This window comes from Heterodontus francisci, chromosome 19, assembly GCF_036365525.1.
Source record: "Heterodontus francisci isolate sHetFra1 chromosome 19, sHetFra1.hap1, whole genome shotgun sequence".
Taxonomy (NCBI): domain Eukaryota; kingdom Metazoa; phylum Chordata; class Chondrichthyes; order Heterodontiformes; family Heterodontidae; genus Heterodontus; species Heterodontus francisci.
This window is the reverse complement of record NC_090389.1, coordinates 28094024-28670739: the sequence shown is the minus strand read 5'-3', so window position 1 is coordinate 28670739 and position 576716 is coordinate 28094024. Positions and strand designations below refer to the sequence as shown.

General features: G+C 43.5%; 3 protein-coding genes, 1 long non-coding RNA gene, 1 other non-coding gene and 1 pseudogene across 9 annotated transcripts; 3 read left to right on the top strand and 3 right to left on the bottom strand.

Annotated features, from left to right (window-relative positions):
- Positions 1-98073: 98073 nt before the first annotated feature.
- On the top strand, positions 98074-107515 carry LOC137380009 (uncharacterized). The gene is made up of 3 exons (XR_010976946.1): positions 98074-98287; positions 100581-100632; positions 102179-107515. It is a non-coding gene; the product is annotated as an uncharacterized lncRNA (long non-coding RNA).
- A 32255-nt stretch (positions 107516-139770) lies between these two features.
- Positions 139771-237433, bottom strand: LOC137380008 (acylamino-acid-releasing enzyme-like). Of its 5 annotated transcripts, none has more exons than XM_068051483.1 (22): positions 237323-237433; positions 218433-218562; positions 204235-204361; positions 190612-190702; positions 189908-189983; positions 183775-183932; positions 181386-181523; positions 179529-179620; positions 176974-177014; positions 175767-175888; positions 169453-169513; positions 164086-164183; positions 161919-161982; positions 161734-161822; positions 160833-160971; positions 159526-159606; positions 157273-157353; positions 155794-155882; positions 151647-151837; positions 150674-150776; positions 149565-149671; positions 139771-144491 (listed from the first exon to the last, which is right to left on the bottom strand). In XM_068051483.1, the coding sequence occupies exons 3-22, from the start codon at positions 204300-204302 to the stop codon at positions 144392-144394; spliced, it is 1989 nt and encodes a 662-aa protein (XP_067907584.1). In that variant the 5' UTR covers positions 204303-204361; positions 218433-218562; positions 237323-237433; the 3' UTR covers positions 139771-144391. The 5 variants fall into 5 exon arrangements, with proteins under 5 accessions (XP_067907584.1, XP_067907580.1, XP_067907581.1 ...); XM_068051479.1 differs by lacking the exon at positions 237323-237433 and adding an exon at positions 237159-237316; XM_068051480.1 differs by lacking the exon at positions 237323-237433 and adding an exon at positions 237159-237316 and having other exon boundaries at positions 161931-161982.
- On the top strand, positions 220544-220715 carry LOC137380472 (U2 spliceosomal RNA; annotated as a pseudogene).
- Positions 237434-237468: 35 nt separating the features above from the next.
- Positions 237469-329892, top strand: LOC137380007 (acylamino-acid-releasing enzyme-like). Its single transcript, XM_068051477.1, has 22 exons — positions 237469-237557; positions 240654-240783; positions 261874-262000; positions 262715-262805; positions 272100-272175; positions 273884-274050; positions 274542-274679; positions 278301-278392; positions 284423-284463; positions 284970-285091; positions 289141-289201; positions 298586-298683; positions 300752-300803; positions 302054-302142; positions 303151-303289; positions 305558-305638; positions 310777-310857; positions 312149-312237; positions 321257-321447; positions 323727-323829; positions 325075-325181; positions 327856-329892. Exons 2-22 carry the CDS (start codon positions 240654-240656, stop codon positions 327971-327973), a joined length of 2193 nt encoding a protein of 730 aa, XP_067907578.1. The 5' UTR covers positions 237469-237557; the 3' UTR covers positions 327974-329892.
- On the bottom strand, positions 329588-367427 carry LOC137380330 (F-actin-capping protein subunit alpha-2-like). Its single transcript, XM_068052262.1, has 10 exons — positions 367401-367427; positions 366865-366928; positions 365078-365129; positions 362110-362173; positions 359040-359246; positions 352129-352208; positions 349219-349297; positions 340104-340175; positions 339032-339094; positions 329588-329779 (listed from the first exon to the last, which is right to left on the bottom strand). Exons 1-10 carry the CDS (start codon positions 367425-367427, stop codon positions 329600-329602), a joined length of 888 nt encoding a protein of 295 aa, XP_067908363.1. The 3' UTR covers positions 329588-329599.
- Positions 367428-453036: 85609 nt separating this feature from the next.
- LOC137380461 (U2 spliceosomal RNA) lies at positions 453037-453226 on the bottom strand. The gene has a single exon (XR_010977027.1). It is a non-coding gene; the product is annotated as a U2 spliceosomal RNA (small nuclear RNA).
- Positions 453227-576716: the final 123490 nt, after the last annotated feature.

Below are 576716 nucleotides of genomic sequence, written 5' to 3'. Positions count from 1 at the left end.
AGGGGGAGGGAGAGACAGACAGACAGAGAGAGAGAGGGGGAGAGAGAGAGAGAGAGGGAGGGAGAGAGAGAGAGAGAGACAGACACTGAGGGAGGGAGGTAGAGAGACAGACAGAGGGACGGAGAGAGAGACACACACAGAGGGAGCGAGAGACAGATACTGAGGGAGGGAGGGAGAGAGTGAGAGAGACAGACACAGAGAAGGAGGGAGAGAGAGACACACACACACAGAGAAGGAGGGAGAGAGAGACACACACACACAGAGAAGGAGGGAGAGAGAGACACACACACACAGAGAAGGAGGGAGAGAGAGACACACACACACAGAGAAGGAGGGAGAGAGAGACACACACACACAGAGAAGGAGGGAGAGAGAGACACACACACACAGAGGGAGAGAGAGAGAGACAGATAGACAGACACAGAGAGGGAGGTGGAGAGAGAGACAGACAGACAGATAGGGAGCGGGAGCGAGAGAGAGACAGACAGACACAGAGGGAGAGAGAGAGAGACAGATAGACAGACACAGAGAGGCAGAGAGACAGTCACAAAGAGGGAGGGGGAGAGAGAGAGAGAGGGAGAGAGAGAGACACAGGGAGAGAGAGACAGACAGAGAGGGAGGGAGGGAGAGAGAGAGAGAGACATCCATGGAGGGAGAGAGAGACAGACACAGAGGGACGGAGAGAGAGACACACACACAGAGGGAGAGAGAGACGGACATTGAGAGACAGAGAGAGAGAGACAGACACAGAGAAGGAGGGAGAGAGAGACACACACAGGGAGGGAGGGAGAGAGAGACACATCGGGAGGGAGAGAGAGACACATAGGGAGGGAGGGAGAGAGAGAGAGAGACAGTCACAGGGAGGGAGGGAGGGAGATAGAGAGAGACAGACAGACACAGAGAGGGAGGGGGGGAGAGACAGACAGACAGACACCGAGAGGGAGGGGGAGAGAGAGAGAGAGAAACAGACAGAGAGAGGGAGGAAGAGAGAGAGAGAGAGAGACAGTCACAGAATGAGGGGGAGAGAGAGACAGACACAGAGGCACGGAGAGAGAGAGACACACACACACACACAGAGGGAGGGAGAGAGAGAGAGACACACACAGAGGGAGAGAGAGACAGACAGACATGGTGGGAGGGAGGGAGAGACAGACACAGAGAGGGAGGGAGGGAGAGAGAAAGACAGACACAGGGAGGGAGAGAGAAAGACAGACACAGGGAGGGAGAGAGACAGACAGACACAGAGGGACGGAGAGAGAGAAACACACACACAGAGGGAGGGAGAGTGAGAGAGACACACACACAGGGAGGGAGAGAGACACAGACACAGAGAGATGGAGAGAGAGAGACAGACAAAGAGAGGGGAGCAAGAGACACACAGACACAGAGGGGGGAGAGAGAGAGCGATCACGATCACTCCTGACAGATGGACATCTCTCTGGAATACTCGCATCGCTACATCAAGTGTGCGGGCAGAGATTGACTACTTTTGTAAGCAAAAACCAGGTATCTCACTAAATCATTGTTCAACATAGTCAATTCATAAATTAGTCTCATTCAATGCTTGTTCACTTTTTTGTTGTTTTGATTAATATTAAAATAAATTTCTAATGCCTTTATCCTTCCAAAATCTGCTCACACCAGCCCCCTAGGTAGGACAAGATTTGTAATGTTGCCCCTCACGTAAAAAGGTTGACATCCCTTTGCTAGAAAGTGTATGTGTGCAGAATTCAGGTGAGGACAGGAGCCATCTCAACCTATAGCCTGCCATCAGTACTCGCTGTTTAGCCTGACATATGATATGTAGCGACTTGGGCAGCGTATCATTGTGATGCAGAGCTGACGGAACAGTACAACAGTAAATGAACAGGTCTGATCCAGGCAAAGGGCATGAGCGGTACATGGTATGGGGGGGATGATGCACGGATAGCTCAGCCCATCCAAAATACCTGAGACTTTGCTAATTAAAAAACCTACTCTGTGAATTCCGTTCAAATTTAAATGCTACTCCCCATTTCATTCTGAGACAAGTTTCTCTACATCAGGAGCCATCTGACTACTTAACTGAATGGTGACTTTGTAAACGTTTCAGTAAAGTGAGTTTTGTTATAGCTAACTACAACAATAGGGAATTCAGAAGAAATGTCTTTATCCGGAGAGCAGTTAGAATGTGGAACTTGCTACCACAAGGAGTAATTGAGGTGAATAGTATATATGCATGCAAGGAGAGGTTAGAATTGATTATTTCTGTGCTGTAAACATTTTGTAACACTTTGTAGTAAGATATACTGAAAATAGAACAAGAACTGTCACACAACTGAGGAGTTCATATGGTGTTACAGATCTGAGAGTAAAAGCTATACATTGAGGAGCTCAGATTGCAGTTTATATATGTTAGCTGAATAATTACACATTATGGCCCAATGATAGCTTGAGTTTCTGTGAGATGGCCGTCTGAATTGATATTACTTAGAGATTTCAGGGCTGATCTTCCACGTCGCAAAATTGTGCACCTTTCGCCAGTGATTTCCCATTCATAATCGATGCAACATCATTGGCCGGGAGCACTGAAATGACCTTTGGTCTTTGTGTCACTCAACCAGTTCGCATTATTAAATGGAATTTTAACCATTAATGTATAATCTCTACGTTGAAGAGTTGTAACAGTAACCTTTGATCTGTACACATTTACACACGGCTGCATACGGTGCACCATGTAAGTAAGTACATCACATCACACCACTGGAGTATCATTTACAAAAAGAAGCATTAGAAATAAAATGTACAGTAATAAGTCCATCAATTCAATTCCATCTAACATGTGCAGTTGGGCTCTCGTAGACTGCAACTAATGTATTTAATCTCAGAGAAAGGTTAATCCCCAGAGGTAAAACTCCAGGAAGTGAAAATTCTGTGTCACTTCCTAAGATAATTTAGCAGAACTCCAGGACGTCAATATAATGTTACAACAAACATCACTCAATATGTACAACATATCCTGTAGTTTCTGACAGCTGTAGAGTGTAAAAGGACAGGGCTGTCAACAAAATTGCTTTTCACACATGACACTTTCATGGTTCCATGAACACTTGACCATCCATTATCAGTATTTATCCCAGATCTCCACCAGATATTCATCCAACTTTTTTTTCAATGTGTCAATCAACATGGCATTGCTACATTGTTTGAACTGGATGTCCATTGTACTCGCACAATTCTTCCAATCCATGTTATGGTAGTCATTCATCTTCAGGGCCAGACATCAAGCTCAAAGTGTTAAATGGATGAGGATACTATCAACAAAACAGCATGAGAGAGAGAATAATATACTCTTGGGTCTCAAAATTCTTGTAGAACTAATAGAAAATGGCAATGCAGACAGACAACATATCCTATGGTTTCTGACAGTTTTAGAGAATGTAAAGGGACAGGACTCTGACAAAGGTCATACAACCTGACAGCAAAAATATTGATCCTGAAGTAAAACACATCTCCCATTGCACTTCCATCAGAGACCAAGGAATCAGTGCCCTTTTCTACTGTCTGAACATATCAGCAGTTTCTCATTTCATCCCCATGAAGAATTAAACGATAGAAACTATCTTCAAACCCATTATCACTGAATGAAGCTTTTGTTTGATCTTGACGACTTGTAATGTGAATACTTAGGTTACAATCTTCAAATTGCAGCAACAGACGAACAGCGAGTTTCCAAAGAAAGTTGATACATTCAGAATAATTATTGCTGACTTTTTTCTATTTGAAAGAGAATTTTTTTTTTACTGATTGAAAGAGCAGCTGCAATTGTCTAAAGATGATGCAATGTTCGATGGGATAACAGAACCAGAAGCAGCCCGTACACCAGAGTGACTTTCTTTCCATTTGGAGTCTAATTGCGGGTTACTAGAAAATAAAAGTATTCCTCATTTTACTGAGCAGATTTAACAGCAGTGATTTGTAAATTGGCAGTGAGATCCAAAGGTTTCACCCTGAAAAATAAAAGCATAAATGAAAATTTAATCTGCTTAATTTCCTGTGTTCAAAATAATCTATTTTACAAAGAAATACCATCATAAATTTACACTGTCTTTAAAATGTCTCCCATCTCTGCTGGCTGGATCTTAAGTGGAATGAGCATGGAGCAGTTTCCACTTGGTGCAAGTCCCAGCACAAATGCCAATAATTCATTGTTAGAAAATAGTACAGACCTTGCAGTCTCGTACAGAGAAAAATATTAGGATGGTTTATGGGGGAATGGAAATGTCACATTACTGCTCTAGGGGCTGCTTTTCTGAGTTTGTCAATAAAGTACATTGTTGTAAATGCTCTGCTTGCCGTGCCAGTGAGACATATAGACCAATATGGTCCTGGGCCCGATTCTTGTTCTCTAAAAGGCCAGCATTAGGTAAAGGCTATGCCAGCCCTCCGCACTCTTGAGCTACTGTAGCAGAATCTCAGCACTCTGCATCAGTTGAAAAGCCTGCACTGTGGTGAAGCTCAACAGAATCCTTCTCCTCCCTGTGGAGCTTTCTCTCTTCTAGAGCCATTACTTGGAACTTGTTATTGTCGGTTTCCGTTGCACCTTATTGTTATACCACCTAAAATACAAAAAGCGTCTGACAGCCTCCGAGAGTTGCTATGCGACAGATTACATAGAAAGTGACACTGATGCTACATGTGCCTTTTTTCTAAAAACAATTTATTCAGTGCAGTTTTCAGTAATTTGAGATCTGTCTCACACAAATAATTATCATTAGAAATTGGTCAAAATCCTGCCTAAAGAGACCAGGCAAAAGTGAATCTCTGACATTTGTTAAGGTTTGTAAATGAAGTAAGCTGGATGTCCATCACATTAGACACTCTCAAACCAGTTCCCAGTTGATATCAACCAATGATCTAAAAATGCTTTCAATTGAGAGAGTAATGAAGGGGCTACAGGTTTATATCAGAGATTTTACCAAGTCATTGCTGGTCAGATCATATCTAACTGATTTATTCCTATTGGATTCTCAAAACGAACTCATTTTCCTCCCTTCTCCGTTGGAATTGCAGAGTGCCACACACACTCACTGGCCTCAATTTTACCCCATCAGGTGGATGATCCAACATCAGGCGGGTTGGCGGGTTGGCGGGGGGAAGCTGCAGGATATGGTGGTTGGAGGCACGACAGGCGGGTGGCGGGTCACCCTGTGCGATTTTACGAGAGGAGCCAATTAGGGGCTGACAGGTGGGGGAACCAACCAATTAATGGTGGCTGGCAGCTCACACAGGTGCCATCTTTGAAGGCACACGTGCAGCAGTCAGGCAGGCTGAAGGCACAGGCAAAAAGGAGGTGGTCTACAGCAACGGAGGCAGCAGAGGAATGTTTTCAGCACGAAGAAGGATCACTGCACAATTCAGCAATGCCTCCCTGGAAGTGCTCCTGCAGTCAATCAGAGAAAGGAGAGATGTCCTGTTTCAAGCAGGCAGGTGCAGGAGGCCAGCAAGCCTCACCAAGAAGGCATGGTTGGAGGTGGCAGAGATAGTGAGAAGCCGAGAGAGAACCTTAAGAACCTGGATCCAGTGCAGAAAGAGATTTAATGACCTGTTGTGGTCTGGAAAGGTGAGAGGCATTTAGAGTTGCAAACTGGAAACCCAGCATGAATTAAAAGGCACCTGTGAAATGTGAGGCGAGGTGGTAGACCCATGCATGGGGCAACACCAGACACCAACGTCTACATTGAGGCACCCAGTTCTCAAAGTACCTGAGCCCTATGGTCTGCAATAGGTGAATGCTGCATTGAAATCGCTGAATGACTGCCTCACCATGTGATGTGGTGCTGCACATTTACAGTGCTTCAGAATGACCAGCACATATAGGCCATGAGACAGAGTGACATTGTGTATATCTATGTTTGAAGGAGAGGCGCATTCAGAATGCCAGGGAGCATCAATGCACTGGAGGTGGAGTGTCTTTCATTGCCGTGGTAACACCAATGGAGGAGGAGGCCATGGAGATTGGATGGGTCATGGCAGGGCAGTCTGTCACTGAGGGCTAGGCAGGTGTAAAAGCAACGGAGAGAGAGTAAAGCAATGGTTGGTTCCAACACTCCCTCGATCATGTGTGGCCTGTGGCATCTGTGTGGACCTTTAATGCCACTGGAAACTCCCGACCAAAAGAAGGTACCAAGGTTTGGTTCAAGGAGCAGCTGTTTCACTTAAATCACGTCTCTCCAGCAGGGTCAGCAGCAGATCAGGAACAGACCAGGGCTCCTGTTACACTGGAAAATTCCATCTCAAGATACCTGTGTCACTTAATTCCAGCAAACCCTTCACCAGCACAGATACACTCACATCGGTTGGCTTTGTTTTGCACGTAGAACAGGTGGCACAATCTAGTGAGCACTGTGCAGACATGCAGCAGGAGGTAACGGAGGCAGCGGCCACTTCCCCTAGAATGAGTGAAGAGAGGCCCAGCGATGCTTGGCTCCATGCAGATGGCGAGCCTCAGGTGTCATCAGCAAAGCAGCAGATATTTCAACAGCCAGCATCAGATGTGTGAACCTCTGTCACAGTTCCCCAAAAGCAGTGCAGTCCCATGAACACATCCATGCCATGAGTGCTGACATTTCTCTGGCATGTAAATGCATGTCATCCTCCATTGAGAGAGTGGAGCCCTAATGGAGAAAGACATGGATGCCTTGGATAGCACTGAGTGGATGCAAGGGGTGAACACAGACTCCCATAGCACAACCTCTTCCATGAGGTCTATGGAACGATGGGTGGGAAACTCCAGGCAACCATGGGAGTGCACATGGGGCCTGAAAGGGCAGAGGAGGGGCAGGCTGAAGGCAATGGGGGCTCCTCTCGAGGCATTTCGATCGCTGAAGACAGATCCTCAATCCCCTTGATAGTGCCACCAATGCTGCATCCTGGTCTGATGTCTGAAGCTGAATCCTGTGCAGATGCAGGTGGCCCCGAATGCGCATGGTCCCAGTAGGGCTCAGGCACCCAGAGGACACAGGCCACAGCCATCTAATGCACTGGGGTGTTACGAGGTAGTAATAATTGTTAACTGCAGATGCTTTAAATGTTTAATGAGAGTTTAATGAGAGTTACACATTCAATGTGTAGCAATTTGTATATTTCATTTTATGAAACAGTTAACAGTAACCATTTGTGAAATCAAATAGATGGATGGTATGTAAAACTTAAGGCCTCATAAGCATCTGTGTTGACAGAAGGCCTTGGGATATATTGCTGATGAGTACAGAGTGTTAGTAAGGGCCTCTTATGAAATGTCAGCAAGGCCACCTCTGGGAGAGAACCTCTTGGTTCAGTGGCCCCTTGCATTTGTCTTCAAGTGAAGTTTCTGCTATCAGAGATTCGCAAATCTTCCTACCAGGCATGTCACTGTCCTGTGAGCTAGGCTCCATGTTCATCACCTGGCACCTGTTCAGGAACCTCATACTCATCCTCCTCTGAGGATGCGGCTCACTCAGTGTCTTCGTCTGGCTCCAGTGCTAGTCCCTCTGGAGCGCCAGGTTGTGCAATGCGCAGCAAACAACAATGATGCAGGATTCCCTTGAGGGTGCATATTGCAGGGTTCCCCAGATCTATTGAGGCATTGAAACCTCATCTTCAAAAGGCCAATGGCATGCTCGATATTGGCTCTTGCAGTTATGTGGCAGCGTTGTATGTGTCCTCTGCCTGTGTGTTGGGGTTATGTACAGGGGTCAGAAGCCACGTCTTCAGTGGATATCCCTTGTTCTCCAGTATCCAGCCACAAAGGCGTTCGGGTGGTCTGAAGAGCTAAGCCAATTGGAATTATCTTAGTAGGAGTCATGGCAGCTTCCCAAAAACCCTGCACATACCTGCATGGTCACAGATGACTTGAACATTGAGGGAGGGGAACCCCTTCCTGTTCACAAAGGCAGCTGACTACTCTGAGCGAGCCTTGATGGTCACATGAATACAGTCAATGATCCCTGTACCTGGGGAAATCCAGCCATGGTCCCGAAGCTAACTGTCCTCTCAGCCTGACTGGCCTGATCGATTGTGAACTTGATATATTGTCCAGCCTGACAGTACATGGCATCCATGACCTCCTTTATGCAGCAAAGGGCCGGGGACTGAGAGATGCCACATAGATCTCTCGACAATCCCTGGAACAAATCACAGGTGAAAGGTTTGAGTGCCAATGTCACCTTTAAGGCTACAGGCATCGGGTGGCTGCCATTTCCCATTGGCATCAACTCCTGCTCCAGTTTACTGCACAGCTCCACCATCATCTCCCTGGAGAGACACAGTCTCAATAGACATTGGTGCTCGGGCATCTCGATGAAGCTGAGCCTCTGATGATACACCCTTTGAGCTGGGTAGCACCATCTATGATCATGAGGCTGCCCGCTTGCGACATGGGTCCTCCTCATCCATGTCCAATGGTTTTCTCAACCCACTGGAGCTCTCCTGGCTGCTGCACAGGCACTCTATGTGGCTACATCCCCATCTTTGTGCCACTCTTTTCCTCACTGGAGGAGACAAACTGAAAGCATTAACCACATAGCCAGATGAACCCTCCACTGCGATGAGCCTCTCAAGAACCTTGTCCTGCCTCCAGTGGCTGCTGTAGACCTGGGAGACACCTTTCCACGAACAGCACTTCACTTTGGCCCCATCCTCTGCAGTGCTTCCAAATTTGATAACATCGCTTCATGAAGACACAGCATGCAGACAGCTTCACAGTATGGCTGCCAGTTTCCTCCGCAATTCAGCTGCCATTCAGATCTGGCCTCATTTGTGTAGGCAAGACTTTGAGCCTCCATGCATCCTCTGCAGCATTGGTAAAATCGGAAAAAGGTAGAAAGATATCTGACAATTGATTGTTTAACGACCTTAATTACCTGCCCACTGCCGCTGTGTCTGCCACTGATCCGTCTTGCCATCCGTATCTGGTAAAATTGGTCGACAGTGGGAGCTGGTCCGACGCAGGCCCACGCCATTTAACCAGACCCCCCCCCCCACCACCACCACCTCCATGCCCGTCACCACTGGGCCAGTAAAACTTTGCCCACCCGAGGACTGATTTTTTTTTTCCAAGTTCATGCTGCCACCAAGGGGTCTTACTTGCTGGCCATACATATCAGGAAATTATAGCTTGCTACCCACATGGATGAAAGATTAAGGAAGAACATCTGCCATTTTCTAAGTTTTGTTACTGTCGATGCAAGCTCCTGCAGTTCTCAGGCCTCTATCAATGCCACAATAATGCTGCCCAGGGTAACTCTCAGACTGGTGTTTTCTCCCATTGGGAAGTACACGGCCGCTGCTTGCAATGTTTGCACGACAGAGTGGTCAACATTAAGAGAAGTTGAGATTAAAGTAATAATCATTTCATAGTACGGAAGGAGGCCATTCGGCCCTTTGTGTCTGTGCTGGCTCTTTGAAAGAATTATCCAATTAGTCCCATTCCCCTGCTCTTGCCTCATAGCCCTGTACTTTCCTCCCTTTCAAGTAGTTATCCAGTTCTCTTTTCAAAGTGACTGCAGAATCTGCTTCCACCACCCTTACAGGTAGTGCATTTCAGATTGTAACAACTTGCTGCACAGAAACAATTCTCATCTACCCTCTGTTTCTTTTGCCAATTACCTTAAATCTGTGTTCCCTTTTATTTTTAATTATTCATGGGATGTGGTTAAGACCAGCATTTACTGCCCAACCCTTATCGCCCTTGAGAAGGTGATGGTGAACCACCTTCTTGAACTGCTGCAGTCCCTGGGGTGTAGTACAGCCACAGTGCTGTTAGAGAGGGAGTTCCAGGATTTTGACCCAGCAACAGGGAAGGAGTGGTGATATAGTTCCAAGTTAGGATGGTATGTGACTTGAGGGGAACTTGCAGGTGGTGGTGTTCCCTTGCGCATACTGCCTTTGTTCACCTGGAGGTCACGGGTTTGGAAGGTGTTGTCGAAGGAGGCTTGGCAATTTGCTGCAGTGCATCTTGTAGATGGTACACATTGACTCTCCTGCCAGTGGTAATGATTTCTCCTTATTTATTCTATTAAAATCCTTCATAATTTTGAATACCTCTATTAAATCTCCTCTTACCCTTCTCTGCTCTGAGGACAACAGTTCCAGCTTCTCCAGTCTCTCCACATAACTGAGATCCATTGTCCCTAGTACTATTCCAGTAAATCTTCTCTCTAAGGCTGCTAAAATTCCCAATGCTCATAACTACCTCAAAAACCCTATGCCATCAAACTGCATCTCTTCCCTCGGCTCCTTTTTTTCCCCGCATTCCTTAATGCTATCTCTCTGGGTGAAATTTTTACATAAGCACTAATTTTCTGAGCCTCTCCCACAGTGAAGCTTTCAACTTAATTCCTGGTCGAGGTTTTTTTTGTATACTTCTAATTACATTTTACTCTGCATTATTTGTTTTGCTGCATTGCCTGATATTTTTGCAGTTTTGGAGCATTTTCCTCCAATGCTTTTATTGATTATTCTTGGTTGAGGCTGTCTTTTAAATTACACCATGCAAGTGGCGAGGATGGGTATTCTTTTGGGGATTCTAAAAATGCTCCATGATTTAGGTGGCAGGCCAGGAAATGCAGCTGCATTTGTTGAAGCATTCTGTTCGCATCCATCATTATGTTACATCCCACATTCATAGACTCCTCCATACGTATATATTGTAGGAAACCTGTCTTTGTTGTTGCTGATTCACAAGATTGACGAACACATCTGCCATAGGACAACCTACTGACAGTGTCTTGAACAGGAACAGATCTTCTCACAGAAGGGAAGGTTACCATAACATGAATCTTCAATGTCGCTGTATTCATTTAGTCGATCACTGGTACACCTGCCATACTGAACGTCTGCCGTGCTCACATCTGTCAAGCAAATAAGAAATCCTAGGCTTGCAAAGAGTGTCATCTTCATCACTTTTGGAAAGGAGGCATCAGCTGGACAAGTTGTACAGCTTTTACTAGGTGACAGAGTTCTCTCATGCACAGTTCATTATTTATGGCATCCCTGTATGCACCAATACATTTCATAGGCAACCCCAAGGAAAAGTTTGAACTTTTTTTATTCATTCATGGGAATGAATATTGAAGTAAGCATTACTGGCAAGGCCAGCATTTGTTGCCCATCCCTAATTGCCCTCAAGAAGGTGATGATGATATTCAGTTGCTATCTGACCACAGAAACATAATTTTTCATATCAGTGGCTGTTCTCCAGGAAGCAGCAATGATGGGTTCATTGTATAGGAGTCTATGTTGTCTGCATTATTCCAAGGAGAAGAGACTTAGGAGAACAAGGTTATCCTCTGGACCCAAAGCTGCTAATCTAACTGAGACATCCCCTAAAAGCAGCGGATGTTGTAACTGTCAACTACACCTTTAAGTGTTCTTTCCAGCTTTCACACATTGAAAAATTGTGTGCAGCATCATAATGTTGTGTGGACTGCTTCAAATGGTAGCTCCCAGAGACTGTTCCCAAATTAGTTTTGTGCCATGATTGATGGATCCCACAAGAAATGTGAGCAAAATTGAGGAGTACAGTTACCTTCACCATCCCCCCAGCACAAGCAAACTTCTTTATTTACAGCCAAGTGCAAATTACCTAGGTGATTGTATTGACTCAGTTAGTGATTTACCTTGATGCTTCCACCTGTGCTTTTACTGATCACTGGTCATACGCACTAAATAGGACTGCTCTCCTTTGCAGCAAGGCCTCCAACACTTCAGTATCAAAAGTAATACTACTGACCACATATCTCAACTGTACTTAGTCAACCCTTCTGTCACTTCCCACCACAGTTTCCCCTTTAATCGCAAGCTGCAGCCATTTGAAAGCTGTTATCTCACTGAAGCTTTCCGTTCAAGGTTAAGTATCATTAATGTATTCAAATTAGGAAATTAACTCCCATTGGAAAATTCCTGTGGCTTGCTTTTGAGCCTCTGGCAACTATACGCCCTAGGCCTGCTAAACACTATTTTTACCATCAAAATAAAATTAGGCCTTTAGAGTGAAAGATACATGAAAGAACCAGCTAGACATTCAAAATGCAAGCCTTTTAGTGAGTGTATCAAAGGCTAACAACCAATTTCGGCAATAGATAACTTCAACACACTCCAATTTAGCCATCTCAGTGAGGCTATGATACAGAGATTTTCCACTACCTGCTGTACTCGTGTGATTTTGGGACAATAGCAGAGAATGACCAGGACATCTGCCCCATGAGAAGTCTTTGCTTCCCAGCAGTATTTCCATGGGGATGGGGACAAGCAGCTTTGGGAAAACCACAATCTGCAAGTTCCCCTCCAAGTCACACACCATCCTGACTTGGAACTATATCACTGTTCCTTTGTCATCACGGAGTCAAAATTCTGGAACTCAAACAGGGAATTGGATGCTGTCTTGTTCTATCAGATTTATACCTACACCTTTGGCTTTGTTTCGCTTCAGTTTTTTTTGTCACCTCTTTTAGTTTTTTTTTAGTTAGAGATACATCACTGAAACAGGCCCTTCGGCCCACCGAGTCTGTGCCGACCATCAACCACCCATTTATACTAATCCCATATTCCTACCACATCCCCACCTGTCCCTATATTTCCCTACCACCTACCTATACTAGGGGCAATTTATAATGGCCAATTTACCTACCAACAAGTCTTTTGGCTGTGGGAGGAAACCGGAGCACCCGGAGAAAACCCACGCAGACACAGGGAGAACTTGCAAACTCCACACAGGCATTACCCAGAATTGAACCCGGGTCGCTGGAGCTGTGAGGCTGCGGTGCTAACCACTGTGCCTCCTCTTTAAAATTTGGGTCAAGATACCTTCTGAGCCTTTACAAAGGTTTTCATAACTTTTGTCAACCCATTCTGACACTTCCCTTTAATTGTTCTCTGCCCTTTAAATTTTCCATTCTCATCATTGGTGTTGTTGGCTGGAACAATCCAAATCTATGCAGTTTGTTACGACCAGGTGAGAAAAGGAGCTAGGGGTCCCCTCTCAGCCTTTTCCTGGTCTGACCGTAACAGGGTTTAATTTTTAAAACACCGTGTTTTTATCTCCCCCTCAGTGAATCCTTGTTCACTGCTCTCCAATTGTAAGGCAAAGAAATCAATCAGACAGGTTTTCTTAGATTTAAACAAGAAAGGTGTAAGTTTATTAACCTTAAAACTCTGATTCGGTTAAAACTACTACGAATATGCGATGCGACCACGCTAGCATGCATACGCGATAAACACACACACAGATAGAGACAGAAAAAGAGTAAGAATAAAGGGGAAAAGTTTGAAGCAATAGTTGGATTTCATTTACTGTCCTTTGAGTTCGATGTCGAGTCTTTGGTTGCAGTTAAGTCTTGCCATTTTGTTGGGGCCCAGTGCACGCTTTCCACATTGTTTTGATGTAGGAGTCATCTCTCTTGAGCTTCAAGTGTCTTCAGTAGATCTGGAAATTCATGAGAGAGAGAGAGCCAGGCAGGAGAGAGGCTGTTCAAGTTCAGTTGCAGTCTGACCCAAACTGTTCTGTAAGCAGTTCAAAACCAAACCTGGGCCAGCAGGTTAGTCATGTGACTAGTTGTTTTTTTAACAAACCCTCTGCGTTTTGTGGAATCTTTTCATCTTCGCAGACACCTGCAGTGGGGGTGGAGCGGGGGGCGGGGCATGGAATGGAATGCTGGCTTGTTCCACATTCAGTGTCTGGTGATCAAAATCCATTTGGGTTAATTGTTTCAGGGAGCAGTTCTATTGTCTCTCCAGGTAACTGTCTCTTAGTATGTAAAAATGTTTCCAGCCACTGCTGTGATTTCTTTAAACAAGTTATCTTTTCAGTCCAGCAACAATTTAAAATTATTGTTCATATGACAAAATTGATATGCCTCATTCTTGGCAGGTGGGGTCTTCATGACAAGTACCTCAGAAAATGTGGTGTAAACAGCAAACTTCCTTTCAAATCTACGTGAAATCTATCACCAGATAAATATATATAAACTGTGCTTATATCTAAAAATCCAGACTACAGTCATACTGATTTATTAAGTGCTCCTGTTTACAAATTGTAGCTCATAGGGTTCTAGATAAAGCTGTGGATCTTCACAACTGGTAGCTGGGTTTGAAGCCAGTACATGTTGATAGGATGCAAAGTCTCTTACCTTTGCAGGGGAGAAGTCTTGGCCCTGCAGCAGGTGTTGTGTGTTTTTCTAGCAGATTGGGAGGCAGTTTAGGGGGGATTTTAGCACCATTTTTCAGCTTTTCACCTTTTTGAGATTGGAGTTTTCTGTTGGTTCTTGTTTTCCTGTTGGTTTGGGTCTTGGTGCCTATCCAGGGAAGACTTCAAGGAAAAAATGGCTGCAACCAACACCAGAGCTCCAGGCCTGGGGTGCGTAACACCGTTAGAGTGGAGGTGAAAAATAACGCAGAAAGTGCGCCCATGAACCAAACCGTCTTCATTAAGAGAGTCCTTTTCGAATGCTGTGGCTTTGAAGCTGTGGATATCTTCTGCCTGCAGGACTTGCCCAGCAGCAGCTACTTTGATGTGTCATTTGAGAACATGGCGGGATGCGTGAAGTTCCTGAAGGTCTTCAAGGAGAAAGGAAACCAGGTGCCACTGTTGATCCTCTCGGCGGAACCGTTCTTTATGCTGCTGTCACAATGGAACCGGGTGGTGACTATCCACCTCTACATGCCCCATATTCCTGTAACAGATGTACTCACTTACCTCGCCAGGTATGTCGAGGTGGCTGGGAGCAGCATTGAGATCAAGGACCTGTTCGGGATTTGGACCAGCAGACAGCAGTTCAGGGTGATCCTGAAGGTGGATGCCAGCGGAGCAATCCTGCACCCTCCCTCCAGCTTCGCTATCAGTAGAAGTCGGGGCTTCTTTGTCTACGTGGGGCAGCCCAGAGTTTGTCGTAATTGTGGCAAATCTGGTCATGTGGTGGCCAATTGCAGCAAGAGCTGTTTGCAGGAAGGCCACCAGACAAAGGACTGCAAACAGAGTAAGTGCTACAACCCGTGTGGTGGGGCAGGCCACCTCTACAAGACCGCAGTTACGCACAGGTGGTGAGAAACAAGGAGTGGCAGGAGGATGGAACAGTGAATGTGGCTACTGCTGCGAAGGAGACCAGAGACTGTCCCCTCACCAAGATCCCAGGGAGGAACACCTAACAGAGAAGGACAAAGAGAAGAAGGAAGAGGGTACTGCAGCAAGCTGCCAAACACCAGCCTTGGTGTTAAACTCATTTGGCAGAATGCCTCATTGCCAGAACTTTCAAACAAGCACCAAGACATAGCTTGGCTGATGGTGAGAAGGGCCCTCCCCGTCAGATTCTTCCTGCACACCCTGAGTCTCACCGCCTCCGCACGCTGCCCTCGAGGTGGCTGCGGTGGGGAAGAGACTGTTGTTCATCTCCTTCTGGATTGTGCCTTTGCAAAGCAGGTCTGGAAAGAGATGCAGTGGTTTTTGTCAATGTTCATCCCAAGCAGCTCTATAACGAAGGACTCAGTGCTCTACAGGCCTTTCCCAGGGATGCACAGTGAGATAAACATCAACTGCTGCTGAAGGACCAACAGCTCGGTGAAAGACACACTTTGGTCTCCCTGAAGCTTGCTGGTCTTCCAATGCAAAGAGTTATCCATGACTGCTTGTTGCAGATTGGCACATTCCAAGGTCCAGGACTACATGCTGAGGGACGCACTAAAGCTTGCGGCAGCCGCTGCAAGGCTGAATGAGGAAAGCCCACTGTGTAAGATCCTCCGACCATAGTATAATGAGGGACTGGAAACCATGTAAAACCCCTCAGGCTGTATGCACCACAGAATGTTTTTAGTATGTAATCCTGCAAATGTACATTGTATATAAAATGGAATGGCAAGAGTAGTGAGGCACCTCATATTCTGTATCAAAAGAAATTGATCTTTATTGCACTTTCTGAAATGTTCAATTTGAATTGTTTTGTCGTTTAATTTTTACAAATTTTATGAATAAAGTATATTTTGGGGGGGAAAAGTCTCTTTCCTTTGCATCCCACAACATCCATGTGAAACAGGTGTAGGGTATTCTCAATATAATCCCTAGCAATGTTCCCGCTAAGCTGCAGGGGTGCAAGGCCATGTAGTTATCCGGAATGTACTACGCAGTGCAACAAACAGGATGTGCACAATCAATGTTCCTCTTTAAGGTGTGCGCCTGTGCAGCTACGAAGCAATCTTAAAGGGATTGCACAGTACAACAAACAGGCTGCGCACAATGAACAAAAATTAGAGGAAACATTGGTCCCCAGTTGGTGTGAAGCTGCAATGTGACTAAATTTGTAGTCTTCTTCAGTAAGGCTACAATGAAATGGTACATTTGCATCAGTACAGAAGAGATTTTCTTCTGAACTTAGGGTTATGGTACATTTGTTGGGCAAAGGAAAGAGCTTTATATCTGAGTTAGGAATGCTAAGGCCAGGATCAAAAGGGGAAAATATTCACTTCCCCAGTTTTACATCCCCTCACTTTAATGAGTACCTTCAAAAAGTTTAATAAGAGATCTTAGTTTAGATTCATTGCCAGTTTAATGGAAAGAGTGCCATTCTGCTACAGTTGTATACATTTACAGCTGTAATATGAAAAGAGAAAAACATTTCATTCCTCAGTAATATGGTGCCATTCATTTGTATTCACTCCTACAATATTTCTGATCCAACTATTTTTGTGTTGAGAAGTAAAATATTCAGATATAATATGTTCCACAGCTGTCACTTACCATTGTGTTGCAGTGCTTTGCATGAAGTGAGAAAGCTTAAACATTTTCAAAAGCAAATCCATTTAGCTGTTCAGCAATGGCTCAGCCTCGTCTAACCACGCAGCAGTCACTAAAAAGCAATGAATGCACTGTCAGTCAATCAGGGAAGGGGGAATTATGAGCAGCACAACATCAAAAAGTTATAAATCAGACAAAAGAGGAAAAATAAGGATTTGGCGTAAGCAGGCTTACAGCAGTCAATGTGTAGAACTAATAACCTATCAATCAGAGGCTGGTGTTAATAGGAACAATCAGTGCTGCTTTGCAATGTATCATCAACCGTTTCCTCAGCTACTGTTCAGAATCTGTAGATGGCAGTCATCTTATCCACATTTATTTCAAAGCCTGCTTGACAAGCAGGAATTAAGATAAGCACATAATATTTTTCTCACTTCTTTTGGCTCAAGTTGATAAACATTCAGGGTTTGATGGTTTGTCATTTTATTTACTGTATAGTATGGATCCCTCACCTTTGTTCTTCCAATTAATTCTCCTCAGGCCATGCACTGTTTATCAGCTACTAAAAAGACTGTATTTATTCCCAGGCCTCAGTCAGTGCCACTCCTGAACTGCTACAAGGAAGAATGTGAACGGAGCTTGACATGGACCAGTCTCCCATGTTCTTTTTTTATTCATTCATGGGATGTGAGCATCACTGGCAAGGTGAGCATTTGCTGCCCATCCCTTAGAGCCCTTGAGAAGGTGATGGTGAGCCGTCTTCTTGAACCACTGTAGTCAATGTGGGGTAGGTGCACCCACAGTGCTGTTAGGGAGGGAGTTCTAGATTTTTCTCCCAACGACAATGAAGGAATGGGGATATGGTTCCAAGTCAGGGTGGTGTGTTTTTCATGGGTCTTCTGATCTGGCACTTGCGTTTTCCTTCACTGTCTTGTAAATGTGGTGTCTTTACAGCATGTCATCTGGTTTATGTCAGGAAACACAGGAGCAGATCAGTATCAGATTGTTTAAGACTTGGAACTATATCGCCATTCCTTCACTGTCACTGGATCGAAATCCTGGAACACCCTCCCTAACAGCACTGTGGGTATACCTGCATCAGATGGTTCAAGAGGGCAGCTCACCACCACCTTCTCAGGGGCAATTAGGGGTGGAGAATAAATGCTGGACTTGTCAGCAAAGCCCACATCCCATGAAATAATTTGAAAAAATTCAATAACATAAAATCATTTGTACATGTGCAGTGCTCAAAAGAAAAGAAAAACTTGAATTTTTTATAGCACCTTTCACTACCTCAAGGAGACTAAATGTGCTTTACGGCCATTGAACTACTTGGAAGTGCGGTCACTGTTTAATGTCGGAAATCTCTGAAATTTAGACACTACAGGAATATATCTAATCATTTTCTTTCTTTATTCTGGGCTGTACACACCGCTGGCAAGAACAGCATTTATTGCCTATTCCGATTGAGTGACTTGCTAGGTCACTTCAGAGGGCAATTAAGAGTTAACTACCTTTGCTATGACCATCAAACAGATTCATGGTAGCTTTTATTAATACAGCTTTTTATTTCCAGATTTGTTTTAAACTGAATTCAAATGATCAAACTGCCATAGGATTTGACTCACATTCTCTGGGTTAGTAGCCCAGTAGTGGGGAGACGGTTGCGTAGTGGTAATGTCACTGAATTAGTAATCCAGAGGCCCAGGCCAATGCTCTGAGGTTATTGGTTCAAATCCCACTGTGGCAGCTGGTGGAATTTAAATTTAATTAATTAATAGATTCAATTAATTAATTTAAAAAAATCTGGAATTGAAAGCTAGTCTCAATAATAGTGCCATGAAACTAGCATTGATTGTCGTAAAAACCCATCTGGTTCACTAATGTCCTTTAGGGAAGGAAATCTGCTGTCCTTGCCTGGTCTGGCCAACATGTGACTCCAGACCGACAGCAATGTGGTTGACTCTTTTAACTGCCCTCTTAAGTGGTCTAGCAAGCCACTCAGTTGTCAAGGGCAATTAGGGATTGGCAACAAATGCTGGCCTTGCCAGTGACGCCCACATCCCATGAAAGAACAAAAAAAGTAGCACAACCACAATGCTACCATACCCCATGAGGTGAATCATGTGTGTAATAATGCCGACAAATGTAAGAAACATGGGGAGTTCCATTCTAGAAGCCAGGTTACGTGGAGAAACCTGGACTGCAACCAAAAGTCAAAGTAAAAGCAGCTTTCATCTCTTTATGGGAGAAACATCGGCTCATGCTCAGCATTTGCCCATCAGAGTTATGAGTGAGGTTAGAAAATCACTGCATGTCAAATGGAGGGGATGAATTGGCATCTTGCTGCTCTGTATAATTAGAGTGCAGGAACAAAGCCCATTTAGCTTTTCCAGCTTGCTCTGTCATCCTGGCCCTGTTTTAGTGACCTCCCAGACAGATTTTGTTTTTCATCTATTTCTGACCCTTGTATTCCTCTACTTGTAATGAAATCAGAAATTGAACTAGTTTAAGAAGTTACTATTGATTCACTATATTTCAAAAGAAAGTCATTAATTTTAGCTCATGACTTCTTCACTTTATAATCATGTTATGGTCTTTCTGTCCCAGCATTGCCGAAACCCTTCCTGCATAGATATTATTGATTCAGTTCATTCATTTAAAACCTTGGATTATGCACCCCATAACCTTTTTTCCAATATGTGTAGTTTTAGCTTCTTCAATAATCTAAAACATGGCATCATCTTTGTAGTTTTTCTCCTGAATCCCACAAGTGCTTGAATGAGAACGAGACATAATATCCTACGTATGAGATCACTGATGAGGGGACATAATGCAAGGTTTTAAATGAGTGAAGTGAATCAATAATATCCATGCAGTAAGGGTTTTCTGCAATGCTGGGACAGAAAGACCAGATAACATGATTTTAAAGTGAAGAAGCCATAAGCTAAAATTAATGACTTTCTTTTTGTACAAAAGATATGAAATGTAGCCAAAGAACAATCCATGTTGAATTAATACCTCTTATATAATAAAACAAAGTGGCCACAGAATGTTTTTAAATAGAACTTGTTAATGCTATTCCTAAGGTTAAGGGGCAAATTACACAGATTAAGGTTGAAGTCATATGGATGAGAATCACAGGATTAGCTGTGAATGAATTGGTTCCTTTTAAGCACAGATTGGACTATAAACTGGAGGCAATATATTTCAGCTGCTGGCAACTATGAAATGGACAAGAGCCACTTTGTAGTAATTGTGCAGGCAGATCAGCTCTCTTAACTTTTGTTGTATCTGGTGTGGGATTGCAATATCCTACATGCATGCTTGGTGCTGGTAATGCACATAATTTCTCTAGTCAGAGAGCAATAGGTTGCTATAGAGGCTAGGCTAGCCAGCATTCATTGTAATGGTGAAAACCCTCTATTAAAGATATAGGCCCTACATAATTGCCATCTGCTTTCTCATGTCTCCAGAAAGAGAAAGCATGTGACTTGACTTGCAAATCCTATAGCCTAGAAAGCTGGGAAAACAGAAATAGAAATAGGGCAACAGAGCACTCAATGCATAAAGAAAATGAAGAGAAAGATATGACAAAGAAGATCAGAATGATGAGAAAAAAACTGCATTCATGCTGCATGGCCTTCTATGATCCATGCGGTGTACACAAGTTTACTGCATAACCATGGCTTTCTTGCAAGACAACACCTCAAGTGTACAGTCTGTGACTGAAAATCCAATGCGAACAACACTGATTAATGAACAGAATGCGAGAGTAGAATAACGAGCGCTGGCTGGAGTTTGGGATATGCTGGTTTAATCAAGTGACTTGTCGGACTGGATTGAAGAGCAGCTTTCATTAAGGCTAGCAGTGTGTAATGGAACTGTCAGCAGCCCCCTCAGAACAGAAAATATGGCAAGGTTCATCTTGGTGTTTTATAGATTGTCTGATCTGACAAGAATACACTTAACCCTTAATTTACAGCAGTTACTTTTTATTATAATATATAAAAATATTTACACAGGCTATGCACTGCTCCCTCTAACAAAATATTCTCAAAATACAGTTGGGATAGTACAGAGAATTAGCACACTTACCTTTGACCTCTAGGTCCAATGTTTAATAAAAGAAAACCCCATACTAATGAGATGAATGCTTCTCTTGTCTGCTGCCCATAAGAGTCCTATGGAAAATGAGTTTGTCTTATCTCAACAAAGTTCTGAGTGAAATAAAAACAGAAAGTGCTGGAAATACTCAACAAGTCAGGCAGCATCTGTGGAGAGAGAAGCAGAGCTAACGTTTCAAGTCAGTGACCCTTCTTTAGAGCTATTATTTGTGCTTGCTCAGGGGCATGCGTGGGAAACAGAGATTTCACAGATGTAAATGGAGAAATGTTCTTCCTTAAATGAAGTTTATAGCTTAATTATCTTGGCAAACAGAAGCTGAATCAATGCATGATTCATTCCCTCAATTCTCAAAACACAGCTAAATTAGAAGGTGCAATCCTGACTTTACGTTATAGACACTATAAATTCTGGTTCTGGTGAAAGCAAAAATAGCCCGCAGAAGTCCTCTTAACGCATTTCTGCTTAGTCCCTCACAGTTATTTACAGTGTAACTGTGAGGGACTTCTCTACAGTCATCTTTTACCACAGTCGAGATGTTTTTTTTCTGTGCGCAGCAGATGATGTGGGAACAGCATTTAAAATCATTATATTATCTTCAATACTATTTTTCACCTCACCTCTTCTTCTGGTCTGAAAGCATTGCCTCCTTGCTGAGTTATGGTTTCACAGACACTGTTTTGCCATTAAGTTCCTGCCTCAAATGTGAATCTTGACAGGCTATTCAACAGTGAGTGATATCAATGCAGAACCTCATTCTGATCCTGACCTCACAATTGCACTTAGAACAACAACAGCTTGCACTTACAACTTGTTAATGATCAGTAGCAATAGGTTTTCTCTCTGTATCCTGCAGACACTGAAGCCAGTTTTCTGCTACCTAACCCACAGGGACTGAACCCAATTGTAATGCCCAAACTGCTAACCCCGGTTGAGGTTGAATTTAAGACTTTCATTACATAGAATTACATAGAAAATAGAGCACAAAAACAAGCTATAGGGTCTATGTCACTGTTTATGCTCCATAAGAGACCCCCACCCAACCTACTTCACCTAACCCTCGCAGCATCTCCTTCTATTCCTTTCTCCCTCATGTACCTATCTGGCTTCCCCTTAAATGTGTCTAGGCTACTTGCCTCAACCTTTGCCCAACTTGTGAAACTGTGCAAGGGATAACACCAAGCTGACCCTTAGGACCAAGCTGATGGTTTATAAGGCCTGTGTTCTCAGTACCTTGGTACTGTGAAACATGGGCCACTTGCAACTACCAGGAAATGAAGCTCAATAATTTCATCTTCGCTGTCTGCACGCATTATTGATATACCTGGCGGAACAAAATCACAAATGTGGCAGTCCTCTCAAAGGCAGAGCTCCCAAGTGTGTTGGCAGTAATCAAACAGAGGCAGCTTTGGTGGATCGGACATGACCGCAGGATGGAAGACGGTCACATACCCAAGGACCTTCTGTATGGTGAGGTAGCCAGTGCCAGATGACCAGTGGAGCATCCAAAGCGCCGCTTCAAGGATGCTTGCAAGCATGACATGTAGGCTCTAAATGTTGACTCTGGCACCTGGGGGTCACTAGCTGGCGAAAGAGGGAAATGGCGACACATCCTGTGGACTGGTGTGCACTACCATGATGACCAGTTGTTACAGCAGCTTGGCAACAGGTGCTAACGTCAAAAACAACAACTCACAGCATCACTTGGGAGCTTCACGTGCAGCACTTGTGGGAGAACCTGCCTCTCAAGGATTGGCCTTCACAGCCATCGGCAAAGGTGCACAAAGAGAAGACATCCCACCTAATAGGATTGTTTGCTGTGTGTCCATCATCTTTTGTAGATGGAAGGATGCCAACCATTTGCCTCAGCCACTCTACGTGATAGCAAGTTCCACATTGTAATCATTCTCTAGGTAAAGAAGTTTCTCTTGAATTCCTTATTGGATTTATTAGTGACGGTCTTATATTTATGGACCCGAGTTTTGAACTCCCCATAAGTGGAAATGTTTTCTCTGCACCTAGTCAATCAAAGTTCTTCATTAGCTGACTACTGAGAGGCATTGGGGCGTGAATCATTATTTTGACAGATATTTTTGAATTACCCAGTTCAACACCCTTAGAGCAAACAAAGTGCTTGTGATTGCTACAGCAATGGTTGCAATATGAATATGAGACAGACAGGCTGTGGGTAGCTGTGCTCTCTGGCTACCAGTTTCCATAGCTGGCAAAACTGCCCTGAGTATGAACATGTATTTTTACCAGCAGGAGGATGAAACCGCATGGATATAGACAGTGCTTCTGAAAGCAGCTGTGCATTGGTAGGCTGGTCCAGAAGGTTCAAACACATGGGATCCAGGGTGAGCAAGCCAATTGGATACAAAATTGGCTTGGTGATAGGAGGTGGTCGTGGAGGGTTGTTTTTCAGATTGGAGGCTGGTGACAAGTGGTGTGCCGCAGGGATCGGTGCTGGGCCCTCTGTTGTTTGTCATATATATTAATGACTTGGATGTGAATATAGGGGGCATGATTAGTAAGTTTGCAGATGACACCAAAATTGGTGTTATAGTGGACAGTGATGAAGGTTGTCTAAGCTTACAACAGGATATAGATAAACAGGGAAAGTGGGCAAGGGATTGGCAAATGGAATTTAACGCAGACAAGTGTGGAATGATGCATTTTGGAAAGTTAAACCAGGGCAGGACATATAGAGTGAATGGCAGGGCCCTAGGGAGTATTGTTGAGCAGAGAGACCTTGCGGTGCAAGTACATAGTTCCCTGAAAGTAGCAACACAGGTAGACAGGGTGGTGAAGAAGGCGTATGGCATGCTTGCCTTCATCGGCCGAGGCATTGAGTACAAGAGTTGGGACGTCATGTTACAGTTGTACATAACGTTGGTTAGGCCACATTTGGAGTACTGTGCAGTTCTGGTCGCCGCACTACAGGAAAGATGTGATTAAGCTAGAGAGGGTGCAGAAAAGATTCACAAGGATGTTGCCTGGTTTGGAGGGCTTGAGTTATAAAGAGAGATTGGATAGGCTGGGTCTGCTTTCCCTGGAGCGAAGGAAGCTGAGAGGGGACATGATAGAGGTATATAAAATTATGAGAGGCATAGATAGGGTAGATAGCAAGAGTCTGTTTCCCATGGTAGGGGTGACTAAAACTAGAGGGCATAGATTTAAGGTGAGAGGGAGGAGGTTTAAAGGGGATCAAAGGGGTAAATTTTTCACACAAAGAATAGTGGGTATCTGGAATGAGCTGCCTGAGGAGGTGGTGGAGGCAGGAACAGTAGCAACATTTAACAGGAACAGTAGCAACATCTGGACAGGTACTTGAATGAGCAAGGCATTGAGGGATATGGAATTAATGCAGGCAGGTGGGATTAGTATAGATAGGCATTGTGGTCGGCATGGACGCGGTAGGCCGGAGGGCCTGTTTCTATGCTGTACGACTCTATGACTCTATTATAAATGAATTATGAAGCTTATTGTTGGAATAGAGTAGAAGCAGCTCTACTTTGCTTCTGAGAGTATGTGATATTGCCACTGACCTCCAGGTTAAGTAAAGGCTCTATTTCCCACCACTGACCAGCAACAAGCAAAAATGTTACATTTAAAATGAAGAAAAATGCAATCTATTGAGTTATCTTTGGAGCATAAATAATTCAGTGAAACTTAGTGCAGGTGGTAGGGCATTGAGACATACTGCTTCAAATAGCATTCTTCCACGCTGCTGTGAGAGCTGCATCAATCAGTAGACTCAGGTTTCGCTTTCTAGGTAAAAAAAAAGATATCAAAAGCATTCACACATTACAGTTGGGTCTTTAGTTTCTTTCTGGTGCACAGAGTTGCTATCTGAGCACCCTCTGTTTGAGGTAGGAGGCGCACTGTTTTCTGCATAATGCTGCATCCCAGAGAGCAGGCTCCAGACTTAACATAGGCTCTTGAATGCTTTGAGGGCTGCTGTTTGTACTTGTACATCACAGTAACTGATGCCACAAAGATGACATTCACCGCAGTTTCTTTGAAGGTGAATTAAAGGAGGCTGTTGAAATGAGAAGATTGACTTTCAGTCAAAATTACTGGCTCCTCCCTCCAAAAATACTTCAGAAGAAAGGTCACCCACCTGAAGCATTAACTCTTCTTTTTTTCTCCATAGCTGCTGCCTGATCTGCTGAGTATTTCCAGCATTTTCTGTTTCCATGTGTCTGTCATGGGCTCAGTTGGTAGCACTCACCTTTAAATCAGAAGGCTGTGGATTGGAGTCCCACTCCAGGACTTGACCACAAAAATCAAGACTGACACTCCAGTGTGGTACTAAGGTAGTCCTGCACGGTTGAAAATGTGTCTTATGAATGAGGTGTTAACCCAAGGTCCTGTCCTGTCTGCCTTCTCAGGTGGACATAGAATAACAGAATTGTTACAGTGCAGAAGGAGGCCATTTGGCCCAATGTGTCCGCACTGGCTCTCTGAAAGAGCAATTCCCTCAGTTCCATTCCCCTGCCTTCTCCCTGTAACCCTGCACATTCTTCCTTTTCATATAACTGTCTAATTCCCTTTTGAATGCTTCAATTGAACGCGCCTCCACCACGCTCTCAGGCAGCACATTCCAGACCTTAACCACTTGCTGCTTGAAAAAGTTTTTCCTCATGTCACTTTTGCTTCTCTTACCAAATACTTTAAATCTGTGTCCTCTCGTTCTCGATCCTTTCACGAGTGGAAACAATTGTTCTCTATCTATTCTGCCCAGACCCCTCATGATTTTGAATACCTCAATCAAATCACCTCTCAGCCTTCTCTGCTCCAAGGAAAAGAGTCCTGACTTCTCCAGTCTATCTTCATAACTGAAATTCCTCATCCCTGGAGCCATTCTCTTGAATCTTTTCTGTACTCTCTCCAATTCCTAAAGTGCGTTGCCCAGAACTGGACGCAATACTCCAGCTGAGGCCGAACTGCTGTCTTATACAAGTTCAACATAACTTCCTTGCTCTTGTACTCTGTGCCCCTCTTAATAAAGCCCAGGATACTGTATGCTTTATTAATTGCTCTCTCAACCTGTCCTGCCATCTGCAATAAATTATACACATATACACCCAGGTCCCTCTGCTCCTACACCCCCTTTAGAATTGTATCCTTAGTTTTATATTGTCTCTCCATGTTCTTCCTATCAAAATGAATCACTTCACATTTCTCTGCATTGAACTTCATCTGCCACCTGTCTTCCCATTCCACCAACTTGTCTTTGTCCTTTTGAAGTTCTACACTATCCTCCTCACAGTTCACTATGCTTCCAAGTTTCATATCATCTACAAACTTTGAAATTGTGCCCTGTACACCAAGGTCTAGGTCATTAATATATATCAGGAAAAGCAAGGGTCCCAACCCTAATCCCTGGGGAACTCCACAGCAAACCATCCTCCAGCCCGAATTACATACATTAACCAGTACTCTGTTTCCTGTTACTCAGCCAATTTCGAATCCATGTTGCTACCATTCCTTTTATTCCATGAGCTACAAGTTTGCTCACAAGTCTGTTGTGTGGCACTGTATCAAATGCCTTTTGAAAGTCCATGTACACCACTTCAACAGCATTTCCCTCATCAACCCTCTCTGTTACCTCCTCAAAAAACTCCAGCAAGTTAGTTAAACATGATTTTCCCTTCAAAAATCCATGCTAACTTTCCTTAATTAGCTCACATTTGTCCAAGTGACTATTGATTTTGTCCCGAATTATTTTTTCTAGAAGTTTTCCCACCACCAAAGTTAAACAGACTGGCTGTAGTTGCTGGCTTTTTTTGAACAAGGGTGGAACATTTGCAATTCTCCAGTCCTCTGGCACCACCCCCGAGTCTAAGGAAGACTAAAAAATTATGGCCAGTGCCTCTGCGATTTCCAACCTCACTTCCCTCAGTAACCTTGGATGCATCTCATCTGGTCCTGGTGTTTTATCCACTTTTAAGTGCAGACAGCCTATCTAATACTTCCTTTTAATCAATTTTAAACTCTTCTAGTGTCAGACTTACCTCCTCTTTCAATATTGCCTGGGTTGTATCTTCTTCCTTGATAAAGGCAGATGCAAAGTATTCATTTAATACCTCAGCTATGCCCTCTGCCTCCATGTGTAAATTCCCTTTCTGGTCCATAATTGGCCCCACTCCTCCTTTTCCCACCCTTTTACTATTTATATGCCTATAGAAAACTTTGGGATTTCCTTTAATGCTGGCTGCCAGTCTCTTTTCATGCTCTCTCTTTGCGTCTCTTATTTTTCACTTCCCCTCTGGACCTTCTATATTCAGCCTGGTTCTCAATAGTATTTTTTACCTGGCATCTGTCATAAGCACACTTTTTCTTCTTTACCTGAATCTCCACCTCTTTTGCCATCCAGGGAGCTCTGGATTTGTTAGCTCTACTTTTCCCCATCAAGAACATACCTTGACTGTACTAAAAGATCCCATGGCACTACCTTCTCCTTCGTAAATGCAGAAACTATAAGCACCCCACCAGAGTTGCTAACAGCATTTACAGGAAACTGCCCCCTCTAGGGGGCAGAGAAACCATGAGGGTGATGCCTCACCTAGTTGAAGTGCCACAGGGGAGTGCACAAATACCTGCAGGCAGGAGTGTCCCTGAGGACAAAGGGGAGATTAGCAAAGAATCCTCCCCCACAGTCAGAAAAAAAGAGAACCACACATCCCCTGAAGTCAAAAGCCCTGGCATGACTCAGCAAAGAACTGATGGAGAGTTCAGGATAGAGCCGCCCACTACTCACTCTCCTGAAAAAAAAAATTACAATTCAGGGCTAATTAAGCCTAACCATCTCAAAGTCCCTAGGCAGCCATGGAAATGGGCAAACTGAAGAAAAGCTTCCCCCAAAAAAACACTTTTTTTTGAGATATCAAAAAAGGGGCAATTAAAGGGAAGGTGGGGATGTGGTAGGGAATATGGGATTAAGGTAGGATTAGTATAAACGGGTGGTTGATGGTCGGCGCAGACTCGTTGGACCGAAGGGCCTGTTTCAGTGCTGTATCTCTCTATGACTCAAAAGCAGCACTGCCACTAAGAAAAGACAGGCTGTAATATGTTTTAGGATTTATGAATGAATGGGAATAAATGAAAGAAATGCATGTTTTTTTTCTGTATCTTATATTTTCTCTCAACCCTTTTAATGAAGTGCGTTTTTCTCAAATTGCATTTCATTCCGCTGGGTGTGGGGACATCATGCTGGACCCCCACCTGCCAAGAATGAGGCATATTAATTTTGTCACATGAATATTGATTTGAAAACTGTTGCTGAAGTGAAGAAAGGACTTGTTTAAAAAAATCACCAGGCCCTTGGCTGGAAAGACATTTGCATATTAACAGACAGTGATTGTGGAGACAAAGGGATTACTTCCCATATACAATTTAACCCACAATGGATTTTGAGCACCAGGTATTGTGTGTAGGAAGAGACATTCCAGAGTCGGCTAAGACCAGAGAATCCACAAACTGACGTGACTAGCCTGCTTGACAACCTGGTTTTTCTGAATTGTACAAACAGTTTGAACTCAGAGATTGCAGAATACTCCTGGACTGAAGAAGAACTCTCCTGTCTGGTTCTCCCTCTCTTTCTCACGGAACTCCAAATCCACTGAAGAGAGAACCCTAAGACAGAAAGGTCTGCTACAGCGAACAAGGTTTAAGAAGAATACTGGGCCCCAATGAAGAGCAGGATCTATCTACAATCAAGGACTGTACAGTGAACTCAAAGAACTGTAACAAAAAGACTCTTCAGAGATTGCCTCAAACTTTTCTGCTTTATTTTTTTCTGCTGTTTTCTGTCTCTATCTGCATGTGTGTATCACATATACGTGCTGGCATGGGCATGTCGTGTATTCATAGGTGTTAATCAAGTTTAAGTTTGATAACTTTCAACCTTTCTTCTTTAAAGCTAAGAAACCTGTTTGTGCTGGTTTCTTTGCCTTATAATTGGAAAGCAGTGAACAAGGATTCAACAAGGGGGAGCTAATAACAGTGTGTTTAAAATTATACCCTGTTATGTTAAGACCAGGTGAAGGCCGAGAGGGACTAGATTACGACCTGGTCGTAACACCATACAGAGTAAGATTCATCTGTTAGTATTAGCAACTGTAACTTCTAAGCAATAGCCATTGACACAAGATAGGTGTAGGTGCTTAACAGTGCACAGGCACTGGATTAACATCAGTAGAGATATAGCCATTAACAGAAGATACGTCAGTCTCAGCTGTATGATGAGCAGCAAATGGAAGTCAAATCTGCTGAAAATAGGATTAACATTTTTCTGTATGGAAGACTTTACTTAACAATTTAATTAGTTGGGACTTGATGAAATCTACTAAAACAAATTAGCCTCAGATCAGCTCTCTGATGATGATCCATTTGAGCTTTTTTGTTGTGGTCTAAGATATCATCAGAAAAGCTCAATTGCACTTCGACCTTGTACTAAACACTGACTCTATAATTACTGTACTACGACTGTCATTACAATTTATGACCTGGAATCATCGCACATCTGTAATATGGAACTGTGTAAGCAGTCACCATCTGTACGCACAACTGCTCTCAGCTCAGAAAACTGACACAAACCCAAACTAATACAAAAGCAAAATACAGCGGATGCTGGAAATCTGAAATAAAAACAGAAAAATGCTAGAAATACGCAGCCAGTCTGGCAACATCTGTGAAGAGAGAAACAAAGTTAATGTTTCAGTTCTATGATGGGTCACAGACCAGAACTGTTAACTGTTTCTCTCTCTACAGATGCTACCAGACTGGCTGTGTATTTCCAGCATTTTCTGTTTTTATTTTAAATCCAAACTAGAGCCACCCTATAAAATTAAAACTATATGCTGAAAAAAATGGCTTATGGGGAACTAATCTCAGAGTTTATGTGACAGTTGTAAACTGTCGAAGCTTCACTCTTGAGGAATATGATGCCATTTGAATCTGTTCAACACATTACAGCCTTATTCCAGCAATCCATTATGCACTACATAACACACTCTCAGCTGGTAGTTGGGAAGAGGGCAGATTGCTGTGTTTTATATGGGTTTTATGCATTGCAGTATCTATGTTTAAAAGGCACATAAGGTTTTACCAGTTGATCATGAGATAAAGATTGATGCTCAGTACATTAGATCATTACCACTTTACTTTTATTAGCTGGAGGATTCTGAGAAATTCCAGCGTCCTTCCTTTTAAGCCCCTGGTCCGCCGCATAATAAGGCTCAATGCACTGGTTGTGTTAATGCTGTAGGTTGCTGTGGGGATATCCAGTCGGCTTAGCGCCTGAAGAAAGGAAAATCTGCATTTTTCGGTGCACAAATCTTCCTGTTCCTGAACTGATAAAGTCAATGGGCATCCTCCAAATGGAAAGGATAGCAATAATAAACAGACATACGTTCTCCAAATCACCTTGATCAGTCCTTCGTGAAGAATAATCTGGGATGTTTGTGTGAAGAGAGAGAAGGAATTGGCACAATAGCCAGTATGTATGTGCCTGTGAGTGGATCAGTGATTTCAATGAGTGTCAACGAGGTAGCTTCATATGATCAGATAACATGGGTACTTGGCAGACAGGTTTTCAGAGAGGCTACAAAATCAGTTACCAAAACAGTTAACATCATGCTATCCTAAATAACCTTTGTAGCTATTCTCTCAGTGTGTATACCTAGTAATTCACCGCTTTTACTTTTTAGGCTGTTAATTAGCTTTTCCTTTTTGCTGTATTTATTGAAAAAAATGATAATTTAAAACAGTTATTTTTTTTCAAAATACAACAAATGAATAAAAGAAAATACAAAGTGATTTGTCAAAGTGTTATGGACCACTGTCCCAAGACACAATGCTAATAGTAGGAGCAATCATATTGTAAACCTGAGGGATTAGGCAGTGTTCAGCAACCATTTCAAACCTGATAAGCATTACATCGGAATTGCATTGTGGTGCCTGTAGAAAAGCACATTTGTTTTGTATATGCAATCTGTTGTTACCAAGGCAGGGTATGGGTGTATTTCAGAGCCCATTTTAAACTTTCTAATGTACAAAATGTCCTTTATCTGGAACCCTTAGGAGACTATTAATTATTTTATTTACTCATCCTACATCAGAAAAATTATTTTATCTTTCCTTGATCTCGATGCCCCTTGCCCTTGGACTGGTATCCTGCAGTTCTTTGCTCAGCTGCCTTCCAGATCAGGGAGAATTTCACAAGTCTTTTTATGTCACTGTTTCCTGTGGATATTGCTCACCCCCCACAGGACATTAAAGAGAAAGTATATTTTTGAAAAAAAAGGTCTTTGGCAAACCTATTTCCTGCTTATCCATGTGGGAGAAAGCCATCTGTTACATTTGTCACACTGATGATATGTGCAAGGAGTTCAATGATGCTTTTCAACACAATCTCTGAAAATTACTTTCTGGTTTTTTGTCCTGTCAATGCTTCTGCTCCCCTATAGCCACTAGTATAAGAGAGTACACTTCCATGAGTACCAGCAGCCCGCCTCACCCAAGTTCCCGTTATTCACAAGTATGTTGAGGCAGTGAGAGTTCGCCCCCCCACCCCCTCCTCCCCCATACACCCATGGAGGACGTCACAGCTGTGCCTGATTCTGAGAGAGCAAAGCCATTACCATCCAATTTTTTAATGATATGTATAACAATATACAATATGCACTGCCAGTTAGTATCATTTAGCTTCTGTTCCATGTTGAAGGCTGGTGCCACAGCAGAAACAAAGTGTTCCATGGTTGCGTGATTACTGAAGGATGAACAATTGTCACAAAACATTCAATACGTGTTTATCAAGTGTTAAGCTGTAGTTCATTAGCAGAAAATAGCCATCACTAGGCATGAATAACAAAGTGGGTAGGTGTGTTGTGAACCACAGAACATCAAGCCACCGTCCAAAGGGACTGTCACTGACCTCGTCTCCTCTGGAGATCTTCCCTCTACGGCTTCCAACCTCATAGTCCCACAACCCCGGACAGCCCGCTTCTACCTCCTTCCCAAAATCCACAAACGGGACTATCCCGGCAGACCCATTGTGTCAGCCTGCTCCTGCCCCACTGAACTTATTTCTTCCTATCTTGACTCTATCTTTTCTCCGCTGGTCCAGTCTCTTCCCACCTACATCCGTGACTCTTCTGACGCCCTACGTCATTTTGACAATTTCCAGTTTCCTGGTCCCAACCGCCTCCTCTTCACTATGGACGTCCAATCGCTCGACACCTCCATCCCCCACCAGGATGGTTTGAGGGCTCTCCGCTTCTTCCTGGAACAGAGGCCCAACCAGTCCCCATCCACCACCACCCTCCTCTGCCTGGCTGAACTTGTTCTCACATTGAACAACTTCTCCGTCAACTCCACGCACTTCCTTCAAGTAAAAGGTGTCGCTATGGGTACCCGCATGGGTCCTAGTTATGCCTGTCTTTTTGTGGGATATGTCAAGCATTCTTTGTTCCAGTCCTACTCAGGCCCCCTCCCCCAACTCTTTTTCCGGTACATTGATGACTGTATCGGTGCCGTTTCCTGCTCCCGCCCCGAACTAGAAAACTTTATCAACTTTGCTTCCAATTTCCACCCTTCTCTCACCTTTACATGGTCCATCTCTGACACTTCCCTTCCCTTCCTCGACTTCTCTGTCTCCATCTCTGGGGATAGGTTGTCTACCAATATCCATTATAAGCCCACCGACTCCCACAGCTACCTCGACTACACTTCTTCACACCCTACCTCCTGTAAGGACTCCATTCCATTCTCTCAGTTTCTCCGTCTCCGACGCATCTGCTCTGATGATGCTACCTTCCATGACGGTGCTTCTGATATGACCTCCTTTTTCCTCAACCGAGGATTTCCCCCCACTGTGGTTGACAGGGCCCTCAACCGTGTCCGACCCATTCCCCGCACCTCTACCCTCACCCCTTCCCCTCCCTCCCAGACCCGTGACAGGGTTCCCCTTGTCCTCACTTTTCATCCCACCAGCCTCCATATCCAAAGGATCATCCTCCGCCATTTTCGCCACCTCCAGCGTGATGCCACTACCAGTCGCATCTTCCCCTCCCTTCCCCTGTCAACATTCCGAAGGGATCGTTCCCTCCGCAACACCCTGGTCCACTCCTCCATTACCCTCACCACCTCGTCCCCGTCCCAGGGCACCTTCCCCTGCAATCGCAGGAGGTGTAATACCTGCCCATTTACCTCCTCTCTCCTCACTATCCCAGGCCCCAAACACTCCTTTCAGGTGAAGCAGCGATTTACTTGTACTTCTTTCAATGTAGTATACTGTATTCGCTGCTCACAGTGTGGTCTCCTCTACATTGGGGAGACCAAGCGCAGACTGGGTGACCGCTTTGCGGAACATCTCCGCTCAGTCCGCAAGCAGGACCCTGAGCTTCCGGTTGCTTGCCATTTCAACACTCCCCCCTGCTCTCATGCTCACATCTCTGTCCTGGGATTGCTGCAGTATTCCAGTGAACATCAACGCAAGCTCGAGGAACAGCATCTCATCTACCGATTAGGCACACTACAGCCTGCCGGACTGAACATTGAGTTCAATAATTTCAGAGCATGACAGCCCCCCATTTTACTTTCATTTTTAGTTATTTTTTCTTCCTTTTTTTTTTACATTCTTTTTTACATTTTTTACAATTTTTTTTGCATTTATTTCATTTCATCTTAGTTTGTTCAGTTTGCTTACCCATTGTTTTTTTCAGGTTTGCACTTGCTGCTGTTCAATATTCAGTGTATTCACACCTAATCTGTACTGATGCTTTGTCTTTCAACACACCATTAACATATTGTTTGCCTTTGCTCCGTGACCTTTTGGTCAGCTATGTGGCCTGGTCCAATCTGCACCATCTCCTTTGTTATCTCTTGCCCCACCCCCACCTCACTTGCTTATAATCTGTGATTTTTCTAATATTTGTCAGTTCCGAAGAAGGGTCACTGACCCAAAACGTTAACTCTGCTTCTCTTTCCACAGATGCTGCCAGACCTGCTGAGTGATTCCAGCATTTCTTGTTTTCGTTTCAGATTTCCAGCAGCCGCAGTATTTTGCTTTTATTTTAGGTGTGTTGTGGTTTGGAGTAGATACTGACCTTTCATTGAGCGAGCTGTAACAATTCATATGGATTGCATTTGGACCAATTAATTAAAGCCCAGGGCACAAAACTGTCTTATATAAGGTACAAATGTCAGCATTGTCTACCGGAGAGATGATCGGATGGCTACTGTGAGAAATAAAACAGTTGTCACACAGATGCCACAGGTTGTTCACCTGAGGTTTGGCAGAGAAGAGGGACCTTTATTTTGCATCTCACCTGGAATTGCTTGATGCCAAAATAAGCATGGGAGGTGGTGGTGTGGTGGGGGGCGGGGGGGGGGGGAATTTTAACATGGGTCAGCAGGTGTAACTGGGTGTGAGTGGGGAGGTTAAATGGGCAAAAATTCTGAGCGTGTCAGGAAGTTAGCTCCATCTCACCAACTTCTGGTTTTACTGAAGGAGAGCAAGGGGTGAGCAACCAACCATCTCCCAGGAGGTGGGTTGGCATTTTAAATATTTAATGAGGCTGGAAAACTTGGATTTCACCTGCTTTGCAGGTTTAGCTGTAGCCAGCCAAGTTTTAAACTGGCAGCTGCAGCTAGGCAAGGACAGCCTTGGGGAAAAGGCAAATGACTTCACAGCACTCTGCACCATCAAAGACCACTCCCCCTTGAGGTAGGAAGTCCCGCCTAATGGAGCTGCCGGCCTCTGCTGGGACTGCATCCAGCTTCAGCAGGAGGAGGAAAGACCGCTGCGGAAAGAAGGTAAGTTTTTGGGGCCTCGCCAGGGACAATCGGCCGGGCCCCGGCGAGGCAAGTGGGGGTCGTTTGGGGAGTGGGGGGAGTTGGGAGTGGTTGGGGCTTCGGGGGCAGCCCTCTGTGGGGCACAGGAAGGACCCCCCCCAAGCCCGCAAGAAGTCCACCAGGTTTTACCGAGTGGTGTTCTTGGGGCCTTTGCCGCCCATCCACCGTGGGTAAAATAGCTGAAGCAGCAGGAGGAGGCCCTTAGGTGGCAGTTAATTGGCCATTTAAGGGTCTTGATTGGCCTGGGGCAGACGGGCCGTTTCTCACCACCACTGCCCCGTATAAAATTGCAGAGAAGGCGGGAAGGCATCAGGAATGGCACCCGCGACCACCCACTCACTTTTTTGGTGTGTGTCCCCCCCTCTCGCTCATTGGGGGGCCGTAATTCTGGCCCAAATGTTTCGTTAAAAAGATAAGTTTTAAGGAGAGTCATCAAAGAGGATCAGGAGGTAGAGTGGCACAGAAACTTCGGGTGAGAATGACATAAATGGGGCCTAGAGGGCTGAAGACATGGCTGCCAATGGTGAAGCAAAGAAGAGGGGATGCACAAGGAGCCAGAGTCTAAGAAGAGGTTGGTGTAAGTCAGAGGCAAGGCTATGAAATGATTTAAACACTAGGTTGATAATTTTAAATTGAAGGCCTTGGAGGACCAGTAGCCAATCCAGGTTAGCAAAGGCAGGGTTGTTGGCTAATTGTCGTCTGGTGCAGGATAGGGTATTGACAGCAAAGTTTTGGATGAGCTGAAGTTTAGAAAACATGGAGAATGGGAGGCTGGTTTACAGTACCATATCACATTTTTAAAACAAAAACTTGCATTTATCTGGTACCATTAATGTAGGAAAACATCCCAAAGTGCTTCACAGCAGCATAATCTGATAAAAACTGACACCAACTGAAAGAAGGGTGACTAAAAGCTGAGTCAATGGTAGGTTCCAAATAGTGTCTTAAAGGAGGACAAAAGTAGAGAGCCTTAGGGAGTGAATTCCAGAGTCCAGCACCTAGACAGCAGAAGGCACAGCCACCAATGGCAGAAGAATGGAACGAAAGTCCATAGGAGGCCAGAATTGGAAGAACGCAGGTCTCTTGCAGATCTGAAGGGCCGGATGAGGTTGCAGAGATAGAAAATAGTGAGGCCATCAAGTGGTTTAAATACAACAATGAGAATTTTAAATTGGCCCCCCAGTCCCTCAACACTTCCAGTGTAAGGCAGTGAGCACAGAGGTAATGGGTGAGTGGGTCTTGGTGTGAGTTAGGATATGGGCAGCAGAGTTTAGATGGGTTGAAGTTAACAAGGGTGGAGGCTGGCTAGGAGAATTTTGGAATATTCAAGTCTAGAGGTGATGAAAGCCTGGATCATGATTCTGGCAGCAAATGGACAGATGCAGTGTCAGAGACTGGGATGTTACGGAGGTAGAAACTGGCGATATTAGTGATGAACGGGATATGGGGTCAGAAGTTAAACTTGGGGTCAAATAAGGTGCTGGTGTTGTGAACTATTGGCTTCAACTTGAGATACTGGCCAAGTAGGTGGATGGGCTTGGAGGCACGGGTATGGAATTTGTGGCTGGGGTGAAGACATTGGCTTTGGTCGTCCTAATCTTTAAATGGAGGAAATCGCCGCTCATCGAGGACTGGATATCGGACAAATTGTGTGACAACAGAGGCAGTGGAGGGGTCAAGAGCTGGGTATTGTCAGCATTCATTTGGTACCTGACGCCATGTTTTCAGATAATGTTGCTGAGGGACAGAATGTAAATAAAGAAATGGAGGGGCCCAAGGATAAATCCTTGGGGGACATTTGAGGCAATACTGTAGGGCGAAGAAGAGAAGCTATTGCAGGGATGCGCTGGCTATGATTACGTACATAAGAGTGGAACCAAGTGAAGGCAACCCCACTCAGCTGGACATTAAAGGAGAAGCATTGGAGGAGGATGGGTCGCTTGACTACATCCAAGGCTATAGAGAGGTTGAGAAAGATAAGGAGCATCGCAGATACAGCGGATGTAATTTATGACTTTGATTAGAGCTGTTGCGAGGCAGAAGCCTGATTGAAGAGTTTCAAACATGAAGTTGTGGGAAGATTTGGGAAGCAACAACATGCTGGTATACTTTGAGGACTAAGGGAGGTTGGAGATGGGACAATAGCTTGGAATTGCAGAGGGGTTGAGAGTGGGCACTTTGAGGAGGGGGAGGATAGATGGCAGGCATTTTCAAAGTGAGGGGAACAGTATGTTATGATACTTAGCCATAAAGATTAGGAAGGTCCCAGTTTCAAATGCCAAGTTAATTTATCTTGGCCAAGGTGGGGATTGAGTTGCTACAGTTAGCTTCATTGTCTCATGATCTGGGAGAGGAAGATCAGGCAGAATTTCTCCATTCCTATTCAGTGACTCCTAGCACAGTGACAACAGCATGTACATGTATAGTCTCTTCAACGTGGAAATCTTCCCAGGGAACTTTACAGAGAGGGGAGAGGAAATGAATGAAATAGATATGGAAATGGATGCCAAAACCTAGTGGAGAGGTAACTGAGAGATTGGTCAAAAGATGGCTTTAGAGACGTTTTTTATATGGAGAAAGAAATGCAGATGCTGGAAGAGTTCAGGTGGGGATTTCCATAGAGTAGGGAAGAGGAAGCAGTTGGGGCTAGATCTTCCTCTGCTATAACTGATTGTGGTAGAAATGAAGGGAAATGGAGTCGGCAGGGCTACTGCTGAAACACTGCTATTGGTGGCATTGTACTGCAATTTACATTCTCCCATACAACAGGGATCTCAGCCGCTCAACATCAGACTTCCACTACATTTAAAAGATTTTGGGGGACACAACGCTGGGAAAGCAGATGATTTCCCTGCTCCCCTCCCTCTATAATTTATGACCCGTGGGGACTGCCAGGAGAGGAGCAGCAATGCACCCTGGGAAACAGTGGTTAACCCACTATTTCTTTGATTGGAGAAGATCTATTAGTGACCACCTCTCTCTCTATAATGGCCCCAGACAGTTATCACTTGGAAGTTTCAGCCAGGGCCTGAAACAATCCTGACAGTTGGCATTGAAAAATTGACTGAGGAATGTTGATTGAACAATTTACGATGGCAAGGTTTAGCAGAGAAACATGACCCAAAATTTAGGCAACCATAAGTTAGATTTCAGGACAGGAGAGGGAGAGAGAGAGAGAGACTGGGGGGAGGGAGAGACTAGGAAGTGAGAGATAGAGAAACATTTTGAAAATGAGATATGGATTGTGTTCAAAAGCCAGTATTAAGGCATTTATGTAATACTTAGCATTGCTTCTATTTCCAGATTGGGCTCTGTTTATTCTATATGAATATTTTCTGAGGGGGAGGGCAGCAGCTTTTCATATGCACTGTAAAACTATCTATAAAGAACACACTTATAGTTTTTTGAAAATTGCACACAAAGGTATTTTTCCTAGGTGTTGGCAACCAGGATATTGGCTAACAAAAAGCTCTAGTTCTTGCTATCACATCGGTGCTTTTTCCAGCCTTTTCAAAGGCTCCATTAATCAGCTCCACCAAAAATATCAGATTCTCTGCCACGAAGCCAGGTAATGGCAGCAGTTTTAAAAACGTATTTGTAGAATTCTAATTGTTCCTCTGTACAATGATTAAAACACTCTTGGTTCTTTCTCCAGTAAAAGTAGAATATTCCACATTCTTGAGCTGAAAACTACCCAGATGATACGTATGGTACATGCATATTGTTAACCAAACACAAGCTGGCCCCTTAAAAGAAGTAAGCACATTGTGGCACTTGCGTCTCTCCTTTAATTTCTTTTGGAAATAAAAGTAGCTAGTTATTAGAGTCATAGAGTTATACAGCACAGAAACAGGCCCTTCGGCCTATCGTATCCGAGCTGGCCATCAAGCACCTACCTATTCTAATCCCGACGATTCAAGTGTTTATTCAGACATAACACCAGAGTCTCTTTTTAATTGTTCTGTAAACTGGTTCATTAATTATCTGGCTGCTTTCAACTAGCAAGTGTTAATATCTACTCTGGCCTCGTGTCATTAAGGGGAGCACTGATGCTAGATCTGTGCCCCCCAACTGGACCCACTGCCAGATGCCATACTCTTTTTTTTTTAACTGGTAATCTTTTGGTGAGGCCTGACAGTTCTTCTGTCTTCCATCTGTCAAAGTATATGTGCATCCTTAGTCTGTGTAACTCAGAGTGAAATAATACAAATGTAAATCCAGTTTGGAACAGTGAATGTTCAGATGTACAGTCGAACGGTAGAAACTAGAATTGAGTTTGCAATTTTCCTAACTGGCAAAGTCAATTTTCCAATCTAAGATTGTTAATATCAGAAAGGAAGGAGGAGTTCAGCAAAGGCACAAGGGAGGCATCTGGGTTTTCACAAATAGTGAGACAGCTTAAAAAGAACTCGACCCCAGTCCCCACCCTCCTCCCCCTTCCACCCAACTCCCCGCCCTCCTCCCCTTTCCACCCAACTCCCCGCCCTCCTCCCCTTTCCACCCAACTCCCCACCCTCCTCCTCTTTCCACCCAACTCCCCACCCTCCTCCAGCTTTCACCCAACTCCCAGCCCTCCTCCAGCTTTCACCCAACTCCCCACCCTCCTTCCCCTTCCACCCTACTCCCCGCCCTCCTCCAGCTTTCACCCAACTCCCCACCCTCCTCCCCCTTCCACCCAACTCCCCGCCCTCCTCCAGCTTCCACCCAACTCCCCGCCCTCCTCCAGCTTTCACCCAACTCCCCACCCTCCTCCCCCTCCACCCAACCCGCCGCCCTCCTCCCCCTTCCACCCAACTCCACGTCCTCCTCCAGCTTCCACGCAACTCTCCAATTTCCTCCCCCTTCCACCCCTCCCCATCCTCCTCCCCCTTCCATCAACTCCCCACCCTCCTCCTCCTCCCACCAACTCCCCACCCTCTACCCAACTCCCCACCTTCCTCCCCTTCCAACCAACTCCCCGAGCCCTCCTCCCCCTTCCACCCAACTCCAAACCCTCCTCTCCCTTCCACCCAACTTCCCGCCCTTCTCCCCTTCCACCCAACTCTCCACCCTCCTCTAGCTTCTACCCAACTCCCCCTGCTCCTCCAACTTATACCCAACTCCCAGCCCTCGTCCTCCTTCTTCCCAACTCCCCTCCCTCCTCTCCCTTCTCCCAACTCTCCCACCCTCCTTCCACTTCTTCGCAACCCCGCCGCCCTCCTCCAGCTTCTACCCAACTTCCCACCTTCCTCCCCCTTCTTCCCAGCTCCCTGTCTGCTCCAGCTTCTTCTCAATCCCCCACCCTCCTCCCCCTTCTTTCCAATTTCCCACACTCCTACCCCTTATTTACATCTCGTCACCCTCCTCCCCCCTTCCCCAACCTTTTTCCCCCTCCCTGCACCCTTCCCCTATCCTCGCCCTTTTCCCCCCTTCGTACCGATTCCCCGCACTCCTCCCACCTTCTGCCCTTCTTCCCAATTCCCACACCCACAGTTTTACACATCTTCTAACAGTTGGCTCAAATACAGCATTGGTAGAGGCCTCGAGGTAGGTAACCTGATGCTTTTTTTTGGTCAGGAAGTGGTGCATGGCTTGGGGGAGGCCAAAGAAAGTGGGGAAAAATAAAATGATGGAAGATTAGATAAAATAAGGGTGGTTTATGACCCCTTCAAAGGTGAGAAAAGACTTGGCAGCACAAAGCTTTTTGTGAATCGACTTTATTGAGATAAAGGTAAGGACAAGTTTATTAAGTTTTCAGATAAACCATAGTCACAAACTCAGGCAGTGATTAACAACCTGACAGAGATATTACCCGCATTAGAGACTGGATGGCAGAGTGCACGACTCTTTCTCTTGCAGCTCTTGGTCTTCAAGTTTTTTGGTCGGTCTCTCTCTCTCTCTCGCTTGTCTCTTGTTCAAAAATTCTCTGCTGTACAGTGTCAAAGACAGGACTTCTTCTGGCCTGGCAGTTTTCCAATTAACCCTCCCTTCTCCCAATCAGTGATTTAGACTTAACCAACCAAGGATCATTTTGTGATGGTTGCTAACTTTTTGGATTTATATAAGTAATGCCCCTTTGAGTTGACTACTTTATCTCAATGCTTTTACATTCCGAGTTTCCTATCTCATTACGAGACAAATCAACACAGATGCTGTTTTTACTGTCTGCTCTCAAGGTCTCACCCTTTTATTGCAAGGATTTTAAAAATTGACAATCTCCCAGAATCCCTCTGCCTTGACATCTTGTCTATACTGTGACCTATTTCCTAAGTTTTTCCACTTTAATCATACTGCAAAGAAGGGTTCTAATAAAGCTAAATGTTAGGTTATGATCATAAGTTAGTTGTTAGTTTATAATAGCTGGATTCTAACACTTAGTATTCTGGTTAGTAACTTTTCAGTAACCTAATAATCTTACAATGATTTAACATTGGTACGACTGAGGATTTAAATTTAATAAAGCTTTCTGAATAATCAAAATAACACTTCAAATATTTTTCTGAATGGTTTTCTGTCCATTTACCTCAAACATAACAATGAAAGATAACTTTTCATAACAGGCCTTTGACATTATTCGCAACAGGAAAGGGCCCATGATGAATGACATCATAAGCTCAGCAGCAGTCTGAGGCAGCAGCTGAAGGATTTGCTTGGTCACAGATGGTGAAGTACTATCTGCTATCACAGCAGCTCCAATTGTTGTTATAGAAACCAAGAATTTGGAACGCCTTCAAAAAAACTGGAATGTGAGCATCAGTAGGCTGAGAATGATTGTGCTTACAATGTGCCACACCTCACTCTACTGACCTAACATAAGTCTACATCTTGCTGCCTTTGTTTTTACTGCAGAAAGTTCTGGGAAAATTTCCCTCCTGGTTCATTTTGCAGTCCTTTGCTTATAACCAATTCCACCATCCACAATCAGTCATATATGAACTACTTACTGGGCATCTTTCTAATGAATCTACCTCCTCTAGCTCACAAATATTTCTGCTTTTTATTTTGCCTGTTATTGTGCCGTGGTTTATTAATGCCCTCAATTCAATGTTGTTAATCTCAACAGGACTGTAGAACATCTTCAGTATTGATGGCCAGACAGCAACAGGAAGCCATGAGTCTGTGTGAGGGCAGAGAATGAATAAGCTCACTGTCCTCACCCAGCACTGTAGGAGAAATTACCCTGGCATCTGACAGCTCTGCCAAGGTAAGCTCACCATAATCCATTCCCTTTATAAATATCGAATATTATGTCGAATGTTGCAAAGGGCACAGGGCATTGATACTTAGAAAATCACAGAAGCCTGAAGAGATAGAAAATAATTTTTACACACCATAGAATGCAATTTAGAAAGAACATTCAAATCTTTTGGATATGTGTCCATTTTGAGGTTGTAGTCTCAAGATGATCTACTATGTGTTATAAAAATATGATTGTTTAACTTTTTTCCCACAAGAATGCAAAATATAAGGCTACAAGTCTTTTCTTTGTTTAGACAATGATGGCCAGACAATCACTTTTTGGCTGAAGAAATGCTCTGTGATTCTCTTAATTTCCTTGATTCATGTTACATGACAGAGTGAAAGGGATACAAGTAAACCAAACTTAGGAATACGCCACAACAATGTCATGGCACTTGGCACTGTAGAGCAGTCTACAACTGCCTGTACAAGTAAGCATCCATGTACACAAAAGAAACCCTTTCAAATAAGCTCATTTGTTAATACAGTTGCAAGATTTTCCCAATTGTTTATAGGTGTTGTCTTGGAATCTTATTGACCTGTTGTGGTCAGGAGGCTTTAAAGATGTTGGTAACATTTTCCAGCAATCACATTGGCCAGTAGTGTTTGAGAGTTTTCGGATGATAGTATTGCTGCTAAGCAATCTCACTGGACAATAGTAGTTAGGTGAGCTTATCTGCTTTGCCATCTCCTAACAATCTCATTGATTAATTATAAGCATGCGATGGGCTTGATTGTTCTGTATTGCATCGTGTCAGTAACTTACTCATTGATTTTGACTGGTGTGAGAGTCTGTGGGAATAGTCTTACTGAAAAAAATCACATTTGTCATTGTAATGAGTTCTTTATGTTGTCTGATGCAACATAAATGAGATGCATGGAGTCCAATTCGTTGAAGATCTCAAACAGGTTTATTAACAACTAAACTATTATGTACAGTACAGAGCAAACTATTTACAGAACCTTTATCTGGATGTTACAGTTGCAGAGTGATGCTGGCTTGTAGTCACATGACTACATCCTGGCACTTAGCCCATTAGCATACTGAGATCTTAAAGGGACATCACTCTTAAGGCAATCATATAACATCCCTTTTCTTTCTAAAGTCTCATATGCTACAAGTAAAAAACACATAAAATTAGATAATATCAAAATTAGTTATACAGGATATAGATTATAAAATTTACAAGTACAGAAGCTTAAGAGTCCATATATCGTTCCGGTGGTTTGACAACTCTTCCACATCTGGTTATGGTATAACCTTCTGGAGATGTGGATTTCACCCTTGGCTGTTTTTGGTTTGCAGGCATGTGTTTGTTGTTGTTCTGTTGTTCCGTCACACCCTCATCATCAGAATGTGTTCTTTCGAGTCCGCTGTGCATAATTGGAGTATTGCACACTTCTCTTAGTTGGCTTTGGTTCTTTCTCAACACCGCTCGGCTAGATGTTGTAATCTCGTAGGACCTAGGCTCACTGCATACTTTGGATACCTCTGTGGGTAAGCATATTCTCGTTGTGGGGTGTATGACCCTGACCTTTTATTCTACGTGTAGATGAGGTAGAACCGCCCCTGCATATCTGTCATGCACCATCTTCATTCTCCCTTGATTTTTGAGCAGTGCATCTCCTGCATCTCGGAAAATTTGGACAGATGATGGCTTGGCAGAGTTGTTCGCACTTGTCTGCCAAACATGATCTCTGCTGGTCATGGTACACCCATATCCATAGGTGTACCTCTGAGGTGGAACATGGCAACACGAAAATCTTGTTTCATTGTCCTACACTTCAGGATAAGTGATTTGGCTGTGTGAACCATTCACTTGGCAAGACCAGTAGATCTAGGGTAATGTGGTCAGGACGTCACATGGTTTATGCCCCATTTGGCACACATATCCCTGAAAGATTTGCCCATATCCTGTGGCCCATTGTCAGAAATTATTTTTTCAGGTGCGCTGAATAAACTGAATATGGCACTCAATGTGTCTGTGATGACTGCGCTTAAAGTGTCTTTCACTTGTCTGACAATTGGAAATTTGGACAATTAATTGGTGACTAAGATAAAGTCGTCTCCATTAACAGAAAATAGATTAGTGGTGATTTTGGACCAACGGACTGACAGAATCTCGTGAGGGTGTGGAGGTTCTTTACGTTATTGTGGCTGGTGGCTCTGGCATGCCTCATACATCCACACGACCCTTTCAATGTCACTGTTGATCCCTGGCCAATAAACACTGTCTTGTGCCAATCGTCTTGTTTGCTCTATGCCCATACGGCCTTGGTGAAGTTGAGACAAGATGTCCTCTCAGAGAGCTTCAGGCACAATCACTTGTTTTCCCCTGAAGCTGACGCCTCTCAAGATCTAAGTTCATCTCTGTAAGGCCAAAAGCACTTGAGGTTTTCTGGCACCTCTTTTATCATATCAAGCCAACTTTCTGTGATGACTGTCCACTGTGCCTTCAGTTGTGGGTCATTGGCTGTTTCTGATTGTAGTTGGTCACATTTGTGCTTACAAAAATGCAATAAATTGATTTTAAGCATATCTTCCACCTCGATGTCCATGCTGTCCACTTGTAAATCCAGTGGAATTTCTTCATTCTTGTTCGGATTTGGCAATTTGCTCAGCATATCCAAGGTGACCATTTTGGTACCCGGGAGGTATTGTAGCAGACATTGAAGTCGTACCCCTGTACTTTCAATAACAGTCTCTGTAATCGAGGTGGTGTACTTGTCAATGGTTTGTGCCAGATCATCTCAAGTGGTTTGTGGTTGGTTTCCACAGTGAACTGCTTACCAAACAGGTAGGTGTGGAACCTTGTGATCCCAAACACCAGAGTAAGTGTTTCACACTCTATGTTTGAATAATTGGATTGTGCTGAGGATAAGCATTTGGACCCAAATGCAGTTTAGTTTGTCATTCTGTAGGATGCATGCTCCTAGCCCTTTCTGTGAGGCGTCGACTTCCAGGATTGTCTTCTTCCTTGGGTCGTAGTATTGCAGGGTACAGGTTTCTGCTGACAATGCTTGTTTGAGGGACTTAAACATATGCTGATGGTCCTCCTGCCATCCAAATGGTATGTCTTTCTTTAAGAGTTCTCTCAGTGATGATGTTTTGTCAGAAACATTTGGAGCCAAGAAGTTGAAAAATCCAGGACATCGCTGGAGATCTTTCTTGTCCTGTGGGATAGGCACATGCCTTACATCTTCGACTTTGCCTGGGTCAGGATGGATTCTGCAACCTGAATAGATGGAGCCAAAGAAATTGATCTGACTTACATTCACCTGGCACTTCTTGCTGTTAAAAACAAGCCCTTCGTGACGAGCTACTGCCATCAGCGAATGAAGATTTTGACCATGCTGTTCTTTGGTTTTACCCATCACCGCAATATCATTGGCAATGCATATACATCCAGGCACGTTTTCTATAATTCTGTCCATATGCTGCTGAAACCGATCTTGATTGACAGATAAATTGAAGGGTAGTCTCTGGAGGCAGTATCTTCCAAATGGTGTCCTGAAGGTGGTGACTTCTTGAGATTCCTTAGCTCGGTGTACTGACCAATATCTATGTTTAGCATCCAACCTGGAGAAGAATTTGGCTCCTGTGAACTTGGGATTCAGTTCCTCTAATGTCGGAACCTTGTGGGGGCATCTCTTTAGGGAGAGGTTTAGATGCCTCGGATCTAGACATACCCTGATTGCTCCATCCTTCTTCAGTACCTATGAGCTGCACCAGTCTGTGTGACAGTGCACACGACAGATAATGGCATTGCATTTCATGTCATCTAACTCGCACTTAAACTTTTCTTATGTGTGCACGCAGCACTTACTGGGAGGGTCGATTGACGGAATTGCATCCTCTCTGAGGTGCAGTACGGCATTGCCTCTGAAATCTCCTACGGAGTTGAACCTGCCCAGGTACATTTGTTGCAGGCCATGGATTGCTTCAAAGTGGGTACACTTGGTTGCTTCTGCTGTAATGGGTACCTTGGTGACCTCGTGGATAGTCATGATGTTGAGGTCCTTACATGCTGGTAGTCCTGCCACCTTTGGTCGACTCATGTCTAAATATTTGCGGTTTCCGTGCTGACTTGCTATAGCTGCATTGCATCGTTAGTTGCCACTGCAAGGGATGAGTGACCCATTACATCCAGATAACTTTGCAGTTGTTGGTTGTATCTTTGATTTCCAACGACTCTGGTATATATCCTTCAGAATTCGGACTGGTAGGATATTTGCACTAGCTCTGGTGTCAATCTTAACCCTGAGAGTATGCTTGCCAACTTTCTTTGGGCACATGATGTGAATGGTAGCAAAAGCTTCCAGTTGTTTGACTTCATCAACACAATATGTCAGGGTCACAAAGTGAAAAGCCTGCTCATCTTTTGGCTGAAAATTGCTTCTCTCTGAGTCTTGCCTCAGGTCTGCTTCACTGTGGACTTTGTGTATCAGCTTGCATTTATGCAGGTCTCTGGCATTCTCCTTGCTGCTGTTGCCATGTTGCTGTGCCTGTCGTCTGTTTGTTTGTGTCCTTCTGTGACTTGTGGCTACGTCTTTGGAGCCTGATTTCTTGCACAGGTGAGCCCAGTATCCTTTTGCACTGCATGCCTGCACAGGTCTTGATATGCAGGACAACTTCGTGGTGAGTGGGACCAACCACACTTACCACACAGCTTGCTTGCTCTTTTCAACCTGGTTATTGTGCCGATACTGTTGACTGCATCTAGTGCTTGCAGAAGCTATTGTCCAACTACAATGTCTTTGTATTTCCTGCCATTTTCAAGCAGCACATCAATGCTGTGACCTTTTTCCCCCAAGAGGTCTTTTTGAAATGCCTCAATAGGTGTTGAGACAATCACCAGCTCCATTACTCGCTCCAACATTTCAGTTTCTGAAAAATCACATTCATTGCTCTTACTATGGTATCTACTGATGAACTGATCTATTGATTTCTGAGGCTGTTGCCTATAGAACAGCAATTCCAGGCGGTGAATTCTAAAATTCACTGTTAATCAGAGCTGAACTTCTCGCACTTTCCATATCTTTGCGGGATCTTTCTGGTCCACTTCAGATAAGCCAGAGGTATTAATTCTCTATAGTCCCTCCTTTCCAGCTGCTATCAGTATTTTTACAGCCTGTTTCTCTGATTCTATAATCACTTGGTCTGTGAAGCAAAACTGTATTCTATGTTTAAAAAGTTTGAGCTTAGGATAAAAATGGCCTTCCAGTTCATGCTGGGAAATTTGATATCCATCATTCTGCTGTTCCTTTGCTTTATGCTCTATATTTAACTTTGCTTTATTCACTCGGCACTGTTTCCTGTTTGAGAAATTCTTTTTTATTCAGACTAGCTGCTTGGATGGAGAGGAGCAGTGTTCTGTGTTTATTTTGCTTTCAGCACTTAAGTCTGTCTGTTTACACAGCTGTTCAATTGTTTTTTTTCTCTAGAGTTTGTTTATGTTCTTCACAATTGAGTGGATAATTTTTTTAACTTTTGCTGCATGAATGGGGACTTTGCAGTGATCGGGGTTTTCCCGTGCTTTTTGCTATTGGACGCCTACTGTAATGGCATCGACCTTGATCAGCCTGGGAGAGGAATTGGGTTTTCCCTTTTTTGTTATGGAGCCTTTGAAAAAAAATCAGCTTTCAAAGTTTGTTTTTTAAGTGGGGATTCCTCGACCGTCAGCACCGTAACTCACCTGATCACAGGAATTTACTTGCAGCCTGTCGTTCTGAGCTCTGTCTTCTACAGCTGGAGGTAAGTTATTTTTTTCCCCACTGTTTGAGCCAGGATTTCTTTTAAACTTTCTCTCTCATGGCTGTAGGAAGGATCATTTTCAAAGTTATTTTACCTGTGGTCTTCAATCTTAGCTTTTATGTTTTCACCACCTCTGCCGGCATATAATGAGTACTTTATGTTGGCCGATGCAACATAAATGAGACGCGTGGAGTCCAATTCGTTGAAGATCTCAAACAGGTTTATTAATATGTACAGTACAGAACAAACTATTTACAGAACCTTCATCTGTGTGTTACAGTTGCAGAGTGATGCTGGCTTGTAGTCACATGACTACATCCTGGTACTTAGCTCATTAGCATACTGAGATCTTAAAGGGACATCACTCTTAAGGCGATCATACAACAGTCGTTGGCCCTTGGTAACTACGAGACTTTCATCAATGGTAATTGTGTGATCGTTACAATGACAAAGACACATAATTCAGCTATTTCAAATGATTTTTCTTCATATGCAAAATAATTCCCTTCAAAACTGTATGTGAAATATAAATTAAGTGGGAGTTTACATTTTCTTCTCATTTATAATAAAATTATTAAAGGTAGGTAGTACAAGTAATAGAAATGTACAATATATAAAATTTGTATGCTGGTGTGAAGAAGAAAAAAGGGATGAGGAGAGAACAGGGCAGTAGAATTAACTTTGCATTACAAATGCAAAGAACTAGCACAGCCATGATGGACTGAATGGCTTCTTTCTGTGCTTTTAAACTTCTTTGATGCAATCCTAGTTATGTATGTTGGTCCTTCCAACAAAACAGCAACAAATGACTTCAGTTGAACACTGCTGAACTATAGTAGGACCATTGGGTCAGAACTTCTGATGAAAGGTCACAGACCTGACCCGTTAACTCTGCTTCTCTCTCCACAAATGCTGCCGGACCTGCTGAGTATTTCCAGCACTTTCTGTTTTTATTTCAGATTTCTAGCCTCTGCAGTATTTTGCTTTTAGAAAAAGTAATTGAAAACTGGCAAGGTTTTCTGGAGGCCTTCAAGATTTCAGTATCAGGATAAACAGACGATATTGCAGCTCCAGAAACACACACAACTGCACAAAGGACATCATACTGCAATGCCTAGCTAGATATTGTTGAAACAGAATCTATATGTACTTTCAAAAGAGAATTAGATTATGGCTTGCAAAAGAGGAGTGTTAAATTGTACGAGGAAACAAAGCAAAGAAAGGCTTGCATTCATATCGATTGGACATCTCAAAGCATTTTACAGCCAATGGAGTACTTTTGAAGTGTACTCACTATTGTAATGTCGTAACCATGGCAGCCAATTTGCGCAGAGCAAGCTCCCACAAACAGCAATAATGACCAGATAATCTGTTTTTGTGATGTTGATTGATGAATAATCATTGGCCAGGACACCAGGGATAACTCCCCTGCCATTCTTTGAAATAGCCCATGGGATCTTTTATCTCTACCCAAACTAGCAGATGAAGCCTCGGTTTAATGTCTCACCTGAAAGACAACACCTGCTGACAGTGCAGCACTCCCTCAGTAGTGCACTGGAGTGTCAGCGTTGATGTTTATGCTCAAGCCCTGGAGTGGGACTTGTACCTGGAATATTGTAACTCAGAGGCGAGATTGCTACCAACTGCACCACAGCTAACACAAAGAGAACAAGATTGGACAAGCTGTTTGGTGGCATCAAAACACCAATGTAAACCTGATGTGCCAAATGGTCTGTTTTGTGTTGTAATATTCTATGATCCTGTGTGTGCTCGGAAGTTTCTATGCGATAATTAAATTATTGCTTGTATCGTACATATAGAATGCACTTCAGGGAGTTGGTAACTTCTGCAGAGGACCGCACTTGAGTTATGTGGCCTGCTTTATTTTCCACTTCAAACTTTCTGATTACTGTTATTATAATGATTAGTTTTTTTGAAGTTTGAGATTTTCTAAGTCTACACTAAGCTCACTGTATGAGGCTCGTTTTATAATTGTTTTATAATGCTCCTGTGAACCACCATAGGACGTTTTATTATGTTTTTGCGCTGTGTATATATATATATATATTTGTTGATATCTTAGCACTCATGACTATTCAATGGCATTACAGTAGGAGCAGGACAGGACTCTCTCTTTCAGAATCAAAGAAAATTTGATGCAGAAACATTGGATAGTGAGGTTTTAATGAACTGATTAAGTTCATGAACAGTCTAACTAGATGACAGAATTACAAGTGTGAGGGAAATGAATGCAAAGTAGTGAGAATCAGCTAATTTACAACCCAACAATGCACAAGTGTTGTGGAAAGAAATTTTTTCCAACATCATATTTCGGAAATTCCTTGCTGATCCTCCACAAGGCAATCAAAACTAATCCAGGAGACCACATTAATCATGACTTGGTAGCTATCTCTTGTACATGTGATCGCTGCCTCAGCCAGGCACCATCAACACTCGGTTGATGTAGCGCACTATGTGGCACACATACTCAGCCAATGAAATACCTTCTTTAATTATGGCTATTTTGATAGGTGCTTCAGTATTGCAATAAAGAAATCTGGCAATGATATGTCTGTAGTACAGCCAGTCATACCACACATTAACTGTTGATAATTTATTCAATTCAAGATCAAGGCCGAATAACAGTTACATTCCATTGTTGATAATCTATTAAAGATATCAATATATAAAGAGCCCTAAAACAATAGATTGCATCACAATGAAACACAGACAATTTATTTTCATCTGACAGAGCTCATTCACTATTGACCACAGAATTATTGGGCCAGATTTTGCTGAAGCAGGCCATCTTACGCCCCGTTAGTTAGATTTGTTCATGAATGTTTAGGTTTTAAAAGAATTTTGTCCACAAAGTTGTTAGAGCTGCAAACTGATAATGGCACAGCGAGGGCACAGGGAATCTGGGACCTTGGTGAACAATGGGACAAACGGTATATCTTCTTAACCAATGAAATTAAATGATTGAGAAATAAAGAGGAAGGACTGAGAAGGAGGTAAAGTAGAGTGGGTAAATCCACTGTCAAATCAGGTACAGAAAGAGAGGGGAAAAAAGTTTGGATTGAAAAAGAGAAAGACAGAAAGGAAAAGTAAGAAAAACATAAACATTTAAGTTTTCAAAATCTCCTAAAACAATTCACAGCCTGAAGGGATGAGACTCCATACTTTTACTTGATAACTTTCTGAGCAAGAGAGGTTGTTTGGATAAATATTTGAAAAGGTAAAAATTTCTGGCCTATGGGGAAAGAGCAGGGAGTGGCATTAATTGGATAGTTCTTTCAAAGAACTGGCACAGGCACTATCGGCCGAATGGCAGCATCCTTTGCTTTGCCATTCTATTATTGGCAGTCATCAACAATTATCACAACCTTAAATGGGTACTTGGCCTGATAATTAGCAGACTTAACATTTTGTGGAAAGTTTAATGGAAATGAAGTGCAAATGCAGCAGCTTCATGAAAATCACAGGGAGGTTAAGTGCAAGATACCATTTTTGTGAAGCTAATGGAAGAACAGCGTAAAACAGCCGATTGTAATTTACAGGCTATCTCTTTCTCGCTACAAACTTCTGACCATTTTACACATAAATAGTGGTGTGTGCCATTCAGACACTATTTTTTCAGCAAAATGTGGCCCAATATCTAAATGCCACAAAATAAAGACTAGGGTGGCCACTGAAGGACCTCAAGAACAGTGGACACCCCTGCCAATCTCCACACACATTTACACAATTTTTTTATTAAAATAAATTTATAATAACTATTGATTTGAACCTTTTGCTCAAACAAGCGAGAATACCTGACATAATGAACTCAGTGACTTAGAGTGAGCTAAACTTGGGGAGCTTGTACATTTCCAGATTATTATGAAGCTGGGAGTAGCTAAAACAGGTTAAAAACAATTGAATGATGCTTTTAATCAGGAACTGTGTGTGCAAGTGTTGAGACTGCCTAGTAACCTGATCCATTTTATGTGCAGCAATATCTAGGTTGAAAATAGGAGCAAGGCACAGACAGAGGTGGAAAGAGGCTGCTATTGTGTCTCTGCTCATGGCAGCAACTCGAGAGTAGTGTGCATCAGCGTGGCTCTCCGCCGAGGTTAATCACTGTGCAAGTGACATAGCGTGACAGCATCATAATGACACACACATGGATAGGCCTGCTCAGATCTTCGTGGAGCCGCTATTGTGCCAAATTTTTACAGGCATAGGCAGGACCAATAAATGCTTCCCTTGAGGCTGGGAGCTTCAAAATCAGACTTCTACTTCAAATCAGGTACCGGACAATGGACAGACCACCTGAAAACCGGACTGTCTGATATAAAACTGGGCGAATGCCTTCGCCGCCGCCCCCCCCCCCCCCCCAATAAAGAACCATTCATTCTGGATGCTCTTATTTAGTCAGCTAAGGACAGTGTCCCACCCCCAAGAGCTGCCAATCCAATCAGAGGGCCTGCAGCTCAGCAGTGCCGCTGCCACCGCTGGCCATTGCTGAGGCTGCATCCCCAGGGAGAGGGTGCCTCCTCAAAGAGAGGTTAATTTGGTTTAGGGAAGCCAGGGCCAGTTAAGCAGGCCCCAGAGATTACGAGGAAGGGTGCGAGGGGGCGGATGTCGTGATGTACCAGCAGCACCATTGCTATGCGGACAGCCATTGCTGCTGGGTGGCCCCTCTCTGGGTGATGGAGCAACCAGCATGGAGGGCACCACCCCCCCAAAACCTGCTGAGAGGCAACTAGGGTTTACTTGTTGGTCTCCCAACACAGTGGCGGGCCGTCCCAGTGCAGGAAAAGTACTGGTGGAGGTAGGAAGTGGCCCTTAATTACCCATTTAAGTAGTTCAGTTGGCTGCCCAGTGGGTGCCTGCGCCACCAACGTTCCGCCAATGTGCCCGCCACTAGTAATATGGCATGGCTGTGGGAAGACGTCGGGCACCCCGCCGGACACCTACCACACCATATTGCCAGCCCTCTTGTCTCCTAGCCTATCTCCAATGGACTGGAAAAATTCAGCCCACAGAGTCTCAGCAAGCAAGTACAAAGCAGGAAATATAAATTATATTTAAATAATGTACAGAAAATGAAATAAAGATTGGAATGGACAGGTGTTTAAGGGATAGAAATTAAAAAACGGAGAAAATGTTTTTAAAAGTTTATTTTATCCAATACTATCAAATGTCTGAAGGAATGAGACTCCATACTTGTAAAGTTACATTTTCAGGACCAGGTTCTTCAGTTATCACATCTTCACAAATTAGCTTTTTCTGGCATATTTACTGTGGAACCAGTGGGCAAATACCCCAAGTTATATCATTGCATGACTTTTAATGTTGAGTCTATCAACGAGGACTGCTATGAAACAGCAGGGTATCTGTGACAGCAACTTCCAGATTTCCGTATTTAAATGCACGTGTGGACCCCTTACATTGTTGTCCAATATATTCCATAAAAATGGTGAGCACTGTTATTATTAATGCAAAATCTGGGCAAATAACTTAATAATTTCAAACTTAAACTTTCCTTCGAAGCAGGGGAGCCCTCCTGCCTTCCCTTGCTTTGCAAGTTGATCTTTCACAGACACTTCAGATGAAAACAATTCTGTCAATGGGGCTATGTCTGGTATATTGGTGTGTCTATCTCTTTTCAAGTGTTAGCCAACTTTGTGCGTTTAATCATTTCTATTTTTATTTCACACTTGCTCCATTTACAGTTTGCACTTTTACGTGCATGTGTATTCTTGCATGCCTTTTTTGTAGCGTACTTACCTGTGTTTGTGACATTAGATATTTCAGTCGTTTCTTATAGCATCACTGAAAAGATCTTGACAGATAGAGTCATTGCAGCACAGAAGGAGGCAATTCAGCCCATCAGATCCATGCCAGCTCTCTGTAGAGCAATCCAGTCAGTCCACTCCCCCTCTCTATCTCCATAGGCCTGCAAGTGCCTCCACCACCTTTGTTGGCAGCGAGTTCCAGGTCATTACAACTCGCTGCTTTAAAATGTTCTTCCTCACATCCTCCCGCATCTCTTCCTTTAAATCTGTGTCCCCTGGTCCTTGTACCATCGACTGATGGGAACAGCTTTTCTTCGTCTACTTTATCTAAACCTGTCATAATCTTGTACACCTCTATCAAATCTCCCCTCAATCTCCTTTGTTCCAAAGAGAACAACCCCAGCTTCTCCAACCTAACCTTGTAGTTATAATTCCTCATCCCAGGAACAATTCTGGTAAATCTCCTCTGCACCTTTTCAAGGACCCTTCCTAAAGTGCAGTGACTAGAACTGGATACAATACTTCAGGTGTAGCTTAACCAGAGCTTTATAAAGGTTCAGCATAACTTCCCTGCTTTTTTATTCAATGCCTCTATTTATGAAGGCCAAGATCCTATGTGCTTTTTTAACTACTCTCTCAGTATGCCCTGTCACCTTCAAAAATCTATGCATGTGAACCCCCAAGGTCCCTCTGTTCCTGCACCCACTTTAGAATTGTGCTATTAAGTATATATTGCCTCTCCTTATCCCTTCAGCCAAAATGCATCACCTCACACTTCTCTGTATTAAATTCCATCTGCCACTTGTCTGCCCATTCTAGTCTATGTCCTGTTGCAGGGATTGGTATCATCCTCACTGTTTGCCACGCCTCCAAGTTTGGTATAATCAGCAAATTTTGAAATTTTACTCTGTATTCCAGTATCCAAGTCATTTATATATCAAACAAAGCTGTGGTCCTAGCACTGACCCTTGAGCAACACAACTGTCTACCATCCTCCAGTCTGAAAAACAACCACTTACCACAACTCACTGTTTTCTGTCTTTAAGCCAATTTTATATCCAAGCTAACACTGACCCTCCTAATCCATGAGCCTCAATTTTGTTAACCAGCCTTCTATGTGATACGTTATCAAATGCTTTCTTAAAATCCATACAGACAACATCCACCGCATTCCCTTCATCAACCTTCTCTGTTACGTCATCAAAAAATTCAATTAGATTAGTCAAGCACGATCTGCCTTTCACAAATCCGTGCTGCCTCTCCTTAATTAACTCAAACTTCTCCAATTGTCTGGTGATTTGTTCCCTGAATATTGTTTCTAAAACCTTACCCACCAGTGATGTTAAACTAACTGGCTTGTAGATGCTAGGACTGTCCTTACACCCTTTCTTGAATAAGGTTGTCACATTTTCCACTCTCCAATCCTCTGGCACCTCCCCCATATCTAGGAAAGATGAGAAGATTATGGCACGCCCTTCCGCTATCTCCATTCCCACTTCCTTTAGCAACCTATCATTTTATCACTTTTCATTTCTCTTCAGCTCTTAAAGTAGCCTGTTCATTTCTCTTTGTTTTGTTCAACCCTATTAAAGTGGCTCATTCATCTTTCAGTTTCCATTTCAACTGAAAGGTTCACCTTTAGAAAGAAATAACTTGCACTTATATAGCATCTTTTTCATCTCAGGGCACCCCAAAGCATTTTATAGCCAATTAATTACATTTGAAGTGTTGTCATTACCATTGTGATATTCCAATCTGGAATTAAAAACTTGCTGCTTAACACATCTTTATACAGAGACTGCTTGACAATCTTTATTTATTGACAAGTTTGGAACAGTTTGAAAAGGTAAATACATACATGAATATGATATATATTTGGGATTTCTGAAGCTGTTTGATAAGATGTCTCAGAAGATACTGATGTATGACTGTACAGTTTGGATCAAAGAAAAAGTTGTAATTTGGATTTTACATAGGATTGGTAGCATCCAAGGCACTAAAGACCACCGCCACCCTTGGATTTGTACCCCAGTATGGGTCAGGGGTTTCAGGAGAAAACATAGAGGATTATTCAGCAACTATAGTTAAGAGAACAGACCAGCAATCTGCTCCCACATGGTCTCCATTTGTGGCATTCTAAGGCAAGTAATGATTTTCTCTGCTTCCCTGTGGGGAAGCAGCTGCTCTCCACTTACCACCTCCTGACAACAACTCAACTAAGATCAGTGACTCAGTGGAATGGATAATGACCTTTCCTCATGTGTAAGGATAAACAGGGTTGTCACAGGTTAACTAAGAATGTGTGCATAAGAGCGTGTATGTATGAGAGTGGGCCATGTGTCACAACTGAGCCTGATCCTTTGCTCATACATATGCATTATGCAACAAATTGAGTGACTGCATAACTGAGTATTCATTCTTTCCCAATTCTAAGCCAGATATTGCAGTCCCCAGTTGAGATAAGCTAACTGAGCACAGACCAGGTCTAAAATGGTGGAGCTGCTGATCCACATGACTGAGTACCCATCCAATTACGAACCTGGAATAACAGTTATCGTTGGGCAGCAGAATCTCCCAGCAATTTATCCATGGAGCTCTACTGTTCATAGACAGGTTTTGGTCTCTCAGGCCATCGAGGGATATGGAGAGCGGGCGAGAAGGTGGAGTTGAGGCAGAAGATCAGTCGTGATTGTATTCAATGGCGGAGCTGGCTCAAGATGCCATATGATCTAGCACTGCAGCCTCACAGCTCCAGCAACCCAGGTTTGGTTCTGGGTACTGCCTGTGCGGAGTTTGCAAGTTCTCCCTGTGACCGGGTGGGATTCTGCCGGGTGCTCCGGTTTCCTCCCACAGCCAAAGACTTGCTGGTTGATAGGTAAATTGGCCATTGTAAATTGCCCCTAGTGTAGGTAGGTAGTAGGAGAATTGAGGGAAGGTGGGGATGTGGTAGGGAATATGGGATTAATGTAGGATTAGTATAAATGGGTGGTTGATGGTCGGCACAGGCTCGGTGGGCCGAAGGGCCTGTTTCAGTGCTGTATCTCTCTATGACTCTCTCCACTTCTGCTCCATATTTCCTGTGTTCTTTCATTCAATATATTTACTTACGATGAAGAAAGCTAGTGGAAATAAAGCTGACTGAAAGTTGTGTGGGAACGTAGAATGTTCCAATGAGAACAATGATTGAAAGAGTCATACAGAGATGTAGTTACTGGACAGATCTCATCCAGTGTCAAGAAATGCACAGTATTGGATATTCATGCTAAAATGGCAAAATAAAAAGTGCATCAGCAACAACTTCTATTTCTTGTGCACTTCTGACATGTGGTAAAGCATTTGTATAAAAAAGCAATGGATGCAGAACAAAGGATAAAGGGAAACCTATCAGGTTACAGGCCAAAGTCACAGAGAAGAGGTGGAACAGAAATTGTTTTAGATTATGATTACAGTCCAAAGTTAACTATCATCTTATCATATGGCAATGGCTGACAAGGCAAATTGAATGTTAAATACAGTTAGATGTATGAAGCATTTTGTCCCATTTTGAGAAGATAGAGAAGCTGGAAAATATTTAATAAGAGGGTGACAAAGAATGCTTCAGGTATTAGATTACTGAGCTATGTAAAGAGGCCTGAGGGGGCATGGGGAATGTCATTGCAAGTAGATGTTTAACTTGGCGTGTAGAATTAGAAGAGCCAATTGAAAAATTAGCACCACACAAGAGTAAGCATGTAAAGAATCTTTTAATTTTGCACAGAATAATGAATTCATGGAAAGGATTCCCAACAGAAGCAGTAATTTTAATGAGTTTCTGGTTAAATGTGCAATAAAAATGGTTCAAAATAAGCAACTTCCCAGAAGTGGATGGTGTTTATCCAACTGCACAAAGAGCCAAAGAATGAAATCTGCAAGATATTAGTAGATAGAAAGAAGGAGTGGATGACTGGAAAGCTTCTAGAGTAAATACAATCTAATATGGTTCTCATTTTCCTAAAAATGTTAATGTAATTGATTATCATGAGGACTTCTTGCTCCACAGCCTAGTCAATAGCTCCCAACATAGATTTAGAAGACACTGCTTGAACCCTGCTTGCCTTTTTTGAGAAGTGACACCCCAAGTGGACTGTGGACAACCTTGACACATGGGAAGAATTTTATGCACTCCACCATGTCAGGTTTGGAGGCAAGGAGAGCATATCATTGGGCAGAATGGTGGCCGGTGGTGGGGGGGTCCCCATCTCAACCAAATTAAGTCCAGGGCAGGAAGGCCTGTGAACAGCCTTCCTGCCCTGCTGCTAATTGAAGTGCTTAAGTGGGCAATTAATGCCCAATAAAGGACCTCATCCTGCTGCCAGCAGAATTAGCCCAGCAGAGAGCAGGCCTGTCACCTCATGGGGAACACATCAAGCAAACCCGTGCAGGTTGCTTGCTGGCTCCGGGGGAGGGACCCTTGTTGAAAGATGAAATTTATTGAACCTTAAGCTTAAACGTAAACTAATAAGGTTCACGCCTACGGTCATACGACGTGCCCATGCTAGCATGCACAAGCGATATACACATGCAGATAGGGACAGAAAAGAGAAGAGGAAAATACATTGGAGAGCGATTTGAGGCAATATCAGAAGAGTCTCTTTTTTTACTGTACTTTGAGCTCACTTCATTATAAGTAATCTTGCTGTTCGCCAGGGCCCAATGTTCCATTTAAACCTTGTTCACGTAGGAGACTTTTCTCTCTGTGAGGGTCACGTTTTTTCACAAGATACAGTTCCGTGGGAAAGAGATGGAGGCAGGCAGACAGGCTTTTCCAATTTAAAACTCCCCTATTTGGCCAGCAGGTGGTCACGTGACCAACTGGTTTGACCAGATCTCTTCTGTGTATTGAGGCGGGGACTGGTTCCTTTGTTTCAAAACTGTCTGGTACAATGTAAATGTCCTTCCAGTCAGGGGCTTGCAATTTTAAGTTTTAATGTTCATGTGGCAAAATAATGTGTGCCTCAGTCTTGGTAGGTGGGGGGCTTGCCTGACAGTATCAATACAGTCATCAATCTACCAGAAAAAGAGTTGGAGAAGGGGGCCTGAATAGGACTGCAACAAGGAATGTTTGATATATCCCACAAAAAGACAGGCATAACTAGGACCCCTGCGGGTACCCATGGCAACACCTTTTATTTGAAGGAAGTGAGTGGAGTTGAAGGAGTTGTTCAATGTGAGAAAAAGCTTAGCCAGGCGGAGGAGAGTGGTGGTGGATGGGGACTGGTTGGGCCTCTGTTCAATGAAGAAGCGGAGAGCCCTCAAACGGTCCTGGTGGGGGATGGAGGTTAGGACCAGGAAACTGGAAATTGTCAAAATGACATAGGGCGTCAGAAGAGTCACGGATATAGGTGTGACGAACCTGGAACAGGGGAGAAAAATATAGTCAAGATAGGAAGAAATAAGTTCAGTGTGGCAGGAACAGGCTGAAACGATGGGTCTGCCAGGACAGTCCTGTTTGTGGATTTTAGGAAGGAGGTAGAAACGGGCTGTCCAGGGTTGCGATGAGGTGGAAGCTGTAGAGAGAAGATCTCCAGAGGAGATGAGGTCAGTGACAGTCCTGTGGACAGTAGCTTGATGTTCGGTGGTGGGGTCATGGTCCTGGAGGAGGTAGGAAGAAGTGTCTGAGAGTTGATGCTCAGCTTCTGCAAAGTATAGGTCGGTACGCCCAACGACAACAGCACCGCCCTTGTCAGCAGGTTGAGAAATGTTTGAAGGGGGAGTATATATTCATTGTTTTTAAATGATCAAAGCTAAACATAGTACAAATGGTGCGATCTGAGCAGAGTGCTGTACTGTTTTTAAGATTACATCCTCCCACTTGTGCTTTGCTAGCTAATTCAGCATTGCATTTGTTATGTTAATCTTTGCTCTGTGGTGAGTGCTCCTTCAGATTTTTTCTCTTGCGAGTGATGTTGGAAGGAAGTAGGATGCTGAGTGGAGTGCCCCAAGGATCAGTATTGGCATTCATACTAATCTACATGAATGTCTTGGATTTGAAAACTGGTCACGGAAAATATCTAACTAGAGAAGGCACGGGAATCTGAGATTGATAGATTAACCAAAGTTATTAAGGTATAAGGGGCTAAGGCAGTTATACGGAGTTAGGCCTGAGATCAGTCAGGATCTCATTGAATGATGGAACAGACTTGAGGGCTAAATAGCCTACTCCTGTTCCTGTGTTCCTATGTTGTTATCTGAAGATGCAGTCATAGATATGTAAATGGTGACATGAAACACAATACAGATAAATGCCAAGTATTGCGCATAAAAAAGTGGAAGACTTACATATTCAATGCTTCTTCTTCTTCTTCTTTGGCCTCCTTGTCTCGAGAGACAATGGGTAAGCGCCTGGCGACGGTCAGTGGTTTGTGAAACAGCGCCTGGAGTGGCTAAAAAGGCCAATTCTAGAGTGGCAGACTCTTCCACAGGTGCTGCAGATAAAATTGGTTGACAGGGCTGTTACGCAGTTGGCTCTCTCCTTGCGCTTCTGTCTTTTTTCCTGCCAACTGCTAAGTCTCTTCGACTCGCCACACTTTAGCCCCGCCTTTATGGTTGCCCGCCAGCTCTGGCGATCGCTGGCAACTGACTCCCACGACTTGTGATCAATGTCACAGGACTTCATGTCACGTGTGCAGACATCTTTAAAGCGGAGACATGGATGGCCGGTGGGTCTGATATCAGTAACGAGTTCGCTGTACAGTGTGTCCTTGGGGATCCTGCCATCTTCCATGCAGCTTACATGGCCAAGCCATCTCAGGCGCCGCTGGCTTAGTAGGGTGTATATGCTGGGGATGTTGGCCGCCTCGAGGACTTCTGTGTTGGAGATACTGTCCTGCCACTTGATGCCAAGGATTCTCCGGAGGCAGCGAAGATGGAATGAATTGAGACGTCGCTCTTGGCTGACGTATGTTGTCCAGGCCTCGCTGCCGTAGAGCAAGGTACTGAGGACACAGGCTTGATACACTCTGACTTTTGTGTTCTGTGTCAGTGCGCCATTTTCCCACACTCTCTTGGCCAGTCTGGACATAGCAGAGGAAGCCTTTCCCATGCGCTTGTTTAATTCTGCATCGAGAGACAGGTTACCGGTGATAGTTGAGCCTAGGTAGGTGAACTCTTGAACCACTTCCAGAGTGAGGTCGCTGATACTGATGGATGGGGCATTTCTGATGTCCTGTCCCATGATGTTCGATTTCTTGAGGCTGATGGTTAGGCCAAATTCATTGCAGGCAGCCGCAAACCTGTCGATGAGTCTCTGCAGACACTCTTCAGTGTGAGATGTTAATGCAGCATCGTCAGCAAAGAGGAGTTCCCTGATAAGGACTTTCCGTACTTTGGTCTCCATATTCAATGAATCATGCAGAATTCACAAACAGTGAAATACCAAGAAACATGAAGGTTCAAGTTACTGCAGAGCAGCAACAAACACAGTAAATCAAATAAGAGCAAAACACTGCAGATGCTGGAACTCTGAAATGAGACAGAAAGTGCTGGAAGAACTGAGCAGGTCTGGCAGCATCTGTGTAGAGAGAAACAGAGTTAACGTTTCAGGTCCGCGACCCTTCATCAGAACTGGCAAAAGTTCGAAATGTAACAGTCTTTGAGCAAGTGAAAGTGGGGAGGGGGGAAGAAGAACAAGCAGGAAGGTCTGTGATAGGACAGGGGTGGGGGTTAGGGAAGAGATTAAATGACAGAGATGTCCTGGAACAGAATGCAAATGGAGTGCGAAATAGTTGTAATGAAAAACAAAGCATGAGTCCAGAGAGAGTGCTAATGGCAGAATAATGAACAGCTCTGTCCGAAAGCAAAAACATGAAAAACAAGTTTAAGGCTAGCACATGGTTAAAAAATAAATAATTAGAAAAAGAAAATATATTTTTAAAAAAGTAATAAATAAATAAAACAATGGGGCTCATGAAATTATTGAACTCAATATTGAATCCAGAACGCTATAGAGTGCCTAATCAGAAAAGGAGGTGCTGTTCCTCGAGCTTGCGTTGAACTTCAGTGGCACACTGCAGCAGGCCGAGGACAGAAATGTGGGCATGAGAGCAGGGTGGTGCATTAAAATAGCCAACAACCGGAAGTTCGGGGTCATGTTTGCGGACTGAGCGGAGGTGTTCTGCAAAGCAGTCATCCACTCTGCGTTTGGTCTCCCCAGTGTAGAGGAGAAGTCCTTCCCTCTTCTTCCCCACTGCCTCCTTTCACTTGCTCAAAGACTGTTACATTGCTAACTTTTGCCAGTTCTGATGAAGCGTCACAGACCTGAAACGTTAACTCTGTTTCTCTCTACACAGATGCTGCCAGACCTGCTGAGTATTTCCAACACTTTCTGTTCTCATCACAGCATATCAAATGTTGAATTACATAACCAAAACAGGAGGGTACAAGTCGAAGGCTGTAATGCTAAATCAGTATAAAACACTCTAATCAGACCACAACTTAAGTGCTGTACCTAGTTTTGGTTTTGAAATCTCAAAGGAGGCATTGTAGCCCCAGAGGCAATGCAGAGAGCCACATAGCTGACCTCCAACATTAGTGGACAAAGTAATGAAGAAAGACTCAAAAGACTTGGACTATCCAGTCTCAAAAATAACATTAATAAGTGATCCCATAGAGTTATTTAAAATAGCAAATTAGATAGAAAAGGTAAGTCCGGAAATAACCACGGCACAAGGATGAGAAGACACAAGTTCAAACTGGGAAAAGGCAAATATAGGATTAATATCAGGAGGTTCTTCACATAAAGGGTGATTAACACATGGAATGGATTTCAGGGTAAGGTAGAATCACATGGACTGTACAGCAGAGAAATAGGCTATTTGGTCCAGCTGGCCTGTGTCAGCATTTATGCTCCACAGGAGTCTCTTCTGACCCCTCTTGTATCAAACTCTAATTAACATAACTTTTTCCTTTCTCTCTCGTGTGTTTAGCTCCCCCTTTAATGCATCTATGCTGTTCGCCTCAACTACTGCTTGTGGTAGTTTATTCCACATTCTAACCACTCTCTGGGTAAAGAAGTTTTTCTTCTGAATCCCCTATTGGATTTATTAGTGCCCATTATATATCAGTTGCCCCTAGTTTTGGATTTTCCCACAAGTGGAAACATCTACCCAATCAAGTCACCCCTCAGCCTTCTAAAGAAAATAGCCCCAACCTGTTCAATCTTTCCTTCAATAGGTGCAAAAAAAGTCCTGGATCTAGGAAATAGACACTGTGAAGAGAGCATTGAGTAAAGAGAAAAAGAATTTCCATCTACACAGCACCGTATCATGATTCTAAACTCTTCATATACAATTCGATATTTTGAAGTGCAGTCACTGTTATGCATGCAGTTGGGATGCTGGAGTCTCACAAACAGCAGTGAGATGAATGACCAGTTAATCTGTTTTTCTCGTGTTGGTTGAGGGAATGATGTTGACTATATAAAACAGCTGCCTGCTCTTTTTCAAGTAGTGTGTTGAAATCTTTAACATCCTCCTCAACATGCTGATGGACATCATTGACAGTACAACACCCCTTCAGTACTTTACTGAAGTGTAATCAGACTATGTACTTAATTTAAAATCCCAACCTTTTGACTCAGATTGGAATGCTGCCTATGGAGCAAAACTTCCTGTATGAATGAGTTTGGATGGGCTGTCTCTTTCCATGTTGCCATCGTGTGAAGATTCTAAGGATAAATAAGGATAGAAATAATGAAATACTCCATGGAAGACACTGGTTGCTGGGACGAAGAAGTGCATTCTGTGGAAAGCAACCAGCCAAAGTTGAATAATGGAGAAACAAAATACTGTGGACGCTGGAAATCTGAAATAAAAACAGCAAATGCTGGAAATACTCAACAGGTCTGGCAGCGTCTGTGGAGAGAGTAACAGAGTTAACAATTTTTTGATTCGTTTTGGGGGATTTGGGTGTCGCTGGCCAGGCCAGCGTTTATTGCCCATCCCTAATTGCCTTTGAGAAGGTGGTGGTGAGCTATCTTTTTGAACCGCTGCAGTCCTTGGGCTGTAGGTAAACTCACAGTGCTGATAGGAAGGGAGTTCCCAGATTTTGACCCAGCGAAGGAACAGTGATATAGTTCCAAGTCAGGATGATGTGTGGCTTGGAGGGGAACTTGCAGGTAGTGATGTTCCCATGCATCTGCTGCCCTTGTCCTTCTAGGTGGTAGACGTCATGGGTTTGGAAGGTGCTGTCTAAGGAGCCTTGGTGAGTTGCTGCAGTGCATCTTGTAGATGGTACACACTGCTGCCACTGTGCATCGGTGGTGAAGGAAGTGAGTGTTGAAGGTTGTGCATGGGGTGCCAGTCAAGCGGACTGCTTTGTCCTGTTTGGTGTCGAGCTCTTTGAGTGTTGGAGCTGCACCCATCCAGGCAAGTGGAGAGTATTCCATCCCACTCCTGACTTGTGCCTTATAAATGATGGACAGGCACTGGGGAGACAGGAGGTGAGTTTCTTGCCGCAGAATTCCCAGCCTCTGACCTGCTCTTGTATCCACAGTATTTATGTGGCTGGTCTATTTCAGTTTCTGATAAATGGTAAGCCCAGGATGTTGATAGTGGGGGATTCAGCGATGGTAACGTCATTGAACATCAAGGGGAGATGGTAGATTCTTTCTTGTTGGAGATGGTCATTGCCTGGCACTCGTGTGGCGCAATTATTACTTGTCACTTATCAGCCCAAGCTTGGATGTTGTCCAGCTCTTGTTGCATATGGATATCGGCTGCTTCAGTATCTGAGGAGTCGTGAATATTGCTGAACATTGTGCAATCATCAGCAAACATCCCCACTTCTGACCTTATGACGGAGGGAAGGTCATTGATGAAGCAGCGGAAGATGGTTGGGCCTAGATCACTACCCTGAGGAACTGCTGCAGTGAGATGATTGACCTCCAACAACCACAACCATCTTCTTTTGTGTTCGGTATGACTCCAACCAGTGGAGAATTTTCCCCTTGATTCCCATTGACTCTAGTTTTTCTAGGGCTCCTTGATGCCATACTCGGTCAAATGCTGCCTTGATGTTAAGGGCAGTCACTGTCATCTCACCTCTGGAGTTCAGCTCTTTTGCCCATGTTTGGACCAAGGCTGTAATGAGGTCAGGAGCTGAGTGGCCCTGGCAGAACGCAACCTGAGCGTCAGTGAGCCGGTTTATTGCTGAGCAAGTGCTGCTTGATAGCACTATCGACGACCCCTTCCATCACTTTGATGATCGGGAGTAGACCGATAGGGCGGTAATTGGCCAGGTTGGATTTGTCCTGCTTTTTGTGCGCAGGACATACCTGGGCAATTTTCCACATTGCTGGGTAGATGCCAGTGTTGTAGCTTGGCTAGGGCGTGGCTAGTTCTGGAGTACAAGTCTTCAGTACTATGGCCGGAATGTTGTTAGGGCCCATAGCCTTTGCAGTATCCACTACCTTCAGCCGTTTCTTGATATCACGTGAAGTGAATCAGATTGGCTGAAGACTAGCATCTGTGATGCTGGAGGGGGCCGAAATGGATCATCTACTCAGCACTTCTGGCTGAAAATGCTTCAACTTTGTCTTTTGCATTGATGTGCTGGGCTCCCGCATCATTGAGGATGGGGATATTTGTGGAGCCTCCTTCTCCTGTCAGTTGTTTCATTGTCCGCCACCATTCACGACTGGACATGGCAGGACTGCAGAGTTAAGATCTGATCCGTTGGTTGTGGGATCACTTAGCTCTGTCTGTTGCATGCTGCTTACGCTGTTTGGCATGCAAGTAGCCTTGAGTTGTAGCTTCACCAGGCTGACACTTCATTTTTAGGTATGCCTGGTGCTGTTCCCGGCATGCCCTCCTACACTTTTCTTTGAACTAGGGTTGGTCCCCCGGCTTGATGGTAATAGTAGAGTGGGGGATATGCTGGGCCATGAGCTTACAGGTTGTGGTCGAGTACAATTCTGCTGTTGCTGATGGCCCACAGCGCCTCATGGATGCCCAGTGTTGAGTTGCTAGATCTGTTCGAAATGTATCCCATTTAGCAGGGTGGTAGTGCCACACAACATGATGGTGGGTATCCTCAGTGTGAAGATGGTACTTTGTCTCCACAAGGACTGTGCAGTGGTCACTCCTACCAATACTGTCATGGACTGATAGATTGGTGAGGATGAGGTCAAGCAGGCTTTTCCCTCACCATCTACCACAGACCCAGTCCAGCAGCTATGTCCTTTAGGACTCGGCCAGTGGTGCTACCAAGCCACTCTTGGTGATGGACATTGAAGTACCGCACCCAGAGTGCATGTTGTGCCCTTGCTACCCTCAGCACTTCTTCCAATTGGTGTTCAACATGGAGAAGCACTGATTCATCAGCCAAGGGGGATGGTCGGTGGTAATCAGCAGGAGGTATCCTTGCCCATGATTGGCCTGATGGCATGAGACTTCTGTAGTCAATGTTGAGGACTCCCAGAGCAACTCCCTCCCCACATATACCACTGTGCCACCACCTCTGGTGGCTTTGTCCTGCCGGTGGGACATTGTCTGTAAGATATAATTCTGTGACTGGTTGCTTGACTAGTCTGTGGGACAGCTCTCCCAATTTTGGCACAAGCCCCAGATATTAGTAAGAAGGACTTTGAGGGTCAACGGGACTGGGTTTGCCATTGTTGTTTCCAGTGCCTAGGTCGATGTCTTGTGGTCTGTCTGGTTTAATTCCTTTTCTTAGGGTTTGTAGCGGTTTGATACAACTGAGTGGCTTGCTAGGCCATTTAAGAGTCAACCACATTGCTGTGGGTCTGGAATCACATGTAGTCCAGACCAGGTAAGGACAGCAGATGGGTTCAACAATGGCTTCATGGTCACCACTAGACTAGTCTATTTTTAATTCCACCATCTGAAATTTAAATTTCACCATCTGCCATGGTGGGATTCAAACCCATGTCCGCAGAGCATTAGTCTGTAGCTCTGGGTTACTACTCTAGTGACATTACCACTACACCACCACCACCTTTCAGGTCTGTGACATTTTATTAGAATAATGGAGATATCAGCAGGGAGGCCCTCCATGGACCATCGATTGTGATTAATTAGAAACAACAAGCTAAGTCATTTATTAGGACTAACTCCTTTATATTTGGAGTTTTCCATGCACTGATTGTTCACCCAGTGAACAAAGACTCGAATCATTCCCAGTTCAATACGATGTGCATGGTTGCTAAACATGGGCTGAATGGATTTTTCTTATTCACATCTTCCAATGTTTTAAACACAAGTACCACTGAAATGTGGAACATATTTCTTAGTCAGCAGACATGATTTAATATAAAAGCAAAATACAGCAGACGCTGGAAATCTGAAATAAAACCAAAAGATGCTGAAAATACTCAGCAGCTCAGACAGCATCTGTGGAACAAGAAACAGAATTAACATTTCAGGTCAGTGTCCTTTCATCAGAATATGATTTTATATGAGTTTTGTTCTTATGTAGAACAACCTTCTGACATTTATTTATGGAATTTGGCCTACTCACAAGAAATTACATTCTCTCTTCTTAGTTATGATTACCTCATCTCAAAGTTAATGTTTCACACCCAATGTTTTACATATTTCGCCACTTGCTTTTCAAATCCTCTCAGTCACTTAGATTTGTCATGCCTGTTTCTTCATACTTGTTTTATGATACCTCATCAACCCAATCCTCACTGTTATTTTTCTGTCTTTCATCTGCTGTGATTGCTTTTCTTTTTCAGTCCTGTTTAGTTTGCCTTTGTAGGGCAATTTTATATCTTGAGCCTGAATCAATTTCCTTTCCTCACTTGGTCTGCCAGACTGGGTGTGATAACATGATAATTAGCAGACTCCTTTGTGTACTGGAGCTTGTGAATAGTCAATTGCATTGAAGCAAATCTCTCTAAATCTCTCTCCTACAGTGTTTTAAATTAGATTCTGAGCATTTAATGGTACTCTTATCAAAACTTGCAAATGTTGCTATGTAACATTTGGGAGGTTGTTTTTTAAATCTGTGTTTAAAATTTAGGAAATGTGTTTTGTTTGAGGATTCAGTGGGCAGTGATTCAGTGCTCAAAGGCTGAGTGCAGTACTGATCTGTACACACTGGGGAGGGTGAGAATTAATCACTGGTCTGTGCAGAAATAGCTGCTGTCAGCCAAAATAACAGAAGGGGCCCAGTAGTTGTTCCTTATAGCTTTTTGGAAATTAGAGCAAAAACGAGTCAAGATTTTTATTAAAGGGAAATTCAGATGGGGCAATTTTGTTTTTATTCATTTGTGGGATGTGGGCGTCGCTGGCTAAGTCAGCATGTTTTGCCCATCCCTAATTGCCCTTGAGAAGGTGGTGGTGAGCTGCCTTCTTTAACCGTTGCAGTCCTTGGGGTGTAGGTACACCCACGGTGCTGTTAGGAAGGAAGATCCAGGATTTTGACCCAGTGACAGTGAAGGAATGGCGATATAGTTCCAAGTCAGAATGGCGTGTGGCTTGGAGGGGAACTTGCAGGTGGTGGTGTCCTTCTAGGTGGTAGAGGTTGCAAGTTTGGAAGCTGCTGTTGAAGGAGCCTTGGTGAGTTGCTGCAGTGCATCTTGCAGATGGTACACACTGCTGCCACTGTGCATCGGTGGTGAAGAGAGAACATTATCTAAGTTATCAAAATACTTTCAAAACTAACTGAGTTGGATTTTTAAAAAATCATTCTTCCCAGCCACTTTTCATTCCTGCTATCCTGAAGGTGGTGATGTCTTGCTGGAATATGGTTACACAGGCACCAGACTTCGGCTAGTATCTCGCTCATGTCACCATTCTTCATGTGCAAGCCTACAGAGGTTGGCAGTTAGTTAACCTTGGGAGGTATCACAGCTGAGCATAATCTTGTTCTCAAGACCCAATGTTTACACATGCATTCCCTGCAGAAGTTGGCATATAACTGTTAGGAATGGGACTCTAGCTGCCACTTTCCCTCCTCCTCAACCCAGAGATAATCAGGCCAATTTTAATGCCTCTTTATCATTGCCAAAGATTTGGGATTGAAGGATCTTCCTGATCTTTATGGCTCCACCATCACATTCCTAACCAGCAGTGGTTAATATCAGGAAATGTATTAAAAGGTGAATGAGATGAGATTTCTTTTCAAACTTTTGTTTTAAATTAAGGGAAATATTTTCAAAATGGATTGATTTGGAAGCTTTGACTAATTCAGTTCAAATCTTAAAAAGTTCATAAACCCAAAGTATGTTGTTTCCCTCTTATCCAGTCGGAGATTCCATTTAACAAAGTCTTAAGTCCAATAAACATTGCAAAGGAATCAGTAATTGCCTCACACCAACATCTAGCAAACATTCATTGTGAGCCAGGGAATGAGGAGGATTAATCACATTGAAATTAGATGAGTAATTGCATTTTCTTCCTCATTTTGTTATGCTGTGCATGACAAAGGATTAAAGTCCCATTTGTGGTTTCCTGGAACCAATCATACAATGCACATACATGAAAACTCCATTGTGATGTTGTAGATGGGTGGACCACATGTGGCCTCATACTGTCACATTGATTAGATTACAAGGTTCTGAACCAGAATGCCAGTCCAGTTTTCCCCGGCTAAAGATTGTAGTTTCTACTTCTCAATCTGGATTTATTGCTAAAATTGAGAGAATTTACTCTTTCTAAAGTTTAGTTTAGTTGCTTGGTTTAGACATACCTTAGAGTGCCAATGTATATTCTTCTTAAAACTGAGCAGTCCGTGGGTTGTTTTCTTTTCCAGGTTTCTTAACAATTTATGATCTCAGTTTTAGTTATTGCATGATCATAAACCCCCGCTAAGCAGGATCATTCTTGAAGAAAGTCTAAATTTAGCATCCTTTCCTAGCAGCATATTGGATGTCAAAAAACACCATGCTTAATTCATTTGACTGCCTTAGCCAGGCCATTAAGATCTTGGCAAACTTTATAAAAGCCTTCCTTCTGGCCAGAACTTGGCAGCCTGCAGAGATACAAAGGACCCCCCAGGAAGCTCCAGATCAGCCTATAAGTGAAGAACAGAACTCACCTGAGGGTATGGAGAAGAGGACAAAGATAGCACTGAATTGCCCGAAGGAGGACTATTGGTCCAAAACCCCCCCAAATACTAACAGGCATTTAATATAAAAAAGGCCAGTCATGCTCTCAAATTGTTGAACTCAAGGTTGAGTCCGCAAGGCTGTAAAGTGCGTAATAGAAAGATCAGGTGCTGCTCCTCAAGCTTGCGTTGATGTTCACTGGAACATTGCAGCAGGCCAAGGATAGAAATGCGGTCATGAGAACAGGGGGGTGTTTGAAAGGGCAAGCAACCGGAAGCTCGAGGTCCTGCTTTTGGATTGAGCGGAGGTGTTCTGCAAAGCAGTCACCTAATCTGCATTTGGTCTCCCCAACGTAGAGGCGACCACATTGTGAGCAGAGAATACAGTATACTAAATTGAAGGAAGTACAAGTAAATCGCTTCTTCACCTGGAAGGAGTATTTGGGGCCTTGGATGGTGAGGAGAGAGGAGGTAAAAGGGCAGGTATTACACCTCCTGTGATGGCATGGGAAGGTGCCATGGGAATGGGATGAGATGTCGAGGTGATGGAGGAGTGGACCAGAGTATTGCGGAGGGAACGATCCCTTCGGTGGAGTATTTGTATAGTGCCCTGATCGCAGCTTTAGGCTCTCTTCAGGCAAGGGTAAATCTCCGGCAGTAAGCTAACTCCAAACAGTACTCTGCACCCCTCCCCCACTGCCAGCTTGTCCGGCTGCAACTTCAATACTATGGACGTGTCAATTGACAGATTTATTAGCAAGGGTCTAATCAGAGTTAGACCCATCTGACACCAGCTGTTGACCAAATGGATATAAAATGCCAGACAGCCACTAATGTAGACCATGGCACTAACAGAATCAGAAGTTGGAGCCAGCGGTTCTAACCTTGTTGTCTAGAACAAGATCTACAAATGTTTGTGTGCTGTGTTGCAGATTGCCACGGTTACTCTTGGTATAACTACTATAGCAGCTCCGTCAGCAGTAATTTCAACTCCCCTTTGACAGGGAATGTATTTGGAAGTATGTGACAGGTGCATAAAATAGTGCCATGGGATCTTTTATATCCACTTAAGTGAAAAAATGTGAAACTCTTTTAAAAAGCAGTGGCAGGATTGACGTACACCACCCATGATGACTATGAAGGAAAGAAAAGAAGGTCTTGCATTTGTATACCACCTTTCAGGACCTCAGGACATCCCAAAATGTTCACAATCGTTTAAATAATTTCAAAGTGTAGTCACTGTTGCAATGTAGGAAACGTGGCAGCCAAGTTGCACACAAGGCCCTGCAAAAAGCAATGTGATAATAATCAAATAATTCCTTTTTAATGATGTTGATTGAGGAATAAATATTGGCCTGGACATTGGGGACAATTTTCCTGCTCTTTTGAATAGTGCCATGGGATCTTTCACATCTGAGAGAAAAGACAGGGTCTTGGTTTAATGTCTCATCCAAAAGGCAGTACTTCCAACAGTGCAGCACTCCCTCAGCGATGTTTCCTTTAAAATTTAATTTTAAGTTTTTTGAATGCACGGTACCCTTAAATTTTTCCTGTATGACCACACAAGCATGGTATTTAACATGGAACAAGGCAAGCTTAGCACCTTCTATACTATTGCATGCACACAGCTTAGTGGGAATATTGTCCCTCAGTACTGCACTGGATTGTCAACCTACATTTTGGTACTTAAGTGTCTGGATTGTTACTTGAATTCTCAACTTTCTGACTCAGAGGTAAGAGTGCTACCAACAGAGCCATCACTGACATTGTGGAAAGCAGGAATACCTTTAAGAGTCCCCTTGCTCAAAAGACAAGCCAATACAAAACATAACATTGCAAACGTTTTGCAGGGTATCTGAAAAGTGAGTCCAAAAATCCCATCACTTTAGAGCAAGTCTAAGATTCCAATTGAAAGCAATCTGAACATTGCTGTCTAAATGTAACTGCAGTAAATGACAATGCCTTTGGCATTTTGGCTCCTCTACAGGGGTCTCTCCCTACCTGAAATCTGCTATTTCGGCACGCTCCTTTTGGTTTCAAGAATATATTACTAAAGTAGTGAGATAGATTACCTATCTTGCAAAGTCATCTTCATTATTCAACTGAAATCATCCAACCAGCGCAACTGCATTCGTCCTGTATGTTCGGAGGGAGGGATTAGAGGGCAATAGTTGGTCAGTTTCCGCTCTGCTATGGTGCAAGTCAGGGTGTTATTTATGGTGGAAACAGTGTAAAACACCATCAACATGATGACATCTTTGCAATATTGATGTCATTGTCCCAGTATCAATGAAGCAAGGCTTCAGAAACAAAGAACTTAGGACAGTCCAAAGCACAAACACCAGTGAAGTACTTTTGAAATGTAATCACTGTGTAATGTAGAGAAACACAGCATTCAATATGTGCACAGCAAGTCCCACAATAGTAATGAAACAAATGACCTTTTATGGTCCCTTGCCACCTCTTCTGGCACTGCATCAGTGGCCCTACTGCAGCACAACCAGGATTCTGCTGTTTGCACTGGTGGGCTCCCTCGTGATGGCTGGAAGGCTGCTGTGCATATATAATAAGCCCTAGCCCAGGGAAATGAGTTTGGGCTAAAGCAGCAAGAAGTACCACCCTGCTGAATCTTCAACTTGCAAAGGGGATTTCCCCTCCTTTCTCAATACCAGATTACCCTACTCCATCTCTCTCCCTCATTCCTTCATCTTCATCTCTAACACCACGCAAGGAACTTTGGAAATTATTCATCACAAAGATTGACTGTCTTTGCAGCTCCCTTCTCAGCCACTCCCTTCTCCTCCCCTCCTACGTCACAGCCCCCTTTCTCTCCCTCATCTTAGCCTCAATTCCATACCATTCTCTAGCTTCTCCCCATTCGTTTCTCTATTTCTCACCAGGTTTATCACATCCCTTGGTGCTTAGGTCTGAGGTGCTAAAAGCTACTTCTTTGACCAAGCTTTTGGTCATCTGCTCTAATATCCCTTTATGTGGCTTGGTGTCAAATTTTGTTTCACAATGCTCTATGAAGCACCTTGGAACATTTCATTACGTTAAAGACAGTATATAAATATAAGTTGTAGTTGTTGTTGGCATACTACCGATGGCAAATGATTTACCATACACTGGGTATTCACTTTTTCCCATGGCATCAGTTTGAGGTACACAGTGGAGGCCAGGTTCTGCCCTATTGAAAGAATGGAAAGAAAAGAGAACTGATTTCTTTTAAAAAGGTAATCAGGGAGCTCTCTAACAGCACTGAAGAAGGTCTGTTTACCTGTGCTTGTGAAACACTGCAAATGGACCCAGAAGCATGTGTCAGATGGAAGTCAATCATGTCAAAAGCTACATTGGAAAATTGAGGCCATCAATCCCTGTGCTTTTTGCTGGACTTTCTGAAATAAAGAACCCGCACCATCAGCAGAGTATTCTCAGACAAACCCAACTTCAAGCAAAAGTTGAGAATACCAAAAAGTTTCCAACTGCTCACTGACAAGGGGCTGAGTTTACAACTCTCTTTCTACACTCCCCAAACCACATAGCAATCTCCACTATTAAGTTATCATGATAGACATGTGGACTGCACTTTAAAAATTAAACCAAAGATTTAGAGCAGCAGAGAAGAAAACGCAACTTTCCTAATTAAATCTGACAAAATTTATAGTTCCTGAAGCACCTACTTTTGTCCACTCCAGCAACAGACTCTCTGATAGAAAGGCACTCAAATTTAAGTGCCACTTCTCAAATTAAACACAGTCATTTAGTGTGCTGAAATCAAGATAAGGTCAAGTTAGATTACTGAACTTAACTTGAGCGCTGCTTCCTGGAGTTAAAGCTGGGCTGCTGCACTGAAAGTGCTGTTGTCTATGACTAAAGGCTTTCAGTGGTGTAAACTGTACACTGCTTCTGATATGCTTCAGCTGCTTCTGATATACTGTACTAATTTCCAGGGTACATGATTTTTTTTTAGCAATCAACTGTTATGTCTGTTGCCCTGATTTTTGGATTGCTTTGCACTTGCAACAATTGCCAACTTTCAGCTTTCAGAGTAGCTAGGTTTAGCCCACTTTGAAAGGTGAAAGGTGTCCCATGGTGGTTGCTTTCAAGGTCAATGCAACGTTGATGCCTCTTGATAGAATTATGTTACCAATCGTTGCCAGTGCACAAAATGTTTGTTTTAAAACATCAAATTAATTGTTAAGACCAGATCACAGTAGCCTTAAATCAGCTGTGGCTGTGTTAGTAGCGCTCTCACCTCTGAGTCAGCAGGTTCTGGATTCAAGTCCCACTCCAGAACTTGTACACCAAAATCAAGGCTGCACTACAGTGCAGTACTGAGGGAGTGCTGCACTGTGGAGATGCCGTCTTTTGGATGAGGTGTCAAGTCCCATCTGCTCTCTCAGGTGGACATAAAAGATCCCATGGCACCATTTTGAAGAAGAGCGGGAGAGACATCCCCAGTGTTCTGGCCAATATTTATCCCTCAATCAACATTACAAAATATGCTTATCTGGTCAATATCACATTGCTGTTTGTGGGAGCTTGCTGTGTGCAAATTGGCTGCCACATTTCCTACATTACAACAGTGACTACACTTCAAAAGTACTTCATTGGCAATAAAATGCTTTGAGATATCTGCTGGTCATGTAAGGCACCATATAAATGCAAGTCTTCATTTTGTAAGTTAATATTCTGGGAGTAAACTTATGCAACATAAACTTGGTTACATTTCTATATCTTCGTCAAGAGTGTAACAACATCATCTTGGTGGACGTAAGAAAACATGATTTCATCCATTTGAGGAAGGGGCAGGTTAACATGAGAGTGAAAACAGGAAGCATCACAAAAGAAATATGGATGAGGAAAGTCTGTGTAGTCCAGCCTTAGGTCATATATCCAACACCAACAACTTGTATTTATAGAATCATAGAATGGTTACCGCACACAAGGAGGCCTTTTGGCCCATCGTGTCCATGCTGGCTCTCTGCAAGAGTAACTCACCTCGTCCGCCTCACCTGCCTTTTCCCCCCAGCCCTGCAACATTTTTCTCTTCAGATAATTATCCAGTTTTTTTTGAAGGCCTCAATTGAATCTGCCTCCACCACACTCTCAGGCAGTGCATTCCAGATCCTAACCACTCGCTGCATAAAAATGTTTTTCCTCATGTCCCCATTGCTTCTGTTGCCAATCACCTTAAATCGGTGTCCTCGATCCTTCCACCAACAGAAACAGTTCTCACTATCCACTCTTGTCTAGAAGTTTTGGCAGGCATATTTCAACTGCTGATGTCATCACAACCAATCTCTGTTCTGTCCTTTTTCCAATAGATGCGCTTAGAGCAAGGATCACCCAATAGCAATCTGTGGCAAGAACCATGCTCAATTACACCCTTGCTAGCATCCCTGCCACTCCTGAGATCTTGGAGTTACAGACGTTTTGATCTGTATGGTTTACGTTGCTTTTCCCAGTTGATCCATTGAAACTATCTGTGACTTCTTGTATATACTATATATGAACAATGTATCAATTCAACTCTGCATGATAAGTATTTTTTAGTACACTTCCTCTTCGCACAAGGCCAGTGTTTGTAAACCATCTTTGCAAATCCTTAAAAAGCTGCCTCCCTATCAAATATCTAGCACAAATATGAATTCAAAAGCACTACCTGCCACCCTTTGCAGTTTCTCACTGGGAGGAAGATCAACAACTTCCACATCACTGACTGATTCTGATTCTGATACTGAATTGGAATCTGTCCTTTTTTTTGTAGGAAGTTTCAATTGAAGTTTAGTCTGCTTCTGAGCTGGTGGCTTTGCCTTGGTCCCTGCTTCAGTTTTCATATCATAGGAACATAGGAAATAGGAGCGGGAGCAGGAGAAGGCCATTCGGCCCTTCGAGCTTACTCCGCTATTCAACTAGATCATGGCTGATCTTTTGCCTCAATGCTATTTTCCTGCACTATCCCCATATCCTTTGATATCTTTAATATCTAGAAATCTGTCAATCTCTGTCTTAAACATACTCAATGACTGAGCCACCACAGCCCTCTGGGGTAGAAAATGCAAATATTCACCTTGCTCTGAGTGAAGAAATTCCTCCTCATCTCAGTCCTAAATGGCCTACCTCTTATTCTGAGACTGTGTTCCCTGTTCTAGACTTCCCCAGCCAGGTGAAACATCCTTCCTGCATCTACCCTGTCAAGCCATGTAAGAATTTAGTAAGCTTCAATGAGCTCACCTCTCATTCTTCTAAACGCTAGAGAATATAGGCCCAGTCTCCTCAATCTCTCCCTTTATCCACTCGATCCCCATATCCCTCGATTCCCTTAAAGTCCAAAAATCTGTTGATCTCAGGGTTGAATATACTCAAATGACTGAGCATCTACAGCCCTCTGGGATATGTAATTGCCAGAAACAACATTGGTACACCTCCAAATGGCTGGTTACACAACAGCATTGGTAGAGTTCTGTGGATAAGTCACTTGTGTGTCTACTTAGTCAGGGATGATATAGGGACATCTGGTCTTGAATTGCTTTTATGCTCTTGCTTTCCAAAGGAAGCATATTCTGTAATTTGGCTTCTTTTGGGGAAGGTAGGAATCTGACTGTAAAATTCATCAGGTCTCCTGGTATTTCAACAAAGAAGTCTGATTATTGGCTTTGAGATACAGAACCTTAGAAAATAGGCGACATGTTTAGAGAGAGGATCTGGATCAGCGCAGGCTTGGAGGGCCGAAGGGCCTGTTCCTGTGCTGTAATTATCTTTGTTCTTTGTTCTCTGGCACTGTCAATACTACCTTACTCAGGATAGATAAGACTGAAGAGAGAGGGGAGGACAATCTCTTTAGAAACCAGAAGAAATTATTTTTGTTTTCTGTTTGATCTCAGGATGTGAATGGCTCTGAAAAGGCCAAATTTATTGCCTATATTGCTTTAAAAATGTGGTGTTGGGCTGCCTTCGAGTGACTTGCTCAGCTACTTCAGAGGGCATTAAAAGACAGACACCTAGTATGGGATTGGGGTGACATGTAGGCCCATTCAGGTAGAAATGGCAGCTTCCTTCCTATGCAGGACATTAACACAAACAATTTGGCTTTTATAATAATCCAGCAAGGTCACTTTTCTGGTGCCAACCCAAAAATCTTGCTTCCCCTTATCCCTCTAATCTGTAATCCTGTGTACAGCAGGATTTTTCAGCTGGTTCTTTTTAAAACAGATGATTACCATTATCTGATCTTGATGGGTGATCTCAAGGAACTTACAGTCGAGTATAATAGTGTTATGGTTATGGTACTTGCCTAGCAACTAAAAAGTTATAAGTTCAAATCCCACCTTGGGACGGTGTGTGAATGAATTTGATAATTTATGAGAAGCAGTTAATTAGGTCTAATGGGCCACAGAAATAGAGAGATACCCATAATGTTTTTGTACATGATATGTGTAGTGTTTTATTACTCTGTTAACATAAAAATATGTATTTCTGCTGGTCTGCCACAATGTACATGGCTCTGCAGAATTGCAATCCACACTGAAGCCGCTCAAGGAGCATATGCAGTGAAAGCCCCCATCATGGGTGTCCCAAGGAAAATCCTAATTTCTTTGATGGATCCTCCATGCCACCACAGAGGTCTGTGAGGGTTATAGCCTCCAAACAATGGGATTGTATTGCAGATGAGACAGGGCTTGACTAATCTCAACGGTATCATTAGGTCTGCTTGTCCCCCCCTATAATAGTGACATGATGGGAATGGTAGTTTCACAGGAAAGCACCACATATAAGGCCTCATATCAGCCTCCTCCTATACTTGCATACTGTGGCTGAAAGAAAAATGAGGCAGGCAACCTAGGGAAAATCCATTTTATGACATGGCTGCTGTATGATGGTGGCCACTGCAGTCTCAGAAGTTCAACAGAGCATTCAGCCATCTCAAGCATTCCTTGAGATCTTTGCGATTATCCTTCGGGTTAAGAGAAGGTTCTTTATACACTGGCACCAAGAGACAGCGTGGTGGTAAGAAGCACTAAGCAAGTTCCCAATATGGATTGTAATTATAAATACAGTTGCTCTAAAATTATTGTGCATGCAGACATTGTTATTGTAATGGTTCAGAAGCTATTTGCATTTGATGGCACTAATCATGTGCCAAAGTGAGGTGGAAGAAAGGTTCACCTCTGTTTGGAGGTGTCGATGTTTGGGAACTGGTTTGGCACAGTGCACTTTTTCTTCACCCTGATATGCCTGGAATCTCCCTATTCATCTTCATCATCATTTTCCTAATACTTTGGATAACAAATTCCCCATAAAAAGGTACTTGGTTGCAGTAATGATGTTGTGGGGAGAAGAATAAATCATGTACAACAAACAGCACAAATGTTCAAAAGAACTTAGCTGCCAGTGGGAAGTAAAATAAAACAAAATGAAGAAATGATCAAGAAATAACTGACATACTCCCGCTACAACTGAACTAAATGGCCTTTCTCATCATTGCAAGATGCATATCTACGGGAAGCTCTGTCTTCCCTGTTAGTACCTAATACAGTTCCCCCAAGTCAACATATGTTGATTAGGTGAGATGAAGTAAGGTGGGAGGAGGCTTCTGTGGAGCATAAACACCAACATAGACCTGTTAAGCTGAATGGCCTGTTTCGGTGCTGTAAAACTCTGTGTATTTCTGTATTCCCAGAAGCTACCAATGTCACATTTATATGATACCTATCATCGGCACAGTTTTATCTGGCTGCATCACATTGTTTTGTTAAATAATATTTCAATATAACTTACAACTGTGCCATCTACCGAAAATTAATAACCTCTTCTGTTGAGGTAATAGGGAATTAAAAAAAAAAGATCTACCCCATAGCACAGAGCATTTAAACAGTTCATTAATTCTTTAGAAATCTAAGAGAAAGTGGAATGCATTCATGTTTCGTGAACATTTTAATTTTGCCCTCAATGTCTGTATAAAACTTTATTTAGCATAATCTCGACTGTAAAATAACTTAGATGCAACAAAAAAAATTCATTAATCTATGCACCATTTCAAAACATTGCACCTTATATGGAGTGGGTGGGATGATGGAGAAAATCATATTGAGCAATTTGGGTGCTGAGTTCATTTATGGGGAAGGAATACTCCACGAAAGCGTTGCAAGAATCATATGAAAATACCTAAGCTCACTACCTATAAGACCATGTTAAGGAGGATCTCCATCTCTCAACCAGCCATTCTACCATACCAAACAGGCAACCTGTATCAGGAAAGATTTCTATTAAACTAACCTAAGAAAAAAATTATTGATATATTGCAACTCTACGGGTCATTACCTATCACTGATAGTTTGGAAGGGACTTTACAACAATAATTATTTCTATTTATACACCACCTTTAATGTAATGAAATATCCTAAGGCACTTCACAGAGCCATAAGGAAAATGGATGTCAAACAGGAAGAAAGAATGGGGTGTGGTGGCCAAAAGATGAATTTTGGGGAGGGAAACAGAAGAGGGCGTTTGAGAAGGATAGTGTGATCAACCATGTTAATTTCTGCAGAGCACGTGAGAAGAATGAAGAAGAACAGTACAGCACAGGGGTGGACATTGGTTTGAGACTGGTGAGGTACATTTCAAGGATGTGGGAGAGGCAGAAACCTGATTGAAAGCACTTAAAGCAGAAAGTTGCAGGATAGAGGGCCATAGATCTGGCTTTGAACTGTAAGGGTCAGTACACATTATTGATGGTACAGAGCAACTCTGGATACTGCCTACCCAGAAAACTTTTATCTTCAAGATAAAATGTTATCAGTTTTCAAATTACAGATTGGATCACTGCTGCTTCAGTTCCATTCTGCTGTATCCTGTCATATGTCTTTGGCTGGGAGAGAAATAACTTCTATTAATGTGGCAACAGAAAATTAAAATAAATTGGGTAAATAATTGGCAGTGGTTCCTTGGTGCTGTTGTTGGGTGTTAGTACCTCATCAGTTGAAAACCACAGATGCCTCCTGTCTTCTTGGTGGACTAGAAATAACACTGACCTCAGTGAGGGTGAATTATGACAAGATTTATATCACTGCTCAGTATGGAGCTTGTTAGCAAGTATCGCTGTTGCTCTCCTTCACATCATCTGCCAGTGCGCAAACTGCTTATCAGGGTAGGATCTGAGTGGGTGAAGGTGTTGAGTTGATAATGACTCAGTTTGGCTCCTCGCGACAGTGATCCCACCCACTCTCCACATTACCAAAATGAAAATCTCAGCTGTTGGAAGCTGTGAAAAATAAGCACAGTGATCATGTCACTGACAGTTACTGGGATGAAACAGAGGAAGAAAGAATCTCTCTTCCTGCAAGTTTAGATTCTGAATTAATTGAAGTGATTCATTCCCATGCAGATCTTTTTCAGCAATCATCATAACTTAAAAAGGGTATGAAAATGGGGTTCCTTTATCTCAAAGTTCAAATAGATTAAATCAATGCTGTGCTGTAAAAGACCCCCAGTGCTAAACCTACACGTACTCTGTGATAAAAAGAAATCCACATAATCTCAACGCTCCCAACCTCCCAGATACCTCAGTGGAATATACTGTGACCTTACACAGAACAAAGAAGTCCCATGTTAGATTGCTAGTCAGTGCTGAGTCTACTGATCTCAGCCAGAGGAACTTTGAGAATCTTACTGTTAACCTCAGTGTCCCTGCTTGGATGGGGAAATATTGCCTGGAATTCCAGCTCCTGATCATGATCCAATGACTTCTGCTGGAAAGTGCATATGTGGACAGGATAAAGCTCAATTTTAATGTGTTGCCACTTCCCATCCTTTGCTCACTGCTAAACAGCCCACTGACAAGCACCAATGGAACCATCCCCCAGCATGAGTCTTCAAGATAAGAGATAAAACTATGGTGCACTCTTTGTATGACTGTTAGAAATAGTTGATGAAGACAGCTGTATAAGAACAATAAATTAAAGTGATTGCCACAAATTGCACGGAACAGAACATAATGGTAATCAACGCTATAGTTAGAAAACTGTAAGGAAGGCCTGTTATGTTGCAGACATTTGTTCAGAACTAAAGTTGGGTATGACAGCACTGACTGTACCAGCACAAATTCTGCAAGCTGCACACTGGGACCTGAAAGAAAATTCAGGTATTAGTGACTTATTTATTTGTTAAGATTACAAAGTTGCGCGAATGCATTGGATTATGTCACATTTTTACAACCCACCTTTTCATCATGATTTTGTTTTAGGTGCAACAAATGATACCTCCTGAAAAAGTGCTTGGCAACTTTTACTTTGCTTGTATGCAGTAGTACAATGTGATGATGTAAATTGTATTTAAACATTCAACCTTGTCACTTTCAGAGCATGTATTTGTGAGAAAAGCAACACAAAGCTTTTATAAGAGGTTCTCCCTCCCCAAACAAATGAAGGTTTGGCAAAGATTCTTTCAAGAAGCCAACATCTCTTTAAATCTGGGCCTCTGCAAAGGATTATTATTACCTTGATAATATCTTCTTACCTTAATTGGCTGTTTGGCTTTGAGTATCATTGTTCAAAGGAGATAGTTGAGGGAAATTCAAATAGAACATAAATAAAACTGTACTATTGCATGTAGCAGACATAGTTTATGTTGAAACTGTTCTTCTGAAATTAGCCCTCTTTCAGTTGAATATGTTCACATTTGTCTTTTCCTTGTTCTTTTCAATAACCACTCTACAGTTAATGATATTGTAAACACTGTTTCATAAATGCTCTCCCACTAAAACATGCTCCCCTCCCCTCTAAATCATGCTCCAATTAGTCAACTTAATTCCCAGAACTAGATCCAACACTACTTTCCTTGTTGGGTTGGAAACATAATGGTCAAGAAAGTTCTCAGGAATTCCTTCTCCCCTTTGCCCTATTTTTCTAGTACATATTTGGACAATTGAAGCCCACTACTCTACTATCACTACTCCAAATTTATTACATCTTTCTGCAAATTGACTTCTCTATCTCCTTCCCACTATTTGGTGGCCTATAATCACCCAGAAGCATAATTATTCCTTAATTGTAACCAAATAGATTATTTCTTTGAACTCTCAAGTCAATCATCCCTTTCTAGTGCTGTAACAGCATCTTTGATCAGTACAACCGCCCCCCCCCCCTTTTTTTTAATTCTTTATCTTTCTTGAATACATGGTAGCCAGGAATATTAAGTGTCTATTCCTCCCCTTGTTTGAGTCAGGACTCCATTATTGCCATTATATCATAATCCCATGTGACTAATTGTGCCTGCAGCTCACCAACCTTATTTATCACACACTAGGTATTTATGCACATGCACTAAAAGCACATCTTATTCTGCCTTGTATTCCCCCCCCCCCCTCCCTGTCTGACCACTGGTATTTCTGAACTACCCCCTATTCTAATGCTTTTTGCCTCTCCTCGGGCTCAGTAAACCTTGCATCTCCTCTCTAATGCTTCATTCTGCTGCCCCTCCACCTGCTAAATTAGTTTATACACTCCCTTAATGCACTAGTTAACATCCACAAAAGGACATTGGTCTTAGCCCTTTTGAGGTTGCATTAGTGCAATTATAAGTGTTCTTTCGAGGGCAGATTAAAGGCATGGAGCATGGCTGAGGTATAACAATAATTGTGATGAGTTATAACCCTGTGCACTATAATGAGTACAAAAAATCAGTTTGAAAGTTAAAGGGTTTATAGTGTCTCCCATTTGCTGGAAAACAAAACCCACCGACACTTAGGTTGACTGTGGGAAACAATTAATCTGCAAATTCTTTACACCCTCCTCTGCAGCAAAGATGGTAAATTTTCCTTACAAAACATGTTACCAAAGCGAATGGTATTTGTGTGGACTGTACTGACTTGAAACATTTTGGGGACATTTTCATTAGCACCTTGACAATTAATTTTCTCAATTTTGTTTCCTAAGATCAACAGGAGCAGCTTGCTGCTAATTAAAGCCCTGTTTTTGTCATGATGTATTTTCATAAAGTGTTGCGACATGAGTATTATTAATATATTGCCTCCAGCTGTTGTCATATCCTACACCGGAGGCAGCAGAAGCAGGAATATCACTCAGCTGATTGAATGAGTGCTGACCTTGCTGGGATCACTCTCATTGTAAAAGTCTCCATGAGTTCTTGGTGTGAATAAATTTCCAGCTTGAGAGCTCACTGTTCAAGGAATGTAGAATCTGGAGGTGTTGCAGGATTTAAAGTCCTGCAGCATCATCTTAAAGGGATGATCATTTTCTGACAGGCCAACTGTATAAAGCCGTGTACTTGAATTTGTTGTAGGAGAGAGAATGTTATATTCCATGGGAGCTGTTCCAAAAGATGCTGCTTCGGTATCTGATTGAGCAAGTGTGCCAGAGGAGGGTACCATTCTGGCACCAGCACTATCGGCATGCAGACGGGCAACTAACACACGGTGTAGGGCAGGAGGTGATGATGCATTTTAGTAGTGAATCATTTCCAAACCTCACCAGGTCAGCCAAGGTATGACTACCCACTGTGGCATATTAATTAGCTGGCCAAAGTACACAGGGCACATAAATTTCCTTTCACTCACACTATCGTATGGGGGTATTTTGAAGGCTTATCATACACAGCTGTTATGTAGCAGGGTATACTTTGCACCAACAACTTACATCTGTAAGCGTTCCTTCAGATACATCTTCAAAGCAAATCTTCATCTCAAAGCATGTTAATGTTATTACAGCCACTATGAGCTGCACCATAAAAATTGTATATGCCCCCCTTGCAATTTTAATTTCTTACTTTAGCTTCTCAGCTTGCAGGAGGAAGCTGCACATAAGAGAAAGGAGCAGGCCCCATTCGGAGAGTCCCCTACTTTCAGGTCAGTCAGTGATTTTGAGGATGTTACCCTCAATGGCTGCATCAGAATTAGTAATGGCGAAATAGTAAGACCATTTCTGATCATTTCCTTGTATTGCTCCTCCTCCCAACCCTACCTACTGCCTTCTGTATTCTTCCTGGAAAGAACTTTCCAAATTGACTTACAACTGCACCTTCAAAATCTCAATTGTCTAGCTTTTTGCCCTCTGTTCACCACTATCTGCTACCGATCTGCTTAGCCACACCCTAACCTCCACCTTTGCCCTAGTCCCATTAGAACCATTACTGTCTCTCACACTGGCCATTCCCCCTGTGTCCCTTAAGTCCAAGGGACACAGACTTGAAATTAGCCATTCACTGCCAGATCTGAATGGATCACACAAAGCACTATTGGTCCTGCTCTTGTTACGGACAGGTGAGAGATGAAAGGGATGGTTCCCCCTTTCCACCTCACGACTGACCGAAGACAGCATTTTTTTTTTGAAAGGTGGTTTTTTTAAACCCTGAGTGCTTTAATTATCAAGAACAGACAATTGACCGGTTTTTTCGTAAGTTTAAAAGAAAGATAAATGTTTATTATACAACACAGGGAATATATGAAACAACACCCACTCTTACACTCATACAGCTACACACACACTCAAGAAAAGCTAGAGATTATAAAGATAACTAAAATTAGGTCTGATGGTTTGTGAAGAGTTCTCTGTTAAATTTGCTTTTCCCTGGGGTGGAGACTTGCAACGATGCAGGCCTGTAATCTTTTCCCTTGTTCACTGAAGAAAGACTTGGGAGTTCAGAAAGTCAGATGTGCTGTTGCAGACTGCACTTGTTATAGTCCAGCCAAAGGTCAATGGCAGCATTCTGGTATGATTTCTGAGGTAGGGGGTTCAAGGCCAAACTCCGGTCGCTGTCTACATGTAGTTCAAAGCGAGTAATCTTAGGCAGGGTCCTTTCTCTTTGATGACTTAGATGGATCACCTTGGTCTTCCCAGAATATACCTTTATTAAAGGTGCTGTCATGTGACCAGTTTCTCTTTCCATTGTCATGGTTTCTGATGGTGGGACCATTGTTAGACAATGGAGTCCAGGTGTCACTCATCCTCATTTCACCTTGATAAAATAGTGCTTTTCACACCCAATCTTTGGAATTTTAGTTTGGAGTCAATACGTCTGTGACAGTATTGTTAACCCAATCAATTGGAGAGAAGCAGCCATTACCCAGAAAGGGTCATTTGCATTTTAATGATTTCTCAGGAATGTGTCCAGAAAGATCATTTGTATTTTAATGACTTCTGAAAGACTTGTCCAGAAATGAAAATTAGCTTAGGGTTCTTGTAGTTCTATGTGTATTGGCAGGATAGGAAAGGCCACCTGACCTCTTACTCCATTTTGTTTACAAGAAAAGCATCCGTTTTGGGTTCACTTCATAAATTCATTTTATAGTTCATACGTTCAGATTGTGTGGGCGTGACACTCTCATCTGCCAAAACTGCTTACTCTTTCAGGATCATCTTGGAATGCAAAGATGACCACTAACTTCTTTTCTCTGCTGCAAACCACCTTCTTAAATTCCTCTCCTCTATTTTCTCCACCTTTACCTCCAACAAGTGCAAGGAGCTCTATCTTTGTTACTAAGTTTGAGACCATTCATTCAGCTGCCTCTGTCGCTTCCCCTAGCCAACCAGCCAAAGTTCCTTTAAAGTTCCCGCCTGCCTTAGCCTTGAACTTGCAACTTTCTCTAGTTTCTCACCTATCTCCCCGCATGCCCTCTCTGAACTCAGCTAGTCCACGAGATTCACTTCCTGCTCCCCTGACCCTATTTCCACTATACTGCTGACCACTCAACTTCCCTTCTGGCCCTCAGCTTAACTGATATTAACAGTTCCCTTCCCTCAGGTATTGTTTCCTTCTCATTCAAATCTGTCGTTATCACTCCTCTCCTCAAAAAACAGCCCTTGACCACTCCAAACTTGCAAACTATGACCTCACCTCCAATCCCTTGTCCTCTCCGAAATCATTGAACATGCTGTCACCTCCCAAATCCATACCCATCTTTTGTGGAACTCCATGTTTGAATCCCTCCAATCAGGTGGCCCCTGCCAGAGTAACAAAACGGTTCTTATCAAAGTCACAGATGGCATCTTATGTGACTGTGACAGTGATAAACTAGCCCTCCTCATCCTTCTCAACCTGTCTGCAGCCTCTAACACAGTTGACGACACCATCCTTTTCCAACACCTCTCCACCATCATCCAGCTAGGTGGGACTGCATTTGCCTGGCTCCATTCTTATCCATGCAGTTGTAGCCAGCAATGGCTTCTCTTCTACACATTTTATTTGGTAATGTTCCTGTGAAGCACCTTTGGACATTTTACTAAATTAAAGATGCTACAAAATTGCAAATTTTCAGAGGAGATGGTGGCATAGTGGTAATGTCACTGAACCAGAAGTCCAGGCTAATGCCCTGGGAACATGGGTTCAAATCCCACCATGGCAGAAGGTGGAATTTAAATTCAATTAATTAATAAAATCTGGCATATCTTGGTCATGATGCCATGAAACTATCATTGATTGTCAAAAAAAACCCATCTGGTTCACTAATGTCCTTTAGGGAAGGAAGGAAATCTGCCATCCTTACCTGGTCTGGCCAGTGTGTGACTCCAGACCCACAGCAATGTGATTGACTCATAACTGCCCTCTGAAATGGCCTAACAAGCCACTTAGTTGTTAAGGGCAATTAGGGATGAGCAACAAAGGTTGGCCTTGCCAGTGATGCCCACATCCCATGAAAGAATAAAAAAGTTGCTTTGAAATAACAGTCCTCCCCCAGTTTTAGCTTAGTGTTTCTTTCTCGAACACTTCCTTCTTATACTCCCTCACCCAGCCTGTGCACAGGACCATGTACTTATTTTGCTGTAAGCTATAATTCAAGGTTTTCTTTGATAACATACATTCTTTCTCTAGAAACCAGGAACCTGAACTACAGTCCATTGGCCAGCACCTCTCGACATCCCATTTCACCCATTCCAATCCTTGCTAACATTAATACGTCGGCCCTGGGAATTTAATGAGTTTGAGGTGGGTTCACTCATGATGCACAGAGAACTCTCAAACGAGTGGAGGAGTAAGAACCAACTGTCTAAAAGGTTGGCTGATGCTTGTCCTCACTTGTTGAGCTGAGGGAGCAAGATCTCATTATTCCTGCTTTTAAATGCACACAGCTTGCTGGGTACAGACATTTTGTTCCATTCTTTAGAGCATCTGCCTGCAAACCAGGAGTACCTGATGCCATTTGTGGAGGAGCCTACCAGCTGCCTATGCACAGTTTTAATGAATAGATTTGCAAAACTTCTGAGCACTATGGAGAGTATAGCAGCTCCACAGGCACCTGCAGTGGAGCCCCCATCATTCCTAACCACTGCACAGTCTTGATGAAATTGGCTGCTGCTACAGGGTGCATGAGCTGCAGGATGAAGTGGGCTCTCTCTTTCAGTTTCCAAATTTTATCTTTTAAAAAATGAACCTTTACTTTAAAAAGTGAACAATGGTCCTAAATGGCCACCAAAGGGAAAGGGACTGGCCTTTCTATGTTCAAACTGTCTGACAAAGACAAAGGACAGATTTTCAAAGCTAAGAGGTGTCAACTGCACCCCATCCTAAAACATTCCAGAATTGAATTTCTTCTTTTGAAACAAAGAAGGTGTGAAGTAGCCACATCCTGGGCCATTGTGCGATCACCACGGGGTAGAGATGAGAACGGCTCCTACCAGGAGGTGCAGCCCACATGCACCATTCACCTCCTGCCCCATGTCACACAATCTCCTGGGAGGGGCAACAAAAAAATCTGATGCATCAGGATAAAATTCGGGGGATGTTTCTCTGAACATTGAATGTAATCAAGCAAGATCTAGGAGACCATAGTAACTGAGACCAAAAATCCTAGGTGCCCTTTGTCTATTTTCTATAGCTTGAGAGCTGCTCCATTAGCTCTCAGGAACTCATCCAGCTTTCTTCTGAAGGACTGCAGTGAACCCATACTTACCACGAACTTTGTTGATCTGTTCCAGAGAGACTTTGTGAAAATAAATATTGTTACGGCCATGTGGTACAATGTCTGCAGCAAGTGTTTTGTTATTAGGGTTTATCCCCTTGTTTATATTTCAAATAAACAGATTTTTTATTTTTTAAATTTTTTTATTTAGAGATACAGCACTGAAACAGGCCCTTCGGCCCACCAAGTCTGTGCCGACCAACAACCACCCATTTATACTAACCTTACAGTAATCCCATATTCCCTATCACCTTGGGGCAATTTACAACGGCCAATTTACCTATCACCTGCAAGTCTTTTGGATGTGGGAGGAAACCGGAGCACCCGGCGAAAACCCACGCAGACACAGGGAGAACTTGCAAACTCCGCACAGGCAGTACCCAGAATTGGACCCGGGTCCCTGGAACTGTGAGGGATTGTGTGAGATTGTGACAGATTTTCTTGTAGGTTTTAAAAAACAGAATTTTTTTTTTTATTCTTTCGTGGGATGTGGGTTGTTGGCCATCCCAAATTGTCCACGACAACCCAATAGCTTGTTCGGCCATTTCACAGACCAGTTAAGAGTCAACCACATTGCTGTGGGTCTGGAGTCACATGTAGGCCAGACCAGGTAAGGACGGCAGATTTCCTTCCCTAAAGGACATTAGTGAACCAGATGGGTTTTTACGACAATCAATGATAGTTTCATGCCACCATTACTGAGACTAGTTTTCAATTCCAGATTTTTTAAAAATTAATTGAATTTAAATTCCACCAGCTGCCATGGTGGGGTTTGAACCCATGTCCCCAGGGCCTTAGCCCGGGCCTCTGGATTACTAGTCCTGCCCCATGACCATGACGCCACCATCTCCCCCCAAATTGTTTATTGATCAATACGCCTTATTCTGAAATGTACGCAACCGCATCCACTCATGCATTTGCTCGCACACGCGCACACACAGACACAAGAGACAGAGAGGGAAAAAAAAGGAAGATGACTTTGAGTGGGGGGAGGTCACGATAAACCTATTGAATTCTCTTGGTAATCAAGTTCTCAATGGATGCAGACCTGAGATATTGTAGATTTCTCACTTGATTGAAAGTTCAGTCAAAGACGGTGGGACACTTCTGGTTCACTGCTGTCTAATGTAGATGTAGGATTTTACAGCAGGGCATGTGCCTTCTGCCTTGCTGGAACACAAGCTGTTGCTTTTCTCTCTCTCTCTCTCTGGCTTTAGGCTGTCTTTTCTTAAGGTAAAACTGTGTTACTTCTCACCTCCTGGTCGGAGCTGTTCTCATCTCTCCCCAATGGTGATCACACAATGGCCCAGGATGTGGCTACTTCACACCTTCTTTGTTTCAGAAGAAGAAATTCAATTCTGGAATGTTTTAGGATGGGGTGCAGTTGACTCCTCTTAGCTTTGAAAATTTGTCCTTTGTCTTTGTCAGACAGTTTGAATATAGAAAGGCCAGTCCCTTTTCCTTTGGTGGGCATTTAGGACCATTGTTCACTTTTTAAAGTAAAGGTTCATTTTTTAAAAGACAAAGATAATTTTTCATAATTCTTCAGAGTTAGTCCATAGTTTGTATCATCGCACTTCTGGTGTGCATGACAATTTTTCCTGTCATATCTCCTCTAGGTTTATATTTCTCCAATGAAAGAATTTCCAACTTCTTGAGACTAATTTGATAGTTAAGAGCCTAGGTATCATTCCGGTTACTATATCCCCGGGCTGAATATCCTCAGCCACGTAAGGATATCAAAATTGGACACAGTACTCTAAATATCACCATATCAAGCTGACTGTTTTTACTGCAGGTAACCACAGGAATCATTTTGTGTACAGCAAGATCCCATGGCAAGTTACAATCTTTTTTTAAACTGCTTGTGTTCATATATTGTCTTTAGCATAAAATGTCCTGAGGCACTTCACAAAATAGTGATAGATAGAGTCATAGAGTCGTACAGCATAGAAACAGGCCCTTCGGCGCACTGCGTCCATGCCGACCATAATGCCTATCTATACTAATCCCACCTGCCTGCATTAATTCCACATCCCTCTATGCCTTGCTCATGCAAGAGATGCCTCTTAAATGTTGCTACTGTTCCTGCCTCCACCACCTCCTCAGGCAGCTCATTCCAGATACCCACTATTCTTTGTGTGAAAAATTCACCCCTTTGATCCCCTTTAAACCTCCTCCCTCGCACCTTAAATCTATGCTTTCTAGTTTTAGTAACCCATTTCATGGGAAACAGACTCTGGCTATCTACCCTATCTATGCCTCTCATAATTTTATATACCTCTATCATGTCCCTTCTCAGCCTCCTTCGCTCCAGGGAAAGCAGACCCAGCCTATCCAATCTCTCTTTATAACTCAAGCCCTCCAAACCAGGCAACATCCTTGTGAATCTTTTCTGCACCCTCTCTAGCTTAATCACATCTTTCCTGTAGTGCGGCGACCAGAACTGCACACAGTACTCCAAATGCGGCCTAACAAACGTTATGTACAACTGTAACATGACATCCCAACTCTTGTACTCAATGCCTCGGCCGATGAAGGCAAGCATGCCATATGCCTTATTCACCACCCTGTCTACCTGTGTTGCCACTTTCAGGGAACTATGTATTTGCATCGCAAGGTCTCTCTGCTCAACAACACTCCCCAGGGCCCTGCCATTCACTGTATATTTCCTGCCCTGGTTTAGCTTCCCAAAATACATCACTTTGCACTTGTCTGCGTTAAATTCCATTTGTCAATCCCTTGCCCACTTTCCCAGTTTATCTATATCCTGTTGTAACCTTCGACAACCTTCTTCACTGTCTACTATACCACCAATTTTGGTGTCATCTGCAAACTTACTAATCATGCCTCCTACATTCACATCCAAGTCATTAATATATATGACAAACAACAGAGGGCCCAGCACCGATCCCTGCGGCACACCACTTGTCACCGGCCTCCAATCTGAAAAACAACTCTCCGCTACCACCCTCTGCCTCCTATCACCAAGCCAATTTTCTATCCAATTGGCTAGCTCACCCTGGATCCCATGTGTTTGAACCTTCCGGACCAGCATACCATGCGGGACCTTGTCAAAGGCCTTGCCAAAGTCCATGTAGACAACGTCCACTGCCCTGCCCTCGTCAGTCCTCTTGGTCACCTCCTCAAAAAACTCAATCAAATTCGTGAGACATGATTTCCCACCACAAAGTCATGCTGACTATCCCTAATCAGACCTTGCCTTTCCAAATGCATATAAATCCTGTCTCTCAGTGTCCCTTCCAATAACTTTCCCACCACTGATGTAAAGCTCACCAGCCTGTAGTTCCCTGGCTTATCCCTGCTGCCCTTCTTAAATAAAGGCACGACATTAGCTATCCTCCAGTCGTCCGATACCTCACCCATGGCTAACGATGATACAAAAATCTCTGCCAGGGCCCCAACAATCTCCTCCCTTGCTTCCCATAGCATCCTAGGATACACCTGGTCAGGCCCTGGGGATTTATCCACCTTAATGTGCTTCAAAACCTCCAACACCTCCTCCTTTGTAATGTTGATATGCTCCAGGATATCGCTGTTCCCTCCCTTGAACTCACTAGCTTCCATGACCTTCTCCACGAAGACGAGAAGTATTCATTTAAGACCTCGCCCTTTTCCCGTGGCTCCATACATAGATTGCCACACTGATCCTTAAGGGGACCTACTCTCTCCCTAGCTACCCTTTTACTCTTAATATACTTACAGAATCTTTTAGGATTCTCCTTTATCTTATCTGCCAGGGAAATCTCATGGCCCCTTTTTTCCCTCCTAATTTCCTTCTTAAGTGTACTCCTACATCCCCTATACTCCTCGAGGGACTCGCTCGATCCTAGCTGCCTATACCAGACGTATGCCTCCTTCTTTGTCCTGACCAGACCCTCAATATCCCTCATCAACCAAGGTTCCCTCAACTTGCCAGCCTTGCCCTTCCATCTAACAGGAACATGCCGGCCCTGAACTCTTCCTATCTCACTTTTAAAAGCCTCCCACATGCCAGACGTCCCTTTACCTGTAAACAGCTTCTCCCATTCAACTTTTGAGAGTTCCTGTTTGATGCCATCGAAATTAGCCTTCCCCCAATTTAGGACTTCAACCTGAGGACCAGTCCTATCCTTTTCCATAACTATCTTGAAGCTAATAGAGTTATGGTCACAGGTCCCAAAGTGCTCCCCCACTGACACATCAACCACCTGCCCATCCTCATTTCCTAAGAGGAGGTCGAGCGTAGCCCCTTCTCTAGTAGGGCCATCCACATACTGCTTCAGAAAACTATCCTGGACACACTTAACAAATTCTTCCCCATCTGATCCCTTAGCACTAAGGCAGTCCCTGTCAATATTAGGGAGGTTAAAATCACCTACTATTACAACCCTATAATTCCTACACCTACCTGTGATTTCCCTACATATATGCTCCTCCAATTCCCTCTGGCTATTGGGGGGCCTATAGTATAATCCCATCAAAGTGATCACCCCTTTCTTATTTCTAAGTTCTACCCATATGGCCTCGCTGGATGTTCCCCCCGGGATATCCTCTCTAAGTACTGCCGTGATGTCCTCCCTAATCAATAGTGCAACTCCCCCTCCTCTCTTACGTCCACCCCTGTCATGCCGAAGCATCGGTACCCCGGAACATTGAGCTGCCAGTCCTGCCCATCCCTCAACCACGTTTCCGTAATAGCTGTAATATCACAATCCCATGTACCGATCCATGCTCTGAGTTCATCTGCCTTACCTGTAAGGCTTCTTGCATTAAAGTAAATGCAGTTTAGCCTACCAGACCTTCCACGCTCCCTGTCCTGCCCATGCCCAGCCTGCCTACTGGACTTGCTTGCTTTAACTTCTACATTTGCCTCAACTATCTCATCGGATAGACTACTAATTTGGGTTCCACCCCCCCTGCCAGACTAGTTTAAACCCTCCTGAGTAGCACTAGCAAACCTCCTTGCAAGGATATCGGTCCCCTTCCAGTTCAGATGCAACCCGTCCCTCTTGTGCATGTCACCTCTGCACCAGAAGAGATCCCAATGATCCAAGTGTCTACACCAGCTCTTCAGCCATGCATTCATTTGCCTTATCCTCCTATTCCAATCCTCACTAGCACATGGCACGGGGAGTAATCCTGAGGTTACAACCCTGGAGGTCCTGCTTTTTAACCTTCTGCCTAACTCCCTATATTGACTAGTTGAGGAAATGGATGGCAAGCCAGGAATGGAAGAGATTAGGAGGGATGGCCAAGAGCTTGGTCAAAAAGAAATATTTTGAGATTTTAAAAACATAGAAGGGTCTAGGAATGAAGTTCTACAGAAGACTTGAAAAACAATAGGTTCCTTATTACTATATCCATAGAGAAGGCCATTGAAAAGAAAAGCAGCTTCATATCTCATGTTTAAGATCATTATAATAGCTTAACTTTTTTTCCAAAAATATATTTTATTCATAAAAATTTCTAAAAAAAAATACATAACAGTTCAAAGCAGTTCCAATTTGACATTTTGAAAAGTTCAATAGTGATCAGATTCCTTCGATACAGAACATGAGTTGCCTTACAACTCTTTCCATTCCATTTTATATGCAATGCAAATGTACATTGCATATAAAACAGTATGATGACCAAGGTGGGAGTAATGCACTGTTAATTCAGTCTCACTACTCCACAGGTCATGGCATATTAATAAGGTTTCCCACCTACCAGAAAGTAGCCAAAGCAAACACTTTATTTTAGTCCCCCAGAATAAAGCACACCAAACCAGATGTCTTTAAACAACAACAAAATTAACTATTTATTAATAAATTAAATCTTAATGAGATAACTCTTTGAAAGGATTCTTTTCAAACACCTTATTCTTCCTAACGCTCATGCACACACACACATACATTTAAAAAATGGTTAACCGGTTTTAAAAAGAATTTTTTGGATTCCAACTGTTTCTTAGGAATAATAAAATAATTAGCTTGTCACATTCTGGTAGGATATTTCCAGTCAGTGAGGTGTCCCAGAGTCAAATAGTCAGATGCTACTCAAAGGCTCTCCAGGCGAGGTTGATGAACAGTCTGTGATGGGTAGGCGTTCACAGCACTTCATCTGCAGCAGGCATCATGCAGATCTTACAGCGAAGGGTATAGCAACAGGTCTACTTGGGTTTTGGAATAGCAGTCTAGCAATAGAAGCTTTCTTGAGCTTTCAGGATATCCCAAAACGTAAGAGGCAACAGGAATCACTCCTGAGGCAGAGGTTTTTCAGAGACTGGAGGCAATAGGAATCTGCTCCCTTTTAAAATGCAGGGCTTCCTCTTAGCAAAGGAGCTTTTCTCCACAGAGAGCAGCAACTCTTCTTTTCCTGGGTATTTTCCTCTCCAGGGGTCTGTTCTCTCTCCAGGCAGATCATAGCCTCAAATGTAGAATTTCTTTTTACAAGAGAGGCAAGCCTTCTCCCAGCCAGTTTTTTCTTGCTTCCTGCCTGTCCAGCTTACTGGTCTGCACAATGCAAAAGAGAAACTGAAACTCTAGCAATCAAGTCATGTGACCCATCATTTCCCTTGCTGCTGTTTGGAACAGGTGTCTTGCCGTCTGTCCCACTCAGTTCAAACACCAAGTTTCAGCATTTAATGTTCACAGAAAATCCTTTTTCTCAGTCTTTTTAAAAACACACAAAATTCTAAGCTTTCAAATAAGAAAACAAAACTCTTCTGACAGCAGCAAAAACATATTTGGTGCATACAACCCAATGGGTTTTACATTGGTTCCTGCCCCTTGGTATACTATGGCAGGAGGACCTAACACAGTGGCCTTTCCCCATTGAGCCTTTGTGGCGGCTGCCCCAAGCTTTAGTGCGTCCTTCCGCATGTAGTCCTAGACCTTGGAATATGCCAGTATGCAACACTCGATTATGAACAACTCTTTGCACTGGAAGATCAGCAAGTTTCGGGCAGACCAAAGAGCATCTTTCACCAGGTTGATGGCCCTCCAGCAGCAGTTGATGTTTATGTCGATGTGTGTCCCTGGGAACAGCCCATAGAGCACAGAGTCCTGTGTTGCAGAGCTACTCGGGATGAACCTTGACAAAAACCACTGCATCTCTTGCATCTCTTCCAGACCTGCTTTGCAAAGTTACATTCCAGAAGGAGGTGGACGACGGTCTCTTCCCCAACACAGCCACCTCGACGGCAGCATGCAGAGGTGGTGAGACTCCAGACACGCAGGAAGGATTTGACAGGGCGGGCCCTTCTCACCACCAGACAAGCTACATCTTGGTGCTTGTTTGAAAGTTCTGGCGATTAGGTATTCTGCCAAATGACTTTGGCAGTCTGCATGGGGAACCATCCGACAGGATCCACCATCTCCTTTTCTGGTAGGGCATTGACGACATTTCGTGCAGACCACTGCCTGATGGATTTGTAGTCAACGGTGTTTTTCCACACAAACTTTTCCACGAAAGATAGGTGTTACGGCATGGTCTAACTGAATGGAGCGTTGTGCAGCAATGTGACCAGACCCATCCTTGGCAACACCGGGGACAGATAGAACCTCAGCAAGTAGTGACATTTGGTGCTTGCATACTAGAGTTCTGTGCACAGCTTGATGCAGCCACAGACAAAGGGGGCCATCAGGATGAGGGCGATGTTGGGTACGTTTTTCTCCTTTATCCAGAGGTTTGAACATTGTGTCCCTGCTGACATGGTCCATTTTCAATCTCCAGATAAAGCAGAAGAAGGCTCGGGTGACCGCCACAGCACAGGAGTGTGGTCTGGGCCAGATCTGCGCCATGTACAGCAACAAAGTGAGTGCCTCGACCTGATAACCAGGTTCTTACCCGCAAAGGAGAGAGAATGCTGATCCCACATGCCCAGTTTCTGTTTTACCATGGCTACTTGCTCATTTCAGTTTTTGGCGCATACCCCGGCCCGTCCGAACCATATCCCCGCACCTTCAGGTACTCTGACCTGACAGTGAAGGGGACAAAAGATTGGTTAGCCCAGCTCCCAAAGAACATGGCCTCGCTCTTGCCACAATTTACTTTGGCTCCCTCGACCAGTTCGAACTGGTCGCAGATGCTCATCAGCTTGCAAACGGACAGCGGAGACAGAGAGAGAGAGAGAGAGAGAGAGCGGTGGAGCAGAGCGGAGATTTAAAAAGCGCGCCAAAAGTTCGGAGGCCGGAGAGAGAGAGACACACAATGACGGAGCAGAGCAGAGATTTAAAAATCACGCCAAAAGTTCGGAGGCCGGAGAGAGAGAGACACACAATGACGGAGCAGAGCAGAGATTTAAAAATCACGCCAAAAGATCGGAGGCCAGAAAGAGAGTGGCGGAGCAGAGCAGGGAGAGAAAAAGAAAATTGAAAAGTGACATCACAATCAACAGAGAGACCAGGGAAACAGAAAACTGGCCAGGGTGAGTATACCGGTAAGCTTTTAATTTAATTTCATCTAAAGTAATCAAATATAAAATAAGACTTGATCGATTCATTACTATATAAACTAAAAACTAAAGTGGATTTTGTAACTTATAATACAGAGTGAGAGAAAGAGACCAGCTGGGAGTGTATTTGTTCAAATTAAGACAACTTAATACATAAGCTGTATTAAATATTATTAGGGTTTATCAGTATTTGTAAGGTTTACTAATAGTAGTAAGGTTTATTAGTATTGGCAAAGCTTCATTAGCATTGGTAAGGTTTATTACCAGTAGGAAGGTTTACATATCTCTGTATTCAAGAAAAGTATAACTTTAAGTCTTAGGCGTTACTACCATATAATAAACACAGTAAATTCTACTAACATAGGAATTATTCTAAGTTAATTAAGAAAGTAATTAAAGCAAATTAACTAATAGCATAAGTAACAATGGCAGGACAAGTGTTATTTGCAGCTGTGGTATGTGGGAGCTTTTGGATGCCAAGGCAGTCCAGGACAAACACATCTGCTGAAAGTGTAAGTAGCTGGAGGAATTCTGCATCAGGATTATTGATCTGGAAGCCGAACTACAAACACTGCGCAACATAAGGGAGGGGGAGAAATACCTGGACATTTTGTTCTGGAAGACAATCACACCTCTTAGAACAGGGGTCATCTGTTTTGGTCGGCAGTTACAGACAGAAGCGTGTGACGGTGAGTGAGGCAGGTAAAGGGACCGAGCAGACAGTAGTGGAGGAGCCTCAGACTTTGCAATTGTCAAACAGATTTAGGGTGCTCTCAACCTGTGTGAACGAAAGTGAGGTCTTCAGGGTGGACGAGCACGGTGGATGGTACAGAAAGGCATTCAAGTGGGGGAGGGGGGGGAGCAAAAAGGAATGTCGTAGTAGTAGGGGATAGTATCACGAGGGGGATTCTGTTCTGTGCAGCCGAGAGCGTGAGTCCAGAGGTTGTGTTGCCTACCTGGTGCCAGAGTTTGGGACATCTGCTCAAGGCTGGACAAGAACTTGTATTGGGAGGGGATGGATCCAGTCGTCGTGGTCCATGTAGGTACCAACGACATAGGTAGGAATAGGAAAGAGGTTCTGCTTAGTTAGTATGAGGAGCTAGGCACCAAATTGAAGAGCAGAAGCTCAATCTCTGGATTATTACCTGAGCCATGTGCCAATTGGCAGAAGGCACAGAAGATTAGTGAAATGAATACATGGCTCAAACACTGGTGTGGGAGAAGAGGGTTTTGGTTCGTCGAGCATTGGCACCAGTACTGGGGAAGTGGGGGCTGTACCGTTAGGATGGTCTGCAGCTGAACCTTGCTGGGACCAGTGTTCTAGCAAACTGTATAACTAGGGAAGTAGAGAGGGCTTTAAACTAAACAAGGGGAGAGAGGGATCAAGCTTGGGTATATATATCAAAACAAGAGGTAGAGTCAAGGCATGAGAGCAGAATACTAATATGGGAAATGAAGGCCAGAGAATGGCAGAAAGAGACAGAGAGAAAAAAAACCTAAGACCGCACCAACAGTCGAGACTAGATGTTACAAATATAACAAAAAGACAAAACTAAAGGCTCTGTATCTAAATGCACGTAGCATTCATAACAAAATTGACGAACTGATAGCGCACATTGAAGTAAATAAATATAATCTGATAGCCATTATGGAGATGTGGCTGCAGGATGTCAAGGATTGGGTCCCGAATATTGAGGGGTATATAACATTCAAGAAGAATAGGAAGCTAGGTAAAGGTGGAAGAGTAGCACTGTTAATCAAGGATGGCATTGGTGCAATAGTTAGAGATGATCTTGGTTCGAGAGATCAGGTTTGGGTGGAGATGAGGAATACTAGGGGAAAGAAGTCACTAATGGGAGTGGTCTTCAGGTCCCCTAACAGTAATCACAATGTAGGACGAAGTATACAAGAAGAAATATTGGGTGCTTGTGATAAAAGGAGGGCAATAATCATGGGTGATTTTAATCAACATATAAACTGAAAAAATCAGATTGGCAATAGTAGCCTGGATGATGAGTTCATAGAATGCTTTCGAGATAGTTTCTTAGAGCAGTACATTCTGGAACCAACCAGCGAGCAAGTTATATTAGACTTTGTATTGTGTAATGTTACAGGATTAATAAATGACCTGAGAGTAAAGGCACCTCTAGATATAAGCATATGATTGCATTTTACATCCAGTTTGAAAGAGAGAAGAGTGGGTCTAAGACCAGTTCGAAGGCCAGAGAGAGACAGAGAGCGGCAGATTAGAGCAGAGATTTAAAAAGCACGGCAAAAGATCAGAGGCTGGAGAGAGAGAGAATAATGGAGCAGAGCAGGGGAAGAAAAAAATTGAAAAGTGACATCAGAGTTATATCACAATCAACAGAGAGAGCAGGGAAACAGAAAGCCAGCCGGGGTGAGTATAACTTAAATAAGGGCAACTATGTGGGCATGAAAGCTGAGCTAGCTGAAGTGAACTGGGCCATTAGGCTAGGAGATAGATCGATAGAGAAGCAGTGGCAGACATTTAAGGGGATATTTCAGAATACTCAGAAAAAGTATATTCCTACCATAAAGAAAAAAACCCGTCATCCGTTGTTAACTAAAGTAGTGAAGGAAAGCATCAAACTTAAGGAAAAAACATATAATTGCGCAAAGATGAGTGGCAGGTCAGGTGATTGGTCAGAATATAAAGAGCAGCAGAGAATGACTAAAAGGTTAAGCGGGAGAAATAAATTAGAGTATGAGAGGAAGCTAGCTAGAAATGTAAAAGCAGATAGCAAGAGTTTCTACAGGTATTTAAAAAGGAAAAGAGTAAGTAAAGTGAGTGTTGGTCCTCTAGAAAGTGAGAATGGGGAATTAATAGTAGATAATGAGGAAATGGCGGATGAAATGAACAAATATTTTGCTTCTGTCTTCACTATAGAGGATGCAAAAAACATTCCAGTAATAGCTATAAATCAGGAGGTGGAAGAAAGAGAGGAACTTGGTGAAATTACAGTCACCAGGGAAACGGTACTGAGCAAACTTACGGAGCTGCGGGTCCTGATGGGCTTCATCCTAGGGTCTTAAAAGAGGTGGCTAATAAGGTAGTAGATGCTTTGGTGTTAATATTTCAAAATTCACTGGATTCTGGAAAGGTTCCATCAGACTAGAAAGTAGCAAATATAACCCCTCTATTCAAGAAGTGGTGGGGGGGGCGGTGGCGGATGGAGACAGAAACCAGGTAACTATAGGCCAGTTAGCTTGACGTCTGTCGTGGGAAAGGTGTTAGAATGGATCATTAAGGAGGCTGTAGCTGTGCACTTACAAAAACTCAAGGTAATCGGGAATAGTCAGCATGGTTTTGTGAAAGGGAAATCATGTTTAACCAATTTATAGGCGTTCTTTGAAGGAGTAACATGCACTGTGGATAAAGGGGAGCCTGTTGACGTACTGTACTTGGATTTCCAGAAGGCATTTGACAAGGTGCCACATAAAAGGTTATTGCACAAAGTAGGAGCTCATGGCATAGGGGGTAACATATTAGCATGGATAGAAGATTGGCTGGCGGTCACAAAACAGAGTATGCATAAATGGGTCCTTTTATGTTTGGCAGGATGTGATGGGTGGAGTCACGCAGGGGTCTGTGCTGGGGCCTCAACTTTTCACAATTTATATCAATGACTTAGGTGAGGGGAGTGATGGCATGGTAGCTAAATTTGCAGATGACACAACGATAGGTAGGAAGGTATGTTGTGAAGAGGACATAAGGAGGTTGAGTGAGTGGGCAAAAATTTGGCAGTTAGAGTATAATGTGGGAAAATGTGAAGTTGTTCACTTTGGCAGGAAGAATACAAAAGCAGAGTATTACTTAAACAGAGAACGACTGCAGAATTCCGAGGTGCAGTGGGATCCAGGTGTTCTAGTGCATGAGTCACAAAAACTTAGTAGGCAAATAATAAAGTACTGTGTGCAGTTTTGGTCTCCTTATTTAAGGAAAGATGTAAGTTCAGAGGAGGTTTACTAGATTGATACTTGGAATGAGTGGGTTGTCTTATGAGGAAACTTTGGACAGACTGGGCTTATTTTCACTGGAGCTTAGAAGAGTGAAGGGAGACTTGATTGAAGTATATAAGAACCTGAACGTTCTTGACAAAGTGGATGTGGAAAGGATGTTTCCTCTTGTGGGTGAGTCCAGTATTGGGGGCACTGTTTTTAAATTAGGGGTCACCCTTTTAGGACAAAGATGAGAATTTTTCTCTCTCAGAGGTTTGTGCGACTTTGGAATTCTGTGCCTCAGAAGGTAGTGGAGGTGGGGTCATTGAATATTTTTAAGGTGGAGGTAGATTCCTGTCAGACAAGGGAATCAAAGGTTATTGGGAGTTGATGGGACTGTGGAATTCGAGACACAAACAGATCAGCCATGATCTTATTTAATGGCGGAGCAGGCTCGAGGCGCTGAATGGCCTGCCCCTGCTCTTAATTCGTATGTTTGTATCCTAGCAGAAGACAGCGACATCATCCATGTACAGGGAGTCTTTAAGCTGAACTATGGGGCAAGTGTAGCGGGTGTAAGTAATAAAACAATCCAATTAGCATTCAACTAATAGTCTATTCCTGTTCATTCAAAACCACTTTTTTGCTCATATTATCCTATGGTTCAAATTAGGAAATTTAAATAAATGTTGTTTTGCACTTAAAATCAAGTTTTTTTTATTCGTTCATAGGACTTGGGCCAGCATTTATTGGCCATCCCTAATTGCTGTTGAGAAGCTGATGGTAAGCTACCTTCTTGAACCGCTGCAGTTTACAGTGCTGTTAGGATGGGAGTTCCAGGATTTTGTCCCAGCAACAATTCTAAAACATTTTCTCTCTCATTGAGGAATTTGGGTAATAGACTGGGAAACTAGCTCTTCTTTAAACTGTGGTGATAGTGGTAGTCAGATTATGATAAGCCAGAAAATGCAGTGTGGCAGAAGACTGGCAGGTACAAAAGACCAATCGACAAAACATAACAGGTGGGTCCTGTAACAGTGATAAATCAGTTCAGCATTAGCACTGTTGTCGAGTATAATCATTTTACGAGCAATGAAACTGCTTAGTTCATGACAATTGTGAGTTACACTTGGAACCTTCACTGTTAATCAGTAGAGGAATCTTTTATCAATTCAGTATGGGCTGGATTCAACCTTCATAAATAAAAGGGAAGTGTACCTGCCTCCCTGTAATTCAGTGTGCTCCCTAATTTATTGATAGCTCTTTGTATTTTCAGAACACTGTAGCTTTCTGAATCAGGCAGCACCTTCTCATTCTTAGAGATCAATTGTAATAAGATGGCCTGTAAATTATGTTACACAAAGTAGTTTTTTTTAAGTTGGACTTTGATCTTGTCTGTAGTGTGTTGTGAAATTGGAAGCTATTTGGGTTGTGTAACCTGAATGGGTATAATCAAGCACAATCCACATTTGTCACTCGGAGCTGAATACAAATAGACTTTCATTCTGATTAATAGTGCACAAACATTGTGCTACTGAGCCATCTAGGTAGGAAAGTTGGAACTTCAGTTCCTGGTCTGTGATGAATTAACTAATTTCCTGCAAGTACCCAGTGGAGCACTACTGTGGTCACAACACCCATAAGCAAGAGGCAGACTAAAACAGCTAGCTTGTAGGTATGGGTTGTAAATGTCATATTGAGAACTCTACTTTTGGGATCAGGAAACAAAATCACGAGTCTTAACATTGAGAGGAGGGGGTGTTTACATATGAGGAAGGACAATATAAACTAAATGGTAAAATGTTAACAGTGGTGCATGAACAGAGAGACGTGGGGTGTGTATGTATTATAATTTTTGAAGGTAGCAGGATAAGTTGAAACAGCTGTTAAAAAGTCATATAGGTTCCTTGGCTTTATAAACAGAGGCATAGGGCTAGATTTTAACTTACCTGACCCGTAGGGAGCAGTTGGTGTTGGGTGGGTTGGTAAAGCATGGAAAACCCAGAGGTCAGGGTTCCCCTGCATGCGATGGAGTTTTAACTCCATAGCGCGCATGTGACATCACGCACAGGTTTCCCTCGAGGAAGCCAGCCTGATTGACATGTTGATACCTGAGCCTCCCCTAACAGTGCATGAGACATTGTGCGAAAAGACAACCTTGTGTCACATTTACCATTTTAAATTAGGTCATTGTGCTTCACAATTTTTTTGGGGGTTGGCAGAAGATACACATCATTACTGCATTAATATATGTACATATATGATCCAGTTGTTGCTTATGGTATTCAAAATGGTTTCTTATTAAAATGTCTGTTTTGTTTCTCTTTAGGATATTCTGGTCATCCCATGGTGGAAATTGTGAGGCAAAGCTTGTCAGGATCTGTCTATGCAATGTGAAGAGGATAATGCATCCTAAGGGGAACGCTGTAACTTGCTAAGAGTTTACACAAAGGCTACCTGTGCTGTAAGCATGTTGCAGGTTGGCTGAAGAATTGGATGTGTTGCACAGCGTTTCAGGATATCTGATGTCTTTTGGTCTCAGGATACTTTTACACGTGGGCGCACAAAGAAATTTTGGAAGCCAAATTTTGTCCAAGTTTGAATCTTCTGCTAGTTTGGTGACATTTTAAAAGTGAAGCCTTTAAGGCCATTGAGAACCTCCAGCTATTGGCTATCACTTGACAATATCCAGTGATGGTTTGGGGATGCCTTCTGACTAATGATGAATATTTGGAATTATTTTACCTCCAAATGATGTTTGCAGAATTTGGAATTCTTTATGCCTGGGTTTGTTCAATGCCCTCTTACCTTGGACCCTGAAGGGAAAGACTGGAGCAGGCACAGAGTCCAGTTTCTCTCACTTAAGCTTTTGATCTTCATAGGTTTTTTCTGTATTCATAGACCAGAATTCCCTGAGGTGAACTTATTACCTTTTTAGGGCTGGGAGCTAAAGCTCCAATTTCCCCAAACATTCCACTGTCTTTTGTTCAGTTTCCAGCTGATTCTTTGAAATGGGCAGGTGCAACTCTTGTGTGCAGAGTGCTGTGGGTCTTTTGGCGTTCCAGAGAGTGACGGCAGTACTCAGCCCCTTACCCTGGACCTCGCACTGTTCAATGATTGCGAAACACAAGCACTGGTCACAAGGACCAAAAGTGTTAAAAGTGACCACGTAACTGGTGACGCCTGGACTGACGTTGTGGCCAGACATGCCATGCAGCCATCACAAGCTATTCCAGTCCTTTAATTTGTTGTGAGCGTATTCCACATACCATTTTCTCATTAACATGTTTGCCTGGTATTTTTCTATATGCTATTTTGAAACCGCCTTAATCATTCCAATTTTCTATTGTATACCTCAAACAGATTTTTTTTTCTTTTGTACACAACCTACATTTTTCCTCACCGCTATGCAGTACTGGATTTGTATTGGGTAGAAAAGGAGGGATGGTACTTTTAGAAACAATAGGTCAGTGGGAGGCTGACAAGAGCACAACTGTGGAGGAGAAAGCTTGCCTCTGCCCTGAATCTATGGTAATGTGCAATTTGTTTGGGCTTCCACTCATCAGAATCGGATGAAGGAAAACAACTACCAATTCAGATTTTCTATGCAAAGATAAGAAAACTGTGTTAATATTTAATACTGAATTCAATGTTATATATATATGGTGTAAATTAAGATTATGCTATTGATATCAAGAAGCAATGTTTGTAACTGTAACTCATTAACTGTCGTAACCTGTCAAGTGGGGTGTTGTTGAACCTTTGACAGGATCCGTTGCCAAAGGCATAGCCATTTTAAAGCAGTGGGTTGGTAGTGTGCGTGTCTTCGTCTCCAGGTTAGAGCATGACTTGCTGATTCTGTTCTTGCCTTCCATTTAGTTTGGTATTGTAGTTGTTAGTGTTGCCCATATTAAATTTACTGTATGCACTCGCTATTGGCAAGCCACAACCCAGGACTTTCCCGCTGTACTTGTGAACTCAGTTTGTTACCCATTGGATTTCCTAGTCCTCGAGCAGGACATTTCTCTTTAAATTGAATGCAGCATCAGACTCGTAACATTCTGCTCTTCTAGCTCTGTTGTTAATGGAATGACAGTCCAGACCTTAGCAATTCCCAAATGCAGAAATGCTTAAGCATTTTTCCACTATAGATACTAAAGGCAAATGAAATACACAGATATAGTAATCAAAGTTGAAGTGGGGTTTGATGTGGCATGAGGACTGTAGGTTGAGCATATTGATTTATAGTTTACCACATTGGGTTTTGGATGGTCTGACATAGATATTGAATTCAAAGCCTTGAAAGTCAAACCATCCAGAGGTCAGTGATTGTTTTTTTCTTCTCAACTCCTTCCTCAGACTTCAGGATTAATGTCAATTTCGGTAAGGTCTTTCTGTTCCCAATTTTTGTGATCCTTTGTGCTTCCCTCTTTGGAATATCACCCCTCCTATCATGAACCTCCATCTGGAAACAAGTGGAATTATACAAACTCTATCCAAACTACCAACACCAATATCAGCAAATCAGCAGCTGGAGTCCTTCCAGCTTTAAAATACAGATCAATCTTCATTCATCCTCTAAAGTTCGGATGCCTATGCCATCAGCTACTTCCTAATGAATGAACTTCAACACACTTGACATATGCCTTAGAGTATCAGCCTGATGTTCTACCCCTTCACTTGCAGAAACCTAGAAAGGAATTTGAATAAAGTGAGGCTGTTTATTGAAGTTAACCAATTGACTCCTTCCCAAGGCCCAAAAGCCAGCTGTTGGAGCCATGAATATCCCTGTTTTTACACAGGGTCTTGGAGATGCCATCCTTTCTCGGTGGCTGGCAGATTTTGCTGGCTAGTGCTCCCTCCCACACTATGTGCAGTTTTCATCAAGTAATCAGCCAGCTATCTGCACCTTCGATATGTTGTGACGTCAACCTGTATGAATGTTTGTATGTGAAAATATATGTAACTGCATGAATAATCAACGCTGGAAAAATTAATGTCAACTTGCATTGCTATTCTTAATAAACCATGTATTTGGTGAGACCGCCAGGACAAAATGTCTTCAGGGTGGCATTAACATTTTGGGAGATGCAGGAACATTTCTATATTGAATTATCAACATAAAAGGATGATTTTTCAGTTTAATTGGCAGAATATATATATATATATATAAAATTCAGGAATATGATATGGTTCTGTAAAATATTCAAATTTTACTTCAGAGTATCCAGCATTAAAAATGTACATAAATTATTTGCAAATCTATAAGAGAGATGGTGTATATTTTGAAAGCTATAAAAAAGATTTACTACTTGAGAAGTTTAATGCATTTAGGTTTTAGTGTGTTTTTCAGGGTTGTACAAAGATTTTCTTCCTGTCTGTGTGGAATTTGTGAATGAAGAACACAGATACAGTCTGCAACAGAATATTACTACCCACTGGAAATAGTGTTATCCTGCATCGCACCACAAAAACCCATAATACCTCACAAACAAAGTGGGAGAGTGGATTGCATTCAACCATCTTCCTCAAGACACTAGAAGGCCCAAGGTGTTTTAATAAGAATTTTGTAGCTGTTACATTCAAAAGAAAACCTCAAATCTAATTTGACAGGCTATTACATATTTGAGATGCTCTTAGCATAGGCAGTGAAAAGTTAATAAGAGAACTCTATACCTTCAACATTGGGAAACTGAAACTGTTTTTATAAAGGAATGCTAATTTCCTTTCCAATACAGTGGTAAATCAAAATGTCAATAGTTCTTATCTCTCAAGATAGGCATTTTAAGGGGGAACACCACAACATTGAATGCTTCACAAATGTCCAGTAGAGGTGGATCAGTCAAGGCTGAGCTGAATCCATGCTTTTTGAGCAACCAAATTGTAGGCATGCTGCTTCTCAGATTTGGCTGTCAAAATGTTCCAGATAGTTTACAGAGGTGTATCTGGTGCTCTAATGCTGAACTGCCACTAGGGAACATCAGTCAGCTATATGAATAACAAAATAGCCATCAAGTGTCACAAACTGGTGCAACAGCATTGCAATTTACTCTGCAGGTCCCGTGGACTTTACACAACTAGTCTCCATAGCCCCTGGACCTCAGCCATGTGGAATGTTCCACTCCTGCAACTAAAACTGCAAAATAAGAGTATATATGGTGACCATCTAATGGTTAGAACAGGATTAAAATGTAATTTTTTTTTAAAAAAGCTCGCTCTATATATAAAATGTTATTTCAAGCTCATGTAACAGGATTCAAAATGTAAACTGGAATAGGTACAGGTTAAAAAAGATTTTATTTAATGGGTATTATTTGAAATAGGTTCTTTATGGGATTTAGTGCATTTTTTGAGCATTAATTTTTTGTGATTTCAGGCATAACTGAGGTTCATTACTAAGTATAACACACGGTAAAAAAAAAGTATGCATTGTTTTAATATAAAAACGTAGATTGGGCACAGTGTGAATGAAATGCATATAGCAGCTGTTGACAAAATAACCCTTTAACAGGTACAACTTAATATAACACAAGCCACACTACACCAGTCACAGTATCAAATTACGTTAAATTTCTACAGCAGCCATGTAAAAATTCAACTTTTATTACATATCTCGGACAACCATCTCACAGTCATTAGTGTGTTAAGGTGATATTACTATCTCACCTCATAACTCATCTGTTGTCTTCATTTGCTAATGAACCACATTCTCAAGGAGAGACATTACACTGCAACCTTAAAGAAAGTGAATTCTAGAGGAGATGGGTGTTAAATGGTATTTGGAACCTATTGAGGTCAATATTGTGCACTACACTCAATAAATATATTTAAGAGGCTTCTTCTGGTGACTGAGCAAATTAAGGTAGTGAATAGCGGGAGGAGTTAGCTAATCTTAGTTAGGGTGATAGTAAGGATGCCACAGTAGGTCTCGGTGCCCTGAGTTAAGCAGAAATTAAATGCCCGAGGTTCTAGCTGAGAGCAGGTAAGTCTCTCCCACAGTTCCAGTGCCTGTATTGCTTGACCCATAGAGGCTCTAAGTACATCCAGAGAGATGGGAAAGGTAGACTTACTATCTTGATCCTCTTAGCTTTGTTTGCCTATCCAATCCCTGTCCCAGCCCTGTTCTCCCAATATGATGAGCCTTTAGTCAGTGCAGCCTCCACTTTATTCAACATTGATCATTTTTAATGCAGTTGATTGGGCTGCTAAAGATGATATTCATTTCTCTCATGTAAATATTTGTACAGTGTGTAAATCTCATCAGATTATTTAAACAGCCACTGGGTGTGGGTCTCACATACCAGCAATCCTGCCAACTTGTGCTTGTTTAAAAAATAATTTTAGAAAAAGGCAAAAAAAAATGTGTTTGTGGCTGGCTCATATAGACCATTGAGAAACTGTATTCAGTTGTTATCCATGTAGAGTTTTTACATGTTGTGTATGAAAATGAGGTGACTTTCTAAAGTGAACCTCACTTCCATGTATTTGGAAGGAGGAGTGTAAAACTCACTGTTATAAGTGCAATGAATAATTCATGGATGAACATTGTAAATGTATGTATGCTGCACTGTATACTGTGATGGCTGTAGTATTGAATATAACATGATATCGTATAATGTGATCGTGTAAAAGGTGTCCAAACAAATCATTTCCATTGGAAACCAATAAAGACCTTGAAGTAACAAAATTGTCAAAACGATGCTGTAATCACAACAGAGTCTGATGAAAGGTACACACCCCAAACATCATAACCTGCCTTTTCTCTTTACAGATGATGATAGACCTATCTAGTTCTACATTTTCTGTGTTTATTAGAGTTTTTCAGTTTTGCTAATAAGACCTTAATGACAGCATAAGAAACATGGAACAGGAAAAGCTCTTTTCTTCCACAGACCATGTACCATCTGCTCTCCAGTGAACTATCTAACACATTTCATCTCCTAATGAAACATTCTCTAAAGCTACTATCCAATCCCAGCAGTAATTCAAGCAAAGCTCCAGAATATCTACCCAGCTTCACATTTTGTATTATACATTGTTCACCAGTTACATTCCTTTAGTATGACTTTTCCATGGTCCCAATAGCTTTCATGTGCCATCAAGAATTCATCTGTACCTGATAAGAACTTTTAAGCATTGGAATTGTCTGTACAAGTTGTTCAGTTCAAATATCTTTAACCACTGTTTGTTTGCTATCAGTCCCTTTGTCAAGTTCTGCATTTTTTAGATTAGATTAGATTAGAGATACAGCACTGAAACAGGCCCTTCGGCCCGCCGAGTCTGTGCCGAACATCAACCACCCATTTATACTAATCCTACACTAATCCCATATTCCTACCAAACATCCCCACCCATCCCTATATTTCCCTACCACCTACCTATACTAGTGACAATTTATAATGGCCAATTTACCTATCAACCTGCAAGTCTTTTGGCTTGTGGGAGGAAACCGGAGCACCCGGAGAAAACCCACGCAGACACAGGGAGAACTTGCAAACTCCACACAGGCAGTACCCAGAATCGAACCCGGGTCCCTGGAGCTGTGAGGCGGCGGTGCTAACCACTGCGCCACTGTGCCGCCCTATCAGCTGGGTTAATCTGTGGGTTTGCCAGTAAACAGGATTGGAACAATCTGGTGATGCAGGAGCCAAGTCTACAAGAATCAGACATGTTGTTTTGGCAGACGAACCCCAGATAATTTGCCAAAAAATTGGCAGTCATATAAAACAATGAACAATACACATTAATATTGTATTGCTCTCCCATAGATGCATTAGACATTATTTGTATTGTATCAGCAGGTGTAGCTGGATAGGTGCCAAGGATCTGTAATAATGACATATTGATCACTTACCATTGACAGTATTTGTCAGCTTTATCTTTTAACTCTTTCCCCTCCTGTAGGTGGCAGGCACCATCCAGTAACCAAGAAGCCGAGACAGTGAACGCTGTCAGTTACCAAGGATCACTAAATGCCTGACAGTTTGCTTACAATGGCAATCAGCAGAGGAAAGTAAAAATGAGGCCCGGGGGGAGGAAGTACAGATTACAATTGTGGATCACAGTAGTAGAGGAAACTGTAATAGATTGGAAGTACAGATTACAATTGGGGAATTAAGTAGTAGAGGAAACTGTAATAGATTTTAGAACTAAATTACTTCAGCTTCAGAGACCCACAAAATGTGGGCACCGCTAAACACAAGGTAGTTCGAAATTGGAACACTAACAGAAAGCATTTGACCCTTCAACTATGCTGTGCTCCCCATGAACAGCAATCTGTGCGAAAAGAGTTTCTCACTACAAGATAATTAGCAGCTAAGCAAAGGCAGTGTCAAAGTATCAGAAAAGATGCACATCACTTGACACCTCAAGGTAGGTAATTAATGTCCCAATTTGCCACGGGAGAGGAGGGAATTAAACTCGATTTGGTTGCGTGTTTAACAAAGGATTAGGTTTCATTTTATGTGAATAGTGTCATTAATTAAAAGGATGACAAATTAACAACTTTAAAATGAACCATGTATTCCTGAACACAATACTCCAGATGGAGTTTGACCAAAAGTTTCAACAATGGAACCCTTAACTTCCTCCACTTTGTCTTCCAATCCCCTTAAGAAAAGGCCAACATTCTAACCTTTTTGATTAAAAGCTAGTATACAGGTCCAAAATGTAATGATTTGTGTACCTTGACTGACAAATTCCTTTGCTCCTCCATAGTCTCTTGTCATTTAGAAAATAGCCCAATTTGTCTTTCATGGATCTGTTGTGTTGCTGTTGGTAAAGCCTGGCATAGAAACATAGGAACAGGAGTAGGCCATTCAGCCCCTTGAGGCTGTTCCACTATCCAATGAAAACTCCATTTACCTGCCTTGGCTCCATATCAACACCTTTGTCTGGCAAAAACCTATTGATCTCAGATGTAAAATTATTAATTCAGCTAGCATCTAATGCTTTTAGTGGGGGAGAGTTCCATACTTCTACCTCCTTTTGTGTGAAGAAGTTTCCTAACTTTTCTCCTGAATGTCCTGACTCTAAATTTAAGGTTATGTCCCCTTATCCAAGACTCATGTACAAATGGAAAACATTCCTTTCTATTTACCCTATCAAGCTGGGGAGATGGTAGTGTAGTGGTAATGTCACTGGAATAGTAATTTAGAGGCCTTACGTAGTGCCCTGAGAACACTGGTTCAAATCCCACCACAGCAGCTGTTGAATTTAAATTTAATTAACTCAAAAACTAGTCTCAATGATGGTGCCATGAAACTATCATCAATTGTTGTAAAAACCCATCTGGTTTGCTAATGTCCTGTAGGGAAGGAAATCTGCTGTCTTTACTTGGTCTGGCCGACATGTGCCTCCAGACTCTAATGTGATTGACTCTTAACTGCCCTCTGAAATGGCCTAACAAGCTACTCAGGTGTCAAAGGCAATTAGGGAAGGGATGGCCAATAAATGCTGGGCTAATTAGCAACACCTGTATCCCATGAATGAATTAAAAAAAATTCAAAATCCTAGAAACCTCAATCAAGTCACCCCTTAACCTCTATGTTCCAGGAAATACAAGACTAGTCTATGTAATCTCTCCTTGTAATTTAACTCTGGGAGTCCTGATAACATTCTAATTAATCTGTGTTGCACACCTTCAAAAGCCAATATCTTTTTTCCAAGGTTTGGTGCCCAGACTGTACACAGTACTCCAGATATGGTCTAACCAGGGGGGATTTGTATATCTGTAGAAAAACTTAAAGAAATACAGCACCAAAACAGGACCTTCAGCCTAACTAGTCCGTGCTGACCTTCAACCACCCATTTATACTAATCCTACATTAATCCCATTTTCCCTCTCACATCCCCACCTTCCCTTAATTCTCCTACCACCTACCTACACTAGGGGCAATTTTTTTTTTTGCAATGGCCAATTTACCTATCAACCCACAAGTCTTTGGCATGTGGGAGGAAACCGGAGCACCCGGAGGAAACCCACGCAGACACAGGGAGAACTTGCAAACTCCACGCAGGCAGTACCCAGAATTGAACCCGGGTCGCTGGAGCTGTGAGGCTGCGGTGCTAGCCACTGCGTCACTGTGCTGCCCTCCAACTTCCTCCACTTCATATTCTCGCCCTCTAGATATAAAGACTTCCAACAGCCTTTTGATTAATTTTTGTACCTGATCATGACATTTTAGTGATTGCTACACTTGGACCCCGAAATCTCTTTGGACCTCCATTATTCCTAGCTTTTCACCAGGGGAGGTGGTGGCGTAGTGGTATTGTCACTGGACTAGTGAGCTAGGGTGTTGCTATGGGGTTGAATCCAACAACAGCAGAAGGTGGAAGTTAAATTCAATTAACAAATCTGGATTTAAAAGCTAATGATAATCATGAAACCATTGTCAATTGTTGTGAAAAAAAAAAGCGATCTGGTTCATTAATGTAATTTAGAGAGAGAATAGAATATTCTTGCAATAGCACTGAAGACCTGTGCTCAGGACTTGCCACACCCCTAGCCAAGCTGTTCCAGGACAGCTACAACACTGGCATCTATCTACCTGGCAATCTGGAAAATTGCCCAGGTATGTCCTGTACACAAAAAGCAGGACAAGTCTAACCTGGCCAATTACTGCACCATCAGTCTACTCTCGATCATCAGTAAAGTGATGGAAGGTGTCAGTGACAGTCCACTTACTTAGCAATAACCTGCACAGTGACGCTCAGTTTTTGGGTTCTGCCAGGGCCACTCAGCACCTGACCTCATTACAGCCTTGGTTCAAACATGGACAAAAGAGCTGAACTCGTGAGATGAGAGTGACTGCCCTTGACATCAAGGCAGCATTTGACCAAGTATGACATCAAGGAACCCTAGCAAAACTGAAGTCAATGGGAATCAGGGGAAACTCTCTGCTGGTTGGAGTCGTACCTAGTGCAAAGGAAGATGGTTGTGGTTGTTGGAGGACATCACTGCAGGAGTTTCTCAGGGTTGTGTCCTAGGCCTAACCATCTTCAGCTGCTGCATCAATGACCTTCCTTCAATCAGAAGTGGGCATGTTTGCTGATCATTGCACAATGTTCAGCACCAATTGCAACTCTTCAGATACTGAAGCAGTCCACGTAGAAATGCAGCAAGAAGACCTGGACAATATCCTGGCTTGGGCTGATAAGTGGCAAGTAACATTTGCACCACACAAGTGCCAGGTAATGACCATCTCCCTTTGACATTCAATGGCATTATGATCGCTGAAGTTCCCCCACTATTAACATCCTAGGGGTTACCATTGACCAGAAACTGAACTGGAGCAGCCATATAAATACCGTGGCTACAAGAGCTGGTCAGAGGCTAGGAATCCTGCAGTGAGGAACTCACCTCCTGACTCCCCAAAGCCCATCCACCATCTACAAGGCACAAGTCAGGAGTGTGATGGAATACTCTCCACTTGCCTGGAAGGGTACAGCTCCAACAACACTCAAGAAACTCGACACCATCCAGGACAAAGTAGCCTGCTTGATTGGCACCCTATCCACAAACATTCACTCATTCCACCACCAACGCACAGTGGCAGCAGTGTGTACTATCTAAAAAATGCACTGCAGCAACTCACCTTCCAAACCCGCAACCTCTATCAACTAGAAGGACACAGGGACCAATTGCATGGGAACACCACCACATGCAAGTTCTCCTCCAAGTCACACACCATCCTGATTTGGAACTATATCGCTTTTCCTTCACTGTCACTGGGTCAAAATACTGGAACTCCCTTCGTAATAGCACTGTGGGTGTACCTACCTCACAGGGACTGCAGTGGTTCAAGAAGGCAGCTCACCATCACCTTCTCAAGGGCAATTAGGGATGGGCAATAAATACTGGCCTAGCCAGCGATGCCCACATCTCATGAATGAATAATAAAAAAAATAAAGTACTCAGATCTATTCTTTTCTTTGGTCCATAGTGGATGATCTCATTCTTAACTATTTCATTCTTCCACAGGAAGGGACAGAGTGTACAAACTTAAGAGTGCAGCAGCAGATAAGGACAGAGATTGCAAAAATGGTAAAAAGACAGAACTGAACGCTCTGTATCTGAATGTGCACAGCATCCGTAACAAAACGGATGAATTAACACAAATAGAAATGAATATGTATGACCTGATAGCAATTACAGAGACGCAGTTGCAAGCTGGCCATGGCTGGGCCCTGAATCTTGAAGGGTATTTGACATTTTGGAAGGACAGGAAGACAGGAAAAAGTGGTGGGGTAGCTCTGTTAATTAAGGGTGACATTAGTACAGTAGTGAGAGAGAGACCTTAGTTCAAAAGATCAAGATGTAGCACCAGTTTGGTAGAGATAAGAAATAGCAAAGGAAAGAAGTCACTTGTGGGAGTAGTTTATAGGCCCCCTAGCAGTAGCTACACTGTAGGACAGAGTATACAGGAAGAAATACATGGGGGCTTGTAAGAATGCTACTGCAATAGTCATGGATGATTTTAATCTACATATACATTGGACGAATCAGATTGGCAAAGGTCACCTGGAAGATGCATTCATAAAGTGTATTTGGGACAATTTCTTAGAACAGTACATTCTAATGCTAACCAGGGAGCAGACCATTCTAGACCTCATAATGAGCAATGAGACAGCATTAATTAATTACCTAATAGTAAAGCAGCCTCTGGATAGATTTTCACATTCAGTGTTTTAAACTTAAATAAAGGTAATTACAACTGTATGAAGACAGAGTTGGCAATGGGAAATTAGGTTAAAAGATAGAACAGTAGCAAACCAGTGGCAGACATTTAAGGAGATATTTCACATCTCTCAGCAATAATAAATGCCAGTGAGAAAGAAAGACTCTAGGAGAAGGATGCACCATCCATAGCTAACTATGGAAGTTAAAGATAATATTAAATTGAAAGAAAAAGCGTACAATTCTATGAAAATTAGTGGTCGATCAGAAGATTGGACAGATCTTAAAAACCAGCAAAGAATGACGAAAAAAAAAGGAGAAATTAGAGCTTTAGAGAAAGCTAGTTAGAAATATAAAAAAAGATAGTAAGAGTTTCTACAAGTATTTAAAAAGGAAAAGGGTAACTCGAGTGAATGTTGATTCTCCAGAGAGTGAATCTGGGGAATTAATAGTGTGTAACAAGGAAATGGTAGAAGCGTTGAACAGGTATTTTCTGTCAGTCTTCACTGTGGAAGACACAAAAAAAAAAGTCCCAAAAATACTTGAAAAACAAGAGGTAAAAGGGAGGGAAGAATTTAAAACAATTACAATCACAAGGGAAAAGGTGCTGGGAAAACTATTAGAGCTAAAGGCTGACAAGTCCCCAGGACCTGGCTGCCGGAATCCTAGGGTTTTAATAGAAGTGGCTGCAGAGATAGTAGATGCATTGGTTGTGATCTTCCAAACTTCCCTAGATTCTGGAAGGTCCCAGCGGATTGGAAAATAGCTAATGTAATACCTCTATTCAAAAAAGGAGAGAGACAGAAATCAGGAAACTATAGGCCAGTTAACCTAAAATCTATCATAGAGAAGATGCTAGAATCCATTATTAAGGAGGTTATAGCAGGACATTTAGAAAGTCATAATGCAATCAGGCAGAGTCAACGTGGTTTTATGAAAGGGAAATTGTGTTTGACTAATTGTCAGGCAAACCCCCAGCTGCCAAGACTGAGGCACACATTAATGTTGCCACATGAACATTAAAACTTTTAAAATTGCAATCTCTGACTGGAAGAATATTTACATAAGTACAAGACAATGTGGAAACAAAGGGGATGGTGAAGAGACTGTTCCATATAAGGCGCTAGTCACATGACTAATCTGCTGAGCACCCTGGGAGGTTTTTGAATTTGAACTCCCAAAGGTTTTGCCTGTTAGAACGCCATGTGCTCTCAGAGAACTAAACACCTCCTGTCTGCCTGCCTATCTTTCAGGGAACTGAAACCATTGAAGGCACATGAAACTAAAAGAGACAAAGGTTTGCCACATGAACAAAGTTCTACGAAGATTACTGGGTCCCAATGAAATACAAGAATATAACTTCAACCAAGGACTACAGAGAGGTCGAGAAACAGTAACAAGAGATTGCCTCAAACTGTTCTACTTATCTCTTCTACTCTTTTCTGTCCCTATCTTGCATGTTTATATCGCATGTGCATACTATCGTGAGCGCCTCGTATATCCACAGGCGTGAACCGTATTGGAGTTAAGTTTAAGGTTTAATAAATTTCATCTTTCTGCTTTAAACCAAAGAAAGCCTGTTTGTGCTCAGTTATTTGCCTGATAATTGGAAACTGTGAACACGGATTTACAAAAAAGGGGAGCTCAAAACATAGCGTGTTTAAAATTAAACCCTGTTACAATAAGAGCAGGTGAAGACAGCAAGAGATCCCCTAGACATATTGTTCACCCGGTCATAACAGAAATTGGGTGCCTGCGTCCGGATTGCTACCCACAGACAAACAAGTTAAATTGAAGTGGGAAGCCAAATTGTTCCCAATCAAAAAGAGCAAATTATTACAGATTTTCTTGTGGTTGTGTATCTTCTTCTTCTTTGGCCTCCTTGTCTCAAGAGACAATGGGTAAGTGCCTGGAGGTGGTCAGTGGTTTGGGGAGCAGCGCCTGGAGTGGCTATAAAGGCCAATTCTAGAGTGACAGACTCTTCCACAGGTGCTGCAGATAAAATTGGTTGTCGGGGCTGTTACGCAGTTGGCTCTCCCCTTGTGCTTCTGTCTTTTTTCCTGCCAACTGCTAAGTCTCTTCGACTCGCCACACTTTAGCCCCGCCTTTATGGTGCCCCGCCTTTATGGCTGCCCGCCAGTTCTGGCAATCGCTGGCAACTGACTCCCACGACTTGTGATCAATGTCACAGGACTCGTGTATGATTGTATACTAACATGTCTGCAACTGAAGCAAGTAGCTCTCCAAGCCAGGGTGAAGCAGTTTGGGATAAATTAAAAGCATTGTCTATGGAGGAGTTAAGAAAAATGGCTGAGTAGTGTGGGATCACTGTATGTGCCAAGGCTAGGAAGTCTGAACTCCTAAGGCTAGTAGCCGGTCATTTTTCCTTTGAATCTGATGAAGCAAAGCAATGTTAGAAGCAGACGCAGACAGGGTATGCTAGTAACGATAGAATTGGAACAAAAGAAATTTGAGTTAGAGGAAAAAGAGAGAGAGAGAGGCAGGAGAGAGAGAAAGAGAAAGAAAGAGCCTTCCAAATGAAACATGAAGAAAAACAAAGACAGGAGAGGGAACGAGAGAGGAAGGAAGAAAGACAGGAGAAGGAAAGAGAGATAGAGAGAAAGAATCCGAAGAGAGTTATGGCAGCTTGAGTTAGCTGGGGACAGGGTGGGGGGTGGGGGGTGTTGGTGGCGATAGAGTAACCCTAGTGAAAGCATGGCCAGTAGGGAGGATCAGAATTCAGGCTTGCGTACAAGATTGCTAAAACTCACCCAATTGATTCCAAAATTCAATGAGGAAGATGTGGTAGCATTTCTCATGTCTTTCGAGAAACTGGCAAGGCAGCTAAAATGGCCAACTGAGACCTGGTCTCTTTTACTGCAAAGCAAACTAACTGGAAAAGCCCATGAGGTCTATTCCTCGCTGCCAGATGAGAGTTCATCAAACTATGAACTGACCAAAAATGCTATCCTCGGGGCATATGAATGAGTACCTGAAGCCTACCGCCAGAAGTTTAGAACTCTCAAAAAGCAAGCCAATCAAACTTATCTGGAGTTTGAAAGAAGCAAGCAGCTGGCTTTTGACCAGTGGCTGAGGGCTTTAAAAATACAGCTCAGCAATGAGACTCTCAAAGAAGTAACTCTGTTACAGGAATTTAAAAACTCTCTCCCATTTTCAATAAAAACCCAGGAGCAGTGGGTTCAGAAAGCCCGGCAAGCAGCCGTTCTGGCTGATGAATTTTCTTCAATGCATAGATCGATTTTCCAGCGGAGAAACTTTCCTGATCACCCCCACAAATCCAAAAAGGACAAAGGGCGGGAAGGTGATAGAAGCCCAGGTAGTCCTGGAACAGAAAGGAAAGCAGGAGACACAGGGGGCCCTCCTCCAGCCAAAAAGGAAGGTGCTGTGAGCAAGAGTGAGAGCCGGAGACCTGTTGCTTCCACTGTAACAAGGCAGGGCATTTAAAATAAAAGCAAAATACTGCGGATGCTGGAAATCTGAAACAAAAACAAGAAATGCTGGATTCACTCAGCAGGTCTGGCAGCATCTGTGGAAAGAGAATCAGAGTTAACGTTTCGGGTCAGTGACCCTTCTTCGGAACTGAGGGCATTTAAAAGCTGACTGCTGGAAATTAAAGGGGAAACTGGTAGGGTTTATCAAGGCACACCCACTCAGTGAAGATGAGGGCCTGATGGAAAACATGGAACAGGCTGTGGTTTTGACTGCAGAAAGGGTGCAACCCAGGAAGCTTACTACGTCCAGTGCAGGAAAAGTTAATAGGATTCCCGAAAGTTACCAGGGTTTTGTATCTGAAGGGAAAGTAACTCCATATCCCTCGAGTGGGGCCCAGGGACACAGGGGCCACCAGATCCCTTTTACTGGGAGAAGGCCTGACCTTTTCCCCCAGAGAGTGCAGTGAACACCAAAATGGTGGTGAGTGATATTGGAGGGCAGAGTATGTCTGTACCTGTACACCGGGTGCACTTGAAATGCGACATAGCTTCGGGACTGGTGACCGTAGGGATTGTCCCTGATTTGCCTGTGGGACGGGGTTGACCTGCTCTTCAGTAATGATCTGGCAGGGCTGAAGGTGGTAGCCCCCCAAGTAGTGAAAGAAAGACCACAGGAGGTCAGAGAGACAGGGCGGTGGCAGGAGATGGTCTTCTGCAGAGTCCCTGAATGTGTAATGGGTCAGGCCATGATCAAACCAGCTCCCCCAGAGGAGACTGCATTGGCACTGCAGACAAATGACCATGAGATCTGCCTGGCTGAGACTTTCTTTAGAAAGTTAGGAGACCCAGGGAGTGAATTAAATGGATTTTCCCTAGCTGAGGCTCAGCGAGCTGACCCAGCATTGCGAGGGTTAGCATAGGCTGCCCAATCTGAAAGTGAAGCAGAGGGAGTCCCTGATTGTTACTTTTTAAAGAATGAGATACTGATGAGGAAATGGAGTTTTCCTCACAGACCTGAGGGCAAGGAGTGAACAGTAGTTCACCAGTTAGTGGTGCCGCAGAGATACCGGGGAGAAATATTAAGAAGGACCCACGAGACTACAGTGGCTGTACATGTCGGTATACGAAAGAACAAAACCCGCCTAAGGCAGCAGTTTGACTGGCCAAAACTCCACAAAGATGTAGTGGAGTACTGCAGGAGTTGCCACAAGTGCCAGATTGAGGGGAAACCCCAACTTACAGTGAAAGCTGCACCCGTAAGTCCTGCTGGTGTTAGGAGGACCCTCCAGCAGAGGGCTGGTGAACTGTAAGGGACCCCCGTCAGGAACAGAAGGGGACAGGCAGGCACATGGCTGACAAAAGTTGAGAAAGAGAAGGGGAAAAAGCGATCCAGAGGACAAGTTAAAGGAAGTCCGGGATGTGACCCTCATGAAAACCCCTACCACTCGGTCAACTAACGCAGAAAAATGTGAAAAGTTAAGCCCCACATCCTCCTATGTAAATGCAGACTCTAGAAGCACCCCACCAGAGTTGTGAACAGCATTTACAGGAGCCTGCAGAGCCTTTAGGCAGCAGAGAAACTGTGAGGGTGATGCCTCACCTAGTCGAAGGGTCACTGGAAAATACAGTTAAGTATGCACAAATACCTGCAGGTATGAGTGTCCCAGAGAACAAAGGGGAGAGTAACAGAGACTCCTCCCCCACAGTCAGAGGAACAGAGAACCACCCATCCCCTGAAGCCAAAAGTCTTTGCATGAATCAGGGAGTTCCGGAAAGACCTGCCCCCACCCCCCTGCTAACTCTCCTGGAGAAAACAAAAGGGGGAATTAAAGCAGCCCTGCCACCCCACCCCCCACCCCCCCGCTCTCCCCCGGCCCCTCCAGAACAGACCATTTTTAATGAGCTTCAAGAGCGGTGAATGAATGAAAATTAGTGAGAGAAATGCATGGTTTTCTTTCTGTATCTTATATTTCTCTCAAACTCTTATGAAATATGTATTTTCTTCAAATCACATTTCATTCCCCTGGGTGTGGAGATGTCAGGCAAACCCCCAACTGCCAAGATTGGGGCACACATTAATGTTGCCACATGAACATTAAAACTTTAAAAATTGCATTCTCTGACTGGAAGAACATTTGCATAAGTACAAGACAATGTGGAAACAAAGGGGAGCCAGTCCCTGTTTTCCAATACACAGAAGTGGTCAAATCAGTGCTGCTGGATTTTGATTTAATTTTGATTTTTTTGATTTAGAGATACAGCACTGAAACAGGCCCTTCAGCCCACCAAGTCTGTGCCGACCATTAACCACCCATTTATACTAATCCTACACTAATCCCACATTCCTATCACATCCTCACCAGTCCCTATATTCCCCTACCACCTACTTATCCTAGGGGAAATTTATAATGGCCAATTTACCTATGTTGAAGAGTCTGTTCCATATAAGACATTAGTCACATGACTAACCTGCTGAGCACCCTGGGAGGTTTTTGAATTTGAACTCCCAAACAAAGGTTTTGCCTGTTAGAATGCCATGTGCTCTCCTGGAACTAAGAACACCTCCTGTCTGCCTGCCTATCTCTCAGGGAACTGAAACCATTGAAGACACATGAATCTAAAAGAGAGAAAGGTTTGCCATGTGAACAAAGTTCTACGAAGATTACTGGGTCCCAATGAAATACAAGAATATAACTTCAACCAAGGACTACAGCGAGCTCGAGAAACAGTAACAAGAGATTGCCTCAAACTGTTCTACTTATCTCTTCTTCTACTCTTTTCTGTCCCTACCTTGCATGTTTATATCGCGTGTACATGCTATCGTGAGCATGTTGTATATCCGCAGGCGTGAACCATATTAGAGTTAAGTTTAAGGTTTAATAAATTTCATCTTTCTGCTTTAAACCAAAGAAAGCCTGTTTGTGCTCAGTTATTTGCCTGATAATTGGAAACTGTGAACACGGATTTACAGAAAAGGGGAGCTCAAAACACAGTGTGTTTAAAACTAAACCCTGTTACAATAAGAGCAGGTGAAGACAGCAAGAGACCCCCTGGACACATTGCTCACCTGGCCATAACACTAATTTATTAGAGTTCTTTGAGAAAGTAACCAGCAATGTGTATAAATGGGAACCTGTAGATATGGCATAATTGAATTTCCAAAAGGAATTCGATAAGGTGCCACATCAAAGGTTACTACATAAAATAAGAGTTCATGCCATAGGATGTAATATTAGCTAATCAATCCTCCATCCGTGCTAACAGGAAGCAGAGAGTAGGGTTAAATGGGTCATTTTCGGATTGGCAGCATGTGACTCGTGGAGTGCCAAGTGGATCAGTGCTGGGGCCTCAACTATTTACAATCTACATCAATGACTTGGATGAAGGGACAGCATGTATGGTAGTTATATTTGCACACGACACAAAGATAGATAGGAAGATAAGTTGTCAAGGGGACATAAAGTGTCTACAAAAGAATATAATTGGTTAAAGTGAGTGGGCAAAAATTTAGCAAATGGAGTATAATGTGGGAAAACTTGAACTTGCCCACTTTGGCAGTAAGAATGGTAAAGCAGAATATTATTTAAATTGAAAATGACTGCAGAACTCTGCGGTACAGAGGGACCTGGGTTCCTGGTACATGAATCACAAAAAGTTAGTATGCAGGTACAGCAAGTGATTAGGAAGGCAAATGCAATGTTGTTATTTATTGCAAGGGGAATCGAGTATAAAAGTAGGCAAGTTTTGCAATAGTTCTACAGGACCCTCGTGAGACAACATCTGGAGTACTGTGTACAGTTTTTGTCTCTTTACTTAAGAAAGTGTAAAATTGCATTGGAAACATTTCAGAGAAGGTTCACTCGACTGATTCGTGGGATGAAGGGGTTATCTTATGAGGAAAGGTTGAACAGGTTGGGCCTATACCCATAAGAATGAGGTGATCTTAATGAAACATACAAGATCCTGAGGGGACTTGACAGGGTGGATGCTGGAAGGGTGTTTCCACTTTGGGCGAGACTAGAACGAAGAAACACAGTTTAAAATAAGGGGTCTTCCATTTAAGGCGGAGAGGTGGAGAATTTTTTTTTGTGGAATTCTCTTCCTCAGAGAGCAGTAGAGGCTGGGTCATTGAATATCTTCAAGGCTGAGTTAGATTCTTGATAAACAAGGTAATAAAGTGCTATGGGGGGGTGGACGGGAAAGTGGAGTTGAGGCCACATTCAGATCAGCCATGGTCTTATCAACTGGTGGAGCAGGTTCGAGGGGCCGAATGGCCTACTCCTGCTGCTAGTTTGTATGCTTGTATGTAAGGCCAATTAACACTGTTGAAAAGCTGGTTAAGAGCTTCTCAGGGGTTCATGTTCAAATTTTAAAAGAAGCGCACGGGGAACAAAGAGCAGTACAGCACAGGAACAGGTACTCTCAATCATCAGTAAAGTGATGGAAGGTGTCATCAACAGTGCCATCAAGTGGCACTTGCTTAGCAATAACCTGCTCAGTGACGCTCAGTTTGGGTTCCGCCAGGGCCGCTCAACTCCTGACCTCATCACAGCCTTGGTTCAAATATGGACAAAAGAGCTGAACTCAAGAGGTGAGGTGAGAGTGACTGCCCTTGACATCAAGGCAGCATTTGACCAAGCATGGCATCAAAGAACCCTAGCAAAACTGAAGTCAATGGGAATCAGGGGGAAAACTCTTTGCTGGTTGGAGTCATACCTAGCGCAAAGGAAGATGGTTGTAGTTGTTGGAGATCAATCATCTGAGCTCCAGGACATTACTGCAGGAGTTCCTCAGGGTAGTGTCCTAGGCCCAACCATCTTTAGCTGCTTCATCAATGACCTTCTTTCAATCATAAGGTCAGAAGTGGGGATGTTCGCTGATAATTGCACAATGTTCAGCAACGTTTGCGACTCCTCAGATACTGAAGCATTCCGTATAGAAATGCAGCAAGACCTGGACATTATCCAGGCTTGGGCTGATAAGTGCAAGTAACATTCATGCCATACAAGTGCCAGGCAATGACCATCTCCAAACAGAGAGAATCTAACCATCTCCCCTTGACATTCAACGGCATTACCATCGCTGAATCCCCCACTATCAACATCCTAGGGGCTACCATTGACCAGAAACGGAACTGGAGTAGCCATATAAATATCATGGCTACAAGAGCAAGTCAGAGGCTAGGAATCCTGTGGCGAATAACTCACCTCCTGACTCCTCAAAGCCTGTCCACCATCTACAAGGCACAAGTCAGGAGTGTGATGGAATACTCTCCACTTGCCTGGATGGGTGCAGCTCCAACAACACTCAAGAAGCTTGACATCATCCAGGACAAAGCAGCCCGCTTGATTGGCACCCCATCTACAAACATTCACTCCCTCCACCACCACAGTGGCAACAGTGTGTACCATCTACAAGATGCACTGCAGCAACGCACCAAGGCTCCTTAGACAACACCTTCCAAACCCATGACCTCTACCAACTAGCAGGACAAGGGCAGCAAATGCATGGGAACATCATCACATGCATGTTCCCCTCCAAGTCACACATCACCCTGACTTGGAACAATATCGCCATTCCTTCACTGTCGCTGGGTCAAAATCCTGGAACTCCCTTCCTAACAGCACTGTGGGTGTACCTACCTCCCATGGACTGCAGCGGTTCAAGAAGGCAGCTCACCACCACCTTCTCAAGGGCAACTAGGGATGGGCAATCAATGCTGGCCTAGCCAGCAATGCCCACATCCCATGAATGAATTAAAAAAAAATTATCTAGCCATTTATCTGATTGCTGTTTGTGGGACTTTGCCGTGTGCACATTAACTGTCACCAACATTACAACAGTGGCTTCAGTTCAAAGGTACTTTATTGGCAGTGAAGCATTTTTGGAAGTCCTGAGGATGTGAAAGATGCTACATAAATGCAAGCTCTTTCTTTCATACACATATGGGTAGAACAATTAATTTAATTTCCCCTTCACTCCTAGACTGGCCTCATTTAGTCCTCAGAGTAGAACGCTATTATACCCTCAGTTCTTGTCTAAATCTGTATTTCTATGATTCATTGGCAATGTAACTATAAATATATTTTAAATCTGGCAGTATAGGAACAAGCTGAGGAAGTGTGAATCTGTTACTGCTAATTTGGAGCAAGGTTGCATGTGGGCACTGATAACAATTATGTTCTTGATAATATTTACAGTGCTAAATTGTCAGGGCACTGCAACTTTAAATAAAAATACGAGCATATAATTTGCTATCAAGATAATGTGAGGCTCATGGCATTCCCCATTATTTATGCACAAATGATACAGCAATTTCAGGCAAGGCGCAGATGCACGATTAAACACTAGAAATCCAAAAGGCGCTGTCAGGGATGCGGCGCTCTGTCGTTAGCTTTGCTAAAACATCTCACAGCCTGTTTCACCATTGACATGCATTGAATGACGTAAAGTTGTTGTACTTACACTGAAATGGACAAGACTTAACTACTGTGCATGTACCCTTTTACAATATGATAACTGTTAATTACGGTCAGTGAACCTCTCCGTTACTGAAAATTAACTATGATAAGTGTGGAGTCTCTTTCCTTCAGATTTTAATTGTTGGAAATAGTAAAAATGTAAATTATATATTTTTTTACTTTTCCTTTCTGTATCTTTTTTCTCTCTCTCTTAATCTAATCTTCTTGCCCTCTCTATTTCTCTTTCTGTATCTGATCTGACACGAATTCACCCACTCTAATTTAAATTTCCTTCTCAGTCCTTGTGCTTTTAATTTCACAGTCCTTCATTGTGATTGGTTACAGAGATACACAGTTGGCTGCCCTGTTTCTTTCACTGTGACATTATCAGTTTGCACTTTCAGGAACTTGCTATGCAAAAAATGTAAAAACTTAAATGTGCATTCTGCTAGCGCCAGATAATGTTATTTTCAATCCAACGGCAAATTATGTGGTTGGCTCCCACACATTTTGTCTCAACAGGGGAAAAGAATCAGCCATGATTCTTACTTCTGATCATGATGTGGTGACCCCTAATGGAAGTGTGCACATATCGGCCTTGGTTGAGGACCTGGCTGGGCTTTGTTATGATGCCATGTTCATGGTTGAATGCTGTCTCAGCTCACATATGAAGAATGACTATGTGGCTAAAGTAATGAAGAGCCATTCACGTCCATGGAATCATCTTCCAGCATGAACTATACTCCAGCATGAATCATCACCTTTCATAGAGGAAGTTGGGATTCCTAAATCCAATTTGTTTTTGTGCACCTTTCCCAGGCTTCAGTCAGTTGGCAGCCTTTTCCCCCTATCCTTCAACAAGAACTGCAAACTACTCATGAACTAAGATTGAAACCATCTATTCAGCTGCCTCTGTTGCTTTCCCCCCTTCTCCTGACCTACCAGATCAAAACTTCCCCCCTGCTCTAGCCCTGAACTTGCATCTTTCTCTAGTTTGTCTCCTATATCCCCTCATGCGCCTCTCCGAGCTCTTCTAGTCCATGAGACCTACCTCCTGTTCTCTCGACCCAATCCTACCAATCTGCTGACTACCCTCATAATATTGTTAATGGTTCCCTCTCCTCAGCTGACCCCTCCCTTTCAAATATAGTCAGTAGCCCCTTATCAAAAAACCCACCTTTAACTGCTTTGTCCTTCCAAACTACACCCTTATCTCCAACCTCCCTTTCCTCTCCACAGCCTTGAATGTGCTGTCGCCTCCAAACTCCGTATCCATTTTTTTTGCAAATCTGCGTTTGAAACCCTCCAATCAGGATTTCGCCCCTGCCACAGTACTGAAATACCCATATTGACGTCACAAATGACATCCTCTGTGACTGTGACCATAGTAAACTATCCCTTCTCATCCTTCTTGACCTGTCTGCAGCCTTCGACATGGTTGACCACACCATCATCCTCCAAAGCCATTCCTCCATCATCAAGCAGCATGGGACTGCCCTTGCCTGGTTCCATTCTTATCTATCCAGTTGTAGCCAGAGAATCACTTGCAGTGGCTTCTTTTCCTGCTTCCGTACCATTACCTCTGGAGTTCGCCCAAGGATCAATCCTTGGCCCCTCCTATTTCTGATCTACATACTGCCCTTGGGTGACATCATCTGAAAATGTAGCGTCAGTTTATCCATGTGCACTGATAACATCCAGCTCCACCTCATCATCACTTCTCTCGACCCCTCCACTGCCCTTGAATTGTCAGACTGCTTGTCTGACATCCAGTACTGGATGAGCAAAAATTTCATCCAACTAACTATTGGGAAGACCAAAACCATTGTTGTCGGTCCTGTTATGATTGAGGTGTGAGGAGTGTACTTTTTATTCTAGTCCCACTTCTCCACAGGTCACAACGTATATTTAAAATTTTTCCCACTTACCGAGATGGTCAATCATAGATGCTATTTGTATCCCAGAATAAACAACAAAACTATCAGTTTATTATAAAACAAATCTTAAACAGTAATGGTAAAACATAAACACAGATTGAAATATTAAAGTTCTCTTTTTACCTTAGCGCATGCACGCACACACACCAGAAAAATAAAAGGAATTTTTGTTTACGGCCCAGTTACTGTAAAAAAAAACACTTGGGTTGAATACTTGCTCATTCTTGAAGAAACAGCAGATGAGATATGTTGTGGTCCAAAATTGGCATACAGTCTTGACTCTGAGAACATGTAGATGGGTCACTGGGATCTTTTACAACAGTTCTTTTACAACAGTTGAGAATTAATTTGGCAGACTTTTCTTCAAAGACAGGAGACGAGATGAGTTGACACAGAGGACCTCTCAGTCTTTTAGAGAGGTACTGGAAAGCTGAGCTGGTTTGTGGTTTTCTCTCCTTCCTTGGGAATTCTCTTCTCTCCTTGGAAATTCTCTCCATTTTTATACAGGCTTTTTAAAAGAGGTGGAACAGGCTGGGCTGAGCTGGGGTTCTGTCCTTCAGTTCTATATTTTAAAAACTCCAACCCCTTTTAAACAGTTCATTCCCATTTCCAAACAATTCAAAAGTGAAGCCGGGAACAGAAAGTCCACCTTCTGACCTATTACTTCTCTGCACACATCTTTCCCAGTTACCAGGGTTTCTGTTCTATTTTTAACTTGAGTCATGTGACAACCAGTAAATGTTGTTGCCAAACAAGTCCTTTCAGTGTCCTCTTGATGACTCTCTTGAAAACAAATTGGTCCAACATTTCCTTAGTTTGTCTATGAATTCCTGAAAAAATATATTTAACAAAAACAGAAGCACTTTCATAACAGGTCCCCATCACAAACTCTGTTCCCCAACCAACAACTCCATTGCCCTCCCTGGTTTCTGTCTAAGGCTGAAACTTGACTATATCAACGCATTCCTGGCCAGTCTCACATCTTCCATCCTACATAAACTTAAGCTCCTCCAAAACACTACTGCCCCTATCCTAACATATATCAAGTCCCATTCAGCTCACACCCCTGTGCTCACTAACCTACACTGGCTCCCAGTCTGGCAACACCTTGATTTAAAAATTCTCAACCTTATTTTAAAATCCCTCCCTGGCTTCACCCCTCCCTATCTCTGTAGCCTCCTCCAGGCCTACAACCCTCTGAGATCTCTGCACGTTTTCAATTGTAGCCTCTTGTACATCTCTGATTTTAATCATTCCACCACTGCCTTAGGCTCCTGGTCCCTAAGCTCTGGAGCTCCCTCCCTAAACCTCTCTGCCTTTGTCTCCTCATGGAAACATCGGAACAGGAGTTGGACATTTAGTCCCATGAGCCTGTTCTGCCATTCAAATAGATCAGGGCTAATCTATGACTTAACTCCATATACCCTGCCTTTGCCCTATATCAGTGTTCCCTCTAGGTTGCACAGCTCTAAGCTGTGCGGTCGCACAGCAATCAGGAATGTGCTGTGTCGGGAAAAAGAGGGTATGTACAAGCAACATTCCTTTTAAAATGTGTGCATTCGCGGCTGTGTGGTAATCTTAATGACCATGCAGTGCAAAAAGCCGACTGTGCACAGCAAACAGAAATTAAAGGCAACATTGCCCCATATCCCTTAATAACTTAGGCTACAAAAATTTAGCAATTTCAATTGTAAGATTAAGAATTGATTTCGTATAAATTGCCACTTGCAGAAGATAGTTCCAAAATTCTACCATCCTGTGTGTGAAGAAACGTGTCCTAAATTCACTCCTGAAAGGTCTGATTGTAAATTTTGGACTATGCCTCCAAGTCTCAGACTCCCCAACTAGCAGAAATAGTTTTACTCTATCTGTTCCCCTTAATATCTTGAAATCTTCAAAAAGATCACCCCTTTACCTTCTAAATTCCAAGGAATACTTCCCTAGTTTGTTTAATGTCCCCGAGCATCTTAATCCTTGGAGTCCAGGTATCATTTCGTAAATCTACACCACACTCCCTCCAAGGCCAATATATCCTTCCTAAGTTGTGGTGCCCAGAAGTGCTCAGGTATGGTCTAACCAGGGCTTTGTATAGCTCAAGCACAACATCTACCCCCTTGCATTCTCTAGACATAAAGGCTAGTATTCCATTAGACTTTTTGATTATTTTCTGTACCTGTTCATGAGATTTTAAAATGATGTGTACCTGGACCCCAAGTCGCTTTGGACCTCCACTGCAGATATTAACTTCAATCTTATCAAGTAGTGATATATCAGGTCACGGTAACAATACATTTCACCACTATAGTTCACTTGGCTTTTAACTTACTTTTGGAACAAAACCACAAACTAATAATCTTGTTTCCATCTTTAGTGCAGAAAGTATCACTAAGATAGTCAGTTGGAAGACAAATGTTCAGCTTCCTTTTCCCTCTAAAGCTTAGGAGCATAACTCAATGTTTAGGATTTTGCTGAATTCAATTTACTGTTCTGTCATTAGCAAGGGGCTGTTGAACTAATGTCAAAAACTTTAGTACAACCTTGAGGCCTGCACACCAGCTGTTCATAAATTACTGAGTGACAGTATCCCTCCAGTCAGTAAGCAGAATGAATTACTCCCCAGAAAGACAACCTGAAAATTCACCAAGTAAGTTCATTACTCTCATGAGTTTAGTGATGTTCAGTAAGCAAATTTATTAGACCCTGGAGGTATCTATATATTCAAAAAGTACATTTGTGTTTCATCAGCCAAGCCCTGTGCCTGAACTGAATTTACCTTACTCATTGACGATGAGCTATAAGCCTCAAAATTGTTGCTCTTCCGCTACTCAGGAGTAAATTGTGGGTTACTAAAAGTTATTGGAAATTATAAAAACCATGATACTCATAATTCTGTTGATTTGAGTCTGTGAGCTTTATCCCTCCACACAGAGGTCCAGCTAATGAAAAATAAGAAGAACTCATTCTCTTCATCAGCTGCAACCAGAAAAAACTCCACATTGATGCAAAATACTGATTTGTCCAGGTGCAGCAGTTGTAAGTATTCTGGCGATCTGTAGAGTGGCTTAAGATTAAAGTGGTTTGTGGGGGAAACCAAAACTAGGGGTCATAATTATGATAGTCACGAATAAATCTAATACCAAATTCAGGAGAAAGTTCTTTACTTAAAGAGTGGCGAAAATCTGGAACTTGCTACCACATGGAGTAGTTGAGGTGACTAGCATAGATGCATTCAAGGGCATTTAAGCTAGATAGGGGAGAAAGGAATAGAAAGATATGTTGATAAGGTGAGATGATGAGGTTTGTGTGGAGCATAAACATCAGCATAGACCAGTTGGGCTATATGTTCTGTTTCTGCACTGTATAGTCTCTGAAATGGAAAACCATATTTGATGCCACTGCTCTGTGCAATGCTTTCCACTCCAAGTCCCGAATGGTGCAGGGAAGGGTGTCCTCCTAGAAAGTCTTTCATTGGGTTCCCCTGCTTCCATCAGATGGCAAGATAGAATCGCAGGGTGTGTCCAGGCAGAAGATGAGGGCACAGTAGTGGAAAGTATGCAGGAGCAACCCATACAGGAAATCCTTCTGTGCAGAGTGGAATGACACAGACAGAATTTCCATGACACGGTAGTTCCTCAGGGAGTTTTTTTTAACCTTGTTAGTTTTTTTAGGTTGACTTATATGTTCTTCTTCCACATATTGGGCCTCTTTGGAGAGAAAAGTAATGGAGCATGCCACACACAATGATAGCCCTGCAGACTTGAGGGTGGGACTGTAATGTGGTGCCGCCAATCTGTCCAAGGCATCTAAGACGCTGCTTCAAGATACCAATAGTTTGTTCAACAGCAACAAGCATTTATATAGCACCTATAATGGAGTAACATACTTACCTGCCAGGTGAGAGACCATAATCAGTCACCTTTGATCCTGTTCCAGGAAAGTTTTGAGTAAAATGGCTGTAACCAATTCTAGAGCTTCAGGCCAGGGAGTGCGTAACACCGTTCGAGTGGTGGTGAAGGATAAAGAAGGAGGTGCACCTGTTGACTGTACCTTCTTCATTAAGAAAATCCTTACTGATTGCTGTGGATTCCAAGCTGCAGACATCTTCTGCCTGCAGGACTTCCCCAGCAGCAGATATTTCGACATGACGTTAAAGAATGTGGTGGGATGCATCAAGTTCCTGAAGGTGTTCAAGGAGAAGGGAAACCAGGCGCCGCTGTCGATCCTCACACTGGAGCCATTCTTCACGCTGCCATCACAACGCAACTGGGTAGTGACAATCTACCTCTACAACCCCCATGTTCCTGTTGTGGATATGCTCACCTTCCTCGCCAGGTATGTTGAGGGGACCGGCAGCAGCAAGGACCCCTTTGGGATTTGGATCAGCAAGCGGCAGGTCAAGGTGAACTTGAAGGTCGATGCCAAAGGAGCCATCATCCATCCCCCCCTCCAGCTTCGCTATCTGGGGAAGTCGAGGCTTCTTGGTCTATGCAGAGCAGCCCAGAGTTTGTCACACCTGTGGCAAATCTCGTCATATGGCGGCCAACTGCAGCACAGTCGTCTGCAAGAACTGCAAGAAAGAAGGCCATCAGACCAAGGACTGCAAACAGAGTAAGTGCTGCAACCTGTGCAGTGGGGCAGGCCACCTTTACAAAACCTGCCCCAAATGCTGCCTCAGTTATGCACAGGTGACAAGGTCCAAGGAAAAGCTGGGAGCAGGAACGGTGATCGCGTCTGGTGCTGGGAGGGAGACAAGCAATCCTCCCTGCAGCAAGGAAAGTCTATCTGAGAAGGAGGAGAAGAAAAGGTAGGCAGCTGCAACCAGTGACCCAACACCTACCCCGTGCCTGAAAACTCCCCCTCTACAGACAGAATCAATGGAGGAGGAGGCAGCAGATGGACAAACTGGTCAGTGGCAAGTGGTAAAAAGGAAAACCACAAAGAAGCCTCCAAAAAAAAAGGAACAGGTCACCACCCAAACCAGTGGCAAGAGGCGGCTACCATCTGAGACAGACTATGGCAGCTGCTCCTCATTGGACGAGGAAGGGCCGGAAAGAGGGCACCTGCAAAAGAAGCGGCAGAACTCAAAGGTGCTGGAAGTGCAAGCCCCCCAGCTCCAGAGCACTGGAAGCTGTGACAGGCCCAGCACACCCCCAACCCCAAAGCGCCGAACCCAGCGAGATGCCCAGCACACCCCAGCTCCAGGAGACCGACAGCAGCGAAGCGTCTGGCGCACTCCAGCTCAGAGGCCGGGAACAGTGATGTCTTCGAGGACAGACAGAGGGGAAAGGCACCAGCAGCAGAGGACAGCCCAAGCCTTGCTGCCTACAATACCCACCCCCCACCCCCGATGTCACCCCAGCGGAACAAAACCCCCATGAGTAACCAGGAGGGGTTTCTGAGCCCAACAAATGTGGAACAGCTTGTGTACACTATGGGTATGCAGGAACAGACCCAAGGACTGGGACTAGTAAGGACACCTAGTGTGGTAAGCAACACCCAACTTTAAAATGGGTATAACGATTGCTTCGATTAACGTGCGTAACGTTAAATCCACTATGTAATGTGTTCTGACCTTGGACTACCCCACCAAGGTCAACGACCTGCTATTTCTGCAGGAGTGTGGAATCCCGCACCGCAGCACTTACAGGCAATGTTGGCGATGTTGGTCCCATGGGCCATCAATCTGGTCAGGGGGATTCCTGTTCCTCCGGCCTCTGTATTCTGCTGCGGGAGGCAACTTCATCATGTCCGAAGTTAAGGAGGTGGTGGGCGGTCGCCTCCTCGTAGCAGATGTAATGTACAACAATGCTCCACTGCAGTTAATCAACGTGTACACCCCGGCTCAATGCAGCGAGCAACTGACCGTCCTCCAGCAACACCCACTGTTGCTGGTGATGTCCAGGCTGGTCATTCTTGGTGGTGATTTCAACTGCATCATTGATGCAGCTGGATGACCCGGCAGTGAGGACAGCAAATTGGATGCGACATCCAGATTCCTAATGGAAACAGTAAAAGATGCCAAGCTGCACGACGTCTCCAGCAAACCTGCAGACAGAGCGCAGCGTAGATACACCTGGTCAAGACCGGACAGGTCTGCCCGTTCCAGGATTGACTTCCTGTTTGTGTCCCGTGCTTTCATGGTCAGATCCACCGGTGTTCTTCTCTGACCACTGCCTCTTACTGGCCAACTGTCACTTACAGGATGACCAGCGGGTTGGCAGGGGACATGGAAGCTGAATGTTACACTGCTGACCCCAGAAACATTGAGGAACTCAAAAGAGATTACAAAGTTTGGAGAACCGTGAAACCCCTCTTTGAGACTCTGGTGCACTGGTGGGAAGCGATCGAGGTGAACATCAAGAGGTTCTTTATCCTCAAAGGTGTTCAGAGGACAAGAGAGGGGCGGAGGGAAATGCCACAACTCCAGAAAAGAATGCAAAATCTGCTCTAGCTGCAGTCGATGAGGGTCGAGCTCAAGGAGGATCTCCAATAGGTGAAGAGACAACAGGCATCACTCTTTGCCACAGAGGCCTCCAAGATCATCTTCTGGTCCAGACTCCACTTCGTTGAGCAGGATGAGATGTGCTCATGTTTCTTCTTCCAAAAGGTACACAGTGATCAGCAGCCTGAAGCAAGAGGATGGCTCGGTAACATCTACACAGTCTGACATACTAAGGATTAGCAAATCTTTTTATGCTGGGCTGTATGACGTGAAGCCCACAGACTGCACGGCCTCCCAGTCCTTCCTGTCATCCATCACAGAGGCCTTAGATAACAGGACACAGGAGAGTCTGGACAAATGGCTAACTCTGTACGAGCTGACAAAGGCCGTCAGGTCCTTCGAGACGAGCAAAACTCCTGGAAGCGACGGCTTACTGGATCAGTTAAATTTGGCTCTGTGGGATTGGATCGGCCCAGACCAGCTGGAAGTGTACAAAAGTATGCTTCTGGCCAGCAGCATGTCAGAATCCATGAGGAAAGGTGTCATCACCTTCATCTACGAGCAGAAGGGGGGAGAGGGCGGAAATCAGAAATTGGCAGCCCCTCTCACTGCTTAAGGTAGACTACAAGATTCTCTACAAAGTTATCGCCAGTTGGGTCAAGTCTGCTCTGGAGTTGGTGATTCACCCTGACCAGATCTGTACTGTACCTGGCAGGAAGAACTCTGATGAGGCACTACTCATGGATACGATTGCCTATCAGCTTGGACCAGGAGAAGGCTTTTGACAGGATATCGCACATCTACATGATGGACGTGCTTTCCAAAATGGGGTTTGGGGAGGGAATCTGCAATTGGATCAAACTGCTTTACACAAACATCAGTAGCTCAATCTCAATCAATGGGTGAGAATCGGAAAGTTTCCCGATCCAATCTGGAGTCAGACAGGGCTGTCCTCTCTCCCCTGACTTGTTTGTTTGCTGTATCAAACCTTTTGCCGAGTCCATTAGGAAGGATGCGGGCATGAGAGGAGTGACAATACCAGGCAGCAGAGGCACTCAGGTCAAAGCCTCCCTGTACATGGACGACGTCGCCGTCTTCTGCTTGGATCTGCTGTCCGTTTGAGGTCTGATGAGCATCTGTGACCAGTTCGAACTGGCCTCGGGAGCCAAAGTAAATTGCGGAAAGAGCAAGGCCATGTTCTTTGGGAACTGGGCTGACCGATCCCTCATCCCCTTCACCATCACGTCAGACTACCTGAAAGTGCTAGGAATATGGTTAGGAAGGGCCGGGGCGTGCGCCAAAACCTGGAAGGAGCGAGCAGTCATGGTACACCATAAACTGAACATGTGGGAGCAGCGATCTCTCTCCATTGTGGGTAAGAACCTGGTCATCGGGTGCGAGGCAATCACGTTGTTGCTGTATGTGGCGCAGATCTGGCCCATACCCCACTCCTGTACTGTGGCAGTCACCAGAGTCATTTTCCGCTTTATCTGGAGATGCAAATTGGACTGTGTCTGGAGGGACACGGTGTTCAAACCTCTGGATAAAGGCAGGAAAAACATACCCAACATTCTCCTCATCCGGATGACCACCTTCGTGTGCGGCTGCATCAAGCTATGTGTACAGCCCCAGTATACAAACACCAAGTGTAACTACGTGCTGAGGTTCTATCAGTCCCTAGTGTTGCAAAGAATGGGTCTGGTCACATTGTCGCGGAATACTCCATTCTGTTGGACTGTGCTGTATCACCTATCCTTTGTAGAAAAGTTTGTGCAGGAAATCACCTTTGACCACCAATCCATCAGGCAGTGGTCTGCACGGAATTTCCTCAAGGCCCTATGGGAAAAGATGATAGATCTTGTCGGATGGTTCCCTGAGCAGACTGCCAAAGTCATTTGGCAGAATGCCTCATCACCAGAACTTTCAACAAGCATCAAGACATAGCTTGGCTGGGGCGGCACAGTGGTTAGCATTGCAGCCTCACAGCTCCAGCGACCCGGGTTCAATTCTGGGTACTGCCTGTGTGGAGTTTGCAAGTTCTCCCTGTGTCTGCGTGGGTTTTCTCCGGGTGCTCCGGTTTCCTCCCACAAGCCAAAAGACTTGCAGGTTGATAGGTAAATTGGCCATTATAAATTGTCACTAGTATAGGTAGGTGGTAGGGAAATACAGGGACAGGTGGGGATGTTTGGTAGGAATATGGGATTAGTGTAGGATTAGTATAAATGGGTGGTTGATGGTCGGCACTGACTCGGTGGGCCGAAGGGCCTGTTTCAGTGCTGTATCTCTAATCTAAAAATCTAAATCTAATCTAAAATCTAATCTAAAGGCCCTCCCCATCAGATCCTTCCTGCATGCTCGGAATCTCACCACCTCCGCATGCTGCCCCGAGGTGGCTATGGCGGGGAAGAGACTGTTGCCCACCTCCTTCTGGAATGTGCCTTTGCAAAGCAGATGTGGAAAGAGATGCAGTGGCTTTTGTCGAGGTGCATCCCAAGCAGCTGTGTCACACAGGAGTCCGTGCTCTATGGGCTGTTCCTAGGGACAAACAGTGAGATAAACATCAACTGCTGCTGGAGGACCATCAATTCAGTGAAAGACGCTCTTTGGTCTGCCCAAAACTTGCTGGTCTTCCAGCGCAAAGAGTTGTCCACAACCAAGTGTTGTAGACTGGCACATTCCAAGGTTTAGGACTACATGTTGAGGGACGCGCTAAAGCTTGGGGCAGCTGCTGCAAAGGCTCAATGTGAAAGGCCACTGTCTAAGGTTCTCCTACCATAGTAAACTGAGGGGCTGTACCCATGGGAAACCCCTCGGGCTGTAGACACCAATTATGGGTATGCTGCAAAATCTACATGGCATGTAAAATGGAATGTAAGGGTTGTAAGGCAACTCACTCCTGTAGTGAAGAAAAATGATTTCCTTTGCACTTTCTGAAATGGCAACTTGGTGCTGTTTTGAACTGTTTTGAAAAAAAAATTTTTTAAACAGATTTTTATGAATAAAGTATATTTTTGGAAAGAAAATCCCACTTATAATAGAGTAAAACATCCCCAGGCTCTTCACAGGAATATTAGCAAACAAACTTTGACACTGAGCCACTTAAGGGGATATTAGGGTAGATGACCAAAAGCTTGGGCAATTAGGTAGGTTTTAAGGAGCATATTAAAGAAAGGTAGAGAGGGGAAGAGGTTTTATGGAGGGAATTCTAGAGCTTAGGGCCAAGGCAGCTGAAGGCATAGCTGCCAATGGTGGAGCAATTAAAGTCAAGGATGCACAAGAGGTCAGAATTGGAAGAACGCAGGGTTGTAGGCCTGGAGAAGATTATTAAGATAGGCCTGGGAGCGATAAGAATTTTAAAATCAAGGCGTATTAATTGCCACTTAAGGGCCTTTTCCTGCCACTGCTGAATGAGTAAGTCAGCACCTGCAGAGGCCAGTTATACCTAGTGGCCTCCTTGTGCCGTGCCCAACGGAGGGCCTCCCCAGCAGCCACTGTCCTACTCTCTGACCCACCCTCCCCCACCGGGGCCTACCTAATTGTTCCCGGTGAGGTCCGATTCTCACTTAGCTCTTTGAAGGGTGATGTCCATTATTGGTCTTCTTGCTGGGTGCAGTCCCAGCAGTAGCCACCAGTCCTGGTGAAGCTGCTGGTACTGAAGAGCTGACGGCCTTCTGACTGGCCTGTAGCGCTTGGAGCCAGGACTTCCTGCCTCAGAGGCCAATTTAGGGTATAGGCTATGAAAAATAGCAGCATAGCTTCCAGTCCCGGCAGAGGCGGGCTCTCACTCAAATTTTCAGCCAGTGGGCGGGGCCGCTGCCTCAATGTTAAATTCTGGCCTTGCTATGAGTTAGGACATAGGCAACAAAGTTTTGGATGAGCTCTAGTTTATAGACAGTGGAAGATGGGAATAATGATTTTGGTGGTTGCAGGGGCCTTGTTTTGGTGCTCATGACTGCCAGAATAGCATCAGCCAGGCTCCAAGATGGTAGTCGTAATCTCCCTGGAGAATTCCTTACTCTCTACTTTCCTTTTAAAATAAGGATGGCGTAGATGATTGGCACATTGCGCATTGTGGGAGCTGCCAACAGACTTGCATTGACATGCATGAATGTGTTCTAGTGGTTACACACCAGCTGCACTTTGAGGGAGTAGACCCCCTTCCTTGGCCAAATAGTTCAGTGTGAAGGATCGGAACATGAATAACTGAGTAAAATCAATCATCCCTTATATCGAAGAAGACAGCAGTACAATGTAACTCAGTGGCGAATGTTAAGAAAAGGTTGGCCATTTAAATAAAGCATTAGCCATGTCTTTGATGCACCTCTGGGCAGCAAACGGGGTGATAGATAAGAACACAAGGAAATGCAGAAAGAGAAAGGGCCATTTGGCCCATCAATCCATCTATTCTAGAGATCATGTACAACTCACCAAGGCTCCTTCGACAGCACATTCCAAACCCGTGACCTTTACCATCTAGAAGGACAATGACAGCAGATGCATGGGAACACCATCACTTGCAAGTTCCCCTCAAACCACACACCATGCTGACTTGGAACTATATCGCTATTCCTTCACTGGCACTGGGTCAAAATCCTGCAACTCCCTCCCTAACAGCACTGTGGGTGTACCTACACCCCAAGGACTGCAGCGGCTCAAGGGTCAGCTCACCACCTTCTCAAGGGCAATTAGGGATGGGCAACAAATGCTGGCCTAGCCAGTGATGTTCACATCATGAACGAATGAAAAAAGACAAATTAACTTCCAATTAATTACCTTTAAAAATTGAAGATGTGCAGGCACAGAACACTAACCTTAAATGCTATAAACCTAAGCACGAGAAACTGGCAGAAGAAACTGTTTGAAACTGAGAAAAAAGGTAAGTTAATGTCAGCATTTTGTAAAAAAAAAGGTCCCAAACTAACCTATCAGCCTACTTTTCTGAAGTCAGCTATGTTTTAATTAAAAGAATTTGGTGTGTTTATAGGGGTCGTTTGGAGATGGCTGGGTTAGGTGTTCTGGTGGAATTTGGGGTGAAAATCTGTGCTGGGATCCTACAGAGCAGTTATGCTGTCCGAAGGTGGATGTGTTTGCAAGCGCAGTTTGTGTAGAAGGTGCTCTGGGGCACAAAAGAAATTATTTTGAGACTGAATGAAATTGGATAACAATTCAATGCAGGCAATGAAAAGGCAGATAATAGATTGTCTCATGTTCTGCTCTTGGCCTCTCTCATTATACTTCACTGCACTGACTCCTCCTGCCCTCCTATATTATACTGCACTGATTCCTGCCCTCCCTGTCTTGTTTATATGCACACGTTTTCTCCCAATAATTCCAAGATATCCAGATCTTGGCTCAGGGCTGAGTTGGTTTCAGGCCAAATCACAACTGGCAGTTTTGCTTAAAGCAGGATTTGTGATTTGGCTGAATTTACATACAGATTCAATTCCTTTTCTGTAAACTAAACAAGCTATAAGATTAACCATTCCTTTCTCGTATTCGACTAGGCATCAGATCCATCAAGAGACAATGTTTAATGAAGAAATGTTTATCACTTTCCCTGACTACACTCGCCCTCCTGTGGCAGATTAGTGTTCCTGCATAACAGGCTTCACTTTACTACCTGGCTCGCTCAGAGAATACTGACTGAAGTAATTTGGAATATAAAAAAATGATTGTACATTAGCAATATTATTTCATCTCTTTTCTTTTAAATATAACATTTTCCCAGTTGCTCTGCAAATACAGGAGTGGCCATGGAGGTGGCATTTTTATAGTTTGGCTATTTAAGCTTTTGTCTTAATATTCATAAGGCATATCTTTGTGCACATAAACCAGATAGGTACATCTATCTGTTCTGCTCTTGCAGAGATTAGCATGGCCTACAGTTACCTATTAGCCCAATTAATAGAATCATACAGCATAGAAAAAGGTCATTCAGCTCATCATGCCTGCATCTGTGCTGGTTCTTTGGAAGAGCTATCCAACTAGTTCCACCGCCTGCTCTTGTCCCATAGCCTTGCAATTTATTTTTGCATTTCACAAATTGTGCACAATGGCATCAATTTTGTGATCACAACACATCTTCAAACAATTCAGAAAGGTGCAACTATCAAATAACAGGATTGCACAGGCTAAAAACATTTACTTAACAATGAAGTGCAAATATAAAGTAACACATGAGAAATCAGCTTAAATGGTGGGTGAAAAAGATAATCATAAATATTAATTATTTTGATGGCTAATTTATCTTCATGATTTTGGTTGGTTAAGAACACAAGAAGTACAATCAACATTCTTCCAGTAATATTTTGGTACGCTCAGGTTATGTGTCATGAGGACTACTTTACTGAAGATCCTTATCACAGTTCTGATTTAAGTGCAATTTCTCATTGATTTTTTTTTAAATATCACTTTACAACTTTTGTTAATTCAAAATTTAAAAAAGAAAAATAGTTTGGCATATCTTTGAACATCATCTTCTCTGTAGCCTGGACATCTGCAGACAACCTTTGTGCCTGCCAAACAGATAATGATTCCCTCCATCATGCCCAAATAATTATTTTCTAAATATACAGTAGTTGTTGGACACTTTATACATACCTTTAATATCTCAAACCATTGAAATTAATTAAACCCGTTGTGCCTATCCACCATTATACAATTAAGAAAACAAATTATTTTAATTTTCGTAATAACAGAATTTAACCATAAATGCATGCTTAATGAACCAAATATTTCTATCTCAGTCATAGGCAGCAATATTTAGAGCTGTACATATAGAAGCTGAAGACTTACTGACCTGGCTGGTTAGGGGTGTAATTTGGTATGGGATTCAATACTATTGAGCCACTCCTCTATTCAGCCCATCAAAAATTCCAGTGGATTTGATGGGATGTGCATTATGGCAGTATGCAAATGGGAGAAATATGTTGCATGATTTGGTTCCCTCCATTTGTGCTGTACCAGTGCTGGGAGTAAGGGATGCCTGTGTGTTGCTAACAGTCCAGAGAGGTGAGATTGACACTTTATAAGGTTGATTGCTTTTAGAGAACTGGCCTCCGTTGAAAGCAGTGTTTTTGGATTTCCTCAACGCCTTGAGCCAGTAATGTAGCTCCACGTACAGCCAGGCTCTGCTACTGAACCCCTGGATGAGACAGGGGCCCAGTTATATCATTCCTGGCACAGGCACCCACATGCCATATGCAAATACATGATCCTGGCATTTGGAATGGTGTCTGCCTGCCACAGATTTGTCCCAGATGCCTTACAGTGGAATTTCAGAGTTGTATTTATGTGCTGCCCAGGAATTTACTTTCAGTCTGCAACAACAGCAAAGAGTAACACCTAATTTTGTACGAATAACCTGTCCGTGTTTGTGTCTGCACTTCTGTCTGTTGTCTACAAGAAGACCTGCCTCAGATTAAGACAGTGTGTATTGTAGAAATGTTGCCACTCAGCCAGAGGATTAATTTGTTGAAAGTGTCGCAGGTAATCGCCTGACCTGTGGGATGATGGCTCGTTCCTACCTGTAGGTAAAGATTGAGGGACTGGTGGGTTTCCAGACGATAATGATCCCGCCAGGCTTTGTCTGTAGTTCGTTGCTTCATTACAGTTTAAGTGGATCAAATAGGTTGGGAACATTGTAAGGGATTGGAGGCAGGCTTGATGGGCCAACTGATGCTTTGTCTTTCAATTCTGAGTACCACAATTTAACCTGTATGAGGAGATCTGATAGAGGTATTCAAAATTTAAGGAAAATGGTCAGCGAGTCAGTAATTTAAGGGTATAAATTGATGATATCCAAATAAAATAAGAGGTTTGTAGAGTTTTTTTTTGCGCACACAAGGTTGTTAGCACATGGATGAATTAAGCAGAAACAGTGCTAAAATCAGAATCTATAACTTTTATTAGACGTGAATAAATGTTTTAAAAATATAAATTTAAAAGGATACAAGGAAAGGGCATAGAAACAGGACTAGGGGGGCAGCTCTTTCAGACATGTAACACAGGCATCTATGTCTATTCTATGTCTTGGATGTATTTAACATTCCTTATTCTTTACCTCCTTTGGGGAACACTCTTTATACAAAGCCCTGCTGACACTTGCCATAAATTGGCATGGATTTCTTGTTAGTCTCATACAAATTATGCTCTGAAAAATTAATAGGCTGACCAGTAATGAAAATTTACAATGCTACTGGTTTGTGCACCAAAGGCCCTGCTATTCCACTTTAAATTTAGAACACTCCTAAGATTTATTCTATGAAATATTATGTTATGAAAAAATTGATAAATGCAGTGGCGCCTAAAAGGACATATGTCCATTTTATGCGAACTTGAAAATGCCCTTCAATCTTGCATCTCTGATCAGATCCAGAGTGAATTCATACTTACTACAATAAAGATCATAACGTTTCCACTTTATTTCGTTAATATCAAACTTACTTTTGAGGTTGGGATCAATGCACTGTAAAACATTTAAAGTGAAATAGCAGGAATTTGGTGTTGCAGAAACCAGTAGTAATGCAAATTTTCAGAATTGGTCAACATGTTAATGTTTCATTGCATAAGTTGTAAGGCAACTGTCTGCAGGCACTTGTAAAAGGAGTGTTCCCTAAGAGAGGAAAAGAACAAGGAATGTTGGAATCTAAGTCAAGTTGTTATTGCAGAGTGAAAGGTGCTTCAGCCTGCATTTCATCTACACTACATGTGAGCTGATGGACCTTTGTGACTGGAGTGTTACTCTACATATAGCTTGCACTATATCACACTTGCAAATACCAGGAATAAGGTTTTTGCTTTTGGCATAAATCGACAATCTGGACACAAATTGCGCTTAAAATGGCAGGTTTTCCAAAGTTATTGCTCAAATTTCTGTTCAAACTCATTTGCATAATCACAAGTATAACATCTTCCATCAACCAGCCCAAACGGCCAGCAGAATAGAATGTAATTGTTACTTACATTAGAAAATCATTGATACATTAAGAGTGGAAACCTGGTTTTATTAATACAGCTGAAAATGAATTTCACAAAACATAAGCAATTTTAAATAGTTACCATCTGACTGATCAAAATCTAAATCATTGTAAATAACTTTAAAAAGCTATCCTGCATCATTTACTAGTTTCATTGGTGTACACTTGCCAGTTTCTTAGTAAATTTTTTCTTAATTTTTAAAAACTTTTAAAATGTGCTTACTATTGCCTTTGTAACTAAAAACATTGACCCAAATTTTGAGGTAACAATGGCAAAATTGTCAGCATTTACCATCCTTACTCTACTGAAACTTCAGGAATTTGCACATGTGCAGAATGTCACAGAACTCCAGAAATTGCTGCCAGTGATTTTATGCTTCTTCAGAGGGTGCGCTGTTGAGGTTCCCCCACAACTGAAATCAATGGGAAATCTATGAACTTATGCTGTTGGTCACGCTGTAAAAAACCCCTTAAAAAATTTACACCTTGTTCTTTGAGGTGTAACTGGGTTTTTAATGGAGTACTAACTTCATAATTACTGCTAGACACCCTCGCTGGCTGTAAAAAGCTAACTTAATACTTGTGGAATGTCAAATTTCTTCATCATGATAAAAAAAATTCCACATATTTATCAATTTTAACTTCTATCTTAATCCAATCATAAATCATTTATTTTGTTACCTGAAATTTTAAATTAAAAGGGTTCAGTGCGTTTAACTTGGTTTGCTGTCTGAGAAAATACTTCAATGTGATTAGCTGCTTATCCTGCTTGCTGACATCACTGCTGCTGGATGCCTGGAGATCCCCTTGACTTGACACCAGATTTAAACTGCAGCCAGGAAAGAGGTCTGCGTCACAGATATCGCAACATCTTTGTGGCCAGTTCTCCAAGGTCAGCGGCAAGTGCTGTTGCTTCACCGTTGGCATTTGTTGTAGTGGCCCGAGGCACTTCTTCAGGCCATCTTGGCAATTTCATTGGTGCCATTCCACTTTGTGCAAGGGATTTCCTGTAGTAGTTCTTGTTGCACAGTCAAATTCCCCACTTTTGTCTTCTACCAGGAGTGCTTTTGGCAGAAAACTTTGCCATTAATATGGGCAAATGTGCCCAGTGGAAGGCTCTATACTCGGGCATCCCTCATGTCACCACTGGGGACCTGGGGTAAAAAGTGCTACATCAAACACCTCTGAGTCAGTTTATAACCTGACTGCTTATCTATTCCATGCCAAGATGAAACTATATTCTACACCTATCTACAGTGCCACTGTTTAAAAGGACTTCTCAACATTTGGTTGCATTTCACCCAAACCATTGCTGATCTTGGCCATTTTATGTGCAGGGAAACAGATTGGAAATCCTTTCAGTGTGTTCTTGGCCTGGCAAAAGCTGCCATGCACAAGTTCAGGCTGTATGGGATTGCTTGGGCAGGGAGTGGGGGGTGGGGGGTCTCTCCTACATGTTTTGACCTCTGATACATGCCTGGGATGGCCACAGAACCCAAAAGGCTCATTAGAAGAGCATACAGAAAACTGAGGAGAAAAACCTTACAAGCCAGGCTGCACCATCACCAAGCTAAATTAAAAGTAAAACACAATACAAAACATAATGAGCTTTACTTCATTTATTCTGCGGCACTGAGATCAGTTATAGCTGTGAATTACATTTCCTTCACCAGAGGTTTAAATGTAAAAGTGCTGCAAGCACTAGCGATTTTTAAAAATAAATTAACTTGTAGATTTAAATACTCTTCTGCCAATACTCAGCTGCAGTAATTCTTACTGACTGCCTGGTCACATCAGCACAACCTTCCTGCTCTGCCTTAAACTAGACTTTGAGTGTAGCAATCCTTGTCTAGCATCCTGTTATTAAAGGAGTTGAGAAAGGAAACCCTCTCTCCACACACACTGCTAATCCCTGTTTAGCTTTGTGCCCTAAGATCTCTGCAGTCTCTCCTTCCACAGACATTAATTGGTTAAAACTTTGCAATGTGTATTTTCTTCACATCAGTGTTGTAGATTAATTCTAATAATTAGAATAATTCTTTCATCGCGGCTATTGGTGTACTTTGTGACACGGGTCAGAGTAATGAACAGTTGGTAGTGGACCGTGTGTAAAAACATCCAGATTTATTGACAGCATTTACAAGGAGAGCCATATAGCGCTGATTTTAACAGTCATGGGTCATGTAAATCACCAAGGCACAGATTCGCACCATGTAAAGAGATTTTCACCTGCATATTTTATTGGGGGGGGGGGGGGGGTGGAGGGAGGGGAGGGATGCTTTAGGGTTCAGAAGGAAGGGACTTGCACATAAGCTTCATGAGTTATAAAGACGTTATGCATCTGTCTAGGGAAAGTATCAATCCAGTAAATACTTCACCTGACGAGTTCATTCTCAGATCAGTGGGTAGTCACATCATTCACATAACTGCTATAGAATAATGGATTGCTGGGAGAAATTGTGGGGTTGTATTCCAATCCAGGGGTTCAAGTGACATCATATAAACCAAGACCAGAACTTAAGTAGTTTATGAGTGCCATCCGAATCCTGAGATTATATTACAGCTGTAAAAATGAAGTCTATCATTCACAATTAAATGGAAACATTTAAGTAGATTTTTGCCTTACAATGTAAGAAACCATCTTGCATTCAGCAGTCAATGTACAAAATGCACAGACAGATCAAATTATTTCTTCAGTTCAGTACCAGTGACAAAAAATAAGGTGCATTATTTGATGTGCTGAGTTCCTTAGCCTGGTGAGGTTTGCACTGCTAAACAGAGGGCATTGGAACAGCAAATTTTTAAAAGAATTTGTGATGCCACCTGTAAAGACTTACTGGAAAGTAACATACAGCCTGACAGCAAAAAGAGAGGACAATGGATGACTGTCAATCAGCGAACCAGATCTCAAGCTCTGTATTCACAAAGTGTAAGAGCGCAGCATGAACATATATTAGAAGATTAGAATCCCAAGATTGAATTGTCAGCTATTTATTTTAATTCATTATATGTAGATTATAGATTTTCTTGAAAAGGAGTGTTTGGATCTTCTTTATTTACTATGCTCCAGAGTTCTTGCAGAGGAGGTATACTGTCACTAAATGATGCATTGAACAGTTATCCAAAACTACATGGCGTAATGCAAATTGCAATATGGCATAAACATTAATTCTGGAAAATGGCCAGGAAATAAATTATTCATTTTATGTAGGTTATATAATAAAACATATTGCAGAATGGGAAGGCTATCAGAAAATGACTGGCAACAACTGAAGTTACCATTTGCTGCCTACAGTAGAACTGACTGATGTACCAGCAAATCCTCCCTCAAAACAAAGGTGACGATTAATCAAGTACTGATTCATTGCTGAAACTTTGGCTAGTCTGAGCTAGTTCAGTGTGAAACACATCTACATACTCCAAAGAGCTGCAGCGGAATATACAAAACAGTTCTCTGTACTGCTTGAGGCAACCATATGGATTTCAGAACTTAGTGATTGTTGGTTGCTGCCATGTATCACATCATCAACGATGGCTCTTGTAATTCATCTTGTACCGTGTTACAATGACTGCCTCCTCAAAAAAGAATTGGGATTAGAGGTGTTTCACAAACCAGAGCACGATATTCATAAATGCATCAGCCTCTGTATCTACTTTGGACAGCGAGTGGTTGTTATCGGGGTACCATAATAACCTGGAAAAAAAACGTTTTTTTTAAAACCTCAAAACATACACCAGTATGTTCACCAGTCATCCATAATATAAACAGGTATGTTAAAATAAGAGCTTGTTAAAGACAAAATTATTATTTATGGAGATAGAATATATAGAAGCAAGATTTTTCTTTGTCAGTCAATAAAATGAATCACGGCTTGTCAAGTCACAGCACTAAAGTGAAATGAAGCAGCCGGCAGCAAAAGGAACAGAATATAAATATCTTGGCTTCCAATATGTGATACAAAATAACACAACATCTGTACCACAGTACAAGACAGTAGCACATCTGACCTTCAAGTTTCAGAACATGTAAACTCTTTGATGAGTTACTGCCATACAATAAACTACAAACTGATTATCTCCATTGAAGCAATATTTTATTTACAAATTATTACAGAGTAAAATACTGTTACTCGTAGACTAGAATAATTGAAAATGAAGAGTTGTGGGGTTCTTGGTTGGCTTGGGGGAATGGTTATGTTTACATGAATGGACAAATGTGCAGTTACAGGCTCAGTGCTGATCCAGAACATACACCATTGTGTAATCTATACTACTCAACAATATACCAAAAGTAGTAAATGTCATTGTCTACTCCGGATCACAGAAAGTTGCTTACTTTCAGGTTCTCTTTCACTACATTTATTACCAATTCACTTATGTCATGCTGGCATTCTCAGCTAAATATGAAGATATTGGTCTGATAGAGATTTTGGGGCACTAATATCCCATTGACATCCATAAAGCATTCAATATTTGCACTACCATCAGAATGATTCACTTGAATTAATACCAGCAGCTTAAAATTGCACACCTAAAGTACACACAAGTTGCTTTTCATGTGTATTTCCCGACTGTTCAATCTAATCTGCACTTTGGCATTTTCCCAATATCCAGTGTGCACTATTTTCAAACTATTTTCTTTTGCCAAATAGGCCTAACATACTCTCCCCACTGCACAAAATTCTTCTCTTCATCTGTACAATACAGAAAGCTGCACCTAAAACAAGGTTACTAATTGCAAACTATACATTAAAGGCCTGGTCCAATCTAGATCTCCTTTGTTATCTCTTGCCCCACCCCCACCTCACTTTCTTATAACCTGTGACTTTTCTAATATTTGTCAGTTCCGATGAAGGGTCACTGACCCGAAACGTTAACTCTGCTTCTCTTTCCACAGATGCTGCCAGACCTACTGAGCGATTCCAGCATTTCTTGTTTTTATTTCAGATTTCCAGCATCCGCAGTATTTTGCTTTTATTTTAGTGTTTAATTCACTGCCACTTCTCTTCCAGGAATGCCTACCTTGAAGAAGTGCGGCTCTTCTCTCCGACGGGATTTTCGTTTGTCTCCTTTACCTCGTTCACCTTCATTACTTTCTATTTCCCTCCTGGTGTTTGATAAGGTATCTACCAAAACTCGTTTTCACAGCCACATCTCCTTCCTCAGTGACTGTCTCCGGCTCCGACTTATTCCACGTGGATTCCAACTGCAGTTTCACCCATCATGTTTTGAAACCACCCAGGATCACAGGTATCTCCGAGAAATACAACGTTCCTCGGACTGCTACTCTCACCGCATCCTGAGATCCATGCTCACTGCTATGCGCCGCCACATGCACACACTGGACCTCTCTCTCCAGCAGCACAGCCTCATCTTATCTCAAAGCTGTTCTACTCCGCAGTTTCATTTCATCTTACGTCTCATCTGACGCATTAACAAAAAACTTTTTTTCTTCCTTTCAGGCGCTAAGGAACGCAAGCTCCAGCAGCTGATGGGGACTAATGCCCCTCCAGATCCTCCCTCTGCTTCACTTCCCTCTGACCCCACCCCTTCTGATCTGACCCCTTGCCGTGTATTCACTATACCCTCTGACCTCCCCCTCTCTGATGCTGAGCGTGCTGTACTCAGCAAAGGTCTCAATTTTATCCCCTTACGCCCCCACCTCAATGAATTTCACGCTCGGCATGACGTGGAGCTCTTCTTCCGTCGCCTCCGCCTCCAGGGCTCACTTCTTTGACCAGGAGTCCTCCCCCCGACCAGCAGACCCATTCACCCGCCTCCAGCATTCTCCCTCTACCTGGACCCCTCCCCCTGGCCTCTTACCCGCTCTTGATCTCTTCATTGAAAACTGTCGGCGAGACATTGGTCGTCTCAATTTCTCTGCCCCCCTCACTCACTCTAACCTGTCCCCCTCTAAACTTGAGGCACTCTGTTCTCTCAGGTCTAACCCCGACATGGTCATCAAACCTGCAGACAAGGGTGGTGCTGTTGTCGTATGGCGTACCGACCTCTACCTTGCAGAAGCTCAACGCCAACTCACGGACACTTCTTCCTACCTCCCTCTGGACCATGACCCCACCACCGAACATCAAGCCACCGTCCAAAGGACTGTCACTGACCTCATCTCCTCTGGAGATCTTCCCTCTACAGCTTCCAACCTCATAGTCCCACTTCTACCTCCTTCCCAAAAATCCACAAACGGGACTGTCCCGGCAGACCCATTGTGTCAGCCTGCTCCTGCCCCACTGAACTTATTTCTTCCTATCTAGACTCTATCTTTTCTCCGCTGGTCCAGTCTCTTCCCACCTACATCCGTGACTCTTCTGACGCCCTACGTCATTTTGAAAATTTCCAGTTTCCTGGTCCCAACCGCCTCCTCTTCACTATGGACGTCCAATCGCGCTACACCTCCATCCCCCACCAGGATGGTTTGAGGGCTCTCCACTTCTTCCTGGAACAGAGGCCCAACCAGTCCCCATCCACCACCACCCTCCTCCGCCTGGCTCAACTTGTTCTCACATTGAACAACTTCTCCTTCAACTCCATGCACTTCCTTCAAGTAAAAGGTGTCGCTATGGGTACCCGCATGGGTCCTAGTTATGCCTGTCTTTTTGTGGGATATGTCGAGCATTCTTTGTTCCAGTCCTACTCAGGCCCCCTCCCCCAACTCTTTTTCCGGTACATTGATGACTGTATCGGTGCCGTTTCCTGCTCCCGCCCCGAACTGGAAAACTTTATCAACTTTGCTTCCAATTTCCACCCTTCTCTCACCTTTACATGGTCCATCTCTGACACTTCCCTTCCCTTCCTCGACTTCTCTGTCTCCATCTCTGGGGATAGGTTGTCTACTAATATCCATTATAAGCCCACCGACTCCCACAGCTATCTCGACTACACTTCTTCACACCCTACCTCCTGTAAGGACTCCATTCCATTCTCCCAGTTTCTCCGTCTCCGACGCATCTACTCTGATGATGCTACCTTCCATGACGGTGCTTCTGATATGACCTCCTTTTTCCTCAACTGAGGATTTCCCCCCACTGTGGTTGACAGGGCCCTCAACCGTGTCCGACCCATTCCCCGCACCTCTACCCTCACCCCTTCCCCTCCCTCCCAGAACCGTGACAGGGTTCTCCTTGTCCTCACTTTTCACCCCACCAGCCTCCATATCCAAAGGATCATCCTCCGCCATTTCCGCCACCTCCAGCGTGATGCCACTACCAGTCGCATCTTCCCCTCCCTTCCCCTGTCAGCATTCCGAAGGGATCGTTCCCTCCGCGACACCCTGGTCCACTCCTCCATTACCCCCACCACCTCATCCCCGTCCCAGGGCACCTTCCCCTGCAATCGCAGGAGGTGTAATACCTGCCCATTTACCTTCTCTCTCCTCACTATCCCAGGCCCCAAACACTCCTTTCAGGTGAAGCAGTGATTTACTTGTACTTCTTTCAATGTAGTATACTGTATTCGCTGCTCACAGTGTGGTCTCCTCTACACTGGGGAGACTAAGCGCAGACTGGGTGACCGCTTTGCGGAACATCTCCGCTCAGTCCGCAAGCAGGACCCTGAGCTTCCGGTTGCTTGCCATTTCAACACTCCCCCCTGCTCACATCTCTGTCCTGGGATTGCTGCAGTGTTCCAATGAACATCAACGCAAGCTCGAGGAACAGCATCTCATTTACCGATTAGGCACACTACAGCCTGCCGGACTGAACATTGAGTTCAATAATTTCAGAGCATGACAGCCCCCCATTTTACTTTCATTTTTAGTTATTTTTTCTTCCTTTTTTTTAAAAAAAAAAACATTCTTTTTACATTTTTTACAATTTTTTTTTTTGCATTTATTTCATTTCATCTTTGTTTGTTCAGTTTGCTTACCCACCGTTTTTTTTCAGGTTTGCACTTGCTGCTGTTCAATATTCAGTGTATTTACACCTAATCTGTACTAATGCTTTTATTTCAACACACCATTAACATATTGTTTGCCTTTGCTCCGTGACCTTTTGGTCAGCTATGTGGCCTGGTCCAATCTGGACCTCCTTTGTTATCTCTTGCCCCACCCCCACCTCACTTGCTTATAACCTGTGACTTTTCTAATATTTGTCAGTTCCGAAGAAGGGTCACTGACCCGAAACGTTAACTCTGCTTCTCTTTCCACAGATGCTGCCAGACCTGCTGAGTGATACCAGCATTTCTTGTTTTTATTTCAGATTTCCAGCATCCGCAGTATTTTGCTTTTATTATACATTAAAGGTATTGTTTTCCTTCCCCCTCAAAACTAATGCATTAAAATAATGGCAAGTTTCTTGCAGGTTAAACATACTTCCCAAGAAAGACAGCAACAAAATGGCAATTCAAATAACTCCTCCTTGTATACATACTTTCACTGGCTCAACAGTTGCCTTGCGAAGTCTGGTCACATTGGCCACTTTGTCAGAGGTGACTTGCTCACAAGGCACATCTGTCAAGCCCCTTTACCAACAGACTATAATTGAAATCAACATGATTAGTGTACTTCCCCCTTCTGGTGCTGATCCTGCCACTAGACCACAACTCATTATTGCTCAGGGCTCAAAAGGAAGTGTGCCTCAATTATCAGGGAATTTTCTTAGACTGGCAGGGATTTTTCACAGAGGCAGCTTGTGGTGATTTCAGGGTCTGGATACATAACATCTATAACACTTATCAATGCTAGAAAACCCATGCCATCCCTAACTAGACCCAGGAAATAAGTTTCTCGTCCTTTTCTTTTTAATTCTAAACATACCGTACAGGAACATCTCTGGCTTTTAGTGCTCGATAGAACTCGAGGCCTTGAGAGGGATGAACCCGTTTGTCTTTTTCGCCTAGCATGATCAACACTGGAGATTTTACCTGCAGAAAGTACAGAATTATTTCTCATATAGAACAGAAAAGTAAAAGGAATAGAGTTAAGGTAGGGTCTGTCACACTCAACTGCTGATAACGGCTGGATAATCCAACCAAACAGAAAAAAAAAATCACATCTCTCAGTGAGTCTGCTGTGACACACCTTGTATGATACATACATGCCACTTGCGATTTTGGCAAAATAACATGGTTTAGTCCGTCGCAACCAACTAGCAACCTGTGTATGCATTAGGTATACAGAAACAGCCCTTCTATTCAGTTATTTCTTTCAGAAGGATCAGTACCAACGTTCAACTAAATGATGAGTGTAAACAGCTTGCATTGTTACGGAGTACAAGAGGGAATAGCACACAAATAATCAATATGTACTGTTGTTATTATTATAAGTCTATGGGTATGGGACCTGAAAGGAATTAGGAAATATGATTAAAGCAGTTTTTAAAAACACAAAACAAGAATCCTTTCGAAGAGCATCAAAGACTAAATGTTATATTAAGAATTTCTAATTTAGGGGACATTTATCAAAAACGTAATGTAGCCAGTTCCCCATCATCTGTCACCTGGGTTCGAGCCCAACCCAGACTGATAAACTGTAATGATCCTCGGTGATACAAGTTTAGCCCATGTCTCCCAGCAACTAATGGACATAGGCCCACAATTAGTAAATTTCATTCAACTGCTGCAGGAGTGCAAAATATGGGTAAAAAGAGCCACATTACTGCACAGAAGACATTATTCCAATGAGCAGAAGGAGCTACCTAACTCTCAATCTGTACCTAATAGTGTTTGAATACTGGTTAAGAGTGGAAAGGTGTTCATTCTGCAGCACTAACATCCCTCACACTGATATGCCTCAAAAAAAAGTCAATGGTTTTATCAGCTTCAATTTATAAATATATGTGGAAATACAAAGCTGATTTCATTTAGAGCAAAAATCAAGGGTTTCAAAAACCTATGGGTAAAGAAAAACAATTACAAACTGCTTACTTGAGATGCATTTGTTATTGGTGACTTGTTCAACATTGCTTCCAACAAAGGAGGAGTTGGAAGCTGATCAGCTGTGTACTCAAAACCAGCCTCCACTGTACACCTAAAAAACATAAGAAAGCTCCTGAGGTTTTGTATTGGGTTGACACACCCACATTTTAGTATAGTCCATGCATAATTCAAAGTCACTGAATTTAAATGATCTGATAACTCAAATTTTCTTGCATAAATTCCACATAGCTGTATAATTTACACTGTTTAATCCAAGTTATTGAGTAATTTCAATTTTTTGTAAGCACAATGCTGACTTCAGATGATCAGCAATAAAATAATGCACTCACACATTATAGATACAAATGGAACGACTATACTTGAAATCCACAGTGGAAAGCATACAGCTATTATCTCACATACTTTATTACTTGGGTATATTACAGACAATAAACAGAGATTAGTTACTCTTAGTTACTCAGTTTTGTATACTCTAACCAATTCTACTTCCTAAACAGTAGTAATTTTTTACAGACTTTAGTATATAAAATACTAACCATATTCTACGATTTGCAATTAAACAGAACATGAAAATAAGAGAATGGGTGACTTCAAAATGAGGACTGAAATACATCTCTCTGGCTGGATCCAATTAATGCCTATCCCCTAAACTTACTTCATCCAAAGACTACACTTGACCTCAAGTCCCCAAATGCAAAACTACTGGAAATCAACTCACACATATTGTGAACGATATGTAAACACACTGAATAGCCACTGAAGCAACATGTGCTAACCTAATGTAAAAGTGGAAATATCAAACTTTCTTTATATTGTTTTGCTATTTGTGCTGTAATTCCATTGAAATAATCAAAAATTCCTGCTTCTCCAAAAGATTTTAAAGAAACAAAACTCTGAGAAAAGCATAATATATTAACATGAAAAAAAACATTCTCGCTTCACCCTTGAAGTCAGTACGCACCAGTCTGGGATATCTGTTGTTCCAAGCATGGAAGCAATGTTAATGACAGGGTTTCTGGTCACACAGGCCTTGTAAAATTCAGGGTACTGTCCAACCAGGTGACTAGCAAGAAAACCTCCATGTGAGCCACCAATTATGAAGACATTTGAAGCATCAGCAAACCTTTCTTTCAGCACATGTTCTGCTGAAAACTGGAAATGAAAATGTGTGTTTAGCTTTTGATTACACTAAACAGAAAACCATTTCACAAACTATCCTTTTTATTTACTTCATGTTACAACAGCAGGGAGGTTGCATATTAAGGGCATCAAACAAGAGGAGTCTTCCACAAAAATAGAACTGCATCCATGACCACCTTCAGTAGATAGTTAAGGAGAAGCAGATCAATTGCAAGAAAAGACTCAACTCAATGCTATGAGAATACACACAACTGCTTTTACACATCCTTTCAGTCTCCATGACTCTTTGGGTTCAATACATTTTCTTTTGAAATGGACAATCTTTTTGTAACCTTACATTGAAAAGCAAACTAAACACATTGGTCATTTAAACAAAAACTGCTCTGCTACTGGGTCTGAAATAAGTTGTATTGCACAAAATTGGGCATTTACTCCTGTGCTCAATACCAAGCTAAATAGCTTACTTATTTCAAACATATCCATACCTTCCACTGTTTAAAAAAATTGTAAAATCTCTCCTCAGTCGTCTTCTCCCCAACGAGAATCTTAGGTCACTTTAGCAATCCTAAATTTGTCATTTACTAATCTGAACCTTTGTCCCCTTGACATGCTCTTGCAATTTAGTCTGAAGTCATTTTCCAGATTTACTTTTTCTATACTGTTTACAATTGTATATATGCCATAAGGATCACCTCTCAGGTGCCTCTTTTCAAGGTTGAAAAGCCAACTCTTCTCACCTTCTGCACAAATCTTACATCTAACATTAGGAATCAGATTTGCGATTTTCCTTTGTATTGCCTTCACTGCTCGAGTTTTTCTATTGTGCCTTAGTGACCAGAATCGGACACAGTACTCCAGATGCCATCTGACTACAACACTAGACAATTTAAGCGTGATTTCTTTTGACTTCACTGCTTTGGCTACATAGTTGAATACTTAATTAGTCTGGTTGATTTCTGCTCTGCAGTGGTCAAACATGTTGCCCTGAACGTCTCTAACAGTGGTCATTCTTCATTCATGGGCCTAGACAGAGCATTAATGGCTATTTGAGTCTGCAGCCTGCAACAGCCAAGCCTGTCCTTGTCTTCATCTGATGCCAAACACACATTCCATCAGTAGTCACTGGATAGTGATCAGGAGTGACAACCATCACTGATTCACACCTCTTTAACCAACGGGCGGTGAGATAAATCATAGCATCCCAACTCTGTTTTAACAATGATGAGCTGAATTACAGCAGACCAGGGATCGAACCTCGGATGTTCTGGGCTGTGCAATACAGGCATATTATAATATCGACGGACCTTTGTTTGCTTTTCCGAAGACAAAGTATGGGCATAATTCAGCATTGCAATGTTTGATAAGTTCACATATTATGAATGCATCAAGCACAGTACAAAGACATTAACAAAATTTGGCAGAGTTGACACTTGATTATATCGAAAAATGTTGTTCAATAGATCATTGTAATATAAACATGCTCAAGTGTTGTTCTTACTGTTCAAGAAATAGACTTAAAAGATAAATTTGTATATTTGTACATTTGAGAAATCAATTACAAGAACTGCTTTGGTGATGAATTACATTATGCATTTTTCCTGCTGAGAATGACTGAATGTTATAATGATTTCAAATACAACTTATGGCTCATTTAACCTTGTGAGATATTCATTTCTTTTTCTACTTTTTCCATATAATTAAAGGTTCCATTTCGAAAATTGAAAGCAATACTTCAAAAAGAACACGTTATGAATATGCAATGAATCTGAATTATTGTGGCAGAGTAAGTAAGGTATGACCAACCAACAAGATTTTTCTTGTGTAATGAATCTTCATAATCCACATTGTACAACTTTCCACTCCATGAACATATGAGCACTTGCTAGCAAACACTCTCCTCATGTGGAGCTTTTAAAGAACATAAAAGCTTGTGCAATTAATGACTAATTAGCTGGACGGACTGAAATCTGTCTTAGCAATAGAATGCAGATGATGATAAATTAACAAATCTGGGCCAAATAGCCAGTACAGTATCGCAGGGAGCATCAGCTCTGGGTCTTTATTGGGAACTCTCATATCTGAACGTGATCTGGCCTTAACATTAAGGGAAGCAATATCAAAATGTGATCCCAAGTTAGGGTGCAAAGCAACAAAAAAAAAATGCAGGAGGACACATAGGAGAATGGGCAGATATATGGCAAACGTAATTCAATGTAGGTAAATGTTACTCCTAGCTCTCTATTAGGCTACTTGCTGAGAACAGTGCAGTTTTTCTAAAATGTAAATCTTTACATTTAAATTTTAAAAAGTACATAAAAAAGGGCAAATTGGATTTTTGGTTTTAAAGATAAAGGAAGGAAACAGTGATAAATCAATACAAGATATTGTTCCAACTGTAGTTAGACTACTATGTACAGTTTTGGTCACCCCATTTCAAAAAGGTATTGCAGCCTTGAAAAAAGTGCCATACAGATTTAGAAGGATCAGAGGATATACTTATGTTGAGAAACTTAAAGAGGGGCTGTATTTACTGAAATAACTAAGGTTGAGGGATTGAAACGTTATATATCGATAGACCTGTTGTATATTTCCACCACTTTCACATTTATGCAGTTCCTTATCAAATTTTCAGGATGTTCCAAACTACTGCACATATAATTCATTATTTTTAAAATGCAATATCGTTGTTGTGGGGGAAATTCAGAAGTAACCAAACAGCAAATAACATAACCAGTTGGAAATTGTTTTTAGTTGTATTGATTGAGGGATAATTGTTGAGCAGGAGACTAGGAGAACTCCTGGTCCTCTCTGCATAACGGATGCCATAGAATCTTTCAAAATACAAGGATAGGCCTTGATTTAATGTCACATCTGAAAGACAGCACCTCAGGTATGCAGCAATCCCACAACTTTGCACCCAAGTGCCTCTTCAGTCTTGGAATGGGTAGCCGGAAATGGGGATAGAATGGATAGCTCTGGTGGGAAACCTAAGACTGAGACAGACACAATGGGCCAATGGACACATTCTGTACCAGAATTTTAATAATTTTTTAAGGACTGGGATACATCTCAAGGCAACTCGATTGTACAGCAACACAAAATACGTCATTAGAACCCTGCATAACTCATCTGCAAAGGTAGATTTTGAACTCTAGGCATCTTAATAAAATGAAAAAAATCAAAGAAATGAGTATGGGACTTTGAGATTAGGGCGGCACAGTGGCGCAGTGGTTAGCACCGCAGCCTCACAGCTCCAGGGACCCGGGTTCAATTCTGGGTACTGCCTGTGCGGAGTTTGCAAGTTCTCCCTGTGACCGCGTAGGTTTTCGCCGGGTGCTCCGGTTTCCTCCCACAGCCAAAGACTTGCAGATGATAGGTAAAATTGGCCATTGTAAATTGCCCCTAGTGTAGGTAGATGGTAGGGAATATGGGATTACTGTAGGGTTAGTATAAATGGGTGGTTGTTGGTCGGCACAGATTCGGTGGGCCGAAGGACCTGTTTCAGTGCTGCATCTCTAAATAAAATTTAAAAAATAAAAATAAAATCTTGCCCATAAATGCCCAGAAAAACGAGTTCCTTCTTGCAAGTTCTCTTAGCTCCATACATTCTTCCCACCACATTATAGTTCTACTGTTGAACAGATAAATGAATGAAACTCAACCACAGAATTTGAATGACAGGTGGCCCTGAGATTCAAATCAGTAAATAACTTTAAGCTTGAGAGTGGCCTGCTCAAACATTTTCATTTGCTGGGCCACTCCACTATGCAAAGATTCTGACACCAGCCCTGTTGCTTGACTGGGACATAAGCAACAAACAACTCTAAAGGTAAACAAATTTTCAGTTTATCCCCAATAGCCAGCCCAAAGCTGTCCTTTGTGAGTTGCAGTATGGTTTGTTAATTTTCCAAGAATAATGAGCCAGCATCTATTTACGCATAAATTATCTGAACTGAACAGCTCATTACCTGCACATCTTTTACATCTTGGCTTCCTACATTCCCAGGCAGAGAGCAGATACTGTCCTGTCCAAAGCCAGAGGAGCCTCTGTAATTTACTGTAAAGTAGTGCCAATGAGATTTACATTACTCAGAAAAGTGGACAATAAAAAGGAAATCTGCAAATACTGGAAATGAAATATCAACAAAGTGCTGAAAACATACATCATCCACCTCAGTACCAGTTATTTTGAGTGGTGATGCTTCATTAAAATCAATAAGGGGAATCACCAGCCAAAATAAAAAATTACCTTTTCAGATTCTGATGGTCTAATGCGTATTTCCAACATTTGCTGTTTTCACACTTAACAGTGCAGGAATCAAGCATCACCTTCCCCAACCCACCACCCCCAAATGCAGTAAAGCAATTCATTTTACAAAGAAAATACATTACTCTGACACAATGGGCCATAAGGGAGATTTTTTTTTACTTTAACTGATTCACCTTACAGTGAGCAGTAATGCAGTTTATGGTCACTGAAATCCATTGAGCACAGATGCAGTAAACATGGTTATGCCCTTTCTCACTATATCATCTGACATCGCCATCAATCCCACTCCAGTTCTTAACTCTGAAGAATTGCACTTTTAATAAGGACTTTAAAAAGGACTCAAGTTTCTATTGGTATTGAAGTTTTTCAGCTGAGAACCTAAAGACACCATGGTTACTAGTCTGCAATGCTAGCCAACTGAAGACAGACCTGCCAGATGAGTTCTGAAATAGATATTTTCCATTTCAAGAATTGGAATAACCCTCTTAATAACCCTCTTCTCTGCCCCCTTCCTCCCCCGCCAACCAGAAAAGGGCACTCCTTCAAAGAAACATGGGAAAGACAGATGAAGAATGCAAATAATCAAGCAAAATGCTTTACACTTGATCAAAAACCTCACTTATGCATTATCTGCTCTGCTGTGGTGTCCCTTTTTAAACCCATTTCCTTAGGTGTGTCTCTACCACAGGACACGCTAATCCGAGAAGATCAGTCAAATGATCTGATCCCAGCTGCTCTACAATGTTCACTAGGATGTGAGCATGAGTAAAGCGGTTAACTTGCCTATTCATTTTTTCCCCTTCTTACAAAGAACAAAGAACAGTACAGCACAGGAACAGGCCATTCGGCCCTCCAAGCGTGCGGTGATCTTGATGCCTGCCTAAACTAACACCTTCTGCACTTCCGGGGCCCATATCCCTCTATTTCCTTCCTATTCGTGTATTTGTCAAGATGTCTCTTAAACGTCGCTATCGTAACCGCTTCCACCACCTCCCCTGTCAGCAAGTTCCAGGCACTCACCACCCTCTGTGTAAGATGCGAGAAGATGCCTCCTCTTGTCTCAGTACTATCCCAAGGGCACCCAAGTAAAGATTGGGAAGATACTTTACAATTTACCACTGGAACAGGACCTCAGCCTTTGTAAGAGGGCAGTAATTTGGTCATGTGCATTACTTACTGAGTAGTACAGCGAACCCCAGCCTGCAGAGAGTGACAGGATACAACATCCATTCTGCTGTGAAAGCCGAATGCGGACCACCTGTACAACAAAAAAAACAAGTGTCAGACAGCACCAGTAGCTCTGCATGCATTGCTCTGATTAATGTTCTTCTTTTCTTGGATTTCTTTGAATGAGCGGGAAAAAGGGTCAGAGGGGGTTGGAAATGTTCAAATCAGCTACAGACCACTGCCAAATAGAGATCTTATTTGGCTGCCTTTATTCAGTACTGCTCAATACTGATACTCCCAAAAGGACAGCAGTAAAAGAGTTAAACCTCTAATATCAAGTACAAAAGAAGCATTTGACAGTTCATCAACATCCAATGGAACTTTACAAAGAAATTACTTGGCATAGACTGACTGTACTTGGAACAAACTACAACCTTACCATTTCAAACAGACCTGGTTCTAAAAGGGCCACATCCTTTGAGTTAAAAAAACTGGTGTGATTTATTCTCTATGATATTTTACTTAGTTTTAATTTATTTTGTTCCTCTGTACCAGATTAAACTTACTAACCAACTCCAAATTATTCAGGCATCCTATTTATAATATTGACAGCATTAAACTGGAAATGATGTGTACTGCTGGAGACTGCTAGCTAGTAAGGTTAAAATCCAGAAGACATAAACCAAATAGTCTCCTTAAAATTATTTATAAACAGACAAAATATTTAACCTGTTTGGAATCAACCTAGGAAAAAAAAGAAAGGAATGCAAGGGAAAATCATAAATATTGGAAACTAGCAGAGACCCGCGAAACATTTGCGGTGAAATTAGTATCTTTATTGCAACAGTACTTTTAAATCCCCATTCCATGACATTCCATCCTTTCCATGCCAACCCTCTCATGCCATACCCATTCCATTCCTTTCATCCCTCTCATAGCATTCCCAACCTCTCCCCCACATTCCACCCCCATTCCTTATCTCCAATGCATTTCCTCACCCCCATGCTATTACCCTCACCATGCCATCACCACCATCCCCCCCTCCCATGCTACTCCATCCCACACCCCATGCAATCCCGCCACCACCCCACCCCCATGTCTTCCCATGTTGCTCCCACCCTCCCAATCCCTCGAGCCAGGGTAACTTTGTTGTTCGGCTCCCCTTACCTTCTGCTGTTCTTTTTCTCCACCGACCACCCCCCCACTACCCCACTGTCGCCATCAAACATTAGTAGCCTCAAGTGCCTCACGTGCTCCAGTTGACACCACATCAGAGTAGCTACACCTCAAAGCGGCAACCACTAACTAAAGCTCACAGAAAAGTATGGCCCTTATTTCAGGAGGTCGCAAATAGCATGTGGACAGACACAACTTTGAGGTCTGCTCCTCACACTTTGTGATCTCTCGGCCTACATTCATCAGAAAAGTTGAAATGTCTTCCATCTGCTGTGGTGGTGGGGGTGGGGAGGTGGTGGTGGAGTGGGGACGAAAGGGCACAGGAAGAGGGGAAAATCAGATGGGAGAGTCACATGAGGCAGGCTCTGGCCTTTCCTGGCTACGGGGGCTTTGGTAGTGGCTACAGGGGCTTTGGTTGTGGCTGCGATGCCAGGTTTGAGACCTGCCTGGCCTGTCAGCAGCAGAGTGTTCCGCCAGCCAGAAAAAATGGCAATCAAATTAATTGAAACAAATAAAAATATAACGGGACTGTTTCACAATGTCTGAATTAATACAACATGTGCCTCATGCGCTCCAGTCCTCTGTGTGTCCCTCATCCCTCTGCATCTCCACGTGTGCCAAGCTCCAACCACCAAAGCAATCCACTGACCAATCAGAAAAGTGTGGACAGACAAAAATTGATTATATATATGACAATAAAAACAGAAAACACTGCAAGTACAGAGCAGCTCAGTTAGTATCCAAAAGAGAAAGATAGATTGTTTCCAGAGGAACCCTTTAGCTTTTCTTCCTCTTTCGGATCTGATCGACTTGGTGTGTTTGCAGTGGCTGCTCATCACAGGTTAATGTTGGGAGGCAGATTCGATTTAATCCTGATTCTTATTTAAAAGTAATTCAATGACACAGTAAATGGCTAAAGACAGTCATTATTACTGCACAGTGATGAGTTAATACCAGCAGATGAGTTTATTAAGAACTAATTAATAACGGTCAGTTTCAGTGGTTCTTCAATATATGCCTGACTCACGCTATACAGTCCTATTTCAGATAACTCACTAAAGCGTGGTCCACAATCATTTTAACTCACCATGTGGCCAAACAACCACCGGAGGGGCAACTTCCTTCCTTTCTCCTGGCATTAATAGGATGCCTTCAAAGTCCATCGCAGCTGAATGAAAAGGAAAGAAACAACTGAAAAGGAAGGTACAACAGCACAATCAGCAGCACCAGAGACCTTCCAACAGAGTTAGCTGCCTCTCCTGCACATGCAACAGGTTAACCCGATAGAATACAGACCAAATCACAGCCGCTCTGATGCTTCAAATTCAAGCAAGGCCAAACACACAGCTGAAATGAGGATTTTTCTGCTCATCAGATTAACATAGAACAATATTGTTTCTGAAGGGAAACTGAAATTGTTCAACAAATTGGGAGCAATTGGGGTAGAAAAAAATAAAATGCTACCAATTGAAACACAATTTCTGACATCAGGAAGCAACTCAGACAGAATATCAAACCTATGAATTATTTAACAAAACAGATGTTTTATAATAGAGTGTGAGCATTTGCAAGATCCAAGTTTCAGAGAATAAAGAATAGTCCAACTTGTCAAGTAGTTCTCTTGTTTCTCCAGTTCTTAGTGAGCCAATGTCAGAGATGTCGCATCTAGGCTAAATCTGACTGAATCCCAACTCATTTACAGTCTTATATATGCCTGCGTATAGCACAGAAGGCCATTCAGTCCATCGTGCCTGTGCCATGATGACTCCTATATCAGTGTGGCGGGAAACAAAATAAAGTCCGTCTTCCCCCAAAATGGCCTCTTCCTTTTTGTAAATCAACAACAACAATGAAGTGTCAGAACTTGCTTTTTCTTCCTTATCAGTTTCCTCCCACTTCTCATTAAGGTGTTGATTCCCTGCTGAGACAGAGCTCTACAGGTGCCACTTGACCTACGGAATCTTGCCAAAGTGGCTAATATTCATGCATGCAATTTGACAGTTTGGCAGGGTTTTTAACTAAAGCAAACAAAGACAAAGCTGACATCAGAGATCCCCATTACTGCAGGCAGGAGCAACCTTTCTTTCCCCAACCCAGGGACAGCTCAACTGAGAACAGCACAGACCAGAATTGAACCAGAGATCTTTGTTTCCGAATGTCTGTTACTCACTGGAAAACTGAACACACATTTTAATCAGGATATCCACTGACCAAAGCAACTATTCGTACCCAAAAGCACAGGGAGGAAAACAACTGATTAATGGAAAAGAAGTGGAGACAGGAATGCAGAATAAAGGGTATTCTAAAGCACGATAAACTGTGTCCAGTAATGAAATGGAATACAAGTGTTGGAACACAAAGCTCCATGCTGTAATTTCTTCTCACCCTACTTACGGAATTTAGGATTCTGCTGTTCAAATGGAGGTGTGAAAGTCAGGATTTTCCACTCTATTCCTGGCAATGGTTCAGCTTCATCTAGTGCCACCCAAGTGATCCCTTGCTCTTTGCCTGCAGCAGGCAGAAAGCCCACTTTCTAGGAGAAATGAAACAACACATTATAAATCTCACAGTTCCACATTTATTTAATATTTTCTTACACATGCACCTTAAAAGTAGCCCAATGAGTAATAAATAAATTATTCTCTGTAAAGTTCCGAAGTGATTATTGTAATGTCCCAATGGGAGCAGGGCAGGGAGTGGATTCCATTAATCTTGCAGCAATTTATAAAGGAATTAATTAACTGTACACAAATTTGTAAGTGTGTTATACAACAGATCATGACTATGTTTCCTGGTAATCTGCCTCACTTTATTTTTGTATAAACATCCTGTAATAATCACAATCATCTGTTTCGGTGAATTCAATTATGAATCAGTAACAGAACATACTGGCAGTCAGGGCCCAATTTATCAGCAATTGAATTTATTAGCATTGAACAGGGTTGCCTCATTGTACAATATGGATTATTAAATCGATCCAAAGTGATTCCACGGCAAAATTGTTGCTTTGTGCTTAAGACTTACGATGTTCAATCTCAACATTAGATTGTTGCCCTTAATTTACCCAAATGTCCATTATTCAGTACATTTTCCATTGAAAATGCCTGCTTAATTATACACTTTTTGAACTCTTCAGAAATTTAGAACAGATAGTGTGCTTTTCCAGAACTCTTAAAATTGTGGCCAGTACAAAAGGTTTCCAACGCACAGACATTGACATGAGTATATAAACAAGCTGCATTTATAAAGGATTATGAAGATTCAATTCACGCTCTGCAGTCTACAGCCTTCTTACCAGACTTGGTGGACAATTAGGGGATGAGCATGTGACCACCATCAAATCCTGGTGAATATCCAACAGTGTCCAGCTCCCAGCATTTGAACCTGCAACATAAACAATTGAAGATGTCACAGAGCCTTCCAGGTCATTAGGCGACCAATGGAGAGAAAACTAAATTTAGTCAATGTAAAATACCGAACTCAGAAATTTACCACTGGTAAGTGATGTCACACTCCCTGTTGTAATATTTATGATGAGGAGATCCTGAGGAGAGAACAGAGGCAAAGATTAGGACTTGTAGTCGGATTGCAAAATGTGGCTCAGATCATTCTTTTGCTCATAGTTAAAAACTGTTGATTACAGCAAAAGGCTCAAATACTAATGTTTACAACTTTTAAAAATTAGCACGTTAGGAATAAGAAAGTGTATTGCCTTTTATGTAAAAAAGCAATCGAGACATGGAACAAGTTAGTCTAAAAGGCATCTTCCTCAAAAGGCGGTAGAAGCAGAGTCTTTGAATATTTTTAAAGCAGAGGTAGATAATTCTTGATAAGCAAGGGGGTGAAAGATTATTGGGGGTAGGCGGGAATATGGAGTTGAGGTTACAATCAGATTAGCCATGATCTTGTTGAATGACAGAGCAGGCTCGAGGGGCCAAGTGGCCTACTCCTGCTCAAAATTTGTATGTTCGTAATTGAGGTGAAACAGTATAACTAGATTCAAGAGATAGCTGGATATCTCTGGAGAGAAAAAGTGGACTGAGGGACATGTGAGCATGGTAGAACTGACCATGAAAAAGTATAGGCTTGCTCGATCTAGAGATATTTTTATATTCATTTTCAGTAAATCATTCCATAGGTTAATATAACATTCCAAGATAAGATTCCATAGTTATCAAGTCTCAATAATTCAAATGCAGCCCTTCAGTAAAACATTTCCTAAACACTAATTTGAGTTGGTTAACCTCACTATCAAGGTCACCATCTTCAACAAAGTTCCAAGGGTAGGTACAGAAACATTACTTGTTTGTACCCAGTGCCAATTCCACCACACCATCGCCAACAGAAGATTTTCATAACACTTCTCATTTGTTCTCTAAATCTTATCTCTGGACTGCCAGCTGACAGATGTCCAACAGGAATACTGCAATAAGAACTTTTATAGATCCACGGGCTTCGAGGACCATATTTTACCCAGCTCAAAACCAAACAGCACAGTGCAATTTTAAAAAGTTGTCCGCATATGAACTGGGTCAGATTATACAAGAACAGAATGGGTCTGGTTACATGTACAGTTTTGGCTCCAGTTTTATTCACTCATAGAATGTTACAGAATTTAGAATGTGAAAAACAGGCCTTTTAAAAAAAAAAAATTACCAAAGGATACCCTAAAACTGGATGGTCCAGTTCAAAACTGGGTCAGCATTAGCTGCTAATGTATGTACTGCATTATAGTGTCCTATGTCAATGAAGACTGCCATACTAAATACCCTGAGGTTGTGATTCTTCAGTAATGCAGCTTGATGCTGAAAATATTAGTGTGTAAAACGGAATGTGGGCAAATAGATCTTTACCTGGTTGTGAATTTAATCGACACTTTGCCACAGCCTGTTGAGGCCTAGACCACCACAAAAACAAGGCAGCAAATCCTCAAAGATGTCAACAAGCACTGCCTGAGAAGAACTTTAGATATGTCCAAGGTATAGGTCAGACGGTCAGGTAACAGGCTAGCTGGCCAAGGATTGCTGATGCCATCTAATGGCGATGGGCCTGATTCATTTAAGCATTTCCAAAGGATATGACAGGATAGAACAGCAGGATCTCCAAAAACAATGCACCAATTCCCACAACAACCACTCAATACAAAGAAATTTAAACAAATAAATGCTAAGTCTACAGCTTTATGCCATTTGTAACTGTCCAGCCCCAACTGCCTCCGATTTAAGTTTTAATATTGTGTCAGTAAACCCAAAAAACGTGCATCTATTGTCAGTGGTGGACAAAATAATATGTTTGTGCTTCTCCTACTGTGGGGAAAAGGAAGGTAATGGAAAATCAGAAGGCAATGACTTGGCCTGTTCTTGGCTGTCTCCTAGTGATTGACTTGGAGCAGGATTCCTCAGCACCGGTACGGACTAAGGAATTCACACTGGAGGAAGAAAAATAATATGTATACTGGGAAAAGGAATTCAGAAACGAACTGGTGATTACCTCTTTATTAGATTTTGGGTTTACTTGTTTGATGTCCAGAAGAGAACCATACAACTTCCCTAGGAACAATTAACTGTTTATCATATTTTACTTCTACTCAAATAATAAAGGTTTTTCACTATTACCACCTGGTTCTATGCATCGTTAGACCTGTTACCTGTCTGCTTCTCTGAGGTGTATCGATGAGGATCCGCTGGCTGTCCATAGCCCAGCAGTTATGTGCCAGTGCCAAAGAGTAAATGCCAGTAAATCCATCTGAAATACAGTATATACGAGGAAAATCACTGCACATAATCCAATTACAAATTTGTATACATTATTCTCCTCTGTACAATTTGCAATCTACATGTCATTGTCAAAACTGAATCTTATCTGACCATTAACAATATAATAAGTTCAATTTTAAGCATTTGCCACTGCATAAAATGGCCATTTTTAAAAATGAAGACAAAAGAGTTAATTTTTTTCCCACATCTGCTCTTTAGGAGTTGGGAGGGTAGATTGATTATAGATATCAGCCATCTCCAATGAAATTCGATACTCAGCTGAGAGGAGGAAACTTTCGACAGTGGAAAGGGTTGTTCTACCAAATTCCGATCTCACCACCCCAGAAGGGATGGTGTGATTGATACTAGGAGACATTAACACAAGGGGCTGCCCAATCGACAAGCAGGAAACCTCATCCACAGGGAATAACAGAATTCGACTAGAAACCCAGGATGTGCTTCATTCATGGACCCATAAGGAAGTAGAACGCTCCAAGCGTTACAGCTTTTTGAAACAATGATACAATGTCTTCCAGGAACGTAACCTCGTATTTAACAATTATTTTTAGCACAAATGCTAACAAGTTGCAACAAGGTCATCCAAACAGATTTCTTTGTGGAGCATATACAGAAGGAGGTTAAACCACTTTACAATTCAGCTCATCAAATAATGCCATCAGGAAATGTTATAAATTAAATAATATTTTGCAATGTTCTGAACTGATACAATAATGTTTTACAAAGCTTAAAATTGAAAAAATAGCTGAGACATGTTTTAATGAAAGCGAGCGTAAAGTTATTGGCTAGGTAACTAGGTAACATAGTAGACTCCCCTACTGTATTACTGGAATATTGAGTGCTGTTCCAATAATACTTACTCTACTGCAAAATCAAAACTGATATTTGAATCCAACCATATTTAACAGAACTGTGGAGCTCTCTTTAAGAGACATATTTGTAGCTTTACTCCCAATATTTCAGGTAGCATAGCCAGCATATAATAGGCATATAGACCAGGAGGCCAAAAGTTTGATTTCCAGTCTGTACTCAGCTAGCTTTCATAGCTGGAATGGCAGTAAGGCCTATGTGTTCTTTGGGAAGGGAAAATGGGCATGGGTTTTCTCTGGATCACTATCAAGGGACCACACCATAAAATACATGCAACATTGATGACTAAATGGCCTAAGGGCACCACCCAGTGTAACAGCAAACTATATAGACCAGAAGTTGCCACGCCTGATTCATAAGGCTGAATTTTACTTGCGCCACACGGACCACCCGTCATGGAGCCACTGCGATATTCAGCGCAGCGGTTCATACCCGTGACGCGACGCCCCCCCCAAATGACATGGAGGGGGCGGGATTTGTGTCAGGTCACATGAGCAGCAGGTGCTGGGACCCTATTTAAAGGGCAGCCAGCCCTGCTCACTTTCATCTGTTGATGCAACAGCCTTGCAGCTGCAACTTCAATTATTCAGACTTTTTATTGACCAGTGGAGTTGAAGGACAGTTTCAAAATCCAAAGATGGCAGAGGTGCGCTCCAAGGTGGCCCCACAGTTCAGGGATGCCTCCCTGCTCATTCTCCTCTAGGCTGCGTGGGCAAGGTGGGAGGTCCATTTCCCCAGCGATGATAAGAAGAGGCCCGCCCGCCTGACGGGAGGTGGCAAAGGAGGTTAGTAGCCATGGGGCCATCCAGCGCGATTGGATACAATGCCACAAGAGGATGAACAATCCGCATCACCCCACAAAAGTAAGTAGCACTTTGTTTCATGGCCCCATCGAACCTGGGTGTCCCCACAGAGTGGCACATGTGTGCCACTGCCATGCCAAAGACAGGGAGGTTGGGCAGGGAGGAATGACATGACATCAATGGATGAATGTATGAAAGAACTCGCCCTTGTCTACTGCTCAGAGCATGGCACCTACACGAGTGGCTTGCTGACTCGGTAGTGCAGACCGAGCCTTCCCCACCTTTGCGCACAGCACCCCTTTTGTGACATGTATTGTGTTGTTGATCTGCCACGTTTAATATCTGCCTCCTTGCTCCTCCAGGCAAAGAAGGCCCACAATGCTTGGGAGGCGAGTCAGACTGGTGGAGGAATGCCAGATCTGTGTACGCTCACACAGGTTGAGGCGGCGGTGCTGGTACTAGCACCCATTCATGTGGACCGTTCAGTGACGAAGAGCTTGGTGCCCTGGGTGAATATATAGACATCTATTATACACAATGATCACTGTGAAAATATTGTTTGAGACCATGTTGTCATAATCATTACAAGCCTATCATTAAGACTGACAGTGTGCTCTTCTCATTGCATCTTGCAGGTCAATGCTCTGAATCGACCCCGGCAGCCCAGGACTCCTCCCACACCTCAGAGGAACATACATCCTCAGAGTAAGCACCTTCCACAAGCACAGATACAGTCACCTCAGTGGGAATGCAATCGGCCATAGAATGTGGGTCATAAGCTGGTGAGAGCACTGCACACATGCCCGAGCAGCTGACTGAGGCTGAGACAGACGAGGCCCTGACAGTCAGAGGGCTGAGAGTGGCCAGGCCCAAGCTGAATCCCAGGCTACTGATAACCCTCTGTTGTTGGCAGCACAGGGCATGCTGGAGCTGAGGCAGCATTCGTGGCAACATCTAGTGGAGATGCCACAGGCCATGCGCAGCCTTGAGCAGATGATGGGGGAGTCCATCCAGGCCATGACTGCTACCATGTCCCAAGCAATTGAGCACATGGCTTCATCCATTGAGACGGCAACAGCCCTCGGTGAGCCAGATTCCATTAATATGCGCTGACCTGCAATCCCTTGCCGAGGCCATGAGATCCACGCAGCAGTGGCTAGACGAGAGAGGGACCAGGGGCATGGAGACTGTCCCTGCCCTTGGTACTTCCCGGGAGAGCAGAGGGGTTCAAACGAGCCCGGAGATGGAGAAGGCGAGCCTTAGTGCCATATCTGGGCCCCCCACACCTCAAGGTGATTCTAATGTGGACGCCAGCCCCTTCGCCGGTAAGTCAAGCTCCAGCAGCCACGACGTCGGAGGAAAGTTCTGCACTGACACAGGAATCTCCCAGCCAGCCAGGGCCCTCCAAGCCTCATGCGCACAAAGGACAACCACCAAAGTCATCCACAGCCAAAGGGCAATCTGATCATCAGCCTTCCTCCAGTCAGGTTGCTAGCGAGAGGTGGCACTGCGAAGGAGCACTCGCAAGCGTTTTAGAAAAAACACCGTGACACAAATGGGTCTGCACGGGTGATATTACACTGTAAAAATTTAAACCACTAAATGTTCAATAACGTGTGCCGCTTTTACTGCGTGAATCACTTGTGCAGCATGTACCGATCGTGTCTTATCCCATTACTTCAGTGGCCTTTCAGAACTGCCAATGCATGGAATAACATTATTACCATGCCAGCATTACTCATGTGCACCTCCACAGATACAGTAACATGGACAATGGCTCAGTCTGCTGCTGCCAGTAACGATGGGGACAAACATGTTGCAGACGTGGACTGCTGCACAACAGGTGGACGAGGGTGCTGTGTGGCTTGCAGAGCACATGGTGATTGAAATGGCATGGAGAATCTTTGATCAATGAGACGTTGCTGTGCATCCCTTGCTCGCTGCTTGTTCTGCATATGGCGCCTGGATGCCCTCTGTCCTCCCATGCGCCTTTCCTGCTGCAAGCCCTCTGCTTCCTCATCGTCCAAGGAGAAGTCCTGCTCACATCTCTCCTCATCCTGCAAGGTGTCCCCCGTATTGAGTGCACAGCTGTGCAGAGCACAGCAATCAGCAACTATACAAGCTACCCTTTTCAGTTCGTACTGCAGGGCACCACCCGATCTATCCAAGCAGAGGAAGAGCATTTTCAGCATGCCGATCACCTGCTCAACGGTGGCTCTTGTCGCGCCGTGGCTGGTGTTGTATCTCTCCTCTGCACCACTGGTGGGGTTTCTCACCGGCATCAGGAACTATGTCCGCAAGGGGTAGCCCTTGTTTGCAAGAAGCCATCCCTTGATTTCAGCTAGTTCATTGAACAGCAATGGCAGCTGGGACTGGTGCAGGATGAAGGCGTCATGACACCTGCCTGGAAAGCGGGCACAGATTTGCATGAAGCATTTCCACACTAACCTTTGCAGGCTTCGAGCACTGCAACTTCTGTCCCGCCGGCTTTTATCAGTTGGGAATGGAAAGGCACAGTGGAGCAGTGGCTAGCACCGCAGCCTCACAGCTCCAGCGACCTGGGTTCAATTCTGGGTACTGCCTGTGTGGAGTTTGCAAGTTCTCCCTGTGTCTGCGTGGGTTTTCTCCGGGTGCTCCGGTTTCCTCCCACAAGCCAAAAGACTTGCAGGTTGGTAGGTAAATTGGCCATTATAAATTGCCCCTAGTATAGGTAGGTGGTAGGGAAATATAGGGACAGGTGGGGATGGGGTAGGAATATGGGATTAGTGTAGGATTAGTATAAATGGGTGGTTGATCGGCACAGACTCGGTGGGCTGAAGGGCCTGTTTCAGTACTGTATCTCTAAACTAAACTAAACTAAACATGGCCGTTCAGTTGAGTATACAAAACGGTTTCCAAAGTGGCAGCGGGATGCATAATGAGGCAAGGTAAGTAGGGCTTTACATATGTAGATTTGGCTTCCATTGCCCAGTGGCGGGGCGAGATGCCACGAGGCCTCGCCAACAGCGGCAATATGGGGCGGGCCCTTCCCAGCATCAGGGAACGTGGCAGGCCTCTCTCGCATGCACTTTTCAGGCCCCCCCCCCCCCGCTACGACTCCCGACGTCGGGCGTCGGAAATTTTCAGCCCATAGCCTGTACTGAGTTAGTTAATCTTAGCTAGGGCCGCAGCTGGGGACTACAATTGGCTTCAGTACTCCTGGGTTAGGGCAGCTAGTTTTGTCGGCCGGCACGGACACGACGGCCTGAATGGCCTTCTTCTGTGCCGTAATTTTTCTATGGTTCTATGGAGAAAAACAGTTTAGTCAGTATTTCCGCTTCTGACTGCCGTCCACAGATCTTTGCAGGAAAGCCCACAGCTCAACAGCCTGCTGATTCTCATTGTCTGGGCTTTCACATGGAACTGAATCTTAACAAGAATTGGCACCTTTTGGAGGACATAGAGGAAAAGGCAAGAAAACTGAACAAAATGCAAATGTGAGACTTCTATAAAACAAAAATCTATCCACAGCAGAGATCTGAAACATCAAATAGTTTTCCAAAATCTATATACCAAAGTCACACATACCTTCATTTGGTCGAGTGACAATTTCCACCACAGTGGAGGTCATCTTCGTGTACCAGTCATACTGAAAAAGAGCAAAGTTTCTGTTACAGTTGTTGACCTTTCTTGTTTGATGTAAATAGAATAAGACAAAATCCCCTTTTCCCTCCATTAGGTGTCTACTGTAGCCACTATCCTTCAGTTGGGTTGCTCTTCGCCCAGTCCAAAACTTGACAGCGGCAGGGAGCTGGACAAGAGCAATGCTTAGGTATGAAGTTGATTGCACTTCAAAAAACAAACAGGCCACACACAAACTACAGGGAACAGAAACTGAACTTTTCATCTCCAGTTTTTAAAACTGCCAAAAAGCCAACCTTGAAACTAGACTAAAATAAAAACAGAAAATGCATGTTTGACAGCACCTGTAGAGAAACAGCTAATAGCTGGAATTTTGCCAAAGCCCGGGTTGCCCCACCACCGGGACAGAAAGCAGGATCCAATCCCGTGTGAGAAGGCGGTGGGACCGTGTGGTATTTAACCGGCAGCGGCTGATTAAGAGGCCGCCACCAGGACCATCGTCTATTTAAGGATGGAGGGCCACCTCCCAGAGGACCGTTATAAAGATGGCTGCTGCTGAGGCTGCAGGAAGAGGGGGCCTCCATGCTTAAGCACCCTCAAAGGCAGGTTTTTACAACGGATCCCGGGGCCAGACAGGCAGGCCCTGGTGATTGGTGGTGGGGGGGGGGGCGCGGGCGAGCAGTGGGGGGGGGGGGGGTTCACTCTCCAATGCTGGTTCTGTAGCCACGGGGGAGGATAATACTACTGGCGGACCCCTCTGTGGGCCATGGAGCAGCCCTAAAGGAGGGTCCCCTCCCCTGAGAACCAACTAGAAGGCTGCCAGGGTTTACCAGGGCCCTTACTGGGGCAATTAATTGGTTTAATTGCCACACCACTGAGGTTCCTGCTGCTGGTAATATCCGGTGTTGGCAGGAAGATGTCAGGCTCTCATCCTAACGCCATTTTCCGAGGCCTCCCACTGCACAGCAGGTCTCCAGAGGGTTGGTAAAATCCAGTTCAATGTTTCGAGATTGATGACCTTTCATCAGAACAGGGAAAGGTTAGAGATGTGACAGCTTTAAAGCAAGTATACAGGCACGGCATGGGGGAGGGGAGGATAAAACAAAAGGGATGGGTCTGTGATGGGGTGGAAGATAGGAGTGATTAAATGACAAAAGGGGTGATGGTGCAAGGCAAAAGGGGGTGATAATGGGGCAAGTAAAGAAACAGAAGCTATGTCTAGAGGTATAAATGGGAAAATGCAGAATTATGAACAGCTGCTGTCAAAAAACAAAAAAACAAAATGGGGGCAAAGGTTATCATCTGAAATTGTTGAACTCAATGTTGAGTCCAGAAGGCTGTAAAGAGCTAAATTGAAAGAAGAGTTGTTGTTCCTCGAGTTTAGGTTGTGTTTCATTGGAACAGTTAGGAGGCTGGGTAAAGAGAGGTCAGATTGGGAGTGGAGGGGAGAATTAAAATGACAGGCAACTGGCCGCTCAGGGTCATGCTTGCAGGCTGAACAGAGGTGTTCTGTAAAGCAGTCAGCCAATCTACATTTAGTCTCCCCAACTTGGAAACTGCATCATGAGTAACAAATACAATATACTAAAAGAAGTACAAGTAAATTGCTATTACACCTGGAAGTTGTGTTTGGGGCCTTGTATGGCGAGAAGGGCTAAATGGACAGGCGTTGCAACTCCTGCGCTTGCATGGGTAGGTACAGTGGGAAGGGGAGGGGATGTCAAGGGTGATATAGGAATGGACCAGGGTATTACAGAGGAAACAGTTCCTTTGGAATGCTGAAAAAGAGGAGGGGAGGGGAAGATTTGGTGGTGGCATCACATTGGAGGTGGCAAAAACGGCGAATGATGGGTTAAATGTGGAGACTGGTGGGATAGTAGTTGAGGACATTGGGAACCATATTGTTCTGGCGCTGGAATGGAAGAGGTGAGAGCAGAAGTGCGGGAAATGGAACAGACACGGTCGAGGGCCCTGATGACCACACGGATGTGGGGAGGGGGCGAGGGAATACAAAGAACAAAGATAAAGAACAAAGATAATTACAGCACAGGAACAGGCCCTTCGGCCCTCCAAGCCTGCGCCGATCCAGATCCTCTCTCTAAACATGTCGCCTATTTTCTAAGGTTCTGTATCTCTTTTCTTCCTGCCCATTCATGTATCTGTCTAGATACATCTTAAAAGACTCCATCGTGCCCGCGTCTACCACCTCCGCTGGCAACGCGTTCCAGGTGCCCACCACCCTCTGCGTAAAGAACTTTCCACGCATATCCCCCCTAAACATTTCCCCTTTCACTTTGAACTCGTGTCCTCTAGTAATTGAAACCCCCACTCTGGGAAAAAGCCTCTTGCTGTCCACCCTGTCTATACCTCTCATGATTTTGTACACCTCAATCAGGTCCCCCCTCAACCTCCGTCTTTCTAATGAAAATAATCCTAATCTACTCAACCTCTCTTCATAGCTAGCGCCCTCCATACCAGGCAACATCCTGGTGAACCTCCTCTGCACCCTCTCCAAAGCATCCACATCCTTTTGATAATGTGGCGACCAGAACTGTACGCAGTATTCCAAATGTGGCCGAACCAAAGTCCTATACAACTGTAACATGACCTTGTTAAGGGAAAAGGAAGACATATTGGAAGCACTGGTGTGAAAGATTGCATCATCAGAATAGATGCGGAGACAGAGGTCGGAATCCTGTTCTGCCGCTGCTGCCGAGAAAGTGATGCCCAGCCCGTGCCGACCGCATGTCAGTGAGCTGCCGCAATCTTCAGTGTAGTGGCTCATTTGAATGGACAGGGCGGCCTGCCCCCAGCACCCACCCCCCCCCGCCACCCCCCGATCACATGGAGGGGGTGGCCCACCCGTCACCGGCAATGGCGTCTGCTGCAGGGATTTTCATAGAAATCACTAAACATTTTTATAAACAAATAAAACCGGTATGTTTGAACCTCTCCCACCCATGCCTAATATTAGATACTTTTCCTCTCCACCCCAAAACACTTGCGTTTTCCGACTGGCCTTTCCCCCCCTCAAAGTGCAAAGACTATAAACTTTACCCCTTCCCACCATCCTTTCCACCGATGAGGGACCTTTATGGCTGCTCCCCATCCCCGCCCAGGAAAAATGACATTCTCCCCCCTCCCAACCAGTGTGGCGCTTTGATTCCCCGGACGAGGACCAGATGGCGCGTGAGTGCTGGCCAGCAGCACGAAGATTGCACCAAGACCGGAGGTGGCGGCAAGCTTGCAATTACACCAGTATTTAAATTTATTTAAATATGTAAATGCTGGGCCCGTTGCCGAGTGGCGGGGGTGGGTGGAAGCCGCCACAAGGCCTCTCCGTCTCCGTGAAGATCGGGCCGGGCATTGGGGTCGAGCCTCCTCCAGAGCGATCTTCAGGCCCGTCTCCCACTACCCCCCGCACCGCCACAGACCCTGATGCCTGGGGTGGGGTGGGATGGGGGAAATGCTAAATTCAGCCCAGAGAAACTGGGAGGATGGTATAGAATCCTTACAGTAAGCGGGGCGTGAAGAAGTGTAGTCGAGGTAGCTGTGGGAGTCTGTGGAATTATACTGGATATTGGTTGATTGCATATCCTCAGAAATGGAGACAGTGAAGTCAAGGAAGGGAAGGGAAGAGTTATAGATGGACCATGTGAAGATGAGGGAAGGATGGAAATTGGAAGCAAAGTTATGTCGTTTTCCAGTTCAGGGCGACAGCAGGAAATGGCACGAATACAGTCATCAATTTACCGGAGAAAGAGCTGAGAGAAGAATGGTCCACATATCTGACAAGAAGGGAGGCATAACAGGACCCACACGAATTCCTACAGCAACCTTTTACTTGGAGGAATTGAGTGGAGTTAAAGGTTCAGCCAGGCTGAGGATGGTGCCGGTGGATGGGGACATGTTGAGGAATAAATGACGAGTCTTCAGATCATCCTGGTGGGAGTTGGAGGTGTAGAGAGTTGAATGTCAAGAGGAGACAATTAGAACCTGGAAAACAGAAATTGTTAAAGTGGCGGAAGATATCGGAAGATTTGTGGATGTAGGTGGGAAGAAGCAGGACAAAAGGAGAAAAGAACTGAATCATGATGGAAGAAATCAGTTCTATGGGGCAGGAACAGGCTGAAACGATGGATTTACCAGGGCATTTGTGTTAGTGGATCTTGAGAAGGAGGTTGAAGTGAACTGTTCTGGGTTGGGGGACAGAAGTTGGAAGCCATTGAAGGAAGATCTCCAGAGTTGATGAAGTCAGTGACAGTCTTGGAAACAACAGAGTAATGTTTGGTGTTAATTGGATATTAATCGGCTGTTTAATTGCATTCAGATGGTGGCCATTAACTGGAGATTCACCCGTGCTCATATATATAGCAGACTGAAAGTGTGGCTATGGAATCTTGAGGTGCACGATATGTAATGTGTGTCTCTGTAAATAAAAGCTTTTATGTGTATAAAGATTAGGCTCCAGTTCTATCCTTCACAGCCTGTTTATCTGAATTGTAACATTTGGTGGTGGGGGCATGGGCCAGGGAGAGGTAGGAGGAGGTGTTGCAGAGCTGGTATTCAGCTTCCACTTCTTTGGCCTCCTGGTCTCCAGAGACAACAGGTAAGTGCCTGGAGGTGGTCAGTGGTTTGTGAAGCAGCGCCTGGAGTGGCTATAAAGGCCACTAAGTACAGGCTAATACGTCATACAACAGCGCCACCTTTGTCAGCAGGTTTGATGACAATGTTAGATTTGGGCCTGAAAGAATGGAGTGCTGCAAGTTCAGAGGGAGATAGGACGAGTGAGAGGGGCAGAGAAATTGAGATGACTGATGTCACACCAAAAGTTTTCAATGAAAAGATCCAGAAAGGGGAACAGGCCAGAGGGAAGGCGCCAGATGGAATGAGAATTTTTGAATCGAGGTGGTCAATTCACAAGTAGACAAGTGGCAACCTACCTTCATTAGCAAGAAAATTTTCTCCACAGGCAACAGGGATGCCTTATTCAACAGTGGAACTGGCTCTTCCTGCTTTTTCAAAGCACTTCCTCCCCCGAGCAGCTCACTGGAAAAGCTAGCAATTCCAATAATGATCCTTATAATTACTGGGCCAGGATTTCTAAGTGGCAGGGAGGAGTTCTGGATAATACTGTGGACTTCTAACAGTCTGGTGGGAAACACTGCAGAAGAGACTTCAGCCCAGGAACAGGAAGGTTTCTTGTGTGTGGAGGAACACAATTGTGCTCAGGGTAAGGGGTCCAATCATACTTGCTGGGGAAGCAAGTTAGCTTGTGAGATTGGGTGTGGGGCAAGCACTCCTACTCCTCCTGGATGACAAGCAGTGCTGGAAAAGCATTTATACCTTCCACACAGCAATCCTCAATTCCTTCTAACTGTGGGGGTTCCTAAGGCCTGGGAAGCCCAGCAGACCAGTGTTTAAAGTGAACAGATGAAATCTGAGGCACACAGCCTGTTGAATGAAAATATTTAAATGAGTGGCCCGCCTCTTGGGAGCAGGCTGGTTGGTCATCCACCACTTCACCCCTCCCAACTTGTGAAAACCTGAAGTGTTGAAATGGGCAGGTTCACAGCAGGTTGGGTTCAGGTATGCGATTTTAACCTGACCCATCCTACCTGACCCAAACCCACCTGTTTTTAGGGATTAAAATTACACCCAACGACTCAGTATCTATGCCATACAGATCAGGTGTTGGTCTGTAATGGGTTAACTCACCGCTATTCAGTGACCACCGCTGGAGCTGCCTGTGTGTGGATAACAGGGAAAGACTAGGGGAAATCTATGTTCGAATAGATTTTCACTGCTTGCTGTCTCAGCTCAAGGAGGAATAATTTCCATTTCGGGACTGGTACTGAAGATTGGCTGATCCCTATAGAAAACTACTACAGCACGAATCAATGCCTTCAACAGAGGAGGAAGAAAAAAAGTATGCTTTACATCAAGATATCTCTCTTCAATTTTAGGTTAAAAAAGCAAATTTTCCAGAAAGAATAGGTTAAAATCTGAAAAGAAAATCAACTTTAGTGTTCAAGTTTGTAACTGCATCACTATGAAATAGAGAATTAAATTGATTTTTGGGACTGTACTACTGCTAAGCACTATCTCTACACTGCTTGTGCATTGTAGTTATGCAGCTAAAAGCTGCAGCAATGCAACATATTAAGTTGCACTGATTTTATGTGTACTGCTGTTAATAATCCACTGCCAAAATTCATTGGACCGTTGTATATTAGTCTATTTTGTATTTAAATACTAACCATGCAAAGTCTGCTGCACTGGTGGTGGGGCCCACCTGTATCACCTTCAAAGTAGACAATGCGACACTTGTCCGGACTGAGCCGAGGAGACCAAACTGCATTTGTTGGAGATGAAAGTTCCACTAAGAGAGAAAAGTAATAAGCATTACAGCGGCATTAGTGACACATGTGTATTTCAAAAGGAGCCTAGGATAAATTTTCTGAAACATTGCTTCCAGTATGGAGTCTCATTGTCTGGGCATGGTTCAGAGAATCAGGTACTCTGTGAATCACTCCTACCTGTGTATAATTCTCTGATCTACGCTCCCGTTGAGTAAGACTGTACTGAGACAACACCCCTGAAAATTTACCCCAGTGTCTTGAAATTAGACTTGCAAAAAAAAAAAAGGTTCTGGCACACATAGGATGTCAGCAAATTGCAGTTTAACATTGTTTACTGGTGATGTAATTGGGGTGAAAATGATACATGACCCCTGAAGTTTTCACCTTCCCCAAGCAAAATGTCTGTCAAACACTCTTATTTTTATAAATACAGTGTACCTTTAAAGATGTGACAATAGAATCATTAGATGACAATAATATTGTTTTGAACAGTTCAAATATTTCCCTTATTCCAGTCTTGCTCCGCAATTCAGCTGATTGGAACCATGCCAGGGATAAACATGGGGTTAAACAGGCTGCCTACATACACTGTTGTGTTCTAAAATGGAAAGCTCCACCATTGCAAGGTATTCCACCAACTAAAAATGCTATCACAGCTACAACAGCCAGACTGGAGTGATATGCAGTCCTGTACCCCGCTCTCAAAAAAGCCCTACATTGCCCAACTTCGTGACATTTATGTCATCTTTATTCTGCACTGTATGGGTGCATTTTTCCTTAACACTGACCTAGGTATAATTCTATGATTTCCTCGGTTCTGAAATGGTGCTCATACTGAGGCCACATTGCTAAACAACAGTTTCACATTGTAGGCATTGCACAGAAAAAGCTGGCATCATCTCTGCCAATTCTCATCCCACAATACACTGAATCTCACCTACATGACCTACATTCCATAATCTGACGTAAAAAGTAACATTCACCCACTAGGTTTAGTGCCAGAGGACACTAAAAATCCATGTGCTCTGCCCACAATGCTTTTAAAACACTACGAACAATAGGAAGATGGTTTAAAAAAAAAATTCAACCAACAGAAGTCACTTACCACAGTTACCACCTGTGAGATCCACATAATATAGTCCAGATCTAGAAGAATATCAGAACATAATGATAATAGAATTAATTTTTTAAACATACATTAAACAGGAACACAAGGATGTACAGGATTGTAAAAAGCATTTTGGTCCAACTAGCCAGCTCCAGATGATTTCTATAAATATTTGGGGAAGGCACAGCAAGTGTTATTGAAAAGAGAATGTTAGAGAACATTTTGTATATATTTGCTATTATGATGAGATCTTTTAAGAAAAATAAACTGTTATATACTAAATTTGATTTGTCTTGTGCATGTTTCATTGGAAACTCATTCGAAGTACCTGCAAAACCTGTTACTCCAGTAGGTAGTGTTGTGACAAGTATTTTCAATGTTTAAAGCGTCATAATTTATGACGCTCAATAATTGCTGTCCTATAATTAAGAGTATATTCGATTACATAATCTGGCTGCTGGGTTCCCATAAATTGCTCAAAATTTTTTTAATAAACCTGCCCCTTTTTCTCCTTTAGGAACTTGCTCTGATTAACTGTGAACAAGGCAACAGGGAAGTCACTCGTGGATTATAGAGTTAGGATTACTTCTGACGAAAGGTCATCAACCTGAAATGTTATCTCTATTTTTCTCTCTCCACAGATGCTACCAGACGTGCTGAGTATTTTCAGCATTTTCTGTTTTTATTTCAGTTTTCCAGCATCTGCAGGGTCAGGCAAAAGTCGCAGGACTTTTATGGCGTAATCTGAAAATCTGCACGACACTGCTCTATTCTCCTCCATCATATGGAAACATACAACCAGTTCAATGCAGTATAAAATTTCCACTGGTGCACACCTTCTCAAGGGCAGTTAGGGATGGGCAATAAATGTTGTCCTAGCAAGTGACGCCCACATCCCATGAATGAATAAAAAAAGCACAAAATAGTGGGAGGCAACAAGAACGGAGCAATTAGGTGGCAGGTGCAGCTTTGGTTGGTTGGTCCTTTCTCCAAATATTAGTCTGTTCACTTTTACTCCTCCTGAGACATTAATTTTCTTTTAAATTTACTTTATATATCAGGAACAAACAGAATTTGAAGTCCTGATTTTAACCTGAGGCAAGAGTGTGACATATGGGGCTGGGATAATAGAGAAACTCCAATGACTGTGTTGGAGTGGTCCATTTTAACTCCCAGACTTCATTTAATTTCAGACATCAGTCTCCTGCCCAAAGCTGCCAGGGATAATGTGATGGTTGACAGGCACAGGAAATTGCGTAGTAGCAGACTGCTGCCAGGGGCCCGAGGAAATGGGTATGAATCACATATTTGGGCGCTGACATTTCAATATTAATGAAGACCTGTTCATGGCAGCAGCCTAGACTCTACCGAAAACCCAGGGTTAAAATGGCAGAGGAAAGTGGGGGGGCCGCTGTGATACAACATGGGCAGTGCCCAGTCTCCATTTCAACCCGCCACCCCTGCCAGAGAAATGGGGCCAACTCATGAGGTGAGGAAAAGTTAGAAAAGACAAGTTCATATGATGCTTAATCTCTGGAGTGGTAGAGAGCTAAGCAATAAGAAGTGGCTAAAAATTAAAATAATTGCTAGTTTTATTTTATAGAAATTAGTCATTAAGACCTAGACGTTTCACTTCTCGACATCCTTGCTGCATCAAACTCAGTACCAAACCATGCAATGGATGAGTGAAAAGCCTAGACCAAAATTTCTAAATAGTCATAAATGTTCCATTACCATAAAATAATAGATTTTTAAAAATGCAGCTGCAGCTTTGTAGAATCTACTAATTTCTGGTATTCTCATATTGCAGATGAACAAAAACATACCTCACCATTTAATTTCGTTCAAGTTATTTCGAAATATAACACAATATTAAACTGGGTAACCTAAAATACTTGATTGCTTTCACATGCTGATTATGAATCTTTGGAACTATTTTCTGCATATAGCCATCAAATAACCAACTCCATTCTCAAGATGCAGTTTAACTGAACTTTAACAATGAAGATTTCAAGTGTCTAAACCCTTAGGTAATATACTTACAAAAATACTGCCATATTTTTTGACAGTTTTGCTTGCCGCTCCACCCTCCCCACCGTCCCTTTATTGAAGGCATCCATCTTTGCTGGGATACTCCACACTAAAATCAGCAAATGTTCACTTTAGCATTGTACTTTAAACCGTGTATTCATTTATCCAATATCATAGGTGCTGCCATCCCTCCAAATTCCTGCCCAAGTAGCCTTGTTATCCATGTGAAAACCTGGGTAGTGAATTTTTGACTGGAGGTCACTCCGCTCGGGCTACATCTGAGCCAGGCATGCATTTTCCCACAGGAATCCCTAGACAGCAAATCAGAAGCAAGAACCCAAGCTGATTCTTAAGAGCACCAAGCTAATCCTAGCATCACAATTGCTGTCCCATCAGAGATTAGCAAGCTCAATAAAGATCAGAAAATGACCAGACACTGGTCTGTGTAGCTTACTAGAATGTCTTTATTGCTAGGCAATTGAATGATTTTACATAATTTGCAGTTAGAGGTTTTCCCTTACTTTCTGTTGGTGCAGTACACACGACCTAACCGTTGAGGCTCATGATCCCAACCAACAAATATGATGCCAGTGTCATTCGGAGCCCAAAATGCCTGAAATACAAACACAAGGTGTGAAGCAAAGATAAAAGCAGCATTTTACAAGGTAGATCCCTTCCATTTCAGGAGGGTGTAAGCAGTCAGAAAGGAGTAGTCTGATCGATTGAATATTTGGTTAAAAGGCACGATAAACAATGTTTCAACTTAGTGATAGAATATGATGTTTAAATCACAGACTAAAACTAAACTTAAAAAAGTGAAAATGTAACAGGTAAAAGTAATGTAATTGGCTGGATCTTAACTTTCATTGTCCTTCCAACTCAGTTACCCTTACTGGGCAAGTTCCACTCATTCTAGTAGCTTCTAAGGCCCAGCCTTCTGCTATAGCTGTGAGTCACAAAATGAAAGTGGATATAAAAATCAGGTGGACTGGCTCCACAGTACAGAAGCATAATAATAGAATACTAGCACCAGAAAAGCCTGCAGCTCAAACCACGTGACTTATCAAGTGCCCTTGGCAAGTGGCATTTCAAGATGGTGAGGCTGTTAAAAGTATTGGTGATTTCATGTGCTGGGTGTGTCAGAGATTCTGGAGAAACTCTGATTATTTATGTTTTAAAATAAATTCCATACTATTGACCATACTTTAGTCTTGGAAGTTAAACCCCAATAAAAGCAGGTCTCCTTGCTCATGGTTACTTTATAAATAATTACAAAGTATTTTACACTTAAGTCAGCATAAAATTAAATTGTTTCCCCTGGAGATAAATTACTGTGCTGAGATAATGTGGAATGTTTCAAATCAGTGGAAGTGTACACTACACGCTTTTGCATTGTGTTTATGCAGTTAACTCTTTCCCTCTGAATTTAATGCAGTCAGTCCTCATTTCTCCATTGCATGCCTGCACATGCTAGCACCACTATCAATAAAACCAAACTCAGTTTCTTGGACCTCTTCACAGGACTGAATCCAGATTAACAGACTGCAGGATTAAGACAGCTGAAGAATATTCCCACTCATCAAAAAAACTGGAAAGAAATATTCACACTAGTGTCAATTAATGTATCTAAAAATGTCTAAGGTTAAACTTGCAAAGCTACCGACATCATTTGCGGTGCTGTCGTTGCAGCATCAATTTGCACTGCTGCAGAGTTTGCACTAGGAGGACTCCATGCCCACATACACAAATGATTTATGGAGTGCTATTTGCTGGTCTGTTTGCTGATGAGATATTTACTAAAAATAGAGGGTACCATCAAATCTTTATTTTTAACATCTGAAGCAAATTAGGCAGGCTAATGCTGTTGTAAAATTAAAGCAATGCAAGATCACCTATGAGGTAGTTTGGCATTCACTGATACCAGCAACTTCAAAAGTACCTGTAATGTGGCTAAAATCTTGACATTGCACAGTACTCTAGTGAATACTGGAGGTATTCAAAACTTTTATATTGAAATTAGTTATCAAAATTTAACGACGCAAATTTTGAAAAATGTGAACTTTTGCCAAATGTAAAAAAATTAACAGGAGCTGATAAGATTCATACTGAACCTTGTGCGTTTTCTCCAGGAATGGGCACACAGAGGGGAACATACTGGATCTCGGATCATAAGAGTTTTCACTTGGACTTAGCCAGGGCTAAGAAAACCAGATTTTATTGTTAAGATTTGCATTTTGAGACAACTTTGGTTAGGTTCTGAAATTAAGTCATCTTACACAAACCATAATTAGAAAGATAGAGGTAAACTCAGGAGGAAAGTAATTCAATGTACTTACTCAAGTGCATACGATAGTTGCAATATGATGCAAAGCACAAACCTGTCCAGGAGAAAGGTGTTCAGGAATCCCCTCCAGCACAGAGATGTTGGTACTCTCAATATCCAGCACGCACAGCACAGGAGTGGTCTTCTTCACCAGAGCTTCTCCCCAGTCTTCCCAATACACAAACTGATCCCCCTAAAGGATAAGAATCAATTAATATAAACACTACTTGAAGCTTTGCACAGGACTCAAGTGGGATGCAGGGCCTCCCAAAGCCAGCTAACATTTGCAACATTTCTGTTTCCAGAAGATAGTTAAAACAATAGTATGTTAAAACAAACAATTTTTTTACATAGACATCAGGATTGAAAAATAAACCAAGTAATCTAATGCCAAATATCACAAGAATCGTCAATCCTTCCAACTGATATTGTATCTGGCATTTTTCAATGTTATATTCATTTAAAGCTTCAAATATCATATCAAATTGGAGTATACATATTCATTATTTCTGGTGTAATTTTCAAATGGTTTGAGTAAATAATGAAAGCAGATGTTAAAATACATTAAATTGAAGGTGAAGTAAAATTTGATCGGTTATAAAGCCCTGCACCATAGCTAGGTCGAACATTGCTCATGAAGCTCTAGGGATTCCAGAGTTACTTGCTTCAACATTACTTGGTGGGTTTTGTTTTCAGCAGGTTAGTGAATCCTGATGCATATTTAAATAGGAATGCTGTGTAGTTTACAATACATGGTCTTCACAGTGAAATCATGCTGTTATATAGCAAAAACCAACAGGTAAAATTCTGTGATTTGTCAAAATCTTGTCATATGTAGACCTGCATCTAATATAAACATAACTTTTCTGGGGAGTGATACATTGCTTAATTGCAAAACAAATCAGGTTATTGATATCCCACATCAATATGGAGTTACCAATTCCCATTATCAAATCAATTCTGATATATTGCTATCAAAGTCTGACAAACCATTGTTTTTCACACTGGTTCGCATAAGCTCACATAAGTTCCTTTCCTAGTGACACACTACCCACTCACCTATTCAAGTGCAGAATTTGATTTTGATTATTAATCATATGTCTGTATTTGTGTACACAATGAGATCAGCCATGATCGTATTGAATGGTGGAGCAGGCTCGAGGGGCTGAATTACTTACTCCTGCTCCTAGTTCTTATGTTCTTATTTTGAGGTGATTTGATTGCAAATCTAAGTTAAGTTGTTTTAACTTTGTATAATTAATTGATGAGGCAACATTATGAACTGACTGCATTATTGGCTACTTTACCTTTAAAACTGGAGAAGTGATTGGGAAAGGACACGATCCAGATTTCAAAACAATGATGTTTTCAAAAGATAGTGATGTTAATGGGTTAATTAATTTAAGTTACTACCACAGAGGAGGGGATACTGATGCAAGGTTGGCGTTTCAATTGAGATTAGAATTCCTGCTCATGTAGTAGTAGACAAGGAGAATGGACTCCCATTAAAAGCAATTAACGCTGCACTGATCAACGTTTAGAAAATGGTGAACGACTAACTGGCTTAGACTGGGACTGTTTCTGCCAGTGGCTCAAGCTGCCTGAAGACAGTGAATAGCTGATCTATGTACACATCAAGGTCCTAATCGGAATTGCAGTTGGTGCTTAGTTAGCTACTCTCAACTGAGGTTGCAGCACTGGTGCCACTACGGCATGCAGCACCTATGTTAGGAAGGGTAAAAATCCGTCTGGGTTACCATTCCCAATTGTCATCTTGTGATCACTGCCACAAGCCCTATATCTGGATGTCGGGTGAGGAGAACATTGGGCATCCACCACATTTGAATAGCCTGCAAGGCTTGCACATGAAGAATGGCCACTAGGAAAAGATAGCAGAGGATAACAGACAAGAGAGTCATGACTTTCAGAAGCTGAAGAGGATAGGTGAGAAAGGAAAAAAGGAACTGAAAGTTACAAAGATAAGTACAAAGCAGATCTAACCATCTGAGTTAAGTCTACATAGTGAAAGAAATGCAGTTTCTCAGTTTCTTTTTAAAAGGAAAACTTCAGAAATTGTTCAACTATCTATCTTAAATTGAAACTTTATCTTAACCATAGCAGGCTCTATTTTGGGACATCTGGTCTGTCTGACACCCCTCCACCCACCTTGGCCACTATCCTCTCCAAGAACATTGCTCCTTCCCTCCCTGACACGAGTGCTTTCAGTATTCAATTTTAAAAGTCTTCAGCAATATCAGGTTGAGTTTCTGTGTAAAAAGCATCTTCACACCCAACAGCTATGATACATGACATGTTCATAGCAAATTACTTCTTTAAATCCTGAAACTTTTCACTGAAATACTGTCTAAATGCTAATCTTCCTGGATTGTACACGTGACAGTGGGTGGTGAACGAGGTGCCTGGAGAGAAGAACAGTACTGTACTTTCACTGGCTTCTCTGGTTTGATGCTATCTTCATCCTCCTCATTCACACTGAGCTCTGGTTTAGTTTGGAAGAAGGATTCCACTTTGGGCCTTTTCTTTTCAGCGATGTACAGAATGTGAGTCTCGGAGTGAGACCACACAAGGCAGCCAAACTGATCTGGTGGTGGTGGGGTGGGTGGGAAGAGAAAGAACACAAGAAGAATGCTTACATTAAAGAACATAACATACAGAAAAGAGATCCAAAGCTTCCAAAAATTATGCATTTGCTGCCAATATAATAAAAGAGAAGGTTGCTGTAGCATTGATTTTCTGATAGATGATGTCACTACTATTTAGTCGTTTGGTAGAACAGAACTTGAGTATTGCTGAAAATAGAGACATTTTGTAGAAGCTTCTCGACTTGCACTCATCAGATCACCATGAACTGGTGCATTCTCCATGGCAACGCCTCTACCAATCAGAATCCACTTGGCAACCAATCAGCACTCTCTTCCAATACAGCATAAATTTGTTGCTTTCTCTTACATTGGTATTCTAGCAAACTGTCCTGATGAATGCAAGACGAAAAGCTTTGACAAAATGTCTCTATTTTCAAAAATGCTCGCTACTATTTGTTAAAGGTTGCCACAGATTCTCTTCTGGTAGATCATTGCATGCAGGTTTTGTTCTCAAATCCAAACACGGTATAGTGAAAACTAAAAAACTGCTAATTCCAGGAGTGCACCTCCAACAGTGTCAGCAACAGACAATTTGAGAATTCAAAAGAATTATCGATCAAAGCACTTCAAAAAAGTATCAATGTAACTGGGATGGACAACAAAGGAAAATCCTTAAGAAAAGAATTTGCTAATAAATGGCAATCTCACTCAAAGAGGTCACAGAATGTCTAATGCAGGCACGAGTTTTCAAGATTCTGCCCTCAGGTGTGCATCAGAGGGCAGAATTTTCAGCAAACCGACCTGCTCTTAGCAGGTTAGGAACCCGTTTGTCAGAGAAGTTGGGTTTACTTTGGCTGTTCAACGTACCCACAGCATTACCATCCAACATCCGGGTTCCCAACCAATCACAAAGTGCAGGCGTGATAACAACCCGCACCTGTCAATAGCAGGATTCCTAATTAAAGGGACTCCAGGAAGGGTCAGATTGGCTGCATTCCACATTGGTTCCAGAGGCTTCAGAAAGGACAGTAATGGAAGCACAATTTGGGAATGCTCTCTGTGCTCTGACTCTTGTTTTGCTGCAGGCTGAGAGGGCCTACAGAGATGTGTTGTTCCCCACAGACGGGAGGAAGAAGCTAGCTTCATAAACCAAATAGGCATGGCTGGACGGGTCGAGGAAATTGGCAGGAAGAGCGTGGTCTCTTAAACTTGGATTCAGTGCCACGAGAGGTTCAATGGCCTTATCAGGACTGGAAAGGTGAGTGGCATCTCACTTTTAGGTGCGAAACTCCACACACTCAAATTCCCTGCATTCTCCTGCACAGCACTCTTCAGACAAACACACCTTGCAGCTCCATTCATTCCTCCATCTTGAGGCACTTTCTCACATCCCCATCTGAACAACCAACACTGATATTCACCCTCATCTTATTGCCATCTCACACACATCCCTCACAGTCACCCTCCACAAATGTCATTCCATCTTCTCCACACAATCCATCTCTCACTTATAACTCTGCTTTCTCTCTCAAGCAGAAGAGAGTGTAGAACTCTAGAGAGAAACAGAACTGGGGCTGGCACTCTAATGATAGCTACCCTGACTGAAAAGGACAAGGAGGCCTTGGAGATCAGCAGGGTTGAGGTGTGCATGGCCATGTGTGATGGAGAGATGGGGGTCTCCCACATACCTGGTGACATAATTAAAAATCACAATGCCACTTCGCACATAACAACCACCCATGTTGAAGTGCTATCACCACTAACTGAAATCTGAACATTTGCACAATGTTGACTTTTGATCCTTTCCCCGTGTCAGTTCTAATTCATATCTTTCATAGGTCCTTCACGCATCAACAAGTGCTGGAGCAGGAAGAGGCTGAGGAGTCGTCAGAGGAGCTTGCACACTCTGAGGAAGCATCTTCACATCACTCATGTGCACCTTCCATCAACTGAGATACACACACCTCCAAGGGAAATTCCTAGGTTGTCCCATGGTGTGGTGTACATCACATGTGAGCAGGAACAGGAGCTGGAAACAGGGACAGACACTCCAAGCTCTACTCACCTTGACCCAGGTGCCAAGTGTCAGGGGTCATCCACAAAGAGGACTATTCTGGAGCAGCAACAGAAAATGAGAGGGATTCTGGCAACATTTCCAGAAGCACTGTGCACGCTTGGAAAGAGACTGGAGGAGTCTGTCTCAAACACGAGTGCTATGTCATTTCAGGCCTTTGGTCTTATGTCTATCATAATGGAAAGAGTGGCCACCTGCATGGAGCATCAGATGCGGCAGGCAACCGAGTGCATGCTTGCCCTTGCCACAGGCCTGCACAGTCTGTAACTTTAAATAGGATGGAAGAAAGTCTCACCTTGACTGTTCAGAGCCTCACTGAGTTGTAACAAAACACTCTCCAACTCTTGGCTAGAAGGGAAGTGTGGGTGTGCTATGAGAGGGAAGATGGATAAAGGGCACGTGGAAATGGGGACTCTGCTCGGCCCTCCCAATTCTCATCCTTTCCCCTCATCTCCACGTCCACCTCTGCCTCAGTCAGAGCCCCAAATTCTGTCTCCTGCACGGATGACTGAGTTTGCTCCTGCACAACTGCAGGTGGGGCTGTCTTTGGCGGAGCCCTAATGGGCCCCAAAACCCAGAGGGCATCCGCCACTGGCATCTCAGCTGGAGAGAGGGACAGCAGTGGCGAGTCCCTGTTGTAGGGCAAAGGACACTCCAAGCTCTGTTCAGCTTGACGCAGGTGCTGAGCCTCAGGGGTCACGCATGAAGTGGACTATTCTTGAACAGCAACTGAAAGTGCGGGAAACGAGCAGCCTGCATCGAGCTCTGCTGAAGCCACAGGGGTAGCACTATGTAGAATAAGAAAAGGAAAATACTTTTTAGTTGCACAAGGGGATTCACTTGCATGATTATAAAAATATCACTGTTAGTCATAGTGAAATGTAAATGAATCAAGCACTTTATTTCAAGTCTCCATTGTCCAGTCATCTCCATTGTTGCCTCCCACCTTCTAAACAGACATTAGCCTTGAGGAGAATAGTCTGACCAGAGTGGAAGACAAGGATGTGAATGAGTGGAGGGATTTCTGACTGTGGCAATGATTTGTGTTGCTAGGGATGGGGGAGTAGGCATAGGGGGGTGGGGGCAGTGGACTCAATTGTTCTGCTTCACACATTCGTGTTATCTGAACTGTGGCTTGATGAGTCTGTTGCGGGGTTATCTGGCAGCAAGGTGAGTGGACACAGGCACCCTGGCTCCTGCTCTGTGGATGCAGAGCAGTCCTCACCTTCCTCCTCCTGCAGCTTGTCCTCTCTGCAGTGCAATGTTGTGCAAGGTACAACAGACCACTACCATTCTGGACACCCTTGCTGGTGCATACTGAAGGGTGCCCAGATTTGTCCAGGCACCTGAATTGCATCTTCAATGATTTGCTTTATGAGTGCCTTTGGGCTCATGTGACTCTGGTTGTATCTTTCCTCTGCATCAGTGGCAGCGTTCCTTACTGCTGTCATCAACAAGGTCCTTAGAGGGTAGCGCTGGTCTCCAAAGAGCCACCTGCTGACTCTGCTTGGAGGTGTGAAGACCTGTGGGAGACATGACTACTGCGGAATGAAGGCATAACAGCAGCATCGAGGATATTTTGCACAGACATGCTTGAAAAACTTCCAGTGGTCACATACTAGCTGAACATTGATGGAACGGAATCCCTTTCAAATGACAAAAACTGCTGGTTGATCTGAGTGTGCCTTGATTGCCACATGTGTGGAGCCTGTGACTCCTTGTACCTGTGGGAATCCTGCCACTGCAGCAAATGCCACAGCCCTCTGGTTCTGACTGTCCTGATTGGTAGCTAAGTGAAAGTAAGTGGCAGCCCTGGCAATCATGGTGTTGGTCACCTGGGAGATGCACTTGTAAGCAGCAGATGCACTTGTGGATGCCACCAGCAAATCCCTAGAAGGAGCCAGAGAGAAAAACATTCAGAGCTGTGGTGACCTTGATGGCCACTGGCAATGCATGCCCACCTGGCCCATTGGGTCTCGTTTCAGGAGGCTGCGGATGTCAGCAGTGACCTGTGTGAAAGCCTGAACCTCCTGAGTTTGTGAAAGCTGATCCTTTGCCTGAATACACTGTGCTGGGGGCACAACCTCCTTCAAGCTACAGTTCTGTGTCCATCCCTTCTGTCTTATGAAGCGGCATAAGGCTGAGGAGAGGACAGGACAGTTGTTGCTGCTCCTGGTGCTGGCATTGCTGCTCCTCTTGTTCCTCATCAAGGGAGGCTCAAGGTAGAGTTGCATAATCTACTCCCAAGCTACAGTATGGCGAACAGCAGGGAAGTGCAGATCAAGGTGAGTAAAGACCAAGATAGCAGAAATGACTTCCAAAATGTTGGAAATCACCTGTAAAGCATTGAAAGCTCACTCAGAAATACTGTGAACATAAACCTTTCACATAGGCAGGGAAGCAGCTGTGCAGTTTTAATCTTTAAAGGCTTTCCAGCCTGTCAATTTCACAGAGCAAAGAATCCCCGTTGTGCTCTTGCCTTGTTGACAGACAGCTTAGGAAACCTGTGTGCTGGCTGTCAAAATCAGAATGCAGAGCTGAAGTTTGAATTAATTGCCTTTTAGCATATTTAAATTAGAGACCCAAAATCTTCATGGGGTATTCCTGTACATCTCCGAATGTGTCCTGGTAAAAGCCGGAACTGAGCAGGATCATGTCAGGTTTCCGAAATGCAGTCCTTTTTGGGGAATTAACTCACCAACTTGCACCTGAAACAACCCCTCACGTTGCCAGTTAAAATATTGCCCCCAGAGTCTGGGGCCACATATAAATTTTATATTAAAGTAAAAGCAAAATACTGCGGCTGTTGGAAATCTGATGAAAGGTCACAGACCTGAAACTTGAACTCTGCTTCTCTCTCCACAAATGCTGCCAGACCTGCTGAGTATTTCCAGCACTTTGTTTATATTATAAATTTTACATCCATGTTTCCATTAGCTTTCATCAAGTTGCTTACACTGAAAGATCCTGGTGTTTTGATTTCAGTTTCATCTACCAATGAAGCAACAGTGTTTAAAAAAAAGTCCTTTCAAAATCTCCAGGCCCAAAAAATTCAAACATAGCAAATAAGAAATGTGTAAATAGGACTGAGCAGCCTGGGCTTAGAGGGCCAGATTACCAGGGTTCAGGGGGTCATGTGCGACTCTGCAACCACTGTTCTGGCACCTCTGATGTAGGCAATGGGGAAGTGATCATACAAAGTTAAAACATGGGAAACATAACCTGGGAATATTTGATGCCTGTTCCATTCTGCAACACTAACACTGTGGGCAAAATATTCACAACAAAAGTGTTATTAAAAATGAATGAATTTCAACATTGATGTCAGCTGCCAAAATATTGATAAGATTCTGCATTAAATATATATCACATCACCTCATGACCAGTGCAGTTTTAAACTTCATATTTCTGAAACTAGAATTCAAATGGGCCTGGAGAAAAAAATAAGTTACAATTGTAATGAGGGCTAATGCACCTTAAATATTTCATGCTGATATTGAATCTTGCATAGCATGGGTCCCCATTCCTGGACTGGTTTACGCCAAAACCTACATTTCGTTTTGGGAAGGGGGAATTTTATGTAGAATACTTTTTGACTGTTGGGGACACCAGGTGTAAGAGAATGCACACTGGATGTTCATCGTAAAAAAAAAAATTGGGCGATTGCTCTTACTTCCTCTCTCCATTTTTCAAAAGTTATACCTACGGTTTTTAATAGCCAAAGCGAAACCTCTGCCTGTTATCATCTGCTTTTGCTGAATTTAGCGGGAGAAAAAAATTCAATTTCCCAAATCTTTCCACATGCAAAAACGAGATACTGCTGGTCTTAATAAAAAAAAAAGATAGAGCTAAACATTGACTTTCTGAATAAATAATGTTTGCTTCCAACTAAAGTCATACCGTCTTCATACACCTTGCCATGCTTATCAAGTGCAGTCAGGTTTATACTCTTCTCCTTGGAGTTTTTGTTCCAGATCTGCGGATAGGATCAATCAGTATAAGTGTACAGACAATGAAGTATAAGTACAGACATGATGATACTCACAGAAGCTTGATAATTAGTGATAAATTTAATATCAAATCCAAAATTAGTACATTAAAAGGTGATAACAATTTCTATAGTTAAACACTGGTTTATAAAACCTTACAAAAATAATAGAGCAAAAGCTACCCAGGAATAGTCATGAGGTAATAATTTCACTGAAAGTTTCAGAGAACATTAGAGGGTAAATTTTGTGAAGTTTCACACCTTTGACAAAGGAATATCTGAAAACGATTGAGAAAACTGATTTCAATGGATGGAGAATGGCAGAAAGCACACCCATCATTTTCCACTTTGCATTGGCTCCATACAGGACCTTGTCTGCAATGTGGAGTCTCACAACAGAATTTCAGCTAGGAAATGTTTGAAGGACACACATTAAGCAAAGATGGTTTGAAGAACACATTTACTGCAGTAACAAATACATGTGAGAAGGTTTTCACTCTTGGTTCCTTGTCAAAAAGGCAGCAATGGCCTATGTTCAGTTTTAGAGTTTTTAGGAAGTAAATGTTGCAGCACAATCAGCTTTAAATCAAACAATAATTTGCAATTACAAACTTACCTCCAGAAATTGTTTCTCCTCTCCCTTCTTGTTGGTGTGGTCCCGGAGAACAGCCTTCAAAAATCCAGAGGGAGACTCTCTGCTCAATAGCCTACAGAAGAAAGAACTTGTAATTATACAGCACATTTCACAACCTCAGTATGTCCCAAAACATCTTACAGCTCATCAATTATGTAGACTGCAGTTACTATTTGTTATACACGTGAACACTGCAAGGCACCATAAACACCAATGAGATGAGTCTGTTTTGGTGCAGGGATAAACATTAGCCAGGCATAGGAACTCAGGAAGAGTTCCTGAGTTCCATTCAGCCCCTTGAGCCTGTTCCACCATTCAGCAAGATCATGGTTGACGCACATCCCAACTTCATCCACCTGCCTTGGCTCCATATCCCTTAATACCCTGAGCAAGCAAAAATCTATCAATCTCAGATTTAAAATTATTAATTGAGCTAGCATTTACTTTTTTGTGGGAGAGTGTTCCACATTTCTACTATCCTTTGTGTGAAGAGCTGAATTCTTGAATGGTCTGGTTCTGATTTTAAGGTGATGTTCACTTGTCCGAGACTCCTGCACCAGCAGAAAAAGTTTCTCTCTATCTACCCGAGGAATTCCTTTCAAAATCCTAAAAACCTCTGAACCTTTATATTCCAGGGAATACAAATCTCGTTTACGTAATCTCCCTTGGAGCCCTGGTAACATTCTAGTGAAAATGCACTGCCCACCTTCCAAGGTCAATATCTTTTTTCTAAGGTGTAGTGCTCAGAACTGTACACAATACTTCAGATGTCATCTAAGCAGGGATTTGTATAGTTATAGCAAAATGTCCTCCCCTTTGCATTCTAGCTCTCCAGATGTAAAGTTGATAGACTTTTTGATCAGCGGTAGCACTGACTGCGCGAGCCAGGGGCAGCTGGGAAGATAAGTTTCAGTATAAAGTACTTACCTAGCGATTCGGCAGCTTCTTTTTGAACAGCGGTAGCAGTGAGTGTGAGAGCCAGGGGGCAGCTGGGAAGGTAAGTTTCAGTATAAAGTACTTACCTAGCGATTCGGCAGCTTCGGCAGGGTGAGAAAAAAAAACTGAAAAAGTGACGTCACAGGAAAGCTGTGACCTGATTGGCTGGTAGGGAATCTGTACCGAATTTGAAAATAAAACTGATAAAAATTGATTAAAACACTAATTAACTAATTAATAAGTAGAGTAACTAAACCAGAGGGAGGAGATTACTGTATTTAGACGGCATTTAATATTTATTGTAGAAATCTGGCACCAGGGACCACATAGTGAAGTGCATCATAATTTAGTAAGGATTTAATAAGTATTTATTATTTTATATCAATTAACTAATTAGTGATAGAAATGACAGTTAGAGGGGTGAAGTGCTTCATTTGTGAGATGTGGGAAGTCCGTGACGCTTCCAGCGTTCCAGGCAACTACATCTGCAGGAAGTGTACCCAGTTGCAGCTCCTCACAGACCGCATGGATCAGTTGGAGCGGCAACTGGATGCACTTAGGAGCATGCAGGTGGCGGAAAGCGTCACAGACAGGAGTTTTAGAGAAGTGGTTACACACAAAGTGCAGGCAGATAGATGGGTGACTACTAGAAGGGGCAGGCAGTCAGTGCAGGAATCCCCTGTGGCTATCCCCCTCTCTAACAAGTATACCGTTTTGGATACTGTTGGGGGGGATGGCCTATCAGGGGAAAACAGCAGCAGCCAGAGCAGTGGCACCACGGTTGGCACTGTTGTTCAGCAAGGAGGGACAAAGCGCAGAAGAGCAATAGTATAGGGGACTCTATAGTCAGGGGCACAGATAGGCGCTTCTGTGGACATGAAAGAGACTCCAGGAAGGTATGTTGCATCTCTGGTGCCAGGGTCAAGGATGTCTCTGAACGGACAGGGGGCATTCTGAAGGGGTAGGGTGAACAGCCAGTTGTGGTGCACATAGGTACCAATGACATAGGCAGGAAGAGTGACGAGGTCCTGTAGGGGAATTTGAGGAAGTTAGGTAGTAAGTTAAAAAACAGGACCTCTACGGTTGTAATCTCTGGATTACTCCCTGTGCCACGTGCCAGTGAGGCTAGAAATAGGAAGATAGTGCAGCTAAACACGTGGTTGAGCAGCTGGTGTAGAAGGGAGGGTTTCAGATATCTGGACCATTGGGCTCTCTTCAGGGACAGATGAGACCTGTACAAGGAGGACAGGTTGCATCTAAACTGGAAGGGCACTAATATCCTGGCTGCAAGGTTTGCTAGCGTCACTCGGGAAGGTTTAAACTAGTGTGGCAGGGGGGTGGGAACCAGAGCAGTAGGACAGCTAGTGAAGTAAATGAGGACGACATAGTAAATAAGGCCAGTAGGACTAAGAGGAAGAGCAGGCAGGGAGATGTTGCTGAGCATAGCGGGACTGGTGGTCTGAAGTGCATTTGTTTCAATGCGAGAAGTATAACAGGTAAGGCAGATGAACTTAGAGCTTGGATTAGTACTTGGAAATATGATGTTGTTGCTTTTACAGAGACTTGGTTGAGGGAAGGGCAGGATTGGCAGCTAAATGTTCCAGGCTTTAGAAGCTTCAGACGGGATAGAGGGGGATGTAAAAGGGGTGGGGGTGTTGCATTACTTGTTCAGGAGAATATCACAGCTGTACAGCGGGAGGACACCTCGGATGGGTCGTGCAGCGAGGCAATATGGGTGGAGCTCAGGAATAGGAAGCGTGCAGTCACGATGTTGGGGGTTTACTACAGGCCTCCCAACAGCCAGTGGGAGGTAGAGGAGCAGATATGTAGACAGTTTTTGCAAAGATGTAAAGGTAACAGGGTTGTAGTGGTGGGTGATTTTAACTTCCCCAATATTGACTGGGACTCACTTAGTGCTAGGGGCTTGGATGAGGCAGAATTTGTGAGGAGCATCCAGGAGGGCTTCTCGAAACAGTATGTAGATAGTCCAACTAGGGATGGGGCCATTCTGGACCTGGTATTGGGGAATGAGCCCGGCCAGGTGGTCAAAGTTTCAGTGGGGGAGCATTTCGGGAGCAGTGACCATAATTCCATAAGTTTTAAGGTACTTGTGGATAAGGATAAGAGTAGTCCTCGGGTGAAGGTGCTAAATTAGGGGAAGGCTAATTATAACAATATTAGGCAGGAACTGAAGAATTTAGATTGGGGGTGGCTGTTTGAGGGTAAATCAACATCTGACATGTGGGAGTCTTTCAAACGTCAGCTGATTAGAATCCAGGACCAGCATGTTCCTGTGAGGAAGAAAGACAAGTTTGGCAAGTTTCGGGAAGCTTGGATAACACGGGATATTGTGAGCCTAGTCAAAAAGAAAAAGGAAGCATTTGTAAGGGCTGGAAGGCTAGGAACAGATGAAGCACTGGAGGAATATAAAGACAGTAGGAAGGAACTTAAGCAAGGAGTTAGGAGGGCTAAAGGGGGTCGTGAAAAGTCATTGGCAAACAGGATTAAGGAAAATCCCAAGGCCTTTTAGACACATATATAAAGAGCAAGAGGGTAACCAGGGAAAGGGTTGGCCCACTCAAGGACAGAGATGGGAATCTATGCGTGGAGCCAGAGGACATGGGCGAGGTGCTAAATGAGTACTTTGCATCAGTATTCACCAAGGAGAAGGAATTGGTGGATGATGAGCCTAGGGAAGGGAGTGCACATAGTCTCAGTCATCTCATTATCAAAAAGGAGGTGGTGTTGGGTGTCTTGCAAAGCATTAAGGTGGATAAGTACCCAGGGCCTGATGGGATCTACCCCAGAATACTGAGGGAGGCAAGGGAAGAAATTGCTGGGGCCTTGACAGAAATCTTTGCATCCTCATTGGCTACAGGTGAGGTCCCAGAGGACTGGAGAATAGCCAATGTTGTTACTTTGTTTAAGAAGGGTGGCAAGGATAATCCAGGAAATTATAGGCCGGTGAGCCTTACGTCAGTGGTAGGGAAACTATTAGAGAGGATTCTTCGGGATAGGATTTACTCCCATTTGGAAACAAACGAACTTATTAGCGAGAGACAGCATGGTTTTGTGAAGGGGAGGTCGTGTCTTACTAATTTGATTGAGTAGTTTGAGGAAGTGACGAAGATGATTGATGAGGGAAGGGCGGTGGATGGTGTCTATATGGACTTTAGTAAAGCCTTTGACAAGGTCCCGCATGGCAGACTGGTGCAAAAGGTGAACTCACACGGGATCAGAGGCGAGCTGGCAAGATGGATACAGAACTGGCTCGGTCACAGAAGACAGAGGGCAACAGTGGATGGGTGTTTTTCTGAACGGAGGGATGTGACTAGTGGTGTTCCGCAGGGATCAGTGCTGGGACCTTTGCTCTTTGTAGTATATATAAATGATTTGGAGGAAAATGTAGCTGGCCTGATTAGTAAGTTTGCGGATGACACAAAGATTGGTGGAGTTGCGGATAATGATGAGGATTGTCAGAGGATACAGCAGGATATAGATCGGTTGGAGGCTTGGGCGGAGAAATGGCAGATGGAGTTTAATCTGGACAAATGTGAGGTAATGCATTTTGGAAGGTCTAATGCAGGTGGGAGGTATACAGTAAATGGCAGAACCCTTGACAGGCAGAGAGATCTGGGCATACAGGTCCACAGGTCACTGAAAATGGCAACGCAGGTGGATGAGGTAGTCAAGAAGGCATTCGGCATGCTTGCCTTCATCGGTCGGGGCATAGAGTATAAAAATTGGCAAGTCATGTTGCAGCTGTACAGAACCTTAGTTGGGCCACACTTAGAATATTGCGTGCAATTCTGGTCGCCACACTACCAGAAGGACGTGGAGGCTTTGGAGAGGGTACAGAGGAGGTTTACCAGGATGTTACCTGGTCTGGAGGGCATTAGCTATGAGGAGAGGTTGGAAAAACTCGGGTTGTTTTCACTGGAACGACGGAGGTGGAGGGGCAACATGATAGAGGTTTACAAAGTTATGACCGGCATGGACAGAGTGGATAGTCAGAAGCTTTTTCCCAGGGTGGAAGAGTCAGTTACTAGGGAACATAGGTTTAAGGTGCGAGGGGCAAAGTTTAGAGGGGATGTGCGAGGCAAGTTTTTTTTTTACACAGAGGGTGGTGAGCGCCTGGAACTTGCTGCCAGGTGAGGTGGTGGCAGCAGATACAATAGCGACGTTTAAGAGACATCTTGACAAATATATAAATAGGAAGGGAATAGAGGGATATGGGCCCCAGAAGTGCAGAAGGTGTTAGTTTCGGCAGGCATCAAGATCGGCGCATGCTTGGAGGGCCGAATGGCCTGTTCCTGTGCTGTACTGTTCTTTGTTCTTTTGCTAGCTAAGGGTATTAAGGGATATGGAACCAAGGCAGGTGGATGAAGTTGGGATGTACATCAACCATGATCTTATTGAATGGTGGAACAGGCTCAAGGGAATAAATGGTCTACTCCTGTTCCTGGATTCCTATGTGTGGTGAAACCACACCTGCCAAATGGAAACATATCAATTTGATCATGTGGAACACTATTTGAATTTTTACTGGACACGGAACATAACTTGGTTAAAAAGACCACAGAGCTGAACGGCTGAAAGCATGGCTGCACATTTGCATTCTGCGAGACAGTTGAATAGAGAGACTATAGAAGTGCTTCCTGATTCAATTAGCAAGATTGGGCTGGGCAACAGTGATGATTAAAAGACATTGCGAGCCATTGTCTGTGTAAGAGCCAGCATTCCCCCCCCCCCCACCAACAGAGTGTGTCAAATAAGCTTTGAAGAATCAACGACCCTCGCAGGCGATGCTGTTTCAAAGAAGGAGCTGGTCACATGACTAATCTGTTGTCCAACCTGGAAATTGATTAAATTGTGCCTCACAGAAAGGTTTGGGGCAGACTGCAATTGAACTTCAAGATGAAAGCATCGCTCTCTCACTTTCTCTTTCCAGTAAATGTCTAGGAACCCATGGAAGCAGCTTAAGAGGACTTCTGAAGCCTTCTGGTACTAGCGAAACAAGCTTGAAAGTGTGCACTGGGCCCCAACGAGAACTGCAAGACTTAAATCAAAGATTTTACATCTACATCACAAACAGTAACTGAATTCCATTTACTACTCCAAACCCCCCCTTAATTCTTTTTCCCCCTCTGTATCTATTTGAGTGTGTGTTTATCGCATATGCTTGCTAGCGTGGTTGCATTGTATATTTTTAGTAACTTTAACTGAGTTAGAGTATTAAGGCTAATAAACTTACACCTTTCTTGTTTAAACCTAAGAAAGCCTGTCTGATTGGTTCATTTACAATTACAGTTAGAGAACAGTGAGCAAGGACTCACTGAGGTGAAGCTAAAAGCACTGTTTTAAAAGTTAAACCCTGTTACGGTCAATTCAGGAAAGGGGCCAGAGGGGAGCCCGAGAGCCCTTCCTCACCCAGTCGTAACTCTATGCCTGGCTAATATTTATTCCTCCAACAAAAGCACCAAAACAGACTCATCTCATTGCTGATTATGGTGCCTTTCAGTGGGAGTGGAGGAGTCTCAGCCCTTGCAATTGAGCAAGAAGTCTGAGGTTCTTGCAGCTTGTATGGACAAGAGCGAAGGCTGTAGTGTGGATGAGCAGACTGATCATGGCACCATGGTGCAGGAAGCCGTTCAAGTGCGGGGGGGAGCAAAAAGGAAAGTAGTGGTAGCAGGGGACAGTATAGTGAGGGGGATTGACACTGTTCTCTGCAACAAAGAGCGAGAGTCCAGAAGGCTGTGTTGCCTGCCTGGTGCCAAGGTTTGGGACATTTGCTCAGGGCTGGAGAGGAACTTACAGTGGAAGGGGGAGGATCCAGTTGTCGTAACCCATGTTGGACCAACAACAGAGGCAGGACAAGGAAAGAGGTTCTGCATTGTCAGCATGAGGAGCTGGGCACCAAATTACGAAGCAGGACCTCAAAGGCAATAATCTCTGGATTACCTGAGCCACATGCAAGTTGAAGTAGGGCAAATAAGATTAGAGAAATGAATGCCTGGCTCAAAGATTGATATGGTAGAAGTGGGTTCCGGTTTGTGGGGCACTCGCACCAGTACTGGGTGAAGTGGGGGCTGTAATGTTGGGACGGTCTACACCTGAACCATGCTGGGACCAGTGTTCTAGCAAGCCGCATTACTCAGGAAGTAGAGAGGGTTTTAAACTAAATAGTGCGGGCAAGGGATCAAATTTGGGAAGATGTGGTAAATCAAAGAGTGGAGACAAGGCAAGAGAGAAAGGTATGGGAAAAGATAAACAGACCGTGACAGGAAGGGACAGTGAGTACAAATCTGAGTAAATCAGCAGACGAGGCTAGAGGTTACAAAAATAATAAAAGGATACAAAAGTAAAGGTTCTGTATCTGAACGCACGTAGCATTCAAAACAAAACGATAAAATGAAAGTGCAAATAGAAATAAATAAGTAAGTACGATCTGATAGCCATTATAGAGATATGGCTGCAGGATGACAGATTGGGACCTGAATATTGATGGGTACATGACATTTAGGAAGGACAAGAAACTAGAAAAAGGTGGAGGAGTGGCTCTGTTAATTAAGAATGGTATTAGCACAATAGAGAGGGATAAGTTTAGTAAACCAGGATGTAGAAGTGGTTTGGGTCGAGATGAGGAATGATAAAGGCAAGAAGTCACAAGTGGGAGTGGTGTACAGGCCCCCTAACAGTAACCATATGGTAAGACAGGGAATAAAGGAAGAAATAATGGGTGTTTGTCAGAAAGGTACAGCGATAATCATAGGGGATTTTAATCTATATATAGATTGGAAAAATCAGATAGGCAAAGGTAGCCCAGATGAGCAGTTCATAGAATGTTTTTGGGATAGTTTCTTAGAACAGAACGTTCTGGAGCCAACCAGAGAGCAGGCTATACTAGATCTGGTATTGTGCAATGAGATAGGATTAATTAATGATCTCATCGTGAAGACACCCCTCGGCAGCAACGATAATATGATTGAATTTTACATTCCGTTTGAGGGAGAGAAGTGTGGGTCTAAGACTAATACTTTAAACTTAAATAAGGGCAATTATGAGGGCATGAAAGCGGAGCTAGCAAAAATGAACTGGCATAGTCGGTTAGTGGTAAGTCAATAGAGATGCAATCGCAGACATTTAAGGAGATATTTCAGAATACACAGAATAGATACATTCCAAAGGGAGGACCCACCATCCGTGGTTAACTAAAAAAGTTAAAGATAGTTATCAAACTTAAAGAAAAAGCATATAATTGCGCAAAGATGGGTGACAGGTCAGAAGATTGGACAGTATATGTAAAATGTGAAATTGTCCATGTTGGCAGGAAGAATAAAAAAAGGCACATTATCTAAATGGCGAGAGATTGCAGAGCTCTGAGATGCAGAGGGATCTGGGTGTCTTCGTGCAGGAATCGCAAAAGGTTAGTATACAGGTGCAGCATGTATGTTGGAAAGCTAATAGAATGTTGCCATATATTGCGATGGGGATTGAATACAAAAGTAGGGTGTTATGCTTCAGTTATACAGGGCATTGGTGAGACCACATCTGTCGTACTGTGTACAGTTTTGGTCTCCTTATCTAAGGAAAGATGCAAATGCATTGGAAGCAGTTCAGAGAAGTTTTACTAGACTTATACCTGGAACAGGCGGGTTGTTTTATGAGGAAAGGTTAGACAGGCTAGGCTTGTATCCACTGGAGTTTAGAAGCGTAAGAGGCGACTTGACTGAAACATAAGATTCTGAGGGATCTTTACAGGGTGGATGTGGAAAGGATGTTTCCACTTGTGGGAGAATCTAGAACTAGGGGTCACTGTTTAAAAATAAGGGGTCTCCCATTTAAAACAGAGATGAGGAGAAATTTTTTCTCTGAGGGTCGTGAGTCTTTGGAACTCTTTCTCAATAGATGGAGGAAGCAGAGTTTTTGAATATATTTAAGGCAGAGGTAGATAAATTCTAGATAAGCAAGGGAGGTGAAAGGTTATTGGGGGTAGGCAGGAATGTGGAGTTGAGATTACAATCAGATCAGCCATGATCTTATTGAATGGCAGAGCAGGCTCAAGGGGCCGAGTGGCCTACTCCTGCTCCGAATTCAAATGTTCGTATGTTAAGCTTCCATTAGCCTTTTTGATTCCTTTTTGTGCCTGATGACTACATTTTAGCGATTTGTGCATATGGACTTCCTATTGTTCCTAGCTTTTCATCATTTGAAAACAACTCAGATCTATCTTTTTTTTGGGCCCAAAATGGATGACCACACACTTACCTGCACTGGAATACATCTACCACAGTTTTGTCTACTTGCTTAATCAATCAGTGTCTCTTTGTAATGTTATGCTCCTGTCTACCATACTTAACATGTCATAAATCTTTGTGTTATTGGCAAACATTGGCACCGGGAGAAGCCTTCTCCACCCCTTTGAATGGTGTCATGTGATATTTAAGTCCAGGCTAACAGACAGGGCTACTGCTCAACGTCTCACCTGCAAGCTGGTAGCTCTGACAATGCAGCATTCCCTCAATACTGCATTGATGTCAGCTTAAACATATGCTTGAGTCTTGCAGTGCACACACAACCTTCTGGCTCAGAGGTGAGAACATTACCAATGAGCAAACTGACACATAGGTCAAAGATCAAAAGAACATTTTATTTCAATTTAATTCAACAATTTTATAGCTCAAAAACCACAAGATTAGGTTAAGGAGCATCCCTACAGAGAAAATTAGCCCACCTCAGGCTGATTTTGCTCATTTCTCAAACCTCTGCTCGCACTGTTTCAGAACAGGATTTGAGGAGGTCTGGAGGCAGATCACTTGGGTCAATGTGCAAAGTGGGAGACCAAAGCAATGGCGGGGGGAGAGGGGCAGGGGGGAGTAGAAGAGAAAATACCTCAAAATATATGTCACATTTCACATTGTGAATATAACCCAGCTGTTCCAGCTCACTGACCTTTTCCAGAGAAAACTATATTTTTTGCTGCACTAGCAATGTTCACAAACTGGAAAATAAGCCTTTCAGACCCATATTTTGTTTTAGCTCTCCTTAGTTGACAGCAATTTTTTAGAATTAAAAGGTTTAATTTAAGAAATCAGGTTATCACTCTTGCTGCACCATGCATGGCCATTTCACTGACACTAGTGGCTGAATCATATCTAATAATGTCCCATAGGAACGTAGTCCTAACATTTGTACTGTTTTACCATGGCGAATAAAAGTACTCAATGAAATCTCTAGAAAGATCTAACTGGTAGCTCCAATTTTGGACATGTATTCAGACTGAAGTTTTAGTGGTTGTATATACTCATTGCTATTATGCAGCTGCTGAAGGACACATGATGAGAGTTTCTTTTCCTTCTCCTCTCCCACTTCTCTCCTCTGCTCTCGCCTTCACTGAAATGAATCAACAACTTGTTTTGTATTGTTTCACATGCACCCACCAGCACCTCATTCAAGTGGCCATTAATCATATGTAAACTTTGACAGTCACAGGAACAAAGGAACAGGAATAGGCCATCAAGCCTGTTCCATCATTCAATGAAATCGTGGCTGATTTGCAGCCTAACTCCAGCCTTTGCCCCATATACCTTAATACCATTGGTTAACAAAAATCTACCGATCGCATTTAAAATTTACAATTGAACTAGCATCAAATGCCATTTGCAGAAGAGAGTTCTAAACTTCTACCATACACTGTGTACAAGTGTTTCCTAATTTCATTTCGAAAATGACTGGCTCTAAATGTTAGACTATACCCCCAATTCCCAGAGTTTCCAACCAATGGAAATAGTTTCTATCTACATACCTTATCTGTTCTCCCTAATATCTCGAAAACTTTGGTCAAATTATCTCTTAAGCTTCTAAATTCTAGGGAATGCAATTCCAGTTTGTGTAATTTCTCCCTGTAGTTTAACCCTTGTAGGCCAGGCAGCATTCTAGTAAGCCAAGGTCAATATATCCTTCCCGAGGTGTGGTTCCCACAACTACTCACAGTACTCCAGGGGTGGTCTAACCAGGGCATAGTATAACAGAAGGATGATTTCTACCACCTTATATTCTAGTCTGCTCGATATAAAGGTCAGCATTCCATTAGCGTTTTTGATTATTTTCTGTACCTATTGGCATTTTAATGATCTATGCACCTGGACCCCCAAGTCTATTTGAGCTCCACTGTTTCTAGCTGTTCGTCATTTAGAAAATACCCTGTTTGATACATTTTAGGTTCAAAGACTTCATATTTGCCTACATCGAAATCCATTTGGCATTGTATTACCCATTCACTCAAGCCATCAATATTGCATAGTAATGTTATGCTTCCATCTACTCTGTTTACAATGCCGCCTATCTTTGCGTCAATGGCAAATATGACTGTAGTTTTCTATCCCATTATCTGACTCATTAATTAAATATTGCGAATTGTTGAGACCCCAACACAGATCCTCGTGGACCACCACTAGTTACCTTCTGCCACTTAGAATACCTGCCCACTATCCCTAGTCTCTGTCTCTTAACCAGGTCAAATACCTTCAATTCAATGGGCTTCAACTTTAGCTGACAATCTCCTGTGTGGCTTTATCAAATGCCTTCTGGAAGTCCATATAAATAATATCCAGACAGTCCCCTATCCACTACTTGAATCAAGCATATCAGGCACATCCTACCCTTTACAAATGTATGCTGCTTCTCTGATCAGCTGAAAATAATCAAGGTGTTCAGACACCCTATCCTTAATTAGATGCAAGTAATTCCCAACAACAGATGTTAGGCCAACTGGTGTATAATTCCCTGGTACTGTTCTTAAATAGCAGTGATGTGCACAATTTTCCAATCTAAAGCAATGGTTTCCAAATCAAGGGAACTTTGGAAGATTGTATAATAATGATCCAAGTTGTAGATGTTAATTGACAACATGATTGTGTAATATTTCCTTCAACTGCTACAGTTCCAGTGATTGGGAAAGGGGTCACATTTGAATTAGAATTAGAACATTACAGCGCAGTACAGGCCCTTCGGCCCTCGATGTTGCGCCGACCTGTGAAACCATCTGACCTACACTATTCCATTTTCATCCATATGTCTATCCAATGACCACTTAAATGCCCTTAAAGTTGGCGAGTCTACTACTGTTGCAGGCAGGGCGTTCCACGCCCCTACTACTCTCTGAGTGAAGAAACTACCTCTAACGTCTGTCCTATATCTATCACCCCTCAACTTAAAGCTATGTCCCCTCGTGTTTGCCATCACCATCCGAGGAAAAAGACTCTCACTATCCACCCTATCTAACCCTCTGATTATCTTATATGTCTCTATTAAGTCACCTCTCCTCCTCCTTCTCTCCAACGAAAACAACCTCAAGTCCGTCAGCCTTTCCTCGTAAGACCTTCCCTCCATACCAGGCAACATCCTAGTAAATCTCCTCTGCACCCTTTCCAAAGCTTCCACATCCTTCCTATAATGCGGTGACCAGAACTGCACGCAATACTCCAGGTGCGGTCTCACCAGAGTTTTGTACAGCTGCAGCATGACCTCGTGGTTCCGAAACTCGATCCCCCTACTAATAAAAGCTAACACACCATATGCCTTCTTAACAGCCCCATTAACCTGGGTAGCAACCTTCAGGGATTTATGCACCTGGACACCAAGATCTCTCTGTTCATCTACACGACCAAAAATCTTCCCATTAGCCCAGTACTCTGCATTCCTGTTACTCCTTCCAAAGTGAATCACCTCGCACTTTTCCGCATTAAACTCCATTTGCCATCTCTCAGCCCAGCTCTGCAGCCTATCTATGTCCCTCTGTACCCTACAACATCCTTCGGCACTATCCACAACTCCACCGACCTTCGTGTCATCCGCAAATTTACTAACCCAGCCTTCTACACCCTCATCCAGGTCATTTATAAAAATGACCAACAGCAGTGGCCCCAAAACAGATCCTTGCGGTACACCACTAGTAACTAAACTCCAGGATGAACATTTGCCATCAACCACCACCCTTTGTCTTCTTTCAGCTAGCCAATTTCTGATCCAAAGCTCTAAATCACCTTCAACCCCATACTTCCGTATTTTCTGCAATAGCCTACCATGGGGAACCTTATCAAACGCCTTACTAAAATCCATATACACCACATCCACTGCTTTACCCTCATCCACCTGTTTGGTCACCTTCTCGAAAAACTCAATAAGGTTTGTGAGGCACGACCTACCCGTCACAAAACCGTGCTGACTATCGATAATGAACTTATTCTTTTCAAGATGATTATAAATCCTGTCTCTTATAACCTTTTCCAACATCTTACCCATTTGCCGTATCAACTAAGCAATTCAGAGTAACAAAAAAGCTTTGCAAACATCAAACACGACACAGATATCCCCAAGCTGTCCACACTGGGAACACTTATTCCAGTAGACTCTTACTCTGTATTTTAAAAAACATGAAGTTTACTGATTTACGAAAAAAAGATTTTAACTCCAACAAGGATTAATCCTATCTCTTAAACAAAGTTTGCTGCTTCTCCTTCACTTACAGAATTGTGGCCTTAATGCCATCCATTTAAGTTAAATCAGTATGGACCTTCTTGAGCACTATGCCTCAAATACTCACTGAAACTTCAGGAGAACTCCACATGATGGAGTGGTTACTGTACAGATAGATAATGCTGTACTCACTCGCCCTGTAGTTCTGTGCAGTTTCCAGAGGGGCCAGTATACACAATGGAATCTTCATCGTAGAACATGATATACTGCCGGCAGAATTTCACCTGCTCGGCTCGCTCCAGATCCCTCTGAGACCATTCTGGAACAAAATCAAAATCAAAACTTTTTGAAGCCTCATGCACTGTATGTCTACAGCAGTGTCAACAAGTAAGTTACACATTTGGACAACTGGAGCGTACCTAATCCTGTTTCTGGTAAGCGACTATATTGAGGGGTGTACTTTCAAGCAGGTGGAATGCTCATAGTTGTGATACGTTTAGTCGTGGGAAGTTGATCTGGAAATAAAACAACCTAATTTTATGTCCATCTGTGGAGTCTTTTAAAGGGGCGTTGTACAGATTTTTGCTGTACAATTAAAGCTTAAATTTAGAGCAATAATCATAAAAGAGGATCCTGACAAAATATTGTTAGAAGCAGAGATGGTAGAGAGATAATGGATGGGGTGGAAATTGATAGACAGGATGTACTGGAAAGATTGGCTATGCTTAAAGTGGATAAGTTGCCTGGTCCAGATGGCTTGCATCCCAGATTGCTGAGAGAAATCCGGATGGAGAATAGCGGAAGAACTTGCCATAATCTTCCAATTTTTCCAAGATATGGGGGAGGTGCCAGAGGATTGGAGTGTGTCAAATGTGACACCTTATTCAAGAAAAGGTGTGTGGACATTCCGAGTAATTGCAGGCCAGTCAGTTTAACATCAGTGGTGGGTAAGGTGTTGAGAAACAATAATCAGGGAAAAAATTAACAGGCACTTGCAGAGGTTTGAGTTAATTAAGGGAATCCAGCACAGATTTGTAAAAGGCAGATTGTGTTTGACCAATCTAATTGAATTTTTTGATGAAGTAGCAGAGAAGGTTCATGAAGGGAATGGAGAAGATGTTGTCGATATGGATTTTAAGAAAGCATTTAACAAAGTACAACATAAAAGACCAATTGACAAAATTGATGTTCATGGAATAGGAAGGTCAGAGTCAGCCTGGATATAGAAAATGGCTTAAGGACAAAAACAGAGTCATGGTAAATGGTTGTTTTTCAGACCTCAAGATGGTAGACAGTGGTGTTCTGCAAGGGTCAGTGCCAGGACCTCTGCATTTTTTTGGTATATATAAATTACTTTGATATTGGAACATAGTCAAATTTCAAAATTTTTCAATTTTACGAAACTTGGAGGTGTGGCAAACAGTGAGGATGATACCAATTGACTGCAACAGGACATAGGTAGACTATGGGCAGACAAGTGGCAGATGGAATCGAATACAGAGAAATGAGAGGTGATGTATTTTGGCAGAAGGAATAGGGAGAAGCAATATAGACTTAATGGCACAATTCTAAAAACTGTGGAAGGCAGAGGTTCCTGGGGGCTTCATGTGCATAGATCTTTGAAGGTGGCAGGATATATCGAGTGGTTAGCAAAGCATATGGGATCTTGGCCTTCATAAATATAGGTATTGAATACAAAAGTAGGCAGTTATGCTGAACCTTTATAAATGTCTGGGATTGTAGGGCTGGAGGAGATTAGCGATAGGGAGGGGCAAGGCCATGGAGGGATTTGAAAACAAGGATGAGAATTTCAAAACCAAGACTTTGCTTGACCAGGAGCCAATGTAGGTCAGTGAGCAAAGGGGTGATAGGGGAATGGAACTTGGTGTGAGTTAAGACACGAGCAGCAGAGTTTAGGATGACCTCAAGTTTATGGACAGCAGAATGTGGGAGACCAGCCAGGAGTGTATTGGAATAGTCAAGTTTATCGGCATGAATGAGCGATGTTACGGAGGTGGAAATCGGCGGTCTTAGTGATGGCTCGAATATGAGATCAGAAGCTCATGTTGGGGTCAAAGGTGACACCAAGGTTGCAAACAGACTGGCTTAATCACAGACTATTGCCAGGGAGAGGAACAGAGTCGGTAGCGAGGGATCGGAGTTTTGAGTGAGGACCAAAAACAATTGCTTCAGTCTTCCCAATATTTAATTGGAGGAAATTTCTGCACATCCAGAATTGGATGTCAGATAAGCAGTCTGATAATTTACCAACAGTGGAGAAGTCAAAAGTAGTACTGATGAGGCAGAGCTGAGTGTCATTAGCGTACATGTGAAAACTAATGCCATGTGTTTGGAAGATGTTGCTGAGGAGCAGCATATAGATGGGAAATAGCAGGGGAACAAGGATAGATCTTTGGGGGTCACCAGATGTAATAATTAAGAGTATTGTGTCCAGTTTTGGTCACCACACTTTAGGAAGGATGGGAAGGTTGAGAGGGGACAGAGGAGATTTACCAGAATGGTTTCAGGGATGAGGGAATTGAGCTACAAGGTTAGGTTGGGAAAGCTGAGGTTGTTCTCCTTAGAGAAAATGAGGTTGAGGCGGGATTTGATAGAGGTGTAAAAGGTTTGACAGGTTTAGAAAAGGTAGACAAAGAAAAACTGTTCCCATTAGCTGATGGTACAAGGACTAGGGGATACTGATTTAAGGTTCTGGGGAAGAGATACAGGCAGGATGTGAGGAAAAACATTCTTATGCAGCAAATGGTAATGTCCTGGAATTCGTTGCCTGTGAGGGTGGTGGAAGCAGAGACGATCAATGATTTCAAAAGGAAATTGGATGAGCACTTGAGGGAAATAAACTTGCATAGCAACAGGGATGGAGCAGAGGTACGGTACTGACTGGATTGCTCTAATAGAGAGCTGGCATGGACTTGATGGGCCAAATGAGCTCCATCTGTGCTGTAATGGCTCTATGGTTTTTACTGTGTTCTGGAGATATGAAACTGGTAGATTCTAACTTCATATTGGAATTTCTTCAATCAGGTTTCTGCCTCTACCACAGCACTGAAAAGACCCTATTCAAAGTCACAATTGATAGCCTCTCACTGATGCATTTATCCTTCTCGTCTTTCCCAACTTCTCTGCAGTCTTTGACATGGTCTACTACAATATCCACCTCTATCACCTCTCCTATGTGGTCCAGCTCAGTAGGCCTGCCCTTGCCTGGTTCCGATCTTGTCTATCCAATTGTAGCCAGAGCATTTCAAACAATGGCTTCTTTTCCCATCCCCACATTACTTCTGGAGTCCCCTAATTCTTTGGTAATATCATCTGAACACGAGATGAGGTTCCAGATATATATTGATGACGCCCAACTCTACCTCTTCAACTATCTCAACCTCTCCATTGACTCTATGTTGCCAGAATGCTTCTATATTTTATCCATCACAAAGACAGCCTACTTCCAGCTCCTTAACATTGCCTGTCTCCTACGTTGCTTCAACCCATCTGTTGCCAAAATCCTTATCCATACAATACCAACTCCAGGCTCTCCTATTTCAATGCTCTACTGGCAAGCCTCCCATCCTCCTGTTTCGTAAACTTCAGCTTACCCAAAACTATGCTGCCCATATCTTAACTCATATCAAGTGCTCACTGAACTAAGTTGGTTCCTGGTCCCCTAAACCTCAAATTTAAAGTTCTCATCCTTTTTTAAAATCCCTCCATGGCCTCATCAAATTACTGAAAACTCTGGCCTGCTTTGCATTTTCCAGTCCTTTCACTCCACGATCGGTAGCCATGCCTTCAATCATCTAGGGCCTAAGCTCTGGAATTTCTTAACTGCTCTATCAATGACTCCTCTTTTAAGATGGTCTTTAAACCTTACCTGTTTGACCAAGCTTTTATTCACCCCTCCGAATATCTATCCCCTTTGATTCAGTGTCAATTTTTGTCTGATTACACTTCTTTGAAGCGCCTTGGGATGTTTATCTACATTAAAGCATTGCACATCACCTGAACATGAGAGGAGGTTCTGATGTCGTCTTCTTTTTTCCTCAATCAAGGATTCCCCCCCACTGTGGTTGACAGGGCCCTCAACTGTGTCCAAGCCATTTCCTCACTTCTGCCCTCACCCCTTCTCCTCCCTCCTAAAACCGCGACAGGGATCCCCCTGTCCTCACTTTCCACCCCACCGGCCTACACATCCAAAGGATCATCCTCTGCCATTTCCACCACCTCCAGCATGATGCCACCACCAAACTTCCCCTCGCCTCCAGTCAGCAATCCGAAGGGATCGTTCCCTCCGTGACACCCTGGTCCACTCCTCCATTACTCCCAACACCTTGTCCCCTTCCCACGGCACCTTCCTATGCAATCGCAGGTAGTGTAATAACTGCCCTTTTACCTCCTCTCTCCTCACTATCCAAGGCCCCAAACACTCCTTTCAGGTGAAGCAGCGATTTACTTGTACTTTTTTCAATTTAGTATACTGTATTCACTGGTCACAATGCAGGCTCCTCTACACTGCGGAGATGAAATGTAGATTGGGTGACTGCTTTGCAGAACACCTCTGCTCAGTCCCAAAACAGGACCCCAAGCTTCCAGTCGCTTGCTATTTCAACAGACCACCACCCACCCCTGCTCTCATGCCCACATCTGTGTTCGGGGCCTGCTGCAGTGTTCCAGTGAACATCAACGCAAGCTCGAGGAACAGCACCTTATTTTCCGATTAGGTACACTACAGCCTACCGGACTGAATATTGAGTTCAATAATTTCAGAGCATGACTGGCCCTTTTTAGTTTTATTTTATTCCATTTTTTTAAACCATGTGCCTGCCTACTGTTTTTTTCATGCTTGTGCTTATGGCTAGGGCTGTTCATTATTCTGTCATTAACACTCCCTCTGCACTAATGCTTTGTCTTTCAACACACCATTAGCACACTCTCTTTGCCTTTGTCCCATGACCTTGTCAGTTAATCTCTCCTGCCCTCTGTCCTATCATACACCTTCCCTTTTGTTCTCTTCCCCCTCCCATCCACACTTTACTTGTTTAAAATCCATTACATTTCTAACCTTTACCAGTTTTAATGAAAGGTCACTGACCTGAAACGTTAACCCTGCTTCACTCTCAACAGATGCTGCCAGACCTGCTGAGTATTTCCAGCACTTCCTGTTTTTATTTTAGTATAAATGCAAATAATTGTTGCTGAAGGGGGAACAAGACACACTCCATGAAACAGAATGTGGTTAATGTGCAACTGGTTATTTTGCACTCCATTATGACATCTCATTGCACTCGATTAAATTGGACAGGTGGACAAAGGAAAACAGGTTGAAGGAATACAGGAAAAGAGTGGATAAATTAGATGAGAGCTATTTATTTGCATGGAGAGCAAATGCAAACATGTAGTGGTTGGATTCAATAATCTACTTCCACCCACAAATACTGTAAATCATCACACAACACTGCTAAAAAATTTAATTTTGTTGTGTGTATTATAAATACTGCACTCTGGTCTGACTAGGATCGACTGTCCTTTATTCTGAACTATACTTCTTCTTTGGCCTCCTTGTCTCGAGAGACAATGGGTAAGCGCCTAGAGGTGGTCAGTGGTGTCAGTCGCTGTGAGGCAACTATGGAGTGACCTCTCCATGGCGCATGCCTGGGCGAATGTATGGAGGTTGAGAGTTGCCCAAGCGTCAAAACCCCCCTCTCGGCCTTTCTGGTGGGGTCCAAAGGAGTGCAGAGCACGACGTTTGGCACCGGTATGGCTGCAGGAACTGCCGGAAACATGCCAAAGGTGACACATGACCGCCTACGGGGTTCCACTCCGGATTTTCTGTTAGGGTTTACTCCCTTAGCCGTGGTCTCTCCCGAGACGCCCACAAGGCAGCTGTTCATTTGACAAATAAAACAAGTTAGGGTTATACCCTCATAACCAAAAAATACTTGCTGCAGTCAGGTGGGAGTTGAACAGTGCAAACCACCCTCACCAGGTGGCCGTAACCAATTGGGGGCTTGTCTGGGATCTGAACTGCCAGACAAACGGGAAATTTGGAAAACGGGAGGGAAAATTGACCTCTAAATTGTGGAAGGGTAAACAAACAGGTTTTCTTGTACTCTTCTGTTTTCCTCTACAGTGCTAGGAACAAAAGAAATGGCCACATTTAATGCTAAGGAGTTTGTGCAGCAGGGAGAGATATCCCATGATACAAACATACGAACACGAATTATGAGAAGTAGGCCATTCGACCCCTCTAGCCTGCTCCGCCTTTCAAGAAGATCATGGCTGATGTGTGTGTGTCTGGAATTCCACACTCCCATCTACCCACGATAACCTTTGATTCCCTTGCCTAACAAGAATCTATCTACCCCCACCTTAAAATTATTCAATGACCCTGCCTCCACCACCTTCTGAGGTAGAGTGCTCCAAAGTCGCACAACCCTCAGAGAAAAAATTTCTCCTCATCTCTGTCTTAAAAGGGCAATCCAAATTTTAAAATGGTGCCCCCTCGTTATGGACTCACCCACAAGAGGAAACATCCTTTCCACATCCACCTTGTCAAGACCATTCTTGATCTTATGTACTTCAATCAAGTCTCCACTCACTCTTCTAAACTCCAGTGAAAACAAGCCCAGTCTGTCCAACTTTTACTCAAAAGACAACCCGCTCATTCCAGGTATCAATCTAGTAAACCTCCTCTGAACCACCTCCAACGCATTCATATCCTTCCTTAAATAAGGTGACCAAAACTGCAGCAATGAATAAAGAAGGCTAATGGAATGCTATCCTTTATGATGAGAAGAATTGAAAATAAAAGTAAGGATGTTATGCTTCAGTTATACAGGGCATTGGTGAACAACAGGTATACCGTTTTGGATACTGTTGGGGGAGACGACTTACCAGGGGTAGGCAATGGGATACAGGTCTCTGGCGCAGAGTCTGTCCCTGTTGCTCAGAAGGGAAGGGGTAAGAGGAGCAGAGCATTATGTACCCTCTCCAAAGCCTCCACCGTCCTTCTGGTAGTGTAGTGACCAGAATTGCATGCAATATTCCAAGTGTGGCCTAACTAAGGTCCTGTACAGCTGCAGCATGACTTGCCAATTTTAAGACTCTGTGCCCCGACCGATGAAGGCAAGCATGCTGTATGCCGCCTTGACTACCTTATCCACCTGCGTTGCCACTTTCAGTGACCTGTGGACCTGTACGCCCAGATCTCTCTGCCTGTCAATACTCCGAAGGGTTCTGCCATTTACTGTATACTTCCCACCTGCATTCTTTCTTTCTTTGGCCTCCTTGTCTCGAGAGACAATGGGTAAGCGCCTAGAGGTGGTCACACCTGCATTAGACCTTCCAAAATGCATTACCTCACATTTGTCCGGATTAAACTCCATCTGTCATTTCTCCGCCCAAGTCTCCAACTGCTCTATATCCTGCTGTATCCTCTGACAATCCTCATCACTATCCGCAACTCCACCAACCTTTGTGTCATCCGCAAACTTACTAATCAGACCAGCTACATTTTCCTCCAAATCATTTATATATACTACAAAGCGCAAAGGTCCCAGCACTGATCCCTGAGGAACACCACTAGTCACATCCCTCCATTCAGAAAAGCACCCTTCCATTGCTACTCTCTGTGTTCTCTGACCGAGCCAGTTCTGTATCCATCTTGCCAGCTCATCTCTGAACCCATGTGACTTCACCTTTTGTACCAGTCTACCATGAGGGACCTTGTCAAAGGCTTTACTAAAGTCCATGTAGACAACATCCACTGCCCTTCCTTCATCAATCAACTTCGTCACTTCCTCAAAACACTAGATCAAGTTAGTGAGACACGACCTCCCCTTCGCAAAACCATGCTGCCTCTAGCTAATAAGTCCATTTGTTTCCAAATGGGAGTAAATCCTGTCCCGAAGAATCCTCTCTAATAATTTCCCTACCTCTGACTTAAGGCTCACCGGCCTATAATTTCCTGGATTATCCTTGCTACCCTTCTTAAACAAAGGAACAACATTGGCTATTCTCCAGTCCTCTGGGACCTCACCTGTAGCCAATGAGGATGCAAAGATTTCTGTCAAGGCCCCAGCAATTTCCTCCCTTGCCTCCCTCAGTATTCTGGGGTAGATCCCAGACTCATCATCCACCAAGTCCTCCTCTTTGGTGATGCAAAGTACTCATTTAGTACCTCGCCCATTTCCTCTGGCTCCACACATAGATTCCCTCCTCTGACCTTGAGTGGGCCAACCCTTTCCCTGGCTACCCTCTTGCTCTTTATATACATATAAAAAGCCTTGGGATTCTCCTTAATCCTGTTTGCCAATGACTTTTCATGACCCCTTTTAGCCCTCCTGACTCTTTGCTTAAGTTCCTTCCTACTTTCTTTATATTCCTCAAGGGCTTTGTCCGTTCCCAGCCTTCTAGCCCTTACGAATGCTTCCTTTTTCTTTTTGACGAGGCTCGCAATATCCCTCGTTATCCAAGGTTCCCGAAACTTGCCAAACTTAACCTTCTTCCTCACAGGAACATGCTGGTCCTGGATTCTAATCAACTGACGTTTGAAAGACTCCCACATGTCAGATGTTGATTTACCCTCAAACAGCCACCCCCAATCTAAATTCTTCAGTTCCTGCCTCTTAATGTTATAATTAGCCTTCCCCCAATTTAGTACGTTCACCCGAGGACTACTCTTATCTTTATCCACAAGTACCTTAAAACTTACGGAATTATGGTCACTGCTCCCGAAATGCTCCCCTACTGAGACTTCGACCACCTGGCCGGGCTCATTCCCCAATACCAGGTCCAGTCTGGCCCCTTCCCTAGTTGGACTATCTACATATTGTTTCAAGAAGCCCTCCTGGATGCTCCTTACAAATTCTGCCCCATCCAAGCCCCTAGCACTAAGTGAGTCCCAGTTAAGATAGGGGAAGTTAAAATCACCCACCACAACAACCCTGTTGCTTTTACATCTTTCCAAAATCTGTCTACATATCTGTTCCTCTATCTCCCGCTGGCTGTTGGGAGGCCTGTAGTAAACCCCCAACATCATGACTGCACCCTTCCTATTCCTGAGCTCTACCCATATTGCCTTGCTGCATGAGCCCTCCGAGGTGTCCTCCCGCAGTACTTCTTTGGCCTCCTTATCTCGATAGACAATGGATACGCGCCTGGAGGTGGTCAGTGGTTTGTGAAGCAGCACCTGGAGTGGCTATAAAGGCGAATTCTAGAGTGACAGGCTCTTCCACAGGTGCTGCAGAGAAATTTGTTTGTCGGGGCTGTTGCACAGTTGGCTCTCCCCTTGCGCCTCTGTCTTTTTTCCTGCCAACTACTAAGTCTCCCGCAGTACAGCTGTGATATCCTCCTAAACCACTAATGCAACTCCCCCACCCCTTTTACATCCCCCTCTATCCCGCCTGAAGCTTCTAAATCCCAGAACAGTTAGCTGCCAATCCTGTCCTTCCCTCAACCACGTCTCTGTAATAGCAACAACATCATAGTTCCAAGTACTAATCCAAGCTCTAAGTTGATCTGCCTTACCTGTTATACTTCTCGCATTGAAACAAATGTATTTCAGAACACCAGTCCCGCTGTGCTCAGCAACATCTCCCTGCCTGCTCTTCCTCTTAGTCTTACTGGCCTGATTTACTAGCTCCCCCTCAGTTATTTCACCTGCTCTCCTACTGTTATGAGCGGCATGGACAGAGTGGATACTCAGAAGTTTTTTCCCAGGGTGGAAGAGTCAGTTACTAGGGGACATCGGTTTAAGGTGAGAGGGGCAAAGTTTAGAGGGGATGTGCGAGGCAAGTTTTTTACAGAGGGTGGTGAGTGCCTGGAACCTGCTGCCAGGGGAGGTGGTGGAAGCAGATACGATAGTGACGTTTAAGAGACATCTTGACAAATACATGAATAGGAAGGGAATAGAGGGATATGGGCCCCGGAAGTGCAGAAGGTGTTAGTTTAGGCAGGCATCAAGATCGGCGCAGGCTTGGAGGGCCGAATGGCCTGTTCCTGTGCTGTACTGTTCTTTGCTCTGGTTCCCACCCCCCTGCCACACTAGTTTAAACCCTCCTGAGTGACGCTAGCAAACCTCGCAGCCAGGATATTTGTGCCCCTCCAGTTTAGATGCATCCCGTCCTTCTTGTACAGGTCCCACCTGTCCCGGACGACATCCCAATGATCCAGATATTTGAAACCCTCCCTCCTACACCAGCGCTGTTCAGCCACGTGTTTAGCTGCACTATCCTCTTATTTCTAACCTCACTGGCACGTGGCACAGGGAGTAATCCCGAGATTACAACCCTAGAGGTCCTGTTTTTTTTTAAACTTTCTACCTAACTCGCTGAACTCCCCCTGCAGGACCTTGTCACTCTTCCTGCCTATGTCGTTAATACCAATGTGTACCACAACCTCTGGCTGCTCACCCTCCCCCTTCAGAATGTCCCCTGTCCGTTCAGAGGCATCCTTGACCCTGGCACCAGAGAGGCAACATACCATCCTGGAGTCTCTTTCACGTCCACAGAAGCACCTATCTGTGCCCCTGACTATAGAGTCCCCTATCACTATTGCTCTTCTGCACTTTGTCCCTCCCTGAACAACAATGCCAGCCGTGCTGCCACTGCTCTGGCTGCTGCTGTTGTTTTCCCCTGATAGGCCACCCCCCCACTCCCCCCCCCCCCTCCAGGAGTACCCAAAACAATATACTTGTTAGAGAGGGGGACAGCCACAGGGGATTCCTGCACTGAGTGCCTGCCCCTTCTAGCGGTCACCCATCTATGTGCCTGCACCTTGGGTGTAACCACCTCTCTAAAACTCCTGTCTATGATACTTTCTGCCACCTGCATGCTCCTAAGTGTAACCACCTCTCTAAAACTCCTGTCTACGATGCTTTCTGCCACCTGCATGCTCCTATGAGCATCCAATTGCTGCTCCAACCGATCCATGTGGTCTGTGAGGAGCTGCAACTGGGTACACCTCTTGCAGATGTAGTCGTCCGGAACGCTGGAAGCGTCACGGACCTCCCACATCTCACAGGTGAAACGCTTGAAACGACATTTCTAGCAATAATTCATAAGTTAATTTAAAATAAATACTTAAATACTTATTAAATCCTTACTAAATTAAGTTACAATTAACTATATGGTCCCTAGCGCTAGATTTCTACTATAAATATTAAATGCTAAATACAGTAATCTCCTCCCTCCGGTTTAGTTCCTCCTCTACTTATTAATTAATTAGTTAATTGGGGTTTTAATCAATTTTAATCAATGTTTTATTTTCAAATTCAGTGCAGATTCCCTACCAGCCAATCAGGTCACAGTTTTCCTGTGACGTCACTGACATCAGACAAGAATCAACAGGGTATTCTCCCATGAAAGAACCGGCATGAAGTCTGCGTTAAATTTGAATCCAGATATTGGAGTAGAAGTAACAGTGCACCCTAGCCTACTGTATGCACTAAGTCCCATTCACCCATCGCCTCTGTGCTTGCTGACTGGCTCCCGACCTGCTAATGCCTCAGATTTAAAGTTCGCTTTCTTGTTTTCAAATCCCTGCATGATCTTGCCTCACACCCTGCCCCCCACCCCTACTTTTCTGTAATCTCCTCCAACCATCATGAGATTTCTGCACTCCTCCAAATCTGGTCTCCGATGCATCCCCAATGTTAAATCACCATTGGAGGCTGTGCCTTTAGCTGCCTAGGTCCTAAAATCTGGAATTTCTTCTGTAATCTTCTCCGCCTCCCCCGCCTCCTTTCGTATGTTCCTTAAAACCTAGCACTTCGACCAAATTTCGGTCATTAGTATCTCATGTAGCTTGGTGTCAAAATTTGTTTGATAATGCTCCTGTGAATTCTCAAACCATTAGGATAGATTCAGAACAGATCTAGCAACTCAAAACTAGGCATCCATGAGGTGCTCTAGGCATCCATGAGGTACTTTGGGTCATCATCAGTAGCAGAATTGTATTCAATCACAATGTGTAACCTCATAGCCTGGCATATCCCTCACTCTACTACTGCCATCAAGCCAAGGAATCAACCCTAGTTCAATGAAGAGTGCAGGAGGGCATGCCAGGAGCAGCACCAGTCATACTTAAAAATGAGATGTCAACCTGATGAAGCTACAACACAAGGACTACTTGCATGCCAAATAGCAGAAGCAGCATGCAATAGACACAGCTAAGCAATCCCACAACCAGTGGATCAAATCAAAGCTCTGCAGTCCTGCCACATCCAGTTGTGAATGGTGGTGGATGATTAAACAATTAACAGGAGGAGGAGGTTCCATAAATATCCTGATCCTCACTGATGGGGGGAGCCCAGCACATTAGTGCAAAAGAAGAGGCTGAAGCATTTGCAACCAGCTTCAGCCAGAAGTGCCAAGTGGATGGTTTATCTCAGACTCCTCCTGAGGTTCCCTGCATCACAGATGCCAATCTTCAGCCAATTTGATTCACTCCACGTGATATCAAGAGACGGCTCAAAGCACTGGATACTGCAAAGATTATGGGCCTTGACAACATCCCGGCAGCAGTACTGAAGACTTGTGCTCCAGAACTAGCCATATCACCAGCCAAGCTGTTCTAGTACAGCTACAACACTGGCATCTACCCAATAATGTGGAAAATTGCCCAAGAAGGTCCTTTACACAAAAAGCAGGACAAATCTAATCTGGCCAATTAACATCCCATCAGCCTCCTCTCGTTCATCAGCAAAGTGATGGAACGTGTCTTCGGCAGTGCTATTAAGTGGCACTTAATCAGCAATAACCTGCTCACTGATGCTCAGCTTGGCTTCTGCCAGCACCACTTGGCTCCTGACCTCATTACGGCCTTGGTCCAAACATGGACAAAAGAGCTGAACTCAAGAGGGGAGGTGGGAGTGACTGCCCTTGGCATCAAGGCAGCATTTGACTGAGTGTGGCATCAAGGAGCCCTAGACAAATTGAAGTCAATGGGAATCAGGGGGGAAAACTCTCCACTGGTTGGAATCATACTTAGCACAAAGGAAGATGGTTGTGGTTGTTGGAAGTCAAATCATCTCACCTCCAGGACATCACTGCAGGAGTTCCTTAGGGCAGTGCCCTAGGCCCAACCATCTTCAGCTGCTTCATCAATGACCTTCCCTCCATCAGAAGGTCAGAAGTAGGGATGTTTGCTGATGATTGCATAATGTTCAGTACCACTTACAACTCTTCAGATACTAAAGCATATGCAGCAAGAACTGGACAACATTCAGGTCTGGGCTGATAATTAACAAGTAACATTTGCGCCAGGCAATGACGATCTCCAACAAGAGAGAATCTAACCATCGCTCCTTGACATTCAATGGCATTACCGTCGCTGAATCCCCCACTATCAACATCCTGGGAGTTGCCATTGACCCGAAATTGAACTGAACCAGCCATATAAGTACTGTGGCTGCAAGATCAGATCAGAGACTGGGAATTCTGAGGTGAGTAACTCACTTCCTGTCTCCCCAAATCCTGTCCACCATCTACAAGGCACAAGTCAGGAGTGTGATGGAATACTCTCCACTTTCCTGGATGAGTGCAGCTCCAACAACACTCAAGAAGCTTGACACCATCCAGGACAAAGCAGTCCGCTTGATCGGTACCCTATCCACCATATTAGACATTCACTGCTTCCACCACCGATGTACAGTGGTAGCAGTGTGTACCCTATACAAAATGTACTGCAGCAACTCACCAAGGCTCCTTCGCCAGCACCTTTCAAACCTGTGACCTCTACCACCTAGAAGGACAAGGGGAGCAGAGGCATGGGAACATCACCACCTGCAAGTTCCCCTCCAAGCCAAAACACCATTCCTTCACTGTCGCTGAATTAAAATTCTGGAACTCCCTTCCTAATAGCACTGTGCGACTACCTGCACCAGATGGACTGCAGTGGTTCAAGAAGGTGGCTCACCACCTGCTTCCCAAGGGCAATTAGGTATGGGCAACAAATGCTGGCCTTGCCAGTGACACTCACATCCCATGAAAGAATAAAAATAAGTATTAGCCTGGTGACCCAATTTCCTGAGCATTAACCTTAACCACTCATTATAATTAGTAGAACGCATAGTATTACACCTCGAGCTATCACAGAACATGTAGACGCGATACCATAGGTGCTCTCCCACGGTTCCATAGGTGCTCTACACCATTTCCCAGTAGTCAAACTTTCCTAATTTACTAATTGTCATGGCAGTTTCTGTAACTATACTGCAAAGTTACAAACCACTTGACGGCAACCTAAGTTCAGTACAGCAGCAGTTCATGCCAAATAGAATGGGCCCTTCATTAGATTAATTCTTCCCTCTCCAAAAAGATAAAGTATATTACTCCACTTATCCTGTAGACAACAAAGTTCTTTGCTCCAGTTACCTGTATAGATGTTGCAGTGCTTCCCCCCATACTGGGAAATGACCTCTGGTCCAATGCAGGCTTTTGACAGAGATGGAAATTTGCTCAACTCTTTGTAGATCCCAGCAATCTCCTTGGCATTGGTGACAACCTTCAACAAGAAAAATAGTATGACTTATTCATGATATCAAGTACAATTTTGAAGTTGATCCTTCACTAAGTGCCTGACATTGGATTTGGTTCACATGTGGCATGAGACATATTTTATTTAGCAGCTACATTCATTTCAAGTTTTAGCACAAGAACTGGGCCCCTCCATAGGTAGTACTCTCTTTGCTGAGTCAGAAGGTTCAAGCACCATTACAGAACTCAGCAGGTAATCTAGGCTTGCACTTTAGAAGTGCTGCATTGTCAGCTGTACTCTTTTGGAGGAGACATTAAACCAAGACCTTGTATGACTGTTCAGGTAAACATTCTTCCCTTAACCATCATCACTAAAAAAAGTCATTCATTTGTCTTCTTTTTGTGGGACCTTGCTATGTGCAGACTTGCTGCTACATTTACTTGCATAGCAAAAGTGGCCGCAAATCCAAAAGTACTCATTCTTTACAAAATACATTGCGACGTCCTGAGGATGTGTTAAGATACTATATGAACGCAAGTTCCTTCTTTCTTTCTAACATTACTATCACCACCACACACATCGAGGACAGTACCATCACTAGGGTCTTAGTACAATGAAAGGTGTTAAATAATATATCCATTTGAATTGTGAAAAAATGTCCATCAGTAATTTATAAATTTTTACCTTCTAAACACAGGTTGTACCTGGAGAGAACATTTTGAGTTACAAAATACCAGGGTGAAGCTTTGTAGGTTACAGGTTTGTCAACAACAACTTATATTTATATGGTACCTTTAATGCAATAAAACATCCCAAGGTGCTTCACAGTAGCACTACAAAGCAAATTTTGACACTGAGCCACATAAGGAGATATTAGGGCAAATGACCAAAAGCTTGGTTAGAGGTAGGTTTTAATGAACGTCTTAAAGGAGGAAAAAGAGTTAGAGAAGTGGAGAGGTTTAGGGAGGGAATTGCAGAGCTTAGGGCCTTAGCACCTGAAGGCACATGACCACCAATGATGGGGCAATTAAAGTCAGGGATGCTCAAGAGGCCTGAATTAGAGGAGTGCAGATATCTCGGAGGATTGTGCGGCTGGAGGAGATTACAGAGATTGGTTGGCGGGGGGGGGGGGGTGCAGGCTATGGAGAGATTTGTAAACAAAGATGAGAATTTTAAAATCGAGGTGTTGCTTAACTGCGAACCAGTATAGGTCAACGAGCACAGAGAGGATGGGTGAACAGGACTTGGTGCGAGTAAGGGCATGGGCACCAAAGTTTTGGATGACCTCAAGTTTACAAAGGATAGAATGTGAGAGGCCAGCCAGCAGTGTGTTGGTATAGTCAAATCTAGAGGTAACAAAGGCATGGATGAGGATTTCAGCAACAGATCACTGTCACCAGTGACACATGGGTAACAAGCCAAGGTAATGAATAATATCATACTAAAAACACTTCAGCACAAATTATGTTATGCAATTTTTCCCCACAGCATATTGACAGCATTGGAGGAGCTTTAACATTCGAAGGGAATTCTTTGAAACCAAATTTAGTTGTAACATTTAATTGAGCTCCCACAGAATTGTCACACATTGAATTTTCCTTTACCATGGCTACTCTCCATTAACATTTGCAATTATTTTGTTTTACACAAAGATGAAACCAGTTTTGCTTGGCACCAGACTAGGCTGAGGTCTCATGAATGAAATGTCTTCTCAATTAAACCATTCTAATAGTTTGCCTACTGTAGCTCTCTTTGGTTGCGGGGGTGGGGGGAGAGCAGAAGCTGAATGTGAGAAAAAAAAAACTGGATTCACAATATGTGCGCCATCATACACATTGTTTGTTTTTCAGTTTGATACTAGAATGCTACTGTGACCCTCAGAGGTTCACCAATGCTCTTCCAGCCCAACCACCACCACTGCAAGGTGTAAGATTTCCCACAGCATCTAGGATAGGTTAAGGATAGTATTAAATTAAGGGAAGTTAAGGATAGCATCAGATTAAAAGAAGAGGCTTCTCGGCCTTTTGGCTAAGATCAAGTGTAGTATCTGTTCTTATCAGTTTTATCATATTTAACTGGCAGGGGAAGACCATGATCAGTGGCCTTTGATCCTGGATATGCTTTGAGTAAAATGGTTATAACCAATTTTGGAGCTTCAGGCCAGGGAGTGCGTAACATTGTTCGGGTGGTGGTGAAGGACAAGGAAGGAGATGCACCGGTTGATCGCACCTTCATCAAGAAAATCCTCCTCGATTGCTGTGGATTCCAAGCTACTGACATTTTCTGCCTGCAGGACTTCCCCAGCAGTGAATATTTCGACGCGACATTTAAGAATGTGGCGGGATGCAACAAGTTCCTGAAGGAGAAAGGGAACCTGGCGCCGCTGTCCGCTGTCCATCCTCGAAGCGGAGCCACTCTTCACGCTTCCGTCACAATGTGACCGGGTGATGACAATTCACCTCTACAACTCCCATGTTCCTGTGGTGGATGTACTCACCTTTCTCGCCAGGTACGTCGAGGTGGCCGGCAGCAGCACTGATGTCAAGGACCCCTTTGCGATTTGGACCAGCAAGTGGCAGGTCAAGCTGACCTTGAAGGTCGATGCCAATGGAGCCATCATCCACCCTCCTTCCAGCTTCGCTATCGGGGAAAGTCGAGGCTTCTTGGTCTACGCTGAGCAGCCCAGAGATTGTCGCACCTGCGGCAAATCTGGTCACGTGGCAGCTAACTGCAGCAAGGTTGTCTGCAAGAAGGAAGGCCATCAGACCAAGAACTGTAAGCAGAGTAAGTGTTGCAACTTGTGCGGTGTGGCAGGCCAACCCAAACGCTGCCTCAGTTATGCTCAGACGGCAAGGTCCAAGAAAAGGCTGGGAGAAGGAACGACGACGGATTCCGGTACATAAAAGGAGACAAGCAACCTTCTCCGCAGCGAGGAAAGTCTACCCGAGAAGGAGAAGAAAGGGGAGGCAGCTGAAACCAGCGACCCAGCACCTACCCTGTGCCCGGAAACCCCTCCTCCACAGACAGAATCAATGGAGGAGGCAGCAGATGGACAAACAGGTCAGTGGCAAGTGGTACAAAGGAAAACCACAAAGAAAAAACCTCCAAAGGCAGAACAGGCCACCACCCAAACCAGCAGCAAGAGGAGGCTACCATCTGAGACAGACTACAGCAGCTCCTCTTCATTGGACGAGGGAATGCTGGAACGACGGCACCTTCAAAAGGCAGGGCGGAACTCAAAGGAGCTGGAAGATAAAGGCCTAAGATAGATATGAGGGAGAAGAAAATAGAGGGTAATACTGATAGGGTTAGATGAGGAAAGATCGGAGACTCGAGTGGAGCATATGTGGCGGCATGAACTGGTTGGGCCGAATGGCCTGTTTCTGTGCTGTATATTCTATAGCGGAAGCTGTGATGGGCCCAGCGCGCCCCAAACCCAAAGCGCCACACCTAGCGACATGGCCAGCACATCCCAGCTCCGGGACACTGACAGCAAAGACACGTCTGGCGCACCCCAGCTCCAGGAAGCCAGGAGCAGTGATGTTTTCGAGGAGGAACAGAGGGGAACAGCAGAGGACAGCCCAATCCTTGCTGCCAACAAGACCCCCCGATGTCACCCCAGTGGAACAAACCCTTCATGAAAAACCAGGAGGGGTTTCTGATCCCAATGATCGTGAAACAGTTTGCGTACACTTATGGGTATGCAGGAACATCCCGAAGGACTGGGACTAGCAAGGACAAATGGTATGGGAAGCAACAACTAACTTAAAAAATGGGTATAAGGATTGCTTCAATTAATGTGCGTAGCATTAAATCCACTACGTGATGTGTTTCAACCTTGGATTACCTCGCCAAGGTCAAAGCCGACCTACTGTTTCTGCAGGAGTGTGGAATACCACACTTCAGCACCGACAGGCAATGGCTGCGAAGGTGGTCCCACGGGCCATCGATCTGGTCAGGGGGTAATGATTCCCGTTCCTCTGGCCTGGGTATTCTGCTGTGGGGAGGTAACTTCACCATCTCCAAAGTTAAGGAGGTGGTGGGCGGTCACCTCCTCATAGCAGATGTAATGTACAACAATGCTCCGCTTCAGTTGATCAACCTGTACGCCCCGATTCAATGCAGCGAGCGGCTGACTGTTTTCCAGCAGCTCCCACTGCTGCTGGCGACGTCCAGGCCCGTCATCCGAGGTGGTGACTTCAACTGCATCATCGATGCAGCTGGACGATCTGGCAGAGACGACAGCAAACTTGACGCTACATCCAGATTCCTAATAGAAACAGTAAAAGATGCCAAACTGCACAACATCTTCAGCAAACCTGCAGATGGAGCGCAGAGTAGATACACATGGTCAAGAACGGACGGGTCTGCCCATTTCAGGATTGACTTCCTGTTTGTGTCCCATGCTGTCACGGTCAGATCCACCGACGTCAAGCCGGTATTCTTCTCCGACCACTGCCTCTTACTGGCTGACTTACAGGACAACCAGCAGGTTGGCAGGGGGATATGGAAGCTCAATGCTACACAGCTAACCCCAGAGAACGTTGAGGAACTCAAAAGGGATTACAAAGGTTGGAGGACCATGAAACCCCTCTTTGAGTCTCCAATTCACTGGTCGGAGGCGATCAAGGAGAACATCGAGGTTCTTTATCTTCAAAGGTGTTCAGAGAGCGAGAGAGAGACAGAGAGAAATGTCCTGACTCCAGAAAAATATGCAAAATCTGCTCCGGCTGCAGACGATAGAGGTCGAGGTCAAGGAGGACCTCCACGAGGTGAAGAGCCAGCAGGCCTCGCTCTTTGCCATGGATGCAGGATGAGATGTGCTCGCGTTACTTCTTCCAAAAGGTACACAGAGAGGCTATTGAAGGAACAGGATGGCTCCGTAACGTCTTCGCAGTCCGACATACTAAGGATCAGCAAATCCTTTTTATGCTGGGCTGTATGACGCGAAGCCCACAGACAGCAGAGCCTCCCAGTCCTTCCTGCCATCTACCACAGAGGTCTTAGATGACAGCATGAGGGAAAGACTGGACAAGCCGCTAACTCTGGACGAGTTGACAAAGGCCATCAAGTCCTTCGAGACCAGTAAAACTCCCGGAAGCGATGGCTTACCGGTTGAGTTGTATTTGGCCCTGTGGGACTGCGTCGGCCCGGACCTGCTGGAAGTATATGAAAAAATGCTCCTGGCCGGCAGCATATCAGAATCCATGAGGAAAGGCATCATCACCCTCATCTACAAGCGGAAGGGGGAGAGGGCAGAAATCAGAAATTGGCGGCCCATCTCACTGCTAAATGCTGACTACAAGATTCTGTCAAAAGTCTTAGCCAGTCGAGTCAAGTCTGCTCTGGAGTTGGTGATTCACCCCGATCAGAGCTGTACCATACCTGGCAGGAAGATCTGATAGTCTCGCGCCACTCGAGGATACGATCGCCTATGTACGGGACAGGAGGGTGGACACCTGCCTCATCAGCCTGGACCAGGAGAAGGCTTTTGACAGGATATCGCACACCTACATGATGGGCGTGCTTTCCAAAATGGGGTTTGGGGAGGGAATCTGCAATTGTATTAAACTGCTCTACACAAACATCAGTAGCTCAATCTCAATCAATGGGTGGGAATCAGAAAGTTTCCCGATCCAATCTGGAGTCAGACAGGGCTGTCCTCTCTCCCCTGTCTTGTTTGTTTGCTGTATTGAACCCTTTGCTGAGTCTATTCGGAAGGATGCCAGCATAAAAGGGGTAACAATCCCAGGCAGTGGAGGCACTCAGGTTGGAACCTCCCTGTACATGGATGACGTCGCCGTCTTCTGCTCGGACCCGCTGTCTGTGCGCAGACTGATGAGCATCTGCGACCAATTCGAACTGGCCTCGAGAGCCAAAGTTAACCATGGCAAGCGTGAGGCCATGTTCTTTGGGAACTGGGATGATCGATTCTTTGTCCCCTTCACAGTCAGGTCAGGCTACCTGAAGGTGTTGGGGATATGGTTTGCAAGGGCCGGGGCGTGCACCAAAACCTGGAAGGAGTGAGTAGCCAGGGTACAACACAAGCTAAGCATGTGGGAGCAGCGATCTCTCTCCATTATGGGTAAGAATCTGGTCATCAGGTGCGAGGCGCTCACGTTGTTGCTGTATGTGGCGCACGTCTGGCCATTTCTGCGCGGTGGCGGTCACCCGAGCCATTTTCCACTTCATCTGGGGATCCAAAGTGGACCGGGTCCGGAGGGACACGATGTTCAAACCTCTGGGTAAGGACGGGAAAAATGTACCCAACATTGCCCTCATTCTGATGACTACCGTCATGTGCGGCTGCATCAAGCTTTGTGTAGACCTCCAGTACGCAAACTCCAAGTGTCACTACGTGCTGAGGTTCTATCTGTCCCCGGTGTTGCGAAGGATGGGCCTGGTCACATTGCCGCGGAACGCTCCATGAAGTTGGACTGTGCCGTACCACCTATCCTTCGTGGAAAAGTTTCTGTAGAAAAACACCTTTGACCACCAATCCATCAGGCAGTGGTCTGCGCTGAATGTCCTCAAGGCCCTACGGGAAAAGGAGATGGTGGATCCTGTCGGATGGTTCCCCGAGCAGACTGCCAAAGCCAGAGCCCTCCCCGTGAGATCCTTCCTGCATGCCCGAAGTCCCCCTCCGCACAATGCCCTCGAGGTGGCTGTGGTGGGGAAGAGACGGTTGCCCACCTCCTTCTGGAATGTGTCTTTGCAAAGTAGGTGTGGAAAGAGATGCAGTGATTTTTGTCGAGGTTCATCCCAAGCAGCTCTGTAACACAGGAATCTGTGCTCTACGGGCTGTTCCCAGGGATGCACATCGAGATAAACATCAACTGTTGCTGGAGGACAATCAATTCGGTGAAAGACGCCTTTTGGTCTGCCCGAAACCTGCTGGTCTTCCAGCGCAAAGAGTTGTCCACCACCGAATGTTGCAGACTGGCACATTCCGAGGTCCAGGACTATGTGCTGAGGGATGCACTATAGCTTGGGGCAGCCACAGCAAAGGCTCAATGGGAAAAGACCACTGTATAAGGTCCCCCCACCAAGCCGAAATGAGGGGCTGGATCCGTGGAAAACCCATCAAACTGTATCCGGAAAATCTTGTAAAATGTATATGGCAGGAAAAATGAAATGGAAGGGTGGTGAGGCAACTCATTGATCCTGTATTGAAGGAAACTGATCTCCTTTGCACTGTTTGTATTTTTTGACTTGGTGCTGTTTGGAACTGTTTTGTAATGTATTTTTTAAATTTTTTTTTAAAACAGATTTTAATGAATAAAGTATATTCTGGGGGAAAAAAAAAAAGAGGCTTATATTGCTGAAAAGAATAGTAATAAGCCTGAGGATTGGGAGAGTTTTAGAAACCAGCAAAGGGCAACCAAAGGATTGATTAAAAAGGGGAAAAAATAGAATGACAGTAAACTAGCCAGGAATATAAAAATAGTTTATCAGTGTTGTTACAAGAATATAAAAAGCAGAATAACTAAGGTAAATGTTGGTCTCTTGCAAGAGAAATTAGCATGGAAATGAAGAAATGGTGAAGACACTGAACAAATATTTTGTGTATGTTTTCATAGTAGAAGACACTAATTACATACCAGAAATAAAAGGTAACCTCGGGGCTATTAAAAGGAACTTAAGGTAATTAATATCAGCAGAGATGAAGTATTGGAGAAACTTAAGGGACTAAAAGCTGACAAATCCCCAGGACATAAGAACATAAGAAATAGGAGCAGGAGTAGGCCATTCAGCCCCTCAAGCCTGACCCGCCATTCAATAAGATCATGGTTGATCTGTCCCAGGCATGAACTTTTCTTTTGGGGCTGCTGCGCATACCCCTCGACTCCCCAAGATTTCAAAAATCTATCTCCTCCTTAAATACATTTAGTGACCTAGCCTCCACAACTCTTTGAAGTAGAGAATTCCAGAGATTCACCAACCTCAGAGAAGAAATTCCTTTGCATCTCGGTTTTAAATGTGTGCCCCCTTATTCTGTAACTATGTCCCCTAGTTCGATATTCCCCCATCAGTGGAAACATATTCTCAACATCTACCATGTGAAGTCCCCTTAAAATCTTATTTGTTTCAATCAGATCACCTCTCATTCTTTTAACCTGCAATGAATAAAGGCCTAACCCTGTTTAGTTGTTCTTGATAAGACAACCCCTTCATTCCAGGAATCAGCCTAGTGAACCTTTTCTGAACTGCCTCCAATGCTAGTATATACTTCCTAAAATACGGGGACCAAAATTGTATGCAGTACGCCAGGTGTGGCCTCACCAACACCCTGTACAGTTGTAACAAGACTTCCCCATTTTTAAACTCTAACCCCCTAGCAATAAAGGCCAAAATTCCATTTGCCTTCCTAATTACTTGCTGCTCCTGCATGTTAACTTTTGTGTTTTATGTGCAAGAACACCCAGATCCCTTTATACTGCAGTATTTTGCAGCCTTTCTCCATCTAAATAATAATCTGCCTTTTTATTCTTCCTACCAAAGTGAATGACCTCACACTTTCCTACATTGAACTCCATGCACCAAGTTTTTGCCCACTCACTTAACCTATCTATATCCCTTTGCGGATTCCTTTGTGTCCTCATCACAACATGCCTTCCCACCTATTTTTGTATCGTCAGAAAATTTGGATACACTACACTCTGTCCCTTCCTCCAAGTCATTAATATAGATAGTAAACAGTTGAGGCCCTAGAACCGATCCTTGTGGCACCCCACTAGTTACAGCTTTCCAACCTGAAAAAGACCCATTGATCCAGACTCTGCCTTCGGCGTGTTAGCCAATCTTCAATCCATACCGACACATTACTCCCAATACCCTGAGCTATTATTTTGTGCAATAACCTTTTATGTGGCACCTTATCAAACGCCTTCTGAAAATCCAAATGCACTACATCTACTGGTTCCCCTTTATCCACTCTGCTTGTTATATGCTCAAAGAACTCTAACAAATTTGTCAAACATGATTTCCCTTTCATAAAACCATGTCGACTCTGTTTGATTGCATTATGTTTTTCTAAATTTCCTGCTATTTCTTCCTTAATAATGGACTCTAGCATTTTCCCAATGACAGATGTTAAGCTAACTGGTCTATAGTTTCCTGCTTTCTGTGTCCCTCCTTTCTTGAATAGGGGCGTCACATTAGTGGTTTTCCAATCCGCTGGTACCCTACTGGAATCCAGTGAATTTTGGTATATTATGACCAATGCCTCCACTATCTCTGCAGCCACTTCTTTTAAAACCCTTGGGTGCAGGCCATCAGATCCTGGCGACTTATCTGCCTTTAGTCCTATCAGTTTGCCCAACACCTTTTCCCTCGTGATAGAGATTGTTGCAAGTTCCTCCCTCCCATTTACACCTTGCTCATCTATTATTGTCAGGATGTTTATAGTGTCCTCCACCGTGAAGACCAATGCAAAATATTGGTTTAAATTATCTGCCATTTCCCTGTTATTGATTCCCCAGTCTCATCTCCTCAGGGTCCCACACTTACTTTAGCTGCTCTCTTCCTTTTTATATACCCATAGAAGCTCTTACTGTTTGTTTTTATATTTCTTGCCAATTTACTCTCAATCAATTTTCTCCCTCTTTATTAGTTTTTTTTAGTCATCCGCTGCTGGTTTCTAAAAAATTCCCAATCCTCTGGCCTACCACTAGCTTTTGCCAATTTGTATGCCTTTGTTTTTGATTGATACTGTCCTTAACTTCCTTTGTTACCCACAGGTGGTTCATCATTCTCATCGAGTCCTTCCTTCTGACTGGAATAAATGTTTGCTGAGTGTTATGCTTAAAAGTCTGCCACTGCTCCTCTACTGACTTCCCCTGTAGTCTATTTTCCCAGCCCGCTTTAGACAACTCTTTCTTCATACCTCTGTTATCACCCTTGTTTAATTTGAAGACACTGGTTTGAGACCCGAGTTGCTCACCCTCAAACTGAATTTGAAATTCTACCATGTTATGATCGCTTCCCCCTAGAGGATCCTTAACTACGAGATTGTTTATTAATTCTACCTCATTACACATTACCAAATCTAAAATAGCCTGTTCCCGGGTAGGTTCTGCAACGTATTGTTCTAAGAAACAATCCCTGATGCACTCTACAAATTCGTCTACCCTTGCCAATTTGATTTGTCCAGTCTATATGCAGATTAAAATCACCCATGATAATTGCAGTGCCCTTCTTACCCGCCTCCATTATTTCCTGATTAATATTTTGTTCTACAGAGGCAACTCCTCGGGGGCCTATAAACCACTCCACCTGTGATTTCTTTTCCTTGCTATTCCTTATTTCCACCAAAACTGATTCTACATCCCGATCTATTACACCTACATCATTACTCACAACTGCACGGATCCCTTCCTTTAATAACAAAGCTACCCCACCTCCTTTTCCTTTCTGCCTATTCTTCCGGAATGTCATCTATCCTTGAACATTGAGTTTCCAGTCCTGGTCATCCTGCAACCACATTTCTGTGATAGCTATCAAAATCAGATTCATTTGTTCCAATCTGTCATCGACCTGATGGCCTACATCCTAGGGTTCTCAAAAAGGAGACTGCAGAGATCATGAATGCAACGTATATGATTTTCCAAAATTCCCTAGATTTTAGTACGGTCTCAGTTGATTGGAAGTTAGCAGATGTAACACCACTATTCAAGAATGGAGTGAAAGACAAAACAATAAACTATAGGCCAGTTAGCACAACATTAGTCATCGAGAAAATGCTGGAATCAATTTAAGGAAATCTTAACGACGCACTTAGAAAATCATAGTATGATCAGACAGAGTCAACATGGTTTTACAAAGGGAAATTGTGTTTGACAAATTTATTAGAGTTTTTTGAGGATGTAACTAATAGGGTAAACAAAGGGAAAACAATGGATGTAATATACCTGGATTTCCAAAAGGCTTTCAATAAGGTGCCACATAAAAGGTAAAAGGTGCAAGATGCTCATGGAATTGGGGATAATATGTTAGCATGGATGGATGATTGGTCAGGAGGCAAAGTGTAGAGATAAACAGGGCATTTTCAAGTTGTCAGGCTATTACCAGTGGAGTGCCACAAGGATCTGTGCTGGGGCCTCAGCTATTTACAATCTATATTAATGCCTTAGACAAAGAGACCAAGAGTAATGTATCCAAATTTGCCAATGATACAAAGCTAAGTGGGAATGTAAGCTGTGAGAACACAAAGAGGCTGCAAAGAGATATAGACATTCTAACTGAGTGGACAAGAAGGTGCCAGATGAGAGTATAATATGGGGAAGTGTGAGGTTATTCAATTTTGGTAGTTAGAAAAACAATTTTTTTTTTTAAAAAAGGCTTGAATCTTCTAAATGTTGATGTTGAGAGAGACTTGGGAAGAACAAAGAACAGTACAGCACAGGAACAGGCCATTCGGCCCTCCAAGCCTGCACCGATCATGATGCCTGTCTAAACTAAAACCTTCTGCACTTCCGGGGTCCGTATACCTCTATTCCCATCCAATTCATGTATTTGTCAAGATGCCTCTTAAACATCGCTATCGTACCTGCTTCCACCACCTCTCCCGACAGCAAGTTCCAGGCACTCACCACCCTCTGTGTAAGAAACCTGCCTCGCACATCCCCTCTAAACTTTTCCCCTTGCACCTTAAACCTATGTCCCCTAGTAACTGATTCTTCCACCCTGGGAAAAAGCTTCTGACTATCCACTCTGTCCATGCCACTCATAACTTTGTAAACCTCTATCAGGTCACCCCTCCACCTCCGTCGTTCCAGTGAAAACAATCTGACTCCAACCTCTCCTCATAGCTACTACCCTCCAGACCAGGCAACATCCTGGTAAACCTTTTCTGTACCCACGCCAAAGCCTCCACATCCTTCTGGTAGTGTGGCGACCAGAATTATACGCAATATACCAAGTGTGGCCTAACTAAGGTTCTGTACAGCTGCAGCATGACTTGCCAATTTTTATACTCTATGCCCCAACCGACGAAGGCAAGCATGCCGTATGCCTTCTTGACTATCTTATCCACCTGCGTTGCCACTTTCTATATATACTAAGAAGGAACACAGAAAATTAGGATGCAGGTGCAGCAAGTAATTAGGAAGGCAAATGCATGTTGGCCTTTATTGCAAGGGGTTGGAGTACAAGAATAAGGAAGTCTTGCTACAATTGTACAGGGATTTAATGAGACCAGACCTGGAATACCGTGTGCAATTTTGGTCTCCATATTCAAGGAAGAATATACTTGCATTGGAGGCAGTACAGTGAGCGAACATTCACTAGATTGGTTCCTGAGAGGCTGTGTAAATTGGGCCTATACTCTCTGGAGTTTAGATGAATGGCGATCTCATTGGAACATAAAAGATTCTGAAGGGGCTTGACAAGGTCGACACTGCGAAGTTGTTTCCCCTGGCTGGGGAATCTAGAACATGGGGGCACAGTCTCTGGATAACGGGTCGATCATTTAGAACTGAGATGCAAAATTTCTTCACTCAGAGTTGTGAACTTGTGGAATTTTCCAACCCAGAGGGTTGTGGATGTTTCATCGTTAAGTATATTTAAGGCCAAGATAGACAGATTATTGGTCTCTCAGAGAATCAAGGGATAAGGGAAGTGGTCAGTAAAGTACAGGTGAGGCAGAAGAGCATGGATCAATGGCACAGCAGGCTCGAGGGGCTGTATGATCTACTCCTATTTCTTGTGTTCTTACATTATCGATACTGAGCAGGATCACTAAATCAGTGACCCATATTGAACTGTGCATTTTAAGACCTTAACAGCAGTCAGCAAAATGAAATCTACATTCCATCTATCTCAGTAGAAGTCCAGATGTGAAGGCACACTTCCCGATGTTTTGTTCTATGCATTAGTTGTAAGAAATCCATAAAACAATTATAAACAGCGTGCTTATGGATTTGTTAAAACCACTGTAGAGGGAAAAATATCACAACTCAACGCACAAGCCACACATTCAATGGAAATGCTACACTTTGATATCTCAAATCAAACAGTTGTAAACAAATTATAAGACAGGTTGAAAATGTGGTCCACTGGCCAGGAGTTGGGAAAGTCTGAACTACTGGTCTCTCCACAACCTGATATTAAGAGACACATCTACAGAGAAGACTCAGCCAGTTTTTCAGACATTCCCACACATCAGAGCAAATAGACAATGGATACATGAAAAATAAAATGGCCTGCAAACAGTCTATAAACTGACTGCAAACATGAGCAAACCATAATTCTGAATATTGTACAACAGATGCCCTGGGTCCACATAATTTAACTCAACTGTTCCATTAAAATGGATAGAGCACAAAGAGTACTCTGCAAGTCGACAATTAAAGTAAGAAGAGAAAAGAAAGGCTTCACACAAGAATTAAGTAATTACTCATCGTACCAACCCTACAATGCAATGCACTTTCCACATGACAGTTGGGCAATATGAACAACATTGTGAATTATTCACATACCAGTAGAGACCTGCAAAACAATTGTGGTTAAATTATCTTTATTGCAACAGTACTTTAAATCCCCATCCCATCTCTCACATTCCTTTCATCAGTCATATCATCCTCATGCCATCCCTATCACACTTATCTACTACTTTAGTTGCTGCTGCCTCAAGAATTCAATTTGGTTCATTAAGATATGATTTAATCGTTACAAATCCATGTAGGCTCTAAGTGCTCAGTCACAGTGGCCAGAATTTTATGCTAGCGATGGGGTCTCGACATCCAGAAAAAGCGACACGAAGATCCCCGTGTCACCTCTTTTCCGGAAGGCCCGCTGAATCTAGTGCCAATCAGGCACTTAGGTGGACAGCAGCGGGTCTTCCACAGGATCAAGGACCCTGTCGCCGGAGGTCTTGCCCTTAGAGAGCTGCCAGCCAATCAGAGGCCAGCAGCTGCAGCGCCATCGCGGAGGCAGTGTCTGCTGCCGGAGGAGCACCTACCGGAGGCCCAGGAGCGACCACAGGTAGGTCAGTGCGGGAGGGCTCTCGCAGGGTGGAGGCCTCCATGGAGTGGGGTGTAGGGGGACACTTGCAAGGGCAGGGGGTGGCTTTCAGCTTTTCCCCACCTTCCCGATGTCTGGTCCCTCGTTCAGACATCGTCCTTTAAGGAACATAGGAGCAGGAGTAGGCCATTCAGCCCATCGAGCCTGCCCAGCCATTCAATACGATCATGGCTGATCTTCTACCGTCAATGCCTTTTTCCGACACTATCCTCATATCCCTTTATGTCATTGGTATTTAGAAATCTGTCAATCTCTGCTTTAAACATACTTAATTATCATCCACAGCTCTCTAGGGTAGAGAATTCCAAAGATTCACAACCCTGTGAGTAAAGAAATTTCTCATCTCAGTCCTAAGTGGCTTCCTTCTTATTTTGAAATTGTGTCCCCTGGTTCTAGACTCCCCAAGCAGGAGAAACATCTTAGCTGCATCTACCCTGTCTATCCCTTTAAGTATTTTGTAGGTTTCAATGAGATCACCTCTCATTCTTTGAAACTCCAGACAATACAGGCTCAGTTTCCCCAATCTCTCTTCATAGGACAGTCACACCATCCCGAGAATAAGTCTGGTGAATCTTTGTTGTACTCCCTCAATGGCAATAAAATCCTTCCGAAGGGAAGGGGACCAAAACTGCACACAGTACTCCAGGTGTGGTCTAACCAAGGTTCTATACAATTGAAGCAAAACTTCACTACTTCTGTACTCAAATCCTCTTGCAATAAAGGCTAACATACCATTAGCCTTCCTAATTGCTTGCTGCACCTGCATGTTATTTTTCAGTGACTTATTGACAAGGACACTCAGGTCCCTTTGTATATCTACACTTTCTAATCTCTGACCATTTAAGAAATACTCTGCACATCTATTCCTCCTACCAAAGTGGATAACCTCACATTCTTCCATATTATATTCCATCTACCACATTCTTGCCCACTCACTAAGTCTTTCTAAATCCCCTTGGAACCACTTTGCGTCTTCCTCACAACACACATTCACACCCAGTTTTGTTGTCCACGAACTTGGAAATACTACATTTGATCCCCACATCCAAATCATTGATATATATTGTGAACAGCTGGGGCCCAAGCACTGATCCCTGTGGTACCCCACAAGTCACAGCCTGCCAACGCGAGAATTTATTCCTACTCTGTTTTCTGCCTGTTAAGCAATCCTTAATCCATGCCAGTATATTAACCTCCTATCCTACATGCTTTAATTTTGCTAACCAATCTCCTGTGGGGGACTTTATCAAAAGCCTTTTGAAAATCCAACTATACCACGTCCACTGACTCCCCTTTATCAATTCTGTTAGTAACATCCTCAAAAAACTCCAACAGATTCGTCAAGCATGATTTCGTCAAACATAAATCCATGTTGACTATGTCCAATCAGATCATTATTATCCAAGTGTCCATTTATCACATCTTTCAGAATAGATTCCAGCATTTTTCCAACAATTGATGCAAGGCAAACAGGTCTGTGAATTCCCGTTTCTCTCTCCCTCCCTTCTTAAATAGTGGGGCAACATTTGTGACCTTCCAAGCTGCAGGAACCACTCCAGAATTTAAAGAACTTTGGAAGATGATCACCAATGCATCCACCATCTCCATAGCTATCTCTTTCAACACTCTGGAATGTAAAACACAAGGTCCTAGGGACTTATCAGCCTTCAGCCCCATTAATTTCTCCAAAACAACCTTCTTGCTAATACTAATTTCCTTCAATTCACCATTCTTCCAAGTCCACTGGATCTCTAATTCTGGGAGATTTCTTGTATCTTCCTCAGTGAAAACAGAGACAAAGTAATCATTTCGCTTCTCTGCCATTTCTCTATTCCCCATTATAAATTCTCCTGACTCTGCCTGTAATGGACCCACATTTGTCTTAGCCAAACATTTCCTTTTTAGGTACCTACAGAAGCTTTTGCAGCCCGTTTTTTTTTTGTTGCTAGCTTACATTCATTTTCTATTCTCCCTTTATCAGTTTCTTCGTCGTTTTTTTGCTGTATTCTTAAATCCTCTCAATTCTCAGGTTTACTACTATTTCTGGCAACTTTATAGGCCTTTTCTTTTAATCTTATACAATTCTTAACTTCCTTTGTTATCCACAGTTGACTACCTTTACTTTTGGGGTTTTTGTGCCTTGAAGGAAAGTATAGTTGCTGTCAACTATGTAATAGATTTAATGGCACAGTTCTAAGGAATGTGCAGGGACAGAGAGACCTGGGGCTGCATGTGCATAGATCTTTGAAGGTGGCGGGACATGGCGCAGTGGTTAGCACCGCAGTCTCACAGTTCCAGCGACCCGGATTCGGTTTTGGGTACTGCCTGTGCGGAGTTTGCAAGTTCTGCCAGTGACCGCATGGGTGCTCCGGTTTCCTCCCACATGCCAAAGACTTGTAGGTTGACAGGTAAATTGGCCATTGTAAATTGCCCCTAGCGTAGGTAGGTGGTAGGGGAATTGAGGGAAGGTAGGGAAGTGAGAGGGAAATGGGATTAATGTAGGATTATTATAAATGGGTGGTTGATGGTCGGCACAGACTCGGTGGGCCGAAGGGCCTGTTTCAGTGCTGTATCTCTCTATGACATATTTCCTTTAGCAGAGACATCAATACCCAGAGGCCACAGATTTAAAATGATTACTAGAAACCTTGAAGGGGAGTTGAGGAAAGAAATTTTCACCAAGGGTGGTGAGGATATGGAACTCACTGCCTGAAAGGATGGTAAAGGCAGAAACCCTCATGGCACATGAAAGCATGCACATGAAGTGCCATAACTTACAAGGTTACGGACCAAGGGCTGGAAAGTGGGATTAGGCTACATTAACTCTTTTTTTCTGCTGGCACAGATATGATGCACCGAATGGCTTCCTCCTATGCCATATATTCAAGGATTGTTATAACTACTGCCAGAATATTGCACAGCACATAGCTGCTTAAGAAATTAACCATTTAATCGTTCCATTCACATGAATATATATTCATTTAATTTTGTGCACCAAGTTAACGGCGCCCTGAAGCATTCAAGTCAATCCTTAACGAAAGATTTAGTCGAACAGAAAGATGACTAAAGGTTCTCATTGCAGACTGGGTATGGGTGAGGGCTGGCAGTAGGTGGCAGATAGGGGTGGTTACACAGGTAGTTGAACAAATGCATGACCAAAAAGCAAATTACCAAAGATGCCGAAAATCAAACAAAATCAGAAAACACTGGAAACACTCAACCGATCAGGCATTTGTCAAGAGAACACAAGTCACATTTCTGTTATGGAATTCTTCCTCAGAAGCAGAAAATATTCTAGATGAACAGCATACAAAAAGCAGACCATAGGAAGGGGTGGAAAACATGGGGAACACAGCCAAATACACAGAGAAAAGAATAGATCCGCCTGTAAATTGCTTCAGTGAGAACAGATAATGTTTAAACGGCAAAAGTGAAATATGCATGAGACAAAAGTGGACATAATTAGAAAAATAAAAGACTTATAAAAGATAGAGAGGGTGAGCATAGCTACAGGCAATAGACAGATAGAACGGGAAGCATAAAAAATTGGCACAGTCTGAGGTGGTCAAACAGCCTGGTTAAAAAAAATCTGGTTGACACCAAGGGATAATTGTATCTACTGACAAATACCATGTAACACATTACATACTGCAAGCCAAGCAGATATGCAAACTTTGCAGAATTCAACCGAAAAATGGCTGTTTTCCCCCTCAAGTTGAGTTTTAGTCCTGGAATGGCTGTGTGGTGGAACAAACTCCCAGAAAAGGCAACTGATTGAAGAAAGAACCTGCATCTATAAAAAGCCTTTCACGACCTAAGGGCATGCCAATACATTTTACAACCAATGAACTACTTTTGAAAAGTAGTTTGGTGTTGTAATGCAGCCAATTTACACACTAAAAGGTCTTACAGACAGCAATGAGATAATGTCCAGATAATTTGCTTCAGCGAACCTTGGTTGAGAGATAAACATTGGATAGGGCAATTTAGGAGTCAACTGGCACCTTTATAAAAGGACAAGAAATGCTGGATTTACTCAGCAGGTCTGGCAGCATCTGTGGAAAGAGAAGCAGAGTTAACGTTTCGGGTCAGTGACCCTTCTTCGGAACAAGGGTCACTGACCCGAAACGTTAACTCTGCTTCTCTTTCCACAGATGCTGCCAGACCTGCTGAGTGAATCCAGCATTTCTTGTTTTTGTTTCAGATTTCCAGCATCCGCAGTATTTTGCTTTTACCTTTATAAAGGAAGTGGACTTAAACATATACAGAAGGCTGAGTCATAGAGGATGGAACTAACAAAGAGCAATCACTGGTTGGATGGTACTAGACTGGGCCCCAGGAGCTGGCTTTTCAGACTAGATTAGGATAAAGCTCCTCCGGTAGAAGCGGCCCATGGGCCGGCAGGTTGCACACCCGCCGCCAGTCACGGCATGTTCCAACTGGAACGAAATAAAAGGCGCCGCCTCCATCCCGGACACCGACCTAGTTCTCGGGTAAAGGGGCTGGGAGGGTTGCTGCAGGTACTGAGGACAACGCAGTGATAGCGGAGCCGCTACTCCCAGGCCAGGCCAGGCCGTAACCTCGTTCCTTCTCTCTCTTACCTCCGAGGCCATGGTTTCCATGGTGACTGACCGTCCCGAGCGGACTAGGAATTTACCAACAGCCCGGACACAGGAAGGGAAGGCCAGGAACATTTTATTATAAAAGTAGCCAGCAATTCAACAATTATTTCGTACTGAAATCTAAAATAAAACAGATTATTTACTGTTCCAAATAGTGTTAGTCATTTTCTATCGAAATACTGCTCTTAAACTCGCCCTCATCTCCCCTTTCCTTTCTCAGTGAGAAAGTCCAGTGCTTTGCTCCGCGCATGCATTAACTTCGGTGACGTCACCGGGAGTAGCTGGCGCAGCCGCTGTGTGTTTGCTTGGGGTGTGCTGCAATGCAGCTAATGTAATGGATGTTGGTTGCTGGTCATTCCTGTCCAACGAGTTCAGAAAGTGAGTGTTAGCGCGCTATTAAACTGGAGAGGATCTGTCAGAGCCCACATTTTCACCTGATAACCACAAGATAACTTGTTAGTGGGAATTACTGGATCCTTTATCAGGAGTTGTTGTGATCTTTCCTTAGCAGTGGTAATTGTAAAAGCCCATTCCTGTCCCAGCTGAGATCAGCCTATGCTGACCTTTGTTAAAACACTTCGACTCAGCGGCACACTTCCTGCTTTAAGTGTTGACTATTTCATCATCAAAACGAAAGTGACATTAACTATCCTCACTCTCCCGCCTCTTTAAATCACATATCAGTTTATTGTTCCGAAGAAGGGTCACTGACCCGAAACGTTAACTCTGGCTTCTCTTTCTACAGATGCTGCCAGACCTGCTGAGTGGTTCCAGCATTTCTTGTTTTTATTTCAGTTTATTGTTTGCAGGCTTTTAAAATCTTACTTTGTCACATCCAGATGCCCCACATTTTAAAGGCTTGCTGTGATCCCTGTTATTGTAGTTCGTGTTTTTGCTCAATATATTTCGTGATGCTTAGTTCAGGACAGTTTGAGTGATGTCCCTGCCCTTCTTTCCCATCCTGCTATTCATTTTGCTCAAGTTTTGCCAGTTAAGATGGTAAATGCCAGTAACACTGAGTAAATAATGGTTTTGAAATAAACTTTCAGGCTTCTATGATCACTTAGTCTTTTATTCATAGATTTGTCATTTGCTGTAAATATATTTAATTTGTAGTGTTGAACTGCTGTACAGTGACAAACTGAGAGATTAATTATAGAATAAGGGCAAGGAAATATGATAGCTTTCACTAATAGAAAGAGAATCCAGACATGTGAATGTTGCATTTTATCTTCTACCACTTGGATTAGTGTGTTGCTTGGAATTTTAGAGTGTACCCAAAAAGAGGAAAAATTGAGACTTGGTTATTCATGTGAAATAATCTCCCAGAGCTGATGACAGCTGACTAATCCTGAATGAGTATTTCAGGCTCCAGTTGTTTACCAATTTGATTAAGGCTGCATTTGTCACACGGCTGCAAGCGAAGTTGAAGTGGCAGTCAAGTCTCTCTCTTTCTCTCACATGCACACACGCATCCTGTTTCCTGTATCTTTTTTTTCCTTTTCTTTGTTCTTCCCCTTTTCTGGTGTTTCTGGTTTGAGATTCTCTGTTTTTGCTTGCCAATAGACTTAATAGGGGATTTTTCACTACAGTTATGAATGTTAGGATAGCCCTACCTCTTTCCATCTCTTTCTTTATTAAGAGAGAAATACTGGGACACATTGATGCATCCCATACACGACTGAGATTAGTGAGTTAAGAGATCATTGTCATACAGGTAAGTATCCCGTCAAACACAAGAGCTGGTTTGGTCTAAAAGCCTTCCCTAAGGTCACAAGAGGAATATAGACGAGGAAGGCCTTTTGCGCTGGCTTAGTTTTTTTGACCCAACACAGTCCCCACCTCATCGCAGCATCTGACTTTTGAATAACTTTAAGGTTTTTTTCTTCACCATTTCTGCAGGTTTATTCTAAGTGCTATATATGTTTAGGTGAAGTGACCCTTCCTGACATCAATCCTAAATTTGCCCTTATGAATGTTTGCTTGTCCTGCGCCTGTTGTCTTGGTATACTTTGAAGTAATGCTGCAGTTTTATCTTCTCTATCGTTTAATATCTAGTACACTTCTATAAGAGCATAAGGACTTATGTGGATTATCTTAGTGCTAGGAATTCTACTATTTTTAATTTAGTATTGCTGAAAGAAGAGATGCTGTTGAAGCTTTTCGTCTTGCACTCCAAGACAGATGCAAGCATGCCAAATTTCAAAGGGAGCAACAATTTATACTGCATGTGAAAAGGGTGCTGATTGGTTGCCAAGTAGACTCTGATTAGTCGAGGAGTTGCCATGGAGAAGATATCAGGGGACTATTGCCCCCCACGCTTTTGCTTTATCAAAAAATGCGCAATAACTGGACATGTAGTGCCTTTTTTGAATTAAACAAAAGTATGGGAGACAATAGTTCCCTGGTACATTCTCCATGGCAAGACCTCAGCCAATCAGCACTCTTTTCCAATGCAGTATAAATTGTTGCTCACTTTGAAATTTGGCATTCTTGCATCTGTCCTGATGAGTGCAAGACAACAAGCTGCAACAGCATTTCTTTTTCAGCAATACTTAAGTTCTGCACTACCAAGTGACTATTTCTAATTTACATAAGTGAGCTGAACGCAATGCAAGGTGGATAAATTTGCAGATGATCGGCCTTTTTCCAGTCATCTCCATTCAAGGTTTTCATTTTTAGCAATTTTACATTGTATCACCAGTTCTTTCTTCCAGTATGTAGTAGTTTATACTTGTAATAAATTTCATTTGTATCTATTCTGTCCATTTACAGATTGTGTCTAACTTCTGAAGGTTCAAGGCTCCTTTTCCCTGACTCAAACTCACCAACCAGTTTGCTATCATATGCAAAATGATCCTTCTTGTCATATCATCTGCAAATTTAACCACTTTGCATTCTGAGTTCAGCTCACTGATGTAAATTAGACACAGTTGAGTTCCTACCACAGAGCCCTGGGATAATCCACAGTAATTCCTATGCTCTAATCGCTCCCGTAATAAGTCTCTGCTGCTTCCTTCTTTTCACCTGGTTTCTTCTCCATCCCTAGATTTTTCTTTGAATTCCCAGTGCTTTGAGATTATGCAGCAGCTTTTCATGAGCGATTTTATCAAAATCTTTCTCAATGGCCAAATATCGCACAACATGAGGTTTACCACAGTCCATTTCATATATTAACACCTTTTAAAAAAGTAAATAAATGTAAAACAGTATCTTCCCCTTCTGAAGCCATTTACCAAGTTATTAATGTACAGATAATCCTCAAATCTGAATTGTTGACTTTTTAGGTGCAAAAAATTGGCAATTGTTCCTAAGTAGGAACATGACAATTTCTGAATTCTGCTTGCTGTTCAGTACATGAAGCTGGGTTTCAGTTGTAGCTGCTGTAATAGTCATTCAGTAGTAAGTAAAATGGTTGCCCAGACATATAGACTGACTTGTTAGTTAAATAAGCTGTCTTGCTTTTTATTGGAGATGATAACTGATTCAGAAGAGATTGCTGGGATCTACCGAGAGATCAGCAAATTCCCAACCCCGCTGAAAGGCTGCATTGGACCACATGTTACTTTGAAACATGGGAGAAAATACTGCACCATCTATTCAGGTACAACAATGATTTTCTGATGGTAAAAAGGGGAAGCATCAAGGCGCATGTGTTAATCAGATTGTGCCTTCTGTAATTGTGGTGTAATTTCTTAAATCCCACAAATAATTCTTACAAGGGGTGAAGTGCCTCTTTTTAAACAGGTTCTGCTGAGTCACACCAATGGTAAGACCAGTGGTTATGGCACGAGACAATATTACAGCATAGGCTGTGAGTTCAGTTCCCACTGTGCCAAGTTTTAAAATTGGAGTCAATGAATTTGATGGTTTGTGGACTAGCATCAGAAGAATGAAAAATGCTGGATTAAAAGCGCATTTGGATCACCAATGTCCTTATGAGGACATGGAACCAACCATCCTTGCCTAATGAGTTATATGTGTCTTGAGTCCCACATTTTATGATTGACTCCTAATGCCCGCAGGAACTAAGGATGGGCATTTCCCATGTCACCCACATCCCAAGAACAAATTTTTAAAAATTCTTCTGTGTAAATGATACGTGTATAAGTTCATTAAAATTAACATATAGAAAAATATATGAGCTAATTCTTCTAAGTTGCTCCTCATATTCTGTTATTAAAGTTATTTATGCTTTGGGTTATCAAACTGAATGTTTCCACTTAAGGAAATAAAGCACCTGAATTGCCTCATGTGCCCTTACTAATGCGTCTCAATCACCCCTGTTGCTCTGTTTGACACTTAAAAGTGCTTGTTTGAGACAGCATGGTGGTCTTATAAATGCGGTGAAAATATCTGAACTTTGTGTTAGTATGTGGATATATTTCTATGGTTTTTTTTTTATTTCCAAAATATTCTTTTGGGCCTCCTTATCTCGAGAGACAATGGATACGCGCCTGGAGGTGGTCAGTGGTTTGTGAAGCAGCGCCTGGAGTGGCTATAAAGGCCAATTCTGGAGTGACAGGCTCTTCCACAGGTGCTGCAGAGAAATTTGTTTGTTGGGGCTGTTGCACAGTTGGCTCTCCCCTTGCGCCTCTGTCTTTTTTCCTGCCAACTACTAAGTCTCTTCGACTCGCCACAATTTAGCCCTGTCTTTATGGCTGCCCGCCAGCTCTGGCGAATGCTGGCAACTGACTCCCACGACTTGTGATCAATGTCACACGATTTCATGTCGCGTTTGCAGACGTCTTTATAACGGAGACATGGACGGCCGGTGGGTCTGATACCAGTGGCGAGCTCGCTGTACAATGTGTCTTTGGGGATCCTGCCATCTTCCATGCGGCTCACATGGCCAAGCCAAAATATACTTTATTCATAAACATCTGTAAAAATTACATTGCCAAACAGTTTCCAAACAGCACCAAAAAATACAAACATTGCAAGGGAGATCAGTTTCCTTCAATACTGTCATGAGTTTCTTCCCAAATCTTCCGTTTCACAATTGTCATGTCAATTACAGTTTTACATTTACAGCAATTGAGAATATTAACGATACAGTTCGAGGGGTTTCCCATGGATCCAGCCCCTTCGTTCAGCTTGGTGGGGGGACCTTACACTGTGGTCTTTCCCCATTGAGCCTTTGCTGCGGCTGCCCCAAGCTTTAGTGCGTCCCTCAGCACGTAGTCCTGGACCTTTGAATGTGCCAGTCTGCAACATTCGGTGGTGGACAACTCTTTGCGCTGGAAGACCAGCAAGTTTCGGGCAGACCAAAGGGCGTCTTTCACCGAATTGATAGTCCTCCAGCAGCAGTTGATGTTTGTCTCGGTGTGCGTCCCTGGGAACAGCCCGTAGAGCACAGACTCCTGTGTTACAGAGCTGCTTGGGTTGAACCTTGACAAAAACCACTGCATCTCTTTCCACACCTGCTTTGCAAAGGCACATTCCAGGAGGAGGTGGGCGACCGTCTCTTCCCCACCACAGCCAACGCGGGGGCACTGTGCGGAGGGGGCGAGACTTCGGGTGTGCATGAAGGATCTGACGGGGAGGGCCCTTCTCACCACCAGCCAAGCTACGTCTTGGCGCTTGTTTGAAAGTTCTGGTGATGAGGCATTCTGCCAAATGACTTTGACGGTCTGCTCGGGGATCCATCCGACAGGATCCACCATCTCCTTTTCCCGTAGGGCCTTGAGGACATTCCGTGCAGACCACTGCCTGATGGATCGGTGGTCAAAGGTGTTTTCCCGCAGAAACTGCTCCACGAAGGATAGGTGGTACGGCACCGCCCAACTGCACGGAGCGTTCCGCGGCAATGTGACCAGGCCCATCCTTCGCAACACCGGGGACAGATAGAACCTCAGCACGTAGTGACACTTGGAGTTTGCGTACTGGGGATCTACACACAGCTTGATGCAGCCGCACACAAAGGTGGTCATCAGGATGAGGGCCACGTTGGGTACATTTTTCCCGCCCTTGTCCAGAGATTTGAACATCGTGTCCCTCCGGACCCGGTCCATTTTACATCCCCAGACGAAGCGGAAAATGGCTCGGGTGACTGCCACGGCGCAGGAGTGGGGTATGGGCCAGACCTGCGCCACGTAGAGCAACAACGTGAGCGCCTCGCAGCTGATGACCAGGTTCTTACCCACAATGGAGAGAGATCGCTGCCCCCACATGCCCAACTTTTGTCGTACCTTGGCTACTCGCTCCTCCCAGGTTTTGGTGCACGCCCCGGCCCTTCCGAACCATATCCCCAGCACCTTCAGGTAATCTGACCTGATGGTGAAGGGGACAAAGGATCGGTCAGCCCAGTTGCCAAAGAACATGGCCTCGCTCTTGCCGTGGTTAACTTTGGCTCCCGAGGCCAGTTCGAACTGGTCGCAGATGCTCATCAGAAAATGGCGACGTCATCCATGTACAGGGAGGTTTTGACCTGAGTGCCTCCGCTGCCTGGGATTGTCACCCCTCTTATGCTCGCATCCTTCCTAATAGACTCAGCAAAGGGTTCAATACAGCAAACAAACAAGACCGGGGACAGAGGACAGCCCTGTCTGACTCCAGATTTGATCGGGAAACTTTCAGATTCCCACCCGTTGATTGACACTGCGCTACTGATGTTTGTGTAGAGCAGTTGGATCCAATTGCAGATTCCCTCCCCAAACCCCATTTTGGAAAGCACGTCCATCATGTAGGTGTGCGATATCCTGTCAAAAGCCTTCTCCTGGTCCAGGCTGATGAGGCAGGTGTCCACCCTCCTGTCCCGTACGTAGGCGATCGTATCCCTGAGTAGCGCGAGACTATCAGAGATCTTCCTGCCGGGTACAGTGCAGGTCTGATCGGGGTGAATCACCAACTCCAGAGCAGACTTGACTCGACTGGCTATGACTTTGGACAGAATCTTGTAATCAACATTAAGCAGTGAGATGGGCCGCCAATTTCTGATTTCTGCCCTCTCCCCCTTCTGCTTGTAAATGAGGGTGATGATGCCTTTTCTCATGGTCTCTGACATGCTGCCAGTCAGGAGCATGGTTTTTGAGGTTAAGTAAGATGGGATAATGTGTTCAAAATCACTAAATGTCTACGATGGACTCCTAAGGAGTTCTTCTGTAGTAAGATAAAACCTTTTTTAGCAATGCCAGTGAAAATTAAATGGGCATTGTATTCCTGGAAAAAAAGTTTGGCATAGTTTTACTGCTTGGAGGAGCTGCAGTCATTTTTATTAGGTGACACCACAAAGCAAAGCCACTACATTTCAAAATGATTTGTATCATAGGTTTGAATGCATCTTGAAAGGATCAGCCTTCTTATCAGCGAAAAGCCTTGTTTTAAGTTACAGTAATACCCAGCTGTATCCAAGTTGGTATATGAACAGAAAATGCTGGCAATACTCAGCAGGTCAGCTAGCATCTGTGGAATGAGAATCAGAGTTAACGTTTCATCAGAATTGGATAATGTTAGAGGTTTCATAGTGTTACGGCCAAGGTGAGGAGGGGGTCACAGTCACCCCTCTTGCCCTTCTTATTTGACTGCAATAGGGTTTATTTATTTTTAAGTAGCGGTTGTGACCTTAGTTAGTGTTTTACCTTTAATGTGATTGTGAAAGAACCAATCGGACAGGTTTTCTTGGGTTTAAACAAGAAAGAGGTAAGTTTATTATACTCATCAAGCTTAACCCCATCGAAAATAATTTAAAAAACGCTCCACATTCATGTGCACATTCACACGAGGATCACACCGACACAAATAGATTAGATAGTGGAAAGTAGGTTTTTTGGTTGTATTAAAGACTAGAATAAACAAAAGTTAAATGCACAGTCTGAAGTTGGATGATTTGGTGATCTTCTGGCTAGAGTTGTATTCTTCTAGTCTTTGGCTGGTCAAAGTGTACTTTGTGGTTGTCCCACTTTGCTCAGGGTTTTCTTGGAGGCAGACTGGTAGATGGCTCTCTTTCTCTGGTCTCTGGCTGTAGCAGTCTGTCGGCTTGGAGGGTCCACTGTCGCAGATGGTTTTCAAACTTGATGTTTTGTGGAGAGAGAGGAAGGGAAGCACACAGTCTTTTCTGCTGCTGCAGTCTCAGTTACTGTCTTGTCTCTTTGTGTGCAACAAAACTCCCAGTTTTACACAGCCTGGGGAGACAATCACATGGCTCTCTCAATCCCCTTTTTTTTTAATGAGGTCCAAAGTGTAAAACCCAAAGACTCTCTCAGGTGGTATTGTCAGTGTTTTCCCTGGAGGGACGTTTCCACTAATGAATACCTTGAGATGGCTTTCAATGTCCCGCTAATGAGGGGGCTCTGGATAATCTGCTCAGTTAGCAAAAGCATTGTCCTGGCTGGGCTTCTTGTTAGACTTGTGTCTTCAATTCGATGTCCTGGTATTTCAGATGCAAATTGCAGTGGCCATCTTGGTTGTCAGGTTTTTTTTTAAGTTAACTATAGGATTTTTTCCATTAAAAGTTTAATGTAAGTTTCCAACTGATGAATTAATATTTCTCATTTGGCCTTTTTTTTTACAATAGGTTTAAGCAAGTACAGAGGCAGGGAAAGGAGAGGAAAGAACAAAAGGGGAAAGTCTGTGATGGGGTGGAAGGCAAGAGAGATTAAATGACAAAAGGAATGATGATTCATGGCAAAAGAGGATGACAATATGAGGTGTTAATGGGAATAGCAGAATCATTAGCAACAGCTGTTGTCTGGAACAATGGGTGCAGCGGTTATCATCTGAAATTGTTGAACTCATTGTTTAGTTCGGAAGGCTCTAAAGTGCATCAGCAAAGGCTTCAACTTCATCCCCTTATGCTACCACCTCAATGAATTTTGGACTCTGCATGGCGTTGAGCTCTTCCGTCACCTTTGCCTCCGCGTCTACTTGTTTGGCCAAGATTCTTCCCTCCTGCACAGTTAGTCCTTTCTCCCTTCTTCATAATTCTCCTTCCACCTGGACCCCTCCCTCTGGTCTCTTACGCTGTCTAGATCTTCTCATTGCCAATGTGAAATTGGCTGTCTCAATTTTTCTACTGTGCTCACTCACTCTAATGCAACTCCCTCTGAGCTTGCTGCACTTGATTCTCTCAGGTCATTGTCATTAAACCTGCTGACAAGGGGTTGTTGTGTTATTTGACGATCCGACCTCTACCTTGCAAAAACTAAATGCCAACAGCATGACACCTCCTCCTATCTCCCCCTGGACCGTAACTCCATCACTGAACATCAAGACAGATTTTCCCAGACTGTCACAGCCCTCATCTCCTCTAGAGATCTCCCCTGGCTGGCCTCCAGCTTCATAGTCACCCAATCCTGCACAGCCTGCTTTCACCTCCTTCCACAAACAGGACTGCCCTGGTAAGCCCATTGTTTCAGTCTGTCTTTCCTAGCACGACCCTATTTTTGTCCAGTCTCTTCCCAGCTACATCCGTAACTCTACCCTCTACCATTTCAACGTTTTCCAGTTTCCTGGGCCTAACTGTCTCTTTTTCACCATGGATGTGCAAACCCCCGACACTTCTAAGTCCAACCAGGAAGGCTTGAGGGGTCCTCGGCTACTTCCTTGAACAGAAGCCAGAAGAGTCCCCATCCACTGCTACCACCACCACCCTCTGCCTCACTGAACTTGTTTTCACATTGAGCAACTTCTCCTTTGACTTCACTCACTTCCTCCAAGTAAAAGATGTTAAAGTGGGAACCCATATAGGGCCTAGTTGTACCTGCCTTTTCTTGAATATGTGGGGAACATTATTTGTTCCAGTTCTGCACGGGTCCCCTCTCTTACCTTTTTCCGGTACATTCGCACTTCACATTTCATAAGAATTAAACCGGATGGACCACCTGGCATCAACCTAGGCACTGGAAATGACAAAGGCACACCCATCTCTGCTGACCCAGTAAAGTCTTCCTTACTAACATCCAGGGGCTTGTACCAAAATTGGAAGAAATGTCCCACAGTCTATCCAGGCAATAGCCTGACATAGTCATACTCACAGAATCATACCTTACAGACAATGTCACCATCCCTGGATATGTCCTGTCCCACTGACAGGATAGACCCACCAGAGGTGGTGGAACAGTAGTATACAGTTGGGAGGGAGTTGCCCTGGGAGTCCTCAACATTGACTCTGGACCCCATGAAGTCTCATGGCATCAGGTCAAACATGGGCGTGGAAAGCTCCTGCTGATTACGACCTACCACGCTGGCCCCGCACCCTTCGGCTGATTAATCAGTACTCCTCCATGTTGAACACCAATTGGAAGGAGCACTGAGGGTGGGAAGGGTACAGTATGTACTCTGGTTGAAGTCTTCAATGTTCATCATCATGAGTGGCTCGGTAGCACCACTACTGAGCGAGCTGCCGAGTCCTAAAGGACATAGCTGCTAGACTGGGTCTGCGGCAGGTGGTGAGGGAGCTAACAAGAAGGGAAAATCCTACTTGACCTCATCCTCACCAATCTACCTGTCGCAGATGCATCTGTCCATGACAGTATTGGTAGGAGTGACCACCACACAGTCCTTGTGGAGATGAAGTCCTGTCTTCACATTGAGGATATCCTCCATTGTGTTGTGTGGCATTACCACTGTGCTAAGTGGGATAGATTTCAAACAGGGCTAGCAACTCAAAACTGGGCATCCACGAGGTGCTGTGGGCCAACGGCAGCAGTAGAATTGTATTCAACCACAGTCTGAAACCTCATGGCTCGGCATATGCCCCATTCTACCATTACTATCAACCCTGGTTAAATGAAGAGTGCAGGAGGGCATGCCAGGAGCAGCACCAGACATACCAGACAGTCGTTGGAGAGAAGGAGGAGGAGAGGTGACTTAATAGAGACATATAAGATAATCAGAGGGTTAGAGAGGGTGGATAGTGAGAGTCTTTTTCCTCGGATGGTGATGGCAAACACGAGGGGACATAGCTTTAAGTTGAGGGGTGATAGAAAGGACAGATGTCAGAGGCACTGGAAATGACAAAGGCACACCCAGCTCTTTACTCAGAGAGTAGTAGGGGCGTGGAACGCCCTGCCTGCAACAGTAGTAGACTCGCCAACTTTAAGGGCATTTAAGTGGTCATTGGATAGACATATGGATGAAAATGGAATAGTGTAGGTCAGATGGTTTCACAGGTCGGCGCAACATCAAGGGTCGAAGGGCTTGTACAGCGCTGTAATGTTCTAAAAAAAAAATACCGAAAAATGAGGTATCACAGAAGTGGGGAAGGAGGCTTTTCAGGCCATCTTGTCTGCACAGGCTCTTCAAACGTGCAGTTTTCTGAGTGCCATTTCCCCGCTTTCTGCCTGTAACCCTGCACATTCTTCCTTTTCATAAAACAGTCTAATTCCCTTTTGAATGCTTCAATTATATCTGCCTCCATCATGCTCTCAGGCAGCGCATTCCAGACCTTAACTACTCACTGTGTGAAAAAGTTTTTCCTCCTGTCGTTTTTGCTTCTCTTACCCATTACTTTGAATCTGTGCCCTCTCGTTCTTGATCTTTTCGTGAGTGAACAGTTTCTCCTTATCTACTCCGTCCAGACCTTGCATGATTTTGAATACCTCTATCAAATCACCTCTCAGCCTTCTCTTCTCCAATGAAAACCGACCCAACTTCTCCAATCTATCTTCATAACTGAAGTTCGTCATCCCTGGACCCATTTTCATGAATCCTTTCTGCACTCTCTCCAATGCCATCATACCTTTCCTAAAGTGTGGCGCCCAGAACTGGACATAATATTCCAGCTGAGGCCAAACTAGTGTCTTATATAAGTTCAACATAACTTCTTTGCTTATGTACTCGATGCCCCTATTAATAAAGCCCAGGATACTTCCTCCAGCCCGAAAAACATCCATTAACCACTGCTGTTTGTTTCCTGTCACTCAGCCAGTACCGTAACCATGTTGCTGCTATCCCTTTTATTCCATGAGCTATAATTTTGCTGTCGTGTGTCTGTTGTGTGACACTGTATCAAATACCTTTTGAAAGTCCATGTAGACCACATAACTGCATTGCTCTTATCAACCCTCTCTTACCTGCTCAAAAAACTGCAGTAAGTTAGTCAAACACGACTTTCCCTTTGGAAATCCATGCTGACTTTCCTTACTTAACCCGCATTTGTCCATGTGACTATTAATTTTGTTCCGAATTATTGTTTCTCCGGTCAACCTGGTGAAGCTATAACACAGGACTACATGCATTGCCAAACAGTGGAGCAGCATGCGATAGAGCTACAACCAACAGATCTGATCTAAGCTCTGCAGTCTTGAATTGTGTGGACAATTAAGCAACTGACAGGAGGAGGAGGCTCCACAAATATCCCCATCCTCAATGATGGGAGAGCCCAGCACATTAGTGCAAAAGACAAGGCTGAAGCATTTGCAACCATCTTTAGCCAGAAGTGCCGACTCTCCAGCCTCCTCCTGAGGTGCCCAGCATCACAGATGCCAGTCTTCAGCCAATTCAATTCACTCCGCATGATATCAAGAAACAGCTGAAGGCACTGGATACAGCAAAAGCTATGGGTCCTGACAATATTCCGGCAACAGTATTGAGGATTTGTGCTTCAGAACTTGCCGAACCCCTAGCCAAGCTGTTCCAGTTCAGCTGCAACACTGGCATATACGCGGCAATGTGGAAAATTGCCCAGGTATGCCCTGTACCCCAGAAGAGTGCCACTTGTGAGTCCTCAGATACTGAAGCTGTCCGTGTCCATATGCAGCAACACCTGGACAACATTCAGGCTTGGGCTGATAAGTGGCAAGTTATACTTGCACCACACAAGTGCCAGGCAATGACCATTTCCAATAAGAGGGAATCCAACCATCTCCCCTTGACATTCAATAACACTATCGTTGCTGAATCCCCGATTATCAACATCCTGGGGATTACCATTAACCGGAAATGGAACTGGACCAGCCATATAAGTACTGTGGCTACAAAAGCAGGTCAGAGGTTGGGAATCCTGTGCGAGTGACTCACCTGACTCCCCAAAGCCTGTCCACCGTCTACAAGGCACATGTCACTGATGGAATATTCTCCACTTGCCTGGATCGGTGCAGCTCTAGCAACACTCAAGAAGCTCAACACCAAACAGGACAAAGCAGCCCACTTGCTTGGCACCCAATCCACCACCTTCAACATTCACTCCCTTCACCACCGATACACAGTGGCAGCAGTGTGTGCCATCTACAAGATGCACTGCAGCAACTCACCAAGGCTCCTTTGATGGCACCTTCCAAACCTGCGACCTCTACCACCTAGAAGGCCAAGGGAATCAGATGCATGGGGACACCACTACCTGCAAGTTCCCCACCAAGCCACATACCATCTTGCCTTGGAACTATATCGTCGTTCCTTCACTGTCGCTGGGCAAAATCCTGGAACTCCCTTTCTAACAGCACTTTGGTGTACCTACACCGCAGTTCAAGAAGGCAGCTCATCACCATCTTCTCAAGGGCAATTAGGGATGGGCAATAAATGCTGGCCTAGCCAATGACACCCATAGCGCGTGAAAGAATTAAAAAAATTCATGACTGTATCGGTGCCATTTCCTGCTCGTGCCATTACTGGAAAATTTCATCAACTTTGCTTCCAATTTCCACCCTCTGTCAGCTTCACAGGGTCCACCTCTATTTCTCCGTCGCTGTCAGAAATGTTTTGATGATGCCCCCCATTCCTGTAAGGACTCTATTCTTTTCTCCCAGTTTCTACATCTCATTCAGAAATGTCCTGACGATGCCACCTTCCACACCAGTATATCTTCCTTTTTCCTCAACTGAAAATTCCCCTCCATTGTGGTTGACAGGACCCTCGACTGTGTCCGTTCAATGTCCCGCACTTCTACTCTCACCCCTTCCCCTCCCTCTCATCACCATGATAGGGTTCCCTTTGTCCTTACGTTCAATGAATCATTGTCCACCATTTGTGCCACCTCCAGCATGATGGCACCACCAAATACACCATTGCTTCCCCTCCCCTTTCCAAAGGGACTGTTCCCTCTGTGTCCAGTCCTCAATCATGTCCAACATCCTTCGCATGGCACCTTTTGTAAGTGCAGGAGAGGCATTGCTTCCTTTTTTACCTCCTCCTATCCCACCATCCAGGGTCCCATACACACCTTCCAGGAGAAATAGAAATTTATTTGTATTTCTTTCAATTTAATATATACTGAATTTGCTGCTGAATGTGATCTCAGTTACACTGGGGAGGCCAAAAGCAGATTGGGTAACCGCTTTGCAGAACACCTTTGTTCAATCCGCAAGCGTGACCCTCAGTTTCCAGTCGCTTGCCAATTTAGTTCTCCATCCCACTTGCACCCTGACCCGGTTGTCCTTGGCCTCCTACACTGTTCCAATGCAGCTCAAAGGAAGCTCAAGGAACAGCACCTCATCTTTCAGTTAGGTATTTTACAATGTTCTAAACTCAACATTATGTTTCACAATTTCATGTCATAACTACTGTCATCATTTTTTTGTACAACTGTTGGTGATGATTCTGCTATCACCATTTATATTTCCTGTAGAACATGTTTTTGTTAGTTTGCTTGCCTCATTACCATCCCTTTGTTATGTACTGTCATGTTTTTGTCATTTAATCTCTCCTGCCTTCCACTCTATCACAGACCTTCCCTTTTGTTCTTTCCACCCCTCCCTTTTCCCTGCTGCTGTACTTGCTTAAAAGCTGTACATGTCTAACATTTTCCAGTTATTATGAAAGGTTATCAACCTGAAACGGTGACTTTGTTTCTCTTTCCTCAGATGGCTGCCTGACCTGCTGAGCATTTTCAACATTTTCTGTTTAAATTCCAGCACCCGCAGTATTTTGCTTTTGTATTGGTGACCAAGGTGGTCTTTTATTCACCATTTTACCAGAATCTCCTTCAGTCAGTTTGATGGTCCTAATGATGGTAATGGTGACAAAAAGTACATCTGGAACAGTTTGAGATAGCAACTGAATTTACCAAACAGGTAGCCTTAGACTACAAAACAGCAGAAGCAAGTAGCAAATACTGCAAACACAGTTTCCTGCCATAGGTCAACGGTTGATAATACACTGAGGAAAGAATTTCTCTGGTCTCTGTGTATAAAGCAAAGCCAAGACTTTTTTTTTGAACTGGGGTCAAAATATACCAGGTTATAAGTCTACATGAAATATCGTAAAAATGGTAGAGGGGGAGGAGTAGCCTTGATGTTTAAGGATGAATGTACCGTGAGGTAAGTGGAGACTTCGTGGGCAGAATTAAGAAATAGAAAAAAGATTTAAGACTGTAATATTAGTTATGTATAGGCTTCCTGGTAGCAGCTGTGAAGTGATAGATTACATAAATGCAGAGATGAAATAAGCATGTAGTAAAGGCAGAGTGATTTTAATGCGGGATTTAACTTTCATACACAAGCAGACCAGCACATGTCAGAAAGGTAGTGAATTTCTTAATGTAATAAAAACAAGAAATGCTGCAAATACTACAGATGCTGCCAGACCTGCTGAGTGAATCCAGCATTTCTTGTTTTTGATGCTGCAAATACTCAGCAGGTCTGGCAGCATCTGTAGAGAGAGAAGCAGAGTTAACGTTCAGGTCAGTAACCCTTCTTCAGAACTGACAAATATTAGAAATGTAAAAGATTTTAAGCAAGTAAAGCGGGGGGTGGGGCAAGAGATAACAAAAGAGAAGTGTCGATAGGACAGGTCACAGAGAATAACTGACCAGAAGGTGATGGAACAAAGGCAAACGGTATGTTAATGGTGTGCTGAAAGACAAAGCGTTAGTACAGAGAGGGTGTGAATAGACTGTAAAGCACAAAGCACTCCAAGCACAAACATTAAAAATTAAAAAAAACAGAAACAGTGGGTAGACACGGTAGATGATCCTTTGGATCTGCAGGCTGGTGGGGTGGAAAGTGAGGACAAGGGGAACCCTGTCGCTGTTCTGGGAGGGAGGGGAAGGGGTGAGGTAGAGGTGCGGGATAAAGTGTCTACAAAACTCGTTTTCACAGCCACATCTCCTTCCTCAGTGACTGTCTCTGGCTCCGACTTATTCCACATGGATTCCAACTGAAGTTTTATCCTTTGTGTTTTGAATCCACCCAGATTATAGGTATCTCCGTGAAATACGATGTTCTTTGGACTGCTGTTCCCGCCACATCCTGAGATCCACACTCAGTGCCATGCGCCGTCACATGTACACACTGGACCTCTCTCCCCAGAAGCACCACCTCACCTTATCTCAAAGCTGTTCTACTCTGCACTTTCATCCTTCATCTTATCCGACGCATTAACAAAAAACTTTTTTTCTTCCTTTTCAGGTATTAAGGAACACAAACCCCAGCAGCTGATGGGGACTAATGCCCCTCAAGATCCCTCTTCCCATTCAATTCCCTCTGACCTCACCCCTTCTGATCTGACCCCTTGCCGTGTATTCACTATAGCCTCTGACCTTTCCCTCTCTGACGCTGAATGTTCTGTACTCAGCCATGGGCTCAGTTTTATCCCCTTACGTCCCCACCTCAATGAATTTCGTGCTCGGCATGACGCTGAGCTCTTCTTCCGTCGCCTTTGCCTCCGTGCTCACTTCTTTGACCAGGAGTCCTCCTTCCAACCAGCAGACCCATTCTCCTGCCTCCAGCATTCTCCCTCTACCTGGACCCCTCCCTCTGGCTTCTTACCCGCTCTTGATCTTTTCAGTGAAAACTATTGGCAAGACATCGGCCGTCTCAATTTCTCTGCCCCCCCCTCACTCACTCTAACCTACCCCCCTCTGAACTTGCCACACTCCGTTCTCTCAGGTCTAATCCCGACGTTGAGATCAAACCTGCAGATAAGGGTTGTGCTGTTGTTGTCTGGTTTACCGACCTCTACCTTGCAGAGGCTCAGCGCCAACTCTCAGACACTTCTTCCTACTTCCCCTGGACCATGACCCCACCACCGAACATCAAGCTACTGTCCACAGATCTGTCACTGACCACATCTCCTCTGGAGATCTTCCCTCTACAGCTTCCAACCTCATAGTCCCGCAACCCCAGACAGCCCGCTTCTACCTCCTTCCTAAAATCCACAAACATGACTGTCCTAGCAGACCCATTGTTTCAGCCTGTTCCCGCCCCACTGAACTTATTTCTTCCTATCTTGACTCTATCTTTTCTCCCCTGGTCCAGTCTCTTCCCACCTACATCAGTGACTCTTCTGACGCTCTACGTCATTTTGACAATTTCCAGTTTTCTGGCCCTAACCGCCTCCTCTTCACTATGGACATCCAATCTCTCTACACCTCCAACCCCACCAGGACGGTTTGAGGGCTCTCCACTTCTTCCTTGAACAGAGGCCCAACCAGTCCCCATCCACCACCACCCTCCTCCGCCTGGCTGAACTTGTTCTCACACTGAACAACTTCACCAACTCCACTCACTTCCTTCAAGTAAAAGGTGTTGCCAGGGGTACCCACATGGGTCCTAGTTTTGCCTGTCTTTTTGTGGGATATGTCGAACATTTCTTGTTCCAGTCCTACTCAGGCCCCCTCCCCCAACTCTTTTTCCAGTACATTGATGACTATCAGTGCCGTTTCCTGCTCCCGCCCGGAACTAGAAAACGTTATCAACTTTGCTTCGAATTTCCACCCTTCTCTCACCTTCACATGGTCCATCTCCGACACTTCCCTTCCCTTCCCTTCCTTGACTTCTCTGTCTCCATCTCCGGGGATAGGCTGTCTCCTAATATTCATTACAAGCCCACTGACTCCCACAGCTACCTTGACTACACTTCTTCACACCCTGCCTCCTGTAAGGACTCCATTCCATTCTCCCAGTTTCCCCGTCTCCGACGCATCTGCTCTGATGATGCTACCTTCCACAGTGCTTCTGATATGTCTTCCTTTTTCCTCAACCGACGTTCCCCCCCACTGTGGTTGACAGGGCTCTCAACCGTGTCCGGCCTATTTCCCGCACCTCTACCCTCACCCATACCCCTCCTTCCCAGAACTGCGACAGGATTCCCCTTGTCCTCACTTTCCACCCCAGAAGCCTCCAGATCCAAAGGATCATCCTCCGCCACTTCTGACACATCCAGCGTGATGCCACTCCCAAACGCATCTTCCCCTCCCTTCCCCTGTCAGCATTCCGAAGGGATCGTTCCATCCATGACACCCTTGTCCACTCGTCCATTACCCCACCACTTCGTCCCCTTCCCATGGCACCTTCCCCTGTAACCCCGTGGGTTTTCGCTGGGTACTCCGGTTTCCTCCCACATTCAAAGACTTGCAGGTTGATAGGTAAATTGGCCATTATAAATTGCCCCTTGTATAGGTAGGTGGTAAGGGAATTGAGGGAAGGTGGGGATGTGGTAGGAATATGGGATCATTGCAGGATTAGTATAAATGGGTGGTTGATGGTCGGCACAGACTCGGTGGGCCGAAGGGCCTGTTTCAGTGCTGTATCTCTAAATAAATAAATAAATATTTGTCAGTTCTGAAGAAGGGTCACTGACCTGAAATGTTAACTCTGCTTCTCTCTCCACAGATGCTGCCAGACCTGCTGAGTATTTCCAGCATTTCTTGTTTTTATTTCAGATTTCCAGCATCTGCAGTATTTTGCTTGAATTTCTTAATGTGTCCGGTATAGTTTTCTGCGACAATATGTCCGAGAATCAAAAAGAGGGAAAGCCATATTAGATTTAGTAATGAGGCAGATTTAGTTAACAGCCTAATGGTGTGTAAACATTTATCTAATGGGGGATTGTAATATGATTGAATTCAGTGTGGTGTTTGAAAGGGAGAAAGGCAAAACAACTTTTTTTAAGTTTGTTTGTGGGATGTGTGAGTCACTGGCTAGCATTTAATGCCCTAATTGCCCTGCACTGAGTGGCTTGCTAGGCCAGTTCAGTGGCCATTTTAAGAGTCAACAACATTGCTGTGGGTCTGGAGTCACATGTAGGCCAGACCAGGTAAGGACAGCAAATTTCCTTCCCTAAAGGACATTAGTGAACCACATGGGTTTTTACAACAATTGCCAATGGTGTCATGGTTACCATTAGACTAGCTTTTAATTCCAGATTTATTAATTTTTAAAAAATTAATTCATGTGATGTGGGTGACGCTGGCCAGGCCAGCGTTTATTGCCCATCCATAATTGCCCTTGAGAAGGTGGTGGTGAGCTGCCTTCTTGAACCGCTGCAGTCCATTTGGGGTAGGTATACGCACAGTACTGTTAGGAAGGGAGTTCCAGGATTTTGATCCAGCGACAGTGAAGGAACGGCGATATAGTTCCAAGTCAGGATGGTGTGTGACTTGGAGGGGAACTTGCAGGCGGTGGTGTTCCCATGTATTTGCTGCCCTTGTCCTTCTAGTTGGTCGAGGTCGCGGGTTTGGAAGGTGCTGTCTAAGGAGCCTTGGTGCCTTGCTGCAGTGCATCTTGTAGATGGTACACACTGCTGCCACTGTGCATCATTGATGGAGGGGGTGAATGTTTGTAGATGGGGTGCCAATCAAGCGGGCTGCTTTGTCCTGGATGGTGTCGAGCTTCATGAGTGTTGTTGAAGCTGCACCCATTTAGGCAAGTGGAGAGTATTCCATCACACTCCTGACTTGTGACTTGTAGATGGTAGACAGGCTTTGGGGAGTCAGGAGGTGAGTTACTCGCCTCAGGATTCCTAGCCTCCGACCTGCTCTTGTAGCCACGGTATTTATATGGCTACTCCAGTTCAGTTTCTGGTCAGTGGTAGCGCCTAGGATGTTGATAGTGGGGGATTCAGCGATGGTAATGCCGTTGAATGTCAAGGGGAGATGGTTAGATTCTCTCTTGTTGGAGATGGTCATTGCCTGGCACTCGTGTGGCGCGAATGTTACTTGCCACTTATCAGCCCAAGCCTGGATATTGCCCAGGTCTTGCTGCATTTCTACACGGACTGCTTCTGTATCTGAGGAGTAATGAATGGTGCTGAACATTGTGCAATCATCAGCGAACATCCCCACTTCTGACCTTATGATTGAAGGAAGGTCTTGATGAAGCAGCTAAAAATGGTTGGGCCTAGGTCCCAATACATTGAGAAATTCCTGCAGTGATGTCCTGGAGCTCAGATAATTGACTTCCAACAACCACAACCATCTTCCTTTGCGCTAGGTATGACTCCATCCAGCGGAGGGTTTTCCCCCTGATTCCCATTGGCCTCAGTTTTGCTAGGGCTCCTTGATGCCATATTCGGTCAAATGCTACCTTGATGTCAAGAGTAGTCACTCTCACCTCACCTCTTGAGTTCAGCTCTTTTGTGCATGCTTGAACCAAGGCTGTAATGAGGTCAGGAGCTGAGTGGCCCTGGCGGAACCCAAACTGAGCGTCACAGGTTATTGCTAAGCAAGTGCCACTTGATGGCACTGTTGATGACACCTTCCATCACTTTACTGATGATTGAGAGTAGGCTGATGGGGCGGTAATTGGCCGGGTTGCACTTGTCATGCTTTTTGTGTTCAGGACATACCTGGGCAATTTTCCACATTGCTGGGTAGATGCCAGTGTTGTAGCTGTACTGGAACAGCTTGGCTAGGGACGCGCAAGTTCTGGAGCACGTCTTCAGTACTGTTAGTGGAATATTGTCAGGGCACATAGCTTTTGCAGTATCCCGTGTCTTCAGTCGTTTCTTGATATCACGCGGAGTGAATCGAATTGGCTGAAGTCTGGCATCTGTGATGCTCAGGACTTCAGGAAGAGGCTGTGATGGATGATCGACTCGGCACTTCTGGCTGAAGATTGTTGCAAACGCTTAAGCCTTATCTTTTGCACTGATGTGCTGGGCTCCCCCATCATTGAGGATGGGGATATTTGTGGAGCCACCTCCTCCAGTTAGTTGTTTAATTGTCCACCACTGTTCACGGCTGGATGTGGCAGGATTGCAGAGCTTCGATCTGATCCGTTGGTTATGGGATCGCTTAGCTCTGTCTATCGTATGCTGCTTACGCAGTTTTGCACGCAGATGGTCCTGTGTTGTAGCTTCACCAGGTTGACACATCATTTTGAGGTATGCCTGGTGCTGCTCCAGGCATGCCCTCCTGCACTCTTCATTGAACCATCCTGGCTTGATGGTAATGGTAGAATGGGGGATATGCCGGGCCATGAGGTTACAGATTGTGGTTGAGTACAATTCTGCTGCTGCTGATGGCCCACAGCGCCTCATGGATGCTCAGTTTTGCATTGCTAGATCTGTTCAAAATCTATCCCATTTCGCACGGTGATAGTGCCACACAACACGACGGACGGTATCCTCGGTATGAAGGCAGGACTTCGTCTCCACAAGGACTGTGCAGTGGTCACTCCTCCCAATACATCTGCAGCAGGCAGATTGGTGAGGACGAGGTCAAGTATGTTTTTCCCTCGTGTTGGTTCCCCCACCGCCTGCCGCAGACCCAGTCCAGCAGCTATGTCCTTTAGGACTTGGCCAGCTCGGTCAGCAGTGGTGCTACCGAGCCACTCTTGGTGATGGACATTGAAGTTCCCCCACCCAGAGTACATTTTGTGCCCTTGCCACCCTCAGTGCTTCCTCCAAATGGTGTTCAACATGGTGGAGTACTGAGTCATCAGCTGCCGGAGGGCGGTAGGTGGTAATCAGTAGGAGGTTACCTTGCCCATGTTTGACCTGATGCCATGAGACTTCATGGGGTCCGGAGTCGATGTTGAGGACTCCCAGGACAACTCCCTCCCTACTGTATACCACTGTCCCACCACCTCTGCTGGGTCTGTCCTGCCGGTGGGTGGGGATGGTGATGGCAGTGTCTGGGACATTATCTGTGAGGTATGATTCCATGAGTATGACTATGTCAGGCTGTTGCATGACAAGTCTGTGGGACATCTCCCAACTATGGCACTAGCCCCCAGATGTTAGTAAGGAGGACTTTGCAGGGTCAACAGGGCTGGGTTTGCCGTTGCTGTTTCCAGTTTCCAGTCGATGCCGGGTGGTCCGTCCAGTTTCATTCCTTTTTATTGGCTTCGTAGCGGTTAGGTAGCTTGCTAGGCCATTTTAGAGGGCATGTAAGAGTTAACCACATTGCTGTGGGTCTGGAGTCACATGTAGGCCAGACCAGGTAAGGACAGCAGATTTCCTTCCCTAAAGGACATTAGTGAACCAGATGGGTTTTTACAACAATCGACAATGGTTTCATGGCCATCATTAGACTAGCTTTGTAATTCCAGATTTATTAATTAAATTCAAATTCCACCTTCTGCTGTGGTGGGATTCGAACCCATGTCACCAGAGAAATTCCCTGGGTCTCTGGGTTACTAGTCCAGTGATAATACCACTACGCCACTGCCTGCCCCAAATTGAATTCAAATTTCACCATCTGCGTAGTGGGATTTGAACCCATGTCCCCAGCACATTAGTCTGGGCTCTGTATTACTAGTCTAGTGACATTACCGCTATGCCACTGCCTTTCTAAGATTCTGCATTTAGGTAAGGCAGACTTCAATCTGATGAAACACAGAATGTCCACAGTAAACTTGGCAAATTTGTTTATGGATAAAATGTCAGAAGATCAGTAGAAGGTGTTCAAAAGAGGTGACTAAAGTGCCCGACAGGGGAATGTCTATGGGTGTCATTTATATGTACTTCCATAAGGCATTTGATAAAGTCCCTCATAAGAGACTGTTGACTAAAGTTGAAGCTCATGGAATCCAAGGCAAATTATTGGCCTAGTTAGCAAGTTGGCTGAGCAGCAGGAAACCTAGAGTAGGGATAATGGGCAGGTGGTCTAATTGGTAGGATGTGACTAATGCTGGCCTGCAAGAATCTGTGTTGGGGTCTCAATTGTTTACTCCTTAGTTGATAGGATAGAAAGCCACAAATGACAAAAAGATAGGTGGCATTGTAAGCAGTAAGGTGGAAGCATAAAATTAGAGCGATATTAATAGATTAAATCTTCTTTGGCCTCCTTATCTCAAGAGACAATGGGTAAGCGCCTGGAGGTGGTCAGTGGTGTGTGGAGCAGCGCCTGGAGTGGCTATAAAGGCCAATTCTAGAGTGACAGGCTCTTCCACAGGTGCTGCAGAAAAATTTGATTGTCGGGGCTGTTACACAGTTGGCTCTTCCCTTTGCGCCTCTGTCTTTTTTCCTGCCAACTGCTAAGTCTCTTCGACTAGCCGCACTTTAGCCCCGCCTTTATGGCTGTCCGCCAGCTCTGGCGAACGCTGGCAACTGACTCCCACGACTTGTGATCAATGTCACAGGATTTCATGTCGCATTTGCAGAAGTCTTTAAAGCGGAGACATGGACGGCCGGTGGGTCTGATACCAGTGGCGAGCTCACTGTACAATGTGTCTTTGGGGATCCTGCCATCTTCCATGCAGCTCACATGGCCAAGCCATCTCAAGCGCCGCTGACTCAGTCGTATGTATAAGCTGGGGATGTTGGCCACCTCGAGGACTTCTGCGTTGGAGATACGGTCCTGCCACTTGATGCCAAGTATTCTCCGGAGGCAGCGAAGATGGAATGAATTGAGATGTCGCTCTTGGCTGACATACGTTGTCCAGGTCTCGCTGCCATAGAGCAAGGTACTGAGGACACAAGCTTGATACACTCGGACATTTGTGTTCCGTGTATGTGCGCCATTTTCCCACACTCTCTTGGCCAGTCTGGACATAGCAGTGGAAGCCTTTCCCATGTGCTTGTTGATTTCTGCATCTAGAGACAGGTTACTGGTGATAGTTGAGCCTAGGTAGGTGAACTCTTGAACCACTTCCAGAGCGTGGTCGCCAATATTGATGGATGGAGCATTTCTGACGTCCTGCCCCATGTTGTTCGTTTTTTTGAGGCTGATGAATGAGCAAAACTGTGGTATTTCAATGTAGGCAAATGCAAGGTCATTCACTTTGGACCTAAAATGGATGGAACAGGATACTTTCTCAATGATGAAAAGCTAGAATCAATGGAGGTTCAAATAGACTTGAGGGTCCAGGTACATAGATCATTAGAATGTCATGAACAGGTACAGACAGTCATCTCAAAGGCTAATGGAATGCTGGCCTTTATATCTAAAGGACTCGAATACAAGGAGGTAGAAGTCATGTTTCATCTGTACGAAGCTGATGTTGGACCACACTTAGGGAGGATATATTGGCCTTGGAATGAATGCAGTGTCGGCTGACCAGAATGATAGCTGGACGCCAATGGTTAAATTATGAGGAGGGAGTACAACAAGCTCGGATCATATTCCTTGGAATTTAGAACGTTAAGGGATGATTTGATAGAAGTTTTCAAGATAGTAAGGAGAACAGATCGGGTAGCTAGAGAAAAACTATTTCCGCTAGTTGGGGAATCTAGGACTTGGGGCATAGTCAAAAATTAGAGCTAGACATTTCAGGAGTGAAATTAGGAAGCACTTCTACATGCAAAGGGTGGTAGAAGTTTGGAACTGTGTTCTGCAAATGGAAATTGATGCTAGATCAATTGTAAATTTTAAATCGGAGATTGATAGATTTTAGTTATTACAGGTATTAAGGGATATGGGGAAACAGCAGGTGTATAGAGTTAGGTCGCCATGATCTCATTGAATGACGGAACAGGATCAAGGGGCTAAATGGCCTACTCCTGTTCCTATGTTCCTAATGCGTTTACAATATAACTGCAAATAGTAACCAGAGCTACTCTTCCCCCACTGTCAGTACATGGGTTTGTTGAGAGTTTGTCTGTTGCATCTTGCCATGTATAGATGGGGAATGATGATGCTTAATCTTTGTTGCAGAATGGTCTCAGAGAGATGTGGAGCGAGCTGAGTTGGTGAAGTTATGCCGAGGGTACATTGCATTCTATGATGAAAATTCCATTGTGTATACTGGCCCTTCAGGAAAATGCACGGAACTGCGGGGAGAGTAAGTATAACCAAGGCAGTGTCATGCACAGATCAAGAGGTCATTGACTGTTGATTTAAGCGCTATCTCTGGCAAGTTTGACTCCAGTGCTTCATCTGGAGAACTGAGGTGCCTGTTAGCATGCTCGTTGATATCAACTGATACAGTATAGACCAGGGATTGGAATCTGACATCTTGACTTTTTTTTTTGCTAAGTTGTCAGGATCTGGAATGCTCTACTTGCAAAGGTGCTGACAGCTGGTTCCATATATAATTCTAAAAGGCAGTTGAACAGGTATTTGAGGATGATGAACTTACAGGGTTACAGACAAAAAGTGAGGGTGTGGGACTAAACATGACTGCTCTTTCAGAGATCCAACACAGGCACAATGGGCCAAACGACCTCCTTGGCTGTAAGTTTCTATGATCTTCCTTATGTATGTGGTTTAATGACATACTTGTGGCAATACCTTATGTTACTGGTCAGTTTATTGTCTTGGTGTTTTGGCAACATTGATGAGAATGAGGGTGAAGGAGTAAAACAACTCTAGGTCTAATTCATCTGGTTCATGAAAGGAAGTAGATGTTCTTTGCTATAATAGAATGCTTTGTGTAACTTGAAATACCAGCTGACAGAGTATTGTGTATCTGCACTGTAAAACTATGAACTTGTTAAAGTTTTTTTTTAATATCCTGAGTGTTTGATCTAATATTGTTCTGAACTTTGACCCACAGATTACTAAATAGAGATTCACCCTCTGGCACTTTGAAGGCTGTCCTCAGGGAGCATACTAACAACAATGGGGAGGAACAGCAATATCTGGAGGTAACTAAGGCTAGGATATCATGGGTGAGGCAGGGAGTGTTATTGTAATAAATGTGCATGTATTTTATTATCTGCTGGAATCTACTGTGGCACAGAATGGAGAAATCAGAAAAGATTAACATTTCAAGAATGTGTTTTTCCTCCCGTCCACTTCTCCAAAAAAGACTGAAGCTGGCTGTCAGACAAAGTAGGATTGTACATCACTAGGTTTGACATGTGCAGATTCATCATCAACTCCTTAAAGGCCACTAACAATGTTTCAACTTACAAAATTATCCTCTAAGAATAAGTCCCACTAGGAACCAGCATTACTGTGTCAAACATGTTGGCTTTTGATGTTCTGGGATGATGGAAGTACAGTCCTCACCATCTATAGCAGCTGCATTGGTGCTGATGTGACTTGACCACTATACATGTTGAAAGGTTTGAAGAGGTAGTGCTATTACTATTGAATAACACTGCAGCAATTCACTATTGAAGCTGTAGTCCTGCACCATTTAAAGGGGATTAAGTACACAAGATAATTGGATTTTCAAGGGATGCTATTTACTTATTGAACATGTTTATTACTGCAGTCATTGCTGAGTAGTGTGAACTGTAACCCAGTACCAGTTAGAGGTAATTAAATATATAACGAAATTGTGCCTTAACAAGCTATGAGCTATTGAGTGGAACATGGGACTAGGCATAGGCCATTCAGCCCTTCAAGTCTGCTCTATTCATTAGATCATGTCTCTGTATCTTAATTTTACCTACTCGGGTCAGTTCAGTTACCCTGAGTACGCTTGCCAAACAAAAATCTATCAATCTCAGATTTTAAATTTCCAGTTGATTTTACCTCAACAGGTTAATGGGAGGGGGAGTTCCAGATGTTCAGAGTGTATTTGTACTTCTGCCCGAAATACCCAGCGTACTTGACATGCTGTAAGTGGCAACTTGGTAATTGTTATAATGGAAATAGAAAGTGGTCAGCACTTTTTGGCCAACTTAAACAATTGCCTGATTTAAAGGTTGGTGGTTTAAATGTTGGAGACAGTACCAAGGAAGGCAGCCGGTCCGACATGAATAATGTGGTGCACAAATTTTACTTGATTTTATGTTTGAGTGCAGGCAAACCATTGCAGAACTTTTCCTTAGGAGATGAAGTGGCTGGATAGAATCCATTTTGCAGTAAATTGTCGAAGGAGTGGACTTGATGCCCCGATTGGCCAAAATGGTCTTTTCTTGCTCTAGGCTTTCTTGTGTTCTTATCTCCCAGAATCCTTTTAATGATTAGACTGCCTGCATTCATAGTAAAAGCTGCTTCAGGAAGTAAACTTAACATTTTCATCTTAAATTTATGTTGTTCCTCCACTTGATTTTGACCACTGATCTGATGCTGCATCAGCAAGATTAGGACAGTGGTCAGAAATTTCCTTTGAGCTGCTCCTGTTCCACCACTGTAACATCACCAAAAGTGCAGTGGAAACCCTGGTTACAGAATTTCTGGTAAAGGTATATTGATGGAGTGGGAGCAGCTCTGAAGAAATTCCTGGCCATAATACATGAGCGTTTTAAACAGTCTCCAGAAGCTGGCTGAGCATGTCTACCCTGAGCCACAGTGTGGCTTTCGAGTAGAGAGATCTACCATTGTCATGCTGTTCTCCCTTCGCCAGCTACAGGAGAAATGCTGTGAACAACAGATGCCCCTCTAAGTTCATTGATCTCACCAAAGCCTTTGACCTCGTCAGCAGACGTGGTCTCTTCAGACTACTAGGAAAGATCGGATGTCCACCAAAGCTACTAAGTATTATCACCTCATTCCATGACAATATGAAAGGCACAATTCAGCATAGTGGCACCTCATCAGACCTCTTTCTTATCCTGAGTGGCGTGAAACAGGGCTGTGTTCTCGCACCTACACTGTTTGGGGTCTTCTTCTCCCTGCTGCTCTCACATGCATTCAAGTCTTCAGAAGAAGGAATTTTCGTACACACAAGATCAGATAGCAGGTTGTTCAACCTTGCCCATCTAACAGCGCAGACCAAAGTACGGAAGGCCCTCATCAGGAAACTCCTCTTTGCTGACGATGCTGCATTAACATCCCACAAAGAAGAGTGTCTGCAGAGACTCATCGACAGTATTGCGGCTGCCTGCAATGAATTTATTTATTTATTTTTTATTTAGAGATACAGCACTGAAACAGGCCCTTCGGCCCACCGAGTCCGTGACGACCAAGAACCACCCATTTATACTAACCCTACAGTAATCCCATATTCCCTACCACCTACTTAAACTAGGGGCAATTTACAATGGCCAATTTACCGATCACCTGCAAGTCTTTGGCGGTGGGAGGAAACCGGAGCACCCAGCGAAAACCCACACGGTCACAGGGAGAACTTGCAAACTCCGCACAGGCAGTACCCAGAATTGAACCCGGGTCCCTGGAGCTGTGAGGCTGCGGTGCTAACCACTGCGCCACTGTGCCACCCCATCAGCCTCAAGAAAACGAACATCATGGGACAGGACATCAGAAATGCTCCATCCATCAATATCGGCCACCACGCTCTGGAAGTGGTTCAAGCGTTCACCTACCTAGGCTCAACTATCACCAGTAACCTGTCTCTCGATGCAGAAATCAACAAGCGCATGGGAAAGGCGTCCGCTGCTATGTCCAGGCTGGCCAAGTGAGTGTGGGAAAATGGTGCACTGATACGGAACACAAAAGTCCGAGTGTATCAAGCCTGTGTCCTCAGTACCTTGCTGTACGGCAGCGAGGCCTGGACAACGTATGTCAGCCAAGAGCGACATCTCAATTCATTCCATCTTCGCTGCCTCTGGAGAATCCTTGGCATCAGGTGGCAAGACTGTATCTCCAACGCAGAAGTCCTCGAGGCGGCCAACATCCCCAGCATGTACACCCTACTGAGTCAGCGGCACTTAAGATGGCTTGGCCATGTGAGCCACATGGAAGATGGCAGTATCCCCAAGGACACATTGGACAGTGAGCTCGTCACTGGTATCAGACCCACCGGCCGTCCATATCTCCACTTTAAAGACGTCTGCAAACGCGACATGAAGTCCTGTGACATTGACCACAAGTCGTGGGAGTCAGCCAGTGATCGTCAGAGCTGGCGGACAGCCATAAAGGCGGGGCTAAAGAGTGGTGAGTTGAAGAGCCTTAGCAGTTGGCAGGAAAAAAGACAGAAGCGCAAGGGGAGAGCCAACTGTGTAACAGCCCCGACAATCAATTTTATCTGCAGCACCTGTGGAAGAGTCTGTCACTCTAGAATTGGCCTTTATAGCCACTCCAGGCGCTGCTTCACAAACCACTGACCACCTCCAGGTGCTTACCCATTGTCTCTTGAGACAAGGAGGCCAAAGAAGAAAGAAGATGTACAATTGTCTGGATAAATTTAAGAACTTAAAAGTAAATAAAGCTCTCCTGATGGCGTAGCATACAAATGCACAAATCCACTTCTTGATCATGATACTGAGCCAAGTAGACTGTCAAGGTCCTGTTCTCGATTGCTTGTCTGTGCTGAGTTCAGCCGAGACAGTATCATTTGATCTCAATGCCCTTGGCTAGAAAAGCAGAAAGGCAGCTAATGTTCCCACATCTGATCAGTTCAATACCTTCTGCTGAAAAGGGCACATATAGGGTGTTGTGTGAAAACAGTCTTGGGTTTATCAATGATGTCACCAACGAAGGAATAGTCTATCAACATTCACTGTCCAGGTTCATATGAAAATTGGTTATCTGGCAAGGTTTCATAGTGCTCCTGGCATTCGGAGTTGAATGCGCTCTGAACCATTACCTTAAGAAGAAGAGGGAAAATTGACAAGATGTTTAAAAGTGTATTGCATAGAATTTACAGTACCGAAGCAGGCCATTTGACCCAGGTCTATGCTGGTGTTTATGCTTAACATGAGTCTCCTGCCACTCTACTGCAATTGTAGATTTGCATCATGCTGTGTCAAGTGTGTGTGTAGGTTGTAGGAAACAAAGATGAATTAAAAGCTGTCAAAAAGCATTTGGAAATCTAGCAGTAACTTTTCGCATTCTTGGGGACCCTTAAGATGTTCTCAGCACCATGGCTGTGAAACATGGGCAACTTACAGCCACCAGGAAAAGAAGGTCAATAATTTCCATCTTCACTGTCGGTGGCGCATTATGGGTATATCCTGGCAGGACAAAATCACAAATGCAGCAGTCATCTCAAAGACAGAGCTTCCAAGTACATTGGCACAAATCAATCAGAGACAGCTTTGTTGGATAGGACATGTCTGCAAGATGGAAGACAGTTGCATGCCCAAGGGCCCTCTGTATGGTAAAGGAGCCAGGGCCAGATGACCAGTGGAGCGCCCAAAGCTCCGCTTCAAGGATGCTTGCAAGCATGACATGAAGGCCCTAAATGTCGACTGTCGCACCTGGGAGTCACTAGCTGGTGAAAGAGGGAAATGGCGACACATCTGTGGACTGACGTGCACTACCACGACAACCAGTGGCTACAGCAGCTTGGCAACAGGTGCCAACATCAAAAACAACAACACACAGCATCACTTGGCAGGTTCATGTACGGCACTTGTGGGAGAACTTGTCTCTCAAGGATTGGCCTTCACAGCCATCAGCAAAGGTGTATCAAGAGAAGACACTCAACTAAATGGATTGTTTGCTGTGTGTCCATCATCTTTCGTAGATGGAAGGATGCTAACTGGCACTTGGACCCCTAAGCTTGATCAACTTTGACCTTGACATTTAGCAACTTGGACCTGCCAAGACTGAGGCACACATTATTTCTCCACATGAACATTAAAACTTAAAATTGCAAGCCCCTGACTGGAAATACATTTGCATAGTAACAGACAGTGTTGGAACAAGGGACAAAGGACCATGCCCTGACACATTCAACCAACAATGGACTTTTGATTACCAGACATTGAAGGTGGGGGAGCTAGCATTCCAGGTTGACTGCTAGATAGCAGAATCCGCAAACACAGACGTCGTCAGACCAGTGTTTAGTCACATAATTCTGCTGTTAACAAGTTTTGAACTGAGAGTTTTAAATTGGAGAAAACAGTGTTTGAAGTCAGAAAGCACTTTTCTCCTGGACTGAGAACACCTCTCTCCTGTCTGCCCTCATCTCGCTCCCACCAGTTTCAGAAACCATTGAAGACACATGAACTCCAAAAGAGAAACATCTCCTACATTGAACAAGGTTTAAGAAGAATACTGGGCCCCAACGAAAAGAAAGAGCTGTCTACAATCAAGGAATGTACGGCAAGCTGGAAAAGCAGAAACAGTAAACAAGAAACTCTTTTGCTGTTGCCTCAATGCACTCCATTTTATTTTTCTTCTCTTTTCTATCCCTATTTGCATATGTGTATCACATATGCATGCTAGCGTGGATGTGCCATATATCTGTCGGCATTAACCATATTAGTGTTTAAATTTAAGGTTTAATAAATTCCACTTTTCTCCTTTAAACCAAAGAAATCCTGTTTATGCTCATTTCTTTGCCTTATAATTGGAAAACTGTGAACAAGGATTCACAAAGGGGGAGCTCAGAACAGTGTGTGTTAAAAACTAAACCCTGTTACAATAAGACCAGATGAAGACAGTAAAAGACCCCTAGACGCCTTTCTCACCTGGTTGTAACAGACCCAAAATCTGTTAGGTTTAACTGAGTGGGATGTTACAGTATTACGGTCAAGTGAGGAAGGGTTGAAGGGCTTCCTTCTTTTCCCACTCCTTATTAGACCACAACAGGTTTAATTCTTTCTTAAAGTGGTTATACTAGCCAGTTCAATAGGTGTTTGATTCCTTACTTACTACGATCATAACAAGAACCAATCGGACAGATTTTCTTGAGTTAACAAAGAACGAGCTTAACTTCTGTGTACCTAAACCAAACTAATAAAACAGTAAACAACACGCCAGCTTTCACTCACATGTACACTAGTGGTTTACATGCACAAAAATAGGTTACAGAATGGGGAAAGGTAGATTGGCTGAGTTAGATTTCATAATAAAGGTATATAGCCTGTGAAGTTTGATGATTCGGCTGGCTTCTAGCTGAATTCAGTAGTCCTGAAGCTTTTAGTTTGAAGAGGTCTATGACTGGTTTGGCGAGTCTCTTGGAGATAGTGATGCAGATGATTTCCTCCAATGGGGTTTTGGATTGTAGCCGGAGTATGCAAAGGTAGTCACTCAACAAGCAGGATTTGAAAGCTTTCAAGCTGTAATGGAGAGGGAGAGAGAGGGGCCCCCACTTAGGGTCTGCTCATGTCAGAGTCCAGTTACTTCTCCTTTGCTGCAGAGAAAACATGATGGGGAAGGGCTTGTCACATGATAATCAACACTCAAGAAGCTCGATGCCATCCAAGACAAAGCAGCCTGCTTGATAGGCACCCTATCCACCAGGTTCAACATTCACTCCCTTCACCACCGATGTGCAGTGACAGCAGTAGTACCATCTATAAGATGCACTGCAGCAACTCACCAAGGCTTCTTTAATAGCACCTTCCAAACCCAGAACCTCTACCACCTAGAAAGATAAGAGCAGTAGATGCATGGGAACACCAGCACCTGCAAGTTCCCCTCCAAGCCACACACCATCCTGGCTTGGAACTATATCGCCGTTCCTTCACTGTCGCTGGGTCAAAATCCTGGAACTCCCTTCCTTTCAGCACTGTGGGTGCACCTACACCCCAACGACTGCAGCGGTTCAAGAAGGCAGCTCACCACCAACTTCTCAAGGGCAATTAAGGATAAGCAATAAATGCTGGTGTAGCTAGCGACGCCTACATCCCATGAATGAATAAAAAAAAGTCTCTCAGTGATTCAACATAGCATTTAGCAGTGTTGTTTCTTCTTGCTGAAAGAACAGGTAGTTCCTTTAAACTTCTTTCATCCTGGTTCTTGCTGGGCACTGAGCAAACATTTCATCTCTCTCCTCACAGCATTGCAGTGTAGGATACAGTGTTGCAAATTAGGTGATCATCTTAAGCTGAAAGGATGACTTTGCTGGCAGCTTGCCTTTTTAAAAATGTCTTTAAAAAAAAGTTCAGCTCTCCAGTCAGTGGATTAATGAAAATTATCATTCAACAAAACACATTGGTATACCAACAGGAAAAGACTGTGAGCTCTATATCAGGCAAATGGAAACAACTGATGTGGATTTCTCAGTAGCTTTAAGCATGTTGACAGGTACCCTTGTATCTCAGACACCTGAATGACAAAAAAAATGTCATTGAAGCTATGGGATTGAAGGTCTAGAAGTCAGTCAACATGTATGCTGTGCTGTATGCGAATGAAGTCTTAATCAACCCTGAAGCACACAGAATTGCTTACTGGAGAATACATTGGATTCCCTCCATATTTTGCATAACATTAATGTTAACTCCTGCACAATCCACACAATCGATAATATAAATGTCGCATATAGGGCTGAATTTTCATACCCGGGTCCCTATCCCGCCATCGGGAGGAAATGTGGTCAGGAACCCACATATGCCTTGGGACCCAGAGCACAAGATTTGAGGAGGCAGCCTATTAAGTGGCCTCTGGGAGCCCCATCCAATTAAGGACGTCTGGAGGGCCAATAGCTGATCTTACAAAAGTCAAAGATCTGCAGCCCCATCCTCAGAGGTGGAGGCTGCTGAAGTATGTAGGGAGATGCGAGGATGCCTCCATTCCTGGTTGCCGCCCACAATTCAGGTAATTCACAAGGCCAGAAGGGTTAGGGCCTTCGGAGGGGAAAGGCCCCTCACAGTAATGGGCAGTGCTGTGATTGCGGCTGATCCTCGGAGCGGAGGCTTCCAAATAGATTGGAGCCTTTGACTATGCTGTTTGCTCATTCTGCTGCTGGTAGGCTGCCATGGTTTCATCGATGGCCTCCTACACGACAAGCACCGCGTGTGCTGGATTGAAAATCCGATTGGCAGCAGGAAAGTGCCCCTGATTAAGTCAATCCTTCTCCTTCAAAATCCTGTGGAGGCAGGAATGTGGCATGGAGCCTGGACATTTTCGGACCCCTTCGCCTCCAGACATGCTGCCAAGGGCCATTTAAAATTCAGCCTCTAGTGTCAGTACTGCACAGTGTGAGCACTCTCACATCTGAGTTCCAAGGTCATGGATTCAAGCCCTGTTCCAGGGACTTAACATGCAGGTGCAGCAGGCTATTAGGAAGGCAAATGGCATGTTGATCTTTATTTCAAGGGGATTGGAGAACAGGAATAAAGAATTATTATGAAAGTTGTACAGGGCTTTGGTGGGACTGTACTTGGAATACTGTGTGCAGTTTTGGTCTCCACATTTAAGAAAGGATATACTTGTACTGGAGGCGGTGCAGCAAAGATTTACTAAATTTGCCCCTGGGATGAGGGGGTTGTCCTATGATGGAAAAAGTGGGCCTATATTCTCTGGAGTTTAGAAGGTTGAAAGCCAATCTAATTGAGAAATACAAGATTCTGAAAGGGCTTGATCGGGTAGAAGCTGAAAGATTGTTTCCGCTGGTCGGGGAATCTAGAACGCAGGGACACAGTCTCAGGATAAGGGGCCGATCATTCAGGACTGAGATGAGGAAAAATTACTGCACTCAAAGGGTTGTGAATCTTTGGAATTTTCTACCCCAGAGCATTGTGGATGCTCCATCGTTGAATACATTTAAGGCTGAAATTGATAAATTTTTGGTCTCGCAGGGAATCAAGAGATATGGGGAGCGGGCAGGAAAGTGGAATTGAAGCCCAAGGTTAGCCATGATCGCATTGAATGGTAGAGCAGGCTCGATGGGCCGTATGGTCTACTTCTGCTCCTATTTCTTGTGTTCTTGTGACTTAAGTGCATAATCAGCACTGATACTCGAGTGCAGTATCAAAGGAGTGCTGCACTGCTGGCATTGTAGTCTTTTGGATGAGATGTTAAACTGAAGCCCAGTTTGCCCTCTAAGGTGGATGTAAAAGACTACATGGTGCTTTTCAGAAGAGCAGAGAAGTGCTCCCAGTGTCCTTGCCAACCTTTATCCTTTATCCCTTAACCAACATCACTAGAACAGATTATCTGGTCATTTATCTCATTGCTGTTTTTGGGATCTTGCTGTGTGCAAATTGGCTGTCACTTATTTCTCTGCAATGTTGCCCAGCCAACATGGGGGATCTCTCAGTCATGTAACATAATGTTGCAAGCAATTTTTCTGGCAATGTTAGAAGTAAAGTGTACAATTATTGATCCATAATGTCCCATGCATAAAATCTTCACTGTCAGTCTTACTTAAACATATATACTTTTGCTGCGGATTGATTGCTTACCCACAGATCTGGAGCAAAGCCTTAAAGGAGAAGAGCATAAACCTGACAGCACTTGACAAGCATGGCAAGGTGTATGAAGATGGTATGTGTTTAATCGATAATCTCTAGACTTTGCAGGGGATTCGTGAGTTACATAGTGATGAGCAGAATTTTCCTTCAATTAAGTATTGGGAAGACTGTTTTTAGACCCTACTCCAAACTCCGTTCCCTAACTACTGACTCTATCCCTCTGCCTGGCAACAGTCTGAGACTAATCCAATCTGTCCACAATCTTGGTGTCATATTTGACCCTGAGATGAGCTTCCAACCACATATTCATGTCATCACTAAGACTGCCTATTTCTACTTCTGTAACATTCGTCTCCAACTCATCTGCTGTTGAAGCCCTCTTTCATGCCTTTGCTACCTCTAGGCTTGACTATTCCATCACTCATGGCTGGTCTCCCACATTCTACCCTCCATAAACTTGAGGTCATCCAAAACTGCGTCTTAATTCGCATCAAATCCTGTTCACATATCACCCCTGTGCTTGCTGACTTACATTGGTTCCTGGTCAAGCAATGTCTTGATTTTAAAATTCGCATCCTTGTTTTCAAATCCCTCCATGGCCTCTCCCCTCGCTACCTCTGTAATCTCCTCCAGCCCCACAACCCTCTGAGATATCTGCTGTCATCTAATTCTGGCCTCTTAAGCAGCTCTTATTTTAATTGCTTCACTGTTGGCAGACATGCCTTCAGCTGTCTGGGCCCTAAGTTCTAAAATTCCCTCCTTACACCTCTCTAACTCACTTTCCTCTTTTAAGACACTCCTTAAAACCTACCCCTTCAACCCCTTTGGTCATCTGACCTGATGTCGCCTTATGTGACTCGGTGTCATATTTTGTTTTATAATGCTTCTGTGAAGCAACTTGGGACATTTTCTTATGTTAAAGGCTCTATATAAATTGTTGTTGAGACTAAGTCTCTTCAGAGCTCACTGGTTTAGTCTGGAACTGTTTTGTTTCCCCGAACACTCATTGTACAGTCATCGTACAAGAGTGCACACTTGTGGGATGTCTAATTTTGCACATCCCAAATGATGTAATTATAAGAACATGGTCATATTATGTAAGAAATTGTTCTGTGGTATATGTGTTACAGTATCAGTTTGCTGCTTTAATTATCTTATTGGTGTTTCCAATCACAATTATCGGAAGACTTGCTTACATGTTTAATGTGGGAATGTTTGTCATTTTTCTTAGGGCAAGTGGTCACAAAAATGCTAATGAAAGGCATTTTTAAAATTTTTTAAAATTCTTTCAGGAATGTGGGTGTCACTGGCAAGGCCAGCATTTGTTGCCCATTCTTAATTGCACTTGACAACTGAGTGGCTTGCTAGGCCATTTCAGAGGGCAGTTAAGAGTCAACCACATTGCTGTGGGTCTGGAGTCACATGTAGGTCAGACCAGGTAAGGATGCCAGATTTCCTTCCCCAAAGGACATTTGTGCACCAGATCGGTTTTACGACAATTGATGATAGTTTCATGGCACCATTACTAAGACTAACTTTCAATTACAGATTTTTAAAAATTAATTAATTGGATTTAAATTCCACTGGCTGCTGTGTTGGAATTTGAACCCATGTCCCCAGGGCATTAGCCTGAGCCTCTGGATTACTAGTCCAGTGACATTACCGCTACATCATCATCTCCCCTGCGTTTTGTAAGTTTGGTGTGTGTTCTATGATTTTTACTGGGTATTAACCAGTATCTGATTGCTCTTGTTGTCTTTCCCTCTACCCTCCCCACCCAGATCAGTTTGGCTGTCTTGTGTGGTCTCACTCCGAGACTCTCATTCTGTACATCGCTGAAAAGAAAAGACCCAAAGCGGAATCCTTCTTCCAAACTAAACTAGAGCTCAGTGTAGAAGAGGAGGATGACGACAGCAATAAAGCAGATAAATTTCAGAAACCTGTGAAAGTACAGTATTGTTACTGTTTATAGACATGCCTAGAAAAAAGTTAGACCTCAATTTCTCATTCAACAAGACTGCCATTTGAAAGCTCAGAGACAAATAGGAGCTATTTTACCTTAACAACCTTTAACCTCTTATTCAGCATTGGATAGCTAATTACTAACCAGCATGAATTACCTCCAGCTTTCTGTTTGTGCTTTGGTAGTAGGATTTCATTACAGCTATGAATACTGGGATAGCTCTGCCCTCAGTGATATCTTGTTCTCTTTTAAGAAAAATGCCAGGGAATTACCACCACAGTGCATACACTTGGGAGTTTCTGATCATAAGGTAGGAGATAGAAGATTATGGTCTCTTGCCTGATGATTTCGTCAAACACAGGAAAGTTGCTCGATCTGCTTGAGTAGTGTGCGCAGTAAGACATCTCATATGTGGAACAATCTTACTTGGCCAAATGATCTTTCTTCATTCCATATTCTGTGATCTTACCTTACAGGGGGATCAGTTTGTGTATTGGGAAGACTGGGGGGAAACCCTGGTGAACAAGAGCACCCCAGTACTGTGTGTATTGGATATTGAGAGTGGCAACATCTCGATACTGGACGGGGTTCCTGAACACATTTCTCCTGGGCAGGTTGGTGTAATTCTTCAATTGTTCACATCTCTGTATTGTTTGTTGGGCTTCTAGTGTCATGGAACTGTATTTATTTTTCTCCTCTGTTTGAAACAGTGTGCCTTTAAGACTCTGTTTAAAAACAGTGTGCCTTTAAAAACTAAAAGGCACAGGGTGCCAGCTGCACTTGCTACCTAGGTGACAGGAGGAGAGTGAGGTGGTCACATGGTATGATGTTTCCATTTAACTGTGTGTAAAAACCAGCTAAAAACAGTTTTTGAGAGACTCCAGTGGAACGTGTTTACCAGAGAAAAAAGCTATTTCTCTCTACAGGCCGTTGTAATTGCCTAAGGAGGAAAAAACCCTTTGAAGAGACCATTTGTATTGCTGGGGGTAGCAAAATTCCTTTTCTTTACTTCCAATCTAAGAGTCTTTGCTTCAAGATTGACTCTCTCTTGGCTGATTGTGTTTGCTGGAATTCGCAGTAAAGTTTCGACTGAGACTGTCGGTTTTTAAAAATTCAGGTAGATTTATCGCTGTGCTCATTGTTGAAAGAACTGTGTGATGCCTGCAGCAGCTGAGTGCCTATCTACTAAGAGACTATTTCATCAAATCCGCATGGAGACTTCGAGTGGTATTTGATTATTTTTACACTATCTTATGGTCTTATTGTAACAGTTTCATTTTTTTAAACACACTGTGTTTTGAGCTCCCCCCCCCCTTTGTGAATCCTTGTTCACCACTTTACAATTACAAAGCAAACAAATGAGCACACCAGGTTTTCCAAGGTTTAAAGAAGAAAAGTGAAATGTATTAAAGCTTAAACTTAAACTCTAATTCGGTTAACGCCTACCGATATACTATGTGCCCACGCTAGTATGCACACGTAATACACATGCAAATAAAGACAGAAAAGAGTGGAAGAAAAATAAAATAGAGAGGTTTGAGGCAGTCTCTGAAGGGGGTTTCTTGTTACTGTTTCTGTGTTTCCAGATCACTGTAGAGTCTTTGATTGTAGACAGCTCTTACTGTTCTTTGGGGCCCAATATTATTCTTAAACCTTGTTCACTGTAGGAGACTTTTCTCTCTTTGGGTTTACATGTCTTCAATGGTTTCCGAAGCTAGTGAGAATAAGATGAGAGCAGACAGGAGAGAGATGTTTTCAGTCCAGAAGCAAACAGCTTTCTCAGTTTTAACCCTGTGGCCAGTTCAAATTCAAAAGACTCCAACAGTCAGCCAGTCATGTGGCTGAACTGGTCTCACCACGTCTGTTTGTACATTCGGTCACCTTAGTAGTTAATTTGAAATGCTTCAATGTCTGGTAATCAAAAGTCCATTGTGGATTAAATTGGAGCAGGGAACACCCCTTTGTCCTTTGAAGTAATGTCTATTGATATGTTAATGTCTCTCTCCAGCCAAAGTCTCCAATTGTTTTTTAAAGTAAGTTCTTTCCTCAACAACTGTTTAAAATCAGAGTTCATGTGGCACAATTCATTTTCCTCATTCTTGGCAGGTTGCCTGATAATGTGAAAGAGTTGGCAACAGCAGATGTCTTTGCACCAGACTGTTTACTGTTCATTCTGTTCTTAGTTAGAAAGCAGATACATGCATCTAAATTTTTGAGATGTCACTTAGGTAGGAAAACAGAGCTAGAAAATGCCGTGTGTAAAGTAGCTTGTATTCCTGCCACCATTGGTACTCTATACACCAGAATTGTCCAACATACGGCCCGTGGGCCAGGATCTGACCCAGAAAAGGTTTCCATCTGACCTGCAGATGTATTTCAGCGATGAGAAACTTCCCATTGGCTTCTTCTTCCAGATGGGCTTTAAAAAAGAAATCGCAAGCCAGTTTCACAGCTGACAGCTGCTGGGAGCGGGAACAGCGGTTTCCAAACTGCGGGCAGCTTCGGGTTTTTCAGCCGGTTCCGACTTTTTTTTAAAAGCCCACAATTTATTTTGAAAAAACTGATCAAGCACAAAATTGCTCTGCTGAGCATTCTTGCTCTCTACAATTATCAAAGAGAGAGAGAGAGATGAGGGGGGCGGGGGACAGAGAGAGAGTGGGGTGGACAGAGAGAGAGGGGGGCAGAGGGAGAGTTGGGGGGAACAGAGAGAGAGAGTTGGGGGAACAGAGAGAGAGAGAAAGGGGGACAGAGAGAGAGTGAAGGGGTAACAGAAAGAGAGTGAGGGGGGACTGAGAGAGAGAGAGAAAGAGAGGACAGAAAGAGAGAGAGAAAGGAGGCAGAGAGAGAGAGGGGGGACACAGAGGGTGGATGACACGGGGTGGGGGGGAGAAACACAGGGAACGAGAGAGACAGACAGACAGACAGAGGGAGTGATCAAGATCACTCTTGACAAGGGGACATTTATCTGGAATACTCCACATCGCTACGACAAGTGTGCAGGCAAACAGACTACTTGGGCAAGCAAAAAAGTGCCAGATATCTCATTAAATCATTGTCCAACATAGTGACGAGAAGATGTGTCAATAAATTAATCTTCTCATTTAAAGCTTCTTCATAAAAATGCACAATTGTTATTCTTTTGATTAATAATAAGATAATTTTTTAATGCCTTTTCTCTTTCTGAAATTGTCTCACTGGCCCCCTATGTGCTTTACATGTTTAAGGTCAAAATTTAGCAACTAATATTATCTGTGATAATATTTTTTGTGAACTAAACGTCTATGCTTTGTGATCGTTCAGACATTCCCATTGTGTTTTATGTTAGAACTGCTGGCTGCAGGCAAGCTGTCAGCACACAGTACAGTTTCATTTGTGACATAAAGACCTGTCTGTGACGTCAGCATTAGGGGATTGCTGCCTACAACTGCCCTTTTCCCGAAATGGAACTCTTTGGAGGGAGTTGCAAACAAAATGACTGCTCCCAGACTGCTTCTAATAACAAAACATAAAACAAAATAGCAAGAGCAGTGACAGAAAGATACTGGAAAGGGATCCCTTTATGAACATTTAGGAATTATAGAGCAACTGCCTACACTATGCCAATGAAACTAGTAAATGGTTCTGTATTGTTTCTTAAAGCCACTTTCAGTGAACTAGACACTCTGATTAAAAATGCTGATTTTTAAAAAATAATAAACCCATTTTCCACTGGACCGGCTTATATAGAGGTATTTTTTTAATGCAAAAAATAGTTTTCAAACACTGACTGCGCTAATTCATGGAAGATTTTTATGTTTAGTATTATGCAAAACAGAGCGGAAATTTGAGCAAAAAACAATCACTTCTGAAAGCCAGTGCAATTTGTTCCTGGATCACCAATTGCACCCAAAGTGGAAACTCTACCTGACATTGTCCACCTGTTGTAGAAAAATTGTGTTTTTTATTTATAGGTAAAAGTCTAGGAGGCCTTCTGACCAGCTATTATTGTAAAGCTCTTTGAAGTTTTTGTAGCAATATTAGGAATATGGAATTTGAGTTAATGTCTGTTCTATAGCGCTAAGTTTTTGCATTGGCTTCTACAGTGCAGAACTTTGGGAAATTGACGTCAAAATTTGGATATGTTTGGAACAAGTGTTGCTTTATCTCCAAGAATTTGGAGGCTGCAGATATAATCTCTTTCTGTGTAACAGGATATGTGTGCTGTAAGCAGATCTGCCTGTTGCTGTGTTTTCCAGGCAATCTGGGCCCCTAAGGACACAAGCATCATATTTGTTGGCTGGTGGCACATGCCTTGGCGACTGGGTCTCAAATACTGCACCAACCGAAAGTAAGTCACTGAGTGATGTCTCCAATGCAGTGCGAGCAGTACTTAAAATGACTTGAAATCATTGCATTTCTAGAGTGCCTCAGGACGTCCCAGAGCACTTTACATTCAATGCAGAATTTTGGAGTGTAGTCACTTCTGTAATGTATGAAATGCAGCAGTCAATTTGCACACAGCAATGCCTCACAAACACCAATGAGATAATGGCCAATGTTTTAGTAATGTTGGTTGAGAGGGAAATATTGGCCAGGATGCCAGGGAGAACTCCTCTATTTCTTCGAAATAATACCATGGGATCCTTTACGTCCACTCGGGAGAGCAGACAGGGCTTTGGTTTAACATCTCGTCTTGAAAGGCAGCGCCTCTGACAGTGCCGCACCCACTCAGTACTGCCCTGGAGTGTCAGCCTAGATTTTGTGGTCATAATGCTGGAATGGGACTTGTACCCACAGCCTTCTGTTCCAGAGGCAAGAGTGCGATCACTAAGCCACTGCTACCCTAAAGCTGGAACATTTTGATCGTGTTTTTGGGATCCTTAAGGGGGAGGGGGAGCACCCCCAAGTCGTGGTCCACATAGGCACCAACGACATAGGTAGGAAGAGAGATGGGGATTTAAGGCAGAAATTCAGGGAGCTAGGGTGGAAACTTAGAGCGAGAACAACCAGAGTTGTTATCTCTGGGTTGTTGCCCGTGCCACGTGCTAGCGAAGAGAGGAATAGGGAGAGAGAGGAGTTGAACACGTGGCTGCAGGGATGGTGTAGGAGGGAGGGTTTTGGTTTCCTGGATAATTGGGGCTCTTTCTGGGGTAGGTGGGACCTCTACAAACAGGATGGTCTTCACCTGAACCAGAGGGGTACCAATATCCTGGGGGGGAGATTTGTTAGTGCTCTTCGGGGGGGTTTAAACTAAATCAGCAGGGGAATGGGAACCTAAATTGTAGTTCCAGTGTACAGGCTGTTGAGAGTAGTGAGGTAGGGGATAAGGTTACAGGGACGCAAGAGGGCACTGGCAAGCAAGAACTTGGTTTAAAGTGTGTCTACTTCAACGCCAGGAGCATCCGGAATAAGGTGGGTGAGCTTGCAGCATGGGTTGGTACCTGGGATCCTGATGTTGTGGCCATTTCAGAGACATGGGTAGAGCAGGGGCAGGAATGGATGTTGCAGGTTCCGGGATTTAGATGTTTCAGTAAGAACAGAGAAGAGGGTAAAAGAGGGGGGGGGTGTGGCATTGTTAATCAAGGAAAGTATTACAGCGGCAGAAAGGACGTTTGAGGACTCGTCTACTGAGGTAGTATGGGCCGAGGTTAGAAACAGGAGAGGAGAGGTCACCCTGTTGGGAGTTTTCTATAGACCTCCGAATAGTTCCAGAGATGTAGAGGAAAGGATAGCGAAGATGATTCTCGACAGGAGCGAGAGTAACAGGATAGTGGTTATGGGGGACTTTAACTTTCCAAATATTGACTGGAAATACTATAGTTCGAGTACTTTAGATGGGTCTGTTTTTGTCCAGTGTGTGCAGGAGGGTTTTCTGACACAGTATGTGGACAGGCCAACCAGGGGTGATGCCACATTGGATTTGGTACTGGGTAATGAACCCGGCCAGGTGTTCGATTTAGATGTAGGTGAGCACTTTGGCGATAGTGATCACAATTCGGTTAGGTTTACCTTAGCGATGGGCAGGGACAGGTATATACCGCAGGGCAAGAATTATAGCTGGGGGAAAGGAAATTATGACGCGATTAGGCAAGATTTAGGATGTGTAGGATGGGGAAGGAAACTGCAGGGGATGGGCACAAACGAAATGTGGAGCTTATTCAAGGAGCAGCTAATGCGTGTCCTTGATAAGTATGTACCTGTCAGGCAGGGAGGAAGTTGTCGAGCGAGGGAGCCGTGGTTTACTCAAGAAGTTGAAGCGCTTGTCAAGTGGAAGAGGGTGGCTTATGTTAGGATGAGACGTGAAGGCTCAGTTAGGGCGCTTGAGAGTTACAAGCTAGCCAGGAAGGATCTAAAGGGAGGGCTAAGAAGAGCAAGGAGAGGACACGAGAAGTCATTGGCGGATAGGATCAAAGAAAACCCTAAGGCTTTCTATAGGTATATCAGGAATAAAAGAATGATAAGAGTTAGAACAGGGCCAATCAAGGATAGTAGTGGGAAGTTGTGTGCGGAATCAGAGGAGATAGGGGAAGCGTTAAATGAATATTTTTCGTCAGTATTTACAGTAGAGAAAGAAAATGTTGCCGAGGAGATTACTGAGATACAGCCTACTAGGCTAGATGGGATTGAGATTCACAAGGAGGAGGTGTTAGCAATTTTGGAAAGAGTGAAAATAGATAAGTCCCCTGGGCCAGATGGGATTTATCCTAGGATTCTCTGGGAAGCCAGGGAGGAGATTGCAGAGCCGTTGTTGTTGATCTTTATGTCGTCATTGTCGACAGGAGTAGTGCCGGAGGACTGGAGGATAGCAAATGTTGTCCCCTTGTTCAAGAAGGGGAGTAGAGACAGCCCTGGTAATTATAGACCTGTGAGCCTTACTTCGGTTGTGGGTAAAATGTTGGAAAAGGTTATAAGAGATAGGATTTATAATCATCTTGAAAAGAATAAGTTCATTTGCGACAGTCAGCACGGTTTTGTGAAAGGTAGGTCGTGCCTCACAAACCTTATTGAGTTTTTCGAGAAGGTGACCAAACAGGTGGATGAGGGTAAAGCCATGGATGTGGTGTATATGGATTTCAGTAAGGCGTTTGATAAGGTTCCCCACAGTAGGCTATTGCAGAAAATACGGAAGTATGGGGTTGAAGGTGATTTAGAGCTTTGGATCAGAAATTGGCTAGCTGAAAGAAGACAGAGGGTGGTGGTTGATGGCAAATGTTCATCCTGGAGTTTAGTTACTAGTGGTGTACCGCAAGGTTCTGTTTTGGGGCCACTGCTGTTTGTCATTTTTATAAATGACCTGGATGAGGGTGTAGAAGGGTGGGTTAGTAAATTTGCGGATGACACGAAGGTCGGTGGAGTTGTGGATAGTGTCTAAGGGTGTTGTAGGGTACAGAGGGACATAGATAGGCTGCAGAGCTGGGCTGAGAGATGGCAAATGGAGTTTAATGCGGAGAAGTGTGAGGTGATTCACTTTGGAAGGAGTAACAGCAATGCAGAGTACTGGGCTAATGGGAAGATTCTTGGTAGTGTAGATGAGCAGAGAGATCTTGGTGTCCAGGTACATAAATCCCTGAAAGTTGCTACCCAGGTTAATAGGGCTGTTAAGAAGGCATATGGTGTGTTAGCTTTTATTAGTAGGGGGATCGAGTTTCGGAGCCACGTGGTCATGATGCAGCTGTACAAAACTCTGGTGAGGCCGCACCTTGAGTATTGCGTGCAGTTCTGGTCACCGCATTATAGGAAGGATGTGGAAGCTTTGGAAAGGGTGCAGAGGAGATTTACTAGGATGTTGCCTGGTATGGAAGGAAGGTCTTACGAGGAAAGGCTGAGGGACTTGGGGTTGTTTTCGTTAGAGAGAAGGAGGAGGAGAGGTGACTTAATAGAGACATACAAGATAATCAGAGGGTTAGATAGGGTGGATAGTGAGAGTCTTTTTCCTCAGATGATGATGGCAAACACGAGGGGACATAGCTTTAAGTTGAGGGGTGAAAGATATAGGACAGATGTCAGAGGTAGTTTCTTTACGCAGAGAGTAGTAGAGGCGTGGAACGCCCTGCCTGCAACAGTAGTAGACTCGCCAACTTTAAGGGCATTTAAGTGGTCATTGGATAGACATATGGATGAAAATGGAATAGTGTAGGTCAGATGGTCGGCGCAACATCGAGGGCCGAAGGGCCTGTACTGCGCTGTAATGTTCTAATTCTAATTCTAATTTTGCTACATTGTGGTTGAGTGAGTGCATGCATGTGTGTGTTAAGTGGGGGATTTGGAAATCCTTCGGTCTGTCTCTGAATGGAAATGAAATGTGATAAGGAACAGTAACCATAATGGGGAGGTGATAAAGCTTATGTAAAATTGGGTCTGAGGCAACATACCCTCTAATTTTTCTTTTGTTTAAGTGTGTAGGCCCTTTACATTTTTTTGCATGGCCATGCATGCACGGTAACTTAAAGGGATAAACTTGTTTGTGGCCTGCATGGGGACTTTCAGGAATGTTGGTCTGAGGGTTGTGTCGAAGTATGATCATTTTGCTTTTACTTCATTTGTTCGTAAATGATTTTGCCAAACAATTTTTCATAAAGCTAAAGTTAATTATTGAAAGGAGATTATTAGTACATGCCAGGGACAAGCAGGAAGTTTGAGTCTGACTTTTATGAGTTAAGTCCTTTTGATGTCACAATTCTACCAAGCTAATCAAACTGGTAGTGACAGTACCATCATTCCATATTCCCATCAGATTTAACTTTCTAATTATTTATTTTTGGATGAGGGTACAAACTAAGACAGGAATTAAGTATTCCAATGGTGAACTGAATACATGATCTAAGTGATGTCTTCTCCCGAGGCCTGAAAATTAAATGCACTAAACACTTCCACTTTACAGAGCATGTTGTCCGGCTGATTTTCCTAGTCTGCAGGTCTTGATCAGAAGTTGACACAAGCTATAGGTCATGTCCCTGGCATGTTGGCAGTACTCATACTGCATAGATATTATAGTCTTCCAGGTTTTCCTGGTACACCCTCAAACTTCCAGATTTGTAATCTCATGCTGTTCTTGCTGCTTCTCCTCTGAAGGGCCGAATGGTCTACGCCTGCTCCTATTTTTCTATGTTTCTAGAATGTTCAGCAAAGGAAGAAAAATTCTTCTTTGACCATAAACTACCTCATACTTTACTCATCCCTCAAACTCTCCGTGCAAAATTATAGAAAATTAATGGAAAGTGTAAATTGACTAAATTCAGAGTAAATTTGAATGTTTCCATTAATTACCGTTTAGCAGACAGCTAAGAAGCAAAAAGAGAATATCAGTGCTGGGTCAGTCTAGTAATCCTTTTATCTATTATCGTTTACTCCTGAACAAATTCAGGAGAGTCAGTAATATTTAGCTTTCAGTCAATGAATGTTAACTAACAAAATTACAAAGATGAGTGCACAATCCGAACAAATTAAACCTGAAAGACCGTGAGGACGGCTGGTTTGAGAAATGAAAAGATGTCAAACTGTTGCAAAGAGGAACTCGTCTTATGTCTGGGCTGAGGTACATTGCTGGGACAGAGCCGAGGAAGCTTTAAAATAAACACAGAAAATGTTCTAAAAAACTCAGCAGGTCTGATGCATCTGTGGGGAGAAAAACAGAGTTAGCATTTCAGGTTGGTGACTTTCTTTCTCCACAAATGCGGCCACACCTGCTGAGTATTTTCAGCATTTTCTGTTTTTATTTCAAATTTTTATCATCTGCAGTATTTTGCTTTTGTATCAGAGGAAGCTTTACCTTGCAGATGGCTGTGGTGTACCTGACCTGACAGTCTTGATGCTGACATCAAGTGCCTGAAATGAAATAGTGGTGAATTTATCAGCACTGATATCTGTCATCTTGACTGATTCAAAAATGCACCAGAAGAACTGTGGGAAATAGAATTGGATTCCTAGGAGAAGCATTCTCAATAATGTTTGGAGATTGAAATTCAGCCCTCAACTATGCCTGATGTTTGCCAAAAGTAGCTCAGATCTTCCCTAAACATTATCAACAAGCAAAGCCTTCCAGCATCTGATGCACACAGAAAAACACAAGGGGAAAAAAACTGAAATTGTATTTCTCCTCCTGTTGCTTACTATGCCATGTACCATTTTCTGGTTGAAAGGACAGCAGACAACCTTTTTCTAGGAATCCACCAATGCGGTTCTGTAACCTGCCATGGTGAGAACAGTCCTGTGGTGATGCAGGATGGAAACCTATTGTGTGTAGAGACTCGTGGTGCAAACTCAACGATGATGATGTAGCCTTACAGTTTGTCTGTTTCTAATGTTTTTTCAATTATTAATATGTCATTTGATTTACCATTTTGTTTTATGACATAATACACTTCTGTTTCTATGTCAGATCAGCGCTATACTGTGTGGACCTAATGGGGAGTGAATGTCGTAAGTGATGTTTCGCAGCTACATTGTGCACTTTGTGTCCAGTTGACCATGAAAAACTTTGTAATTTTAATATGGTTACTTTCATGTAAAGAAGTGATCCAGTAACCTGTTAAGTCCCAGTGTAACTTCTTCCCAGGAACTGGTTAACCCCAGTGTAACTCATTCACTTCCATGTACGCACAGATATTCTTTCAATTTACATCTAGTTACCTGTATGTCCCCTTGTGATTCAGTTGCAGTACCGCTTGGTCCAAATGTACCTCAATTCCAAGTATGTGTTAGTTCCAGCGAAACTCTGATAGGTGCCCAGTAATCGATATGACCTACTTTCAAGTACCCATCCCTCCACTTCCCCACGTCCCCACCTCCGTCCCCCCCCCCCCCCCCACAACTGAAACTGTTATCTGGATGCATTTATTCCTGGCAAATTGAATTGCTTGTGAGCCAGAGTGGATTGTAATTGGATTGTGACGACATTCTGAAATTGCTGTCTTGATCTTTTACAGTGCAGATTTCTTCAGGGGTTAATTCTGTACATTCCCCACGCCTCAGTCCTGACCAACGTCATGTTATCTACCTGGAGGGTGGCAATTTGAGGACTCATCATCAATGTTGCAGCCTGTCCTTGGTTAGTATCTTCCTCAATGTGCCTAATTTATTCCAAGAATGTTGTGAATGAAGAAATCTTTTACAGTTCTCTAAAATATCAGAAAGCATCTGAATGTGAAACATTGCCACTCTAATTACTCAATGAGCAATATTGGACCATTTTACGAAGTCAATGCTTTTCCATAAAATTCAGCCACAGGAATTATGAGCCCTAAAGCTTCCAGTGGCTCTCTTTATTCTGAGCTGAACTTGCGACAATTATCATTTAAAAAAATCAGCAACATATATGGTGTCTAGATTCTGGTTCCACAAAGGAGATATTAGGAGGAGTGACCAAAAGCCTGGCCAAAGAGGTGGAACAGGGTGCTCCTCCTGCCTCTACAGAAAGTTGCTGCAGGCCCATGCTCGCACTAACCCCCCCTCCCCCCACAAAAATTTACCCGGAAGCCGTCTGTGTATCTTTTAAGTATTCATTCGCTCATGGGATGTGGGTGTCACTGGCAAGGTATTGCCCATCCCTAATTGCCCTTGAGAAGGTGGTGGTGAGCTGTCTTCTTGAACCGCTGCAGTCCTTGGGGTGTGGGTAGATCAGCAGTGCTGTTAGGAAGGGAGTTCCAGGATTTTGACCCAGTGACAATGATGAAACGGCGATATAGTTCCAAGTCAGGATGGTATGTGGCTTGGAGGGAAACCTGCAGATGGTGGTGTCCCATGCATCTGCTGCCCTATCCTTCTAGGTGGTAGAGGTTGCAGGTTTAGAAGGTGCTGTCTAAGGAGCCTTGGTGAGTTGCTGCAGTGCATCTTGTCGATGGTACACACTGCTGCCACTATGTATCGGTGGTGGAGAGTAAATGTTGAAGGTGATGGATGGGGTGTCAGTCAGATGGCTGTTTTGTCCTGGATGGTGTTGAGCTTCTTGAGTGTTGTTGGAGCTGCACCCATCCGGGCAAGTGGAGAGTATTCCATCACACTCCTGACTTGTGTCTTGTAGATGGTGGACGGTCATTGGGGAGTCAGGAGGTGAGTTACTCGCCGCAGACTTCCTAGCCTCTGACCTGCTTTTGTAGCCACAGCATTTATGTGGCTGGTCCAGTTCAGTTTCTGGTCAATGGTGACCGCTGGGGTGTTGATAGTGGGGGATTCAGTGATGGTAATGCCATTGAACATCAAGGGGAGATGGTTAGATTCCCTCTTGTTTGAGATGGTCATTGCATGCACTTGTGTGGCGTGAATGTTACTTGCTACTTACCAGCTCAAGCCTGGATGTTGTCCAGGTCTTGCTGCATCTGGACATGGGCTGCTTCATTATCTGAAGAGTCACAAATGGTGCAATCATCAGCGAACATCCCCACTTCTGACCTTATGATGGAGGGTGGGTCATTGATGAAGCAGCTGAAGATGGCCTAGGACACTACCCTGAGGAACTCCTAAAGTGGTGTCCCGGGACTGAGATGATTGACCTCCAGCAACCACAACCATCTTCCTCTGTAATAGGTATGATTCCAACCAGCAGAGATTTTCCCCTTGATTCCCATTGACTCCAGTTTTGCTAGGGCTCCTTGATGCTATACTCGGTCAAATGCTGCCTTGATGTGAAGGGCAGTCACTCTTACCTCACCTCTGGAGTTCAATTCTTTTGTCCATGTTTGAACCAAGGCTGTAATGAGGTCAGGAGCTGAGTGGCCCTGGCAGAACCCAAACTGAGCGTCAGTGTGCAACATATTGCTGAGCAAGTGTCACTTGATAGAACCGCCCGGTTTATGCTTGTTTTGTAGCTGTAGTGGAACAGCTTGGCTAGGGATGCGGAAAGTTCTGGAGCACACGTCTCCAGTACTGTTGCTGGAATGTTGTCAGGACCATAGCCTTTGCAGTATCCAGTGCCTTCAGCCATTTCTTGATATCACGTGGAGTGAATCGGATTGGCTGCAGACTGGCATCTGTGATGCTGGGGGCCTGAGGAGGAGGCCGAAATGAATCATCCACTCAGCATTTCTGACTGAAGATGGATGCAAATGCTTCAGCCTTTTCTTTTGCACTGATGTGCTAGGCTCCCCCATCATTGAGGATGGGGATATTTGTGGAGCCTCCACCACCATTCACAACTGGATGTGGCAGGACTCCAGAGCTTAGACCTGATCCGTTGGTTGTGGGATCACATAGCCCTGTCTATTGTATGCTGCTTCCGCTATTTAGCATGCAAGTAGACCTGTGTTGTAGCTTCGCCAGACTGACACCTCATTTTGAGATATGCCTGGTGCTAATCGTGGCATGCCCTCCTGCACGCTTCATTGGTCCCCAGGCTTGCTGGTTATGGTAGAGTCGGGAATAGGTCGTGCCATGAAGTTACAGAATGTGGTTGAATACAATTCTGCTGCTGCCCCACAGTACCTCATGGGTGCCCAGTTTTGAGTTACTTGATCTGTTCGAGATCTGTCCCATTTAGCAGGGTGGTAGTGCCACACAACACAATGGAGGGTATCCTCAATGTAAAGACAGGACTTTGTCTCCACAATGACTGTGTGGTGGTCACTCCTACCAATGCTGTCATGGACAGATGCATCTGCAACAGATAGATTGGTGAGGATGAGGTCCAGTAGGTTTTTCCCTCTTGTTGGTTCCCTCACCACCTGCCGCAGACCCAGTCTAGCAGCCATGTCTCTGAGGACTCGGCCAGCTCGGTCAGCAGTGGTGTCTCCAAGCCACTCTTGGTGATGGACATCGAAGTTCCCCACCCAGTGTACATTTTGTGCCCTGCTACCCTCAGTGCTTCTTCCAATTGGTGTTCAACATGGAGAAGTACTGATTCACTAGCCAAGGGGTGGGGGTGGGGGCCGCTGGTGTGCGGTAACTGGTAATCAGAATGAGGTTTCCTTGCCCATGTTTGACCTGATGCCATGAGATTTCATGGGTTCTGGAATCAATGTCGAGGATTCCCAGGGCAACTCTCTCCCGACTGTATACCACTGTGCGGTCACTCTTCTGGATCTGTCCTGCCATTGGGACAGGACATACACAGGGATGGTGATGGTGGTGTCAGGGACATTGTAAGATATGTCAGTCTGTTGCTTGACTGATCTGTGGGATAGCTGTCCCAATTTTGGCACAAGCCCGCAGATGTTAGTAAGGTGGACTTTGCAGGGTCGACATGGCTAGGTTTGCCGTTTCCAATGCCTAGGTTGATGCCGGGTGGTCCGTACGGTTTCATTCCTTTTCTTAGACTTTGTAGTGGTTTGGTACAGCTGAGTGACTTGCTCGGCCATTTCAGAGTCAACCACATTGCTGTGGGTCTGGCGTCACATGAAGGCCAGACCAGGTAAGGACGGCAAATTTCCTTCCCTGAAGGACATTCGTGAACCAGATGGGTTTTTAGAACAATTGACAATGGTTTCATGGTCATCATTAGATTAGCTTTTAATTCCAGATTTATTAATTGAATTCAAATTTTACCATCTGCGGTGGTGTGCTTCAAACCCATGTCCCCAGATCATGTGATTAGCCTGGGCCCCTGGGTTACTAGTCAGTGATATTACCACAATGCCATCGCCTCCTCCCAGTGAATTTTGCAGTCCCGACTCAGCTGCATTGGGTCGCACAATTGGTGTCCACAGCTCACCGGTATTGAGTAGGTCAGGTCCGACGACCAATTTTCGGTGAGCCGAGGGCTGTCATCTTCAGGCGTGTGTTGTAGGCACATCTCTCACTTTGTGTAAAATTTTGGCGCAAGGCCAAATTCGCAGCAAGATGTCAAATCCACTGTTCCCTCTTTGATGTCATTGTTTAATCTTCAGGTAAACAGATTGGACTTGATCCTTTCAGCAGAAAAGATATTGCTGGCACTCATAATGAGTCATATTTAATTTCCTGATAGTGGAGAGGAAAACATTTGAAATGGGTTCCTGACTTATTAAATTGTTAATATTAAAACTGGCCTGGTGATATTCACCCAAATCGCAACAGGACTGGGGTGATGGATTAACTCAACTATGTTACACATGCATTGAAGTATAACTGTGCAGTAACTGAGATTCTCCTTTTCCTTCCTGTGATGGATCATGTATTTTTTTTCAGTATAACTTGGACAAAAAAGTAATATCGACTCTGGTGGAGATTGTGAATTATCCAACTTTGGGTGAGTGATGGGAAGTTTATCACTTTTATTTTGAAATGATAGAATTTTCTTTTCTCCCGAAGGCTGTAAATTGTGCTGGGACACTGTTCTGCAGGTACCAGATGCCCCTCAGTACTTTGTCCCAAATGCCAGTCTGCACATGTGAGTCTGGAAGGTGATTGTCAACACACTATTTGGCTGTGGTTCATATACACATTTTCCAAGTGAACTCACTGGACAATAATCAGCAGCAGAAGCTATGGCATGTTTTTCTGCTCCCAAGCCTGACAGCATTATGGGTGAATGAGGGTGTCCCTGCTGCCATCTGACTCAGCTCAGATAACACTGCACAAGCTAGAGAATGAACCCAGGTCCTTCTAGGTCTGAATATATCAGTATTGTGCCATAAGAGCATTTATACATTGAGTGAACCTTGAATCGAAGAAGGGTAGACTTCCAAGTTCCCATCTAAATCACTGTTTAAATTGTCCATTATACTACTTTTGACTGTTCCAAATGGTTTTAGCATTACTTATTCAGAAATAGTAAGATGGGGATTGCTGGACAAGAAAAAATCAAGGTCAAACTAGTTCTCCTTCCATCATCCTGATAGTCACATGATACAATGGTAATGGAATTGTAGACTAATCGTAGCAATCAATCTCTGTAGGTCTACAACAGACCCTGAAATGGCACTAAGAAAACTCCAGTGATGAGAGCTTTAGGACCCATAGATCCAAAGTCACCTTCTTCCTCACACGCATGCTACACTTTACCATGTGTCATGACTCAAATTACTTGTATCCTGTATCCCAAGATTTTATTTTCTGAAAAGATCTATCTACATGTATGTAACTTTTAGCATTTGATTTTCTTTGAATAAATGACTAATCTTGTCAGTCTGAACTGGATTGTAAACCAAGCCTTTCCTTGAAAGTCAGTCTCCGATGCCAACTGTGCCTCGTCTGCTTCTTGTAAAGTTGGTTGTGCTAAAATTGTTTAAATGCTTGGAATAAGGTACCTCTGAGTGGGAAGGACAATATTAGATATAAATGGCCTTCATTCTGAGTGATGGTGAATATGGAAAAGTGACTGAAGGTGACTGCATAGTGGTGAGATGCAAAGTGGGAGAAGGCAGAATCAAAAGAGAACAAAAAGGTGTGAAACTATCAAGTAAATGAAAAATCTCAGAATCCGTTCGAACTGAAATTATGTGGAAGTGCAGGTTTGGAAAAGACAAATGAAACTGTATTGCACAGTATTTACAGCACAGAATCAGGCCACTTCAGCCCAACAGATCCAGATCAGTGTATATGGTCCACACAAGCTTCCTCTAACCTTTCTTAGATTAGATTAGATCAGTATAGCACTGAAAGAGGCTATTTGGCCCTTCAGGTCTGCACCGGCTCTTTCAGTGAACAATCCAGTTAATTCCACTCCACTGCTCTTTCCCCATATCCCTGCAATTTTTCCTCCTTCAAGCATTATCCAATTCCTTATTGAAACTGTATCCATCACTCCATTATGCAGTGCCACAGTGCATTTGGGAGTTGGGTGCAAATCATTCAAAAAAGATTTTTGTTGGCAGCAAAAAGCTTTATATGGTTGTTTTAAAGTCAACTGAAAGCCCAGATATAGTTGATTGACATGGCTGTTTCATAAATATCATCATATTTTCATACGAAATACAGGAAGAGTTTGGTCAATGAGTATAGTCATTAACAGCACCTGGACGGGTAAGGCTGGTACCGGAAGGGTTAATTATCACAGATGGCTTAAAAAAAATTAAGTCCATACAAACCAGTGAGTCCAGATTGACACCAACCAGTGAGCCCACATTGATACAAATGGACCAGTCCAACCATTTCACGTCAACACAAACCGACCAGTCCATGTCGGCACAAACCATCCAACCCTCTATTTTTCCCTTGTGTGTTTATGTAGTTTCCCCTTAAATGCATTTGTGCTCGTCACCTCAATAATTCCACTCTAACCACTCTCTAGGTAAACAGGTTTCTCCTGAATTCCCTATTGGATCTTTTCATGGCTGTCTTGTATTTATGGCCCCTCGTTCACTTCTTTCTGCAAGTGGAAATCTCTACATCTACCCAATCAAACCCTTTTATAATCTTAATGACATCTATGAGGTCAACCCTCAGTCTTTTTTTTTAGAAAAAAGATCCTCAGCCTGTTCAGTCTTTCTTGGTAGGTATAACCTCTCAATTCTGGTATCATTCTAGAAAATCTTTACTTGCACCTTCTCCAGTGCCTCTATATCCTCTTTATTGAAGACCAGAACTGTTCACTGTTCACAAGGGTGGTCGACCAAGGTTCTGTACAAGTGTAGCATCTCTGCTTTTCAATTTTATCCCTCTAGAAATGAAACCCAATGCTTTTTTTGGCCTTATTAACCTGTGTTGTTACTTTTAGTGATTTGTATATTTACCTCCAGATCCCTCTGCACCTCTACTCCATTCAGACACATATATTCCTAGGAGTGTGTGACTTTATTCTTCCTACTAAAATGTATTATCTCACACTTAGCTAGATTAAAGTTCATTTGCAGTTGCACACTCGTTTTGCATGTTTATTAATGTCTTCCTGTATTTTGTCGCAGTCCACCTCTCTATTAGCTGCAGCCCCCAATTTGGTGTTGTCAGCAAATTTTGAAATTGTACTTTCAACTCCCAAGTCCAAATCGTTTAAACAAATGGTGAATAGCAATGATCCCAGCACCACTTCCCACCTTTTGCCAGTCTGAGTAACCTTTACACACTATTTTCCATTTTGTAGCCAGCTTGCTATCCACTCTGCTACTTTTCCGCTAACTCCACATGTTCTGACTTTGGTCATGAGTTTACTATGTGGTACCTTACCAAAGGCCTTTTGAAATCAACAACTTATATTTATATCACACCTTTCACACAAACTATTCCAAGATGCTTCACAAGAGCATTATAAAACAAAATATGACATTGAGCCACATAAGGAGGTACTAGGGCAGATGACCAAAAGCTTGGTCAAAAAGTTAGGTTTTAAAGAGTGTCTTAAAGGAGGAAGGCGAGTTAGAGAGGGGGAGATGAGTAGGGAGGAAATTCCAGAACTTAGGGCCTAGGGCACGGCCACCATTGGTGGGGCGATTAAACTTCCAGTGCTCAAGAGGCAGAATTAATTGAGCACAGATATCTCAGAGGGTTGTGGGGCTGGAGGAGGTTACAAAAAAAAGGAGGGTGGGGCCATGAAAGGATTTGAAAACAAGGATGAGAATTTCAAAATCAAGACATTGCGTGACTGGGAGCCAATGTAGTTGAATGAGCACAGAGATGAAAGTTGAACAGGACTGGTGCAAGTTAGGACATGGGTAGCAGAGCTTTGGTGGACCTCAAGTTTGTGAAGGGTAGAATGTGAAGACCAGCCAGGAGTGTGTTGGAATAGTCAAGTTTAGTGGTAACAAAGGCATGAATGAGAGTTTCAGCAGCAGATGAGCTGAGGTAGGGGCGAAATCAGGCAATGTTATGGAGATGGAAATAGGCGGTCTTAATAATGGTGCAAATATGTAATTGGAAGCCCATCTCGAGGTCAAAGATGACACCAAGGTTGCAAACAGTCTAGTTTAGCTTCAAACAATTGCCAGGGAGAGGGATAGAGTTTGAAGTATGGATCAAAAACAATGGCTTCAGTCTTCCCAATATTTAACTGGAGGAAATTTCTGCTCATCCAGTAATGGAGGTCAGACAAGCAGTCTGATCATTTAGCAACATTGGAGGAGTCGAAAGAGGTAGTGGTAAGGCAGAGCTGGGTCTCATCAGCATACGTATGAAAACTAATGCTGTGCTTTTGAAGGATGTCACTGAGGGGCAGCATGGAGATAAGAAATAACAGGAGGCCAAAGATAGATCCTTGTGGGCAGAGCTAATGGTGCAGGAGCAGGAAGAGAAACCATTGCAAGTGATACTCTGGCTACAACTAGATAGATAAGAATGGAAACAGGTGACAGCAGTCCCACCTAGCTGGATGACATGGAGAGGCATTGGTGAAGAATGGGGTGGACAATGGTATCAAAGGTTTCAAACAGGTCGAGAAGGGCCTGGAGGAATAGTTCACCTTTGTTAGAGTCACATAGTGTTGCGATATTGCTTTAATTGTTTCAATGCTGATTAACATACTACTGAATATGTAAACCGTTTAGTGTTAACATGTGATAACAGTAGTTGGAGCAGTGTTAGTCAGCAGGTAGCACATCTATTGAAGAGCTCTCTTAGAATCCTGTTCTACAATAAAGAACCCTTCATTTAGTTTACCAAACAATGTTATAGCATTTGGTACGTTAGTGTTAAGAACCAATAACAAAATATGAATGGCAGCGATGCAGATGTGCACGTGTTAGCAGTGGTGTTCGACATAGTAACAGAGGTCACAAGCACGACATCGTGAACAACGGGAAAAGCCATAACAGCCTGGGACCACACTGTAAATAGCTGGAAGAAGCAGCGGCAGCAAGATTTAGGACTTGATTTGAAAATCACCCTCGAGAATTGGTACTCCGAGAGAGTGAGTAAACGAAAGGGGAATTTTATCAGAACGGTAGTCGACCAGAAAGGTAGTGTTCTGACGGAATTGAGTTTTTAAAAAAATGTTGATCCGGTTCGGGGCTGCGAGACTGCAACACCATTAAGTGTGGTGAGTTTTTCTGCCACAAAAAGCTCCTTAGGCGGCGTCTCCCCGTGCAGAGGCTGAAAGCGCACGCTGCATCCACAGAACTCAGGGTGTGGCAGAGGTCCAGTGCTGCAGGGGCAGTAGACCTGCAATGTTTTTCCTCAAAGCAAAGTCATTAAAGGAAAAGTAGTTTAAGGGGAATGCCCTGGCAAAAAGGATTCTTGTGAAGCAAGAAATTTTGACACCGTGACAACAAAATATCCAGCTATGAATTAGAAAGTTCCGACGTCCTTCATGAGTTTAATCTATTTCTATAGTGCATAGAGATATGCTTTTTAGACCTTGCAGTTGGAGAACCCGACAAGCGAGCAATAAAATTAAAGATAGTGATTGACAATGAAGGTCTCCAGTGCATTAACACTTCTGGATTGTCAGAAGCAGCGCAGAAAGACCCATCTAAACTCGGAACAATGCTGGAGGATCAATCAAGAGTCAACATAAGAAATAGAAGTAGGAGTAGGCCATTCGGCCCCTCAAGCCTGCCTCGCCATCCAATAAGATCACGGCCGATCTGCCCCAGACCTCAACTCCTCTTTCGTGCCAGCTCCTCATAGCCCTCAACTCCCCGATATTTCGAAAATCTGTCTACCTCCTCTAAATACTTTCAGTGATCTAGCCTCCACAACTCTCTGGGGTAGAGAATTCCAGACATTCACTACCCTCTGAGAGAAGAAATTCCTTCACATCTCAGTTTTAAATGAGTGTCCCCTTATTCTGTAACTATGTCCCCTAGTTCGCGATTCCCCCACTAATGTAAACATCTTCTCAACATCTGCCCTGTCAAGCCCCCTCAGAATCTTACACGTTTCAATAAGATCAACCCTCGTTCTTCTAAACTCTAATGAGAAAAGGCCTAACCTGTTTAGCCATTCCAAATAAGTCAACCTCTTCATCCCAGGAATCAGCCTAGTGAATCTCTTTTGAACTGCCTCCAATGCCAGCATATCTTTTCTTAAATACGGGGACCAAAACTGTACACAGTACTCCAGGTGCAGCCGCATCAACACCGCATCAGTTGCAATAAGACTTCCCTATTTTTAAACTCCAACCCCCTAGCAATAAAGGCCAAAATTCCATTTGCATTCTTAATTACTTGCTGCACCTGCATGCTAAATTTTTATGTTTCATGCACAAGAACACCCAGATCCCTCTGTGCTGCACTTTTTTGGAGCCTCTTTCCATTTAAATAATAGTCTGCCTTTTGATTCTTCCTACCAAAGTGCATGACTTCACACATTAAACTCCATCTGCCAAGTTTTTGCCCACTCACTCAACCTATTTATATCCCTTTGCAGATTCCTTATGCCCTCATCACAACATCCCCTCCCAACTATTTTTGTATCGTCAGCAAATTTGGATATATTACACTCTGCCCCTCCTCCAAGTCATTAAGATAAATCATAAATAATTGAGGCCCTAGGACTGATCCTTGTGGCACTCCACTAGTTACATCTTTCCAACCTGAAAAAGACCCATTAATCCTGACTCTGTCTTCTGTGAGTTAACCAATCCTCAATCCATGCTAACATATTACCCCCAGTACCATGAGCTCCTATCTTGTGCAATAATCTTTTTTGTGGCACCTTATCGAATGCCTTCTGCAAATCCAAATACACGACATCTACCAGTTCCCCTTTATCAACTCTGCTTGTTATATCCTCAAAGAATTCAAGGTCAACTTTAGAATCCATCGACTCAAACTGATGGCCTATAGACAACAGCCCAAAGAAACTATTGTCTAATTCATCAGTAGATGTCAAGGAAAAGGCAAAGATTGCAATTTCACAGATGCAGAACTCTCCGAGAGAATAATGGAGCTGGTAATTGCATTGACTCCAATAAAGGCACTCCAAAAAGATCTGCTTGATAAGAAAAAAGGATACAACATTGACAGTCTACTTAAAGGTGGCAGAAAATACAAAGCCATAGCTGCGAGCAGGCAATATATACAAGCGCTTGGAGCAGCAACAGCCATAGGTGAGATAGCCAAGGCATGTCGACAGGGCATGGCATGTGGCAAGTGCCATCTAATGCATCAGCCATATAACTCTCGTGCATTCAGAGATACCTGCAAGGCGTGTGGTCTAAAGGGACAATGGACAAGACTGCAGGAAACCTGTCAGTGAAGAAGTGGTCAGAAGCCACGGCTCAACAATAACCAGATGCCAGCTACTGGCAAGAATAAAAAAATTTCACCAAGTACCATTTCAAGCACAGGCACACCCACGAGGTAGACAGAGACCTGGACAGCAGAGAAAGCTCTGAAAGAGGCAAAACTCAAGTTAGAAAGTGAACAAGCTTTCCATTACAGTGACAGTCACACAGCATATGGATGCAGTCAGATAACTGGAAGCTTTCACCACAGTTGAAATTATATGTCCTAACAAAAGTGGCAAACACAAGCTACGACTGAAGATAGATACTGTGGCAGGTGCCAACATTCTACCACTGTGGATACTCAAAGACATATGCCTAGCGAAGTGGGAGTCTATGTTACAGCCAACAAGAGCTAGATTCACTGCATTCACCAATCAATTGCGTCGAGCATTAACTTTGAAGTACAGATATGGAAGTTCTGCATGATCGCCAAAGTCTTCTATGTTGTTGACACCAATGGTCCAGTGGTAGCAGGACTACCAGCATGCAGTGAACTCTGGATCGTGACAATTCACGAGGTCAGTAAAGCAGCGATGCTAGATATTTAAGGCAAGTGTGACCCTATTGAGTTTATTCAAGATCTGCAATACCCAGATATATTTGACACTGTGAGCCAGGAGCATCAGCCGAGTCAACACAGAGAGCCATTCCATCCTCGTGATGTTCCATCACATCTGTGGTCAACGATAGCTGCTGACTTATTGACTGTCAGAGGTGATGACTTATTGCTTATTACTGCCTACTTCTCCAAATTTCCTTTCATTCACCAACTGAGGGTACATCAGGTGCATTGATAGCAAACACGATGAGTACAATTTTCAGTCTTTTTGGTTCCCCAGAGGAGATAGTGTCAGATAATGGTCCATGGTAAGCTATGTGCGCATGGTGGGCTGTAAATCACGTTACGTCATCTCCACGCTATCCAAGGTCAAATGCACTAGCAGAAAGGATAGTGCAGACAGTAAAGTTACTTATCTTGAAATGTAAGGCGACCAATCAAGGCATTCAAACTTGTGTAATCTTTCTACTTAAGGAAAGAGGGATGTTGTGATTTTGCTTTAATTGCTTTAATACTGATTAACATACTACTGCATTTGTAAATACTTTATAATACGTAATCACAGAAAGTGATACAAGTTAACCTGTGATACAGTAGTTGGAGCACTTAGTCAACAAGGTAGCACATGCATTGAAGCGCTGTTTGAGAATCCTCTAATTCTTCTATAAAGAGCCCTTAATTTAATTGACCAATCATTGTTATACTGGTACGTTTGTGTTAAGAACCAATAGCACAACACATAGGATGTCATTTGTGACTTTGATAAGAGCTGTTTCGGTACAGTGGCAGGGGCGGAAACCTGATTGGAAGGATTCAAACAAGGAGTTCTGGGAAAGATGGGCATGGATTTGGAACAACACATTCAGGGACTTTAGAGAGGAAAGGGAGGTTAAAAATGGGGGCCAGGATTTCACAGGTGGGAAAGATTAAGTTATAAGCTATGTACATAATGAAATAGGATAATTGTGAACTGTATTTACATATGTATGGTCTCTCGCATTCATTATTCAGGTGTCTCTGCAGGAGATCTGCTCACTTGACCTGAACTGCTAACAGTGAAACTTTGCTGAGATCTGGAACTGTCAATTCTTTTCTCTTGACTTGCAGGTCTAGACTGACAATTATCTTGTACTTGAGTGTTGTATTGTCATCTTCCTTAACTCCACTCACAGAACTTGAATGTGAACATGTTCTTGGTGCTACAGGAGTGTTAGGTATGATGCTGTTGGATAACTCTCAGCTGACATTTATTCCTCCTCAATGCTCCATTCGGGGTGGTTACCTCGTATGACCGTGGCTCATTACAGATCTTTGACATTTCCACAGAGAACATGTCTTCTTTTGCAGGTGGAGCACTCTGACCTTCTGTGCAACATGCAGTGGAGGCAACTCCACATCTGCATGTTTGTCATGTGTGATTTTCATTAACGTAGAATATACAGCACAGAAGCAGGCTATTCGGCTCAGCCAGTCCATGCTGGTGTTTATGCTCCATTCGAGCCTCCTTCCATCCTTCCTCATCTAACCCTATCAATATAACCCTCTATTCCCTTCTCCCTCATATGCTTATCTAACTTCTCCTTAAATGCATCTGTACTATTCACGTCAGCTAATCCCTGTGGTAGATCTATGTGCAAGAGCAGTTGGAGTACCTGGATTTTCTCTTTCTCCCTCCCTGTAAATAAGCAAGTGGATCCTGGCTGCACACAGGTTGACAAAAAACCTCACCATTGGGGAAGACTTGCACTGCACGCTATAGGCTGAATTTTATTCTCCCAATGCTGGGAGCTCAACAAAATTCAGCCCTATGTGTAACAAAATCCCCAACCCATTTATAAAAGAACAAATCTGCAGTTCTGTTCCACAGCAGAAACATTCACCCACTGAACGTTGGGAATTGTTGGGCATGAATTCAAGTCAATGGTACTGCAGGCTATAGTTCTTGAATAATGATGGCTAATGATGTGTTTCAGATGGATTTACTGGCATTTACTCATCGGAGCTGGCGCTGAACTGCTGGGCAACAGATAGCCAACGGGTTGTCATCGACACAGTCCAGAGAAGCAGGAAGGTAACTGGGTTAACAGTGTATGGGACCAAGTGGACAGGGTCTATAGTGTCAGGTTCATAATTGTGGAGAGAGGAAGCCCCCAATATCGTTGTGAGTAAAGAACCTGCCTAGTGTAGCACTCAGTCATGCAGACCAGAAGGTTCCAGGTACTGCTCCATGCAACTGTGTCTCAACAAGGGTTGGCATCTTCAGAAGAAGATTGAAAAATATATAAATTAACAATACAGGATTGTGGAGAAATTGAATAATGTGCCCAAGTGAATTAGCACTAAAAATCCTCTTAAAGTGAACAAAGTTTGATGTGCATTCATTATTGGCGACATCATCCAAAAGCACAATATCCAGCTCAAAATCATCAACACCTCTCTCAACTCCTTCACTGTTGCTAAATTGTCAGACTGCTTATTTAACATCCAGTACTAGATGAGCAGTAATTTCCTCCAATTAAATGTTGGGATGACTGAAGCCATTGTTTCTGGTCCCCACTCCAAACTCCATTCCCTAGCTACCAACTCCATCTCTCTCCCTGGCAACAGTGTGAGATTAATTGAGTCTGTTTGCAACCTTGTGTCATATTTGACCCCGAGATGAGCATCTGATCACACATTTGCACTGTCATTAAGACCGCCTATTTCCACATTCACAACAATGCCTGACTTCACCCCTGCCTCAGCTCATCTGCTGCTGAAACTTTCATTCCTGCCATTGTTACCTCTAGACTTGACTATTCCAACACACTACCTTCCTAACCTTAATGTCATTCTAAAGTCTGCTGCCCATGTCCTAACTTGCACCAGGTCCTGCTGAGCTACATTGGCTCCCGGTCAAGCAACGTTTTGATTTTGAAATTCTCATGCTTGTTTTCAAATCTCTCCATGGCCTTGCCCTTCCCTAACTCCTTAATCTCCTCTAGCTCCCCAACCCACCGAGATATCTGCACTCATCTAATTCTGCCGTCTTGAACATCCCTGATTTTAATCGTTCCACCATTGGTGGTCATACTTTCAGATGCCTATTTCCTAAGCTCTGGAATTCCCTGCCTACACCTCACCGCCCCTTACTATCTTGCTTTCCTACTTTTAGAAACTCCTTAAAATCTACCCCTTTGACTAAGCTTTTGATCATTTGACCTAATATCTCCTTATGTGGTTCAGTGCCTTTTTTATAATGTTCCTATGAAGTGCCTTGGGACATTTTATTATGTTAAAGGCACTATATAAATGTAAGTTGTTGAGTAAAAGGGTACCCTTTATTTAATCATTCCAATTAAGCAAGTGCATGGAGATTGAATTTTGAGTAATTGTTCCTTTTTTATAAAAATCACTCTACAATCAAATGTTGATTAAGATCAGCACTATGCAAATTTATATTTATTCAGTTTAATTAATACTATTTTGCACTGATTTTATTTTTTCTTTCACTTCATTTTGGTTGAATCATGTCAACATTCTGGGTCCATCAACTGGCAGGAATAATGTGCCAGCTTCACAACATGGACTTTATTTCTGAAATAAGCCTGGTGAGATAATACACTGGAGTTATGTAACCTTTGACTTCACCATCACACCTGAATCATCCAGAGAAGGTGCTCTATTATGGGCTGAATCACCTAACAATTCATTATCTTCTTGCTCTCACTCTTGATGGGGTTTGGAGGGAGAGAGGTTGGTACTGTTCTGTTGTTGCAAGCAATAATCTGATAGCTCGCCGAAGCGGCCATTCTTTATATCTGAGCCCAGACAGTGAGTGACTGCTAGCTATTCCTTCATGGAGAACATCACAACCAAGTTTGATCCTGTTCTAGCCCAGCATCCAGACATGGCACTTTTTAGCGGGTGTCATTGGAAGTGGGAAAATGAGATAATTGTTTTTCTTTTCCCTTCACACTAGTCCAGGGCTGCTGGTGCTAATTGTACTCCTAAATGCTGTCTTAACTAAGGTGGGGAAAATACTTTATTTCAACTCATACATGTTGTACAGAATATTCACAGGGACGCTGATGAAGAATAAATCAATGAATATGACTGAAGCTGTAACGCTGATCTGTTTGCATGCCTTGCTTTCTCAGGATCTAATTGTAGTAAACAGTGCAACAGGAATTGTGACTTCACTCACTACTGGTAAGTATCGCCTGTCCCTCTTTTTTTTCTCTTCCATTGTATCCCCATTGCTTCCAGAGTGATTTGGAAGAAAAAAATAATGATATAGGCCATCCCTTTTACTTGTCTGTTCGTTCTTATTTCCTCAATATGCCTGTCAGTGTCCCCTTTTCGTCACAGTCTGCCACTGAAAAATGCAACAGGATGCAAAAATTCCAAGCTGGCAAAATCAGCATACTCAACAAAAATGTACATTGCCATCTCAAATGCTGACCTGAATTCCGGCTGTATTTTTTTCAAAATGCAGATTGACAGGTCCATGCGTCATAATTTTGAAATGATTTCTCAAATTTTGAACAAACCTGTAAGTGACTTGCTGTCACCACAGAGCAGCTTTCTTTAAAGTATATAGTTTCGGATTTTTCAGCAGGCATCTTCGGATTCAACAGCATGTTGTATCTGTGTATGGTTTGAAATGCATCTTTGTAAAGAATGTAACAAATATTGCAGCTTGCCCAGTAAACCTGAAGATGATTGCTGCAAAATGGTCGTTCTCTACAAAACAAGAGCTGTTAAAATGTAAGAAGATAAATTGATGTGTACATTACAATCCCATCAGCAACAAACACATGCAAGAATCAGTTTCTTCTCCTTTCTAGAGAGATATGACTGATGGTTGATTTTTGAGCAAATGTGCGTGTTGAGCAGGGTAGGCCTACAGAGAATGTATTTCCCTATTGTATGGAATAGTTCATTCAAGAAATGGGGCTGACAAGCTTAGAGGAAAAAAGTGGTACGGTATTAGCGTCAACTTGCCTTAGTGTTTCTTCTGAGCCTGGTAAGATTATCATCTGTACAAAGATAACTCTGCAGTCTTCTCATCCCAGGCAATTTAGATTTAAAAGGGGATTAACAGTTATCACTGAGATGACGCAAGTTGTCTGAAAATTCACAAGATAGATTTGGCCCATCTTAGTTCATCCATCGTTGCAGAAGACCTGCATTTTCCCCTATCACATATCTGAACTAACTCTTGACCAAGTCTAAGGTTTTCAACCCCATGAACCTACTAGGAAGACTACTTCAAGTGTTGATCACTCTTTGCATGGAAAAGGTCTTCCTAGTTCAGTGTATTCATGGAAAAACTCTAAACATTAAAAGAGCTCCATTTTCCTCTGAGCATAACAATTCTTGGAGTTAGAACACGTCATACTGCTGAGTCTGATGTGTTTCCAGTGAATACTCAGAACATTCAGTTTTGTGTGCTACAGGTTCAGAAGTTGGGAGCTGGACGCTGTTGGACATTCACCAGGATCTGATGGTGGTCAGCTGTTCATCCCCTAACTGTCCGCCCACTTTGGTAAGAAGGTCTTTGGATTAAATTGGACCAATGCTATTTAAAAAATGGAATGAAGATTGGAATATTGCATTTAAAAAACACTTATCACAAAGGGCAACTACATAAAGCATCGAGGTATGGGGTAATAGAGAGTCTGACAATATTAACCATACATATATTTTTAAATATTCCAGTTTATCATTCCTTAGCCCAAAAAAATTATACCTTTAGCTGTGAAGAACTTTATTGATTTCAATCTGTTTAATCCCATCTGTGACACTTATGATTTTTTGCAAATTCATACTAGGTGAATAAACTCAGGAATGCACCTGCACTGGCACAATACTTCATATGTGCTGACAGATGGCAGCCCTAGATTGGCTGAGGTACATTGTTACATCTAATCTGTGCTGTACCTGAGCTTTTCCCAGTCCATCACTGACAGATCTCACATTGAGGAGACCAGAATTTCAATGAAAAAAATACGAAACATTTTTAGAGACTATTTGACAACAATAATTTGGACAAATGATATATTTGCTACAATAGTGAGAAACTCATTGTGTTTCATCCCAAATTTACACTGAGAAAGTTTTGTCTTTGTATCTCCATATTACCATTTTTATTAAAGAAGCAAGTCCATCATAACTTGCTAAATCAAACACTTCAAGGTTCCTGCAATGTAAACTTTGAATGTGTTTTAATTTTTTAAAAAATCATAGTTGTTGACAGGATGGAAAAGGTGTGATTGCAATACCAATGACATAATCATGTGCTGCTATGCACACAACTGCTTTGCAAATTGCTTAGCCTCTTTAACTTCATTACATAACATTAATAATGCTTGAACTCTGCAGAGTTTGGGTGAGTCTATATCGAAAGAGCAACATTGCACAGAACTACTACCTGAAGTAAACCCTGGCCTGCTAACTCAGCACAGCACAGACTAAAGCCATAATCTCTCACTTTTGACAGGGCATAAAAAACAATAATTGCTGAGTTGTATAAAAGCTATCTCATTTCCACCAGAAAGTGGGTTTCCTGCCAGCTGCAGGCCAAGAGCAAAAGATCACTTGGGTGGCACTAGATGAAGCCGAACAATTGGCAGGCATAGAGTGGAAAATCCTGACTTTTACACCTCCGTCCGAACAAGAGAATCCTAAATTCCGTAAGTAGCTTGAGATAATTTGCTTCTGACAGCCTTTAATCCCAAGGTTATTTGTATTTTTATCAATTAATCTTTTTAGATCCCTCTATTTTCAGTGCCTGCTCACTGCTGTCCATAACCTTATAACATGAAAAGCTTTGTGACTTTTTTCTTGTTGCTGCACTTTAATTGCCTCACTAACCAATTCTATGCTTATGCATAGCTTCTTCTGAGTCACTTTTTCTCTGTGTAATTCATTCCTATATGTCTGTATCTATGAATTTTCAACAATATTTCATATAATGGACTAAACATGAATAGGTTATTTGACTGTGGAGGGTGTCACAGCCAAGTTTGATCCCATGTTCTCCCAACCATCATACATGCACATAACAGCAGGGCTCACTGGATAGCAAGAGGGTTCCGGAGACATCGAATCTGTTTGGCTTAATGTTAAAGTGTGCGCCATTACCTACTAGGCCATCAGGAGACAGCTGCTGCTCAGGTTCATACACTTTTTTTTATTATTTCATATTCTTTGACTTGCATGCTGATGAACTAAAGGAGTAATATCAATAACTTGGGAATATATCACCATTTCTACATTGTCACTGGGTTAGAATCCTTGAAATCCCTCCCTAAAAGTGCTGTGGGTGACCCTATACCACAAAAACTGCAGCAGTTCAAGAAAGTGGCTCACCACCAACTTCTCAAGGACTACTAGGGGTGGGCAAGAAGTGCTGGCCTTGCCCACATCCCATGAACGAATAAAGGACAAGGAATTGAGATTTTCTCTATCATGCCACCATTTGTCTTGATCTTACTTATCTGGCACAGTCGTGGTTTGCTTATGCTGAACAGAGTAAGACTCTTAAACAGGGGATCTCATTTCGCTCTAAGATCCCGACCCCGTTCTAAGTATCTATGGGTCAAAACAAACTCTGGATACAATTTCCACTTTATGTGGAAAACCTTTATTAATCCACTAAGCAATAGTATATACTTACAACACCAGTTGTTTAGTTAGACCTGCGTACAGGATTCCCTATGATCGGCCGCTGAACAAATAAGGAATGCTTCCGTGCAACTTCCTGTGACTGACCAAGTCAAACTTCCCTGGCTGCAGCAGCAATGTCCTTGTGGGCTGTGACTTTATACCCCTTTCTGACCCTGGTCCCTTGACATACATTGGGTCATCCGATTGGGTCTCCGTGCCTTATCAATCCCACCATGGCTATGCAAGACCACCTGCAAGTGATCATTTCCTGCTCGCAGCAGGAGGTGGTGGTGGGGGCGTCTTAGGTGCATACCAGCAATGGATATGATATCTACATTATGATAAGGCAGGAAGAAAGCGGCAGCACAGTGGCGCAATGGTTAACACCGCAGCCTCACAGCTCCAGTGACCCGGGTTTGGTTCTGGGTATTGTCTGTGCGGAGTTTGCAAGTTCTCCCTGTGACTGTGTGGGTTTCCGCCGGGTTTTCCGGTTTCCTCCCACAGCCAAAGACTTGCAGGTTGATAGGTAAATTGCCCATAGTGTAGGTAGGTGGTGGGGATGTGGTTGGGAATATGGGATTAATGTAGGATTAGCATAAATGGGTGTTTGTTGGTCGGCACAGACTCGGTGGGTCGAAGGGCCTGTTTCAGTGCTGTGTTTCTCTATGACTGTAAAGCCATTCATACATATTCCGAGAGGCAATTGTCTATAAGAGTTGTTGTAGACAGAATGTCTGATGTTGTAATAGTCATGTCCTGACGTGTGTGTGTGTGTGTGTGTGTGTGTGTGTGTGTGTGTGTGTGTGTGTGTGTGTGTGTGTGTGTGTGTGTGTGTGTGTGTGTGTCCCTATTCAGTTAAAACTGTCTTTATTTTTTAAAAAGTCCAGTATGAGCCCCAGCGATGATGTCTTCGGTGACCATTCTTCTCCCTTCATCCCGATGTTCTCTGCACTCCATGTTCCTACCACCCAGTGAGCTTCATACGCTGGTCCACACTACAACTGGTTAGATTTTACTTATAGCCAGATGTGCAAGGAATAATGAAATGCCTTACAACTGCCAAGAACTAATTAATGTGCACCGTTAGAATTCGAGTCCTAATTGATTTCCCACTGCTGCAAAAGGCCAATTGTGACTTCCCATTGTGTGTTCACAGTCAAATGTTATCATTTGAGGAATAGGGAGATGTGGGACACTGAGTTACCTAGAAATGTGCTGAGAATTATTTTAAATTATATGTATTATTTTGTTTTATTTTAATTGTGCTTTGTTCTTTCTTGGTTTGCTGACAGCTGGCCTCCAGTTTGAAGGTATCTTGCTCATACCTGGACAGAAAAAAGATGTCAAACCTCCACTTGTTGTAAGTCCACATGGTACGTGGAAGCACATGCCACACTTGGCTATGGGAAATGTGCATGAAAGGAAGCAAGAGTGAAATGTTGAACTTTGTCCTGTTAACATTTGTTTCTAGATTTATATGGGCTGTTCTTTGCGAGTTGGGCAGAAACTTTGTAGAACTTCCTCTAAGGGTGAGACAGAAGGCACCAAGTCCACAATAAGGCAGTTTGTAACTGGAAGGAGCACCCACTTTAAGTTCTTCCTCCATTTAAATTGCGCCTGAAGGTTAAAGGTTGTGAAAAGCAGTACATATTTTGTTAACATTTAAATGTTGGAATGTTTAAACTAGAGGAGAGTTGCTGAACTTGTCCATTAGCTGTCAGAAAGGTAAGAGGATTTTTTTTTAAAATTCATTCAGAGACTGCTGACATCACTGGCATGGCAAGCCAGCCTTTATGACCCATCCCTAGGCATTTATGATCCTTGCAAAGGTGATGGTGAGCCGTCTTCTTGACAACTGAGTGGTTTGCTAGACTATTTCAGAGAGCTGTTAAGAGTCAACCACATACAGGCCAGACTGGATAAGGACATCAAATTTCCTTCCCTAAAGGGCATTAGTGAGCCAGATGGCTTTTTACGATAATCCGGTAGTTTCATGGTCACCATTGTAAGAATGCAGGTTCACGCTACCCATCTATTTCAGTGTCTTGGACTGTTTGTGGGATCAGCACACAATGAGTTAAAACAGCTTTCAATTCTGCTGAACAGGGATGCTTTATCATAGAATGAGATTTACTTAAAAAAACAAGTTTCCTCAATATACATTAGTGTCCGATGTTGTTCAGCTCTGCTCATAGTGAACTCTTTCAACAACGATGTCCAAGATAAAACCCTTTGCTTGTGTTGTTTATTTGACCTGTGAAGTCATTCTGCAGAGCTGTATCTGTTGAACAAAGATTTTCGTTAAAAACCATTTCATTTTGAAACACCTTTTTAACTGTTCAGTTCATTGCACCTTGGTCACCTTGCACCCCTTGAATCTGTGGTTTTACGTTGTGCTCAGTTAAGTCACATTTATCACTTTTTAATCCTTTTTTAATTCTCCTCTTGTTTTCTCATGTTCCCTTCCTTGTGAGAAGGGACAATTTCAGGCGTATTATTGGTCATTTGATACTTCGCCTATGGGGACATCTGTGGGCTGAAACGAAGAGTTGGTCTTTCTACATTGGAAGAGGGATGTAGTCCTGAAAGCAGATTTTAGAGAGTTGGAAGGAAATTAAAAAGCAGGACCTCCAAAGCAGTAATCTCAGGATTACTCCTAGTGCCATGTGGTAGTGGGCATAGAAATAAGAGAATTGATCGATTGAACATGTGGCTGGAGAATTGATGTAGGAGGGAGAGCATCAGATTTCTGAGGCATTGGGACTGGTTCTGGGGTAGGTGGGACCTGTACAAGATGGACGGGCAACACCTTAATAGGACTGGAACTAATATCCTCGCAGGGAGATTTGCTAGGGCTGTTGGGGAGGGTTTAAACTAGCGTGTTAGGGCAATGGGAACCTGAGGGGTAGCTCAAATTGGAAGGAAGTAAAGCTGTTAACAGGAAGTAGTAAAGTAGCAAGTAGCATTAGAAGGCAGGCGAAACAAAGGCGAGCATCAACTCTGCTTAGAATGCAGAATGTCAAGAAGACAAGGTTAAGGGCACTCTACATGATGCATGCAGCATTCGCAACAAGGTAGATGATTTACAGGCCCAAATAGAGGTAAATGGCTATCGTCTAATTGCCATAACGGAAATGTGGCTACAGGGTGACCAAGACTGGGAACTGAATATTCAAGGATAGTCAACATTTAGGAAGGACAGGCAAAAAGGAAAAGGCGGTGGTGTTGGGCTGATAATAAGGGATGGGATCAGTACATTAGTAAGGGAGAATCTCAGATCAGAAGAAGAAAATGTGGAATCTGTTTGGGTGGAGCTAAGAAACAGCAAGGGGCAGAAAACATTGGTAGGAGTTGTTTACAGGCCGACAAACAGTAGCAGTAGTGTGGGACATAGAAAAAGATGTGAGTTCAGGGCTAGGGCGGGTGGGGAGCATTAGAAGAAGATTGGTCAAGTGGGCTAATGGAAGGGGATTAGAGAAGCATGTAGCATAGGTAATACAGTAATCATGGGTGATTTCAATCTGCTTACAGATTGGGTAAACCTAATGAGCACTAATGCTGTGAAGGACGAGTTTCTGGAGTGTGTTAGGGATGGTTTTGTGGAGCAGTATGTTGAGGAACCAACGAGAGAACGGGCTATTTTAGATCTAATATTATGCAATTAGAAAGGGCTAGTTAATGATCTTGTAAAAGAACCTTTAGGGATGAGTGACCATAATATGATAGAATTTTGCATTATGTTTAAAGTGAGATAGTTCAATTTGAAGCCAGGGAGTTAAATTTGAGCAACGGAAATTATTAAGGTATGAGGGGCAAATTGGCTGATGTGGATTGGGAAAATTCATTAAAAGGTATAACAGTACATAGACAATAGATAGCCTTTAAAGAAATATTACATAGTTGACAGCAACTATACTTTCATTCAAGGCACAAAAACCCCAAAAGAAAAGGCCGTCAACTGTGGATAACAAAGGAAGTTAAGGATCGTATAAGATTAAATGAAGAGGCCTATAAAGTTGCCAGAAATAGTAGTAAACCTGAGGATTGGGAGTTTTTTTAGAATAAAGCAAAGGAGAACCAAGAAACTGATAAAGAAAGGGAGAATAGAATATGAATAAGCTCGCAAAAAATATAAAAGGGGACTGTAAAAGCTTCTACAGGTACGTAAAAAAGAAATGTTTGGCTAAGACAAATGTGGGTCCATTGCAGGCAGAGTTAGGAGAGTTTGTAATGGGGAATAGATAAGTGACAGAGAAGCTAAATGATTACTTTGTGTCTGTCTTCACTGAGGAAGATACAAGAAATCTCCTAGAATTAGATATCCAAGGGGTTAGGTGGAATGAGGAATTGAAGGAATTTAGTATGAATAAGAAGGTTGTATTGGAGAAATTAATGGGGCTGAATGTTTGATAAGTCCCCAGGACCTGATATTCTACATCCCAGAGTGTTGAAAGAGGTTGCTATGGAGATAGTGGATGCATTGGTGATCATCTTCCAAAATTCTACAGATCCTGGAATGGTTCCTGCAGATTGGAAGGTCGCAAATGTCACCCCACTATTTAAGAAGGGAGGCAGAGAGAAAACAGGGAATTACAAAGCTGTTATCCTTACATCAGTCATTGGGAAAATGCTAGAATTTATTCTAAAGGATGTGATAAACGGACACTTGGATAATAATGATCTGATTGGGCATATTCAACATGGATTTATGAATGGGAAATCATGTTTGACGAACCAGTTGGAGTTTTTTGAGGATGTTACTAACAGAATTGATAAAGGGGATTCGGTGGACGTGGTGTACTTGGATTTTCAGAAGGCTTTTGATAAAGTCCTCCACAGGAGATTGGTTAGCAAAATTAAAGTGCATGGGATAGGAGGTAATATACTGGCATGGATTAAGGATTGGTTAACAGACAGAAAGCAGAGAATAGGAATAAACAGGTAATTGTCACATTGGCAGGCTGTGACTAGTGGGGTACCACAGGGATCAGTGCTTGGGCCCCAGCTGTTCACAATATATATCAATGATTTGAATGTGGGGACCAAATGTAATATTTCCAAGTTTGCAGATGACAGAAATCTAGTTGTGAATGTGTGTTGTGAGGAAGATGCAAAGCGGCTTCAAGGTGATTTGGCCAGACTTAATGAGTGGGCACAAACGTGGTAGATGGAATATAATGTGGAAAAATGTGAGGTTATCCACTTTGGTAGGAGGAATAGATGTGCAGAGTATTTCTTAAATGGTAAGCGATTGGAAAGTATAGATGTACAAAGGGTGTCCTTGTCAATAAGTCACTGAAAGCAAAATGCAGGTGCTGCAAGCAATTAGGAAGGCTAATGGTATGTTCGCCTTTATTGCAAGAGGATTTGAATCCAGGAGTAATGAAGTCTTGCTTCAGTTGTATAGAACTTTGGTTAGACTGCACCTGGAGTACTGTGTGCAGTTTTGGTCCCCTTACCTTAGGAAGCATATTATTGCCATAGAGGGAGTGCTGCGAAGATTTACAAGACTTATTTCTGGGATGGCAGGACTGTCCTATGAAAAGAGATTGGGGCAACTGGGCCTGTATTCTCTAGAGTTTCAAAGAATGAGAGGTGATTTCATTGAAACTTACATAATGCTTAAAGGGATAGACAGGGTAGATGCAGCTAAGATGTTTCCCCTGGTTGGGGAGTCTGGAACCAGGGGACATAATTTCAAAATAAGGGGGAAGCCACTTAGGACTGAGATGAGGAGAAATTTATTTATTCAGAGCGTTGTGAATCTTTAGAATTCTCTACCCGAGTGGGCTGTGGAAGCTCAGTCACTAAGTATGTTTAAAGCAGAGATTGACAAGTTTCGAAATACCAATGACGTAAGGGGATATGGGGATAGTATGGGGAAAAAGGCATTGAAGTAGATGATCAGCCATGATCATATTAAATGGCGGGGCAGGCTCAATGGACTGAATGGCCTACTCCTGCTCCTATGTTCCTACCACTGGGGCAATCAGGGTCAATTCCACCGCCCCCCCACAGCAGGAGAAATATTACAGAAATTACTGTAGACTTTCTCTCTGCTACCATGAGATACATTTTTTCCATTCGCACAGTTTAGCAGAAAAATAGATGTGAATGTATAAAATATGGCATTGCCTACTTTACATTGCTCATTTTAGCAACTAATGAGTAAACCAAGAAACGTATATGCATGCTGGACAATTCTAATGGGACCTTGTGACATCTTTGCCCAAAGCATTTCTTTTGTGGGATTTTGACTGAGTTAAAGTAATAATGAATTGATCAGGTTTGGAGAAATTGTTGTTTACATTTGCATAGCCTGCTACTGTATCTCCAAGAACTTCACACAGTTGATTACTATTTGGGGTGCAGTAACGATCTATATGTAGACAAATCAAATGGGGAAATGGAAAGGAGTTGCAGGTTTATTGTCATGTGTCAGTAGCCCACTCAACCACATTAATGTACATCTTGATGCTATCTCTCTCACACACCATATGCTTTTCTGCAGGTGGACCCAACTCGATCTTTGTTGCCAGTTGGATGTTGCTGCCTGTTGCTCTTTGTAGGCTGGGATATACAGTTCTGCTCGGTTAGTGCCAGATTTGTTTATTATATTTTTGCCAATTTTCTCCCCTGCTCCACAGTCATTGGTTCCATTTGGGTGTTGTCCTGTGTTAACCAATTGTTCTATAGTACCTTGCCCAAAAAGCCATTTGAACATGGGGCCTGAACAGCTGAATCCAATCTTGTTCAGCAATTACATAGGGCGTCAGTTAGTAACATCCACGAGTGGGAAAACTGGTTCATTTTTCCTTTTCTGCCTCAGGGGTTCTGAGGACATTGCAGCTGGGGGTTTATCTTTGCTCACCAGGATGATTCTGCAGTAGACATTGGTTTTGGCAGAGGATGATGAGGTCTGATAATGCTTGATATAGTCCAGCCAGATCTGATGATGGATGGCTAAATCACTTGCTTTCCAGTTAATGCTCAAGTCTGCACCCTGGGAGTTGAGGAAGCAAAGATGGCCAAACTAACAGAATGACCAGGATGGGAGTGGGTAAAGGTTTTTCTGGAAGCAAGCACATCAACAGTGGAGGTGATGCAATGATTTAGCATGTCAATGGCTGCAGAAGGTTCGTGGAGAATGGAAGGCCAAAATTTGACATTTGGAAGTTTGAAAATGTAGTTGTTAATGACTTGGGGGACCATTTTGTTCCAGGGATGAATGCAGAAGGAAATGGAATTGGAAGGGGATAGAGCAGTGTAAATGGTGAGGTTAACAAGTAAATGATTGGAGAAGGCCCTACCTCTGATCGAGACCATGGAAGTAGAGAGGCCATGGGAGATGGCAAGGTCAAGGAGGTGGCCATGAATATGGGTAGGAGAGTTTATGTGGAGAGAGGAGTTTTACGAGGACAGGAGAAGGGCAGTGAATTTGGAGAACAAGGATGAGGTGCATGGAAATGATCAAGATCACCAAGGGTGAGGAGTCATTCAGTATCAAGGCTGGTGAAGAAAAGGATAACTGGATATCCTAGGGTGGGGCTATAAGGTGATAGATAAGTACCCTAGGGCCATAGGTTGGACAGCTCTGTTATGCAACCAAAGAGTGTTTTGCATTGATACTGGTGCAGTTGCCCAGCATTGGCATTCTTCTTGCCTCATAACCTTTTCCAAGTTTTTTCTGACTTCACTTAAACTACTATCGTGGGCCCTCCTTATTACATGTAATTCTGATGAACTATCCAGCCCAGGGAAGTAAATTATTTGCCTGGCCTTGTTATGGGACCCTTGTAAAATCTTCAATCATTATCTTGGCTTCAATCTACTGTGCTACCATGAAGCCTAATTCTGATGGGATTATTTTATGTATTTTGCAGTGAACTACAGAGGGTCTAGCGGCTTTGGACAGGACAGTATTCGCTCACTGCCTGGTAACATAGGAAGCCAAGATGTGAAGGATGTACAGGTTAGGAGATAGTGAAACAGCTTACATCTGAATAGATGGCACAGAATAAGACTGCAGAAGAGTTTCAGCTATAGCCAACAGTAACCATGTTTGCTTTGGGAATGGTGGACCAATGATAAATTGCTCTGTAGAAGTACCAAAAAGGGAAATCACAAATGTTATTCATTATTTCAGTGTGTGAAGCTGACCCAGTTACTTTAATTGTTAAGATGGGGATACAAGCATTTATTCATGAGTTGGTGTGAGGCATTGGTCACCATGGAACAATGCAGATTGTTAAATTGTAGCTCTTTTACCATTATTTAACAATTAAACAGAAACATTATGAAAGTATTCCCTTCCTCATCAAATAGTTTATAGGCTTGCCTACTACCCATATGAAGTAGCAAACTTAGTTCACTTGCTGACTGCCTGCTTGGAGACCTCTCATGCCAGCTCTTCGAGTTGGAAGGAAAGCACAGAGCTAAGGCACACAGTGAGTTTGTCTACAAGTGGCTGTTATTGTGGGAGAACACATCAGCCTTCTTCACAGTTTCTTGGCAGTGCAGTACCTCACAGCACAACCTTTCCTATTCAACCATATGAATGGATATATGATAATGAAGCTGTTCTCCCTCCCCACAGGACGGATGGTTCCGGCAATTCAAGTTGTTGACTGTATAGCTGTTGGAAATAGGATGAGATTTTAATTTTACAGTGTGGATAAAGCAGGGAAGTGGATATAGATTCCAAATTCATTTGAGTGCTGCAGCACAAGCAGTGTGTTTTATTCTGTGGTACAGTCACATTAACGTTAGTAGTGAATCAGGATTCAGTTCTAGGGTGTGTCAAATGCTCCAATGTGCCAGGAAGAAATTGCTGGGAGATATGCTTGGGTACTTGAAACCAGAATGCTAATTGAAATTCCAATTTGGGCTTCCTGTGCCACATTAAATTTATATTGACCTGTTCCTGCCAACTCCGTTGCAGTTAAACTAGAAATCTTGCGTTTATAAAAGGGAACATAAAAGCATGGCATTCTGTTACCATGTTATTGTTGTGGATCAAAGTGATTCTTGAGGTCCCAGGTTTAATCCGTGGTTTGGGCTAAATTTGTTGACCTCAGGTGGTGCTCAGAAACCATAGAAAAATTACGGCACAGAAGGAGGCCATTCAGCCCGCCGTGTCTGTGCCGTGTGAAAAAACTAGCCGCCCAATCTAATCCCACCTTCTCCCATCTGGTCCATAGCCTTGCATGTTACAGCACTTCAGGTGCATGTCCAGGTATCTTTTAAAAGAATTGAGGGTTTCTGCCTCCACCACCATTCCTGGCAGTGAATTCCAGACACGCACTACCCTCTGGATGAAAAGGCTTTTCCTCATTTCCCACCTAATCCTTCTACCAATCACCTTAAATCTGTGCCCCCTGGTAATTGACCTCTCCGCTAGAGGAAACAGGTCCTTCCTGTCTACTCTATCTAGGCCCCTCATAATTTTGTACACCTCAATTAAGTCACCCCTCAGCCTCCTCTGTTCTAAGGAAAACAACCCCAGCTGATCCAATCTTTCCTCATAGCTGCAACTTTCAAGCCCTGGCAACATTCTTGTAAATCTCCTCTGTATTCTATCCAGAGCAATTATGTCCTTCCTGTAATTTTTTTAAAATTCATTCATGGAATGTGGGCGTCACTGACCAGGCCAGCATTTATTGCCCATCCCTAATTGCCCTTGAGAAGGTGGTGGTGAGCTGCCTTCTTGAACCGCTGCAGTCCATGTGGGGTAGGTACACTCACAGTGCTGTTAGGATGGGAGTTCCAGGATTTTGACCCAGCGACAGTGCAGGAACGGCGATATAGTTCCAAGTCAGGATGGTGTGTGGCTTGGAGGGGAACTTGCAGGTGGTGGTGTTCCCATGCATTTGCTGCCCTTGTCCTTCTAGTTGGTAGAGGTTGCGGGTTTAGAAGGTGCTGTCAAAGGAGCCTTGGTGCGTTGCTGCAGTGCATCTTGTAGATGGTACACACTGCTGCCACTGTACGTCAGTTGGGGAGGGAGTGAATGTTTGTAGATGGGGTGCCAATCAAGCGGGCTGCTTTGTCCTGGATGATGTCGAGCTTCTTGAGTGTTGTTGGAGCTGCACCCATCCAGGCAAGTGGAGAGTATTCCATCACACTCCTGACTTGTGCCTTGTAGATGGTGGACAGGCTTTGGGGAGTCAGGAGGTGAGTTACTCGCCGCAGGATTCCTAGCCTCTGACCTGCTCTTGTAGCCACGGTATTTATATTGCTACTCCAGTTCAGTTTCTGGTCAATGGTAGCCCCTAGGATGTCGATAGTGGGGGATTCAGTGATGGTAGTGCCATTGAATGTCAAGGGGAGATGGTTAGATTCTCTCTTGTTGGAGATGGTCATTGCCTGGCACCTGTGTGGCACGAATGTGGTGTCCAGAACTGTACTCAATACTCCAGCTGTGGCTTAACCAGCGTTTTATACAGTTCCAGCATTACATCCCTGCTTTTGTATTCTACACCTTAGCCACTAAAGGAAAACACTCCTTATGCCTTCTTCACCACTCTATCTACCTGTCCTGCCACCTTCAGGGACCTGTGGACATGCATTCCAAGGTCTGTCACTTCTACCCCTCTCAATATCCTCCCATTTATTGTGTATTCCTTCACTTTGTTTGCCCTCCCCAAATGCATCACCTCAGACTTTTCTGGATTGAATTCCATTTGCCACTTTTCTCCCCACTCTACCAAACCATTGATATCATTCTGGAGTCTACAGCTATCCTCTTCACTATCAACTACACAGCCAATTTATGTGTCGTCAGCAAATTTCCCAATCATGCATCCCATATTTAAGTCCAAATCATTAATATATACCACAAACAGCAGGGGACCCAACATTGAGTCCGTGGAGCACCACTGGAAACCGCTTTTCATTCGCAAAAACATCCGTCGACTACTACCCTTTGTTTCCTGTCACTGAGCCAATTTTGGATCCAACCTGCCACATTCCCATGTGTCCCATGGGCTGTCATTTTACTGACCAGTCTGCCATGCAGGGTCTTGTCAAATGCCTTACTAAAATCCATGTAGACCGCATCCACTGCACTACTCTCATCAATCCTCCGTGTTTCTTCCTCAAAAAACTCAATCAAGTTAGTAAGACATGGCCTTCCCTTAACAAATCCATGCTGACTATCCCTGATTAATCGGTGCCTTTCTAAGTGGCAGTTTATCCTGTCCCTCAGAATTTATTCTAATAATTTGCCCACCACCAAGGTCAGACTGACCGGCCTATAATTATTTGGCCTATCCCTCGCACCATTTTTAAACAATGGTACAACATTTGCAGACCTCCAATCGTCTGGTACCTTGCCTGTATCTAGTGAGAATTTGAAGATGATCCTCAGCACATACGCTATTTCCTCCCTGGCTTCCTTTAGCAATCTGGGATACAATCCATCCGGCCCTGGCAATCTATCCTCTTTCAAGAATGTCAGACCCTCTAATGCATCCTCTCTCATTATGCTTATCGTATCTAATATCTCACACTCCTCCTCTTTAACTACAATATCTGCATCAACCTTGTCCTTTGTGAAGACAGAGAAGAAAAAACTCATTAAGAAACCTGCCCACATCTTCTGCATCCATGCTTAAGTTCCCTTGTACATCTCTGATAGGCCCTACCCTTTCCTTAGTTATCTTCTTGCTCTTAATGATAAAACATCTTCGGGTTTTCCTTGATTTTACCTGCCAATAATTTTTCATGTCCTCCCTTTGCTTTTCTAATTTCCTTTTTTACTTCACCCCTGCCCTTTCTATACTCCTCTAGGCTTTCTAAAGTATTAAGTTTTTTGTGATAGTCGTAAGCTTTCTTTTTCTGCTTTAACTTACCCTGTGAGCTTCTAGATAACCAGGGGGCTCTAGATTTGGCAGTACCACCCTTTTCTTTGTGGGCACATGCCTACACTGTGCCTGTAGTATCTCGCTTTTGAATGCCTCCCACTGGTTTGCCACTGATTATCCTTCGAGTAGTTGTAACCAGTCCACTTTCGCCAGGTCACTTCTGTTTTGTAAAAATTGCCTTCCCCCAATTTAGAACTTTTACTCCAGTTTTAGCTTTGTCCTTTTCCATGATTATGCTAAAACGTATTGTGTTATGGTCACTATCTCCAAAATGGTCACCCACTGTTAATTCATCCACTTGCCCAGCTTCATTACCGAAGACTAAATCTAGAATTGCGCCCCCTCTCGTTGGGCTTGTTATGTGCTGGCTACAAAAGTTCTCTTAAATGCAGTTCAAAAATGTTGTGCCCTCTGTGCCCTTCACTCTGTTTGTATCCCAGTTGATATTGGGGTAGTTGAAATCCCCAACTATTATTGCCCTATAGTTTTTGCACTCAGAAATGTACCTACATATTTGTTCTTCTATCTCCCTCTCACTATTTGGGGGTCTATAGTACACTCCTAGTAGTGTGGCTACCCCTTTTTTATTTCTGAGCTCCACCCATATGGCCTCATTTGCTGATTCATTTAGCATATAATCTCTCCTCAAAGCTGTTACTGATTCCTTAACTAATAATGCTATACCCCTTCCTTTTTTATCCCCCTTTCTATCCTGCCTGAAAAGTCTATATCCAGGGATGTTGAGCTGCCATTCTAGACCCTCTTTAAACCAAGTTTCCGTTATAGCAATGATATTGTGTTGCCATGTTTCAATCTGTGCCCTCAGCTCATCGGCTTTATTTACTATACACCTTGCATTTAAATAAATACCGTTTAATACTGTCAAATTCCTGTGCTGCACACTTTTTAACCTTTGCTTCTTCTGTCTTTCAGAGTCACTCGCTAATTTTCTGCCTCCCGTTCCCTGGCCTGAAATTGTCTTAAGACTGCGCTCAGGTTCCCATCTCCCTGCCAAATGAGTTTAAACTATCCCCAATAGCACTAGCAAACCTTCCTGCAAGGATATTCACCCCAGTCCTGTTCAGGTGTAGACTATCCAACTTATACAGGTTCCAGCTTCCCCAGAACTGGTCCCAATGCCCCAGAAATCTGAAGCACTCCCTCCTGTACCATCTCTCCAGCCACGCATTCATCTGGTGTATTTTCCTATTTCTATACTCACCAGCACGTGGCCTTGGGAGTAATCTGGAGATTACTACCTTTAAGGTCCTGTTTGCTAATCTCGTTGCTAACTCCCTAAACTCAGCTTGCAGGACCTCATCCCTCTTTCTTCCTATATCGTTGATACCAATGTGGACCACGACCTCTGGCTGTGCACCCTCGCCCTCCAGAATGCTCTGGAGCTGCTCAGTGATATCCACGACCCTTGCACCAGGGAGGCAACATACCATCCTGCAATCACGTCTGCGACCACAGAAACGCCTAACTTTCCCCTTGCCATAGAATCCCCTACCACTATTGCTCTCTTGTCTTTTTCCTCCCTCCCTGCACAGCTGAGCCAGCCATCGTGCTCTGGACATAACTCTCGCTGTACTCTCCAGAGGAACTCTCTCTCCCATCGGTACTCAGAACTGAATACCGGTTAGAAAGTGGGATGCCCTCCGGGCACTCCTGCACTACCTGCCTTGACCTCCTTGTCTGTCTGGCAGCCGCCCAGTCCCCCTCTGCCTGTGCTCTCTTATGCTCTGGGGTGACTACCTCCTGAAACGTGCTATCCACGTAGTTCTCTGCCTCGCGGATGCACCACAGTGACTCCAGCCGCCACTCGAGTTCCGAAACCTGGACCTCAAGCTCCTGCAGCCGGTGAATTCCTGCAGATGTGTTTCTCAAGTTCACATGGTGCGCCACGACTTCCCACATGCCACAGGAGGCACATTCCACTTGGCCAAGCTGCCCTGCCATTGCTTAGCTTTACAAAAAAAATTATTGCTAATGTAATAAGTAGAATAACTTACCAGTTATTTACCAATCAGCTTCTTGCCCTGTACCATGGAGGCAACCAATCAGCTTACAGATTTCCCCTGATGTCGCTGTTAGTTTTTTTTTCACTTTTCAAACCCAACGTGCTGGGACACAGTCACAGTGACTGCCGACTGATGCTCTGCTCCTCAGGTAGGTGTAGGCCTCGAGCCCCGCTGTCGATTTATAGCTCCCGCTCCGGTCCCGTTTCCCCACAGGTCCGCCGACTGCTGCTCTGTTCCACAACAGTGAAAGTGCTACAGGTGGGACCTTGTGTCCTGTTTGCGACTGGCCACAAACTGTGACTGTACTGAAAGTGAAGTAAATCTGTGTCCTTGATGGTTCATAGTTCATCCAGTGCGTATCTCATCCATACAGATCAGTAAGATCCCATCTTTGATCCTCTGTTTCTGCTAGGCAGTAGTAGGACTGGTACGTTGATACTGAGTGGGTTGACCACTATCTACTGACTTCTGTTGGGTCTATCCTTGATGAACATTAGGTCAGGACATAGTTGGGCTTGCTTGCAGTGCTCCTTACAACTGAATTGCCGACCAACACTCAGTGTCAAGGTTCACACATGAATAATGGCCATGTGATGAGTTCTGGAGGACATTTGGTGCCCTCGGAACAATAAACTAGCAAGGGCTCAACTCCTTTCGGAAAGGAGGGGAGGGGCATGGAGAGCAGCTATGAAAATCTATCATATTTAATTTTTTTCAGTGAGATACATAATCGGTGTCGCGCTTTTTCTTTTACGATGTTTTTCATTATGCAGTCCTTGTCATACCGTGAAATGCATAGTGAAGCTTTAAAGCTGAGTACATTGAAGAGTGCCACATCAGTATATGCAATCAAAGGAGGCATAGAGAAGCAGAGCGCTGGGACCTGCAATAGCTTTGGAATTGGTAGAAGGCTCCTTGAAGCTGTTCTCTGTCATATTCTGCTTGAATTTGAATAAGGAGCTTAGTCATTCACAAGGAAACCAGAGATTGTACCTTGTAACCAAATCATGTAATATTCATCAAACACCATCAATTCCAAATTGGTTATGGGAATTGGAATTTCATTAATTCACAAAGAAATTCTCTTCTTTCTTCTTTTGGGTCTCCTTATCTCGAGAGACAATGGATACGCGCCTGGAGGTGGTCAGTGGTTTGTGAAGCAGCGCCTGGAGTGGCTATAAAGGCCAATTCTAGAGTGACAGGCTCTTCCACAGGTGCTGCAGAGAACTTTGTTTGTCGGGGCTGTTGCACAGTTGGCTCTCCCCTTGCGCCTCTGTCTTTTTTCCTGCCAATTACTAAGTCTCTTCGACTCGCCACATTTTAGCCCTGTCTTTATGGCTGCCCGCCAGCTCTGGCGAACGCTGGCAACTGACTCCCACGACTTGTGATCAATGTCACAGGATTTCATGTCGCGTTTGCAGACGTCTTTAAAGCGGAGACGTGGACAGCCGGTGGGTCTGATACCAGTGGCGAGCTCGCTGTACAATGTGTCCTTGGGGATCCTGCCATCTTCCATGCGGCTCACATGGCCAAGCCATCTCAAGCGCCGCTGACTCAGTAGTGTGTACAAGCTGGGGATGTTGGCCGCCTCGAGGACTTCTGTGTTGGAGATACGGTCCTGCCACCTGATGCCAAGTATTCTCCGGAGGCAGCGAAGATGGAATGAATTGAGACGTCGCTCTTGGCTGACATACGTTGTCCAGGCCTCGCTGCCATAGAGCAAGGTACTGAGGACACAGGCCTGATGCACTCGGACTTTTGTGTTCCGTGTCAGTGCGCCATTTTCCCACACTCTCTTGGCCAGTCTGGACATAGCAGTGGAAGCCTTACCCATGCGCTTGTTGATTTCTGCATCTGGAGACAGGTTACTGGTGATAGTTGAGCCTAGGTAGGTGAACTCTTGAACCACTTCCAGAGCGTGGTCGCCAATATTGATGGATGGAGCATTTCTGACGTCCTGCCCCATGATGTTCGTTTTCTTGAGGCTGACGGTTAGGCCAAATTCATTGCAGGCAACCGCAAACCTGTCGATGAGACTCTGCAGGCACTCTTCAGTGTGAGATGTTAAAGCAGCATCGTCAGCAAAGAGGAGTTCCCTGATGAGGACTTTCCGTACTTTGGACTTCGCTCTTAGACGGGCAAGGTTGAACAATCTGCCCCTTGATCTTGTGTGGAGGAAAATTCCTTCTTCAGAGGACTTGAACGCATGTGAAAGCAGCAGGGAGAAGAAAATCCCAAAAAGTGTAGGTGCGAGAACACAGCCCTGTTTCACGCCACTCAGGATAGGAAAGGGCTCTGAGGAGGAGCCACCATGTTGAATTGTGCCTTTCATATTGTCATGGAATGAGGTGATGATACTTAGTAGCTTTGGTGGACATCCGATCTTTTCTAGTCGTCTGAAGAGACCACGTCTGCTGACGAGGTCAAAGGCTTTGGTGAGATCAATGAAAGCAATGGGCATCTGTTGTTCACGGCATTTCTCCTGTATCTGACGAAAGGAGAACAGCATGTCAACGGTCGATCTCTCTGCACGAAAGCCACACTGTGCCTCAGGGTAGACGCGCTTCTGGAGCCTGTTCAGCGCGACTCGAGCAATGACTTTCCCCACTATGCTGAGCAGGGAGATTCCACGGTAGTTGTTGCAGTCACCGCGGTCACCTTTGTTTTTATAGAGGGTGATGATATTGGCATCGCGCATGTCCTGAGGTACTGCTCCCTCGTCCCAGCACAGGCAAAGCAGTTCATGTAGTGCTGAGAGTATAGCAGGCTTGGCACTCTTGATTATTAACCAAATTGTAACCAAATCATGTAATATTCATCAAACACCATCAATTCCAAATTGGTTATGGGAATTGGAATTTCATTAATTCACAAAGAAATTCTCTTCAGTGATAAGACAATTGTGTTCGGCTAAAGGAGTTTGCTTGGAGGGTAGGAAGAAAACGCTGTCCGCTCAGAGTTGTTGTATGCATGAAAGGAAAAAAAGCAGCCATGCAGAGCAGTCATGGTTTATCAGGAGCATTACGGTGAGGGACTAGTTAGTGAATTCTCCTAGCACAGTGTCTGTTTTTATACTGCTGTTCCAAAAGCTTCACTTTTATTTCAGTATGCTGTCGAAAGTGTGTTAAAAGAAGTGTATGTGGATTCTGAGAAGGTGTTGCTGATTGGTGGCTCACACGGAGGCTTTATTGGCTGTCATCTGATTAGCCAATATCCTGGTTTCTACAAGGCCTTTGCCACAAAGAATCCTGTCATTAATCTGGCTTCCAAGCTGGGGACAACAGACATTCCTGACCAGTGAGTGCAGACTTTCCTTCCTGGATTCAATATGCTTTTAAATAATATACTACTTTAGATTATGTTTCCACGGGTGCTTCCAGGAGTATAGGTCTATGTAAAGAGTGTATCCATTGGTAGATTCCTGCACTGGTGAGGAGTGAGATTTTGGTGCCTCATTGGGTTGAAACTGTCTTTTGCCTCAGGGGACCTGAATTTTATTCCAGTTCAATGGGGTCTGGCGAAAGTCTTTTCTCTGTTGGTTCTAAGTACCATCCTCTATGAATTGAGCTTGAACATGTTCCAACACAGTTGGATAGTTGTGGGTTCACAGCATTAAACTGCACTAAATTGCCAATCTGTCGCAGGGGGATCATAAGGATGGCTGGTGCAAGAAAGGGAGATATCACATTGGTGCAGTTGGGGGAACTGGCTGGACCTGACCTGACCTGAAACACCATAATGTTAATACCATCACGATGTGCCTGAAATGGAAAAAACCTCAAGTCTTTTTTTGTCCAAAGTGCTAGAGTTTATATGAACCTATCACCAGTAAGTTGTAGCTAAAACATTTCCCCACCTAATTGACTTGTAATATTTACAACAATACCATAGACTTCATTGCTGAGACCATTAACTATGATTTTTACTGAAGTATTTTCAGTATGTATTGTATTCTTTGAAGTTATGTTACCATGTGTTGTATCATCTGCAGTTATAGTAAGTATGCCTGGGTGTTTGTTCTGTATATAACCATTATGTTTTATCTCTGTTCATCCAATGTTAACATGCCCATACACGAGGGAAAAGCACAAATTTAAAAAGTAAGTTCTACCTTCAAATGGACATTCTTGCATTTGAGGGGATCCAGTGAAGAGTGACGAGAATGTTTCTGGAACTCATTCAAAGTTGCAAGAAAACATTGCACAGCTGATCTTTTCATTCAAGTTGGGAGATGTGATATAGGTCTTCAAAATGGTGAGAGATATAAGTGATGTAGACGTAAACAGGCTATTTGGCTTGGGCTGGGTGCACAGACCTCAAGTGAACCTGGCATTCAGAAGAAACCACACGTATATGTTTTGTTTGATTAACTTTGGTGATCAAGATGTATTTCTACAGGATATTCTCTCTGGATTAAATGGATAGGATAGTGATCATGACGTGGCCTTTGGAGTATGCCTCTTTTTTTCTCTTTCCCTCTCTCTTTTGCCCCCTGCTTCAGGGACAGGAACCATTACACTATGAACATTACTGTATTCCCTTAGGCATGATTACCTAATGGGAGCACCTGATATGATACTTGTGTGTTATTTGATCCAGAACCCCCAATGCAATAAATATTGTCCAAGACATCCCTGAAGTGTATCTTCTATTTGCAGGGTTTTTTGTGATTGACTTTCATTATGGTGTGTTCAGCAACCAATCACTGAGAGTTTATTTTTGTAGTTTTGTTTCATTAAAGCTTTATACAGCTTAGAAGTCTTCAAGTAAGACCAAACATTTCCTCATATAACCCCTGTTTGACATCTAAGCAGATCACCTCAACTGACAGCAACGGTACAGAGCAGGAACACCAAAAGGAATTGCCAAGCTCTACACACCTAAGCACATCTGCTGCTTTGTAATAGTTGGATACAGGACTCAAGAAAAGGGTTCTGGAATCATAATTACGACAATAACTTGAATTTGCTTGGAGTGAATCTGTTTTGTCTCTAGCACTTTCACCAATTCCACTATTTTCGTTGATTGTATTTCTCCTGGTTTTTCTAAATGCTTTGCAACAGTGCAAGGTTCTGTTTTCTAATACTGTTTATATATTTTTAAAAAGGACAAGATTAATTTTTGCCGAAGCACTTTTGTGTCAATTCAGTAGCTTTTGGGAATTAGGAGCCCTGGCTATGTTAAGAGCCACTATACTGGTGGCACAATGGTACTGTGCCCTGCAGCAGTGATACCTCAAGCCATAGTGGCAAAATATTGACTTGGTTCCCAATCTGAACCATGTTGGGTTAGGAAGGTTTGGAGGCTGCAATGCCCCATTCACAGAGGCAGGACAAATTGAAAGGAGATGTCCTGTCTGGCTGATATTTACTACCCCTGGGGAAATGGGGACATTGCAGAGATTTGGGCTAATCGGTGTATAATCTTAGCAATAAAGACCTGAGTTCAGGCCCACCTTGACTTAAAGTACAGGCAGATTTTGGCTGAAAATACATGGAACAATAAATTGCCCCAAAAAATGGAAATTTTTAAATTGAAGTCTAGTGTTGTGATTTTTGCTGTGCTTTCCCTAACAGTACCATAGTGCAGGCTGGCTTTGATTTTGCCCCAGACCAGTTGCCGACTCCCTCTCTGATGACAGCACTGCTGAACAAATCACCGATCACAAATGTGTCTCGGGTAAGAAGTAAACTTTAGTACTTGCTACACCTAACACAAGAGCTTCTTCCACAGATTCTGGTTGCAAAACTTACTTGAAGTGAGGACAGTTTGTGTTTTACTCAGAGTGCAGTTTCCTTGTTAGTGGCATGATTGTGCAGTGTGTTGTGCGCAGCCTCACTGTGGTCTAAAGTTAGAGTTGTGACTGAATCCCAAACACACTGCCTTTCACCAAGCCCCCAACCAATTTTTAACAAAGTAAGATACTGATCACAAGTGGGCCATCCAGAGAAACAGCCCAGATAGACAGAAGGCATGTCCTGAAGGAGAAAAAAGAATGCAAGACACCCATGTCAATCTTTCACATCTGCTGACAGCAAGATAGCATGACCCTGCAAGCAAGCTGCTCATATGAGCCGTTGGAATAGTGCTGAAGCGGCAAATGAAGGAAAGTAACTTCATCAGTAAACTGAGAGGATGTTATTTTCTAAAATAACCTAAATTTGGCCACAAAGTGATTGGATGTGGTAGAGATGTTGTCAGTTTTAAATGTGTGTGTCAGTTGATGCAAATGCAGTGTCTGTTAAAGGGGTAGCTAACTCTCTGTAAGCATACATCTGTGATGGGACAGATGCAACTCTGTAGGTAAATACATAACCAAGATGGTACCTGTTTGACTTTTCATATATACAGACCAATGGAGGCCTAATGCAATAGGAGGTTGATTTGAGGCCATTATGTATGTGAATGATGCAGCATATCCCACAAACAAAATCCTAGAGATTACAAACCTTCAATTGCCACCTTCCCATCGGTCTTAAATCACTGCCTTCCATCAGTTATTATTTAAGCTGGTGACAGGCATTCATTAAAATATTACTGGCTTTTATCAGTCAAGCCACTTTTGGCCATGATCCTATATTTAGAAGCAGAATTTGGGTCGATTGATTTTCTACAGAGCTTCTCCTTAAGCAATATCACACATACACGCGATTGAAAAGGGATATGTGCAACATGTAATAAAGCCAACTCAAACCACGGCAATAAAATGACAATCCTTTATCCTTAGTCACCACCTTCAGGGCATCTCTACCACTGAGGGCTTTTTTTACAATAAGACGACATTGGGAAATGGGCGGAAACCATTAAGTTTACGGTTTGAAGAAAATTAATGTCAAAGGGTATTAATTCCTAGGAATTGCATTTCTATCTTATTAAATGTAGTGCTGTATCTCTTTGGGGTGTGTTTTCCATTTGTTTTCTCAGGTGAGAACTCCAGTTTTGATAATGTTGGGTGAAAAAGACAAACGGGTTCACCCAACTCAAGGTCTTGAGCTGTATCGTGCACTGAGATTCAGAAGTGTTCCTGTGCGGTAAGTTCTGTGTCAGTAAGATGAACAGCAGAACATGTGATGTTCCTATGGGCTTACAAAACTGCTGACTGGGATTATGGGTGGCAGCAAAGGACTCACCCTCATGATAAACTGCAGCCAAGGAGTCTTTACCCAACCATGAAACCCATAGCTATGAATGCTTTGCCCACATATTAAGCCAGTGGCTATGAATGCTTTGCCCAGCCGTTAACCCATAGCCATGAATGCTTTGCTTTCACGTTAAGCTGAAAGCCAAGAGCTTTTTGCCCATGCATTCAGCCTCTGTGCCTGAGCTATGTTCTCAATGCAATGAATAATCCAGTACACAGGAAGTTGTCACATGCATACAAGTCCAATAGAATAAATATTTCATAATGAATGATCTTGCGACAAGTGATTTGACCAGTGTTTCCTGTATTAAATCTCAACTTTTATTATTAACGTTGTATGTATGTTGAATATATGGCACATTCATGTGAGCTTTTAACAAGAGAAATAGGGTGGTAAAATTCTACTTGGCCAGGGGAGTAAAATGGGTGGTAGTAGATTGGCCACCCGTTTTCTATCCTGCCTGATTGTCCTCTCTTTTGAAGCCAGTGACGAGGAATATCAGATCGGACATATAACAAGCAACGAATCTGCCACGGCCCATTTTGCATCTCTAGTGAAGTTGAAGTTTACCCGCACCCCGTCTCTCCCCCCCCCCCACCCCCACCTGCCACCCACAGTATCTGATTGAGGCAGCACTATGCAGTGAATTTCATTTTAAATTCTCCTTATTTTAAGTGATTATCTCCCTTGCTATAGATCTTCCTTTGCCTCACACTATTATGCAACCAAGGGGCAGGTTGAATGCCTTCATTTGTAAAGTTTGGTCAGGTGACATTCGACAAACCATAGCCAAAACCAGTAATAAACCAGCCATCACTGGTATTGGCGATTCACCAGTGCATTTTGTTCTTCCTCCCACTTGGGAAATCCCTTCTCTTTGCTTGGCTGAGATTGGGGCCTCACAGGACTAATCATTAGAAGAGAGCCTGTATCCTCACAACTTACAATAGAGCACACTGATCCACTGAGCAATGAGAACAGCTCTTTCTCTGCATTGTTACTCAAGATCAGTAATAGTTTAAGTGGCTTTTTTGCTGTGTGAGGGACCACAAATAACTACATGGGTTGAGGAGGGCCATATGGAGTGGATGCATTTTTGTGGTTGGAATGATTGATAGCCCAGCACCTCAGATTTAAAACCAAGTAAGTTTTTTGTGACAATCTCATTGTCAATCTGATTTCTTATGTAAAAGGGGAAAGAGGAAAGTCCAATTATCCCATCTAGTTTACTCTGTCATTTGGGCCTGTTTTAAAGAAAGCTGTTCAGACTATTTGCACCCCTCTCCTCTTGATGCTGAGGCCATATCCTTTTCCACCATGCTCAGTCAAGGATTAAGGAACGTGTGTAGGTGAGCCAGAAAGCTGTTTATAATCTCCTTTTCGAACATAAATACAGATAAAGGCATATTAGTGAGTTCAGTCAGCTCTTACGAACAAATCAGAGATTTAATTTCTTCTGTGCACTTGTGCTGGCAGGTGTACTAATTGTGCATTAATTTTGTGGATTTGCATGCATTGAGTTTACAGCCTATGGGGGGAGGGGAAAAGGTACAGGGTGAGCAGCTGGGCAATATCATGCTTACTGTTGCAATAACTATCCATGCCACTTATTTGCAGAGGATCACAAATACTGCTTAGATTCTGATGAAAAAAAAACTATCATCACAGTGAAAGTATGTATTTATAATTGAAGGACATTATTGCTTGAGTAAACCTCAACATCTTCGAGGCTTGCTGTGGGGTTCCAGCCTTTCATATCCATAATAGCCTGTTGAAGAACAAAGCCTCATTAAATAACAATCAATGTGCTAAGAAAAAAAATAAAATCCTAAACTGTGTTTTGGCAATGCAGTTATAGAGAAATACCTTAGTTTGTAATTGACTGTTAACAATTTCTGATACTGACTAACTATTGCGAAGTAAGAGATTTGCCACACAGATTTAATTGAAGACAGCATAAATGGAGTGGTGAGTGATACCAAAATCTCATTGGAGTAGTGAAGTTGTACCATAGACGTCTTATAATTGGAACATCCTCTTGAAGAAACCTTCCCTTATGCATGTATTATTATTACTCACTGCTTGTTGCCTTGTATGTGACTAAAACCTGGGTCGGCATTGGTGAGGCCATGATACCCCAGGTTATTTGTTAGCAGAGGCATTTTTAACTTCTGGACCTTATTTTAATGTGGTATGTTGAAAATATGCAGCTAATAAAAAAAAGTTAGGATATTCTCCTTACACAACAGTATGTCTATGCTGCGTTCTGCAGTACACACTTCAGTTTGATGAGACTTACTTCCAAGTGGATCTGTGCCGATATTCTCTTCTCTGTCCATGGATTTTCTGGTCCTGGTTGTACTGAGAGAAGAAACCTGACTGTAAACTAGACACCAAGAGTTTCCTTAAAGGAGGTAGACATCTCTGAGACTACTCTTGAGTATCTTCCATTGGCTGATTGGTAGAGGTCTTGCCCTGTAAAATGCTGGATGATCAAAATACAAAGGCAGGAAATAGAAACACAGCCTCATAACACATAAATTATTTGAATTTTTCTCCTCAGGTTATTGTGGTATCCCGATGATAACCATTCACTCTCCAGAGTTGGCACAGAAGCTGATGTGTTCATGAATGTTGCTTTGTGGTTCGACTTTGCACTGGACGTTACTAAAGCAGCTTGAGACAATCTGACATGTGGAAGACAATCCAACCTAACTTGTGGCAGCGATGGAAAGGTGTCTACAGTGGATTTCCTTTTAGCCACATGGCAGTGCTGCACATACACATGCCTTTATATGAAATTCATTCAAGTATCAAATTGTCTCAAGGGTAGTACCCTTTCCTCTGAATCAATGATTATGGGTTCATGCCCCAGTCTAGAACTTGAGTAGATAATCTAAGCTGACACTTTTGTGTGATACTGTGGAAGTGGAGTTTTGTTAGAAATGGCAACTTTTGCGTGAGATGTTTAAAAAGTCGGCCTGTTTGCCTGTTCAGGTGCATGGAAATTATTCCATGCCATTATTTGAAGATGCTCAAGAAGTTCTACTGGGGTCCTGGCCAACATTATCCCTGAACCATGACCAGCAAAAGAAATTATCTGGTCATTTGCTATTTGTGGGATCCAGCTGTGCATGTGTTGGCTTCCATGTTTTCCCTCAAAACAGTGGCGAACTTCAAAAGTAACTTATTGGCTACAAAACACTTTGGGGCTTTTTGAGGATGTGAAAGGTGCTATATAAATACATCTCTCTTTCTGGTCTTTATAAACCAGCAGTATTCAAATATGTGAATTTTCCTGGCTGTAGAACCGTAGAAAAATTACGACACAGAAGGGAGACCCATTCAGTTCATCAAGTCAGTGCCAGCCTAAAAAGCTAACCACCAAATCTAATCCCACCTTCCAGCACCTGGTCCATAGCCTTGCAGGTTACAGCACTTCAGAACTTGTCCAGGTACCTTTTAAAAGAATTGAGGGTTTCTGCTTCCACCACCATTCCTGGCAGTGAATTCCAGATACCACCACCTTCTGGGTGAAAAGGTTTTTCCTCATGTCCCCTCTAATCCTTCTACCAATCACCATAGATCTGTGTCCCCTGGTAATTAACCCCTCCACTAGGGGAAACAGGTCCTTCCTGTCTACTCTATCTAGGCCCCTCATAATTTTGTACACCTCAATTAAGTCACCCCTCAGCCTCCTCTGTTCTAAGGAAGATACCCTAGCCTATCCAATCTTTCCTCATAGCTGCAACTTTCAAGCCCTGGCAACATTCTTGTAAATCTCCTCCGTACTCTCTCCAGTGCAATTATGTCCTTCCTGTTGATGAACCATCCTTCAGTTTGCCTCAATATTCTATTTTGGATGAGTGGATCAGATCAGCATAAATGTTATGGCAATGCGCTGTGCAAGAAACCACCTGCATTTGCCGAGTGAAAATCCCGATTAGATTACAGAATAAAAATTTTCTTTCTCACTGATCGCAATGGAAATGCTACTCTAGTGTAGTTCAGTCGTCCAAGGCTGAAGATTATAGTGCATGGTTGGGGTTGAAGCAGCAGAATCTTTTAACCAATGTTATGACTAATGATTGTACCCACAGTTAGAATTCACTGGAAAAGTATTCTTTTTCCTACTGTTAATGACCTGACCTTGAGTACAAATAATTTTTTTTCAATGTATCTTTTGTCATTCTTATGCATGGAACACATGAATGTAGTAATGAAATAAGACCAGATTTTATTTTTAATCATGCACTTTAATTTTTAAATATAATAACTGTAATGTTATGAGTCAGACATCAAAGATATCATTTAAAATTCTGACGGTCAGATTTAGAATCTTGTATTGCCTGTGCCAGGTCCACCTCTCTGACAATCTTGGCATTGATGATTTTGTTCCAGTCAATTGTCGTGTGTGTAAATGGCAGCTGGCGCCGAAGACCCTTGAGCAGAGAATCCAGCATTTGATAATTCTCCATCAGACCAAGCTGGAGGGAGACAAAAAATAAGAGCATACTCTTTTGCTGCTCAGAAAAGAGGTTATCCCACTTTCTATCATTGAAAAGCCTCAAGCTTTCAAACAATTACAATGGTATTTCTCAGCTACAATATGTTCTAATAATAAAAAAAAATCAAAGCTACATCTGAATATTGGAAGCCTCACAGTTTTTTTTGTTGAGTGCCAGTGTCCCTTTTGCTGCCATTTGGATTTCTGGAACTGTGAGGAGTGGTTAAAGATATCAAGTGTAACTGAAGAAGCAATTCATCTTTTTTGCAAAGCGTTGCTACAGCTGTTCAGGGCCTTAGTTAGACTGCATCTGGAGTACTGTGCACAGTTTTCGTCTCCTTACTTAAGAAAGGATATAATTGCATTAGAAGCAGTTCAGAGAAGGTTCACTCAACTGATTCCTGGGATGAAGAGGTTATCTTATGAGGAAAGATTGGGCCCAGACCCATTGGAGTTGAGAAGAATAAGAGGTGATCTTATTGAAACATATAAGATCCTGAGGGGACTTGACAAGGTGAATGATGAGAAGATGTTTCCCCTTGTGGGGAAGTCTAGAACTAGGAGACACAGTTTAAAAATTGGAGGTCTCCCATTTAAGACTGAGATGAGAAATTTTTTCCCTCAGTGGATCGATAGTCTGGAATTCTCTTTCCCCGAGAGCGGCGGAGGCTGGGTCATTGAATATATTCAACGCTGAGTTAGATAGATTTTTGATCAACAAGGGAGTCCAGGGTTTTGGGGGGCATATAGGAAAATGGAGTTGAGGACACAATGATATCAGCCATGATCTTATCAAATGCTGGAGCAGGCTCGAGGGGCCAAATGGCCTACTGCTGCTCCTAATTCTTGTGTTACTTTTAAGGTTGTTTTGGCGACTGCCTTCATGAAGAAAATCACATCGCTACTTATTAGGGGAGATGATGATTTGTGCATCATCCTAGTGTTACAACCAGGTGAGAAAGGTATCTAGGGGTCTTTTACTGTCTTCACCTGGTCTTATTGTAACATGGTTTAATTTTAAACACACTGTGTTTTGAGCTCCCCCTTTGTGAATCCTTGTTCACAGCTTTCCAATTATAAGGCAAAGAAATGAGCACACCAGGTTTTCTTAGGTTGAAAGAAGAAAAGTGAAATTTATTAAACCTTAAACTTAAACTCTAATTCGGTTAACGCCTACAGATACACGCCGCACCCAACGCTAGCATGCATATACGATATGCACATACAAATAGAGACAGAAAAGAGAAGAAAAATAAAATGGAGAGGTTTGAGGCAATCTCTGAAGAGGGATTTTTTTTTTTTTACTGTCCTTGATTGTAGGTAGTCTTGCTTTTCGCTGGGGCCCAGTATTCTTCTTAAACTTGGTTCACTGTTGGAGACTTTTTTCTCTTGGTGTTCATATGTCTTCAGTGGTTTCCAAAGCTGTTGAGAGCAAGATGAGAGCAGACAGTAGAGAGGTCTTTTCCAGTCCAGGAGCAAACAGCTTTCTGAGTTTAAATTCCCTGTTGGAAGTTCAAATTCAAAAAAACTCCATCAGTTAGTCATGTGACTAAACTGGTTTGACCACGTCTGTTTGTATATTCAGCCATCTTAGTAGTTAAACTGGAATGTTAGTCTTTCCACCTTCAATGTCTGGTAATCAAAAGTCCATTGTGGATTAAATTGGAACAGGGACGAGCCCCTTTGTCATTTGAAGTACTGTCTGTTGATATGCTAATGTCTCTCTCCAGCCAAAGTCTCCAATTGTTTTTTTAAAGCAATTTCTTTCTTCGCCAACAACAGTTTAAAATCAGTGTTCATGTGGCGAAATTAATTTTCCTCATTCGTGGCAAGTGGGTGCTTGCCTGACACCTCCACACCCAGGGGAATGAAATGCGATTTGAAAAAAAAGGTACATTTCATAACAGGGTTTGAGAGAAATATGAGATACAGAAAGAAAAACTATGCATTTCATTCATTCATCGATCTTAAAGCCTATGAGAATGGTCTTTTTTGGGTGCCAGTGCTGCTTTAATTTTTCCTTTTTTTCCTCAGGAGAGTTAGTAGTGGGCAGGTCTATCCTGAACTCTGAGTCATGCAAAGACCTTCAGAGGATGGCTGGTTCCCTTTTCCTCTGACTGTGGGGGAGGTTTCTTTGTTAATCTCCCCTTTGTTCTCTGGGACACTCCTACCTGCAGGTATTTGTGCAGACTTGACTGCACTCTCCTGTGACACTTCGACTAGATGAGGCATCACCCTCACAGTTTCTGTGCCCTCTAGAGATCTCTCTTTGTCTCTGTAGGTTCCTGTAAATGCTGTTAGTAACTCCAGTGGGGTGCTTCTAGAGTTTGCATTTACATAGGAGGATGTGGGGTCTAACTTTTCACACTTTTCGGGGTTGGTTGACCGGACAGTAGGGGTTTTAACCTGGGATTCTTCCCGGACTTCCTTTAACCTGCCCTCTTGGTCACTTTTTCCCCTTCTCTTTCTAAACTTTTGCCAGCCATGCCTGCCTGTCCCCTTTTGTTCTTGGCGGGAGGGTCCTCCTAACACCAGTACAGGACTTAGGGGTGCTGGTTTCACTGTAGGTTGGGGTTTCCTCTCAACCTGGCACATGTGGTAATTCCTGCAGTACTCCACCACATCTTTGTGGAGTTTTGGCCAGTCAAACTGCTGTCTTATGCAGGCTTTGGTCTTTCGTATACCGGCATGTACAGCCACTGTAGTCTTGTGGGCCCTTCTTAATATTTCTCCACGGTACCTCTGTGGCACCACTAACTGATGAACTACAGTCCACTCCTTGCCCTCAGGTCTCTGAGGAGAACTCCATTTCCTCATCAGTACCTCATTTGTTAAATAGTAGAAATCAGGGACTCCTTCTGTTTCACTTTCAGACCAGGCAGCCTGTGCTAACTCTCACAATACTGGTTCAGCTCACTGAGCCTCAGCTAGGGAAAATCCATTTAATTCATTCCCTGAGTCTCCTAACTTTCCATAGAAAGTGTCGGCAGGCAGACCTCATGATCATTTGCCTGCAGTGCCAATACAGTCTCCTCTGGGGAAGCTGGTTTGATCATGGCCTGACCCACTACACTTTCAGGGACTCTGCAGGGGACCGTCTCTTGCCACTGCCCTGTCTCTGATCTCCTGCGGTCTTTCTTTCACTTCTGGGGGGCAACCACCTTCACCCCCACCAGATCATTACCGAGGAGCAGGTCAACCCCGTCCACAGGCAAACGAGGGACAATCCCTACGGTCACTGGTCCCGAAACTAGGTTGCACTCCAGGTGCACCTGGTTACAGGTACAGGCATACACTGCCCTCCAATACCGTTTTTTTAAATAAGATGGCCTTTATACCCCAGGCCTCTTTTATGTATTTTATGTCGAGGGGGTCTTTATTTTCCAGGCCTCCTTTATATACATTTTAAAATAACGTTATTAAAAAACAGATAAATAAAACAAAAACTCAAATCAAAATGCCATTCTCAGCATCGATGATGCACTCCAGCCCCTGCGGTGCCCACTGGCTGCGGAAGGCCTCAAGCGTACCGGCAGATGCGGGTTTCTCTTTCTCCAGGGACACACAGGCGCGAACGTAATCTCGGAAGAGGGGCAGGCAATCAGGGAGGACAGACCCTCCCAACGGCCCGCAGCCTGGACCTGTGAATTGCCACCTTGGCCCGGCCCAGTAGCACTCACCACCATTTTGGTGTTCACTGCACTCTCTGGGCGGAAAGGTCAGGCCTTTTCCTAGTAAAAGGGATCTAGTGACTCCTGTGTCCCTGAGAATTACTATAGGCTTGCTTGCCCAACTCGAGGGATATAGGTTTACTTTCCCTCAAACACAAAACCCTGATAAGCTTCAGGAATTAGATTAGATTAGAGATACAGCACTGAAACAGGCCCTTCGGCCCACCGAGTCTGTGCCGAACATCAACCACCCATTTATACTAATCCTACACTAATCCCATATTCCTACCAAACATCCCCACCTGTCCCTATATTTCCCTACCACCGACCTACACTGGCCGTAGTAAGCTTCCTGGGTTGCACTCTTACTGCAGTTAAAGCCATAGCTTGTTCTGCTGTGCTTTGCATCAGGTCCCCGTCTTCACTGAGCGGGTGTGCCCTGATTAACCCTACCAGTTTCCCCTTTAGTTTCCAGCAGTCAGCTTTTAAATGTCCTGTCTTATTACAATGGAAGCACACAGGTCTCAGGGTCTCTTGCTCACAGCACCTTCCTTTTTGGCTGGAGGAGAGCCCCCTGTGTCTCCTACTTTCCTTTCTCTCCCAGGACTGTTTGGGCTCCTATCACCTTCCCATCCTTTGTCCTTTTTAGATCAATGCTCATGTGGCAAAATTAATTTTCCTCATGCTTGGTAGGTGGGGTGCTTGTCTGTCACTAGTCATGATGCTACATTTAATGGGTAAAATTTAAAAAATAAAGGAAATCTGGAAATGTAGGGGAAAAAAACTGAAATGAAAACGGCTTCATAAAGGGTACACACCTGAACATTGTTACCTGTCTTTTCTCTTTGAAGATGCTATGTATTTCCAGGAATTTGTGTTTTTAATTCTAATTGATTAGCTGACTCAAATTTGACTGGCAGCTACCCAGAACTGTTTATATATTGTAATCAGACAGGATGTGGGCGTTGCTGGAAAGGCTGGTATTTTTTGCTCATCCCTAGCTGCCCTTGAGAAGCTGGTGGTGGACCACCTTCTTGAACTGCTGCAGTCTGTGTAGGGAAGGTATTTAACAGCACTGTGTAAGTAGGGAGTTGCAGGATTTTGACCCAGCAACGATACAGGAATGGCAGTATAAGTCCAAATCAGAATGGTGTGAGACTTGGAGATGAATGAACGTAATATATTATAGAGGTCCATTGGCTTCAGCTGTGACTTCTCCCTGACTGAACTCTCAGATCACATGTGAGCTTATGTGAGAAGGGCCATGTGGATGGAGAGCTGCTTACACCAGTGGAGATAATTGGGAAAATACTGTTTGTTGCAGCTTGTCTCTGGGAGCAGTGGAAAAAAAATGGGGGAAAATGTATTGTATATAATATATAAAATGGGGGAAAATGTATTGTGTTGCAGCTAAACTGATTTGTTTTCACTAGGAGATGAAAGTGGTACTGCAGAGGCAGCAAGACGATTTTAGTTCTTGCAGCTTTTTAGATGCAGCGATACACATAAATTCTGTTCACGGATGTGTACTAGATTTACAGCATAAGGCATTCTGCATGTCTGAGTTTTTTATTATAATGAATTATCTAACAATATATTACCTAGTGGAGACTGTGATCCTAGCTGTAGACAGGCTGGTTGACTGTAGCATTTTATTAACGTCACCACTGTGGGTCTTTTCACTCAGCTGGCAGTAAGCCCATGTTATAAATGTTAAATATCTAAAATTACAAAAAAAACTGCAGTGCAAAAGGGGTGGATTTGATGGCAAGGTCAATAGCAAAGTGCATGACAGAACACAAAATTTTCAATGTATTATTATCCCCAAATGCCATGTAAACACACAGCTGAAGTACTCCTCTTTAAGGATATGACTATCATGAAAAAGAAAGGGGCATTAAAGTATAGATTCTAATGATAATGTATTGATAAAGACTGCCTCTATGTGCCTTTGTCACTTTGTGGGAGAGCAGGGGTGGGCAGTAATTCTGTCACCCGGTTCCTAATTACTCTATTTCTTAATTACATCCATCTGGGCATTATGATGTTAACACCAGTGTGTGTGCCATTAAGGAAGTACTTTTACTTGGTGAATGTCAGATAACATAATAAACAGGTCACAACATATAAACATATGAATTAGGAGCAGGAGTAGGCTACTCAGCCCATCAAGCCTGCTCGCCATTCAAGAAGATCATGGCTGATCAACTCCACATTCCCACCTACCCCCAATAACCTTTCACCCCTTGCTTATCAAGATCTATCTACCTTTACCTTAAAAATATTCAAAGACTCTGCTTCCACTGCCTTTTGAGGAGGAGAGTTCCAAAGACTCACGATCCTCTGAGAGAAAAGATTTCTCCTCATCTCAGTCTTAAATGGCTAACCCCTTATTTTTAAACAGTGACCTGTAGTTCTAGATTCTGTCCTGTCAAGACCCCTCAGAATCTTATTCTTCTAAACTCCAGTGGATACAAGCCTAGCCTGTCCAATCTTTCCCCGTAAGACAGCCCTCCCAATCCAGGTATTAGTCAAGTAAACCTTCTTTGTACTTCCAATGCATTTACATCCTTCCTTAAATAAGGAGACCAGTACTGTACACAGTACTCCAGATGTGGTCTCACCAATGCCCAAAATAGCTGAAGCATAACCTCCCTACTTTTGTATTCAATTCCCCTCACAATAAACAAAAACATTCTAGTAGCTTTCCTAATTACTTGCTGTACCTACATACTAACCTTTTGCAATTCATGCACTAGGACACCTAGATCGCTCTGCATCTCAGAGCTCTGCAATCTCTCACCATTTAGATAATATGCTTCTTTTTTATTCTTCCTGCCAAAATGGACAACTTTACACTTTCCCATATTATACTCCATTTGCCAAATCTTTGCCCACTCACTTAACCTATCTATATCCCATTGTAGCCTCTGATGTTCTCTTCACAACTGACTTTCCTACCTATCTCTGTGTCATCAGCAAATTTAGCAACGATACCTTCGGTCCCTTCATCCAAGTCATTTATTGTAAGTCATTGTAAAAAGTTGAGGCCCCAGCACTGATCCCTGTGGTACATCACTCATTACATCTTGCCAACCTGAAAATTACTTATTTATGCCGACTCTCTGTTTCCTGTTAGCTAGCCAATCTTCTATCCATGCCAAAATGTTAGCCCCTACACCATGAGCTTTTATTTTCCGCAATAACCTTTGATGTGGCACTTTATCAAATGCCTTCCGGAAATCTAAGTAAGATACACCCACCGGTTCCCCTTTATCCACAGCACATGTTACTTCTTCAAAGAATACCAATAAGTTGGCTAAACATGATTTCCCTTTCACAAAACCACGTTGACTCTGCCTGACTACCTTGAATTTTCCCAAGTATCCTGCTATAACGTTCTTTAATAATAGCATCTAACATTTTCCCTATGACAGACGTTAAGCTAACTGGCCTGCAGTTTCCTGCTTTCTGTCTCCCTTTTTGAATAAAGGAGTTACATTCACTAATTTCCAATCTAATGGAACCTTCCCGAAATCTAGGAAATTTTGGAAAATCAAAACCAATGCATCAAATATCTCACTAGCCACTTTTTTAAGACCCTAGGAAAAAGTCCATCAGGACCCAGGGACTTGTCAGCCCACAGCTCCAACAATTTGCTCAGTACCACTTCCCTGGTGATTGTAATTTTTTTTTTTTTTTTTTGAGTACCTCCCTCCCTTCCAATTCCTGATTTACAGCTATTTCTAGGATGTCACTTGTACCCTCTATAGTGAAGACCAATACAAAATACATGTTCAATTCATCTGCCATCTCCCAATTTTCCCTTATTAATTCCCCTGACTCACATTCTATAGGACCTATGCTCACTCTGTTAACTCTTTTCTTTTTAAAAATCTATAGAAACTCTTACTATCTGTTTTTATAATTCTCGCCAGCTTTCTCTCATACTTTTATTTTTCCCTCCTTATTAATCTTTTTATTGTTCTTTGCTGCTTTTCATATTCTGTCCAATCTTCTGACTTGCTAACCATCTTTACACAATTATATGTTTTTTCTTTAAGTTTGATACTATCTTTAACTTTTTCAGTTAACCACGGATGGTGGAACACCGTCCCCCCTCCCCCCCACCACCCTTGAAATTTTTTTTTCTTGTTGGAATGGATCTATTCTGTGTATTCTGAATCCTTTAAATGTCTGCCACTACATCTCTATTGACCTATCTCTTAACCTAATTTGCCATTTCACTTTTGCTAGCTCTGCTTTCACATCCTCATAATTGCCCTTATTTAAGTTTAAAGTACTAGTCTTAGACACACTCTTCCCTCCCTCAAGCTGAATGTAAAATTCAATCATGATCGCTGCTGCCTCGGGGCACCTTCACTAGGAGGTCATTAATTAATCCTATCTCATTGCACAATACCAGGTCTATTATAGCCTGCTCTCTGGTTGGCTCCAGAATGTGCTGTTCTAAGAAACTATCCCAAAAACATTCTTTGAACTCCTCATCTAGGCTACCTTTGACCATCTGATTTTTCCAATCTATATGTAGATTAATGATTATAGCCGTACCTTTCTGACAAGCACCCATTATTTCTTCCTTCACACCCGTCCTACCGTATGGTTATAGTTATACGGCCTGTACACCACTCCCACAAATGAATTCCTGCCTTTATCATTTCTCATCTCAACCCAAACTGCTCTACATCCTGGTTTCCTGAACGTAGGTCATCCCTCTGTATTGTGTTAATACCATCATTATGTAACAGAGCCAACCCCTCCACCTTTTACTAGTTCCCTGTCCTTCCTAAATGTCATGTACCCTTCAATATTCAGGTCCCAATCTATGCCATCCTGCAGCCATATCTCTGTATCACAGAATCACAGAATTATTACAGTGCAGAAGGAGGCCATTCAGCCCATCGTGTTCGCACTGGCTCTCTGAAAGAACTATTCCCTCAGTTCCATTCCCCTGTCTTCTCCCCGAAACCCTGCACATTCTTCCTTTCCATATAACTGTCTAACTCCCTTTTGATTGCTTCAACTGAACTTGCCTCCACCACATTCTCAGGCAGCGCATTCCAGACCTTAACCACTCACTGCGTGAAAAAGCTTTTCCCAATGTCGCTTTTGCTTTTTTTACCAATTACTTTAAATCTGTGCCCTCTCGTTCTTGATCCTTTCACAAGTGGGAACAGTTTATCTCTATCTACTCTGTCCAGACCCCTCATGATTTTGAACGCCTCTATCAAATGACCTTTCAGCCTTCTCATCTCCAAGGAAAACAGTCCTTACTTCTCCAATCTATCTTCATAACTGAAGTTCCTCATCCTTGGAACCATTCTCGTGAATCTTTTCTGTACTCTTTCCTATGATCTCATGTGTTTCTAAAATATAATGGTTATCGATCGTCAATTTTTGCAAAGCAGCATTTTGAAGACCAAGATAAAATCTGCTTTTTAAAAAAAAATGCTGCTTTAGTTGGTCTTCACCACTGATATTGAACGCAAAGGTTCACCCATATATGGCCCACCCATATACATGCACCAGCCCAGAGCTACCTGGAATTCAGTGTCAGCATTTTCAATCATTTTCACAAACTCTGCGGCTCCTTCACATTCATTCTGGTGGAAGAAAAAAGCATTAGAGATAGAGGTTTAAGACTACCTACCATGGCATCACGCAGTGAGTGAGAGAATCTGGTCACTCTCTTACCTGTTAGCTGCCTATGTGTTGCTGATTTGGTCTCTTCTGCTTCTGTATTTCTCTTTTCTTTTCCTCTGCTGCTTCTCTCCCCTTACCTCTTTTTGCTTCTCCTTTCTTTTCTTTTTGGAAGGTGATGGGTGATGTGCTGTGATTTGGTGGGGTAAGGAGCCACCAAAAGTTGCATTTGGGGTGATGGTTGCAGGAAAAATGGGACTCCTCAGTGCATCCCTTTCGACCCTCCCATGATCAGATGTACTTCCTCCACCTGCACTCCCACCCCCTGCCACGCTGCTCCCATTATAAACTGTTTCTAGTGATTGAGGAGATGTTGATCTAAGATTAAATCTAAGAGATTTTGGAGTTTTCTTTCTACATCGAGGGTCAGGAGTGTGAGAAATGCATTACCTGTGTTTGTGAAGCAGAGACTACATCAACATTTAACAATAGCTTCAGTAGATGGTTCAAGAAAACATGAATAATGGGATATGAGAACAAGGTGGGCACGTGGAATTAAGACTACTGCTCTTGTGTAGGATAGCTCCAACACGGATTGGTTGGGCTGAGCCATCTGTATTGTAATCTCAATGTAATTCCATGCATCCCCTCTCCCATTCACTTTTCCACTAGCCATTCCCACTATCCTCTCACTTCTGTTACAACTGCTGTATCATCCTATTTGAATTACATACGCAACCTCTGTAGCTTCTGCTTATTCTGATGTCACATCACCATTTGAGTTCCAAGATTATCATGTTTTAGTGACCTGGTGGCTGAACTTGTCATAACAAGGAAAGTCTACTCTATTCTCTTCTGATTGGTCAAAGGTCCTGCAGTATGGAATGGGGTTTATATCTAACAGCAGAACCCTTACTGAAGCATAAAATTGCACACATGCACACTCTTATATGTAATGTCTCTCTTCCTTACCTTCAGAAAAAGATTCTGTTTCACATCAACATTACTGGTCAAATTGATGCTCCCCTCCTCAAAGTAATGAGCCTGAGGGAGGAAAAGTTAGAGAGAAAACAGAAAAACTTATTTTGTTTACAAGGGTAAACTCCTTTCCGATTTCTTCTCTCCTCCACCAATCTTCCTTACACGTTTACTTCACCAAGACAGCAGTTGGGTAACCTACTTGCAGATTTTGATGAATGTTAACAGTCAACTGGTCAGCACAAGCCAAGCAAGAGTGGGATCAGGATGACTCAACCATTGATATAGTCATTCCCCTTATGGGAAATTCAGCACCTCAGTATAGTAAGGTGAAATCCGGAACTCAGTGGATTGGGGACTGATCCTGTATACCTGCACTGTCACATTGAAATGCCATCCAGAAAAATATTTTTTTTAAATTATCTCTGAAGAGTTAATGTTATGTTAATTAATATTGAAATAGAGAGCAATAGAGAATTTGGTTTGGGACATTTGAGGGTTAGGGAAAAAAATACTTTGCAAGTATTATCCACAAGATGGAAACAGGTAAAGGGATAGCTGGAGAATCTTTTAAATCCATGATTTATTGATGATATTGTAAACTAGTCTTCTGTATCATGATGTGTTGCCCAAGCTATATTAATCAATGGTACTGTTATCTCTGATCACTCCCTCGGACTAGTTGAGCGTATTAACCAACTCTCCTAGTCAGTATTAAAGTTTTGCTAGGTTGCAGTTTGTAATTTGTTTGCTAGACTAGTTTTATTTTCTGCTTTATTCAAATTAGTGAAGAGAATGTTGATCAAGTTTGGATTTCCTTATCATTGGAATGGTTGTTAGTTTCAAGCTATCCATTAACTGCTGACCATCATTTAGGCCTTGGTAGATTTTAAAAAAGATGTAGATTTCTGTTATAAATGCTGGATTTTGTAACATGATTATGTTTTTAAAATAGTGGTTTTTAAAAGTTTAAGATGGAGTCTGGAAGGTCAGGTGACCTCCCATCTACTCTGCTAAAGGACAGATCAAATACTTTTTTGGAAAAGAAAAAAAGAGTCTGTAGGGTTAACGCCTAAAGACTTTTGGGTCATAAACAAGCGGGTCAGTGATTCTGAAGATGCAAATGTACCAAGCAGCTGTAAACATCTGGGAATAATGGAAGGCCCAGATGGCTCTCTGAAATCAGACTTCTGGAATTTGCATATTGAACAGGACTATTGACTTTTGAGTCCAGATAAATTTAACAGATTTTCTGAAGGCAGGCAGGCTCTAAGAGAGGAAACCAGTGGCTGCAGCCTCAGAGCAAGCTCTAAGGAAGACAACCAGTGGTGACAGCCTTGAGGAAGAGAGATGAAACACCAGCTTTCGGAAGCCTGCTACAACGAAAGGCTATGAAGACTTTAACCTGTTTTGAAAGTTGAAGCTGACGGAGAAGTAGAGGATCAGCAGGATTGCAAGGAATTGCATTATTCACAGATGTCCAGGTCGAAAGTGCTTGGAGAAGTGAGCAAAGAGGACATTGATTTTTGGAAAGGTCTGGGAGATCCAACCCATTGCAACTGAGAGGAGTTTGGGACTTTGATGGCAAAATTTTTGCCATCAAAGAGGACTGTGTGATGTGAGGTTTTCAAGTATTTTAGTAAGTAAAGAAAATACCTTTCTTTGTAAGTTGGGATGTCAGCTACTTCCAAAGTACTATTTAGTTAATGGGAATTTCTTTTAGTTTAGTTATAATAAAAGTCTTAAAATGTGAAATCTTGTCATGTAATTCTTTAAATTGGTGTAGGGGTGCATATCTCTCATTTTTCATCTTAACGATCTCACTGAGGTCATAACATTACAAAAAAAATAAAAGGGCATGTTGGAACATGGGGTGTATGAAGAAGTAGAGAGGTAACTGGGGAGATAAAAAAACATAACAGAGAGGTAGCTGGGGAGTTTAAAAGCTATCTTTAGAGCAGAATACATTACTGCAAGATAAAGTGTTTGTTGAATTGAATGGTAGTATATTGAATAAGGTATTGTGACTGGACTTTGAAAAGTATGGCAGAAAAAAGGCCTTTTATAAGAACGTAGAAACAGGAACAGGCCATTTAGCCCCTTGAGCCTATTCCACCATTCAGTGAGATCATGGCTGATCTGGCACCAAGCTCCATATACTTGCCTTTAATTCTTATGCTTTTAATATCTTTGGATAACAAAAATCTATCAATCTCAGATGTAAAATTGACAATTGATTTCCCAATTGCCATTTGTGGATCAGAGTTCCAAACATCTACCACCCTTTAGGTGTAGAAGCATTTCCCAAGTTCATTCCTGAAAAGTCTGGCTCTAATTTTTAGACTATACCCCCCCCCCCCCCCCCTAGTTCTGGACTCTCCAACTAGAGGAAATAATTTTTCTCTATCTACCCTATCTTTCCCTTAATATCTTTAAAACTTCGATCAGATCAACCCTTAACTTTCTAAATTCCACAAAATACAACCCTAGTTTATATAATCTCTCTTCTTAATTTAATCCCTGGAGTCCAGGGTATCTTTCTGGTAAATCTCTACTCGTCACATCCTTCCAATTGGAGCACCTGCCCATTATACCTATTCTATGTCTCCTGCCGCTCAGCCAATTTCCGAACCAGCTCAATAATTTGACTTCAATTCCATGAGCTTCAACTTTAGCTAACAGTCCCTGATGAGCTGCTTTATCAAATGACTGTGCAAGTTTGAACGACAAAAGATCTATGAAAGATGCAACTGCTCCTTTGCAGTTTTCATATAAAAAGCAGATAGGGAGTGAGATAGACAGGTAAGGGAACTGACTACGTGCAGAATAACCTGGGCTTTGGACCAGTCTGGAAGCAATGGAAAAGTACTAAAATGGAAGAACCATGTCAGGTCAGGTGGCAGAAGGAAGCCAATCAATGGAAAGGAGGCAGATTCAAGTCTCTTACGTGTAAAAATAGGGTATGAAAGAGGACATATTGTGCTTTGAAAATCAGTGCAGTGACAGCATGCATGTTTGCAAGTGTCATACTCTTATCTATACCTGCTCAGCTTGTAAATTGATTTCTTTGCATTGAGGAAGAAATCAAGATATTGAACCTGTCAGCATCGACTATTTTTGGCACTAAAGTTAAAAGAAAACATCCATCTTTTTAACAACTTAACCTCATCTTCAACCCAAGTACTTTCTAAGACTAGCTTCCTGCTGCAAGGGTAAATACTGTGATCCCACTCTATCATGTGGTTTTGGTCCCCTTTACTTCAGAAGGAAATTGATCTATTGAAAAAGCTTCAGTGAAGAAAAATTTTGGCTTAATGCTTTAAGTCATAAGGGCATTTCACAAAATTGAATTTGTTTATGTAACAAAAAAAAGATAGAAGATATGGGTTTGATTTTCATCTTTATCATCCAGGTGGTATTCGGCATGGTGGAGGAGGGGGTGTTGTCAGGTCTCTTGCTCTTTATAGACACTGCCCCATTTTATTCTATTGATTTCCATGATAAGAATATCAGGTGGGTTCTATAAAGGGCATCTGATCTCCCCATCAGCTTACAGTCCAGGCTGTGAAAATGAAAATCTACCCCTATGATCTAGGTTTTGAAAATATTGAGAGGAATACCAGTTGCAGATGCAAGCAGGATATTTAACTTGAGCAATGAACGCACAACTAAAGACTATTGAAAGAATCCTTGCTGTCTCCACAGTGCAGCGAATAAGTGCATCTAAGAATGATTGTCTGAAACTTAACAGCCAAACGTTTATTATTCTTATACAGTCTGTTGCCAACTGTGTAACAGCCCCGACAAACAAATTTCCCTGCAGCACCTGTGGAAGAGCCTGTCACTCTAGAATTGGCCTTTATAGCCACTCCAGGCGCTGCTTCACAAACCACTGACCACCTCCAGGCGCGTATCCGTTGTCTCTCGAGATAAGGAGGCCCAAAAGAAAGAACTTCATTTTTTTTTACTGTTGTATAATAGGGAATTGAATAGGGCAATTAGTTAGCAACACCCGTGAGACCTGGGCTTAGACCCAGACACTCACATAAAACAATTAATGCTATGTTAATGGAAAGAACTGTAAGGATATCACATTTGAAATAAAACCAAAGGTTATAAAGACAAGCACAGATAAGGATGACTGCTGTGTGGGACAACATAGATTTCCTTGATCGCAGGAACCAAACAATAAGGAAATGGTGAAGGGCAGACATGGTAAGATGTAAGATTTATAGGTATGTGGAGTTTTGATTTACTTAGTTGCTTTGTAAACCATACCTCAAGAGACTAAATAGGTTGGATAGGAACCATAGTAGACTGGCTTGTACATGTTTCCTTTTTCACTGCTGTCTGATGCTTACACAGAAAGAAAGAAAGACCTACAGAACATCAGAAGACCAACTGAGTAACAAGGTACTAACTCAAGAGGTTTATAAATGTCAGCATCCACTCAGATAGTTGAAGCTTACTGCCAGAATATCATTATTCTTTAAATGTACAATCTTTAAGTCATCTTTTTTAAAAGATCATTGAGGGGGAGGAGGGTCGGATAGTGAGTTAGCACAGATCAATGGGATCTGGGTTTAAATTCAGCTTGTTAGCATTCAGATAAAGGTCTTTCTCTGCGGTCTCTATGGAAAATAAGTTTGGGGAAGCAACACAGTCTAAGTCAGCATGGCCACCCAGTACAGCCTTTGCACAATTCAATCCTCATTATAACCTTCATCCAAACATGGATGAAAGAGCTGAATTCCAGGGGTGAGGTGAGAATGACTCCCCTTAACATCAAGAGCATACGATAGGAACAGGAGTACACCATACAGCCTCCTTGAGCCTGCTCCACCATTCAGTATGATCATGGCTGATTATCAGCCTCAACTCCACTTTCCCACTTCCTCCCCATATCCCCTGATTTCCTGAGGGGCCAAAAATCTGTCTATCTCATCCTTAAATATATTCAATGATGGAGCCTGCACAATCCTCTGGGTTAGAGAATTCCAAAGATTCACTACCTTTTGTGTGAAGAAATGTCTCTGCTTCTCAGTCCTATATGATTGTCCCCTTATCCTGAGACTGTGTCTCATTTTCTAGATTCCCAAGCCAGGGGAAACAACCTTTCATTCAACTCCAGCGAATATAGGCCCAATTTACTCAGTCCCTCATCATAGGATAACCCTCTCATCCCAGGAACCAATCTAGTGAACCTTTGCTTTACTGCTTCCAATGCAAGTATATCCTTCCTTATATACAGAGACCAAAACGGTGTACAGTACTCCAGGTGTGGTCTCACTAATGCCCTGTACAATGTAGCAAGACTTCCTTATTCTTGTACTCTAATCCCCTTGCAATAAAGGCCAACATGATATTTGCCTTCTTAATTGCTTGCTGTACCTGCATGCTAACTTTGTGTTCCTTGTATGAGTACACCCAAGTCCCTCTGAACATCAACATTTACAAGTTTCACACCTTTTAAAGAATATTCTGCTTTTCTATTCTGTGATGAAGTCTAAGTGTGCAGACTGCTATCTGTGAACAGTTGACCTGTTGAATGTACTGCTAGGGGCACTGACTTTGGATTCAAAGCTTGTATTTTTTCTGAGACAGTCCTTTACTGGAAAAAGAAACTGAAAGCGTCAGAGTTCTGGGGAAATCAGAACTGGATAGAAACAGGTAAAACAAACAGACATATGGTCAGAGATGTGAACAGAGACAGGTGACTGGAGCTCAGGTTACAGTTTTCAAGATTAAAGACTGCAGTGTTGAAGTAAGCTGCAAGCAGTTGTTTTGGAAAAAAGGCAGGCTACTGTGATTGGAAACTGTTTTCTGGGAGCTGGTCCTTGGCAAATACAAATTGCTACAGCTGTTTACGGTGCCAAATGGCCTACTCCTGTTCCTATTTTCTATGTTTCTATAAAAAGGAGAGTAGCGAAAGTAAACGTTGGTCCCTTAGAGGCAGGAGAAGTTATGGGAAATGAGGAAATGACAGATACATTGAACAAATATATGGTATCTGTCTTTTACAGTAGAAGACACAAATTGCATACTAGAAATAGAGGGTAAACAAGCGGCTAATAAGAGTGAGGAACTTAAGGTAATTAATTTCAACAGAGAAAAACTATTGAAGAAGCTTAAGGGATGAAAATCCAACAAATCCCCGGGACCTGATGGCCTACATCCAAGGGTTCTAAAATAGGTAGTTGCAGAGATAGTGGATGCACTGGTTATGATTTTCCAAAATTCCCTACATTCTAGAATTGTCCTAGCAGATTGGAAGTTAGCAAATGTAACACTATTATTCAACAAAGGAGGGAGAGAGAAAACAGGGAACTACAGTCCAGTTAGCCTGACATCAATCATCGGGAAAGTTCTGGAATCTATTATTAAGGGAGTCTTAACAATTTCCCACAAGGGAAAACATCCTCTCAGCATCTACCCTGGCAAGCACCCTCAGAATCTTACAAGTTTTAATACCACCATATTCTCAAAAGGCAATCAGGGATGGGCACTAAATGCTGGCCTTGCCAGTGATGTTCACATCCAGTGAATGAATAAAAAAATCCAAGTCCCAGGTTTGATCTCTGAGATATAGGCCAGGATTTTATCAGGGTGATGGGAATCCCGATGGTCCAGAAAAAGTGACGCCGAGAACCCCACGTCACCTCTTTTGTGGGAGGCAGGCTGAATCTAGTGTCAATTAAGCACTTAAGCAGACAGTGGCGGGTCTTCCACGGGATCAAGGACCCCAGCGATGGAAGCCCCACTCTCTGAGACCTGCTTGCCAATCAGTGGTTGGCAGCTCTTTAGTGGCTGCTGCCATTGGAGCACCTACCTGAGGCCTAGGAGCAGCACTGGACCCAGGCCACAGGTAGGTCAAGGCAGGAAGGGTCTCGCAGGATGGGAGTCGTGGGGGAGTGGGGTGTAGGGGGGGTCAGTAGCAATGGCAGGGGGTGGCTCTCAGTGCCCCTCACCCCCCCAATTCCCGATGCTAGGTCCCTCTTTCAGGCACTGTGCCTGTAAACAAAGGACCACCACCGGCCCCCACCCTGGAGCTGACAAACAGCTCACCCAGTTTTTTGTGCTGTGCTTCCCATGTGGCAACAGAGCTGACCGCCGCATGGTTAATTGCGGTGGTGGCAGGATGAGGCACTTAACTGTACATTGATTGCCCAGTTAAGGCCCTCAATTGGCAGTGGGGCAGGAAGGTCATTCACAGGCCTTCCTGACCTGGACTTAAATTTGGTGGAGGCGTGAAGGTGGCGGTGCTCCCCCACTCCCCTCACCAACCTGCCCGATTAGATACTCTCCCTGCCGCCAAACCCGCCGCATGGGAGAGCAGTTGATGTCTTACAAATTTCCCCCCCCCATAGAGCTAGTTGATCTCCACAGAAATGGTAATAAGTGCACTATGATAGATCTGTGTTTCTCGATTAGGGTGGGTTAAACTAAGCATGGTATCCATTTCTGATCACTATCCAGCGACATGTGCTACAAGTGCCCATGTGTGAACATTGAACAGTGCTACCCTACTATCTGCAGTTGAATAGCCTGCTGACACTTACTGTGCTCATGTGAATAATGGCCACTTCGGTGAAGTACCAGAAGGTGATTATTGCTCAAGGAATCATGCTCGAGCCTGAAATTAAAGTCTCCAGGAGTGGGCACGACAAAGTTAATGAAAGAAAGGAATGAGTGAAAAAGAAACAAACGTCCATTGCAAATACAGCCTTGCTGGCAACATTTAGGCAATTCACAAACTTGCTCATGTGAAATTTAATTGTTTGACAGTAGGTTTTGTCCACTGAATCCATTCTATCAATCCAACACAATGGACAATTTTTTTCCCCATCCTGCTAATAGCATTCTGGAATTCACACAGATGGGATTCTGTTTGATCAACACTTCCTGCCTGGATACTGTTGTTTCTGCAGCTATTACTCTAAAAGTACAGGTAGAGTTTTCTTGATTCCTTTATAGTTTGAAAGATGCCATGAGTGATGTGTTATAGTTTTATGAATCTCTCTGTAAGACATTAATTGTGTGAACTACATGATGTTGAAGGATAAAGTTACAGTAAGATGACTGGTGTGAAATTTGTCTATTTGTTAATGCTCCCGTTGTAATAAGTTAATTCTGTCACAGTATTATCAGGCAAGCCCTCCACCTGTCAAGACTGAGGCACACATTATTTTGGCACATGAAGATTAAAACTTAAAATTGCAAGCCCCTGACTAGAAAGGCATTTACATAGTAACAGACAGTATTAGAACAATGGGGACCCAGTTGTTACTTTCCCAATACACAGAAGTGGTGGTCAGACCAGTTTTAGTCACATGACTGACTGACTGTCGGAATTTTTTTGAATTTGAACTTCCAACAGGGAAAGAAATCAGAAAGCACTTTTCCCCTGGACTAAGAAGACCTCTCTCCTGTCTGCTCTCATCTCGCCCTCACCAGCTTCAGAAACCATTGAAGAGAGAAAAGTCTCCTACAGTGAACAAGGTTTAAGAAGAATACTGGGCCCCAGTGAAAAGTAAACGCTGTCTACAATCAAGGACTCTGCGGCAAGCTGAAAACACAGAAACAGTAACAAGAAACCCCCTTTTAGAGACTGCCTCAAACCTCTCCATTTAATTTTTCTTCTGCTCTTTTCTGTCCGTATTTGCATGTGTGTATCACGTGTGCATGCAAGTGTGGGCACATCATATATCCATAGGAGTTAACCGTATTAGAGTTTAAGTTTAAGATTTAATAAATTTCACTTTTCTTTAAACCTAAGAAAACCCGGTGTGCTCATTTCTTTGCCTTATAATTGGAAAGTTGTGAACAAGGACTCACAAAGGGGGAGCTCAAAACAGTGTGTTTAAAATTAAACCCTGTTACAATAAGACCTGGTGAAGACAGTAAAAGACCCCTAGACACCTTCCTCACCTGGTTGTAACAGTATCTACTGAGAGCAACAGCAGTAATTCACGTTTCCCTTTGAATCTGTGAAATGTTTCTGTTTGTTTGGATGGGAAGTGGCGCCATTTGACCATTAGTCCAAGACAACTGTACATGCAATATCCCCAAAATGGTGCTATCGGTAGCTGATTGCTGAGCTCATACTTACTTGCACTTTAACTGTACCTGTGACTTCAGCATTTGGTGGGCAGAGCACAAGATTCCATTCAGATTTCCAAAAGCCATTCCTAAAATCATAAATTGATAACAGAAGCATTTTACAATTAATCTATTAACCCTTGATGTGGTTGCAGCTCCATGGGCAAGGAAGTGATTGCAAGATATTGCGAGACAACCATTTTGAGTGCTGTCCCTCAGGGAAGTGTACTTAACTGCAGTAGCCACAGTGTACTTGATAGTGGACTTAACATGGAAAACAAGGTACACCTAGCCTTAACCATAAACCTGACACGATCTCTGGAGTCTCCATGGCATCATGCTTATACTATGTCTGGTTGTACGCCTGCTACTTTTGATGCCAGGGAAATTGAAAACATGGGAAGATGACAAAATAGAAAATAACTAATTGTGGACTTAACATTATTAATAGTAATAGTTGAAAATAAAGTTGGGGGAAACCTGGCTAATACAAATCAATTCTTATATAAAAGCAAAATACTGCGGATGCTGGAAATCTGAAATAAAAACAAGAAATGCTGGAAATACTCAGCAGGTCTGGCAGCATCTGTGGAGAGAGAAGCAGAGTTAATATTTCAGTTCAGTGACCCTTCTTCAGAACTAGCAAATATTAGAAATGTAAAAGGTTATAAGCGAGTAAAGCAGGGGTGGGGCAAGAGATAACAAAGGAGAAGGTGTAAATAGGACAAGGTCACAGAATAGCTGACCAGAAGGTCGTGGAGCAAAGGCAAACAATATGTTCATGGTGTGTTGAAAGACAAAGCATTAGTACAGATAGGGTGTTAACAGACTGAAAATTGAACAGCCGCAAGTACAAACATGAAAAAAAAGTGGGTAAGCAAACTAAACAAACTACGATGAAATAAAATTAAAAAACACAAAAAAAAAATTTTTTAAAAGGAAGAAGAAAAAAATAACTGAAAATAAAAGTAAAATGGGGGGCCCGTCACGCTCTGAAATTATTGAACTCAATGTTCAGTCCGGCAGGTTGTAGTGTGCCTAATCGATAAATGAGATGCTGTTCCTCGAGCTTGCGTTGATGTTCACTGGAACACTGCAGCAATCCCAGGACAGGGATGTGAACATGAGAGCAGGGGGGAGTGTTGAAATGGCAAGCAACCGGAAGCTCGGGAGATTTCTTAATCTTTTCCTTGAACATGCCTCTACCATACTGGGTTCCCGCATCTGATTTTTTTTTTTTAAATCTTGCATTACTTCCACTAATTGAAGACTTGACCCACATGCCACCCACATCCATACATAGAAAATATGGTACACCTAGCATTTGTCTCCACCTTAACCATAAACCTGACACGCTCTCTGGAGTCTCCATGGCATCATGCTTACAATGTCGGGTTCAAGTCTTACTCAGTTCTTCGTCAAAGAGCATGGGATACCCTTTAAAGTATAGTATTCAGTCTAGTACACTTCAAAATGTTAGAAGTATTAAAAACATCATTTTATGCTGATTTCTTCCAATCTGGAGCTGGAATTTATAAGTGCCTTCCAATCTGCAGTTAACCTCTAACTGACCTCTAGATGTAGCGACTTGCCATAATCAATGGCATGGCAAAACAACTTGTTATTTTCTATTTTGTCATCTTCCCATGTTTTCAATTGCCTTGGCATCAAAGGTAGAAGGGATCCAACCAGACATAGTAAGCATGATGCCATGGAGACTCCAGAGATCATGTCAGGTTTATGGTTAAGGTGGAGACAAATGCTAGGTGTACCATATTTTCTATGTTTGGATGTGGGTGGCATGTGGGTCAAGTCTTCAATTAGTGAAAGTAATGCAAGATTAAAAAAAAAATCAGATGTGGGAACCCAGTATGGTAGAGGCATGTTCTGGAAAAGATTAAGAAATCTTCTGAGCTTGTAAAGAGAAGTCAGGGTGAGATTTTTAATCAGTAGTCTCCCTCCTCCAGATGCAGCATTTTGAATAGGGACAAGGGACTGCGCACTGCCAGCATGTAGGCTGCCTAGAGTAAGTGAAGAGAACTGCCAGAAGGTCTTGTTCCAGTGATACGGAATCTGTTTTATGTTGTGCTGGAACAGGTATGCAGTGCAATACACTTGCACCAGGATGTTTAGGGACTGTGTTCCACATTAATCACTTAAACCAGAAGAATACCATCTTTACAAAAAAAAATCTATACTTAATCTTCCAAAACGGAGGGTATGCTATAGGTTCAATAAATAATTTTGCTAGGCTGGAACCAATCATTTAACATTGCATTTTGTTTTGTGTTATGTCCAAATCAAGAAGATCTTATGTGCATGCGACACACTTGCATTCTTGGTACCAGTGGAACATCCAAAAATCTATGGTGGAGTTCATCCTAATGAATGTATCCTAATGCTTAGTAGTATACTGTTTAGAATAGTTAAGACTTTTTTTTATTCTGGACAAAAGCTAATGCAACATCTAGAAAGAATTGTAGCTCCTGCTCTAGCCAGATGCAAGGCATGGCCGCACTTACTGTAGCCAGGACCGTTAAATTCTGAAACTTTCTGGGGTAAGGCCCCACTGATGCTGGTGATCGCCCAATACTTTGCCCAAGTGACCCCTGTTGGATGTCGCGCTTGTGCAGATTTTGGCTGAGGGCAGGATCGATCTGAGCAGCGATGTCGGATTAGGTGGAGCAGCCCGTAGACATGCACAGTCTAGGCTCATATGAGAGTTAGATGAAGTAGCGCAGGGAAAGTCTCACTCATGGAAACGTACCAAAGCAGGAAATTAATGCCATCAGAAGAGGAGCGAAGAGAAGAAAGAGAACTGGAGAAGTCTAACTAACTGTAAAACTGGATTAATTATTTTTATGTCAAGCAGATTATACAAGATTGAGAGGAATTATGCAATTGCATGAATGTAACTTACCAGAACTCATTTCGCTGATAATTATGACATTCAATGCAGGCAGTGATAACTTGCTCTTTGCCAAAGGTTTTCCCATATACCTGCCAAAGAAAAGACTATGTCAGTAGAAATGAGTGCGAAATTTGAAATAATAATTGTGCACACTAAGCTGGAATAGAAAGGCTCTCTTGAAGGTTCAGCCACTGGGGAATTGCTGATTGAACCACATGAGCCATGATGGCCCCTGGTTCAATCAGCACTGATTTAGAGGACCTCAGCCACCTTAAAGTACCACTGGCCTGAATGCTCCTGGGCTAGAGAGATGAAACTCAGTCAGCATTCCCCTCCTGATTACCAATCAGCAATTCCTGTTGGAAGTGCTTGTGTGCCAATATTGGGTCAGATTACTTGGCTCAACTATGATGCCTTCCTTCTTACCTCATACCTCCCCACCCTCTCACACTCACTGTCCAGGCTAACACATGAGGAATAGCTACTCAGTGAGGTACAGTGGAACTATATTTCAGCAAGGAACCAGCACCTTGAGGAGAGATGAAATTTGGCAGAAAAGGATGGAGAAGTGGGGGGGGGGAAATAATAAAGAAAATCTCAATTACATGAGAGGGCAAACTAGAGGACACAAATATAAGATAGTCACTAATATATCCAATAAGGAATTCAGGAGAAACTTCTTTATTGAGATGGTAGTTAGAATGAGGCACATAACATAGAAGCATATAGGGGGCAGCTAGATAAATAAATGAGGGAGAAAGGAATAGAAGTATATACCAATAGAGTTAGATAAAGTAGGGTGGGAGAAGGCTTGTGTGGAGCTTAAACAATATCATAGAGCAGTTGGGCCAAATGGCCTGCTTCTCTGCTATAAATTCTATGTAATTCTATATGTGTGGTTCTGTTATTTCCTGGTAACTAGCTTCAGATTATTGCTTACTAAACGTCCAGTGATTGTGATACAATTATTAATCTTTCAGTTTGGATATCATCACACATCATTACACAGAGCACACTATTTAATGATCAACTAGTGATTATTCTCCATGGGATGGGGAGATAAGTGTAATGCAATATAATATAGGGTTGTTACTGGGCAGAATATGGAAATAGACTGTGAGCATCATTACAGGAAGTGATGTAATGTAATCTGTACAGAACCACATGGAAGAGTTGTCGAGGAATCCTTAGATGCAAGACATGTTCAATAAAATCCCATTATTGTAACTGTCAGCCTCATATATTCTCTACTAAGCCTTAATAGTTATCAGAATATTATATGGTGGCAGTGGTAAATTAGAAAAGATGGAGAAATCTTTTCCTTTATTGGAGAACTTCGAAAAAGTAGATGGACTGAACCAGGCTGAGGCATGGCCGAAATGCGTCTGTAGGTTTGCAAGATATCGTACTGCATCGGGTCTCGTGCAGAAGCCAGACAAGGAGCAGGTCAGTATACTATTGTATGCTATGGGGGAATGTGCAGACAACATCCTCATTACTCAAGGCATAGATGAAGAGAAGGCTACATATGAAGAAGTTATTAAGGCACTCGAGATCTACTTTAATGTAAGAAAAAATATCATGGAGTGTGCCAAATTTATTAAGTGTACCCAGCAGAAAGGGGACAGCATTGATTCATTTATCAATGACTTGTACAAACTCACGGAGGATTGCAAATACGGCAGCTTATGGGAAGAGCTGATTAGAGATAGGATTGTAGTAGGTGTATTAACCAAACCCTTTCGGATCATCTACAGTCAAGGGAGGATCTCATATTAACCTTCTCAAGGGCAATTAGGGATGGGCAATAAATTCTGGCATAGCCAGCAATGCCCACATCCCAAGAATGAATAAAAAAAAGAAAGCGATTCAGTTGAGCAAAGGTTGGAAGGTTTAACTGATTCATTGTTCCAGTGACAGGGAGAGTCCGATCTCGAGAGTAGCAGACTCCATTGAATTCGTTAAGAAAACAAAAGGGAAAAATGGTGGTAAAAGACAAGAAAGGTGGGAAGAGCATCTAGAGGAAGCAGCAACCAATTGCAGTAGGTGTGGCCAAGAGAGGCACAAGTGGGAAAACTGCCCAGCCACAGACGTGGAGTGTTTTTCATGCAAAAAGAAGGAACACTTTCAGTCAGTGTGTCACTGTAAAAGAAAACAGCGCTTAATATAATTAAAGGGAAATCCCAAGAGAACAAAAAAAGTTAATGAAGTACCTGGTATCCAAAATGTGGAAATATCTATTCTAGGTGAAATCCAGGGAACAAGTGAGCGTTGCTGAACAGCAGAAATTCTTGTGGAAGGAAACAAGACGAATTTTAAACTGGACATAGGAGCAGCAGTTTCAGTACTATCAGACACAGAACCGTGGCCAAAAAAGAAAACTCTCAAACAAACAGGTAAAAAATTATATGGACCTGGAGGCATCGAGTTGAAGGTAATGGGAGAGTTAAAGGCAACATCGAATACTGTGGAAAGGAAATTTATGAGACCTTGAATGTAATTAAAAATCAAAGTTGTTCACTCCTAAATAGGAAGGCTTGCATAGACTTACAACTCAAATATAGAGTGGAAGAGCTTGAATGTAATGAAGACTTGCCCAGAAATTTTAGAGCCGAATTTCCAAAATTATTTAGAGGATTGGGGAAGTTAAAAATGGCATACCATATCACTCTAAGGAAGGAAGTAGAGCCAGTGTGTTTGTTCACACCTAGGAAAGTCCCACATATACTTCTAGAAAAAGTATAAGGGAAATTGAATTAATGACAAAACAAGGAGTCATTTCACCTATAACAAAACCTACAGGATGGTGCTCAGGTGTGGCTCCTGTGAAATTCAATTAGAATTTGTGTTGACCTCACACAACTGAATAAGGCAGTGGGAAGAGAAATACATTTTATTTTAATTGTTTACGGGATGTGGATAGCGCTGACGAAGCCAGCATTTATTGCCCATCCCGAATTACCCTTGAGGAGGTGGTGGTAAGCTGCTTTCTTGAACTGCTGCAGTCCTTGGCGTGTTGGTACACCCACAGTGCTGTTAAGAAGGGTGTTCCAGGATTCTGACCCAGCAACATTGAAAGAACAGTGATATAGTTCCAAGTCAGGATGGTGTGTGGCTTGGAGGGGAACTTGCAGGTGGTGTTCCCATGCACTGCCGCCCTTGTCCATCTAGGTGGTAGAGTTTGAGAGTTTGGAAGGTGCTGTCAAAGGAGCCTTGGTGAGTTGCTGCAGTGCATCTTGTAGATGAGACACACTGCTGCCACTGTGTGTCGATGGTGAAGGGAGTGAATGTTGAAGGTGATGGATGGGGTACCAATCAAGCGGGCTGCTTTGTCCTGGATGGTGTCGAGCTTCTTGAGTCTTATTGGAGCAGCACCCATCCAGGCAAGTGGAGAGTATTCCATCGCACTCCTGACTTATGCCTTGTAGATGGTGGACAGCTTTGGGGAGTCAGGAGATGAGTTACTCACCGCAGAATTCCCAGCCTCTGACCTGCTCTTGTAGCCACAGCATTTATGTGGCTGGTCCAGTTCAGTTTCTGGTCAATGGTGACCCCAAGGATGTTGATAGTGGGGGATTCAGCGATGGTAATGCCGTTGAACGTCAAGCGGAGATGATTAAGTTCTCTCTTGTTTGTGATGTTCATTGCCTGGCAGTTGTGTGAAGCAAATGTTGTTTGCCACTTCTCAGCCAAGCCTCGATGTTGTCCAGGTCTTCCTGCATATGGACACGGGCTGCTTCAGTATCGGAGAAGTCGCGAATGGTGCTGAACATTGTGCAATCATCAGCAAACATCCCCACTTCTGACCTTATGATGGAGGGAAGGTCATTAATGAAGCAGCTGAAGAGACTTGGGCCTAGGACACTACCCTGAGGAACTCCTGCAGTGTTCTTGGGATTGAGATGATTGACCTCCAACAAACACAACCATCTTCCTTTGTGCTAGATATGACTCCAACCATCGGAGAGTATTCTCCCCCCGATTCCCATTGACTCCAGTTTTGCTAGAGCTCCTTGATGCCATAATTGGTCAAATGTTGCCTTGATGTCAAGGGCAGTCACTGTCACCTCATTTCTGCAGTTCAGCTCTTTTATACATGTTTGGACTAAGGCTGGAATGAGGTCAGGAGCTGAGTGGCCCTGGCGGAACCCAAACTGAGCATCAGTGAGCAGGTTATTGCTGAGCAAGTGCCGTTTGATAGCATTGTCGATAACCCCTTCCATCACTTTGTTGATGATCGGTAGTAGACTGATAAGGCGGTAATTGGCCGGTTTGGATTTGTCCTGCTTTTTGTGAACAGGACATACCCGGGCAATTTTCCACATTGCTGGGTAGATGCCAGTGTTGTAGCTGTACTGGAACAGCTTGGCTAGGGGTGCGGCTAGATCTGGAGCACAAGCCTTCAGTACTATTGGCGGAATGTTGTCAGGGCCCATAGCCTTGCCAGGACTAATTGGCGTATGCGTAGGAAAAAACTTTCGCCCCCTTGGCCACTTGCTCCCGGTCGCTCACTCCTCATTTCCCCCCGCCCTCTGGCCGCTCGCTCCTCGCTTCCCCTCACCTCCCACCACCACCGCTTGCTCCCCCCATCCCACTGTCCGGCAGCTTACTCCCCGCTTCCCCCACCATTCCCCCCATCTTGTTCTCTCCCCGCTTACCCCCCCACCACCGCCCCGCATCCCTCCAGATGCTAGCTCTAGGCTGCGACGCATCTCCCCTCTCGGCCACTCGCTCCGAAGATCGATCGTTCCTCACAGCGCCGCCCTAAGAAGCAAGGCGGGCCGCAAGGGGTGACAGGGTGATGTAGGAGCAAGTAGCCGAGAGGGAAGCGGCACAGCCTGGAGCTAGCATCTGGAGTGATTGGGGGGGCGGTGGGGGAGCAGGGAGCGAGCGGCTGGAGAGCAGCATCGGTGGTGGGGGGCGGGGTGGGAAGCAGGGAGCGAGCGGCCGGAGAGCTGGATGGCACTGAAACCTCACTGAATTACGTAGGGTATGCAGCACTGTCAGGGGTGCTGTCCTTCCTATGAGACTTTAAACAGCGCAATGTTCTCCGAATATCAACCAAAAATATCCATTGTGTGCGGTCATATTTGCTTATGAAACAACAGTCACAGAGCAAGAAACTTGTCAGGCATCCAATCTAGGGGATCAATTTGGTTTAGAGGCCAAAATTGGTATGGAGAAGTGATAGACAAAACACAACATCCATCATCATACATTGACTAAACTGACCAAGGGATGATAAGAAACAGAAGGTCATTGGTGATGATACCAAAGAAGCAGCAAATACAAGAGGACCAATCATCTCAAATGTTTGATGAACCAGTGATGTTGCAATCATCCATCAACCCAGAGGACAACCCGAATGAAGAACTTAAGTCATCCAACAGTTCTACTTAAGCACTGCAAAGTCAGAAGGACGAACCGGAAGACTCAAAACCTCAAACCCCTTCTAAAGAAAGAAGAATACGTTATGGCAGACTTGTGAAAACGCCACAGCAATGATCAATCTGAAAAAAGAAGTCAGAGACTTGTGGGGGGAGATGTCGTATAATGTAATATTGGGTTGTTACTGGGAAGAATATGTAAATAGACTGTGAGCATCATCACAGGAAGTGATCTGCACAAAAACTCATGGAAGAGTTGAGAGAAAACCTTAGATGCAAGATGTGTTCAATAAACTCCCGTTATTTTAACTGTCAGGCTTGTATATATTCTGTACTAAGCCTTAATATTTATCAGAATATTACAGTAAGTGCAGGCTTTTTGAGGCTGAGTTGGCTGCAAGAGACAGGAGATTGGAAGCTGGTCAGTGCTGCGTGGTATCTGATATTTTAACCAGGTAGGTTCAGAATAATCCAGGATTTGGACGGTTCCGTTTTGCTCCCTTTGGGCAGTATGCATATGAAATAGGATCTTAGAAAAAGCAATTGACACTGTGCCTCTGAATTTCTTTAAAAAAAGAACTGGACAATATGTTGCCAGAGAAACAAATGCTTGGTTGTAAAATGGAAGCTGGTTGCATGAGTAAGTGAATGCCTTCCTCGTTCCTATATGGCCCATGAGCATTACAATTAAATAACCTCTGCCATGAGCTTTTTGCGCCATTTCCTTCAGAAGCAGTTGCTGGGAAATTGTCTGAGTCAAGGCTGGGGAAGATTCTCAAAGTTTTATCAGAAAGTACATTCATTCAGTGCTGCACAAGATGAACCCAGAGGAACAGAGGGCGCAACAGAAACATGCTTGCATAAATTGAGTATAGTGCTTTAAAAAAATTGAACACACCTGCTGTATACAAAAAGCCCCTTCTGATATAGCTCTCCCTGTGTTATGGACTGGCAGCCACCACCCAGCACAAAAACACTGAGGGTTGGCATCATGCATATAAACGGTGTTTACGCTGCACTTCTGGTGGAGCGATGGCAGCAGAGCAAGAGCATCTCAGAGGAATCTCCTGCCACAATCTTTTAAGTTTCCTTAGTTGGTAAAATGATGAGCCGGTTGGTGATGAGTGGGGATGGAAGACTGTTTGGATGCCTGTTTGCATCCATCTCCTCTCTGGCACTTTAAACAATAAGTCTGAGGAAATTACTTAGTCAGAGAGAGATTTGTTAGAAGAAAATTTGCTACCCAATGAAATTCCTCTCCAAGGCCCCTCAGTAATGTTACTGACAGGGAGGACAGCCATGGCTGGAACAGCTCTATTCAATTTGATCAAGGTTCCAACTAGTGAACAGCATGGGAGCTGTCCGACTCAGGAAGGAACACTGCAGGCTGAGTACTACTGCATTCCTTGTTGGTAGGATATTGTCGTCCCATAGCTTGCTTTTCAAGCTATACACTAATAATATCGTCTTCCATCTAGACACACACATCAGGCGATGGTCGTGAGAACAGTATAATTTGTGAAGACCACTTACAGAGCAGTTTCCATCTCGATACTGCTTTTTCACGTAGTTAGTGAGTGCACTTTCTATTGCTCTCGTCCAGCTCTCCATAGAAATATCTAATGCACACGGTTGGATGTCAGAAACATTTTTGCCCAAGTGATCAAACTTAAATGAAATCTTCTGCTTTGGATCCAGAAAGTAACCATTCCCAAGATCACCATGTTTGGTGATTAGCACCTAAAGAATAAACAGATAAGTTTACTGAACAACTGATTTTCCAGAATCATAAGACATTTATATTGCTTACCTCCTTTTGAATGTCAGTACCTTATACCCATTTCACATGGATCATTTAAAAATGATGCAAATATGTCAATCTAGAACATGAATAAAAAAAGCTGATAACTCAAAAACAGCCCTGAACGTAAATCTGTGACTTGTGAAAACATGCAGGCCGGAATTTTACATTCTGGCTGAAAAGTTGGTGGCGAGCCCGCCACTGCTGGGCCTGGGGAGCCATACCGGTATTTCTCACTCCCCAGGCCCTTCATTGGTTTTGGGTGGGACTTCCACCTGCTTGAGGCAGGAAGGCCCACCTAATGGAGCTGCCAGCAATCAGTGGGCCGGCAGCTTTTAGTCCCAGCAGCACCACTGGGAGCGGTGGCCATGAATTGAAGTGCACCCAACTGACAGAAGCAAGAGGGATGACGTCCCTGGAACCAAGGTATGTTTTTGGGGCCTCACCAGGGACAATCGGCCGGGCCCCTCCATGGGCCACAGGGTGCCTGATCAGGAGGGTCCCACACCCAGCCCGCAAGAAAGCTGCCAGGTTTTACCTGGCAGTGTTCTAGGGGCCTTTGCCACCCAGCTGCTGCTGCTAAAATACCAGCAGTGGTGGGAGGAGCCCTTAAGTGGCAATTAATTGGCCACGTATGGGCCCTGATTGGCCTTTGGCTGGCAGGCTGTTTCTTGTCACCGCCACCCTGTGTAAAATTGCAGCGGGGACGGGAAGGTATCTGGAATGGGACCCCCCCCACCTCCCATTCAATTTTACAGCCCCCCCCCCCACCAGTTCGCTTGTGTGGAGGGCCGTAAATTTCTGGCCGCAGTTACACTTAAATTGCAGCAAGGCATGAGTTTTTTATGACTGAAGTCACTTGAATAACAACAGCCCATCAGTCGTGTTCTGCAGATAAAGTACACTGAAGTACAAAAGGGTGCTTTATAGCAGTGGCCAATCTAGACATTTTGAAAAGGGAACAAGTACTGATTTATTTCCTAAATGTCTAGTAAGATTTGGTAAAGACATTGTTTTGAGAAGTTTTTCTATATCTTTGACCTGTCAGGATCTAATTTATGTTGCATACGAGTAAAAAATATATTTCTGCAATGATAGCACTATTTCCCTTAGGGTAGCTCACATTGCTATTTGTAAATGGTGCCGAGGAATTTATTAGTATTTGCAAGGAGGCCTTGTGAGAGTGTTGATATTTTCTGGGGATGCCTTGGGGTGTGTTGATATTTAAATGGGGGCCCTTGGGTGCTAAGATCTCCAGAGTCTCCCAGAATGGTTCCGATTTGCAGGGGTCTCTGGGAATGTGTTAGTATGTGCAGGGGGCTCAAAGTTTATGGTATTTGGATGGAGGCTTTGGGGTATGTTAATATTTAAATGGAATCTCTGAGTGTTTGTTAATAGGTACAAGAGTCCCTGAGAATGTGCCAATATTTGCAAGGAGTTCCATGAGTTAATTAGTAATTGTAGGGGGTCCCTAAAAGTTGATTAATATTTATTGGGGGTTCCCTGGGAGTTACTTGATATTTGTAGTGGGTTCCTTGGGAGTTAATTAATGTAGGAGTTCCCTAAGAATGTGTTAATATTTCTTAATATTTGCAGGGAGTCCTTGCTTGGAAAAAGCTTTGAAACCTACTAGTTTTGTTTTCACGAAATGTTATTTTCGCCATCTTCTGGCAGAATATCAGAACAACAGTGGCTGCTGTTGTGTTTTTATGCTGTTCACTGGAATTTCATTAACCTATTGAGAACTTGTAGAAGTGGCTCAAAGTAGTATTGGTGGTGCAACTCCACAACCCCCATCCACAGTGATCATCATAACAGCTCAACTGACTACCGAATAATATTATCCAGTGCAGGCTACAGGCTTGATCCTGAGTCTCTGCTGAAATGGTTCGATGGTAAACCATCTAATGTATCTGAGTCCTTTGTGGATAAAATCAATGATTCCTTACACAACTATGTTAGTGAGGCGACTAGGGTCTAGGCAAATTTTAGATCTGGTTATTAGTCGTGACCCTAGTGCGGTCACGAACCTAAAATTCTGGCCTCTTGCACATAAATGGAATGCTGGCCCCAGATTACAGGAGAGCTAATGTTACAAAAATGGCTGAAGATCTGGTAAAAGTTGGCTGGGCAACCCTATTAGATAGGTAATCAAGTGCTGAGGACAGATGGGTTCTATTTAAAAACATTCCCAAACAGAATAATCATCCAGCTCCATCTTAGTGAAAATGTTAAGGGTATCATTGGAGAGAAAAATGTATTAGATTGAATTTTCTCCTAAATATCTCTGCCTCTCTCCTGCTCTCTTTCCTCCTTTAACCCATTCCTTAAAGTTTATCTCTTTAATCAAGCTTTTAGCCACCTGCCCTAATATAGCCTTATGTAACTCGGTGTCAAATTTTGTTTGATAATACTCTTGTGAAGAGCACTATATAAAATGCAAGTTGCTGCTGTTGAAGCCTTTTTGACAGTGAGATTTCATTTTCTTCTTCCTATATTTCCCTCTCCCCTTCTCCTTCCTGGATCTTGCTGTCCCACTCCAGCCCAAATGATGTGTGGGCATCAGGTAGAGGGCTGGGGGTCTGGTTTTAGGTGTTTGTCTGAAGAAGTGGGTATATTTAAACTAAGTAAGTTTATCGGACTCAATCCATGACTGGGAAAAGCCACAAGATGAAGAGTGAGAAGCAACAAAACAAAAACTGACCAGATCTTTAGGTTGTTCAGTTGGGCTTCGACTTTCAGCCTCTTTAGTTAAAACAGAACCTGATAAATAAAGATTCATCTTGCTCATCGTACACTCACCTTTTCTTGGTGTTCCCTTACTGCAACAGGAATGAATTGTTCCAGGTTATATTTTGCAGTGATTCTGTAAAATAACACACAGTCAATGCACTGGCTGCTTATCTGGACCACGAAGGGCTCTTTTCTGTGGGTTGCGATCGAGACACAGGGATTATACCTTTGGTGAACGAGAAAGTGGCAGCTTCGCCCCAACAGTCAATAGCTGCCAGAAACATCACGTTCCAGAGTCAAAGCTAATCTCCAGTATTGACCCGTTTCCCACAATATATCCATGGATTTTATCATTAAGCCTAATGTTCAATCTTGGTTTCTGTCAAACTTCACCTATACATTTTAAAATTCAACATTACAGGGGATTGCTTGTGTGCAGCTTATTACAATTTAATTTAGGGGAGATGGTGGCATAGTGGTAATGTCACTGGACTAGTAATTTAGCAGCCCAGACTAATGCCCTGGGGACACGGGTTCAACTCCCACCATGGCAGCTGGTGGAATTTAAATTCAATTAATTAATAAAAGTCTAGAATTGAAAGCTAGTTTCAGTAATGGTGACCATGAAACCATTGTCAATTGTCATGAAAATCCATCTGGTTCACTAATGTCCTTTAGGGAAGAAAATCTGTCATCCTTACCAGGTCTGACCTACATGTGACTCCAGACCCAAAGCAATGTGGTTGACTCTTAAATGACCTAGCAGGCAGCTCACCACAACCTTCTCGAGCAATAAGGGACGGGCAACAAATGCTGGCCTTGCCAGTGACACCCACATCCCATGAAAGAATAAAAAAAAAACAATTTTCTGCCCTCTTGAAGATATTCACTTATGTTGGATTGGGGTCTCACAGTTCCTAGTAGTTCTCAGGTACCTCACTCGTGTGTGAACCTACACAATGAGTACTCCCAGGATAATTGACCATCGAGTACAATGACAAGATCCTTTCTTCATCTGACATCCATAAGCAAGCACTTTCCTACAGGGGTTGTTGTACAATGATTGAGGAGGGAACTTTGACTGATTTTCAGTCTTGAATATCAATGTTGATCTTTGGATGGATACAATTTATTTGAGGGTAGAGGGACTGGGACAGATGTTGGACGTGACTATTAACACAATGTTCAGCTGAAGCGCTCTTCCATGATCTGATGCCAAAGAGCTCTCGCTGTAGGTAAGTGTTGGAGCCCTTCTGCTTCTATGTTATCCTCTATGTCATCAGTGTCATCCCCCTCATTGTGCCGAAGACCCTCTTCCAATGGTGGTTCCATATGTTGTCTTCAATGCAGAGCAAAATTATACAGCATACAGCACATCACAATCATACTGGACTCTCTAGGTTATTCTACAGATCTCTCCAGGCATTGAAATCATTGCTTGAGGATTCCAATGGTCTGCTCAATGAGGACTGTAGTGGAGCCATAGATCTGACTGTGGTGCCAATCAGTTGCCAAGTATGGATTCCTGAGAGGAACCATGAGCCAATTGTGTAGAGGATAGCTTTTTTCTCCAAACAATCAGCTGTGGTGCAGGGTCAAGGAGTGATATATGGAAGATTGCTGTAAGATAAAAGCATCATGGCAGTTACCAGAAAGCGGGTACAGGCCTGTATTATGTGCTGCTGGTGATCACACTCCAGTTGTATATGAATGGACTGGAAGACGTTGTGCTTCATGAAGACAGAAAGCATGTCTGCAGGCGCCCACAGAGCGATATAGGTGCCATCAGTGAGGCCTTGGTCTGAGGAGAAGCCTGCAACCCATGCAAATCCCAGAGCCCTATCCCTTTCCTGCTGCTTCCGGATAAGATGAAAGTGCTTGCTCAAGTGAAAAAAAGCAACAGTCACTTGCTGAATGTGAGCACCATACTGCAGACTGACTTGTGTTGCTTGATGTCCCTTATGGCAGCCTGGAAGAAGCCCGAGACAAAGAGGTTGAGGACTGCAGTAACCTTGACTGCTGCAGACCGTGCTGTGCCAGCTGTGGCAGTTGGGTTGCAGGTCTTGTTGTAGGAGGTGACAAAATACTAACCGGCTGCCTGGAGAAGCACAGCCTCCTTACACACTGCTCTTCAGAGAACTCCAGGTATGCAACTGATTTCTCTGCCAATCTAATGACTAGGTAATTATGGTAATCAATTTCCTTCTCTAGGGAGTTATCTGATGCATAGCTTCCTACACTCCAACTGTGATCGAGAAGGTTTGCATAGAGAAGCTACACGGTGAGCATAAGTTACCTGGCAGTCCAGAGATGTTAATTTAGTAATGGATTGGCATTTGCTAAATTGGTGTAATTAGTCTAAATCCCAAATCTGTTTGAATACCAGCTGAGCATAGGTGAGGAGGCCTTTGACAAGAATGGACAATTGTGAGAATATGCTAGAAGTGAAGCATGGTTCATATGACATTGCAAGTGCAACATTATTGGATTGCTACTACTGGGGGAAATAGTGGTGTAGTGGTAATGTCATTGAGCTAGTAATCTAGAGGTCCAGGCTAATGACATGGGTTCAAATCCCACTGTGGCAGCTGGTAGAATTTAAATTCAATTAAATAATAAAATCTGAATAGTGCCATGAAACAATCATCAATTGTTGTTAAAACCCCATCTGGTTCATTAATGTAGTTCAGGGAAGGAAATCTGCTGTTCTTACCCAGTCTGGCCTACATGTGACTCCAAATGCACAGCAATGTAGTTGACTCCAAACTGCCCTCTGAAATGGCCTAGCAAGCCACACAGTTGTCAAGGGAAATTAGGGATGGGCAATGGCCTTGCCAGGGATGCCCACATCCCACAAAAGAATATTTTTTAAAATGTTTGTAGATTAATGGGGGATAATTCACTTTGGTTATGCTATTAAATCTTTGAGATCTAGTCCTTGTGTCCTTGCTACCTTTATAACTATACATATAAAGTAGGACAACTACATAAATAACGTAAAATGCAAGAGGTATGTTTCATTCTAGCTCATGCTCACCGTTCTATGTTCTCACATATCAGCTCATCATCATTTAGCAAAGCCCGCAAATCTGCAAGAACCAAGAGAAGAGTTGCTAAACTATACCAAGTAATATGTTTACATCCATGCAGGTAGTCCAGACCTGAACTTAATCCTTAAGGTAGATCCTATTCACTGGCACCAGTGAGAGACTTCAATGTCAGGGTTTATATGAAAACACTGCCCGGACCCCTGCGAAAGGACCTGTGAGGTAAACTGAAGAATGGACTGCAGGATAGAAATATTGTGTTTTTTAAAATTTGTTCTTGTGATGTGGCATCACTGGCAAATCCAGTATTAATTGTCAATCCTTAATTACCCTTCAGAAGGTGCTGGTGAGCAGCCATCTTGAACTGCTGCAGTCCATGTGCTGTACGTATACACTCAATGCTATGAGGGAGGGGTTCCCCGCTCAACTTAAATGCTGCCCTGGGGAAATCCAGAAGAGGGCAGGATCACCTTAGGATCTCAAATCGATGCCAATTTCTGTATGCTCCCACCTCCCACCCCTGAACCTGCATTCAATGGACTGGGAAAATTCTGCCCCAAGTGCCACTACAAAGCACTCTGAACTCATGTATAACATAGGCCAGATGTACTGCAACCACCCCCCTGCCCCCTCTACTCTGCTCAAATATGTATCTTAAAAAGGTAACAGCAAATCAGTTGGCATAATTTTCACCATGACAGTGTAAAATGCATGGCATTCGGTAATGTTTTTGTTGTACATGGTGTTATTGCATCTGAGAGTTTACCAAACAAATTAGAAAAATATCTCTGAAGATCAAAAAGGGAACTCCCTAATTAGAAAAAGTGGACATAACTATTTCCCACACCAGTCATCCCTGAGTGAGACTGACAATTGAGTGGTTGAGGCTACCTAATCTAAAAACACTTAAGGTATAATTTTCAACTTCACTGCCGGGCATGGTATTCTGGCTGAGCTGATCACCTGCCTGTCGTAAAAGTCATCTGATTTTCACCCCTCTGCTGGATTACTGCCCAGGTGGTGAAGCTGCCTATTAGAGCCAACAGAGAGATGAGACTTTTCTTACCAGCCTCAGCTACAATAAAACCCAGGGCTAGGATCTGAAATTACAATGGTTAAATGTTATTCTTTTCACTGGGACACTTGTGACATTGCAAGTTCTCTGGCCTCTACTTCCTTTCATGCTGGCTCCCCAACCAAGAGCCCAGGATTAGGGAATTTGACATTTTATAATATATATGGGGCAAAAATAGCTTTGTGACAGTACAGGTCCTGGAGCACAAACTCAGACTGTATTTAGGACCTGCATCTGCAGAATCCTGAATGACAACAGAATCTTGGCTCCAAACTGGTAAGAAAAATAGCTGTGAAGAAAGTTCAGTCCCAATAAAAGATTGCTGTCCGTTAATGTTTTGATTCGGACCTTGTCATTGTCGGACTCCGGCTATAGGGGCCATTTTATTAAAAAATTATTAAAAGAGTAATTTTCTACAAAAGGAAGAATACTTTGGATGAAAAGGACTTTGCCAGTCTTTCTTCCTCTTTAATTGTAGTCTTGTGGTTTAGAGGGTTGGAAACTGAGGAACTATGGCATAATAGAAGAGAGTAAACCTCATTTGTGTCTTTATTCCCCATCAATTATCTAAAATTTTACATCCAGTTTTAACCTTCCCAGCAAAGCTACACATGCTATTCAAAGATAAAATCGCCAGTTTTGCAGCATGTCACAGTGTGCTGGTGCAGACCTCTGCAAACTGTAACAGTGATGGATACTCACCATTGACAACTTCGCTGAACTCACCAGGAGGGGCCTGCGACAGAATGCTGCTCAGGATGTTAATCTAAAAAGAGCAATCAACATAACAAAATGAAGTACCTGCAATCTCACACAGAGGGAGCCATGTCATGTCATTCATGCGATCCGCTGGTGTAAAGATGGACATCACCATCAGTTTGGGAATGCAGGCATTGATTGTGTCAGTGCCTGACGGCTGGAGGTCAAACTGCAGCCACTGGTCTGTAAATGTTCTTTGGCTTATTTAAGGAGACAGTGCCTGCATTCGTTGTTTCAAGTTTCCAAGATTATGGAGGGAATTAACAAGGTTGATCCTGGCAAATCATCAAATCATCGACTATGGCAAAGGATTTAAAAACCACGGATGTAATTTAAAACTTTGGAAGCTAGGGCTAAGAAAGTAAGTGAGCTGAAACTTTCATTATTAGGTAACAGAGTTGTGGAATAAATTACCAGAGAAGGTCAAAGAATTGAACAATGGCTGAGACAATCACCTATTTTTGGTAATGGCTTTTTACCAGGAGTGCACAGGTCACAAACAGCATCTAGAACTTAACAAGATAGAGGAGGCGTGTGCACAGTAATTGAAGTCATTGAGGCCTAAAACCGACATGCATTCAGAAATATAAAGGGGGAAAGCGGCAAGGCTGTGGTCAGTCATAGGCAGAGGCTTGCCATTACAAGAGTAGCTCATTGTGACTGCTGTTACTGATAGTGTTGTGGAGAAAGAAATTGCTGAAGGTTCCTGCAGCATCATTTGACACCTCAACAGGGTTACAGACCTTTGTGATCTTGCACAGGGACATGGGGTCTACCTATACTGAGATCAGGTGGACCACTGAGGAGCTGCAGCATTACACAACTCAGCAGCCCTAGGGAGGAGGGACAGCAACTGGAAGATGAACATTAGCTGCAGCTTACAATGCAGCCACATACAACAGGATGCACCAGAATACTGGGCCGAAGGCCAGGAGATAGAAGAAGGAACTACCCTCAGCACACGGTCTAAGGTAAAGGGTCAGCTTCTTGGACCTCTTGGAGCAGCAGTGCCTGTGAAGGCAGGTTGGGACAGACCTCTGTTCCCTTTTGGAGGAGGACCTGAGACCAGAAGGAGCAGGTGGACACCCCTTTCCCATTGTGGTCAAGGTGACAGTGATGCTGAATTTCTTTGCATCTGGCTCGTTCCAGGACTCAGCTGCTGACATTTGTAGGATCCCATCATCTGCCTCACTCAAGTGACAGATGCCTTGAAATGGATGCTGCCAGTTAGGCCCAGAGGGATGTCAGCTTCACCTCCATGGCAGGATTCCCTGAAGGGGAAGGGCATGATAGACTGCACCCATCTGCTCATCAAGACTCTGTCAGACCAAACAGGTGCATTCATAAATTGGAAGGGATTCCACTCCTGCAGCCAGAGTGCGACTACCAGAAAAGGATCCTGCAAGTGTGGGCAAGATTCCCAGGTAGCTGCCTTCATGCATTCATGTATTCATACTAAGGCAGTCTCAGGTGCCTCAACTCTTCAGTCCACCATACAGCCACTGTGGATGGCTCCTGGCTGACAAGGGGTATCTGCCGAAGACATGGCTGATGACACTGTGCAGAAACCCCACCACAGAGACACATAAGAGATACAACCATTGCCATTTGATGACCAGAGCAACCATTGAGCAGGCCATTGGTTTGCTGAAAATGTGGTTCCGGTGTCTTGACCGGTGTGGAGGTGCCCTCCAATACGACCCTTTAAGGGGCTCACGTACAGTGGTGGCAGCTGCGCTCTGCACAACCTGGCACCACAGCGAGGTGTGGAACTGGTGCTGGAGAATGGTGCTGAGCACTCACCTTTCTCAAAGGAGGAGGAGGAAAATAACAATTGGCCGGAACAGCATGACCATTCAGATGTCCTGCAGATGCCTCTGCCCATTGACCTGCATGCCAGGAAAGCCTACAACACTGCCTTCCAGGCATGATTCACCTGAGTGCAGGGCATACAGCAATACACTATTGACATCCGGGCTCCTGTGGCAGCAGTTGTGACCCACCCCAGCGTACAGATCCCCTTGACTCAAGTAAACTCAAGCCGTTACCCCTCCCATTCTAATACTATGACCCATCACATTCATTGAGTTCACATCCATTCAGCTTCTAATGGTCAATTTGCAATGGGGCACTAAGAACTACATGAGACTAAGCAGGCAGCCAAAACAAATGGTTTCATTGCAATAAAATTCTTCATCATGACAGTGACATTATAGAAGGCATCCAAGTGAATCCCATTGTGCAACTAAGACCGTTTCTGCATTCTCTTTCTTGTACTTCTATGTGGTGTTACCCATGTGGCTGCTCTAGTGAATGAGATGCCTATGGCATGTATCCTCTGGGTTGTGGTGCCCCTGAAGGCCCTGCCACAGACTGGCCCACCTGTATCTGTGCATGGGCAGCCTTGGTCATGCGGGCAGGATGCAGCGTTTGTGGCTCTGTCAGGGGGCCAAGGGGGCAGCTAGAGACCGGGGTGGACACCTTGAGGAGAACCCCCCATTTGCCATCATCCCTGCCTCCCTCTGCCCTTTCAGGGTGCACCTGCACTTCCTTGCTAACCCAGAGCAGGTGAGCACCTGGCTGGGATTCCATACAATTCTGAGCCATCACTGCAACCGACTGATCAATGCTACTCAAGATTGCCGACATACTGTGGAGGCCATTGCGCTGGCCCCAGATCCACTCATTGGACTGCCACATATAACTCTCCATGAGGGTGTCCACTCTTTCAATGCAGAAGGTCCTGCAGTCATATACCTGAGTCATTGCGGCATTCCTGGCATGGATGGACTCCACCATCTTCTGCACAAAGGCATGCACTGCCTCAGGAAACTCTGCCAGATGACCACAGCTCTCGCTTTGCTGCTCCACAAGTGTGACATTGCTCCTGCAAGTATGTCCCCTGAGGGTCAGCAACTATTTCGAGCAGAGCATGGCTGGAGCTGTCCTCAGTCCTCCAGTGGGGACTCCCCAAAGCTGTTACTACCTTCATCACCTGCTCCTGCTCACATGTGAAGTGCTCCTCGCCTTGTGCCACCTGTTCTATTTGCGCCTGAGGCCCCACTGGTGGAGAGTATATACGACTTGTGTGATGGTGCTCCTCAGAAAGCTGCTCTTCTTCTGAGGTCAGTGCTGCCTCCTTATGCGGCTGCTGTTGGGCCTCTGGCATTGCCCCCGCGGGTGAAACAAGACCTCAGTTAATGAAGAATGTAGGCGATAGCGATTTCATTCCCTCACGTGCTGCTGAGCTTGAAATGTATACCTATGGATACAAATGTCCAATTGGAGAAACTGCATTAATTCTTTCAACCGCTCTCTGCTCCTCCCCCATCTCCTCTTAACAAAGACCTGCACTGCTGCCACCCTGCCAATCTCCAGGGCTTCTTCATCCATTGACATCAGGATTGCCAGTAATGGCACTTCCCCTGGGACTTACACACTGTCTTATTTTTCAGTGAGAAAAAGAAGCATGCTAGGAATATGAGGGGTGCAGTGTGTGGATCATAAGGCACTTCCACATTTGATGGGCTTCACTGTGGAATAGTGTGCACAAGGCCATCACTTTAGGGCTGAGTCAGAGTGCTGTCTGTATATGAAGTGTGACATCGGTGTTGATGCAGAGATTGTGCCTTTCTGCTTTCCTGTGTAGAGGACTGCTAAGGAGGTAAGAGAGGCATGGCTGTCAGCTGAGAGTTCCAGGGCATTCACCTTGCCAACCCTCAAGAGGTCATTGAGTGCTTCCTGCATTGTATCCATGTACTGTTCACAACACTGCAGCTGCTGACCTCCTCAGCTATCTCCAGCCATACCTGCTTGGTCATGCTGGCTTGCCTCCTTCTCCCATCCTCCTAAAACAGGACCTGCCTCCGTGTCCTCACTGCTTCCAACATAAGCCCCATGGAGGAGTCAGCAAAACACAGTGCAGCCCTTTCCTATCTTGCTTCCATATCTTGCAGAAGTCACTTCTCCAAACCCATCCAGCATTAATCTCACTGCGGCCACAGTGAAGGTTGCTGGTGGCCTTTTAAATCTTGTGCACTCATTTGTGGTCCTGCCCACCATCCCTAAATGGACGGCCATCTGAGGTGGGCTCCTATTTGGACGCCATCTGGAAGAATGGTCCAGAGACCGCACCAATTACATTGGTGGGTTTCCGACATGGAATTGACCCTGCCACCTGTGATAAAGCTACGTCAGCAAGATTCTGTCCCAACTATCTGCAAAAATGAGAGCAGTGGTTATGACCTGAAATTTTTAAACTAATGTTGAGTCCGAAAAGTTGTAAAATGCCGAATAGAAAAATGTGGTGCTGTTACTTGAGTTTCTGTATTAGTGATGTTGTTTGGGCGAATATTGGCCGGGGCACCAGGAGGATCGCCTCTGCTCTTCTTCAAAATAGTGCCATAGGATCTTTTATACCCACCTGAGAGGGTAGACAGAACTTCCATTTAATATCTCATCCAAAAGATGGTATCTCCGAAGTGTCAGATAGAGAATTTCAGAAAGCAGGGACTTCACGACTTCAATATCAAACTCCAATTGTGGAATCATACAAACAAGGAATGAGTAGAGATCCAAAGTCAGACAAGGAGAGAGTGGTGGGTGGGATACATTATTGAAGAAAATCACATAGGATGAGGCCTAAGAGAGAGTTGAGGACAAGGATGATACTTAAAATTGAGGATTGAGAGGGGTGGCGGTCAGAAACTTGATGAGGAAAGCGTTTAGAAATTAAATAGATTGGACCAAATCACAGGTTATCAGGTCTTTGATACAGGACCTGAGAAAGTATCAAACTGCATCACTAGACCGTATGGATCATTGGGTATGACATAGGATATTGGACCATGATAGAACTAGGGGTCATAGTCTCAGGATAAGGGGTCAGCCATTTAGGGCTGAGAAAAGGAGAAATTTCTTCACTCAAAGGGTTGTGAATCTTTGGAATTCTCTACCCCAGAGAACTGTGGATGTTCAGTAGTTGAGTGTATTCAAGACTGAGATCAATAGATTATTGGGCACTAAGGGAACCAAGGCATGAGGATAGGGTGAGAAAGTAGAGTGGATGTAAAAGTTCAGCCATGATCTCATTGAATGGCAGAGCAGGCTCCATGGGCCATATGGCCTACTTCTACTCCTATTTTTATGTTCTTATAAAGGACTTCACAGGATATTTGTGTACAACATAGGAAGTGATAGAGTAGTGGGCTATTTGAGAAGGTGAGCTAGCGAAGAATTAACCATCATTTGTTTTGCACAGGAAACCCTAGCTGACAGTTTACACAGCACAACAGGGCTCCATATGGCTACCTTGTACTACACAATCAGCTGTAATGATTAAAACTTTCACCACCACTAAATTAAGCAAAAAAAAACTTAGCTCTTACTTTTCTCTCCCTTGAGATGGATGGCAGATTTTTTGCCATCTCCTCAGAAATCAAGTCTTTTTAACACCAAACCAGCTGGAAGATAATTTCAAACTGCAACAGTCAGAGGTTCTGAGGGTTCTGGAACTGCGGGGCAACAAGGTTCCGTAGCAGAGGCAATCCCTCCCCTTTCCCCACTCACAATGACTGCTGAATTACATACAACACAAGGCAGTGTGTGGTGGCATTCTGGGGCAGGTTTTCCACTGTGTGGTGACTATATGAAATTGACAAACAGAAAGAAACCAGTTGGTCCACCAAACCTGTCCCATACCCATGGTGTCAGTAGCATCATTACTAGATATTTCCTACACTTCCAGTATCCACAGTATTTTGTTTTATTGTCACTAAAACAAATTATCTGGTCATTATTTTTTTTTATACATTCATGGGATGTGGGCATCACTGGCTATGCCAGCATTTATTGCCCATCCCTAATTGCCCTTGAGAAGGTGGTGGTGAGCCACCTTCTTGAACCGCTGCAGTCCATGTGAGGTAGGTACACCCACAGTGCTGTTAGGAAGGGAGTTCCAGGATTTTGACCCAGCGACAGTGAAGGAACGGCGATATAGTTCCAAGTCAGGATGGTGTGTGACTTGGAGGGGAACTTGCAGGTGGTGAAGTGCATCTGCTGCTTTTGTCCTTCGAGGTGGTAGAGGTCGCAGGTTTGGAAGGTGCTGTCTAAGGAGCCTTGGTACGTTGCTGCAGTGCATCTTGTAGATGGTACACACTGCTGCCACTGTGCGTTGGTGGTGGAGGGAGTGAATGTTTGTGGATGGTGTGCCAATCAAGTGGGCTGCTTTGTTCTGGATGGTGTCGAGCTTCTTGAGTGTTGTTGGAGCTGCACCCATCCAGGCAAGTGGAGAGTGTTCCATCACACTCCTGACTTGTGCCTTGTAGATGGTGGACAGGTTTTGGGGAGTCAGGAGGTGAGTTACTCGCCGCAGGATTCCTAGCCTCTGATCTGCTCTTGTAGCCATGGTATTTATATGACTACTCCAGTTAAGTTTCTGGTCAATGGTAGCCCCTAGGATGTTGATTATTACAGTGCTATTTGTGGGAACTTGCTGTGGACAAAATTAGCTGTTTCCTACATGACAACAGTGACTACGGGCAGGATTTTTCCAGCACTAGGGTGGTGGGCTGGGAGGCAGGGCCACCAGGAAAATAGCATGGAGCAGTGTCAGAACCGGTCCTCGACATATTCCCGCTGCTGGAGAGGTTTCCCGGGGGTGGGAGGGCAGACAGTTTGGCTGCCGTCTCAGCGGGGGCAGGCAGCCAATTCAAATAATTAAGAACCCAATTAGGGGCGATTCTTTGCGTTCGCCAGTATTTTGCTGGCGGCGTAGCAGCTCCCTGCCGTGTGTGGAGGCTGCCAGTTTCACGGAGGCAGCGGCAATCTGGGGGACCATTGGAGCTGGAGACTCCATCCCCCAAAGAGGGGGTCGTGGGCAGGGAAGGCCGCACCACCCCCCCCCACCCCCGACCCCCGTGGACCCAGTGGGTCATCGAAGTTTCCTTGCTTGGCCCCTCTAAATGTTTATTTTGACTTGCGTCTATGAGGGAGAGTCCATATTGTGACTCCCTCCCAATTCCCTACCTGCATCAGCACCATCCCCCTCTCTCGGTTGACCTGTCGAGGCTCCAGAGCTGCTGGCCTTCGGATTGGGTCAGCAGTATCGGGAGCCCATCTGGCGTCCTTAATTGGATGGCGAGCTCAGAGACAACCAACTAGGAGGCCACCTCCAGGAAAATAGCTCCCCCAGTCCAGCTCCCAGGACGTGCAGGCTTGGGACGCCCATTTGGTCCCATGTTGGGGTCCCAAAGCCCGGGGTAAAATTCAGCAGTACATAATTGGCTAAAATGCTTTGGACATCTGGTAGTCTTGAAAGGCGCTATAAGAACACATGTTCTTTCCTTACAGTGTACGGGGGTAGGCGGTGCTTCAGACATAAGGGCCATCAGTCATTAGTAGACACACTGAGAAACATCTGATGATCTAGTCATCGTTATACTGGGAGACATCCACAGTCCATGTTTCATCTATCTCTTTGCTTTGTTTCCATTTCTATTCCCCTCCTCATATCTTCCTGTGTTTTTTTTCCTAATTCGTTCTTTTTTCAGACATTCCACCCATATTGTTTGAAATTCTGTCAAAACTAATTGCTGCGAGACCTTTTGTATGAAAACAGGGCCCTTTTTTGGCAATAGAAACACGTGCTTTATCTATCATGTATATTACCTCCTTCAAATCTGTTTGAAATGAAAAGATTTCCAGTAAAAACAAACTAGATTTGTTTCCCCACCAATTTTCTCAATTCACCAGAAACCATTGGGTAAAATTTATGGACACCAACAGCACTCCTGTACTTTCATTGATTGGCCTTTATTCATTTGAGCCCCTTGATAGTGAGTGTTGACAGGCTGTTCAATCATGAGTGATATTACAGCCAAACCAAATCCTGTCTTCATATGGGGAGGTTGTGGCATAGTGGTATTGTCACTGGATGAGTAATCTAGAGACCTAGGCTAATGGTCTGGTGATATAGGTTTGAATCCCACCACGGCAAATGGTGAAATATGAATTCAATTCATGAATCTGGAATTAAAAGCTAGTCTAATGGCGATCATGAAACAACCATGAAACCATTGTTGATTGTTGTAAAAACCCACCTGGTTCACTACAGCCCTATCGATCCTGCAAAGTTCTCCTTGCTAACATCTGGGGGCTTGTGCCAAAAATGGGACAAGAAACAGCCTGACATAGTCATACTCACGGAATCATACCTTACAGACCATGTTCCAGACACCATCATCCCTGGCTATGTCCTGTCCCACCGGCAGAGCACACCCACCAAAGTGGCAGCACAGTGGTATAGTTGGGAGGGAGTTCCCTAAAAGTCCTCAACATTGACTCCAAACTCCATGGCATCAGGCCAAATATGGGCATGGAAAGCTCCTGCTGATTACAACTTACTGACACCACCCCACCCCCCCACACCCCGCCCCACCCTACACAGTCATTGTGGAGACAAAGTCCTGTCTTTACGTTGTATTGTGTGGCACTAACACTGTGCTAAATGGGATAGATTTCGAACAGATCCAGCAACTCAAAACTGAACATCCATGAGACGCTGTGGGCCATCAGCAACAACAGAATTGTATTCAACCACAATCTGTAACCTCATAGCCTGGCATATCCCCACTCTACCATTACCATCAAGCCAGGGGACAAAGCCTGGTTCAATGAAGAGTGCAGGAGGGCATGCCAGGAGCAGCACTAGGCATACCTAAAATTGAGGTGTCAGCCTGATGAAGCTATAATACAGGACTACTTGCATGTGAAGCAGGTTGCGATAGACGGGGCTAAGCAATCCCACAACCAACGGATCACATCTAAGCTCTGCAGTCCTGAATGGTGATGGACAATTAAACAACTAACAGGAGGAGGCTCCACAAATAACCCCATCCTCAACGTTGGGGGATTGCAGCACATCAGTGTAAAAGACAAGGCTGAAACATCCATCTTCAGCCAGAAGTGCTAAATGGATGATCCATCTCGGCCTCCTCCTGAGGTCCCCAGCATCACAGATGCCAGTCTTCAGCCAATCCTACTCCTGCTCCTACTTCTTATGATCTTATGAATCTGATCCACTCTACGTGATATCAAGAAACGGCTGAAGGCACTGAAGGATACTGCAAAGGCTATGGGCCCTGACAACATTCCGGCAATACTACTACAAAACTAGCTGCACCCCTAGCCAAGCTGTTCCAGTACATCTATAACATTGGCAGCTACCGGGCAATGTGGAAAATTGCCCAGGTTTGTCCTGTCCACAAAAGGCAGGACAAATCCAACCCAGTCAATTAGCACCCTATCAGTCTACTCTCAATCATCAGCAAAGTGATGGGAGGGGTGGTCGACAGTGCTATCAAGCGGCACTTGCTCAGCAATAATCTGCTCAACTTGGGTTCCGCCATGGCCACTCAGCTCCTGACCTCATTACAGCCTTGGTTCAAACATGGACAAAAGAGCTGAACTCAGGAGGTGAGGTGAGAGTGACTACCCTTGACATCAAGGCAACACTTGACCGAGTATGGTATCAAGGAGCCCTAGCAAAACCGGAGTAAATGGGAATTAGAGAGAAAACTCTCCGCTGGTTGGAGTCATACCTAGTACAAAGGAAGATGGTTGTGGTTGTTGGAGGTCAATCATCCCAGTCCCAGGACATCACTGCAGGAGTTCCTCAGAGTAGTGTCCTAGGCCCAACCATTTTCAGCTGCTTCTCTCCATCATAATGTTGTAAGTGGGGATGTTCGCTGATGATTGCACAATGTTCAGTACCATTTGTGACTCCTCAGATACTAAAGCAGCCCATGCCCAGATGCAGCAAGACCTGGACAACATCCAGAGTTGGGCTGATAAGTGGCAAGTAACATTCACTCCACGCAAGTTGCCAGGCAATGACCATTGCAAACAAGAGAGAATCTAACCATCTCCTTTTGATGTTCAATGGCATTACCATTGCAGAATCCCCCACTATCAACATCCTGGGGGTTACCATTGACCAGAAAATGAACTGGACCAGCCAAATAAATACTGAGGCTACATGAGCAGGTCAGAGACTTGGAATTTTGTGGCAAGTAACTCACCTCCTGTCTCCCCAATACCTGTCCATCATCTACATGGCACAAGTCAGGAGTGTGATGGAACACACTTCACTTGCATTGATGGGTGCAACTCCAACGACACTCAAGAAGCTTGACACCATCCAGGACAGAGCAGCCCTCTTGATTGGCACCCCATCCACCACGTTCAACATTCAATCGCTTCACCACTGATGCACAGTGACAGCAGTGTGTACCATCTACAAGATGCAATGCAACTCACCAAGGCTCCTTCGACAGCATCTTCCAAACCGGCAACCTCCACCATCTAGAAGGACAAGGGTCATGGGAACACCACCACCTGCAAGTTCCCCTTCAAGCCACACACCATCCTAACTTGGAAATATATCGTCGTTCCTTCGCTGGGTCAAAATCCTGGAACTCCCTTCCTAACAGCACTGTTGGTGTAGCTACACCCCAAGGACTGCAGTGGTTCAAGAAAGCAGCTTAGCACCACCTTCTCAAGGGCAATTAGGGATGGGCAATCAATGCTGGCCTGGCCAGCGATGCCCACATCCCATGAAACAAATAAAAAAAAATCCAAAGCCTCGCTCCCAGCTATCGTTGCTGGATAGTGATCAGGTCCAAGCACCAAGACATCGCAAGACCCAGAAGTCCAAGAGAAAGACGATCAATGTCTCAGTCCTAAAGCAGCCCGACCAAAGAGAGGAATTCCAAGTGCCGCTCACAACCATTGTGGAAAATCTTCACGCATCTAACTTATTTTCAGAATAGTGGGAACAAATAAATTTAGCTGTACTAGATTCCTGTGTCCAGACCATTGGGCTTGAGCATCAATGTCAACAGGACTGGTTCGACTAAAATGATCTGAAATATGTGACTTCCTTCATGGCCTCCAAAACAACCAACGGTCGCAAGTCAAGAAGGCAGCATTCAAATAGCTCAAGGCTGACACCCAATGACAAATCCAGAAGATAAAGGACAAGTGGTGGGAGAGGAAGCCTGGGAGATCCAGCAATATGCTGTCCATTATGATATGTGAAGCATTTCTGAAGCCACCAGGGATGTCTATCGACCAAGGTCACATGGACAAAATCCCCTTCGCTCACAGGATGGTGTCTCTCTTCTTAAGGATGACAAAGCAATGTCAATACTGGAAAGAACATTTTTAACAACTCCTCAACCAAGAATCCAGAGTGGCAGCTGATACTCTTCAGGCTATCCCCCAGTACCCTGTGGAGGAATCCATGGATGAACCACCATCAATGGGAGAGCTGCAACAAGAAAACAAACAGATGAAAAATAACAAAACCTACAGCCCCGATGGTATTCTAGCTGAGGTCTTCAAAGCTGGTGGGCTTTTGCTCACTTCAAGACTCCATGCCCTCATCCTACAGATTTGGGAGGAAAAAGAACTCCCCCCTGCCCCCAACTTCAGGAATGCAACAATTGTAACTATCTTCAAGAAGGGAGATAAATCATGCTGTGGAAACTATCAAGGTATTTCCCTCTTTTCCAAAGCAGGGAAAATCCTGACATGCATTCTCCTGAATTAACTACTTCCTGTGGCTGAGGAAATCCTCTCAGAGACATAGAGTGGCTTTAGACCTGCCAGAGGAACCTCCGACATGGTCTTTGTTGCCCGACAAACCCAGAAAAGATGTCAAGAAGAACATGAGGAACACTTCAATGCATTCATCGACCTGACCAAAGCATTTGACTCAGTAAATTGCTAGGCTCTGTGGATTGTGCTCCAAAGATTTGGATGTCCAAGAAACTTCATCACAATCCTGCAATTGCTCCATGATGATATGGCTGCAGCTGTCTTGAGTGGGAGATCTGAAACAGATGCCTTCAAAATTCAGGGCTGGGGTCAAGCAAGGCTGTGTGATAGCCTCCATTCTATTTACAATCTACCTGACATTGGCTATTCACCTCGTGAAAGATCAGCTGCCCTCTGGTGTGAGTAATAAATACCGTCTAGATGGAAAACTCTTTAACCTCAGTCGCCTCCATACCAAAACGAAACTGACCATCATAGATATACATGATCTACAGTTTGCGGATGACTGCATTGGCATTGCCCACTTTGCACCAAATTTGCAAGCCACTTTTGATCCCTTCAATTCTGCATAGAAGAGACTCAGCCTGTCCTTGAATGTTGCCTAAACAAAACTCACACCTGGTCAGCCAAATATTCCACTTCTCATATATGTTGAAGGAGACACTTTGGAATACGTTGAGCACTTCCCATACCTTGGCAGCCACCTCTCTCAAAAGGCCACCATTGATGAGGGGATCCAACACTGGATCAGCTGCGCCAGCTCAACCTTCTACAAACTACAACAGCAAGTGTTCGACAACAAAGACCTCTGAAAGTCAACAAAAGTCCAGTGTACAGAGCAGTTATTGTCATCACACTCCTGTACTGCAGTGAGGCCTGGACTGTGCATCAGCGACACATAAGAGCACTAGAGAAATTCCATCAGCAAAGCCTCCGCCGCATCCTCTGGATTCAATGGAAGGACCGTCAAACAAAGACTAGTGTCCTTCTTGAAGCCAGCTCCACAAGTATTCAGGCAAAACTCCTGCATAACATTGTACCATTGGTACCATTGCACCATTGTTTAAAAAGGGTGCGAGGGATAGACCAAATAATTATAGGCTGACAGTCTGACCTCGGTGATGGGCAAATTATTAGAATCAATTACCAGGGGCACAGATTTAAGGTGATTCGTAGAAGGATTAGAGGGGACATGAGGAAAAGCTTTTTTACCCTGAGGGTGGTGGGTGTCTGGAATTCACTGCACAGATCAACAGTGGAGGCAGAAACCCTCAACTCATTTAAAAAGGTACCTGGACCTGCATCTGAAGTGCTATAACCTGCAAGGATACGGACCATGTGCTGGAAGGTGGGATTAGAGTGGGTGGCTAGTTTTTGCAGTAGGCACAAACACGATGGGCTGAATGGCCTCTGTTTGTGGCGTAACTTTTCTATGGTTCTAAAACCAACTTCGACGAACTGGATACTGTGTCTGGATGGCTGAAAACCGTCTCCCCTGCTAGGTCTTGTTTTCTCAACTCTCAAATGGCCAGTGTTCCAGGGAAGGACAAAAAAATGCTTCAAAGACACTCTGAAGCTCTTTTTGAAGCATGGCACCATTGACATTAATGACTGGGGGGAAATTGCTGCCAGTTGTTTAAAATGGTGGCAACTTGTCCATCAAGCTGCATTGAAATGATTTATGACTTTAACCCCTTATAGGGACTAAACCAAATCAGGAATGCATCCCTTTGAATCTCCTTTAAGTTCAAACCAGACAAACTCTTATAGACACTTATTTGGGTCCAAAGAATTGAACTAGTTTTCCCTCAAAGAAAGAAAACTAACAGAGAATATTACCATCTTTCGGATAGCCTATTTCAGGACCCAGCCTGGAAACAATGCTAATCGAACTGCAACCAACTGCATCAATAACTGTAGCTCCCCCATGCCTGACCTCACAGCACCTCAAAGGTTGGTTTCACAGGGAACCACACTCGGTGCAATGAGCAATTGTCAAGTCACAATGGGGCAGGCCCCCACCTGCCAAGAATGAGGCACATTAATTTTGTCATGAATGTTGATTTTAAACTGTTACTGGAGTGAAGAAAGGACTTGTTAAACAGATCACCCATGGCTGGAAAAGACATTTCCATCATAACAGATGGTGATTGGAAGGACAAAGGGCCATTCCCTGACACATTCAACCCACAATGGACCTTGATCACCAGGTATTGTGTGTAAGAGGAGAATTCCAGAGACTGCTGTAATCCAAGACGTGATCAGACCAGTTAGTCACATGACTAACCTGCTTGGCAACCTGGGTTTTTCTGAATTGTACAGTTTGAACAGAAAAAAGTCTGTTTGCTCCTGAACTGAGAAGATCTCTCCTGTCTGCTCCCATCTCTTTCTCACAGGTACCTTTCTCTGAATCAATTGAAGATACATGAACCCCAAGAGAGAAAAGTCTCCTACAGTGAACAAGGTTTAAGAAGAATACTGGGCCCCAATGAAAAGCAAAATCTATCTACAATCATGGACTCTACAGTGAGCTTGAAGAACCGTAACAAAAATTCTTCAGATATTGCCTCAAATTTTTCCACTTTATTTTTCTTCTGCTCTTTTCTGTCTCTGTTTGCATGTGTGTATCAGGTATGCATGCTAGCGTGGGCGCATCGTCTATCTGTAGGCGTTAACCGAATTAGAGTTTAAGTTTAATAAATTTCAACTTTTCTTCTTTAAACCCAAGAAAGCATGCTTATGCTGGTTTCTTTGGTTACAATTGGAAAGTGGTGAATAAGAATTCAGCTCACCAAGGGGGAACTAAAAGCACAGTGTCTTTAAAATTAAACTCTGTTACATTAAGACCATGTGAAGGCTGAAAAGGAACTCTAGACCTCTTTCTCACCTGGTCATAACACTATTTTTAAATAATTTTGGCTAAGTCATAAATTTCCCAGACATTATAAGGGTCTGGGAAACTCTCTTCAATACGTATCTCTCCACTTAAAGAGACACAGAGAGGGGGTTCTTGTAGTTATATACAGAATGCTACATGAGAAGATTTATTAACTTTGATATATTAATTGTAGAATTTAACATGCAATGCACTTTTAAGTGGATAAGCATATCACAATATCAAATATTACTTAGAGATGTAACATATAATCTTATTTCTAACATAGAATCCAAAAGTTTAACCTTGCTAATGTAACAGCAAAATATATTGGAACATCCATCAAAATTTGAAGTAAACTTTTACCCTAAATTTCCCAAGTATGCCATAGGGTGAGAAGTATTGATGATAATTCAACACTTCTAATTTTTGCTTCAGAAACTCTCATGTTTATACCAATTCTAAGGTATCATTTGACCATTTAGCATACAGATGTTACCTTTCTGTGTGTTTTTCCTGCTTTTAAAATCCATATTTGGTAGTATCATTAACTAACATCTCCACTTAATGTTTTGCTGGAATTACCCTGCTCTTGAAGTTGTGAGCATTTATCTGGTCAAAATGTTTATAATTGTGTTTACTTGACCTCTTGTTCCTGTAAGTACTATTCCATTTATTGTTTTATTACCTGTAATTGTCTTTTTATGGTACCTTGAAACAGTCTTTTGAGTCGATCTGTCTACATCACCAACTTATCATTTATTGCTACCTCTACTATCACACAGGATATTTCAATGTGAGTTTTTCCTCCAAGTCCCTGGCAACAGAAACGCTGAAATGGATTTCCCAACTTAAAAGGTATTTCTGGTTCACATTCTATTGTAACAGGGACCTTGAAATTTGTAATTCTACCTTCTTAAAAGGAAATTTCAGTGAGTCTTGAAAACTGACCATTTATTCAATCTCTAATTCTAAAAGGTACAATATATTAATTATATCTAAATTCTGCCTAATTAAGTCTATTATACCTATATTCCATTACAGCATCATGCTTTTAGGTTTTTTTTATTATTCTACCATGGGATGTGGACATTGCTGGCAAAGCCAGCATTTGTTGCCCATACCTTATTGCCCTTGACAACTAAGTGGCTTGCTAGACCATTTCAGAGGGCAGTTAAGAGTCAACCACATTGCTGTGGGTCTGGAGTCACATGTAGGCCAGGTAAGCATGACAGATTTCTGTCCCTAAAGGACATACGCTTTAATGATGAGGCAGAGCGATGGCAGAGAAGGATAGAAAAGGAAACAAATCCTGCACTCCGGATCCCACTACCGCATGGGACGTCCTACCCCATTTGCCCAAAGGTCTGCGGGTCGAAAATTGACCTGTTCAGTCACTTGAAGACCTATGGCAGAAAGTTGTGACCTTGAGTAGACGTCATCCTTGAATTGAGGGACAGCCACCACTGCCACCACCAATGATCAGGAGTGGGACAACAGTGGATCTGAGGCCCACTGTAGCAATGTCAGCTGAGAGCAACATCAGTCAGCCAAGTATCAAACCTGGGACTATTCTGGTCCGTGTAACTCAGTTACTTATTGGACAAACTTTTGAGCCATTGCCTCTCACTTAACAATTTAAATAGAAGGAAATTTTTCTGCTTATGAAATACCTGGCCAACGCTGAGGTGATAAGAATTAATTACAAACACAGCAGAAGCTTAGATTTTCAGGTGCAACTTTGGGAATTGCTTTCTAAATCTAATATTTTTCAGATATGGGAAATGATAAAATGTAAGCAAAAACGAGAGCTTTCCTGCGAGCTTCAGAAATCCACTTCTGATGTCAAACACATATGCTTCACTCCAACAGATTATGATCTGGATCTGGGACTTCTCATCTGTACTGACATACCTTCATAATTTCATTAACTTTCTTTGCAAAGAAACCAGCTGGGTTCTTTGTGTTTTGAACAAGAGCCACATTCGCACTTGCATTGTATCAGACATCTCAGGGCCAATTTCGCAAGGTTTGCTGCCTGAAGCTGTGCTTGACGGAAGCATGGATGGGGGAATAGGTTCCAAAGGTCAGTGTGCCTGATTGGTGGCGTTCTTGATTGCTGGTCTTTCATTTTAATTATTTTTCTTCATCTTTCATTCTGCCTTCAATGTATTTATAACGTAAAGAAAAGGTAGAAGAAAGACTTGTATTTACATAGCGCCTTTCACAACCTCAGGATGTTCCAAAGTGCTTTACAGCCAGAGACATGTAGTCACTGTTGTAAAAATAAGAATAGGAATAGACCATTTGGCCCCTTAAGCCTGCTCCACCATTCAATATGATCATGGCTGATCTTCTACCTCAACTCCACTCTCCTGCCCACTCCCCATATCCTTGGTTCCCTGAGAGATCAAAAATCTATCAATCTCAGTCTTAGATATACTCAATGATGGAGCATCCACAACCCTCTGGGGCAGACAATTACAAAGACTCACCACCCTCTGAGTGAAGAATTTATCCTCATCTCAGTCCTAAATGATCAACCCCTTATCCTGAGGCTGTGCCCCCATGTTCTAGATTCCCCAGTCAGGGGAAACAACCTCTCAGTGTACACTATCAAGCCCCTTCAGAATCCTGTATGTTTCAATGAGATCACAACTCATTCTTCTAAATTCCAGAGAGTATAGGCCCAATTTACTCAGCCTCTCATCATAGGACAACCCTTTCATCCCAGAAGCCAATCCAATGAACCTTCGCAGGACTGCCTCCAAGGCAAGTATATCCTTCCTTAGATATGGAGACCAAAACTATGCAGAGTACTCCAGGTGTGATCCGAGCAAAGCCCTAAATAATTGTAGCAAGACTTCCTTATCCTTGTACTCTAATCCCCTTGCAATAAAGGCCAACATGCCATTTGCCTTCCTAATTGCTTGCTGTTCCGGCATGCTAACTTCCTGTCTTCCTTGTACGAGTACATCCAAGGCCCTCTGAACATCAAAATTTACAAGTTTCACACCTTTTAAAAAGTATTCTGTTTTTCAATTCTTACTACCAAAGCGAATAACCTCACACTTCCTCACATTATACTCGATCTGTCACCTGTTGCGCATTCACTTAACCTGTCTCTATCTCTTTGCAGCCTCTTTGTGTCCTCCTCACAGCTTACATTCTGACCTAGCTTTGTATCGTCAACAAACTTGGATACATTACTCTCGGTTTCTTGGTCTAATTGATTAATATAGATTTTAAATTTCTGAGGCCCCAGCACTGATCCTTGTGGTACTCCATTAGTTACAGCCTATCAACTTGAAAATACCCATTTATCCCTACTCTCTGCTTCCTGTCGATTCAATAATCCTCTATCCATGCTAATCTATTACTCCCAACTTCATGAGCCTTTACCTTGCATATTAACCTGTTGCATGGCACCTTATCGAATGGCTTTTGGAAATTCAGGTATACTACATCCCCTGGTTCCCCTTTATTTACCCTAGTAGTTACATCCTCAAAAAACTCTAATAAATTTGTCAAACACAATATCCCTTTCATAAAACCGTGTTGCCTCTGTCTGATTGTACTATGATTTTCTAATTGTATTGTTAAGATGTCTTTAATAATAGATTACAGCATTTTCCGAACAACTGATGTCAGGCTTTCTGGTCTGTAGTTCCACGTTTTCTCTTTCCTTCCATTCTTGAATAGCAGTGTTTACATTTGGTAACTTCCAATTCACTGGGACCATTCTAGAACATCGGGAATTTTGGAAAATTGTAGGAAACCTGCCAGCCAATTCGCACACAGCAAGCTCCCACAAACAGCAATGTAATAATCATAAAATCATAGAATTATACAGCACAGAAGGTGCTATTTTTCCCATTGTGCCTGTAACAGCTCTTTGATAGAGCTGACCAGTTAATCCCATACCCCTGCTCTTTCCCAAAGCCCTATAAATTTTTATCCCTGCAAGAATTTATCCAATTTGCTTTTGAAAGTTCCCATTGAATCTGCTTCCGCCACCCTTTCAGGCAGTGCATTCCACAACACAACAACTAGCTGTGTAAACAAAAGTCACCTCATGTCACCTCTGGTTCTTTTACCAATCACCTTAAATCTCTGTTACATAAGAGCATAAGAAATGGAGCAGGAGTAGGCCATTTGGGCCCTCAAGCCTGCCCCGCCATTCAATAAGATCACGGCTGATCTGCCCCAGACCTTAATTCCTCTTTCATGCCAGCTCCTCATAACCCTCAACTCCCTGATATTTCAAATATCATTCTACCTCCTCTTTAAATACTTTCAGTGATCTAGCCTCCACAACTCTCTATGGTAGAGAATTCCAGACATTCACTACCGTCTGAGAGAAGAAATTCCTTTGCATCTCAGTTTTAAATGAGTGTCCCCTTATTCTGTAACTATGTCCCCTAGTTCGAGATTCCCCCACTAGTGGAAACATCTTCTCAATGTCTACCCTGTCAAGCTCCCTCAGAATCTTGTATGTTTCAATATGATCACCCCTCATTCTTCTAAACTCTAATTAATAAGGGCCTCACCTGTTTAGCCATTCTTAATAAATCAACCACTTCATCCCAGGAATCAGCCTAGTGAATCTCTTTTGAACTGCCTCCAATGCCAGTATATCCTTTCTTAAAAACAGTGACCAAAACTGTACACAGTACTCCAAGTGAGGCCTTACCAACACCCTGCACAGTTGTAACAAGACTCCCCTATTTTTAAACTCCAACCCCCTAGCAATAAAGGCCAAAATGCCACTTGCCTTCTTAATTAATTGCTGCACCTGCATGCTAACTTTTTGTGTTTCATTGACAAGAACACCCAGATCCCTCTGTGCTGCTCTTTTTTGGAGTCAGTCTCCATTTATATAATAGTATGCCTTTTGAATCTTCCTACCAAAGTGCACGATCTCACACTTTCCTACATTAAACTCCATCTGCCAAGTTTTTGCCCACTCACTTAACCTATCTATATCCCCTTGCAGATTCCTCATGTCCTCATCACAACATCTCCTCCCACCTATTTTTGTATCATCAAATTTGGATATATTACACTCTGCCCCTCCTGCAAGTCTAATATAAATAGTAAATAATTGAGGCCCTAGGACTGATCCTTGTGGCACTCCACTAATTACATCTTTCCAACCTGAAAAAGACCCATTAATCCTTACTCTCTGTCTTCTGTGAGTTAACCAAACCTCAATCCATGCTAATACATTACCCCCAATACCGTGAGCTTCTATCTTGTGCAATAATCTTTTATGTGGCACCTTATCGAAAGCCTTCTAGAAATCTAAATACACTACATCTACCAGTTCCCCTTTATCAAATCTGCTTGTTATATCCTCAAAGAACTCTAGCAAATTTGTCAAACATGATTTCCCTTTCACAAAACCATGTTGACTCTGTTTGATTGCGTTAAACTTTTCTAAATGTCTGTTATTTCTTCCTCAATAATGGACTCTAGCATTTTCCCAACGACCGATGTTAGGCTGACTGGCCAAGAGTTTTCTGCTTTTTGTCTCCCTCCCTTCTTGAACAGGGGCGTCACATTAGCGGTTTTCCAATCCGCTGGGACCCTCCCGGAATTCAGTGAGTTCTGGAATATTTTGACCAATGCCTCCATTATCTCTGCAGCCACTTCCTATAAAACCCTTGGATGTAGGCCATCAAGTCCTGGCAACTTGTCTGCCTTTAGTCCCAATAGCGTGTCAAATACTTTGTCCCTCGTGATAGAGACTGTTACAAGATCTTTCCTCCCATTAGCTCCTGGCTTATCTGATATATGTGGGATGTTTATAGTGTCCTCCACTATGAAGACCAATGCAAAATGTTGGTTTAAATTATCTGCCATTTCCCTGTTCCCCGTTATCAATTCTCCAGTCGTATCCTCCAAGGGTCCCACGCTTAATTTAGCCACTCTCTTTTTATTTATCTGTAGAAGCTCTTGCTGTTTGTTTTTATATTTCTTGCCAATTTAATTTCATAATCAATTTTCTCCCTCTTTGTTAGCATTTTAGTCATCTGCTGCTGGTTCCTAAAAAATTCCCAATCCTCTGGCCGATCACTATTTTTCGCCACTTTGTATGCCTTAATTTTTGATTAGATACTCTCCTTGACCGCCTTTGTTAATCACAGGTGGTTCATCCTTCTCATCGTGTCCTTCTTTTTGATTGGGTTAAATTTTTGTTAAGCGTTATGAAATATCTGCTTAAATGTCTGCCACTGCTCATCTAGTGACCTTCCCCTTAGTCTATTTCCCCAGCCTGCTTTAGACAAGTCTTTCTTCATACCTCTGTAATTGCCCTTGTTTAAGTTGAGGACATTGTTTCGAGACCCGAGTTGCTTGCCCTCAAACTAATTTGAAGTTCTACTATGTTGTGATCGCTACTCCCTAGAGGGACCTTAACTACGATATCTCTTATTAATCCTACCTCATTACACATTACTAGATCTAAAATAGCCTGTTCCCTGGTAGGTTCTGCAATGTATTGCTCCAAGTAACAATCCTTGATGCACTCTACAAATTCGTCTTCCATGTTACCTCTGCCAATCTGATTTGTCCAGTCAATATGCAGATGAAAATTACCCATGACAATTGTAGCACCCTTCTTACATGCCTCCGTTATTTCCCAATTTATACTTTGTCCTACAGTGAGGCAACTCTCCGGGGGCCTATAGATGACACCTACCCGTGACTTCTTCCCCTTGCTATTCCTTATTTCCACCCAAACTGATTCCACATCACAATCTATTGCACCTATATCACTACTCACCACTGCACTGATATCTTCCTTTATTAACAAAGCTACCATACCTCCTTTTTGCCTATTTTTCCAGAACCTTGAATACCCTTGAATATTAAGTTCCCAGTCTAAGTCACCCTGCAACCATGTCTCTGTAATAGCTATCAAGTCATACTCATTTAGCTTTTTACTCTGGTTACTGACCCTTTTTCCACTGGAAACATTTTCTCCTTATTTACTCTATTAATACCACTCATGTTTGTGTTGATTATGACATCGCTTCACAAAGAAAGGAGCAGCAGAACTTGAAAGAATTATGGTAGTATAGAGGTCAGTATGCACATCATTGTATTGGGAGCAGGAGGTGCGGCATGTCATTAGTTGGAGAATTTTGCAGCAGATCAAAAAATACTTTTTAATGAGACCAACTGAAAAATTTTGAGGCAGTCGTCGAGGCTCAGGGCCTCAATCCGGCCTTGGTCGTCCTTCCGCCGTCACTGCTGGGAAAGAAGTTCTACCGTCAGCTGGATGGTGACCACGAGTGCAGCGCCAGCCTGGGGGACGCTGATATCGAGGAGGCCGTGCAGGCTTTGGGCTGGCCTGCTCGCCAGGGTTGCGATCCACTTGTTGCTGAAGACGATGCAGATGGAAGTGAACAGGTTCACAGAGAGCCCGATTACCCTAATGAGGTCCTTTCTTAAGTGCATTACGACTAACCAATTAATGAAGGTGCACCACCAGCATTCAGATCACTAGAGGACAAAGGTGGGAGCTGATGAAATGTTTTATTACCTGCACCCCCTTCCTCCACCCCCCCTTCCTTCACACCTCCTCGCACCCCCTTCCCACCACACTCTTCCCCCCACCTCCACCTTCCCCTGAACAGGGGCCCGAACAACCCCACTGCCTTGTGGGCGTCTCGGGAGAGACCAAGGCTAAGGGAGTAAACCCTAACAGAAAATCCGGAGCGGAACCCTGAAGGCAGTCCTGTGTCAGCTTTGGCATGTTTCCGGCAGTTCCTGCAGCCATACCAGTGCCAAACGTCATGCTCTGCACTCCTTTGGACCCCACCAGAAAGGCTGAGAGGGGGGTTTTGACGCTTGGGCAACTCACAACCTCCATACATCCGCCCAGGCATGCGCCATGGAGAGGTCACTCCATAGTCGCCTCACAGTGACCAAAACAACACGGAAGGCAGCAGTTACGGGTATAAGTCCAGCTCAATTGGCGTAGAGATTGGGCGCCACGGGTTGCCTTTGTCGGTGGGAGAGATCATCGCATCTCACTTGACAGCTACCGCCGCCTCAAACCAGGCAGCCCCCGGTCAGTAAGGTTCTGTCCCGCCACAGTCCACCTGCTTCAATGGGTGCTTGGATTTCAGGGTCATTGCCCGAAAAGTGGACTGCAACACCGCACCAAACAGCACGACAAAAAAAAGGAAAAAGGTACCAGCCCTTCGTTTTGCAAGCTGGAACGTCAGAACTACGTGCCCTGGCCTTTTGGAAGACCCTACACAAATCAACGATTCTCGGAAGACCGCCATCATTAACAACGAGCTCAGTAGACTCAATGTGGACATTGCAGCACTTCAAGTGCTGGAACCTGTCATAGTCATTAAGCGCATTGCACTGCTGAGCTACAAGAAAGCCCCCAGCGAGTTAACATCCATAGCACTGAAAGCAGCCAGAAGCGCTGCACAAATGACGACTGGCAACATCTATGCAGTCATATTCAGCTGGCCTCCGACGCGGGAAACATCAGAGGAATGTATGATGGCATTAAGAGAGCTTTTGGGCCAACCATCAAGAAGATCGCCCCCCTCAAATCTAAATCAGGGGACACAATCACTGACCAATGCAAGCAAATGGACCGCTAGGTGGAGCAGCACCTAGAACTGTACTCCAGGGAAAATGTTGTCACTGAGACCACCCTCAATGCGGCCCAGTGTCTACCAGTCATGGATGAGCTGGACGTACAGCCGACAAAATCGGAACTCAGCGAGTCCATTGATTCTCTAGCCAGCAGAAAAGCCCCTGGGAAGGACGGCATTACCCCTGAAATCAAGAGTGCCAAGCTTGCTATACTCTCAGCACTACATGAACTGCTTTGTCTGTGCTGGGATGAGGGAGCAGTACCACAGGACATGCACGATGTCAATATCATCACCTTCTATAAGAACAAGGGTGACCGCGGTGACTGCAACAACTACTGTGGAATCTCCCTGCTCAGCATAGTGGGGAAAGTCTTCGCTCGAGTCATTTTAAACAGGCTCCAGAAGCTGGCTGAGCATATCTATCCTGAAGCACAGTGTGGCTTTCGAGCAGAGAGATCCACTATTGACATGCTGTTCTCCCTTCGCCAGCTACAGGAGAAATGCCGCGAACAACAGATGCCCCTCTACGTTGCTTTCATAGATCTCACCAAAGCCTTTGACCTGGTCAGCAGACTTGGTCTCTTCAGACTACTAGAAAATATTGGATGTCCACCAAAGCTACTAAGTACCATCACCTCATTCCATGACAATATGAAAGGCACAATTCAGCATAGCGGCACCTCATCAGACCCCTTTCCTATCCTGAGTGGTGTGAAACAGGGCTGTGTTCTCGCACCCACACTTTTTGGGATTTTCTTCTCCCTGCTGCTCTCACATGCGTTCAAGTCTTCAGAAGAAGGAATTTTCCTCCACACAAGATCAGGTGGCAGGTTGTTCAACCTTGTCCGTCTAAGAGCGAAGACCAAAGTACGGAAAGTCCTCATCAGGGAACTCCTCTTTGCTGACGATGCTGCATTAACATCTGCAGAGACTCATTGACAGGATTGCGGCTGCCTGCAATGAATTTGGCCTAACCATCAGCCACAAGAAAACGAACATCATGGGACAGGACATCAGAAATGCTCCATCCATCAATATCGGTGACCACGCTCTGGAGCTGGTTCAAGAGTTCACCTACATCGGCTCAACTATCACCAGTAACCTGTCTCTCGATGCAGAAATCAACAAGCGTATGGGAAAGGCTTCCACTGCTATGTCCAGACTGGCCAAGAGAGTGTGGGAAAATGGCGCACTGACTCGGAACACAAAAGTCTGAGCGTTTCAAGCCTGTGTCCTCAGTACCTTGCTCTACGGCAGCGAGGCCTGGACAACGTATGTCAGCCAAGTGACGTCTTAATTCATTCCATCTTCGCTGCCTCTGGACAATCCTTGGCATTAGTTGGCAGGAGCGTATCTCCAACACAGAAGTCCTCGAGGCGGCCAACATCCCCAGCACATACACCCAACTGAGCCAGCGGCGCTTGAGATGGCTTGCCATGTGAGCCGCATGGAAGATGGCTGGATCCCCAAGGACACATTGTACAGCGAGCTTGTCACTGGTATCAGACCCACCGGCTATCCGTGACTCCGCTTTAAAGACATCTGCAAACACAACGTGAAGTCCTGTGACATTGACCACAAGTCGTGGGTGTCAGTTTCCAGTGATGGCCAGAGCTGGCGGGCAGCCATAAAGGCGGGGCTAAAGTGTGGCGAGTCGAAGAGACTTAGCTGTTGGCAGGAAAAAAAAGACAGAAGCACAAGGGGAGAACCAATTGTGTAACAGCCCCGACAACCAATTTTATCTGCACCTGTGGAAGAGCCTGTCACTCTAGAATTGGCCTTTATAGCCACTCCAGGCGCTGCTTCACAAACCACTGACCACCTCCAGGCGCTTACCCATTGTCTCTCGAGACAAGGAGGCCAAAGAGGAAGAAGAATACCACTCATGGTTTTGAACACATTTATCAAGTCGCCTCTTAACCTTCTCTGCATATGACCAAATAATCTGTTGTTTGTGACGTTGGCTGAGGGATAAATATTTACCAAGGCCCTGGGAGAACTCCCTTGCTCTTCTTCAAAATAGTGCCGTGGATTCTTTTACATCCATAAGAGGGGGCAGAGGGGCCACAATTTATCGTCTCATCCAAAAGACAGCACCTTCAACAGTGCAGCATTCCATCAGTAATGCATTGGAGTGTCAGCCTGGATTATTTGCTTAAGCTTAAGGAAGTCTAGGCTTAAGGAAACATGAGTTAAACAAGTAGTGCAAGCTATGTAAGTATGTTCCTAGGGCTACTTCCCATTGATCTAATTTATAAATATTGCATACCTGTCTCTCCTACCTGCTCAGGATGTCCTTAGGGACTCATTTTCTCTCCCTTGGATATATGCCACCCAGAGTTAACACGTTTCAGAGTAGCTCGAGCATTGAGCAACAATCAGAGGTGAGGCTGTCCCACACGTGTTCTCACCTGCACTCTGGCGCCTAATGGAACTGGTGCAATGGCAGAGCCTTTGGTTCATCCATTGCTTCAGTTGCAGTCAGTGCAAGGACCTGTTGAGGAGAGGTACAAAATAATCTTCCCAAAGGAATTAAGATTTAACTCAAAATGATCCAAAGGGGATGGGCTACAAGTTATACAGTCTAGAGCAGAGACGTCTAAATAATTCTGGCAAATTTAAACAATCCAGGCAAATTCTAATAATCCCTGTAAATTTAAACAATCCTGATAAATTCATACAATCCCAGCAAATTGTAACAATCCCAATAGATTTAAGCTGTTAGTTTTCAAATTGGGTTGAGGGAATGCTTTTATATGTATTTAATAACCCTGAATTCACTTTTAACTAGCAGTGGTGGTTGGTCGGCAGTGAGGGAACAGCCAAACCACCACTGCACTGTTACTTTGAATATGGATCCCTGGGCTGTAAGGTATGCAGTTATGTAGCCCATCAGGTTGAGAGAAAGGTTGAAGCGGTTCCTCAAGGGCTTCCATCAAGGAAATCCAGAATACCAATTCAGAGTAAGGCCAGTAGAAAGCTGAGAAGGAGGAACTTGCAATGTGCATAGCACTTTAGGCATCATCAGAACCTCCCAAAGTACTATAAGGCCAATGATTTACTTTTGAAGTGTAGCCACTGTTGTTTTGTCTGCAAACATGGTCGCTAATTTCCACACAGCAACATCTCAGAGACAGCAGTGAGATAAATAACCATGTAATCGAATTTTGATGGTGTTGGTTGAGAGAGTAATGTTGGCCCAAGACATCAGGAGAACATTCTTTTCAATTAGTATCACGGTCTACCTGATCAGGCTGATTAGACCTTGGTTTAACGTCTCATTTGAGAGAGACAGGCCAGAGAATTTAAATTAAAATTAGTCAAAAATAAATTTAATGTAGGTATTAGAAAGATATTTTTGCACAGAAAGAAGGAATAAATGATCCCACTTAAGCAAGATAGAATAGATGGTGGCATTAGGAGTTTAAAAAATCATTCGAGATTGGGCCTGGAAATTGAGAGAGAAGTTTGACTGCTGAATGACAGTTTCTTGTCCTTGATTTCTTATTATTACTTTTATAAGAGGAAGTTGAAACGAACGAATCGTCATTTATAGAATGTCCCTGCTTTACGTCAGGATTGGTCACAATCAGCAAACACTATATCAACCACTAGATGGTGATAAAAGTCCAGGTTTACACTAAAATCTGCATGGGATCATCTTTCTATCTCAATCACATTGGATATTAGATGGGTTTGTCTCGGGAATGGTTTATACAAGGCTAGAGTTAACTGTTTGATGCATGGCAGAGATGAATAAAATGTAACTAGGGCCTTCCAATCACACTTTTTACTGCAATCCATACTTCAGTCTCCCTTAATTAAAAGCAAAATACTGCGGATGCTGGAAATCTGAAATAAAAACAAGAAATGCTGGAAATACTCAGCAGGTCTGGTAGCATCTGTGGAGAGAGAAGCAGAGTTAACATTTCAGATCAGTGACCCTTCAGAACTGGCAAATATTAGAAATGTAAAAGGTTATAAGCAAGTAAAGTGGGGATCTGGCAAGAGATAACAAAGGAGGTGGTGTAGATAGGACGAGGTCACAGAATAGATCAGAAGGTCATGGAGCAAAGATATGTTAATGGTGTGTTGAAAGACAAAGCATTAGTACAGAAAGGGTGTTAACGGACTGAAAATTGAATAGCTACAAGTACAAACATGAAAAAAAACAGTGGGTAAGCAAGCTTTGTCTTTCAACACACCATTAACATATCTTTGCTCCGTGACTAAATTTAATTGAAACGTATATAAGGAGCTTAACAAGGTAGATGCTGAGAATATGTTTCCCCTGGCTGCAGAATCTAGAACATGAGGTCATAGTCTCAGAATAAGGGGTTGGCCATTTAGGACTGAGATGAAGAGAAATTTCTTCACTCAAAGGGTTGTGAATCTTTGGGCTGTGGATGCTTAGTCATTGAGTATATTCAAGACAGAAGTGATAGATCTTTGGGTACAGGGAATAAAGGGATATGGGGATAGTGCAGGAAGGTGGAATTGAGGTAGATCAGCCATGATCTTGTTGAATGGTGGAGCAGGCTTGAAGGGCTAGATGGCCTACTCCTGCTCCCATTTCTTACGTTCTTGTGATATCAATTAGCAGGAACCTTGGCTGATCGTCCCCTCCCCTTGGCCCCGCAGCACCAAGACCAATAGTACCACCCTCCCCAACCAAACACTCCCAATCTGATACTTCATTGATTTTATCATGGTGGTAGATGTCAATGACCTCAGCTCTGATACTGGGAGTTACTGGGTACTAGTAATAGTGGAAGCAGCAGTAGATGCAACCCAGTGTCGTCAAGATTCAACTGTTAATTTAACATCTTCACTTTGTCGGACTGAGTAACTCAGCCTGGCCAGTTTCCCTGAGTTTTATCAACACTCAGAATTTGTATTTTCTGGGCAAGAAACATAGAAATGGACATTTAAGAGAACTGCTAACTATGATCCTCTTTAAATGTTTCCTTCTGAAGCCGGTACTGATGGTCATATATTAATATTTCAAAAAAAAAGTTCCATATAACCCTCATCGACAACATTAGCTTATCTCAAGAAAGTTGTAGTGTTTTTGTTTAATTCCTACACCCCTACCCTACCCCCGAGGAAACAACTCTCCAGGGTAGACTTATGTTTGTGTTGATGGAAGAGCTGTGCGGTTATGTGACTTGTGCAAGCGAACAATATGGGAAGCATTAAATGGCAATGGATAGAGTGGAGGATGATGTTATGCAATAAATAAAGCCATGCGTCTAAACAAATCCCAATGTACATCTGAAATAAAAATTTTTAAAAGTTTATTCATGCCATTTTTGCCATTCAGGATGTTCTTTAACGTCGTTGAATGTAGGTTTTTTGTAAATAGTGTATGAATTTTCTTTGAATCAACTGTGAGTTTAATAATGATGGCTGACTGTATGTCATTTACCCACCTTTTATCCATAATCCCTTACTACCCTTATCTTACAAGTATCTATCCATCGCAGTCTTGAAAATCTGAATTGACCCAGCATCTACGGCCTTATGGGGAGAGAGTTCCAAATTTCCACTACCCTTTGCGTGAAAAAATCCTTCCTGATTTTATTCTTGAATGGCTTTGCTCTAATTTTAAGATTCCTCTCGTTATGATTGCCCCGAAAGCAGATCTACTCTATCAACTCCCTTTATCAGTTTAAAAACTCAATTCCACCACTCTGAAACCATCTAAACTTAAGGAAATGCAAGCTAAGCTTAACTAAACTATCCTTATAATTTAATACCCACTTGGGAAAGTTGCAGTTAGGCAACCCTGCAACTCTTCTCCCAAAAAGAGTCAGTGCAAGAGCAGAAACCCTGGCTTAAAAGAGATGAAAAAAAAAGGCAGACCATAGGAAAAAGATAAGGCAAGACATAGAGGAAGACAGGAGGAAGATGGCCAATAGTCTAAACTAATTGTAGTTCCCAAATCTCTGCCCTAGCTGAGGTCAACTAACTTGAGCATGGATCAGGAAATCAGGATGGTTATTCAGCTCAACTCCCTAGTGACAGAAGTTGTTGATGGAGCAGCCTTTGCCTATAGTGGATGAGGCAGGAGTTGTGAACATTCTGTGTAATTTAATTGGGAATTTGTCTAATGGTGTCACTGATGTCCCTGGAACTCCCAGGATAGACAAGCACTTTGAACTATCAACATTCTGCAGGTTCATTCATAAAGCACACGAGGACTTTCATCAATTACTCTCAGATTTGCTTTCGTCTCAAGTTGCTGTTGCAGTTAGGGAATCACTACTGAAAATATTTTTAAAATCTTTCTTCTCTACATCCAGAGCAAAACTGAAGTGTGCCAAAAGAACCCTAAATCTCACTGTTCCCAGGAGAAAGGATTCAGTGCTGCTTCCGTTATGGCTGAGCAGTAGAAAACAGATGGCTTTATTTGTACAATAGTGGTTGCCAAGAAATCATCTTTGATGAATAATGCTAACCAGCATTATGTAACTCATAGGACCCTGCTTATCACTGTTGAACAAATTTTTATTTTGCAACATTATCTATTTTAATTTGTGTTTTGCCAGTATTCTCTCTTTTTCTGAAGGTGCTGTATGTAGCTAGGTTATGTTTCCATGATGTTAACAGCCCTCCAGGAATTCTGCTTTGCATTTCTTTTCCATATCCAGGCACTGAGGTGAATTGTATGCCCACCCTTTGTTGCTCCTCGGCTGCAATCATCTAACTCAGAACAGATCAGGGATCAAACCTGCAAGCTTCCAGTCTCTGTGGCTGTATAATACAACACATGCAGGGCCTTTTACACATCAGACGAGCTCTGCCCTCTTCGCTAAAGGAGAGTAAAATTCCACAAAAGGTAAATTTACAGAGGCACAAACAAATGGGGCAGTGGACAAAAAATATAAGCAAGGCTTTGAGCAATGAGAGATGAAATAGGAAGGAACCAACGGCAAACTCTGCAAACTCAGTTAGGAAGGACAATTCTGTTCCAAAGCAGTCAGCAAGCTAAATGCATACTGCTGGTCGGATTCTAGATATTCTCAGGCTAGAGGTAGAGGTGCAAAACTAATTGGAAGATTAAGAGTGAATTTCTACTAGAAATTTAGCATCTCTGCAAAGCAAAGAGATGGAGTGTGAGGGAACTCTCACACCACTTGGCTTTGACACCACATGGACTATATCTTCTGTGCAGTCCCAAAGCTGGCTTAAAGGTCCTCTTTATAAACTTTCACTGATTTCATCACATATGCTTGGAGCTATGACCGTGGGAGGAATAGGTTGATCTGAATCAAGCAGTATGAACAAGATAAGGTAGGCTGGAAGAGAGACTGCAAATTTTGACATTATGCTGATTGTTGCAGTACAAACTAGCCTTGATTTTATAGATACGGAGTCATTTCCCTAATCTAGTCTCTGGCAGACAGTTAGAAGAGAGTAAGTATGTCTGTTGCACAACAGAAAGATGCCTGGGCACAACAGCAGACCATCCATTGATCTCACAATTGGCCAGTCAGGAGGAGTTGGACATGTTATTAACATACAAAATCAAATGTATATAGTAGAGCTGATTTGAGAGGGGAGCCTTGTTCACTGGCTGTATGTATTAGGAAATCACAAGTGTGATTTTTCATTCAAATGCCAGAAAGTTGTGCTTTCTGTTGTGAAAGACCAATGGGACAGCAATTCCCCACCCAGCTACTGCAAACTTGCAAAACTCCCCATAATCCTGACTTTTGGAACCTGCCTCTCTCGGTTCTGTTTAAAACATTGTTTTGTGGAGCAATTTGGCAACTTTGGAAGAGAAGATATCTACAATCTTGAGTTCATTCTGAAGCTACGTATTCAATTAATTAAAAAATGGAATTGATGTGGCAGCCTGGTTATAATTTTACAGGGCTGGGAACCCAGACTACTTAGTTAGATAGGTCCAGGCCAATTAAAACAGCAAGTTCCTTATTCTTTGCCAGGATGTGCTAGGATGCTTTGGCAGTTTACGCCCAAAAGGAGGCACTGCTCCGTTGTTTTCTGTCCATCCTGTCTGCTCCACTGTAGCTATTATGCTAGATCCCCTTTCCTTTTTACTTTAAAAAGATGCATTATAAGAAATAACTTGCATTTATAAAGGCACCTTATGTTCTTGGAATGTCCCACAGCAATTTACAGCCAGTGAAGTATTTTTGAAGTGTCATTGTTGTAATGTAGAAAATGTGGCAGCTTTGTCCACAGCAAGGTCCCACATACAGCAATGTGCTAATGACTAGATAATCTTTTATTAATGAGTTTGAAGGATAAATATTGGCCAGAATACCAGGGATAACTGCCCTGCTCTTCTTCAAATGGTGCTGTGCTGCCCAATAGAGAGACGAGACTTCGATTCTGTTTAATGTCTCACCCAAATGACAGTACAGTAGTCTCTCAGTACTGCATTGGAATGTCAGCAGAGATCATGTGCTCAAGCCTCTTGAGTGGGACTTGAACCCAGAAACTTCTTTGCTGCATTTGCCAAGTAAAAATAGTGACTGCATGCCAAAAGTAATTAACCAGCGTTGATGCACTTTGCAACAGATGTGAAAGGCACTTTATAAACGCAACCTGTTTCCACTTTACAACCACACATTATTTAAAAAGTGAACATTGCTTAATCTGATCAAAATCATCATTTGGCACAGTCCTAAAACTTACTGTACCTTTAACATGGTAAAGCATCCCATGGCCCTTCACAGGATCATAAGACAACAACAAATGATACAGAGCTAAAGAAGGTAACATTAGGGTAGATGACCGAAAGTCTTGGATGGGTAGGAGACCAGAGTTAAATGCAATGAAAATCTAACAGCTTCTATAATAAAGGGCAGGCAATCCACCCTGTCAAGTTACTGACCAGGCAGTGAAAATGAAAATCAACACTGGTGATTCTACTGCATAGTCTCAATAGTAGGCATGTGGTGCCACCCATTCAATTGTGGATCAGACAGTCCAGTTTAAAAAAAAAGTGACTTAAAAAGAGAGATACAGCACTGAAACAGGCCCTTTGGCCCATCAAGTCTGTGCCAACCAACAACCACCCATTTATACTAACCCAACAGTAATCCCATATTCCCTACCACCTACCTACACTAGGGGAAATTTACAACGGCCAATTTACCTATCACCTGCAAGTCTTTGGCTGTGGGAGGAAACCGGAGCACCCGGCGGAAACCCACGCGGTCACAGGGAGTACTTGCAAACACCGCAAGGCAGTACCCAGAATCGAACCCGGGTCCCTGGAGCGGTGAGGCTGCGGTACTAACCACTGCGCCGCCCAATTTCAGAAAATCCTAAATACAAACCTGGATGACAAATTTCTGGTATCTATAATACAAGGCCACCTTTTTTTGTTACTGCTGCATCTTATAATGTGGAGGAGCTCATTAATCAAACTTTCAACAAATATGCATTAGCAGCAAAGCCAACGTTATAACGCAATCCAAGCTCCCAGCCTTGCTCTGCCCCTATCTGGTTTTGCATTTGACTAAATGTGGTAGGTTCTAAAGATGATCTTCACTTCAAAGCAGTCTATTATAAAACAAGGTAGGAAGACTATATTGACATCATGACGAGAAATGCATGACAAACCTTTGGGGAGAAAATATTTCCATTGCACTAATATCACACATAAGTAACATTGATATAGACACAACACTTGCATTTTTAAAGGAAGGAAACATCCCACGGAGGCCTAATTAAAAAAAAAAAGAGGGAGAGGAGCCATTTAGAAAAAATAACCTAAAACTTAGTCAGAGGTAGTTTTAAAAGGAAGGTGTTAAAGAAAAAAAGGGTAGTGGAAGGCCACAATACAAGGATCATTGCAGTCTGTCCAGTTACTTCCAACGGTCCCTATACTACACTCGTACCATTCATTGCTTCTAAATGGGGTGTTTGATGAGCACTTACCTTATTGGGTTATTACCAAGATTTTCTTAAAACTCTCCTTTTAAATGAGCACATTACCACTTTAAAATATTGTGAATTGGTTGATTCTTGAAAAAAAAAGTTCAGTTTCAAAAAAAAAAGTACACAAAGGATGCATTATGAAGAACTGCAGAATACAAGCTGCATCCCATGCATGAGTCAAGTGGTGAAATATGGGCAGCAGCAAGTAACAACACTGCCACTGAAATATCTCACTGCTAAATAATAATAAAAGGATGTTCCAATATCCGGGGGAAGATTACAAAACCCTTTTATTTTACTATCTCTCCCCTTCCCCTCTCTGTTTTACTTTTATAAGCAGTCTCCAATACTTTACCTTCTATTTTCACCCTGTGGTTTCTCAGCTCTTTGTCCCTCGTTTTTCCACCCACTCCAATTTTTTTTTTTCTTTCCAGCAATGGAACACCTTATCTCCCTCTGTCTTTTCCTCTTTCTCCCATCTCTGCCTTTTAAATCTCAGGCTTGATGTCAACTAATTACTGATTTAACTTGTCAATTATTTTTCACTCTTATTAACCTTAATGATGGCCTGCAAATGGGCCTTGACCCCTTCACCTGGGTTTGGCAAGTCACAATTAATGTACTGCACCCCACTGGCTCAGTGAGTTTATCCAAGTCCTAGGTTTAATATCCAATTTGGGATCAGTTGCCTAGTCTCAGCTGTGACATGGTGGTGGAGGCTGATGTTGCCCTCTGTGTCACAGGTTAAGGATTCCCAGTCCCAATTCCGACCCAACAACCTCTGCTGGAAGTATGTGAGTGTGTGTGGATGTCAGGTTATGGACAGAATCAGTCTCAGCTTTGATGTGCCCTACAGTCAAATAGCCTGTTGAAATTCCTTGTTGTAATACATAATGAATACTTGGATGAAGTACCCCAGCAACGCATTAAAGCCATTTTGGAGAGGTGGAGAGAGGAGAATACACAAAAAAAGCAAATTACAGCTGTCGAGAGAGAAATGAAGATCTGCTGCAACTTGTGTTGCAGTAAACTCCTGGGTTACTATCTATTATAAAGTTCAGAACCACACTGCAGGCAGGATGGGGTGAGGAAAGAAGTGGGATTGTGGCTGGAGTTCTGATTTTTTTCTTTACTAATGATGAAAAATCAATTGAAACATGAGTAATCTTAGTAACTAAATCTCCACAACTGACGAGACAGAATTGCTTAGGGCAAATGACATAATTCTATCAGAAAAAAATATTTTTGGAGTCTTGTCTCTTCCTGCAGCAAACCTGAAGATATATCAGGACCAACATAGCATCTGTGAATTCATGGCAATTGGAAAAGAATTGCCTGTGACTTTAGAATATTCAATCAGCATCATCTGTCACACCTTGATGGAACAGGCTAAAGTCAGATTTGAAAGCTTTTTTATTCCTACAAACACTTACTTCAATAAACTACAGGCTTCTTCTCCAAACACACTAATACATGTTTATAAAAAATACCAGAGAAAAATCTGTCCTGTTCACCCAGCCAGTTAGAAACCAGGACAATGGCTTCACTGAGGTATTTAACTTGAACTGCAATTGAAAACTATCCCCAGGGTGCTCGTTAAGGATGACAAGTTTCTAATAGACTGTCAAGAAAAATGATCATCCCTTTTTGATCGAGGGAAAATAACAGAGCTGAAGATGCTGCTGACAGCCAGACTGCATTTTCCGCCATCCACTTCACAATGTCACTGGAGAGATCATCTTCCATGATGAAGGGATGGTGTGGGGGGGTTAGTGAGCATATTTCAGCTGTTGCTGATTGATACTAACAGCCTCCCTTTCATTTGGGGTGATGCTTTGGCTGTGTTTCAAAGCACTTTAAAATGAATACAGACTGAATATCCTCTGAAGCTACATTGTTATGGATCCAAATCTAAAATATGCATGACACTTATTTATAATTTAAATTTCTGCGGAAACTTTACATCCGAATATCACAAGGAGTAGCTGGCAGTAGTACTGAAGAAATGCCATGTGCCTTAATTATCTGTGGTACATATTCATTGTACCATTATTTAATACTGTATGTACTCCTATTATTACACGTGATATGCACATAAAGGGCAGCATTTTGGTTTCAATGGTGAATGAACAACACCAGCTGTTCAGTACACATACAGTTGTCTACAGACTTTCTATGGGATTTTTCACTTGAATTTACAGTATTTAGAGATCCAGTTCAGTACAACATCCTCTAGAGGAGATACGGGACCTGTGTGAATAGGACAAGCAACTGTACATCTCCTTAGCCAATTTGCTTGAAGAATTGTTAATGAGCAGTGCAGAGTCTGAACCAGGAAGTATCAGTTAGAATATTGAATTCAATGTCAAATCAGATACAGAAGGCAAAATAGAGAGGGAAAGAAAGATTGGATTAAGAGAGAGATAAAAATGATAAAAAAGAAAAGTAAAAAAAAACTTTAATTTTTTAAAATCTCCAACAATAATTAAAATCTGAAGGAATGAGATTCCACACCTGTAAAAGTAAATTTTCAGTGCCTGAGAGGTGCTTGACAATAATTAAGACCTATTACGTTTAAAAAAATACTTACATGGGACTAGACAAGACCTATGTTTTTCTGGTGAGTTTATTAGGTAACTATCACCTAAGCACAGCAACTTCACACCGCTCCAGATGGTTCAATGCCAAGTCTCTCAGTGAGATACTGATATAGCACAGCTTCTGGTGGAGCAGAGCAACACGGACAGCAACTTTCTACTTTTCACGTTTAACTATGTATGTGCGGTTACCTGAAGTTGTGCTGTTAGCATCACAATTATTTCAACAGAAAAATCTAGCCCAATGTTATATTATTATATCTACAGTGATATTCCCTGCCAATCAACTGTCACTTGATATTCTAGTCTTGGTTAGATCACAATTATTTGTTTAGCTCTCCCAAGAGTACAGAAATTATATGAAACACATATTGTTCATGCAAGTCAAGGACACAGTAAACTGGGATGCAATATTACTACAAATAGAACAAGATCTCACTGGCATTCTCTTTTCCTCAAAGGCTGGCTCTTCCTGATGGGTCAGTAAGTAGCTGAAACATACAGACAAGGAAGGCTACTTGTCTGATCTTCCATCTGAGTTGAGTTCCCTGAACTTTAAATGGGGTGGCAGTGTGATGCTATAATTGGTCTCAGTTTTCCTGGTTTGGGAGGGATAATATAGTCAACATTTCCACTCCTGATTACTGTCCACTTAGCACTGATGAAAATGTGGACATGGACAAGGACTAAATTGCACAATCAAATACCATGGCAAAACTCAGTTATGAAGATTGGGTACTTGGGTTGGATGGCAATGTGCCTGTGAAACCAGGCTCCAGCAAGGAATTAATGCCTTAAGAAGAGGAGGGGAAAACTCTGGTTACCATTGGTCTAAAACAAAATCATTTAAACAGAATAATAGAAAAAAACTGATGTAATCCCATGCATTTTCCATGTACGGTCTCCATAGTTTCTGAAAGCAATCTTTTGCTTTATCTGCCATTCCTACTTGTTATTTTCCTTGCCTCATTCAAGTGACTAATGATACCACTTTTCTCTCCAAAAGTAACATGTTGCAGGGGTCAGTGGCGATGAGAGGCAACACCCTCCACAGGAAGGGTGGAACCCCGAGCAGCAGGAGGGCACTGGAGAGGAAAGATGGAGCTACTTGGAGATGACCGAGACCCAGTGCCGCAGGAGACTGTGACTCTCCAGGCAGATGGTCACAGACATCTGTGACCCTCATCGCTGTAGACCTCGCACCTCACAGCACAGGTCGCCATACCCTGCCAGTAGCTGTCAAAGTCACTGTGGCCTTCAACTTCTTGCTTCTGGCTCCTTCCACCGATCAGTTGCACACCTTAGTGGCATCTCGCAAGCGGCTGCACACCTCCGCATCTCACAGGTCACTGATGCCCTCTTTGCAAGTGCTGGACAGTACATTCATTCCATGACAGGCACAGCCTCACAGGGACAGAGGGAATTGGGTTTCAATACCATTGCTGGATTCTCCCAGGTGCAGGGTATCATCGATTGCACCCATGTGGCCAACAAGGCACCCAGTGAACAGACAGTGAAATTCCTCAATGGGAAGGGCTTCCACTCCCATAATATTCAAATGGTCTGTGACCACAACAAGAGCCTTCCTCCATGTGTGTGCTGACTTTACTGGCAGCTGCCAGGGCTCCTTCATCCTCCACCAATCAACACTGCCTCAGACCTTCACTCCAACCTCCAAAGTGCATGGATGGATCCTAGGGGACAACCAATATCCCTTGAAGACATGGCTACTCACTCCTCTAGGGGAGTCCAGATAGAGGCACAGTGGCAATACAACCAATGCCACCTGTTTAGTCGGAAAACCATTGAGGAGTCTATCCGGCTTCTGAAATGCGATACTGGTTCCTGGAGCAGTTGGGTGGCACCTCCAATATCCTTCTGCAAGGATTTCAGTCATTGTGGTGGTTTGCTGAGCTCTCCATAACATGGCTCTCCAGCAAGGTATGGAACTTGAGGACAGTGAGGCCCTGGAAGGAGACAGCTCATCAGCAGAGGAGCAGGAGCAGGAGGTGAAAGAGGATGAGGAATTGGAGACCGAGGGAGATGACACTGACCAGAGAGGTGCCCCTGCTGCAAGAAAAGGTGGTCTTCTCCTGCCACCCTCTGGAAGAAGACTTCCCTCCTCTCCCTCATGGCCTCCAAAATTAGATCCAGGTCAGCATCAGTGAAGTGAGGGGCAGCTAGGCCCCAGGTGCCAGACCTTAGGCTCTCCTGTGACATCTCGCTTTCCTCTGGTGCTGTGGAAGGCTTTAGCACAACTAGCAAACTCCTCCCTTAGGACAACCAAAAGCCTCAGCGATGGCTGCCGTAGGGAGGCTAAATCAGTTCCGCACTTCATCTGACTCGCCTCCGTTTCCACCCCCACTGATTCCACTTGGACAGGAAACCCGTCACCCTGTCAATTAAGGGCATATCCCGATGAAAATGTTAATTTTAGTCAGTTTCCAACCGGAGGCGGATTTCTGACCTGAAAACAAACCCGGCTGCTGTTTCTCGTCTCCGTGGCGAAAATTCAGCCCCAAGTGTCAGATCAAGTCATTCAAATTATAGGCAGTGAGGAGAACACAAGATTGAACATCTCCAGGAACTCTCAAAGACAGCAGCTTCTTTGATGGTTCAGTTGGTAAGCTAGACAGACTGGAATATTCCAGGTTTCACCCCAGGGATAGGAATTTCCTCTTTATTTTTGCCTGTTTTGGGGCAGGTGGGAGTGAGAATTGTGGCTGGCAGCTGTTTAGCTTGTTCCTTGATATCTTCTGAAAGATTTTTCTTGAAGTGTTGACAGATGTTGCAAGTTATTGGTTAATAATAGGAAAATGTCATCTGACATATTTCCAACCATGAAAACCTTAATAACACTATGTGTTCAAGATGTTGTGTGCAGTCCTGGCATTGAGTGTTGCTAAGGAGCTGGTGGAGAGGGGTTGAGGGCCCATATGTAAAGGAAAGGGCTGTTTTGCCTAGTGTAATTAATCCTACTGACCATCCAACACTGTAGTAGGACTCACAGCTATTTTCTCTCCCACTGCAGCTGAGGTTCTACTATCACTAGGAACTTTCTACAACCATTAACATGACCCTGACCTAGAAGATATTCAGGGAACCGATCAGGAGCACACTGTCAGGCTTGAGAGTCCTGCCCAGAAACAACTTGCATGGGAACTCCAACACAGAAGAAAATCTTGGTCATAGTCTCTGAGGACCTCAGCTAGGGTGGCAGTAGACCCTGCAATTAACCTCAATCTCCTTGGGCTGTGGAGAGGAAAAATCAGCAGGGATCCTGGTCTTGTTTATTGTTAAGTAACCATTGCTGTAAACACACACATGAGGGCATCACGGGGAGGATGCCTCTCACAGTTTAACAGCCTGACAACACTCACTGTTTTATGTTCACATGTGAAGAATAACGAATTGTGGGCACCCACAATCAAAAAACTGTACTGCAATTCAGGAAGGCTGGGGGGAGAAAGACAGGAGAGAAAGACATACATACCTTCGTATCACCAGACTGAATACTTGTAGAGTTGGTGTCAGGTTAGACTGACTGACTGTCTCATTTAGACAGAAAACAAAATCTGGGCTCAGTGAACAATAATGATTTGAATTCGAGTTTATTTGCTGCAAAATATCATGCAAAATATTTATCCAAAAATTAAGTCAAGATTCATCAGTCATGCCACGCTTTTGGTTCATTAACATTGAACAAGGGGAGCAGAGTTTTATTATTTTCAAAACAAATATTTACATATGTTGTATATTTATATATGTGTTGCAGCAGGAGAACAGTGGGAATCTATCGCCTGCATGTCCTATTGTAATTTTTCTTTCAGTGTTTTCAAAATTAATAAGGAAGAGATGATTGCTTCTATAGTGTTCTTATAGGAGACGGGTCATCAGCACTGAGATGACCACAGCCTATCAAAACCTTCAACAGAAATACACGGCAACTCCATCAGCATCTGAAAAGAGAAAAGACAACTTAACATTTTGTCTGGAAATTTCCAGTATTTGCATTTTTTTCCTTTTATCTCAAACTTTTATAGCCAAAGATTTACAAGATGTTGCAAAGGGTTAGAATGATCAGCACAGTTTGTTTTACAAGATCTGGCTCTATATCATTGACATCATCAGCATTCTTATCAGCAGGTCTTGTTGTCATGGTAGCATAACATGAACACAATAGATCTGTCTTTAGCTGCGATGCTGGCTTCTTCCAAGGTCAAAGCCAATACATCTCAATTCCCTCTAGAGGACAACAATCTTTATCAGCCATAACCTCTCCCTGGCTCTTCCCTGCCCATTCTTCCAGTCAGATAATCCTCCTGGTAATAATTCCTTGTCAGGCTTCTACACCTTTACCCAAACCATTTCAGTCTTATGTATCTGATGGGTGACACTCAAAATGGTTTGATAATAGCTGCATTAGTTGTACAATCTTGCCTTCTTATGTTCCTAATATATTCTGTGTATGTATTGGGGCAATTCGGGATGAGCAATAAATGCTGGTCATGCCAGCGATGCCCACATCCCATGAACAAATAAATTAAAAGTATTTTTCTGTTTCTTTCTGTTTTCTGGCATCTGCTATATTTTGCTCGTATACTGTGTATATATGTATCAATTGGCTAAAGTGCCCAGATGGTGTTCTCTAGTTGAATTAAGTCCAAACAATAGTTTCTGATAAAAGAGGATCCCAAATATATTAGATAGTTTTACAGCACAGATGCAGGCCATTTGACCACCAGGTCCACGCTGGTGTTTATGCTCCACACAACAGTCGTCCAACTGTTCGTCATCTAGCACTATCAATATATCCTTTCATTCCTTGGTCCCTCAGGTGTTTATTGAGGGTCCCCTTAAATGCATCTGTGCTATTCACCTCAATTATTCCCTGTCATTGTGAGTTCCACATTCTAACCATTCTATGGAGAACAAATTTCTCCTGAATTACCTATTGGATTTATTAACGACCATCTTATATCTATGCCCCCTAGTTCTAGTCTCACATACAAGTGGAAAATCTTCTCTACAGCTACCCAATCAAACCCTTTCGTAATCCTAAAGAACAGTAGCAGGTATCCCTTAGTCTTCTCCTTTCTAGCCTGTTCAATCTTTCCTGATACGTATAGCCGTTCAGTTCTGGCATCATCCTAGTAAATCTTTTTTGCACCTTCTCCAGTGTTTCTATATCTTTTCTTATAATATAGAGACCAGAACTGTTCACAGAACACCAATGTGTAGTATTCCTTAAAAGTAGTATTAGCACCAATTATGTGTCCAACATTACTGTGGCCCTTTTGAATCTTTATTTGTGTCGCTCTGTTTCGCCTCCAACATATGTTCTGCTGAAATCAGGACAATGTGATGACCTGGGTCACCCGTTCCATGCAGTTTTCATCACTGGTACATGAAAGTGACTGCCACTGTGTGCCATCATGTGAATGCGAGTGAGACTTTAAACTCTGTAATACTGTTTTGAGAGTTGAAATCTTTGTTTCAGATAGATTTTAAGAAAATCTCACATTTTTATTTTTCCACAACTTTCTTGCCTTTTCTTCTCTCCCGTCCGGGAGGCACTGAGATATATTTTTGCCTTCACTGTTTGTCTGGTAATCTGGTGGCATGGATTGCCCACCCACTGCAGAACTGCAGGGTCCTGCTGCAGCTTGATTTTCATTCCATTGAAATTAATGGCTGATCTGATCTGTTGATTGTCGCTCAGGCAGTAAAGACAAACATTTACCCCAGGCAGGCACCCAACGGCAGGCCAGGGTGCAGCATTCCAGGCATTCCTACAGGCCCTCCCTGCCTTCCTGGGTGGGATGGTGAGGTGCAGTTCTATGTGTAAGCCTAGATAGTGAGAATCAACTGTGAGCTTTTGGCAACAGCTCTACGGGCAGCAGTCCAAAGTAGGAGTACTGACAAAATTGTTTCCTTCCCTAGCTCAGGATCACTGAAGCCAGTTGTAGCCCCCAATTGCTTCCCTGGCTAAGATCAACTAATGCAATATAGACTATAGGCTGAATTTTCTCTTTGTGGGTGGGAAACAGGAGGTGGGACTGTTTCCAGGTTCCAAACCCGCCCCTGGGGAAAACAGTCACTGACCTGTTATTTTGACGAGGGCGTTCTCCTCCCCCCCCACCCACCCTTAATTGGCATGGAGACAGGTTCCCTGTCCAATTAAGAGTGGCAGATGGGCTCTTGAAGCTGGAGGGCCAGTCAGAGGCCTTCAAGATTCAGAGGAGCATCCAGCAGCAGTAAAAGGTAAGTAATTGAGAGGGCGCTTCAACAAGAAGGTGCCCTGTCAGCCACTTAAAAAAAAATATATAGAAAGCTACTAGGCTTCTGTTGTATGATTGCCTTAAGAGTGATTGCCTTTAAGATCTCAGTATGCTAATAAGCTAAGTATCAGGATGTAGTCATGTGATTCAAAGCCAGAGTCATTCTGCAACTGTAACACCCAGATGAAGGTTCTGCAAATAGTTTGCTCTGTTCTGTTTATAGCTGTTTAGCTGTTAATAAACCTGTTGGAGATCTTAAACTGGATTCCACGCATCTCATTTATGTTGCATCAGACAACGTAAAGAACACATTACAGCCACCACTGTCCCCCACCCCACCCCACTCTTTCAGGATAGCATTCAGCTGCAACTCACCCAGGGAGGGAGGAAGGGCCTGTAGGAATGCCTGGAGTGCTGCACCCCGGCCTGCCTCTGGGTGCCCGCCTCCAGGCAGTTAAACTGCCCCCGTCACATGAGAAACTGGAGGCTGACAGGAAAATTCCACTGGGCCTTCATTACTGACCCTTAACAAGCTATATTGCCTGCCTCCATTCCCCTGTCAGCATTCCGAAGGGATCGTTCCCTCCGCGACACCCTTGTCCACTCCTCCATTACCCCCACCACCTCGTCCCCTTCCCACGGCACCTTCCCCTGCAATCCCAGGAGGTGTAATACCTGCCCATTTACCACCTCTCTCCTCACTATCCCAGGCCCCAAACACTCCTTTCAGGTGAAGCAGCGATTTACTTGTACTTCTTTCAATTTAGTATACTGTAATCGCTGCTCACCGCTTTGTGGAACACCTCCACTCAACCTGTAAGCATGACCCCGAGCTTCCGGTTGGTGGCCATTTCAACACTACCCCCCCTCACACCCCGCTCTTGTGAACACATCTCTGTCCTGGGATTGCTGCAGTGTTCCACTGAACATCAACCCACTTCGAGGAACAGCATCTCATTTATCGATTTGGCACACTACAGGCTGCCGGACTGAACATTGTGTTCAATAATTTCAGAGTATGACAGACCCCCCCCACCCCCTTTTTATGTTTAGTTATTTTTTCTCCTTTTTTCTTTGGTTATTTTATTTTAGATCTTTTTTATTTGGTTATTTTAGGTTTTTTGGTGTGTTTAGTTTGTTTCTACTGTGCCTACCCACTGTTTCTGTTTAAAAATTTTTTTTTTTAACGTTTGTCCTTGGAGTGCTTTGTGCTTTACAGTCTATTCACACCCTCTCTGTACTAACGCTTTGTCTTTCAGCACACCATTAACATCACGTTTGCCTTTGCTCCATGACCTTCTGGTCAGTTATTCTCTGTGACCTTGTCCTATCAACATCTTCTCTTTTGTTATCTCTTGCCCCACCCCTGCTGTACTTGCTTAAAATCTTTTACATTTCTAATATTTGTCAGATCTGAAGAAGGGTCACTGACCTGAAACATTAACTCTGCTTCTCTCTCCACAGATGCTACCAGACCTGCTGAGTATTTCCAGCATTTCTTGTTTTTATTTCAGATTTCCAGCATCTGCAATATTTTGCTTTTATTTATATATTATATTATATATTATATGATATATTATATTGCCTGCCTGCCTGCCTTGTAGGCCAAAATGGCTGATAGGGAGAATAAATGGGGTCGAGAAACTGGCACACTGGCTGGCCTCATAATTTTCGGGCCCTGTCCGCCTCCGTTTTCGACATCAGTGGGGCCTGAAAATTTAGCCCTCTGAATCAGGGATGGCACCTTCTGGGCTGTGTGCTTTGCTGTTATACCGAATGGTACTTTTAGACCATTTATCTATCAATGTCATATATACTTTACGATGTGGGTCCTTTGATAATGACCTGGAGAAGGAACTCATAAACATTTTCCCCTCCCCTAAGAACATTCAGGCCAGTTACAGTTTCCTTACTGCCATTCCAGCTGATGAAAGTGAGCTCAGTACAGATAGGAAATCAAACCTGAGGCCTCCTGGTCTGTTATATGCTGGCTCTGCTAGCTGAGGAATAAAGCTACAAGTATTTATCTCAAGGAAAGTTCTACAGGTCTGTTAAATATGGTTGGATTCAGATGTCAACTATCAGTTTTGATTTTCAGTGAAGCCGGTATATTATTTGCATTGCACTCAAATTTCCAGTAATAGAGCAGAAGAATCTGTGCAATTGTTTTTTGCAGTAATCGAGCAAATAACTCTACACTTTCATCAAAACTTGTCTCAGAATTTTTTAAATTTTAAACTTTGGTGAAACAGTATTGCATCAGTTCAGTACATTGCAAAAATTATTTATTTCATAACTTTTCCTGATGGCATTATTTGGTGAGCTGTCTTGTAAAATGGTTTAACCTCCTTCTGTGTATAAATACTCTACAAAGAAATCTGTTTGGATGATCTTGTTATGTTTTGTGGAAAAATAATTATTAAATACAAGGATGAGTTCCTGGGAGAACATTGTATCTTTGTCCCAATAAGCTGTAACGTTTGTTCTACTTCCTTATGGGGGTCCATGCTTGAAGCATGTCCTGGTCGAACACTGTTATTTCCTATGGATAAGAACATAAGAAATGGCCTGTTGAGCCTGCTCTGCCATTCAATATGATCATGGCTGATATTGGGCTTCAACTCCACTTTCCTGCCAGCTCCCCATACCCCTTGATTCCCTCAAAGACTAAAAATCTGTGTATCCCAGCCATAAATACATTCAATGATGGAGCATTCACTATTCTCTGGGGTAGAGAATTCCAAAGATTCACAACCCTTTGAGTGAAGACATTTCTCCTCATCTCAGTCCTAAATGATTAGTCCCTTATCCTGAGACTGTGCTTCCATGTTTTAGATTCCCCTGCCAGAGGAAACAACCTCCCAGTGTCTACTCTGTCAAGCCCCTTCAGAGTCTTGTAAGTTTTAATGAAATCACTTCTCATTCTTCTGAACTTCAGAGAATATAGGCTTTCTGGTTGTCGACTGGGCTGTCCCTTGTGTTAATGTCTCCTGTATCAATCACACCATCACTTCTGAGATGGTGAGATGGAAATTTGGTAGAACAATGCTTTCCACTGCCTAAAGTTTCCTCTTCTCAGATGACTAGAATTTCATTGGAGATAGCTGATATCTATATCACTCTACCCTCCCAACTCCTAAAGAGAGCAGATGTGGGAAAGATCGAATGGAAAACACATTTAATTCTTTTGTCGTCATTTAAAAAATGGCCATTTTATACAGCCGTGAATGCTTAAAATTGAATTTACAAAATTGTTAACGGTCAGAAAGGATTCAGTTTTGACAATGACAGTGCAGATTGCAAGATTGTACCTAGGAGAATAATACATGCAAATTTATATTTGGATTACATGCAGTGATTTTCCTAGTACATAATATATTTCAGATGGATTTATTGGCAGTTACACTTCGGCATAGGTACATAACTGCTGGGCTATGGACAGCCAACGGATCCTCATCGATACATCTCAGTGGGCGGCACAGTGGCGCAGTGGTTAGCACCGCAGCCTCACAGCTCCAGCGACCCGGGTTCAATTCTGGGTACTGCCTGTGTGGAGTTTGCAAGTTCTCCCTGTGTCTGCGTGGGTTTCCTCCGGGTGCTCCGGTTTCCTCCCACAAGCCAAAAAGACTTGCAGGTTGATAGGTAAATTGGCCATTATAAATTGCCCCTAGTATAGGTAGGTGGTAGGGAAATATAGGGACAGGTGGGGGTGTGGTAGGTATATGGGGTTAGTGTAGGATTAGTATAAATGGGTGGTTGATGGTCGGCACAGACTCGGTGGGCCGAAGGGCCTGTTTCAGTGCTGTATCTCTAAACTAAACTAAACAGAAAGGTAACTGGTCTAATGATGCATAGTACCAGCTGGTAATAATGAAAACATTTGTTATTTGTGTAGAAATAAAATACGATAAACAGTCAATTATTCCTAGAGAAGTCGTATGGTTCTCTTCTGGACATCAGATAAGTAAATCTGACCCCAAATCTAATGAATGGGTATTGGCTCATTGGTTTCCAAATTCCCTTTCCCAGCATACATATTCTTTTCTCTTCCTCCAATGTGCTGTGTAACATTCCTTAGTTGGGAATCCTGCTATACTTCTATCACTAGAAGACAGTCAAGAACAAGCCAGGTCACAGCCCTCTGATTTTCCTTTGCCTTCCTTTGCCCCAGTAGGAGGAGCACCAACACACTGGGCTGAAATTTATACAGCCGTCGCTGTAATTGGTAGTGGATGTAAACAATGGCAGTCCGCCCGTGCTGACCGCATGTTGTGCAGCCACTGTGATATGAAGTGCAGCGGCTCATTTAAATAGCTGGGGCAGACCACCCACCCCGATGACGTGGAGAGGGCGGGCTGTCCGTCCCCAGCAATGACGTCAGCCGCCTTTGTGCAGGCGCTGACGCCATTTTTAAAGGGCTTCAAGCCCTACATTTCACTTTAAAAATTTAAAGCTAGATTGATTTTGAAAAATTAAATAATCTTGACTCTCTCCCACCCACCCCCCAATAACCATAGAATTAATTCCTTGCCTTCTCCACACACCCCCCCAAAATACTTAACTTGTGCATTTGACCTTCCCCCCGCAAAGTTCATAAATTGTGCACTGTAAGCCTTCCCACCATCCCCTACACCAGTGAGATGGGTTTGACCTCGCTCCCACTCCCCCACCCCTGCACTGAAAAACTTACCTGCTGCCCCCTCCCCACCAGTATTCTGCCTCAAATCTGAAGGCATGGGAGTGCCAGCCACCGGCACCAATATCACTCTGGGACGGACGGCGGGAGCGTAACAGTAATTAATTCATTTACTTAAATTGATTTACATATTTAAATTGGGCTTCTGTCGCCGAGCGGCGTGGGGGCCACCATGAGACCTCACCGCCACCGGCAATATGTGGCCTGGCCTTCCCAGTGTCCAGATCCGTGGCAGGCCTCTCCTGGAAACATTTTCTGGGCTCTCCCTGCCACGACCCCCGACGTCGGCGGGGTCTGTAAAATTCAGCCCAGTATTTTGCCCACCACTAGCAGTAGTTCCATAGTTTCTGGATTTACTAACACAATTATGAAACTTAACTCAGAGGCAATTAGGGGCTGACAGATTACAAATGGCATAGAGCTATGGACTTGGCAGTTATTTGTTTAAATTTCTTTGTGTTGAGTGATTGTTGTGGGAATCGGTGCATTGCTTTTAGAGATACTGCTGCCCACCCATCCTGTCACACCCTTTGGGAATGCTGAAATGAATTGGATCCATTGCCATTAGATGCTATCAGCTATCTTTGGCTAACTACTTTATGACCTGACCGTCTGACCTTTTCTCATGCCATATCCTATGGATAACTAGACTTTTTTTTCAGGTAATGCTCGTTCTTGAAGTTGACCAGACTTCTTCTATTTGGCTAAGTATCAAAGTTACAACCAGATATGGATCTATCTGATCACCTTTAGTTTTACAAACTGGTATTTTCAGCATCAATATGCAGCACTAAATGATCACAAACGCAAATCTGATGGATTATACTCCCGTCAAATCTTCCCAAAACATGCTGAGTATATAATGAGAGCTCTCTTTAAATCTGTGATGAGTGCTTTGGTGACATTCAGATGCCTTCTGGAACATAAATAACGTCCATAGAGATTCCCCTGACTACTACTTCAGTCACCTTTTCAAAAACCTCAATCAGATTTGCCAGTCATGTCCTCCCACTTACAAATCCATGCTGACTCTCTGAACAGCTGAAAATTGCTGGTCTATTGCTCTGAAGAGTGCTGTGTGGAGAATGCCGGGAAAGTCAGATTGTGGGGTGTGGCACCTGAAATTGCTATGCTACTCACCTTTTCCACCCATTTGAGATCCTGGATCCTCTTGGTGTACTGTCTCTAGGTTGCAGCGACCACACTTCTGCTGCTCACTTCCTTGGCCTCTTCCATCCGCACCTGCTTGGTTGAAGAGGCTGTCCTCTTTCTCTCATCCTTGAGAACGATCAGCTCACTGTAGTCCATCAGATCCCACAGCAGGACCTCCAGATAAGAGTGAGAGACCCAGGGTGGGGAATAACCTTCCCAGATCTCCTCTCCACTCCTGTGGTTGGTGCAGCCTCCAATATCCAAGTGCTGATGAACCCGTGCAACCCATACCATGGTCCCTTCAATTGGAAATCCTTCCTTTCACGGAATGGATGCGTCATCCCGCCTGCCCGCCCTCCCTAATTAGTCAGGAAACTTGGAGGCAGGATGCTCTGGGAAAGAGCCTCAGCAAAGCCTGTTCCTTCACCACTCAAGTTCCGACCCACAAATGGTCCCACCGTTCTTTCAGGGACTAAGTTCAGAAGATTCTGCCCAGCATTTCCAACAATGCAGTACTCCCTGAAGTGTCAACCTAGATTATGTTAATTTTGTCTCTGGAGAGGCACTCAAACCAACAACTTTCTGACTCACAGGTGATAGTGCTAGCACTGAAACAAGATTGACACCTAAGCACATCTGTTAAATGGGTTTGCTGAAAGAATACTTTTACCTCCTCTCCTCACGTGTAAAGTATTTTGTGGAAGAAAATGCTATGGGTACCGTATGGGTCCTAGCTGTGCCTGCCTTTTTGTGGGATATACGTAACATTCCTTGTTCCAGACCTACTCAGACCCCTCCCTCACCTCTTCTTCCAGTACATTGATGACTGCATCGGTGCCACTTCATGCTCTTGCCCTGAGTTTCTTGTTACTGTGCTTTGAGCTCACTGTAGAGTCCTTGCTTGTAGGTAATTATTGCTTTCCGTTTGGGCCCAGTATTCTTCTTAAACCTTGTTCACTGTAGGAGACTTTTCTCTTTTGGGGTTCCTGTGTCTTTAATGGATTCCAAAGCTGGTGAGAAAGAGATGAAAGCAGATAGGAGGGGCTGTGGCGAGCCAGCCACGAGAGGTCTTTTCAGTCCAGAAGCAAGGAGTTTTTCTGCCAGTTCAAAACTCTGTGGCAAGTTCAAATTAAAAAAACTCAAATGGCCTAGCATGTTAGTCATGTGACTAGCTGGTGTGACTACGTCCGTTTGTGTATTCGGCCATCTTAACAGTTAACCTGAAATGTGAGCTGTTCCATCCGCAATGTCTGGTAATCAAAAGTCCATTGTGGATTAAATTTATCCTTTCCAAGTACTGTCTGTTACTATGCAAAAATGTCTCTCCAGCCAGGGATCCATTGTAGCTTTTTTTAACCAGTTCTTTCTTCACTTCAGTAACAGTTTAAAAATTAGTGTTCATGTGGCGAAATTAATATTCCTCATTCTTGGCAGGTAGGGGGCCTGCATGACACTTGACGGACGAATTGAGAACTCTGTTAAGGGGTTCTCTACCACGGTCTACTGCATACCTACCTTCACTGGTCAATACATGTATTGGGATTCTTACAGTTTCAGGTGCTATAAGGTTGGCCTTATCGACAACCTTGTAAATAGGGCCGAGCCATTTGCTCACCATGCAAGCTTGATGTTGAAATAGGGCGAATCAAAGACATCCTGCATGACAATGGCTAGCTACCCTGATCAGATAATTTCTCGCTGTATATTGCACGAACTTATGAATGCGCCTAAGGCCGTCTTTTTCGGCCTTCAAAAGTGCCCAGTCTACCTCAAATTACCCTGGAAGGGTAATGTATCCCAAAAACTTGAGCATCAGGTGAAGCTAGCTGTTTCACGCTGCTACTGTGCAGTAGCAACACATGTGGTGTTTGCCACTAACAGGATGCTACCGTCAAGCCAAAAAGACGTCCTGCCTATCACACAAATGAGTAATGTGATATATGAATTTCAATGCCAGTGTGACGCTAGGTATATCGGCCGTACGTCACAAAGACTGGCGGATCTTATCAAACAACATGTCCCTTCTGCTGTTCACAACGGGCAAGGTACAGGCCGTACCCAACCAGCCCGTGCTTGCAAAACTCAAAACACGATGTCCAACATTAGATGTGATTCCGCGATTGGACAACATTTGCTAAATAATCCACAGTGTGCTAAGACTTTCGCTGACAGCCAATTTAAGATTGTCAGTAGGGCTCACAGTGTGGTGCATTTGCACTTAATACATAGGGCCTTGTTCTTTGCAGACAAAATGAATATGTACAAACATTGCGCCTGTTTCAGCTGAACAAAATAAGTGACAGCCATTCACTGGTTCATTCCTCAGGGCAATGCCTTGTCCAATCAGAATCAAGCTGCCTGGTTTAAATTTTAAACAAAGCTTGGCTGCTAACTGTCAGTCACTGTAAACTGGTGCATTCGTCATGGCAACGCCTCTACCAATCAGAGTCTACTTGACAACCAGTCAGCATTCTCTTCACATGCAGTGTAAGTTATTGTTTTCCCTTACATTGGTTATTCTTGTGATTGTCCTGATGAGTTCAAGACTAAAAGCTTCAACAACATGTCTCTATTTTCACCAATTCTCAAGTTCTGTAATACTAAACGACTATTTATACCGTAAATTGTTAGTGATCTTTATTTCAGGTGACTAATTTGACTTCATGATTACATTCAAAGGTCTCATTCAAATAATAAGGCAGGTTTCCTATACTTGGGAGATCTGTAATGATTTGTAGAAAAATCTCTTCTCTGATTCATTTATTCCTCTCATTTTTCTTTCAGCATATCAATTGCCAGGCAGAAAGCTTTGACGTTTCTAACAGCCCCCAAGAGCTTGCTAAGACAATGGTGTCACTCAACTAAACAGACAGATGTATTTGTGCAAATCACTTATACAGTATAAATCTTTTTATTATTCTTTCATGAGATGTGAGCATCGCTGGCAAGGATAGCATTTGTTGCCCATCCCTAATCACCCTTGAGAAGGTTGTGGTGAGCCACCTTCTTGAACTGCTGCAGTTCTTGGGGTGTAGGTACACTCACAGTGCTGTTAGGAAGGGAGTTCCAGGTTTTTGATCCAACAACAGTGAAGGAACAGCGATATATTTCCAAGTCAGGATGGTGTGTAGATTGGAAGGGAATTTGCAGGTGGTGGTGTTCCCATGTGTCTGCTGTCCTTATCCTTCTAGGTGCTAGAGCTCGAGGGTTTGGAAGGTGCTGTTGAAGGAGGCTTGTAGAGTTGCTGCAGCGTACCTTGCAGATGGTACACACTGCAATCAGCCAATAGAAGGTTTGAGAAACTGCAACTGTAATATAAAACCTTTCAGAACATGGAACCTTTAGTAAGAGGGGATGTTACACTGATAACACTATTTGGAAAGTTCAATACACAATGGCATGATGTGTAAGAAGCTGTCAAACTGTTTTTACCAGAAGTCCAAGATCACTCGGCTGAATAAAAAGGAGTTCCCCTTTGTTTGGTGAACACAATTTGCTTCCTACTGTGGAGAATTGGCTTTCTGACTGAACACTGTATCCACATCAGGGAGTTAACCTTATAATTGGAGTCATTATAGATTTCCTACACTGGGAACCCTAAGGCAAATGGTAGCACTTGCAGCCATAATTTAGCACAGATCAGAGATCTGCACGGCTCAGTATAGCGCCGTGTGGTGAAAATACTTCAAAAATTGTCTACCAAACAAAACAGGATGAGTCAGTTGAGATTTGTAACTCTTGTAATACGATCAATGTGAAATGCACAGCAGCAATTATAGATGTTTAACAAAGTAGTTATGTGTGTGCTATCAATCAAGGTTTGAAAATGACATTACCAAGACGTTGGGAGGATTGCTTATATTCACAATACCTTAATGATATTTACATTTATAGGAATACCTTCTGTCCAATTATGAAGTGCATCTATCATTTGGGGAATACAGTGGATTGCCTCTGGAGGAATTAAAAAAATCAGGAGCATGCTTAGCTACCTAAGTTGTGTTTAGGGCTGTTATGATTTTTGGTCCTTGCTAACCTTCAGAGGAAGTACTGCACTGTTGGAGTTGCGTTTTGTTGGATGAGATGTTAAACTGAGGCCTTGTGAATGTAAAAGATCCTGTAGTATTTTTAACAGCAAAGGTCGCCTGGTGTCCTGTCCAACATTTATCCCTCAATCAACACCACCAAAAACAAATGAACTGATCAGTCATCTCGTAAGTACACAAGGGATAAGGTTAACATTTACCACCTGTGTGTTTAGCAATGTCTAGGTTGAACGCAGAAAGGAAGATGAGGCAGGGATGGTCACACCCCAGGAGGAGATCCCACCTAATTTTCTTTCCAGTGAACTTAATGGAAGGAAAGTCCAGCTGGTTCTGCTCACCTTCCTGCCAGATTTTACGATGATTAACACCCAACCGGTCAAGCAGAAAACCCACCCATAATGAGCCTTTCAGAAATATCAGCTTGTTTCTTCTGACTGTCAGACTGCTCTACTAAACAGAACAGCTCGTTTCAGAAATGTTGGAAAAGAGGTCTTCCTGAATTTTTAATATTTAACCTTAAAAAATGAAATATAAACTGGACTTCTTCTCAAGCCTGTTACCAGAGAAACTAACCATAAATAGCAACACATTTTGCAAGATTGTGGCCCAGAGCTTCTGCTTCATGTGCAATCAGCAATAGGGGTGCAAATTGTGTTCAAAATTGGGCCAGTGTTCAGAATTTTTAAAAACAACTTTCCAGTCAAACTTATTTGCACATAAAAACTTCCATGAGCCAACACAATGGGGCAGCGTTTTAGAACATTATTTTTTAAATTGCATGAAAATATTCCTTGAAATATTTCATAGTAGTAACTTGGTGCAGTTTGATTACTACAGCTAAAAATAGGTTTATCACAAAAAACAAGCAGTTTTAATCAATGTCTATTCCACAACCTGTGATTAACCCGATTTAAAAATCTATACAGAACTATTTATTAGTTTCATTGGTGTACGGTAGTCAGTTTCTTAGTAAATTAAGAAAAACAATCTTTCAAATGATGCCTATTAGTGTACTTGCACTGAAAAATACAAACTTAATGTGAAGAGCCTCCATGAAGCAAACGGGTGAAGTTAGTGGAAACTCTCCATGGTGATTAATTTGATCCGAGGCTGTGGTCTGTTTTGTGGGCGGGACCAGCTTCCAGCACGATGTTGTTTAAACTAGCACAAGCAATCACTGAAGCTTGATTTGCACTGAATGTAATTTGCGCTTGAAATTCCTCAGTCTTTTGCGTTGGTTTGGCCAATTTCAGATGAATTGCGCTGAAAAACCAATGCAGCCTCGTGGTGATTCCAGGTTAGTATTTGGATAATCTTGGTCTGAGACTTTGACTCCAGTAGTTGTTTTAATCCCTGGTTTTGAAAATCTGAGGCTGTTCCAGTATGCTCCTACTGGAACTGTGGCAAGAATATGCTCCTCTGAAAAGTGCTCAGTTATTGCTCGCAGCTTATTTTATTGATGAACAGTGCTTCCAGCTTGGATCAATGGATAGTAATCAAAATGGCAGAAATTCTGGCTGATCATTTTACCCACTGTACCCAGGAGAAGCTTTGGCTCTCTGTAGTACCATATCACTACCTCAATGGAAATAAACAAACTGAGGAGAAACTAGAGATTAAACTATCTTTGGCAAAGCTGAAAACTATGCCATGTAGTTCAACTTTCTTGTTATGTAAATTTGTAAATTTATGTTACCCATCATATCATATCTTAGTATATTAATCATCTTTGTTAATGAGCACAGTATCTATGCTTTGATAGCTTGTTCTGTGCGTCAGTAAATGGCCTTGAGCACTCTGTGAAAATATGCTTTGAATGTCCTCGGAGTTTCCTTTCTCCCCTGCTACCCCCTGTAGCTCCATGCCCATACACTTTGGGCAAGGAAACTGTGAGGAGATAGTAAGATCATGCAAAGTGCAATATCTATACTTGGCCTTCCATTCTGTGTTATCTTCAGTCTGTGTTGGGCCTCTGATTCGGGCTATCAATTCCTGAATCTTTGTTACACCAAAATGCCATAGGAGGTCAATTGCTGCAAATCAGCTCTTACACAAGTGGACGTCTCTCAAGATTAATTTGTTCAGATGACCCATTCTTAAAGTTCTTTCATCCCTGATATGATCAAATGCTTTTTGTTTCTGTGTGTGCATGTAAATAAAGGGAAGGATTCCACACGATCACATCAGTGTTCTAGTACATAACTGATGTAATCTGAACTGAAAAATCCTGAATTATTGGCATAGTAAATAAAATGAACACTACACTCTCAGTTTGACGATGTAACCTGGCCTGACATTCACATGAGATGCAACTACCTGAGGAATGAAGAAAGCTGATTGAAGGAACAAATCTTTCACCTGCTCCTCAAGCACACATCCCAGTGGCATTAATTATTTCACTGGAATAAATGTGAACTCAAGCTTTTTACTGACTGAGAAAGAACAGCTTGGATTTGGGAATATCTCACGGTTGGAGAAGTCAGGGGACAAAATAGGGAACCACTGCAAAAGAAAGAGCCAAACCGTCTGAAGTGTTATCATGTTATTCGGGCCTCAACAAATAAATAAGCACTGGTGAATACTGAGACATCAATCTGTCGATTCTATTTAGTTTCCTGTTATACTTTTGTGATGCTACTGAATATTACTTTGCTGCAAAATTAATATGTTGCTACGATTAAAACAAAAATAATATGACCTTTAGCATGAGGAAGGAGCTATGATAGTCAAATTTGTTTTCAACCCATCAACAGTCTATTAATTGAACAAATGTTAGTTCAGTGTATTCTCCATCTGCACATTCCTTCCTTCGACTGATGTATTATGAAAGAGGAATCACTGGATCCTCTTCACAAAACTCTTGGACAGAATAATGCAATGACTCAATGTAGACAGTATGTCTCCTTCTGTTGGGGAGCAAAATAATAATAAAGGTCATTTTTTTGATTACAGGCCTTTTCCAGAAAATTCAACATTTTTTTATCCACATAAAATGAGTACAGGATACCAGCAGACATAATTTTTTTTTGTTTGGATTTGGCTATATCATTCCAGATGATTCAATCTGATGAAGCTCAATGCAATGGAGATCTGGTCTCAACCTACCAGTTGACACATATGTGTCTCTGCAGCATCAGCAAACATTAAATTATGCTCTCCAACACTGCCCCCCTCCTGCACAGCCTTCTTCTCCACATGTCACTGGTAGGTAAACCAGATGCACACATCTCCAGGAGGTAAGATATAGACATGCCCCTGTCAGCCCTTCCTGACTGACATGCAAAGGCTGCCAAACAATGAACAGATATTTTGGTACTATCAAAGGATATGATATTAAAGGATATGGAGCAAAGGCACATATATGGAGTTCAGTCACAGATCAGCCATGATCTCATTGAATGGCAGGACAGGCTCAAGGGACTAAATGGCCCACTCCTGTTCATATGTTTCACGAGATCACACAGGGAACACAGATGTTGACTGGACTGCCATTAATGGGATCTTTCCTCAACAGATGACCTGAATTCAGCCGCTTCCCATTCCCCTCCATCATTAGCTACTACAAATAGTATATTGTTGGAGGTTATAAAGGCTTTTATCTTTGTTGTAGTTCTAATCACACTTGGCAGCTCACACCCACCATAATGGTAGCGAAATTACAGCCTTCATAGGTAAGTTTTGATTCTGTTTATTAGAGTTGTGAGTGGCCAGGTGCATGTGAAAGGCCAAAAGCATGTGAAGTTTATTCCTCAGTGGAAGTTCAGCCTTGAAGTGGAGTTGGATTGGAAGTTTTTTTATATAAATAATACTTGTGTGTAATGAGGAAGCACAGTTTGATCCAAGTGGGATTTTGGTGTTCGTGGAAATTCAGGTTCATGCCATTGACATTTTTAAGTTTGTCACTGAGGTATGCCAGTGATGAATCCTCTTGATGTGTGTGAAATGGGATATATGAGCATATATCAAAAGGAAACGTCTGAGATGGGTGGAGGCAGGTTTGATTAAATGACAAAAGTGATGATGATGCAAGGCAAAAGGAGGTAAACAAGAGACAAGGATCGAAAGAAAAGATGGGCCCTGAGCGGGTGTAAATTGTTTTTTAACCTCTCTCTCCCCTCTTTTCACTGCTTCTGCATTTACTTAAAAAAAGGTCTTCGTCTTTAACAGCTTTCCGTTCTGATGAAAGGCCATTGACCTGAAACGTTAAGTCTGTTTCTGTCTCCACAGATGCTGCCTGACTTGCTGAGTATTTCTAGTATTTTCTGGTTTTATTTCAGATTTCCAGCATCTGCAATATTTTGTTTTTATTTTCCATTCTTCTGACTGCTATGTGGAATTTGAAAGGTTTTTTTTATCAATAGGATAATGTTGGTTTTTATTTTGTCCAGTTCAACAAAGTTGTTGGTGTTAAGAAGATCAGTAAGAAGATAAGAATTTAAGAATAGGCTAATCTGCTCTCTCTGGTCTCCATTTTCCTTCTGTCAAAGTGAGCAACATGTTTGAAAATTTTCTTCTGTTTGAAAGGTAAAAGGTGAAGTTACAAATGGTTAATAAGACCAAGGGAACATGTGACTATGAAATGTGCACTTCCTGAGAATGCAATCTGACTGGCGGGAATGGAAAAAAAGCAGCCAAGCATGAAGCATTTCTAACAATGATCCTTCAGCACATCTCAAGCAGCAAATGAACCACTTAACCTGAATAAATATCATAGTTTGTTAATTCAGTGGGGCCAGAAATATTTCTGTTAAATGGCTTTGAAAATTGTAAGTGGTGGGGGTGGGCATTTTGCAGGGAGCATGAAAACAGACGCTAAGTGGATTGTGTGCTAATAAGACACAACTGTTTATAAGTCTGGTTTTAGCCTGCAATTTTGAGAATAATTTGTGATTGCTATGATTTAAACATGCCCAGGGGATGCTAAACCAGAGATCTGCACATTTAACACTGCAGTGCTGATTGGGAGCAATTTCCATGGAGCGGTATATGTATCCTCCATGCACCGACTTTCACTGAAACTGTGGAGTGTGCTGGATGACAGACAACATCACTGATCAGGATGGCTCAGGGACTAAAGGAAAAGACTCACAGATTCTCAGAGGTGGTACTGGATATCCTGGCAGAGGAGGTATAGTGGAGCAGGGATTGTAATATTACTTGTTCCTTTTGGTGTGTGCTCTATTGTAAGACTCATAGGACTACAAGTAATATCCAAAGTAAACGTGGGTTTTATTATACTTAACTGGAACACATAAACAGCACGAGCTACATCTAAACAAATCTTGCTCTGTCGGGCTCCACCCACAACTAACTGGTCATATGTGACACAACATCACTTTCTCCGGTGATCTTCACTTACAGCTCCTTAAGGTGGTCTTCCCTTAAGGTCGTTCCACAACAGGGATGCCCTGTACCCGAAGTGGGGAGGAGGCCTCAGAGGCAAATAATGGAATGGGTATGGGAGGAGATCATCAAGGAGGTCACAGCCAGGAGTCCTGCCCACTGGACATGGCTCCAGTGCACTACCACTGGCATCACAACCTCAACACACTATACCCACCTGGTAACTATACACTAACACTCACACAGCCCACACTATTGCATCCTTTACAGGCAGTATTCACACCTCAGACACATCTCACAGCTCTTTAACCATGTGAGGAAACCCACACACACACAATAACACCACCAATACACTCATTCATAATCACCACTCTTTCTCTTTCAGGGCAAGTGAGCAGCAGGAGCTGACCTGGGGAGGGGAAGCATGGCTCCATGTGACTACTCCTGTTGAGAAGCCAGTGCTGGTGGCGAATGGAAGGAAAGTGGCAGACAGCATGGCTACAGGCAGAGCAGAGAACATACTGCCCAGAAGCATGTGGTGACTCCAGTTTCCTTACATATTGACAACTGGTCCTGATCCCTAAGCCCCCAAACTAATTCTCACTTACAAACTCTATATGGTCTTATCACACACATCCTCCTCACACCCCAATCACGCTGCACCCTAACCCATCTAGCATGATCACTGCAAGCTCCCAAAAGCATAATCCACCCAGGGGAACTGGAAAGGGAGTAAGAGCCATCTTCCAGCTTCCATTCTCACACCCACCATCGCAACCCCCCTACTGCCAAGGAGGAAGAGGGCACTGTGTCAATTGTTGCCACTGATGCAGCTCAGAGACCAGAACCACACATCAATTAGAGGCCAGGGTAGAACATGGGTCCTCATAGTTGCATGCACCAGGCACATGTGGGCAGCAGCCATGCCAGAGGGAAGGGACACCACAGGTACAACCTTGTTGGGAAACAAGGTCACATTCTAATTCTGATGTCGAGGAGTCAGATAAGGACCTCGCAGGGCCAAGCTTCAGAAGAAGGATGATAGGTCGAACAAACCAAATATTTGGATAATGGGCAGCCTACCTGAAAGCTTACAGTTCACGGCTCAGGTGATGGAGGAGTCACCTTGAGCTTGGCCTGTGGTTTGACACAGAGCCTGGAACCTATTCAGTAAAGTGTGGAGAGGCGGGCCAATTCCATTCACGAGCCTGTAGAGCCCAACATCATGCAGTATCTGATGACTGAGGTTTTAGCTTCCACTGCTATCATAACAGCTTCTGTGGAATGACAAACAACTTCTGTGGAACGACAATGTGCTGCAATAGAAACTCAGGCAGATGCTGTGCTGGTTCTGCGCTCCTCATCTGAAAGGGTGCAGAGTATCTCCGATGGTTAGAGATCCATCCTGCAGCAGATCACTGCACTGGCTGAACAGATGTCCCGAGATAGTGGCGAAGGAATCATGGAGCAGGAACTTACTGGCCTCTCTCTGGCTGGCAGTATTCCTGCTCTCCACCTTCCTCAATTGCCCATCAGACTGCTCAAGCCCATGCTGAGACAGTGCAGCCTGAGGTTGGCCATCACAGCCCACAACCTCTCAAGGGCATCAAAGTAGAATATCTGTATTGCCCTTTTTAAAATTTTAGCAACCATCCACCTCACATGCTGCTGCTGCTTGGGTTGCACTTCATGGAAGCACCAGAGTAGACAACAGCACTTATGAATAGCCACTAAGGGTAAGCAGCAGGGTGAATAGTTTAATATTTGTAAGTGCTGTTGGTTATATCATATTTTCATTGTTTGTTTTTGATGTATATAAACAGTGATTATGGTAATTAAGTTACCATATGGTAATTAAGTTACTATCACTATCGGTGATAGTGATCACAACTCCCTGACCTTTACTATAGTCATGGAGAGGGACAGGAGCAGACGGGATGGGAAAATATTTAATTGGGGGAGGGGGAATTACAATGATATTAGGCAGGAACTGGGGAGCATAAATTGGGAACAGATGTTCTCAGGGAAATGCACGACAGAAATGTGGAGGTTGTTTAGGGAGCACTTGCTGCGACTGCTGGATAGGTTTGTCCCGATGAGGCAGGGAAGGGATGGTAGGGTGAAGGAACCTTGGATGACAAGAGATGTGGAACAGCTAGTCAAGAGGAAGAAGGAAGCTTACTTAAGGTTGAGGAAGCAAGGATCAGACAGGGCTCTAGAGGGTTACAAGGTAGCCAGGAAGGAACTGAAGAATGGGCTTAGGAGAGCTAGAAGGGGGCATGAAAAAGTCTTGGCGGGTAGGATTAAGGAAAATCCCAAGGCGTTCTACACTTATGTGAGGAACAAGAGGATGGCCAGAGTGAGGGTAGGGCCGATCAGGGATAGTGGAGGGAACTTGTGCCTGGAGTCGGAGGAGGTAGGGGAGGTCCTAAATGAATACTTTGCTTCAGTATTCACTAGTGAGAGGGATCTGGTCGTTTGTGAGGACAGCATGGAACAGGCTGATATGCTCGAACAGGTTGAGGTTAAGAGGGAGGATGTGCTGGAAATTTTGAATGATATGAGGACAGATAAGTCCCCAGGGCCAGACGGGATATACCCAAGGATATTACGGGAAGCGAGGAAAGAGATTGCTGCGCCTTTGGCGATGACCTTTGCGTCTTCACTGTCCACTGGAGTAGTACCGGATGATTGGAGGGTGGCAAATGTTGTTCCCTTGTTCAAGAAAGGGAATAGGGATAACCCTGGGAATTATAGACCAGTCAGTCTTATGTCGGTAGTGGGCAAATTATTGGAGAGGATTCTGAGAGACAGGATTTATGATTATTTGGAAAAGCATGGTTTAATTCGAGACAGTCAGCATGGCTTTGTAAGGGACAGGTCATGCCTCACAAGCCTTATTGAATTCTTTGAGGATGTGACAAAACACATTGATGAAGGAAGAGCAGTGGATGTGCTGTATATGGATTCTAGCAAGGCGTTTGATAAGGTTCCCCGTGGTAGGCTCATTCAGAAAGTAAGGAGGCATGGGATTCAGGGAAAGTTGGCTGTCTGGATACAAAATTGGCTGGCCCATAGAAGTCAGAGGGTGGTAGTAGATGGAAAGTATTCAGCATGGAGCTCGGTGACCAGTGGTGTTCCACAAGGATCTGTTCTGGGACCTCTGCTCTTTGTGATTTTTATAAATGACTTGGATGAGGAAGTGGAAGGCTGGGTTAGCAAGTTTGCCGATGACACGAAGGTTGCTGGAGTTGTGGATAGTGTGGAAGGCTGTTGTAGGTTGCAACGGGACATTGACAGGATGCAGAGCTGGGCTGAGAAGTGGCAGATGGAGTTCAACCTGGAAAAGTGTGAAGTGATTCATTTTGGAAGGTCGAATTTGAATGCAGAATACAGGCTTAAAGACAGGATTCTTGGTAGTGTGGAGGAACAGAGGGATCTTGGGGTCCATGTCCATAGATCGCTCAAAGTTGCCACCCAAGTTGATAGGGTTGTTAAGAAGCCGTATTGGCTTTCATTAATAGGGGGATTGAGTTTAAGAGCCGCGAGGTTATGCTGCAGCTGTGTAAGGCCCTGGTTCGACCACACTTGGAATATTGTGTTCAGTTCTGGTCGCCTCATTATAGGAAGGATGTGGAAGCTTTAGAGAGGGTGCAGAGGAGATTTACCAGGATGCTGCCTGGACTGGAGGGCATGTCCTACGAAGAAAGATTGAGGGAGCTAGGGCTTTTCTCATTGGAGCGAAGAAGGATGTGCGGTGACTTGATTGAGGGGTACAAGATGATGAGAGGCATAGATAGAGTGGATAGCCAGAGACTTTTTCCCAGGGTGGAAAGGGCTATCACCAGGGGGCATAATTTTAAGGTGATTGGAGGAAGGTTTCGGGGAGATGTCAGAGGTAGGTTCTTTACACAGAGAGTGGTGGGTGCGTGGAATGCGCTGCCAGTGGTGGTGGTAGAAGCAGATACATTAGGGGCATTTAAGCGACTCTTGGATAGGTACATGGATGATCGTAGAATGAAGGGTAGGTAGTTAGTTTGATCTTGGAGTAGGTTAAAGGTTCAGCACAACATCGTGGGCCGAAGGGCCTGTACTGTGCTGTACTGTTCTATGTTCTTTGTTCTAAGTTGTGTTGAAATTGGTGATCTCTTATTGTGTTCTTCATGGGGAAGGGGTTGAAATAATTGAGTGCAGATGGTGGATTTCTTGACGGATCCTCAGTTGTGGAAGGTAAGGCATATGACAACAATGCTTTGAATTCTGATGGTTGGAGGATATCTCTCAAAAGTGGTCTTCAATTAGATTGTGCTCATCTGGATCCCCTCATCTTCCTCCTCCCAATCTTTCTACTCCTCTTCCATCTCCTCCTTCTCAACCTCCTCTGCTACATCTTTTACCTCCTGCTGATGTGGCACCTGAGCTTGCTGCTCTGGCACAATTGCTGGTGTGAGATTGTGGAGAATACAGAAGTCACCACAAATCCAGCACCCTCTTTGCCCTCTCCACCTGGTGTCATATTCTCCTTCCATTTCTCCTGCAGATTAAGGGGACCCCTAGCAAAATGTTCATGACCAAGCACTCCCTTTCTCTTGGTGACTCCTATAAGGTCTCTAATAAGGTACTGTAGCACAACAGTCACTCTCTTTTGGTGAAGTCCTCAGAATTTCAAAAATAAATGTTGATAGAGTATTGGTGAAATCTTGACAATGTATCTCAAAAGTCCTCTTTGAATGCACTGTGTACAGTTGATCTCCCATAGTAAATGAACAGTAAAAGCTGAGCATGGTTCGAAGTAGCACTTGCAACACTCACAAATGACTACTCTTGTTCAGCTGGTCACTGTTCGGAGAGGTTGTTAATTGTACGTCTAGCCAGCAAAATGGCATGTAGCCTCTTTAATGAGCATTAGGAGCCACTTAATTGGTCATCAGAGCCTAATGATCTTGAGGGCGGCTGATGGACTTTTCCCTCACTTTTCACAAGCATTTTTGATCCATTTTTATAGAGTCATAGAGTCATTATGGCACAGAAGGAGGCCATTCAGCCCATTGAGTCCATGCCAGCTCTTTGTAGAGCAATCCAATCAGTGTCATTCCTCTGCTCTATCCCTGTAGCCCTGTAAGTTTATTTTCCTCAAATGCCCATCCAATTTCCTTTTGAAATCATTAATTGTTTCCGCTTCCACCCCGCGGTAGGCAGCGGGTTCCAGGTCATTACCACTTGCTGTGTAAAGAAGTTCTTGTGCACATTTACCCTGTATCTCTTGTCCAAAACCTTGAATCTGTGTCCCGTAGTCGTCGTACCACCAGTTAATGGGAACAGCTTTTCTTTGTCTACCTTATCTAAACCTGTCATAACCATGTACACCTCCATCAGATCTCCCCTCAATCTCCCTTGCTCCAAGGAAAGCAACCCCAGCTTCTACAATCTAACCTTGTAGCTAAAATTCCTCATCCCTGAAACCATTCTGGTAAATCTCCTCTGCACCCTCCCAAGAACCTTCACATCCTTCCTAAAGTGTGGTAACCAGAACTGGATGTAATACTGTAGTTGTGACCTAACCACTTTTTCCGTAGGTGGTCAAAGCTGACTCATCGATGGCGTCTCTGATGTGGGCCCACTTGGTCTCAGCATCCCCTGTGGGAGTGTTTTGAAGGGCTGTTACAAGTGAATTTAGAAATTTTTGTAACAGCTGTGGATGAGAAATTCTGCTCGTGTTGATGCACGGGTGGCCCTTCTGCTTGGAATGATGCAACTTCTTTGGTCTGAGTCTAACCTTGCTGCACACCAGGGAGTGGTCGGTGTCGCAGTCCGCACTGGAAGCTGCGTGTGATTTGAACACTGTTTAAGACGGCTCGCCTTGTGACAATGAGGTCTAGCTGGTGCCAACGACGCGATCTTGGGTGCCTCCATGAAACCTGGTGACAGGGTTTAGTGTGAAAGAACGAGTTGGTGATGCAGAGGTTATGATAGGTACACAACTCAAGCAGTCTCTGCCCATTCTCATTCATCCTTCCAACGCCATAGCGCCCAAGGCAGGAGGGCCATGAGTCATGGTCGGCCCCAACCCTGGCATTAAAGTCCCCCAGCAGGAATAGGTGTTCGGTGTTGGGGATGCTGCTAATGATGTTATGGAGTTCCTCGTAAAACTGATCTTTAGCTTCAGGTGGGGAGCAGAGTATTGGAGCATAGATGCTGAGTAGGTGTATTGGACCAGAGGTGGTGAGCAGTCGGATGGACAGTATGCGTTCCGAGCCATTTGAGGGAGGCTCTATCATGCTGAGCAAGGAGTTTCTGATGGCGAAGCCCACTCCATGCTGTCTTGGTTCTTCAGTATCCCTGCCCTGCCAGAAGAAGGTGTAGTCTTGCTCCTGCTCAGCATAGTGGGGAAAGTCTTTGCTCGAGTCGCTCTGAACGGGCTCCAGAAGCTGGCCGAGCGCGTTTACCCTGAGGTTTAGTGTGGCTTTCGTGCAGAGAGATCGACCGTTGACATGCTGTTCTCCCTTCGTCAGATACAGGAGAAATGCCGTGAACAACAGATGCCCCTCTACATTGCTTTCATTGATCTCACCAAAGCCTTTGACCTCGTCAGCAGACGTGGTCTCTTCAGACTACTAGAAAAGATTGGATGCCCACCAAAGCTACTAAGTATCATCACCTCATTCCATGACAATATGAAAGGCACAATTCAACATGGTGGCTCCTCATCAGAGCCCTTTCCTATCCTGAGTGGCGTGAAACAGGGCTGTGTTCTTGCACCCACACTTTTTGGGATTTTCTTCTCCCTGCTGCTCTCACATGCGTTCAAGTCCTCTGAAGAAGGAATTTTCCTCCACACAAGATCAGGGGGCAGGTTGTTCAACCTTGCCTGTCTAAGAGCGAAGTTCAAAGTACGGAAAGTCCTCATCAGGGAACTCCTCTTTGCTGACGATGCTGCTTTAACATCTCACACTGAAGAGTGCCTGCAGAGTCTCATCGACAGTTTTGCGGCTGCCTGCAATGAATTTGGCCTAACCATCAGCCTCAAGAAAACAAACATCATGGGGCAGGACGTCAGAAATGCTCCATCCATCAATATTGGCAACCACGCTCTGGAAGTGGTTCAAGAGTTCACCTACCTAGGCTCAACTATCACCAGTAACCTGTCTCTAGATGCAGAAATCAACAAGCGCATGGGAAAGGCTTCCACTGCTATGTCCAGACTGGCCAAGAGGGTGTGGGAAAATGGCGCACTGACACGGAACACAAAAGTCCGAGTGTATCAGGCCTGTGTCCTCAGTACCTTGCTCTATGGCAGCAAGGCCTGGACAACGTATGTCAGCCAAGAGCGACGTCTCAATTCATTCCATCTTCGCTGCCTCCGGAGAATACTTGGCATCAGGTGGCAGGACCGTATCTCCAACACAGAAGTCCTCGAGGCGGCCAACATCCCCAGCTTGTACGCACTACTGAGTCAGCGGCGCTTGAGATGGCTTGGCCATGTGAGCCGCATGGAAGATGGCAGGATCCCCAAAGACACATTGTACAGCGAGCTCGCCACTGGATCAGACCCACCGGCCGTCCATGTCTCCGCTTTAAAGACATCTGCAAACGCGACATGAAATCCTGTGACATTGATCACAAGTTGTGGGAGTCAGTTGCCAGCATTCGCCAGAGCTGGCGGGCAGCCATAAAGACGGGGCTAAAATGTGGCGAGTCGAAGAGACTTAGTAGTTGGCAGGAAAAAAGACAGAGGCGCAAGGGGAGAGCCAACTGTGTAACAGCCCCGACAAACAAATTTCTCTGCAGCACCTGTGGAAGAGCCTGTCACTCTAGAATTGGCCTTTATAGCCACTCCATGCGCTGCTTCACAAACCACTGACCACCTCCAGGCGCCTGTCCATTGTCTCTCGAGATAAGGAGGCCAAAGAAGAAGAAGACCTAAGCAGAGCTTGATAAAGGTTCAGCATAATTTACTTGCTTTTGTACTCAATACCTCTATTTATGAGGCCCAAGATCCCATATGCTTTGCTGACTACACTCTCAATATGTCCTGCCACCTTCGAAGACTTATGCACATGAACACCCAAGTCCCTCGGTACCTGCACACTCTTTAGAACTGTGCCATTAAGTCTATATTGCCTCTCCTTATCCTTTCTGCCAAAATGCATCACCTCACACTTCTCTGTATTAAGTTCCATCTGCCACTTGTCTGCCCATTCTGCTAGCCGATCTATCTCCTGCTGGAGGCGGTTTGTATCATCCTCACTGTGCCACGCCTTCAAGTTTGGTATTATTGGCAAATTTTGAAATTTTACTCTGTATTCCAATATCCAAGTCATATACATATATATATATATCAAAAAAGCAGTGGTCCTAACACTGAACCTTGGGGAACACCACTGACTTCTTGTTTGCTGTCCTTAAGCCAATTTTTTATCCGAGCTGATATTGACCCTCCTATGCCATGAACCTCAATTTTGTTAACCAGCCTTTTATGTGGCACTTTCTGAAAATCCATATCGACAAGATCCATTGCTTTCCTTTCATCAACCTTATCTGTTACTTCATCAAAAAATTCAATTAGATTAGTCAAGCATGACCTGCCTTTTACAAATCCGTGCTGGCTCTCCTTAATTAACTCAAATCTCTCCAAGTGCCTGTTGATCTATTTTGCCTGATTATTGTTTCTAAAACCTTACCTACTACTGATATTAAACTGACTAGCCTGTGGTTGCAAAATTCTATAGATTCTGGAATGGTTCCTACAGATTGGAAGGTAGCAAATGTAACCCTACTATTCAGGAAAGGAGGGAGAGAGAAAATGGGAAAATATAGATCTGTTAGCCTGACATTAGTAGTAGGGAAAATGCTAGTATCTGTTATAAAGGATGTGATAACTGAACACTTAGAAAATAATGGTATGATTCAGCAGAGTCAACATGGATTTGTGAAAGGGAAATCACTTTTGACAAACTTGTTGGAGTTTTTGAGGATGTAACTTGCAGAATAGATAAAGGGGAACCAGTGGATGTGCTGTATTTGGATTTTCAGAAGGCTTTTGATGAGGTTAGTAAACAAAATTATAGCACATAGGATTGGAGTAATATACTGGCATGGATTAAGAATTGGATAATGGACAGAAAACAGAGTAGGAATAAATGGGTCATTCTCAGGTTGGCAGGCTGTGACTAGTGGGATACCGCAAGGATCAGTGATTGGGCTCCAGCTATTCACAATCTATATTGATGACTTGGATGTGGGGACCAAATGTAATATTTCCAACTTTGCTGATAACACAAAACTAGGTGCGAATGTGAGTTGTGAGAAGCATGCAAAAAGGCTTCAAGGGGATTTAGACAGGCTAAGTGAGTGAGCAAAAATTTGGCAGCTGGAATACAATGTGGAAAAATGTGACGTTATCCACTTTGGTAGGAAAAAACAGAAAGACAGAGTATTGGGAAGTGTTGATGTTCAAAGGTGTCCTTGTTCATGAGTCACTGAAACCTAACAGTCAGGTGCAGCAAGCAATTGGGAAGCCAAATGCTACATTGGCCTTTATTGCAGGAAGATTTGAGTACAGGAGTAAAGAAGTCGTGCTGCAATTGTATAGCGCCTTGGTGAGACCGCACCTGGAGTATTGCGTACAGTTTTCGTCTCCTCACTTAAGGACTGATATATTTTCCATAGAGGGAGTGCAATGAAGGTTCACCAGACTAATTCCTGGATGGCGGGATTGTCCTATGAGAAAAGATGGAGGAGGCTCTGCCTGTATTCTCTAGAGTTTAGAAGAATGAGAGGTGATCTCATTGAAACATGAAAATTCTTATAGCGCATGACAGGTAGATGCAGGAATGATGTTTTTCCTGGCTGGGGAGGGTCTAGAATCAGGAGACACAATCTCAGAATAAGAGGCAGGCCGTTTAGGACTGAGATGAGAAAGAATTTTTTCACTCGGTGGTCAATCTTTGGAATTCTCTACCCCAAAGGGCAGTGGAGGCTCAGTCATTGAGTATGTTCAAGGCAGCGATCAGTAGATTTCTAGATATTAAAGGCGTGTGAGAAAATGGCATTTTGGTAGATGATCAGCTATGATCTAGTTGAATGGAACAGAAGGCTCAAGGGGCCAAATGGCCTATTCCTGTTCCTATTTCCTATGTTCCTATGTACTAGGAATGTCCTTACACTGTTTCTTGACTAAGGGTGTCACATTTGCCACTCTCCAATCTTCTGGCATGTCCCCTGTATCTAGGGAAGATTATAAGATTATGGCAATTCCTTTCACTATCTCCACTTCCACTTTCTTTAGCAACCTGGGATGCAGACCATCCGGACCAGGAGACTTATCCACTCTAAGCTTAGCCAGCCTTTCCAGTACATCCTGCCTATCAATTTTTACCCCATCCATTACCTCTACCATCTCCACATCTACTGACATTTTATCAGCATCCTTTTCCTTAGTGACCACTGAACAAAGTACTCATTAAATTTTCTAGCCTTGCCCAGTGCCTCTAAGAATACATCAGCCTCTTTGTTCTTAAGAAGCCCCACCTCGCCTCTTACTACCCCTTACTATTTACATGCCGGTAGAAGATTTTTGGGTTCACTTTTAAGTTAACTGCCATTCTATTCTCATATTCTCTCTTTGCCAGTCTTATTTTCTTCCTCACTTTTTCTCTCTCTACTTATTGTATTTGGCCTGATACTTGCTTGAAGAATTCACCTGACATGCATCACAGTCCCTCCTTTTTTGTTTCATCTTATTCTCTATCTCCCTCATCATCCAAAGAGCCCTGGCTTTGGTTCCCTTACATTTCACCCTTGTTGGAAGATCTCCTCCTTAAAGATAACACATTGTTCCGTTACAGTTTTTCTTGTAAATCTTTGATTCCATTTTTCCCTGGCTAGATCTTCTCTCTTCCCATTGAGGTTAGCCCTCTTCCAATTTAGAAGTTCTACTTTAGAATGTTCCTTGTTCTTCTCCATTGCTAATTTAAGCTTTATGATACAATGATCATTCTTAACTAAGTGTTCCCCCGCAGACACTTGTATGGGAATTTTATGCTCTCCCCCACAGCAGATATGGAGGCTTAAAATCAGGTGGGATGGTGGCTGGGTAGCATCCCACCATCTTTCCGCCTCTGCCAAAATTTAGTCCATGACGGGAAGGCCTGTGAACGGCCTTCTGCCCCTCTGCCAATTGAGGCCCTTAAGTTAGTAATTTATCCCCAATTGAGGGCCTCATCCCACCGCCACCGCAATTAGCTGTCTGGCAGACCACCCTGTTGCCATGTGTGAAGCATGGCACAAAAAACCACGTGAGCTGCTTCTTGGCTTTGTGGGGGCATCCCTTGTTAAAAGGCACTTAGTGCCTGAATGAAGGACCCGGCGTTGGGAAGTGGGGGCGCCTGCTGAGAGACAACCCCTGCCCTTGATAGCAGCCCCCCCCATGCCCCACCTTCCCTGCGACCCCCATCCCGCAAGTGTCCTCCTGCCCTGACCTACCTGTGGCCTGAATTCAGTGCCACTCCTGTGCCTAAGTTAGGTGCTGCACCAGCAGCAGCCACCACCGACGCGGTGCTGCTCAGTGGAAGAGCTATCAGCCTCCGATTGGTTGGCAGCTCTTTGAGGGTGGGACTTCCAGCGGTAGGGTCCTTGATCCCGTGGCAGCCCTGCCACTGTCCATTTAAGTGCCTGATTGGCACTAGATTGCGTGGGCCTTCCGGAGAAGAGGCGACGCGCAGTTCTTGGCGTCGCTTTTCCCGCATGTTGAGACCCTGTCGCATAAGATCCCGGCCTTGGTCCACTTGGCCCACCTCATTTCCCAGCACCAGATCCAGCAATATTTCCTTCCTAGTTGGACCGAGAACATACTGGTCAAGGAAATTCTCCTGAACACATTTCAGAAATTCCTCCTGCTCCTTCTGCTTTACTCTAACATGACCCCAATCAATATTTGGGGAATTAAAGTCTGCCAATGTCACCACTCTAAGTTCTTGCACATTTCTGTGATTTCTCTGCAGATTTTCTCCTCTATTTGGAGGCCTATACAATACCCCAATAGCATGATTATTATTTTTTGTTGCTTACCTTTGGATTCTGCTTTTGCTCCCTCAAGGACATCCTTTCTTTCCAACACTGCAATGTCTTCCCTGATCAGCACAGCCACCCCACCTCCCCTTGTTCATTCCCTATCTTTTCTGAACACTCTGTATCCTTGAATATTAAGAGCCCAGTCCTTACCATTTTTAAGCCAAGTTTTCATTATTGCTGCTACATCATAGTCCCACATAGCTATTTGTGCATGTAGCTCACGAACTTATTCACGACTCTTTGTACGGATAGATACCTGCATTGTAAACTTGTCTTTGTATTCCTTGTAGTCCTTCTTAATCTGCCCCTATCTAACATGGTACTACTTCCTTCCCTAGTACTATCCAACACTCTCACTTCTTTATGCACATTATTCCTCAATTCTACTTCTATCTGCTGCTGTCCATCTCCTTGTCAATTTAACTTAAACATTCCCCAATCACGTTAGTGAACTACCCTGCAAGTGCATTAATCCCAGTCCTGTTGAGGTGCAACCCATTCCTTCTGAATAGGTGCCTCCTGTCCCGAACTGTCTCAAGAATCTGAAGCCCTCCCTCCTGCACCTTGCTTCAAGCCACACATTGATCCTCCCTATCTTTCGATTTCTACACTTGCTAGTGTGTGGCACTGGGAGTAATCCAGAGATTACTACCTTCGACTCCTACTTTTTAACGTCCTCCCTAACTCCTGATAATCTGACCATAGGATGTATACTGATGTGTACCAGAACTTCTGGCTCACTCCCTTCCCCCTGCAGAATACTCTGCACCCTTTCTATGATGTTGTTTACCCTGGCACCAGGGAGGGAACACACCATGTGGCTCTCATGATGACGGTCACAGAAATGCCTATCTGTACCCCTACCTATGGAATCTCCAATAATTACTGCATTTCTACTTTTTGCTGTTCCCTTCTGTGCAGTCCCTTGCCCATTGGTGCCATGGTCTGGCCTGCACTCCTTCAGGGTGTTGTCACTCCCGAAGTCTTCAAAGCTGAGTACCAGTTTGAGAGTGACACACAGCCCGAAGATTCCTGCATCTCCTACCTCTTCCTACTCTTCCAAGTGGCCACCCATATACTATCCAGAACTCTCACGGCCCGTGGGGTGACCACCTTTTGGAACATGTGATCCAGGAAACTGTTTTCCTCCTTGATGTTCCGCACATGCGTGATTCCCCCAGACACATGAAGTGTCCTGAAGTTCCCACATGGTGCAGGAATTGTAAGCCCATCCATGATTTAAGAAATAAATCTATATTTCCTTGATTGTAATCTAGTTAGTACCCTGTATAAACTATTAATTTTAATTAATGCCTCTAGATCCGCACTTTGCTAATACTCCTGTTTATTCACTTACAGCTACACTTACCCTGATTGAAATTTTATTAATCAGATTAACTAGCTAAGCTGTAAATTTAATACAGTACTTCATAGTTTCCCATTCCTAGTTTAAACCACTGCCCTAGTTTAGAGAGAAAAACCCTTAAAACTCTCCAACCAATCATCTATCTGCTGTCCTCTGATGTCACTGCTTGCTTTTTTTTGGAAGACACTGTGGAATGTCTGCTTTTCCCCTGCTCTGATTTATCAGCCGCCGGGGGAAGAAATCCTCAGATCAGCACTAAACAATAAGGAATAGTCTCTTTACTCTCTATTTTACGAATGTATTTCTATTCATTAGAAGTGATTGAACAAAGAATAATATATTCCAGGTTATGGCAACAGCTTAATATTGACTGTCTTCTTTAGCATTAACCAATAAGCTTACCTCACTTCCAAATGCTATGTTGCAACAATTTGGCCGAATGTATTTTTTAATATTAAAGTTTTATTGTTGAAATGAGTGAATACAAACAAAATGTCGAATTTTGGGAGAGTTGGTGATTTTCAAATTAGGATGTAAAGCAAGTCAATTCCCTGACATCAGGAGCTGAATTGTCCCATTGTTCCTAATGCATCACTTTTCAGCAACTTTGATCATTTGGATAGAAACACAGTTGGACATAATGGTGGATGGCTACTTAGCTTGACCTCAGCAGTGACTTGCATTTCTCCTTTTAAAGCTTGGTTTGATTGCACACACACTGGAAGTAAGGCAAATGGGAAACAGGGAATCCTTGCCAAAAAAAGAGTTGTCAGTAATGTGACAGCCTTGTGCAGTCTGGTGATGGATGTCCTCATTGGCCACAGTCCATGAGTAACCACATACATCTAGTGTGGCTTGCACATGACGTCACTGCTGTGTTTGTTTTGGCTCGGTCCTAGTTTCCAGCTCAGTGGATTTACTCCAGTTCATTTTGGCCCAGAACATTCACTGAACTGAACTTCAGCGAGACTGTGACCCCCCTGCACATCAAGTGGGTGATGATCCATGTATTGCTTACACTTTAAAAAAGTTTCAGGGCTTCTAAACAAAAGGGTAAGGTCATTTTTTTTTACTAATTCGCAGGATGTGGGCACCACTGGCAAGGCCAGCATTTATTGGCCATCCCGAATTACCTTTGAGAAGATGATGGCGAGTGGTCTTCTTGAACCGCTGCAGTCCGTACAGTTAAGGTACTTCCACAGTGCTGTCAGGTAAGGAGTCCAGAATTTTGACCTAACGACAATGAAGGAATAGTGATCTATTTCCAAGTCAGGTTGCTGTGTGACTTGGAGGGAATGGGAGATGGTGCTGTTCCCATGTGCCTGCTACCCTTGTCCTTCTAGTAGTAGAGGCCATGGGTTTGGGAGATGCTGTTGAAAAAGCCTTGGTGAGTTGCTGCAGTGCACCTTGCAGATGGTACACACTGCAGCCACAGTATGCTGGTTGTTGAGGGAGTGAATGTTGGTGGATGGGGTGCCCATAAAGTGGGCTGCTTTGTCCTGGACGGTGTCGAGCTTCTTGTTGAAGCTGCACTCAGCCAGGCAAGTGGGAAGTATTCCATCACATTTCTGACTTCTGTCTTGTAGATGCTGGAAAGGCTTTGGGGAGTCAGGAGGTGAGTTACTCATTGCAGACTGCCCAGCCTCTGACCTGCTGTTATAGCCACTGTACTTATATGTCTGATCCAGTTAAATTTCTGGTCAATGGTGATGGTGGAGGATTTGATGATGGTAATGCCATTGAATGTCAAGGGGAGATGGTTAGACTCTTGTTGGAGATGATCATTGTCTGGCACTTCTTGTGGCATTAATGTTACTTGCCACTTATCAACCCAAAACTAAATGTTGTCCATTTCTTGCTGCATGCTTCATTATCTGAGGAGCTATGAATGGTATTGAACACTATGCAATCATCAGCGAACATCTCCACTTCTGACCTTATGATGGAGGGAAGGTCATTGATGAAGAATGAAATCCTGTGTTGTATCTTCACCAGGTGGCCACCTGCAGCTGCTTCTGCTCTTCTACACTCCTCACTGAACCAAGGTTGATCCCCTGGCTTGATGGTAATGGTAAAGTGAGGGTTATGCCAGGCCATGAGGTTTCAGGCTGTGGTGGAATATGATTCTGCTACTGGTGATAGCCCAGAGTACTTCATGGATGCCCACTTTTTAGCTGCTAGATCTGTTCTGAATATATCTCATTTAGCATAGTGGTAGTGCCACATAACACATTGGAGGGTGTCCTCAATGTGAAGATGGAACTTCATCTCACAAGGACTGCGTGGTGGTCACTCCTACTAATACTGTCATAGAAAGATGCAGCTGCGACACATAGGTTGGTGAGGATGAACTCAAGTAGGTTTTTCCCTCATCATGTTTCTCTCACCACCTGCCACAGGCTCAGTCTGGCAGCTATATCCTACGGGACTCGACCAGCTCAGTCAGCAGTTGTGTTACTGAGCCACTCTTGGTGATAGACATTCTGTGTCTTTGCTGTCCTCAGAGCTTCTTCCAAGTGGTGTTCTACATAGAGGAGCATCGATTCATCAGCTGAGAGAGAGCAGTAGGTGGTAATTAGCAGGAGGTTTCCTGGTCCATGTTTGACTTGAGGACATGAAACTTCGTGGGGCCTCGAGTCAATGTAAAGGACTCCCAGGCCACTCCCTCCCAACTGTATACCACTGTGCCACACCTTTGGTGGATCTGTCCTACCAGTGGGACATGATATACCTGGGGATGGCAATGGAGATATTTGAAACATTGACTGAAAGGTATGATTCTGTGAGTATGACTAGTCAGACTGTTGCTTGTCTAGTCTGTGGGACAGGTCTCCCAAATTCAGCACAAGTCGCCAGGTGTGACTGAGGAAGACTTGACAGGGTTGACTGGGCTGGGTGTGCTGGGTCTTGACCTAATCCAGTGGGCTGTCTGATATTATTCTTATTATAGTTTTTTGTAATAGTGTTCTTGTAAGAAAGAATGACTTGCATTTATATTACTGTCCTTCCTGTTCGCAGGATGTGACAATGTGTTTCATTGCCAATTGATTAATTTATGAAGTGCCCTTTTGTAGGCAAACACAACAGCAAAGTTTGCACAAAAGAAGGTCACACAAATAGTAAATGAGATAAGTGGTTGATTAAACTGCTTCAGTAGTTTTAGTTGAGGAAAGAATATTTGCCAGGCCATCAGGTGAACGCCCTAGTTCTTCCTCAGATAGTGCTGTGGGATCTTTTTGCATCCATCAGAGAGGACAGACCGGGCCCTCGGTTTAAATTCACCTCTGAAACCTGACACCTTGGACAATAACTAGGGGTGTAGCTGGGGCTTTAAACTAAATAGTGGGGGTGGGGGGGGGGGCGGGTTCAGTTGCATGGAAAAATAGGAAGTTAAAGGAGAAGGTAGGAGTACAGGTTAGTGGTGAGGCTGATTGTTACCAGAAAATAAAAGGGACAGAACATATGAACGTCATATTGCACCAAGGAATCGTACAAGAGAAATTTAATAATAGAACAAACTTAAAGGCTTTGTATCTGAATGCATGAAGCATTCGGAATAAAATTAATGAGTTAATAGCGCAAATAGAGATGAATGGGTATGATTTAGTGGCGATTACTGAGACGTGGTTGCAGGGAAACCAGGTTTGGAAATTGAATATCCAAGGGAACTCAGTATCGGAAGGATAGGCAGAAAGGAAAAGGAGGTGGTGTAGATTTGTTAGTGAAGGAAGAGATCAGTGCTGTAGTGAGAAATGATATAGGCACTGGAGATCAAGATGTAGAACCAGTCTGGGTAGAAATAAGAAATAGCAAGGGGAAGAAGTCACTGGTGGGAGTAATCTATAGGTCCCCAAACAGCAGTTCCACAGTGGGGCACAGTATAAACCAGGAAATACTGGGGCTTGTAAGAAAGGTACGGCAATAATCATGGGTGATTTTAATATGCATATAGACTGGATTAGTCAAATTGGCAAGGGTAGCCTCGAGGGAGAGTTCATTGAATATATTAGAGATTGTTTTTTGGAGCAATATGTTGTGGAACCAACCAGGGAGCAGGCTATTCTAGATTTGGTGTTGTGTAATGAGGTGGGATTAATGAATGATCTCATTGTTAAGGATTCTCCAGGGAAAAATGATCATAGCAGGCTAGAATTTCAAATTCAGTTTGAGGGCAAGAAGCTGGAGTCCCACACGAGCGTTCTGGAGTTAAATAAAGGCAATTATGTAGGCATGAGGACAGATTTGGCCCTAGTGGACTGGGCAGGAAGATAACAAGGTAGGACAGTTGATGAGCAGTGGCAGATATTTAAGGAGATATTCAATTTATCCCAACTAAAATATATTCCAGAGACGAAGAAAGATTCTAAGAGGGGGAAAAAACATCCATGGCGAAGAAAGGAAGTTAAGGTTAACATAAAGACAAAAACTAAGGCATACTATATTGCAAAGGCCAGTGGCAGACTGGAAGATTGGGAAACTTTCAACGATCAACAAAGGGTTAGGAAAAATTTAATAAAAAGAGCAAAGGTAAATTATGAAAGAAAACTAGCGCAAAATATAAAAACAGATAGCAAAAGCTTCTATAAGTATATAAAAGGGAAGAGAGTAGCTAAAGTGAATATTGGTCCTTTGGAGGATGAGACTGGGGAGTTAATAGAAGGGAACACAGAAATGGCAGAGACACTAAATCAGTATTTTGCTTCAGTTTTCACGATGGAGGACACTAGTACCATCCCAATAGTATCAGGTAATGCAGAGGTTATAGAAAGGGAGGAACTTAGAACAATCATCATCACTAGGGAGAAAGTACTGAGAAAACTATTGGGATTGAAGGCAGACAAGTCCCCAGGGCCTGATGGCTTACATCCTAGGGTCTTAAAGGAAGTGGCAGCGGAGATAGTGGATCCATTGGTTATAATATTCCAAAATTCCCTGGATAAGGGAAGGGTTCCAGTGGATTGGAAAAAAGCTAATGTAACGCCCTTATTCAAAAAGGGAGGGAGGCAGAAAGTAGGAAACTATAGACCAGTTAGTTTAACATCTGTCATTGGGAAATTGTTAGAATCCATTATTAAGGAAGTAATAACAGGACATTTAGAAAGTCAAAACGCAATCCAAATGCATGGTTTTATGAAGGGTAAATTGTGTTTGACTAATTTGCTAGAGTTCTTCGAAGATGTAACAAGCAAAGTGGGTAATGGGGATCCTGTAGATGTAGTTTATCTGGACTTCCAGAAGGCATTTGATAAGGTGCCGCACAAAAGGTAAATTCACATGGGGTTAGGGGCAAATTATTAGCTTGGATAGAGGATTGGCTAACCAACAGAAAACAGAGAGTCGGGATAAATGGGTCTTTTTCTGGTTGGCAAGATGTAACTAGTGGGGTGCCACAGGGTTTGGTCCTTGGGCCCCAACTATTTACAATCTATATAAATGACTTGGATGCAGGGAAAGAAGGTACTATGGCCAAATTTGCAGATGACACTAAAATAGGTGGGACAGTAAGTTGCAATAAAGAAATAAGAAATCTACAAATTGATATGGATAGATTAGATAAATGGGCCAGAATTTGGCAGATGGATTTTAACGCGGATATGTGTGAGGTTATCCATTTTGGTCGGAAGAATAGAAAGGCAAATTATTATCTAAATGGAGAGAAACTTCAGAGTGCTTCTGTACAGAGGGATCTGGGTGTCCTTGTGCATGAATCGCAGAAAACTAGTTTGCAGGGACAGCAGGTGAGAAGGAAGGCAAATGGAATTTTGGCATTTATTGTTAAAGGAATAGAGTATAAAATTAGGGAAGTGTTGCTGCAACTGTACAAGGCATTAGTGAGACCGCACCTAGAGTATTGCGTACAAAAACAAGAAATGCTGGATTCACTCAGCAGGTCTGGCAGCATCTGTGGAAAGAGAAGCAGAGTTAACGTTTCGGGTCAGTGACCCTTCTTCGGAACTGACAAATATTAGAAAAGTCACAGATTATAAACAAGTGAGGTGGGGGTTGGGCAAGAGATAACAAAGGAGAAGGTGCAGATTGGACCAGGCCACATAGCTGACCAAAAGGTCACGGAGCAAAGGCAAACAATATGTTAATGGTGTTTTGAAAGACAAAGCATTAGTACAGATTAGGTGTGAATATACTGAATATAGAACATCAGCAAGTGCAAACCTGAAGAAAAACAACCTGAAAAAAACAGTGGGTAAGCAAACTGAACAAACTAAGATGAAATGAAATAAATGCAAAAAATGTAAAAAGGAATGCAAAAAAAAGGAAGAAAAAATAACTAAAAATGACTAAAAATGAAAGTAAAGTGGGGGGCTGTCATGCTCTGAAATTATTGAACTCAATGTTCAGTCCGGCAGGCTGTAGTGTGCCTAATCGGTAGATGAGATGCTGTTCCTCGAGCTTGCGTTGATGTTCACTGGAACACTGCAGCAATCCCAGGACAGAGATGTGAGCATGAGAGCAGGGGGGAGTGTTGAAATGGCAAGCAACCGGAAGCTCAGGGTCCTGCTTGCGGACTGAGCGGAGATGTTCCGCAAAGCGGTCACCCAGTCTGCGCTTGGTCTCCCCAATGTAGAGGAGACCACACTGTGAGCAGCGAATACAGTATACTACATTGAAAGAAGTACAAGTAAATCGCTGCTTCACCTGAAAGGAGTGTTTGGGGCCTGGGATAGTGAGGAGAGAGGAGGTAAATGGGCAGGTATTACACCTCCTGCGATTGCAAGGGAAGGTGCCCTGGGACGGGGACGAGGTGGTGGGGGTAATGGAGGAGTGGACCAGGGTGTCGCGGAGGGAACGATCCCTTCGGAATGCTGACAGGGGAAGGGAGGGGAAGATGCGACTGGTAGTGGCATCACGCTGGAGGTGGCGAAAATGGCGGAGGATGATCCTTTGGATATGGAGGCTGGTGGGATGAAAAGTGAGGACAAGGGGAACCCTGTCACGGTTCTGGGAGGGAGGGGAAGGGGTGAGGGTAGAGGTGCGGGGAATGGGTCGGACACGGTTGAGGGCCCTGTCAACCACAGTGGGGGGAAATCCTCGGTTGAGGAAAAAGGAGGTCATATCAGAAGCACCGTCATGGAAGGTAGCATCATCAGAGCAGATGCGTCGGAGACGGAGAAACTGGGAGAATGGAATGGAGTCCTTACAGGAGGTAGGGTGTGAAGAAGTGTAGTCGAGGTAGCTGTGGGAGTCAGTGGGCTTATAATGGATATTGGTAGACAACCTATCCCCAGAGATGGAGACAGAGAAGTCGAGGAAGGGAAGGGAAGTGTCAGAGATGGACCATGTAAAGGTGAGAGAAGGGTGGAAATTGGAAGCAAAGTTGATAAAGTTTTCGAGTTCGGGGCGGGAGCAGGAAACGGCACCGATACAGTCATCAATGTACCGGAAAAAGAGTTGGGGGAGGGGGCCTGAGTGGGACTGGAACAAAGAATGCTCGACATATCCCACAAAAAGACAGGCATAACTAGGACCCATGCGGGTACCCATAGCGACACCTTTTACTTGAAGGAAGTGCGTGGAGTTGAAGGAGAAGTTGTTCAATGTGAGAACAAGTTCAGCCAGGCGGAGGAGGGTGGTGGTGGATGGGGACTGGTTGGGCCTCTGTTCCAGGAAGAAGCGGAGAGCCCTCAAACCATCCTGGTGGGGGATGGAGGTGTAGAGCGATTGGACGTCCATAGTGAAGAGGAGGCGGTTGGGACCAGGAAACTGGAAATTGTCAAAATGACGTAGGGCGTCAGAAGAGTCACGGATGTAGGTGGGAAGAGACTGGACCAGCGGAGAAAAGATAGAGTCTAGATAGGAAGAAATAAGTTCAGTTGGGCAGGAGCAGGCTGACACAATGGGTCTGCCGGGACAGTCCCGTTTGTGGATTTTGGGAAGGAGATAGAAGCGGGCTGTCCGGGGTTGCGGGACTATGAGGTTGGAAGCTGTAGAGGGAAGATCTCCAGAGGAGATGAGGTCAGTGACAGTCCTTTGGACGGTGGCTTGATGTTCGGTGGTGGGGTCATGGTCCAGAGGGAGGTAGGAAGAGGTGTCTGTGAGTTGGCGTTGAGCTTCTGCAAGGTAGAGGTCGGTACGCCATACAACAACAGCACCACCCTTGTCTGCAGGTTTGATGACCATGTCGGGGTTAGACCTGAGAGAACGGAGTGCCTCAAGTTCAGAGGGGGACAGGTTAGAGTGAGTGAGGGGGGCAGAGAAATTGAGACGACCAATGTCTCGCCGACAGTTTTCAATGAAGAGATCAAGAGCGGGTAAGAGGCCAGGGTGAGGGGTCCAGTTAGAGGGAGAATGCTGGAGGCGGGTGAATGGGTCTGCTGGTCGGGGGGAGGACTCCTGGTCAAAGAAGTGAGCCCGGAGGCGGAGGCGACGGAAGAAGAGCTCAACGTCATGCCGAGCGCGAAATTCATTGAGGTGGGGGCGTAAGGGGATAAAACTGAGTCCTTTGCTGAGTACAGAACGCTCAGCATCAGAGAGGGGGAGGTCAGAGGGTATAGTGAATACACGGCAAGGGGTCAGATCAGAAGGGGTGGGGTCAGAGGGAAGTGAAGCGGAAGGAGGATCTGGAGGGGCATTAGTCCCCATCAGCTGCTGGAGCTTGCGTTCCTTAACACCTGAAAGGAAGAAAAAAAGTTTTTTGTTAATGCGTCGGATGAGACGTAAGATGAGATGAAACTGCGGAGTAGAACAGATTTGAGATAAGGTGAGACGGTGCTGCTGGAGAGAGAGGTCCAGTGTGTGCATATGGCGGCGCATAGCACTGAGTGTAGATCTCAGGATGCGGCGAGAGTAGCAGTCCGAGGAACGTTGTATTTCTCGGAGATACCTGTGATCCTGGGTGGTTTCAAAGCATGATGGGTGAAACTGCAGTTGGAATCCACGTGGAATCAGTCGGAGCCGGAGACAGTCACTGAGGAAGGAGATGTGGCTGTGAAAACGAGTTTTGGTAGATACCTTATCAAACACCAGGAGGGAAATAGAAAGCAATGAAGGTGGCTGTGAAAACGAGTTTTGGTAGATACCTTTCTATCTGCGTATCGTTTTGGTCCCCTTACTTGAGAAAGGATGTAGTTGCATTGGAGGCAGTTCAGAGGTGGTTCACTAGATTGATTCCAGAGATGAGGGGCTTGTCTTATGAAGAGAGATTGAGTAGTTTAGGCCTTTACTCTCTAGAGTTTAGAAGAATGAGAGGAGATTTAATTGAGGTATATAAGATGATTAAGGGGATTGACAAAGTAGACATAGAGAGGATGCTTCCTCTTGTGGGGCAATCTAGAATGAGAGTTCATAGTTTTAGGATAAGGAGTAGCAGATTTAAAACAGAGATGAGGAGAAATTACTTCTCTCAAAGGGTTGTGAATCTATGGAATTCACTGCCCCAGAGTGCAGTGGATGCCGGGACATTGGGTAAGTTTAAGAAGGAGATAGACAGATTTTTAATTAGAAATGGGTTGAAGGGTTATGGAGAATGGGCAGGAAAGTGGAGTTGAGGCCGAGGTGAGATCAGCCATGATCGGATTGAATGGCGGAGCAGGCGCGAGGGGCTGAATTGCCTACTCCTGCTCCTGGTTCTTATGTTCTTATGCAGCACTCTCTCAGTACTGCACAGTGTCAATCTAGATTATGTGGTTAAGTGTTGGTGCTTGACCTTCTGACCTTTGCTTCAGAATTAAAACTCAACCAAGCTGATGCCTCACAAAAATAATCTCCTTCCAGCATAAGGAAGACATTGTTACAACCAGAATAGAACTTAAGCCTCGCAGTCACAAAGTGTTATAACATCCCTTCTTTTGTTTAATTGAATTTTATTGCCCATGGATGCCCTGGCATTTTCCCAGAGACACTCAAAGTAAGCAGCTACCACAGCAAGTGATATTTACATATTCAGTCTTTCTTTGGTTAATTCCACTTATAGATGGCTGTGGCATTTGCACTGGTAAAATCACTGGTAAATTGACACCCCAGAACAAAGTAGGGACTATCTCTGCACCTCTCAAAATTAATACTATGGACTGGAGAGACTCAGGGGTGATAGGAACAGAGGTGGGAGCACACAAAATGGCAAGGAGTAGCGTTGGGTGGCAAGCTCGTTGTTGTCCTGGGCCCCTGCCATTTTGTCCAGGCTGGGGAAGGCAAAGGATGGCCTTCCTGCCCCAGGCCAATTGAGGTCCTGAAGCAATTAATGGCCACATTAATGGGCACTTAGTTAGGTGCCTCCCTTGAAAATCCAATGGGAGTCTGACAGAGGGCCGAGGTGGGTAAAATCCCAGCAACAGATTTTTTTAAAAATGAAAGCTTGTTAATTGTTTCAGACACGGTGGGGTAAATTTTTGTCTTCATCGCTTAGGCTATAATCTGAAAGTTTGGATATCCAACCACTTATAAAACCCACAGAACTTAATTTCATTGATTTTAATGGAACGTAAAGGGGATAGGTTTTCTAAAGGGAGGGCAATCCACTGTTCCAGATAATCACCTATACAGCAAAGATGAAAATTGATCCCTGTGCTTCAGTTCTTCTGAAGACAGGATTTTTCTCAACTAGCTGATAAATTTGTAGGTTGTGATTTTCTAGTCATTGATCTTCCTTTACATAAATGCAACGTTGGTATGTTTGACTGTGTGCAATAGTGTAAAATGGGCGATAGTAAATTGTCAGCCCATTTTACATCTCTCTGGATTGTTATTTCCAATGACTTCTATTGCACAAAGTCAGAAATGAGCTCCTGTGGAATTACTCAATGATGGGATGCAGCTCAGACTTCTCCAGTTTTACAAGCAGATTCTCCTCTTCCTTCATATGATACTCTCGACTAAATGATTGCCAGAATAAACTCAGCTGTTTTTTTAAAAACTGGAGTAGGCAAGAAATTCAAAGCCATTCTTCCTGTAAAATTCTTAATTTGAAGTTGTTTTAGAGCTCATTGTAATCTTTCATTGAAAAGAAATCAATTGATTCAGATTTAAAACTTAAATTCAGAAGCATTTGACAGCTCAACTTCTGCTTACAAGCTTCATTCCCCAGACTATGGGCTATTGCTCATTCGCAACATTGTCAAACCCTGGTTATTAAAGGGCTGTCCCTAAGTTACATACTCAAAGACTGTCCCTGACAGAAGTAAGGAAAGATTATAGGAAGGATATTACAGAAAAGGTATAACAAAAAATCACTGGGATGATACCAAACTTACATGAAAGAATTAAAAAATCACAATATTTTTGGCCAAAACAGAAAAAGTTTATGGGAATATAATAGAAGTTTTCAAATTATGAAAGATTTTGAGAGGCTAAATGGTGATTGGTTGTTTCCACTGGTTGGTGAATCAGTAACAATAGAGCACAGGCTGAGAATTAATACTAGAGAAAGGAAAGGAGATGTTAGAATAAACATTTTCACATAGAGGGTTATTAGCACTATTAGTGACTATTGAAGCAGAGAATGTAGGGCCTATTTTCTGAGTACATGCCATTTGTGGGAGCCTTATGTGTTGTTTGCACAAATTGAGAGATCACGGGCAGTGTGTTCACAGTTCCCCAACATGTGCAGTCCTCAACTGGTAGCACATACTCAGAATATCAACCCTTATGATGTCATTTAAAAACAGATTGGATAAAACAAAAAACAAAATACTGCTGGAAATCTGAAACAAAAATCAGGAAAATGCTGGAAGCACTCAGCAAGTCAGGCAGCAGCTGTAAAGAGAGGAAATATCTTGACATTCTAGCTCTGATGAAGAGCTGTGCATAAAAAGTTAGCATCTTTTCTTTCTTTACAGATGCTGCTGTGCTTCTGAGTATTTGCAGCATTTTGTGGAATTGGGTAAATATTTGAAATGGAAGCTTACTAAAGGATTCAACAGGAGTACAGGAAAATGAGATGAGAAGCATAGTCTAAGGATACGGGGTAAACCTTTCAGGACTGAGATGAGGAGAAATTTCTTCACCCAGAGAGTGGTGAGCCTGTGGAATTCGCTACCACAGAAAGCAGTTGAGGCCAAAACATTGTATGTTTTCAAGAAGGAGTTAGATATAGCTCTTGGGGCGAAAGGGATCAAAGGATATGGGGGGATTGTGGGAACAGGTTACTGAATTGGTTGATCAGCCATGATCATAATGAATGGCGGAGCAGGCTCGAAGGGCCGAATGGCCTACTCCTGCTCCTATTTTCTATGTTTCTATGAGAACAGAGAGCTTTAGTTGAAGTGCCAGCATTCAGAGAGGCATTGATGGGCCGATTGGGGGTAATTTTGTTTTTGTGCAGTATTTCAAAAACGAGTGAAAGCAAATCAGCAGCTCATTTTACATTCCCCCCTACCCGACCCCCCGCCAATTTTTATTTCCATTGAAGTGATTGGAAATAAAAATCTGGAGCACAGTAAAAGGAGCTGCTGATTCGCTATTACCCATTATACACCATTGCACAAAGTCAAGATCTGCCGCAATGATTCTTTAAATGCTGATACTGGATCATTATATATGGCACACCTCCCAAGTGCTTCATGTGGTATGGAATGGAGCATACTGCATGCTGAGTAGGAATTTTGCTTTCCACTCCCAGTACTTTTGACTGTTGCATACTATTGCTGGGTGAAAAAAAATAAATCAGGCCTGCTTCCCGCTTCTGATGAACATGTGCAGATGTTGGAGGGAATAGATGTTGGACATATATACTGCACACAAATAGCAAAAATCAATTCATTATTTTATAGGAGGTGGTACTCTAGCGTGTAGGGCCAGACAGTGGGCAAACAGGTTTAATTTCAGTTACACAACAGTAGGAGGAACAATATGCTACACTGCAGAGTGTGATTTTCATCTCACTACTAACTTGCTTATGTCTAAAAATGAGGCTGCAGTGGGACCAAAATTGCGTGGAGAATTGACCTGCCCATTACCCCTGGTTGCTTGCTTGCTCTGATCTTTGGCCAAAATTTGAGTTCAGCGGTCAGGGGTCCCACTGGAACAGCACAAGGCCTAATTAATATATGTAAATTGTAGTCAAATTATGCAGTTTTTCCATTTATGCCTCTTCCTGTACTGTTGCCTCCTGACTGTCACCCCACCCACGCCATAGGCGATATAAGTTTTCAGGTGGATTTGAACAGAGTTCAGAAAAGAAGGATGCAGGTTGGGCCCTCATTTTGACGGCAGTTTCTTGTGCTTTTCAACCTTAAAGCCCAATATTTGATTTCCTTGCTGCAAAACATTTTCCATGCCACATTAAACCACTGCTCCCATTCACACACATTCCTCATTATTAAGAGACAGCAGGCCCAACAATATTACCTGCCCTGCTAGATTTCCTGCCCTCCCAAACAACGAGGTATTTATAAGGAGTGTGGTTGGTGCTAGCAGCTAATGGAATCAATGTTAATATGGCACAAGAATTGACTGAACTATCTGCTAACTGTTTGCCCAGGGGAAGCAGATGCCCCGCTCATCACACATCTGATTTACACTGGAAACGAAAACTGTAACTGAGGGTCTTAGTCCTTCACCATAATTTCCCAATAAAACTAAAGGAATAATAAGGATTAAATCCCTATCATTGTTAACCTGCACATATAGAATTAATCTTCTGAAAACTTTTTCTCCCCTTCTGTATTTCAGTGGGTCTAGGGTATCTGCAATTTTGCTTGCATGGAACAGAGTCTGGGAGTTCTTAATATTCTTTTGACAAGTGACATTTGTCTGCAGTTCCGCCTGTGACAGCACAGCTGAACCGAGCAGTATTTGGTGGAAAATGTAACCATTACTTTCCTAGTGAGTCAACACAGAGACATCTCTTCATTCAGAACACAGAGAGCAATTTATGTAGTTCCCTGCCATCTTCTTGCTCATCTACTGTTGTGTTTTTGTATCTGTTGTAAATTATGTTCTGTTGGATTCACTGGACTGAAAAGAAAAGCTTTTCGATAAAAGGCCATTATGGAATAATTGCACTTTAAATGAAGATCGACCCCAGATGATTTAAGTGATCCATTATTAAGTGATTCCGTTCTTTTTAAGGACACTACTTTGGAAGGCTTGTTGCATGAGAACAAGGCAAGAATAGTGACTTTCTTCACAGCATAGGGCACCCTCCAATACTGGCCAGTGTGCACTTAGTAAGAATATTTTTGTCTATCAATCTTCAAGTATTCTGTACTGTACACCTCTATGACGCTATACAGTAATAAGTACTTAGAAAATGAGAAAAGTTGGATTGCCTCTCTGTTATCAGACAATAATTCTGTACTACCAAACTGATCAGATACAGGGTTAAATCTACATCACCTAAGGTTTTTCAAAGGGAAGAGTTCAGCCCTAGACATGCTGTGAACAATTGGAAGACCCCATGGGTCACTTAGCTGAAATAGTCACATAATTAATAAGCATCTTAAACCATCAATAAAGATTACCCCCTTTATCTCCATTAAATATTGTTCAAATAGTCATGTTGCATTAGTTAAATTCGAAAAATATATTGACTACATACAGTTCTAAGGAAGAGTGGGACAGTCGCTACCTCCCTCTTCTTCCCAGACAGAGAGTGATCAGTGAATTTAGCAACCAGCAAAAAAAACTGTGTATTTTAAAAGTGCATGTTTAGAAACAAAGATAGTTGCATCGTTATTATTTCTATGACTGAAGGGAATAAGAAATAGATGTTCTCACTGCATAAACTGTGTATTGTTCATTCATGTATTTTAGGTAAAATAAAACTACTATTGATCCCATCTTGATAAAGTGATATTTCAGTCCATTTTCCGTAAAGAGAGGAGAATTCATGTAGCAGGATGTGTCATATTTCAGTGGCAGTATATGGAATAAGGTTTTCTGCTATGATCCCTGAGTTATGTTACTGTTTAACCAGATATTAGACTGAAAATGGTGCACTCCTGATCATAGGGTTTGCAAAGTCCACTTATGGGTGATGCTGAAGCCAAGAGAATATCATAAGATCATACAGCACAGAAGGAGGCCATTCAGCTCATCGTCCCTGTGCCTCTTTGATAGAGCTATCCATTTTTTCCCCACTTCCCTGCTCTTTCCCCTGAGCCCTGCAAATTTCTCCTTTTTAGTTATCTATCTATTTTCATTTGAAAGTTACTGTTGAATCTGCTTCCACCATCTTTTCAGGCATTGCATTCCAGATCACATGAAAAAAAAATTATCTGCCATAAAATCCCCAAAATTGTGACAGAAAGTTTTAGTGAGGGTCAGTGTAGTTTTCTGAAAGGTAGGGTGATATTTAGCTGACTTTAATGGAGTTCTTTAATCCAGCCTTTGAGAAGTTAGAGATGGCATTAAATTGCCCTCTTAGTATTGTCATATGATAAGATATTGCTGCTTTGACTGTTAGGATTTAAATATGGAAATTGGAAAATAGCATTCCAGGAATTGTATGACTTATTTCCCAGCATGGCAAAGCCCCACCCTTGGCCTCTTCATCTTATTACCATTGGGGCTGCAATGTGAAGGTTCAATAGACTTCTCCTAACTCAGTCGATTTGCAGCACTCCTGAAATCCTAACCAATGATTCCAATAGTTGGAAAATTAGGAATGCCATGAAGCAGATGCACTGACCTCCACCTGATATCCTGATCTGAACTCCCATTTTTTTTTTAAATATTTGGTCCCCCAGATAGGGGACGTATCAAATATTAAACTGATAAGAACAGATACTACCATGGAGCGAGACTCCGCTGGCTGTGGAGTCTCACAATGTCAGGGTTAAATTCTCTGCTGATGAGTGACTATTAGTAATACAAAGCTTTGTATGAAACTCCTTGCCTGTTGTTCATTTAGCAGACAAAGCAAATGCCATTCCAAAGCTGCACTATAATCTGTACTATAATAGCACAGTAAGATTTCAGTGCCCATAGGCAATAGGTCAGGTTGACTCAGACTTGTTTGAAGGATAAAAGTAACAAATTAGTGATCTTATACTAAATGCTATAAGTAGGGCAAACTGTTCCTGTACCATTTAATGATGTTTCTTGGAGTAGTGCTATGCATTACATCTGGCATGAATCAATGTGGCATTTTTCAACTGATTCTCTTCTTACCAGAGCAGTTTGAACATCACTAAGTTTATTTGTCTTCCTGGTATTTAAATGAAGTAATGAGATGAAAAATATACACAGGGCTTGGTTCATATGACTGCATATTTATTTGAAGATATTTAGTTAGGAGAAACCTATTGAACCATGACATTGGGGCCCCAATGGTAATGGAATGAAGGGGGGCTTTATCTTTGGTGAATAGGACCTGTGATGTGCATGACAGGATCTGAGTGGTACTCCAGGTCATAGTTGTCAGGGCACATTCAATGAGGTTTCAAACCCAGTGTGGAGCCCAGCCAGCAGGAAGCAAGTCAGAGATGTGACTAAAATTTTCCAATCCTCACCCACAGCTCAAAGATTCAGCATTGGGAATACGTCCTTACTGAACTTGGCCTGCAGGGTTGTATGTAAGGTCTCAATTGAAGGGCAGTGTCACCAGTGATAGAGCTGTGCTGTAAACTGTAGTGAGGTGTTTACAATTTTTATGGAAAAACGTTTGGAATCGTAGAATGCGATCCCCGAAGCATGTAAAGAAAGTTGTGAAGCCTTTTTCTTCTGTAGGCTTTGAAATGCTGTTGAGAGGGATGTGGGGTGTTATGAGGTACTATGCTGGCCCACTGGCAATGCTGGAAGGGTGCTTTCCAATGAATGTTACAATGCTCTCTTCAACAAACACTTTCAAACAGAACATAAATTACAAGACAGCAGCTCTATGTACTGTTTATGTGCTTGTGTCTATGCCTAGATATAATAACTGGATGGTACTAGCCCTTGGGTAGGTCAGTGGCTTCACCTTCTCTCACTCCTTTAGCTCAATGATGCTGGCATGACAAGAACATGCAACATATCCTGTGGCATTGCCAAGTAAACTTTATTCTGCAGGGATGGGCAATAAATGCAGGCCTAGTCAGCGATGCCCACATCCCAGGAACAAATAGAAAAAATCTAAATATCCTTATACCTAACGTGGGATGACCGAAATGGAAAGTGTTACATTCCCCAGCACTGATGTCCCTTGATAAAAAGAATGTTGTCATATAAGAGTTTTAGAAATATTATTTGAGCCTCACTTTATTATCACACCTGACAGGAGGTGACAAATTAAAAAATAGATTTTTTGACATTATTTACTACAACCTTCTTTGCCCTTTATAAAAAGCACTGTTTAATTGCAATTTGCCTTTGTATTCATCATAGATTAGATTAGATTAGATTAGAGATACAGCACTGTAACAGGCCCTTCGGCCCACCGAGTCTGTGCCGAACATCAACCACCCATTTTTTATACTAATCCTACACTAATCCCATATTCCCAACAAACATCCCCACCTATCCCTATATTTCCCTACCACCTACCTATACTAGTGACAATTTATAATGGCCAATTTACCTATTAACCTGCAAGTCTTTTGGCTTGTGGGAGGAAACTGGAGCACCCGGAGAAAACCCACGCAGACACAGGGAGAACTTGCAAACTCCACACAGGCAGTACCCGGAATCGAACCCGGGTCCCTGGAGCTGTGAGGCTGCGGTGCTAACCACTGCGCCACTGTGCCGCCCTACATATGTTGTTCAATATTATTATTGATTGTACCTATGCTTTATGTCGAATTTAGCAGAACCTACGTCCATGCCTTTATATTATGCCTCTGTTTGTGCATCTACCCAGCTTTTGAATTATACCTTTCTGCTCTGGAATCATTAACTCTGAACCTCTTTGTGCATTGATTCTGCTGGGCTCCCACTGTAACTCTGGCAGGGGTCCGGTGGAACATCTGGGAAACAGTCAGGAACCAGGATGTGCCAGCCTGCTTCTGACTCTGGGAGCTCCTGATCAGTGTTTAAAAGGCAGAAATTCCACCCATTCTTAACAAGGCCAATGATGTCACAGGGTGGGGATTTTAAAATACATAAAATCCCATGGAGCTTCATAGTCAAAAACTGACTCCTAGCCAAAGAAGGAGATATTAGGAGAGCTGACCCAAAGCTTGGCCAAAAAGATGAGTCTAACAAAGGGCCTCAAATGACGAGGAAGGTGAAAAGGTCAAGGGATTTAGGGACGGAATTGCAATGTAGAGTAGGGTTGCACATGAGGCCAGAGTTGGAGGAAAGCAGAATCCTCAGAGGGCCATAGGGCTGTAGAAGCACATAGAGATAGGGAGGGGCGAAGGGATTCAACCTAAGGATGAGAATTTCAGCTTAAGGCATTGGGGGAAAGGGATCCAATGTAGGCCAGTGAGCACAGGGGTGATGGGAGAGTGGAACTTGGTGTGGGATAGGATACAGACAGTTCTATTTATCTAAGTTCTGTTTATCTAAGTTGGTATTTGTATTGTCATGCTAGACCCTCATTGCCAAGAATGAGACATATTAATTTTGCAATATGGACATTACATTTCAAACTGTTGCTGAAGTGAAGAAAGGACTTGTTAAGAAATCACCAGGCCCTTGGCTGAAAAAACATTTTTGCATACAAATATCCAGTGCTTGGAAGGACAAAAGGGCTATTCCCAGCTCCAATTTAACCCACAATGGACTTTGAGCACCACGTATTGTGTGTAAGAAGAGACATTCCAGGGTCGGCTAAGACCACAAACAGACATGGTTAGACCAGCGAGTCACATGACTAACCTGCTTGGTTTTTCTGAATTGTACAAACAGTTTGACCTCAGAGGCCGTAATTTTACGCCGCCCCAGCGGGTCGGATGGTGGCTTAGGGGCGGCGTAAAATTGAGCAGCAGGCCTAACTGCTCTGATTCTGCCTCTGATCAAGTTTACGGAGGTCCAGCAGGGGGGCGGGGGGTGAGAAGCGGCCCACCTGCCCGAGGCCAATCAAGACCCTTAAGTGGCCATTTATAGGCCCTCGCCCGCCTCCGCGGATATTTTACCCGTGGTAAGCGGATGTGCCAGGGACGTGAAAGGCCGCCCAGCTATAGCTGCTGGCCTTTCTGCACCCCGGCAGGGGGTTGCCTGGCAATTGGGCACAGGGTGCCTGATTGAGGGCCGCCCCCGCCTCCCAACCCAACCCTGGGATCCAAGACGCCCCCCCTTCCCCCCTCCCTCCAAACGAACACCCTAGCCTCACCAGGGCACGACCGATTTCCCCTGGTGAGCTCGGTCGGCTGGGCTGCAGTCTCAGCAGTGGCCACCGCTCCCGGTGGCGCTGCTAAGACTGAGCTGCCGGCCCGCTGATTGGCCGGCAGCTCACTGAGGCGGGACCTCCTCCCTCAAGCGAGTGGAAGTCCCGCCTCGGGCCAATTAAAGCCTGGGGATCCGTAAAATACGGGACGGATCCCCAGGCTGGGCGGGAGCGGGATCGGCACCGACATTTACTTTGGACTCTTGCTCCTGTCCGCCCAGCGTAAAATTCCGGCCAGAGTGTCTGTTTGCTCCTGGACTGAAAAGACCTCTCCTGGCTGGCTCGCCACAGCCTCTCCTGTCAGCTCCCAGCTCTTTCTCACGGAACTCCAAATCCAATAAAGACACATGAATCCCAAGAGAGAAAAGTCTCCTACAGCGAACAAGGTTTAAGAAGAATACTAGGCCCCAACAAAAAGCATGATCTACCTACAATCAAGGACTCTACAGTGAGCTCAAAGATCCATAACAAAACCCTCTTCAGAGATTGCCTCAAACTTTTCCACTTTATTTCTTCTGCTCTGTTCTGTCTCTATCTGCATGTGTGTATCGCATATGCATGCTAGCGTGGGCGCGTCGTGCATCCAGTGGGGTTAACTGAATTAAAGTTTATGTTTAAGTTTAATAAATTTCAACCTTTTTTCTTTAAAGGTTTGTGCTGGTTTCTTTGCCTGATAATTGGAAAGCAGTGAACAAGGATTCACCAAGGGGGAGCTAAAAACACGGTGTTTTAAAAAATTAAACCCTGTTACGGTAAGACCAGGTGAAGGCTGAGAAGGAACCCTAGACCTCTTTCTCACCTGGTCGTAACAGTATGCACAGCATTATAATATGTGCACAAACATTAGTTTAGATAAATAGAAATGATGTGCTATTTGTATTGTATTCATAGCTACAAGGGGCCTAAGTGTATTGCATTTCGTATGATTAATCTAACAGCCTGAACAGTGTCAATTCTTCTAATTTACCTGATTTAATGGACTGTGTTTTATAAACTCAATAAGAAAAGTACGAAGTATTAGACAACGATTAATTTTTGAATCATGCTTATTGTGACTGCAGTTGCCTTTTCCCCTACTATGCAATTTCATAGGATGCAACCCATGCTTTAATGCCTTTAATTATCACTACAGACCCTTTATCCTCTTACACCACACTATTTCGCAAAACTAGACTTTTGATACAATTCATCTCAGCTAGTTTTCCTGTGGAAGAAAACTAACTGCAAACTACGTTATTTATGGAGCTGAGAACTACGTTTATGCAACAGTCCAACTCTGCCAAGTCTGTCCCGCTGCTGTGCAGACCTGAGAGAACTCACTGCAAGTGGTTTATCATTTGTTTCAGCTTTCGAAGACTCCTTTTGTAAACCATTAACAATGGCTTCCGCCTGAATGTTGAATGAATAGACTTTTCTAATGTAAACCTCCACCTCTCATTTCCCCACTAATGTCTGATCCCTGGAATGCTGTGTTTATCATTTTGGCTTTATTGATTTTTTTTGTTGTCATTAAATTATTCGTTGAAATATGAGTTGGATCGCATCCGTTTTATCTGGAATGTCACGCACTGCAAAAACTCAACAGGAAAGTAACAAATTGTTCCGGGCATCCCATCGAATGCAAAAGGACCTGAAGTTTTATTGTTGTTCGAAGGCTTGGTGCCAGAACAACATGGCAAGAACATTCCAGACATTAGCAATAAGTGTCTGGTTTATCAAAGCAACCTTTTGTTATGCTTTACAGCAATCTAAATGGGCCTGTGCAAACAGTAAGACATTGATTTAATTTGGATTGCATTCCAAGTCTCCTTAAAAATACAGAGCAAGAATAATTAGCCAGCAACAGCAGCAGCTCAAGAGTCTGATCTGCAATGTGAAACCTGATTATCTATTACACTGCTTTTTTAAAAAAAAATTGAGATGTCTTTGAATTAAATTGAACAGCCAAGGTCCAAAGGACGCCATTAAGACACAAAACAATGAACCAGATGATGAGATGGTGATACTTGTTTAAAAGCATGAAGAAAAATAATCAGTCATGCATTCTTTAGAAATATATGACACTTTTAGCCACCTCGGCTCTGTAGTACAATAAATAATAAGATGGTAAACAATCTCTTTTAATGCCTAATTAACAAATTAACACTGAAAAAGATAGGAATTGGCCTCCTGGTCTCCACTGCCATTAGAGTTAGATGCTTGATGTGAGCTGTCATTTCTTTGCCCAGTTCAACAATGTCACAGTAAATCACGCTTCACGTCTGCCTACTGTGAACCTGATAAATGTCACCACAGAAGCTGTCTGCAAAATCAAAGGTACAAGTAAAGTCCTATGTCTGAATGGCTCAGAGAGTCATACATTTATTATGGCTCATTTATACTTGAGGCTTGCTGCTGATGCCAGCTCTGAAATCAACAGCATAATTGTAATGTAAATGTAGCAGTGCTGCCATGACTATGAGCAGTGTGCATCAAGGTGGGAAATTTAAAAAATGGTCATTTACCAGAAAAATGGCATCTGTTTTCATTGTCCAATTTTTCTACCTATGGCCCCTGAAGGTGTCAACTCTTGCTAGCTATTGATCTGTGGGTCTGGCAACCTTCTGGGTACCTCATCCAAGTGACTAATTGTGTGAGTCTTGACAGTGGGTCTAGTAACCCAGCTCCCTGCTCAGCTTGGAGCCATTTTAAACAAGTTGGCATTTTTTAAATTCTTTCATGGGATGCATTTATTACCCATCCTTAATTGCACTTGAGAAGGTGGTGGCGAGCTGCCCTCTTGAACTGCTGTAGTCCATGTGGTGTTGGTACACCCATAGTGCTGTTAGGGAGGGAGTTGCAGGATTTTGACCCAGTGACAGTGAAGGAGCAGTGATACATTTCCAAGTCAGGATGGTGTATGACTTGGACGGGAACTTGCAGGTGGTGGTGTTCCCTTGTGCTGGTCCTTCTAGGTGGTAGAGGTCAGGGTTTGGAGGGTGCAGTTGAAGAAGCATTGGTGAGTTGCTGCAGTGCATCTTGCAGATGTAACACACTGTGCACTGGTGGTGGGGGAAGTGAATGTTTAAGGTGGTGGATAGGATGCCAATCAAGCGGGATGCTTTGTCCTTGATGGTGGCGAGCTTCTTGAGTGTTGTTAGAGTTGCACTCATCCAGACCAGTGGAGAGTATTCCATCACACTCCTGACTTGTGCTTTGTAGATGGAGGACAGGATTTGGGGAGTCAGGAGGTGAGTTACTTACAGAAGAGTGCCCAGCCTCTGACCTGCTTTTTGTGACACAGGATTTATGTAGCTGGTTCAGTTTAACTTTCTGATCAATGGTAACCCCCAGGATATTGATGGCAAGGGATTCAACGATGGCAATGCTATTGAATGCCAAGGGGAAATAGTTAGATTCTCCCTTGTTGGAGATAGTCATTGGCTAACAGTTGTGTGGCATGAATGTTACTTGCCACTTATCAGCCCAAGCCTGAATGTTGTCCAGGCCTTGCTACAAGCGCGCACAGAAGCTTCATTATCTGTGGTGTTACGATTGGGACTGAACACTGTGCAATCATCAGCAAACATTCACACATTTGATGATGGAAGGAAGTTCTTGATGAAGCAGCTGAAGGTGGTTGGGCCGAGGTCGCTACCCTGAGGAACTCCTGCAACGATGTCCTGAGATTGAGATGATTGGCTTCCATCAATCACAATCATCTTCTTTTCATAGAGTCATAGAGGCTCAGAAAGATGCCATTTGGCCCATTGAGTCCATACCAGCTCTGTTGAGCAATCCAATCAGCTCCATTCCCCAGCTCTATTCCTTTACCCCTGTAACTTTATTTCTGTCAAGTGCCCATTCAATTTCCTTTTGAAATCAATCATCATCTCCGCTTCCACCACCCTTGTAGGCAGCGGGTTCCAGGTCATTACCGTTCGCTGTGTAAAAGGTTTTTCCTCACATCCCCCCTTGCATCTCTTGCCAAAAACCTTAAATCTGTGTCCCCCAGTCCTTGTATCATCAGCTAGTGGAAACAGATTTTTTTGCCTATTCTGTTCAAACCTGTCATAATCTTGTATACCTCTATCAAATCTCCCCTCAATCTCCTTTGCTCCAAGGAAAAAAAATCCCAGCTTCTCCAACCTAACCTTGTAACTAAAACCCTTCATCCCTAAAACCATTCTGGTAAATCTCCTCTGCACCCTCTCCAGGACCCTCACATCCTTCCTAAAGTGTGGTGGCCAGAACTGGATACAGTACTTTAGTTGTGGCCTAACCAGGGCTTTATAAGGGTTCCGCATTACTTCTTTGCTTTTTACTCAATACCTCTATTTATGAAGCCCAAGATCACATATGTTTTGCTAATTACTCTCTCAATATATCCTGCCACCTACAAAGATCTATACACTTGCACCCCCAGGTCCCTCTGTCCCTGCACACTCTTTAGAACTGTACCATTAAGTCTATATTGTCTCTTCCCTATCCCTTTTGCCAGGTATGCTCAGTGCAGTGTTAAATATCCTGCTTGGATTAGTTGATAAGATTGTTTTGTTATAGAATTATTCATCCTTTTTTCATAGGTTGTTATTCGAAATAAATGTAATTAAAAGCATGGGAACTGGGTGACACAGTTTTCTCAGGCAGTGGTTCTCAAACTAGGGTCTGTGAACCCTGGGGGTCCATAGAGACCTTCCTGTGGATCTGCAAAAAATGGGAAAGTACTGGCCGAGCAGGGCCAGCCTTATGGGTGGGTGACTGCCTATGGTGGGTCGCCATAATCCAAAGTAAGCGAATGAGTGGCAGCTGGAGGTGGGGTTGGCACAGGCTGGGAGATGGGAGCGGTGTGCAGCCACCATTTGAGCAGTGCAGAGTGAGCTGGCTGTCTCACCTAAGAGGGGAGTGTGCACAAAGGAGCATGGAGAGTAGTTCAAGAGAGGGGAGTTTTTAAAAAATATTGAAGCACTACATATTAAAACTCAAAGGAAGGCACCAAAATACAAGTTGTCCCAGGGCACCATTTTCCCTAATTTAGATGGGGATCTACGATTACTAATCCATTTGAAAAGGGGCCCTTCAACCAAAAATGTTTGAGAACCACTGTTTTAGGGAACTAACATTTTACCTCTGGGAACTTTATTCAAACAAAGCCTAGACCGATGGACTGAAAGTCTTCGCGATAGGCTGTAAGGATCAGAGCTAAAATGAGTTTGTCAGCCTCGATCTAGCTCTCAATGAATGTGAGTAGCAACAACAAGCATCAAACTGCTTACATTCCAGCATTTATTCCAGTCTGTCTCAGAGAGGCCACATGAACGGCTTAACGTGGAAATGGAAAAGTCACAACAATGCAATGAGTGATGCTCTTCTGAGACTGCAATTAAGAGCCTTTGTTGGGATAGAATAGAGGGAGCTTTACTATACATCCACCAAGTGCACAATCAGGAAATAGGACAGAATTTCTAAATCCCTTTACTGTAGTGAACTTAAAGATTGTATTTCCAGTAACTAAAGGTATTATTTGTTTTAATAATTAACAAATCTCCTGAAGGCCCTTGCCCAATGAGAGGTAACAGTAACCAGTTGAATGCTTGATTTTTTTAATGTTTCCATGATATGTTTTATTAGGGAAGAATGACAAGTGCCTCATTCATTATCAACAATTCTTTATTCAATGATTATTTTCACCTTGATGCAGACTCTGTTTGGATTGATGCTCTCGATCGCAATACAGATTCTTATAAGTAGTGTGAAATATAAACACTGAAAAACATACAGCCCTTGTGAACTGAAGACATGGTGCTCCTTTTCTAACAGTCTGTCAACTTCATGCACTTAAGGTCAACCATGCAGTTATTCCCATGTATATTTTGGCAGCTTTAAGAACTAAACTATCAGATTACTGCAATAAAATGTAAGGAATATTGTCCTTCAGGTTTTGCTGGCACACATTTCTAACAGTCCTTAGCAATGGGTGTCCTAGTGCATAAATTAATACCAGTCAGGAATTCCAAAAACAAGGAAGAAAAATGAAAACAGACAATGCATTGACCTGTCCTTGTTGCTGGAAAATACATCTTTAATGATGAAAACAAATCTTAATCTTAACTGTGTAGCCAAGAGCACAGTGTCTTCCAGTATTATTCATTAGTGAAAAATAAAATACGAAGAAGCTTTGAAACTATTTGGCAGAGAATTTTGACAGTTCAAAGGAAAGATAAGAAAATTGGTTAGGAATTTGGCTCCAGGATTATAAACAGTTCAAGAGAATGATATATCAAGCCTAATTAAATTAACAAAAAAACAATGATTTCCTTGTCTGGCTGTACTTTTAGATATTGAATTTTTCCAATCTCATTTTTCTTTTCAAAGTTAACAGTTCAAAATCTGACTCTGGGTAAGCAGATAAGTGTCATTCCACCAGCACCTCCCCAACCCTGCATAATCTTGTGTTCACAGATTCCTAGAGAGGGCTAAATATAGTCTTATTGTATCACTAATACTGGTGGCCTAGTGAGAGGCCTACACCGCAACTGAAGAGGACTTGCCATCATGAGACATCAATCTGCCAGAGGCTACCAGAAGATACAAAGTATAGTTGAAGAAGGTATCACTGAAATGGATATGTTGCTCCAGGGGCCAAATAAAATCCATCCAGTAACATGCTGACAATTTCAGCATCGTACAACAATACCCCTTCTGTTACCTCCAAATCCAATACTTCTTCCGTTATCCTTTGCCATGCTTTCATTACAAAGTTTACCCTCCATAGCTGGACCTCACCTTTAGATTCATGTCCTTACTCCACTTGATACTGTCCTCCAAGACATCAGAAGATACAAAAAGCCCATGCAGCTCCTTAAAGCAAGACTAGGACCACCTACTTTCTGCAGAAGACTGAAAAGACGCACTGAGTTTGAGGTATAGGTCCTGATCAATGTGGGAGGACCAGATCAGAGTTCTTTGTCACATGGACCTCACTCCACACAAATTTCTATGGGAGCCTGAAAAATGAGCACTGGCAGAAATGGTTATTCCCCTGCCACCATTTATTCTGGATGGTGGTTCTGGGGCCACTGAAGACACAATTGCCAGCAGAGCAAGGATTTCCATGGCCGACAGGCTTGTAAAGTTCTCATCCACGCAAACATTCAAAAAAAGCACTGGTAGGACATTTATTAAGCAGATGAAGTGATGCAGTGGCGCCACCTATAACTGAGAAAACACTAGGGCATATGGACCCTCTTCTTGGTTATGTATGTCACTAACCCCTCCAAAGTCCCCATTAGCTGAGGTGAGCCTAGCACTGACAGCAGGTCCCAGCACTCATTAGTCCCTTGAACTCCCAAAGGAGCCATGCAGTCTCAAAATCCAGTGCACAATGAGCCACTATCTTCCTCAAACAATCAAAGCTCTACCCTTAATGAATAATACCACCAGTGAATGAAACTGTGTCTAACTGCGATGTACCATCTATTCCATACTGTACCTGAGAAATCAAATTGATGTGAAAACAACTACCAGAAGATTATTAATAATTTTGATGACTTTCTAGAATGAAACAATATGCATTGTGTTCGGCAATCAATCACGTAACAGTAAGTTTTGAAAACAGATTATATTTTTAGAACTCTTCTGCGGGCTCTGCTTTGATGGGCTTTAAAGCTGTCTCCAAAAAGGGATTTACAATGTGACTTTGAAATATGGTACAGGAGTTGATGTAAGAATATGAGAGGGTTTGTTTTTTTGCTGTATATTTTACTTCAGTTCCAAATATATTGCATCTGTGGCTACTGTTGTATTTTCTTCTGATAGGTGTGAAATTTGAAAAATGCCTCTTTTTTCAGTTTCATGGGACGAGTTTTCCAGGGCTATATTTATGTAGAGGAGCTGCCGGCTGGGTCCGACATTCCAGGCGTACCTGCCCTGACTGATTGGACTCACTGCTGCCAAATTCTGCTGATTCTTTCAGTGTGTTGAACACAGAGGGCTCCTTGTATTACAGTTAGCACCAGTAAGGCAGATAAAGCCTTATTCAAAATCTGAAAATCTTGCAGTACCTTGAGCAGCCCAGTGGAGAAGAAACTCTACTTTCAAATATTAGGAAGCTTTGCACACACAAAATCTGAAGACCTAATCTCAGATATTCCAACCTTCAACCCTTTCCTTAATTCTTTTCACTAGTTATGGTCTATTGTGTATGTACTCTCCAATCTAGTACTCCTGCATTTGTATGTCAGCTGTGGCTTAGTTAGTAGCATTTTCTGCCTCTGAGTGCAAAGGTCCTGGGTTCAAGCCCCACTGCATAATTTAGGCACAAAAATCAAGGCTGATACTCCCAGCACATTACTGAGGGAGTGCTGCACTGTTAGAGGTGCCAACTTTCAGATGGGACCTTAAACCATAGCCATGTCTGCCCTTGCAAGTGAATGTAAATATGCCATGACTCTATTTTGAAGGGAAGCTGGGGAGTTATCCCTGGTGTCCTGGCCAATATTTATCCCTCAATCAACTTCTCCAAAAAGATTATCTGGTCATTATTGCATTGCTGTTTGTGGGAGCTTGCTGTGCACAAATTGGCTGCTGCATTTCCTGCATTTCCTACATTATAACAGCGACTACACTTCTAAAGAACTTATTTGGCTGTAAAGTGCTTTGAGCCATACCGTGGTCATGAAAGGCACAATATAAATGCAAGTCTTTTTGGATGAACATCAGTCAGCATACCCCACCATTGCCCTACTGCTTCCTTGCAATTGCGACAAGTGAATTCAGCATCTCTTCCCCTTCCTTGCACTGTTTGGTGGTCCTCCAGTCCCATATGTTGCTCCACATACCACAAAGTACATCAAATCTAAATGAATGGCAGTTAAAAATTTTAATGAGAGCTTTATTTTGTTGAAGATAGACATAGCTACTCATAAAAAATATACTGGTATTGTGACATTTTCTTTTACTCTTAATGTTAGGGTTTCTTTGGAGTAGGTAGCTGGCTCGATGCCTTGTTTTTGTGCCTCTTACCTAACATTTAATGTAAAGCATTTTATAGGCCGTCAGTCAAGTGAGCAGAAATGTTTACAAAACACTAGCACAGCAATAAATGAATGCAATACAATAGGGGAGAAATTGGGCTCTGTAGTGTCCATCTTTCAGCTGATACATGGCATCTGAGATGCACATGCGCACTTAATGACTGCTGGCAGCATGCAGAGCAGGTGGATTATGACATCAATCAATGTGCGACGCTGATTTGATTCTAGTGCTGCCATTTATGAATGACAAACTGTAGCCTAACCCTCTTTTAATATCAAACATTTGAACATGAAGTGGCGTGAATGCTATTTAAAGGGATCATGAACTACGTATAGGTTAATTGCTGGATTATTCTTTCTGGCCACTGGTGCATTTTTGGAGCTTTTCTAAACTTGCCTAAGGTTTGAACAGTCTAAAGTGAGTAGTCTGCCTGGTACTGAACTACTTTTCTGTTGATGTAAAAGCTACTGCCGAAAGAAGTTGCTTCCAGACACGAATGGCCTAGTAGGCCTTCGTCTTGGAATTGAGCATGACTGAGAAAATGAAGACAGGCCACATAGAGTTAGACAAGCTGCTAGAAGGGAAGGAGGAGTAGGGGGAGAAGGGTTCTCAACAGGAGACAATGGAAGCAATTATCTTACCTCAACTTCAGTGATGACCAATGATTGAGATGTCTTTGCTTTACTAAAAAGGTCATGGCTGAAATCTGCCAATTGCAGCATCCACAAGTGAAACCTTAAAGCAGATTTTGCCTGTGACTGTGAAGGTGACTTTTCTTTTCTTTTTGTTCTTTTGGGCCTCCTTATCTCGAGAGACAATGGATACGCGCCTGGAGGTGGTCAGTGGTTTGTGAAGCAGCGCCTGGAGTGGCTATAAAGGCCAATTCTGGAGTGACAGGCTCTTCCACAGGTGCTGCAGAGAAATTTGTTTGTCAGGGCTGTTGCACAGTTGGCTCTCCCCTTGCGCCTCTGTCTTTTTTCCTGCCAACTACTAAGTCTCTTCGACTCGCCACATTTTAGGCCTGTCTTTATGGCTGCCCGCCAGCTCTGGCGAACGCTGGCAACTGACTTCCACAACTTGTGATCAGTGTCACAGGATTTCATGTCGCGTTTGCAGACGTCTTTAAAGAGGAGACGTGGATGGCCGGTGGGTCTGATACCAGTGGCGAGCTCGCTGTACAATGTGTCTTTGGGGATCCTGCCATCTTCCATGCGGCTCACATGGCCAAGCCATCTCAAGCACCACTGACTCAGTAGTGTGTACAAGCTGGGGATGTTGGCCACCTCGAGGACTTCTGTGTTGGAGATACAGTTCTGCCACCTGATGCCAAGTATTCTCCGGAGGCAGCGAAGATGGAATGAATTGAGACGTCGCTCTTGGCTAGCATACGTTGTCCAGGCCTCGCTGCCATAGAGCAAGGTACTGAGGACACAGGCCTGATACACTCGGACTTTTGTGTTCCGTGTCAGTGAGCCATTTTCCCACATTCTCTTGGCCAGTCTGGACATAGCAGTGGAAGCCTTACCCATGCGCTTGTTGATTTCTGCATCTAGAGACAGGTTACTGGTGATAGTTGAGCCTAGGTAGGTGAACTCTTGAACCACTTCCAGAGCGTGGTCGCCAATATTGATGGATGGAGCATTTCTGACGTCCTGCCCCATGATGTTCGTTTTCTTGAGGCTGATGGTTAGGCCAAATTCATTGCAGGCAGCCGCAAACCTGTCGATGAGACTCTGCAGGCACTCTTCAGTGTGAGATGTTAAAGCAGCATCGTCAACAAAGAGGAGTTCCCTGATGAGGACTTTCCGTACTTTGGACTTCGCTCTTAGACGGGCATGGTTGAACAACCTGCCCCCTGATCTTGTGAAGGTGACCATGGTCTTAACTTTTATGTATCTGGCTCCTTCCAGGCTGCTGCTGGAGATATAAACAACATCTTGCAGTTTGCAATACACTGCTGCATAAGGGATATCACTGAGGCTCTCTAACCACAGAGAGACAGCTTTATCTCATTCCCTCTTGCCAGCGACAAGCAAGCAGAGTGAGCACAAGGGTTTGCATGAGTTGTAGGTCTCGCCTTGGTGCAGGGTGCCATTAACGGCACACACATTGCCTTGCATGCACATCATCTAAACTCCACCATTTTCCTGAACTGAAAGTGATTCTCTCAATGTACAGCTGCTGTGTGACCATAGGCAGCACATCATGCAGGTTAATGCTTGTTATCCCAGCAGCAGTCTCAATGACTTCATTCTGCGGCAGTCCTCTACGTCAACTGTAATTGACCCACCATAGCAAGTCAAAGGCTGGCTACTGGGTGACAAGCGTTATTCATTGATGACATGGCTCAAGTTTCTGGTCAAAACCCATGCACATGTGCATAGCAGACCTACAAAGAGAGCCATGCTGCCAAAAGGAACATTATCGGGCAGCGTTGTTCAACATACAGCCCACGTGGCCAGAATCCACCCGCCAAATGTTTCCATCCTGCCTGCAGATGTAAACTGTACCCGGCCGTTCTTCCTCCTCGCTGCATGGTTTCAGCCCTCGACTGTTTGCTTTGCCCTTTCCTTGAGTCAGAATTTCAAACTTGGCTCTGCTTTAGCTCCAAGCGCCAGCTACAGTGGCCGCTCCAGGGTCAAACCCAGTGCTGCTAGAATGTCAGGCAACTCGGTGGGCAGCTACAGGTTTGTCAGGACCCCACTCCCACACAACGTGGCTGTGCCCAGCAGAGAGGCAGAATTTGCAACCTGTCTCTAATATTTGCATTTGTGGTGAGTGCACAGACAGAGGGCATGGAGAGGGGAGTGCGAGAGACACACACACAGAGAGGGGAGAGTTACAGAGAGAGGGGATAGAGAGAGAAAGAGGGAGGGGGGAGAGGGAGACAGAGAGAAAGGGGAGAGAGACAGAGAGAGGTGGGGGAGAGAGAAAGAGGTGGGTCGGGAGAGACGCAAAGAGATAGGGGAGACACATGGTGGGGGGGGTGGAGAGACAGAGGAGGGGGGAGAGTCAGAGGAGGGGAGAGAGACAGAGAGGGGGGGAGAGAGACAGAGAGGGGGGGAGAGAGATGAAGAGGGGAGAGAGACAGAGAGAAGTGGGAGAGACATGGGGAGAGAGAGACACAAAGAGAGGGTGGAGAGATGCAGAGAGAGGTGGAGTGGAGAGATGCAGAGGGGGGAAGAGAGAGATATCAACATCACTCCTGACAGATAAACATGTATCCGGAACCCTCCGCATCGCTACCTCAATACTTATGCAAGTAAAAACAAAGCCAGGTATATCCCTAATCATTGTTCAATATAATGATGAGAAAGGAGGTCAACAAATTAGTCTTCTCATTTAAAGCTTCTTCACAAAAATGCACATTTGTTGTTGCTTTGATTAATAGTAAAATACATTTTTAATGCCTTCATCTTTCTGAAATTTTCTCCCTGGCTCCCTATGTAGGACAAAAATTGTAATGTGGCCCCCCCCACATGAAAAGGTTGAACACCCCTGTTAGAGAGCATACCATTGGTGTGTTCAAACAACCCTTCCACTGCCTGGAACACTCTGGAGGAACCCAATAGAACTCAGTAGAGCAGGTCTATGGTGTAGGCCGCATGCTCCACAACCTCGCCATCATAAAGGAACAGCCCTTGTCACCAACTATCAGGAGAGAAACTGAGGAACAGGAGCATGAGGAAGTGGGGGAACAGGAAGTTCACCAAAAAGAGGAAGAGGAAGGAAGGCTACAATGCAGATAGGCCCTTTCTGCCTGGGCTCTAAGTACTCAAATAATTAAGGAGCAATACCAATAACCTCAATGACATCTCCCAATTTGCCAATAATTCCACACTCTTTACCTTTCCTCTGTCACTGACCATCACATTGTTCTCTTTCTGACAGGAGATGGATAAAAACCACCAGAAAATTCACATTGCAATCCAAATTCATAAATTCAGTCGTTGCATAATGCACACAAAAATAAAATAATCACAGTTGTGCATTCCCTTTGTGCGAGCCTTCTGTGTGACTTTGCCTCTTAGTGCTCCTATGAGGTGCTTTCCCAGTGGCTGCAGCAAGAATGGTGAAAGGCTACTGACTCAACTGGGGAGACTGCAGATGGCCTTGGAGAGCAACCTCGAGCAGCTCTGGGGCTGGAAGGTCTGGCTTCAGACTTCACCAGCTTGGACTGGGCTGCAGCAGTCTGAGTGGGAGGGGTGGGAACAGGAATGCTATCATCTTTAGAGAGAACAGCCAAGTTGAAGTTGGACTCCTCCATGCGCCTTGACATTGCATGCAGGCTTTCTGGCAGGCTTTTCAGTGTACCAAGCATACTACCAAATATGTAGGCGACTACCATCCAACCTGTGAATTGTATGTAACCTGGTACGTGGGGAAGTAGTGTATGCAGCTAAAAGTGGTAAACAAGTCCACAGCAGCGACGTAGGATATGTGATGAGACAGCAATGTGGTGTAACTGAACTGCTGAAGGGGAAGTTGATGTACTCGCACCTGCGAGGTCTGATGAAGGCATGTTTAATTTGCTGCTAAATTTGTAACAGATGCGTCATGTGAGCTGGTTGCTTGGAGACCAGGGGTCGGCAGAGTGAAGTAATGCCTTGTTATCAAGACAAGGGCTGGAGAACAGAGAACTAGTTATGCAATGTGGTCGAAACTTGAGGGATGAGGCTACCAAAAATAGACATGTCGAAAACGGTGAAAGGTTGACCGACTGTGACTGACGTAGCGCACCCGCGACGTTAGCAACAACTGACCAACCAATCACTGTACATTGGATAGTGAGGTCCGACCCATCCCGAGCTGATCATGCAGGTAGCATGCACGAAACAGGGTATAGGAAAGTGTGCTTCGAAGTGTTTGCTAGCTGCCCCAGGATTAAGTAGTGTGGTCAACTACTTAGAGAATTGGAAGGGGAGGACTGATCATCTGCTCTGTTTCAACTCTCAGATGAACCTAAGTAACCTAGCTTACGTGGACACACAAGTATAATCTCTGTTGAAGATAAGATTTTGAAACGCTGAATAAACGTGCTATGTGTGAACAATAATTTGGTAGTCTTGAAGGTTGTGATGAGGGGAGAGGAGAAAGTAAGAAGTCCATGCATACACTATCTGGTTGTGAGTCAGAAGAAATTGTTGGATGCGGGAAGAGTGAGATGAGAGGAGGATTAGGAATGCAGATACCCTCATCTTTGATCCCTCCAACCCACCAGTGGCCATGGTCTTACTAATGCCCCTTCCCATGATGACCAGCATTGCTTCCACCATTGGAATAAAACATGCAGGCCAGGGATAGGCATCGACATGTTGCATCATGGACATTTGACAGAAGTATTGACATGGGGGCAATTAATCTTTATATGAAGTGTATAGCCAATCTAATGCCATCAAAGTACAGTCCGATTTAAATCACATATCTCCCTACAAATAAAGTAGCTAAGCATACAAACATCAATGGAGAGCAGCACAACTGTATTAGCTAGCTAGCAGGCAAAATAGTATGCAATCCCAATGCGAATTAGTTTTGTTGACAGAATAGAGCTAGCTACTCCATGTCATGGTGTGGTGGATGGACCTTATCGGATGACCTCCGTGGATTCACACTGTGTTGGGAGTGCAAATTCATCCAATAAACCATGAAACACAAGGAGAGGATTGTTATTCTGGTTATTGAGGTGAGGCAGTAGAAAAATCAGCAATAGGAAGATGGACCATTTCTCACACTGCTATCATCACAAGAAAATTTAAGCTGTGGTGGTCAATGTTTCTGCAACTTCTGCACCTGCTTGTAAAATACATCTGAAGACAGGGCCGCCAACAAAAGGGCAGTGATCTTCAAATCAGGAAAAATTTAAAGGATGGAGCAAATAGTATTCAGAGGAGTCATGTAAAACAGGAACGGACAGAGATATTAATGGCAGGTAGCCAAGACTAGTTTATTCATCTTGACAAGCTGTTAAACTAGGTCCTGGATTCTAAAATACAGAAACAACAGCATCACTCATGGACAAATGTCATTTACTCACCAAGCTAGTGACAAAATTAGATAAACACAATTACAAATAAAGAACGCCCTTCAGTTCCTCCAGTAAAGTGATTCTCTGTCTATCACTGATTCTGATTCAGCTCTGACAAGATAATTATTAACAAAAAGCTTTTCTGCAAAAGGTTGAGTGGTTGTTGCTGCATATATTATTTAGTTACAAAATGTTTAGTCACAGTCTGTAAGGTTGTACTCCAGACTAACCAATTTATGTCCAAGCCAAATCTCTTACCTGTAGTAAAGGTGCACTTTTAATGTAATGTAATTATATGATACAAACAACTTTCAAATGCCATTGACCACTCAGTTTATCTGCCCTCAAACTGGATAGTAAATGATGCACATTGCAGTTACTGATCTTTGACATACTTGTTAAACTTGCCCTTTAATCAAATTCACAGCAAAAAAAAAAATCATTTCATGACTGTTTCTAACATGGTCATTGAAACATAATAAATTTTTACTATGTCTTCCCAGACAGTTTTTAAAATTACAAATGCAGCATAGATTTTGTTAAGGAATCATAAACAGTTCATTATAGATTCAGGTTTATTAAAGCTGTCAGCTACATTGGGCTGGATTCTGGCAGTGAGCTCAAAAATTGGCGGGCTGCATGCTAAAGAGCCATCACAATTTTAAGTGTCGTGGTTCATTTAAATAGCCATGTGGAGGGGGTGGGCTATCTCTCCTGGCAATGGCTTCAGCTACCTGTGCGCAGGCACTGATGCCATTTTTAAATGGTAGCCAGCTCTGCTGGGATAATAACATTTTTAAAGATATATCCCCCAGAATTACATAAATAAAGTTCCAATGGCCCTTCCCCACCCCCAATACCAATTACATGAACTATTTGCCCTTTCTCCCATGAAACACCTTCAACATCTGACCTTTTGCCCCTGCCAGACTGCACAACGTTTAAAGTACAACCCTTCCTACCATCCTGTACACCCATGACGTGTATTGGAACCATCACCCCACCTCCCGCAATGCTAAACTTACCACCTCCCCGCTCCCTATCAGTGGCGTGCCTCATTTCCCTGGACAGGGATCTGAAGGCGCAGGAGTGCCGGCCGCCGCGCTGAAGTTCACAGAAGGCTCTCAAGATGATGGGTGAGTATATTTTAAATAATTAATGTTATTGTTTTAAATAATCGAGTTGTTGTCCTGTCGCCCAGCGGCGGGGGGCTGCCACAGAGTCTTGCCATTGCTGGGAGGATTGGTCCGAGCCCTGCCGGCATCAAGGTTCATGGCAGGCCTCATCCGGAGTCATCTCCAGGCCCCCCTACCAGGGATCACGATGTCGAGGGCTGCTTCGAATCTAGCCCATTGTATTTAATATTGTATATGGGTCAGCAGCATCCTGTTTTTGCCAATATCACTTAGTCCCATTACACCATGCTCCTGTGTTCATGAGGAACTTACAGTGCTGACTTCTGGAGATCCCTTGGATTTTCTTGCCTGTTTTCCCCTCATAACAAGTTTTGGAACAATAGCAGAGAAATTGCGACATTTATATAGAAGTAAAAGATCAGCAACTTTAACATGTCAGTGAGCTTGCGTTCCATGAAAATAATGCATGCCAGCGCATAGAAATCGAGACATTCCCTAAGTGACTTTTGCCATTTTAAAATGAGTTTACATAACACAAGCCTTTAAACTAGAGTTTTAAAATAACCTAGCTGCTAGATTATTTTAAATCACAAGGTTAAAGGCTTGAAGCAGGGGTGTCCAACCTTTTCACCTCGTGGTGGGGGGGGGGGCCACATTACAATTTTTGTCTGACATAGGGAGCCAGTGAGACAATTTTGGAAAGATAAAGGCATTAAAAATTTATCTTACTATTAATCAAAACAACAACAAATATGCATTTTAACGAAGAAGCTTTAAAAAAGAAGACTAAATTATTGACTTACTTTCTCTTCACCATGTTGGACACTGATTTAGTGAGATACCTGGCTTTTTTTCTGCTTGCACAAGTAGTCAATGTCTGCCCGCACACTTGTGAGAGCGATGGGGAGTATTCTGGATCGATGTTTATCTTTCTGGATTGATCTTGATCACTATCTCTTCCTCCTCTCTCTCTCTCTCTGTCTGTTTCTCTCCCTCTCCCTCTCTGTGCTCCTCCTCTCTGTCTCACCCTGCTCCTTTATCATTCCCCCCCCCCTCCCCAAAACACCTGTTGACTTTGAAACTGACAGCTGCGATTTTTTTTAAGGCTGGTCTTGTCGGAAAGAAGAAGCAAATGGGAAATTTCTCATCCCTGAGATTACCAGTCATGGACCTCGAACTGCTTTACCATGGACAGTGATGTTTGTGTATGGACACATTGCTGACCCCTGATGCAAACATGCTTGTCCTCCATCAGTTTGTTCCTTTTGCCTTTCATTGCATGCCACCTTCTCCTGCAAGAAGTTGGGAAGTGTGTCAGTGAGTTTTGTGCAATATGTGTGGGTGATGTGGCTGTCATGGCTGAATAGCTATGAGTGTGTGTGAGCTGTGAGTTGTCGGTGCAAGGCTTGCAACAGTGCTAAGTGTGAGGGTAAGATGAATCATATGAGTTTTAGGGTTAAGTACTGATAGTTAGAGATTGCTGGTAATTGGGTGATGGGGGTGTAGTGAATTGAGCAGTGGTTGAGGTTAGTGGTGCAGTTAGTAGGATATGACATTTGAAGATGAACTCACTCACCTTGACAACTCATGCCAGATTGCTAAACTTCTTCTTGCACTGCATCCATGTTCTTGGAGCCACACTCCTGGAATTGATTTTCACTGCTATTTCTTTCAGTGCCTCCTCACCATATGTCTGGAAGGCCTCCTGCCCCCTTGCAGGTACAGGATGTGTTTCCTTCTTTCCACTTCTTCCATCAAGACCTCCAGCGCAGTGTATGAAAACCTTGGTAAATGCTTTCTTGCATGCTCAGACATTACTCAAAGTATCACAGTCCAGACTGCGTTTTGAAGAAACTCCCCCTACTTCTTGCAGCCATAATTCACCTCCCCTTTAAGAAATGTAGGATGCATTTAAGTAGCGCTAGCTCCCTGCTGATGCATGCAGCCAATGAACCGTGTGAGCAATGTTGGCTGCAGGCAGAAATCATGTAGAAGAACTGGCAGAACCAATTGTAACATCCTGCCTGCAACACAATGAACAGGCACAATGTGCCGTGATCCTAGTGCCCATTTTTGGAGGTTAGTCAATTTGTTTAATTATCGTATTATCAAGAACTGAAATCCAGTTCATGAATTGTATCATAATAATATTTCTCCTAAAGGGCCCGATTTCTCCACACATCCACCCCTTAGTGCTCTTAGGAACATAAGAACAGGAGTAGGCCATTCAGCCCGTTGAGTTTGCTCCGCCATTCAATTAGATCATGGCTGATCTATACCTCAACTCCATTTACCTACCTTAGCTCCATATGCCTCGATACCCATCTGCCAAGCAGGCCCCCACCTGCCAAGAATGAGGCACATTCATTTCGCCATATGGACATTAAACTTCAAATTGTTGCTGGGAAGAAAAGAGGACCTATTATAAAGAATTGCCAGGCCCTTAGCCAGAAAGACATTTTTGTATAATAGCAGACAGTGTTGGACCAAAGGAATCAGTCCCTGCTCCCAATATACAGAAGACGTAGTCAGACCAGTTTAGTCACATGACTAGCTGGCTTTTGCAGGGTTTTTTTTAACTCACCACAGAGAATTTGAATACAGAAAGCTCCTGGCTCCTGGATTGAGAACATCTCTCCCCTCATCTCTCTCATCTTGTTCTCACCAGCTTTGGAATCCATTGAAGACATAGGAACCCCAAGAGAGAAAAGCCTCCTACAGTGAACAAGGTTTAAGATGAGTGCTGGGCCCCAATGAAAAGCAAGAATTACCTACAAATGGACTCTACAGTGAGCTCGAAGCGCAGTAACAAGAAACTCTTCAGATATTGTCTCAAATGTCTCCACTTTATTTTTCTGTCTCTATTTGCATGTGCATATCGCGTACGCATGCTAGCGTGGGGCGCAGCGTGTATCCATAGGCGTTAACTGAATTCGAGTTAAAAGTTTTAATAAATTTCACTTTTCTTCTTTAAACCTAAGAAAGCCTGTTTGTGCTCATTTCTTTGTCTTATAATTGGAAAGCGGTGAACAAGGATTCACCAAGGGGAAGCTCAAAACACACTGTGTTTTAAAATTAAATCCGGTCACAGTAAGACCAGGTGAAGGCTGAAAGGGACCCCGAGACATCTTTCTCACCTGGTCATAACACTTCCCTAACAAAAATCTTTCAACCTCAGTCTTGAAAACTCCAATTATCCCAGTATTTACTGCCTTTTGGAACAGAGAATTCCAGATCTCTCCTACCCCTTGTGTGAAAATGTGTTTCCTGATCTCCTTCCTAAATGGCTTAACTCTAATTGTAAGATTATTACAAAATACTTATAGCTCAGAAACAGGCCATTTGGCCCACCAAGTCCATGCCAGTCCATATGCTCCATATGAGCCTCCTCCTGCACTTCTTCATCTAACCTCAGCATATTCTTCTATCCCTTTCTTGCTTTGTTCAGCTTCCACTTAAATGCACCTATGCAAGTCACCACAACTAGTCCCTGTGGTAATGTGTTCTACATTCTAACCACCCTCTAGTTAAAGAAGCTTCTCCTGAATTTCCTATGTGGCATATTAGTGACTATCTTATATTGATGGTCCCTTGTTTTGGCCTTGCCAGCAACTGGAAACATCTTCTCTACATCTACGCTACCAAACCCTTTCGTAATCTTAAAGATCTCTATCAGGTCACTCCTAAATCTCTTTTCCAGAGTAGAGGCTCCAGCCTGTTCAATCTTTTTTGATACGTACAGCCTCTCAATTCCGATATCATTCTATAAACATTTAGCACCTTCTTCAGCATCGCTATGTCCTTTTTATATTATGATGACCAGAACTGTACATTCCAAGTGTGATCTAACCAAGGTTCCATACAAGTTCGACATAACTTCTCTGCTTTTCAATTCTATCCTTCCAGAAATGAGACCCAGTGCTTTGTTTGCTTTTTTTTAATGGCTGCATTAATCAGTGTCACAACTTTTAGTTATTTGTGTATTTGTACCCCCAGATCCCTTTGTTCCTTAACCCCAATTAGACACATGGCTTCCTTACTCTTCTTAGAAAATGTAGTACCTCACACTTAACAATATTTAAATTCATTTACTAATGACAACCCTATTTGCAGATTTATTAATGTTTTCCTTTATTTTGTTGCTCTGCATTAACCATGCACCCTCCACCACCAATTTAGTGTCATCTGCAAATTTTGAAGTTGTACTTCTGATTCCTGAGTCTAACTCTTTTATGTAAATGGCAAATAACAGTCATTCCAGCACCGATCCTTGTGGAACACAGCTTCCCACCATTTGCCAATCTGAGTAACTACTTATAACATTTATTCTCTGTTTTCTGTTCTGTAGGCAGCTTTATATCCTTTCTGCTACTTGTCCCCTGACTTCACATGTTCTGACTGGAATCATGACTCTACTATGTGGTACCTTATGAAAGGTCTTTTGAAACATTCAAATATATTATATCTACTGCATTACCCTCATCTACAATTTATGATACTTCAAAAAATTCAATGAGGTTGGTCAAACATGACCTATTCTTTTGGAATCCATGCTGATTACTCTTTATTATATTTTCAGTTTATAGATGGATTTCTATTACATCTTTAAGTAATTATCATTCCTACCATTGAAGTTAGGCTAATAGATCTACAGTTCCCCAGACTTGTTCTATCACATTATATCCCCTCATTCTTGATTCCCTTGAAGGTCCTCAAGCTAATGTACTGTGGCCCCTTTACTACCTAACCCAAGCCTCAACATTGAGTGCTAACAGATTAACTAAATGTAAGGTATATCATGACCAAAGCCAAATCTGTTCTCATTCAAAGTTCACCTGAAAACTTGCCTGGAGAGATCACTGGCAAGTAATCAAGAACTCCAGCTGAATTTTCTCCTCTTGAATGCAGGTGTTGAAGCCAATTGTAATGCCTCAACCGAAATTTGCTAACTTAGCACAGACCAAGGGTTGAATCAGGTGCCTTTCTGGTCTGAAAGAAATTGTTTGTACAAAGTTGATCAGGGATGCAGTTTGGACTGAGAGTGTTTCCTCCCCATTGTGAATGTTCTTCTTAAAAATTTAAAAATAGATAGATGTGATATTTTTCAAAGTCAAGTGTGATGATTTAGTGAATGACTGAATGTAAACCAGGAAGGTCCCAGGCTTGATCCGGGGTCTGTGCTGAGGCAGTTTTTCTTATCTGGGGCATTGGTAGGTGTGCTACAACAGACCTCAGCTGCACTGGGTTAGGGATGGAAAAGCCAATCAGCATTCCCACTCCTGTGGGAAAACTGTGTGAGAATTTCAGGTGAGAATAGGATTGTCGGTAACACCAAGGTGCCCATCAGAAATAATGTCCACTTGGGTAAAGTATTGGAGGGCAACCTATGCCCATAAACTATAACCTAGCAAGGAGTTAATGCATCCAGAAAGGGAGGTGAAGTAAATGCCTGAGGAAAATCAAATAGCATTACATTTTTTTTTGTTGAAGATATTTGAAATACTTCATACTTGTGAGGAAGAGTTTATTTTTCTAAAGACTCTTCGGATGTTACCGATTGCTTTAAGACTATGCACTGTAAAACCGCAAAAGACTTCAGCTGTGGGTGGGCTAGCTCAAGGGTTACTTATGGTCGATTGCATTTTTGGCCATGGACTGTTGTTGCTAGTACTGGAGAATGGCTTCAGCTACATATTTGCTGCACAGTGATGCCACTAAGGACAGGCAGTTTCTGCTGCAATCCTTTCTTCTAATTCTTTATTCAGTTGTTGATATGAAGTATTTATCAAATAACTGTTTAAATTACACACTCATTTGATCAGCATTGCATTCCTGTGTGCACCTTCCAAATGATCTCTTTAGTTTAAACAAACATCTATGTCAGCAAAAAAGTTATTTTCATGCCTGAAAGATATGAGTTGTATCAAAACACAGCTGACAAAACTGCACTCAGATATCCTCGTTTTTCTCCCTTCTCGCAAAAAAGTTGCTAGAAGTTGTTTTTTCACAAAGACCGGTTCCCCTTTTAAAAAATAAAATCTGTTTTGTTCTAGTATGGACAATGTGCTACACTAAGGGCGGCAGAGTGACGCAGTGCTTAGCACCGCAGCCTCACAGCTCCAGAGACCCAGGTTAAATTCTGGGTACTGCCTGTGTGGAGTTTGCAAGTTCTCCCTGTGACCGTGTGGGTTTTTGCTGGGTGCTCCGGTTTCCTCCCACAGCCAAAGACTTGCAGGTGATAGGTAAATTGGCCGTTGTACATTGCTCCTAGTGTAGGTAGGTGGTAGGGAGTATGGGACTACTGTAGGGTTAGTATAAATGGGTGGTTGTTGATCGGCACAGACTCGGTGGGCCAAAGGGCCTGTTTCAGTGCTGTATCTCTAAAATTAATAAAAATAATAATATTCTGTACAGTCAATGTATCAGACAAACAAAACCACATTAAACAAACTCTCTCCCACCGAAACATAACTTACTGGCAAATAAATAGCTCTTCTTTAACTGCAGTCCTTTAACTATGTGATCAGGTCATCAACAGCTGGTCTCAATTTGCTTCAAGTCTATCTTGCAGGAAGTTATTTAATCCATCAGCCCCTTGTACTCCCTTTTGTCCTTCAAGCTCTCACAGGCAACACAGATTACCTATTGATAGCTAAACTCATATTTTTCTCTAATCAAATTTTAATATTTGAAAAATTAGCCTAAAAAAAATTCAGCAGACAGTATCTGCTCCCAATTCTGATGTATCTGCTCCAGTACTAAGAATTCTGTTTGCTGTTGTCAACTTCAGGGGAGGGGAATGGCCGGGGTCCCATTTCTTTCAAATATAGCTTCAGTTCAGCAGAGCCTATTGATGCTAGTGACATGAATGTTAACTAGCTGCTTCTCTGGTAATCAATGTCATCTTTTTAGGGTATCTCCTCATAATGTCCAACATTCTCTTCCAAATGCAACAGTAGACATCTACAGTCCCACAACCCGCTCTCTATGGTTGTCTGTAGTTATTTGCAAAGTAAGTTGAAGTTAATCATGAATCCATCTTCAAGTTTGGACTTCCCACGCTACCAGAACAGCAATGGGAAAATTCATATCCCTATTGTGCCTGTGGTCTGTATAACTAAAGTACTGGCCTGACCATGTGATCAATGGCAGACTGCATTGCCAGTAAGCTATCACCGAACCTAACTGTACCGATGTTGTGTCTATTGAGGCAAGTGATTCAACACTTGTATCCTCCTCCATTGGCAAGCAGATGCAGTATGATCCCCTGACCTCTCAAGGCTGAGTGGTGCAATAAGCTCAACACTGAATAGACAGATGGTCTGAAAATCCAGCCAAGGCTAATGGGATGAAAATCTTTGTCAGTGGATGGAAAGATCTGACATGAAATAATCCAGTTTTTAGAACTATCCTTAAATCTAGAATAACAGAGTGACTTATGTGGGAAATAGAAAAACATCATAAATGAGTGTTCTTCCAAGGCTAGATCTGAGACAATGTGGTGGCGTCTAACAGGCGTTTAATATCTGACCTAGAAGAGCTTGATGATGACGTTAATTGTCCCTTCCCCAGCACTTACATTCCTCAATTAGATGAGCCTAAAAAAGTATAAAACTAATAGTAATAAGAGGAAAGGCAGCAGTCTACTCTTACAGTTTATAATTTCTTGTCTTAGATTTCGTGACCTTCATCCAAGCTCTAAAAAAATTGGATCGGTCAAACCTTCCCTTTAATCTGTTTGGGAAAAGGGACTGTTAAATTCTTCTATCAAATGCAGATCACACACCAGCAATCGCATCAACTCCTTCAAGATCTGTTACTCAAAGCTGCTGAATTCTGCTTGATCTCTCCTGGTAGTGTAAAATGCATTTTCCTCTTTCAGATTTATTTTTGGAAATGATCAAAAAATGATTTTGTCAATATCAAATTTAAAAGTTGCTCCCAAACCAAATTATTTCAGTTTCATTGAGCCTCATGGCTTACTATTTAGCATAAACTGAGAACCAAGTAAAGATTTCCAGTTTAGCAGACTGACCAAATAAATATAAAATGTACCCTAAGTATTACATTTAATCTCCCCACAGGGAGGAATGGGGCGGGGGGGTGGGGGGAGGGGGTGAAGGACAATAAGAAAAGACTTCATCAGGCTGCAGGTGCACTGAAGACAATTGCAGCTCTGTAGTAGTTGTCATGATTAAGATAAACTGCAAGAGATTGAATTTGGTACCGTCCTAGTTTTTAATGGCTTAGTGCCCTCATCCATTGACCATCAGAAGAACTCTACATGTAAAGGGTTAATTTATGAATACATCCAATTTTCAGGTCAGACAAATTTCTAATTATACATTCCACTGTCATTCAGATCATGAATCAGGGCCACAGACCTCACATTGCCGTCTCCCCTGAGATGTGTTCCCATCACATAAAACTTAACGACAGGAGCACAAACTTGTAAAATGACCCTTTTAAATTTTCAACTGTTTGATTACCTAATCCAAATAAGAAATCAACTGCCAACATGATGAGAGGTCATAGGATATGATGCATATCCAACTGGTGGTTGGAGTGAACAAAGAGTCTGGTTTTAGGGGGTGGGTGTCTGGTAATTTTGTGTCTGATCTCCTGGAGTTCTGTAGAATTGTCAACAGACCTTCTCACGAGTGGATTGTTTCATTTGTGCATTATTGGAGCAATTTTATGGATTCGGCATTAAGCCCCCATTAGGCAGGCATAAAGCCTTTCATCTTAAAAGACCTGCCCCATCTGGATATCTACTGGGCATGAGTTGTTTGCCCTGTGACATTACACACTCAGCCAATACATTCACTGGTTGTCAAGTGGATGAAGGCATTTTGTGATACAAAACTACACAAACCAGGATGGTCCCAGCTTTGATGTATTTTGTCTCAAGTGGTGCACTGCAACTGGCCTCAGTGCCCGGGATTAGAAAGGAAAAAGCAGCTAGGCTGTCTGCTCCTGCTTACTATCAAATGACCCTAGCTTGTAAATGTTTGTGTTTGCTTGTGTGCATGAATATTCTTACTGGAGGTCAGTGCAGTGTTCTCCTGATTTTGCATTATGTGAGGTATCAGTTCAGCTCATTCATGGGGTGTGATTTATATCTTCAAATTGCATCATTTTCATTCTCTGTTTCTCCATACAAAAGTATTTTCTAGAGATGGTGCCACAAGCAAAATAAATTATAATTGATATTCTGCACATGTATTTCTGAAGTCGTTTATTTCTCATAGTGTAAAAATGAATAAATCTTGGTCCTGTTTAACATCCAACCCTTACAAAAGTAATCCTGTTTTGGTTACATGCCCCCAACCTCGGCAATATTTCTTTTAATAGAAAAATAAATATTCCCTGAATGATAATATTTTAGTTGAACTATGTCCATTCATGAAATGCACACAGACATTTGCTGTTCACTGACTTCAGTTATTGGGGAAACACAATATAACCATGCAGTGCCCAAACTGTATTTCAACTGACATGGTTGAATGGATAGCAATTGCTCAAATGGAAATGTGCAATGATTGCTCTATGTGGAAATGAACAGCTTCAAATAACACACCAAAATATAAAAATCTTTGTATGTGGAGGCTGATTGATCTTCGATGGACTGCCCTAACTTTGACGGAGATTTCTACCAATCCTCTGTGAAAGTTAGTGTGGGCAATTAGAAGAAACCTGGCAATAGGTATACTGCATTTTATCTAGTGTATTTTATTGCAATGACCATTTGAGGTATTCAGTATAGTGTTAATTCAAAAATACTTCATTGCATGTAAAGCACTTTGGGCTGTCATGAAGTTGTGAAAGGTGCATTATAAATGCAAAGCCTTTGTCCTTCCTTTCTTCCTTGAGGTGTTTTAAGATGCTTAAAGGATTTTGTAGGATAAATAGAGAGAAACTGTTTCCTCTGGTGGGAGAGTCCAGAACAAGGGAGCATAATCTTAAAATTAGAGCTAGGCTATTCAGGGGGGATGTCAGGAAGCACTTCGTCACATGAAGGGTAGTGAAAATCTGGAACTCTCTTCCCCAAAAAGCTGTGGAGGCATTGGGGGGTGGGGGTCAATTGAAAATTTCAAAACTGAAACTGACACATTTTTGGTAGGCAAGGGTATTAAGGGTGATAGAACCAAGGTGGGTAAATGAAGATACAGCTAGGTCATGATCTAATTGAATGGTGGTACAGGTTCGAGGTGCTGAATGGCCTACTCCTGTACTTATGTTCCTCCCTTCCTTCCTCCCTCTCTCCCTCTTTGGTAGGCCATGCTTTGAATACTCATTACTATTTTTGTATTTATTACCCACAACTCTGAGGCTCCCCCCAACCAGTACTTGCAAATGTCCATATCAGGATATCATAATTCAAAATAAATTATGTATATTATCTCATTTTCACACAAAAAGCTCAAATGGAAGAGGAAAATGTATTCAAGTGTATTTAGTAGAAGTGGATCCACGTGGAGACTAGTTACTAGCAGAGTCCAACAGGGATTGTGTTAGGACTGTTGCTGTTCAACGTCTGTATTAATGATTTGGATGAAGGTGTCGTGGATACTGTCTGCAAGTTCATGGACAACTTAAGGATCTTTGCTAGTGTTAGGACTCTCAGTAAGAAAGGAATGCTATAATCTGATTTTGATGTGATGTGGGAATGGGTCTGCATCTGGAAGATGTATTTTAATACAGATAAAAAGTGACATACATGTAAGTAGTTTTTGCCTATCTTGCTTGAAACAGATTTAAAGTCACAGAATCACAGAATTGTTACAGCACAGAAGGAGGCCATTGGGCCTGTTATGTATGTGCTGGCACTCTGAAGGAGCAATTCACTTAGTGCCATTCCCTCGCCTTCTCCCCGTAGCCCCACACATTGTTCCTTTTCAGATAATAATCCAATTCCCTCTTGAATGCCTCGACTGAACCTGCCTCCATTCCACTCTCAGGCAGTTGTTACAACCAGGTGAGAAAGGGGTCTGGGGCTCCCCTCTCAGCCTATTCCTGGTTTGGCCATAATAGGGTTTAATTCTTAAAACGCCGTGTTTTTAGCTTCCGCACAGTGAATCCTTGCTCACTGCTCACTAATTGTAATGGCAAAGAAATCAACCAGACAGGTTTTCTTAGATGTAAACAAGGAAGGTGTAAGTTTAGCTAGTAAAAATTAATTAATTAAAAATTAATTAAAAACTAGTAAAATATGCAATGTGACCAGACAAGCATGCATATGCAATAAACACCCATGCAAATAGGAGGAGAAAAGAGGAGGAGAAAGGATTAAAGAGGAAAGGTTTGAAGTAATATGGAGTTCAGTTACTCATTTTGGGATTCGATGTAAAGCCTTTGATTGCAGTTAAGTCTTGAAGTTCTCATTGGGGCCCAGTGCACACTTTTACTTATTTGCGTGTACCAGAAAGCTGCAGGAGTCTTCTCTCTTGAGGCTTGAGTTATGTCCATGGGTTCCTGGAACTTTGCATGAGAGGGAGAGGGAGAGGCAGAGAGAGATGCTCTCTCTTCAAGTTCAGTTGCAGTCTGTTCTCTTCCTGTGTGGTACAATTCAAAAAACTCCAAGTTGGCCAGCAGGTTAGTCATGTGACTAGCTCCTTATTTGGAACAACCTGCCCGGCGAGGTTTGTGGATTTCCCCCCAAGCTTGACAGACACTCTCAGTTGGGCAAAGTGGGAGAGCGATGGCGTGAAATGTTGGCCTTTTACACATTCAGTGTCTCTTGATCAAAATCCATCTGGTTAATTGAATCAGAGAGTAGTCCCATTGTTTCTTTTATTCAACTGTCTTTTTGAATGTAAATGTGTAGCCATGTTTCCAGCCACTATCCTTTAGAATGCAAATGTGCAGCCATGTTTTCAGCCACTGCTGTGGTCTCTTTAAACAAATTATTTCAAATCCAGTAACAGTTCAAAATGTTCCATATGACAAAATTAATAAGTCCCATTTTTGGTAGGTGTGGTTTTCATCACACAATGCACTCCAGATCATAACCACTCGATGCATAAAATAGTTTTTCCTCATGTCTCCATTGCTTCTTTTCTGTTGAGCAGAAAAGGGATCTAGTTGTTATAGTATACAGGTCTGTGATAGTGCATAATTAGGGTCAAGAAAATATTGCTCAGTCAAATAGAGTACTAGGAGGCATAACAAGGACAATTCAGTGTAAAACTAAAAGAACTCTTCCAACATTTTATTTTTTTATTTTTATTTAGAGATACAGCACTGAAACAGGCCCTTCGGCCCACCGAGTCTGTGCCGAACATCAACCACCCATTTATACTAATCCTACACTAATCCCATATTCCTACCACATCCCCACCTGTCCCTCTATTCCCCTACCTATACTAGGGGCAATTTATAATGGCCAATTTACCTATCAACCTGCAAGTCTTTTTTGGTGGTGGGAGGAAACTGGAGTATCCGGTGAAAACCCACGCAGACACAGGGCGAACTTGCAAACTCCACACAGGCAGTACCCAGAATCAAAACCGGGTCGCTGCAGCTGTGAGGCTGCGGTGCTAACCACTGCGCCACTGTGCCGCCCAGTTAACTTGCTTCCCTTCATCGATTCTCCCACCCCCCCCCTCAGGATCATTGACCTGCCACTCCAAGATCAGACTCTGCACCAGGATTAGAACTCCGCCTCTGTTCCCAGGATCGGAGATGCCAAGATGTGTGACCCCTATCCTCTCCACTCTCCCAGTAACTCAGCTGCAGGGCCCCTACCTGCTTCTGCTTGGAATCAAAACTCCACAGCATGTAGGGAAATCTAAACTTCCAAGTTACCTGACCACATCTCTTTCCCCCGGCCACCGCTCAGAAAATGGCCCATGTCAAGGTTGAGGCCATACATGGTGGGTGATATTAATGCTTGAGAAACGATTCAAAGGGAGGCTATTGGAATCCTTTAGCAAAATCCTTTAGTTATCATGAACACAAAATCAAAATACTGCGGATGCTGGAAATCTGGAATGAAAACAGAAAATGCTGGAAATAGCAGATCAGTTAGCGAATGTGGAGAGAGAAACAGAGTTAACGTTACAGGTTGGTGACTTTTCATCAGAACTAGGAAAAGTTAGAAATGTAATAGTTTTAAGCAAGTGAAGGATCTGCCAGGGGTAAAACCCCAGTTTTGGGAAAATGGCTACCAAAAGGACCCTGTTTAAAACACATTTACCAAAGAGAAGGCTGTTACAAGCTTTTTAAATGCTAAACCAAAACCCACCCCACCCAATAGAGACATTATCTTCTGCTCTCAGCCAGCCACCCACATCATCACTGGCTCCAAGCTGGCTAAGAAGACAATGAAATCCACTGGTTGATATAATCAAGTCAATCAGTCTGGACAACAGAACCCATCGGAAACAGTTCACATCTTGTTTCGTACTCAACTAGATGATTCAAGACCAGCAGTTCCCATTGCCACCCCCCCAACCCCCGAAACCAGCTAGATGAGAGGCGGGAAAATACTACACATTCAAACAAAGCTTTCTCTCCGGGGACCAATTGAAGCATTTTCCATTGTCTGACAAGATCAGTCAGAAAACAAGGGGGAGCAGAACTGAAGCAGCTTGAGGAAGATGAGGAGGGTCAAACAGTTGATGTCAAGTGGACACCAGCCAGTCAGCTCTACAGGACAGAAGATCAGAGCATGCTGCTGTCTCTACAACCAGGACCAAAGGAATGGGTACGGCCCCCAAAGACTTCAATCGTAGAAGACATGACCCAGTAGCCAAAGTCAGCAGGGTGAGCATTTCATCCGCAGCCTGCAGAATACTCAACTCACGGCCGTGTGGAGAGTTACCTCTGCATGTCCCGACTAAACCTTAGAAAAGGGGGTTATTATAGTGTTGAGAGTTAACTTACTGTGAGTAAGGGAACACGGAGGGGCTTAGTTTAAGAAGTCTAAGGGGAAGTAATCTATTTGTTGTTAGTCATATAGGTACGCTAGCATCGGTTTTGTCATATTGAGATTCGCTGTACATATTAAACATACTTTTATTATTCGAAATCTGAAACCTGTGTCGATTGCATTATTCATCATCCTTCAGTGTGAATCATAAAGGTAAGCCCAGATCTTCGACTGTAAATAAATGGGCTCATTCATGACCAGCAAGGCTGAATGACCCTCACACAATCGGAAACACCCTACACAAGTGAAAGGGGGGAGTGTGGAAAAAGAAAGGGAAGGTCTGTGATATGTTGGAAGACAGGAGAGATTAAAGGACAAAAGAGTTGGTGATTCAAGGGCAAAGGGAGTAATGATGGGACAAGTAAAGAAACAAAAGATGCGTCTCGAGGAAGTGTGAATGACGGAATAATGAACAGCTGTCGTCTGAAAGCAGAAACAAGAGAAAAACAAGACTAAAACTGAAACCTGCAAAGTAAAGGAAAAAAAATGGGGGCAGAGATCATGGACTGAAATTGTTGAACGCAATGGTGAGTCCAGAAGGCTGTAAAATGCCGAATTGAAAGATGAGGTGCCGTTCCTCGAGCTTCCATTGAGTTCCATTGGAACACTGCAGTAGGCCGAGGAGAGAGCGGTCAGCGTGAGAGCAAGGTGGAGAATTAAAATGACAGGTGACTGGAAGCTCAGGTCATGTTTGCGGATGGATTGGGTTGCCCCTCTTTCAGGCCCGTTGGCGGGACACCTGCCACCAGCACTAAATCCAGTCCGTTAACTCTTGTTTTTCTCTCCACAGATACTGCCTGACCCCCTTAGTTGTCATGATAGGTTTAGAGAGCTGGGGCTTTTTACTCTAAAAAGGCAAAGCATTTGGTGAGATTTAATTAAAATATTTAAAATGTTGAAAGAGCTTGCATGCATATATGTGGATAAACTATTTGAGCTAGATAGGTTAGGGTAAACGAGAGGTAATGCCTATGAGCTTTGCAAGCATAGGACTAGGTTTTATGTAAGGTTATTTTTACACAAAGGGCTATTGATCCTTGAAACAAGTAGTGACTGTGAGTTTGCTGCGGAGGTTCAAAAAGGAACTGGACAATTCCTTCACTGTGGCTAATATTTCTGCCTACAGGTAGGTAGAACTAGGGTTTGTACCTCATGATCTCCTGGAACTTGTTTATGAGCCAGTGAGGAATTGCCCTGATTTACTTAATTGTGATTTTACCATAAGGTTTAAAAAAATTTTTTTTTGCATCTATCAAGAGATGACATAACCGCTACTGAGAGCAAACACTGGGAGTCACGATGCTTTGCCCTGTCGTGACTGTTTGGAACAGAGTCTGGACTAACCTGTCCTTTCCTCTCCATCTGTTTGTGAGTCTGTATGCTGTAAAGAGACCAAGTACTCAGTCTCTCTGCATGAATCTTCAAGGATACAGTACTTAGAGCTGCACATTTAATATTTATGACGGTGGTGGATTAATAATCGGTTATGAAATATGCTACAGTATTTAATACACGCCTCCAATATGTGATTGCTTTAAAATGTTTCAGCTCTGACAAATCTGTTATAGATTCTATGTAAAGTTAATATCCTGTTGTTAAGTACAGTAAAGTGCTTTTAAAGTATCTTTGTCTTATGCCACTTAGGAATCAAATTGAATTTTATTCTGATGTATTCCTGCCTTTCACAAACACCTGTTTAGTATGAATGGCAAGCTGGTATTAGTTATACATGTATTCATGGCACTCAGGACAATTTCTTTCAAACTAATTTGCTTTGTGTTTTCTCGAACATATATAGAACTTTAAAATACATTTTAACAATTTTTTAACAATGCACTGTACTTTAAGACTCTCTGTTAGATGATTGCTTCTTTCTACATAATCCAAAAAGAACAAAATAAGGAAATACTTTGCTTTGCCCATATCAAGCCATGGCATACAATCTGGTTTCTTTTATTACTCATGACAATGTAAATCACAGTTAATGGGAAGTCACGTCATCTACGTCATATTTAAATATGGTTGAGGAGGAAGGTTTTCCCACACACAGGAGGTTGAAAATTGGAGGAGTCAGTGAATCACATTAGATTCAAAAGAGGACACACACCAGGAGGCCTTAAATTTATAATTATAAAGGTCTCCGTTTGTCCATACCCATTTCAAATACCTAGCTTGCGTGTTCCACCAATAGAGTGCTACCAAAATGTCACATTTCATTGTCCAAGTTTATTCTGTGACAGATTTACATCCTTATCTGCATTTGATTTTTATGGCCATTAGAAAGTCTTCACATTATTGACATGATTTACTTCACAGTTGTTGGAGAATCTGTCAAATTGGAACTAAAACTGGGAACTTGGTGGTGGTGAATGGTATCTTTCTATGATGGTTATTAATCAATGTTGTTTAAATTGGATTTAGATTTTTTTTTAGATATACAGCACTGAAACAGGCCCTTCAGCCCACCGAGTCTGTGCCGACCATTAACCACCCATTTATACTAATCCTACACTAATCCCATATTTCTACCACATCCTCACCTGTCCCTATATTCCCCTACCACCTACCTATACTAGGGGCAATTTATAATGGCCAATTTACCTATCAACCTGCAAGTCTTTTGGCTGTGGGAGGAAACCGGAGCACCCGGAGGAAACCCACGCAGACACAGGGAGAACTTGCAAACTCCACACAGGCAGGACCCAGAATTGAACCCGGGTCGCTGGAGCTGTGAGGCTGCGGTGCTAACCACTGCGCCACTGTCCTCATTTATATATGTTATTCTCACACTAATTCCAACTTCATACAGACTCCCCTAGCCAAGTGGCTGAGGGAATTACAGTGTGAATTCCTCTCTGTCTTCAGTCCAATGCGTAGAGATAAATAAAATAGCTGGAGTTCAGACATTCAAAACAGACAGAACCAAAACCAAGCCTTTGCTGCAACTAACTGCTATCTGCAGCCTCTAGGTACACATCAAAGCCTACAGCTAACCAAATACACCTTGCTACAGGCACTCATACCATCATATCCATTCTGATAATCATCTCCTCACATCAGAGCTGAGATTGCAAACTTATCCGATGGGGAATTTGAGCTTTTTAATTCATTCACAGAGTATGGGCATTGCTGGCAAGGCCAAAATTTATTGCCCATCCCTAACTGCCCTTGAGAAGGTAGAGGGTGAGCCTTTTTGACAACTGAGTGGCTTGCTAGGACATTTCAGAGGGCAGTTACGGGTCAACCACATTGCTGTGGGTCACGAGTCACATATAGGGCAGACTGGGTAAGGATAACACATTACCTTCCCTAAAGGACATTAGTGAACCAGATGGGTCTTTATGTCAATCTGGTAGTCTGATGATCATCATTAATGATACAGCTTTTTATTACATATTTATTTAATTAACTGTATTTAAATTCCCCAGCTGCTGTGGTGGAATTTGAACTTATATTTGTAGATCATTAGTCCAGTAACATAACCACTATGCCACCATTCCCCTAAAATGGAGAGAGCAAACCCACATCTTGTTGCCACCCAGTGGCATCAAAGTTCCACTATGCTGCAATATTCTTCAGCACAATGGCTTCTCATTTCTCATTCTCCAGGTTGCCCAGACTTACTTCTGTCCTAATAAATAATCCCATCCAATGACAGCAGTCCCATTCCTGACAAGCAACATTTATTTTCCTTCTGGTGGGATATCTTTAATAACATCATTGTACACTTGATATCATTGACACAATGGGCTGAATTTTACAGACCCTCCGCCACGGACCTCCACACTGGGAAGGCCTGGCCTGATATTGCCGGTGGCGGTACCCTCCCACCGCCGCTCGGAGATGGGAGGCCAATTTAAATATGCAAAGAGATATTTACCTTGCTGCATTATGCATCCCGTTGCGACTTCTCAAACACTTTCAAATATTCAGCAGAACGGGAATCTCAACGTGTCTGACTGATGAAAACCGGCGGGACAGAGGTTGCAGTTCTCGGGGCCTCTGAAGGTTAGTGTTGCGAAACGGGCCTCAACTCTGTATGTGTGTGTATGGAGGTGGGATGGGGATGACATTACTGAGGGCACAACTCTGCACGCATTGAGGGAGGTGGGAGGGCGATGGTATTACCAGGAGCACAACTCTGCAGTCATGAAGGGAGGTGGGAGGGGGAAGGTATTACCGGGGGCACAACTCTGCAGTCACGAAGGGAGGTGGGAGGGGGAAGGTATTACCAGGGGCACAACTCTGCAGTCACAAAGGGAGGTGGGAGTGGGAAGGTATTACCAGGGGCACAACTCTGCAGTCATGAAGGGAGGTGGGAGGGGGAAGGCATTACCGGGGGCACAACTCTGCAGCCACGAAGGGAGGTGAATGGTATGACTGGGGGCACAACTCTGCAGGCATGTATGGAGGCACCGTATACCTACCCTCCGTAAAAGGTGATACTCTGTGCCCTAGAATGTTTGTGAGAGTGAAGGAACAATGGCAGTCAAGGAACCCTTTGTGTGGGTTGGGTGTCATGAATGGAAGACATTTAAAGGTAATGTGGCTGCTGGGCCAATCGATGCAACTGCAGCAATCTGAATGTGGTCATGCTGCGCCAATCGTAGTGGAAGCTTAGACGGGCAATGCCATGCCACACCATATATTTGATGCATGAACACACCTGATGTACCAATCAACATCATTCGTTGATAAAAGCAAAATACTGCAGATGCTGGAAATCTGAAATAAAAACAAGAAATGCTGGGAAGGGTCACTGACCTGAAACGTTAACTCTGCTTCTCTTTTCACAGATACTGCCAGACCTGCTGAGTATTTCCAGCATTTCTTGTTTTTATAACATCATTCTTTGACCTGTTAGGTGCCTTTGAAATGGAGTGCCTTTGACTTGGAGATGGGGATGGTTCACCCTATATTTATTGGTCCGCTTGTCGTGAGGAGCCATATGCGTTGGAGGCAGAACCAAGAGGCAGATGCAGCCCACATGGAAGCCCCTGGTCGTGAGCACCAGTAGCCTCCAAGGCAAACTCGCCGCTACAGATTGCCGCGCATCTACAGGTCCTGCATGACATACCTGCAGATGTCTGAGCGCCAGTGTCAGAGGCGACTGCGGATGTTGAGAGAGGCAGTGACACATCTCTATGCCCTTCTCAATGATGACCTGTAGCCAATGGGCTTCATTGGACATCCTATGCACGTGGACCTCAAAGTGGCAGTGGCTCTTAACTTCTACACCTCTGCATTATTTCAGGGACCCACCGGTGACCTATGTGGAGTAACACAGTCAGCAGTGCACCGATGCCCTGTACCGGAGGGCCGGTGACTATGTCCGCTTCAGGACAGACCCGGGGAGCCAGGCCCAGAGGGCCATCAGGTTTGTCTCCATAGGTGCAAGGGGTCATAGACTGCTTCCATGTGGCCATCAAGGCTCCCGCCGGGCAACCTGCTGCATACCTCAACTTAAAGGGCTTCCACTCACTCAACGTGCAGCTAATATGTCCCTGCCCGCTTTCCAGGCAGCTGCCATGAGACCTTCATCCTGCGCCAGTCCCAGGTGCCGTTGCTGTTATCTGAACTGGCTCAAATCGATGTGTGGCTTCTTGGAGACAAGAGCTACCCCTTGCAGACATGGCTCCTGACGCTGGTGAGAAACCTCACCAGTGATGCAGAGGAGAGATACAATGCCTGCCACGGTGCGACAAGAGCCACCATTGATATAGCGATTGGCATGCTAAAAATGTGCTTCCGCTGCCTGGATAGATCGGGTGGTGCCCTGTGGTACACACTGGAAAGGGTAGCTCGTATAGTTGCTGTTTGCTGTGCTCTGCACAACTATGCACTCAATAGCGGGGAGGCCTTGCAGGATGAGAAGAGAGATGTGAGCAGGACTCATCCTCAGATGATGAGGACACAGAGGACTTACAGCAGGAAAGGCGCATGGGAGGACAGAGAGCATCCAGGCACCACATGTAGGGCGAGCAGCGAGCAAGGGATGCATGGCAACGCCTTAGAGATGAAAGATTCTCCACACCAAAATGTCCACCATGTGCTTTGCACGCCACACAGCACCCTCGTTCACCTGTTGTGCAGCAGTCTGTATCTGCAACATCTTTGTCCCTACCATTACTGACAGCAGCAGACTGAGTCCATTGTCCATGTTACTGCATCTGTGGAGACGCACATGAGTAATGCTGGCATGGCAATGATGTTATTCCATACATTGGTAGCTCTGAAAGGCCAATGATGTAATGGGAGGAGATACGATCGGTACATGCTGGCACATGTCATTTACACGGTAAAAACAACACACATGTTAGTGAAGAATATTTAGTGATTTAACTTTTTACAGTGTAGTGTCACCCATGCAGACCCATTTCTGTCACGATGTCTTTTTGAGACATTTACGGGTTCTCTTTCGCGGTGCCACCCCTAGCTAGCTGCTTGACTGGAGGAACGCTGCTGATCAGATTGCCCTTTGCCTTTGGATGACTTCGGTGGTCGTCCTTTGTGTGCACGAGGCCTGGAGAGCCCCGGCTGGCTGGGGAAATCCTGCGTCAGTGCAGGACCCTCCTCAGACGTCGTGGCTGCTGGAGCTTGATGCATCGGCGGAGGGGCTGGCATCCACATTGGAATCACCTTGAGAGACAACCCCAGATATGGTGCGCAGGCTCACCTCCTCCATCTCAAGGCTCCTATGAACCTTGCTGCTCTCCCGGGACAGACCGAGGCAGGGACAGTCTCCATGCCCCTGGTCCCTCTGTCGTCTTGCCACTGTTGCGTGGGATCTCATGGCCTCAGCAAGGGATTGCAGGTCAGCGCAAATTACTGGAATCTGGTTCACCAAGAGGGCCACTGTCCTCTCCAGGGATGAAGCCATGCGTTCAAATGCCTGGAACACGGCAGCTGTTATGGCTTGGATGGATTCCCCCACAGTCCGCTCAAGGTTGCGCGTGGCCTGTGGCATCTCCAGCAGATGTTGCCATGACTGCAGCTCCAGCATGCCCTGTGCTGTTGACAACAGAGAGTCATCTAAAGGTGTGCAAAGGAAACCCGACTCAAGTCTGAATGCTGGACCCAGAAGCCCGACCCGACCCGACCTGACCTGAACCTGACATGTGCCCTCGGATCCCGTCGGGGTCAGGTCGGGTAGCAGGCCTTTACCCATGTACTGATGTAAAGGCCTGCCACCCGACCCGACCCCGATGGGTCCCGACGGCATGTGTCGGGATCGGGTCGGGTGGGCTCGGACCTCCGGGTCTGGAATTCAGGCTCGCGTCGGGTTTCCTTTGCACACCTCTAGGGTCATCAATAACCTGGGGCTCAGCATGGGCCTGGCCACCCACAGCCCTCCGACTGTCAGGGGCCTTGTCTGTCTCAGTTCAGTCAGCTGCTCAGGCGCATGTGCAGTGCTCTCACCAGCTTGTGATCCACACACCAAGGCCGATCAGATTCCCCCCGAGGTGACTGTATCTGCGCTGGTGGAAGTTGCGGGAATGTCATGGGATACTGTATCCTCTGTCACAGTGGCACGGTGGTTAGCACCGCAGCCTCACAGCTCCAGCGACCCGGGTTCAATTCTGGGTCCTGCCTGTGTGGAGTTTGCAAGTTCTCCTTGTGTCTGCGTGGGTTTTCGCCGGGTACTCCGGTTTCCTCCCACCACCAAAAGACTTGCAGTTGATAGGTAAATTGGCCATTGTAAATTGCCCCTAGTAGAGGTAGGTGGTAGGGGAATATGGGGAAAGGGTGGGGATGTTGCACAGACTCGGTGGGCCGAAGGGCCTGTTTCAGTGCTGTTTGTCTAAATAAAAATAAGATAAATAAAAAATAAAATTATCGCTTCCTAAGAGGTGCAGGAGGGATAACGGGCCTGAACTTTGGATCGGGAGCGTGGACCTGCAAGATACAATGAGAAGAGTACACTGTCAGTCTTTATGGTGCGCATGTAACCATTATGGCAGCATTACCTCAAACAGTAAGATTTTCACAGTGATCATTGTGTGTATCAAAAGACTGTCTGTTCACCCAGGACTCCAAGCTCCACTTCCACAATGGAACATTCCACACAGACGTCTGCGAGTTCCAAGGCTTCCTCCTCAACCTGTGTAAGCAGGCGAATGTACACCTCCACCATTCCTGTTCGTCTCACGCGCATTATGGCCCCTCTTAACCTGGTGAAGCAAGGAGACAGATATTGAGATTGCAAAGCAACAGCATGACACATGTCACAACAGAGGTGCTGTCCCAAAGGTGGGGGAGACTCAGTCTGCATTACTGAGTGAGCCTCTTATGTAAGTGCCACGCTCTGAGCAACAGACAAGGACGAGTTCTTTCATATATTCATACATTCATGTAGCATTATTCCTCCCTGCTTGACCTCCCTGTCTTTGGTGTGGCAGTGCCACACTTGTGCCACTCTGTGTGGAGACTCCCAGGTTCAGCGGAGCCGTGCAACAAGTGCCACTTACCTTTGCAGAGCACAAGAGATTGTTCATCCTCTTGTGGCACTGCACCCAGTCACGGCGGATGGACCCACGGCTATTAATTCCTCTGATATCTCCACCCAGGTTGCCTTGGTCAGGCAGGAGGGCCTCTTCTTAACATCACTGGGGAAAAGGACCTCCCGCCTTACCCGTACAGCCTGTAGGAGAGTAAGCAGAGAGGCATCGCTGAACCATGGAGCCACCCTGGATTGCGCCTCTGCCATCTTCTCAAAGTTCAAGGAACCTTGGTCTCAACACATTTCTCTGGATTCTTCAGTTTGCAGCTGCAGCAGCAAGGATTGAGTTCAGATTTGTAATGAATGCAGGGCTGGCTGCCCTTTAAATATGGTGCTAACACCTGCTTTCCTGTCAGCTGACGCCGTTCAGGGCGGCATCAAGTCTGCCCCCTCCTCATCATTTGGGAGGGGGGTGGCGGCCCGACCCAGGCATGGTAATGAGCCGCTGTGCTTAATATCACGGTGGCTCCATGACGTGCGGCCGGCCCCATTTTTTTTCCTGCCGCCGATATCAGCGGCGGGCTAATAATATTCAGCCCAATGACAGATATAAAACATTCTGTGCTTGCAGCCTCAAGGATCAGCAGCCTTCCTTTCATGTAGCTATCTTCAGATTAATCTACATTGAAGCTTTGACTTCATTCAAAATGTTTTTGCCTCTCTTACTTTGTGAAAGTCACCACCAACTTCACATCATTTATTTTCCCTGCGGCAAAAGTGAGTCAGATGTTAGCCAGCAGGCAGCGGCGCACCCCACCGTTCAGTGATGGCTCCCTGCAGGTTCTCCTCCAGGCCGTCAGGGAAAGGCAGGTGGTCCTCTTCCCTGCAGATTGAATCTGTAGATGCTCCCGCCTGACCAAGGGTGCCTGGATGGAGGCAGCAGAGGATGTCACAAACCGTGGGGTGACACACAGAACCTGGGTGCAGTGCCACAAGTGCATTCATGACTTGTTCAGATCGCCGAGGGTAAGTGGTCATGGCGAAACAGCTCTATCGTTTTCTTCCCTGGCTCCGTGTCTTTAAGGGATGTAGTGGAATGCAAGAGCAGCCTTGATGCCATTCACTGAATGACTGTGTGCCAAGATGAAGATTGGCATTGTTTACATGCTTGGATGTGTTGTGAATATATGCAATGGTTGTGATGCATCTTTTGCCATGTCATTAAATCTGCACTGTCTCCTGCAGGATAAACGCAGCCACAAACAGCGCAAGCATGTGAAAACGGGAGGAGGGGTCCCTGACATCAGGCTGCTGATCACAGCTGAGGAGGAGGCATCGGAGATCGTGAGAGAGGCAGGGTGTTTGGAGATGGCGAGACAGGTGCCACAGGCCTAAGGATAAAGTGTCATCTCCACTCTTGCAGCCATATGTGGAAACTGAAGTAAATTGTGTGAACTCATGTTCAGCTGATGCTTAAAGTGCCTGTTTGTGTCTCCACTGCAGGTGCCCGCATTTGAATCGCAGAATGCCGCGAGGCCCAAGACTCTTCGTCTGGCGAGGAAGATGAAGCAATGCCCCAGAGGGTGCACTGTCACCTGCCTCTTCTTCCACCTCCACCGGCACAGATACTTCCACACGGACTGCGGTGGCGGGGGAGGGGGTTTAAGAATAGAATCTGGGTCACAAGCTGGTGTGCATGACACAGACACGTCCCAGCAGCTGAGGGAACATTGCGTACTGGGACCCCTGGCAATCGGACGACTGCTGGAGATCAGGCCCCTGCTCAGCCCCACGCTTATGATGATCCTCTGTTTGTTGCTACGAGAAGTCTGTTGGATGTGCAGCAAAGCCATGTGGAAAATATATCAGAGATGCCTGAGGTCATGCCTGGCTTTGCGCATGCCATGGAGGAGTCCATGCAGGCCATGACGTCTGCCATATCCCAGGAATATGAGCATATGGCTTCCTCAGTAAAGAGTTTGGCGAGGTCCGTGGCGAGTCTGATTGAGCACTCAAGCCAAATGCGACCTGACCTGCAATCCATTGCTGTTGCCATGGGCTCCATCCAGCAGTCTAAGCGAGAGGGGGACGAGGAAACAGGTCCTCCCTCCGGGTGACCCTTCCCCTCAGGGAGACAGGCAGGTGCCATTGTGCAGACAGATGGAGGACGAGAGTGTGCCAGCTGCCCTGAGGCCTTCCTCTCAGGACAACCTTAAGGTAAGCAGCGTCTCATCCTCTCCCCCGACATTGACCTGCTTACCTCCATCAGGCAAGCACACAGGGGATACCAATCACCAGTGCTTTGGACCCGCAGTAGGATGAGGCCCATTCCTCCAGAGGACGCCGGCCATGGTCATCCCACAGCAAGAGGGCAACGCACTGAGCAGACTGCCTCCATCTCAGCTGTTAATGTTGGGGTAACACCTAGATGTAGTGGTAGAAAAAGAAAACTGAAAGTTTTGAGCATGAAAGTAGCAAAGATGATTTACATATTGTGATAATACTAAAGATTTTTCAATATACCTTAATTTCATTTCAAATTTGACCACTCTCATTAATCTTTTGCTTGGTTTCTCATGAAAACAAAGATATTCTTTGGAGGTCTATGGCAGAAACGCATTGATGTTTGCAAAACATCTTAGAAAATGTCCAGTGTTCATTTCTTATTTAAATTTGAGCCTTCAGTCTTCAATGATGGCTATTTTCCTATTGATGATTAATAACTTTTTCCAATACTGTCATGCCTTACTTTTGAGTTTCGGCAGTCAGAACTTAATGCTGCTGGCAGTGGTGTGTAGTCACATTCATCGTAGCCCATAGATGATTTCAAATGCCAGTCACATGAAAGTGCAGCAACGCTTCATTAAGATTACAGAGATGAATAAGATCTCATGCAAAAGGGAATTTCTGTAGGGAATTGTTATGCTTCTCTTCCCAAAGTTCCTTGATGATGTGGCTTATTGTTGGCTGAAACGTGCATAAATGAGGTTCTCCCTGATATCCCTTGCATGTTTCTCCACAGCCCTCATATCGATAACGGCGTCATTGTCATTGTTGTCCTCCTCCTCACCCTCTTCATAGTCATCCTCATGTGAGGAGGTCGGTTGTTGCTCCTGTTCCTCTGCCTGCAGAATGTTACCATGTCTAATTGCAAGGTTATGCAAGGCACAGCAGACAACGATTATTTATGACACCCTCTGTGGCGCGTACTGAAGAGCCCCTCCAGACCAGTCAAGGCAATGGAATCACATTTTCAGCAGGCCAATGGTTTGTTTGATGGTAGCTCTGCTGGATGCATGAGCAACACTGGCCGGAATTTTACGGTGGCCGGAGGGGACCCATCCACCGACTGAAAAGACGGTGACAAGCCCTTCTCCGCCGGGCCTGGGGATCCAGACCAGATTTTCCTGTCCCCAGGCCCTTAATTGGTCTTAGGCAGAACTTCCACCTCATTGAGGCAGGAAGTCCCACCTAATAGAGCTGCCGGCCAATCAGCAGGCCCATGTCGCTGCTGCTTTTTTCAGCAATAAGTAAGAAGAGCATGGCAATTCAGTCCTGTGTTACCAGTGAGCTGAAACATCGAGGCAATGATCAGCTCCCTTCTATCTGCCTTCAAATTTGCAGTCAGGTAGAAGACACACCCACTGTCATTTGCCTCTATCCACTCTCCTTACAATCCTTGAGTATCCATGTGATTCCCACTATCCTTGGAGAAGATGGTGCGCGTAGAATTCAGGGCAAGTCTCCCCACCTTCCAACCTCCTCCTGCAACCTTCCAGCTTGAGCCCATCCCCCTTGACCCACCCAGTGTTACCGTTTCCCTTTCCTCCATAACCATTGAGCCTCCTGCCATTACCGTGCATAGTGTAATCATCAATTTATTCATGCCAGCCCTTCCCCCTGTTCCAAATTATGTTGCTGTCAACATGCTGACTCACTCTTGCCCTTGAATCTCTTCACTTTGACCTGATCATTGTTGCCGAGTCCCGTTCCCCTCCATATGTAGTTGTTGAAGACCCACCCATTAGTCTTGACCTTCCCCCCGACAGAATCCATTTGCCCCCATGGACTGTGACTGATCCCTCTGCTAGCCAGTACCCTCAATTTGCCCCACAGCTCCCCTACATTGACAGCACTCATCCATCCCTTTAGGCCCTTGCCAAACATTTTCACACTGTAATGCTATAATCCACCCACCACCCCCGCAGCCGACAACGTGCAGCTTCAGCATCAACAGCAAATATTCCACACCCTGGACGCTCCATTCCGCCCTCCCCCGCTCCTGCATGCATCTGATCAACCCCACCCATCCCTCCCCAACTAACCTGCCCTGATCCTACATTCACCTGAGCAGCCCTACCCTTCCCTCCTGAGTACCCTGCCCTAAATCTCCACGTTTCTGAACACGTTTTGATCAGCAATTTGACTGTCCGGATCATAATTCAGCCATCCCATTCAAACGAGGATATCGGGGTGATGATGTGACATGGTTAATGGACCATTGTTCATACATATCCTGGAACAGTTTTGTCGTGCATTGTGAACCACTGTCGGATACCACTTCTACTCTGTTCTCCGCCTGGGAAGCAAACCTTTCTGCAATGTCAGATGGGAAGGGATCTGTGCGAAAACATGACGCTGCACTGATCTCTGTGGCTAAAACTACTGATAATTTTCTTGTTTGCTTGGGCAAAACTGGGAATGCACCCAAATCGCCTACTCACATGGTGCTCTCCCAACGTGAGAGCTGTGATCCAGTCGCAGTGCTTCAGGTAGGGCTTCTGATTTGAATTTTTGTTTTCAGCTGCTGATCAATGCTGTCGACTCAGTCCTACCGCTGTCACCATATTGCATTATCTCTTTCTAGACTAACTCAAATGAAGCTGAAGGGCAGGCATAAAGGTTAAACACAGAGCTTTAATGGAGACTTGATGTTGCTTCAGCTTACATGTGTTAGCTGACTGTGCAAGAGAACTGAATCATGATATTGCATCACTTCCAGTGATGACATCCATGGTAGCATAAATATATATTGAAATGTTTGTATTTAACAAACTAACAAATACACTATCACAACAGGTGGGGGTCTAATTTATATATAAAAGTCGCAGCCTGACGATGCTGTGACCCCAATGTAACTCATCGGTTTGAGATGCCCTTGAGATTCCAATTCCAACAGCTCTACCGTGGCAGGAATCTGTGGAGTGGCCAGGAGAGGCCAAGATATATATTTTTTAAATTAGATCATAATCATAAGAACTAGGAGCAGGAGTAGGCCCCTCGAGCCTGCTCCGCCATTGGCTGATCTTTTTGTGGACTCAGATCCACTTACCAGATCCACTTATCCAAGGATATGGAATCCTTGTTGACGATGGATCCTTGAAGGAGCAGGAGGGCTTAGCAAGCATCCACAAGGAGGTTCTTGGGTCTCCCCCATCCCCAGCCTTGCTTCCCTCAATATTCCAACAGCCATCACCTATGCAACTTCCCACCACACACCTGCCCACCCCACAGCATTTCCTTTATTGTGGGGACCATTCCCTTAGGCGCATGACAGCTTTTGCACTTCTCCCCTGTTCCTGTATGTGTCGGATAAGGTGAAAGATGAAATGAAATTGTGGAGCAGGAGAGCTTTGAGATAGGTGAGTCTGGAGAGAGAGGTCAAGTGTGAACATGTGCTAGTGCATGGTACTGAGTGCAGTGAGAACAGCAGCCTGAGGAACATTGTATCTCTCGCAAATACCTGTAATCCTGGGTGGATTCAAAACATGAAGGATGAAACTTCAGTTGGAATTCAATTGGAATAAGTCAGAGCCGGAGACAGTTGCTGAGGCAGGAAATGTGGCTGTGAAAATGAGTTTTAGCAGAAACCTTATCGAGCACCAGGAGAGAAATGGAAAGCAGCAAAGGTACCTGCCCTTTTACCTCCTCTCTGCTCACCATCCAAGGCCCCAAACACCCCTTCTAGGAATTTGAAATCATTGGTTGGAAATTTACATCAAACTTTTAATAGAAAAAAAATACTATAGTTAACTTTAAAAAAGCTGGCAGCCAAGATGACCACTACAATTTGCATTTGAACACTTTACACATTCCAAGGTCTCCAACAGGAGGCACATGTCTGATGAGTCTGTACCTAAAACAATGGCTTGCTCTCGTGATTGAATTATCTAAGATGGCACTCATTCAAGGTCATCCTGACACGTTGGGCTGGATGTTAAGAGCCCGCCACCGATCTCAGCAGCAAGCTCAAAAATGGCGGCTAGCCATGCAGGCCGCATGCCAAAGAACCGCTATGATCTTATGAGTGGTGTCTCATTTAAATAGCCAGGACAGCCTGCCCACCTCCCCACCCCAATCATATGGAGCGGCTAGGCTGTCGATCCCTGGAAATGGCGTCAGCTGTCTGAGTGCAGGTGCTGGCGCCATTTTTAAAGCCCTGCCGGCATATTTAAATTTTCAAAGAAATATCCCCCAAAATTAAATAAATGTATTTCTTATGTCCCTTTCCCACCCCGCCAATAACAATTACAAGAACTATTTGCCCTTTCCCCCCAAAACACTTTGTTCTTACATCTGACCCCCCAAACTGCACAAAGTTTAAAGTTCAAACCTTCCCACCACCCTCTACACCTATAACGTGTATTTGACCCCATCCACCACCACCCCCCACCTCTGCATTGATAAATTACCTCCTCCCACCTCCCCACCAGTGTGGTACCTCGTTTCCCTGATCTGAAGGGGCGGGAGTGCCGGCCGCTGCACCCAGGATCATGGCGGGCCCTCAATATTTCAGGTAGTTATATTTAAATTTATTAATACTATTCATTTGAATATTTAAATTGTAGTCCCGTCGCCCAGAGGCAGGGTTGGGGGGCGCTTCTGAGCCTTGCCACCACTGGGAGGATCAGGCCGGGCCCTCATGAGGTCGAGGTCCATGATGGGCCTCATCCAGAGCCATCTTCAGACCCCCCACCCCGCCATGGATCACAACGGCGAGGCCTTCTTAAAATCCAGCCCTGTAAAAGGTAAAGCACTCATTGAAGTGGTAAGCGCAACCACTGTTTAAAAAGGAAAAAACTCTGTTGCGGTCAAATAAGAGGAAGGATAAGAGGGGAGCCTTGTGACCCCTCCTCACCTGGCCATAACACTGATCTGTATCTGAACTCCATTTGCCTATCTTGATTCCCTATCCCTTAATACCTTTGCCCCACAAAAATCTATCAATCTCAGTTTTGAAATTTTCAATTCAAACGCTCCAGTCTCAACCATTTTTTGGGGGAGAGTTCCAGATTTCCACTAGCCTTTGTGTAAAGAAGCACTTCCTGAAATCACCCCTATGTGGCCTAGCTCCATTTTTACAGTTATGTCTCCTTGTTCTGGACTCTCCTATCAGAGGAAATACATTCATTCTATCTACTCTTTCAAACCCCTCAATTCTCTTAAGCAGCTCAGTTAGTTTACTCCTTAATCTTTTACATTTAAAAGAGCAAAACCTAGGCCGGAATTTTATTTTGGGCAGGAGGCCCCGTCTACAGGCCAAAATGTCGGGAGCGAGCCACCTCCGCTGAGCCTGGGGAGCCACACCAGGATCTTTCATTCCCCAGGCCCTTAATTGACTTTGGTGGGACTTTCACCTCTCTGAGGCAGGAAGTCCTGCCTAATGGAGCTGCCAGCCAATCAGCAGGCAGGCAGGCAGCTCTCAATCCCAGCAGCGTCACTGGGAGCAGTGGCCACAACTGGGACTGTACCCAGCCAACGGCAGCAAGAGGGACAATGGCCCCGGAAAGGAGATAAGTTTTTGGGGCCTTGCCGGGGACAACCCCCAATTGGGTTGCCAGGTTTTACCTTTTTTTTATTCGTTATGGGATGTGGGCGTTGCTGGCCAGGCCACCATTTATGCCCATCCCTAATTGCCCATGAGAAGGTGGTGGTGTGATGCCTTCTTGAACCGCTGCAGTCCATGTGTTAGGAAGGGAGTTCCAGGATTTTGACCCAGCGACAGTGAAGGAACGATGAGATAGTTCCAAGTCAGGATTGTGTGTGGCTTAGAGGGGAACTTGCAGGTGGTGGTGTTCCCATGCATCTGCTGCTCTTGTTCTTCTAGGTGGTAGCGGTCATGGGTTTGGAAGGTGCTGTCTAAGGAGCCTTGGTGCGTTTCTGCAGTGCACCTTGTAGGTGGTACACACTGCTGCCACTTTGTATCGGTAGTGGAGGGAGTGAATGTTTGTGGATGGGGTGCCAATCAAGCGGGCTGCTTTGTCCTGGATGCTATTGAGCTTCTTGAGTGTTGTTGGAACTGCACCCATCCAGGCAAGTGGAGAGTATTCCATCACACTGCTGACTTGTGCCTTGTAGCTGGTAGACAGGCTTTGGGGAATCAGGAGGTGAGTTACTTGCCACAGGATTCCTGGCCTCTAACCTGCTCTTGTAGCCACGGTATTTATATGGCTACTCCAGTTCAGTTTCTGGTCAATGGTAACGCCCAGGATGTTGATAGTGGGGTATTCAACAATTGTTATGCAATTGAATATCAAGGGGAGATGTTTAGATTCTCTCTTGTTGGAGATGGTCATTGCCTGGCGCTTGTGTGTTGTGAATGTTACTTGCCATTTATCAGCCCAAGCTTGGATATTGTCCAGGACTTGCTGCGTTTCTACACGGACTGCTTCAGTATCTGAGGAGTTGTGAATGGTGCTGAACATTGCGCAATCATCAGCGAACATCCCCACTTCTGACCTTATGATTGAAGGAAGGTCATTGATGAAGCAGCTGAAGATGGTTGGGCCTAGGACACTACCCTGAGGAACTCCTGCAGTGATATCTTGTAGCTGAGATGATTGACCTCCAACAAACACAACTATCTTCCTTTGCATCTTCCTGATGGTGTTTTGGGGGCTTTTGCTGCCCAGCTGCCACTGGTAAAATACCAGCAAGGCGGGAGGAAACCCTTAAGTGGCAGTTAATTGGCCACTTATGGGCTTTGATTAGCCTGCCGTTTCTCACCGTTGCTGCCCTGCATAAAATTAAAGCGGGGTGGGAAGGTATTGGAAACGGGACCCCCTGCCTCCCACCCAATTTTAAGCCCCCCCCCCGCCACCAGCCTGGTCCTGTGGGGCGACGTAAAATTCTGGCTCTAGTCTCTTCAATGAGATTCCAGTCTTGTAACCACTGAGTATGCAGTATTTTCTGTATGTTGTGGTTGTTCCCTTACCCAGTTGGCAGCTGTTGGTTGGTGACTGAAGGTATTTTAAACAAGCAGGTAGCAGCATCAGTGGGTGGTGCAGCTGACAGCACCAGAGCTGGGAACACAGTTAAAAGAATGGCACACTTTTTCACCCAAGTTGTAATGATGTCATGCAAGTCAATGGAATTTGTTTACAGATGACTTTATACAAAAGAGGTTCTAGAAATATTCTGCAAATATAAATCTTGCCAGGGAGTTTAAACAGAATATATACAGTTTATAAGCACAGCATCAAATCAGTTTGTAAAACTTAGCTTGATCTGGTTTGCAACCATGCCAGTGAGTGAATACCTTACATCTTTTTTTTAAATGTAAACCCAGATCATCAAAGATGTCATGAATACCAAGATTAAACAGAGAAAATACAGGATAAGGAGTCATTTTAGTCTGTTCTCCTACCTGACTAATGTTTGCTTTCCATTATCCTGGTTGGAAACCTTATAGCACATCTGTCTGCTTGGTTCAGTTAATAGCACACTTGTCTGCCATATTTAGAAGGTTATAAGTTCAAGATCCCCACCAGAACTTGAGCTCAGAACCCATGTTGACATTTTTGTCCAATACTTGAGAGTGTGCTGTATTGTTGGTGGTGATGCCTTTAAAATGAAACATTAACCCTGTTTGTGGCTTAACGTTGGATGACACTTTGAAAATAGCAGCTGCTTTGGAAGCAGAGGATGGACAAGTTCACAGCATGAAACTGTTGGATGTTTCACTGCGAGTGTAAGAGCTGGAGATCAGAGTGAGGAAGCAGAATTCGTAGTGATTGAGGAGCATGGTGAGACTCTTCTGAGTAGAGAAACTGGTCAAGCCTTGGAGGTGATACACATTGGATTGAAAGTGAATTCTGTGAATGCTATACAGAGCTTCGAGAGGAGTTTGGACCAGTGTTTCAAGGAATTGGGAAGTTGCACAACCGCCAAGTGAGATTAACAATGGATGCGAATGTGAAGCCTGTAGCTCAGCCTGTGCGCAGAACACCTTTTGGTCTGAGAGGGAAAGTTGAGGCAAAGATCACGGAACTGGTTGAGCAAGACATCATGGAGCCAGTTAAAGGACAACCACACAGATCTTCACTAAAGAAGCCAGCTGAATCATTTTGTGCTGTTTGTGGCAGTTCATGCTACACCCAGAGCAATGGCAACTAGAGAGATTAAAAGAGAGTCAGACAAAGATTCAGAATTGAATGACATCAGGCAGAGAATCCAAGCTACAAATTGCCCATTCAAGACAAACATCTTATACGAGATGAACTGTGCACAACTGGGTAGTGTATTCTCATAGGTAACAGACTTATAGTGCCACAAAAGCGTAGGCCTAGACTGGTGGTGCTAGCTCATGAGGGTCACTTAGGAATGGTAGGTACTAAGCAAAACTTACAAACCAAAGTATGGTGGCCAGGGACGGAGAAAGATGTGGAAAAGTTTGTCAAAACATGTCATGGATATTAACTTGTCAGTAGACCCAATCAACCAGAACCAGTACACAGTACGCTGTTACTGGCTGGAACTTGGGAGGATGTAGCACTTGACTTCTTAGGCCCATTTCCATCAGGAGAGTCCATACTAGTGGTGATTGACTATTCCAGCCATTATTATGAGTATGTGGTAATGAAATCTACAATGGCAGAGAAAACGGTGTTTGCATTGACTGTAATATTTGCATGGCATGGTATACCAGTCACTCTGTATTCAGACAATGAACCACAATTCATCTCACAGACCTTTGCAGATTACATGCAAGTCACAAGTATTCATCATCACAGAGTAACCCCTAAATTGCCAGAGGAAAATGGGGAAGTGGAAAGACAAAACCAATCCTTAGAAAAATGGATGAGGATTGCTCAGGCTGAGGGTAAAGACTGGAAGATGCTGTTGTCATATATGGCCATGTAAAAGAGGAAGAGAGAAAGCGGGAGCAGAGCTTTAAAAAGCATGACTCGGAGACCGGAAAGAGAGAGAGAGAAAACACAACGGGAGCAGAGCTTTAAAAAGCACGCCAAGAACTCGGAGACTGGAAAGAGAGATAGAGAGAGAAAACATAGCGGGAGCAAGGGAAAAAAATCGAAGCGTGACATCAGTGATGTCACATTCAACAGTGAGAGCAGGGAAACAGAGAGCCACTGGGGTCAGTACTCAGGTAAGCTTTTAATTTAATTGAATTGAAATCAAATATAGGGTAAGACTTGATTGATTTATTAGTATGTGAATTAAAAACTAAAGCGGATTAAAAAACTAAAGACCAGTCGGAAATTTAAAAAACAAATTAAAATCTAATTAAATAAAATAGTAATGCAGGGCCAGGCGATGTGTTGTACCTGCATAATGTGGGAGCTGGTGGACCCCATTGTGGTTCCTGGTGAACACATCTGTAGCAAGTGTTGGCTGCTTGAGGAACTCCGGCTCAGAGTTGATGAGCTGGAGTCTGAGCTTCAGACACTGCAACACATCAAGGAGGGGGAGAGTTACCTGGACACTGTGTTTCAAGAGACAGTCGCACCCCTTAGATTAACTACCTTGAACTCGGCCAGTGGTCAGGGACAGGAGGGTGTGACTATGAGTGAGGCAGGTAGAGGGATCCAGGAGGTAGTGTTGCAGGAGCCTCAGTCCTGGTCCTTGTCCAACAGGTTCAAGATTCTTGCTCCCTGTGTGGATGACAGCAGGGACTGTAGGGAGGATGAGCAAACTGACCATAGCACCGTGGTACGGGGAGCCATTCAAGTTGGGGGAGAAAAGAGAAATGTAGTCATAATCGGGGATAGTATAGTTAGGGGCATAGACACTGTTCTCTGCGGCCAGGATTGTGAGTCCCGAAGGCTGTGTTGCCTACCTGGTGGCAGGGTTCAGAATATCTCATCTGGGCTGCGGAGGAACTTGGAGTGGGAGAGGAAAGATCCAATTGTCGTGGTCCATATAGGTACCAACGATATAGGTAGAGCGAGGATAGAGGTTCTGCTGAGGCAATATGAGCAGTTAGGGGCTAAACTAAAAAGCAGAACCAAAAAGGTAATAATCTCCGGATTAATGCCTGAGCCACGAGCTAATTTACACAGGGTCATTAAGATTAAAGGGGTAAATGCGTGGCTCAAAGATTGGTGTGGGAGAAATGGGTTCAAATTCATGGGGCATTGGCACCAGTACTGGGGAAGGAGGGAGCTGTTCCGATGGGACGGGCTGTACCTGAATCATGCTGGGACCAGAGTCCTGGCGAGTCGCATAACTAGGGCTGCAGATAGGGCTTTAAACTAAATAGTTGGGGGGTGGGTTCAGTTGCATGGAAAATTAGGAAGTCAAAGTTAAAGGAGAAGGTAGGAGTGCAGATTAGTGATGAGGCTAATTGTTACCAGAAAATAAAAGGAAGGGACAGAAAGTGTGAACGACGTATTGCACCAAGGAATCTTACAAGAGTAGGGAAATTTGATAATAGAATAAACTTAAAGGCTTTGTGTCTGAATGCACGAAGCATTCGGAATAAAATAAATTAGTTAATAGCGCAAATAGAAACAAATGGGTATGATTTAGTGGCGATTACTGAGACGTGGTTGCAGGGAAACTAGGTTTGGGAATTGAATATCCAGGGCTACTCAGTATTTCAGAAGGATAGGCAGCAAGGAAAAGGAGGTGGTGCAGCTTTGTTAGTTTAGAGATACAGCACTGAAACAGACCCTTCGGCCCACCGAGTCTGTGCCGACCATCAACCACCCATTTATACTAATCCTATACTAATTCCATATTCCTACCACATTCTCCCCTGTCCCTATATTTCCCTACCACCTACCTATACTAGGGGCAATTTATAATGGCCAATTTACCTATCAACCTGCAAGTCTTTGGCATGTGGGTGGAAACCGGAGTGCCCGGAGGAAACCCACGCAGACACAGGGAAGTAAAGGAAGAGATCAGTGCTGCAGTGAGAAATGATACAGTCACTGGGGATCAAGATGTAGAATCAGTCCGGGTAGAAATAAGAAATAGCAAGGGAAAGAAGTCCCTGGTGGGAGTAATCTATAGGTCCCCAAACAGTAGTTCCGAAGTGGAGCACAGTATAAACCAGGAAATACTGGGGGCTTGTAAGAAAGGTACAGCAATAATCATGGGTAATTTTAGTATACATATAGACTGGATTAATCAATTTTCAAGGCTGGTGTCGAGGGAGAGTACATTGGATGTATTAATGATTGTTTTTTGGAGCAATATGTTGCGGAATCAACCAGGGAACAGGCTATTCTAGATTTGGTATTGTGTAATGAGGTGGGATTAATGAATGATCTCATAGTTAAGGATCCTCTAGGGAAAAGTGATCATAGCATGCTAGAATTTCAAATGCAATTTGAGGGCGAGAAATGGGACTCCAACACTAGTGTTCTGGATTTAAACAAAGGTAATTACATAGGCATGAGGACATATTTGGCCCTAGTGGACTGGGCAGGAAGACTAAAAGGTAGGACAGTTGATGAGCAATGGCAGATGTTTAAGGAGATATTCAATTCCTCCCAACTAAAATCTATTCCAGAGAGGAAGAAAGATTGTAAGAGGGGGAAAAAATCCAATGCTCAGCAGGGAAGTTAAGAATAACATAAAGACAAAAACTAAGGCATACCATATTGCAAAGGCCAGTGGCAGGATGGAAGATTTGGAAACTTTTGAAGATCAACAAAGGTAAAAAAGTAATAAAAACAGCAAAGGTAAATTATTAAAGAAAACTAGCGCAAAATATAAAAACGGATAGCAAAAGCTTCTATAAGTATATAAAAGGGAAGAGAGTAGCTAAAGTGAATGTTGGTCTCTTGGAGGATGAGACTGGGGAGTTAATAGAGGGAAACACAGAAATGGCGGAGACACTAAATCAGTATTTTGCCTTAGTTTTCATGGTGGAGGACACGAGAACCATTCCAATAGTAACAGGTAATGCAGAGGTTATAGAAAGGGAGGAACTTAGAACAATCATCATCATTAGGAAAAAAAGTACTGAGCAAACTATTGGAATTGAAGGCAGACATGTTCCTAGGGCCTGATGGCCTACATCCTAGGGTCTTAAAGGAAGTGGCAGCGGAGACAGTGGATCCATTGGTTATAATATTCCAAAATTCCCTGGATGCGGGAAAGGTTCCAGTGGATTGTAAATATGCTAATGTAACGCCCTTATTCAAAAAGGGAGGGAGGCAGAAAGTAGGAAACTATAGACCAGTTAGTTTAACATCTGTCATTGGGAAATTGTTAGAATCCATTATTAAGGAAGTAATAACAGGACATTTAGAAAGTCAAAACGCAATCCAAATGCATGGTTTTATGAAGGGTAAATTGTGTTTGACTAATTTGCTAGAGTTCTTCGAAGATGTAACAAGCAAAGTGGGTAATGGGGATCCTGTAGATGTAGTTTATCTGGACTTCCAGAAGGCATTTGATAAGGTGCCGCACAAAAGGTTAATACACAAGGTAAATTCACATGGGGTTAGGGGCAAATTATTAGCTTGGATAGAGGATTGGCTAACCAACAGAAAACAGAGAGTCGGGATAAATGGGTCTTTTTCTGGTTGGCAAGATGTAACTAGTGGGGTGCCACAGGGTTTGGTCCTTGGGCCCCAACTATTTACAATCTATATAAATGATTTGGATGTAGGGATAGAAGGTACTATAGCCAAATCTGCAGATGACACTAAAATAGGTGGTATAGTAAGTTGCAATAAAGAAATATACAAATGGGTATGGATAGGTTAGGTGAATGGGCCAAAATTTGGCAGATGAAGTTTAATGTGGGTAAGTGTGAGGTTATCCATTTTGGTTAGAAGAATAGACAGGCAAATTATTATCTAAATGGAGAGAAACTTCAGAGTGCTTCGGTGCAGAGGGGTCTGGGCGTCTTCGTGCATGAATCACAGAAAACTAGTATGCAAATACAGCAGGTAATAAGGAAGGTAAATGGAATTTGTTGCTCAAGGAATAGAGTATAAAAGTAGGGAAGTGTTGCTGCAAATGTACAAGGCATTAGTGAGACCACACATGGAGTATTGCGTACAGTTTTGGTCCCCTTACTTGAAGAGGGATGTAGTTGCATTGGAGGCAGTTCAGAGCAGGTTCACTAGATTGATTCCAGAGATGAGGGTTTTGTCTTATGAAAAGAGATTGAGCAGTTTAGGCCTTTACTGTCCAGAGTTTAGAAGAATGAGAGGAGATCTAATTGAGGTATATAAGATGATGAAGGGGATTGCCAAAGTAAACGTAGAGAGGATGTTTCCTCTTGTGGGGCAATCTAGAACGAGAGGTCATAGTTTTAGGATAAGGGGTAGCAGATTTAAAACAGAGATGAGCAGAAATTAGTTCTTTCAAAGGGTCGTGAGTCTGTGGAATTCACTACCCCGGATTGCGGTGGATGCCAGGACATTGAGTAAATTTAAGGATGAGATAGACAGATTTTTAATTAGTAATGTGTTGAGCGGTTATGGAGAATGGGCAGAAAGGTGGAGTTGAGGCCGAGATGAGATCAGCCATGATCGTATTGAATGGCGGAGCAGGCTCGAGGGGCTGAATTGCCTACTCCTGCTCCTAGTTCTTATGTTCTTATGTACAGAGCAACTACACACGCTACAACGGGAAAGAGCCCAGTTGAGTTGTTATTTGGAATCAACAGATGCACCAAGATACCAGAGCTGAGGGCCATTAGAGCTTATCAGGTGATTCGAGATCATGATGCTGAGAAAAAGGATGCTGCAAAGTTTTATGCAGACTGCAGAAGGAGAGCTAGACAGTCTGATGTGATGCCAGGTGATGAAGTATTGCTGAGATGGGAGAGTCCAAGGAAGATGGATACACCATATTATCCCAAGCCGTACATGGTTATTGCCAAGAAGTGAAACAGTGTGATTGAGCAGTCACCAGAAGGAGTATTGTATGTCAGAAATTCTTCATGCATTTAAATGTATCAGGGTGACACAGATGAACCAGATGTAGGAGCTGAGGCAAAGCTGACATGCAGCAATTCAGAAGTCCAAGCCAGTGATGCGTCAGCAGGCAGACAGCTTACTATCCGGGGGAGAAACATCGGTTCCAGAGGGGCTGACGACATTTCCTAATCCTGAAGTTGTGACCAGAGTTCCTGAGACAACAGGCAGACCACTGTGTGAGAAAAGACCACCAAAATGATGTGGAGATCTTGTGTTGTGATTATGTTCAAAAATCATGGATATGTTTTAGTTTGATAAGGGAGGAATGTCATGATTCTGTGTGTGGGCTTGTGTATTAGAGACTATATGGTACTTGGAAGTTACACTGAAAGTAACTAACCCAGTGTTTTGGGGAAACCACCTGACCTGGGGATTGTTGTAAGGTCAGATAGGCAATGTTGCAGTAGTGAACAGAAGTGTTTAATAAAGCTTGTTAAATCTTTGTTAAAGTTAAATCTGTGACTTCAAGTGTGATTTTTCAGCCTGAGATGTGACAATGCTGCCTTTCAAATGAAACATTAACCCTATTTGCTTATTCAAATAGATGTAAAAGAGCACCTGACATGAATTGAAAAAGAGCAGTATCCTGGTTAACATTAACCCCTGAAGCAACATAACCAACAACCAGATTACAAAAATAGAAAATGTTGGAAATACTCAGCAGGTCAGGTAGCATCAGGGTTCTGATGAAGGTCACAAACCTGAAATGTTAACTCTATTTTAGTCTCTACAGATGCTGCCTGACCTGTTGAGTATTTCCAGCATTTCCTGTTTTTATTTAAAATTTCCAGCATCCACAGTATTTTGCATTTGCAAAAACCAGATTATTTGGTCACACATCTCCCCTGTTATTTTTGTGGCCTCTCTGTGTGCAAATTGACTACCAGGTTTGCCCACATAACAATGAATACACTGTGAAGTGACTTGGGATTTGCTAAGGTGCCACATGAATGCAATTTCTTTCTTTTGTGTTATAGAAGTGGTTCTGGGGAAGACACGGTCGAACCAGGAACAGTGGTAGGGCCCTCCTCAGTTTATTTTATTTCCTGCCATTAATCCAAACATAAGGCAGATTGTATAATTCCTTTATTTAAAAGGGAAGGAGTAGGGCTCCAAGCTTTTAATTTTACAGACTCCTGATGGCAGCTTGTGAGACCCAGGTAAGTCGGGGAGTCTGGAAGTTAGTAATTTAGATTAAAGGGATCGACTCATCTGTCTGTGGTTTTTCATAAAATTGCCCTTTGCTTCAGCACAGCAGGTCAGTGAGATCTCAATGTTCATCACACTGTGCTCAATGAGAATGTTTAAAAACAACAAAAATTTGTATTTATGTAACAACGTATGCAAACGTATCCCAAGGCACAGGCCGACAAAAATTGACACTGAAGAAGGAGATATTGGTATGGTTGACCAATGCTTGGATAAAGAAGTAGGCTTTAAAAGAAGAAGTGCAAAGAGGGCAGGAATTCCAGACTGAAGGCAAAGCTGCCCAAGGTGGAGTGAGGGAAATCAGGGATGCACAAGAGGTCAAAGTTGGAGGAACACAGAGTTCTTGGAGGGTGGTAGGGATGGAGGAGGTTATAAAGATAGGAAGGGGTGAGGCCATGGAGGGATTTAAACACGAAGATGAGAATTTTAAAAACAAGGCATTGGTCCGTGTAAAATGTATCAGTACTTGAGACGAATTGTATGATGCAAACACAGAATAAGAAGATACTGTTGATTTTTCTTTTGATGAGATGAACTGTAGAGCTTTTGGCTCCTGTGCTCAGTGGATAAATGTGATGAGATATGTGAAGCTATGTACATTGGGGAGAGCAAACGGAGACTGGGTGATCGCTTTGCAGAACACCTCCACTCAGTTGCTATTACAGAGACTTGGTTGAGGGAAGGACAGGATTGGCAGCTAAATGTTCTGGGATTTAGAAGCTTCAGGTGGGATAGAGGGGGATGTAAAAGGGGTGGGGGAATTACATTACTGGTTAAAGAGAATATCACAGCTGTACTGCAGGAGGACACCTCGGAGGGGTCATGCAGCGAGGCAACATGGGTAGAGCTCAGGAATAGGAAGGGTGCAGTCACGATGTTGGGGGTTTACTACAGGCCTCCCAACAGCCAGCTGGAGGTAGAGCAGATATGTAGACAGATTTTGGAAAGATGTAAAAGCAACAGGGTTGTAGTGGTGGGTGATTTTAACTTCCCCTATATTGACTAGGACTCACTTAGTGCTAGGGATGGGGCAGAATTTGTAAGGAGCAACGAGGAGGGCTTCTTGAAACAATATGTAGATAGTCCAACTAGGGAAGGGGATGTAATGGACCTGGTATTGGGGAATGAGCCCGGCCAGGTGGTCGAAGTCTCAGTAGGGTAGTATTTCGGGAACAGTGACCATAATTCCGTGAGTTTTAAGGTGCTTTTGGATAAAGATAAGAGTAGTCCTCGAGTGAACGTGCTAAATTGGGGGAAGGCTAATTATGACAATATTAGGCAGGAACTGAAGAATTTAGATTGGGGGCGGCTGTTTGAGGGTAAATCAAGATCTGACATGTGGGGGTCCTTCAAACGTCAGTTGATTAGAATCCAGGACTGGCATGTTCCTGTGAGGAAGAAGGATAAGTTTGGCAAGTTTCAGGAACCTTGGATAATGAGGGATATTGTGAACCGAGTCAAAAAGAAAAAGGAAGCATTCGTAAGGGCTAGAAGGCTGGGAACAGACGAAGCCCTTGAGGAATATAAAGAAATTAGGAAGGAACTTAAGCAAGAGTCAAGAGGGCTAAAAGGGGTCATGAAAAGTCATTGGCAAACAGGATTAAGGAGAAGGCTTTTTATACGTATATAAAGAGCAAGAGGGTAGCCAGGGAAAAGGTTGGCCCACTCAAGGACAGAGGAGGGAATCTAAGCGTGGAGCCAGAGGAAATGGGCGAGGTACTAAATGAGTACTTTGCATCAGTATTCACCAAAGAGAAGGACTTGGTGGATGATGAGTCGAGGGAAGGGAGTGGAGATAGTCTGGGTCATGTCGGTATCAAAAAAGAGGAGGTGTTGGGCGTCTTGCAAAGCATTAAGGTAGATAAGTCCCCAGGGCCTGATGGGATCTGCCCCAGAATACTGAGGGAGGCAAGGGAGGAAATTGCTGGGGCCTTGACAGAAATCTTTGTATCCTCATTGGCTACAGGTGAGGTCCCAGAGGACTGGAGAATAGCCAATGTTGTTCCTTTGTTTAAGAAGGGTAGCAAGGATAATACAGGAAATTATAGGCCGGTGAGCCTTACGTCAGTGGTAGGGAAATTATTAGAGAGGATTCTTTGGGACAGGATTTACTCCCAAACAAATGAACTTATTAGCGAGAGGCAACATGGCTTTGTGAATGGGAGGTCGTGTCTCACTAACTTGATTGAGTTTTTTGAGGAAGTGACAAAGATGATTGATGAAGGAAGGGCAGTGGATGTTGTCTATATGGACTTCAGTAAAGCCTTTGACAAGGTCCCTCATGGCAGACTAATACAAAAGGTGAAGTCACACAGGATCAGAGGTGAGCTGACAAGATGGATACAGAACTGGCTCGGTCATAGAAGACAGAGGGTAGCAGTGGAAGGGTGCTTTTCTGAATGGAGGGCTGTGACTTGTGATGTTCCGCAGAGATCAGTGCTGGGACCTTTGCTCTTTGTAGTATATATAAAAGATTTGGAGGAAAATGTAGCTGGTCTGATTAGTATGTTTGCGGACGACACAAAGGTTGGTGGAGTTGCGGAGAGTGATGAGGATTGTCAGAGGATACAGCAGGATATAGATCAGTTGGAGACTTGGGCGGAGAAATGGCAGATGGAGTTTAATCCGGACAAATGTGAGGTAATGCATTTTGGAAGATCTAATACAGGTGGGAAGTATACAGTAAATGGCAGAACCCTTAGGAGTATTGACAGGCAGAGAGATCTGGGCGTACAGGTCCACAGATCACTGAAAGTGGCAATGCAGGTGGATAACGTAGTCAAGAAGGCATACGGCATGCTTGCCTTCATCGGTCGGGGCATAGAGTATAAAAATTGGCAAGTCATGTTGCAGCTGTACAGACCCTTAATTAGGCCACACTTAGAATATTGCGTGCAATTCTGGTCGCCACACTACCAGAAGGCTGTGGAGACTTTGGAGCTGGTACAGAAGAGGTTTACCAGGATGTTGCCTGGTCTGGAGGATATTAGCTATGAGGAGAGGCTGGATAAACTCGGATTGTTTTCACCGGAACGACAGAGGTGGAGGGGCGACCTGGTAGAGGTTTACAAAGTTATGAGCGGCATGGACAGAGTGGATAGTCAGAAGCTTTTTCCCAGGGTGGAAGAGACAGTTACTAGGGGACATAGGTTTCAGGTGCGAGGGACAAAGTTTAGAGGGGATGTGCGAGGCAAGTTCTTTACACAGAGGGTGGTGAGTGCCTGGAACTTGCTGCCAGGGGAGGTGGTGGAAGCAGATACGATAGCGACGTTTAAAAGGCATCTTGACAAATACATGAATAGGATGGGAATAGAGGTATACGGACCCCGGAAGTGCAGAAGGTTTTAGTTTAGACAGGCATCATGATCGGCGCAGGCTTGGAGGGCCGTATGGCCTGTTCCTGTGCTGTACTGTTCTTTGTTCTTAGTTCTTTCAGTCTGAAAGCATGACCTTGAGCTTCCGGTTGCTGGCCATTTCAACACACCGCCCTGCTCTCATGATCATATCTCCGTCCTGGGATTGCTGCAGTTTTCCAGTGAACATCAACACAAGCTCGAGGAACAGCGTCTTATTTACCGATTAGGCACACTACAGCCTGCCAGACTGAACATTGAGTTCAATAATTTCAGATAATTTCAATAAATTACTTTTATCTTTAGTTATTTTTTCTTTTTTCTTTTATTTTTTGTGTTTATTTTATTTTAGCTTTTTCAGTTTGTTTCTACTGTGCCTACCCACTGTTTTTTCATGTTTGTGCTTGTGGCTGTTCAGTTTTCAGTCCATTAACACTCTATCTGTACCAATGCTTTGTCTTTCAGCACACCATTAACATATTGTTTGCCTTTGCTCCATGACCTTCTGGTCAGCTATTCTGTGACCTTGTCCTATTAATACCTTCTCTTTTGTTATCTGTTGCCCCCCCCCCCCCCCCCCCCACTTTACTTACTTAAAATCTTTTACATTTCTTATGTCGTCCAGTTCTGAAGAAGGGTCACTGACCTGAAACGTTAACTCTGCTTCTCTCTCCACAGATGCTGCCAGACTTGCTGAGTTTTTCCAGCATTTCCTGTTTTTATATACAGCACAAGGTCTGAAGCATTTGTGAGAGAGCAGATCTTAGCTGAAACAGCAAGTGTGATTACTAACATTGACTTTAGGATCATTGAGTCAGGAAGGGCAAAAATATCAGGACAGATTTCTGCCCTTGATTGCTATCCAGTGACTCCTATTGGAAGTTTACATATGTGGATATTGAGTGAGGACCAGATCAGGCTTAGTTATGAAGTCTTCCATGCTCAAATAGCTGGCCAATAATAACTAGGCTCACAAATATCCACTACGTGAGGAGAGGAAACCCCCATGGAATTGTACTCCGGCAACACTAAGGAGAAGGAATGAGAGAATTGGGAAAGCAAAAAAAAATAAAATGTTTATACAGCAAGTCTTTCACTGATTGCAGTGGTTTGTGCCTCCAGTAAACCCCAGAGAGTTATCCTTTAATGGACCTATCACATAACCAGTGACACACGTGTCTGTTACATGGCAAATGTAAGAAATGTAAATAGTGAGTGGATGAACTTCTTCACCATTCAACATTCAGACTCAAATCAGAAAAGGTGACAACCACCATGCTGCATGGCATCATATCCCAATACTTGTCACGCTGAATAAAGCTGCTATAAAGCTAACAGAAAGTGGTTTACAATGTTAATATATTTTCTGCCACGAAAATCAAACAAACAGAACATCTCAGAAAATCTGTGGTTTATGAAAAATGAACCCATTATAGGATGGCCATGAATACCACTGCGGTAGATTATTTCTTACTTTTCTGCAACATACATCCTAATCATTAAACCAGCAGAAGGAAGACTTCTCCTGGCAGCAATTGAACACTGACCGATTTTCTAGACACAGGACGTACTTAGGCAATTATGGTACATTGATGAGACGCATAAATAGTTAAAAGTCAGGAAACAGTGTACATATCACACAATGGAATGAATATCATTGTTAAATCTAGATAGTCCACTAGTTTATCATTCTGACAGCAACATGAGCATGTAATGCACTGCATCATGGAGTATTTGTACAATCCATTCAAAAATTTCGAAAGGTACCGTCTTATTTTGCATTCGATGGACGCTGTTGTCATTTAGCTTTTATCTATGCGTTCATTTACAGATGATGCCAACCCTGTGTGGTGACTGGTATTCTGACCTTGCAGTGTTGGCAGTGTGATTCTGATTTTGGCTGAACCAAGCCTATGGTTCGCATTTCTTGTCGGTGCAAAAGTAAAAAGCTGAAAATTAAACTAGGCAGTGTTTTGTTGCTAATTGTATGTTACTATGAGAAACACATTCAAAAATGCAACAGGTCAAATTCCTGTGATTTTTGTTCAGTCTCGGTAAGATTGCTCTGGTTATATTTAGACTGGGTAAAATGTTTCTGCAACAGATGACAATTTACTGAATGCAAGTTCAAGGCCAAAGTATCTCTTCTGAGGCCAGTGGCAGCTATCCAATTGGTCTGCAATCAGATTCAGCTCCACCATTTCTTGCCTTGGTAACAATGAAAGCAATAAAAAAGGAAGAGAATCCAGACGCTGCTTGAGTAGATACGGCAAGTCTCCTACACTGGCAGTCAAATGGACTGCTATCCTTCTGATGCAATATTATGTTTTCCCTTTACCATAGTCAATTAGTCCGTCTGAAGTCATATAATATCATGAGTGATTAGGACATGTGAGTGCTGTAACTATTTTCTCCTCTGTGCCTGTGTAAATTGCATGTCAATGATTTTACCTATTAAGATGCAAATAGTATAGAAAATGGCCACTCAGCCCATCACTCTGAAAGAGTTACCCACTTAGTCACAATCCCCCTGTCCTTTTCCAGTATCCTGTTAAATTCTTCTGTTTGAAAATATTCATCCACTTTCTTTTTAAAAACTGTAATGGATTCTGCTTCCACCATTGTTTTTGATAAAGCATTTCATATTCTAACAACCCACTGCAAAAAAGAAAATTCCCCCAACCTCTCCATAATTTTGATGATGATCTTAAATTTATGCCCTCAGTTACCAACTCACAGATCAGTACAAATAATATTTCCCTATTTATCTTATCAAAACTATGGGATAATAATCAGATGCAAATATAGGTATGCACCATTTTGTGCAAGGTTCTGAAAATATAAAAGGTTAGAAACGTCTCAGAAAGGGTGTGACATTTTAATTTGCTTTGCCCTTTCTATCCTGAAATATCCAGAGTTGGACACCCAGTGAGATAGGTTTCTTCGGAACCATGAAGGCCTTAGCCTCTCACGCTATTTGACTCAATATCTTACAGTTATGGCTCTGGAATGTGCAGGGATTCTAGCATATTTAACTCATCCTGTAGCTTCCCCTTAGCACCATCGGGTTAAAATCTGTACTTAATGTCTCTGTAAGATGCATCCATTCAGCTGGCTGACAGACAATCCATATAGCATACATCTAAACTTTCATTTAAAAAAAATTGTTATTGGCATTTCAGTGTCACTGGCAAGGCCAGCATTTATTGTCCATCCCTAATTGCTCTTGAGCAGGTGGTGGTGAGGCACCTTCTTGAAATGCTGTTGTCCATATGGTGAAGGTATTCCCAGAGTGCTGTTAAGGAGGGAGTTCTAGGATTTAGATCCAGTGACAGTGAAGGGATGGCGATACAGTAAGGATGGTGTGTGACTTGGAGGGAACTTGCGGGTAATGGTCTTCCCATGCATCTGCTGGCCTTGTCCTTCTCGGTGGTAGAGGTGGCAGGTTTGGAAAGTGCTGTCAAAGGAGCATTGGCGCTTTGCTGCAGTGCAAATTGTAGATACATAGGAACATAGGAACACAGGAAGTAGGAGCAGGAGCAGGCCATTCAGCCCTTTGAGCCTGATCCATCATTCAACCAGATCATGGCTGATCTTCTAACTCAATGCCATTTACCCACACTATCCCTATATCCTTTGATATCTTTAGTATCTAGAAATCTATCAATCTCTGATTTGAACATATTCAATGACTGAGCCTCCACAGCCCTCTGGGGTAGAGAATTCCAAAGGTTCATCACCATCTGATTGAAGAAATTCCTCCTCATCTCAATCCTAAATGGCCTACCTCTTATTCTGAGGCTGTGTCCTCTGATTCTAGACACACCCAGCCAGGGGAAACATCCTTCTCGTATCAAACCTGTTTCAATGAGATCACCTCTCATTTTTAAAAACTCTACAGAATATAGACCCAGTCTCCTCAATTTCTCCTTATAGGACAATCCTGCCATTCCAGGAAACAGTCTGGTCAACCTCTGTTGCACTCCCAATGGCAAGTATATCCTTTCTTAGATAAGGAGACCAAAACTGTACACAATACTCCAGGTGTGGCTCACCAAGGCTCTTTACAATTGCAGCAAGACTTCATTACTCCTGTACTCAAATCCTTTTGCAATAAAGGCCAACATAGCATTTGCCCTCCTAATTGCTTGTTGCACCTGCATGCTAGCTTTCATTGACTTCTGAACAAGGACACGCAGATCCCTTTGCACATCAACATTTCCCAACCTCTCACCATTTAAGAAATACTTTGCATTTCTATTTTTCCTACCAAAGTGAATAACTTCACATTTTCCCACATTTTATTCCATCTGCCATGCTCTTGCCCACTCACTTAGCCTGTCTAAATCCCCCTAAAGCCTCTTTGCTTCCTCCTCACAACTCACATTCATACCTAGTTTTGTGTCATCAGCAAACTTGGAAATATTACATTTGGTTCCCACATCCAAATCATTGATAGAGATTGTGAATAGCTGGCGCCCAAGCACTGATCCTTGCAGTATCCCACTAGTCACAACCTGCCAACCTGAGAATGACCTGTTTATTCCTACTTTTTGTTTTCTGTCTGTTAACCAATTCTCAATCCATGCCAGTATATTACCCCCAATCCCATGTGCCCTAATTTTGCTTGCTAACCTCCTGTGTGGGACCTTATTGAAAGCCATCTGAAAATCCAAATACATCACATCCACTGGTTCCTCCTTATCTATTTTGTTAGTTACATCCTGAAAAAACTCCAACAGGTTTGTCATACATGATTTCCCTTACATAATCCATGTTGACTCTGCCCAATCATACCATTATTTTCTAAGTGTCCAGTTATCACATCCTTTATAATAGATTTGAGCATTTTCCTTACTACCGATGTCAAGCTAACAGGTCTGTAGTTCCCCGTTTTCTCTATCCCTCCTTTCTGAAATAATGGGGTTACATTTGCTACCTTCCAATCTTCAGGAACCATTCCTGAATCTATAGAATTTTGGAAGCTGATCACCAGAGCATCTCTACAGCCACCTCCTTCAATACTCTGAGATGAAGATCATCAGGTCCAGGGGATTTATCAACTTTCAGTCCCATTAATTTCTCCAGTACTACTTTTTTACTAATACGAATTTCTTTCAGTTCCTCATTCTCGCTAGTCCCTTGGTTCTCGAGTATTTCTGCATGTTTTTTTGTGTTTTCCTCCGTGAAGACAGATACAAAGTATTTGTTTAGTTTCTCTGCCATTTCCTTATTCCCCTGTCTCTGCCTGTAATGGACCCACATTTGTCTTTGCTAATCTTTTCCTTTGTACATACCTATAGAAGCTTTTACAGTCTGTTTTTATGTTTCTTGCTTGCTTACTTTCATAATACTATTTTCCCTTCCTTTATCAATTTCTTGGTCCTCCTTTGCTGAATTTCAAAATGCTTCCAATCCTCAGGCTTACTACATTTTTGGCAACTTTATAACCCTCTTCCTTTGATCTAATACAATCTTTAACTTCTCTTGTCAGCCATGGTTAGATCCCTTTTCCTGCTGGGTTTTTGTGTCTCAAAGGAATGTAAATTTGTTGTAAACCATGTACTATTTCTTTAAATGCTCGCCATTGCCTGTCTACCATCACACCTTTCAATGTAGTTTCCCAATCTACCACAGCCAACTTGCCCCTCATACCTTCGTAGTTTCCTTTGCTGAAATTTAAGACCCTAGTTTCAGATTGAACTACATCACTTTCAAACATAAATTAAAATTCTATAATATTATGGTCACTCTTCCCTAAAAGCTCCTTTACAATGAGATTATTAATTATCCCTTTCTCATTGTACAAAACCAGATCTAAAATAGCCCATTCTCCAGTTGGTTCCTCAACGTACTGCTCTAAAAAAAGAATCTTGTATACATTCCAGGAATTCCTCCTCCATAGCATTGGTGCTGATTAGGTCTACCCAGTATATATGTAGAATGAACTTTCCCAGGATTACTGTATTACCCTTGTTATATTCACCTCTAATTTCATGATTTATACCATGCCCTACGTTACCACTACTGTTTGGTGGCCTATAAATAATTCCTACAAATGTTTGCTGCCCCTTTCTGTTTCTTAGCTCTAACTGAACTGATTCTACATCTTGATCTTTCGATCTAAGGTCCTCTTTCACTAATGTACTGATCTCATCGTTTATTAACAGCGCTACCCACCTACTTTTCCTTTTTGCCTATCCCTCCGAAATATCAAATACCCTTGAACATTCTGTTCCAAGCCTTGGTTACCCTGCAGCCACATCTCCATGATTGGGGGTGGCACAGTGGTGCAGTGGTTAGCACCGCAGCCTCACAGCTCCAGGGACCCGGGTTCGATTCTGGGTACTGCCTGTGTAGAGTTTGCAAGTTCTCCCTGTGACCGCGTGGGTTTTCGCCGGGTGCTCCAGTTTCCTCCCACAGCCAAAGACTTGCAGGTGATAGGTAAATTGGCCATTGTACATTGCCACTAGTGTAGGTAGATGGTAGGGGATATGGGATTACTGTAGGGTTAGTATAAATGGGAGGTTGTTGGTCGGCACAGACGCGGTGGGCCGAAGGGCCTGTTTCAGTGCTGTATCTCTAAAATAAAAAAAATAAATAAAAAATAAATTAAAATGGCAATTAGATCATACCTGTTTACTTCTATTTGTGTTGTCAATTCCTCTACCATGTTGCGAATGGTGTGCATTCAGATAGAGTGCCTTTAATTCTGTCTTTTCATTATTTTTACAACCTCTAGCCTTATCTGCTGGTGGACTTTTAAGTTTGTATGCTCTGTCCCTGCCACACTCTGATTATCGTTATCCTTATTGCTACTTGCTCTCTTGCCTTCTCCTCTCTCTTTAAGTTATCACATCTTCCCTCACTTGATCCCTCGCCCCCACTATTTAGTTCTAAGCCCTCCCTACCAGCCTAGTTACATGACTCGCCAAATACTGGTCCCAGCACAGTTCAGGTGAAATCTGTCCCAACAGTACAGTTCCCACTTTCCCCAGTACTGGTGCCAGTGCCCTATGAATTGCAACCCATTTCTCCCACATAAATCTTTGAGCCATACATTTAAGTCTCTAATCCTATTTACCCTATGCCAATTTCCTTGTGGCTCAGGTAATAATCCAGAGATTATTACTTTTGAGGTTCTGCTTTTTAATTTAGCCCCCAGCTGCTCATACTCCCTATGCAGAAACTCTTTCCGAGTCCTATCTATGTCATGGTACACCCGTGGACCATGACAACTGGATCCTCCCTTCTCACTGCAAGTTCATTTCCAGCCCCGAGCAGATGTCCTGAACCTTGGCACCGGGCAGGCAACACAGCCTTCTGGACTCTCGTTCTTGGCTGCAGTGAACTGTGTCTATTCCCCTGATTATACTGGCCTTGCTACCACGACATTCCTATGTACTCCCCTCGCTTGAATGGCTTCCTGTATCACGGTGCCATGGTCAGTTTGCTCATCCACCCTGCAGCCCTCACTCTCATCCATACAAGATGAAAGAACGTCAAATCGGTTGGACAATTGCAAGGGCTGACATTCCTCTACTTCTGCCTTCTCGATCCCCATACCTGCCTCACTCGCAGTCACGCCCTCCTGTCCCTGACCACTCACCAAATCTGAGGACGCTATCCTATGTGTTGTTATTGCCTTTTGGAACAAAGTGTCCAGTTAACTTTCCTCCTCTCTGATGCATCGCAGTGTCTGTAGCTCAGTCTCCAGCTCATCAACTCTGAGCCGAAGCTCGTCGAGTCATAGACACTTACTGCAGACATGGTTGCAGTGGATCACATTAGCGTCCACAAGCTCCCACATTCTGCAGCTGCAACACATCACCTGCCCTGCCACCCTTATTGCATTTTAATTAACTAATTACTTGCTTAATTAGTTTTTTTGATTAACGCCTCTCCTCACCACCACTTACTCTACTAACTTAAACCTGTGAATACATAAACCTTACCACGTAAAATAAAACAATAAAATAGCAGACTAGCTTCTTACTTCTCTTCTGCTTGCCTCTCTTAATTAATAAGGTAGCTACTTAAGGGTTAGTTTAAATTATTTTTTACACTTTTCTAATTTCCAGCTATTTACACATGCACCCTAAAAGCAGTATACTAAGTAGCTATTTACAGACGCGTCCTAACAGCAGTTACTCACCCACCAATAAACTTACGGCTTTCCTACGATTTTTTTTTCAAGCTCAGTCAGCGCATGCTGACTCCTGAAGGGAAGTGAAGCTGCTGTGCTGCTGTCTCTCCTGACTGTCTCCAGTTGAGCCTGGGTCCACTGCTCTGCCTCCCCCCCCCTCTCCCCACTGTCTCCAGGTGAGTCTGCACCTAGATAGTACACACTGCTGCCACTGCACATCAGTGGTGGAGGGAATGAATGTTTAAGGTGGTGGATGGGGTGCTGAGCAAGTGGGGTACTTTTTCCTGGATGGTGTCGAGCTTCTTGAGTGTTGTTGGAGCTGCACTCATCCAGGCAAGTGGAGAGTATTCCATCACATTCCTGACTTGTGCCTTGAAGATGGTGGACTGGCTTTGAGGAGTAAGGAGTGAGTTACTCACCTCAGAATTCCCAGCCTCTGACCTGCTCTTCTAGTCACTTTATTTACATGACTGGTCCAGTTCAGTTTCTGGTCAATGGTAACCCCCAGGGATTTGATAGTAGGGTATTCAGCGATGGTGATGCCATTGAACATCAAGGGGAGATGTTTAGATTCTCTCTTGTTGGAGATGGTCATTGTCTGACATTTATTTGGCATGAATGTTTCTTGCCACTTATCAGCCCGAGCCTGCATGTTATCCTGGTATTGTTGCATGCAGGCATGGACTGCTTCAGTATCTGAGGAGTCGCGAATGGTACTGAACACTGTGCAATCATGAGCAAACATCCCCACGTCTGACCTTATGTTGGAGGGAAGGCCATTGATGAAGCATCTAAATATGGTTGGGCCTAGGATTCTACCCTGAGCAACTCCTGCAGCAATGTCCTGGGGCTGAGATGATTGGCCTCCAACAACCAAAACCATCTTCCTTTGCGATAGGTATGACTCCAACCATTGGAGAGCTCCCCCCCGATTCCCATTGACTCCAGTTTTGCTAGGGCTCCTTGATGCCACACTCGGTCAAATGCTGCCTTGATGTCAAGGGCAGCCACTCTCACCTCACCTCTTTTCAGCTCTTTTCTCCATATTTATACCAAGGCTGCAATGAGGTCTGGAGCTGTGTGGCCTTGGTGGAATCCAAACTGAGCATTGGTGAGTAGATTGTTGCTGTGTAAGTGCCACTTGATAGCACTGTCAATGACACCTTCCATCTGAAATAAAAAGTCAGTAACGCTCTTTCATTATATTTTTATTTTTATTTTTTTAACCATGCGCCTGTCATAAAATTGTATTTTTTTTTTTGCGTTTGAACAATGCTGATCATTATTCTGCTATTAACATTCTCTCTGAACTAATGCTTTGCCTTTTACTACTATTAGCACTCCCTTTGCCTTTATTCCATGACATCTCTGTCATTTAATCTCTCCTGCCCTCTGCCCTATCACACACCTTCCTTTTAGTTCTTCTTCCCCCCTTCCCCTTTCATTTGCTCAAAGCCTATTACATTTCTAACCTTTGCCAGTTCTGTTGAAAGGTCACAGACCTGAAATGTTAACTCTGTTTCTCTCTCCACAGATGCTGCCAAACTTGCTGTGTATTTCCAGCACTTCCCATTTTTATTTCAAGATCTTATCTCAATCTGCTTTTAGTCTCTTGGTCTCTATTGCGATATCCTATGAATGAAACTTTTCAGACCCTTAGTTTAACCTTATCTTTATTGAGTTTTAGCTTATGTTGTGGCATCTCTCCATGAGGGGTCTGAACTGTCTATTATGGTTATTGGTGGCTTCATCAACTGTGTCACCATAGACAGTTACACCAATCTATATTGTTGGTAGTTCCTCTATTGCTTTATTCTGCCTGTGTGGACATTCTTCTGATACCTGGACATATCAAAGGAGATAAACAACCATCTATATCCACTAAATGAAGTATTAAACATGATAAGACAAGAAATCTTTTCATCCAGGACTTGACACCAAAACGATATTCAGTATCCAAAGTAATGAAAGCATTTACATGACTTAAATATGATACTTCCATTTTCATTTTATAGCCAGATTCTCTAGGGTTGATGCAAATTCCCATTTGCCAGAAGGCAGGACAACAAATTAATAGGCACTTCACTTATATATTAATTTATGGGCATGTTGGTTCTATAAGCCTTTGCTCACTGTTCTGGAATGTAGGAGCCAGACACTTAAAAAAATTATGTTTGAAATGGGCATCCTGGGTTACTAGGCAAACATAAATATCCTAGAGATCATGGGAAAAAACAATAATATAAAGATCTCTCTATTTAAGTAATTTCCTAGATTTTTTTCAGCTTCTACTAAGGTTCTCATGATGCCTTGTGCCAATTGCTGTAATATTTTTTCACTCAGCACTATTACTGGCACCAATGGGCTTTTCCAATGGAAATCCCATCAAACTGACAGGTTTGAAAGAAGAAGAGGAGAACCTAAGGTTGGATGCAAGGCATACCAGGCTGTGAAAAAGATGCTTTGTGCCCACTTGCATCTCCAGGCAGATGTAGACATCTCTCACTTTGCCACACAATTAGTATTTATAGAAGCTACTCTTCCCAAAGGAAGTAACAATAGCAGATTCCTGATGAACCCATTAAGTTATGAGTTCTAACTAGTGATAATTTTGGGTGCTTCTTTCTCCAATCACAGTATGTCATGTTTACAATGGTTCAGCAATGAAAGAAAGCATGTCAAAGTGATTGAGAACCAGCATTATCTGTGTCACCACACTTAGCCAAAAGCCACCAACTCTTTAGAGCAGGATTTAGAGCAGCACAGCTTTCTGGCAATGACTTGGTAAAAGTATCTTTGGGTCTGTAGAGAGGTAGATGCATTGCTACGCCATCTGTTGCATGGACACTTGCAGTCAGCAGCCGGCAGCATAGGATCAGCACACCAGTGGCAGTCATGGTCAACTGTGAGCTGCAACTTGCCACCTCCTTGCTGGTGTGCTGATTTATCAGTACCAGTGCCCTGGCGTGAGTCACAGAGAGCAGCTGTTCTTGCTCCCAGTTCGCATAACACCACTGCGGATCCAACAAAGCAATTGAAGACTGGTGTCTGAAGTGGAAAGGAAACAGTATTGAAAAGAAACAGGGATGAAATATTTTATATGTTATAGATACAACTTATAGGCTACCAGTGAATTGTATGGGGAAAGGGTGAGAGAGCAGGACTAACTGGATTGCTCTTTGAAAGAACCAGCACAGACTTGATGGGCTGAAAAGCCTTCTTCTGTGCTGTGCTGTTTTATGATTCTATGGTTAAATGCATCTATGCAATTCACCTCAACTGCTCAATGTGGCAGCATGTTCCACATTCGTACGAGTAGTGTCTGGGTAAATAAGTTTCTCCTGAATACCTTATGGAATTTATTAGTGACTCATCCTGGATTTATAATCCCTAGTTTTGAACTCCCCACTCCCCACAAGTGGAAACATCTCTATGTCTACCCTATTAAACCCTTTCATAATTTTAAAAACCTCTATTAGTCTTCTCTTTTCTAAAGAACAAAACACCAGCAAAACGAGAACTATTTTGGCAAATGACAGGCCTTTGATTAGCTGATGAAGTGGATGTGAATGTCATGCAATGTGCGAGCATGTGATCTCATGATACGAGTAAGCTGAAGAATCATCCGGAGTGAACGAATCTCATCCCAGTCACGATACGTTCAAAGAGCCAAAAGGTTTCTGCAACATTTAAGTAAATGGTTTCTGTAACCAGAAATGTGTTTTCACTAGAATAATTTAAGCATATAAAAACATTATGTACCTGGCACTTCATATTTTCTGACTACAATATCCTCTTATGCTAAACCAACTTTCAGATTAAACATAAAACCTTTGCAAATACTGGGTTTTGGCATCAAAAATTTTGCTATTTGGACACTGGAGCGAGCAGTGGAAAAACTAATATTACTGGATACTAAAATACAATCTGCACGCAATCAAGGTCCTCACTAGAAATCTGCAAAGGAAGATTTAAAGTCACAGTGTTCCCTATTACTGAGTTATTTGTGTAGAGTATGGTCAGAATTAAACTCCTCCAAAAATCCAATTTTTCTAACCTCAGTTGCTGTTATTATTCTTTCCTATTCTTTTTGTGGCATTATAATTTGACCTGTCAGTAACTTACAGACGAATCTGCACAATCAGTTCAATTACCTTTGCAGTATATTTCACAGTAATACCTGGAGTGGGATGTTATACTACTGTATATATGTGTTGAAAAGAACATAATAGTTACTTTATTTTCTGTACTGTTGATATCTTTGACTAAACAGTTCAGCGCCTTCTTTTCTCCTCCAGTTCTTTGCTATCATTTCAGATACTGACTGGTAACTGCCAGAATATTATACCTTTGCCTCCTAGGATGCCACTGTCACAGTTTCTGGAATATTCTTCAACTATATGTTGCCCTTCTGCTCTATTGATCCTTGGATCCTATTCTTAGATTCCTGTAGAACTGGATTTTGTATTCATTTATCATGGAGCAATGCTAACATATGCAAACTACTGCTTTTTAGAACAAGACTGAAATGAAATGTAAAGCAAACAAGGCTGTTAGCAAAAATAGCACAAACCAACAGTTGTGGCCTCACCTCCTCTCTCTACTCATTCTGGATATGGTCCCATATGGGCATCAGCAGTCTTTCAGTACCTTGCCTAAGTAAATATTTTTCATGCATGAGCCAAAGACAGCAAGCGAGGGCAAGATTTTCTGCTGCTAGAGGTTTCACAGCTCCGCCTGATGTGCTCTCGGATGACATTTTTGTGCATACTGAGCAGTAGCGGTTCACTGGAGAATGAACAGGAGTCAGGAATGATGACTGATTGTTCTGCTCCCACTGTCTTTCTATCCATTGTTGGTGTGTTGTCTCAGTCAAAAAGAGCACCGGGCAGAGTGTCAGTGTTGCCACTAGCCTCCCCTCACTCTGGGTTTAGTGAGATTTGATTACTCTCATAGACACTCCTAACTTACACAAGTATGGTGCTTGATTTTTAACATCTCTACCTCGATATCATTCTTATTAACACCCCTTTGAACTTTAGGTTTACTCGAGGGGCTGAATACGAACATGCGAATTAGGAGCAGGAGTAGGCCACTCAGCCCTTCGAGCCATTCAATAAGTTCATGATGAACTGATTACTCCACATTTCCACCTACCCCCGATAACCTTCCACCTCCATGCTTATCGAGAATCTATCTACCTCTGCCTTAAAAATATTCAAAGACTCTGCTTCCACCGCCTTTTGAGGAAGAGAATTCCAAAGACTCACGACCCTCTGAGAAAAAAAAAATTCTCCTCAGTTTGGTCTTAAATAGGCGACCCCTTATTTTTAAACAGTGATCCCTAGTTCTAGATTCTCTCACAAGGGGAAACATCCTTTCCACTTCCACCTTGTCAAGACCCCTCAGGATCTTATATGTTTCAATCAAGTCACCTCTTACTCTTCTAAGTTCCCGTGGATACAAGCCCAGCCTGTCCAATCTTTCCTTGTAAGACAGCCCGCCCATTCCAGGTATTAGTCTAGTAGCCATATAAATACCGTGGCTGCAAGAGCAGGTGAGAGGCTAGGAATCCTGCGGCGAGTAACTCACCTCCTGACTCCCCAAAGCCTGTCCATCATCTACAAGGCACAAGTTAGGAGTGTGATGGAATACTCTCCACTTGACTGGATGAGTGCAGCTCCAACAACACTCAAGAAGCTCGACACCATCCGGAACAAAGCAGCCCACTTGATTGGCACACCATCCACAAACATTCACTCCCTCTACCACCGACGCACCGTGGCAGCAATGCATACCATCTACAAGATGCACTGCAGCAACGCACCAAGGCTCCTTAGACAGCACCTTCCAAACCCGCGACCTCTACCACCTTGAAGGACAAGAGCAGCAGATGCATGGGAACATCACCACCTGCAAATTCCCATCCAAGTCACACACCATCCTGACTTGGAACTATATCGCTGTTACTTCACTGTCGCTGGGTCAAAATCCTGGAACTCCCTTCCTAACAGCACTGAGGGTGTACCTACCTCACATGGACTGCAGCGGTTCAAGATGGCAGCTCTCAACCACCTTCTCAAGGGCAATTAGGGATGGGCAATAAATGCTGGCATAGCCAGTGATGCCCACATCCCATGAATGAATAAAAAAAACCTTCTCTGCACTGCCTCCAACACATTTACATCATTCCTTAAATAAGGAGACCAGTACTATACACAGTACTCCAGATATGGTCTCACCAATGCCCTGTGTAGCTGAAATACAACCACCCTACATTTATATTCAGTTTCCCTTGTGATAAATGATAACATTCTATCAGATTTCCTAATTACGTGCTGTACCTGCATACTAACCTTTTGTGATTCATGCACCAGGACACCCAGATCCCTCTGCATCTCAGAGCTCTGCAATCTCTCACCATTTAGATAATATGCTACTTTTTTATTCTTCCTGCCAAAGTGGACAATTTCACACGTTCCCACATTATACTTCATTTGCCAGGACTTTGCCCACTCACATAACCTATCTATATCCCTTTGCAGCCTCCTTATGTCCTCTTCACAATGGCCTACTTCTCTTTCTATGTTCCTATGAATGGCCAGAATCATTATGTAAATCGAGAGCTGATCAATAATCCCATGAATCAGTATTTCACACTGGCCTGATGGCAGCAGCTGTTAAAAATGGCAGCCCCGTCAAGCGGGATTTACTCCCTGGAGCTGCCACAATATTAAATGCAGCAGCTCATTTACATGGTCGGGGCAGACCGATTTCCCCCTGATGATATGCAGGTGGTGGACCGTCCGTCCCTGGCAATGGGTCCGGCACCACTGCACAGGTGCTGACACCATTTTTAAAGGGCTTACAGCCCTCACATTTAATTAAAATTAAAAAGTAATATGCACTTTAGATTTAATTAAAAAAATTAAAGAAATGTTTCTATACTTTCTCCCCCCCCAGATCTATTTCATTTATTTCTTGCCTTCTTGTCCCACAAAATATTTACCTTGTGTACCTAACCTTCCCCCCACAAAGTTCATTAACTTTTACCTTCAACCCTTTCCCAACAACCCCTCCACCAATCAGAATAGTTTTTCCCTACTGCCCCCCTCCCGCACTGAAATACTTAACTGTTCCCCCTCCCCACCAGTGCCCCACATCTGATCTCTGAATGGAGAACTGAAGTTGCAGCAGTGCCGGCCACCACCACCAGAATGGACGGCAGGAGCGAGTAAGTATTTAAATCATTGATGAGAATTTTTTTGACTATGGTAGTGTTGGTCCTGTCACCGAGCGGCAGGGGGGCTGCCACGAGGTCTCGCCGTTGCCAGCAATATGGGGCCAGGCCTTCCCAGAGTCGTGGCCTGTGGCGGGCATCTCCCGGAGACATTTTCTGGGCCCTCCTGCCACAACCCTCAATGTTGGGGGGCTTGCAAAATCCAGACCACTGTCTTTAACATATAAAAATGAAACAAATCACTTCATAGTTTGTCTATATTGATTTTTAACAGCTAAGGAGGCATGTCCTTTTGACAAGACCATTTGGGGTCTCCATAATATGAGGACCTTGTTAAATCAGTCAGGATGGGGCAGGCAGGTGTGGAATGCTAAGTGACCATATGCACTGATGGTGTGTTATTAAACAATACAGATCAGGAGTGTCCAAATCCCAGTCTGTGCTGAGCTCTCTAATCTTAATTGCGACTGGTATAGAGGCAACAGCAATCAACAATGATCTTTCTGTCTCGGGAGGGGAAAAGTCACTCAGGCTCCCTTTCCTGATCAATTTTCAGTGACTCTTTCTAGAAGATTCACATGTATGGACATTGAGTGAGGACATGACTGAGCTCAACTCACACTCCCCCCACCACCGTCAAATATACTGATGACTGATATTTCCCATCATGATTCATCACGAATGACCACTTCGGTAAAGTACCAAAGAATGCCTATTATCTGTGGATCTCTACTCCAGCACGATTCTGTATCTACAAGAGAGCAGGCAAAAAAAGAAAGGAACATGGAAAACAAAAGTGTTCCTAAACCTTGGCTTCCAATTTTGTAATGTTCTACTTTATGCTGTGATTTGCAATTTATAGCCTTTATCTTACAGTTATGCATGCATATGTTCACAGATGACACAAAAATTGGTGGTGTCGTAAATAGTGAGGAGGAAAGGCTTAGATTACAGGACGATATAGATGGGCTGGTAAGATGGACAGAGCAGTGTCAAATTGAATTTAATCCTGAGAAGTGTGAGGTAATGCATTTTGGGAGGACTAACAAGGCAAGGAAATATACAATGGATGGTAGGACCCTAGGAAGTACAGAGGGTTAGAGGGTCCTTGGTGCACTTGTCCATAAATCACTGAAGGCAGCAGCACAGGTAGATAAGGTGGTTAGGAAGGCATATGGGATACTTCCCTTTATTAGCCGAGGCATAGAATATAAGAGCAGGGAGGTTATGATGGAGCTGTATAAAACAGCTGGAGTACTGTGTACAGTTCTGGTCGCCACACTATAGGAAGGATGTGATTGCACTGGAGAGGGTGCAGGGGAGATTCACCAGGGTGTTGCCTGGGCTGGAGCATTTCAGCTATGAAGAGAGACTGGATAGTTTAGGGTTGTTTTCCTTAGAGCAGAGAAAGCTGAGGGGGGGACTTGACTGTGGTATACAAAATTATGAGGGGCATAGACAGGGTAGATAGGAAGAGATTTTTTCCCTGGCGGAGGTGTCAATAACCAGGGGGCATAGATTTAAGGTAAGGGGCAGGAGGTTTAGAGGGGATTTGAGGAAACATTTTTTTCAGCCAGAGGGTGGTTGGAATCTGGAACACACTGCCTGAAGGCATGGCAGAGGCAGGAACCCTCACAACATTTAAGAAGTATTTAGATGAACACTTGAAACGCCATAGCATACAAGGCTATGGGCCAAGTGCTGGAAAATGGGATTAGTATAGATAGGTGCTTGATGGCCGGCATGGACATGATGGGCTGAAGGGCCTATTTCTGTGCAGTATAACTCTATGACTCTATGCACATAAAATGGTTATGTGGTGGAGTTTACTCAGCCTGTAGAACATCTTCCAACTTATTAAATGCACCAGTTCCCCATAAACAGCACAGACTGGTCTACAGCAATAAACTATCATTATCTAAGTATATACCTATTGGTCTATCCATCTACCTTGGCGGATCTGTTTGTTAACAAACTTCTCTTGCTATATATAATATAGACATTGTTACATACAGGTGGAAAGGGGTATGGGCGATTTCCGCTGTTCACCTCCCAACTGACTACAATCGTGTTTTGTTAAAAATACTGTGTTAGCCCTTGAACATCTATTGGGTCAAATAAATGGACAAATGACAGGTTTTCTTGCAGGTTAAAAAAAGATAACTATTTTTACACAGTTCCCAAAATGGTCGCAACTTCACCCACACACGCACACATTCACTGACACAAACTTACACAAGAATTGATAGAGAGAAAAGGGTAGGTAGTTTAAAGTTCAAAGTGAGGTAAGTGTTTGTGGTTTACAGTAAACCTGTTGAATCTTCTCAGGAGGACAGTTTCTTTCAAAGGTGCAGACCTAGGTGTTTGTAGTCTTGAACTTACTGAGGAGTTGTAGAGTTGTAATGGTTACAACTGAGCACATAGTTGGTGGTATGGATTTTATTGCCTTTACAGATGGAGAGTCTTAAAGTCACTTTGTGATGTCTCTGCTGCAGTAGTTGCTCAGTTATTGTTCAGCAGGGTTCTTTTTGCTTGGCTGGATCTCTTGCACAGCCTCTGACTGGACTGCTTTTCTGAAGTGTTGACTTGCTCTCTCCTCTCTCTCCAGAGGGCTACCTTTTTAAGGTAAAAAGGCCGAGAAGACACAGATTTAAAGTAATTGGCAAAAGAAGCAAAAGCGACATGAGGAAAAACTTTTTCACGCAGCAAGTGGTTAAAGTGTGGAATACACTGCCTGAGAGGGTGGTGGAGGCAGGTTCAAACAAGGCATTCAAAAGGGAATTAGATGGTTATCTAAAAAGAAATAATGGCAAGGTTACAGGGAGAAGGTGGGGGAATGGCATTAGGTGAATTGCTCATTCGGAGAGCTGGTGTGGCCACGAAGGGACAAATGGCCTTCTTCTGCCCTGTAACAATTCTGTGAATTTGTGATTCTGAAATCCATCACATTAGAATTTCTGTTAGGAGACGCATGGTCCTATCCCCTGGTGGAACTACACAATGGGCCAGGATATGCTAACCATGGCTATCGATTGATGTCTGAATGGGGACTATTCTGGTAATACCATGCTACTTTACACCTATTCATCTTGGTTTGGGCAGTAAGCTAGTTTGCCTCCAGAGTCCTTTATCAGATCATTCATATCGATAAGAGTCATTAATATGCAATAGTGCTGCCTTCAATTTCAAAGAGATTCTCCCCAGAGCTATTTCAGACGAGGTTAATGGGTTCCATCTTTTCAGATATGTTTCTTGATTTCCGGTATGGAAGGGGTCACATGACCACTACTCCATTTTGACTGTGGTACAAGTGTCCATGTTGGTTTTGTTTAAGTTGACTTTTTAAAATTCATAATCCTCACATTTCATTGTTTATTTCATCACGTTTCCTTCCATGCACGACAACATCTAGTTACCTAATTGCATGTTGACCCGAAACCTTAAATATCATTACATTAAACAAAGGTCAAAGTTAATGGCCTGAAAGAAGCCAACACAATCATAATTCAGCTTTCAAGTTGAATTTACAAAGTACTTATTGTGACAGGTGGCGGGAAAGGATAGAATGAAGATTCATCAAAAAAGATTTTTTTTGGGAGGCTTTTGAAGATGGTGATGGGGGTGGGGGGGCAAGTTTCAATTACTCTCCTGCTTTCAGGAAGACAGTTTCAGAAAGCAGGAGAGTAATAGCTGGTAGATGAGTCTCCAAAAGTGGAACAGAAGGAACAGGGAAGAGTGATGCAGTGTTAGAAGAAAGGAACAAAGTAGAACATAAGACTGGAAGAGATTTTGCATGGCCATGGAGGAATTTGATGATGATGATAAGGATGACAATATTGAGCCCAGGGAGTCAATAGCCAGTAGCTTGGCAAGGACAGAGATGATGAATGTGTAGGACTTAGAAAAGTATAAATTATGAAGGAATCAGGAAGGAAAGTATGTTTAACTAACCCACTAGAGATTTTTGAATACACAACTGATATGGTCAATGGGGGAAAATACAATTTATACATAATTAGATATTTAGACATCTTTTGACAAAGTTTACACATTAATAATTGTTGCCATGGTACAAAATCATAGAATAGGAGGTAAAATGTGGGGCTAATGAAATAATTGACTTTAGAACAGGCAACATAGCAGACATAATTGGAAACTTTTAGGCTGGAAAGAGGCTATGAGTAGGGTATCTTAGCTCAGTGTTTGGATTCTTAATACATGACATGCATGAAGCTGTCACAAGACGATATTCTAAATTTGCAAGGAGGAACAGAAATTAATGAGGAACAATTCATTCAGATTCAGAAAGATTGTGATCTTTAAAGTAGCTGGACCAGTAATGTTGGAACAGATATTAATGATCTTAAGAAGGTACAGATACGAACAACAAAGATGATTGTCAGTGTTAGGAATTTCAGTTATGTGCAAATGGTAAGAAAATCAGTTTTCGAGAAAACCTCAGAATGGCATGGTTGAAGGTTTGAAGATGATTACATTGAATTATTACATAGAATTTATAGCACATAAACAGGACATTCAGCCCAACTGGCCAATGCTGATGTTTATGCTCCACATAAGCCTTCTCACACCCTATTTCATTTAACCCTATCAGCATATCCTTCTACTCCTTTCTCCCTCGCGTACTTATCTAGTATGAAGTAGATGGTCTAGGCAAATTGTTCACTTTGCTGAATCATTTTAAATCTGTGGGTAACAAGGAAAACATTAGACAGTTGAGAGTAAGAAAGGAACTCAGGTAAAACTTTCTCACTCAATGATATAAGTTGTAGAATAAGTTACCAGAAACATTGAAAAAGACAGTAAAGGTTAGCCCAGGAGACAATTAGCACTGGACTATTGTGTCCAGTTCTGGTCACCATACTTTAGGAAGGATGAGAGGGTGCAGAGAAGATTTGGTTCCAGGGATGAAGGATTTTAGCTGCAAGGTGAGGTTGGAGAAGCTGAGGTTTTTCTCCTTGGAGCAAAGGAGGTTGAGGGGAGATTTGATAGAGGTGTACAAGATTATGACAGATTTAGATAAGGCAGACAAAGAAAAGTTGTTCCCATTAGCTGATCATAGAAGGGCTAGGAAACACAGATTTAAGGTTTTGGGCCGATGTGAGGAAGAATTCTTTTACACAGTGAGTGATAATGACCTGAAACTTGTTGCCTATGAGGGTGGTGAAGTGGAGCCAATCAATCATTTCAAAAGGAAATTGAATGGATACTTGAGAAAAATAAACTTGCAGGGCTATGGGGATATAACGGGGGGATGGGATCGACTAGATTTTTCTACAGAGAGCCAGCATAGACTCGATGGGCTGTATGGCATCCTTCTGTGCCATAATGACTCTAGGACTCTCTGCGGACCCGAAGATTATGGTGAAAGAAGGCAGGCAGCTGGGACAGAAGTGTCAGTGGATGATGTTATTTTGCCTAAAAAGCCTTTCTTACTCTTAAGTCATGAAATGCCTGGACACATGAAAAGAATTCCAAGTGTACAAGCATTTGTATAAAAACTCTTTTAATGATCCTACGATGACTATTCTTATGCACTCCCTTTTGTTTTTCAGAGAAAAGACTTTGTATCAAAACAATCTATATACTTGCCCAGAATAAAAGATCAATTTTCTCGAAAGCATTGTCATCTTTGTGCTTTCTGTGCTTTGCTGTCCAGTCATCGGCGTAAAATGTCATATGCCTTAATATATCTCCAATATCGTGTTTCCTTTTTATTCGTTTTTGGGATGTAAGCATTGCTGGCAAGTCCATCACTTATTTGCTCTTGAGAAAGTGGTGGTGAACTGTGTGTTTGCACCACTGGATTCCATGTGGTGTTGGTACACCCACAGTGCTGTTTGGGAAGGAGTTTCAGGATTTTGATCCAGCAACAGTGAAGGAATGGCGATATAGTTCCAAATCAGGAACTTGGTGCTGTTCCCATGCGTCTGCAGCCCTTGTCCTTCTAGGTAAAGGTTACTATTGGAGGAGCCATGGTGAGTTGCTGCAGAGCATCTTGTAGATAGTACATAGTGTGCACCAGTGGTGGAGAGAGTGAATGTTTAAGGTGGTGGATGGGGTGCTAATCAAGCAGGATGCTTTGTCTTGGACAGTGTTGAGCTTCTTGAGTGCTGTTAGAGTTGCACTCAACCAGGCAAGTGGGAAGTATTCCATCACACTCCTGACTTGTGCCTTGTAGATGGTGGACAGGCATCGGGGAGTCAGGAGGTGAGTTACTTACCGCGGAATTCCTGCCCTTTGACCTGCTCTTGTAGCCATAATATTTATATGGCTGGTCGAGTTAAATTTCTGGTCGATGGTAACCCCCAGGATGTTAATGGTGGTGATTCAGCAATGGTAATGCCATTGAATGTCAAGAGGAGATGGCGATATTCTCTCTTGTTGGAGATGGTCATTGCCTGGCACTTATGTGGCATGATGCTACTTGCCACTTATCAGTCCAAGCCTGAATGTTGCCCAGATCTTGTTGCATGCAGGCAAAGACTGCTTCATTATCTAAGGAGTTGTGAATGGTACTGAAGACCGTGCAATCATCAGTGAACATCCCCATTTCTGACCGTATATAGGAGGGAAGGTCATTGATGAAGCAGCTGAAGATGGTTGAGCCTAGGACTCTACCCTGAGGAACTCTACCCTGAGGAACTCTTGCAGCAATATCCTGGGGTTGAGATGATTGGCCTCCAACAACCATAACCATCTCTCTTTGTGTGAGATGTAACTCCAACCAGTGGAGAGTTTTCCCTCTGATTCCCACTGACTTCAATTTTGCTAGGACTCCTCCACAGTCAGTCAAATGCTGCCTTGATGTCAGGGGCAGTTACTCACACCTCGCCTCTGGAATTCAGCCCTTTTGTCCATGGTTGTACCAAGGCTTTAAAGAGGTCTGGAGCTGAGTGACCCTGGTCAAACCCTCACTGAGCATTGGTGAGCAGGTTGTTGCTGAGAAAGTGCCACTTGTAGCATTCTCGATGACACCTTCTATCATTTTGGTGACGATGAGAGTAGACTGATGGGATGGTAATTGGCCAGATATAGTTGGACAATTTTCCACATTGTCAGGTAGTTATCAGTGTTGCAGCTGCATTGGAACATCTTGGCTAGGGGTGCGTCTAGTTCTGGAACACAAGTCCTCAGTACTACAGCTGGGATGCTGTTAGGGCCCATAGCCTTTGCTGTATCCAGTGCCTTCAGCTGTTTCTTGATATCATGTGGAGTGAATCGAATTATCTGAAGATTGGTCTCTTTGATGGTGGGGGCCTCAGGAGGAGGCCATGATGGATCATCCACTTGGCACTCCTGGCTGAAGATGGTTGCAAAGGGTCAGCTTTGCCTTCTGCACTCATGTGCTGGGCTCCCCATCATTGAGGATGGGGATGTTTTTGGAGCCTCCTCCTCCAGTTAGTTGCTTAATTGTCCACCACCATTCGCGACTGGATGTTGCAGGAGTGCAAAACCTTGATTTGATCTGTTGTTTGTGGGATCACTTAGCTGTGTCTCTAGCATCCTGCTTCCTCTGTTTAGCATGCATGTAGTCCTGTGTTGTAGTTTCACCAAGTTGACATCTCAGTTTTAGGCATGCCTGGTGCTGCCTCTGGCATGCTTTCCTACACTCCTCATTGAATCAAGGTTGGTCCTCTGGCTTAATGGTAATGGTAGAGTGGGGGATATGCTGGGCCATGGGGTTACAGATTGTGGTTGAATACAATTCTGCGCTGCTAATGGCCCACAGCGCCTCATGGATGCCCAGTTTTGAGCTGCTACATCTGCGCTGAGTCTATTCCATTTCGCACAGTGTTCATGCCGCACAACACAATGGAAGGTATCCTCAGTGTGAAGAAAGGACATCGTCTCTATAAGGACTGTGCGGTGGTCACCCCCACAATACTGCCATGGACAGATGCATCAACAACAGGTGGATTGGTAAGGACAAGGTCAAGTAGGTTTTTCCCTCTTGTTTGTTCCCTTACCACCTGCCTCAGGCTCAGTCTGGCAGATGTCCTTCAGGACTTGGCCAGCCCGATCAGTAGTGGTGCTATCAAACCATGTTTGGTGATGGACATTGAAGTCTCCCACCCAGAGTACATTCTGTGTCCTTGCTTGCTTCTTCCAAGTGGTGGTTAACATGGAGGAGCACTGATTCCTTGGCTGAGGGAAGGCGGTAGGTTTTTGACCTGATGTCATGAGACCTCATGAGGTCTAGAGTCTATGTTGAGCCTTCCCAACTGCATATCACTGTGCCTCCAGCTCTGGTGGGTCTGTCCTGCTAGTGGGACGGGACATACGCAGCACTTGTGATGGAGGATTCTAGGACATTGGCTGTTGTGTATGATTCAGTGAGGCTGTCACATGACTAGTCTGTGGGACAGCTTTCTCAATGTTGGCACTAGTCCCCAGATGTTAGTAAGGAGGACTTTGCAGGATCACAGAATCACAGAATCATCACAATGCAAAAGGATGCCATTCAGCCCATCGTGTCTGCACTAGCTCTCCAAATGAGCAATTTCCGCAGTTCCATTCCCCTGCCTTCTCCCCATAGCCCTGCACCTTCTTCCTTTGCATATAACAGTCTAATTCCCTTTTGAATGTTTCAATTGAACCTGCATCCACCACGTTCTCAGGCAGTGCATTCCAGACCTTAACCACTTGCTGTGTGACAAAGTTTTTCCTCATGTCACTTTTGCTTCACTTACCAAATACTTGAAATCTGTGCCCTCTCGTTCTCAATCCTTTCACGAGTGGGAACAGTTTCTCTCTATCTACTCTGTCCAGACCCCTCATGATCTTGAATATCTCTATCAAATCACCTCTCAGCTTTCTCTTCTCCAAGGGAAACAGTCCTAACTTCTCCAGTCTATCTTCATAACTGAAGTTCCTCACCCCTCATGAATCTTTTCTGTACTCTCTGTAATGCCCTCACGTCTTTCCTAAAGTGTGGCGCCCAGCTGAGGTCGAACAAGTGTCTTACACAAGTTCAACATAACTTCCTTGCTCTTGTACTCTATGCCCCTATTAATAAAGCACAGGACACTGTATGCTTTATTAACCGCTCTCTCAACCTGTCCTGTCACCTTCAATGACTTATGCACATATACACTTAGATCCCTCTGCTCCTGCACCCACTTTAGAATTGTATCCTTTATTCTATATTGTCTCTCCATATTCTTCCAACCAAAATGAATCACTTCACATTTCTCTGCATTGAATTTCATCTGCCACCTCTCTGTCCATTCCACCAACTTGTCTATGTCCTTTTGAAATTCTACACCATCCTCCTCACAGTTCTCAATGTTTCCAAGTTTTGTATCATCTGCAAACTTTGAAATTGTGCCCTGTACACCAAGGTCTAGGTCATTAATATATATCAGGAAAAGCAAGGGTCCAAACAATGACCCCTGGGGAACTCCACTACAAACCTTCCTCCAGCCCAAAAAACATCCATTAATCACTACTATAATAAAAGCAAATACTGCGGATGCTGGAAATCTGAAATAAAACCAAGAAATGCTGGAAATACTCAGCAGGTCTGGCAGCATCTGTGGAGAGAGAAGCAGAGTTAACGTTTCAGGTCAGTGACCCTTCTTCAGAACTAGCAAATATTAGAAATGTAAAAGGTTATAAGCAAGTAAAGCGGGGCTGGGGCAAGAGATAACAAAGGAAAAGGTGTAAATAGGACAAGGTCACAGAATAGCTGACCAGAAGGTCGTGGAGCAAAGGCAAACAATATGTTAATGGTGTGTTGGAAGACAAAGCATTAGTACAGATAGAGTGTTAACGGACTGAAAATTGAACAGCCATAGTACAAACATGAAAAAAAAGTGGGTAAGCAAACTGAACAAACTACGATGAAATAAAATAAAATAAACACAGAAAAAAATATTTAAAAAAGGAAAAAGAAAAAAATAACTAAAAATAAAAGTAAAATGGGGGGCCCGTCACGCTCTGAAATTATTGAACTCAATGTTCAGTCCAGCAGGCTGTAGTGTGCCTAATCGGTAAATGAGATGCTGTTCCTCGAGCTTGCGTTGATGTTCACTGGAACACTGCAGCAATTCCAGGACAGAGATGTGAACATGAGAGCAGGGGGGAATGTTGAAATGGCAAGCAACTGGAAGCTCGGGGTTCTGCTTGCGGACTGAGCGTAGGTGTTCCGTAAAGCGGTCACCCAGTCTGCGTTTGGTCTCCCCAATGTAGAGGAGACCACATTGTGAGCAGCGAACACAGTATACTACATTGAAAGAAGTGCAAGTAAATCGCTGCCTCACCTGAAAGGAGTGTTTGGAGCCTGGGATAGTGAGGAGAGAGGAGGTAAATGGGCAGGTGATCACTACTCTTTGTTTCCTGTCACTCAACCAATTTCGTATCCATGTTGCTACTGTCCCTTTTATTCCATCAGCTACAAGTTTGCTCACAAGTTTGTTGTGTGGTACTGTATCAAATGCCTTTTGAAACTCCATATACACTGCATCAACAGCATTGCCCCCATCAACCCTCTCTGTTACCTTCTCAAAAAACTTCAGCAAGTTAGTTAAACATGATTTTCCCTTAAAAAATCCATGCTGGCTTTCCTTAATTAACTTGCATTTGTCCATGTGACTTTTGATTTTGTCCTGAATTATTCTTTCTAGAAGTTTTCCCACCATTGACGTTAAACTGACTGACCTGTAGTTGCTGGGCTTATCTTCACACCCTTTTTTGAACAAGAATGTAAAGTTTGCTATTCTCCAGACCTCTGGCACCACCCCCGAGTCTAAGGGAAACTGAAAAATTATGTCCAGTGCCTCTACAATTTCCATTCTCACTTCCCCCGAGTATCCTTGGATGCATCTCATCCAGTCCTGGTGCTTTATCCACTTTAAGTACAGACTGCCTATCTAATACTTCCTCTTTATCAATTTTAAACCCCTCTAGTGTCTGACTTACCTCCTCTTTCAACATTGCCGGTGTTGCAAATTCTTCTTTGTTAAAGACAGATGCAAAATATTCATTTAATACCTCAGCTATGCCGTCTGCCTCCATGTGTAAATCCCATTTCTGGTTCCTAATCAGCCCCACTCCTCCTTTTACCACCCTTTAACTATTTATATATCTATAGAAAACTTTGGGATTTCCTTTAATGCTAGCTGCCAGTCTCTTTTCATGCTCTCTCTTTGCTTCTCTTATTTGCTTTTTCACTTCCCTGTTGGACCTTCTATATTCAGCCTGGTTCTCAATTGTATTTTCTACTTAGCATCTGTCATAAGCACACTTTTTCTTCAACAAGGCAGGGTTTTTGTTTCCAGTGCCTAGGTCGATTGGCCTGTTATATTCTTATTTGACTTTTCAGTAGTGGTTTGATACAACTGAATGGCATGCTAGACCATTTCAGAGAGCAGTTAAGAGTCAACTTTTGGAGTCACATAGAGGCCAGAGCAGGGAAGGGTGGCAGATTTCCTCCCCTGAAGGGTATTAGTGAACCAGGTGGGTTTTTATGACAATCCAGTGGTTTCATGATCATTATTAATTCATCAAATTTAAATTTCCCCAGCTGCTAGAGTGGGATTTGAGCTCATCATCAGAGCAATAATCTAGGCTCTGAATTACTAGCCCAGTAACATTACCAATATGCTACCATCCCCCTTTGTTTTAAGTAGTCACTAAATGGACACAATAGCCACAGATATATTATTGGGCATCATAACCGATTGCTGGGATTCAGTTTTCTTGCCTCACAATACTGTCCTACATGCTCTGCATTCTCACTGCATCAAAATAAGACTAACATTATAGCATCCTGCACCAACTCATTTGTTCCCAGTATCTGCTAACTGCTTACTTCCCCTCAGTCTTTTCTCCCAAAGTCTATAGGCTTTTAAAACTCAGGCTTAGCATCACCTAATCACTACTTTATGAAGTGCCTTGCTTTTGCCAAGTCTAGGAACTTTGAAAATGTCATCCAATAAGATAACTTAATTGAAGACTAGGCAGCCTGTTTATGATCTGCGCTACATTTGTCAAACTTTAATGAAGCTTAACTAAAGCAAAGAAAGTGCTCCCAATCAAAAACTCTTTTCCTGTAAAATTATCATGCCACAAAAAAAAAGTGAAAATAGTGTTTGTACACTTTGGAGCAAATTACATTGAGTTGGAGCCTGAAGCGACTTACATCTTTATATTATGTTATGCTAAAGCATTTTTAGACCATTGGTAGGCTACAGGTTCATATCATCAAGAAGATGGAACATGGGAGGGTGATTTTCACCCTATTTCTTGGCAGGAACAAAGATAGGTTGGAAAGTAAGTTGTGAAAAGGACATAAGTAGGCTACAAAGGGATTATAGATAGGTTAAGTGAGTGGGCAAAGATCTGGCAAATGGAGTACAATGTGAGAAAATGTGGAATGTTCCATTTTGGCAGGAAGAATAAAAAAGAAGCATATTATCTAAATGGTGATAGATTGCAGAGCTCTGAGATGTAGAGGGATCTGGGTACCCTAGTGCATGAATCGCAAAAGGTTAGTATTCAGATGCAGCAAGTAATTAGGAAAACTAATAGAATGTTATCACTTATTGCAAGGGGAATTGAATCAAAAGTAGGGACTTTATGCTTCAGTTATACAGGGCATTGGTGAGACCTCATCTGGAGTACTGTGTACAGTATTGGTCTCCTTATTTAAGAAAGGATGTAAATGCGTTGGAAGCAGTTCAGAGGGTTTACTAGACTAATACCTAGAATGGGTGTGTTGTCTTAGGAGGAAAGGTTGGACAGGCTAGAAGTGTATTCGCTGGAGTTTAGAAGAATAATCGGCGACTTAATTGAAACATATAAGATTCTGAAGGCTCTTGACAGGGTGGATGTGGAAAGGATGTTTCCACTTGTGGGAGAATCTAGAACTAGGGGTCACTGTTTAAAAATGCAAAGTGATTATTGACAACGCAGCCGGCAGCTGACATCATCAGAGTGCGCCAATCTGCGCATATGTGCAGATTGGCTCCTTCTCTCTGCACATGCGCTGCGTTCCGCATTACCAGGACTGGCTGTCACATACGCAGATGATGTCATTATGTAACGCGGGGAGAGAGCAGGGGTGGGAAACACGGGGAGAGGGCAGGGATGGGGGGAGCGGGCAGAGTGCGGGTGTGGGGGGGTGCGGGGAGAGAGCGGGGTGGGGGGAGCGGGGAGAGAGTGGGGGTGGGGGAAAAGGGGAGAACGCGGCCAAAAACAGTGGTGACAGGTGCACTCTCCTCCTCTCCCCCCCCAGCCCGCTCGCATGCTCACTTCCCCCCCCCACCGACCCCCCCCAGCCCGCTTGCTCCCTCTCCCCGTCCTGCTCGCTCTCTCCCTCCCCGGCCCGCTCGCTCTCTCCCTCCGGTCATTGTGTGCTGCCATGTGTTTAGCGTGCCTTTGTGTGATTATTTGAGCAGCGCCATCTTTAGTCCTGGCAGCTGCCTGACATCACAGACTGTGACGTTTTAGTGGCACAGGCTGCATTTGCGCATGTGCCACTGCAGTGCCACCTCGTGGTTGCATTGTCAGCAAACGCAGCCTTAAAAATAAGGGGTCGCCCATTTAAAACAGAGATGAGGAGAAATTTTTTCTCTCAGAGGGTCGTGAGTCTTTGGAACTCTCTTCCTCAAGACGCGGTGGAAGCAGAGTCTTTGAGAATTTTTAAGGCTGAGGTAGATAGATTCTTGATCAGGCATGATCTTATTGAATGGCAGAGCAGTCGAGAGACTGATTGGCCCATTCCTACTCCTAATTTGTATGTTCGTATGTAGGAACAAGGCAATAGCATGTCAAAAATCATGGTGCAGAAGATAGCACTTCTGGTAGATCTGTCTACAGGTGAAACACAGGCGGATGGCCCGAGGCTTGCCAATCTGGTCCTTCAAAAGTGGACACTGCATATACATCTCCTGGCACTCCAACCTTCTGCTGCACTCTCACCTCCTGTGAGTAAGCGAGCTGCAGGCAAAGCGCGGCTCCCATGTGCCACCAGCAAAATTCAAATCCCTTCTAAAAATGGCCGCTTAATGGACTCAATTATTACCTTCATTGGCTTCCCGCCGCTGCTGGGTGGGCAGCCGTCATCTCCCTGAAGCTGGCTCCGTAAAAATTGCGAGGAGGCGGGAACACGTTGGAAAACTGTCCTAATGCTTTTTTTCTCTAAATTTCCCAACCCACCCCCGCCTACAAAGTCAATTCCACTGAGCTGGGAAAATCCTGCCCAAAGAGATATAGACAGGTTATATGAGTGGGCAAAAGATGGCAGATGTATAATGTGAGGAAGTTTGAGATTATTCACTTTACTAGGAAGAGTAGAAAAACAGAATATTTTTTAAAAGGTGAGAAAATATTAAATGTCGGTGCTCAGAGGGATTTGGGTGTCCTTGTGCACAAAAAGCAGCAAGCTAACTTGCAGGTGCAGCAAGCAATTAGGAAGGCAAATGGTACATTAGCCTTTTTTGCAAGGGGGTTTGGAGTGCAAGAGTAAGGAAGTCTTGCTGCAATTGTACAGGACTTTGGTGAAATCACACCTGGAGTACTGTGTACAGTTTTGATCTCCATACCTAAGAAAGGATATACTTGCTTTAGAGGGGGTGCAACAAAGATTCACTAGATTTAACCCTGGGATAAGAGGGTTGTCCTATGTGTAAAGATTGAGATTGGGCCTATACTCTCTGTAGTTTAGAAGAATGGATTGATCATATTGAAATATACAAGATTCTGAGAGGGCTTGACAGGATAGATGCTGAGAGCTTGTTTCCTTTGGTTAAAGGGCATCATTTCAGGATAAGGGGTCAGCCATTTAGGACTGAGATGAGGAGAAATATCTTCACTTAGAGGGAGTGAGTCTTTGGAATTCTCTGCCCCAGAAGGTTGTGGATGCTCAGTTGTTGAGTATATTCAAGGCTGAGAGTGATAGATTTTTGAACTCTAGGGATATGGGGAGTGAGCAGTAAAGTGAAGTTGAAGTCAAAGATCAGCTATGATCTTACTGAATAGCAGAGCTGGCCCGATGGGCCGTATGGCCTACTCCTGCCCCTATTTCTTATGTAAAACAGTTATGGTTATTACCACTAGGTGGCACCATTGTTGATTTTTCAGAAACTACTTCCTTAAAGCACACTGGACTGGTTCAGGATGTTTGTCAAAGGTACTGTGATGGCATTCCTTGAAGAATATAACTCTTTCCAGTGAGTCAGCCAACAAGAGTAGAAGATATTTCACATTAAGTGATATTAAGTGGCATCAGTAGGTACAAAAAGCTGATTGTCAATGTAAATCGTTGACTCACAATTTCACCTAGCTTGATGCTAAGACCTGGGAATAAAATCTTTAAAAATATATAGAGTTTTGCCTCTTAAAGAGTAATACCATTATATAGTAATCTTCAGTTATTAAAGTGAAACACATTGAGGGTGATTTTCAATCAGGGACTCATCTGTTTCCCAGACTGTCTAAAATCGTGACAGGTCAAAGGTCAGCGTGAAGGGAGTGCTATCTTCTGCACCATAATTTTTGACTTGCCAATGCCTTGTTCCTACATACGAACATACGAATTAGGAGTACGAATTGGCCACTCGGTCCCTCGAGCTTGCTCCGCCATTCAATAAGATCATGCCTGATCAAGAATCTATCTACCTCGGCCTTAAAAATACTCAAATACTTCCACTGCCTTTTGAGGAAGAGAATTCCAAAGACTCACAACCCTCTGAGAGAAAAAATTTCTCCTCATCTCTGTTTTAAATGGGCGACCCCTTATTTTTAAACAGTGACCCCTAGTTCTAGATTCTCCCACAAGTGGAAACGTCCACCCTGTCAAGAGCCCTCAGAATCTTATATGTTTCAAGAGATTGGTTACTGGTTTTCTAATCAGTATTGCACCTCCATTTTGTGCTGCCCTCTCCTGCTCCATGCAACTCAATATCACACAGCCTTCACAAGGAGGCTGCCAACTGCCCTTCACTTCAGGTACTTTGATTGGCCCTCCCACTCCTATTTGGACAGCGAATGCAGAGGCTAATTGGCCACCTCCTGTAAAATTAAGCTGTGGGTGCGCTGCAGCAGTGAATGGCGCTAGACCCGGAAATGGTCCCATCTCCCAAATATTTTCAAATTTGGGAAAATTCAACCCTTTGTATCCTCCTTACAGTTTACTTTCCCATCCAGCTTTATATCATCAACAAATTTGGATACATTGGACTCAGTCTCAGCATCTATGACATGAATATAGATTGTAAATAGTTGAGGCTCCAGCACAGACCCTTATGGCACCCCACTAGTAACAGTGCCAACCTGAAAATGATCCATTTATTCCTACTGTGTGTTTTCTGTCCTTTAGCCAATCCTGTATCCATGTCAATATATTGTTCCCAACCCCATGAACCCTTTACATGGAAGCTTTACCCCCACCACCACCACCGCTCCCCCCATACAAGTGTGGAACTATTTTCTATTTCACTGTTAAGTGACTGTAGTAATTTTTATAAGAAAACTAATATAATGGTGGTGGGTAACATTTTGGGAACCGGATCAAAGATTGTAAATTTAAAAGTAAACTGTAAACTCCTAAAGAAATTATGGTGTCAATGCTACTTCAGGTGGGAAAAAGCTTAGTTCCTGTGAAGGGTAACTCATTGGAGGCAAACAATAGAGATATAAGAATGAATTTTGTTTTTTTTTTTTGATTAACATTGAGGATCAGGAATATTTATTCAGGTCTTTAGCTCAGGAGATTAGAGGGCATGACACACTCCGTGGATGGGTATATTGTACATGGCTTGTTGAAGAAACAGATTCAAAGCACCAAATGGACATTCTTTTCTTCATCACACACAGTTCTTATGAAAGATCACACAGACCTGAAATGTTAACTCTGTTTTTCTCTCCACAAATGCTGCCTGACCTGCTGAGTATTTCCAGCATTTTCTGTTTTTGTTTCAGATTTCCAACATTCACAGTATTTTGCTTTTGTATTCTTTTCTTCATGCTTTCTTATGTTGGCATTATATGTGGTTAAACCCCTTTGCTTGGAAAGACTATTAGCTATTGACTGAAGCCTACACAGTGGTAATTACCAGCCTCCAAAAATAGAGCCAAGATTTTTTTGTTCCAGAAGATTTCCAGTGTACAATGTGTGATGAAATTGTAGATTTAGTGAAGAATGGATTTATCTTTAGTTACACATTATGTACAGAGGAAATCTCCACTTACTGACGCTGTGCAATACCATTACTGACTAAAGAACTAGAGGAAGGTCATTTTAGGCGAAGGTTGTAATAAAACAAACACTTTAAGTACATCTACAGTTGTCTTCTGTGTTACAAAGGTGAATCCAAGTGTGCAAAAATGTCTACTCCATTCAGTTCATAATGTTATCACATGCTCCAAGTCAAATAGGTACATTTCCTGTAAGAAGTCAACAATTTAATTATTTACCTGTATGCGACCATCTTCTACTTGGTGCACATCTCAAATCCACTCAATTAACATATTGCTTATTTGCTTCTCTTTCAATATCTAAGCACAGTACTGCTATATATGTGGATCCTCAGACAGTTTGTTTCATGCTGCTTCCACGGAAGTTGTTAATCTCGATGCTTTATTCTGTGATATTTAATCGTCACATATCGGTTCTTCGACTAGTCCATTTGTGATGCCAGTTGTGCATGTGATTTTCCAAGGACCTGCTGTGACTGGAGGTCAGGGATACAACTATAGCACTGACTCTCCAACCCCCTCACTGCCATGTGCAACAGAAGAATAATGCCAGTGTCCTAAAAGTGCAAATTCACATGTCAAAACAATAACTTACAAAAAATAAAAATGGGATCCCTCAGTAGCTTTTCCAGTGAATACCAAAGCGATACAAACACAGCTTCCGAGAAGAGAAAGGCCAGGACACTAAGAAAACTCCCCTTGCTCTTCTTCAAATTTTGCCATTGGACATTTTACATCCATTTAAGAGGTCAGACAGGGACTCAGTTTAATATATCATCTGAAAGACACACCTCTGACAGTGCTGTCTTAATGCTGCACTGGACTGCCAGACTAGATTATACATGCTTAACACTGGAGTGGGACTTCAACCCACAAACTTCTGATTCAGAGGTAGGTATACTACCACTAAGCCATGATTGGCAGTTCAAAAAGCCATCATTAAATAGACTACCAATGGCTGCATTGGTGACCAGGGTGAAAAGATTTCTGGATGACACCACAAGAGCTGCAAGAGGATACCACAGCAACAGGCACTTGATCAGAGGCAGCAAATGTTTGAATACTTTGGAAGAAGGCAGATTGCCTCAATGGCTGTCATCACGCATAGAATTTACAGCCATTCAGCCCAACTGGCTGATGCCATTGTTTATGTTCCACCTGAATGTCCTCTTGCCCCACTTCATCTAACGCCAGCAATATATCCTTCTATTCCTTTCTCCCTTATGCGTTTACATGCATCTTTGCATCTAAACTGAGAAATTAAATATGTCACTAAAACTCTTTCTAGGATGCCCCTCATGATCGTCTGCTTGATGCAGCTGACAGAATAAATAGCTTATCACTCTGGAATCACATCCAAATCTGCTCCAGCCTATTAGCAGAAGTGGTCTGTCGTCATTTTAAATGTGGTTAAGAGGAGACTCTGGCAGTTATTCTCGATACTGTTTAGTTAAACACAAATCAGGTTGCTCATGGGAGTCAATTCTTAAGGAGCTGAAGCACTCACTTAAAGAAAGGGCAAAACACTTGGCCTTTGTGTAAATGAAAATATGAGAAAGAAAACCTGTTCCAGAAAACCCTCTTTTGGAAAGAAAGTAGGAAGAAAGAGTTAAACTAATAAAGCAAGGAAATTCCTATAAACCCAAAAGCAAATTGCTTGCTAACCAAGAATTCATTCTTCCAGATTTTATTGCTCCTGTATTATAACGCACAGGTAATAAGAGCCTAGATGGTTTGAAAATAACTTTTTTATGAACACAGATGTTTGCCTATTGAGCATTTGCCAAATATATCATTAGCTTAAACCACAACTTGCTTTTTTTAGATGGATGGTGGCGTTCATGTTCTGCAGTTAACAAGATTTGTAATTAGTTTTTTCTTGGGGGTGGGAAGGAAATTGGTTTAAAACCTCAGTATGAAGTTGGCAGCGCCACAATCATTCCATTCATTAACCCAGGTCTGCTTTGCTGTCGAATGTGGCCTTGTATCAAGCAGGGAGGGGCACACCTCATTGGTCGCACTGTACACGGGCCTTCTGTTTCATAAACCCCCACCCGCCATCCGCTCCCCAAAAGAATTTTTTGGTCCAATAAATAAGGGAGCTGCTTCAACAAGAAGTGTCTTTTACTCTCCACTGGCTTCTGTTTATTTCAACTGGCAAAGATAAATAAACCTACACACCCTCACAAGAAGCAGCGATTGTCTGGCTGCAGACTGCACGTGTTATCCTCGCAAGTCAATATTTTCCATTGGTGCTGACACAGGGAAATCCTGGTTAATTTACTCCTGGCTGTTGGCACCTCAATCCAGCATCACAGTTCCAATAGGCATCTTTATTGGTTTGCATCAGCCTCTAATTCAAAGCTCTGAAGCTTTAAGAATAAATCTTCACAGGCTTTCTGTAGCTCAGGCCTTGGAAAAAAATGATGGAAGTCTTAAAATACCAATGATATTTGGAAACATTTTTGATGAGAAAGTTAGGAGTATTCTGATATTGGTGATGAATGCATTACTTTTTTATCACACCAATCTAGATGCTGAGGAGTCAGATTAAATTGCAACCAGATGTAGGCTGACTTTATTTTTCAAAGCATTGTTATACTGATTAAAATCAATAAAACTACAAATTTATTGAGTAACTGTTTCTCTGGAATCCATTAAATTTATATTACTTCTCAACATTTAGGCATAAAAGTACAAATATCATTTTATATTTAAAACCTCCCACCTTTATGTGACATGTAGCTCTTGAAACTGTTATGACCAGATGGCGGTGGCATAGTGGTATTATCACTGGACTAGTAACCCAGAGACCCAGGGTATTGATCTGGAGACATGGGTTCGAATCCCACCAAAGCGGAAGGTGGAATTTGAATTTAATTAATAAATCTGGAATTAAAAGCTAGTCTAATGATGGCCATGAAACCATTGTCGATTGTTGTAAAAACCCATCTGGTTCACTAATGTCCTTTAGGGAAGGAAATCTGCTGTCCTTCCCTGGTCTGGCCGACATGTGACTCCAGACCCACAGCAATGTGGTTAACTCTTACATGCCCTCTGAAATGGCCTAGCAAGTCACTCAGTTGTACCTAGCCGCTACAAAGTCAATAAAAAGGAATGAAACCGAAAGGACCACCCGGCATCGACCAAGGCACCGGAAACTACAACTGCAAACCCAGCCCTGCCGACCCTGCAAAGTCTTCCTTATTGACATCTGGGGGCTTGTGCTAAAGTTGGGACAGCTGTCCCACAGACTAGTCAAGCAACAGCCTGACATAGTCATACTCACATAATCATACCTTACAGACAATGTCCCAGACACGACAATCACTATCCCTGGGTATGTCCTGTCCCACCGGCAGGACAGACCCAGCAGAGGTATTGGGACAGTGGTCTACAGAAGGGAGGGAGTTGCCCTGGGCGTCCTCAACATCGACTCTGGACCCCATGAAGTCTCATGACATCAGGTCAAACATGGAGAAGGTAACCTCCTACTGATTACCACCTACCGCTCTCCCTCAGCTGATGAGTCAGTACTCTTCCATGTTGAACACCACTTGGAGGAAGCACTGAGGGTGGCAAAGGCACAAAATGTACTCTGGGTGGGGGACTTCAATGTCCATCTACAAGAGTGTCTCGGTAGCACCACTGCTGACCGAGCTGGCCGAGTACTAAAGGACATAGCTGCTAGACTGGGTCTGTGGCAGGTGGTGGGGGACCCAACACGAGGGAAAACATACTTGACCTTGTCCTTACCAATGTGCCTGCCGCAGATGCATCTGTCCATGATTGTATTGGTAGGAGTGGCCACCGCACAGACCTCGTGGAGACGAAGTCCTGCCTTCACATTGAGGATACTGTCCATCGTGTTGTGTGGCACTATCACCGTGCTAAATGGGATAGATTTTGAACAGATCTAGCAATGCAAAACTGGGCATCCATGAGGCGCTGTGGGCCATCAGCAGCAGCAGAATTGTACTCAACCACAATCTGTAACCTCATGGCCTAGCATATCCTCCACTCTACCATTACCATTAAGCCAGGAGACCAACCCTGGTTCAATGAAGAGCACAGGAGGGCATGCCAGGAGCAGCACCAGGCATACCTCAAAATGAGGTGTCAACCTGATGAAGCTACAACACAGGACTATCTGCGTGCCAAACTGTGTAAGCAGCATGCAATAGGCAGAGCTAAGCCATCCCATAACCAACGGATCAGATCTAAGCTCTGCAGTCCTGCCACATCCAGCCGTGAATGGTGGTGGACAATTAAACAACTAACTGGAGGAGGTAGCTCCACAAATATCCCCATCCTCAATGATGGGGGAGCCCAGCACATCAGTCCGAAAGATAAGGCAGAAGCATTTGCAACAATCTTCAGCCAGAAGTGCCAAGTTGATGATCCATCTCGGCCCCCTCCTGAAGTCCCCAGAATCACAAATTCCAGTCTTCAGCCAATTCGATTCACTCTGCGTGATGTCAAGAAACGACTGAAGGCATTGGATACTGCAAAGGCTATGGGCCCTGACAATATTCCGGCAATAGTACTGAAGACCTGTGCTCCAGAACTTGCCACAACCCTAGCCAAGCTGTTCCAGTATAGCTACAACACTGGCATCTACCCAGCAATGGGGAAAATTGCCCAGGTATGTCCTGTTCACAAAAAGCAGGAGAAGTCCAACCTGGCCAATTACCGCCCCATCAGTCTACTCTCAATCATCAGCAAAGTGATGGAAGGTGTCATCAACAGTGCCATCAAGCAGTACTTGCTTAGCAATAATCTGCTCAGTGATACCCAGTTTGGGTTCCAACAGGGCCGCTCAGCACCTGACCTCATTACAGCCTTGGTTCAAACATGGACAGAAGAGCTGAACTCAAGAGGTGAGGTGAGAGTGACTGCTTTTGACAACAAGGCAGCATTTGACCGAGTATGGCATCAAGGAGCCCTAGCAAAACTGGAGTCAATGGGAATCATGGGGGAAACTCTCTGCTGGTTAGAGTCATACCTAGCACAAAGGAAGATGGCTGTGGTTGTTGGAGGTCAATCATCTGAGCTCCAGCACATCACTGCAGGCATTCCTCAGGGTAGTGTCCTAGGCCCAACCATCTTCAGCTGCTTCATCAATGACCTTCCTTTAATCATAAGGTCAGAAGTGGGGCTGTTCGCTGATGATTGCACAATGTTCCGCACCGTTTGCGACTCCTCAGATACTAAAGCAGTCCGTGCAGAAATGCAGCAAGGTCTGGACAATATCCAGGCTTGGGCTGATAAGTGGCAAGTAACATTTGCGCCACCCAAGTGCCAGGCAATGACCATCTCCAACAAGAGAGAATCTAATCATCTCCCCTTGACATTCAATGGCATTACCATTGCTGAATCCCCCACTACCAACATCCTAGAGGCTAACATTGACCAGAAACTGAACTGGAGTAGCCATATAAATACCATGGCTACAAGAGCAGGTCAGAGGCTAGAAATCCTGCGGCGATTAACTCACCTCCTGACTCCCCAAAGCCTGTCCACCATCTACAAGGCACAAGTCAGGAGTGTGATGGAATACTCTCCACTTGCCTGGTTGGGTGCAGCTCCACCAACACTCAAGAAGCTTGACACCATCCAGGGCAAAGCAGCCCGCTTGATTGGCACACCATCCACAAACATTCACTCCCTCCATCACCGACGCACAGTGGCGGCAGTGTGTACCATCTACAAGGTGTACTGCAGCAACGCACCAAGGCCCCTTAGCACTTTCCAAACCCGCGACCTCTACCACCTCAAAGGACAAGAGCAGCAGATACATGGGAACATCACCACCTGCAAGTTCCCCTCCAAGTCATACACCATCCTGACTTGGAACTATATCGCCATTCCTTCACTGTTGCTGGATCAAAATCCTGGAACTCCCTTCCTAACAGCACTGTGGGTGTACCTACCTCACATGGACAGCAGCGGTTCAAGAAGGCAGCTCACCACCACCTTGTCAAGGGCAATTAGGGATGGGCAATAAATGCTTGCATAGCCAGTGATGCCCACATCCCACGAATGAATCAAAAAAAATGTGAGAAAGGGGTCATAGAGAGATACAGCACTGAAACAGGCCTTTCGGCTCACCGAGTCTGTGCGGACAAAAACCACCCATTTTTATACTAATCCTACATTAACCCCATCCGACCAACAACCACCCACTTATACTTCTTCTTTGGCCTCCTTGTCTCGAGAGACAATGGATAAGCGCCTGGAGGTGGTCAGTGGTTTGTGAAGCTGCGCCTGGAGTGGCTATAAAGGCCAATTCTAGAGTGACAGGCTCTTCCACAGGTGCTGCAGATAAAATTGGTTGTCGGGGTTGTTACACAGTTGGCTGTCCCCTTGCGCTTCTGTCTTTTTTCCTGCCAACTACAAAGTCTCTTTGACTCGTCACACTTTAGCCCTGCCTTTATGGCTGCCCACCAGCTCTGGCAATCACTGGCAACTGACTCCCACGACTTGCGATCAATGTCACAGGACTTTATGTTGCGTTTGCAGACGTCTTTAAAGCGGAGACATGGATGGCCGGTGGGTCTGACACCAGTGACGAGCTCGTTGTACAATGTGGGATCCTGCCATCTTCTGTGCGGCTCACATGGCCAAGCCATCTCAAGCACTGCTGGGGATATTAGCCGCCTCGAGGACTTCTGCGTTGGAGATACGGTCCTGCCACCTGATGCCAAGGATTCTCTGGAGGCAGCGAAGATGGAATGAATTGAGACATCACTCTTGGCTGACATATGTTGTGCAGGCCTCGCTGCTGTAGAGCAAGGTACTGAGGACACAGGTTTAATCCACTCGGACTTTTGTGTTCCGTGTCAGTGTGCCATTTTTCAACACTCTCTTGGGCAGTCTGGACATAGCAGTGGAAGCCTTTCCCATGCATTTGTATATTTATACTAATCCTATATTAACTCCATATTCTCTACCTCATCCCCACCTTCCCTCAATTCTCCTACCACCTACCTACATTAGGAGCAACTTACAATAGCCAATTTACCGATCAACCTGCAAGTCTTTAGCTGTGGGAGGAAACCGGAGCACCCAGCAGAAACCCACGCAGTCACAGGGAGAACTTGCAAACTCCACACAGGCAGTACCCAGAACCGAACCTGGGTCGCTGGAGCTGTGAGGCTGCAGTGCTAACCACTGCGCCACTGTGCCATCAGGTCTAGGGGGTCTCTCTCAGCCTTTGCCTGGTTTAACCGTAACAGGATTTAATTTTAAAAACACCTTGTTTTTTAACTCCCTCTCAGTGAATCCTTGTTCACTGCTCTTCAATTGTAAGGCAAAGAAATCAATCAGACAAGTTTTCTTAGATTTAAACAAGAAAAATGGAAGTTTATTAATCTTAAACTCTAATTCGGATAACGATTACGAATACACGACGCGACCTGACTTGCATGCATACACGATAAACACACACGCAGGTAGAGACAGAAAAAGTCAAAAGAATAAAGGGGAAAAGTTTGAAGCAATAGCTGGGTTTCTTTTTACAGTCCTTTGAGTTTGATATAGAGTCTTTGGTTGCTGGTAAGTCTTGCTGTTTCGTTGGGTCCCAGTGTACGCTTTAAAACGTGTTTCGATGTAGAAGTCTTTTCTCTCTTGAGATTTAAATGACTTCAGTGGTTCCAGAGCTTAGTGAGAGAGAAAGGCTCTCTTCCTCCAAGTTCAGTTACAATCTGCAGACTGACCCAAGCTGTCCTGTGAGCAGTTCAAAACCAGACCTGGGCCAGCAGGCTAGTCATGTGACTTGCTTTTTTAACAAACTCCTCCGTTTGTGGATTCCAAAACTCTCGGTGTGGGGGGTGGGGGGTCGGTGGGGGGGGGGGGCGGGGGCGGGTATAGTGCTGTCTCTTACACTGACGAGATGTGAATCACCATTTCCCAGACCAATCTCTGTTAATTGAATCAATGAGCAGCTCCCATTGTCTTTTCAAGCACTGTCTCTTAGTGTGCAAATGCTTTCCAGCCACTGCTGATCTCTTTAAACAAGTTATCTCTTCACTCCAGCAACAGTTTAAAATTAATGTTCGTGTGACAAAATTAATATGCTTAATTCTTGGCAGGTGGGGGTCTTCATGACAAAACCCATTTCAGCAACATTAGGCAGGAGTGTTTAAGCAGATCAGAGTTCATCAAACAATAAGCAGGAGTAGACCATATGACCCGTCAAGCCTGCTCCGACATTTAATACAATCATGGCTAATTTTCGGCTTCAAGTCCACTTTCCCACCCGCTCCTCATATCCCTCGATCCCTGAGAGACCTGTCTATCTCAGCCTTAAATATATTCAATGATGGAGCATCCACAAAACTCTGGGGGAGAATTCTAAAGATTCACAACCCTTTGAGTGAAGAAATTTCTCCTCCTCTCAGTCCTAAATGATCACCCCCTTATTCTGAGACTGTGCTCTTGTGTTCTAGATTCCCCAGCCAGGGGAAACAACCTTTCAGTATCTACCCTATCAAGGCCCTTCAGAATCTTGTATGTTTCAATGAGATCACCTCTCATTCTTCTAAATTCCAGAGACTATAGGCCCATTCTACTCCACCTCTCATATCCCAGGGTTAACCTTCATTGTACTGTCTCCAATGCAAAGATATCCTTCCTTAAATATGGAGACCTGAATTGAACAGTACTCTAGGTGTGTGGTGTCATCAAAGCCCTGTACAATTGTAGCAAGACCTCTTTATTCTTGTACTTCAATCCCCTTGCAATAAAAATCAACATGCCATTTGCCTTCCTAATTGCTTGATGTACCTGCATGCTAACATTCTGTGTTCATTGTACAAGTACACCCAAGTCCCTCCGACCATTGTTACGACCGAGGCGGGAGTAATGCACTGTCGATTCAGTCCCATTACTCCACAGGTCACAGCATATTATTAAAGTTTCCCACCTGCCAGAAATTAGCCAAATTAAACACTTTATTAACCTCCAGAATAAAACATGTCAAACCAGGTATCTTTAAACAACAACAAATAAACTATTTGTTAATAAACTAAATCTTAAACAATACTGAGATAAATCTATGTCTGAAAAGACTTTATAACTTCTTATTTCTTCTAACCCTCATGTACAAACACATAGACTCAAAACCCATCAGTCAATCTGTTTTTAAAATAATGCTCCTGGAACTTGTTTCTGTGATTGTTCCGTTTCTTTAACTTCACTTGGTTTCTCTGTAATTATAGGAGAAACTGATAGTTTTGATCTGGCCAAATCATTTCCTAGGAATAGATCAATTCCATCTCCTGGCAAACTATGGATAACTCCTACAGTCACCATCCCAGATATTAGGTCATTCTCTAGGCACACTTTATATAAAGGTACGGGTATATACTCCCTGCCAACCCCATTAACTAAAACTTTAGTGTTCAAGTGCCCTCTCTCGTGGAAACGTTATAGCTTTCCCCAGCAAATGTGTCTAGGTTGCTCTTGTATCCCTGAGTATAATGATAGGTTTTCCTGCCTCACTTAAAGGTTATGGTGTCTCTTTTCCCTTTGACAAGAATTCATTATAACTTTCGGGTATCTTATTCTTAACATCTACACTCACTTTAGTTTTTGTGTCTGGTTTTACAGCTGCCGTTAAGGCTACAGCCTGGTCTGCTGTATTCTCAGTCAGAGCTCCTTTCTCTGCATTAGCTTTGTGTACCCCAACAAGTTCTATGGGCTTACCTCGCAATTTCCAGCATTCTGAATGAAGATGACCCATTTTATGGCAATGATAACACTTTGGCTTGTGGACCTCACTTCTACCCTCAGCACCTTCCTTTCTGGCCTGAGGAGGTGATCCTGGGGCATTCCCAGCTGTTCCTTCTTGTCCCCGGCTACTTGCCTTCCTTTCACTCTCCCACTTTCTATCCTTCTCGGGTTTATAGGCGTGACAGACAAAAGGTTTTGGCTTATTCACAAGCTCAAAATCATCAGCAATTTCTGCTTCTTACCTAGCTTTTAAAACATGAGTTCTCACTACTGAAGTGATTGAATTTTTAAATTCTTCCAAAAGAATCAATTCTCGAAGGTTCTCATATGTGGCTTCCATCTTTAATGCATGTATCCAATGGTCAAAATTAATTTGCTTCACCCTCTCAAATTTGCTCAGCCAATCTCCGTAAGTTCCAAAACTTATGATGGTAAACTTCAGGGACTAACTCATATGCAGTGAGAATAGCCTTTTTTGCTATTTCATAATCTGCAGAAGCCTTTTCAGGAAGCATGGCATAAACTTCATTAGCTCTGCCCATCAATCTGCTTTGCATAAGCAGTGTCCAGCTTTCCTTTGACTATTTCATTTATTTGGCTATTTTTTCAAAAGAAATGAAAAATGACTTTACATCCCTTTCTTCGAACTTAGGAAGAGCGTGTATGAATTTAAACAGCTTTTTGCTGGGTCCTGGGATGAATTCAAATTTTTCCTGACCAGAATTTTCCCTGATTCAAGACTACCCCGTTGTCTTAATTCCATCTCTTTTAATTTCAATTCCCTTGCTTCACATTCACTTTCTCTTTGAAATTTAAGCCTAAGTCTTTCCAATGCTATTACTGTTTCTTTTTCTTTTTCCCTGGCAAGTTTTCTTAATTCTATTTCTTTTTCCTGCTCAAGTTTTTTTCATTTCTAACTGAATCTTAGTCAATTCAACTGCATCACTCTCTGATTTACTATCTTCTTGTTCCTCTTCTTCCAATTTTAAATGTTGGGCTATTTCGTCAATTATCTCTGCTTTTTAGCACCTGATTTCAACTCTAACACAATTTTGCTGCCAAATCTTTTAGTTTAACCTTAGTAAGTGTTGTCAAGTCACTGAGGGACACATTCTCCTTTCCCAGAAAAACTGCTGCAACTGCTAATGCCATTCCAATGGTACAGCCTTTACCCTATTACAAGAAACCTGATTCCTTTTATTTTTTTCTCTTTCAAATTATTACTCCCCTTATAATTCACGTAATTGGCATTGGATTTGGATCCTGAACGATTGAGCCCCAATTAATATGCTACGACCGAGGTGGGAGTATTGCACTGTTAATTCAGTCTCATTACTCTACAGGTCACAGCATATTATTAAGGTTTCTCACCCACCAGAAATGAGCCAAATTAAACATTATTAACCTCTAGAATAAAACACACCAAACTAGGTATCCTTGTACAACAACAAATTTATTAATAAACTAAATCTTAAACAATGCCGAGATAAATCTAAGTCTGAAAAGACTTTATAACTTCTTATTCCTCCTAAGCCTCACGCACACACACACATACACTCAAAACCCAATGGTTAACCTTTTTAAAAATGTTTTAAATTAGAGCTGTTTCTTAGGAATAAATAAATAGCTGGGTTGTACATCCTGGTGGGTTACGTTCCCAGTTTGGTGAGGTGTCCTAGAGTTGAATAGTCAGATGCCATTCAAAATCTCCAGGCGAGTTTGATGAACTGTCTGTAATGGATAGATATTCATGGCACTTCGGCTGCAGTAGGCGTCACACGGATCTTTCAACAAGAAGTATAACAGCAGGTCTATTTAGATTTTTGAATCAGCAATCTATCAGTAGAAACTTTACTGAGTTTCCAGAACTCCTAGAAACATGAAAGACAACAAAAAGTCACTCCTAAGGTAGAGACTTCTTAGAGATGGGAGTAAAAAGGAATTCGATACCTCCAATAATGCAAAGATTCCTTTCCCGGGGTCTTTTCCTCGTTGCGTGAAACACAGCCTGTACGCCAATGTAGATTTTCTGCTGACACAGAGACAAAATCCTTCATTCAAAGAGAGCACGCTTTGCTGCTCTGCCAGATCAGATCGGTTCTAGCCAGTCTTCACACAAAGTCAAACTGATACAATACAGTATGTAACTTCTCTCTCTTGCTGTTGCTAAGGAAATAGGCTTGAAGCTCACACACTGTTCCCAGAGAATATAAAAACTGCTCTCAGTCTTAAAGGCACACAGATCCCCGTTAGTTTTGAAACAGAGAAAAAAAACACTTCCATGACAACATCAACATTTGCAAGTTTCACGCCTTTTTAAATAGCTGAGGCCCCATCACCGATCCTTGAGGCACTTCACTACATACAGCCTGCCAACTTGTAAATGCCCCAATTATCCCGAGTCTTTGCTTTCTGTCTGATATTGAATCCCCCATCTGTACTAATATATTACCTCTAATTCCATGAGCCCTTATTTTTCCTATTAACTATTTGTGTGGCACCTTATCAAAAGCCTTTGGACACATATTTACTGGTTCCCCTTTATCTATCTTACTAGTTACATCCTCAAAAACTCTAATAAATTCATCAGGCAAGATTTCCCTTTCATAAAACCATGTTGATTTTGTCTAATCATACTATAATTTTCCAAGTGCATTGTTAAGACTTCCTTAATAATAGATTCCAGCACTTTCCTGATGACTGATGTCAGACTCACTGGCCTGTACTTCCCTGTTTGCTCTCTCCCTCCTTTCTTGAATAGCAGTGTTACATTTGATAACTTTAAATCCACTAGCATCATTCTGGAATCTAGGAAATTTGGAAAACGATAGTCAGTGCCTCCACTATCTCTGAATCTACCTCTTTTAGGACACTAGGATGTAGACCATCAGGTCCTGGGGATTTGTTGGATTTTAGCCCCTTAAGTTTCTCAAGTACTTTTTCTCTACTGATACAAGTGTCCATAATTTCCTCACTCTTATTACACCCTAGGTTACCCTCTATTCCTGGTATGTAACTTGTGTCTTCTACTGTGAAGGATGTCTCAGAGCGGTTACAGGACATTCTGAAGGGGGAGGGTGAACAGCCAGTGGTTGTGGTACACATTGGTACAAACGACATAAATAAAAAAAAGTATGAGGTCCTAAAAGTAGAATATAGGGTGCTAGGAAGTAAGTTGAAAAGTAGGACCTCAAAGGTAGTGATCTCAGGATTACTACCAGTGCCACGTGCTAGTCAGAGTAGAAATAGCAGGATATATTGGATGAATACGTGGCTGAAGAGATGGTATGAGGGGGAGGGTTTTAGATTCCTGGGACATTAGGACCGGTTCTGGGGGAGATGGGACCAGTACAAACTGGACGGGTTACACCTGGGCAGGACCAGGACTGATGTCTTAGGGGGAGTATTTGCCAGAGTGGTTGGGGAGGAATTAAACTAAAATGGTAGGGGGATGGGAACCTTTGCAAGGTGTCAGAGGAGGGGGAAATCAAAGACAAGAACAAAAGACAGTAAGGGGAATAAGAAAAGTGATAGGCAGAGAAATCAAGGGCCAGAATCAAACAGGGCCACAGTGAAAAATAGTGGGAAGGGGACAAGTAATGTTAAAATGTCAAGCCTTAAGGCTTTGTGCCTTAACACGCAGAGCATTCGCAATAAAATGGATGAAGTAATCGTGCAAATAGATGTAAACGGGTATGATATAGTCGGGATTACGGAGACATGGCTGCAAGGTGACCAGGGATGGAAAATGAACATCCGGGGATATTCACTATTTAGGAAGCAAAAGGCGGTGGAGTTGCATTGCTGGTTAAAGAGGAAATTAACGCAATAGTGAGGAAAGATATTAGCTCTGACGATGTGAAATCCATATGGGTAGAGCTGAGAAACACTAAGGGGCAAAAAACATTATTGGGGATTGTATATAGACCCCCAAACTGTAGTGGTGATGTTGGGAGTGGTATTAAACAGGAAATTAGAGATGCATGTGATAAAGGAACATCTGTAATTATGGGTGGCTTTAATCTGCATATAGATTGGGCAACTCAAATTAGTCACAATACCGTAGAGGAGGAATTCTTGGAATGTATGTGGGATGGTTTTCTGGACCAATACGTTGAGGAACCAACTAGAGAACAGGCCATCCTAGACTGGGTATTGTGCAATGAGAGTTGAATAATTGACAATCTAATGGTGCGAGACCCCTTGGTATGAGCGACCATAATATGATAGAACTCTTCATCAAGATGGAGAGTGATCTAGTTGATTCTGAGACTAGGGTCCTGAATCTTGGTAAAGGAAACTACGAAGGTATGAGGCGCAAGTTGGCAATGACGGATTGGGAAATGTTACTGAAAGGGATGACAGTGGATAGGCAATGGCAAACATTTAAAGAGCGCATGGATGAACTGCAACAATTGTTTATCCCTGTCTGGCACAAAAGTAAAACAGGAAAGGCAGCCAAACCATGGCTTACAAGGGAAATTAGAGATAGCATTAGATCCAAGGAAGAGGCATACAAATTTGCCAGGAAAAGCAACAGACCTGAGGATTGGGAGCAGTTTAGAATTCAGCAAAGGAGGACCAAGGGATTGATTAAGAAGAGGAAAATAGAGTACGAGAGCAAGCTTGCGGGGAACATAAAAACTGACTGTAAAAGTTTCTATAGATATGCGAAGAGAAAAAGATTGGTGAAGACAAATGTAGGTCCCTTACAGTCAGAAACAGGGGGATTTATTATGGGAAATAAAGAAATGGCTGACCAACTAAATGCATACTTTGGTTCTGTCTTCACAAAGGAGGACACAAATATCATATAAGAAATGTTGGGGAACACAGGGCTTAGTGAGAGAGAGGAACTGAAAGAAATCAGTATTAGTAGAGAAATGGTGTTGGGGAAATTGATGGGATTGAAGGCCGATAAATCCCCAGGGCCTGATGGTATGCGTCCCAGAGTACTTAAGGAAGTGGCCTTAGAAATAGTGGATGCATTGGTGGTCATCTTCCAAGATTCTATAGACTCTGGAACAGTTCCTACAGATTGGAGGGTAGCTAATGTAACCCCACTATTTAAAAAGGGAAGTAGAGAGAAAGCAGGGAATTATAGATCTGTCAGCCTGATGTCGGTAGTGGGGAAAATTCTAGAGTCCATTATCAAAGATTTTATAGCAGAGCACTTAGAGAACAGTGGTAGAATCGGGCAGAGTCAGCACGGATTTACGAAAGGGAAATCATGCTTGACAAATCTACTAGAATTCTTCGAGGATGTAACTAGTAGAGTTGATGAGGGGGAACCAGTGGATGTGGTTTATTTGGACTTTCAGAAGGCTTTCGACAAAGTTCCACATAAGGGATTAGCATATAAAATTAAAGCTCATGGGATTGGGGGTAGTGTATTGCGATGGATAGAAAATTGGTTGGCGGACAGGAAACAAAGGGGAGGGATTAATGGGTCTTTTTCCAAATGGCAGGCAGTGACTAGTGGGGTACCGCAGGGATCGGTGCTAGGACCCCAGCTATTCACAATATACATTAATGATTTAGATGAGGGAACTAAATGTAATATCTCCAAATTTGCAGATGGCACAAAACTGAGTGGGAGGGTGAGTTGTAAGGGGGATGCTGAGAGGCTTCAGGGTGATTTGGACAAGTTGAGTGAGTGGGATAATGCATGACAGATGCAGTATAATGTGGATAAATGTGAGGTTATCCACTTTGGTAGCAAAAACGGGAAGACAGATTATTATCTGAATGGCTATAAACTGAGAGAGGGGAATATGCAGCGAGACCTGGGTGTTCTCGTACACCAGTCGCTGAAGGTAAGCATGCAGGTGCAACAGGCGTTAAAAAAGGCAAATGGTGTGTCGGCCTTCATAGCCAGAGGATTCGAGTACAGGAGCAGGGATGTCTTGCTGCAATTATACAGGGCCTTGGTGAGGCCACACCTGGAATATTGTGTGCAGTTTTGGTCTCCTTATCTGAGGAAGGATGTTCTTGCTATAGAGGGAGTGCAGCAAAGGTTTACCAGACTGATTCCTGGGATGGCGGGACTGATGTATGAGGAGAGATTGAGTCGGTTAGGATTATATTCACTGGAGTTCAGAAGAGTGAGGGGGGATCTCATAGAAACCTGTAGATTCTAACAGGACTTGACAGGGTAGATGCAGGAAGGATGTTCCCGATGGTGGGGGAGTCCAGAACCAGGGGTCATAGTCTAAGGATACGGGGTAATCCTTTCGGGACTGAGATGAGGAGAAATTTCTTCACCCAGAGATTGGTGAGTCTGTGGAATTCGCTACCACAGAAAGCAGTTGAGGCCAAAACATTGTATGTATTCAAGAAGGAGTTAGATATAGCTCTTGGGTCTAAATGGATCAAAGGGTATGGGGTGAAAACGGGACCACATTGCTGAGTTGGATGATCAGCCATGATCATAATGAATGGCAGAGCAGGCTCGAAGGGCTGAATGGCCTACTCCTGCTCCTATTTTCTATGTATCTATGTTTCTAAGGCAGACACAAAATATTTGTTCAATATCTCTGCCATTCCTTGATTCCGCATGATAATTTCTCATGTTTCTGCCTCTAAGGGACCAACATTTACTTTCGCGACTCACCCCCTTTTTATATACTTATAAAAGCTCTTACAATCTGTTTTTATATTCCTGGCTAGTTTATTCCATATTCTACTTTTTCACTTTTTATCAACTTTTTGGTGGCCCTTTGCTGGTTTCTAAAACACTCTCAATCCTCAGGCTTACTACTATTCTTTGCAACATTACAAGGCTCTTCTTTTAATCTAATAATACCCTTAACATCCTTCATAAGCCACGGATAGATATTTCTTGCTGAGTTTTTGCTTTTTAATGGAATCTTCCTTTGTTGAATATTTTGAATTGTTTCTTTAAATGCTTCCCACTGTTTATGTACCACCATACCTTTTAGTCTATTTACCCAATCAACCTTAGCCCCTCTCCCCTCATACCTGAGTAATTGGCTTTGAGCCAAACCTAAGCTATTTTAGCTACACGGAACTATTCTATTCAGCAAGGCAAGTGTTAAGGGTGTTTGCATTTTTAAAAATTCATTCATGGGATATGGGCATCGCTGGCTAGGACAGCAGTTATTGCCCATCTCTAATTGTCCTTGAGAAGTGGTGAGAAGGTGGTGTGAGGTGTCTGGATGGGGGTGAAGTGGGAGGTGAGGAGTGGGGCAATCTAGATATAGGAAAAATGTGAGGATGGCCACCCCGATGAATCAGTGTCCAGATTGTATGCAACTCTTGGAAGTGCGATTTTTTAAAAACATAAACCCACCGTACATCTCTCCATACCCTGTAGAAATAGCAGTCTGCCTATGCATGGACGATTGAAGCCCCTCTCTTTTCATTCTATCCCCTGAATCATACATACTACAATTATAATACAAAGTCAACAAAGTGCAAATAAAATCATGAGCATCGGCAATGCCAGGCCATTCAACCATCAGAAGCATCATAACCAACCTCAATCACTATCTCATCCAACAACCACACTTTCCAGCAAATGTTATTGGATAGTGACCTGTTGCAGGATCTCTGGTTGCTTCTCGCTTTCATTACCAAGAGGCATGGAGTCCAATGCAAAATTTTCACCACCACCTCGGCTGAGTTTAACCAACCTGTGCTTGTCAGTCTTTGTCCAAGGGAAACTCCCAGCTTCCACAAAGATGGACAAATGGTCACATGACTGCCTCAGTTCATTCTCTGAAACCTTGTAATGAGATTCAAGGTTAGAAGTTTCCATCTCCTCAGGCCTCGGGATGCCAATATTTACATTTGAAGGGGTTTGCTCTTTCAAAGTCAATGTGTCAGGTTGGCCTTGAATGCCCTGCTAATGAAAACCATCTTAGATAATTCAATTAGTTGAGCAAGCCATTCTTTTTGGCACAGGCTCTTCGGACATGTGTCTCCAGTTGGAGGCCTTGGAATATTTAAGGTGTTCAAATGCAAATTGCAGTGGCCATCTTGGCTTCCAGCTTTTTTAAAAAGTTAACTGTAGGATTTTTTTTTCCATTAAAAATTTAAGTTTGTAATCGATGAATTAAAATTCCTGTGCAGAAACCAGAAGGGTTGTCTTTCTCTCTCTCTCTCCCTCAGCAGAAGACCTCATGCGAAGCCTAGCTGCTGGTTGCTGGATCCAAGACAAAGACACCAGGGGAAGAAAGCCACCTCCAATTCTGCCTACAAGAAAAGCCTGAACCAGGTGGGCCAGCCACAAACTGCACATTTACCAGCCAAAGACATCAAGAACACAACTTCAGCCGCAAGATAACGGAATCATCCAACGCCACAGACTGTGTATCAACTTTTATTTGTTCTAGACTCTAATCCAATCACAAATCTACCCCTCAGCACTCTGTAATTTATTTGTGTGTGTGTGATTCTCGTGTGTGTATATGTGTGAATGTGTTGCATATTTTATTATTTTATTTAGATCGGGTTTAGATTGTTAAGTATGATAAACTCACCTTTTTCTTGTATAAACTCAAAAAAACCTGTCCGCTTGGTTCTTTTACGATCACCACAAAGGTGAAATTTAAAACACTCATCGAAGTGGCAAGCACATACACCGTTTAAAAAGAAATAAACTCTGTTGCAGTCAAATAAGGGAAAGGACAAGAGGGGGGCCTCGTGACCCCTCTTCACCTGGCCGTAACAGAAATTTGGGGGCTCTAGTCAATGATCATAACCCAACGACAAACGATAAATTGGAAGTGGGAACCCAAATTGATTCCTATCAAAATTTAAAAACTCTAAAAGTTGAAATAAAGTTTTTTTGTGGTTTTCGCTACTAGAGTGCAAACATGTCCACATTTGAGGCCAGTTTCTTCCTAAGCCAAGGTGAAGTAACTTGGGACAGGTTAAATGCCTTATCTATTGAAGAGTTGAGGAATGTAGCCAGGCAGTTAGGGATTATTATTCATCCAACAACTAGGAAACCTGAAATCCCAAAACTTGTGGTCAACTATTTTGCACTTGAAACTGAAGAACAGGAGACAGGCTTAGAATCAGAAACAGACAGGGTGATGTTAGCTAAGATGCAATTGGAAGAGAGGAGACTAGAATTAGAATTCCAGAGACAGAAAGAGCAGAGTGTCAAGAAAGAGAAAAAGAAAGGGAGGAAAGAGAAAAAGAAAAAAGAAAGGGAAAAGGGGGAGGGGAGGGAAAAAGAAAGATCTTTCCAGAAGGAGAAGGAGAAAAGGGTGTTAAAGCGGCTCGAACTAACTAGGGGGAGAATTAATACACCCTGTGAAGGGACGGCTAGTGAAGGAGATACACCTAGCTCGGGGCCATGTGCTGAGCTGTTAAGGTTTTCCCAGTTGATTCCAAAGTTCAATGAGGGTCATGTGGACGCATTTCTCGTCACTTTTGAAAAACTTGCAAGACAGCTGAAATTGCCAGCAAAGAGCTGGACAGTGTTATAACAAAGCAAACTAAGAGGAAAAGTCCATGATGTTTATTCATTGTTGCCAGATGAGAGTTCAGCAGACTATTAGATGACTAAAAATGCTATCCTGGGCGCATATGAGCTATTACTGGAGGCGTACTGCCAGAAATTCCGCAACCTCTGAAAGCAACCCGAACAAATTTACCTCAAGTTTGAAAGACTTAAGCATCTTTCTTTTGATCAGTGGATACGGGCACTTAAGATACAGCCCACATATGAAAACCTGCGAGAGGTGATTCTTCTCAAGGAGTTTAAAAACTCACTTCACTTCCCATTAAAACCCATATAGAGGAACACAAGGTTCCAAGAGCCAGGCAGGCCACAATTCTGGCTGATGAATTTATGCTTGTATAGAAGCCCTTACCTCAAGAAAAACCTTTCGCTAGTCACCCCCACAAGCCTGAAAAGGATAGAAGGTGGGAAGGTGATAGGAGTCCAGACAGCCATGGTGAGAAGGAAAAGGTGAGAAGGACACACAGTGCGCCCCCCTCAGGCCAATAAGGTTGGTGCTTAGAGCAGGAGTGACACCCAACGACTTGTGTGTTTCCATTGTAACAAGGCAGGTCACCGTCGAGCTGACTGCTGGAAGTTACGGGGAAAATCTGTAGGATCAATCAGGGCACACCATGCAAATGTAGGAGAAGGGGCCCTGATGTAAAGCACAGCAGACCAGGCTAGGGCTTTAACTGCAGCAGTAAGCCCCAGTAAACCTACCCCTGTGAGTGCGGGAAAATTTATAAAATCTTTGTAAATAACCAGGATTTGTATCCCAAGGAACAGTGACCCCATACTCCTCAAGTGAGGCAAGCAAGTCCATCATCATACTTAGGGATACATGGGCCTCCCGATCCCTTCTGCTGGGAAAAGGCAAGACCTTTCCCCCAGAGAGTGCATTGAATGCTAGGGTGTTAGAGAATGGTACTGGAGGGCAGTATATGTCCATACTTGTATACCAGGTGCACCTGGAGTGTGACCTTGTTTCGGGACTGGTAACCATGCGGATTGTCTCTAGTCTACCGGTGGACGGGGTCAACTTGCTTCTGGGCAATGATCTGACAGGGGAAAAGGTGGTAGCTTCCCCAGTGGTTTTAGAGAGACAGAAATGGGTCACAGAGACAGAGCAGTTGCAGGACAAGGTCCCCAGCATTTTCCCTGATTGTGTGGTGACTCGGTCCATGGCCAATCAAACTCCGTCAGAGGAGACTGAACTGGCACTGCAGACAGATGACCCTGCTCTCTGGTTATTTGAAACTTTTTTTGGGAAGTTACAGGACCCAAGGGATGGGTTAAACAGAACTTCCTTGGTTGAGGCTCAGTAAACTAATCCAATATTTAAAAAGTTAGCACAGATTGCCCAAACAGAAGTAGAAGCAGAGGGAGTATAGAATGCTACTATTTAAAGAATGATGTGCTGATGAGGAAGTGGAGACCTCCTCACAGACCTGTGGATGAAGAGTGGACAGTGGTTCACCAGATAGTGGTGCCACCGAGGTACCGTAAGGAATACTAAGAATAGTCCACAAACTTCCAATGGCTGGACATGTTGGTGCACAAAAAAACCAAGCCCGCATAAGACAGCATTTTGACTGGCCAAAACTCCACAAAGATGTGGTGGAGTTCTGTAAAGCTTGCCACAACCAGCGTCCGTAATTCCCATTCCAGCTTTTGGGGAACCCTTCAGCAGAATGCTGGTAGATTGTGTGGGACCCCTGCCAAAAACAAAAGGGGGCTACTAGTATCTTCTCACCATTATGGATGTGGCTACCCAATTTCCTGAGGCCATACCCCTAAGAACTATCTCTGCCAAGGTAATGGTGGAGGGGCTAACCCAATTCTTTAGCAGATATGGTCTGCCTGCTGAGATCCAGTCAGATCAGGGCATGAATTTCCTGTCTGGGATCTTTCAAAAAATTATGGGTAATCTGGGAATAGCCCAGCTAAAGTCCTCAGCCTACCACCCACAGTCTCAAGGGGCTTTGGAACAGTACCACCAGGCCCTAAAACAATGGTCAGGGCATACTGCTACAAATACCCCCTTTGACTGCAACAAAGGGCTGGGTTTTCTCCTTTTGCCACGAGGGACTCACCCAATGAGTCCACTGGCTTTAGTCCCTTTGAGTTAGTTTATGGACACAAGGTGAGAGATCCAATTAAACTAATTAAGGAGAGGTTTTTGGGACCCATGGATGCGTCTTCCATGTTAGACAACATTTCCATGTTCTGGGTGCGACTCACGAAAACAGTGGCTCAGGAGCACCTAAAAACCTCCCAAGCAACTGTGAAAAGGCAGGCAGATAAACATGCAAAGGCCAGAACATTTTGGCCTGGAGACCATGTATTGGTGCTGCTCCCAATTCAGGGAGAAACCCTGAAGCCTGCTTCAGTGGCCCATACTGAGTGACAAAAAAGATTAGCTAGGTAAATTATTTGACTGACACCCCAGACCAAAGGTAAAAACAAAGGCTGTGCCACATTAACATGTTAAAACAATATCACAGTCACGAAGGGGACAGCCAAACACAGGTCTGTAAGACAGTCAGGCAGGGAAGGGGACAAAAAGGACAGTGAGGACAAACGAGAGGAAGGCCAGGGGGATTCCCAAATTGAACCTCCCACTACCCAGTTAGAACAACACTGAAGACCCAACATTCCCCTATTTAAAGGCAGGACAAATAGAAGCCCTAGCAAGGCTGCCAACAACCTTTACAGAACTCTGCATGGACAAGAGAAGTTCCCAAAAAGGCATGCCAACAGTGAGGGAGATGCCTCACTGAGTTGAAGTGCCACAGAGGAGTGCAGTGAAAGCTGGTCAGACACCTACGAGCAGTCATGTCCCAGAGGACATAGGGCAGATTAGTAAAGAGACCCTCCCCATCACGGTGGCACCTGCTTTCCCTGGACAAGAAAGTGAAGGCGCATGAGTGCTGGCCACCACTTGAAAGATCATGGACCGAAGGTAAGATCGCTGTCGATTTTATTTAAATGTATTCATTTCATTCATTTAAATATGTTAATCTGGGTCCCTTTCCCCAGCAGTGGGGTTGCCGCCATGGAGCCTCGTTACCGCCGGGAAGATCGGGCCCAACACTCCCGGCGTTGGGCTCCGTGGTGGGCCGCTGCCAGTACAATCTTGCGGCCCCCCCACCACAGATCATGGCATCGTGAGCTCAACAAAATCCAGCACATATTAATACACGCACTCACACACCCTCATATACTCACACATTCTCACATACACACACAGGACTGGATTTTGTTTGCCCCCAGGTGTTGGGTTCCATGGTGGGTGGGGACCTGAAGATGACTCCGAAAGAGGCCCACCATGGACCTCGACACCATGAGGGCCCGGCTTGATCCTCCCGGCAGTGGTGAGGCTCCGTGGCAGCCCCCTTGCTGCTGGGCAACGGGACCACAATTTAAATATTCAAATCAATAAAATTATTAAATTTAAATAGACTTATCTGCGATCTTGAGGGCCCTTCCGAGGAAACGCGGCGCCACACTAGTGGGGAGGGGAGAGGAGATAGGTTTCTCAGTGTGGGAGGAGGTGGTGGGGAACAGGGTCAAATATACATAATGGGTGTAGGGGATGATGGGAAGAGTTGAACCTTAAACTTTGTGCCGTTTGTGGGGGAGGAGGTCATATGCAAAAGGTAAATTAAGGGGTGGGGGGAAAGGACAAATAGTTATTGTAATTGTTATTGTGGGGGTGAGAAAGGGGTGTTAGAAATTTATTTATTTAATTTTGGGGGGTAGGAATTTAAACATTTTAATTGGGCGGCTGGGCTGGTTGCCCTTTAAAAATGGCGCCAGTACCTGCACACAAGCTGCTGACGCCATTGCCGGCGATGGACAGCCTGCCCCCTCCATGAGATTGTGTGTGTACGGGGGGAGGTGGGGGAGGGGGGGTGGTGTTGCAGGCCACCCGGGCTATTTAAATGAGCCACTGTATTTGAGATTGTGGCAGTTCTTTGGCATGCGGCCCGCTCGGGCGGGCCTCCATTTTCTGAGCTCGCTGCGGCTCTTAAAATGAAGCCCATAGTCACACACACTCATACACACATTGACACATACACAGACCTCATGCACACCCTCTCTCACACACACTCAGTCACTAACACGTACACACATTCATATACACACAATATTCTTTTTACAGTTACAAGTTGTTAGTGTATGTTTTTCAACAATGCCAGCTCTTCATTTTTCCTCATCAGTCACTGATGAGAGCTCTTGTTTGTTATGCTGTACATACACAATACACACACAATATGTAATCGTTTTAGTGTATGGGCATCAGGTAAAAACACAGTCCACTCTACACAGTTTGCTTTTTGAGGAAGATGACTACTTGGACACCTGCCCCTTTCTCCTCTTCCCAGCCCCACCCCAATGCACAAAACCCATATTCAAGAGCAGGTCAGAGGCTGGGAATTCTGCTGCGAGTAACTCACCACCTGACTCCCCAAAGCCTGTCCACCATCTACAATGCACGAGTCAAGAGTGTGATGGAATACTCTCCACTTGCCTGGATGATTGCAGTTCCAACAACACTCAGGAAGCTCGACACCATCAGGACAAAGTAGCCCGCTTGATTGGCATCCCATTCACAACCCTCAAAATTCACTCCCTCCACCACCGTCACAGAGCAGCAGCAGTGTGTACCATCTATAAGATGCATTGCAGCAACTCACCAAGCCTCCTTCGACAGCCCCTTCCAAACCAGCGATCTCTACCACGTAGAAGGAGAAGGGCAGCAGATACATGGGAACACCATCACCTGCAAGTTCCCCTCCAAGCCAGACGCCATCCTGACTTGAAACTATATCACCGTTCCTTCACTGTCGCTGGGACAAAATCCTGGAACTCTCTCCCTAACAGCAATGTGACTGCAGCGGTTCAAGAAGGCAGCTCACCACCACCTTCTCATGGGCAATTAGGGATGGACAATAAATGCTGGCCTTGCCAGGAATGCCCACATCCCATGAAACAAATAAAAAAAACTTTAAACTGTACAGTTCAGATTTTATCCTGGCGTTGGGGTTCTCAACATCCAGAAAAAGTGACTTCAAGACCCCTGTGCTGCCTCTTCCGTGGGAAACCTGCTGAATCTAGTGCCGATTAGGCACTTAAGTGGATAGCGACAGGCCTTCCACAGGATAAAGGACACTGGTGACAGAACTTTCACCCTCGGAGAGCTGCCAGCCTCTGAACCCCACTGCGGAGGTGGTGGCTGCTGCCAGTGGAGTACCTACCCGAGGTCCAGGAGTGCCGCTGGATCCAGGCCACAGGTTGGTCAGTGGGAGGGGTCTTGGGTGGTGGGAGTCACTGGGGAGGTGTGTATAAGGGTTCATTAGCAAGATCGGGGAGGGTGGCTCTCAGTGGGCCCCCCTTCCTGATGCCAGGTCCCTTGTTCAGGCACTAGGTGCTTTTTAATAAGGGACCCTTCCCCGGAACTGGAAAACAGACGCACGGTTTCTTGTGCTATGCTTTCCGTGCGAAGACAGGGCTGTCTGTCACATGCCAATCACCACCCTCCCCCGCCACCATCCCACCCGATTTTATGCTCTCCCCACCTCCAAAACCACTGCGAGGAGATTATAAAATCTCCCCCTACATGTTTCACAAGAAATGCAATGTATTAAAGATTACTAGCAACATATTCTAAAAGTCAATGTACTGAATAAAACTGTCTTGCAGATTGGGAGAGCTCCCTCAAATGCCTCTCCTTTCATTGTAAAGGGGCAACTTCATCTGTTAAGATCACTTGTAAAACTTTACACCAAGTTTGTCAGCTGAGGTGCTGCAGCATCATGACCCATATAATTGATGGTGAGTTCTCATGAAAGGTCACAGACCTCAAACGTTAACTCTGTTTCTCTCTCCACGGATGCTGCCAGAACTGCCGAATATATTCTGCACTTTCTATTTTTATTTATTACTAATTGATAGCATGATTGCCTTGCTGGACCATCCATTGTGAAACATTATTTAATAGTTTAATTCAAATCTAATTGGGATTCCCATGCTCAATGCTTCAGTGAGCAACTGCATTGCCCAGTTTGAATGTGACCCTTGCATGTCAGAACAGCCCCAAGCTGGCACTGAGTGGGCTGCTGTACCACAATTGGCTGCAGTGTCCTGGGGTAAGGGACGGAGAGAATTCAGCCAGGTTCCCACTCATGATGCCTATCCAATGAGGTCCACTGGACAGTTCATGTATGTGGATAAAAGCAAAATACTGCGGATGCTGGAAATCTGAAACAAAAACAAGAAATGCTGGAATCACTCAGCAGGTCTGGCAGCATCTGTGGAAAGAGAAGCAGAGTTAACGTTTCGGGTCAGTGACCCTTCTTCGGAACTGACAAATATTAGAAAAGTATGTGGATGTCAGGTGGCAGCATGATTGTGTTTGGCTGGATCACTGCCCAAATGTGAAGGGCAGCCAGCTGGTGAGACACCAAAGGGTCAATCACACCCATCAAACTTTCAGAAGAGGTGTTGGAGACAAGTGTGGGTATAAAAGAAAATGATAACTCAGGGAACAGTTTGCAGCAGCCAAAATGGAATAACATCGTGATACAACCTAAAGTCCTGCAGTGGGATACTACATAACATTTACACATTGTACAGAAGGGTTGAAGGCAGGATCAATGTGCCTCAAGACAGCTCACCCAACACTTTAGGGAAAGAACTGGAATTTATTTGAGCAATATGGCAAAGTTTTTGTGCCTGTCAGCCTAGAGAACTGTTAAGAATGAAAAAATTGTGTGCATTCTAATTTCTTTTAAAATAACCCCCAGCAATTCGGGGGTTACAAAGAAAGCCTAGATGGAGCAAAATCAACACCCGGGGGCTAATCGTGAAGAACAAAGTCTGGATTATAATGCCATTTACCAGACACAAGTGTGACTCTGTAAACTATAGACATTTCTACTATTCAGGACAAGGGACAAGTTAGACTAAGTGTCCTAAATTTCATTGTAGATTAAATAAAAATTCAAGGACAATAGTGTCACTTGACATTGTTGTATAAAACTCTGAGCAAAATAAGGAATTGAACTTGCCTATTAAAGATGCCATGACTGGTTGATCTTATGGTTCAGTCTCTTGGATACCATCGTCAGTCAAGATGGCAGTGTGTTGCGATGGTACACATTTTGCTGCCCTATTGGAGGTGACGTCTTTCAGATGAGATATTAAACCGAGACCCTGTCTGCTCTCTCAGGTGGACAAAGAAGATCCCATGATACCATTTTAAAGAAGAGCAGGGGGAGTTATCCAGTGTCCTGGCCAACATTTATCCTTCAATCCACATCCCAATAACAGATTATCTGGTCATCACCACATCGCTGTTTTCTGGGAGCTTGCTGTGCACAAATTGGCTGCTGCGTTTCCTACAACAGTGACTACACTTCAAAAGTACTTCATTGGCTCTAAAGAGCTTTGGGATGTCCTGAGGTCATGAAAGGTGCTACATAAATGCAAGTCGTTCTTTCTTTCATTCATTTCATGAGTATGTGTGTGTATTAGAATCCCACTGGGCAGTGGAGTTACGCATTTCAACATACTTGCTCAGTGTAATGAGATGACAGATGTATGCAGGATCCAGCAAAATAAAAACCTTTCATCACTATAATTAAAGTTCAAGCTTTTTAACTCTAGGTTGAATAAATAAATTGTCCCGAATTTGATCTTCCACATATCTTTTGCCTGCCTCTAATTGTTTTTTAATCCTTTGTGCCACATATGGTATTTTGCTTCCTGACTCTTTCTACACATGCATCCCTTTGCAACTGGCCATGTACAGTGCCACCTCACATGTTAAAACTACATAGAATTCTCATTTCTTCCTTTTAGGCATCTGGAAGTAAAACATAGAAATATTTTCTAATGATTTAATTGTATTTTCCCTCTTTTATTACAGACAATTTCCCAGCAAAGAAAGCATGGAGCCCTCACATTTCCCTCATTCTTTGCGGGTTGGTTGGCGGGCAGGATTTGGTAGGTGGTTGCCCTGTCATGAAGCCACATTCTACCACTTAGTGTCACAGCAGGCTGAAACACCAACACACTGTGAAATCTTTGGTATTCTCCATGTACAACCAATCAATCTGATTTCCAAGGTGATCTAGCTGCCATGATTTCAATTTATCCTATCAGCTAGCAATTCTTTGCTTCTGGGAGGCAGGTGCAAAGTTTCTTACCTGAGTATGTTGCTAACTTTCTATGTATCGATGGTCCTGATGGTCTAAAGAACAATACATTGAATCCGGCAGATTTTGAAAGGAAAGGGAATAAAACTCTTTGAATACATTTGAGTCAATGCGTCCCTTTGAGTATTACTGTGGAGGCTTCAACACATGCACATCCCATAATTTATGCAAATTGTGATGGAGATGGGAGAAAGATAGTGCAAAGCTAGAAAACATTTCTTAGAACTAAGAACAAAATTGTTTTGCTTTTGGTTTTTACTTACGTTCTCAAAAGGGTAAATAACTGCAAAAGTCTGCATTTAAACTAGTCATTCATTGCTGCACCAACACAGGGACATTGTCATTAACTTACACGAACTATATAATTTTCACATGTAGAAGAAAAAAACTCATAAAAACATCAGTTAACATTTTCCTTCAATACTTTGATCCTTGGTGATGATAATACAAGTTTCTGCATAGTCACAGCTCACCTCCTGGAGACTACCCTTCCAGTCCTCTACTTCGAAGTGTACTACAGGGCTGAGTTGCTCAACTCGAAATACTGAAGTCAATATCATGGAGGCAATTTTAACCTAACCGGCCGTGAGGAAATCGACGTGGTCAGGTGCAACACTGGTTTTACCCACCTGAGTTTACTTACTATTGGAGATAGTGGAG

Coding starts and splice junctions, on each gene's coding strand:
- LOC137380008 (XM_068051479.1), bottom strand. CDS start 237,251: ATGTTCCTGGCCTTCCCTTCCTGTGTCCGGGCTGTTGGTAAATTCCTA. Junction 159,607..160,832: donor ACAGCAGAATCCTAAATTCC/GTAAGTAGGGTG, acceptor CTTTTCATTCAG/CTGCGATGGACTTTGAAGGC. Junction 157,354..159,525: donor GGTGGTTGTTTGGCCACATG/GTGAGTTAAAAT, acceptor TTTGTTGTACAG/GTGGTCCGCATTCGGCTTTC.
- LOC137380007 (XM_068051477.1), top strand. CDS start 240,654: ATGATAACTGATTCAGAAGAGATTGCTGGGATCTACCGAGAGATCAGC. Junction 274,051..274,541: donor AATTTCAGAAACCTGTGAAA/GTACAGTATTGT, acceptor CTTACCTTACAG/GGGGATCAGTTTGTGTATTG. Junction 302,143..303,150: donor CTAACTGTCCGCCCACTTTG/GTAAGAAGGTCT, acceptor CATTTCCACCAG/AAAGTGGGTTTCCTGCCAGC.
- LOC137380330 (XM_068052262.1), bottom strand. CDS start 367,427: ATGCTGTTTGTGACCTGTGCACTCCTG. Junction 362,174..365,077: donor ATATGTGAGAACATAGAACG/GTGAGCATGAGC, acceptor GTTATTTTACAG/AATCACTGCAAAATATAACC. Junction 329,780..339,031: donor ATGCTGACACTGAATTCCAG/GTAGCTCTGGGC, acceptor GTCTCCCTCCAG/CTTGGTCTGATGGAGAATTA.